This window comes from Stegostoma tigrinum, chromosome 1 (assembly GCF_030684315.1).
Source record: "Stegostoma tigrinum isolate sSteTig4 chromosome 1, sSteTig4.hap1, whole genome shotgun sequence".
In the NCBI taxonomy this organism is placed as follows: Eukaryota; Metazoa; Chordata; class Chondrichthyes; order Orectolobiformes; family Stegostomatidae; genus Stegostoma; species Stegostoma tigrinum.
Window position 1 is genome coordinate 15,947,266 of NC_081354.1, and position 550,221 is coordinate 16,497,486.

Sequence of the window (550,221 nt, forward strand, 5' to 3'; positions counted from 1 at the left end):
ATCTATGAGCTAATACTACCCTGACACTGTATTGTATGTCAATACCAGATCTTGTTTCATACCATGCCAAAAACTTAGAGGATGTTGTTTCTTCACTCCCCTGAAAGCTATGCTTTGGCTACGTGACCATTTCTAAGGCTGACCCTTTTATTAGGAGTTGATATAAGGTGCCAGGATGGATGCCAGGTTATAGAAAGTAGAACATAGAACAATACAGAGCAGAACTGACCATTCGGCCCTCGATATTGTGCTGACCTGTAAACTAATCTAAGCCCATCCCCTTACACTATCCCATCATCATCCATATGCTTATCCAAGGACTGTTTAAATGCCCCTAATGTGGCTGAGTTAACTAATGTTATGTATGAACGTACCTTAATAATTCACCAGCCCAAGGAAAGATCTAAACTCTGGTACAGATGGGGCAGCCAGGGGGCACATTTGATCACTGTCACTTTATCTTCAAATAGTTGTCACCAAGTCTTGTTCTCTCTGTAGCCCAAGTAGGCCATTTGCAGTGCATGGAATACATTTGTCCCTTCTAAGGTGTCTGCCCACCTAGCAAAAGCGTCAAAGGTCAGTGTCCAAGTTCTCTAAGTTCTCCTTATTTGTCCTCCCTGCTATGAGAATGTCATGCAGATAAGTGGTGACCAGGGGTAGGCCTTGTAAAATGTTTTCCATCGTCCACTGAAAAGTTGCATTTCTTGTTGATGTCCCAAAAGGTAGTCTTGTATGTTGGGGTACAAGCCCTTATGGGTATTAATTGCAAATGTCTGGGAATCCTGATCAAAACACAGGGTATACATGGCTCATGTCCAGCTTTGTGAAGGACAGCTTCCCCCATTGCACCATGGCCAGCTTTACATATAAATCCTCTGGGCGAGGGTTTGGCTATTTGCCCAGCTGCAAGGAGTGGTTTACCATTTGTTTAAAATCACCACAAAGGCGAACTGTCCCACTGGACTTCACAATCGATGCTGCCCGTTCAGCAAGCTAGACTAGTTTTGATGGTTGCTTCGCTTTCCAGCCTTTGGATTTCTGCCTCTGCTTTTGCCCGCAAGGCAAATGGCACTGCGTGGACCTTGCAGAATCATGAATTGCTTCCTGGTCAACATGCAAGGTGGCCTTGGCTCCTCTGATAGTCCCAACACATTTCTCAACCAATTTTGCCCCATCCGTCTTGGGCCAAGCCTTTTACTGCAATCAGTAACTGAACCGGTTGCTTCTCATAACAGCCAGGAACTGAAGTTGTACCCTTAATCTGTAGGTGTTCCCCAGTATAGTTTCTCAGTCTAGCCAAGGTCTTGCACAGACTTAAGGTTTGGAGTCCAGAATAAATTTTGTTGAAGGCTGCTTCTACAATCACTGAAATGGCTGAAGAGGGATCAACCTCGATTAAAACTGGGTGATCATTTAACCAGGAGTTCATTTTGATTGATTTGGACATAGATGTTGCTAAGCAATTTCACTGTCCCAAACCAAATGTTGGCAGATTTTCCAGGATGTACACTGTCCTGGACAATGGCCTATGAGTTCTCTTACTCAATTTAGGCCTAGTAGGACTGTTTTGTTGTCTTGAGTTTTCTTGAATGGCTTGCCAGAAGAAAATTTGACGTCAGCTTTTGTGCTCCTGAGATGCTGCTTGGCCTGCTGTGTTCATCCAGCTCCACACTTTGTTATCTTGGCTGTGGTTTGGCTTTGTTTTGTTGTTTTGCCTGTAGGCTAACCTAGAGTCCTTCAGCTCAGAATATGTCCTGAGCGAGTCTATGCAATTGCCTGCACTCAAAGGATGCTCTCCAAGCTCAGTCAGAATACGTGCAACTCATTTGCCCCACTTGCTGCATTTTCCAATGATAAAGCCAGTTGTAAGTGCCCCTTTGAAGTCCAGTTCAACTTCAGTTAGTTAGTGTATTTGCATGGTTACATTATTAATCCCACATACCAGACAGTCTCTCAGCATCTCATTGATGGTTGAACCAAAGTTAAATGCCTCTGTCAGTCATCTTAATTTTGTTCACAATCTCAATTTAGATTACCCTGGTTCTTGAATTGAAGATGATAACATCTCAGAATTAGAGAAAACTTGGGGTCATAATATTCCTCAACTGTCAACTCTTGAAAGGTTTTAGTATTTGATACCTCATGGCAAGTTAGGCTCCCAATAACCAAAAAAGCTATGGGTCCACAAGCTGTCAGGAGAATTACTCGTTGCTTTTCCTATGCCCCAGTGTCACTTAACTGGAAAAAAATAACACATTCTTTCCACATGCTGTGCCCACTCCTCGACAGCAGAAACAAACAAATCAAGCTTCCCACATAACAGCACAATGCAAGCATTGCTTATCCCAACTCAAGGACAACTGTTGCAACTGAGCTTCTTTAGGACATGTTTTACACCGAGTGCCACTGAAGTAACTCCACAGAAACCAGTTTTTCATCACCAAGTCACCTTTAATTTACAGGTGGAAAGTCCTGGACACAGATCAAACTACCTCAGAACCAGCTTTCAGAGTGTGCTGATGCTCTTGTTTATATCTGTCAGCAAGGGCTCCCTGATTGGACCAGGTTAACAGCCCCAATCAGGGAACTCATATCCTATGAAGTCCACCTAGAATCATAGAATCCCTGTAGTGTGGAAGCAGGCCATTCAGCCCGCCAAGTCTATACAGCCCTTCCCAAGAACATCCCAACCACCCCACCTCCTACTATATCCCTGTAATCCTGCATTTCCCATGGCTAAACCAGGTAACCTACACTTGGCTGACCCCATTACAGTCACTACACATACCATTCCCCTTTTTCCTTGAGTGGCAAAAAAAACCTTGTTCATTTGCCTCAACATAGTGGTGTCCAAATTTCCAGTTTCTAATTACTATTTCCAATAAACATATATGCAGTCCTTATATAGACCTTTAGTCCTGTCTTTCATTTTGTGGTTTAAAACACAGAGATGTTTTTGCCACCAAGAAGAGGATGTCAATCTTCTTGAAGATGATTCATCACTTGATCTCATGTCAACAAGCAAGAGAGTAGACACACAATGCAGCATCTTTCACTTGAAGATAATAAAACATCCCAAATCACTTGAGAAATGCACTATAATTCAAAACTTGACCATTACAAGCCTACATTAAAATACGTGACCTGAACATGTAGCTTTTAAAGGTTGATTGAGGTGGTAAGATTTATCAAGAAAATTCTAGAACATGGGGCCTAGGCAACTGAAGGTACTGCCAACAATGTTAGAACACTAAGGATTGGGGGTTCACGAGATTTGCAGTAGCATTGACTTTAGTGATGAAGCTAGAGAAAATATCTTCACATGGTGAATCACTGAGTCGAGATATTCAGGAAAATATGAGTTTCTATTCAACCTCCTTCCTTCAGAGCAACATATTTCAAGTAAACAATGACACACTTTATGATCGAGTACGCTATATGGAATAGATTTAAGTAGCATCTGGTTTGACTGATGAAATTCCAGTCCTATATTGTGAGCCCTCTGAAGAACTGGTAAAAACACCACTCCATTGTACACTTTACATCAAAAGTTTAAATAAAAAAAGTCACTACTTATATATTCCAAAAACCTCTGAAGGCATTTTGTTCGTGTAAGCGGCTGTAGTTACTTCACTGAAAGATATTTTCCTCAAATGAGTCTTCCTGATCTAACTCTTGACCTGGCCTCTGCCTTTTTGAAGAAGAGGTTTATTAACCACTTTCTTTCTATGGTTTGTTAATGGATCTCTCTATCTATTTTTATGACCTGATCCCGAAAGATAGACCTTAATCACTCATGGCAGACTTCATTACTGTTGCTTACTCCCTTGCTCAAGCATTTCCCGTATATAACATTGGACTATAAAAGCATAAGACAAGCCAAGCTTTCCTCTCATAATACTTCAAAGGCATCCTGTTTATATTGGAAAGCTCGTTGTTCCAAAGTATAATGAAATTTGATTATTAACCCCTTCCTCCCCAAGGTGGTCAATATATTACTCTATAGAATTTCTGGCAATGTTCTCTCTCAAAAAATCTGGGCTTTTTTGGAGTCATTATGAAAGAATCTTTTAAAAAGCATTAAGATTCATATATCAGCACATAAACTTCACCTTGCTATGAAGAAACTGCGCATTATAAATCTTATATTTTGCTAACTTCTTGATTTTGGACATTTCAACTGAAAGAGAAAAAAATGCTGGATGAAAATGCATTGATATTTATGCCTAGAGTTGTGCTGTTCTTAGCTGATTTGGCATTGAGCACAGTTTCTCAAGAATCACTGATACTGTTAAGTCAGCTACACTGAAGAATTCTTGCTTTTCAGCTTCAAGCTATTTCCCCACAAAGTGATCGGAATTTGTGGAAAAATCTGTAGAATGACTTTCAGAAGCGAGCTGATAAAATTCATCCTGAGCTTTTTAAATTGGAGATTGCATGAATGCATGTGTGTGAGAGAGAAAATGACATTTTTATTGCACTCTGTTCATTAGGGTATTACAAACATCAGAAGTAAAAGCAAGACATACCCTGCGATCAGAGAGAAGATATGCATACAAAGTTTTCTATTTTCTTTTCAAAAGCATTTGAATTTGAATCCAATACCTGGCTTATGGTTTGTTGTGAATCTGATATAGTCATTGCTAATGGTTTAGCATCTATTAGCTGTTTGTAAGAGATTAAACATATAAAGATAAAACAAGAAAATCTTGTGGCAATGTTCCTTATTTTACTCTATTTTCCTTTTTCAAAAAGTTGTACTCTGAAAGCAAATAAAAGCTTGATGACTAAACATTGAGGGTTGAGTCCGAAGGCACAGGAATTAGGAGAATGTTCCACAAGGTCTCTCACCACCTTCTTGGGAGGAGGCGGATAAGGTAGGAGTGGGGGCAGAAGACAGAACAGTAAATGGAAGTAAAATAACACACAATGAGATGGCATAAAGGGTTTGAGCAGGTAACTCTAAATAGATCAGTTTGTGATAATGTTGGGAATAAAATTTCTTTAGGAAAAGCAATGTCTAGTCATAAGGCAAAGGGAGGAGGGTCGTTATTCGGACAATGGAAAGCGGAGGAACAGCTGAAGATCAAATTTTCTCTGAGCCCCTCGTCAAAAATGCACCATCCAGTTGCTGGTTGTTCCTTTTCCTATCGTGCTACAATGATAGGCATCAGCTCTCAGTCAAAATGAAAGGAGGATGATAATGACAGAGTGATGTAAAAGTGAGAAGAGCAGGAGGAGATCAAAAGTGAGGTATGCACACAAATGCAGAATATATAGCACAGCTGTAATGCAGTGCACATAAAAAATCAAGCTCTCCAACTCATTTTGTTCAGTGCTGTGGCATATAAATCACTGTATTCAATTGATATAAATACTGTAGATACTAGTTCCAGCTAAATTGTTGAAGTTCAGGTATATCCTTTTTATGCATAACTTAAACAAATTTATTGTAGAAAACTGGGAAATGATGGGTACAAAATTATTTTCTCCAATTCAATTTACGTGATTGAAGAGTGATCAGTTTCCAGATTGAGATAATTGGTGGACCGTGAATTTAGAACATGTGCAGAGTTCAACAAAGTAAGTGTTATGAAGAAATTGAGAGAAATAAAAAGAAAACAATTTTGGACTAGTGGAGGAGTATCACTTTGGTAGGGAACAGATTGTAGGATTAAGGGAGTGAAAAGAACAATGAAAGGCCGTGATTTAAACTAAAGAGCTTCTGATTCTGGATTATATCTAGTTGATTCAGTGTTGACCTGTTTAATGGCACATTATTGGCATGCAATATTTTGTATAAGGTAACGGTTCTGGAAGATTTAATGTTGTGGTTACATTAACTTCAACGAAGCTAATGGTAACACACACAGTTTTTGAGCATGGACAGTTAGTTTTACACCGATGGGGAGCAGATGTCTTCTGTGCTGCTCCCACCAGTTATCAAACCTCCAAATCATTACATTGTAGTTTGAAATTTTGGTCGTGTAAACTCTGTTTTACCTGTTTGAGTTGGCTGGACAGCTGGTTTGCAATGTAAAGCGACACCAAAAGCACAGGTTCAATTCCTGCACCAGCTGAAGTTACCATGAAGGTTTTACATCTTAATATTTCCCCTGGCTTGAGGCTTGGTGACCCTCAGGTCAAACCAGCACCAGTCATTTCTCTTTCTCTCTCTCTCTCTCTCTCTCTCTCTCTAATGAGAGAGGAACGCTATGGTCCTGTGAGACTATGTCAGCTTTACTCACTTAAAAATTATTAAATTTACAACAGGTGCCTAAGTACAACAACATATATCTGTTTGGGATGAATTTTTATCTTTGAGAAAAGGGAGATGTGTTATATCTCATGATCAATATAGCATTATGCCATTGAGAGACTTGCTATCATTCACTTGCCTTTTAGAGGTACACAACACATCTTACTGCCTAGTAAATTTTCAATAATATTCCTATAGGGCACTGAACATAAAATCCTAGCCTACTAACAGTAGGGAGAAAACAGGGAATCAAAGATCAGTAAGCCGAACACTAGTAGTGGGGAATATTCTCAAATTCATTATCAAGGACTTTAAAGTGGGACATTTAGGAAGCAGTGGCAGGATTGGACAGAGGCAGCATGGATTTATGAAGGGGAAATCATGTTTGATCAGTCTGTTGAATTCTATGAAGTTGTAGCTACTAGAGTTGACAAGGAGGAGCCAGTCAATGTAGTATATTTGGACTTTCAGAAAGTGTTTGACAAAGCCGTGCATAAGAGATTATTGTGCAAGATTAAAATACATGATTAGGGGAAGCGTATTGAGATGTGGCAGACTGAAATGTATTTCAATATCCTTTCATGTAGCAATTACATTTACTGATTGTTTAGGTGTCAGAAGCAGCAACTCAAGGTTTTCCCACTCATCTTATGTTCACACCTAGCTGATACACTACATCAAACATAATGGGAATTGCAGATGCTGGAGAAGATGAGTTGTGTACCTCTAAAAGGCAAGTGAATGATAGCAAGACAAAATACAATGACATAGAGAATATAAAACAAAAAGAAATTGCTGGAGAAACTGCAAGTGTGGCAGCATCAGTGGGGAGAAAACAGTTTAAGTTTTGAATCCAGTGATCTTTCTTCAAAACTCTGAAGAACTTCACTGCTTGTGATATGGTATTAGATGTGGGGATTTTCCAGCACTGAAATCAAAAAGCACAGTTGCAGTAACTGCACCTTTTCCCCTACCAGTTCCTGTTCAAACTATTGGGGCTATGCTTCAGAACTTGGAATTCTTCTCTAAACAATGACAAAACTGTACAATAGTTTTGTGCTTAAAAAAAGCAATCACTACAGATCTTTTGAGCAAACCAGAATATTTACAAGTGGATACACTTTTATCACTGCTGGGAAGAGACAGCTTTAAGGTATATTTCATTTTAAATCAATGTTAAATCTATCAGAGGAGCAGGAAAAACGCAATAAAAGATTTAAAAGCTTTGAAGGTACATTTTGAGCCATGTGTAAATGTTATGTATGAATGATACACATTCAACACTAGGGAATGAAGTCATAAAGAGTCCATTGATTAATATGTAACATCAAGAACTCAGCTGGCAGAAAACCATGAATTTGTGCACTTAAAGGATGAGCTAATTAGAGACCTATCCACCACGGCTCTCCTCCACTTGGCTCTCTCACTGTTAAACTTCTCCTTTTAATTCAACTCACTTCTGCCAAGTCAAAGGAGTGGCTATGGGCACCTGCATGGGTCCCAGTTATGTTCTGCCTCTTTACGGCGTATGTGGAATAATCCTTGTTCCAGTCCTACACTGGGTCCCTCCCACAACTCCTTTTGTTGGCACATCAATGACTGCTTTGGTGCTGTTTCACGCTCCAGTCTGGACCTTGAAAAATTTGTTCATCTTCCCTCCAATTTCCACTCCCCTATAACTTCCATATCATCCATTTCCCAACACATCCCCACCTTTCCTTAACCTCTCCATCTCCACAAATGTATGGGCCAAAAGGAAGTATACCAAAGAGGTACGAATGGCCACTGGAGAGAATACAGCTAAAGTTTCTGACAAATTGCTGTACGCCAGACAACACGTCTAACCTGAAGAAGTTACCCTCCTCCCTCCGGACCAACCCCAGGGAATCTCTCTCCCAGTGCAACTCTCTTGTAAGCTCTTCAGCCTTGAAACTGCTCGACCATGTCCTGAAGCAAACCAGGTACCACAGCCACATCACCTTCCTCAGCACCTGCCTACGGAACCAGATCATCCCCAAGGGACTACCTGTCCGTCTTCCCTGGCCTGACCTATCCCCTCCCTACCTCCCCACCTATACTCTCCTCTCCACCTATCTTCTTTTCTCTCCATCTTCGGTCCGCCTCCCTCTCTCCCTATTTATTCCAGAACCCTCACCCCATCCTCCTCTCAGATGAAGGGTCCAGGCCCGAAACGTCAGCTTTTGTGCTCCTGAGATCCTGCTTGGCCTGCTGTGTTCATCCAGCCTTACATTTTATTATCTTGGATTCTCCAGCATCTGCAGTCCCCATTATCACTATCACACGTTGGTTCAGTCAAGTCAATATGCATGGTTTGTGAGTACTGGAAAGAGGTCTGCAGAAGGAGACCATCAGCTCAACAGAAAATACCAATAGGCACTGGGCTTCATGCAACATTATGAACACCTCAGGGTGTGAAAAGTGGCACAACATTGTGACACAAAAATGAAACCAGCAGAAGTTAAGACAAGCAATGGCACCACAGTAATGCCAAGAGAACAGATTACGCTGTGAGCCCATTACAGTAGCATGAACCGGGATCTGGAGTTCCAAATCACAGACAACAAGGAAATGCCACTCATCTCAGCTGCAGCAAGTATATGATTACTACGCCTGAAGTAATCTTCACATGCCAAAAGGAGATTTATGATAAATTGCAGTGTTTGAGACCGTTGACAACAGTGCGCATCCTGGATGAGTGCTTGGATGTGTTCAAACAAAACCGAAAACACTCTGTGGATGCTGGAAATCTGAACAAAACACAGAGAATATTGGAGAAAAACAGCAGGTACGCAGCATCTGTGGAGAGAGAAACAGAGTTAATGTTTTACAAGGAGAGAGGGGGAGGCGGACCGAAGATGGAGAGAAAAGAAGATAGGTGGAGAGGAGAGTATAGGTGGGGAGGTAGGGAGGGGATAGGTCAGTCCAGGGAAGACGGACAGGTCAAGGAGGTGGGATGAGGTTAGTAGGTAGCTGGGGGTGCGGCTTGGGGTGGGAGGAAGGGATTGGTGAGAGGAAGAACAGGTTAGGGAGGCAGAGACAGGTTGGACTGGTTTTGGGATGCAGTGGGTAGAGGGGAAGAGCTGGGCTGGTTGTGTGGTGCAGTGGGGGGAGGGGACGAACTGGGCTGGTTTAGGGATGCGGTGGGGGAAGGGGAGATATTGAAACTGGTGAAGCTCTCTGATGAAGGGTCTAGGCCCGAAACGTCAGCTTTTGCGCTCCTGAGATGCTGCTTGGCCTGCTGTGTTCATCCAGCCTCACATTTCATTATCTTGGATTCTCCGGCATCTGCAGTTCCCATTATGTCTAATGTTTTACAAGTCTGGATTACTCAGATGTGTTCAAAGTGTTTTCCAGGAGAATATTGTCTCAAAGTAAATTAGAGTGTAAGACCAATCCAGCTTTGGCCCAGCAAAATTTAAGCTGCTCTCAAGGCCAGGCTGACATATGAGGCAGAAGGGTTGGAAATGGAGGGAAAAATCGAGGAAGTGACTACTCCTAAAGAATAGATAAGCAGCATGGCAGCAAGGAAACAACTTGGAAAGATGAGAGTATGCATTTTCCCAAAGAATCTTTTAAAAGCATAGGAAGAGGTCATTGCCAACCTTTGAAAGAATTTTCCCGGTACTTGCAAAGGCGAAACTTTTCACCCTAGATGTGAAGGGTGATTACTGGCAAGTAATGCTCAATGTAAACAGCAGCTTCATAACTCATAGAAGAATTGTAGAATTCCTACAGCGTCAGAACTGTTTGGCCTATCAAGTTCACACTGACCTTCCAAAGCAGATCCCTCTCAGATCCATGGCAACCCCATAACTTTGCATTTCCCATGGGTAATCCATCTAGCCTGCTATTAACTAGAAAGCCTTCAGGAGATGTAGGCTGTTTCACCTGCTTTTTGGGATTTCCACTGTCAAGGATTGTCTACACAGACAATAACAGATAGTTCATGATCTTCCTGGTGTGGAAACAATTGTGGATACCTACCAGTTTATTGATAGAGATGCAATGGAAAGAAGCCTTTGATGAACATGATCAAAATTTGGCGAGGCCATTCAAAAGAGCTCACCAGGTGAACCCAAAGTTGAACAAGAAAAGAATTGTAATTAAAGAAGTCTGCAATCCATTACTTAATATTTTACATCCTGACGGAAAGATGCTTTTGCCTGGATGTGAAATGGTGAGACCTGTAGCAGCAATGATGCCACTAGCACCTGTGAAAGCAGCACAATAAGTTTTTGGATTCATCAACTATTTGGCAAAATTCTTGCTCGGTATGTTGTCAGAGTGTGAACCACAACGGTCATTGATGTTCAGTGAACTGGGGCACAGAACATGAAGTCGCATTCACTAAAATCAAGCAAATAGTAATGGCAACACCAGTACAGAAATATAACAACATAAATGATGAAGGCAACCCGTAATATGATGCCAGCACAGTCAGACAGGGAACACAACACTAATGTAGCTCGGTCAACTGGTTGCATTTGCACAAATACAAACAGAAATAAAGTACGTCCAAATTGAGGAAGTGTGCTTCGCCATTGGCTTTGCTTGTGAACATTTCTTGAAAGAGACAAAATGCCAAGTAAGTCAAACTACAAGCCACTTAAAAGCATTTTCCTCAAGTTGGTACTTTCTGCTCCAAAGCATCTGCAAAGGATGTTTCTGTGGTTACAGACTTAACATCTGGATGTGAAATACAGGCTACAGAAGCAGATGCATATTGTAGTCGTGCTGTCAAGAGCAGGCCACCTGATGAAGGAAATGAAGGGTGTGACAATAGAATGGAAAATCTCTAAGGGCCAACAAGCAGTAGCTTGTCATGCTCCAGATATCACCAAACCAGCAAAGATATCAAATATAATAGGGGGTAGATAAATCAAGCAAACTGTACAATAAGATGCCAATTTCCACCTGCCTAAAGAAGTAGTGAGCACAGAGGACCGAGAATCCACCTGCTGCAGCAAAGTATATTGGACCTATAGATTTGAACTTCCAACCATCATCGGCATAATTGGCATACTCTACAGGGGAATTGCAGATATTATTCCAACAGAATTGAGTGTAGTCGTGCTAAAAAGAATGTAGAGCATAGTACATAGAACAGTACAGGCTCTTCGGCCCAGAGTGTCGTGCCGACCTATTATCCTACTAAGATCAATCTACCCTGCATACCCCACATTTTACTATCCTCCGTGTGACTATCCAAGAGTCACTTGAAAGTCTCTAAAGTATCTGACTACACCACCACTGCCAGCAGCGCATTCCACACACCCACCACTCTCTGTGTGAAGAACCTACCTCTGATATCTCCCTTATAACTTCCTCCAATCGCCTTAAAATTATGCCCCCTCCTAATAGTCATTTCCGTGCTGGGAAAAAGTCTCTGACTATCCACTCTATCTATGCATCTCATCATTTTGTAAACCTCTATCAAGTTACCTCTCATCCTTCTTCATTCCAATGAGAAAAGCCCTTGCTCCCTTAAACTTTCCTCATAAGACCTGCCTCCAGTCTAGGCAGCATCCTGGTAAATCTCCTCTGCACCCTCTCCAAAGCTTCCACATCTTTCCTGTAATGAGGTGACCAGAACTGAACACAATATTCCAAGTATTTAAAGTGTATCCATGCAAGAAAACCCAGAACGGAATCAAGTATGAGGAAAACAAGAAAAGTGTTATGCTGGACTGACATGAGGAACAAAATCAAAGACTACAACAGTCAGCGTATTGCTTGCAATGAATATTAATCTAAGGAAGCATGATAGCTGCTCGTGGCACATGACAGCCCAGGCAGGACAGAGATGAAACGGGAGCAGTTGCCTTCACGCTAACAACAACTGATTGTCTTGATTCAGTGGAGTATTATTATGACTGGGAGGTGGGCCGGTTGACTTCAATGATTACCACTCAGATTGTTGAAAGCCCAAAAGCACACTTCAGGCATTATGACATTCTGAACATCTCATGAGCAACACTCAATTTCAGTTCATGAGTGATGAATTCAGTCACTGCATGAAAGATTGGGAAATTCAACACCACACATCATCTCCACACTGTTCACAACTGAAAAGAAAGGCTGAGGCAGCACTGAAAATCGCCAAGTGAATCATGAAGAAACTGAGCAAATCTAACACAGATGTATGTATGCAAAGCCATCCTTGAATGGAGAAACACACTTTACTGAAGCAGGGAAACTAATGTCAGAACCTTATCTTTCAGTTGCAAAAAAACAAGCTACTGAAGTAATGGGTGTGAGTGAAGAAATCAAGGTAAAACTGCTAAAAGCCAAATTTTATTTCGACAAGAATGTCAAATCAGTGCCAGAGTTGACTCTTGGAGAGTCGGGCAGTGTACAACCAATCAATGATTGCAACAAAAGCCAGTCCAAGTGGGCAATTTGGGACCTGCATGGACCATCTGTCTTCTTGGCCATATGCAGTGGACATGAATGACTAGATGTAGCTTAACAACTTCTGACACATACTCCCATCCGGAAATGTTGTTCTTCAACTGCATGAGTCTGATAAGGGAGAAACAAATTGTACACTGCCTGCACACATTGTATATCAGCCATCAAATCCAGACCTCCGCAGAAACAGAAATTAAACAGCAGCAGTCACCACAGCAACAAGAGACGACACAGGAATGACACTTCAACATCACCCAGATCAACAGCCGGTGGCAGCAAAACATATGCAATTAAGAGACCGGCGTGATTTGAGGATTTTATGTGAAATGCACATGCAGAGACTGTTGGATCTAACAAGTGACTGAGGCATGACCACAGAAGTGTCTATAGTTAGTAACTTGGGTTAATGGTTCAAAGTGTGCCTTTTTACTTGAAACATATGCATGATAACGCATGCCTTTTTCTTTACTTTGTGTGAAAAGGGGATATCCTGATGGAAAGCCCAACATTTACAAATGTCCCAATCTGACATAGACATTTAACGTCCACCATAATTGTACAAACTATCAGCAAATATCTTAAGGATAACTTCACTAAAGATCTTGCGTTGAATAGACACTTAAACACCGGGCAGGGATTCAAATAACCCTACAGCAACTAATCAGATTTAAACTCAATTAATAAATGTGGAATACCTAATCTAATCTCAATAGCAATGGCCAAGACAACTGTAATCGATTGGTTTTTAAACCTATTAGGTTCATTAATGACCTTTAGGGAAGGAAATTGTTTGGGCTATATGTGACTGTTGATTCAAGCTACCCTCTGAAACAGCAAAGAAAGCCCCTCAGCAAAGGGGCAATTAGGGACACACAGCAACTTCTGGCCTTGCCAGAGGCACCACATTGCTGGAAACATCCCAAATCTCAACGATACTAGAGGACAAAAAAATTCTGCAGAATTTTCCTCAAAAATATTTACACCAGATCTGACCCCTGCTGGGATCCAGCATTAATCACGTCAGACCAGGGTGATAAAAGTCAGTTCTGTGAAAGGTGTGTAAGCCCAGAACGTGCAGAATTGATCCCTGGCAGTTAGGAAAGTGGTGAGGAGTGAGGCGGTTGATACTTGGCATTGTGACAGTGGAGAAAGCTTTAGGTTCCTTGTGCAATGAGAAGATTGGTCTCTGGGCCTTGCTTTGAGCTTAAATATGCTTACATCACAAGCAAGGCCATTCATTCCTTCATTACAGTGATGGCTCCTTAAAGCAGTCATCAAATTAATGCAATTTCCCAGCCTCTCAACCCTGAAAACTTAAAAGCCCTTTCCAAATATTTATCAGTTTCCCATTTAAAAACTGTGAGTATGGATTCAACTTCTATCTCTTTCTACGTGTTTGTTTCAAGTAAAAAGGCACACTTTGAACCAAACCTCACACTAAAACCAAGCCTTATTTATGATTGAATACCTTGCACTCAAACCAAGCTTTATTTATCACTTTAGATCCAGTACAATATGGACAAGAAGCAGCTGACCACTGTGTCATTTCCTTTAGAAAAGAGGCACCGACTGCTCAATTTTACACTCCTTCTTATATCCTCTGCAGTTTTCACTTAACTATTGATGTTTGGTTTGATTTTTCAAGTACGGCTGCAAAGAATTTAATTCTGGGTTACATCCTGAAGTCTTAGCAAGGAGCTTCACTTGATGACAAAGCCACAGGCTGTTTCCATGCTATATCACTCTGACACTATCCAATTATAATTCACCCATAGGGATTTTTGTAATGATGCTACAGCTGCTCTCATTTTCCAGTTATTAATCTGATTGAGCGAAACACTGGAGGAGACAAGAATGAGATTTGATGATCTCCATGTCCAATTGTCTGACCTGATCTCCTGTTTAGCAAGGTTTTGTAATGTGAGTATGAAGTCATACATTATGGTCATTGATAAATTGCTGGTTTCTTCAATGGAGTAATTGCAGATTGCCTTGTGAGGAAAATGAAGAGTGGCTACACCGGTATCCTCTGGAATTTAGAAGAGTCACAGATGGCTTAATTGAGACATGTGAGATCATGAGTGGACTTGACTGGGTGGCTATTGAATAGATCATAGAATCCCTACTGCGTTGAAACAGGCCTTTCAACCCAACAAGTCCACATCGCCCTATATCTACACATCACTGAATACTATGGGCAATTTAGCATGGTCTATCCACCTAGCCTGCACATCTTTGGGCTGTAGGAGGAAACCAGATGCACCCGAAGGAAACCCACGCAGACACAGGGAGAATATGTAAACTCCACACAGACAGTCGCCTGAGGGTGGGATCGAACCCTGGTCTCTGGTGCTGTGAGGCAGCAGTGCTAACCACTGAGCCACTGTACTGCCCTTGTTTCCTCTTGTGAGAGAATCGCGAACTAGGGTTCATAGTTTAAAAATAAGGGGGTGCCCCATTAGAACAGAGTTGAGGAAACATTATTTTCTCTCAGAAAGTTGTGAGTCTAGAAATTCACTTCCTCAAAAGGATACTGAATCTTTAAATATTTTTAGGGCAGAGGTAGATACAGATTCTTTATTACCAAGGGATGAATGCATGTTAGACGTAAGCAGGCACGTGGTGTTGAGATTGAAATCAGATTGGGCATGATTTTACCGAATGGTGGAGCAGGTTCAAAGGGCCGAATGACCTACTCTTGTGTCTTGTTCATTTTGTTTATATTTTCAAAAATTGACAGCAAGAAGGCGGAGTTCCATGACTGAAAGGGACTTTCATCTCCTGATGAGGCATGTCCAGAAACTAAGGACAATATTCTGCAATTTTCCAATATTTTTGGATAAGAACTGAGGCGCTACAACTTGGATAGTTGGTATAAAAATTTCACCCTAATCTTGAGGGGACACAAATTAAAATTCAGGAGGAACATGAGAGGAAATCATTGTCAACTTAAAAATCTGTGAAATTATTTAATAAGCACTTCATATTAGATTAACTGAAGAGGAGAGCAATTAAAAGTTTGGAACAAGAATCGGTGAGGAGCAAAAAATTGTCTCCATTAATGGCGAATATATCTGTTGTGAATGTGAACCAAGAAAGTTATGAGAATAGTATAGATTTTATTTGTTTGTATTGTTTTTGTTGACTCTAGCGCATCTCACAAACCATCATTGGTTTTCCCTAGCTAATAGACAGTAGCCCGTGTGTTACAATGGTGGAATATATTGACAATGGAACTTTAAATTCCGTCATCTGACAGTTATACCTGAGATCTTTCATGACTAAGTGGTTGTGAATAAGGAGGAACCTTGGCCTAAAATGGCTACAGTGGTACCTAACCACAGAATAAGGCATTTCCGTGAGTCCCATGGTATGAACTAATCAGCCTGCACTACCATTTTTATTTAACCATATAAAAGATCGGCGGCTTAGTAAAGGTCTTATAATGTATAGCTCCTGTTTAATTCATATGCATACAATCATTTAACATATTGGGAGATGAATGGCTTGCCTAGCAGTTAGCCATCTCAAAGACAATGGAGCCAGACTCTAGGAAATGTATTGAGCTGTAACTCAACAACTGTTTTCTAAGCAGCAGAGCACAATGAAGGAAAATCTAATCTGGAATAACAAGGGCTAGAACTCTCTCTCCCTGCCTAATTTCTCATCATCTTGGAAAACAATAACTAGTACAAAACAATCATTCACCAAGAGCTCAAGATATCTACTGATTTTGTTACTGTTGTAAATCTGATTCAACAATTAATCAATAATGTTTAAACTATAATGTCACAAAGATTGTAAAGATTCTTAAACCGAACAGTCTTATTTTTCCCTATCCACACCACTTCCATTTTAAGCTTATTACCTGTGTTTGTGTATGTTTGTTTGACAATATATTTTTATTACTTTTCTTCTCCGTGTTAGTGGATAGTAAAGTCATCCTGACCACAAGCCCAGAAATTTTTGGTCATTGGCGCCTTCATTTTTGAGTCACCCATATTCCAATTGAAATGCGTTAGCGATATGCCAGAAAAGAAATAAAAACTAATTGCTGCACCTGACCTTAAAACAGATAAAAGATAATTCCCTTTCCTTACCTGGCCATGACATGTGCCTGGTGACTTGTTTACTCCATACCCTTATGTCTACTATAATAAGTCTTAGGAATATCTTTGAAAGCATTCATTTGTTTCTCTTTAAGTATTACACCGCTTGACATACTTAAATGAACAAAAACATCTGAGGATGTATTGCACACCTTGCATTGTGTCAGGATATCCTATCGTAGTCGCTTTGCATAGGACCTTCAGTCAGGAATCATAACTTTCGCTTCCTGAATTCAGATGCATTTATGTTGACTAGAATTTTTCAGATCAACCTTCACTATCCATACTATCCATTTGTAATTACAGCAAAATATCCATACTGTCTGTTTGAAACTCTAGAGGATTTTCTACACATACATGAGAGCTCGTGCTGTGAAAATGTTTGAACCATAGGGTCAGTATTGACGAAAATGGGTAAGTAAAATTTATTTCCAAACAGGGCAACTGGAAGAATTTAATGCCCCTTGGTGTGCACATGAAGAAAAGGGGCAAGATGTAAGAGTTGCACCACTTTCCAGACTGCCACCAGTGAAGTCAAGGGCAAGGAAGGAGGTCAGCCTTCCCACCTTTAGGTCAGATGCCCTCTAATGGCCAATTAATTGCCATATAAAAACCTCACCTTGTCTCTCTGGTCGCGGAACAGGTGGACATGTCAGTTCACCACAATACGTGTCCTGGCAGCAATGTGCAGGTTTTCAGGGGTGAAGACACCCCCTGGATTGGGCACCCTGTACCTTGAAGAGGGCCATATTAGCTTCAAGGACTGCCCTTGCTTAAAGCACCCTCCGCACCGGACGTCCACGTGTCCTTCCCCTGTCTCTGCTGGGGCCTGTATGACTGGCATTAACGAATCTGCCCCATAACTTTCTCTGGGCCAGCAGTCCCAGCAAAGGTCACTGGTCCAAATGACTAGGATCCCCAGGAGAAGGCAGATACGTACGTGACTGGGATCTAATCTTATCATGTGGGGATCCTATTTATATCTGGAGCAAAGTTGTCTTCAGCTCCCCAGCCAGTAGATGGGACCAGTGCCATTAAATTCACTTCAAAAATATGTTAGGACCACTAGATTTCCCTCTCAAAGATGCCTGCTTTTTATACACCTCCCAAGTGTTCTCTAAAACATAAGGTCCTTGTGACTATGTGCTACATTGTTCTTTGTTGCGGGTTTGATCCCAGGAGCAAGCTACAAAACTCTCCAGTTTAAGAACAGACAATCTGTTGCTTCAGCTACAACAAACTAAGTTGTCATTTTGCATCTTTTGTGTGTCTCTCAAAATGTGTATTGTCAGTACCCTGAACAAAGGTTTCACTCAAACATATCACAACATAAATGAATTGAAATGAAAGCTACTAATCAATGAAGAATGAACTTTATATGAAAATGAATCAACTTCTGTTGTAAAATAGAATGGAATATGTCACATTGAACAAGGTGCCTATTATGGTAAGATTTGAGAGACTTTCAATCTGCAGCAGAGCTCATTTTACAGTAAATTATATTGTCAAGGCATAGCTAATATCAAACTAAACTGAGTTGTGATTACATCAGCATCATCATAAAGAAAGTCAATACTTAATTAATCAAATTATTGTATTGAAAATGTAAGGGTGGTGGAAAGATAAATTTCTGCGTCCATTCCCAACTTTATTTCAAACTGTACTGACAATTTAGAAGCTGATAAAGAATTTAAACTATAAAATAAAGTAGGGGTGACTTTTATAACTTTATAAATTCCTGTAGCCAGCCATATATATTGTATGTGCATCTTGCCTTCATGCATACCTTTAAGAAATCCATGTGCTGTGCCCAATGGTGTAATTTTGACTGCCGCTTTGTCTTCAATGGATTTGCAAGCTGCACACACAGAAGATGTTGTTTCGCTGCAATGTCTGCATCATAACTTATAAAGTGCTTGACTATCTTAAATAAACTAATTTGAATGAGGGATCGATTATCATCTTTAACTTGGCATGATGAACAGCAGTGGTAAACAATATGTTCCTGAGGCTGATTGCATTGGAACAGTGAGAAAGCAAGAAAAACCTAGACGTAAAACCGATAGTTGACAGTCTTAAAACATACTAAATTGTACAGGACAACTTTTGATGTCTTTGTGTGTAAGTGTCAAAGAGTGTTGAAAACACAGCTTACTGGTAAGCAGACAAATTTGTTATTGCGACCTCAATTCAAATCACTTGAGAAAGGCAAGTGATCAGGTTGTGCAAAATCAAAAGCTGGCCAAAAACATATTGTTGGAGTGTCCACAAAATTCCCTAGTTAAAACTGGGCCACAGCAGTCTCCCAAAAGAGTTTAAAATATTTAAACAGCATCCTGGCTATGGATTCTAGATTTGGGTGTGTCCAATGGAGAAAAACTAGCCGTGAAGATTGGCTTAGTAATTGAGAACAAAGGTCTGCAGAGACTTAACATAATAGGATTAGCCAAAGAGCTGAAAAATATGTATCACACTTGGAAAGCAATTCAAGTTGGATCAAACTTCAATATTTATCAACTTGAATTCATGTTGGTTTAGAGAGAAGGCATGGACCACTTCATGAACAATGGTGAAGAAAATAACTCATTCTCTGATTTTTCAGAAGCGGGGGCTAACATGTAGAATTATTGAGTTGGTGATCTCACTCTCCCCCATAGAAAGGGTTTACTCAACAAACTGAAGGCAGAATGTCTAAGAGTGACTGAAGAATGAATCTAAGTACAAAGCCAATCCTTGCAGGTTGATAAAGATTACAGCTTGGAAATGCTAATTCGACAATAGACACAATCACTATAACAGCCAAACACAATAGATGTGTGAGAGGTGTGGTTTTTGCACATAGCAAGGAATTGCCCAGTTTCCAATCAATTTTCAAGGCACGTGGCAGAAGAGGCCATTGTGAGAGACAGCACACTAGAGCAAAGGCTGATGCAGCTAAAAAGAACTGTGCACCTAGCCAAACAGACCAAACATATGGAGTTGGTAAAAGCAAATACAGTGGGTGCTGGAAAATCTGAAACAAACATAGAGAATGCTGGAGAAATTCAACAGATCTAATCACATCTGTGGAGAGGGAAAAGGAGATAATGTTTCGAGTCTGGTATTACAGTTTGTCCCTTTCAGTTCTTGGAGAAGAGTCATGCTGGAATGTTGCCAGCTGAGATCCTGACTGCCTCTACATGATTCCACCACGTAAACCTGCATTCTTTTGTACATTCTTTCATTTTGTCAAGTGGTTGCTGCTCTTATTTATGAGAAACACCTGTCTTCTAGATTAACTACCATACCTTTCTTTAAGACTAGGATCTTGACACATGAGGAAGTGAGCTATCTGCATTTATGCTTGAAATATATCAGTTATGGCTCCTGCATATGACAATAAGGCAAAACAAAAGGTAGATCTATGCAAGCTCATCCATTGTGTCCATTGGCTGACAGCTGGGAGCTCTGCAAAGAATAATCTCATTGTTCAGGCTTACTATCATGCGAGCTGTCCTGTCATCAGTGGAATTTGTTTTGTAAAAGAACTTCTGACAGACCTTTGCGCAAAGCAGAAATGCTGAAAGACAGCATGTAAAGCTGAGAAACTGAAGTGAACTCAGCGATCATGAAAAGCGTCTAAAGGTGAAGGAGGCAGTATTTATATCATTTTCCACCACATAGTTTTGTGACCTTCACAATTTTTGTGAATCATTATGTGAATAAAAGGATCAATGGAGCTTGGAGCCCAGATGCTGAGTGATGACATTTTCAGGAATAGGGTAAACTGAGATACAGTCATTACAGCGATGACTTATTTTGTCTTTAAAGTTAGTTAAGTTCTTTCTTAACTAGGCAAGTGCACTCAACATTAAATAAATTATTTAGGAAAAGATAAAACTGGAAGAGTAAGTGATCCAGAGGATTAATTGCTGTTTTTTTATTTAAACTAGAAGCACAATTCAAATGGATTCATGTTTGCACAAAAATGATGGATACAAAACAAATGTGTAATATTTCTTATCAAAAGCTACTTTCAATGACAGGAAATGTCTGTTCAGACAATGTTGAATAAGTATTCTCTTCAGAATCCAAAGGATGAGATTCCATTGATGTGCTCTCACTGATACTGAGGCAGATAGCATTCTCTTTAATCAGTTTTGTGCCTCTGTTAATGTACAAGCTGCTTCACAAAGAATGAAGTGTTACACTCATTAGTCCACCCTATGTCTGTCCACAATACTTTTAATCAAATTAAAAACTGAAATATATTGAATCTCTACAGCATGGAAGCAGGCCATTCAGCCTGTGAAGTTTACACCAACCCCTCTGAACAGCATCTCACCCAGACCCACCCCTATAATCCTGCATTTCCTGTGGCTACTCCATCCTGCTGACACCTCCCTGGCTGGACACTATGGGTAATTTAGCCAATCCAACTGACCTGCACCTCTTTGGGCTATGGAAGGAAACCCACACAGACACAAGGAAGAACGTGCAAACTCCACACAGCCAGTCGCCCGAGAGTGGAATTGAACCCAGGTCCCTGGCGCTGTGAGGCAGTAGCTGCATTCACTGAACCACTATGCCACCCAATGCTCCTGTACTCTTAATAAATGATGAGCTTTCAACTTTTATAATTGGTCAGAGTTTTGCTATAATAAAACCCATTTCACAATTTCATGTGATAATGGGAACTGCAGATGCTGGAGAATCCAAGATAACAAAGTGTGAAGGTGGATGAACACCGCAGGCCAAGCAGCATCTCAGGAGCACAAAAGCTGACGTTTCGGGCCTACCCGAAACGTCAGCTTTTGTGCTCCTGAGATGCTGCTTGGCCTGCGGCGTTCATCCACCTTCACACTTTGTTATCACAATTTCATGGCCATGTCGCAACCGCTGCAACTTTTCAGTTCATGAATTTCTTAAACTGAAGTCATTTTTTTTTAAATTGGAATTTGAATTCACATTCACCCTGACTTCAGAATTATTCACCAACTCCTCCAAACACTAGTCCGCAGATTACCATTCTCCAGTTATAATTCAAAATGCTGCCCCATTATTTAAAAATACAGATCACTAGCAAGTGCAGAGTAGGATCCTGATTTTCAAAATGATGAAGGTCAGCTCCACTGCAGAGAGAATGCATTAAGAAGTCAGGAGTCTCTTTTCTCATCCTAAACCTGACATTTCCCATTTTCATGGGGGAGGTGGGAATGGAGGTAGTTTATGGTTTATGCATGAATGGTTTCTAGCCATATAATGACTGGCTATCTTCCACAGTAATCTGATTATGAGTTCTTCATGTTTGGAACCTAAAATATGGAGATTAGAGAAGGTCAGTGAATGAAGTCTCTCTGATGAAGGGTCTAGGCCCGAAACATCAGCTTTTGTGCTCCTGAGATGCTGCTTGGCCTGCTGTGTTCATCCAGCTTCACACTTTGTTATCAAGGTCAGTGAATGTTTGTTCAAAAGGCATTTCTTTTGGTTAGCCAGCGTATAGGATGGGAAAATATGCTGGGAAAGTTGATGATGATATTCAACAGCTGCAAGACCTTGAACGAGTTCTGTGAACGGTCACTTATGGGCCGAAGACGGCAGCTTGTTTTTCTGTAGCTGTTTTCTGTGCTGGCAAGCAGTTTTGTCTTCTGTATCTGCTTTCTCTGTGCTGGCTGTTCATTACACTGTAGAAGAGAGACAAAGTTTCATCCCGAGAATCAGACTTCACCTCAGTCAAGGATTATAAACGGTAGCAAGGAGTGAATTTCTGCTTCCAGACCAGCCTTCGATTGAGGGGTCCCTGATGGGCAGAAGGGCATGAGACTAGTTGTTTTTTCCCTTTCTTTTCAATGTTTCAATTCTTCTTATTATTTATCATTACTCAATAAACACCCACGTTTAAGCAAATTGCAGTTATCGAGTCTTCTCCTTTCATTCTATTTAACTGAAGCCAAAGTAACTATTGGAATTCACCCTGTGATCCGAGACACCTTCGGAGTATGTCAAAATGAAGTCCAAAGAGAACGAAAGAAGGGGGAAATAAGGATGGTTTAAGGTGTCAGCAATTCAGTTATGAGGAATGGTTCAGAAAATTGAGTTTTTTTTTGGAAAAGCTGATGTATCGTCACGCCATTTTGAGAAAAACATTTGAGTATAGTGTTCACTTGCAACTGCCACACAGAATGACACCAGCTGAGAGATCTATTAGAAGATACAGGACAAAGCACAGGACCACTTGTGTTAATAAAAGTAGTCATTATTCAATGCATATTTCTGAAGAAGGGCCTCGACCCGAAACATCAACTTTCCTGTTCCTCTAATGCTGCTTGGCATGCTGTGTTCATCCAACTTCATACCATGTTGTTCTAATTATTCTATGCTGTTTTGTCTTTGGCCATTTCTAAGTCCCAAGAACCTCTCACTCACCTAAAAATCTCACAGTAGGAAGCTCTTGAAGAAATGAAGGACTTTGTGCCCTTGGTAGAGTTGATTACATGGTCAGGTGGAAGAAATGGGTTTCATGCATCAAATGGACTGTGTCCTGGTCTGTATTTAATCCTCCGGCAAAATGACTAGAATCAGATTTTCTGGTCATTAGTCCATCTCTGTTCATGGCTGCCATTTCCCTTGTTAAAATAGCGATGACACTTCAAAAATATTTCATTGACTCCATTCTGGGACATCCAGAAGGCTCTACTGGCTCTTTCTTTAATGTTTAGCCTATTGTGTAAGTTTGTGGAAAAAGACCTGGGAAGAGAAAGGACAGGGATGATTATTGTGTAATTTTCACAATGACGTATGTATAATGATGCATTTCATACCTCATGGATTGGTTAGAGTTCTGAATACATCGGAAAATAAATTAAAATAGGTTTGACATACATTTGTAAATGTGCTTTTAACGGTAATAGCTATTTTTCTGGAGTTGATCTAATATAAAACACATCACAAATTGCAATAGCCAAGTTTTAGGAAAAACCTGGAATGAGAAAAGTGCATTTAACGCACTAAAGCTAACGCTGTGGGCCTGCGTTCTATTACAATCAAACAAACCAATAAACTGTGGTGTAGCTGTAAGTGTTGTCACGGTTACAGCATAAAATAACAACAAAACCTAAGCTTGTATTGGCCCATTAAACAAAGCAATGCTATTTAGGTTCCACGCTCCTTTAGATTGAAAGAAATATGAGAATATTCAATGTTTTGCACCAAATTGTGCCTAGTTAAGTGCATCTGATTTTCACAAGTACAATGATTGAATACAGATGCTGTCGTTGAAGAGGAAAGCTAATTAAAACTAACCACGTACAGTGAGCCTGTGTGAAACAAAGTTCCATGATACTGTACCTCTTTATCAAGCAGATTCAGTCTCTCATCAGGTATTAATCAGTGCTCCTCAGAGTGCAGAATTGCTACTTAATTGCACCTATTAAGATTAGCATGCGCCATGTCCAATGAGCAGGGTCAAATGATCATAAAAATAATTAATTGCGGAGCATTATGTCTTACCTTTTACTGAAGTGAGCACATTGGAAACATGGGAATTTTACTGGGTTCTTGGGGTTTGTGAGGAAAATGAGAAAATTGGGCAGGAACGGATGTTTTTTGCCTGCTGTTGGCATTCTGCCTGGTGACAGTAGGAAACCAAATGAGGTTGCTAATGAAGCAATTAGCAGACATTTTCCAATGGCTAATGGAATTTTACTGGTGGTACACGGACCCCCACAGTGTCTCATCAGCTCTCAGCAGCAGTGTTCAGCCAGTCGCCAGAGGGCCAAGAAAATAATATATCATCTGCTCATTATATTGGTAAAGATTACACAGTCCCCTGGCAAAAGTTTACAATTCAATGATTCTCACCTGGAGGCTCATGTTACAGTGATTGTATCTTTTGGTTCCCATAATGATCAAACTTCAGACTGAAAATGCTGGAGTTCTATTAAGTGTATTTCTCGCTGTTGTCCATGTGATTGATGTACATCATTGACGTGATCCCTAGATTGTGGCACCTCATCATATACATTCAAATAATAATTAGGTCATAGCTCTTTATCCAGGCTAGAAATGCTGGAACACTGTGAAGAGTTATGGGCCCCTTACATAAGGAAAGATACACTAGCATTGGAGGCAGTCCAGAGAAGGTTCGCTCAGCTCTGGTTACGGACGGACTTCTTATGAGGTGAGGTTGAGTAGGTTGATCCTCTACTTACTGAAATATAAAAGAACGGGAGGCAACCTTATTGAAACAAACAAGTTTCTTAGAGGAGTTGACAGGGTAAATGTGGAAAGGTTGTTTCCCATTGTGGGAGAGTCTAGGACCTGAAGGCATAACACAGAATAGTGAGTTGCAGATTTAAGATAGAGATGAGAAGGAATTTCTTCTCTCAGAGGGTTGCGAATCTGTGGAATTCTGAACAACAGAAGGCTGTTGAGGTTGGGTCATTAAGTTTATTGAAAGTTGAGATAGACAGATTTTTAATCAACAATCAATAAGGGTTGTAGGGAAAATGCTGGAAAGTGGTTTTGAGGATTATCATGTCAACCTTGATCTCATTGAATGGCAGAGCAGATTTGATGGACTGAATGACCATAGGACCTCTGCTCCTATGTCTCTTGGTATTACTACAATCTTCCAGCAATATAACATTCCTCTTTCTTTAAAACAATTGCACCTCTCTATCCATGTAAATGTTTTAATTTTTTTCAATAAATGATGATTATCAATCAATATTTATGAATGTGCTGAATCTCTAGGAAGCTTTAGCAGCTTGTTTTCTCAGAACGTTATTTATGTTGTCATTCAGGTAGTAGGATGATGTGACCTTGTAGATGTTGCACTTGTTGCTTGAGGTTGGGAATTGGCACACAGCCAATTTTGTGCTCGCTGCTTGTGTAAATTTATAGGAATTGTACTTGAAGCTGCCTGCGTTGTGGCACATACTGGTGACATTTCTGCTATTGAACATTTTGGTGAATTTTTTTGATGGGTTCTTGTCGCTTAGTAATGTTGCTGAAGTTATTGCTGATCGCTTCCGCTTTTCCAGCTCAGATATTGGTTTAAAATGGGATCTGTGACTGAAACCTGTACACAAATGAAAATGAACATGGAGGCATGATTTTAGCTTCACAAGCAAACTTTCATTATTTGATCCTTTACATGTAGTTTGTTCTTTCAACAACTCCATCGGGGACTTGCCATGCTTCTTAAAGTGTTGGCTGCTTTCTACCTCTGCATCAATGAGTTGCTGTCCGACGTCCTCCTCATCTCTTGGAAGAAGAATCCTGCTTGGCAGATTTGTCTTATACATTGTTTCGCAACTCTCCAGCTGATTTTATCAGAGTGAAAACAAGGCAAGGTTTAGAACTTCCTTTGCCTCTAGGTTCCTTAGTCCAACTGAACATGCTTTTCTAATCATCTATGTCCCCTTTGATAATGTGGTGTGATGGGTGATTACAATGCTGAACCCATACTCTTCAGTGAATCTTAAATTCTCTGAAGGTGGATGGTGTACCATTTTCAGATATTAATTTTTCAGGAATGTCTTGATTTGACCCTGGATAATTGTTGTCTGTTTCAAATCTATCACTTTTCAAATAAAAGAGAACTTTGAGTTACGCACCACAACTATGAATACCATTCTTGATTGTAACTAAGATTCTAACTTGAGATTAACTTGGCTTCCACGGTGCACCAGTATCTGTGTACTTCAGTGGCTACCACATCCTCTTTCTGCTGTGTGTTTCTGCATTTCTGATATACATTGTACATTGGTACCTTTCTCTTAATATCTTTGTGGATGACCTCATTCCAAAGAACCAACATTCTCTCATCTTCACAATGCAATTGTTTTCATTGAGCTTGTTCTCAGCATTCCTAGTTCTCTCCAGGGCTTTGTGTGGATGATGGTCATGAACTCTTTTCGTCTACATCATGGATCTGAATGCCATCTGCCATGCTGACAGCTCTTTTACAACCTCAGTATGTTTCTTCTTTCTGCTGGGACATATCCTGGCTTACTATAAGGTCAAATGATAGATGCAGGAATTACTACTGACCAAAGGTTGTGTTGAATGTTGACAACAGCAAAGATTCCTCATCAAGCTTCATGTTCCAGTACTGGCATCGAGTTTACTGGAACATATTGCCCCTGCCAGTCCAGGAGTGATCTCTTCCAGTTTTGGAATAGAGTAGTGATTTCTCTTCATCATTTGAATAAAGGAGCAAATTTGAAATAAATTTTGAAATTGGGGCATTTTTTCAAACCGTCAGTGGTTCATGTGTGGAATGAACTTCCAGGGGAACTGGTGGATCTGGGTACAGTTCTGTTAGAAAGACATTTGGATAAGTACATGAATAAGATATGGGCCAAGTGCAGGCAGGAGCGATTAGTTTAGTCTGGGATTATGGTTGGCCAGGATTGGTTGGACTGAAGGGTTTGTTTCAATGCTATAAGACTCTATGACTCTATATGATCTTTGGCACCCTGTTAATTTCCTAGCAATCGAGCTTCTGTCTCACTACAATGAAATTTACCCAAATCTCTGTGAGCCTGGCAATCCCTCTGAGCGCTCTTTCATGGTTTCATTTTCGTCCTATTGATATTTTACATGAAGGGGATGGAGGGGATGGGGTGCTTTGTAGTGAATCATTAATTTCAGCATTGGATCCATTGCGACGTTATTCAAGAACTTCAGAGCATTCACTGTCTCATGAAAACACTACATCGGGGGAAGTGATGGCCTAGTGGTATTATCGTTAAACTGTTAATTCAGAGAGCCAGAGAATGTTCTAGGGAGTGGGGCTCAAATCCCACCATGGCAGATGATGGAATATGAATTCAATAAAAGCTATCTGGAATTAAGAGGGTAATGATGATCATGCTTCAATTGTCAGAAAAGCCCATCTGGTTCGCTAATGTCCTTTAAGGAGGGAAGCTACCACCCTTACTTGGTCTGGCCTACATGCGACTCCAGACTCTCAATAGTGTGGTTCACTCTTAACTACTCTCTGGGCAATTAGGGATGGGCAGTAAAAATGTTGGCCTAGTCAACAAGGTCCTCATCCTGTGAATGAATAAAAGAAAAAAAATTGGGTACACTTGTATTAGATCTTTCTTTCTTCTGATTCACTCTCTGGATCACCTCTTTCATCCTAATGCTCTCTGAGCTAAGCTGCAGCTCTGCTCAAGTGCTCAATGCCCAGGAGAACAGGGCCATCTCTTTCAGTGATATATAGACCTACCAGCGTTTCTGTTATTTATCCTTGTAATTAGAGTCGTTTCTAGCGGTAGCATCTCAGTGCAACCTCCCCCTACTTCCCTAACTGCACTATGCCACTAACATGTTCTCTTTCAGATTACTTGGGCAATCATTTTGGGAATGGCCTGTGGCTGTAGCCTGAGTAGGATGGATGTCATTCTGTGCCCTATATCATGACTTAGCTCCAGGTTTGTGATTGTAGGCTTACCCTATGTACTCAAGTAAAAGTCGATTTCACGTAAAAGTTGATTTGTTTTTGACCAAAAGATCTGGAATTTTCCATATATCTCGTCTAAAAGTTGACCCTAGTTCTTCACAGATAACAGATCAACATGTGTGAGTCAAGGTATTTTCCTGTTCATAAAGGTTACGATGAGGAAATGAATTCTTTTTCGTGCTATTATGTGTTTTGATGTACAATTCATACTAATTTGGTGTGAAAGTTTAAGACATATCAGATCAGAGTCAGGTGACAATCTCCCTTCGTGTGCAGCTCAGCTGAGTTCAGTTGCCCTCTAGCACTCGTGGAATACAGACATATACCTAGTTGAGGTTTTGAAATTTCTTCATCATTTTGTGTAAAAGTGCCCTCCAGAAAAAAACAAAAAATATACAGCAGCATTTAAACTGAAAGTCATTGAAGTTGCAGAGAAGACAAATAACTGTGTAGCAGCAAGCGAATTTTGCATTTTTTATGTTTTATTTAGAGATCAATTGGGCTTCTGTTAATGATACAGTATTTTGGACCGTAGCATGAATTTCACCCCCTCAAATGTGGTATCCATATAATAGTTGGCCCCATAAATTTAAACTTTAAAAAAGTCTGAAAAATTTGACTTTTACACGAGTATATACAGTATTTTTCAGCCTTTTTCCTGATCTGAATTGTGTTATGCATCAGAGAGGAAGTGGGGTGAGTGACTATTATTAAAGTAAAGTAGATAGATCCTCGTTACGCAGGGGATCGTGGGCTATCAGTAATCGATGAGAATTTGGAATTCAGAAGACTAACACATCAGTGATGCTCTTCTTGAATAGTGCAGTAGGCTCGGAGGGTCAAATGGCTTTTTTTGCTTCTAATTTACATGCAGATATGTGAATTTCTGTTCTCTGGGGGCTGTCACATCCAGACACTCCATGCAGTTCTTCTTCCTTTGCCTATTGTGTCCTCAAACCCACCAGCTTCATCCACGATAAGGACACATCGCCCAGGATATGGGTGATTAGGTTCTTTTGACTTTTCATTTACCTTGTTACTCTGTTTCTGCATTAATCAATTTGCCACCTTCTTTGTTTATTTTGCACATTCTTTTCCAGCAATTGGCATTTCTGCAAACTTTGCAGTTTGAACTAAATGCAGGGCTTTGCATCTATCTGTGAACTCAAATGGTCATCTACAGTTCTTGTGAAACCTTCCCTCTGAATGTTCCTCATTATTTTATTACTCTTTCACTGCAACAACCCTGTTGTCTTTTTCTTGACTTAACTGAGAGTTAAATGGTTGGGTTACACAGCATCTTCACCTCTCTACTTGTGATTTCATTTGCTCTGGCTGTTCCTACAGAGCTTATCCTTTTCTGTAAATTCTTTTTGTACTTCAGATAGTACTGATCCCCAGATAACCTGACTGAGCAGCTTTTCATTTGTGCCCTTACATTTATATTTTCCGGCTGCAATTTTCGATCTTGTTGTGAAATTGTCAACAGGCTCACCTCATCCCTGCTGAAGTTTTTTACATCCACATTAGTAGATCCAATGATATTGACATTTCTGGAGATATGTGCTGAATTAGTCAAAATGCTCTCTGATTTGTTGTTATTATAGAGCCATAGAGATGTACAGAAACAGACCCTTCAGTCCAACTCATCCATGCCTGCAGATATCCTAGATAAATCTAGTCCCATTTGCCAGCATGTGGCCCATATCCCACTAAATCCTTCCTATTCATATACCCATCCGGATGCCTTTTAAATGTTGTAATTGCACCACCCTCCATCACTTCCTCTGGCAGCTTGTTCTGTACACGCATCACCCTCTGAATGGAAAGAATTGTCCCTTAGGTGTCTTTTAAAATCTTTCTCCACTGACCTTAAACCTAGACCTCAAGTTTTTGACTCCCTTAACCTGGGGAAAAGACTTTGACTATTCACCCTATCCATGCCCCTCATGATTTTATAGACCTCTATAAGGTCACTCCGCAGCCTCCAACACTCCAGGGAAAATAACCCCAGCCTATTCAGCCCTCTTCCTTTTGCTCAAATCCTGCAACGCAGACAACATCCTTGTAAAACTTTTCTGAACCCTTCCTATAGGAAGTTTTAGCTCAGCCAGTAATCTCAGCCCTTTCTGTCCTGCCCATAAAATATTGTAGCTGACCATTTCTACTCCACAACGGACTTTGAAAAAGCTACTGATTCTCAGTCTGCACTTTTGTTCAAACTTTTCAAACGCCTCCCTCCCAATCCATCATAGGCAGGAGCTTTGTGGTTATTGCTGTGGCAGTCATTTTGTTTTCCTGTGAATGTTTCTCCTTTACTCTCGCCCTAATTCAGGTTGGTTTTGAAATTTAATCCAGCATTAAGTTTGTTTAAACTGCTTGAGTTTTTATTCATAGATATCCACTGGTGTGATGTGATGTCTTCTGGTTCCCATACTTAGAACTCAACTCAACTCTCTTTATGGCTGGTGCACCTATAAATACAGACATACTCAGCGCATGTGTAGCGGCTAATGTGACATCCCATGATATATATAGCAATTAATTACTAGCTGATGTGATGAAGATTCATGATATTAGATTAGATTCCCTACAGTGTGGAAACAGGCCCTTTGGCCCAGCAAGTCCACACCGCCCCTTGAAGCATCCCACCCAAACCCATCCCCCTATAACCCACATACCCCGGAACACTACGGGCAATTTAGTGTGGCCGATCCACCCAGCCTGCACATCTTTGGACTGTGGGAGGAAACCGGAGCACCCGGAGGAAACCTACGCAGACACTGGGAGAATGTGCAAACTCCACACAGACAGTCGCCCGAGGCTGGAATCGAACCCGGGTCCCTGGCGCTGTGAGGCTGCAGTGCTAACTCTGAGCCACCACGCCGTCCCATGGTTTTATTGTTTGGAAACTTGGGTTCTAAAATGGACAGAACCATATATAACTTTATATTGTACTTCTGTACTGTAGGGGTTACAAGAGGAGAAGAAACAGAAAAAAATTGGGCTGTTTCCTAGCAACTAGTTGCCCAAAGGTGCAGGAAGGCAGGAAGAGTTTCCCTTTGGAGAGAAAAGAAAGCCATCCAGAAATTTAGTGAAGGTGAATGTTTCTTTCAGAAAAGCTTTATGCAGGGTTTTCAGAGAGTAAAGAAGTGTAGTTCAAGGGGGTCCTTAACAGACAGTGTAAGACAAAGAAATCGTGAGAAAACAAACCAGTACGATATGGAAGAGTTTAAGAAACTCATATAAGAAATAGCGTTGAATGAATGCAAGTTTGCTAGCAAGAAATCAATCGCACTGTGTCAACTGAAGAAGAAATTTGAAAGTGGAAGCATTGCTTCTTTGAGGTTTGGGTATCTGTAAGGTTGCAGTGTAGGCTAAATGGATTAAATATTCATTTTTGATAACTGAGACAACTCAGTTGTTTCCTGCCTACCCTGAAGAAGTTACCCTCCTCCCTCCGGACAACCCTCAGGGGATCTCTCTCCCACTGCAACTGTCTTGTAATCTCTTCAGCCTTGAAACTGCTCCTCTCCACCTATCTTCTCCTCTATCCATCTTCTATCCGCCTCTTTCTCCCTTTCTCCCTATTTATTTCAGAACCCCCTTCCCCTCCCCCATTTCTGATGAAGGGTCTAGGCCTGAAATGTCAGCTTTCCTGCTCGTCTGATGCTGCTTGGCCTGCTATGTTCATCCAGCTCCGCACCATGTTATCTCTACTTTGATCGTTTGTGTTTTGTTTTCTTTTTTGTGTGTAATAGACTTTGACTTTTTTTGCTAGAAGTGCACAGACAGCCTCCTGTGAATATAGAGACAAAAAAAAATGCAGATGCTGGAATCCAAGGGAGGCTGGAAGAATACAGTAGGCCAGGCAGCATCGGGAGGGAAGGAGCAGTCAACGTTTTGAGTATTACATTTTCTAGCCCCGAAGAAGGTTAATACCCGAAACGTTGACTGTTCCTTTCCTCTTGTGAATATGGAATCTGACTTGTCCACTATTACAATCAGCTTCAATTATAACATTCTTTCTGACTAATATACCAAATTATTGGTGGTGAAGAAATGGCTTCCATTCCCTTCAGCCATTTCTTGCCACTCTCTATCATTCCATATGCCTCAGGGGTCTTCTTGTTTTTTAATGTAGAATTCCTACATGGGGAAAGAGGCCTTTCAGCCTATTGAGTCTGCACTGGCCCTCCAAACAGCATCCCACCCAGATCCAGCCCCTTGCCCTGTTCCCGTAGCCCTGTATTTACCATAGCTGATCCGCCTAGCCCGTGCATTACTAGATGTAGACACTATGGGCAATTTAGTGTGGCCATTCCGCATAACCTGCGCAGCATTGGACCACGAGAGGAAACCCAAGCACCTGAGTGAAATCCACACAGACACAGGGAGAACTCACGCAACTCCACACAGACAGTCACTGGAGGCTGGAATTGAAGCTGGGTCCCTTATGTTGTGAGGCAGCAGTGCTAACCACTGAGCCACTGTACTGCCAGCACTGCACACACAGTGGGTACTGCCTTTGCAGTCACATGTGCTGAAACACCTTCTTCAACTTGCCTGCTGCCCCGAATGAGATGATGATGCTCGAGGCACCTTCTGAACTGAATGCCTCTGGGGAGACTTCACTGTCAGTCCTGGTGCTGCAGTAAACACGTATGTGACATGAAAATGGTCCTATCATAAAGATTTTAAAAGTTTAACATTCAGCTGCTCATCAGAAATGTGGACTGAGGGTTGGAGAAGATGTGAACGGGGTTCTGTTAGGTGCCTGTTTCACTTCCTGATGCCAGGCACTTCAAATGTGCACAAAATACCTGTATACAAGGACCTAAACCCTTTGATCCCTCATGCCCACCAGTAAAGACACCATAATTTGCTGATTGACCATTGGGAGTCACAGGAGGCTTGTGTGAGTCCCACTCAATACCTACGTACCGGTGGGCTCAGAGATAATTGGTATCGAGTGGCTCACTGATTAGACTAATCAGCATTCTATCTCCAGCTGGCAGGATACTAACATCAGACCCTTTTTTAAAAATTCGTTCTCAGGAGGTGGGCATCTTTGGCTGGCCAGCAATTATTGCCTGTCCCTAGCTGCCCTTGAATTGCTCGGCCTTTTCAGATGTCAGTTAAGAATCAATCACATTAATGTCAAACAGGGGTTACAGGTACGGCAGACCAGGTGAGGGTGGCAGTTTCCTTCCTTGAAGGGCATTTGCGATCCAGATGATTTCTTTACCCCAAAAATGGTCAATGGCTTCACAGTCATCAGATTGCACTTTTTTAATGAATTCAAATTCCACCATCTGCCATGGTGGGATTCAAATCCAGATCCCCGGAACGTTAGCTGAGTTTCTGGATTAATTGTCTAGCATTAATACCAGCAGGCCAGTGCTTCCCAGCCCACAACTTAATTATTTTCCATTCACAGAAATCAGATACGGGTACACCCAGTGGGTTCCCCTCCAATATTCCCTACCAATTCCAATGGCATTGTGCTCTCTCCAGTGGATTCAATCAAATTCTAGTTGCTACCATTCTTTCTCTGCACATACTTTTGGATCTGCTGAGCATTTCCTTCATTCTCTGTTTTAATTTTAAGTTTCTAGCGTCTGCCTCACTTCGCTTCAGTGTCAACTATTTTGGGTATTTTAGGATGTATATGGTCCACTCATGTGACTCACATAGAGTGGTTCTGAAGAGGTAAGATTGGGTCTTCATTCAGCCTGCATTTCTATGAAAAGACCGCAACATTAAGGAGCTGTGGGTGCATGTTTTCTTTCAATGCTCCAAACCCCGGAATTGTCCCGGCATGTTGGAGGTTAGCAAATTCAACACAGTTTTTAAGAAATGACAGTGAGGGAAACAGTGAGCTATCGGCCTGTTAGTCTGACACAGTGTGATGATGCTATGGCTTTAAGAGGTGTGTTTTATTCTGGGTGAATTTTTTTTATGAAGAGAGATCGAGGCAGGGGCGCTGAGTGGTCTACTTCAAGCCGATAAGGTAAATAGCTTGTAATGCCTTCATTCTTTCTTAAATTAGAACAACATAGGCAGCCTGAATGGGTGGGGTCACGTTCTCACAGAAGTAGGATTTTTAGTTTTAGCTTTCAGTAGTAGTTGCTGGGGTCTTGAAACTGGATGTAGAAGCTTTTATTCCTCTCTCTGTTACACCTAAAAGCTGGGGTTCCCTTCCTGCTGTTAGAATTGTTTGTGAGACAATCTACCTTACTGACATTGCCTTTGCCAAAGGTGTGTTTATGGATTGTTACTACATTGGAACACTGAATGAGTAATTTATGATTTTAAGTATTTCAAAAGAGTTACAGTTAAGCTAATTTTTTAACTTTTATTTTGTCTGTGTTTTAACTATACTATATGAACAATGCATGTTTTGCTTCAAGCCTGATAGTTTGACCAATCAAACTGCACCTGGAATGCAATGCCTGGCACTCAGAGTCATACGGTCGTAGAATCAATTAGCATTAGAATTTATCACGGCCAGCAATTTACCACAGCCAGTCTACCTAACCTGTACATACGGTTATAGAGTTATACAGAATGGAAACAGACCCTTCGGTCCAACCGTCCAAGCCCAACATAATCCCAAACTAAACGAGTCCCACTTGCTTGCTCCTGGCCCATATCCTTCCAAACCTTTCCTATTCATATAGCCATCCAAATGTCTTTTAAACATTGTAATTGTACCCTTATCGACCACTTCCTCAGGAAGTTCATTCCACACATGAGCCACCCTCTGTGTAAAAAAATTGCCTCTTATATCTTTTTTAAAATCTCTCTCCTCCAATCTTAAAAATATGCTCTCTAATCCTGAAATTCCCCATCTCAGGGAAAAGATAACTACTATCTCTATCTATACCGCTCATTGTTTTATAAACTTCTGTCAGTTCACCTCTCAGCTTCCTATGGTCCCGTGAAAAAAATTGTCCCAACCTATCTAGCCTTTCCTGATAACTCAAACCTTCCATACCCAGCAACATCCTGGTAAATCTCTCCTGAGCGCTCTCCAGTTTAATAACATCCTTCCTATAACTGGCCTTTAAAATAACGTGCTGTTAAAATAAGAAAAAGTTAGGGCCTAGGTTATTTCCTTGACATGTTTTGAAGGGGTTTGGTCTGGTCCATAGGACAGTGCCTGAACCTTATATTAAGAACATCTTAAAGCTCTTAGACAAATTCAAAGTCAACATAGTTTTGCAAAAGGGAAATTGTGTTTGGAAAATTTGTGAGGGTCTTTATGTAACTGGTAAGATAGTGAAAGAACAGCCGTCTGAATTGTAATGATATTTTGCACATGGCATTCAACTCTTGTTTGTCTCCAGAGCCCCACTGTGGCCTGGCAGTCTCAGCCATGTCTGTCACAGAAATGGACAATGGGGCTGAGAAGGTGCAGGATTCATTGGACTCTGTTCTCTCTGGAGCCTCTTCTCAGCCAGCTTAGCCTTTCATTTGTCTTTGGCTTTTCAGGTGCTCCTTGAAATTGTCACCATCCAGAAGTCACAGCTGTTGGTGTTGCCCTCTTGTCAGCGCCAATGTTGGCCATCTTCAATTATTCCTTGTAGGGTATCCTTGTGGCAGAGGTATAGGTGGCCAGGAGGTCATGACTCAGTGGTCAGTCCACCACGCACAAAGTCTTCGGGTACATGGCTGCCACCCAGCCAATGAAAATGGCTGAGCTGCATTTTTCGTTTAGTATGCCGATAGAATTAGCATGTGCCAGGACCACTCAGTTGATGACCTGCAAAGAGATACCAAAGATATGTCTGAGACTCTGAATGTTTACTCTTTTCCCTGGCCTAGTGTAAGCTGTCCGGATCTCACCACTGTGAACTGAGAATGCAGGATTGATAGACTCATAGTTTAGGGCTCACAGTCATATTGCTGCTGCTGTTCCACCCTCTCTTACTCAACCTGGATGCAGCCTTTGCAGTGCATTGATATCTGTATCAGGACAGATTGCTATTAGTGTGCAGATGAGATAATGTGAAGCGATCTATAACCTCCAGTATCACATTGTCAATGTCACTGGATTGGAAATGGCAAAACCTGGATCATGATATTTGTCTTCCTTTGGTAATGTTCTAACCAAACTCTACAGTTGTGAGAGGCTGTCCATTTACTGTTCCTCAGTATGGTGTAATAGCATGGTATTGTCAGCATAGAGAAACTCATTGATGAGGACTTTGTGCCTCTTTGAATTGGATCTTGAGTGAGCAATTGTGAGCAGCTTTTGTCAGTTCAGGTATGTAAGTTGATACTGTCTCTTGGTGACCCAAAGGCATATGACAGCAGTAAGGAGAGGAATATGCCAATTGCATTTTGCCAAACCCTGTATGATCCCATTGTGGAACCCCCGGATGGTTCTGATGTTGCCCCATTATGGCTGCCTTTGCCCATCATGTTGAACGATAATATCACACAGAGCAGCTGCTGTGGACATTTCATTTTCTCCAGCTCCTTAAGAAGGCCACTTCTGCTTGTAGGCCTTGGGGATACTAATGAAGGCTGTTTGCTGTTTCGTCCCCACTTTTGTCTGTGGTATCTCTCTTGGAACTGCCAAATTGGGAAGATCATGTTAAATGTAGGACTGCCAGTTCTGATAACACACTATGCCTCAAATGCCCAGGCAGCAAAATTTGGAGTTAAATTGCAGTTACATGTCGATGTCACCAGACATTTTGGAGCATACCCATACTAAAATTACCTGGAAAGATGGAAATTTTGATGGGTTGATTTCCACAACTCTGAACTCTGTGAATGTCTCCAGTATTGAGCTCAGTGACCTAGAATTGGGTCAGATCTGTGGGACTTTGCTGTAGCAATATCCTGGAAAAGTTAATACATCATTTAATTCGGTGAGTAATCAGCATTACAGAACTGAGTGCCTCAACTGATTCCCCTCCAACTGATTCCTCTACACCTGACCTGAACTGACCACCTCCAAAACCTGATTATCCCCGACACAACAACGCACCGACTCACTAAGAACACACATAGCCTGATTACCAGCCCAACTGGACCCAACCCAAATAACTCCCAACCCATCTATCACCCTGACCCGACTAAACCTGACTACTCTCTGGCCCAACTACACTGTCTAACCTGATGAATGAACTAAAAAACATTTGTAACCACTAGAAAATTTTATAAACCTAAATGGAACAGGTTAATCATAAATAATTCGCACTAAACCTATATTTTGTAACTAGCTGTCAAAACTAAAACTAGTTAAGGAGGACATTTTGAGGACATTGAGTAGAAAAATTAGAAAGCGTGCAGTTAGCAAATTGTTGATTTAAAAGCTGTTCATCAAGCTTCTTAAGAAAAGTAGCAATTCTGCTAAGCTGCATATTGAAAGAATCTAGACATAAATCCTTTCAATTATCTGCATGAGACAACCATATTGATGTGGTATGCCTAAATAGGCTACAGCTGTTAAAGTCCTGTCAGGTAAACATTTCCTCTGAGGTATACAAAGTTAAGTGTATCCGTACCTAAGGACATTCGCAGTTTCACTCTCTGACACTTCTAAATGATGCTATAACAGGACTTGCTATACCTTCCTTGACACATCCCGACCTCCAAATATCTGTGCCTCCAAGCTCTTACCCCATTAAAACATTTGTTTTGAATCAGCTTTCCTGTTCCTCTGATGCTGCTTGGCCTGCTGTTTTCATCCAGCTCTACACCTTGTTATCTCAGATTCTCCAGCATCTGCAGTTCCTACTATCTCTGAAACAATTTTAACCTCACTGCGAAGCCTCTTCTGAGGATGCTATCCTGAAGAAGTTACCCCTCTCCCTCTGGAAAAACTTCAGTGGATCTCTCACTGCAACTCTCTCATAATCTCTTTGGCCTTGAAACTGCTCGACCACCGTTTCTGAAGAAGGCCCGAAATGCCAGCCTTGCTGCTCCTCTGACGCTGCTTGGCCTGCTGTGTTCATCCAGCTCTCCACCTTGTTAACTGTAGTTTGAACCTGTATGTAGTTGCTGACCCTGGCCACCAGAGGTCACTGTGGAGCAGGTATGCCATTCTCCATGTTAAAATTAATTCTGTTTCAGAGACAGTAGGAACTGCGGATGCTGGAGAATCTGAGAGAACAAGGTGTAGAGCTGGATGAACACAGCAGGCCAATGGGCATCAGAGGAGCAGGAAGGCTGATGTTTCAGGCCTAGACCCTTCTTCAGAAAAACCAGAAAAATTTTCTGAAGACGTTTCTGGGCCCAAAATGCCAGCCTTCCTGCTCGCCTGATGCCCATTGGCCTGCAGTGCTTGCCCAGCTCTACACCTTGTTATCTCTCAATATTAATTCTGTTAATTTGTTCATTGAATTGAATGGGGCTACGGTAGTGTACATACCTCTAGTGCTGAAGGTTTACAATCAAATCTCACATGCCATGAGAGTACATCACAACACATCTGAATAAATTGTTTAAAAATAATTTCTTGGTTCTTGCAACATTGTGGTAATGTACGTACCTCTGGGCCAGAAGATCTAGTTTGAAGTCTTCCCTTCCACAAAGGTATAGTGTAACCTGCCTGAACAGGTTGACTGAAAATCCGTTGAATTGGAGGCTCTTGTGCCACCTTGAGTTTAAGTTCCACTTGTCCCAGAAGTGTGTCTTTAATAATGTGATTAAAAGTTATGTTTATCTTACCTATTGGATTGTCTTTTGATTCTTTTTAATGCCTTCACTAGACTTGTTAGTAGTAGGCCTCAGCCTCTCCCAAGAGCCTGGGCCCAGATTTAAAGGCTGAGACAATTGATGGCGCCTCCCTACTAGGTGTTACACCTGTGGCTTGTGGCTCACTCTGAAACTCTGCTGCTGATCATCTGTCCAGTAGCAGGCACCTCGACAGGACCTTGCTGGTAAAGGAGCTGTAATTACAGCAGCCGATGGTTAGACCTCTCCCCTTCTGCCTCTCCAGCAGTGCTACCTGGCTGCCTTCATGTCCCCTTCACAAAACATACTGCTTTGAAACATAGATATAGGATGGATCTCTTCTAACCCTTGGGGTTTGAGGGGGCAGATACAACCCTGACTCTTCCTATGCTCCTCAGGCAGAGGTCAGCAATTGCTGGTTTCGATGAGACCACAAAGGGAGTCCGAGAAGACCTGGTCTACCCCACATTGATGGCTGTATCTATCAGTTATCGAAAGGTAAGGTTTCCGATCCTGTTGCGGTAAGAAATCATTGTCAAAAAGTTACTGAAGATTAACACGTAGGTGCCGTAAGCCATAAGGAAGGATAGCAGAATGTCAATCTTTATTGCCAAAGTACAGGAGTAGTGAAGTCATTTTACAATTATACAGGAGCTTGGGAAACCTGTACCTGGGGTGCTGGGTGCAGTTCTCTGATCTCCTTACTTTATGGAAGATACTATTGTCATAGAAGGAGTGCAATAAAGAGTCCAGTGGACTTCTTCCTGGGTTGGCAGGACTGTCCTACGAAGAGAGACTGGACAAGTTGGGCCTGTATTGCTCAGAGTTCCAAAAAATGAGGCGATCTCATTGAAACTTACAAAATCCTTATAGGGATTGACAATATAAATGCAGGTGAGAAGTTCCCCTGGTTAAGGAATCTAGAGCCAGGGGATACAATTACAAAAGAAGGGATTTGCCATTTAGAGCTGAGATGAGAAGAAATGTTTTTACTCAGAGGGTGGTGAATGTTTCGAATTCCCTGAAGAATTATTATTCCCAAAAGAATAGAGATGTGGAAGCTCAGTCTTTGAGTATATTAAGGGATTGATAATTTTTTGATTATCAGTAGTGCAAAGGGTTATGGGACTGGTGTGGATAAACGGCATTGAAGAGTTTGATTAGTTATGACTGTATTAAATGGTAGAGCAGACTTGATGGCTTACTTCTGTTCCTATATTCCTACGGCCTACCTTGGTGAACTATCAGCTGTGTACGACAGGGTCAAGGCTAGGTAAAAAGCCAGTGGGAAGGTCGCATTCTGCCCCTTGCAGCACGTTAGCGATGAGCTGTCAAATCAAAGCCTAGAATTTGGCTGAGGGTTGAGACATAGGGACAGCAGAGCTAGAGAGTCCCTGCCCTCAGCCCTGTCCAATCTTACCTCGATGGATAAACACAAGAAACCCTGCCCTTAAGGGTTGGGAGCCAGTCTATCTGGATATGTTTTCCAGTGTCCTTGTGGGATCCCAAATTGGGGGACTATCACCAGATTAGTTGAGCAATTTTTAGGCAGATATTTTCCCCCTGCATTTTCATCTGAATTCAGATGAGCAAGTACCATGCGCTTAATTTCCCATAATAAGTCAGAAGATGCAGGTGGACACAGTGGTGGGGTGTTATAAATGTCCAGGGCAGAGTTGCTCCTAGCTTTTAAGCCTGTCATCAAGGCCTGCACCTTGTTGAAAAAATTCCAGCCATTGCTTGTCATTAAGCAAAGGCCATGGCACAAGTCCAGTAAATTTAGACATACTTAATCTATGACCAGGCATGTTAATGCAGGGCCTGGCTCATATTGAGAACGAAAGTGTGAAAATTGTCATGAGTGTTAATGTTTTCTGTGTAGCTGATGTATGATCTGCTGTGACCAGAGCCCTTATCACAGCTCCCGACGTTATTCCATTTCTAAAGTTATCACCAGCAACAATCCACCAAATACAATTCATTTCAAGTTAAATAGGACTTATATGGCCGCATTCTTGTCTCTCTCTCTCTCTCTCTTTATCTGTCTCTGTCTCTTGAGGCAACACATTTTTTCCACTGCTTCTACCTCTCGTGGATTGTGCTTTGAGTTCTTTTCTTTTTATTTGGATAGGCTGACATACAATTTCCTAGCAGGAGAACCGACTGGGTGATATGGGAGTTGACATTCCAGTCCTGCTGGACATAGGTACCCTGCTGGATGTTAAGATAGTACTTGGAGAATGGAAACATTGGCCACTGTGTGCCAGGACTGTCTGAATGATCAAAGTAAGGAACAAAACCTCTGAGCCAAAGCTCACTAACCACGTAGCCAGTCAACGTGCAACATTATGAGGCAGACAGCACTCAGTAACTGGGGAATGGGCTCACTGTGTGTACATCATTTCAGGTCCAAATGCCGACTGCACCAAATCAGTAAGTTCTCAAGTAATAACCAAAAGAACTGCAGATGCTGGAAATCAGATACAGAAATAGAAATTGCTCGAAAATCTCCGCAGGTCTCCCCCAGCATCTGTGGAGAGAAATCAGGGTTAAAGTTTCAGGTCCAGTGCTGAGAAAGGATCTCTGGACCCGAAACGTTAACTCTGATTTTTCTCCACAGATGTTGGCAGATGTGCTGAGCTTTTCCAGCAACTTCTGGTTTTGTTAGTAAGTTTTCAAGAATCGCCTTCTTTTTGGAAATTGAAATTTATTGAGTTTTTTGACGTGTTATGTCTGTTTCCTGCATTGTCACATTTCGTTATTCACAACCACGTAAAATCTGTGACAATCAATAAAGTTGCACATTTTGTTTGATTATTGAAGTACTGGGATCCAGTTGAGAAGAATATCCAGCTGTGTCTTGATGAGATTGAGGGAAGCAGTAAGTGGCCCGAGTGAAATGAGAGAAACTGAGCGAAAAAAATAACCAGGTCCACTAATATTTGGACAAGAGAATCTGAAGCATGCAATAAAATCTTTCTGGGTAACATAAAGGGCAAGCATTCCTCTCTATAAGATTACTGCCTGGGTAGTGAAGCCTATAATCATCCCCTATGTGAGAGCAATTTCTCCAGAAAACTTGAATGCTCTAGATTCCGTTGAGATTAAATGGTCAAGTTTGGGTTTAGTCCGTTTTCAATGTAAGGCTATCTACTAAAGTCATAGAGATGTTACAGCATTGAAACAGGCCCTTCAGCCCTTCTTCTCCATCAAACATTAATCTATTCTACTCCTGTTTTTCAGCATTTTGCCTGTAGCTTTGTATGTTAAGGCATTTCAAGTGTTTATCTCAGTAGTTCTTAAATGATTAGGGGGCTCCCATTATTACCACCCTTTTAAGCAGGGAGCTCCCAACACCCACAACCCTCTGGGTGAAAAATTGTTTTCCTCAAATTCCCTCTAAATTTCCTGATCATTACTTTAAAACTGTGCTCCCTCATTCGTGACCCATTTGGTAAATGGAAAAGTTTCTCCCTGCTTCCCTACCTGTTTATACCCCTCAGAAATCCATACAGTTCAATCTGATTCCCCCCTTAGGCCTTCCCTACTCTGAGGAAAACATATTGGTGAAGGAGCTGAAGCACACGCTATGAACTGTGCCCAGAGGTTTGTTAAGGGTAGTACAGACAATTAAAATGCCTTCCACTACTAGAATTTTGGTGGTTACTGTCTCAATGAACAATCTCTGCTCACAGTTGGCCAGAGGTCAAATCCTTCTGTGAGGACTTTCAGCTCCACATAAGGTCACCATGCATTAGAAGTCTGTAGAAGCTGTTTAAGATGCATCTTTTTTAAGAAATATTTTGTCAATGTCTTACCTGGAAATTCTGTGACTCTTCAACGAAATACAGGGAATATTGTACTAACTGTATTTTACCAGAAAATGTATGAGAATTGTGAGAAAGGATTGTTATAATTGCTATAATGTAGATTAACACACTGTTATGTAAATAGTCCAGAATACAGCATCCCAGGAAATGTTGCAAGCTGAATTGTGTTACAATATTTGGCGTGATGTTAGCTAGCAACATGGTGCATGTAAATGTGAATAAAAACACTTAATTTATCGATTATTATTACAATACTTGATATGTTTATATTAAAAGCCACTAAACACAACAGGGATCTTATGAAGGGACTCTTTGGTCTTGAGGAGGAGATATCATCCATGATGGCAGAGCAATGTCACTGCGGAGTGAGGATCAATGGGACAGTTGGGTTTCCTGCCTTCCCTTTAGATTAGATTCCCTACAGTGTGGAAACAGGCCCGTCGGCCCAACAAGTCCTCACCGCTGCTTGAAACATCCCACCCAGGCCCAGACCCATTCCCCTATAACCCACACACCCCTGAACACTGTGGGCGATTTAGCTTGGCCAATCCACCTAGCCCGCACATCTTTGGACTGTGGGAGGAAACCGGAGAACCCGGAGGAAATCCACACAGACACGGGGAGAATGTGCAAACTCCACACAGACAGCCACTGGAGGCTGGAATTGAACCTGGGTCCCTGGTGCTGTGAGGCTGCAGTGCTAACCACTGAGCCACCGTGCCACCTTTAGGGGCACAGATCATTCCCATCCCCTCCTCTGGGTTTGCCCACCTCGAGTGTAGTGACCAAGATGTTTTATAAAACCCTTCCACCAGTGCCTGAATCAATTCGCAAACTTCTGTTGTGTCTTAGCCCACGTACTCCACACCTTCTATGTGTGCAGCGACATTTATCACTCCAGGAAAATCATTTCTAATCAACGGTTTAGTACCAAATGAATAGTGTCTCCAGGCACTTCTGAATCACAAGAGATCAGCAATTAGCTTCAAACATTTCAGCCTAAATCAGGATTTTTATGCTTTATTACCTTAGCACCTGCATTTTCTCTGGCCTGATTTTAACCCATTCAATTAAAACCAAACTAAATTAACTTAAAACCAATTAAAACCATTCAACTAAAACCAAAATTAAACACCCAAGATCCCTCTCTCTCCCTGTCTTCTGTACTTATCATAGATTCATAGAGTGCAGAAAAGGCCCTTCAGCCCATCAATGTAACGACTATTAAAAGTGTGTTAATCTCAATTTCCTTACACTATATCCGATTTATCTCCTCCATGTTAGACCTGGTTTTAGCTTGTTGAGTGGGCTGGATTCAGTCCAGGGGTTGAAAATCTTGTTTCTGGGTTTAATCTGCACCAGATCAATCTGTCAGTCTCCCATCAAAATGGATGGAAAGCAATAGATGAAAATGGAGGAAGCTCAAAAGGAAGAATCCTTAAAATGCTGGAAAGTGGTCCTAGAAGTGGCCACAACTGGGGAGATCCTGGGGAATCCTTAAATTTTCTTTTGAGCTTTTGAGGAGTATTTTGGCTGCTTTGGCCCTCAGACGGAAGATCAAAAGACTTCACCTTTTACAGGCCATTTTATGGCCATGAAATCCCGTTGTGGACAGGCTCCAACAGTTTCACAGCCTAGGCGTCTGGTTAAAAAAAGCAGCCACATCCTAAAGATGGTAAGAACTGCCGATGCTGGAGTCTGAGATAACAATGTGTGGAACTGAATGAACACAGCAGGCCAGGCAGCATCAGAGGAGCAGGAAAGCCGATGTTTCGGGTCTGGACCCTTCTTCAGAAATGGAGGAGGGGAAGGGGGCTCTGAAATAAATAGAGAGAAGGAGGGGCAATGATAGAAGGTGGATACTGGAGCAGATAGGTGGGAGAAAAGACAGACAGGCCAAGGAGGCGGGGCCGAGATGGGCTGGTCTTGGGAAGAGGTTGGGGGTGCGGAGATTTCGAAGATTTTGAAGAAGTCCACATTGAGACCATTGGGCTGCAGTGTTCCCAAGCGGAATATGAGGTGCTGTTCCTCCAGCCTTCGGGTGGCATCATTGTGGCACTGGAGGAGGCCCAGGATGGACATGTCATCCATGGAGCGGGAGGGGGAGTTGGAGTGCTTCACAACTGGGAAGTGTTGTCGTTTGTCACAAACCGAGCGTTGCTGTTCTACAAAGCAGTCTCCAAGCCTCTGCTTGGTTTCCCTGATATAGAGGAGGTCACATCAGGAATGACGGATACAGTATACCACATTAGCGGATGTGCAGGTGAACATCTGTTTAATGTGGAAGCTTTTCTTGGGGCCTGGGATGAACCACTGTTCATCCAGCTCCACATCTTGTTATCACATCCTGAAGATGCCATCTGCGGCCGATCTGCGTATTTGTGAAAGATCCTAAGGTGGTAATCTCTATCACCTGTTCCGTTTAGAATGTGGAATTAAATGTGGGTCATATCCAGTGGGATCCACAAGACGATTTTAATTGTCTACACCCTGGCTTTACATGAAATGGCATGTGATTAAAATCACCTTTTTAAGAACATTTAGATTCCTGCCGTGGCTGACATGCTGACCACTGCAGAACTTTGGGATTCTTTTGGACTGTCACAATTGCACTGCAGATGATAGCTATCCATGCTCATCTGGAAGCCAGTTGGCCGGACACGCATCCCTCAGATATGTGATCCAACAGGCGCTTTTCACAGCAGAAACTCATCCTGGCAGGCTTCCATCAGACTGATTGATTTCACACTGACAAACCAGACTGAGCTCTCAACCCACTGGGCTGAAGCTCAATGGCAAAGACACACAGGAAGCTCAGGAAACCAGCTGCCATTTTACCACTGTCCCACTTTGTAATTGTGGGTGTGACAATCAGCCCTTCTCAATCTCTCAAGGAGGAAACATTTTTTAATTTTCTTCATTCTTTCTGGAGGGTGAACCAGCAACAATTACAGCATCAAAGAACCCTTCAGCTTTTGTGCGATCAGCCAAAGCTTGTGGCTAGTGCTTCATAGTTCAAAGAAATTTATTGTAACCACAGAGATTTGCTGTAAAACCTTGAGCTCCTGTTTGTGTTAAGCTGTTAAATTAGGATATAACTGGTCTTTATTCTCTAGTTTAGTTTTCATTAACAGGTATTTACAAACATCTTGCACTTAACTCCTTCACTAATGAAGTTACGATCTTCCTCTCTTTGGTACTACACAGTTTCTTAGTATCTCAGTGTCTGGCATCATACTGTTCTCAGGCATCTATTGAGTGTGCCAGTCAGCATGCACACTTCTCTAATGAAGTATTGAATACGATCTTTTTCTCCACTCAACCACAAAATTCATAAATCCCAAAAAATATCTTGGCTGAGATTCTGAGTTTCAGAATGTTGTTTGAACTTTAAAACTAAGTTTAGATGCTACGGATATAGAGCATAGAATGTGAATGCACTGTAAATGAAGGGTTAAAATGTTGATGACAGAAAATTGATATTGATTTTAATGAACAGGTCTGGTTTCACTGCACACACAGATAATCTTCTCATCTCCTACAGTGAATACAACAAACACTTTCCATGACTGTTACAGCAGGACGTCAAAGGAATTCTGGTGGTAAATGTTTGTTCACCAACATCACCAATAGGAAAGTGTACTTTTATATTTGTTTTCAGTAGTGTACTTCAACAAGTACATTGCACAATCTTTATCTAATCTCTTGCACATAGAGATTCTGCATGGATCCTGCAGTTTCCCATTTTAACTTTGAAAGAGACTGCGTAAATGCTTTGGGGAAATGGTGCGAGGTTAGATTGGAAGATTAGAACATAGGACATAAGAGCAGATAATTCATTTTGTCCTTCAATCCTGCTCCATCATTCAATAAGACCATGGCTTTTTGGAAGACTGGAAGAATGCACAGAATTCCTGGGCATTGCACTAACCTCTTACTCTGACTGTATGTTCCAGCATTAACACTGGTTGGTGCATTGGTAACAATTGGCACAGATTCTGGATTATCACTTATGCAATTGAAAAGTAGAATTTTTTTCACATATACAGGCATATAAAGGAATATTAATGGGACAAGAATAGAATGCACTCGTCGAAGATTTAGTGCTTGCAAAGGGAGGAATAGTGCACGTAATCTTCATTATGGTTCATTAAATCGACCCTCTTAAGTGCACTGTCTAGACATTGACATTGTGAATTAACTGCATTCAATGTTTAATACGTTCACTATCCAAGTAGTCTCCTAATGACTAACTGCTCAGTATGTTGTTTGGGAAACCTTTGTATTCTTGTTTTTGTTCTCCCCCTGTTTCTCTGTTTAGGCCTTGATAGTTTTTCCATTGTACTTCTAAAATTCCAGCAAAATCCCAATTTGGCAGCACAACTTGAGGTGTAATTGTTCAAAAGTTTTGACCCTTGTGTCTTTGTATTATCTCATGGGATCAGCCTTCATTTACAAATGAATGCAATGTGCTGTTTGGACTGGAGAAAAATATAGCAACCTACAGTTTCAAAAGCATATTGTGCCAAAATACTGCAGTAGATAATTTTAATTACTTCAGCAAAATTTTGACCAATTTCAGATAATGTGATCAGGATGCATGGAAATAAGCACTAATGTGAATCCATAAAATCTACTCAGATTTTCCCCTATCGCTCTCTCAGTAACACCAATGAAATGTTCACACCATTTTCTCTCACTCATCAACGTCTGAATTTGACACTTGCCAAAATCTAGTTCCATGCATTTTAGATATGATAGCTTACCTTCCTCTATCAGTTAAATGTGACCTTAGATTTCAGTATGGCTGGAATTTGTTCTGTGCAAGATGTTGTCAGACTCACATGTGCCCAGGGACTTTCTTTGGGGTTTCGCATGGTACATTACTGTCAGACAAACATCCAAACAGTGTAATGCCCTCTCCAGGTTTATAGGATCTGTGTGAATAGGACGAGCAACATTGCATCCCGTTCACAATCATGTAGAAGTAATATCTGTGAACTCGCTACAGCCTGACCCAAGAATTGTCAGTTCGAATGACAACACAGGGACAGAAATCAAAATAAATAAAGAGAAAGAATGATTAGTTCAAGTAAAGAAATAAAGCTGAGGTAAAGAAAACGTCAAATAGAATAAGTGTTTTGAAAAGTCTTTGAATCTCTACCAATTATTGAAATTCGAAGGAAGGAGATGACCCGAGAGAGATTTATAAAGTCATGAGGGGCATGAATAGGTGAATAATCAAGGTCTTTTCCACAGGGTTGGGGAGTCCAAAATTAGAGGGCATTAGTTTAAGGTGAGAAGGGATAGATTTAAAAGGGATGTAAAAAGTAACTTTTTTACATGGAAGGTGGTGTATAGATGGACTGAACTCTGAGAGGAAGTGATGGAGGCTGGTAAAATAACAACCTTTAAAAAGCAACAGGATGGGTACATGAATAGGAAGGGCTTAGAGGGATACAGGCCAAATGCTGGCAAATGGGACTAGATTTATTTAGGATATCTGGTCAGCATGGACGGGTTGGACCAAAAGATCTGTTTCTGTGCTGCTCATCTCTATGACTCTATGGTGGAATGAATGAACCTCCATACTTGTAAAGTTAATGTTCAGTGCTAGAGAGTTTGTGTGGCTGTAGAAAAGCATGCCATCTGAAAAGGACAAGCTCTAAGTCTTTTGTTTGGCAATTTTAGCTTCTCCCTGTTACCAGCAGTTCACATTGCTCTGTTTGTTAAAAACAATGAGTTAGACAATACAATGTCATTTTTGAGAAGGTTACGCAGGAAAGGAACATTTTAAACAGTAACATCTGTATTTCAGTATTTGACTGCACACTTGTAGATATGGGAGGTTTCTGTCTGGTTTGCACTTAAATACCAGTCAGCGTTCTTACAATCACCAAAGTTGGCCCAATTGCGATGAAGTTGATCAATGATTGTTCGAGGTTTCATACTTCCTAGATAATGGGACAAATGCTCCCAGATGTGAGAAATATTGGGCTATACAAAAAGAAAGAGGTGTTACATTTAAACCCAATTTTGCTGTCAGTGAGAAGCCATGATTTTCTGCTTTGTTCCAAACTAAGGGCCAGTGGGAACAATTGTAAGGATTCAGCAAATTCAGTACCCTCCAGGTCCGGGTGGCTCAGGTTTACTGAAAGCTAAACAAGAACTAGATCTAAAATTAGAATATGAGTACAAAATTATGGACAAATATAAAATGTATTTTAACCCAATCGTACACACCACCTTGTTATCATTTTGTTTTTGCTTATTGCTTGTGTACCACAGCTTTAATTTTATCAACTATTGGAAGCCTCAGAACAATTCATAGACTACACTTGCCTATTCGAATCCCAAAGAACAATCACACAATGTAAGCAAATAAAAAAAAAGTTGTTGTTCAGTTTTTGGTCAGGTATTGTCAGACTACATTATTTGCATCAGACAAATAACATACAAAGTCCCAATAACCATCCACTACTTCATTTCATTTGGTGCATTTCTCCAATGTAACCTGTCAATGACAGTGAATCAATTCTTTCGCCAGAGTGGAGGAAAGAACGTCCCTCTAGACAGTGAACAAAGTTTGCAAAAACATCAGCATCGGTTTAATACTACATTCATTTGCAATCCAGAGGGGAGTAACCATGGTCGGGGAAGACCTGGAGAGGAACCTTCAGCTTTTGAGAGAATAGGTAGCAGAGAGAGAAATGGCTCTGAGAAAATGTGGTCAGGAGGACTTGTGCCAATCAGTAGAAAACAGAACTTCCACTAAGTCTATAAATGAGGTCCTACATGAACAGCCCTCAACACAGAACAGTGGTCTTATGAACACCGGGTCCTTCATTGTAAGCTGTTTCTTACTAACATGCTTAATGATTCAAAGAGCTAATCGCTTTGGCTTGAACTGCAAGAACAGAAGTTGATGCTGTTGTTCTAATGTCATGAAAATATCTGCTGACACCAACCAGTGAAAATTCCAACTGAGCACACTCACCTCCAATGTGCAATGTAAAGGTGATTGTCAATTTAAATATTACAGGCTTTTTTATGAGGCTTTTTCTCTTCACGTATATAACTTTATATTTTGTTTTCATTTTTAAGAACTTATTAGGTTTTTAGTCATTCTTTATTTCAGAAGATTTGCTGGCACTCATTGGCAGTAAACACAGCCTCATTTATATCCTGTTCACTGTGTGATATTTACACAAGTGATGGTATATGATGTTACACTCATTATGATGGCTGGACTTCTATAATTAAGCATGAATGGCAGCGTATAAGTTCATTTTCCTTGGCACAGTGTCTACATCTATTAAGGTAAAAGTGAATGGATAGCAGATTACTCCAATACCAATTTATTGCTCATCACAATTTCTCATTCTTCCCTTCTTGAATAGTGTGATGCACATAGAAATCCAGGACAACACTAAACCATTCAGCCCCTTGATTCTATTCTGCCATTTAATTAGATCACAGTAGTTCTGGACCTCAACCTCAATCACTCACCATTATTCCATGCCCATCAAAAGTTCTTATCCAATGACGACTACTAATCTCGATCTTGAAGCTTTCAGTTGAGCCAATATCCGTATCTTTCTGTGGAGAATATATGAATTTTCCACAACTGCTTATGTGAATAATGTCTCCTAATCACATTTTCAAATGGACCTACTCTCATTTTAAGATTATACTCTTTTATCCTGGATTATGTTACGAGGAGAAAAGGCCACCCTGTAGGCACTCTATCGAATCCTTTTAAAAACCTTCATTAGATCACCTCTCAATCTACTGAGTTCAATCCAAGTTCACAAAGCCAGCTGTCACAATTCAGCCCATTTAAACTCTGGTGTAATTTCATCTGAATCTGTAACATACCCCTCAAGCTCAATTTGTGTATTTCTGAAAAAATGGAGTTAACTGGATGCATTCCTTCCAAAGTGGCTTGACCAAAACTCTGCCCAATCGAGCAAATATTCACCCACTTTGTGCTCTGTCTCCCCTGAGGGACAGGTCATCAATATATTAGTCTCCATTCATTGCTTTCTGTAGCTAGTGACTAGAAGGGGATTCACTGTTATAATGGTCATGTCTCTGAGCCAGCTGGTCCAAAAGTTCAGGGCCTGGATTCAATTCTCGCAAGGACAGCTGATGGAATGTGAATGAATGAATTTAGAATACAAAAACAGGCTCTGTAATGGTGAGTGTGACATGTATAATTGATGGTTATTCATCTAGTTTACTAACCCCTCTTTAGGGAAGGAAATCTGCCGTTCCTGCTTGACCCAGCCTGTCTGTGACCCCACACCAATGTCGTTAACAGCTCTCAGACATGAATTAGCAAACTGCTTATTGCAAGAGCAATTAGGAGTGAGAAGGAAACACTGATCTGACCAGTGCTGCTGACATGCCAAGGAGGAAAGAGAGATGAATTGAATGGTAATAGACAGTTTTGTAGCTCATGATGAGTTTGACAGACAGTGCTGGGAGTACTCCTCCTAAGGCTATCAGCCGAGAAGGTGGCTAATCCTCTTTAACGGGAGGGTTTTTACAAGTTACTGTCATCTTCACAGTGAAAATGGGAAACAACATATACCCATCAGATGCAGCTAATGGCTGGATGTCAGCCTAGAGTTCAGAGCTATGATCTCCACATGGCTGGGACTGTCTGGAATGACTTCAAACCCAATATTCTTTGACTCAGAGGCTGGAATGCTGTCACGAAGCCTAAGGCAATCTTCTACTCCAATAGTATTTTTGGGGAATACAATACATCACATTCTATGTGATTTTATAAGGTCTCACGTTTCAGTGGAGAGGATCTGATTTAATTTTACGTTCAGTCGCTGAATTTTGTAACACAAGATTCTCTTGAAAAATCCAAAACACCCTTTCAGCAGGTTATGTAGCAAGAAAACTACAGAAGGAAGCACAGGAGGTATAGCAAAACAATTTCTTTATTATTTTACTATCTGTATTGAGAACAGCACAAGTTTGGGATGTGGCATTCTAGCTTAAAGAATGTAAATTACAGATCAGCAACTATGCTTGCAATAAAGATAATTTCATTTTGAATAAATGGGATTAGTTTTATCAGACTATTTGGTTGTAGAAAACTGAATTATGCCATTATAGAGGAATGAGCAGAGAATGGTACTAAGGAGAGACAGGCAATATTTAATGACGATACCACTCACTCAGTTTTACACTTCCATTTGGAATATAAAGGCATCATGACCTGAAAATTTAGTCCTAACTGGCAAGAGGTCGTAAACAAAGGGAAATTAATATTAAGAGATATTGCAAAGAGAGGGAATACTGGAGGCTCAGACAATTTGGTGAGAGAGATTATGGAGGCTGGATGACCAGTGAGGAAGGCAGCTCAGTCTGAACTTACTACTAAGTGAATACAGAGATCGTAGAGAGAGAGAATGAGCGAGAGAAAAGACAAAAGAAGTAATCTGCACTGATGCATAAAATTAGGGAGATTCTGTGGAGGAAGGAGACGTGTAGGAAGGAATCCATCCTGAACGGACTAAGACCAATAATTTTCTAATGTACTCCCCAAACTATCTGGCCTTCAATTCCATTTAATTGCTGTTGCAGTCATCTATAAAGGAGATCAGGTTTAGTACTGTCAATCAGCTGTCTAACAGCAAATAAACGTAAATAAAATCACATCATTAACTAAGGAGTGATTTGGGTTATAGAAAATATTTTAGCATTAAATCATTGAATTTAAGGCCAACTTTAACAGGATTTATTCTCTATATTCATTCTAATATACTGATAGCTAACTCCTGGTTTAAATTTTACAAAGTATAAAAGACTATGCAAAATTTAATTGTTCTTTCCTTCTTCATATAATCATGTAGTTCATCATTTAAGAACAGCTGTGCACTATAGAGAATTCAGCTAGTGCTGAAATGAAGGAGGATTATTGGATTTCCAGTGTTTGAAGATGGATTTTTGGCTTGAATTAATATAAAAAAAGGACAAGTCCTGGGACAATTTCCAGAGAGGTCAAATCTCCCAATAAATTGAGTTCAGGGATTTGTGGCAACAGTTAACCAGCATCTAGTTGCACTAGAAAATGTGATTTACAGAGTTAGGTTTCATTACTGATGTGTCCCTACCCTACATACAAAGTACTTACTGCCGAAGTATGCAGCTCCACCACTATTACTATCCTGCTGATGTCGTGTCATGTTTCTGTCTTTCTCTGTTAATGACTAAAGAGAGAGGGACAGGTAACTCACTGCAATCTGCAATGTAATACAAAACACTTCCATCTGCCACGTGGACATTGGCTGATCTCGCACAGTTTGTGCACAATTTGTGTTTGACAGTCTGCAAAACTCCTCATTTGTTTTCATGTCGTGAATTTTTGTGCTCATCAAGGTGAATGTTGTGACTGACCGTTGGAAGTGGGGTATGTTATTTCTCTTGCACCCACTGGCAGCCTCAAGACAACTGCAAAATTGACCTCCTTCTATCCTATGCCAGTAATGTATCCTGATCAATAGCTAGTTAAAAATGATCAATTTTCAAAATAAAGCAGGTGAGACTTGTACTTTTCCATTACAACATTTTTAGTTTATTGCTTCAGTCTAAGTGTGAGATTTTACATGCAGTACTGCTGGGTCTTGGTTGAGCAACAGCTTTTTGGAAAATGCTCGGTGTACTGCCTGTGATTTTCTGCCTTTAGATTGAATAATAGGGAGAAGTAAATAGCATCTTGCAACATTTGCACATGATGCAGCCAAAGGCTAAGTTTGCATTCTTTCTTACTGTATCTAAGAAAAGAATTTACATTAATCCTCAGAGCATTCACTTTGAGATAAATAGATTACTTTTGGAATGCACCCCTGTCGTTATGGAGTGGTCCCAAATGTGGGTACAGCAAGATCCCACAAGACCAAATGAATAAAAGCGCCAAATAAGCAATTGTATTTTTTTCATTTTTGAATTGGCTTCTTGAAGGATGAAGGACATCAAGAACATTTCCTGCACTTCTTTAGGATTTTACTTTCAACTGAGCCAATGGGTTTCCATTTGACATTTTGGGGTGAAGATTCCCTCTGACAGGTTTCCAGGCCTGCAAAGGAAAATGCGCACTGAGCATGTGTCCAGACGACAGGCCTGGGAACCTCCTGAAACTGGGCCTGATTAAGATTTCCTCAGCAAGCTGCTGGTGTCCACACAAATATTTTGTCCATTGTTTAAAGACCAATGTAAGACAGTAAGTGCCACGCTGACAGTAATCCAAACACAATTCCTGCAATGTGTGGGTAGGAGATCTGTACGTCCAAACCTCAGCTGACAGGGACTATTAGGAGCCAGGAGAATTCCTCAACAAACAGGCTTAAACAAAATAACCTTTCTGGTGGCAACCACTTGTTAAACAGCATCAATCCTTTGAAAACATGCATGGAGCAGATTGCCGCTCTTGGAAAATGTTCTATCTCATAAACAGGTCCCTCCGGTGTGGCACTTTGGTCCCTGATGTTAGTTCTCTTTGCTCTCGTAATAACCCCTTCAACGTCAACACCACTGACAATCTAACAGTACCTCAGCAGTAAAGGGTTACTGCAAATCAGTCAGCCACTGGATGCTCAGAGAGAAGCCAACTCTCCGCACTGGCCTATCATAATGTAAATTGTATGAATAGAGTTGGAATCATTTCAATATGTTTATGCCCAGATTACTAGTAGAGGAGGGCAGATAAGAATTACTAACCGAATCAACTCCAAGGGACGCGAGATATTCAGAATGACGGAATTATTACGGTGCTGAACAGAGACCATTTGACTCATTGTGACTGCATCAGCTCTATTGTCTACTCTGGCTTTAATATCATGGGCCCACCTCCTGCCTCTTCCCCATATCCCAGCACACCATTACGATTTGAAAACAAAACATCCAGTGTCCTCTTGGATAACTCAGTTGAACCCGCCTCAATGTCGAGAAAAAGGGCAGAACAGACCATGGTGTAGAGCTCCAGCCAAGGCCACTCCCCATCCCCCCCATTTCAATTCAGTGAAGAACTGAAAATAGTCTAAGGCCCAATACTCCTGTGGAGTAGTTGTTGGAAATCAAGTGCAGAGAAGTCCAATTAAGTACGGCCAATGGAAATATCACCCAGAGGGAAAGGTTCCCATTATGTAAAGATTTCCATTGGGTTTTTCAAGCCCTTCCCAGGCTATTTTAGGCCTGTTTGTGAGGATACTGTGCATGCTGTAGTTTCCAGAATGACAGAGACCTGTGCAATATGACCTGTGCAGAATTATGTGACTTCTGCAAAACCTAAGGCAATTCTTTTCAAATCCAGAGTTTTCTGCAATGCCCATCAACCACTAAAGGTAAGGTAGGATTGTTTTGGCTGCCTACACAGCTAATATATACAATTCTGAAAATATGAATAAAGTTTATTTTCAGTCAGTGCTGATAACAAAGTGTTTGAGTACATCCCAAAGGCAGATGAGGGTATTTATAGTCTCGGAATGGTGAAATTCAAAAGCACAACAATCATAATGTGGTAGCTTGAATGAAAAAGAGAATCTTTGTCGGAATACATTTCAGGTCCGTTAAAAAAAGGGAAGTGTTTGATCCCAGTTTCCCTTGAAAAGACAAAAGACATGAACCTTAATTATGAAATGGCTATAGCACTGAATAAGGCCATTCAGCCTATCCATGCTGTGGTAGCATTTTATTGGTACCATGACAGGCCACATGGGTAGGCTCCCAGGCTAACTCTGGCAGACTCGCAGAAGGTTCCTTGGGAACTGGGGGGTCTTTCCTGTGTGACTAAGCCAGAACCCATTGACGGTCCCTCCTTGCAGGCCCCTAGTCGCATCAGCAACCCTGGAGGATTCAACTCTCTTATCTGACTGGACTTGGGCACATTGAATATAATAATCTTTGAGGGCACTTTGATGTGGAGGAACTTATTCTCCTAAATCCAATGTTGACACTGTTGAAGCTGATAAGTTTCCCACCATCTGATTGGGCCAACAACTCAAAGGGGTCAGTTGTTATCTTCAATAGGAGTACCAGGCTAACCAAGGACCTCTTAATCAGCCATTGCCAGTAATTTCCCATCAGAGCTCCTGCTTTCTATCTACACAGGCTCAGGATGTTTATAGTTTCCAACTGTAGGACAACTTGGGGTTTGGAAAAATTCAGCCAGACTCCATTAGACGATTAAATGCATAAGTTCACACTTACCCACATTGTTTTCCATCAACCACTTCTTTGCTCATTCTCCTAGCCTGTCCAAAATAGGGCTGAGTCAACAGGCAGCTTACCTGCCTCCTTGACACTACTCATCCCTCCAAATGCCTTCATGTCATCTGAAAAAAATAGCAACAATTTATTAACATGTAACGTGATTAGTTGTGATCCCAACACTGACCCTGTAGCACTCCACTAGCCACTAGTTGCCTTCTCTTTATTTTCACTCTCTGCCTTCTGCCAGTCAGCTCCCAATCCTCTATGTATATCGGTACCTTGCCCCAAACACCATGGGCTCTTATCTTATTTAGCAGCCTCCTGTGTAGCACCTTGCCAAAGGTCTTCTGTAAATCCAAGTAGATCACACCTGCAGGCTCTCCTTGGTTGACCTTACCCACTACAACCTCAAAGAATTCAAACTGTTTTGTTAGGCATGAGTTCTCCTTCCCCTTGAGGAAGCCTTGATGATCAGTCCTATTTTGTCATACACTTCCAAGTACTCCAAACTCTCATCCTTAATACAGTCTCTAAAATCTTATGAATGACCAAGGTCAGGCTAACCAGCTTATAATTTGTGTCCTCTGCTCCTTAAATAGGGGAATTACGTCAACCATTTTCTAGTACTCTGGGACCCTCACTCCACTGATTCATGTAGGATCACCAATAATGCCTCGACAGTCTCCTCAGCTTTCTCCTTCAGAACTCTGGGGTGTAGCCCATCTAGTCCAAGTAATTTATCCACCTTCAGCCCTTTCAGCTTCCCTCCTCCTTAGTGATGGCTGCTACACTCACCTCTGTCCCCGACTCCTTTAAGTTCTGCGCTTGTGTCTTCCACCATGAAGACTGATGCATTGTTAAAATTCCTGATGGCAGCTCTTGTAAAGTCTATTATCCGTTCTCAACTTTCTCAACGTGCCTTGCCACCTTCGGAAATTTGTTCACATGTACCCCAAGGTCTATTTGTATTTGCACCCCTTTTTAGAATTCTGTCTTCTAATTCGTTTTTCACGCCAACCTCGTTTGGAAAAATGAATCGCTTCATATTTCCCTGAAATAAATTTAATGTGCTAACTGTCCGTTCTACCAAACTTAGCTCTTGAAATCTTATGTGAACCTCCTCACAATTCACAATACTTGCAAGATTTTGAACATCTGCAATTTTCAAATGTGTGCCCTGTGTGTTCAAAGTGAAGCTATTTACATCTATGTACTGACCCCCTTGGGAACCATATTGTATATCTTCCTCCAGCTTCAAAAAAACCATTTACCTCTAGTCTGTTTCCTGTCATTCAGCCAAAGCTATATCCAGGCCTCCACTGTCATACATATTCCAGGATACTAAACTTTCTAGTCACAAGTTACTCGTAGCAAATCTGTGCTCAGTTTCCTTAATTAATCCAATCTTAATTCATTAATCTCATGGGGCAGTGTATTCACACACGACCTAAATGGTACATGTTTGAGCGATTGGCAATCAGGTGGGAAGAGGGGAATTTATCAGTTTTCTGTCCAGATGAGCAGGAACAAAAGCATTCTCCGTCCTGGCCTCGGTAGTTCCACGCCATAGAAGACACATAACTTCAGGAGGGGTCAGACTGGCTCTCCTTGAATTTCTACGATGCTTCCTCCCACAAACAGAATGAACCAGAGGATGAAAACAAATAATGGTTATTACTCAAGATCCAAGGTCAAGCAAATTTTGCTTGAACTAATCATTGATTAGGGTTTTCTACTTTCTTATCTAACTTGCATTTGCACAGTGGTTAAATGATTCAAATTCTAAAATTAACCCACTTGATTTAATGGCAATGTAGATATGATCACCCTAACAAAATAAGACCACATGAAAGATACTAATAAGGCCCCTTTGTGGTGCCTGTTGCTTTCTTCAGTTCACTGCAATCATACAAGAAGGATTGGTGAAACAATAATGTGTTTTTTTCTATTTCAAGATACAATAATTTAACTGGGAGACTATGTAGACTTGGCTAATCTGTGGGACTACTGTTGTGGCTAAGGTGAAGTCTACCGCACGATACATGAGATGCTCTTTCATTAGAGAGAGAGAGAGAGACACTGGTGGTGGTTTAACCAGAGGCTCACTGTGCCTCAGGCAAGTGGAGAGGTTGAGAAAGGGAGATCTTTATGGTAACATTAGCCAGTGCAGGAAGAGAACTCACACTGTTGGCATTACTCTGCATCGCAAACCTGCTGTCTAGCCAAGTAATCTAACTGATACTGCTGCTGTTTCAAGTCTGCAGAGCACTGGGTTTATGGACTACATCTACTTTGTAATGGATAAGTGATTTGAGTAATTAAGTAGTTTAATTAGTTTAAGATATGCTCCCTAAAAAGTACATCTACATCACAACACAGCCTCAACCCATCACTGCTAATGTGTAGAAGGCCAAGGGCAGCTAGTCTATGAGACTACCATGTAAGCTCTTGCACTGTCTCTGTCCTTCCCTCCACTGTCATCCCTACTCCCGTCCAAAATATCTGCACTCCTCAAACGCTGGCTTCTTGAACTCTCTGTGATTTCCAAACTTCTACTATTAACAGTGCGCCTTCATCAGCTGCCACCCTAGGCTCTGCAATTCACTCCAAAAATCTCTTAGCCTCTCTCCTTCTCTTTCCTCCTCTATGAGGCTCTATAAAACGTCCCGCCTTGATCAGGTTTTCATGCTCTGAGCTGATATTCTGTGCCTTAGCACCAAATTTTATCAGACGATACTAGCAGTGGGACAGGTGGAGTGTGCTCAGATGTTGAGAGGTGGGGGTGAAGATGCTGAGGATGCCAAGGCAATAGGGCTGTGAGGCTGACGGACCTGCCAGAAATTGATAGAGGCTAGACTTGAGACCCAACATGATCATTTTCTGGACGATATGAAGCATTAATCAATCGCGGTGCAGAGGTATTTCTGTCCATGAGGCCATAAGACATAGGAGTGGAAGTAAGACCATTCGGCCTATCAAGTCCACTCCGCCATTTAAATCATGGCTGCTGGGCATTTCAACTCCACTTCCCTGCACTCTCCCCGTAGCCTTTAAGGCATCCAACCTCCCGGCCTCCATTGCACTCCGTGGCAATGAATTCCACAAGCCCACCACTCTCTGGCTGAAGAAATGTCATCTCATTTCAGTTTTAAATTTACCCCTTCTAATTTTAAGGCTGTGCCCAAGGGTCCTAGTCTCCCCGCCTAACGGAAACAACTTCATAGTGTCCACCCCTTCTAAGCCATACATTATCTTGTAAGTTTCTATTAGATCTCCCCTCAACCTTCTAAACTCTAATGAGTACAATCCCAGGATCCTTAGCCGTTCATCATACGTTAAACCTACCATTCCAGGGATCATCTGTGTGAATCTCCACTGGACATGCTCCAGGGCTAGTGTGTCCTTCCTGAGGTATGTGAGGTGTGGGTATCTGTCGCCAAAGAAATTCTTGTTTCTTAAATATTAAGCACTAAGATACTTTGATTATAAATGAATTTAATTTGTTCCCTTGGCACCAATAATCTTCTGATCTGCTTCCAGGCCAAGACATCAGTATGGAGTATCACAAATATCCATGGGGACTGTGCTTGTAAGACTTAAACCTTTGTTTGCAAGGGGCATCAATCTATTCCTGAGATGTAGAAGGGCTAAAATATACTGATTGATTGCTGAAACCCAACTGTGTAACTTAACTTGCTGCTTGCCAGATGTTATGTCCCTCCCAGGGGATAACCGTGAACAAGAGCTTCAGTGCCCTTCACACTCCTGCAGATGTTGAGCATATGAGGGAATCGGGTAATCATTTCCCCTCAAAGTGGTCAACGAGGAAAACGCAGAACAGCCAGGAGTCTTAACTGATCTGAATATACCAGAGCGAATGGGATTTGCTCATGTGTGCTGCACAGAAGTTGACATTCATGTGACCAAAGTGACCTCAATGTTTATAATTTTTCTTTTCCTGCTGCTGCATTGTGGTGTCACTTCTGCAGCTTGAGAAAACCTGCTAACTGCATTGTCCCTGCCTTTGGCAGCCGTCCTCTGGTGGCCTGGGCCTAAGAACTCTAGACGGCCTGGCGTGCAGGTGAGGTGGAGGGGGAGTGGGGGCTGGGGGTTTACCGCTGCAGATGATACCTCCTCAGCCAGACCTGAAGTAAACGTCTGTGTCCCTGGCAGAAGGAGGGGCGATGTAGTCTGAGATGACAATCCCTGTGCATCTATTTGTCATTTCCTGCTCTGTATCCAAGAGCATTTGCACATCCCTTATTGCTAGAGGCGATTGGCCCCCCAGAGGAAGGTCAAGGATTTCCCCTGCACTTCTCCTCGCCAAGCCAGTGAATGAAATCATCCACAGCTCCAATGATGAACTGAAGCTCTCTGTGCAGATCTAGATACTGATTGTTCTGCTGGTCCTGGCTCCCCAAAGGGGCTGCCACCAGCTCCATAGAGGCAGCCTCTGGCTTGCAATCTGAAGCCATACCATTCAATGGAACTTGGGCAAAATCCTCCAACCTTCACTCCAATCTATGCATGATCTTCGGCATCTCTGCCAGACATCGCCCCTGCTTGCCTCTGTTTGCCCATCAGTTCATTAAATGGACAGGTCTAGATGTTCATCATCCATATTGGGACCCGTAGCAACCTCATTCCACAGCAGGCCTCCAAGAGTCAGAGACTTGGGTTTTAAGTCCCCCCTCTAGCTGCTAGCCTATGTCAGTGCTGTTGTAACCAGAATGTGACCTCAAGCCTATTCTAGATATGATACCCACCAACCTTGATGCTGCTTCCTCTGAGGGTCCTGCCTCTTCCTCCTCAGAGGCATGCTGTTGGAGCTGGGACTTTTCTTGATCTCTTTGTCCTGGTTTGGGAGAGGGAAATGGAGGCTACATGGAGGAACATAAGGGTATTTTCACACCATGCATTGCTACCATTACCAAAGTTTTATTAAGACTTTTGTACTGAATGTGCAGCTGGGAGTGGCTACCTGGAGGTTCTCTCTGGATGGCTGTAGCCCGTTCAGACACATTCCCCAGGATCTTCAATCAGATTAGAGGCTTGTTTCCCACAGGGGAAAGAGGAGCTTTACGTCAGGACCCCCATTCTCTGTGCACACATATGTTTATTGTGCAACCTTTTTTCTGCTGAACAAGAGCAGCATTATGAAGAATTAGCATGGATATTGAGTACTTTGCCTGCATTTTGAGATACAGATAAAGAGATCCCAGTCCAGGATGTGTTGCTTGTAAGCATAATGTGGTGTGTGGCACATTAAGAGTTAAAGCATTCTGATTGAAAGATGGTTCAGTGTCACCAAAGAGCTAGAATTGATTGGATCCAATAGAGCTTCACCTGATGCCCATGCCTTATACTCCTGCCACATGTTCATTCTGAAGGCACCTTTTGTGGTGGTGTCTTTACATCAATCAAACCATTGCTAAAAAAGTTATCAGGTTCTCCTAGTTGTGATGAACAGCCAATGAGTGGGTGATTCATGACTTACTGAGTGTTATAGCAGCACCAAGTGTAGACCAACAGAAGGACGTACCCCAGTGGAGAACAGCAGGTTGTTTATCCTCTGGATCTAGTCTCTGCTGAGGCACCCATGGGCACTGCCCTCTGCTGCCACCTCAGGCCAAGATGTCTTGATCATGCAAGTGGCCTCTTGTGGCCATCCGGGAGAAACAGTACATCCCTTCGATCATGGATGGCTTGCAAGAGAATATCTAAGGAGGCACAAACAAACCACAGGAATATCTTTTTGGAGGGGTGCCTCCGAAATCTCTTGGGCAGAATGTGTTTAATGAGCAGAGGTTGAACAATGGTCCTGGGTAACAGAGAGTGAGATGTTGTTTGGGTTCAGTTTATATATGGTGCCTAAAGATAGAGCCCAATAACCTCCATCAAGGTTCAGGAATTCCTGCGTGCCTGGCTGCCATAAAGCTTAGCATTTTACCCGTGTTGGAATATGGGCTGAGCTAAGAAGAATGTAACCGAAAGAGTTAGACAGCTTTCTCGTCCCTGAGTAGAGATCCCTCCTGTTTTTCCACACTCAGTTTAAAAACAAAATTCCACCCGAGGGTTTACCTGTCTATGTGTTTATGATGGAGATGTGTACTCCTGGCTGTAAAGTGTCAATGATTGTGATTTATGAAAACAGGGCAGATATGAGTGGAAGCTAACAATATAAGAAGATATTTGAAAAATGGTCAAAATTACTGCCAATCAAGCATTTCCTACATTCTTTTATTGAAGTTACAGCATTTTTCTGCCACCTTCCTGTCCCACACTACTTTCAACTTCTCAATTCTCCTTCACTTTCCATCACTCTCTTTCTGTCTGTTTTCCTTGGCTTCTCTGCCTCTCACCACTCAATCCATTCCTCCTTTTGTTTCTGTCTGCACTCTCATTCTGCACTTTTGCTTTGCTTTTCTCCCCAGTGAATGGTTTTACACAAACGACTGCCAGTGTAAACACGTCAGCTGTTACTCACTCCCAATGCCTGATGTTGAATGTGACATATGGGGATGGAAAGCTGTTTAAACTTATGCAAAGCCAATGACACTTACATTTCTTGCTGTTTCTGTATATGTGATTAAAAACACCCTCAGCCAGGCAGAGGTTTCTTTATTAATTTATAATCAAAATGCATGATCATATTCCATCTTTAATGTGAAGCATTATGGGGCTGTTCTGCATCAGTCTAAAGGTTTTGCCCTGGGGACACTAGCCATGTCTTCTGGTGGTGTCTTTTACCACTCATGAGCTAGCCCTGGAGATGACGTGAGGTGGATCAAACATTTGAGGTAGTTGTGTAGAATGTAAGCATTCTGACTGCTCCTCGGAAAGCAGGTGTATACTCGTGTGTGAATTGTTGGTGTGCTCATTACCGAGCTGGACGTTGAGAGAGTGAAATCCCTTCATGTTTAGGAACCTGGCTGGATAATGTCATGGAGCCCTGACCACCATCTGTGTGCAGTCGATGGGGCATTGTACCCAAGGGATACCAGAAATGGCTGCAAATCCACTGGTGTGAGCATCTTGGCTTTCTGCTTCCATGGTGAACTGGGAAAATTAGATTACTTTCTTGTAAAGCCCTAGTGCGTGGCTTGTTTGGGAAGTGCCACGCATGTTACCAGTTGACATTTGAAATGAACCAGCAGCGCGGTTGTACAGTGTTGCGGAAATCTTTAAGACCACAGGCACAGTGCTCCCTACCAAGGCGTGTGACTGCACATCTGCTTGCAGCAGGCTGTAGATGTTGATAGTGACTTTTGTGGTTACATGAAGATGCCTCCGACTCTCTGTCTCACTCACCTGTGGGTAGCTGGAATATCCACCCCTTCCCTGTCGCCTGGTCAATGTTGCTGAAATGTCTGGTGCCCCTCTTCATGTTCTGTTTGCTCATCCACAATCACAACCCGATATCTTTTCTTCCCCTCTTGACTCTGATTGGTTTTTGTCTCTCATCTCTTCTCCTTCTCCTTCTTCTCAGTTCTAAGCTAAAGCAGCTGCTTGGCTAAGAAGTTTAAACATGTGGCATGGGAATGAGATGTCTGCTTTTCATTTCAAATGTTGACACAGTCAATGTAACATTTAGGGACTTCTCAAGCTGGTCATATGTTGGCTAAAAGTCTGTGCTACCTCTAAATGTCTGGAGTTCCTGTTGCTTCCACATGCAAGATATGTGTGTTGTTAATTTTCAAACTGATTTGTATGCACATGGTAATTATTCAAGTATGACTGCTGTTGACCAACATTATCCCTATACTGCATCCCTACATTCTTGGGAACGACAGTTTGTGAAACAATATTTTAAGGCCAATGTTCTTCATCTTCACTGCTTGGGTCTATGAATGGTCCAGCACGGTTGGATGGGCAGTAAGCCCAGCAGCACTCACCACTGCTGGTGATTGTATGGTGCTGGTGATTGTAAGTTTAATGGATAACAGGACATGGTTCATCTGCATTCTGCTATGAGTTCTTCCTTTCGATGCATAGACCCTAGCCGAGTGCTTGTTCAACAATACTCTGCAGGCTTTGTTTTGATATCTGCTGTTTGATGTGTTTGTGTTGTGCAAACAGACCTTTCCATTTACAATGTATATTGTTGGAGACGCCTCACATTGAAGAACAATTCAGAGAAATATTGTGATATTAAACTTTTCCTTCAAGGAGTTCATCCATTATCATCTCCCTCTAGATTATACCTTTACCCCATAATTAAATGGTCTTTTCCTTTCCTCTGGCTTCTTTCCGTCCTTCTTCAATCTCCCCATGTGACAACCCCTTGGATTTTCCTACTTTTCCTCATATCCAGCATTATCCTTACATCCCCATTTATTCAGTTCCACTGCTCTTTCCTTCTCTAAAACACAGCTAATCATTACATTGTATTCCCCACCTTTAATATCCAGCTCTCACCTTCCCAGTCCCCAATGCCTCTATAACTATCACTTTCTCCTGTGTATTCCACTTTGTTCCCCTAATTACCTTGCAGTGTCCCCTGATGCCTGCACTCTTTAAGTTCCATTTCCTATTATTCCTTTCCACCTCGCCTCCTTTCTAACCAACGTGTCTGACTAACCCGCTTTTAAGTTGATACCCTTTTAGGCTATTGGCTTTGCCTGCCCTGTTCAAGTTTTTTGGAATGAATCATTGTGCACACCTCATTTGGGCAGGGTAATAATTTGTGACCATGTTGTAAGCCTTTCCCTTCAACAGGACACTTGTATTTGCTGAGGCAATACTTATGCCAGCTCCTGTAATGCAAGAGCCTGTAGGTAACATCGTACTGAAAGCTTTAACAGATATTTGTTACAGCACTACATATATACATATATTACAATCACAGACACCTCGGCATTTGGACTAATACTAACCTATCCTTTAACAAATACTGACACACTTCTGTTGGCATGTAATGCTTCAAGTGGCCCCTGTTGAAATGGAAACTAGGACTTTTTTTTACCCTTAGATCACACACTATGATAAAACATAACATGATGGAGACATAACATTCCTTTTTTTCCAAAACAGAGAAATCCCAAACAGATATATATGTTTGTACATAGACTTGTGTTGTCAATTTCATAATCACACAACAAGTAAAACTAGAAATAAGAGGATTAGTAATTCAAACTATAAAGTAATGCTTTGGAGTTTTGATAATTCTTGCTGATTTGGTGATTGTATATGTTTTCGGATGGGAATGTATTGTTTTGTTTGCTATTGGTCAATTTTTTTTTGTCTTGGTGCTTGTTGCTGTCACTGAATTTCAATGCACAATCATGTTTTCTGTCTTATTATCTTTGTGCACGATTGGCATTGTCATATGTTGGTCTGCGTTGGTGTCTGTTCCTTGGCAAAGTAGCACTGTGTTCAATAATTATTTTGTATAATCTGGGCTGGTTGCGTGCTTCAGTAACTTTTGCTGGTATCCAGTTGTTTGTGCCTGTGTTTCTGACTCGTCCTCCCTGTGCAGTGGTGGTAGTTCTCTATCAGTTTATAACTCTTTCATCCTCCTCTGTCTCTGAAGAACAATGTCCTGTGTGTTAAAATAGTTGGATAATTTGTTGCTGGCCAAGGTTGTGCGCACTTATCTTCTGAGCATAAATTATGCTGCAGAAGGTAATCCCTTCTACATTGGTGTTACACTGAAAGTCAGCAACGCAATGTCAGAATCTTGCTTTGTTGCTCCACACTCATTGACAATGATGCCTTTGATAGGATGAGAGGTTTTGATAGATTGTTTGAACATGGATAAGCAGGTAACAATGTGATCTAGGTCTCTCCCCACTTAACAGGTTTTGAAACAGTTTTCAGTGAACTGTGGTCTGTTGTCAGGCACTATCCCTTCTTGTACACCGAATAAACGTAAAGTAGTGCTCATTATTTTGCTATAATTGAATGCAATTTTCTTGCTAAGTTGTCGGAAAATAGGAAATCTGGAGAAATTATCCATTACAAGGGAATTTGGGAATTTTTTTTTATTTAGCTTAAGCCCAAGGAGCGAATGAAATATCGTGTCCATGTAGAGGATCCCTCTGCTGCAAGGGTTGATACATTTGTCATGCCTTACATGAATTCACGAATCATTGAATATCCTGTGCTAAGCATCTTGTGCACCCCTGGTATAATGCGGACATGTTACTCTTGCATAATGCTTTCAGGATTAGGACCTGTTAGGCCTTGAAAATTATTTGCTGTGATACACCAAGTTTGTCTCCCCATGTCCTCAGAAACTTTTTTAATATTGCCAGCTCACCTTAGACAATAGTAATAATCAACTGTCAATTTTAACCATGCATTCATGTGAAAGTGTAACTGATTAATCAAAAGAATGTGAAAACTTTCTGGTCAAGAGCATCAATGGTTAGATCAAGTGGATGACCTAACTTCTTTTTGTGGGTTGGGTAATCTGCTCAGCATATCTGCTATAATTAGCCTGGCCCCTGGCTTGTTGATCACCTGTGTTTTGTTCTGGGCTGTGGCTGGGCTTTCGGGACCTGATTTTCTGTACATGCCCAATGTCCTTTGGTGCCACCTGCATTGTACTTGTGAAGAAAAGCTAGACATCTTTTGGGTAGGTGTGATACATTGCACCTATGATCAATCCTGGTAGTTTGATGCACTTGGCTGACCATAGCAATAGTATTGGCTGTGCTTGAAGCTTGTAATTGATGTTGGCCTGCCACTATAGCTTCATGTTGGCATCCATCTTTAAACAAGGTGTCGATGATGTGGCCCTTTTCCTTGTCCGTAAGATAATTCCTGAAAGCTTTCATTCATGTAAAGGTGATTACCAATGAACATTTCTGTGTGTTCTTCTCAGGAGAAATCATTCTTAGGTCTTATGCAATGGAGTCTTGGGTTTCAGTCTTTAACCAATATCTTGGAGTCTGCTAATCCAGAAATTAATTCTTACTTGGAGCTGATCTTTGAGTATGATCCAAATCTTTTCTGGACCTTTCTGATATTTCAGAGAAATTTCATAAAGTCCCTCAATGCCAATAGCAAATAAGATTTCTCACTTGAACTGCAAAATAAAGCCACATGTTGCTTGAAGAGCTGCAATTCAGTAATGATATCATTTACTGCCCAATCTATAAGTAACTGTTTGTTTTCCATTGCGTGTTCAGAGCCTTTTTATTCAATTGAATTCTAGTATAGGTTTGTTTCTTTCTTTGACTTGCTTTGCTTTGGCCTCTTTTTATCTTCCCATTTCTTCCCTTCTGTTCCACTCCGTTTTTCACTGTTGCTGTCCCTTTATTGTTTTACAATCACTTTGGGACTGTGCCTTTAAGAAATACAAGCCCGTAGTAACAGGTTTCAGCCACTAGATGGCGTTAATGCCAAATAAGGTATGATGACTTCATACATCGGCTTCCCTCTGATCTGCCACTGAACTGAAGACTCAAAATGACAGAACCAACTGCTCTCTGCACACAGGTGAGCTGCCTTATTTCAGAAAATACTTCTTAATGTTTATTGGCTATATTTTATTCAGTTGGGCTTTGTACCAAAACTCGGAGTAGCCCTTGACTGCTTTTTTTAAGTACTGTAAGAAACCTTTGAATTTTAAATACATAAGCATGCAGTTACTTTTTATTTTAAAGAAAGAAACACAGTTTCAGACTTCATTGGGTAGGCATATGAAGCAGAAAACCTTTTGCTGACTTAATTTTCAGATTTGTATTCAGAGAAATTGGTGTTGGTAGATTTCTGAAAGCTTTAGAGTGCAGGGTTGTTCAATCTTCACTGAGGATTCCAAGTCTCTATCATCAAGAACTCGGATTCTATAATAAAATGTCACTTCTGTTCACCAGCATGTTATCATCAAGATCTGTTAATTTATTGTGGCCTTTGACCTTCAACTGGTTATTTTTACCCGATGAGGTAATACTTATGATGGCTCCTGGAACATTATAATTAAACATCGGTAACCTCGTACTGTCAGCTCTGCTATAATGTGTATTTCTTCAACATGAATTGACTTTAATACAATTGAAGTATATAGATCACCAATTGTAGAATGCAAACTTACCTTAACTGTATTGGCTACAACATGATTCCGGCCTCATTAGTTTAAATAGTGCAGCTATTGTGTCAATTTCTTCTAAAGCAAGATCACACAAGAACAGAGCTATTGTGTTAGATCAGAACTGACTGTACTGAAGATTAGTGGACATTAATTATACCATTCATTACATACATCCTCGTATATATGGCACACTTTGTTTTAACTGGCACCTTATGAGGCAGCACTCTTAATAAACCTGCAGAAATTATATAGCTCAAATACTACGAAGTTTGCTGTATTTACTGTATTATTTTATCCAGTTATTATAGTTTTTAAATGTATTTACCTCAATGTAAATGTGTTTGCTGTTTGTTCAATTGAATGGCGACACACAAAATATTTCTACTCAAATACTGTGAAGTCAGTGTAGTCAGTTGAGGGTACGAGTGAGAAGGCTGTCTGCTGGAAAGTTTTTTTTTATTTTACGGCAAAGTTGCAGTGTTATTTAAGTGACTTAAGCTGTAAATAAAGCATGACAGTGATGTCCAAACCCTTGCATTACTGAATGTGTGTTTTTACAAAGATTATGTGGGCCTCTTACTTGCTTGGAATAGTTGATGAACTGGTACACTCCTGGCCGCACAGTTGCTGGCTAATCAAATGATTGCCACCTATTATGGTTACTTTGTCCAAGGTAAACTGATGGCCTTCGTTGGCCGTTTAACTGGGTCCAAATAACTATAGTAGCCCTCGCCAAACATAGACACACAGAGGAATTCCTAGAGGCATGGCTCTCTACCCAATTTTCAATCAACAAACATGTCGAATTGGACCTCATATCTAAACCCAAGTAGATCAAAAATGGAAATGATGGTGCTCACCATAACAGACTGGAGAGTATAAATTCCAAGCTTCATCAGAGGCTCCACTGATGATGTCACCTAGTATAGTGATCAAACATCTGAAAACAAGCCAGCTTAGCGAGCAAGTCAAAAACCTCATCCACAACCCGAGCTACAGATTTTTGTCAAAACTTTAAACTGATAAGATTGTGTTGGCGAGTGCTATTCCGGTGGCATTCTATTGATAAATACTCACCACATCTTAATGAATGCAGAACAGGTTCCCAATGATGAATGTTGGAAGGCCAAACCTACTTAAGTATTTCTGAGGCCTTATTGGCAAAAATTTAACCCTCCATCAGGAACCTGAACTTTTGCCTTCCGCTCAATTATGTTACCATTCCACCATTTGAGAGCTTGGGGTGGTCTTTAAAAATTATAGCCCAGAGGGTTCCTCAAGTTCCAGAGATGAAGATCATCTCCAGATGACAAAGATCAGCACAAAAACCCAGGCATGGGTGAGAAATAGAAGAAATAGGAATTCATGACAAATAGATGAGAAACGTCAGCAAAATCAAGGAGCTGGTCATTGACTTCAGGAAGCAGAGTGGAGGGCATGCCCCTGTTCTGCATCAATGGTGCTGAGGTGGAGATGGTTGAGAGCATTAAGTTCCTAGGAGTAAGTATCAACAAGAATCTGTCCTTGGTCATCCATGTCAACACTGCAGTCAAGCAAGCACACCAATATCTCTACTTCCTCAGAAGGCTAAGGAAATTAGGCATGTCCACGATTCACACCAATTTTTAGAGACGCGCCGTAAGAAACATCCTATCCAGGTGCATCGCAGTTGGTTTGGCAATTGCTCTGCCCAAGACCACGAGAAGTTACAGAGAGTTGTGAACGCAGCCCAGCCCATTCAGTGAGTGATAACACAGTGTGAATCTGGATGAACATAGCAGGCCAAGCAGCATCAGATGAGCAGGAAAGTTGACGTTTCGGGTCGAGACATTTTTCTGAAGAAGGGTCTCGACCTGAAACATCAACTTTCCTGCTCCTCTGATGCTTCTTGGCCTGTTGTGTTCATCTAGCTTCACACTGTGCTATCTCAGATTCTCCAGCATCGGCAGTTCCTACTATCTCCGTTCATTAAGTGATTTATTGACTGTGTGTACATTTTCCCACTGTTTCAGGAAGGCAGCCTACGTAATCAAATACCACTCCTATCCCATTTATACTGTCTTCGACCCTTTTCCATCAGGCAGAAGATACAAAAGTTTGAAAAGATGTGCCAACAGATTCAAGAACAGCTTCTTCCCTGCTATTATCAGACTTATGAATGGACCTCTCACATATTGAAGTTGATCTTTCTCTGCGCCTTCTGTGTAGCTGTAATACTATATTCTGCATTCTGTTCAATTACCTTGCTATACTTAAATAAGGAGTGACCTGTCTGGATAGCATGTAAAACAATACTTTTCACTGTATCTTGGTACATGTGACAATAATAAATCAAACCAAATCAAAAGGGCAAATATTAGAGAAGGCCAATTTCCGGCAGTGAAGCATAATTTGGACTGAACTCTGCTGACTTACCTCTCTCTTGATAAAAGAGAAATTGTTTTCGGGGAGGCTATGCCTGCTGTTTCTTCCTGTATGAAACATTGCCTAATCTTTTGCAAAAATATTAAAGGTTTTATTAGGTTTCTCTGGGGATTATCACAGGGTCCTGGGCCTTACATCTGCTGAAATCAGGTATAGATTCCATTCTTAGGCTTAACCTGTAGCTTCAAACTTCAAAACAGCTGAATTCCAGAAGAATCAGAGGGTAATACGTCATTCCTTCAAATTTAAATCTTGTATTCTTTGTCTTCAACCCATTATGGGCTTTCAGATTGCTAACCCGGAAAGAGTGGTTCCCAAAGCTGAACAGGACATCAAAGATGGAATGTAACTGTGCCACATTTCTGAAAGAAGCAAAGGGCCCTAATTTAAATATTCTGGGCTTTAAATGTTGCCAGTGTTTTCTCCCAATGCCAGACCCCTGCATCGACATAACAATGATCGCACATACCACCCTTGGGGCAGTACGGTGGCTCAGTGGTTAGCACTGTTGCTTCACAGCACCAGGGGCCCAGGTTTGATTTCAGCCTCAGGCAATTGTCTGTGTGAAGCTTGCATATTCTCCCTGTGTCTGCATAGGTTTCCTCTGGGTGATCCAATTTGCTCACACGTTCCAACCATGTGCAGGTTAGGTGGATTGGCCATGCTAAATCACCCATCGTGTCCAGATATGTGCAGGCTTGGGTGGATTGGCCGTGGGAAATGCAGGGTTACAGGGATAGTTTGGGGGGTTGGAGTTTGTGTTCTATCCTCTTCAGTGGTTCAGTGTGGACCCAATGGGCCAAATGGCCTGCTTCCATAGTGCATGGATTCTATGATTTGTTAGACAATTGTCTGAGCAGTGTTGGTTTTCTAGCTAATTCATTGTAATTCTAACCTCTATACAGTTAGCAGAGACAATTTTAAAACAATTTGCATCCATGGTTCCACCTCAAAGAATGTCTTCAAATCAGGTACATTTTCCACATGGTCCCCTCTGCTTGTTAACCCTTAGGAATGATGGCTGGCCACAAAAATTGGAGAACAAAGTGTCATCGAGTTGTACAGCAATTCAGACAAACCCTGCGATGGTTGAATGTCAGCCATAGATAAGAAAGGCCACCACTCTTCTGAAGAAGCTCAGCTTCCCAGGATGTCCCTTGAGGACGGAGGATCACTTGCTCCCACCCTAGTTTGATGGGTTTCTCAGAAAGCTCAGAAGTCCAGTGCGCAATCTGTAATCTCTGCAACGTGATGGTGTTTGAGGGATGGGGTTGGTAAATTATTTGTAGGGTTGTGTGCTCTCTCAGATGACTTGATTTTTACCATAGTGCATTCCAGATGAAATCTCTTGGCTCTTTTTCTAACACCGTGAGTAAACTTTCTTTATTTCAGTCAGTTCAAAGCTGGCGACACTCAAGGTCAGGTGCTACCATTTCCCCCAATTGCTCATTGCAGCCAAGAATGGTGCCCCCTCCCCACCCCCACCAACCATGTCATGGGCCAATGAATTTTCATCAGAGGAGATCCCCCCCAGTCCCAGCCACCCCACTTCACTGGACCTTGCTGGAGGACTCCCATGTTTCACTGGGTCATCTTCTCACTATGTGTTTGGTCTGTCCCAGCGGCTGGTAAATGTGCGAGTGAAGGCACGAAAACATCTGAATTGGCCACTTAATTGACTCAGAATCATAGAAAATAGGAGCAAAAGTAGGCCATTCAGCCCTTCGAGTCTGCTCTATCGTTCAACATGATCGTGGCTGAGCATCCAACTCAATACCTTCTTTCACCCCATACCCTTAGACTCCTTCAGCCCTAAGAACTATATTGTGGGCAAGAGGCTTGTCCCTGAACTACACTGCTGCTGGTAAGGTGGCATGAGCAGACCACTCCAATCCCTGCCCACCTGTACCCCCAAGCTCCCTGCCCTACTTCCCCCACTAACACTGCTGCTACCCTCCCCAAAGGCTGGTAAAATCTAGCACTGTGTTATTCTCTCAACACATGCTGTCAGTGGGTTTCCAACACTTTCTGTTTTAAATGCATGAGAAAGAGCTTCTCGATTTATTTTTCTCTGGCACCCTTCACTATAACCTACATGGCATCACGGCTCAAAAATGGTTTATTGCAGTCAAAACTCCTCCAAATTTCTCACTCTGTGGCTGTTTTAACTGTCAAATTTTCTAACCTGTAAATACCAAATAAGGCAGTTACAGAACGTAGAAGCAGATTTACAGCAGCTGTGATTATATGACACACTGGATTCTGGATTAATGCAAAACTGTGGGATTTGAATTCGTTCGTGGAATGAGGTTGTGTAAATACGATGATGGGTGACAAAAAATGGAGCTAAAAGAGCTTCCATTTAAAAGGCTATTAAATTTGGTGCAACTGGCAAATAAATGCAGAAATGATAATGACAAGAGTTTTGAGATTGAGGTTTCACAGAATAAACTAGAAATGCCTGTTTAATATTATTTTTGATTTGTGGGAGTTAAACTTGGGCTTGGCTGAATCCCAGCTGCTTCAGGTTGTTCTAGTATTTATTCATGAAATGTGGGGTCTTGTGGTGGAGTCATAGTGTCCCTACCTCTGGACCAGGAGAACCAGGTTCACGTCCCGATTGCTCCGGGGTGTGTGATGACTTCTTTAAACAAGTTGATTAGGAAGATATCTTTCCTCATGGGATGGATGTATAAGGCATTACTGTCCTGTTGATAGTGCTGTTCTGGATGGCCGCTATCTCTCTAACAGCTCCTGTCTGGTAAGATTGGTCAGGGAGGGGCTCATTTGGTCTTTGCAATGGGTTCCTGACAGGATCTTTGTCACCAAAAAAGAGCCAGCCATTGTCCAACTGTGAAAATACAGATGGTGCTGGTTTAACAAAGGAAAAGTTGGGAAGGCCCTGCAACGCATAAGACTTGGCAGAGCCAGAAGATTGCTCAAGGTAAGTTTTCCTAGGGGAGCCAGAATGGAATAAGTGAAGGATATTTCATGGCTCTAATTTATCACTGAGAATGTAGACTCTTTAATATCACTTGATATCAGAGATAATGGGAACTGCAGATGCTGGAGAATCCGAGATAACAAAGTGTGGAGCTGGATGAACATGGCAGGCCAAGCAGCATCTTAGCAGCACAAAAGCTGACGTTTCAGTTCTAGACCCTTCATCAGAAATTGTGCTCCTAAGATGCTGCTTGGCCTGCTGTGTTCATCCAGCCCCACACTTTGTTATCTTTAATATCACTTCACAGGTAGTTTAATGGTTATATTACTGCATTAGGAATCAAGATGCCTTCACTCATGTCCAACTCCATTGAGCTGTTTGAGGAATCGTGTTCTCTTTTAAACATCGGGAAGCAAAAAGCTGCCACAAGTGAAAGTGATCATGAAGCAAATATCCATTAAAGAAAGGAACATTGACTATAACAGCATTGGTGTGGGGAAATTCAGATAGTAACACATTTGTCTGGCTCGTCAAGATGTTCCCAGCTATTTCCCAGGGACAGCATCCCCATGGCAGCAGTGGCAAGCAGTTAATTAAGTTGTTTTAAGGACCATTTTTTAACCACCTCAATAATTCAATTAAATGTTACAAAAATTTCAGAAACAGAACATTGGGCGCACAATGGCTTGTAGTTAGTACTGCTGCCTCACAGCGCCAGAGACCTGGGATCGATTCCACTCTTGGGTCATTGTCTGTGTGGAGTTTGCAGATGCTCCCCGTGCCTGCTTGGGTTTCCTCCCATCATCCAAAGATGTGCAGGTCTGGTGGATTAGCCATGGTAATACGCAGATAAGACAGGCATTTGGTTCCGGACGGGATGCTCTTTGGAGGGTCGGTGTGGACTCGATGGGCAGAATAGCCTGCTTGTGCACTGTAGGAATTCTATGAGTTCACCTCCTGCTGAGTCAGAAGTTTAGCATTGCTTTAAGAACAGCTTCCCAGCTGGAGATCCAAACATGATCATATGATTTTGAGTATTAATCTCTAAATGAGGAGTGGTAATGTTCCTTGAATACATATCCAGAATCCCAGGCAATGCTTTCACAGCAAGAGGTAAAACTCCAAGTTCATAGAATCCCTACAGTGTGGGGACAGGCCCTTCGGTCCAACACTGACCTTCAGAACATTCCACTAATCTACACATCCCTGAACACTATGGACAATTTAGCATAGCCAATCCACCTAACTTGTACACCTTTGGACTATGGGAGGAAACTCATGCAAACATGGGGACAATTCACAAACACCACACAGGCAGTCACCCAAGGGTGGATTCGAACCTGGGTCCCTGGCACTGTGAGGTGGTAATTGAGCCACCATGCTACACTTTGGTCATTGATGGAATTTAAAACCAACTAATCAAAATCCAATTTGCTGTGATTTATATCTATTCAAGAACATTTATGAATATTTCGGAAAATTTAAGAATAGCTAAGAATTAAATATCTAACAGTAGCCAATCCACCCAACGTACATATTTAGGATATCTGGTTGGCATTGACAAGTTGGACTGAAGGGTCTGTTTCCATGCTGTGCACCTCAATGACTCTAAGACCAAGTCCTTACCGAGACACTAATGACTTTGCAGCTGAAGGCTACAGATCCCTGTTAAACAGAAGCTATGTTTGCCTAGTCAGATGGATGAAAACAATCCTGTGCCACTATTTGACGAATAGGAACATTGTCTCAAATTTCTGGCAAGCATTTATCCATTGATCATCAACTCCAAGAACAGATGTACTAGTTATTTATATCATTCCTCTTTACAATGCCTTGCTACATGCAAATTGGTTGCCATGTGTGCTTCCAAACAGACTCCCCCATTACCCTTCAAAAGCACTTAATTAGGTGTGAAGAACTTTGCATAGTCTTTTAGAAAGGACTGGTTTTATATAAACGTTTATTCTAATGAAAAATGTGCTGGCAAGAATCTGGAACAAAGCATCTAAAAATAAGCAAGGTCTCCCCCACCCTGAACAAAAGCAAATCTTGAAAACATTAGCTCTGATGGACTCAAAGATAAAGCCCACTTTCTGTAACTTGCTAAGTAAAAATATCCAATTTGAAATTCTTCCAACTTTCATTCCTCATTACATGGGTGAGCACATTCCCAGTGACTACATCGTGCCTGGACCTATTTTGTCTCATTACTATACACTAACATATTGACAGATAGCCCTTGAAAATCATATGCGTGAACACTTCAGACGCACTCTAGAGGGCTGAATGGAGAGTTACATGTAGACATCCAAGAAGTGCAATTTTGCTTGATTATCTGGATCCCAAACTGCTCCTGCACTATCAGCCAAGTTGTGACTGAAAGATTTACCCAATTGTACAGATTCCTGAAAAAGAAAAAATCTCATTCCACTCTATATAGTGTTGGGTCAATATTAATATCAATTCTGGCTGGATAGTTCCTCAAAATGGGAATGATGTTGATTTGTGGCAAGACTCAGCACGAGGAATTTTTTTAACGTGAGGGAGGCTATTGCACTGCAGTTACTATGTGGCTTTTGGTTGATTCACTCGTTCCTATGCGCCATGGATTGACCAGTAAGATTTGCAGGTTGATAATAAAACAAAAGATCTTTATCAAACTATTATGGCACACCAGTAGAACCTGGAGCCAGGCCTTTTAACCTAGAGATAGGGACACCACCATTGTGTCACAAGCTCCAGGTGAAAACACATAAAAAGCACGCTGCTATATCTATCTCTACCCACCCCTTCCCATGACTGCTGTCTGCCCCAAGTGTAACAGAGCCTGTGGAAGCTGCATTGGTCTGTACAGCCACCTACAGCTCACCCTGAGAGCAGAAGAGAGTCATCCTTGTCCACGAGAGTCTGCTGACGACAATAATGATGGTTACAAGAGCCCTCCGCACATTTAATCCAATGTATTTTTTGAATCAACCTGTTCAGAAATTATTACACACCTATGGAGCAGGTGGGATTTGGAACAGGTCACCTAGATCAAAGGTAGTAACATTACCACCAGTCTGCAAGAGCCCCTCAAATTGATTACTAATCCATATTCGCTTACAAAATAGAGACTTCCCTATTACCCTTCAAAAGCATTCATTAGCTGTGCGTCTGACATGATACACTTCCCAAAGCCATCAACATCAACTAGCATATATAACAAAGTGTGGAGCTGGATGAACACAGCAGGCCAAGCAGCATCTCAGGAGAACAAAAGCTGACGTTTCAGGCCTAGACCCTTCATTGTGCTCCTTGAGATGCTGCTTGGCCTGCTGTGTTCATCCAGCTTCACACTTTGTTATCTTGGATTCTCCAGCATCTGCAGTTCCCATTATCACTTATCCAAGATCAACTAGCACTTAACCAAACCCAGAGTTCTCTGACTACCATTGCACACAACACCTCAAGGCAGAGCTCTCCAAAGGAAGGGGTTGGGATCTCAAGTGGGAATCTCGAGGTGAAATTTTAGGATCGTGCCCTCTGTGCCAAAAATGGCACACCCACCTCCTCATGTCAATCCTTCTTCCCTCACCCAACTCCTACATCCTTCAGTAGTCTTTCCCTCACCCTCCAACAACCAAAACATTCTCACAATGCCCCACTGAGACAATTTTCAAGCCTCAAAATGGGGATCACAGGGAGCAAAAAGGCACAGGCTTAGGGGGTCCTGGGAACTTAGGAGTCCCAAGGGAAAATGCTGGAAATAATCAACACCTGGAGAAAAACAGAGTTTCAGGTCTATAACAACTCTTCATCGAGAATGAAGGAATGGACTTCCTCTGACATGCTTCGGAGGTGGGTTGGGGGGAGGTGTAGGTTGGATCTGATCTGAAAGCAATAGAAGGTTGCCTGTAGAATTATGTTTGGCTCCTCTGTGTGTGTGTGTTAGAATTGAATGGGTTCACTTTAGATCATCCGAAAACAAAGACACGTGCAAGTGTTCAAGACACGCAGCACTGTATTTGGGGAGGGGTTAGGGTCACGGAGGTACAGTTAGGCAGCAGGCCAGGTACAGGAAGTGCACTGGAGCTGATACCATGAATAAGAGTCGCTCGGAATAAAGGAGTGGGTTAGTTTTCCGGCGCAGGTACAGAGCTGCAGACCTCGTGTCTGTGTGAGAGAGACCAGAGTTACTCCAGCTCTTTCTGGATGTGGGCTTCATGTAGTGTGGGGATTTCCCTGCCTGGAGTTTCTTTGTGGAAACGAACAAATCCATTGGAGGATCCCCTTCTGTCTTCTGCGACCAGTGAAAGGTCGGCTTTGGAGAGTAAATAAACAGCCTTTTGAGAACCTGCGGTGCGCAGCCAGGACTTCCTTTCCGCTGATTTGGACATGATCAGGTAAAAGTTCACTTTGGATTTTCGGGTGCAGAGCAGTTGGATTATTTAAAGGATGTGTGTGTGGCGGGGGGGGGGGGGTGTGGGTGTTTGGTAAATGAACCGAGGAATCAATGCTGGTTCTTTTCGCACAGTTCGGATAAACAAGTTCGTGTTATTTCTGAGTAAATAGTTTCTCTCTCCTCGCACTGCGCTCCTCATGCATTGTAAAGTTAATTTGGTGCAGCGTGTGTCACTTGGGGTCTGCCATCTACTGGTTACTGGACGGTGGGGAAAGGCACTGAGAAGCAGAATGGAATTTGTAGCTGGTCTTTATTCACAGGGGTGAATGAGTGCGTGAGGTCCAAACCGAATGCAGATTTTTGCAGGGATGAGAAGTGAATGAGGTAATTTTCTAAATAGACATGTTCAGCAGATTTGAGCTATTTTTAAAATAGATTCACTGGTTATTTATTACAGTCGTTGGCATGTAGAGATGCCCACGCTTTATTGCATGTTATAATATCAGTGTTTCTCTAAATTAGAGTCTGAAGCTGAGGACTACATAGCTTTCTGCAGTTTTTCGGACTAAATAACAATTAAACTTTGACGTATGTTCGCGCTTACAGCAATCAGCCTCTGTAAAGTAACAGGTCCCCTAGATATTTATCAACCACATTTAGCGTCATCTGTTATCAGTGCTCCAGTGTTGCAAAACAAAATACACATCATCTGACTCAACCAAGAATGAGAGACCCATTTTTACATAATCATCTATTTATTATAAACAGTTGAGTTGAGTTTGCAGGCAGTGTGTAAATTTGAATGGTCTTGCTTCTTGGAGAGTTACAAAGCACTTCACAACTAATTGAGCATTTTTGAAGTGTTGTCTCTGTTTCAATGTAAGGAAATTGAAAATGAAGTACATATTTGTTTTTAAGAGCAGTCCATAATTACGAAGGTCTTATGGTGGAGTACTGTGAAGCTTAGCGCTTAAAAACAGGCCCCCTTGGAACTGGCATCTTCTAGTGTTACAAATGGTTCTGAATTTTCATAAATTCAAAGTTCCCATTTGAGTGTGTCAGTATCCATGCACACATGTGAATACTTGGTGAGTTTTGGGTGTTTATCAAAAATGTTCTGTGAAAATGTTTTCATTAGAGATGTTTATTTGCTCTGGAAAGTTTTACAGAGGGAAAGGAAGAAGTATACCCTGAAAAGGGGAGGAAAATATTTGGAATGCTGTTGACTTTTTGTAAGTATCCATCTCCTTGCTTTTGGTTAATGGAGCAGATGAGTGCGTTGTGAATTTCAGAGCTGGGTAACCTACTGTAAACTACTAGAGGTTTTTTGGAATTGTTGTTTGCTTGAACAATGTGCAAAGACAGCATTGTCCATTTTAAGGAAATAATTCAAATAATAGACTGAGGGGCAAGTTACTCATGCACTACATGGAGAACAAAAATAAGAATAAAATGGGATCAATCTTTTAAACATTAAATGTATCAACATCAAAAACTAGTTTACATTCTTGATCAACCAGCAGTAAAGTTTAATTGAAAATAAAGATGAATCCTTGCTTTCTGGGTGAATTTCAGTGTGCTGAATTTAGAGATGGTCAGTAATTGTATTCCAAAAGGCTCCTGTGCCTGGCATCAGTGGAATGTAAAATAAAAATGGAAAATGTTGGAAATACTCTGTCGGTCTGCAGCATTTGTGGAGAGATGTTCCACTGGTCTATGAATCAGTGGAATGCATTTGCTTTTTACTTGGTGACAAGTTGGGTAATCAGGGTTTCATCCATTGGCAGGTAAAGGTGTCTTTTTCAGTCACACTCTGACTACAGACTGAACATAAAAAATGTTTGCGTTTACCTTGCAAATATGATACTATAAACAAATTTTAAACATGTGTTATGCATTTTATTGCAGTCAATACACATTAAATTATGTTTAAAGGCAACTATTTACTTGGTCAATTCTAAACAAGTAGCCACTGACTTACTTCAACACTTTCTACATACAGTCATCGAGAAGGAAATTTGACACAGAGCAGTCTATCTTTCGGGTCTGCACTCGTGTAAGGCAAAGGAAGTGGTTAGTCAGATCTGCTCAGAATATATTTTCACATGTGCATTAACTTGTTAAGGCAACTTCATTAGCTCTAAAGGTGTCATTGAAAATATTAAAATGTGATTGATATTTTAAAAATTCTCTAATACAATTGTGTTTTGTTCTGGTAAAGGAGGTTATGAACTTAACGTTGCTTTATCAAAAATGTTAACTATTTTAGGAAAAACTATTAAAGCTTGGAAGATAACCAACTGGCACTTTTCACATTCCAGTCAGTCAGAGAAAATTATCTTATGAGTCAGAGATCTATGCATCCCTGAAATGCGAGGATGATCGTTGTTTAATTATTTTGTGCAGTATAATTTTAACATCCTCGTGCTGTGTCCTTCTCAAGCAGCTGTCATCAGTTTTGACCCAAGGGTTCTTTTGTTTAATAAGATCTTGATATGTTAAGCACAGTCTCCCTTGTCCAAGGATCATGGTCCTGTTGAAATGTGTCAATAGTTTTTCATATCTGTCAGGTGCTAAGCCGTGTGTTGTGTTTAATGTTTTCCTGCCTAAAGTCAGTTTGTTGATGGTTTGAATCATCAGAGTAGTGTCTGTTCAAAGGAAGATTAATTTTCTTTAAACCGGGAGGTGAGGGTGCTAAAATCATTAGACTCAGTGTCTGAAGTTCAACCCTCTATACACCATTCTACCGAAAGAGGAATTCGTGACACAGGATCATCAATTTAAAGTGTCACTGTGAGTGATCAGATAGGTCAAGTGAAAGCTCTCTACAGATAGATTTGTTGGAAGATGGAATGCTGTGCCACAGGGAGTGGTTGAGGCAGAGCACTTTGCATTTTTAAGAGAAGGTTGGATAAATATACGAAATAGGGCAAGATACAGGACCAGGGGGAGAAGGAACAGTAGGATTAGTTTTGAATTCCTCTGGCAGTGAAATGGCACAAATATCATGGGATGAATGATACTTTCCAATGTTATAAATTGCTACAGGTCATTTATCCACCAGAAAAGCAAGAAGCCAGATAAGGTGGAATTGGTTGGGATTGATAAGGAAATGGATAGTGATAGTAAAATGACGCTGTCTTTCTATCACTTGCAGGCTACTGTTGAAGTCAGATTTATGGGTGTCTGAGTGGTAGAGCAGTTTTAAAGATATATTGCCTACCTTTCATGTCTTGAAAAAAAAACAGGGGAGTTCTGTCTGTTTTTATAATTAATGAATTGTTGGTGACAGTGTGAAGCAAATGGTTGTAAAACGTAATCTTTTCTAAGCTTTCCTCATCCTTAATTTGTTTTACACTGGTATTTGGTGGCTCTTTGCGATTATTTTTCAAATATGTATGTGATTAAAATGTAGAATTTATAACTCTTTCTTCATTGCTAAGACAGCAGGGGACTACCCAGAGTTACAGAGGTTATTTCTCAAAGTGAATACCATGAACTGAGAGAGGGGATGGAGTAGACTTCACAAAGATGCATGTTATTTGGAAGGCTGGGGTTAGTTTGGGATTGCTGCATTTTTCAGAGTGCGGGAATCGAGTTTCTGTGTCACTACATATGAAGAGAATCCAGTCAGCCAGACGACTTTTAGACATGTGTTATAACATCTCTCAACAGGTTGTTTAGAAAATATCTAACCTTGGGGCCGATTGCCTCACCCAGCCCATAGTTTTCTTCAAAAGAAAGGGCGAAACAAAGACAAAACTTGCTGGAAAAGCTCAGCAGTGTCTGGCAGCATCTGTGGAGAGAAATCAGAGTTAACGTTTTGGGTCAAGTGACCCTTCCTCAGAACTGGGTCCCTATACAGGCGTTCCGAGGAAGGGTTGCTTGACCCAAAACAATAACTCTGCTTGCTGAGCTTTAGCAGCAATTTCTGTTTTTTGTTTCTGATTTACGACATCACAGTTCTTTCAGTTTTTTGAAAAAATAGATTTGGTTTGTCTTTGGACAGAAAACTGGAAGAGCAACACAGCAGGAGTGGTCGATATCATAATTGATTACTGTGTCAAGGACAATGGTGAAATGCACAATTCATTACTTTATACAATATAACACTCATCTACTTGTTTCACTCAATTAAAGCATTCACTGGCTTAGACCCTGAGTCTTGCTTCCATAGTGCATATATTCAATTCACTTTCATGAAGAGCAGGATCATACAATGCCACATAACACATTCCAGCTGTGCATGCAAAGCGTAAAGATTGTCCGTTATCATCTCTACATCTCTATCTCTCAGCTAGCGTGTTCTAAATCATAGGACAAGCAAGTCTTTACTGGAGGGGCTGGTGATGTCAGCCCCAAAGGACAAGGAGTTTCGGTTATGAAGACAGACCAGAGAAGCTGAAACTGTTCTCACTGAAGTGCAGGCTGAGAGGAAATTTGATAGGGCTATTCAGAACCACAGTGGGAGTTCTGGACAGAGCAGATGGAGAGAAACTATTCCCACACGTGAAAGGACCGAGAATCAGAGGGCACATATTGAAAACGGTTGGCAAAAGTGGCACGAGGAAAAAGCTTTTACATGTACCGACTCGTTGAGAAATTCCATGCTTGAGAATGTGGTGGGAGAGGTTTAATTGAGGCATCCGAAACCTTTTACTTCTCCTTCAGTGAAAACAGTGTCGGTTTCTACACTCTGTCTTCGTAACTGAAGCTCCTTATGCTTTGTGATTGATTTCTCCAGCCCCTCCAGTAAAGATTTAACGAGGAACAATATACAGGGTTGGAGGGAGAAGGTTGGAGAAATAAATGATTTCAGTCAGACAGCCAGTTCAGATATTATGGGCCAAAGTGCTGTAATATTTTTGTCCTTTTGTACTGCTTCTGCAGTATTTAGCTCAAGATCCCAAGACTATATGATAAAATGAATCTCTGTGTGACCATATGGAACAAAGCATCCAAGTGTGATCAGATTGGAAAAGATCATCGTAGCCCGCAAATATATCACTCTTAAGTTACAGCTCCAAAATCTTAGCTTTCTGAGTGAAATTATTAGTGATTGATCAATCACCAAGTTAATATATCATAAATAAAATAGGACAACAAATAATGATGAACAATATTATGGCATTTTGAAGAAGATCATTTCGATAATTTGACCAAAAGGTGGCAAATAAAAATTAAGTAATGATTTTGTAAATTAATTCAAGACAGGAAGCCTAAGAGGGAATCAATTTTTTTTTATTCATTCACAAGGTGAGTGCGTCGCTGGCTAGGCAGCATTTATTGCCCATCCCTAATTGCCCAGAAGGCAGTTCAGAGTCAGCCATGCTGCTGTTGGTCTGTTGGTCACGTAGGCCAGACCAGGTAAGGATGGTAGTTTCCTTCCCTAAAGGGCATTAGTGAACCAGATGGGTTTTTCCTGACAATTGCCAATGTATTCATAGTCATCATTAGATCCTTAATTCCAGATATTTTATTGAATTCAAATTCTATCATCTGCCATGGTGTGATTTGAACCCAGGTGCCCAGAATGTTATCAAGGTCTCTGGATTTACAGTCTGGCAGTAATACCATTAGGCCATTGCCTCCCCCTTATGTCATTTGGAAGAAACGAAACAACTGCTTTTCAGGAGAGGGATTTGGGGGTTATATTAAATGGACCAAAGGACAGGGCGCTAATTGGTAAATATATGTAGAGATAATAACCTGTGTTAAACATACCTGTTGCCACTTTATAATAGCAGAGGGATTTAAGGCTGTAGTACTATCATCCACGTAATGAGTACATTAGATTTGAATAAATAATAACATCGAGAAAATGAAGAGGATAAGAATCTGTATGGACAATGTGTATCTGAATAGCCATTACAGAAGTGAAATTCATAGTCCAAGCCCTAATCACACCACTGGTTGGAGCAGTTCAGGACAGAGTCTTTAACAAATTGATTATCCATATGTTGAATTAAGCAGCAAATGACTTTCAGATATTTACAAGGGTTTTATTATAAGCCTATAGTTTAGTATAAACGCCAATTTTCAACTTTCCCTTCTGGACCTTTTCCCCTGTCCAGAAGCCAAACCTTCACTGGGGAAGAACAGGCCCCTTTGATTTTGTAAAAGACTCTGCTCTTTGTTAATAACCCATCACCTCATTAATCCATTACCCAATCATCCAATTACAAACACTGCCTAATACGGGCAGTGTAAGAAAACCAAGCTCCCTCTTTTTGTTTAGATGTTTGCCACTTTGTTATCTAATCATCCAATTAAAGCTCTTTCCAATTTCTTTTTAATAGAACATAGAACATAGAAAAGTACAGCACAGCACAGGCCCTTCGGCCCACGATGTTGTGCCGTGGAATAATTCTAATCCAAAATTAAAATAACCTAACCTACATTCCCCTCAATTTACTGCTATCCATGTGCATGTCCAGCAGTCGCTTAAATGTCACTAATGGCTCCACTTCCACGACTACCACTGGCAAAGTATTCCATGCGCTCACAACTCTCTGGGTGAAGAACCTCCCTCTGACGTCTCCTCTATACCTTCCTCCTAACACCTTAAAACTATGACCCCTCGTGGCAGTCAACGCTGCCCTGGGGAAAAGTCTCTGGCTATCGACTCTATCCATGCCTCTCATTACCTGGTACACTTCAGTCTCTCTTCCTCCTTCTCTCCAGAGAGAAAAGTCCAAGCTCAGTCACCCTCTCCTCATAAGACAAGCCCTCCAGTCCAGGCAGCATCCTGGTAAACCTCCTCTGCACCCTCTCCAAAGCCTCCACATCTTTCCTATAATAGGGCGACCAGAACTGGACACAATATTCCAAGTGTGGTCTCACCAGGGTTTTGTAGAGCTGCAGCATAACCTCGCGGCTCTTAAACTCGATCCCCCTGTTAATGAAAGCCAAAACACCATATGCTTTCTTAACAACCTTATCCACTTGGGTGGCAACTTTGAGGGAGCTATGCACTTGAACACCAAGATCCCGCTGTTCCTCCACACTGCCGAGAATCCTGCCTTTAATCCTATATTCAGCATTTAAGTTCGACCTTCCAAAATGCATCACTTCGCATTTATTCAGGTTGAACTCCATCTGCCATTTCTCAGCCCAGCTCTGCATACTGTCAATGTCTCGCAGAAGCCTGCAATAGCCCTCGATACTATCAACGGCACCTCCAACCTTTGTGTCACCAGCAAACATACTAACCCACCCCTCAACCTCCTCATCCAAGTCATTTATAAAAACTACAAAGAGCAGAGGCCCAAGAACAAAGCCCTGCAGGACACCACTCAGCACTCACCTCCAGGCAGAATACTTACCATCTACAACTACTCTCTGCCTCCTGTCAGCCAACCAATTCTAAATCTTGCAAATCAACCACCAATCATCCAATGACCAGCAGGGGCAGTGTACAATAATAAAATCAAGAAAGAATCAGAAAGAGGCTAAGTGAAAATGGAGTTGGAAGGGGAAATAAGATCTCAGCCTCAGCCGTGCCTGCCTCCCTGTAAAGGCCTTAAGGGTATTGTGTGCTCCCTTTCCAAGGATACCCAGATTGGAACATAGCAGGCAATTGGGAATTATGACCCATGCCATGGTTCCCTGACTGGATATGTTGATGGCTTTGGAAATCTCCTGGCATCTGACTTTTATTTCATTTTTCACCGTAGACCTAGAGGCAACATTGCTTTAATACCTGGGCAATATTTCTGCAACACATAGACAATATACAATGGCAATTTTGCATTTGTATAACAGCGACCCACATGTGACATTTATATTAACACCAGCTTATTGTTGGCATGAGAACTTACTCCTCACTTGCTCTGTTTGCATCAAGTTGCCTGAGTTGGTCATAAATGAGTAAATGGCTTGGACTGTGGTAAAACTAACTTAAAAAAAAACCCTGAAAACCGTTGTCATAACAAGGAATTACATTTACTCAGTTGCTTTGGTCACAGGTGTTTATCCAGTGTTGTCTTCAGTTGTCAACTTTGAGTAGTCAGCTTTTGGGAAGCATTGTCAGCGTTCACGAAATTTTTATTTGAGTTCTGTCCAGTATATTTTCTAAGGTGTGATGGGACTAATCACTCTTGCAATAGTTCTTCATTTTAAACCTATGGGTGTTGTAGTGCTGTCCATTTTTTAACTATGCAATAACAGGAAGCTCTTGTGCTTTTGAACTTTATACTTGCAAATTATGCAACTGTTCTTTAGTTTTCTTCAAAAATAGACAAGTTTCTAAAAAAAAATTTTTACATTTTAAAAATATTCAATGAGAGGGCAACTGGCAAGTCTAGCATTTGTTATCGTTCTCTTAAATTGCCCCATTGTATTTATTTTTATTAAGCTGGACAGAAACGTTGTGACACATATCTGGGACACGTAGGACTTGAACCCAAGTCTCCTGGCTCAGAAGACTCTTCCTAATTGCCCTTAAAGATGGCGGTAGAGAGCTAACTTCATGAACCACTGTATGTGAACCCATAGTGCTGTGAGGAGGGACTTCCATAATTTTGATCCAGTAACAGTGAAGAATCGGTGATATACTAATGAGGCAGGATGGTGTGGGGTTGTGTGGGGGATAACTTGCAGGTGGTGATGTTCATATGTGTTTGCTGACCTCTGCCATCAAAATGGTAAACATCGCGAGCTTTGAAGATGCTTTTGAAAGATCTTTGGTGAGTTTCTGCCGTGTATTATGTATATGGTAAACTCTGCAACATTGGACTTTGGACCAGGATTAACCATTCAGTCCTTCAAGCCTGCTCCAATAAGATCCTTGAGAGTGGAGTCGCAGGTGGACAGGTTGGTGGAGAAAGTGTTTGCCTTTATTGGTCAGTACATGGAGTACATGGGTTGAGATGTCATGTTACATCTTGTATAGGACATTGGTTAGGCCACTTTTGGAATACTGCATTCAGTTATGGTTTAACTGCTCTTGGAAAGATGTTTTTAAACTTGCAAAAGTTCAGAAAGGATTCACAAGGATGTTTCTGAGGTTGGAGGGTTTGAACTATAGGGAGAGCCTGAATAAACTGGGGTTTTTTTTCCTGGAGCATCAGAGGCTGAGGGGGTGACCTTATAGAAGTTTATAAAATCAGGAGGGGCATGGATAGGGTGAATAGCCATGGTCTTTTCCCTGGGGTTGGGGAGACCAAAAATCAGAGGGCTCAAGTTTAAGGTGAGAGGAGAAAGATTTAAAAGGGACCTAGGGGGCAACTTTTTCACATAGAGGATGGGGCATGAGCTGCCAGAGGAAGTGATAGAAGCTGGTACAATTACAGCATTTAAAATGCATGTGGATGGGTATGTGAATAGACAGGATTTAGAGAGTATATGGGACAAATGCTGGCAAATAGGACTAGATTAATTTAGGATATCCAGTTAGATGTACAAGTTGGACTAAAGGATCTATTTTTGTGCTATACGCCTCTATGACACTATGACTGCATAAAATCGTGGCTGAGCTGGTTGTGGTTGCTGCTTCGCCTTCAAATCTGTCCCATCCATAAGCCTTGATTCCTTTGTCTGTCAAAAGTCTGGGTCACTGCTGCTGCTATGCACCAATGCTGGGGTGAATGAATGTTCAAGGCAAGGTGTTGAGGAACTACGATGTTTAGTCACATCCTGCCAATCTGAAAAGACCCATTTATGCATTCTTTCTGTTTTCTGCCAGCCAGCTACTTTTCCATCCACATTAATACATTACTCTCTATACCATGAGCTCCAACTTAACGCAATGTGCTTTTACGTGGAACCTTGTCAAATGCCTTTTGGAAATCCAAATATGTTATATAAATGGGCTCCCCTTTATCCACAGCACAAGAAACTCCTTTGAAGAATCGGTCAAACATAACTTCCCTTTTACAAAACAACACTGATTCTCTCGATGTGAGTTTGCTCGCTGAGCTGGAAGGTTCGTTTTCAGATGTTTCGTCACCATTCTAGGTAACATCATCAGTGAGCCTCCGACGAAGCGCTGGTGTTATGTCCCGCTTTCTATTTATCTGGTTAGGTTTCGTTGGGTTGGTGATGTCATTTCCTGCATTGGTGATGTCATTTCCTGTTCTTTTTCTCAGGGGATGGTAGATTGGCTCCAAATCAGTGTGTTTGTTGATGGAGTTCCGGTTGGAATGCCATGCTTTTCGGAATTCTCGTGCATGTCTCTGTTTGACTTGCCCTAGGATGGATGTGTTATCCCAATCAAAGTGGTGTCCTTCCTTATCTGTATGTAAGGATACTAGTGATAGTGGGTCATGTTGTTTTGTGGCTAGAAACATCTGAAAACGAACCTTCCAGCTCAGCGAGCAAACTCACATCCAGAACCTCAACCTGAGCTACAAATCTTCTCAAAACTCGATAACACTGATTCTTTCTGATTTTGCATTGTTTTGTCAAAATACACAATTATAACCTTCTTAATGATTGATCCAAAAACATATGCTGTGACAGAAGTTAAGCTAAATGGCATGTAGTTTCCTGTTTTCTGCCACCTCCCACATCCTTTCCTGAATAGAAAGGTTAGATTTTCTACCTTACCCCAGAATCATTCCTAAGTCTAAAAATTTTGACAAATTAACACCAAGGATCTACTCCTCATTAGTCACCTCTTTCGAGAACCTTGGATGAAATCCATCAGGACCTGCAGGCTTATCAACCCACATATCCATCTGTTTGGTCAGTGTTATTCCCCGATGATTATAATTTCATCAAGCTCCTCTCTTTTTTTCAGCCTTCTGATTCAGGTATTGTGTTTCTTTTGTACTTTCTATGGTGAAGACAAATAATATATTTATTCATTACATCCATCATTTCTTTATATCTACTTCTAACTCCCTGTTTTCACTCTGTAGAGGACCAGCACCCATTTTACACACTGTTTTCCTTTTTAGATGCTGTTAGAAAATCTTGAAATCTCTTATTACATTTCTAGCTAGCTTTCTGTTGGCCTTAGTTTGTTTGTCATGATTAATCTTTGATCATAATATGCCATTCTTTATATTCTGCTCACTCACCTGATCTGCCACTTAGCTTTGTGCAATGATATGCTCTTTCCTTCAGGTTGCTGTTTTCCTTAACTGAACTAGTTACCTATGGTGAGTCCTCCCCTTTGATTTTTTTTAATAGTAGACACATACTTATTCTGGGTATTCTGAAATATCCCTTTAAATATGTGCTACTGCTTCTCAATTGATGTACCTCTGAGACTGTTTTTGTAGTTCATTTCAATTAGCTCAGCTTCCATACTCATGCGTTTGTTAAGTTTAGAATACTGGTCTTAGACTTACTCTTCTCCCTTTGAAACTTGATATAAAATTATATCATGATTGCTGATGCCTACTTGTGCCTTTACTCTGACGTGATTAATTAATCCTGTCAGTATTACACAGTACCAGTTCTCGTCTAACCTACCTACTGGTCAGCTCAGGAGTATGCTGCTCTAAGAAACTACCTCAAAAGCATTCTATGAACTCCCTATCCAGGCTACTATTACCAGCCTCATTTTACAAGCATTTATGTGATTAAAATCACCCCCAATTATTGCCATCACTTTATCACAACCACCCAATAGTTTTTCTTTTCTAGTTCTTCTTATATCATAATTAATGTTCGAGGTCCTAGTGATTATTCCCCTACTTTTCCTTGTTTCCACCCAAACTGATTCTACATCCTGATTTCTTCAACTCAGATAATCTCAAACTACTGTACCGATGCCATTTTTCATTAAGAATGCTCCCCCAACCGACGTTTTCTGAGCTTCCTATTTTAATTCATTGCTCTATACCCCTCAACATTTAGAGGGGTATAGTCATCCTTGTCATCCTGCGGTCATAACTTTACAATGGCTATCAGATCATATTTACTCACTCCAATGTGCATTATAACTTTGCATACCCCTCAGCAGCACCTGTTTCCTAGTTCTTCCTGTCTTGTTGGTACAGAGACGGATCGTAACCACTGTATCTTCTCCTTCTGTGTTCTTCCCCAGCCTGGAGAAACTATCCTAATCCCAAATAATTTGCTTGAGAAAAATGGTCACAAAAAAACAGCAAAACATTTTTGTTTTCTTGTGTTGGAATTTGGCATCCATTTGATAAATGATAAATGATAGTAGCACAATGTGTGAACTGGGAAATTGATCTGAGGATTATAGTAAAAAATTCATGATTCCATCTACAAATGGTTTACTGCATTGAAAATGATGCATGGGGTAATTGGGTGCCATATAGTGGAGCAGAGGTCGTACTCTCTCTCTCTCTCTTTCTCTCGCTCTCTCTCTGCTGTGTATAAGGACTACATTTGACTCCAACTGTGGGTAAGACTCAGATCACCCAATCAGTGGAAAGGTATCACCTCCAATATCTCATTCCCCCAGCCATGGCATCTTTCCATGCAATTACAGGAGGTACAACACATGTCCTCCTACGTCCTCCTCCTCGCCGTCCAAGACCCCAAAATCTGCTTCCACATGAAGCAGCAAACTGCTCAATCTGCAGCTCACAGTGCAGTCTCCTGTACAAATCAGTTGAGTGTAATGCAGAGCACCTATGGTCAGTCCTCAAGCATAACCCCAACTTTCTGTTTGCTGGCTTTTTCAATACATCATCTTGCTCCTGTTCTTGATTTTCTATATTTCTACTGTTGTTGCTGTGTTCTAGTTCCAGGAGGAAGACATTTGTTTTCATGTAGCAAGTGGTTAGAACCTGGAATGCATTGTTTGATGGAGGCAGATTCACTCATGGCTTTCAAAAGGGAATTGGAAAAGCACCCAAAGGGACTATATTTGGAAGGTCTTGTGGAAAGGGCAGAAAGATATGAATGGCTATAGTGCTCTTGCAGAAAACTTTGTTGGTCACAATAGGCTGAATAGCACAGAAGGAAGCCATAATCATCAAGTAATTCTGGCCAAGGATACAGCATTTTGCACTTCTCCTGACCTCAAAGTTGATATAACATTGGATACCCAAAAGGTAATAGTACCATTCTTTTCCTCAATGATGCTCTCATTTTCTCTCATGTTGTATAAGGTAATAGGTTTGAAAGAATTATAGTGTTGCAGAGTGTTTTAAGCTACAGCCAATCTGATTGTGTCATTCAGAATTGCGCAGGGACATCAGGAGAATGCCTTTGAATTTTCAAGGGAACAGATGTGCCACTTATGTTGAACAGAAATGTAGAAAATAGGCACAGGAGTAGAGGGTTCTTTAGGCACACTGGTAGCATCTATCCCTGTGGACCAGAAAGCTTGGGTTCAAATCCTATCTGCTGCATATATGTGTCATAATATGCCTGAACAGCTAGTTTAAGAATATATCTCTAGCTGCAGACATTTAAACAGGCTTTATATGTATATTAATCACTTGGAGAACATTGGTAATGGTTAATAAATCAGAAAAAGTACCACAGGTGATGGGGAAAAGAAAATGCTCACTTGTACATTAGAATACTTCATCATCATCATCATCATCATCATCACCATCATCATCAACGTCACGACCACCATCATCACCGTCACCACCATCACCACCATCACCATCACCACCATCACCACCGTCACCACCATCACCACCATCATCACCATCACCACCGTCACCACCATCACCACTGTCACCACCATCACCACCGTCACCACCATCACCACCGTCACCACCATCACCACCATCACCACCGTCACCACCATCACCACCGTCACCACCGTCACCACCGTCACCACCGTCACCACCATCATCACCATCATCACCATCATCACCATCACCACCATCACCACCGTCACCACCGTCACCACCGTCACCACCGTCACCACCATCACCACCATCACCACCGTCATCAACATCACCACCATCACCACCATCATCACCATCACCACCATCATCACCATCATCACCAACGTCACGACCACCATCATCACCGTCATCACCATAACCACCATCACCACCATCACCACCGTCATCAACATCACCACCATCACCACCATCATCACCATCACCACCATCATCACCATCATCACCAACGTCACGACCACCATCATCACCGTCATCACCATAACCACCGTCATCACCATCACCACCATCACCACCGTCACCACCATCATCACCGTCATCACCATAACCATCAACTTAGAATCCCAACAGTGCAGTGGAAGCACACTATTTGGCTTGTCAAGTCCACACCAACCCTCCAAAAACTTCTGGATAATAGAAGAAAATTAGGAACATGAATAGAGAGGTCTTGTGGCGTACCGGCATTGTCCCTATCTCTGAGCCAGGCATGCCTAGCTCCTAGTCCCACCTGCTGTAGAGATGTGCAATAACATCTCTGAACAGGTGGGTTGGAAAGTGTCTGTAGGAGCAGGAGTTGGCCACTTGAGCCTGCTCCATCAATCAATATGATCATGGCAGACCATCGAACTTAGTACCCTCGCCCCACCCCCCATCACCTTTTCCTCATTACCCTTTGATCTCTTTAGCCTTAAGGACTATATATAATTCCTTCTTGAAAATATTCAATGTATGGTCTCAACCTCTTTCAAGGAGAGAGAATTCCACGGGCTCACCATTCCCATTGAGACATCTCCTCAATAACCTTAGTAACAACTAACTTGCTCATGTATGTTTTACAACAGGATGTTCAGACAAGCTATGACACACATCTGATGGAGGTAAGGAAAGCACCACAAGCTAATGTAATTATTACCTAATTGCTACCATTCAACAAACTACATCTTGTTAAGGTGAGGGCCTCTCTTGTTAAGACTCATTAGTGGTTGTTCCTCTGTTGCTGCAAACCAAGTCAGCCCTTAGACCCAGTCAAGGAGAGAGGAATGGTAATGCAAGCTTCTATGCACAGATATCACATTCCCCCCCGTCTCTCAAAAACAAAATGTATTGCTGTGGAAATTTCTGTTTTGTATAAATTTTAATTAAAGCATTTCCTCTTGTGGGCCTGAAGATGTTCCCAAAGTAATGATATGGTATAAGTTCCAGTTGTTGGAGTACATTTCCCTAATCAGAGCCTGGAATGAGAACAGCTCCCACCCTTTAAAGGACTCACATTTTTCCAACTTCCACCGTCTGTGCTGTGACCCACCCCCTGCAAAACCCCTACTCCACAGCAGATACCTTCCTTCATAATTGACTGGGATTTATTCTTGCCACGCGTGAAGCAATGTCTCAGAAATTAGGGCTGTGTTTCGGGAGCATCCATCAACTTGCGGTGAGTAATGTTCCTGGCTGTGAGCCAGATTGACGGGTTTTTAATCCAAATGCTGAAGTCATTGTTAGGAGAATAAAACATAGAACATTACAGCACAGTACAGGCCCTTCGGCCCTCGATGTTGTGCCAACCTGTCATACCGATCTCAAGCCCATCTAACCTACACTATTCCATGTACGTCCATATGCTTGTCCAATGACGACTTAAATGTACCTAAAGTTGGCGAATCTACTACCGTTGCAGGCAAAGCGTTCCATTCCCTTACTACTCTCTGAGTAAAGAAACTACCTCTGACATCTGTCCTATATCTTTCACCCCTCAATTTAAAGCTATGCCCCCTCGTGCTCGCCGTCACCATCCTAGGAGAAAGGCTCTCCCTATCCACCCTATCTAACCCTTTGATTATTTTATATGTTTCAATTAAGTCACCTCTCAATCTTCTTCTCTCTAATGAAAACAGCCTCAAGGCCCTCAGCCTTTCCTCGTTAGACCTTCCCTCCATACCAGGCAACTTCCTAGTAAATCTCCTCTGCACCCTTTCCAAAACTTCCACATCCTTCTTATAATGCGGTGACCAGAACTGTACACAATACTCCAATTGCGGCCGCACCAGAGTTTTGTACAGCTGCAGCATAACCTCTTGGTTCTGGAACTTGATCCCTCTATTAATAAAAGCCAAAACACTGTATGCCTTCTTAACAGCCCTGTGAACCTGGGTGGCAACTTTCAAGGATCTGTGTACATGGACACTGAGATCTCTCTGCTCATATACACTGCTAAGAATCTTACCATTAGCCCTGTACTTTGCCTTCCGGGTACTCCTACCAAAGTGCATCACCTCACACTTGTCTGCATTAAACTCCATTTGCCACCTCTCAGCCCAGCTCTGCAGCTTATCTATGTCTCTCTGCAACCTACAGCATCCTTCCTCACTATCCACAACTCCACCGACCTTAGTGTCGTCTGCAAATTTACTAACCCATCCTTCTACGCCCTCATCCAGGTCATTTATAAAAATGACAAACAGCAGTGGACCCAACACCGACCCTTGTGGTACACCACTAATAATGACGGTACTTAGCTGCATTGTTGTCCTTTTTGGTATTTTCTGAAGACCATGGTTTCAATGTGGAGGAAGACTTGTGGTTCTTTTTGGAATCGTGGGCAGATGAAAGGTCTCGGGCAGTGTGGACTTCAGTGCAGTTTCAAATCCCAGTCTATTTCCCAGAGGCCTGATAAACATATTGCAGATTCTCCGACTTGGTAAATGATCTATTTAGACTGACCGTTTGGTAGGGCCTATGCTGCAGAAGTTGGTACGTTTTCCACAGAAGCATTTTGGTACACTTAGCAAAACTATTCTCCGTTCCAAGTGCTTTTTTCACTTCGCTCACAGGACCTGGGTGTTTCTAGCTGGGTCAGTATTTAATGCCCATCCTCAGTTGCCCTTGAAAAGGTGTGGTGAGCTGTCTCCTTGAACACTGCAGTACATGTGCTATAGGTAGGCGCACAGTGCCTTTAGTTAGAGAGTTCCAGGATTTTGATCCAGTGACTCTGAAGGAAGTTCCAATTCAGATGGTGAGTAGTTGGAGTGGAATTTGCAGATGGCATATCGGTTGCTCTTGTCTGTCTTTATGGAAATGCTCATGGATGTGGTAAGTGCTATCTAAGGAGCCTTTGTGAATTTCTGCAGTGTACCTTACAGATGGTACACACTGCTGCTACTGAGTGTTGGTGTTGGAGAGAATAGGTGTTTGTGGGTGGGGTGCCAATCAAATTAGTGAGTTTGTCTTGACAGTGTCAAGCTTCTTCAGCGTAGATGGAACTGAACTCATCCGGGCAAGTGGGAAGTATTTCATCAAACTCCTTACTTGTGCCTCGTAGATGGTGGATAGGCTTTGGGAAGTCAGGAGGCAAGTTACTTGCCGAAAGGTTCTTAGCATGTGAACCGCTCTTGTAGCTACTGTACTTTATTTGGCTTGTCCAGTTCAGTTTCAGATCATTGGTGATCCCGAGGATGTTAATCATGGGGAATTGAGTTATGGTAATGCTGGGGAATATCAATGGTTAGATTCTCTCTTATTGGAGTTGGTCATTCCTTGGAATTTGTGTGGTGTGAACATGACTTGCCATTTTTAGCAAAGGTATCATATTCTTTTAAGCTGTGATCTGCTCTACCTTATTAAAGTTTTCTTATTAATGTCTCAAATCCTCGCACATTAGCCTGGCTGTCGACTCCTGGCAGGAGTCATGTGGGCAGTGTACTAAGAAGCTGGAGAATCATCTGTCTGTCCCCAAATAAGCCCTGAATAAGTTTAAATTAGCAAGGCCTTTGTTATGGGGTGGCACGGTGGCTCAGTGGTTAGCGCTGCTGCCTCACAGCACCAGGGTCCCAGGTTGGATTCTAGCCTCAGGTGACTGTCCGTGTGGAGTTTGCACATTCTCCCCGTGCCTGCGTGGGTTTCCTCTGGGTGCTCCGGTTTCCTCCCACAGTCCAAACATGTGCAGGTTGGGTGGATTGGTCATGCTAAATTGCCCATAGTGCTCAGGGATGTGTAGCTTAGGTGGATTACAGGGGATGGGTCTGGGTGGGATGCCCCGAGGTTTGGTGTGGACTTATTGGACTAAAGGGCCTGTTCCCACAATGTAGGGATTCTATGATTCTATGATCTGGCTGAGCTGATGGACTGTATTAGCTGGCAGAATGGTGAGAGCTAGTAGGAACTGTAGATGCTGGAGAATCTGAGATAACAAGGTGTAGAGTTGGAAGAATATAGTAGGCCAAGCAGCATCAGAGGAGCAGGAAGGCTGATGGTTCGGGCCTAGACCCTACTTCAGAAATCGGGGAAAGAGGTGGGGGTGGATAGAGGAGAGGGGAGGTGGAGAGGAGGCAGACAGGACAAAGAGGAGGGGATGGGGCCAATAAAGGTGAGTGTAGGTGGGGAGTTAGGGAGGAGGTAGGTCAGTCCAGAGAGGTCAAGGGGGGTGGAGGGGGAAATGAGGTTAATAGGTACGAGATGGGGGTGGGGCTTGAGGTGGAAGAAAGGACAGGTTAGGGAGGCAGGGACGAGCTGGGCTGGATTTGGGATGCAGTAGAGGGAAGGGGAGATTTTGAAGCTTGTGAAGTCCACATTGATAACATTGGGCTGCAGGGTTCCCAAACGGAGATATGTGTTGCTGTTCCTGCAACCTTCGGTGGCATCGTTGTGGCACTGCAGGAGGCCTAGGACAGACATGTCGTCTGAGGAATGGGAGGGGTAGTTGAAATGGGAGGTGCAGCAAACCGAGTGCAGGTGTTCTGCAAAGCGGTCCCCAAACCTCCGCTTGGATTCCCCAATGTAGAGGAGGCCACACGGGAACAGCGGATGCAGTATACCACATTAGCAGATGTGCAGGTGAACATCTACTTGATGTGGAAAGTCTTTTTCTGGCCTGCAATGGAGGTGATCAGGGAGGTGTGGGGGACAGGTGTAGCACTTCCTGCGGTTGTAGGGAAAAGTGCAAAGTGTGGTGGGGCTGGAGGGGAGTGTGGAGCAGACAAGGGAGTCACGGAGACAGTGGTCCCCCCGGAAAATAGATAAGGGTGGGAAAAATGTCTTTGGTGGTGGGGTCAGATTGCAGAAGACAGAAGATGATGCCTTGGATCTGGTGGTTGGTGGGGTGGTACGTGAGGACGAGGGGGATTCTGTTTTGGTTGTTATTGTGGGGAGGGGGTGTGAGGGATGAGTTGTGGGAAATGCTGGAGACACGATCGAGGGCGTTCTCGATGACTGAGAGGGGGAAGTTGTGGTCCTTGAAAAACGAGGACATCTGAGACGTATGAAAGTGGAATGCCTCATCCTGGGAGCAGATGCGGCAGAGGCGAAGGAATTGGGAATAGGGGATGATATTTTTGCAGGAAGGTGGGTGGGAGGAGGTGTATTCTAGGTAGCTGTGGGAGTCAGTAGACTTGAAATGGATTTCAGTTTCTAGGTGGTTGCCAGAGATGGAAACCGAGAGGTCCGGGAAGGTGAGGGATGTGTTGGAGATGGTCCAGGTGAACTTGAGGTTGGGGTGGAAGGTTTTGTGAAGTGGATGAACTGTTTGAGCTCCTCATGGGAGCACGAGGCACCACCTTGTGGCACCACCTATGTGGAACATTCCTCTTCTAAAGCTATACTGGCCCCAAACCCCACCTCTTCCTCCATTACATTGATGTCATCAATGTAATGGAGGAAGAGGTGGGGTTTGGGGCCAGTATAGCTTTAGAAGAGGAATGTTCCACATAACCTACAAAGAGGCAGGCATAGCTTGGGCCCAAGCAGGTACCCATGGCCACCCCCTTTGTCTGTAGGAAGTGAAAGGAATTGAAAGAGAAGTTGTTGAGGTTGAGTACAAGTTCGGCTAGGTGGATGAGAGTGTCGGTGGAGGGGGCCTGGTTGGGCCTGCGGGACAGGAAGAAGGGGAGGGCCTTTAGGCCACCTGTTTGGGGAACGCAGGTGTATAGGGACTGGACGACCATAGTAATGATGAGGTGTTGGGGACCGGGGAATTGGAAATTCTGGAGGAGGTGGAGGGCGTGGGTGGTGTCATGGACGTAGGTGGGGGGTTCCTGATCCAGGGGGAAGAACATGAAGTTGAGATAGGTGGCGATAAGTTCAATGGGGCAGGAGCAGGTGGAGACAATGGGTCGTCCAGGGCAGGCAGGTTTGTGGATTTTGGGAAGGAGATAGAAGCGGGCGGTGCGGGGTATGTCGCCTGCACATCTGCCAATGTGGTAAACTGCACCCGCTGTTCCCGTTGTGGCCTCCTCTACATCATGGAAACCAACCAGAGGCTTGGGGACGGCTTTGCAGAACACCTAGGCCCGGTTCGCAATAAGCAACTGCACCTCCTATTTGAAACCATTTCAACTCCCCCTCCCATTCTCTTGATGACATGTCCATCATGGGCCTCCTGCAGCACCACAATGATGCCACCCGAAGGTTGCAGGAACAGCAACTCATATTCCGCCTGGGAACCCTGCAGCCCAATGGTATCAATGTGGACTTCACCAGCTTCAAAATCTCCCCTCCCCGCTACTGCATCTCAAAACCAGCCTAGCTCATCCCTGCCTCCCTAACTTGTCCTTCCTCCCACCTATGCCTTCCTCCAACTTCAAGCCCCACCCAATGACCTACCCACTAACCTCATCCCGTCCCCTTGACCTGTCTGTCCTCCCTGGACTGACCTATCTCCTCCCTATCTCCCCACCTGCCTCATCTTTACTAGCTCCATTCCCCTCCCCTTTGCCTGTCTCCTCTCCACCTACCTTCTCCTCTATAGATCTTCTATCCACCTCCCCCTCTCTCCCTATTTATTTCAGAACCCCCTTCCCCTCCCCCATTTCTGAGCTAGGGTCTAGGCCTGAAACGTCAGCCTTCCTGCTCCTGTGATGCTGCTTGGCCTGCTGTGTTCATCCAGCTCTACATCTTGTTGTCTCAGATTCTGCAGCATCTGCGGTTCCTACTCTCTCTGGACAAACCATTTGCTTACTTTTGAACAGCAGGATTACATCCCACAGGACAACAGTGGACTACCTGTCAGTGAAATATTTATTGCTTAGCCCTTTGTTTTACCCTGGGCAGGCAGCATTAAAACAAACCATTTTTTTTCTTAAGCATTGTTTCACTTTATGGCCTTTTAATTTAAATTGGTTAAACATTATTTAGCTTCACACATTGTGGTCTCAGTGAATGTTCTGGGTGTGGAGTCAATAACTGAAACAGAAGAGTACATTTGGCTAAGGGCCACATCCCAAATGAGACCTTCTTGGTTCAAAACCCAAGATATTAGAGCCTTTGAACATTGAAAATCTATTAATGAGAGTACTGGTTGTACATTTAAATTGTGAAAAATGAGGGAATGTTGCATTCAGGAGAGATAATTGGCATCCTTGAACGGCAGAACTAATTAAGCAGGTGGTCTAAAGAATAGCAGATGTATTTTAAAGATAAATGCTGGTAATGGAAATGGTAAACAGGTGTACCTGATAAAAGGGCCCTGTTCTGAGAAGCCAAGAGGAAAATTATTTCGATGCAATTATTGATCATCACTGGAAGTCACCAGCCAAGATGAAGCTATCAGAACTAATCATAGGCTGGAATTCATCTTCAGAGTCTTGCATTTACGCAGGTCATTGGTAAGGCCACAATCAGAATAATTTGGGGACCCTACCTTAAAAAGTATATCACTTCAGAGAAGATCTCCAGAGAAAAATGGCAAAGATGATTCTGGAATCTGATGAAGAGTGACAGGCTGTGCAGTCTGATTTCTTTCGAGAAGTAGTGCTGTTACTATGCAGATGTGAGCTAGCCAACTGTATTGGACTGTGAGGACAGAATTAGAGGTCCAAGATTTAACTCTTACATGATCATCTTCCCTTCTCATTTATTTTGTTTTCACCTTCTGCTACATGGTCTAAATTATAAACTAATCTTCCAATAGCAACATCATTCCAATAGCCTGAAGTTTTACAATTGTAATGAAACTGTATTCTCACTTGGTAAAATATATGGACCAAGATTTCTCATATTTATGGCTTAGAATATGTACTTGAAAATGTTGACTGTGTGGATGTGTGAATTTGACGTTTTTCACTTGCACTCATGTCAAAAACGGCATTACATCAGAATAAAACAATATTACATCAAAATAAATCAAATAATAGAATTTTCATGGCAAAGAATTTAGCATTTATTTGGTTTGTTTGTGAACTTTTGCTTTACTTTTGGTCCTTTATCCATATTGGCCAAACTGGATTTTGGTAATTTCTCTTAGTTCGATAATGTTACGTGTTAAGACTGGTTCCACAGCAGACTAGAATGGAACCTGACTTACTTTTGGAATATTTAAGCAAGAGGAATTGCGAGCAAGGTGCCTACTTATGATAATGTCTTCTGCTCAAGATGTTAAAGACCACAAAAGCTTTCTCAGTGATGCAATTCCATATAATGGGAAGGTTGTTCAGTATATTCTGAAGCATTCAGACCAAAGACAGCAGTGGTTCCACAGTGTCACCAAACAACAAGATATTGGTTCATCTCATTCTATAGTCTGACTGATGAAAGTGTGTGGACACAATTAGTCTCTCAATTGAGAAAGAAAATGCTACCTCAGGGTGATAATTTAGACAATTTGTTGGGCCAAACGCTTGCTCTCATAGTTGTAAAGAGCTGGCTCATTCTTTCTCTCAATAAGGGATTAACTCTCCCTCCCATCTCGCTACAAGCGATCTCGATACAACACATTGACAACACTTCAAAAGTACTTCATGGCTGGAAAGAGCTTGGTGAAGGCCAGTGATCATGAAAAGCACCCTATAACTGAGATTCTTCTCTTCCTTTCTATACAGAATTATCTGTCTTGATGTTAGCTTTTTTCCTTCTCCATTTCATTGTGCGGGGGATTTTTGTTTTTGATGCAACTTGTCTTCTCTCTCCCAATTATAGAACTCTCTTGCTCTCCCTCTCACTCTCTTTCTTGATATAGGATTCTGTTTCTCTTCCTCTACTTTCTTAATACATGCATAATTCACTCCAGTTATCTCGTTCCCTGTGTCTTCTCTCTGACTATTTGATATTCCTTCAATCTCTTCCCTGTCCCTTTCTCAGTAAAACCACATTCCACAAAAACACAATCATAGTGGGCACAGCCATTCATGGACCCAAACAGTCTCACTATGTTGGACAGAGTAGTGTCTGTAGTCTTCAAAAAGCATTTCTTGTTGTGTTATCATTGGCCTTCCTCAATACACTTGACTCTCAAAATCAATATCAATACCTTCTGCAGAATCCTGTTGATTGGTGAGCTGACAGCAGTGGCATCTTATCCTCTGGCACACTGCCAGCCAGTGGTTCAAAATGTGAAGACCCCATTCACTGGCCTAGCCTCTAGATACCACATAGTGCCAATCTCTGCTTGCTGGGGTCAGGTGTAGTGATGTAGCACCTTCAGAAAAAGTATGTGGGAATATAGATGGTGAAGATGGTATGTATAGATAGCAGAGGGATATAGTTTAAGCAAGTGGGTAAAAACTTGGTAGATGAAATCGAATGAGGAAAAATGTGAGCTTGGCAGGAAGTATAGAGGAGTTTAGAAGAATAAAAGGCAATGTTATTGTAACGTGCAAAATCCTTTTCTGAAGAAGGGCCCTGGCCCAAAAAGTCAACTTTCCTACTCTACCTGGCCTGTTGTGTTCCTCTAGCTGCATACTGTGTTATCTTCAAAATTGTTAGGAGGCTTGACAGGGTTGATGTGGAGAGGTTGTTACCTCTTGTGGGAGAGCCGAGGACCAGAGACATCATCTCAGCATAAGGGGTCACCCTGTAAGCAGATGAGGAAGACATTCCTCGATAAGAGTAGTGACACTATGGAATTCTTTACTCCAGAGGGCTGTTATTTATGTTCAAGGCTGAGGTAGATGAATTTTTCATCAGTAAGGGAATCAAGGATAGGCTGGAAAGTAGCGTTGAGGGTTATCAGATCAGCCATGATTTTATTGAATGGTGGAGCAGACTCTGTGGGCTGAATGGCCTACTTCTGGTCTTACATTTTTGGTCTTAAAAGGCTGACATCTTCCTGAAATGACAGGATGGATCACGTTTTCAACTCCTGAAGCAAAAGAGAGGGAAAATTTGTGAATTTTAACTCTTCAATGAGTAACAAGACATGGTGAAAGCAGTTTGTGTGCCGCTGCATGTGTAAAGTGAGATGAAGGGAAGGTGTGATCAGTTTCTTCCACTTCCTACCTGTTGCTTCATGAAATGAGTCACTTTCTCCCGCGGGAAACAGAGGGGTGTATTAGTGACAATGTGCCATTTAGGAATAGTTTGAGCATGTGTGATATGTCGGAAGTTTGAGACTGGGAGTTAATATATGGTTAGGACCAGACTTCACAGCATTTGGGGAGACAATGAGGAGAAAGGAATGAAGTGGTGTGTTGCACTAAATCTAGGACAGAGCAGGCGAGTGAGGAAGGGAATTTTAGTCAAGTGATCAGGAAATAATTGAGGTGAGAGGTAAAATTTTTATCTTGACAGCTCTGATGAAGTCTTTAAACATTTTTTCCAGCATCAGAGCTAAGTCCCTGAGATTGATCTCCTGCTACCCTATTCCTACTAGGAGATGGGTGTGTTGCTTCTCGGGCACCTTCCCTCCCGAGAGAGAACAGAAACTCCATTTTCTCCAGGCAGCATCTTGGCCCAGCCCTCCCCAGAGCCACTTCAGAGATCCTGGGTGTCTCTTCTCGCTCTTGCAGCCATCTTTAAAATTATCCTTTCATAAACAATAGGGATTGTAGCAAGATCAGCATTTGTCACCCATCCCTAAATACCCCTTGGTGGACTATTTCAAAGGGCAGTTAAGAGTCAGGCACATTGCTGTGTATCTGGAGTTACATTTCGGCCAGACCAGGTAAGGATGGCAGATTTCCTTCCATAAAGAAGATTAGTGGACCAGATTTTTAAAAAATGTCACTTGTTATTATTATGGCCTTCATTAGACTAGATTTTAGATTATTGAATTCAAATTTGATCTCAGATTATTTTATTGAATTCAGATTCTGCCATCTGCAATGGTGGGATTCGAACCAGTATCCACAGGGGATTCGTGATAATGGGAACTGCAGATGCTGGAGAATTCAAGATAACAAAGTGTGAAGCTGGATGAACACAGCAGGCCAAGCAGCATCTCAGGAGCACACAAGCTGACGTTTCGGGCCTAGACCTCTCTGATGAAGGGTCTAGGCCCGAAACGTCAGCTTTTGTGCTCCTGAGATGCTGCTTGGCCTGCTATGTTCATGCAGCTTCACACTTTGTTATCTACAGGGGATTCACTTGGCTTACTTGTCCAATGACATTACTAATCCATTGCCACCACCTGCCTACAGCCAAAGTGCAACCCCTGTACCACCTCCTGCCTGGTGGACTTCATTTAAGTGGCAAACCTGAAGCATGATGATCCTTCCTTGCATCTCACAAGTTTGGCAGCTTAATGTCAGCTGCCAGCACAAGTTTCATCTTTGTCCTCATGCTAACCGACAGGAGACACGAGCATGGTGCACACTTCATGTGCTTGCTTTCAAGCACAGTAAAGCTCAAAGCAATGCTTTCCCATCCGATGACGCTACAGTGTTCTCATAAACACAGTCATAGAGTCATACATTGCGGAAAAAGACCCTTCGGTCCGATTCTTCCACACTGACCAGACATCCCAATGTGACCTACTCCCATTTGCCAGCATTTAGCCCTTACCCTGCTAAACCTTTCCTATTTGTGTACCCATCCAGTTACCTTTTAAATGTTGTAATTGTCCCAGCCTCCACTACTTCCTCTGGCAGCTCAATCCTCACACATAACACCCTCTGAATGAAAAAGTTACCCCTTAGGTCCTTTGTAAATCTTTCCCCTCTCACCTTGAACTTATATTCTCTAATTTTGGACTCCCCTATCCTAGGAAAAAGACTTTGGCTATTTACCTTATCCATGTCTCTCATGGTTTTATAAACCTCAACAAGATCACCCTTCAGCCTCCAGGGAAAATAGCCCCAGCCTAATCAGTCGCTGTCTGTAGCTCAAACCCTCCAATCCTGACAACATCCTTGTAGATCTTTTCTGCACCCTCGCACGTTTAACAGCATGCTTCCTGAAGAAATGCTCAGACTTTCTCCTTTTCCAGGCTCTGCTTCATCATCTACACTCTCTAAAATGATTAAAGAGCCGACATCTTCAAATGATTAACCATCGCCCATCCTTATCTCGATGATGAATAAAGGAATACGTTTATGTTTAAGTGACCATTTTCGCAACCACCTCAAAATACTTTGCAACTAATAGAGTGCTTTGTGTGGTCAGAGCTGTAACATTGGAACTGTAGCAGCCAGTTTGCACACAGTCAACTCTCACAATCAGTAATATGATGATGAGCAGAAAACCTGCTTTTGCTTTAGGTTTGTGATGTTGATTGAGGGAAGAGTGTTGGTGGGAACCTTGGGGATAACCCACCTGCTTTTCTCTGAAATAGTGCCTTGCGATTTATTTCGCGTTCACTTGAAAGTGAAGACAAAGCCTCAGTGTAGTGTTCCAGCTGAAAGCTGACACGTTTACCAGTGCAGCACTCCTTCAGTACTCCAGTGGAGTGTGAGCATTGGTCTTTGTGCTCAAGGCATGGGGTGGGACTTGAAGTCAGAGATTTTTTTTGCTCACAAATGTAGTCAAATTTCCATCAGTAAGAGGAGCCTTTGCATCTGTTGTGAAGCCCATTGATGTGACTGCATTATATAAACTTTAGACATTTTTTACCAGGTCAAAAATGTATGTAACATAATCTGTCGGTGCTTTAGTTTGAAGCTTTTATTTAAACACTGCATCTGTGTTTTTTTTTGTTAATGTAAGCAGTAACTAGTGTGTAAAACATTTGCCTGCAATGAGAAAATCATTAAGGCAACGGAATAGAATGACTTGCAATGAAATTCCGATAGGAAGGAAGTGTAATAAATCCTAACAGCTAGAGTCGCTGGTGTCCTAATGAGTGGAGTCTCCTACTCCTCATGGGCTTTCTCCTTTTAGCAGCTAATTACACTGCAGTCTTTGTACGCCTCTGCATTTCTCCATCACTTTAATGTTCTCCAAAGTGTTCTGTTTTGCCCTGACGTTTGTTGGGTCTCTTGCCAGGAGTTACTTCAGTTGAAGTACACACTGTCTGCTGCGACATTCCTGAAAAATGATTGGGTGTGATATCCTCACCAATTCAGCTGCATGTGGTAAGTGGCAGTCTAGGTATTTAAACAGCATTTTAGCTGTGTTAGCAATGGTTCATAAATTCTGACGGTTTTATTAAGTTGAGAAATCAGCTCTCCTGGTAGACCAAAAATAGCAGTGAAGCCAGTGTTTGATGAGAGTAAGATAAAAAGGAGGGTTTGGATTTTAATGCTGCAAATTTGGACCAAATGTGTACTGCGCTTGAGCTCAGGGCATGATGCTACTTGTGTAGTATTTATGCAAAGTGGCTTCATTTGGCTTTCTACATCCCACTGCCAGGGATGGATAGCTGGTGGACAAGTCGCAGGGTGGGTGTGTAAAATTGAGTTCCAGGGAAACAGCTGCATAGCAGATGAGATACTTCATTGACCAACTAATGGCCGGTTAAGGCTGCTTGCCCTTTCTGGCCATCTGCCATCCTCAGAACTGGGACTACTCCAAGAGTCAGTGGGGAGCACAACAGATATCCCGTCAACTCTGTAAGTATTGGCCAGCTCGGGTACAGACCTGTGTTGGGGATCTCATGCATGCATTACAGGTTTTCCCCCATATTTTCCCCTTGAGCTCACATTCCTGTCCTTCAGGGTCTGCCAGTATGTTCTCCTCTGAGCACAAGAACCTGCTCGCTGCAGGCTCCTCTTCCTCAGGGAGACTTGCTGCAGTTCAAGCATTGATCACTGTTCCCTGTGACGCTGCTGGGCCAAAAAAGTTGCTGTCCTCTCGATTGGCTGGCAAGACTCAAGGGTGAGGCTTCTTCCCAGATGATATGAGCTAACTAATATGTAGGAGGTGAGGACCCTTGGCCATGTAAAACTCACCCTATGGAATAAGAATCAGAACTGTCATCAGAACAAAGTGGATTGAGGCTCCCACCTTCGGTCGCTGTAGCTGCCATCCTTTCCAACACTGATGCCACTTCACGTGCATTGGTCCAAATGCTGCACATGCTCAGAGACATGGCTAGATACCTAATGATAGAAGTCCCCCCCCATAGTTCCCTTCCACCGCTAGCTCAAGGTTGCCAACATGGCTGGTGGGATATAGCCCAGGGACATTTGTCAGTTGATGTCAGTCCACAGATGTGCATGTTAGCTGGATTGGCCATGCTAAGTTGCCCTGAAGTGTCCAGGGATGCGCAGCCTGGGTGGATTAGCCGTGGGAAATGCGGGGTTATTGGGGATAGGGTGGGGTGGTGTCTGGGTGGGATGCTCTTTGGACAGCTGGTGCAGACGTGATGGGTTGAATGGCCTATTTTGGCAATTGGAAAGATTTTATGATTCTATAATTCTTTGTAACATCGGTACCGTTTGAGTTAGCTTGAAACAAATTTTCTGGTGAGCAAAGCAAAAGATCACGATATATTCTTTGGAATGTGAGAGTTTTCATGAAGCTGCAAAGGGCAAGATGGCTACTTCCTCGTTCTCTCAGGTCTCTTGCAGTGTTGCCCAGGAGATTAATTTATAATTCCTGGAGTTGCTAGGGAAATCTTGGAGTGTTGACGATCTGACTGCCAGTTCTGTTGCTCCTTGGATTAGCTGGAGTTAAGGATTTTTTTATACCTTTAAACTTGACATTTCCATCACTGTCAGTGCAAGAGCTAATCTACATAAAAACTTAGGTTTTGGCAGATATCTCTGAAAGGGATATCAGTGCCAATGTCATAAGATTTAATTCATAAAACGTATCAGGTAATGCTCCACCTTCACCCTGTAAATTTTAATTTTCACACTTTATTGAATTTTTAGACATGTTGGAGCCTACCACACATTTCCCCTTTAACCCAGAACTAATTTCTCCTGGAAGAGTTACTGATCTTTCAAAGTAAAAATAATTGCTGCCACTTCAACTTTGCAGGCTGTAGTTTATTTCATTGGGAATCTAATCCCAGTCACATCACGTTAACGTGCAAACTGGAACCCTCCCCACCCTTATCTGTTTTCCAGAGGAACTGCTCTCTTCATGACTCCCTTGTACGTTCCACACTCCCCTCCAGCCCCACCACACCTGGCACTTTTCCCTGCAACCTCAAGAAGTGCAATACCTGCCCCACACCTCCCCCAACACCCCCATCCCATGCCCCAAGAAGATCTTCCACATCAAGCAGATGTTCACCTGCACATCTGCTAATGTGATATACTGCATCCGCTGTTCCAGTTGTGGCCTCCTCTACATCGGGGAAACCAAGCGGAGGCTTGGGGACTGCTTTGTGGAACACCTATGCTCGGTTTGCACGAAACAAATGCACCTCCCATTCGGAACCATTTCAACTCCCCCTCCCACTCCTTAGACGACATGTCCATCCTGGGCCTCCTGCAGTACTACAATGATGCCACCTGAAGGTTGCCGGAACAGCACCTCATATTTCGCTTGGGAACCCTGTAGCCCAATGGTCTCATTGTGGACTTCACAAGCTTCAAAATCTTCCCTCTCCCTACCACATCCCAAAGCCAGCCCAGCCTATCCCCGCCTCCCGAACCTGTCCTTCTGCCCACCTATCCCTTCCTCCCACCTCAATCCCCACTCCCACCTCCAACCTACTAGCCTCATCCCGTACCCTTGACCTGTTCATCCGCCCTGGACTGACCTATCCCCTCCCTAATTCCCCACCTACACTCACCTTTACTAGCTCCAATCCCCGCCTCTTTGACCTGTCTCTCTCCTCTCCACCTATCTTCTCCTTTATCCATCTTCTATCTGCCTCCCCCTCTCTCCCTATTTATTTCAGAACCCCCTTCCCCTCCCCCATTTCTGAAGAAGGGTCTAGGCCTGAAGCATCAGCTTTCCTGCTCCTCTGATGCTGCTTGGCCTGCTTTTTTCATCCAGCTCTACACCTTGTTATCTCAGATTCTCCAACATCTGCTGTTCATACTATCTCTGAAACCTTTTAACAACACTTGCTTATAACTATCCTCCTGGACAATATATTCAATGTTTACAAGGTGGAATTGGCTTATTGTGACATCCAGCTCTGTCCTAAATCCCTTGGCCGCCCAGAGAATATAAATTGTCTGCGTTGAAGCCAGTCTTGATCATCGCAAATAATTTTTGTTTTAAAGGAAGGGCAAGGATAGGTCAAAACAAAATTACAGGAATAAAGTGCTGGTGAAGAATCACAAGCCAACCATTTACTTATCATTTCCTAATCAACTTGTAAATTAATTTGAAAGCTGGAGGATTCAGCAAACAAAATACTGTTAATGACAATAGTAGACAGATAGTTCTCCATGAAATTATTTAATGGGAATTTTAACCCACGAGTATTAATATTGTGGAATATTGTTTGATTATGTGAAGCACTTGCCCATTGTAATCTCAGGAAATAAATACAAGTTTCAAGACAATCTTTTTGACACCATCTACAGCATATGAAAACCGACATGAGATTGTTCATGGTTTGCACTTTGATCAGGGATCCAATGCTCAGTGATCATCTCTTTCATCAGTGATGTGAGATAACTGAAGCTTGGACAAGTGCGAAGACACAGGATACAATATTATTGCCAATACCCTGTGTCTATGGAGAAGATGATGCTTGACCTTCTTCAGCTGCTGCTTTCTGTGTGCCCATAATGTTAGTTTCACAGAATAGAAGAAGGGGAGGATTTGCTATTGGGAAACACACAGCAAGCATCAGAATCTAGCAGTCTCCCAATTTATAATAAACTGAATATCATTGGAGTATAGACATGGAAAGAAATAGCACCATTCATCGTGGGGACACACCGTACTTGTGTCCTGTTTGTGCATGAGGTTTCAGCCAATCACCCTCCTGTCTCAAATGGGAAATATCATGGAAATGTGAAGAATGTGGGAAGGGATACAGATTCTCATTTGAGTTGGAAACTCTTTGACATATTCACACTGGGGAGGGGCTAGTCACCTGCTCCGAGTGTGGGAAGGATTTCACTCAGATATCCACACTGGTGAGCTCAAACTGGGGACTGACTGTTCCCCTGCATTGAGTATGGAAAGGGATTCACTTTATCATCTCATCTGCTGAGACACCAGTGAATTCACACTGGGGATAGGCCTTCTAAATGTCACAACTCTGGCAAGTGCTTTAACAGTTCTAACAAACTGATGCCCCATCAATGTGTTCACATGAATAAGAGACTGATAGATGCTCTCACTGTTCGACTGGGCTCAGGCTTCCATCTCAACTCACTGTTCATCAGCATGTTCACACCAGGGAGTAACTGTTCACTCGCTCTGTGTGTGGAAATGAATCACATGCTGTGCAATGCACTGATCCACATTGGTTATGATTATTCCTCAGCAAATAACCCAAATCTTAACCAAAACAAAATCTACTCAGAGCACCAGTGGCGCTAACATCTTGTGGACAGAGCTAAATGGTCACAATGCTTGGCTGATGCTTGGGATTCGATGAGTAGAAATACCTTCCAGTTAAACATAGGGAGGACTGACAACGTTGTGTTTGAGTTTCCCTCTGCTCCCTAGTAGCTCTCTCTATCCCTGTACTTGGTAGCTGTCTGAGGCTTTGACCCTGAGGTTTACATCCAACCACATTTCTGCATTAGTCACTAGAATTGCCTATTTTGACTTCCAAAGCATCACTTGACCACCAAGGCATCACCTGACTTCCGTCTCCCGGCCGCCCCCCCCACCCGCCCTTGCCCCCCAGTCTTCGTGCACCCATCTCAGCTCATCTGCTGCTGAAGTCCTCATCCTTGCCATTGTTAAAGCCGGGTATTGCAGCAAACCCCTCCCACTATTCTGTTGTATATTCTTAATAAACTGGAGGTCACCCGAAACTCTTCTGCCCGGGTCCTTTACACCAAGTCTGATTTCTTTATGCACTTGTTGAGTATCTTGTCTGGGCATAAGTACTCCTCAATTTTAAAACCCTTGTTTTCCAATCCCTTTCGTTGTTCTCTAACATTGTAACCACCTCCAGCCTTCTCAACTCCCCAAGAGATCTGTGCTCCTACACCCCCCGGCTTCTTCAGCATACCAGTTTTAATTATGCACTATCAGTGGCTGTGCCTTCATCTGCCAAGTTCCTGAGCTCTGGAATTTCTCTACCTTTCCATCTGCCTTTCCTTCTTAAGAGCTTCATTAAAACTGACTCCTAGGCTTCTGCTGTAATAGTTTCTTAAATGCCTTGATGTCAAACTTTGCGCTATAAGCCATAAGACACAGGAGCAGGACTAGGCCATTTGGCCCATTGAGTCTGTTGTGCTATTCAATTAAATCACAGCAATCCTCAACACCTCTTCCTTGTCTTTTCAGAAAAAAAACAGCATGATGCAATCAATGCTGACCCGAACTCAAAGACAACTGCTGTGAGTGGGTTTCTTCGGGACGTGCTTTATTGCTTTATTCTCATCACCACTGAAATAACTCCACAGAGGCTGGTATCTCGTCACCGAGTCACCCTTTGTTTACATGTGGAATGTCCTGGACACTGATCCGGCTCCCTCAGAGCCAGCTCTCAGAGTGAACAGAACCTCTGACAGCCCTGTTTTTATCTGTCAGCCAGCGCACCCTGATTGGACAAATTAGCAGCCCCAATCAGGGAACTCATATTCTATGAAGCCCATCCAGCTGACCTCGTTGTAATCCCTTCGGTGGTATTTTGTTTTATGCAGGTTTTAAGGAGGCAAGAGAGACAGAGATGTTTAACGGAAGAATTCCAAAGGATGACCTTAGACCATCAAAGGGACAGCCTGGGGATGGTGGGGTGAACGCAATTAGGATACCCAAGAAGCCAGAGTCAAACGAACATGCAATGGGCTGGTAGATCTGGAGAAGTTCTAGAAATAGGAAGGTACGAGGCCATGAAGTGATTTTAATTCCAGGATGTGAATTTACAAATCAAGACGCTTCAGCAGCAGAGCCAATGTAGGCTTATGAGCAGATGGGTGGTTAGAAGGTAATGTGAGTTCAGGAGGAGGGCTGCAGATACTTGAAAGAATTTAAGTTGATGGGAAGAGGTGGTAAAGGCTAACAACACAGTGGTTCTGTTTTTCATAGGAGCCTGGTTTCCATATTAAAAGGGCTTTTTTGCCCAAAGTCCTCGCCATTGGGTCTAGCATAAGGATACTAAGGAACACAGTTAAAATCAACCCAGTAAAATAATATAACACCGTCATAGTGGAAGTGTGATCATTAGGTTAGGAGCTACATTTTCTCTATTAAAACTCTGTAATTGTTATGAACCAACCTAACGTTCTGGAACTCCATTTGAAGATTAATGATCAATCACAGTGGCTTTGTTGACTGTTATAAAAATTAAAGCCCATTTATTGATATATGTGACAATTCTTGTTACTCATGCCCATTTGACAGAAAGGAAGGTTATGTTGGACAAGGAAGCAGAGAATAAAGTCCATCCTCTTAGAATCCCGACAGTGTTGAAATCGGCCATTTGGCTCAACAAGTCCACAGCAATCCTCAAAGCATCCCACCCAGAGCCATCCCCCCCCATAATCCACATCATTTACACATCCCTGAACACTATGGGAAATTTAGCATGGCCAGTCCACCTAGCCTGCACATCTTTGGATTGTGGGAAGAAATCAGAGCACCCAGAGGAACCCCACGCAGACACTGGGAGAACGTGCAAACTCCACACTGACAGTCACCCGAGGGTGGAATCGAACCCAGGCCCCTGGTGCTGTGAGGCTGCAGTGCTAACCACTGAGCCATTATGCCACCCTCATTCTAGTTTGATTTCCTAATATCTCCCAAAAAATTGAACTTTGCAAGAAAGTTAATATTCATTGAGGGAGGTACGTGGAAGAAATGAGGGAGATGAAGAACAAAATATGTGTGAGGAGGCTTGTGACCTTCTGGTAGCTGCTGTTGCAGGTTTGGGTTAGCAGATGAAGGTTTAAAAGTGAGGTGAATTAACAAGAGACTGAGGGGGAGATGAGAATCCTATCAATGAATGGGGTGTTCAAAGGGAAAGTACCAGCAGAAATAGTATAAAAGGAAGGTAAAGGGTCCAATAGTGAGGAATAGGTGAATGTATCAGTGACGTTGAGAAACTATGGCCCTGGCATCATGAAGAATCACCCCACAACTCCCAACCTGAAAGTCTTTTGCACAGTTAGTGGCACTTTTCTCCTTTTCCATGTAACTTAATATTTTCCACCCAGATACAAAGAGGAAGATATGAAGAAAATGAATTCGTGAAATGAATCTGTGGACATGAAGGGAGAGAAAATGCAGCTGGTGAGACATTGACACAAAGACTGAAGGGACGGGCAGAAAACAGCCTATATTCTCTAATTTACTGTATTGTACACCATAGGAGATTGATCAATAAGAGGAATAACAAATGCGTATTCATGTGTTTGAGGTATCGCTGTTACCGTTTAGAATGTCAGCAAAATCACTGAAGGGAATCTCTAGTTTATAATGGTTCATGAGCTGTTCTTGCGCTTCAAGTACTCAGCCATAAAGTGGGCTGATAAAGGCATAATGGGGATCTTAACTGAAGTGTTTGAGTGCTGGGAGTTCCATGCCCATTGATGATGTGGTGGAGTGTGGTATTTTGGATTATTGTCAGACTTTAATGTTTCCTGACCCGTGCCTTCAGCTTGTTTTTATAATTCAGCAAACACAATATCCTGGTTTTTCAGGTTTGTTATCCACTTGACTGCCATAATGGCATTCCTCAAAGTACAGGATTTCAGCACTTCGTATCTATGTGTCATTTGAGTAATGCCTTGGCAAGCTTACTCTTTCTTTTACAGCAATCTGCAGCATTTTTATGGAATATGCTGAACTAAGTTATAGCGGCAGGGGGTTTCTTAAATAACCTGGTGTGTCCCAGTCTAACATCGTTATAAATATACAAATGTGGATTTGTGACATAAAGCTGTGATGCCTGGAAGTCTGTAGTTCAGGTGATCTGAGTGGAAAATAATTTGATATTGAAGCAATCTATTTGACCATTTTTATTACATCCGTGCAGAAGGGCCTAAAAACACGCTTCCTTGCAGCATTCATTTTTTTTATGATTCCAAAAGCTTTACCTCTACCACTGCATGTGGAATCCATCGCATATGTTGACCACATATGTGTGAAAATTGTCTTGACAGCAGTCCTAAATCTACCTTTTACTAGCTGTCTCAGCCTTGAAGTGCTTTCAATGTCTCAACTGTATAAGATCGCTCCTTGAATTCCATCTTTTTAGGATGATAATCTCTCTTACTTCAGCCATTTCTCCTCTCAGCCATGGTTCAATGACAGCAATTGTTCCTTGTGTGAATTGTAACATCAAGTTCCTCTGTGGAAATGTGACCACAGAAGCTAGGCTGACTTTAGGGTTATTGGGGTAAAAGTTGAGCGATACCTTATGCGGGTGTAATCTCCAGCAGGAGGTTTCACTTGACAACGCTCATATTACCTCCGGTAACATAAGAAACTGGATGTGGATATTGCGGTATTTAAAAATTCAATGGATATTTATTGCACTCAGCTATTATGTGCAAACATTGCATTCACATGCATGTCAGTGTCTAGGCTATTAAGTGACACAACACAGCATGCTTCTTGTAATGTGTCAAGTGATGTCTGGGTAAGATAGAGCATGAGATCCTTTTATTCTCAGGACACGTTATAATATCAAGAGCATGCCACTTAAAGGTATATCGATATAAAGGCCATGAGTTATGATACAATTTCCTGATTTTGCAAAGATGAAAACTTATCTTAAACAAATATATGTGGCTCTACATAGGCACATGTCAGTCTGATAATTATAGAAACATGTAAAACAGAATTTACAAGACTAACATTTCAAAGTTCAATGCAATGCTTGGAAGTTTGGTTGACAGTTCACACTGACCTGGTAATTGTATATCTATCTGGGGATATACATGGTTTCTGCTGCACTTGTTTGAAAACATGGTTCTCTTGCATCTGGTTGCTGTCACTCAACATCACAGTATAATCACCATTGTCGAGGTCTTCTACTTTATTCTTTTCTCACATGATTGGTGTGATGTACGTTGGTTTGAGCTGGTTCTCTTCCTTCACAATGTAAAACTGCAATCAGTAATGATTTTATGTAATCTAGGCTAGTTGCACATGTTAGAAACTTTTGCTACTCTCCAAGTGGATTTCTACCTTGCAGTCTCTTCCTGTTGCATATTTCTGGTAACTGCACGCTAGCCATACGTTTCTTTCATTCTCTTTTATCTTTGAAGAGGAATGTTCTGTGTTTAGGAATGGTTAGAGAGCTGGTTGCTGGGTAAGATCATCTGTGTCAGTGATGGCCATGTTTCCATGTCATTGTGGCAAATTTAGAGAAGTAATCTGTCACAGGCACTTACTGTTTGCTGTGCACTGTGAAGATGTTGTTTGTTACTTTTTCCCAAGCAGAGAGTGGAACATCATGTGGATGTACAGGCTCCTCCTACTGCTTGTGTTGATATGTTTTGTATGCATCATGTGCAATCATCAGTCATAGGATATTTTGATTCTTCCTTGGCCAATATACTGGTTTACCTGAAGTCACTGAGCTGTACAGCATTGAAACAGACCCCTCAGTTCAACTCATCCGTGCCAACCAGATATCCTAAATAAATCTTATCCCATTTGCTAGCATTTGGCCTATATCCCTCCAAACCCTTCCTATTCATATTCCCATCCAGATGCTTTTTAAATATTATAATTGTATCCACCTCCTCTTTCTCTGGCAGCTCGTTCCATATACATATCCCCCTCTGCATGAAAAGGTTGCTCCTTAGATCCCTTTTAAATCTTTCCCCTCTCACCTTAAACCTATGCCCTTTAGTTTTGGATACCCCCACGCTGGGGAAAAGGCCATGTCCATTTATCCTATGCCTACCCCTCATGATTTTATAAATGTGTATAAGGCCACCCCTGAACCTCTGACACTTCAGGGAAAATAACTCCAGCCTATTCAGCCTCTCCCTACAGCTCAAACCCTCCAACCCTGGCAACATCCTTGTAAATCGTTTCTGTACCCTTTCAAGTTTTACACCATCCTTCGTATAACAGGCAGAGCTTCACTTGGTATTTCAAAAGTGGCCTAACCAATACACAGCCACAACATGATCTCCCAACTCCTATACTCAAAGCACTGACCAATAAATGCAAGCATATCAAACATCTTCTTCGCTATCCTTTCTACCTAGACTTCACTTTCAAGGATCTAAGAACCTGCACTCCATGGTCTCTTTGTTCAGCAATACTCCCCAGGACCTTACCATTAAGTGTATAAATCCTACCTTGATTACCTTTCTAAAATGCAGCACCTCACATTTATCTAACTTAAACTCCTCGGCCCATCTGATCAAGATCCGATTGTACACTAAAGTAACCTTCTTCGCTGTCCAGCACACCTCCTTTTATGGTGTCATCTGTAAACTTACTAACCATATCTCCTACGTTCACATCCAAATCATTTATATAAATGACAAAGAGCAGGGGACCCAGCACCGATCCTTGTGTCACACCGCTGGTCACAGGTCTCCAGTCTGAAAAGCAACCCTCCAACACCACCCTCTGTCTTCGACCTTCAAGCCAGTTCTGTATTCAAATGGCAGCCATCCCTCTATTCTGTGTGATTATCCTTGCTAACCAGTCTACCGAGAGGAGCCTTATCGAACGCCTTCCTGAAGTTCATATAAATCACGTCCAACACTCTGCCCTCATCAATCCTCTGTTGCTTCTTCAAAAAACTCAGTCAAGTTAGTGAGACACAATTTCCCATGCACAAAGCCTTGTTGAATATCCTTAGTCAGCCTTTGCCTTTCCAAATACATGTAAATCCTGCCCCTCAGGATTCCCTCCAACATCTTGCCCATGACTGACGTCAGGCTCACCGGCCTATAATTCCCTGACTTTACATTAACACCTTTCTTAAATAGTGGCACCATGTTAGCCAGCCTCCAGTCTTCCAGCACCTCACCTGTGGCTATCGACAATACAAATAGCTCAGTCCAGCAATCACTTCGCTAGCTTCCACAAAGTTCTGAGTTACACCTGATCACGTGCCTAGGATTTATTGATCTTTAAGTGTTTTAAGATGTTTCAGTACCACCTCCTCTGTAATATAGTCATTTTTCAAGCTGTCGCGATTTATTTCCCTATGTTCTTTGTCTTCTGTATCCTTCTCCACAGTAAACACTGATGCAAAATACTCATTTAGTATCTCACCCGTCTCCTATGCTTCCACACATAGGCAGCCTTGTTGATCCTTAAAGGACCCTATTCTCTCCCGGGTTACTCTTTTGTCCTTAATGTATTTGTAGAATCCCTTTAGATTCTCCTTAACTCTATTTGCCAAAGCTACCTCATTTTTTGCCCTCCTGATTTCCCTCCTAAACATACTCCTACTACCTTTATACTCTTGTAGGAATTCTCTCGATCTTTGCTATCTGTGCCTGACCTATGCTTCCTCCTTATTCCTGACCAAAACCTCAATTTTTCTAGTCATCCAGCATTCCCTACACCTATCAGCTTTGCCCTTCACCCAAACAGGAACATGCTGTCTCTGGAGTCTCATCTCACTTTGAAGGCTTCACATTTCCAGCTGCCCCTTCACCTGCGAATGTACACCTCCCAGTCAACTTTTGAAAGTTCTTGTCTAAGATCATCAGAATTGGCCTTTCTCCAATTTAGAACTTTAACTTCTAGATCCAGTCTATCCTTTTCAATCATTACTTTAAAATTAATAGATTTATGGCCACTGGCCCTGAAGTGCACCTTGTCTAACACTTCACTCACTTGCCCTGCCTTATTTGCCAGGAGTAGGTCATGTTCTGCAACTCCTCTAGTAGGTATTGTAGAACATCTGCGTTCTGTACGCCACAATCTACAATACCTTCCAGTTGCCAACCATTTTAACTCCCCCTCCTACTTGCTGTGTGACATGTCTATCCCCACCCCCACCCTCATCCCATATCCAACCCTCCCTCTTATCCTCTCCTCCTTGACCTGACACAACCTGTCCATCTTCTCTCCCACCTATCTTCCCCACCCCTCCCATTGACCAGTCATCACCACTCCCTACTTGCACTCACCTATCACCATCCCACTTACCTTTCCAGCCCCACCCCTCCTCTCTCTATTTATCTCTGAGCTCCCTTCCCCCTCCCCATTTCTGAAGAAGGGTCCTGATCCAAAAGGCCAACTTTCCTGCTCCCCCGATGCTGCCTGGCCTGCTGTGTTCCTCCACCTCCACACTGTGTTGTTAGTGATGACAGTGTACCTGTTTTTCAAAAAAGAATTTGAGCCAGTTTAGGGAAAGAAAATGGTGGAAGAGTGAAGGTCTGGACACAGGTAAGGCCTTTCAAGATGTGGGATTATTTCAACAAATCATAATAGAACAATTGGTGTTAGTGGTATTGGCACACAGTATTCAGGGGAAACCACACTCCATTGACAATGTCTTTACTGAACTCTTTTATCCTACTGGAATGTATCAGAGTCAGGTGTATGGCTGTTTTGACTGGAATTTCTGTCTTTAATGCTTCTACAGAATGAGTGAATCTGTGGAGGCCAAGAACTTTTGCCCATGATTTGCTTGTTTTCAACTGAATGTGAACCTTTTGGACCTTCCCACTGGAGCTCTTGAATTAGGAGGAGGAGCTGCTGGGAAGACAGCAGAGACTCGCAAAGGTGAAGGAGTTAACAATGCAAGGATGTGTAGATATTTGGAAAATGAATACGTTCTTGTATCTCACAGAACAGCAGTGCATCAAGGCAATCATATCTCGATTATTGTCTTGTGTGGCCGGTAAATCTTTATAGCTTCAACGAAAAGGACAATTTTCATGTATTGTTTACGTCAAGCAAGGATAGTATTATCACTGTGGTTCAAGTTTTAGTGTGTTCCATTGCGTTGTGATTCGGAGCTCAGTACCAGGCTGTGACAGTAAAGATCACCATGTCTGTCACTTTTTTGATGCCTCTAACTTCTCCCAAACTGGTCCAGGTGATATAAGCAACATCGGTCATTTTTCTCAGACACAGCTGGTCAACTGGCCAAAGTTCATTGCTAACCCTACAGATGATGCTTGCAAGAAAAGAAGAGCTGGAGACTTAACATTGCTGGCTTTCTGCAGCTAGCACCTAAGTTGCAAGCATGGCTCTCTGTCTGGTCTTCCTCGTAATAAGCCTGATTTATTTTTATTATTGACAGTAGGGCATTCCATTCACTCTGTGTCAGCTTGTTTGTGATCATGAACAGTATGTTATACAAATCTGTGCCTCATTCTCCTGGCAATACTCATAACTCTTCAGTTTTATACTTGGTCCTCCATCCCCTCTGCGGCACCCTTTAGGTGGTAAGTTGGATGCTGGGACCAAGGGTTATTCCTTCCCACCAACTGGTTCCTGAAACCTGTCAGGAACGAGGGCACAGGTGCTGGGATAACCAGGATTCCACTTCAGCGAACCACTAGTGCCCTGGAACTTTGGTTCCACTCTCAGTATAGCTCATGGTGTGGGAACAGTTTGGAATGGCTATTAAGAAATATTATTGTTTGCTGCATGATTCTTGCTGTCAAAAGAGAAGTTGTTTTAACAGCTGGGTGAAGAAGTGGAGCATACTGCAGCTGAAAAGACCCATGAGGTATTGAGAGGAGATTTCCTTGAACAATCTCTCTCTGCTGCCCAGATTATTCCTCCTTCTTTTTGGTGCATATGGGCACCTCCTATTTCCTCACAGTGCAAATCCATGGCTGTTCCTAACTGAGTAACGAAGATTAGGAAAACTGATCGCTGTACAAAATTTTCACTGCCAATGTTTTTGATTTTACAACATAATTGATGGCTTCATATCCACTATTCAATCAAGATTGCCCTGTGTGTAGCTTTCACTTGCCCTGTAGTTGTTATTTCTCAATGCCCGTAGCTTGAGAGAGAGAAGGCTGCACAATCTCCATGAAGAAAACTTGAAATGGCCATGGAGGGTAAGCTCAAGCAGCTCTTGGCCTTTTAACAACACCCCATCTCTCTCTCTAACTACAGATGATTGGCATTTAGCTTTTTCTGGGGCAGTCTTGTTAGTCTGCCGGCCCAAATAGGCTGTGATAGTCCTGGAGAGGAACAGCAGGATGCCTATCATTCACTGGCAGGGCACTGACCCTCAACAAACCCTCGAAATCCCCCACCCCGCATCCCCTAACCCCGCGGTGTGCCTGGACAGAATGCAGCCATGGAGATCAGGAGGTTGATGCATTGAGTTGGAACCATGCCTGCTGCTCCAGAATGGACCTCTCTTTATTCCCAGCTTTCATTTAAATGTGACAAATGTTTTTGGAAGTCTAAATATACCACATCATAGAGTTTCCGTAGATCCCTTGGGTTGTCACTTCCTCAAAGAACTGGGGAAGATTTATTTAAGGTTGGACTTTTATTCAAAAATTGCAGATATAATTTTATACTGTGGCTGCTCCACGCACACCTGCTGTGAACTTGTAAGTGCAATCCCAGCTGGATTTGAATAAGCAAAGGCCCAGTGCAACACATTTGAACACTCATAATACAGAATTGGAATATGACAAGCAAAGAAACTTTTTTAACCCAAGGCAGTGTTTTTCAGCTGCTGCTGCTTCCTGGTGTGCTAGCTAAGAGCGAATAGGGAAAGACATTCCAATGATGCTGCATGTCCCATAGCTGGTTAACCTTCGGCAGGAGGTCAATTGGCTTAGGGTGAGACTTATGCCCTCATTAGGGGAGGAAGCTCTGTCTCAGAGTTGTGGGTCAAGCAGATAACAGACAGTCCCGTGGTCCCAGTGATGCCAGCTTTGATTAGTGGCCGCTTCTGTGATTACAGTCAGGCAGTGAAGAAAAGGGGTAAATGGATACCAGACAACAGGTACGTTTCAGATGTTAGTGGGATCTGGTTGGCACTCCAGCAAGCAGAGTGAGGGGCTGGAGGGCCAGTCAGGAGAGGCCTGTGGGGAAAGTAAAGGGGGAGGTATAACCATGCGCAGGTGACTCCAATGGACCAAGGACCCTCCTGCCCCCCCCCCCCCACAACACACACCTTAAAGAAAGATAACAAAGTGTGGGGCTGGATGAACACAGCAGGCCCAGCAGCATCTTAGGAGCACAAAAGCTGATGTTTCGGGCCTAGACCCTTCATCAGAGAAGGGGATGGGGAGAGGATTCTGAAATAAATAGAGAGAGAGGGGGAGGCGGACCGAAGATGGATAGAGGAGAAGATAGGTGGAGAGGAGAGTATGGATGGGGAGTTAGGGAGGGGATAGGTCAGTCCAGGGAGGACGGACCGGTCAAGGAGGCGGGATGAGGTTAGTAGGTAGGAAATGGAGGTGCAGCTTGAGGTGGGAGGAGGGGATAGGTGAGGGGAAGAACAGGTTAGGCAGGCGGGGATGAGCTGGGCTGGTTTTGGGATGCACTGGGGGAAGGGGAGATGTTGAAGCTGGTGAAATCCACGTTGATACCGTTGGGCTGCAGGGTTCCCAAGTGGAATATGAGTTGCTGTTCCTGCAATCTTCAGGTGGCTTCATTATGGCACTGCAGGAGGCCCAGGATGGATATGTCGTCTAAGGACTGGGAGTTGGAGTTGAAATGGTTCGCGACTGGGAGGTGCAGTTGTTAACTGCAAACCGAGTGTAGATGTTCTGCAAAGCGGTCCCCAAGCCTCTGCTTGGTTTCCCCTATGTAGAGGAAGCCAGACCATGTACCCACACACATTAAAGCACTTTGCCCAACAATAACCTGCTAGTGAAGATCTCAGACTTCCGACTGCAACATGGCAGGGCTATGATGAAAATCTTCACTTGGCATTCGGTGATTACTTCAAGGTTCAGTCAACCCAAGGAGACGGTTGCTGCCCCATACATGTATCACCCTGCGGAAAATCAGAGAGAAGGTGGGATCGGGCGGAAAGGCCACAGACCTCAGTCCAGACCGCTCTCCTGCCTTGGTGTGGGAATGTGAAATGCAATCCCTGGGATGCGGATTTAAGAGCACGGAACGCTGATAGTTTTGTTGCCCAGCCGGACTTGGCAGAGTCTTCAGATTGGCAGGACAGGATCTCACTGTTTGCTCGGGGATCTGTGCCTTGTTTTGGTTTGTATTTTGTGCAACTGGTGAGAGCAGGCCCGAGGGGAATGATATCAAAGTCTACCAATTATGTCAAACTGAGGAAGATTGAAAGAGAAGAGTTACAGTTTAAAACAATGGGAAGAGAGTTAGCTGACAACGGTCGATGTAAAGTCTGGTAGTCATCCTGGTGTAAACTGACAGGATCAAATCTCTGAATTACAACTTGTCTGATTTTAACTCCTAATGGCCTCGTCCAGACTGGGCGTAATTAGACTAACTTTCACTCCTCACATCTTTTGTTTTGTTCCGCTATCGATTTCCCTCTTTAGAAATATTTCAGCACACTGCTTGACCAAGGCTTGTGGCATATTCCATTCATTTACTTGATGTTGAAGTCATTCAGATAACTGAAAAATTCATGGGCTGGCTTTGAGCAGGAAGGATGTTCCAGTTTTAATTTATGAGCAGGAATTTCCTTGGAGCTGCGTTCGTTCTGCGTTCGGACCTTTGCCAGATGTGCTGCAGAAATCCCGTTTACACATGTAACAGAAATAGCATTTACATGTGTACGTTGAAATCTCCAAGGAAATTCCTGAGTAGATGTGATCTATATTCTCCTGTTCTTCTGATAATTTAACCATCCCTTCGTACTGACTTCCCCTAGAGAAAACTACCATGTACAACCAATCTAAATCAGTAATCATTTGCAAGTAAATGTTGGTAATATGATTGAGCTATTTAATGTAACTTAGAGACTCATGTAGTCATGTATATTCTGTTTTATTCTATAGCCTGACCAGTTGCTCCAGATAAATATAATTCAGTCTTGAGGCACAGATTCCCTAAAGTTTTACTCTATTTCCAGTTGCAATACTGAATTGGTTTTCTGAATTGTTTTTGAGAGGAATTGCTGCATAGTGGGAGGTACAAGAAATTATACAAAGACTTAGAAACAGATTCATCAAATAGGTCCAAAAACAATAGTGAATGATATAATTGCCGATCAGCGTGATTCTTTTTACTAGTCTTGGAATTCTTGAAGTAAGAAGAGATGTTGCAGCTGCCAGGATTATGGACAACTGGTCACACATCACTGGGTGACTATTAAATAAGATCTTGAATTATTTTTATTTTAATTATATCAGTATTTCCACATAGTATCTGCATGTTGTCCCTGACTCTCTTCATTACTTCATGCTACTTGGACTGAATGAACATATAATGAATTGTATAAGGACCAACAAAACATAAAGAAAAATATTTTTTCCTGTCACTAACGATGTTGATTCATCAAAATTAACTGGTCTCAATTTCCATGGGGATTGTCCTAATCTCCTGCCTGACAGGAAATGGATGTAACGCCCAGAGAATTAGTGTAAAGAGGAATTCCTTCATGGACTCTGCTAATCTGCAGCCAATGCTGCAGCAGGTGATCAGGGAAATCACTAGTAGAAATTCAGAGCCAGTCTCTGAAGGCCTGTACAAATATGCATACTGTTATTCCAGAGTGCTCACAAATAGGCCATGCAGTGAGTTTTAATTGTCTTCCAGGATTTGCAAGTTACTGCTGGGAAGCTGATGGTGTACAGTCTGAAACTCTGACCAGAAAATGTTACACACACCAGAATGGTTGATCAGGTGAGTGATTACTTTTTGGAATAATGATCCCGATGTTGCTGTTGGATTTGTTTGATCTGCTGCTTTGACTTGTGACAGGAGATAGACTTCCAAGAAATGACATTAGTAGTTGTTTACAGCTGTTTATTTATTTTACACTGAGATTCCCCCTGTAGAAAGTGAAGCTCATCGCTGCAATCCCAGCATGAACTCAGTTATTTGCTGGAGTTGCTCTATGCCTCACTCTGTTACAAAACTTTGCAAACTGCCCTGGCAAACTCCAGAAGTTATGCTTTCATTCAAACATAATATGCCACAGCCCACTATTCCCTCCCCTGCCAGTTCTACTGAACTCGATGTTACTCCGGTAATACTCCTCCAGCAAAACAATTAGACCAAGTCCTCTCACTTCTACTGAATCCTAGGCAATCCTAAGGTTGTCAAAGGATACAGTGGGATATAGATCAGTTGCAGACAAGGGTGAAGAAATCACTGAGTAAGTGTGAGCTGCTGCACTTTGTGGAATCAAATGTTAAGTAAAAATATACAGTTAATGGCCAGGCCCTGAACAACATTTAGAAAGAGAGGGACTTTGCGGTACAAGTCTAAAGGTAGCCACACTAGTAGATATGTGTATGGCATACTTGCTTTTTTTGATCGGAGAATTGAGTCAGTAGCAAAAATAGAAATTTGTGAAAAGCTCAGCAGGTCTGTCAGCATCTGTGGAGAGAAATCAGGGTTAACCTTTCAGATCGAGTGACCCTTCCTCAGTCAGGATGTCATGTTGCAGCTTTATTAGACTTTGGTTAGGACGCAATTCTGGTCTCCACATTACAGGAAGGAAGTGTGACTTTGAAGAGGGAACAGAAGAGGTTTACCAGGATGCTGCCCGGAGCTATGAGGAAAGGACAAAAACTCGGGTTGTTTTCTCTCGTGGAGGCTGAGGGGAGACTTGATAGAAGTCTATAAAATTTATGAGGTGCATAGATAGGTTGACGGTCAGAATTTTATTCCCAGAGTTGAATACGTGAGGGCACGCATTTGAGACGGGGAGAGGGGGAAAGTTTTTTTACGCAAAAAGTGGTAGGAATCTGGAACACACTGCCGGGGTGGTGGTGGAGGCAGATAAAATAGGGGCATTTGAAGTTTTAGATTAGCACATGAATATGCAAGGAGTGGAGGGATATGGATCAAGGGCAGGCAGAAGGGATTAGTTTAATTTGGCATCATGATCAGTACAACATTGTGGGCCAAAGGGCCTGCTCCTGTGCTGTACTATTCTATGTTCTAATTTCTTCTCCTGATAGCTGAACCCATCATATCAGTCCTAAAGCTCCTTTGTTACCTGCTATGTTCCTGTGTCTTTCTCTGTGAAATTTAAGTAAGGATTAAAAATTAAACACGATGGAAGAATGTCAAATTGCAAAGGCCACTGCTAATAGACATCACAGAAATAGAAAGATTTGTTTAATCTCCAAGATGACTGAATAACAAAGTGTTCTGGTACATGGATCGCAAGAGGTTAATATGGGTTGCTGAGGGTTATGGGGAGCAGACAGGAATATGGATTCGAGACAACGATCAGACCAGCCGTGATCTTATCAAATGGAGGAGCAGGATTGAGAGTAAATGGCCTACTCCTACTCCTGAAGAAGGTTCCAGACCCGAAATGTCAGATTTCTTGCTCCTCTGATGCTGCCTGGTCTGCTGTGATCATCCAGCTCTACACCTTGTTACCTCTTACTCCTACTCCTAAATCCTTTATTCCTAATAACACGCAGTAATATTACATTTTGACTTCTTTAGAACTCAGAATTCTGTACTATGAGCAGATGAATCTCATAGAATCCATGCAGTGTGGGAACAGGTCATTTAGCCCAAGAAGTCCACACTGCCCCTCCGAAGACCATCCCACTCTGACTCATTCGCCTACCCCTGCATTTCCCCATATCTAACCCACACATCCCTGGACACTACAGGCAATTTAGCATGGCCATCCACCTAGCTTGCACGTCTTTGAACTATGCTGATCCAGGTGCCTGGCTACTAAGTTTGATTTGATTTATTATTATCACATGAACCTGAGTACAATGAAAAGTTTTGTTTTGCACGAAGTACTGGTTGATCATAGCACAGGGAGCTCATAGGGTGATTGAACAGAGTGAGGAATACGAAGTTACGGCTGCAAAGAAGGTGCATAAAATGCACAATCAACATTAAGTTTGAAATTTGAGAGGTCCTTTCAGAAATCTAATAACTGCAGGGAAGAAACTGTTCTTGAATCTGTTGGTATGTGCGTTTAATCTTTTGTATCTTCTACCTGACGGAAGAGGTTGGAAGAGATCATAACTGGGGTGGGAGAGGACTGTATCAGAGATAATGGGAACTGCAGATGCTGGAGAATTCCAAGATAATAAAATGTGAGGCTGGATGAACACAGCAGGCCAAGCAGCATCTCAGGAGCACGATAATGGGAACTGCAGATGCTGGAGATGATAGGGTCTAGGCCCGAAACGTCAGCTTTTGTGCTCCTGAGATGCTGCTTGGCCTGCTGTGTTCATCCAGCCTCACATTTTATTATCTGGGAGAGGACTGTGATGATGTTGGCTGCCTTTCTGCAGTAACAAGAAGTGTAGATGGAGTCAGTGGATGGAAGGCGAGTGTATTGGATACTACTGGATCGATGATATGGCAATAGTGTGACTAGGGTAGAATATCAGCGATGACCCACACTAGATGGCAGGTGCTAAGCTGGAGGGGCTGAAAGGCTTATTCATGCACCTATTTCTAACATTCTTAACCTGTTACTCTTCCCTGCCAGCTCAATCATCTGCTGCTAGTGATAAGTTTTGTGATTTTTCTCCCCACTGTTCCTATGTGTCCCTTACATTTTGATGACCAACACTGGAACAGCAGGGCTTTATGATTGCTAGCTTACAACTGTTATTTTTTTTTTCAAGGTTGGTTGTAACCAGTGCCATTTTCAGCTTACAATTGGGAACTGGACTGTTTTCCGTAAGTGCAAGCAAATCGGTGAGTTTCTCCACTTTTTTTTTCTAACTTGTTGAATAAAAGCATTTTTATACAGTATCCTTTCTATAATGAACTATCTAAGGTGAGAGTACATGCAACTTGGTGGACACTGAGCTGAGAACTGTGGGAAGGTTTCTGAAGACACAGCCAGGAAGCAAGGTTCTTGCATGAGGTTTAATGGTGGGAAGTACTAAAATGTATAATCGGAGGTGAAAATTCCGGAGCTGAGGACTATATCGCCATTTTTGCGGCCAGAGTTGAAGCAATAGAGGGTGTGAGCTACGAAAAAGTTGAAGTAGATAACAGATTTAAAACGGAACTATGGGGCAACTTTTTCACACAGAGAGTGGTGTGGATATGGAATGAGCTGCCGGAGGAATTAGTTGAGGCAGATAAAATTACAACATTTAGAAGATATTTGGACAGGTGCATGGATAGGAAAGGTTTAGAGGGATATGGACTAAATTGCAGGCAAATGGAATTAGCTCTGTTTTTAGATACCTGGTTGGCATAGGTGAGTTGGACGAAATGGTCTGTTTCCAAGCTGTATAACTCTATGACAGAGGTGGAATGGAATGAGGGAGTGTTTAAGGTTGAGGCAGTGACTTTGAAGTTGGTATAACAGAGGACAAGGAATTAGAAGTCAGTGAGAACATGAACAATGGTTGTATGGTATTTAACGTGGAAACCAATGGGAGCCAAACTGAGGAGGAAATATTGGGAGTATTCAGAACATGAGTAAAACAGAAGTGAGGACACTATTGAGGAAAATGTTGCATGGCACATTGCCTCATGTGCGATCGAGATCTTGTTATTCTGTTGAGTAAATCAGCTCAACCATCAATTATGTCCCTTCTCGTTGAAATATTTATTATGGGAACAGTCCAGTGACATTGAGGCAGGGCTGATATCTCTAAGCTGGTTATAAGAGTTTGTTTTGCATGCGTGCATACAAGTTTAGTATTCAGGTACAGGAAGTGATCGAGAAACTTAATAGAATGCCATCCTTTATTACGAGAGGAATTGAACATAGAAACAGTGATTTCATGCTTCAGTCAAAAGGGGATTTTTGAGAATACATCTCGAATACTGTGTGCAGTTTTGGTCTCCTTATTTAAGGGAAGAGGTGAATTTGTTGGACATGGTTCAGAGGATGTTTGCTGGACTGAGACCCAGAATAAGTGTGTTGTTGTATGATTTTAGATTGAACAGGCTGTGCTTGTTTACAGTGGAGTTTGAAGTTTGAGGGGTGATTTAGTTGAAATGCATAAGATACTGAATTGTCTGGCCAAGGTGGACAGGGCAAGAATGTTTATTGTCGCGGGGGAATCCAGAAAGCCAGGGCACAGTTTTAAACCTAGGCGTTGCCCCTTTACTTCAGAAATGAGAGAAAACTTTTTGTGTGATTTTGCAGTCCTCTGCTTCAAAGGTTTCTTGAACATTTTTAACACAGTAGTAGATATATTCTTTTAAGGACCAGAGAATCTGAGGTATCTGGGGTGTAGGGGGATATGAGTGTTGAATTCTCAATGCAGACAGATTGGCCATGATTTTATTGGATGGTGGAGCAGTCTTAAAGAGTGAATGGGTCTACTGCAGTTCCTAACTCATATCTTTGCTTCAAAAAAATTTTGTGGGTAGTGACTTTTCAACCTGCTGGTGAACTTTGCAAACTATGCATCCTGACTGCCATGTTTAGTCAGTTTAATAGCCTTGATGGAGTTGAGTACATCTGGTTGCCTCTGTGGAAACCGACTGAATGAATAAATAAAAGGGAATATGGACAACTGTAATTTAAACTCATGGTGCATCTCCAATAACAATTATATGGTTGTAATTTCAACTGCTGTTGTGTCTCATGGGCTAAGGCAGATGAAGGTGATTTTATTTGGAGAAAGATTTGTTTTTGTAGGTTTGATTTTAAATAGAAGATTTAAAGATTTGTTCAACGACCCTCAGCTTTGCCATTATTACGTGTTAAACTCAGGGGACTTTACATTTCCAGGTCAAATATGTGGAAGTAAGAGGCTTCCTGACTCTGTGAACCCGATCTTTTAAAAATGGCCACCTGCACTCTGTTTTTATTCCAGTTGGGGGAAGGGTGTTGTGTGTGGTCAGGCTGTCATGGAAATTATACCAGGCAATCTCGAGAGTTCCAAGGAGGTTACTGTATCCCAGCTTGGCTGGGCAGAAAGCCTGGCTCGAAACTTCGGCATAATGTCCAAGGATTAAATATTGAAACAAACAGTAAAACACGCTTCCAACTCTCACCCCCAAGTCCTATCCATGCCAACCTATGTCACCTAATGCCTTTTGCCCACCTCCCATGGCTGCTCTTACCCCCATGGCACTCGATATACCCCTCTGCTCATACCCCATGGCTCCTCAAACCCATGCCAACTTGGTACCCAATGCCATGCCTTCCCCCTTCACTTAATGTGCCAGGTCACCATGTATTCACAGGTCCCATGTCTAAATAAAAGGTTGTATTACTTAAAGTTCCGCATTACAAAACTTATTGTGTTGGAAATAGCACTGTAATTCTTCACAACTCATTCTTGACAGGTCTTGATGGCTGTGACATTTCTTTATAGGTCCTGACATGTTTTATGTGTCTTGACACTCCTTAAACCTCCTTGACCTGCCTTGATGCCCCTTGACGCATGTTGACAGATTGTAACATGTTTGGACAGATCTGACACTTTGCTCACGGATTTGATTATTTCAAATGATGTGTGCACCTTTTATGCACAATATTTTCTACAAATAGTAATCCCAAAGTGTACCTGAAACCCCTGCCTCCCCCACAAAGCATATATGACAGCCCAGGCGCCCACTTAAGATGTCCTAGGCTCGCATTAATGGCAGATCTCCAACGGTACTCTGGTTATCCAAAGCAAATGCATTAAAAATAAGCATGCTCTTACCTGATCTACTCTCCATACTCTGTGTTTCACACTGAGTTATAGAGATTCCAGAGTCTGATCAGTGGAAGCATCTGGTCATTTGCATACACTGCTCTAATTAACCCACACCACCCCATCCCTGCAAAACTGCGAAACCTCAGGCTCAGGGGCCTGACATAGAATTTCCTGTCTTCTGCCAATTTCACTGCAATGGAGAGGCTATCTGTTGTGGCGATGGTCTAGACCAGAGAAAGAGGGAGAAGACTAGGAGAAACGGGAGGATGAAGAAAAGGGAGGAGAGGGTAGGTGGATAAAGGAGAGGTGAAGCGGGTTTGGGGGAAGATTCAGAAGGGTGGGATGAAATGAAAGGAGGAATTGAGAAAGAAATGAAAGAAAAAGAACACTGAATTACAGATAAGGATGGAAAGGTTATTTGAAGGAGATGGGTAGCTAGAGAAGGAGGGCTTGCAGTGAAGGCTGAGCAGGAAGATGTAGGAGAGGGTTCTGAATAGAGGAGGATAGAGTGGCAGGTGGAGAGAGAATGAGGGAAAGTCCAGTCCAGGACTCTGTGTACAGAAGTCCACCACAAACTCTAAATATGCCATTCAAATATATTGGTGGTCTCTGTAAAATGCTTATAAACATGAGAAATTTAAACTGACATAAGAGTGAAACTGGATGAACACAGCAGGCCAAGCAGCATCTCAGGAGCACAAAAGCTGACATTTCGGGAAGGGTCTAGGCCCGAAATGTCAGCTTTTGTGCTCCTGAGATGCTGCTTGGCCTGCTGTGTTCATCCAGCTTCACACTTTGTTATCTTGGATTCTCCAGCATCTGCAGTTCCCATTATCTCTGATCACAAATTTAAACTGACATAGTGGAGCTCATAGCTTGAAGCAACTATTGAGAAACCTCACAAGACAGAAACAGCTGGGAAAAGGATAATGATTGGGACCAGGTGGTATAAGAAGGCAGGAGGTGTTTGGAGGAAATTAAGGCTTAAGTGGTTGGGATGGTGCTAACCCCAAGGAATGTGGACAGAACATGCTGGAATACAGAAAGTGAGAGATCCGAAGGACAGCACACCATTCTCTTAAGGTATAAACCGGGTTCACAGTGGTTCATAGTAATTGGTTCAGAATTTGGGAGAGTCCTAATGTGTGTGAAAGAAAACAGTCCTGGGAGTTCAGCCAAACAGGTTGAGAAACTAAATACTCAAATCAGTTAGTTATATTGAAGAGAACTCATAGCGCAACTCAATTCCTGAGAGATCCAGGAGATCAAAGCCTAATAGCACCGTAAGTGAGCAAGAACTGTGATGTCATGGCCCATCATAAGAAGGGGTGTCATTATCAGAGAGCACTTATATTATGAATGAAGACACTTATGATGTAAAAGTATCATATAGACAATCACAGGAAACAAATACTTTTTATACATTACATTTTTAATGTACAAATAAAGACTCTGACAAACTTTTCTGTCCTGTTTATCAGTTGAATTGCCTTTTGTTTTTAAAGTTTCTTTTTTCTTTTATTCCAAATCCTCAGCCTATCTCAGAATCCAAGGCTTGCACTCATTTTTTTGCATCTCCTTCAGCTGTGAACTCAGTTTAGACTATGAGATAACAAGGTGCAGAGCTGGATGAACACAGCAGGCCAAGCAGCATCAGAGGAGCAGGAAGACTGACGTTTCAGCCTAGACCCTTCATCAGAAAATCTCAGTTTAGACTATGTTGTCTGAGCTTAGCGTGAATCTAATTGCATAGGATGCACCAGTGTCACTCAGTCAGCAGTTCTAAAGAAATAATTGTCTTTATCTTCAGGCAGTTTCTGCTCAGTTATCGCTCAAAATTATTTTAACAAAATGTATTGGACAAAATCTGTAATCTCTAATGTGGCAAAATTTAGTCTAAATGTTTTCAATCTGGAGATGCTGTACGTCTGAGATTTTTATTTTAGAAAGGTCCCATCAATCACTTATGGAATATTGCATTCAATTCTGGTCTCCCCTGCTAAACGAAAGATGTTGTGAAACTTGAAAGGATTCAGAAAAGATTTACAAGGATGTTGCCAGGATTGGAGGGTTCAATCTGTAGGGAGATGCTGAATAGGCTAAGGCTATTTTCCCTGGAGTGTGGGAGGCTCAGGGGTGACCTTGTAGAAGTTCATAAAATCATGAGGGGGATGGATTAGGTGAATAGTCAAAGTCTTTTCCCCAGGGTAGGGGATTCCCAAACTAGAGGTTTAAGGTGAGAGGGAAAGTATTTAAAAGGGACCTAAGGGGCAACTTTTTCACGTGGAGAAAACAGTGGACACTGGTCCAATTACCACATTTAAAAAGCATTTGGATGGTTTTACAAATAGGAAGAGTTTACAGGGATGTGGGCCACATGCAAATGGGACTAGATTAATTGAGGATGTCTGGTTGGCATGGACAAGTTAGACCAATCATCTGCTGCACATTTCTATGACTCTAAATCATGACCTTTGACTTGAGACTTCTCTCACTTGATCTTTAGAGTTATTACCTTTCTTTGTCCTGACCAAACTAGTGTCGACCAGACAGGCTTGTACAAACTGAATTCTTCATAAGTATTACCTCTTCCCGATGCCTTTTACCAAAAGACTCTTTCACAGGTATCACATACAAGGCCAGCATTTGTTGCCCATCCTCCATTGCTCTCAAACTGAGTATTGGAGGGCCATTTCAGAGAGCAGTGTTCGCTCTGGTGTTACCAGTAGGACAGATGGGTAAGGTTTGTAGATTCTTTCCCTCAAGGACATTAGTGAGCCAGCTGGCTTTTCATGACAATCTGTGATAGTTGTCATGGTGACCATCACTGAAATTAGCTTTATATTTCAAAGTTGTTAATTGGATTTAAATTCAACCAGTTACCATGGTGGAATTTGAGCCCATATCCCTAAAGCATTAACTGGATTACTCATCAAGTGACATTGCCATGTGCCATCTCGAGATCACCAGTTGCCAGACTGTTAACTATGCTGTCAAGGAATACTTAAAAGCTGATACTCGGGGGAGGATTTTCTTAGTTTTACCTGTTGCCCAGCTGCAATATTATGTGAAGTTTGTTTTCTGCTGTATCCTCTGCCAAAGGCACAGAACCACAATGACATGACTCATTGTGTTTATCTGGACCCAGTTTTGGTGTCCATTATTGACCAACGCACTGATCCAATCTGTATTAAAAACCAGACAGGTAAATTCCTTTCCCTTTAGGTACAGGATTTTCAGAAAAAGTATTTTTGTAAAGCTTACAATTCCTCATTCAGCAAACAGATTCTTCTCTAATCCCTTCAAGCAATCAGAATGTGCAGATCAAAGTATTTACTGTTCTTAAGAGGCCTGAAGACAGCTTAAATTTCTGATTCATATGTGGAGAAATACACCAAGTGGTATTTTGCTTTTTGTTCTTCACAGACTGCAGTGTGGTCAGTGAGTAGACAGGTAGATTTGAAGATCTGTTTGAAGATCAGCACTGCATTCTTCTGAGGTTTAGTGTTATTGCTTCACACGGTGACTCCTTTTAAAATTGTTGGTGTTATCAGAATGTGAACCAAATCTGGAAGAGAGAGCTCTCTAGCTTAATGCCTCACTCCACAGACATTTAGTCTGACCCCAGTCTTTAGTTTTGTATGCTGAGCTAGACAGTTTCACTTTAGTTTCTCCTTCGGATAGACCTATTCTTAGAAATCATCTGAACCTTTTTGCTTGAGATTCTCAGAGCTTCAAAGCACTTAACATCCAAAAAATGTTTTCATCACTGATGCCTACAAGACTGAACCAGGTTTAAATATTTTTGGAAGCCTGGATCACTGGACCAGTGGGATAACATATAGTTGTGAACCTTAATAATTATTTATTGTTGTTGAGTAATGTATTGAATGTATCTTTGTTATAAACTTTAGCTGCTCTTAAAGAATGCATTTTACCGATAAGGATACCGCTTGATGAATATAGGGAATTGGCACCAACTCCAGCTGTTAGGAGTAAGGTGAGGCAATCATTTTTGTTTCAGAAAGCATTCTCTGAAATTTTCTTCCGGAACTGAATATTAATTAAATGGAAAAAGACTGCTGAAAGCTACAGAACAGCGTGATTTGGGAATCTTCATCCATGAATCTCAAAAGAACGAGCATCCAAGTTCAGTGGGCTAATGGGGAAGGCAAATCGAATGTTGGCTTTGTTTCTGTTAAAACAGAGACAGGTAGCAACATTAGCTTTTCCACTTCTATATTCACAAAACAGTAAAATTAAAACTTTCAAAGCCCCTCAAAATTGCCCCAAGTGGTTCCTAACTAGACTTTTCAATCCCACTGTCTTATCTGTGAATAATCAACTCCATATACAGGTTTGTATCTTTAAACAAAAGACTTAGCAATTCATTAACAATATAGTAACTTCAGCTGAGCAAAATTAAACATCAAAGTAATCTAACTGGTCAGTGCTTTAAAACCCAAAACCTTTGTCTTCAGCCCCATTCACACAAAAGACAGACAAAGTTAAGAGATAAATAAAAGTAAATAATAAATTACTTACGTGGCCGGATTATTTATGCAGTTTTCATGGTATGTTGATCCACAGGCGTAGATGCTGGTTTCTTGGTTTATCTACTGAAGATGTCAATCAGGGTCACCTTCTAAAGCTCACTCAAATAAAAATAATAATGTTTTGTAACTTAGTTTTCTATTCACTGAGCTTTGCTCACAAGAGCTGTTTATGGGAGGTTAGACAGGGAGCTTTCAAATCTTCATGCTGTAGCCAAATTCCTTTTGCACAAAAAACACAGTCCAAACTCCGTTCAAACTCCAACCCTCCCTGACAAACTGATCCTCTATGACAACCTGAGATAACAAAGTGTAGAGCTAGATGAACACAGCAGGCCAAGCAGCATCAGAGGAGCAGGAAGGCTGACATTTTGGACCTAGACCCTTCTTCAGGCCTAGGCTCGAAATGCCAGCCTTCCTGCCCCTCTGATGCTGCTTGGCCTGCTGTGTTCCTCCAGCTCCACACCTTGTTATCTCAGATTCTCCAGCATCTGCAGTTCCTGCTGTCTATGACACCCTGATGTCCCTGTTAGCATTCAGCATTTTCCATCTGCTGGAGCACAAGGTCTTTCCCAAGCTTGCTGGGACCAATCCCCAAGTACTGACATTGTTAATACTCTTTTTTTCTATCTGCTTAAACATAATGCTCTTCCCTATTGAAGAAGTATCCACAGAACCTTTAGATCAGGAGCCAATTTACACTTAACTTCCAGACCTGGCCTCAGGAATAAACAAAAGCTTGTTTCTTTTGTTTTCTTTTAATCACACGGCCCAAAAACATCTTTGGATCACAGTCCCCAGTTCACAGCTCCAAATAAAAATTGCCAAATAATGAAAAATCAGTGAAGGTTTTAACATTGCAGAAAGAATGGAGTATTAAAGTTTGCTACAACTGTACCAGGGCACTAGTCAGACCATAGCTAAAACACTGAAGAGTATTTTGGGACCCTTAGTTAAGAGCTACTCCAGAAAAGGTTCACTTGGCTGATACCAGGTATGGAGGGACTGTCTTATAAGGAGAGGTTGCTTAGGATCAGCAGGTGCCAATTGGAATATAGAAGAAAAGGAGGCGACCTTATTGAAACATACAAGATTCTTTGGGGACTTAACAGGGTTGATATGGAAAGATTGTTTCCCCTTATGTGAGAGTCTAGGAGCAGAGAGATTAATCTCAGAATAAGGGATCACACATTTAAAACAGCAATGAAGAGTAATTTTTTCTCTTAAAGAGTAGTAAACTTGTGGAATTTTTTACTGCAGATGGGTAATGAGGTTGGATCATTAAGTATACTTAATCATAACGGAATCATGGGTTACAAGAAAAAGCCAGGAAAATGTAGTTGAGAATAGTCAAATCAACTATGATCAGATTAACTGGCAGATCAGACTTGATTGGCTGAATGGCCTACTTCTGCTTCTGTGTTTTTATGCTGTTGCATCCTGCACCCCAGTCATACCCTCACAGTTTGATTTTCTTGCACTTGCGCTAAGCTTTATAGTAGCAGCATAGGAGATACCTAGTGGGTATTCACACCCCGGGGTGCTCGAGAGTATCAAGCCCTCTGTGTCACTCTCCCATGGAAAGCAATCAGAACATCGTAGAAGGTTTACCCTTGAGCTTTTGACTCACCAGGTGGTTAAACTGCGGTGTGGCAGAGTGGAAATTGGGAGAGGAAGGTGATCTCGCCATTGCTCAGAAACACAGCAGCCCCGGAGCACAACAAACTGGCACTCTATCGTCTGCCTGAATTTCTCTGTCCCTGCTGGAGAGACTGGGCACAACCCCAACTGTGAACAAAGGAAATCACTTCTTTTCCCTATCAGTTTTTCAACCCGTGTACGGAATTAATTTTGTGTGCTCCAATATCAAGGTAAGTTTTGAAGTGTACATGATGTATATTTTAATTAACTAAAGTAGCTGTAGTTGAAGAACAAAGAATACCCTCACCCCCGTTATTGATATGGTTACACTAAGATTTGCCGATTTCAATTTTAAATTTATCACGGTGGTATTTGAACTCACAACCTTAAGTATAAATTCAGTTCCATAACCACTACACCATCATGCATGAGAGAGGCATCTGTTAGTTTTTAGAGGCAGCCTTTATTTTTTCAGCTTATTGCATGTTTGCTTTACTTAAAACTGCTATGGATAAGGAGGAAAAAAGCCGGATCTTTCCTTCAGATCAACAAACATAATCAGGCAGAGGGAAAGTGTCCCTGTGAAATTGTAGAGAGCTTGGTTCTTGTGAATTGGAGGGGAGAGGTCAGAGAGGCTCAGTGAGCTAAGAATTTGATGACTGTAGTGGATTGCTCAGATCAGGAAAGAAGTATCATGACATCCCTGGACGTAGAGCATTAGCAGGCATATGCTAAGGTTAGAAAACCTGCCTCAGCTCTCTGCAACATCAACCCAATTGTTCTAGAAGACCTCAACCCTCCATCCCCCTTGCTGGTCCCCACACACTCCTCATGAACTCCATTATCTTCCGGGTCAACAGATGCCCTCATCCTCTTTCTATAGCCATACACAACATTGAAAAGCTCAGGAAGAACGTCAAGATGAAAAATACTAAACTGTAATAAACTAACACATCCATAATCCTACATACTTGATACTGAAAAACAAAATTGCTAATCCATTCAGAGCTTTCATATCTGAAGTGTTTGACCTCTGATTTAAAAAAAACTTCACTTCCAACACAGATCAAAGACAGTGAATCCTTTAATATCCTCTTTAAGTTGTTCATCAACTTGTGAACTCAGTACCCCCAGATGAGATAATAAGAATGTTTGAAATGAAAGTAATGAATTAAAAAATGAATTCCCACCTCCTCCCATTCTGACATAATTTTATCTTCAGGGAGATGTCAACAAAGAAACTTTATTGAAGCCGTATGATCAGATGCTACTTTCCTCTAACCTACACTGTCAATCAAAACAGTCAGCAGTGGGTATTTTTATAACTCAGAATAAGACTACAGCCTTTTTATTAAGTTTAAAGAGCAAGCTATGGATAATGACTGTATCCAAAGACTCATTAAGATGAACTGGCCACTGAGTCACAATCCCCTTTGTACTTCAGCTAGGAGTGGGATATGATGGTTGCAGATATTGACACTGATACTGAGAGACAGTTGCCAATGGAAATCACCTCTGGAGGCTGCCTGGAAATGAAAAGCTTAAATGAACAAGAGAAGGCCAAGAAAAAAAAATAAGCAGAACCCAATGAACCATGCACCTTCTGGGACCATTGTCTTTATACACAGAGCAGACTCATCGGCTGTGGAGTGGGGCTAGCGTGATGCTTAACAGAGCGATGACAATACATTAGCACAAATCATTACCTCTGTAGGCAGAAACAACAGATCACTGACTGCAGTGTGATCCTTTCACCCATGTATATTTCCACGTACTCATGATCATTCTTTTGAGTTCATAGTTTCTGACTCTGCTCGAGGGAATTCTTTTGCCTGTTCTCCTGTCTGACTCCTTGTCAAATGGAGTGTATGATTGGTGGTGTGCAACAATGCGGGAGCAGTGTGCATTGGGAGTGCCCAGCGGAATTTCTTGCAGGATTGGGAAACTTTTGTTAATCCTGGATTGGACAGCTTCAGTTGAAGACCTCAGATATATCCTTTTGGGATGGCGGATGTTGACATTTTTCAGTGGGATGAAGGAGATGGACCAGAAACTGAGGGAGCCATGCACTTCTGCCACTACCATCTCAACCTGTTGAATCATGTGTCAAAACACCAATTCGTGGCCATCTAGCAAAAAGACAGTCAATTAGTTTTGTGAAGGATGGCTCCATGCCTCTTTGGGAGTCGAGCCAAAGACGTCAGGTGGCTCAGAGATTATTCTAAAAACAGGAAAACAGTCAGAACGAGAAATTGTGAGGCCCCTTCCTCTTTCCTCCCTTCCACCCTTGTACCACCTGCAGGCAAAACATTACTGAACTGTCTGACAACTGAAAGATGCAGCGTTCAATGAATTATTATGGACAATTGTGTTCTTAGTAAGCTCAATAGCATAATTAATAAAGGCAGGCTTCCAAGCTCTGTTCCAGCTCAAATTCCACAATTTTGGATTACACAGGACATAGAACAGTACAACACAATACAGGACCTTTGGCCCATGATGTGTCGACCTATTAGCCGACTCTAAGATCAAACAACCCTGCATATCCTACATTTGACTACCGTCCATGTCCCTATCCAAGAGTCGCGTAAAACTCCCTAATGTATCTGATTGTACTACCTCCACCAGCAGCACCTTCCTCGCCCCCACCACTCTCTGTGTAAAGAACCTACCTCTGACATCTCCCCTGTACCTTCCTCCAATTACCTTAAATAGTCATTTCCACCCTGGGAAAAAGTCTCTGGCTATCCATTCTATCTATGCCTCTCATCATCTTGTACACTTCTTTCAAGTCACCTCTCACCCTTCTTTGCTCCAATGAGAAAAGCCCTTGCCCCGTTAACCTTTCCTCATAAGACCTGCCCTCCAGTCCAGGCAGCGTCCTGGTAAATCTCCTCTATACCCTCTCTAAAGCTTCCACATCCTTCCTATAATGAGGCGACCAGAGCTGAACACAGTATTCCAAGTGTGATCTAACCAGGATTTTAAAGAGCTGCAGCATAATCTCACGGCTCTCAATTCCCCTGCCAATGAAAGCCGACATACCATACGCCTTCTTAACAGCCCTAACAAATTGGGTAGCAATTTTGACGGATCTATGGACATTGACCCCAAGATCCGTCTGTTCCTCCACACTGCCAAGAATCCTGCCATTAACCTTGTATTCTGCATTCAAATTCGACCATCCAAAATGAATCACTTCACACTTTTCTGCGTTGAATTCCATCTGCCATTTCTTTGCCGAGGTAGGCTCTCAATGTCCCATTACAACCCACAACAGCCCTCCATACTGTCCACAACCCCACCAACATTCATGTCATCAGAAAACTTACTAACCTACCCTTTCACTTCCTCATCTAAGATTATTTATTAAGATCACAAAGAGTAGAAGTCCCAGAACAGATCCCTGCAGAACACCACTGGCTACCAAGCTCCAGGCTGAATACTTTGCATTTACTACCACCATCTGTCTCAGTTCTGTATCCAGACAGCTATATTTCCCTGAATCCCATGCCTCCTTAATTTCGGAATGAGCCTACCGTGGGGAACCTTATTGAATACCTTGCGAAAATCCATATGTACCACATGCTCTGCTCTACCTTCTCCAATGTGTTTTGTCACATCCTCAAAGAATTCAGTAAGGCTTGTGAGGCATGACCTGCCTCTCACAAAGCCATGCTGACTATTCCTAATCAAAGTGTGCTTTTCCAAATAACCATAAATACTATCTCTCAGAATCCTCTCCAATATTTTTCCCACCACGTAAGTAAGACGGACTGATCTGTAATTCCCAGGATTATCCTTATTCCCTTTCTTGAACAAGGGAATAATATTTGCCAGCCTCCAAGCATCTGGTGCTGCTCCAGTGGACAGTGAAGATGCAAAGATCATCGCGATGGCAATCTCTTCCCTTGCTTCCCATAGCAACCTTGGGTATATCCCTTCTGGCCCCGGGTCTTATCTGTCTTCATATTTTTCAAAACTCTAGCGTCATGTCATATTGCTGACCCGACATGATTGTACCCTGGTTCATGTTGTAGGGAAAGGATGCAACTCACCCACGTTGTGGTTGTAAAATACAGGTCTGATATAAATTTGACAATGAAACTTTACCGGTAACTGTTGCTTAACCAGGAATGATGGTAAGTGACCAACTTCTTTATTCTGTGGTAAGCGAATAGTTATGTTGATTTACCTTGAAGGTAGAAAAGCTACTTTTTATAGTTGAAATTAGTAAATGTCTTCAGGGAGCATGGATTTATAAATGTGGGTGCAAAATACAAGAGAAAAGATGGTAACATTTACAATGCAGTAAAACATGCCAAAGCAATCCAAGGGGCCTGTATTGAACAGGTGATCAAAATCCTCATCGAAGATTGATGCTTTGAAGGAATGCCTTAAAGGCAGAGGGATGTGGAGAATTTTAAGGGGAGAGTTGAAGAGTTTAGATGGCCAAAGGCATAGCATGCAAAAACAGGCTCAATACATTCAATCAGAATTGAAGGTGCATAGAATTGAAAGGATATAGGGAAGGAGAACTTTATTGAGCAAGGAAGAAATGAGCCCTGGCATTATTTGAAAAGAAGAATAAAGAATTTAAAATTTGAGGTGTTACAGAATTGGGAGCCAATGTAAGTCAGAGTGAGGACTCTGCTGTGTGCTGAATCTATACAAATCACTGGTAAAGGGGCTGTTGGAATATTACGACCAATAGTCATCATCCTGTTTTTAGAAGCATTTAGCAAGATTATTTCAGATATTTAGGGCAAGGCAATGACATAGTGGTAGTCTCACTGGACTAGTAATCCAAACTGATTGTCGCATGACCTCGATTCAAATCCCATTGTGGTAGCTGGTGGGATTGAAATTCAAGAAAGAAAGTTGGTTACCGTAAAGGTGACCCTGAAACTATTATCTGGTTGTCATTTAAGCCTCGCCCCCAAGGCGGCTTCACTAATATCCTTTTGGATAGGAGACCTGCTGTCCTGACTGACCTGTGACATGGCAGCAATGAGGTGCTCTTAACTGTCCTCTGAAATGGTCTAGCAGGTGACTCAGTTCAAGGGCGATTAATGATGGACAGTAAATGCTGGTGATGTCCGCAACTCCTATGTCTGATCAATGAAGAAAGGATGCCAGGATTGAAAGCTTTAACTTCTGAGAAGGGACTGGAGAATTGTTTTACTTGACCAGAGAAAGTTGAGGTGGACCTGGCATTGGTTTCAAAGTTAGGAGATTGCGGTGACAGTGCAGGTCCCTGACTAGATGGCCTACATTTAAGATTGCCAATAGAATAAAGGGAGAGGTTAAGCAGAATTATTCTTAGTTATTCTATATAAGGATTATTTGAATATCAAATAACTTACCAAAATCATCAATGGAAGCAAAATGGAGAATAAGGTTTGAAAGGGGATTTACTGAACAGTTGTAAAAAGAAACAGAAAGTAAAAAGGATATGGGAAAAGGAACTTGAATGGGACTCAATGAGTACTATGAATTCTTTTGCATCAAAAATGACATTGGAGGCACGAATCTGCAGGACCTGCCTTTGGGCTGAGGAACCGAACGGGTTAAAAAATTACAAGTCCATATCTAAGGGTTTTTTGGCCCTTTTGAAGCAGGAAGAAACTTGACAGCAAAATTTTGTTTGAGACTTTATTAAGACAAAGTTAAGACGAGTTTATTTAGTGCTCAAATAACATACATCAACAAACTTGGACAGTAATTTGTAGTTTAACCTGGAATAAACCACCAGTGTACAAATCTGGATGTCTGAGTGCACAACATGGTTTCGCACAGATTTGGTCTCTTTATACTTGAGCCTCACTCCCTTTTGCCACTTGGCTTGCTTTGTTTGTGTCTCTGGATCATCCTTCCTCCCCTGTCCACAGAAACAAAATGATGCTGTCTTTTATTCTAGCTATTATCCAATTAACCCCACTCTAATCCCAATCACTTTCAGCTTCAGTTGTGAGGAATACTGCATGTGACTGCTGTTAACTGTATATGTGTACTTAATGTAAGGTTCTTTGTATTTAATATTGTATCAATGCTTTTACATGGCATGATTCCTTATCCGGTGGAAAGGGACCTCTACATTCTGCTCTGCCACACTAGCAGTTTTCCCAGACAGCCTTCTCAAGGTCATGGCCTTTTGCTGAGAATTCATTCTTTATAACTTGATATGTACTCCCATAATGCAGTGATTGTAATGAGGCCAGATGAACCTCATAGAATATGTGTTCACTGATTGGGGCTGCTAATGTGGTCCAATCAAGGAGCCCTGGCTGATCGATACAAACAGAAGTGTCAGACATTCTGTTCACCCTGAGAGCTGGCTCTGAGGGATCAGTGTCAAGGACTTTCCATGTGTAAATAAAGGGTGACTTGGTGATGGGATACCGGCCTCTGGAGTTATTTCACCAGAATCCCTGTATCTTGGTGTCTTTTCTATACAATCCCCTACTTCTAAGATTTCCCACATAACTGTACGACGAAGAATATCTAATAAAGACAAGTGTTATGAAACTATAAACTTTGTTAATTTCTAATAATACTGTTATATTTTAACAATTAGTATGCTTTCTGGTAACTCAGCCTGTCACGTGGTTCCCAGAAGAAACTGCATATGATAAAGTGTAGTGTCCTGTTGGCTGGTCTGATTTTCATTAGTGATATGTCCAAAACATGATTTGTGCACATCAGGCACAGTAGGCTAAGGTCTAAACTTGTATCTATCCAAATGTCCTTTAAATGTTGTAATTGGACCTGCCTCTACTACTTCCTCTGGCAGCTCCATTCACGCACCACTCTCTGCGTGAAAAAGTTGCCCCAAAGGTCATTTTAAATCTCTCCCCTTTCACTCACTGGTTTAGGACACTCTGGCTTTGGGGAAAAGACTTGGCTATTCATCTCTTCTATGCCCCTCATGATATTAATGAGTTGGATAGATGCTATAAAGGCATATGGGGTCGATAAAGGGACATGGTTTGACATGAGGGGCCATGGGAGATTGGTAGTAGCGAATTGATTGGCATCTTGAGTGGAGGTGCACAGATTGGCACGGAGAGTATGGGAAGTTGTAGGGTGGGTGGAAGGGCATGAGGAGGCGTGGACTGAAAAGGAATGTGCATGGACAGTGTGTGAGGGTTGAAGACTGGAGGCATTTTTTTTCATTTTGTTTCTTCTCTTACTGGGGCAACACGAAGGCTGGTTTAACAAATTGTGAAGCTGGATGAACACAGCAGGCCAAGCAGCATCTTAGGAGCACAAAAGCTGTAGTTTCAGGCCTAGACCCTTGATCAGAAAAGGGGGATGGGGAGAGGATTCTGAAATAAACAGGAAGAGAGGGGGCGGCGGACCGAAGACGGATAGAGGAGAAGATAGGTGGAGAGGAGAGTACGGGTTGGGAGGTAGGGAGGGGATAGGTCAGTCCGGGGAGGATGGATAGGTCAAGGGGGTGGGTTGAGGTTAGTAGGTAGGAAATGGAGGTGCAGCTTGAGGTGGGAGGAGGGGGTAGGTGAGAGGAAGAATAGGTTAAGGAGGCGGGGACGAGCTGGGCTGGTTTTGGGATGCAGTGGGGAAAGGGGAGATTTTGAAGCTGGTGAAGTCCACATTGATACCATTGGGCTGCAGGGTTCCCAAGCAGAATATGAGTTGCTGTTCCTGCAACCTTTGGGTGGCATCATTGTGGCACTGCAGGAGGCCCAGGATGGACATGTCATCTAAGGAATGGGAGGGGGAGTTAAAATGGCTCACAACTGGGAGGAGCATTTCTTCCTCTCACCTATCCCTGCCTCCCACCTCAAACCACACCCCCATTTCCTACCTATTAACCTCATCCCGCCCCCTTGACCTGTCAGTCCTCCTCAGACTGACCTATCCCCTCCCCACCTCCCAACCTGTACTCTCCTCTCCACCTATCTTCTCCTCTATCCATCTTTGGTCCGCCTCCCCCTCTCTCCCTATTTATTTCAGAACCCTCTCCCCTTCCCCCTTTTCTGATGAAGGGTCTAGGCCTGAAACATCAGCTTTTGTGCTTCTAAGATGTTGCTTGGCCTGCTGTGTTCATCCTGCTCCACACTTTGTTATCTCGGATTCTCCAGCATCTGCAGTTCCCATTATCTCTGATCAGTAAGGCTGGTTTCTTGCCCAGCCTGTGGGCAACCTCCACATTGCACCCAACAGTTCAAACTGTATCTGAGGGTGGTGCCCATGACTCCCAAAAAACCTGATGTTACCAGCCTCCCCCCCCCCCCCCCCTCTTCCACTCCCCTGAAGTTTTGGCCCACTTTGGGGCTGAGTTTATGGAACGAGGAGTTATCCCAGTTTTTTGACTCCTGATCCAAAAAACCTCAGGCCTGTGCCTTGCAGACAGCTAGCATAGACAAGAAGGGGCAAATGGCCACATGTGCAGTTTGTGGCAGTAACTGTAACACTGTATTTCAAAATGACACGAATGAGGATCATTTGGGTTTCCTTTTGTCGTCAAAGGTACAGAGCCGAGTGAAGCGCCAGACTGTGCACAGCTTCACAGAGGAACAGTTCAAAGGCTCCTGGGGTAGATGGGGCCCGTGGTCTTCCTGCACCAGGACATGTGGCGGAGGAGTAATGCAACAGACGCGGCCCTGCCTTCCTCGAATGAAGCAAAGAACTCAGCCGACATTCCAGTTTGCAACGGGCGATCAGTCCCTGCGAGCGTTTCACATTCCCCTCGGCCGAGTGCTATCCAGCGTTCGCCACTCATACCCACTCCATCGGAGCCCAGCCTACAAGTTAACAGGAACCAGCATTAACCAGATTTATCAGATCTCCAACAGGTAAACCTCAACACAGCATTCTGTTTACAACTCCTTATCTGTGATCAACTTCAACTTTAAGGACCATTTGAAACCTGCAGTTAGGCAGCAATCTCATATGTTGGGATTTGCGAGAGGTGAACAATAATGATAGCCAAGAGCCAGAGATGTATTTGAGCAAGGATCAGATTCCAGGGTCCTTGTGAACTCCCGTTCCCATTTCAACTTTCAAAACGGAAGTGCTCAGAAAGACAAATTTTATATTAATTCAGATCTCTTTTAAATAAAGGGGAAATATCCCAAGTTGTGAGCTGAAAAGAATTGTTTCAGAATTGCCTGAGTTGCCTGGTTTAAGAGCAGATTTCCTGATGTGAGTTTAACGCCTAGTCTCGGTTTCCCAGCACTGGTTTCCTCTATAGCAGTTTTGTCAAGTCTGGTATGAGCATTTTAATGATGTTTTAATTATGAGGCATCTGTCTTTTATGCATGTGTTTTTAACTTTAAGTCAGTTGAGTAACAATTTTTTGTAAGGTGCCAGTGTTATACTTGACAGGGTGTTTTCTGATGTTTACATTAAGTATATAAGCTCTACCACCCACTTAATGGTTTCACTCGATGTCTGAGTAGTCCACAGCCTTCCTGTGCTGGAGTTATTGAAGCGTGGGGACACAGGGAGGTGGTGGAATTCTTTCTCACCACCCCCCTAACCCAAGAACACACAATCTCCCACTTAATCAAACAGCCTCCTCCACCTCAGAACCCCCCGGGTAGGGTGGCGATTTAGGCATTAAAATTCTGTTCAAAGAGACAGTGATAAGTCAAGTTTACAGGAAAAACCAAAGGTAGAGGATGAACTGGAGTGTGCAAATTTGATTCTGTCCCTGTCCTAAAATTGAATGTTCTCAGTTCAGTTGCATATGATAATTTGATTTTATGTTGGCCTGGAATTTGCTGTGAACAGTGAGGGAATGGCCATTCACTCTGCACCTTGCATACATTTAGCTGCAGGTCTTTCATGGGTTTGGCAACAAGGATTTACAGTCAACCCACATCTGTTTGAATGTGGCACCCTCTGCAGGGGATGGCTGGCATTTATTAGCAAGAAAGCAGCAGGGAGTCCTTTAATCCAGTGAGATTTAAGAATTCCCACTGAGCCAGGAAAACTGCAGAGCAGTAAATTTGAAAACGAGAAAAATAAATTACGTTTTAGTCAATGTGCAGGTAGCGAAATAATGGTTGGGACATACGCATGGGATTAAGGCAAATACATATTGCTGAAAAACTGTTTTAAAAAATTTATGTTTTAAAATCTCTTGCCTCATTAATTTTCTTTGGCGGAATGAGAGTCTACACTTATTAAATTATTCTTTAGTGGTGAAAAAGGTTCTTCAGCAAGCTATTCAGCATATTGAGCCATTGCTAGATTAGTTGCCCCGACAAGCCTGAACTTTTCGTCAATCGCGAATGCGGGGCAGTGGGGATAGTGGTATTGTAATAATGTAATAGGCTAGAAATCAAAAAGCTTGGCATAATGCTTTGGAGGCATGAGTTCTACTCCCACCGTGGCACTTAAGGGAATTTAAATTCAATTAATTAATCGGGAATAAAATCCTTATTGATGATAATCTCATTATAATGATCATGAGTATATTGAATTGCCCTAAAAATGTATCTAGTTCATGAAGGAAGGCTATCATTCTTGTTGAGTTTAGCCCACACGTGACATACTTCTCTCTCTCTTTAAGGATTTCTCCGATACACAGAGCTATTCAACTGCACATGACTTCGCACTGGGTCCCCAAGTATACAGACTCTGTGTAATTCAGTTGCCTTCCATTTCTTAAATACACAAGTAGGCCATTCAGCCCATCAAGTCTGTTCCCCCATTCACTGAGATCATGGCTGATCTGATAAACTACAATTCCACTTTCCTGCCTTTTTCCTATAACCATTGATTCCCTTACTGATTAAAAATCTGTCTACCTCTATAGCCCACACTTAACTATACAGCTTCCAAAGTGCTCTGTGGTAAAGAATTCCATTGATTCACTACCTTCTGAAGGAAGAAATTCTTCCTTATCACTGTCCTAACTGGATGACCTGTTACTCTGAGGTCATGCCCCCTGGGCCTAGGCACCCCATATTAGAAACAACCTTTCTGTATCATCTTGCCAACTCCTGAACAATCTTGTACGTATCAATAAAGTCACCACATACTCTTCTCAACTCCACTGAGTACAGGCCCAACCTATTCAATCGCTACTCATAAGACAGAACATCCATACCTATGTTCAGCTGAGTGAACTTTCATAGAATCCCTACAGTGTAGAATCAGACCCTTCAGCCCAACAAGTCCACACCGACCCTTGGAGCATCCCACCCAGACCCATCCCTCATCACCCACCTAATCTTCACATCCCTGAACACTACGGCAATTTAGCATGGCCAATCCACCTAGCCTGCACATCTTTGGGCTGTGGGAGGAAACCGGAGCACCCAGAGCAAACCCACGCAGACACGGGGAGAATGTGCAAACTCCACTCAGACAGTTGCCCGAGGCTGGAATCAAACCCGGGACCCTGGCGCTGTGAGGCAGCAGTGCTAACTATTGAACCACCATGCTGCTGTAACAGGGCATCTTAGTACAATCCTTCTTCGGACTACATCCAATGCCAGAATATCTTTCTTAAAAGGTATAAAACTGTTCACTGTATTCCAGCTATGTTCTGACTAGTGCCTTGTCTGGTTTTAGCAGAGCCTTCCTGTTTTTGTGCTCCATTCTTTTTGAAACAAAGGCCAGCACTCCATTTGCCTTACTTATTACCCGCTGAACTTCCCTGTTACCTCCACTTGGAGGGTACATCTGTTTCTATCTCATTACTCGTTGCCTTTCAGAGTCCAGCCGTAGACGTTTGACCTCCTGTTTATGACCCCACACTGCTCTGAGACATGTATTAACAGTCTTGGAATAAGCCCCACTCTATTGCAAGGATGTGTCAAATAATGCCACCGAACAGCCCTCCAAACTGCCTGTTGCCTGAATGTTATTAATCTTGGGCGCTGGCTTGCTCAGTACAATGGAAATAGACATAACTGGAGGCTTTCACCTTAAATGGCATAGAAAAGCTAAGCAGGTGTATCAAAGTAATACAGAATAAAGGCATTGTGGGCGTACCCATACATCACATGGAGAGCAGCAGTTCAAAAAAGTAGCTTCTGAAGAGCAATAATTACTGGCTTGAGCTACAACACTGACATCTCAAGAATGAATAACATGATTGCCTGAGTTCACAGCTTCGCAGTGAGCTGTTTCATTTCATCTGTGAAGGCAGCAAGAGTGCACCCTGTGGAGGAACTAAGTAACACAGGAAACAAGGAACGAGTTTCTGCCGTTCACTACACACTCTGAGGCCAAAGGTGGCTGTCAGTTTTATGCTGGAGTATTGTCAGCTTTAGTCATTATTACAGGCGCAAAAAGCCAGTTTTCTGCAGTAAATATCAAACATCTTTGAAACCAAGAATTAGAATCGGCTGATGTGTAGGACATTCTTTGATGTTTAAAGCCAAGAACCAGCAGAGACACAAATGGCAGAAGCATGTGGTCTTAGTGGTGAGCAACCTATGTTGAACATTTGAATTTCATGAACCTGTAGGAATTAATACGGAGAAAACAGTTTGTGTAAACTAATTATCAGTATTCTTTTTTATTCATGTGTTTTGCTAGCTGGACCAGGATTTTATTGCCCATCCCTTGTTGTCCATGAGAAGGTGGTAGTGATGTTCTGTCTTGAACCACTGCAATCCATTTGGTGTATGTGCACTCGCAATGCTGTTAAGAAAGGAGATCCAGGACACAGTTTCACTAATGGTGATAAATTTCCAAGTAAGGATGGTGAGTGGCGTGGAGAGGAATTTGCAGGTGTCACCATGTATCTGCTGCCCTTGCCCTTCCAGGTGGTACCATTGTGAGCTTGGAAGGTGCTGCATAAGCAGCCATGGTGATTTGGTGTTGTGCATCTTGTAGACCTTGGAGCGAGCGAATACTTGTGGATGGGGTGGTCCGGTGGCTCAATGGTTAGCACTGCTGACTCGCAGCACCAGGGACCTGGGCTTGATTCCACCCTTGGGCAACTGTCTGAGTGGAGTTTGCACATTCTCCCTGTGTCTGCGTGGGTTTCCTCCGGGTGGTCCAGTTTCCTGCCACAGTCCAAAGATGTGCACTCTAGGTGGATTGGCCATGCTAAATTGCCCGTAATGTTCAGGGATGTGTAGATTAAGTGGGTAATAGGGGGATGGGTCAGGGTGGGATGCTCTGTGGGTCATTGTGGACTTGTTGGGCTGAAGGGCCTGTTTCCACACTGTAGGGAATTCTATGAATCAAGTGAGCTACTTTGTCCTGCAAACCTCTTGAGTGTTGCTGGGGCTGACAACAGGAGGAAACATTTTTAAATCACTGTTGATATATTTCTCCTTCTTCCTTCCTATGGTGTATTTATATCTCTTTTGATCCAACCAGAAGCTTGCTGCAACAAAAAAAATGTTAAAGAAACCCTAACAAATAAATTTTACATTAGCTTTCTAGTCTAATGCTGCATTTGACCGAATGTGGTGCCGATCAGTTTCTGAAGGCCCGTAGTGTGCCAGTGGACACATCTCCAGGAACACACAGATCTGGATGCACCTTAGACCAAAACATGATTCCAAATCCATATTAACGTGGGTAACTGCCCTCTTAGCAAACCATTTGTCTCAACGATAATTAGGGATGGGCAATAAATGCTGGCCTTGCCAAAGATGCCCACACATCCCATGAAAAAAATAAAGATGCCCAGCTGTGAAAATTGCTGGTGCCATTGGGCATGCCCGTAGCCCATCTGATTTGCACCGAGTTAGAATGAAAATCACACTCTTGGAAATTTGGGGTGGTATCATCTTGCACAGGGTCTGAATTACTTCAGTGGGATTGCATTGGCACAGTTAGACAATGATGGCAAGGTAAGTGTCTTTGGCTGTTGTTTAAATGGAATTGATGCTGTAAACAGTTGGCTTTCTGTCACAGTTATTTGGTAATAAGACATGACTGACACACAAAGGCACATGTCCTGTCCAGAATGCAACCCTCTACCACCATCCTGTGTATCCAATTGGCTAGCTTCTCCTGGACCCATCTGATGTTACTGTACTAACCAACCACCCCACAGTACCTTGTTGAACGCTTTGCTGAAGTTCATACAGACAATGTCTATGGCGCTGCCTTAATCAATTGTCTTTGTCAGCTCTTTAGAAAACTCAATCAAGTTATTGCGACACGATTTCCCACACACAAAACCATGTTGACTATTTCTAATCAATCCTTGCTTTTCCAAATGCATGTAAATTCTGTCCCTCAGAATCCCCCCAACAATACTCTCACCACTGATGTAAATCTCACAGGTCTGAAATTCCCGGGCTTTTCCTTACAGCGTTTCTTAAAAAATAGCACCGCATTAGCCAACCTCCAGTCTCCTGGCAAGTCATCCAGGGCTGCCGATGATACAAATATCTCAGCAAGGAGCCCAGTAATCTCTTTCCTAGCCTCCAACAAAGTTCTAGGAAACACCCGATCAGGTTCCAGGGATTTATCTACCTTTATGCGTTTAAAGATCCCCAGCACCTCCTCTTCTGTAACATGAATTCTTTTCAAGACACCATTATTAATTTATTTACCCAAATTCCCTAGCTTCCATGGCCTTCTCTACAGTAAATACTGATGCAAAATATTTGTTTAGTGACTCACGCGTCTCTTGTGGTTTCTCACATAGATGGCCACACTGATCTTTAAGGGGCCCAATTCTCTCCCTAGTTATTCTTTTGCTGTTAACATACTCATAGAATCTTTTTGGATTCTCCTTAAATCTATTTGACAAAGCTATTTCATGTCCCTTTTATGCCCTCCTGATTTTCCCCCTTGAGTATACTCCTCCTGCCTGTATATTGGTCCATGAATACCTTACCGTAGCAAGCTTCTGACTCAATATAGGGATGGTTTTTAACACTGCCTACTCAGTGAGAACTATGGGCAGAATCTTCCAGGCTCATAGGCATTGAGAACAACATAGGAGGCCTGGAAAATTCAGGGTATTGTCATGAGGACAGATACCTCATGTCTGTGTCTTTCTGTGCAAGTGTCCTGCAGGGGAGAAAAAGTCATACTTGAAAATAATTTCATTGGTTCTACTGAAACTCCATTTTAAAGTATATTAAATTAGATTCCCTACAGTGTGGAAACAGGCCCTTTGGCCCAACAAGTCCACACCACCCCTTAGAGCATCCCACCCAGACCCATTCCCCTATAACCCACACACCTCTGAACACTATGGGCAATTTAGTATGACTAATCCACCTAACCTGCACATCTTTGGACTGTGGGACGAAACCAGAGCACCCGGAGGAAACCCATGCAGACACGGGGAGAACGTGCAAACTCTGCACTGACAGTTGCCTGAGGCTGGAATCGAACCCAGGTCTCTGGTACTGTGAGGCTGCAGTGCTAGCCACTGTACCAACCTATGCTAGCTGAATCAAACCAATATGTGTCACTGTTAAGTTTTACTGGGTTTTCATTCTGGAACTTAAGTTCAGGATGGGAAGATGCATAAGCAACTACTTGAAAACCACTCCAGCACCTATTCTAACTTGGCCAATAATTTTCTGAGCTCCACAAAGGGCAAAGAAGAGTCAACCCCTCCTGATCAGGTAGATTGTGTGGCCTACTTGTCGGCTGTGGGGGGGGGAGCCTCGATTTACAACCATTTCTGTCTGGATGCATGTGGTCCTCAGTCAGGAGGCAGGACCTCTGCTGTCCACTTCGGTGCCTGAAGATGTAGCAAGCCTTGCTTCCAAATATGAATATGAGGTTCCCCACATTTTTGGAGGAAGTGGGATAGATACCCGACTAACATAAAATATTCTACTCTGTCATTGGGTGGAGAGGTAGAATGTCCGTGGGACTATTGAACATATGAACTAAGAGCAAGAGTAGGCCATTTGGCCCCTCAAGCCTGCTGTGCCATTCATTAAAATTCATGCTGACCTAGCGTCAGAGAGTCATTCAGCATGGAAACAGTATCTTTGATCAAACTAGTCCACGCTGACCATGTTCCTAAACTTAACTAGTACCACTTGCCTGCATTTGGCCCATATCGCTCCAAACCGTTCCTATTCCTCTATTTATCCAGAAGTCTTTTAAATGCCATAACAGTGTCTGCATCCACCACTTCCCCAGGCAGTTCATTCGACACACAAGCCATTCTCTGTGTAAAAAAGTTGCCTCTCTACTTGTGTTTAGAATTCCCATCTACCTCTTATAACCTTATATTCTTTTGAGCAATAGAGTCAAGCTGCCACCACCTTAAAAAAATTCTGATCATTCCACCTGCACTGTCTTCTGAGGCAGAGAGTTCCAAATTGTACCAGCCCTTTGAGAAAGAAAATAAAGTATCCATTCTCAAAGGGAGATCCCTGGCTTTTGAATTGTCTCCTTGTTCTGAATCCATTCATCAACATCCATCCCATTGTCATCTCATGGGCAATGACTTACTTGCATTTGGAGCAAATAATGCACACATCTGCCATCGGGTCTCTGCTAGGAAAGTTTTGGCCTTTCCTATCTTCCACACTGGTCTTTGAACCCCACCACAAGAATGTAGGATGCTCTCAGTGGGGTGTTTTGATGGGAATTCCCCAGACCTATCCAGACACCTGACCCCTTGAGTGAAGACCAGAATAATTCACTCATTGTTTCTGATCTGTTGGCTGTGGTAGTACCAGAGCTGTTCAGGAGTAGTATAGTTACAGAGAAATGCCATTGGCCAAATCACACACAATACCACCTGTTGGTGGTTGGAGGGATGGCAGTGTATTGCTTGGCCTTGGGAAGTAGTTCACACACTTGTGCAGACCAGGGACGGATTCCTGAAGCATTGTGGAATGAACCTGGAGGTAACAATACTGAGGTAGTGGTGATTTTTCACAGCCATTGGCAACATTTGGTCATTTGGTCCAATATGGAGCAGGTTTTGTCACAGGAGGCTGCAGGGATTCCTGGAGTATAGGAGCCTCCACATGCATTACTGCTGAAATGTATCCAAAAAGCTGATACTTAAACTGACTCTACAAGCAACCTGCTCCCCAACTGCCTTATAACAAGCTGTTCCTTTTGTTGTTCGACCTCTCCCAGCTCCTCCATCCCATTGAATAGTGGGTGAATGGCACCTGTCCACTGTGCGAAGCTGCCAGTGCCTATTCCAAGTGAGTAGAGCAAAATGAAAAATCAGAAATGAGCTGTATCCAAGCTCTAGAAGACCCCACAAATCTGAAAAAAAACCATCACTCCCTTTAAACTGAGTATAGTTGTTGCATGGTGCACTTTCTGCGTTATTACTGCCAATGGGAGTCTCACATGTCACGCAGACTGCAAGAGTTAAAATTGCAACCAGTGCAGTGCCAAGAGGGGAGTTTTCTTCAGTCATTTTATACAGACATTTGGATCGTATTGTGTGCCCGGGGTTAAATATAGTCTTATCGTTTTATCCTGGTGCTTTACAAACCAGACCGCTCAAAGGTCCTGCTGCTCAACCGATACATATCTATGTTCTAATGATGAAATATTAACATCTTCATTTATTGTATAAATATCTTGTTGCACCTTTATCCTTTGAAGTATAATTTAATCTGCAAATAAATTTGACCTTTAGTTCAGCCTTTGTGCATTGATCTGTTTCCTTTGCCCTTTGAAAAAGGGAGGAAGATATAAAGCACATTCTGTAAACTCCAGTGAACAATATATTGCGAGTGCAGGTACTTATTAAACCTGAGCACACTGACCCCATGCACTGCACATCTAAAGACACTGTCTACCCCTCTTGACTCCTGCTGACATTCCATTCTGCATTCATCAGTTTCTGACATATCATTCTTCTTCAGTACCCACAGTGCACTGAGTGAGTTACAGAAAGGAGTGTTGCCTCTTCAATTCATCCTGAGTGGATTTCCTTCAGTGGGACATATGCTGTTAAGCCCTTCGTAGCCACTGCAACAACTCCTTGTTCCCAGTCTCCCATGTACTCCATAAGCCAATATTCATACTTACAAAGTATTAATTTCCAAAGACCTTTACACATTATCAAATGCTGCAGAAATCAAAAAAGTACAAGAATGTTGGGTTTTGCGATTCTGTCATACAAATTTGATCTAATTGTCTTGTATATAATTGTTTGTATGTTGATATAATTTTATATGGCATTCATATTGCCTCTCTACTACCTGCAATCAATCTAATGGCATGCATTCCAGAGTATTCAATTACTGTATACTGAGCCCACAGGCTATAATGTTCCTGGCTGTACAGTTCCTTCACCAATATAATAGATTAAGACTCATGACAACTGTATTTTATTTTCCTTTCCTCTCCTTACCAGTTTTGTGACCTTTTTCACAGAGCCAGCCATCGATTACAATTCGTCATATCACTGACAGTTAATTGATGCGTGCGCTTGTGAAATCTGCTTAGCAGTACTACCCACCTTTTCTTGTGGTATATCGGGGCTGGTATTTTTTGAATGGTGAAATTCCCCAATCAAAAAATGCATTAAGTTCCTTCCCTGTACTTTCTTTTCCTAGTTCTTGATCATGGTGCCCTCTTTTCTCCTTACCTGTCCTCAAAGTATCAGCAGTTTGCTGGTGTATGTTGCCACATCTCTTGTTTATTCCTGAGTCAGAGTGATAAAGAACAGAAAAGGGCACTTTGGTCCAACTTGTCTATGTCAACCAAATATCCTAAGTTAAATTAGTCCCATTTGCCAGCATTTGGATCATTTCTTTTCAGGTACCCATGCCTTTTAATTGGTATTAGTGTACGAGCCTCCACCATTTACCTCTGGCAGCTCATTCTATACATGCACCACCTTCTGTATAAAAACATTGCCCCTTAGGTCCCATTTACATCTTTCCCCACTCACCTTAAACCTATGCTGTCTAGTTTTGGAACCCCCTACCCTGGGGAAAAGATCTTGGCTATTCACCCAATCTAGGCCCGTCATGATTTTTTAAACCCCCAGACGGTCTTCCTTCAGCCTCTAATGCTCCAGGGAAAATAGACTGAGTCTATTCAACCTCCCCTTATAATTAAAACCCTCCAACCCTGGTAGTATTCTTGCAAATCTTTTTTGTTCACTTTCAAGTTTCCCAACCTCTTTCCTATAGCAGTGAGACCAGAATTGAGTGCAGTATTTCAAAAGTGGCCCAAGCAATGTCCTGTACAGCCATAACCTCCCAACTGCTCCACTCAGTGCAGCCCTTATTCATGTGTGAGACTCAAATGTGATTGTCACCAGACCATGGATTAAAAGAAAAAGAATCAGTTAATTTACACCAGACAAAATTACACCAGGAGTTTAACAATATTTACAGTTCCTACATGACATACACATGCTATAATGCTAATAAAAGGAAAATTTGAAGGCTTCAAAACATGTACCTTCTTTAGAGAAAAAAAGCCTAAATCTCCTTAAAACAGAGTTATACATGTACTTAAAGTCAGCAGTCAGGTGTATTGAGGTCTTGCAGATCTAAAGCCCTGCTTTATTTTTCCATGTTTTTAATTATGGACTGAAATGAGAAAAGAACTGTTTTAAAACCTAGGATTGCTGCATGCTTTGAAGGCAACTATGCTGACTTTCAATGTGAACACTGTTTGCATGGCTGCTGGCTCCAGCACTGGTTAAAGTAGTTGCAGGTGAACTGGAGTTGAAGGATTGCGTATGGGTCTTTCATTAGTAAAGTAGCTGGTTGGCCTGGGGACTATTGACCAGATATCAGTGAGAAAGACCTTCTGCTTGTCAACAACAGGCTCGCAGGTAACTGAACAACTTGGAGCTGTGAACAAGATACAAGAATTTCAAACGTCCTCCAGCTCAGGAGCTCTCTCACTGTTCTCTGTATTAGAAGCCACAGTAAGCCTGAAGACAAGTTTATTTTTCCCCCAGCAGTCACTGCTATAAGTCATTACTTTTAATTCACTAGTTGTGGACATTTGATAAGTGAGCCAGCTATCCTTCTGAAAACCATTCGAACCATCTGGAAAAGGAAGATTGAGAAGCAGCATTCTGATCAACGTGAATCATCCCAGCAGATTCTGTCAACATAGACCACTGAACGGCTTTCCCAGTTTTCCCTTCATCCATAGCATCTGTCTTTTCCTCTTGCGTCAGTGTCGGTCTGTATATGCATTTGTAAAAGAGAGTGTCTCAGGGGTTTAGAGTTGTACTTACGCGAGTTATATGCTGATGGTTCATTATTTGTAAAAGAGAGTGTCTAAGGGGTTTAGAGTTGTACTTACGCGAGTTATATGCTGATGGTTCATTATTGTTTACCTATGACTCTATAGCTAGTGCCTAATTACTTGTAATAACAAGTAACTTTTGTACAGTACAGATAGCTGGTCCATGTTTTTGCCTACTTGTGACTAAAAGGCGGGTAAATTGGGGAATTTAACATAATTTATAAAAATCTTAAACTTCTGTGAAAACCCTCGTAATAGCAGAACCTAATTTTCAAAGCACTGTCCCAGTGAGGCATGACAACATCTTGACGTTCACGTATAATTTAGTTGCCCATTTGCTTGTGACTAGCTCAGGGCAGCCATGTTAGAGGAAGCAATGAAGAGAAAACATTGCAGTCTTAAGGGGAAAGGGCATGGGGCTAACTGAATTGCCCTTCAAAACAGCCAGTACAGACTTGATGGGCCAAATGGCCCACCTCAATGCTGTCCCATTCTATGATCATTTCTAAAGTTCCAATGATTGGAACCCCATCTTTGGAGCATTTGATTATCTCTGATAGGCTTTGTCACATCCTTGAGATTTGATCAATACTTACTTTATCCATTGTTTTTGCAGTGTTTTGGTTATACATGCCTCCTCACTGATCAATCTTTCTTTTCTATCTCATTCAACAATTGTCTTATTACCCATGAGCTGGGCTTTCCCTTTTCTTAATACAGAACCTCATTATTACTTTTCTATAATCCCTTGCTCTAAGTCTCATTATTTTTCAGGATTTATATAAGGTGTGTTCCCATGTTCAGTCATCCTTTGTAGTTATGGAGCTTCAAAAATAATAGCCAGTGTTATTTAATCAACATTTCTAGACTGTAGTGTTCCATCCAGGTTCTGATGGAGTTGGTAGTGAGAAACTTTCTATTGTCAGAAGGGTCAGCACTTAGAGCACTCTGATTTAAGATAATTGTCAAACAAAATCCAGGTGAAATCAGGGCAGGAATTATTTTGTCCAAGTCATTATCATCTGAAACACCGCATCTGAAAAGTAGATGGAATTCAATGATAACTTTCAAGGATGAATTTGATGTATATTGAAAAGAGAAAATTACCATAGTGTGGAGAAGATAACTAAGTGGACAATTCTTTCAAAAAGCCAGCCTAGACACAATGATGGGAGGGGTTTCCTCCCACAATAGTTGATTCTGGAGTTCTGCATCCCGTAGTGCTTAGTGCTTTAATGCTTTGAGATCTTCCAGAACATATTCCTCGCTGACCTCTACATATGTTATACATTCCTAACACAGTTTGAATGGTTTGGAATTGGTTTATGGTATTCTATCACTAAAGCTAAAATCTCATTTTGCATGTGTACTGATTTCTCCCATATCATGGGAGTGTTTTACACACACCGGACATTACAGAGCCTTGCTGTCCCATCTTTATCCTCTTGTTCAATCAACACTTTTTTGTTTGGTTTCACACTTGTAAAAACCATGTTCATGTTGCTCAATTGATTTTAAATCATTTCCAGTTCAAATTCCTTAAAAGATTCTTAGCCTTGTGGTTATTTTTGATCTCATTATTCAGCTATTCTGTCCTTAACTCAGTAATATGTTTCATTTACATGGGTCTTAAAGTCATTTTAAAGCATTGAACTTTGTTTTTATTTTGCAATACCTCTTAGAGCTCTACATTTCCTCAAAATGTCCTTTATTCATTCACGAGATGAGGGTGTCGCTGGCCAGGAAGCATTTATTGCACATCCCTAATTGCCCAGAGGGCGTTTAAGTGTCAACCACATTGCTGTGGGTCTGGAGTCACATGAAGACTAGACCAAGTGAGGCAGCTTCCTTCCCTCAAGTAAGTGAACCAGATGGGTTTTTCCAACAATCAACAATGGATCAGGGTCACCATGAGACTTTTAATTCCAGATTTTTATTGAATGCAAATTCCACAGTCTGCCGTGCTGGGATTTGAAGCTAGCACCCCAGAACATTACCTGGGTCCCTGGATTAACAGTCTGACCAAATTGCCACTCGGCCATTTTTTCCCCTGTGATTTGCTTTAATATATATTGGCAATGGGCCATGGGCGATTCCTGAGCCACAGAACTGGATGTGAAGTTTTTTGCTGGCCGTCAGGTTTTCATGTAGATGTCTCACACAAAAGCCTTGGTCAATGTCTCCGTGTTCTGAAGTAGGGTTCTAGAGAACATGGATCTTCAGTGCGGTGAGTGTTATTGGCCTATATCCTGAAGCTGTTTAGCCTAAAAACCCAAAGTCACCAGTCACTACGAAGGTAAATGTGTAAGGTAAGAAGGATGGCAGGTGGGTAGTGAAGGACATAGAGGGGTGGGTGAGGGTTGTTTGGCAAGTAAGTGGGTGAAGGAGTACAGGTGGGGCAAATAAGCCCACAGCTGCCCACAGGAGTAGTGGGAGAGATTAAGTTGTTTGCTTGGGGGAATTATGAGTGCTTGCTGGGACCTGTGCTAAGTCTGCGTTGGGGAATGGGGTGAGGGGGAATCAGTTTAGTATTTAGCATGTCTTAATTACTTTAACCTTCTGTACTGTCTAACTATAAAACTGACCCCACCCCATCTATACTCTGTACGTTCTCCTGGCTAACTATTAAGCTAAGTGAGATAGAACCCTTCAAAGTCTCTGAATCTAACTAATAATGGGGGCTTTTCCAGGTTCCAGATTATGGCTGATTTCCCCATCAGAAGTTAAAACTTCCTGGGCAATTACGATGTAGTCAACAGTTACATGGTTCTAACATGAAATTTCCAGGGTATGTCCAGTCTTCATCTTACAGAACACTAGAAGATCTGGACAATGACTTCAATCAAAGGAATAGAAGCTTTGAGGAGTAAACACTGCTGAATCATCGAGAGACTCACCGAGAAAAATAGCCTAGACAATGGGTAAATCAAACAAAAGAGGCACAGACAACACATCTGAACATGAAACAGTGCGTACTGGAATATCACCGCTTCTAAAGAGCAAAACAAACAGGTTAACAGTCAGAGTGCAGATGATGGATCTTCATCCTGGATGCCAACCTGCCTCTGCTCAACATTGATATAAATAAATGCCTTTCCCTGTTGTAACAAATAGAACAATGTAACTGAATCCAAAATGATTAAAGTCAACTTTGAGAAGGAATTGTATACTTTCCAGGCTGCAGCTGTAACCTATGCTGATGTGGGAGTGGAAGGTGACCTCAGGAATTTCCCAGAGAGTGTACTCACCCCAGAGCTGGCATTGAAGTGTGCTAGAGAAGTGCAACAGTCACACGGAGATCAGAGCGAGTGCCACAACAGTGTAACATGTGCAGTTGGTGGAAGAGAGAACAACAACTGATGTGTTCATGTAGTACCCTTACCCAAGAAAACATCACAGGGCACTTCACAGAAGTACGCCAAGACAAAATGTGACAGAGAAATGAAACAAAAACATTCAACAGAGTGGTCACATGGAGATTTTTTTGGAGATTATTGACATATATTTTCATAAGCTTCCTACGTGAGTCATCTGCATTCAAAAACAACAAGATTCAACCGGCTGTGGAATGGAAATGCAGAGGAGCATACATCTCCCCTTGATTTTAATTGCAGTTCTTTCCTGTTTCCAATGGCAAGGGAAATTGGAATTCCCTCTCATGCATTCTTTAGAATTTAGGTAACGTAATAATTAGGAGCTCAAACATGAATTCAGCACCAGTCCTTCTGTCTCTCAGTATCATGCAGGCAGTTGGACATTGTTAGAACAATCTTTAGATCAGTGAAGGAAGTGAATGGGTAAATCTGTAATTCACAGATGTATATCTAGAAGACAGTGTAAAGAGTGGGAACGAAGAATGGGGCTCTGGGATACAGCAGTGGTGATTTGGCTTTATTGCAGGAGAAGTAATGTACTGACTTCACATACTAAGTGCTTGATGGTTGCTTCTGAATGGCACCAGTGAACTTTCCTCTGTGATAAGGTAAAAAGTGGGAATGTTAGCAGATTATTGCAGTGTTCAGTTCCACTGAAGCAGCCTGTACCCGTATGCAGTAAGACCTGACTAGCCTTCAGCATTGGACTGAAAAATGGCAAGTAACAATCAAATCACAGAAGTGCCAGAGAACAACCATCTTCAGCAAAATAGAGTCTGACCATCTCCACTTGAGATTCAATGGCACTGCCATTATTGAATCTCCCTCAATAACATCCTGGGATTGCCATTAGCTAAAAATACAACTCAGCCTACCATCTAAATACTGGTGCTACAAGAGCAGTGGTTGGTTTATTCTGTGGTGAGTAACTTGCCTCCTCACTCTTTCCACCACAATGTATAAGTGAGTGTGAATAAGTACTGTCCATTTACCTCGATGAATGATGTCCCAACTTCCTTCAATTGGCATGATACCATCCGGCTCACTTAATTGATATTCCATCTATTGCCACCTTAAATATTACCCTGTCCTCTACCATTTTACTGTGGCTTTAAGAGGCTGTGCAGAAACTCACAGAGACCTCTTTGACAGCGCTCCCCAAACCCACAATCTCAGCTGCCTGGCACCATTTTAACCAAGTTCCCTTCAAAGTTAAGCACCGTCATAACTTAGAAATAGATTGCTATTCATTCATTGTCACTGCATCAAAATCTCTTTTAAGAATGGTGTGATTTAAGAATGTGGCTATATGTGATCCACTCTAGAGCAATTAGTGATGGGTAATAAATGCTGGCCTTGCTATTGATGATCCCTCTAAAATTACATTGTGCATGGCCATTGTTTTTCAAGCATGGTACCTAAAGTGTTAGCATTTCTCCGCCTGGATCAAAGACTGTGTTGTGCATTCTAGCCTGCTGCACAGCATGCGACAGCACTTGGCAGAAACATTGATTACCAGTGACTGTGATTCATTTGAAAAAAAGGTAGTTAATCTCAAATTGGCAGCGAAGAAAGTGGCAGGAGAGTTATAGGCAATTCTGAAGATAGAGTGACTGTGGATGTGAATTGGGACTCGTCATGTAAATTCAAGCTACATTCTAAAACATTGCATGAAGAACAGGTTTTCAGAGCAAGCATCATAATTTGTATTAACCCAGATCTGGGTTATGTTTCCATTTATTTTTCTACGTGTCTTAGTTTTACATAACTGCAGATGGTTTTCAACCATAACCAGAATGGCATGTAATTCAGCCAATTGTAGGATTTGACCTTATCTTTAAACTTAATAAAAGGCATTAAGTAAAGCAATGCAAAACATTGCTATTTACTCCTGTAATTAAATTAGTGCATATTAGCCTGCCCTAGGGTTTTATTTAATATTTAATATTCTTATTAGTTTAAGACTACTTTCAATATATTTGCAGGGAGCCATTGAACACACTGAGACCCAGGACATTACGGGCAGAAGATTCTGTTCAGAACACCCCCTCTCAGCAACGCACAGATCCAGACCAAGTAAATATCGATGAGTCTTCAGACCATTTGCATCTGAATCACAAGCAGACAAGTAAACCAATGGTGCGGCCAGGTCATTGGAGTCCGCTCCCACTGCATCAAACTGAGGAATCAACTCTGAGGAACGTGAAGGTCTCACAACTTTCCCAGGCACCATTAGAAACCAAAGTTCAAACTGATAAACACAGCTCAACAGAACGAGTGTTAGGATTGCAAAAGAGACACCTGTCCAGAGTTTCAAGGAGTCCTCCTGCTCAGGAATTTAATTGTCTTGGAGATTTCAGACAGTACAAGTCGTGTAACTCTCAGGTATGACCTGAAGTCACCACCCGTTATGGGGTCATATTGCTCAAATGTATGTGTCTTGCAGGTATAAAACACTATTGGTACGGATTGAAAGGGGGAAATGAAAGGGGCCTAATACAGGGAAAACATGGATATGGTGGAGGGTATATCAAAGGTTGCCATTGAAGACAAATGCAGACCTGTGATGAAGGATAAATCCAAGTGTGTAATTCAATACAAAGTTGTACTCCAAATAAACCAAAAGTGTGCCTCTTAGGAGCTAAGCTGTTTGGAGAACTAAACATTGTTGAGTAAATTCCACAACCTCGCATTCTTTATATTTTCACTGTTTTAAAATCTCCAAAGCAAATTTGTTTCAAGCACAGCATCTACTTCAAGCAATACATTAGCAAATTTTACTTTTTTGTTTAGCATTTATTCCTACCTAATTTTCGTTGTTGCATGATCTATATAATTTCTCCCAACATACCAATCCCAGACCATCTGATTTTGTTTGGTTGACAGGGATTTAATGTAGTCGTGCCTCTGCAATTATTCACCACCCCATTTATTAATCTATTCAGCTAATTGATACATCTAATCCATTAATGACACCTATCTAGCATCTGGTGTTGTGGTGAGATATTTTATCATCAGTCCACCTCTTAAATACCTTATTCTGATTATCTGGATGAAACTAGGTAGCATTGGTCAGAGTTCACTGATTCACTTGTTAAATTTCAATCAAACCTCAATTTGTACAGCTTTGAATGTAGCCCAGGATAATTTGGAAATTCTGAATGAAATAAATCACACCCTTACGACATCCCAAAACAATTCATATCAAATCACTAGCTCGTGAATTGTGAGCTGAGCAGAGAATTTAAGAACAGTAAGGGCCTACTTCGAGTAATTTCAATCGTCTTTCGGTGATTCGGCAAAATAATCAGTTAGTGCCACTGGATAGAAACTTGATTTAGTGTCTCATTCAAGAGATGACAGTGCAGCCGTCTCTCAATCCTGCACCAAAGCATCAGCTCGGATATGAACTTGAATCCTGGAGTGAACCCACCATTTGCTGACCAAAATTGTGGTCAAGTGCTATTTAAGTGCTGAATGAAGGATAAAGAGGAATGACTGTGAAACAGCGCTCATTTATAGAGTCATACAGCATGAAAACAGACCCTTTAGTCCAACCCGTCCATGTTGACCATAATCCCAAACTAAACAAGAGCCACCTGCCTGCACTTGGCCCATATCCCTCCAAACATTTCTTATTCAAGTACTAACTTAAATGTGTTTTAAACATTGTAACTACCTGCACCTACCACTTCCTCCAGAAGTTCATTCCACGCACAAACCACCCTCTGTGTAAAAAAAACCCCTCATGTCTTTTTAAATCTTTCTCCTCTCACCTTAAAAATATGACCCTAATCTTGAAATCCCCCACCGTATGGAAAAGATACCTGCCATTCACCTTATCTATACTCCTCATGATTTCATAAACCTCTATAAAGTCACCTCTCAACCTCCGTGAAAAAGTCCCAGCCTATCCAGCCTCTTCTTATAACTCAAACCTTCCATTTCCAATACCATTCTGGTAAATTTGCACACACCATCAGTCGTGGGCTGCACATCTTTTTGGAAAATAATTTCTTTCCTTGTCGATCTGAAGTGTATCTCACAGCCTGGCTTAAAATGAAAAATCACATAAAATCATAGTGAGGTCTTTTGAAGTTGATCATGAGACTTTGGAACATTTACCGTAATTAGTATTTTTAATTCCCATACATACGTTCAGGAGGAACAAAGATCATAGAATCCCTACAGTGTGGAAACAGGCCCTTCGGCCTAACAAATTCACACTGCCCCTCAGAGGATCCCACCCAGACCCATCCCTCATAACCCACTAAATCTACACATCACTGAACACTATGGACAATTAGCATGGCCAATCCACCTAGTCTGCACATCTTTGGACTTGTGGGAGGAACCCCACGCAGACATGGGTAGAATGTGCAAACTCCACACAGACAGTCACCCAAGGGTGAAATCAAACCAGGTCCCTGCCACTGTGAGGCAACAGTGCTAACCACTGAGCCACCAGAGAAATATCAATGGCTGAAGAAATGTAATGAAGTGTTAATTCTCTTCATTCAGCCAAGCATTGTTAATAGAAATATCACCAAACAACTAAAGGTTTTGACCATAAATCACAACCTTTTTTTTGCCAGCTGGCTGTAACTTTAGAAATAGATCAACAGATCCTGTTTATACACTTTATCTGAAGGCATGTTGACCAATCAGGAAAATCCAACTGTTATTTCCCTCTAGCATTGAGCCATAATGTCTGCATTCCTGTAATCTTAATGTTCTTTCCTTCGTCATTTTCTTTACCTCTCCTTAATTAGTTCATTGCATTCTACAATGTCTACGGCACAGAACAAGACAAATCGTCCTGGCTCCCTGAAGATCAATGCAGCTAGTCCCACTCCCCAACCCTCCGTCTTCAACCCCATAAAGTTTCATCTTTTGATGATTAGCCAATTCCCTTTTGAAAGCCACAATCCAGTTTGCCTCCACCATAGTCTCAGGTAGTACATTCCAGATCCTAACCACTTGCTTTGTTAAAAAATTATTACTTCATATTACTATTAGTTGTTTTCCTAATCACCTTTACATTGGTGTCCTTTGTTTCACTTCCACCGGTGGGAACATTTTCCTTCTTCTACCCCATCATGATTCTGAACAGGTCCATTAAATCTGCTTTCGAACTGTTCTGTTCTGAGGAGAATGACCCAAGTTCTCCAATTTATTCATGTAACCCTCATTCCTATTCTGAGGTCTCAAAACCCTCAGCCCCCAGCTTCATCCCAGGTTTCAACCATGGTGTTAATTAGCTTCATGTTCCCAGGTTTCAAGTGGTACTTGAAGACTGTGGTGCTCACAGAATCATAAGCCAGGATTAACTATCAATTTACTGCGAGGTAAGAAGTGCGAGCTAGAAAAGTATACAAAGGATCACAGGAAGGGAGAAAGCAGATTTCAGTGTTCTAATGACAGGAATCTAAACTGTGGTATATAATTTCTGTTCACTAGGGGAAAATGTTTTGTAGAAAGGTAGCAGTGTGATGTATTCCAGATCGCCAGAATAGAAGTAGAAATTAACTTTTTGATAGTTATCAGCTTTTATTTACAGAGGCTCACATTACAAACAGGCACCTGCAAATTGAACAAAACCCACTGAGCACAGTTTCAGTCTGCTGCCTTTTCGAGAAGAACAAGTAAATGCCCAGTTAATGCCCTCAATTACTATACAATTAACACAATGTTTAGCTGAGTTGGGAGTCAACATTACAATTAAGTCTGAAGCCATCATTATTCTGTAACATAAGATAATGTTTCTGAAAGGTTTAATGTTGAAGACTACAATAAGCTCCACCACAATCTGATAATGGCATACAGTGATGGATGGGGAACTCAAGAGAATAGTTGTAGACCTGGAAGGGAACAAATGTTCCATCTGTGTCTCCCAGTGCTATTAGTAAGAATGTACATCTGACTAATGTAACTTATACCGAATTGTTATTGTGCAATAGAGCACATCTTGTTAATACAAGGGCCTCCTATAGTTAGAACTTGCTAATAGTTGTTCCTCAATCATTGCAAACCAAATAGGCCCTTAACCCAGTCAAGGGAAGAAGAATAATGGCAGCAGCTTTCAATCATATCATATATTACTCCATTCTGTTTACTCTCCACCACTGCCTCCCCTCACCACATGCTTGTCTCAAATTTTTAGAAACTCAGTTCCTTCTGGGCATATTTTTGTTCATTCAATAAAATGCTTAGTTTCTGTATGTAGGAGTTTAATTTTTCTGGACTGAAATATGTCTTCTGGTATCCGGGATTGTGGGCATTTGGGTGAGTAATGGATCTTTTTCCTCCTGAGGTTTTTCCATCAATGCGTGGCAAATCTGAGTGACAGTAAATGGGAGGCAAAACTAGGCAAGCCTAGAAAATAGGTGGCTCTTCCAATCCTGTCATTTTCCAATCGGATGCGTTTTATTAAACTTATTCAGATAGCATCTGTTTCGAAAGCCCTAAAATCTTGTAAACATAAACAGAAGTTACAAGTTTTCAAAGACGATTCAACCCATTACGTTTGTTCTAGTAATTACCCACAACTTTTCTCGAGGAGTGTTAGAAGTTCAACTACAAGCAGTGAGATAGGAAAGCAGATTGCTGATTAATGATATCCTTATTCTCTCCTTGAAGTCAAACTAGTACAAAAGGCAGAACTGAAAATGCACTTTTACATTTAATCAATGCTGTGAAAGTTTTGATAGCTCCCTGGCGTATTCACGTAACACCTAATTTTGCAGCCAGTTCAGGCCTGCCAAGATGTGAGAGAGCTAATTTGAAGTAGTCAATGTGATATCAATCTAACATAATCTAATTTCCTGAATTGTGCACACTCTTTTACACTGATTATTCCATCCTAATATGTACGCTTTAAAGGCAAGCCTTGTTGGGAAATTTTTAAGATAGTAATTGCCTGAACTAGCCCCTTTGTTAAAATGTGATTACCAATTTTAAACACTTCAGTGGCTGTAAAGCATGTGGAAAGTCTTGAGGTTATGAAAAGTGCTATATAAATGCCAATGTTTCTTTTCCTTCTACAAGTCTTTTTATTTTCCCTTTCTTTCCTTTTGAATTTTGGCTGTAGCAACCCAAGTTGTCAAAATGACTGTCATATTTAATATTTGTCCAGGTGTGGGTTTGTTTGGAGGCAAAGATAAGGTTAAATGATACCTCTGCAGTTACTTTCTTGAAACTTACTCTTTCACTGCCATTCCTTTAGCATCATAACATGTTTGTGAAAATTCTATATTTATTTTGTTTGAAAAAAGGCCTGGGTGGCACAGATGGCACAATCTGCTGGGTGGTATTTTGGTTCAGTGGGTAGCACTGCTGCCTCACAGGTTTGGGGACCCAAGTTTGATTGTAACCTCTTGTGACTGTCTGCATGGAGTTTGCGCATTCTCCGCGTGTCTGCATGGGTTTTGTCTGGATGCCCTGGTTTCCTCCTACAGTCCAAAGATGTGCAGGTTAGGTGGATTGACAGTGCTAAATTGCCCATAGTGTTCAGGGATGTGCAGGCTAGGTGGACTAGCCTTGGGAAATGCAGGATTGCAAAGAAAAGAGGGGGCTGGGCTTGGGTGGGATGCTTCTTGGAGGGTTGGTACAGACATGATGGGCCAAATGGCCTCTTTCTTCACTGTAGGGATTCTATGATTCTTTGACTCATCATTGACAGTTTGCCTGCATTTATCATTTGCTACAGAGCCATGTTTTCAAATTCAGTGGCTGTTCTGGGGCAATCTGAAGAGTATTGACTTTGCAGACTATTGGCAATATGGTGATGCAGTATCATGTTTTGCACCCTGACTTGAGAATGCCCCAACCGTCGGAGCTGCAGTCATGACACTGCTGTCCTCAACTTCTAAACAGCTGGGTTCTTGCAGGTTACTGCAGATGACAATCTTTGTCACTGATGTTGTCTTCACTCAAGCAAATAATACCTCCTCATAGAAAGGCTACAGAAAAAAGGAGAATGCTGCTAAAGAACAAATGGCTTGATCGTATAGATGTTTCAGAAAAAAAGCATAGGTCTATTTTTTAAGAGGAGGGAGTTCTTTAAATGTCCTGAACAATATTTCTCTCTCAACCAATGTGATTATTAACAAGAATTGCTGATTATTTGTATAATTGCTATTTGTGATAGCAATGATACGTTGCCGCTTGCAAATTTTCTGCAACATTTGTCTACATGAGAACAGTGATTGCACTTCAAAAGGAATTCATTAACCCTGGGGTGCTTTGGGCTGTCCTGGGGTTTGAACAAAATACAGCACAAGTGCAAGTTGATTCAAAAAACATTGGTCAGTGACGTTGTTCTGATTTGCTTAACTGGCAGTGAAATACCGCACATTGTTACAAAATGATTGTATAATAAGATGATGTTTGTTATAACATAAAATATTATTAGATCTGTAAATTCTAAAAATCTTGTTTTGCAACAGTGCAGTATTGTTTGCACCATAACAGTTGTGGTTCATTCAGTAACCTCACTCAGAGCCCTATTCACTAAAGTGTGACTCAAGGAACCAGTGGGACAGCTCTACTGCTAACCTCATCCAGCAAAGTAGCCTGCTAAGAGTGTGGGCTAATTTGCCCAAATTAGCAGTTGTTTAAGTGGAACAATACGCTTGTTTGCAAGGTAAAAGGCTATTCCTTGAACCAAACAGTCTTTACTGCCCTCCTAGCTTTTTTTAATTGAGACCAGAACAAAATTAGCCTGGTGATCCTTGCTAAAAATAGATTTTACATTTCATTACTTAATGCAGAAGAGTATGCCAGGTGATATCGTAACCAATGTTTTGTTTTCCACATTTGTGCTGTCTAATGGTCCTCACTTAAATTATTTCAAGTATACCTTCAAAAACGTGAAATCATATTTTGTACGAGAATGATGTGTCTAATAACATGTACTATATGCAAGCTCTATAAACTTTAACTCTGAATTTTAGTGTCTTGTCTGTGACAGCCCTGCCCCCATGGGAGTCGAGACTTTCGGGAAGTTCAATGTGCTGCCTATAATAACAGACCTTTTACAGGAAAGCATTATGAATGGGAGCCTTTTACTGATGGTGAGTATATCTCCAGTTACCACTATAAGAACAAAAAATTACCTGTCAGTCAATAAAACGTAACTAATTCTTTACTAGAACTCGATCAACATCTGCATATATTGCACACAAAATCCCAGTTTTTGTTCTGATTTTCTGATGATAAGATTATTGAGCAATGCTTTAAAAGTACTTTTCCATTAATCCGTTCCAATGTGCTATTGTAAACCTCCTTAGCACGTGGGATGTGAACCAAGATCTTCTGGCCTAGAGGCAGGAATACTAACACTGCACCACAATACATTTAAGCTAATATTGCTTCCAATAGGAATTCCCTATTCACCTTTCTCAACAAAGCACCATCATGATTCAGGCTTCCATCCCATAGATAGTGCTGTGTATGTCTCCCAGCAGCTTGGTTTTAGTATTAGTACCTACTACTTCCTCTGTCTTGCCATAGCTTTGTAGAGTTCTCTACTTTTGGGACCATCTGTTCCATTTTTAATACATTGTTATACCTTTGATCCCTGTGAAGGAACCATAATTCAAAAGTATTCAAATTTATTAAATGAGCCCCAAATGGAGAAATTACCAATAAGAGTCCATTTTTTGTAGTTTTAACTTTGACAGGAATCTGAATCAATGTAAATTGCACATAAATTACATGCAAATAATGCTTCAACTGAAAAGGTCAATTTTACTTGAAATAATCAGTACGACAATGATGCATGTTTCACAACCACGAGCATGTGGCAACATTTAACTACATAGTGCTTATGCTGGCTAGGTTGTGAATCCTTTCTGACAACTAACTTCATGTTCAACTTTCTCAACAGCAAAGCACAGTTCCATTAGCCTTTTTTATCCTGTCAGTCCTGATGATGTTGCTGTCCACATTTCCTTTTCAAGTGAACAACCACTGAAACCCTGGTTTAAAGCATGGCCACTTTTTGGAAAAACTCCCAACTCTTGACCATCATCAAACCGTTCACATAGCTTTCCACGTTTTGGACATTTATCGCCACCTCATGCATTCCCCCAAGAGCTCCTGTTGCCTTTTCTGCGAAATAAAAGAAGTACTGACCTCTTTCTAAGAGTGAGTTGCTTCTTCACGCAAATGCCTCCTGCTTCCGTTACTCTCTGCTTTCGCTTTATGTCTGCATCTGGGCCTCCATTCTCCAGCTCCTCTGCTTGTAGCTCTCCTTTATGTCTGCACACGTGCCCATTCTTTAACTTTCTTTGCCATGTCACGTGAGCCAATAGTTCTTATTATACAAGAAAATCACAATTTAGTCCTTCACAATTGATGGAAACTGTTTGGAGTTATTTTCAAACATTCTTGAAATCAATTACAGATATTTTAAAGGAATTTCATTTCCTCTTTCTGTGCTGTTTCCAGATCAAAGTTTATTACAGAGCCCTGTGTTCCTTCCTTAAACCACAAGGCAGACTTTTTATAGAACCCCTACAGTGTGAAAACAGACCATTTGGCCTAATAAGTCCACACAACCCCTCCCAAGAGCATCTCACTCTGACTGATTCCGCTACCCCTGCATTTCCCCATGTCTAACCCAAACATCTCTGGACAAGATAGGCAATTTAGCATGGCCAATCTACCTAGCCTGCACATCTTTGGACTGTAGGAGGAAACCAGAGCATCCAGAGGACCCCAGACAGACAAGGGGAGAATGTGCAGATTCTACACAGACAGTCAGTCACCCAAGGGTGGAATTGAACCTGGGTCCTTGGCACTGTGAGGCAGCAGGATAACCACTGAGCCACCGTGCTGCCATTTACTTGTCTAGAATTGTGTTTATCTGGGTGTATGTGCATTTAGTTCTTCACATAGTGAATTACTTTGCTAACCTCTATGTTCTGGTTAAAAACATGTCAGACCATTCCTACGTAGGCATAGACAATGCAGCACAGGAGGGGTAGAATTATTATCGGTGTCATTGAAGTTCACCTGGCTGTCAGTCAGATTGTATTGTGAGTGGAGATACATGGGTAACTCAACCTACCAGACTGGACTAGAGATAGACTCAACTAAACAGCAAGAATTTGTGTTAGATATTTTCTATCCACACAGTAGTTCCTTAACATAAAAGCAGTTGAAAATATTGAAAAGAATATGTCACATTTATCAAAGTGAAGAAAAGTAGTTGACTCTCAGGATTACTTCCGACATGGTCCAGAGGAAACAGACTCAACAAGTTTGTGGTTCACCAGAATTTGGCACGCGCCCTGCTGTCAGTTCAGTCCAAGAAGCATATGCTGTTAGCTTACCCACGATTTGTCAGGCTAAAAAGCTTCAGGTGTGAGAACAAAAAAAACTCACCTCACAAAAGATCTATATTGTCTGGGAGCCTACTTCAGAACGTGGAGACATTGACCAAGACTTTTGTGCGAGCCACCTAACTGAAAAACCAACGGCCAACAAAGAACTTCACATCCAGTTCTGTGGCCCAGGAATCGCCCATGACCCATTGCCAATCTATATCGGAGCAAATTATAGAGAGGCAATGGCCTGGTGGGATTATTGCTGGACTATTAATCTAGGGACCCAGGTAAAGTTCTGGGAACTCAGCCTGTCAAGAAAAAAAAGTTGAAACCCAAGAAGAAAATCCAAAACTACTGAGAGTTGTATGTTCTTTGTCCTGTAGGGCAGAATACCATTTCACATTGGCCTACCAACACCATCTTGATAACCAAGGTTGGAGGCAAGAGTGAATCACATGTGGATGCTGGTGGGTACTACTTGGGGAAGTAAATCAGACTCACTCAAGCTGGTCTATACAACAACAGTATGCTCCTGCTCAACCTGGCACAGGATCCACCAGAGGTAGTCACTTTAAGAGAGTCAGGAGGACTGTATTAACAATTCTGAGCCCAACACAGCTTAAGTGGTTCCCTGTGCTATCACAAAGTGAGCATCCTGATAACAGAACCATCTTGGAAGAACACGCATGCTGACACTCATGAAGAACTCCCAGTAACACCCACCTCAAGAAAAAAAACCTTGCATCTATTTAAAATCCCATAGCCCTAACTGAAAAGTACTGTGCAGTCTTCAAGCTGACAACACCTTTCAGTGGTGTGCCTGAACACGCCCCCTCCCACCCCTGGCACTGTCTCCTGTCTCATCACAAAACATTACTAGCGCAGCTTGGTAACTGAAATAATCAGCAAACTCCCAGGCTTCAGTCTTCCATGAAGAAACCCAAAGAGCCCTCCAATGCTCGGGAGGCTGGGGAAGATGTGGAACATGTGGAAGAACCCAAACTGTGAATATGTCTGTTCCAGTCAGACCATCACCAACATACTAAACTCCTGCTTTGAGAGGTCCAATTTCTCATGTCATCTGGTAACATTCACACTACATTAGCTGATGACATTGAATTGATTATTAACTGTAAAATTGAACCATAACTTTCTCCAGCAAATGGTATATTGGTCAAGAATCAGAACACTCTGGTTGAGTGGACTACATTCTATGCATCTCGGCTGGTGGGTACATAAAATCCAGTGTGAAGATGATCCCTGTCTGGAATTTTGTTGGGCATGGCTGAGGGTTGGGGTTAAATAGCCCACTCAGTTAATTAATGGCTGGTTAGGGGTCCTATGGCAGTGTGTCTTATGAATACTGTGCAAATTATAGCTTTGCTGTGTTAGATGTAGGTCAGTTGGTAACACACTAAACTCTGTGTTTATAAGGCACTTGGTTCAAATCCTGTCTGGGACTTGAGTGTAAAGTTGAAATTGATGTTCCAGAGTAATACTGAGCCAATAAATACTTGACTAAAATGGAAATAACTAACTTTAAAAAAGAAAATTTTGTAAATGGGAAAAAAATTTTCAGCATGAGAAACCTTCAACTCTAATTCTTTCTAAAATTAGTTTCCCTGTGTTTCAGATCTGCTGAAGGAGTACAGCTTTGCTGGTACATGTTTTGAATGAAATGATAAATTGAGAACCTATCTGCCCCATCAGTGGATGCAAAATTTCCCTTGGTATTATTACAAAGAAGAGCCAGGCCATTATTCCTAGTATCCTGGCCAATATTTATCTAGCAACCAACATAACAAAATTGAATGACCTGATCATTATCATGTAGCCATTTTGTAGGAAGCCCATTTTGTGTAAATTGGCATTAAATTGCACTATTTCATTGCCAGAATTTAGAATTGTACTATGTTGTCAATGCTTGCTTGGTTAAAATAGGGTGATCACTTAGAGCTATAGAAACATGGAGGAGCTGCTAGAAGCTAGAATGAGCACAAGTCCAATTTTTTTGTGATTTCAGACATACTTTGAAGCTCTTGTAAATAAACCTGCTGTACACTTAGAAACTAGTTTCATCTCTGCATTCCTCTGAGATACATAAAATATGAAATAGATTGTTACATTTCCTACAAAATAATAATGAGTATACTTCAAAGTACTTTGATGGCTGAGAAGTGCTTTAAAACATCCAGCGATCATGAAAGGCACTATCTAAATGCAAGTCTTTTGTTCCTCCTTAACCTTGCAGTTTTTGTTTTGATCTTTACCAGGACCAAACTTTTCAAGCTCACTGTTTTTAAAAATGTGTAAGATGTCCTGCTTGAATATTCCAGTGCACTACTAATTCACCTACTTTCTCCTCTCTCTGAACTTGAAGTCATCTGAAATTTAGCTACTGGTGTCACTCTCATTCACTTGCAACCACCTATCCATAAAACCAATGAGCTCACATAGACCTTGCCACCGATTCTTGGATGAGTCTACCAACCACAGGCAAGTCATGTACCTATCAGTTCTGCCATCCATCCATAAAGCCACCATCAGTGGACCTTGATAATTAATGTTGAACATTGCCATTTTATAATGGGCCTGAATGTGTTCACATGGGTCAGAATCAGGAAACCAATTACTTGGCCAGGGAAACTCGCATCCATGTTTCTGAACCATGGAACGAGCTACCCATTTATAAATCCACTATCCTTTGTAAATTAGTTCTGTACAGTAACATTCGTTACCTGTTTTCACAGGGAGATGGCAGTGTGACTGATGAACAGTGCGACTAATATGGAAAGCCACTGTGAGGTTTAATGTTTCTCTGTAAAATGCAGTTGTTCCTGTCATTGCTTAATATTGGGCTGTTATTTTGTAGTTGAAATATGTCTCCTCTTGCTTTTAGCTGTTTAAGGTCACATAGTGTCTTTGTTTGAAAGTTCACTGCACATCTGTTCATCGCATTAGGTGAACTGTGGAAACATGGGACATTTTTGCTTTCAGGAAACTTGCCCTGTTGAAAAGCCATTCATCACAAGTTAGACAGAATATTTTAGAAAATGGTTAGTGAATTGTTTAACAAATGCTGTATTGACAGATATATTTATTTGAAAACCTGTTAAAAATACATTAAATAGAACAGAGAGGCTGGGCTTTTGTGACCATTGTAAGATTATGAAGAAAGTGCAAACAGCTGCCACTCTGTTTATTGTCGAGCCGTGGCTGTCACTGCTAATTGTACATTTAACTGAATATTCTAACCTGATACTTTGCATTCCATTTACTTGAACAAATTTTTTTAGGAATCAGTGATTTACTTTGTTCTGTCTCTCTGAGGCCTTTCCAGTGAAAGCTCTGTAGTTTCTTGCTTCATACAGGACAGAGATCCTGGGTCAGGCTGAAACTCCTAATTACATTTCTTTTTAAATGCCTCGTATTGTCCTCTGGAATTCTTCCAGCTCTTTCATGAAGATAACCGCTTCTATTGTACACAACTTACCTTTGTGTCACCGTGGTGAATTATTGACTGTCTGGAAGCTAACATGTTCCCAGTTACGTCTGGTATGTAGAGGGCACTAACAAACCATTCCACGCATTTCTTTTCAGCATCGTTCCTATTAATATTGTACACATATGGTTATGATCAGAATTCTCCCCTGGTGTGGGTACTGATATTGAATCTTTATGAAGACCTATTATTCTGGTTGTTAATTTGTCTGTAAGTGGATGCCATGTAAATAGCATGTCTCAGTCAGGTTTGCTTGCTCCTAGGCCATAAGCAATGTCGAGAGCATTTTCATTTCTCCCTTTTTTCCTCTGGAATCGACGCCTCTCATAATGCTAACTCGCTGTGACTAGCCATTCCCATTTCATGCAGAGAGCTGTGCTGAAAAGCAGAATGGAAGAACATCAGAATTGCATTTTTCATGACCACTGGACTTCTCAAAGCACGTTACAGCCAGTGAAGTATTCTGAAGTGTAATCACTGCTTTTGTGTAGGAAATGATGATCTGATTGTAAGCTTAATTGAGTATTAATTGTTGACCAGGGCGTTTAAGATTGAGTATGGGAGTTGGGATGTCATGTGATGGCTGTACAGGACATTGCTTACGCCACTTTTATAATACTATGTTCAGCTTCCCAATCAGATCTGGAGTCAAGCAGGGCAGACCTCTCTTCCCTGCCTTGTTTGTGTTCTGTGGAGTCTCTTGCTGACTTCATCAGGAAGGATGCAAGCCTGAAAGGGGTGACTAGTCCAGGCAGCAGGAGTCTGCAAGTCAAAGCCTCCCTATACATGGATGACATCGCTGTTTGGATCCGCCATCGGTGCTCAGACTCGTGAGCATCTGCGACCAGTTCAAACTGATCCTTTCTCCCCTTCACTGTCAGGATAGATGACCTGAAGGTGCTAGAAATATGTTCGGAGGGACCAGGGCAAGTGCAAAATCTTGAGTGGAGCATATTGCCAAGGTAAGGCAGAAACTGGGCTTTTGGGAGCACTGTTCCCTCTCCATTGTGGGTAATCAGGAGTGAGATGCTCTGTCTGCCATGATACATGGCACAGGCCTGACCTATTCCCCGAACCTGCGCCTATGCAGCCACCCAAGCCTACTTGCACTTCATCTGGAGATCTAAAACGGGCCATGTCCACAGGGACACCATGTACAAACCTCTGGGTAAGGTTGGGAAGAACATTCCAGATGTCACCCTCATCCTGGTTGCCACCTTTGTGTGTGGCTGCACCAAGCTGTGCGTAGACCCTTGGTTGGAAAACACCAAACATCACTGTACTGAGGTTCTATCTGTCCCCGGCGTTGCAAAGGATGGACCTTGCTTGGTTGCCATGGAACCCTCCAAGTAATTGGACCCATTCCGTATCACCTCTCCTTTGTGAGAAATTTACGAAGAAAAGTGCCTTTTACCACAAATCCATCAGGAAGTTGTCAGCACGCAGCATCATCAAGTGCTGCAGGAAAAGGAGGTGTTGAATCCTGTCACATGGTTCGCTGAGCAGACTGCCAGTCATTTGGCCGAATGCCTCATTGCCAGAACTTTCCAACAGGCACCAAGGCATTGCTTGGCTGGTGGTGAGAGAAGCACGATCTGTAGGATCCTTCATGTACACCTGGACTCTCAACGCCTCCACACACTGCCCTCGAAGCAGCTGTAGGGTGGTGAGAGACTGTCACATATCTCCTGCTGGAATATGCCTTTGCAAAGGAGCTCTGGAGGGAGATGCAGTGGATTTTGTTGGAATTTGTCCTCAGCAGTTCTGTGACACACAACTCTCTGCCAAGTGGGCTAATCCCTGGGTCGCACATCAAGATAAGCATCAAGTGTCTCTGGAGGTCCATCAACTCGGTGAAAGACCTATTCTTTCATCTGCCCAAAACATGTTGGCCTTCCAGAGCAAGCAGCTAACCTGGACTGAATGTTGCAGACTGGCACATTCCAAAGTCCAGAACTACATACTGAGGGACGCACTAGAGTTGGGGGCAGCTGCTGCCAAGGGGCAGTGGGGAAAGACTGCTCTCTAAGGTCTTTCTGCTGAAATACACTGGAGGGCCATTCAGTTATCGGGCCCTCCTGATGCCCCAAATGCATGTAAATGTAGTCTTGTGTAAGTAAGAAAGTCTTGTGTTTTTGTTTGTTCTCAATATACAATGATTGTATAGAACTGAACTGCTCTCGTGACTGCGTATGCGTATCCAGATTTTTTTATGAATAAAGCATATTTTTGAAATAAAAAGGTAGATAATGCAATCTGTCCTGAAAAGATACACTGCTGCTTTTACCAGGCTTTAAGGTGCCCACCGCAAATTGTATGATGTAGGTGCGCTGCTCAACTTCCAATGCATTCATGAGGGCAGCTGGTCAGTTAGATGGAATTGAAAGCCCAGAGGTTAAGTTGCCCAAGCCAAACCCTGGCTACGTTGCAATGGCTTGGATCATCTTCCTGTCCACTGCTCACCCGATTTGTGGTGGAAACTGAGGTGGTAAAATTGCACAGATCAAAAAAACTCCTTTAATGGTGTTGCCTACGTGGAAATAAGCAGGAAGAACAGTGATATGATTACTCTTTCGTAACTGGAAAATTCTCAGCTTATTTCACAGGAGCAAAGTTTTCATTTCAGCTCTGCATATGTTGGAGAGCTGCAAAAAAAGAATTCGTTGAAACCCTAGGTTAAAGCATAGATGATATGGAGTTGGGGACTGAGTGTGGTGTGTCAAACTTGGCAGATGACGCTAAGGTGAGTGGTAGAGCAAAGTGTGCATAAGACACTGAAAGTCTGCAGAGGGATATAGATAGTCTAAGTGAGTGGGCAAGGGTCTGGCAGATGGAGTACAATGTTGATAAGTGTGAGGTCATCCATTTTGGTAGGAATAACATGCAAAATGGGCTATGTTTTAAATGGTAAAAAATTGCAGCATGCTGCTGTGCAGAGGGACTTGGGTGTCCTTGTGCAAGAATCACTAAAAATAGGATTGCAGGTGCAGCAGGTAATCGAAAAGGCAAATGGAATTTTGTCTGCAATTACTAGATGGATGGAATTTTAAAACAGGGAGGGTTTGCTGCAGCTGTATTAGGTCGTGTTGAGGCCACGCCTGGAGTACTGTGTGCAGTTTTGGTCTCCTTACTTGAGAAGGGATATACTAGCACTGGAGGGGGTGCAGAGGAGATTTACTCGGTTGATTCCAGAGTTGAGAGGGTTGGATTATGAGGAGAGATTGAGTAGACTGGGATTATACTCATTGGAATTCAGAAGAATGGAGGGGAGATCTTATAGAAACACATAAGATTATGAAGGGAATAGACAGGGTGGAGGCAGGGAGGTTGTTTCCACTAGCAGGTAAAACTAGGGCTAGAGGCCGTCACCTCAAAATAAAGGAAAACAGATGTAGGACTGAGGTTAGAAGGAACTTCTTCATCCAAAGGGTTGTGAATCTGTGGAATTCTCTGCCTAGTGAAGCGGTTGAAGCTACCTCATGGAATGTTTTTAAAGCAAGGCTAGATAAATTTTTGAACAGTAAAGGAATTAAGGGTTATAGTGAGCGGGTGGGTAAGTGGAGCTGAGTCTCAAAAAGATCAGCCATGATTTTATTGAATAGCGGGGCAGGCTCGAGGGGCCGGATGGCCTACTCCTGTTCCTAGTTCTTATGTTCTTATGTTTTTATATTCTAAACTTATTGCTATCGTAGCATACAAGTTAGTGATATTGCCTGCTTATTGTAATTCAGTTCATATCCCACTTCATGATTTTAAAATTGGCCAATGGCTCTGATGAAATACACTCCACTAACTGGTGCCAGGACGCACCACTGGACCCAGTATGTACCCAGTTTCATCTATTACTGAGTGCCCATTCAGACAGGATTCACATTTCTTGTTTTCACATCAGCGAAAGAGCTGGTATTAATCGAGGCTGGAGAACGGGCAAGCATCGGATTGAGGTTAGCCCATAGTTTTAATGACCCAGATTTTACTGCGGTAATGTAAACAAAGCTGTCAGCATTTGCTATCATTATTCCACAAAGACTAATAACAATTTAAGAGCTCAGAAATGCGTAAACTAACATGGAAATCTAGAAGTTGCAGTCAGCGAGTGTACACTGCTCTATAGAATGCCCGGCCAAGATTCCCACAAAGTGCAATGTCTCTTGGAATCATGGCTTGATGACAACTTTCTCTTTTGCACTATTAATCACCCGGTAAAATACCCCTGAAGTAATTTGCATATTGTTGAATGTGGTGTGACTGGACATTTAATGACATGCTGAGTTCATAATTACTGTTGAACGCTCCCACTGACCCAGAGAAGGTAATTTAACACTTATGGCATGTCAAACTTCTCCACAATGATAAACACAGAAGCTCATCTAAACATTACTTTATAGCTTGCCTTTAATTTGCTTTTGAATCTTAGTACTGGTAACATTTACCTCACCACCTTAAAATGTATATTAAACGATCTTTTACCTTTTTTTGTTTGCTATGAATGGATATATTCATGTGATGGAGGTGCTTGCTGTCAAGTGGGTTGGTTTAGCTCAGTTGGCTGGATGGCTGATTTGTGAAGCAGAATGATGCCAACAGTGTGGGTTTGATACCTTCACCAGGTGAGGATACCATGATGGTTCCCCCTCTCAACTTTACCCCCTTGCTTGAGGTGTGATGATCCTCAGAATGAAACCTCCTGAGAGGCTAATGAGAGGGCACTGCAGTGACTTTTACTTGTTGCAACTGCTGATGCTCACCTCGACCTGTCTCCTTGGCTTCATGCCAGATTTAAAAACTATATCGGCTAGAGGGGACGACCACAGAACAGAAGTGTGTTCATTCTTTGAGGGGCCTTTTTTTGAGGTCAGTGCCAAGACCCACTGATTTGCTGCTGGCCTGGACAAGGCTCAGGATTTGGCTGCTTTAGCCTGCTCTGCCTTTCAGTTAGATCCTGAGTGACCTTTCACCTTAACGCCATTTTCCCGTGCTCTATCCATATTCGTTGAACATGATGTCACTCTGATGATAATGTCTTCCTGTGCTGCATTTGTTGTTTGGGATGAATATAAATTATATCCTAATGCAGTCTAAACCGTACAATATTTTGCATAGGGCCTCTGATTGATCCTGTTGTAAATACCCATGAGCTTTTGTTCGCTAGTTTTAGGACACACACATGTTGTGTAAAAACCAAAGCTTTTAGTAAAGGGACCAATTAAAATTTCCAAAACCAGCTACTGAAATCTCAATTGTTCTGTTTCTTCCTATTGTTCAGTATCAGACAACCAAAAATGTGAGCTGAATTGCAGAGCCATTGGTTACAAGTTCTACGTGCGCCATGCCACTCAAGTCATAGATGGAACACCGTGCGAATCTGGATCTTTGAATATTTGTGTCAACGGAGAGTGCAAGGTAAGCCTGCAACCCCTCTGCTCAAATTGAATGTTGTTACAACTTCTTGTAGTGTTTCATGGTTGCAAAGTACCTTGGTTGCTGTGCTGAGAAGGTAAAATCAGGAACTTTCTGTTGCCATGCTAGAAGTCATTTTGGTGCATGTAAATAGGGCTTTTCTGCTGCGCGTTAACACAGGCTCGAGATTTCCTAACCAACCTGGTCAGAGACTTCTGAAGCAGATGATACTTGAACCCAAGTCTCCTAAAAACAGGGTCAGCCTGGTGTAGTGTAACCAGGGTTCATCCAGTGAGTGTAACCAGGGTTTTTACTGCATTCTGTAGTAATCTGTGGCAGACAGGGAACAGCTCCCGCGCATTCCCCACTCTTATTATGTTGAATGCAATAACTTCCACTTCTTGATTTAAGATTCAAATGCATAGGACAAAGAGTGAGCCAGTACAAAATAGTTCTGAGCAGTGGATGTCTGTATCTTTTTCCCAGTCCATGTTTCTGACGGACCGTCTTTCCTCAGATTCATCCTTTCTCACAGGCTAAGCCCTGGCTAACCGGGAAACTCTTGGTGAAATTGGACATTTGGTTTGGTTGCTGGTCGGAGCTAAATTTCTCACCTGAGTTCCTCTGCCTCACATTCCTGTCAGTTGACCCCAGTACTCGCAAATATTACCCATGTTAATCAGATGGAGGAAGTATTTACTTTGAACCAGTGACTTTTTTTGCCATCTGCCATTGCTATGGGTCTGACCATTCGATTACATGTTTCAGTTTTCGACCTTGAATGGGGAAGCAAATAAGTACTACAAATTATGTGCAATTAAAAGATCAAGAAACTTATGTATTGTAATTTTGCAAATTAGTTTACATGTATAATGATTTTAATTGTGATACATTCTCTGCTGTGGACTACAAATTTCAATCCTTGCATTAGAGATGCATTCTTGCTCCAAATTTCATTGAATAATGAAAACCAAATCTGCCGTGGAAAATAGATGGCGATACCAATGAAATTTTTGGCGCCTGAATGTGTTTGCTTATGTTTGTAAAGTGAATAACAAAATTCAGAGTATATAAAGAGTTTGAAAGCACGGAGTACTGATGCAGTGTACCGTGTTAATGCCAGAAACCCCAGTAAGAATTGGGTTGCTGTGCAATATATGGTGCTGCCGGGCAACAGGCTAGTCATATCTCCTGCTCACCTGGACCGGAAACTTCCCATGCTGTGCGAATGTCAAATTAGTGTTTGCTGCCAACAAGGTGAGTGTCTGATTTTATTCACTGTTGACGTTTAGCTCTTTAAATCACTGAAATAAGCAGGTAGATCCAGATGTAACAAGGGGGTGTGGTTTTCTTTGACAGATATATTTTCTCATTGTCCAGAACTTGTAGTTTGAAACAGATGGCTAGTCGCTGTTTGCCGACGATAATGGTGAGTTTAAAAAGTAGAACAGAACGGATGAACTATTCAGTGCTGACTCTCTTTTTGGTTGTTCATGCCATTAGCACCTCAGGGTTGATCTTGCGTTGTGGAGCTCCTCAGAATAGAGGTGCCCGTTGGGAGTGGATCTCAAGAAATTGTGAGCTGCATTCCTTTGTTTTTCAAAAGTGTGCTCTCTCTGTGCACCTCTCCCCACTGTCAATGCCAGATTGTGGAAGCAGCCATGCTGTTCTTGAACCTTAAGCCATCACTCACGGGATGCTTTCTCCATAGCCCACTGGGCCTCCCAAGACCAATTATTGTAAAACAGAGATGGAATCTGAGAATCTCTTCAGACTGGTTAATTCTTCCCTGAATAAACCAAAACAACGATTTTAACATGGACATTGACACTGCAATCCTCTGGGACGCCTGCACCATCGGATATTGTGTAGTGTGTCAGACCTTTGCTCATCCTGCTTCTGTTATCTAGATATGTATTGCTTCGATGAGTCTTCTAGCTGTTCCACGCAAGTTAATATTTCCTGCATTTGTTAGTTTCAAGAAAATGCTTTCTTTCATGCTTTGAAAGGAGTGCTAGGAATAGAATATTTGAGCTGAAGTGAATTCCATGGAATTTCATCTGGGTTTTGTTTCTTTGGCTGTGATTGAGTTGCTGTAGTAATGAACTATATCATCCAGCTACAAAACTGGTTAGTTGCAGGCATAACTAGAGAGAGAGGGATTAAATCTGATGGTGATGGATACAAGTGGATACAAAATAGACAAGCAGTTGAAACAGGCAAACACTATAGGAAGGAAGGCAGGTTGGGGTAGTGGAAACACCACCATTGAAAGGACAGATGAAACTGCTGAAGACACAACTTTACCCCAGCGGAATCAATTGCTGTTTCCAAGTGGCTCCCAAATTCCTGAAGTAAACATTGAAGACGATTTTTGCATTTATATTTTAAATGCAGTTACGGCTTAGGTCTCCCCGTTTTGGAGCATCTAAGCCTGGCTAGATATCAATTCTGGGTGTAGTTTTCCCAGGGCCCTTTTCACAATAATCAAGTAACTGTGATAATATTTACCACCCAAAAAGTATTTTGAACAGAGGCAAAGGCTAAAGCGACATAGGTTTGAATTGGATAAATATTTGGAAAAGTCTTTCTGAAAGGTCAGTGTAAATTAGTACAGTGGAATAAAGGACAAAGCAAAAATCTACTTTGACAGTATTTGGCATAGATTAACATTTAGTTCACTACTTATTTTGGTATTTCTTGTCATTGATACAGTTTTGGCAGAACAGTCTTTAGTACTGTAAAATAATTGGTCTATTTTGACTCTGTGCAGTGTTTGACAGTACAGGTTTGGCTCTGTGTAATGTTGAGCACACCATACTTGACATTAGTCATTTTATAGTTTGAATGTTTAACTTGTGAATGCGAACTCGATTATATTTTTATAAACTATCAGAGAGCTGGACCTTATGTTTACTTTTTATTACAATGTAAATAGTCTCTTTCATTTTTACAGCTAGATATGATGCAAATCAATGCCTACACATGTCATAGTTTCATGCATATATCTACACTGCCTGCTACAGGGTAATAATTAGAGCAGCAAGTATGCACGTGCGCAGACACAATGGCAATCTAACGGACAGGACCCATGCACATACTTAGTGATGCTCCAATAATGTTTGTGTTGACAGCATCAAAAATAATACAAGTGGAGAACATAGCTGGTGTTCTTTACAGCCAGCCCTTTCATTTTGCTCATGTTTCTTGGCTTTTGTTAGTCAAGCACTTGGGTCCCACCACACTTGGGGCCCAACAAAACGCCAGCCTTCACAGGAAGGCAGCAGCCCTGCACTGGCTGTTGGTATCTTGCTTTATGCCCACCTGCTGCTTTGGAAAGCACACACTAGGCACCGAAAATATTTAGCCATGCTGTCGTTGTATCAAAATGCAATGCCAGCTCAATCAAGTACAGACATGCTTAGAGCCGAACAACCTACCGCTCTGTGGGGCTGGATGAACACAGCAGGCCAAGCAGCATCTTAGGAGTACAAAAGCTGATGTTTCGAAGGGTCTAGGCTTGAAACTTCAGCTTTTGTGCTCCTGAGATGCTGCTTGGCCTGCTGTGTTCATCCAGCTCCACACTTTGTTATCTTGGATTCTCCAGCATCTGCAGTTCCCATTATCTCTGAACCTACCGCTCTGTGATGGGACCACAATGCCTAATAGTTTCTGTGAAAATCAAGGATCCATTTTTGATCAGAGGAATGCACACTACTCCTGTTGTTGAGAATATCCCATCAGGTATCATATTCTGTCTCCAAGGCAACTTGTTTCAACAGGTTCAAATTGAACGTTTCTTTAGGGAATGTAAATAAATCACATCTGCAATAAAGTAAAGGGTCTTAGTTGTGGGTATCACACAAAAAGTCTTTGATGTTATACAGTGAATGTTAATCCCTTATATCACCAAGAATTGCTTAACTATCTAGAAATCTCTGAAGAGCTTGCAAGGTTCCTTGAGTCATAGAGTCGTACAGCATGGAAACAGACCCTTCGGTCCAACTAGTCCAGGTTGACCATGTTTCCAACTAAACAAGTTCCACCTGCTTGTATTTGGCCCATTTCCCTCTAAACCTTTCCCATTCATAAACTTACCCAAATATCTTTTAAACATTGTAACTGTATTGGCATCCACTACATCCTCTGGCAGTTCAGTCTACGTCCAAAATTTGCCCTTCATGTCCTTTTTAAATTTTCCTCCTCTCGCCTTAAAAATATGCCCCTGAGATTTGAAATCCTCCACTTTAGGGAAAGGACCTTTGCTGTTCGCCTTATCTGTGCCCCTCATGACCTTATAAACTTCTATAACGTCATGCCTCAATCTCCTACACTCCAGTGAATAAAGTCTAATTTGTGCTTCAGTTTTGATTAAATGATAATTTTCGTGATCCCACACTGTCATTTGAGTAACCACATCTGATGGGGGTGATGAGATAAAAGCGGGTCGTGCAAGATTGTAGACCATGCTCTCTGATTAATACTTCTTTTAAGGATAGCCTTTTGTTAGAATTATATGATCAGGGATTTATCCTTTAATCCTTCTGAATATGAAAACTAAAATTAACTCAATGTCATGGAAAGTTAAAGAACATTTAATAAATGAGTGATGTACAGAGCAATGATTCAAAAGATAAAGCTAAGCAGAAATTAAAAGTTGACTCTTTTTGAACAATGTGATTTATAATGCTGAACAATAGCTAAAGTAACTAGTACTATCTTAAAGATCTGGCTAAAATGTTCCAGTTATTTATTAATCAACAGGACATAGCAAATGCCTGGATAAGAAAGTATAAAGTTTAGATAAGGGAATTAAGCTCCAGTTAGATACACAAAAATGCCAAAATCAGAGAATCCCAACAGAAATATGTGTAAAGAATGCCTTTTGGCCCATCATAATTCACATACCTAGCAAATCTTCACTGTAACTTGCAGTTCTGTCTTATATATAATGTAGCATGATGGTTCAGTGGCTAGCACAGTGCAGGGATCTGGTTTTGATTCCACCCACAAGTGACTGTCTGTGTGGAGTTTGCATGTTCTCCTCGTGTCTACGTGGGTTTCCTCCAGGTGCTCTGGTTTCCTCCTACAGTCCAAAGATTTTAGGTGGATTGGCCATGCTAAATTGCTCAAAGTGTTCAGGGATGTGCAGGCTAGAATGGATAGGCCTTGGGAAATGTAGGGTTACAGGGATAGAGTGGAATGCTCTTTGAAAGGATGGTGCGGACTCAGTAGGTTGAATAGTCTGCTTTCACACTCTAGGGATCCTATGATGTATTGGTTTTAAAACAATTCTAGAAATTCCATTCTTCTGTCTGAAGAAACAGTTTCCTAGTAACAAATTCAAAGTTTATTTTCACTTGTCTCTGTCTGTCTCTACTTGTTTGGAATTCCTTTAATGTGGAAACAGGACATTCAGCCCATTGAGTCCACAATGCTTCTCCAAAGAGCATCCCACTCCCTTCCCTATCTCTGTAACCCTGCATTTCCCGTGGATAACCCACCTAGCCTGCACACTATGGGCAATTTTGTATGACCAATCCATCTAACCTGCATGTCTTTGGACTGTGGGAGGAAACTGGAGCACCCATAAGAAACCCACGCAGACACTCCACACAGAGTGGGAGAGTGGAATCGAACATGGGCGTCCTACATCTGATATTTAAAGTAATATTCCAGGTTTACTTCTTTGATTTCCTCACATAATTGTAACATCACCTTTTTAAGATTATATTTCAAGGCTGAAGAAAAGATTCTCCTCACAACTCAGACCCTTAATACCATGTATCTGTATTGCAGCTCTTCTGTGAACTTCTTCCAATGCACTAAATGTCTCCCATGCTTCCTAGTGACCAGAACAAAGTACAGTATTTAAAGAATGTCCTGACCAGAGGGCAGGACAATTTGCTCCCAGCCTCATCAGATGTGCATTGTACAGCTTTACACATGTTCCACAGATGTATTCTTATTTGTATGTGAAATATGGAATTCACTGACTAAGCCAGCATTTATTCCTATCTGTAATCTTCTTTGTGAAGATGATGGAGACCTCCCTACTTGAATCGCTGCAGTGCATGTGGTGGAGGTACACTACAGTACTGTGAGGAAGGGAGTTCCAGGATTCTAACCCAGCCCCAATGAAAGAACAGTGACATAGTTCCAGTCAGGAGGGTGAATGGCTTGGAGAGGAAATTGATGATGATGGTGTTCCCATGCATCTGCTATGCTACGTAATAGTTGTTATGGGTTTGAAAGGTACTCTTGAAGGAAATTGGGTGAGTTGCAGCAGTGTCTCTTTAGGTGGTGCACACTGAGGTCACTGCGCATTGCTGGCTACTGGAGTGAATGTTTAGTGTAGTGGATTGGATGCCAATCGAGCAGACTTGCCTGACTGTAAAAATTCTTGAGTGCAGTTTTCCAGACAATTGGGAAGTGCTGCATCGCGCTCCTGGCTTGTGCCTTCTAGATGGTGGACAGACTTTGAGGAGTTGGGAGGCGAATTATTCCCTGCAGGATTCCTAACTTCTGAGTTTCTCTTTCAGCTGCATTATTTTTGTAGAACGTAGAACATAGAACATTACAGCACAGTACAGGCCCTTCGGCCCTTGATGTTGTGCCGACCTGTCATACCGATCTCAAGCCCATCTAACCTACACTATTCCATGTACGTCCATATGCTTGTCCAATGACGACTTAAATGTACCTAAAGTTGGCGAATCTACTACCATTGCAAGCAAAGCGTTCCATTCCCTTACTACTCTCTGAGTAAAGAAACTACCTCTGACATCTGTCCTATATCTTTCACCCCTCAATTTAAAGCTATGCCCCCTCGTGCTCGCCGTCACCATCCTAGAAAAAAGGCTCTCCCTGTCCACCCTATCTAATCCTCTGATTATTTTATATGTCTCAATTAAGTCACCTCTGAACCTTCTTCTCTCTAATGAAAACAGCCTCAAGCCTTTCCTCGTAAGACCTTCCCTCCATACCAGGCAACATCCTAGTAAATCTCCTCTGCACCCTTTCCAAAGCTTCCACATCCTTCTTATAATGCGGTGACCAGAACTGTACACAATACTCCAAGTGCGGCCGCACCAGAGTTTTGTACAGCTGCAGCATAACCTCTTGGTTCTGGAACTTGATCCCTCTATTAATATAAGCTAAATCACTGTATGCCTTCTTAACAGCCCTGTGAACCTGGGTGGCAACTTTCAAGGATCTGTATACACGGACACCGAGATCTCTCTGCTCATCCACACTACCAAGAATCTTACCATTAGCCCAGTACTTTGCCTTCTGGTTACTCCTACCAAAGTGCATTACCTCACACTTGTCTGCATTAAACTCCATTTGCCACCTCTCAGCCCAGCTCTGCAGCTTATCTATGTCTCTCTGCAACCTACAGCATCCTTCACTATCCACAACTCCACCGACCTTAGTGTCGTATGGCTAGTCTAATTCAGTTTCTGGTCAATGGTAATTCCTAGAATGTTGCTAGTGAGTGATTTAATGAGTGTAATTCTATTGAATGTCAAGGGACAATAGCCTGATTCTCCCTTGTGGGAGATGTTCATTGCCTGCCTCACATGTTACTTGGATGTTGCCCAGGGCTTTCTACCTTTAGACATGAATTGCTTCAGTAACTGAAGATTCCCAAATCATGCTGAACATTGCACAATCAGTGAACATCCCATCTCTTACCTTACAATAGAGGAAAGGTCATTGATGAAGCAGTTAAAGATGGTTGGACCTAGGACACTAGCTAAAGGAACTTGTATAATTAGGTATTGAGAATAAGATTTCAGACCTCAACAAAGCACAACCATGAATTTCCTTGTGTGGAAATAACTCCAGCCAGTGGAGATTTTCCCCTGATTCTTATTGACTTCAGTTTAGTTTAAGACTACATGATGCCATCCTGTGTTCGATGTTGCCTTGATGTCAGAGGTAGTTCGCACCTCACCCGATAGAATTGAAAGTGAGCATCAGGTATAGCTTATAGGTGCGTAAGCGCCACTTGATAGCGCCACCGATGACACCTTCCAACACATTGCTCATGATCAAGAGTACATTGGGTCGGGTTACATTTGTCCAGTTTTCGTGGATAGGACAAGTCTGGCCAATTGCCAGATAGAGGCTGTTGTATGAACAGTTTGGTTTGGCACACAGCTATTTCTGGAGCACAGGTCTTCAGTACTATTGCTTGAATGTTGTCAGTGCCTACAGTCTTCACAATATCCAATGCCTTCAGCAGTTTCTTAATATCATATTTTTCAATCTTGTCTTATATTGATCTGTTGGGTTTCCCCACCGTTGAGAATGGGATATATCTGTAGAGCCTTCTGCTCATGGGACTTGTTTAATTGGCCACCCCTGTTGAATGTTACAGAATTTAAATCTGACTCATGGGCTATGGGATCTCTTAGCTCTCTTTATCAAATGCTGCTTCTGTTGTTTGGTATGCAAGTAGCCTTGTGTTGTAGCTTTACCAGGGTATACCCACTGCTGCTCTTGGCATGCCTCTCCATTCAACCAGGATTGTTCCCCTACATTAATAAGAGCACTTAAAAAAATTTGTGGCCAGGTCTTTGTGAATCCAGCCTTAATCCTGGGTGGGTGTTGCTCCTGTCACTAGGCATTTCTGATTCAATTCTTCACTTTTCCAATGAGAGCTCAGTGAATGGGAATAACCGAGCTTGGGTCTTACAGCTCCTGCCATGCTGTGTTTTCAGGGTGAGGACTGGAAAAACATTTATTTATTTCAACGGGCCTGCCCACTGCTTTACCTGTGATCTGTTCCCATACGCTGGCTGTCAATACATTATCCAATAGCTCGCCCATCCTGAAGTCTGTTGACAGCATTAAGACCCCCAATTTACTTCCATTGCCACCAAGTGACATGTGTCAGGACTATTTTGTTTTTCAGTGTTTACTGAAAGGGCTGGAAAACAGGACAATGTGCATCATTTTGTGGGAGCAGTTTCCTGTGTGAATTGGGCTCTATCACCCTGACACTCTCCCTGCAAGATGCTAAACCCCTTTGATCCTTCCTCTTCACCTCCAAAGCCCAGCTGGAACCTTTTCCCTAGGGTGCATGAAATGTTCCTGCCCTCAAAGCTTGAGGCATACCTGATCCATGACTCTATCTTGGATCTCTGTGTGCCTTTGACAGCCGAGTTACTAGAAAACCTGTCCAGGAGCGATGTAAGTTCAGCCCTGAGCTTGTTCAGGCTGCACTGAGTGTGTTATCAGTGTGGAGCAAACCTTTAAAAATCAATCAGTTTTGTGTATGTGTAGAATACACAGTCGCTTCCCCACCTGGTAACATCCATTTCTCAGTGTGGGATTCCTATTCCCCAGCACCAACCCCTCTTTTGAGAAGGCCCACATTTAAACAGCCTGCATCCTCTTTCCTCTATCAAGTCACTCTGGAATCCCCAACCGTACTTCAGATTCCCACAATAATGAAGGAACTAGACTAATTCCAGCTAATCTGACAGATCCTCAATCATTAAAGTCTGGATACATATTCTTCATTTGACTCTCACGTAGACATCTAAAATACAGAAGTCCTTCGAAGCCTTAAAATGTAAGTAGACTCGCAATGATACTTGAAAGCCTCGCCCTGATAATTTCCTGTTTGTCTGCAGGCAAAGAAAGTCATTGATAGAACAAATTTTCACCACTGCAACACCACCTACAAACAGGTGATTTGGGCTTTAATGCATGGTTTCAGGTGAAGTGAAGGTATACTTTATCTGGTGTGCTTCAGCTTTGTAAGTCCCCTGAAAAAGCCACTATCTGAATTCTTTTGCAATGTTTCACCCCTGTTGCACTGTGCACATTCGCATAGCATACCAAACTCCCCCATCTGTTTGAGGTTATTATTCTGATTCTGGCGATTAAGTGAAGATTTTAAATCTTCAGGGGTTGTCAAGATAATCTCCACTGTGGACCTTTACATTATTTCCAAACAATACTGGTGAATTTATGTCATTATCTCAATCAGCCCTGCGTTGATCCATAAAACAGATGGGTGATGGGTTTAACAAACAAACTAACTCTTTTGTCCCGTTCTCATGGTAAGCAGGCCTGAGGGAACATTATACTTTTTGTTTGTTACCAACTCACTCAGCATGCTGGGTAAGCCCGCTTGCATATGCATCACTCCAGTCTACAGATTCCATTGTTATAAATATGTAACTGGACTCCAAATTCCTGTACAGGCCCTAACTGTAAAATTGGAAGAATGGTCTCCCATTGTGAATAAATGGGTTAAAATTGGAAAAATCTCCCTTTCATTAAGCTGTTCCTGTCTCTTATATGTGGCTTCTTCCTGTAAATGAATGCAAAACTTAGCTAAATTAGAACTGGAAGGTGCAGACTTTGTGGTAACCAAGAGTCTGGTTTATCTGTCAACTTGTGTAAACTAGTAAATTGTTGTGTAAAGGTAATTTTGCTGGCAGTTCGTTTGGTTATTGCATGATTTATGGAATGTGTCACATTGGAAATATGTTGAACAAAGTCCATCCAAATACCAAAGAGCTAGAGATTGACTGTTCTGCATCCTACCTCCAAATTAAGAATGAACTCTCAGCAGCATTGATGTTAGAAATAGGCAAAGTCTGGATGCTCTTCCTTTGACAGTCGTCTGTATTCTTAACTCCTTCATGTTCCCTGGGATCCATGGCTGTGACTTTTTCTACACCCTCTGGGAAAGGCTTAGACCATAAGATGTAGGAGCTGAATTAGCCTATTTGGTGCATCAAGTCAGTTCTGCCGTTTGATCATGTCTGATATACTATTCTCCTGCCTTCTCCCCATAATCCTTAATAATCAAGAACGTATCTGCCTCTGTCTTAAAGACACTTAATGGCTTGACCTCCACAGCACCAATGAGTTTGACAGACTCACCACCCTCTGCAGAAGAAATTCCTTCTCATCTCAGTTCTGGTCCCTTTACTCTGAGGCAGCGTCCTTTGGTCCTCGACTCTGATACTAGTGGAAACATATTCTTTAAGTCCTCTGTATCCAGGCCTCTCAGTATTCTGTAAGTATCAATCAGATTCTCTCCTTGTCCTTCTAAACTCCATCAAGGACAGACTTGGAGGCCTCAACCACTCCTTGCTACGGACCTGACAAGAAGGTGTTGTGCAACTTCAAAGGGCGAAACTTTTATATGTCATATTTGATGCTGCATTCAGTGATTCTGTATTAAAAAGTGACAAGTCTGGAATGGATTGAGTTCACCCCGCGATCAACCTTCCTTAGCTGTTAATAGTCCTTTTCCCACCAGCCTTGACATTCAGCTGCCAGTCCACACAAAGGATGGCTTACAATGTAGCCATAAGTGCTGTTTGATCTGGGAACTTTTCATTGATCCCATATATCGGGATTGCCTTTGGAAGAGGTTAGCAGCAGGCACAATTCCAATCCAATTATCAATCCCAAACCTCTGACAAATTTATGTGTCAATAAGTGAACTTCTGGAATCATTTTTTGGTGACCGTTTTGACTTGCTTGTTACATTGTGTCACTCGTGTTGTTCTGCAGACATTTCATTACCATGCTTGGTAACATCCTCAGTGCAGCCTCTGATCAAGCATCGGTGTGTTTTCCAGCCTGGGTTTTAAACTCTGTGGTCCGTTGAGATGGATTGCCTCACTTCTGGTTTTCATTTGTAGTGGAGTGTATATGGGGTCGAGTTCTATGTGTTTATTAATGGCTTTCTTTGTGGAGTGCCGGGTTTCTAGGAATTTCCGTGCTTGTCTCCAATTAGCTTGTCCCAGGATTTTGGTGTTGTCCCATCGAATTGGTGGTTCTCCTTATCCATGTGGATACTCGCTCACCTCAATCCTCAGAGGCTGCACTGAGGATGTTACCCAGCATGGTAATGAAACATATGCGAAACAAGAAACCAGTTCGGCGAGGCAACCAACCTCAACAACCTTAACACCCACAACCTGAGCTATGAATCTACTCCAAAACCTTAGAGAGTTTGAACACATTAGCTTTGAATCAGATGAATTGTTTTTGTAAATCAGGCAGCTCAACTGTTGTATAACTTGATTGTAGACACAGTCCCCATCCTTGCATCCTTTATCATCAGCTTCCTGCATAAATTATGGCTCTTTTGTTACTTGAGGTGGATACAATGAACAATTTTACCTAACTTTTCTGACTTAAATTATTACTGATGGTAAGTTGAGACGTCTAGCATCAGCCGGTACTTATTGCTTAGGCCAAATGGTTGTGAACACATTCATCATTTTTCTTCTGTCTTGATCCTGGAAGTCTTTCTCCACACATTGGTTCAAAACTTGCCCCCTGGTTATCAAACCTTTCCCTCCTTCTTGGGTGCTGTCACTTTGAAGTATATTTAAAGCAGCTGGAAACTTTGAAAGAAGCTTTAATTTAAAACAGGCTGTGACATATCTTGAAAAATGGTTGAGAGTATGCAAGTGTTCTTTAGAAATCAAGTGTTGCCTGAAGGGATTGAAAAGAAGATGGATGACACTTTTATTTTTGCAGACAAAGGGTTGTTAAACAAAGTTTAACAGAAACTTGGCGCCTACCAGTGGATCAGTACAACCTGTCCTTTAATAAATCACCTTGTGGCTTAATGCTAATCTATGAAAATTATATTAACCCATTTGATTTTGGAGACAAACAAAACTTAACATTGTACATTGGGATGTAATGAATCTCTATTTCTCATGGACACAGAGAAACATCTTATGATCTGGCTTTGTTGAACACTACAGTAAAACTACGAATTCTGTTTTTTAACCAAAAGTTAAATTACTCTGCTACACAGAAAATGACCACCGTGTACAGTCTGTTTGTGCAAGTCAATAAATTAGCTTTGCTCAGGCAGCAGAAAGTATCTTGCAAAAGCTGCTTTTTTTAAACATTGGGGTTGAAAAAAGATGTCCAGTTCTGATCAGAGGTATCAATTCTAGAATAAAGATGAGTTTGTTGTTGTGAATATTAGTCAGGAAACAAGTAATTAAGTTTGTAAATTCTCATGTGCCTATTGAATGACTTAAAGAAAAGTCTGAGCAGAAACAACTAGCATTGAATAGAAAAGGCAAAATACAATCTAACATGGGCTTTTTCCAGCACGGTTAATCTCATGTAAAGGATCTACAAGGTCCTTAATGATAAGTGATGTACAATTTGCTGTTAGCTATTTAACCTTATACTCCACAAATTTATCCATATCTTCCCAGGGCTGGCATGTCCATGTTCTCAGCAGCTGAGAAACGATCACGTCTTAAACAGCATTTCATTTTTTAATTGAACTTTTGGACAATAATTGGTTAAAATATTTCAATACCTCAATGAGTAATCTCTCAGTAATCAGTTCTTGGGAGTCCTGTATAGAATCTTACTCCCCTAACCCCATCAAATATCTTCTGATGCACCTCTCACTCCTTCAGGTGAGTTCCTATTTATGCCTTTGAATATATCCCTAATTCCACCCTATTGTAAGTGTTCCTACCTCCAGCTCATTCAGTTTTGATCCTGCTTCATCAGATATAATTATATTCTATCCCTCCATACACATTCGTAATACAGAGCTCATGTTTTCTACAACAACTGCCAGTTTATCCTTGTGTTAATGTTTATTGCCGTCTGCTTTCTCAGTCATGGTGCAATATTCCATAGATTAATTAGAAAGCTGATTTAAGTGCATGTAAAAATATATAATGCAATGATTTAATCTGGGGTAAACTTAGCCAATTTAACCCCTCGGAACAGATTCTGAGGTTTAAATGTTTATTGCTAGGATCAGTTCAGATTGGAAGCAAACTAAACCAAAATACATTTAACCTCAAACCATGCTTCAAAAGGACATTAGATAATTACTTGAAAAGATTATTTAAGATAATTTAGGATTGGACAGGCAGAAAATTGAGCTGTTAGAGGAATTGGAAATTAAAGCTTCTGTTTATCAGATTTTTCTTTCTGCGTCAAATGGTTTCCGTGTAATTCACACCAAGCTCTTGTTCAATATGCATTGATTAAAAAAGTAGGAAAAGGCTTTGTGAGATTTTCAACTGTCTTATTGTCAAACTATAGTTCAGTAGAAACACCAGTTTTTACTGTTCCCTTATCGATCCTTTACCTGCTCACAAACTCACTTCCTCACTGCGGAAGAACCCAGCTTCTTCCATTTTAATCAACCTGTTCAAAGATGTTATGACGCACCTTTGCAGCAGTTGGTCCCTGAACTTTGGCCTCCTGGCCCAGAGGTAGTGACACCACCACTGTGTTTCAACGTTCCAAAGCCCATTGAGCATCATTTGCTGTCAATCAGTTCTGGAGCAGTTCTGATTTACCCTTAATGGAGCCTGCATTGCTAACACTGTCACAATTAGCCTTGTAGAATCTGATAAACATACTTCTGTAGTCAATGATGAAACAATGACCCCAAAGTCTCCCTGACCATTCTACCTCCCTTCTGAGCCCATCCTGTTGAGATTTTGTGTTTGGCTTGTTACGAACTAGACTGATGCACCTATCCCTAGCGGATGTGATGAGTTGACAATACTCAGCAGATCAATTGGCATCTGTAGAGGAGAAAAGGCTGGTTAAAATAGTTTTGGTGAACAGCCTTTCATTGGAGCTGACGACTGAAAGATAAATGGATCATTCATAAGTTTTTTAAAAATTGAGCTGAAGTAGAGTGAAGAGTGGTGGGAGAGAATCAACAGGAATGCCAATCATGGAATCCCTGCAGTGTGGAAGCAGGCCATTAAGCTCACAACAATGCTTCAAAGTGCGTCCCACCAAGACCCTACTCCTGTAACCCCACATTTCCCATGCTTAATTCACTTAGCCTGCACATCAGTGGACACTATGGACAATTTAGCATGGCCAATCCAACCAACCCACACATCTTTGGACTGTGAGAGGAGTACTCAGAGGAAACACATATGGAGAATGTGCAAACTCCACGTAGACAGTCACTCTTGAGTGGAATCCAACCCTGGTCAATGGCGCTGTGAGGCAGCGGTGCAAACCATTGAGCCACCGTGCTGCCCATCGAAGGGTGAACATGTTGGTCAAGTTACTGAAGAGAATACTGACGTGAATGTTCATCAAGAGGTTGGAAAGAGACAGCCGATCGGTAAAGGAATCTTCAAATACTGAACAAGGGTGGAGAAACACTGAAATGGCTGAGATGGCTCAAACAATGACAAATTTAGGGTCAAAGCTCCACAGGGCTGAATTTTATGGCCCCTGCCAGACAGGTTTCTTGCCTGGTGGGCACATATAATAGGAGGGGTGCAAGCCTACCATCTGCCGCCACCCCCAGCTGCCCCCAGGAATACAGTATATGGACCAGTGCCAAAGCCAGCAGCCCACCCACTGTTTTAAATAAGCACTTTTAGTCAATTGAGCTTGTCCCACATCAGTTGACCTAAATATTTTATTGGCCACAATATAGTTGTTGTGGAGAGGTGGGCAGGACTGAGCAGTGTGTTTTTTAAACATGATGTAGAAAGGTGGTAGGAAGAGAAATGATATGTCCTTACTGGGGTGCCCTGTGCGCGCACACATGCCAAGATATCACCCTCTATTTTGTTCCGCCTCACCTTGAAATCCTGCCAAATCTACTGCCTTTTCCAAACTCTGTGTCCTTAAACTGCTTGATCCTTTCCTACCACGAGAAACAAGGGACAGAGCTGGTCCCGGGATCCTATGGAGTTCTCAGCTGGACCTGTTTGTATTCCTGGCGGTCCCAGCAGATGTTGGGCACTGCTGGGACTGGTGGAGTTGTTATCATTCAGATTGGCATGCTCACCAAGAAATGGATGTCCCAGAGTTTGCCTGTTTAGCCTTTGAGCAATATCACCCCTCCCCCCCGCCTCCCATGACATCCAGCCCATTGAGAAAACACCTTCAGTGGTACAAACGTGTTTACTTGAGAGAGAGGATGGCTGAAAAGCTTTCAATAAAGCTATGTCAGGAGATGAGGAGAGTTCCTCAAGAAAAATCTGCATCACTGTACATCACAAATGGGTCAGGAAACAATGGAGGTGTAGGCATTGTGATAGCTCGTGTAATTTGGGGTTGATAGGCTCATAGTTTGTCTGGGGATGATGGGCCCTTTATGGATTAGGTTTCTGTGAAGCATGATTTCTGTAGCCAGCTATTTGCTTCCATAGCTGATCATGTGAGAGATAAAACAATAGAGAGAAGAAGGGTTAACAAAAAGCTAATTATTGGTGTGAGCAGGTTCCTCAGATCTGGGGTCTTAGGGTTTTAGGTATGAGTTTAGAACAAGCTTAGCCTATGAAACGTCTCTTTCAAATCGGGTTCAGCTGAAATTTTGGCTACAAGAGTTGAAAACTCCTGTTAACTGAATGACTCCTGTTGTGAATTGAAACTGTAGGATAGCCAAGCTGAGTAGAGACATTTTTTGATGCAAGACTCCAGAAATAAAGAATATTAAAATCAGGGGACTTCTGATCAAAATGGATATGAACTAGCACCATCTGAAATGAAGTGGGAGACAATAACCATGAGAAGATTGAAGGTGATTTGAGGGGATAGCCTGCTGGAAATAAGCACAGTCTAAGAAATCTCAATCTTCACAGGAAACCTTGAAGCAGTATTCAGACTTTCCGAGAAGTACCTGACTGAAGTTATGTAAATCAAAATGGGGTGGAAGGAAATTTGAGTTACACACTTTGATTTAGAGCATTTATAATTTTATTTCTTGTGCTTTAGACATCTTTAACATAGCCATTTAACTTGACTATTTAAGTTATAAATCCAGTTATTAGTATTAATGTTCTTTGATTTTGGTTCAGTAGAAGTATTTTTAAACGGTGAATTTTTTGGCTGCATTCTTTAGGTGCATACCTGGATTTTCAAACTTTGTTCTGAAGAAGAGTCAATGGACCCGAAACATTTCTCCCAAACCCCCCCAGATGCTACCAGACCTGCTGAATATAAGTAAAATACTGCTGAAACAAATATCAAAAGTTCTCTAATACTTATTCACTAAAGACTTTATGTGTCCAGGAAGTGACATTACCCAGAGACTGGCAGCCTCCCAGAAAATGTTATCATGAGAAAGCATGAAGAACACAAACTAAGAGCCATACGATGTATGTGGTCGTGTCAGTGCAAAAGCATCCCGTGCAGATGCATGCCTGTCCCTGCAGAGTGACAGAGTTGAAGTACACAAGTTGTGTGTGTCCATCAGCTTCAAAGTAGAGAGTTGAAAGCCTCTACTGAGTTGATCTGAGAGTAGGCGTAATGATGTGTTGAGGCTGATTGTTCTGTCATCCCAAGGTACATGGATGAAAGGTCAACAAGGTTGGAGTTGTGCCAAAGAAACAGTGACCTGTTGGCTGGGCTGGCCATTCAGGACACCCACCTTGTTTTACCTAGTAGGTTTTTGCATTGGCTAATTTCTCGGTAGAAAGGATGAGAATGGGAAGGGGATGTAAATAGGTCGAATTGGGGCTTTAATGACATGTGAATGCATGGAAATAAGATAGTCTCCACTCACAGGTAAGTTTCTGATGCCACTATTTATGCAGGTTTTGTTCAACCTCAAGAACTTGATGTTTTTCTATTTTCACCCTAATTAGTCGCATTTTTCACAAAATTTGGGCAAGGGAATTTCCACACATTGTGTCTTTCTTCACAGAGAAAGCTACAGAAAAGCTCCCAACAATACTAGCGAACTAACCTGACAGGAAGAGTGAGGAACTGAAAGAAACTAGTATTAATAAACGTGGGACTGGATAAATTAATGAGACTGAAAGTTGATGAATTCCTGAACCTGGTGGTCTACATCCCACAGTGTTGAAAGAGGAGACTATAAATGTACTGGGAGCATTGGTGGTCATCTTCCAAAATTCTGTAGATTGTGAAACAATTCCTGCAGATTGGAAGGTAGCAAATATTAGCCCACTGTCGAGGGGAGGTGATGGCCTAGTGGTATTATTGCTGTTAATCCAGAGACCTAAACAACAATTTAAATTCAATAAATATCTGGAATTAATAATCTACTGATTACCATGAATCTATTGTCAATTGTCAGTAAAACCTATCTGGTTCACTAAAGCCCTTTAGGGAAGAAAACTGCCATCCTTACCTGGTCTGGTCTACATGTGACTCTGGACCCACTGCAATATGGCTGACTCTTAACTGCCCTCTGGGCAATTTGGGATGTGCAATAAATGCTGACCTAGCCAGTGACACCCTCATCCCATGACATTCTGCTTGGTATAGCAGCATTCCAAATGAGGAGCAGGGGAAATATGAACAGGAGGTGACTATTCGGCCCCTTATGTCTGCTGCATCATTCAACCTGATTATTCCTGATCTTCCACCTCCATGTCATTATCGTGCACTGTAACATTATCTCTTCATATCTTTAATGTCCAGAAATCTATTGACTGGGGTCTTGAAAATACTCAATGAGTATTCATGCCTGTATAACCCTCTACGTTCAAGAATTCCAAACATTCACCACCCTCTGAGTGAAGAAATTCCCCTCTTAATTTTAAGTTTATCTAATATGATTTTCCTTTCATAAATGCATGTTGATTCAATTGTTTTTTTGTGTCTGCTTATCACAGACCTTATAATAGGCCTAATAGTCCTGATGAATGAATAAAAAAACTTAAGATAAGAGTGAAGGAGAAAGCAGGGAACTACAGATGTGCTAACATGGCATCAGTAGTAGGAAAAATACTGGACTGTATGGATTATGAGGCCTATTATAAGGCCTGTGACAAGCAGACACTTAAAAAAAAGATTGAATCAACATGCATTTATGAAAGGAAAATCATATTAGATAAACTTAAAATTAAGAGGGTAATTTCTTCACTTAGAGGGTGGTGAATGTCTGGAATTCTTGACCGTAGAGGGCTATACAGGTTTAATCATTGAGTATTTTCAAGACCCCAGTCAATAGATTTCTGAACATTAAAGATATAAGAGATAATATTACACTGCAGGATAATGACATGGAGGTGGAAGATCAGCCGTAGTCAGGTTGAATAATGGAGCAGACGTAAAGAGGCCGAAAGTTCTCCTCCTGTTCATATTTCTTCCACTCCTCATTTGGAATGCTGCTATACCAAGCAGCATGTCACTGGATCCAATCGCAATGTGGCCCATGCGTGCTGTATGACTGGAGCCTTTCCCAGCTGCATCCGCGTGTTCAGTAGCCTGGAGCTACTCCCACCATTGTCCATGTGTATAGTGGAACCAAAGCCAATCACAGCTGCATCCTTGCGTGCAGAGTTACTGGAGGCATCCCAGCTCAGGACACATCTTCCTTGTCACTGAAGTTAATCCCAGCATCCTGGTGTAGATTAGAAACTTGAGACAGTTGTTCCTCTCACTTTTCACTTTGTTCTTAATTATTAACAAAGGTAAGGAAAGTCTGAAACCAGCACTACTTATAGTTGACAATCGATTAGTCCTTCCAACATCATTGTACCCTCTGATTTCACTTGGCTCTGCAATTTGTTGCACTTTGTAGCCCTGAAAGTGACTATGCAGCCACACATGCATGTAGCTTGAAGTAAACATTGGTTTGTTCCCAATGCGGTCAATCTCTGATTACAGTACTGCACGCACTCGTGCACTTTGTAGAAGCAATGCATCAAATTTCAATTGAGGCATTTTCGCTGACATGTACGAAGTGGAGAGCACTGTCTCCTTGTTAAACCTATTTAAATCGGCTGCTTCCTGTGCATTTTCCTATCGATTAGCTGTATAAATTTGCTAGCCTGTGAATGAGGCTTCTTAACTGACACTTTCCTTCTTCGCCACAATACACAAGTCACTACTCGACATTCACGACATGAATGAGGTGTATAATGTTGGTTGTAAATGTTTAGCACAGTAGAATTATTTGATGAGGAACATTGCTATACTTAGATACAGTTTACAAGGTTGTCCCTCTAGTGTTCTATCCTGAATCAAGGCTTTCATGTTCTTAAAAAGCCCATGGAATTTCATTAATGTTGATTTTCTGACTATTTCATGTAGGATAAATGCAGATCCAGCAGAGGGAGACAGATGCTTAGAACAATGAAACAGAAAACAGTCACTTAGTAAGCAACATAAAGGAACAGTTCTGCTTTCTATAATCAAGCCAAGCCCAAAGGGATTTATCTATTAATTAATAGCATATTCCGAATGTTGGTATCAATTTTCTCTGTAAAGTCATACCATATATCACATTTTGTAGTTGTGTTTTGGTCTTAAACACTTCAAAGAAAACAGTATTAATATAACGATGATTATACAACACACAGAACGTGGCACAATGGTCTAGAATGTGTCACAATGTGCCAGTCTGACTAGCAGGAACAAACAGAAAAATCAGAGAAGTTAGTCAAAGGCAGAGCACCTAAGCTTTTCAAGATGGAAAAGGTTGTAATTGGCACGAGTTGAAAGGTGAGAGTTGATGACTGACGGTAGGAAGAATAGAGATGTAGCCTATTTTCTAATTGAGGAAAGGCTTCAGAAATCTAAAGCACAAAGGGACTTAGGATTTCAAACTCATGGGATGCAGGCATCGCTGACTAGACCAAGAGGTAACGCAGTGTGGAGCTGGAGGAACCCAGCAGGTCAGGCAGCATCAGAGGGATTTTTTTTTCTGAAGAATGATCCTAATCCAAAACGTCAACTTTCCTACTCCTCTGATGCTGCCTGACCTGCTGTGTTCCTCCAGCTCCACACACTGATATCTCTGACTCCAGCATTGGCAGCTCTTCCTATCTCTGGCTGACTAGACCAAGCTTGCTTGTCCATCCCAATTTCCGTTGAACTGTCACAGTCCACAGAGAGAAGATGCAACCAGTGCTCTTGGGGAGAGAGTTCCAAGAATTTGGCCCAGCGAGAGTCATGGAATGGTGTTACTATTCCAAGTCAAGATGGTGTGTGACTTGGAGGGAAGCTTGAAAGCATTGCAGTGCATCAATTCCCCTTGTCCTTCTGTCAATTTGATGGAGGACTCCGATTTGGGAGATACTGTCATTTGCCTGTTGCATCTTGCAATTTCGTTTTGTTTGAGAGAAGGTCTTGGTAAATTTGGACAAAAGAACAGAATTCCAGAGGTGAGGCGAGTGTGACTGACCTTGACATCAAGCAGCCTGAATCAATAGGAATCAGAGGAAAGCTCTCCCCTGGTTGGAGTCATATCTGGCACCTCAGATGATGGTCTGGCTGGTGCAGGTCAATCATCTCAGCTCCAGGACATCTGTACCGGAGTTCCTCAGGGTAGTGTCCTGGGCCCAAAAGTTTTCAGCTGCTTCATCAGTAATCTTTCCTCAGTCATGAGGTACTGGGGATGTTCACTGCGATTACGCAGTGTTCAGCACCATTCACGACTCCTCAGATACTGAAGCTGTCCATGCCTAAATGCAGTAAGACACAGACAATATTTAGGTTTAAGCTGAGAAGTGGCAAATAATATTCATGCCACACAAATGCCATGTATCAATCATCTCCAATAAGAGAGAACCTAACCACTACTCCATGATATTCAATGGCATCACCATCTTTCTTCCCACTACCAACATCCTGGTGTTATCATTAACTAAAAACTGAAGTGGGCTAGCCATATAAATAATGTGACTACAAGAACAGATCTGAACTGAGGAATCTTGCAGTGAGTAATTCACCTCCTGACTCCCAAAGCTTGTCCACCATCGACAAGGCACAAGTCAGGACTGTGACAGAATACTCTATATCCACCTGTCTGGTTGGATGCAGCTCCAACAACACTTGAGAAGCTTGACACCATCCAGAGCAAAGCAGCCCACCTGATTGGCACTGCATCCACAAACATTCACAACATCCGCCACTGATGTTCAGTAGCAGCAGTGTGTACCATCTACAAGATGCACTGCAGACATTCATCAAGGCTCCTTTGTCAACAACCTCCTAATGCACAACCACTACCATCGAGAAGGACAAGGGCATCGGATACATGGGAACACCAACACCTGCAAGATTCCCCCCAAAACTGGTGACCATCCTGACTTGGAAATATATTGCTGTTATTTCATTGTCATTGGGTCAAAATCTTCGAATTCTTTCTCCAACTGTATTGTGAGTCTACACAGCAAATGGATAGCAGTGTTTCAAGAAGGCAGCTCACCACTGCCCTCTGTAGGCTGGTTAGAGATATAACATAGAACAGAGAAAAGTACATCACAGTACAGGCCCCTCAGCCCACGATGTTGCGCCGTGAGATGGTCGCTAAATGCTGGCCAACCAGAGCCATCCGCATCCCTAAGTGAATTTTATAAAAACAGTTGGAGGGGGCCATTCATACTTAACTGTGATAGCCAAATGAGCAAGAGAAGGCCCTCATTGAAACATCTTGCACATGATTCTATGATCAATACATTTGCTAGAATACAACAGCCTGAATTTTGTTTTAAATCTCCTGTAAGTTGGCAGGTGCACAGTGTAAAGGTGGGGAGAGGAAGCTGAAGTTAATTAGATGTGCTGTGTATTCAGTATTGTACTAGTTACACTAGATGGGGCCATTTCTTTATAGAACAGGCAGCTTTATTTAATAGAGTTAATCCTTTATTGGAATTAATGTTTGGAATTGACTGGGGGTTTCTTTGGGATCCTCTCCTGATTTAACTGCAATAGCTTTTTGGGGAAATAGTAGAGACCCATTCCCAATTGTAGGCTGGGTTTCCGCTGATGACCTGCTGAAGGTGCAGTGACTGAAAATTTTAATCCCAAATGTGAACAGGTCATCCAACGTTTGTTCATCCACAAATCGCTGTAGTGGAATCTGTTTCTGGGGTAAAACTTGCAGAGTTTGAAGAGTGCTGTGATAGGAATAATGCAGGAATGTTCACAACCTGTGAATCATTGAATGAATAATGTCTTCAAAGTTATTATTCTCAGGCCATGCCTCATTGACATGAAAAACCTGACCAGAGATCATCTGTTCTGCTCTCTGTGTCACTTTTATCCATGTTGCTTTAGTTCAACAATGCAGATTCCCCTTCATGTTTCCCATGTCCAGCCTTGAACCCATACCGTTAGCTAGTTTCTCTCTTATCTCTGCTCAAGCTCGTTTTTCAGAGACCCATTTACTGTGTCTTTGACCTTATTGTCATTAAATTGCTGATGATCTAATGTTCATTTAAGTAATCCTTCTGTCTAGTGTTGGCTTTTATTAAAATGTTCGCTACTAAATATAGTATCACCACCTTTAACACCCTTGAAATCTGGTGTAATTACCCTCTCATCAACAAAACTTTCCCCGATCTTGTTGCCTTTGCAAATTACCGCCCCAACTCTAATGTAAAGCAAAAAAATTGCGGATGCTGGAGATCTAAAGCAAAAACAAAAATTGCTGGAGAAACTCAGCAGATCTGGCAGCCTTTGTAGAAAGAAAACAGCATTAATGTTTAGGGTCCAGTGATTCTTCCTCGGAACCCTGCAAGACTTCCACCGTCCCACATAATCTGATACTCCCCCCAACCCCACAACCCACACCCGCACACCTCGCACAACACTCCCCCCTGTTGACCCATCCAATCCTGCTCTACCCTCCCATCCAACGCTCAGATCAAAGTTACCTGGTATCCCCCTGAGCCGAACTAAATGGTATTGGAATTCCAGTCCTTCCTCTCTCTCTCTCTCTCTCTCTCTCTCTCTCTCTTTCTCTCTGTCTCTCCTGTTTTAACCAAAGAATCACCTGCAATGCCCCTGCTCCACCTGCTGTCTTATCTCAGGTGTGTGGTCATGAGGATTGATCTTTGGGCCTTGCTATTTCTCAGCTGTAGTGCCACAACTTTCCACCCCCCCCCCCTCCCCGTTCTCTCGACACCTCCGTTACCCCTGTTTTGTCACACTGCTTGCCAATACAGGGTAAGCAAATTTCTGCTGCAGTGGAACATTGGCAAGACTATAGCTGTTGCCTTCAGTTGCTGCGACCAACTGTGGTCCCCAGCCATCCCCTCCCACTCTTTGCTAAAACTGAATCAGACTGTTGGCAACTTTGGCATTCTATTTGACCCTGGGCTGAACTTCAGACTCCATATCCACTCACTTACCACATTACCTACATCTGTAACATTGCCCATCTTGATCCTGCTTCAGTTTCACTGCAGGTGTCACGCTGCAGTCACTGCATTGCAGATCCAACATTCTGAATGCCACATTGCCAACACCTCAATGCAGACCATTGATTTGCAGCCCTACTGCATCTGCATTTGCATTGATGAGGGAATTTCAAATGACGTATGATGGGAATATTTCCTCAGAGCTCCCTACACTTTCCTGGTGTAATTTCACTGCCAGTTTGACATTACCCTGTTTTTATTTGGTTCAGACATGACATGTAGGCATTGCTGGTAATCCCTAAGTGCCCTGAAGTCGGTGGCGGTAGGCTGCATTCTAGAACCTCTGCAGGCCGTGCGTGCAAGCCCATTCACAGTCCTGTTAGGTCATGGAACTTTGACATTCTGAGACATTGAGCAATTTAAGCTCGTGTTGCAATTGGAGCAAAGTGGTGTGATGTCTATGACAGCGGACAGACCAACTTTATTACTGGCGGACCACCTGCAGTGCTACTCAGGACAAATCAGATGGGATTTCATGAGCATAAGAGAGCCAGAAACCAGGCTGAGCTGTACAACCAGAACGCACAGAGTTGTTATGCCATTTCAGGCTTAGGCTAGAGATTGCTAAAGAGATTGTGGAAAACAAGGGTCGCTTAAAGCTTAGATTGAGCCTGAGCAGCCAGCTTCCCATGTGGCAGCTACTGGGGAAGATGTGCTACTACATTGAAGCACCACAGTGGGTAACGGAGAGCTTCTGTCAGGTGCTAGGAGTTCAAATTGAGGAGACAACAAGGGGGCAGGCCCTGCCGAGTGCCAATAAACCTGTAATGCTATTTTCAGACTCTGTCTGCAGACAGTGTTGTTTTTGTTAAAGCAATTGGCTTCAGATCTCACAGAATGGAACAAAACCAACTTTCTATCCACGCTGCTCCATTTCCTCTCAAACCATATGCTTAAGATTTATTTTGTACAAGCATTGCCATGAGTCACCTTTATCGAACATTTTTTGAAGTGATCCATAGGCCCTGGCAATAATCGGGAACATGTAGTTAAAACCCCCACTACCCCACCAAAGGATCTGCCGGTGTGCTGCCTGTTGCTGTGTTTTTGATAGCATTGGACCAGGGACTAATGCTTTGCCCTGCTCTTGTGGTGCACCATCCCATGCTTCCTGATTGTTTTCCCATCCTCATGACTACTTTGTGGCCTCTTGGGTCCAGTTGCCAATTTCCTATGCTAAGAGTTGATTCCCTGATTAATGCCCTCCTTGACTAGAGGCATATGCCAAAGATTCTGAGCAGGAAATGGGTTTTCCACAAGGTAGCTGCATGTCAGTGGCTTAAATTTGAACAGGTACATTTCCAACAAGGATTTTGGAGCTTCTGCTGGCCAGTTTTAATTTTGCCCTCTGAGATGTTTTCATTCCTTTCATTCTTGAGCTTCAGGCATCACCAGTAAGGCTAGCATTAACATTTTGAAAAGTAGTTCCAGATCTAGTATCTAAATTCTGAATCTCCTGCACTTTGTGAACCATTGTAGCAGATTCCTACAACTGAGTAACTCCACAGGGCAGTTAAGAATCAACCACATTATTGTAGAGACACACGTAGGCTAGATCTAGACAGTGATTACAGGATTTATACCTTAAAGGTTATAAATGAATCAATTGCTGTTTTACAACAACCCAGCAACTATTTTACATTCCCTGAAGCTGGCTTTTCAGTTCCAGATTTGATTTGTTTTACATTGAATTCAAGTTGCCAACCTGGATTATTGGTTCAAGTTTCTGAATTGGTAATCTAGAAACCACAATCATTTCATTAAAATCACGTCAGTTATATTATTATATTTTTATTTTGCCTTTTTAAAAAAAATTAAGTTGTCTGACTGATGAGATGAAAAGAGCCGATGAAAAGTTATATAGACATAATCAATCTTGCCTAAAATTGAGGAACAGTCATCATCTGCCAATAGAAAGATTTTCTCTTATCTGGATCTTGAGGTTAATTTAAGAAATTTTGTTCTCTGGAGAAAGCCTTGCTTGTCAGGGGATTGGACAGGAATTTGTGAATGCTAACTACTGTTGTCTGCAGACAGAAAAAGCATGGAGGATGCGTGCCCAAGTCTTTCAGGATTCCAGATGAGATCTTCCATCCACTTCACAGGATTGCAGACAGTACAGGAAATACTTCAGAAAAAATGACTACAATTTTAAGCATAGTTGTACAGCCGAAGGGTACAAAAAAAACAAAGTGACCTCCAAAAACATTATTTTGCAGGGAGTGTCTCACTCTGCTGAAGCACATTGTGATGTACGGAGTGATTCCTAGCTGCCCTAAACACAACATGAACTGCTGAGCAAGATGCCATTGTTGCTGACATAAATTGGTTTGCTTAGATTGACTATGGTGGCTAGCAACCAATACCAACAAAACCAGACTGTTCATTTCATTCCTGAGCATGGCCAGTAAATCCAGAGCCTTAGTGTGGGGTTGCTATTAAGGAGACTTGACCCATGTTCTTTTTCCATGCTCAAGTAAATTTAACAAAGTTTGTAGGAAAACTAACACAGCGCATATTTGCGGACAGAAGCCTCCACTTTCGATATTAACTGGCTCGAGTATTTTCACCATGAAGAATTTTGATGAATGTGCAGGCCAACTGCACATCTTTTTGTCAGCTTCTGGTAAAGAAGTCGGTTTGGATTACCCTGTGGAAAGATCCTTTGTCATTCATGTGATTCAGAATTTAGATTCTAGTTCCAGAACTACTTTTCAAAACGTTAACAAGGAAATGTTCTGGTGTAAACAACTTGACTGTGAAAATTGGACTCTTGTTTCAGTTACTTTCAAAGTGAAATAGCATAAAGAGGCTGGAAATTGGAAACAGAAACTGAAATTGCTGGAGAAACTCAGCATCTGTGGAGAGAGAATGCAGAGTTAACGTTTTGGGTCAAATGAACTTTCAGAACTGGAAGTGAAGTTTAGCTTTGTAGAGTGAATGCGTAAAGATTTTTGACAGTGGTATTGATTGGAAAATAAGATGTTTAATTCACAAAAAAAAGGAAGAACAGCCTCCAATTTCTCTACAGGGACCACTCCAATGATGCACCTTTAAAAACATTTCCAGTGGAAGTTAGATGTGAGTTTTAAGAAGACTTGCATGTATCTTCGGAGGAGTTCTCCTCTGCCAGGTTCCACTCCAGTTTCAAAGGTTGATGCCAGTTCATGAAAGCCTGCCTTTGTCTCTGAGATGGTCCGGTTTTCCTCCTGAGCACTTCATTCCCCCCTCTCAACCCCCACTCTTTTAGTTAGCAATCCAGCCAACTCCCCTCCAGTTGCTTCTTTCCTTCACACAGAGATTGGAGTGACTTCCTAAGAAGCAACACTCACCCACCAGGCCCTCTCTCAGTTGGGTGGCATGAATGTTCAATGATACCAGTGAATCCGTTAACATCGAGAAGGAAAGCAGAATGCCATCCCAAACACACACCAAGACATATGCTCTTTTGTTTCCCGTCTCCAACACCTGTGCCTCCATCTCCAGGATGTGGGTGACTCCTTCTCATAAGCTGGAGGGGAAGGGGAGGCAACAAAGTAGTGGCGGGCATTGGGAAAAGGGAGAGAAGAATTCTGAGATTTTGAGGGGGAGGTGCTATTGCCCAATACAGAGGTTTTGTGTTGTCACTGCAAGTGTCTATCAGTCTGTCTGATGTGATGGAGCTATCACATAGATACCACCAACTAATATTGATTGGAAGCTTAACCAAAATACTTGCCTCAACTACTTGCTATAGGTTCATTTTATTTATGTGTTGAGAGCATAAAAAAATGATAACAGAGCTAACTTTTATGATCCCTTGTGCCTGCTTTAGTAACTCCATGATTGATCTACTACAGCTTCACTTTCTAACCTCATCTCTATATCCCTCGATTTCCTCTGTACTAAAAATCAATTGTGGCTCAGTGATAGTGACCCTACCTCTGAGCCAGGAGGCCTGGATTCAAGTCCTAATGGCTCCAGAAGTATGTAGTAACATCTCTGAGCTGGTTAATCAGAAATCTGCAAAAATTTATTGATTTCAGTCTTGAATGCATTCCGCAAGTGAGGATTCACAACCTTTTCGTTTCAGACCTGAATGGCTGACCCTTTATCTGGACACACTGACTCCTATGATATTGAAGTGTAAAACTCCACTGTCTGACCACTGGCACATGTTTGGCAGACACACCAGGAGAGTATATATTCCCAACTCATCATTTCTTGTCTTAGGATACATCAGGAGCAGATGCAGTGGAATCTTAACTAAGTATACGTTAATCAGCTTGGTCTAATGTTTCTGGCTTGTGCGGAAATATGAGTCTCGACATTTTGTTTTGTCTTCATTTCCTTTGCCAAATGATTGGTTACACCCTTTTCAATTACACCTCCATCCCAAAAGAGCTGGCAGTGCTTTCTAAGATATACAGCATGCTACAAATATTAGGCATATTTTCCACATTGAATGATGAAGCCATCTGAAATACATTTTAAAAGTGCTAAAGGTCTCCTCCGTCACAGACTAAGTAAAACATTGCACCTCATCATTTTTTAGCTGAACTGCAATATGAAATTAGAATTAAACCCAGACATTTTCCACCAATGCTGCCCATCGACTTTAGCACCTGCACATTCTTCAACCATTATGCCCAGAAGAAGTGTTATGTCCTGGAAAAAGTATAAGCTGTAAAACAAATTTAAATATTATTTCAATGACAAGGGTCCAGCTTTAGTCAGCACTGTTTCGTTTGCAATCATGTCCACACAAAAAAGGGAGAAGGGTCAATCTCATATTTATGGGCCAGTCAATTTAATGCCATGAATTGCAAGAAAGCTTTTTATGAAGGACAAACCAAGAGGAAATAAGCAATCACTTGAGACACAACAGTTCATTACAGTCAAATGGTGTTTTTTTTTTTGGATAATTTTCATCAACCTGTTCAGGCAAGTTAAAACACCCATCTGGAACAGGTGGGACTTGAAACCAGCCCTTCTGGGCAAGAGGCAGGGCTGCTACCACTACACCGCAAGTGGCCCAAGCCAAATGATACTTAGCCATCTTAATCGAGTTTGTTGATGATGATAACAGAGGGGTTAAGTGAGGGTAATGAAGTTAATTTTTATCTGTAAACTTTCAAAAGACAGCGTCAGTTCAACAGTAAAGCTGAAGCCCATGGGATAAACAGGGAAATAGCAGCACAGATACAACATTGCCGAAGAGTAGAAAACAGAGTTGTGGTGAAGGACTATTTCTTCATCGAGAGGGAGGTATATTGTGATGCTCTCAAGGGTTTCCTACTCTTCAGTGGCACGGTGGCTCAGTGGTTAGTACCGCTGCCTCACAGCTCCAGGGACCCAGGTGCAATTCCACCCTTGGGCAACTGTGTGGAGTTTGCATGGGTTTCTGCTGGGTGCTCTGATTTCCTCCCACAGTCCAAGGATAGGTGGATTGATCATGCTAAATTGCCCATAGTTTCCAGGGATGTGCAGGCCAGCTGGATTGCCTGTAGTTAATGTGGTGTTGCAGAGATGTTGTTTGGAGAATTGGTACAGACTCGAATGGTCTGGTCTAGGCTGAATGGTCTCTATCTGCACTGTAGAGATTCTGTGATTCAGTACTGTGTCCACTGCTGTTTTTGATCTAATTCAGTAACTTGGACTTGTGTACAGGGCACTGTTTCAAAGACACAAAACTTGGAAGTGAAATAAACAGTGAGGAAAATAATTTAAAATTTCAAAAGGATGTGGATTAATGGAATAGAGGGCCATGTGGATAGTTACATTCAACATAGAAAGAGTGAGGTGACGTGTTATGTTGGGAAGTGTGGGAAGAAATAATGAAGGTGAAATGGTACAATGTTAGTAGTGTGAGAACAGCAAGATGGGCTATTTTTGCACAAGGCAAACAAGTTAACAAAGCAGTGAGTACAACATATGGAATTCTGGCATACAAATAGAGGCAATAATTTATAAAAGCCAGGAAGATAAGTTGAGCATTTATGTCATTGGGAATCCAAGGCAGACAATGAGAGTCAAAGCAAAGTACCTTGCATTGTGGGTAGAGTTTATAAAATACTCAACCTCACAACTCCTTCACTGCTCCAGTCAATCAATTATTCAATTAACCTTGTTCACCCATTTAACTACTTGCTATATTAACAATACATAAAACATTGTTTTGATAAGAGACCCTCATGTGATGCAGTGGCATCCTTATCTCTGGACTAGGAGGCCTCGGTTCAAGTCCCATCTGCTCCAGAGGGTGGAATAACATCAGCAAAGGTTGATTAGAAAAAGAAGCTAAACAAAATAATTAAAATGTTAAAACGTTGGTTTGCTACCAGCTGGAATATTTGCATGAATGTTTCAACTGGCATTGGGCCCCCAGTGTTAGAACCAAATACAGGAACTAACCTAAACAGTTTCTGACTCCCACCCTTGTAGGTGGCTTTCCCTCAAAATGAAAGCACTATCTGAAAGTATCAAACTTTTTCAACAGTGTGTTTGACCACACGTACCAGGCCATCGTTGAGAGAGGGAACCCTCCACAGCATGGTCTACCATTGCAACTGTAGCCTGCATCAGGAGCTTTGGGAGGAGTGAGGGGTTGGGGGGGGGGGGGGGGGGGGGGGGCGTCACAGGGAATTCAGGAAAGGATGGAAAGGGCCCCACTGACCTCTCAGTGTGCTTTGTGTTTTGGTATTTGTGGTAGGGGCAATGTGGTTATGGCCATCACCAAGACAAACACTGAGGCTCTGGCTTTAAATTTAGCTTCCATTCAGGGGCTCGTGCACCATTAACAAAATTGTGGGATGTGAGGAACTAGACTGGTCAATCCAATGGATTGCCAAGATGCCAGCTCCGGAAACATTATTCAGAGGTCAAGGCAGATGGCGCAGCTGATTTGCTGTGCTCTTGGGAAAATTGCCATTATACCCGCTCTGAACCCATCTCACCCATGTCTTTGATCCTAAAGGTGGAATGTGAGGGCCTTGGAGAGGAAGAGATTCATTGGAATGCTTCCAGGGCTGAGGGATTACAGTTCTCGAAATTAACTGGAAAATTGTCCTTGGAACATGGAAAGCAAACAGTGAGATTTAATCGAGGAGCCTGAAATCCTGAAGAGTTTAGACAAATTAAATAAAGAGAAACCCAATCCGATGGCTGAAGGATAATTAAAACAAAGGGCACACGTTAAGGGGATTGGTAATAAACGAAAGTCAACCTGGGGCAATGCTTCTCAGTACCCAAGGGGTTTGGGCTCTTTGAATGGATGGTAGAAACCGTTTCCTTATTTGCTGCCAGAAGGGATGGATTAATAGAATCCTTACAGTATTGAAGCAGGCCATTTGGCCCATCAAGTCCACACCACCCGCTGAAGACCATCTCACCCAGACCCACGCCATCACCTTAACCCTGCATCTCCCATGGCTAATCCACCTAACCAACACACCCCTGGACACTATGGGTGATTTACTCTGGTGAATCCATCCTAACCAGCATATCTTTTGACTGTGGGAAGAAATCAGAGCACCCTTAGGAAACCCATGCAAGCATGAGGAGGATGTGCAAACTTTACACAGACAGTAGCCTAGGGATGGAATTGAACCCAGGTCCCTGGTACTGTGAGACAGCAGTGCAAGCTAATGAGCCACCCCAGATATTTGAAGGAGAAATGATTGGAGGAATATAAGGAAAGGACGGGTTAGTGGGACTAACAAATCTTCTCTGGGTTGTGGATTTAGATCCAACTAGGACATCAACTTTGCTCTTCAGAAGAACTGATACAGAGCAGATGGGTTGAAATCCATCCTCTGGTACTCCATTATTCTAGAGACCTCAGCAGTTCTCTGCACTTAGAAAATATACATCTCAGGGGCCCAACAAATGTTACCTAACAAAAGTACAATGAAGAGATATCCCAGAGGGGTATATCCCTACTGCCAGGACCTATAGAGATGGGCCTTGGAGGCTGGGACACTCTCGTCTTTGGTCCTGGTTTTGGAATGGGGTGGCAGCCTGTACAGCAACACATAAAATTTTGGATATGTTGTGAGTAGCATCCCTACCCAAGGTTTGATTAAGATGTTGGTGCTTGATGTGTCACTTGAAGAAGCAGATTAGAAGTCTTCAGCAGAGGAACTCAATCTCCTGCCAACTCTGCAGTTTCTCATGGTGGGAGAGGAGGGGGAGGAGGGGTCTGGGGAGGTTTAAGTCTGCCCATCTGAAAGTTTGCGTTTAATGTGCACACTCTTCTCCTGTGCAAAGAGAGAATTGCTAAGAGACATTAGCAAGGTTATATGAGCACTTTCCCTACTTAAGCACGTACAGGTAGAGATTACAATCCCCAAAGCTATATCAGACAGCGTGTGTTACTAGTGAGAAGAATGTGGAATGGGGGAAGTTGGATATGATTGAAAGATGGTTCAGAGTTGATAAAGTATCAATAAAGCTTTATATAATGTGCGTATCTGAATTACCAGTGAGGTTTTCATCCTGAGGCCATTTAAGTCTTTGGTGAAAAGCTAACTGATGATTCCATTCTCTGACTTGTGAATGGAAGATCAGTGAGCTCCTGAATGATGTAGCTCCTTTAATGTTGTAAGTGTGAATGCTATCAGATATGGGAATGGCACTACCACTGTGATGTATATTGATTGCTGCAATAAAGTGACCAACATTGATGGCACATAAAGTGACTCGTGGCAACTACTGTCCTGTATGAGAACCCTCTGCAGTGGCAACTATACCCTGCTAACTCACACTTGTAGCAGCATGAATCACTGAGGACTGATATGTACAGGCATTTCTCCTATAAAGCGATAGTAGCTTTCTTGTGTGACCTTGTGCTGTAGAAAATTGCATTATAGGGAAATTGCTACAGAAAATAGTTATATTGTATCGGGGAAAGTCTGCGTTATCAAAACAGCATCCACTATTCATCAATCATGTTACAGCCAATTTGCATTGACGAAACACACGTTTGAGCAGAAATTCTTGTACCCGGTACCAAGCAGATCCTTCAGCTTTTTGTGAGTGTGGAGCCAGTTTCCTTTGAGCTGCCCATGGGCACTGACCTCTGCAATTTGCCTGCGTTTGTCAGTACTTGTAGCCTCCGTTTGACAGCATAAAAGGAAGAACTTCCCTTCTGTCCTGTAGGACTTACAGGGAAACTCGCGGGAGGCATTACTAAAGCATAGTGTCACTTTTTGCTGGATCTCTGGTATCTCCTGGGGTGGGTGGGGGAACATTGAGCAGAGGTTGAGTACATACGCTGAGTTCGCAATAAACACCAAGGATTGTCTGCTCCTTGGTGGCAAACAATCAGCTGCTAACTGCGTGCCGTCTAAATGTGACACCCAGAGGTTGAAACTGAAGGATTTCTCGGTGAAGACCAGGGATCTGTGTGGGGTCGGTGGCGGGGGGAGTGCTATGGAGGGTGTTTGGTGGATATTATTCCAATATGATTGCCTGTACATGAATAGAAGAATGTAATTTTGCAAGAAAACCCATTCCTGAGCCAAAGTACCTACTGCTTTCAGGCCCACTTTCATACTTCATCTCCAAGATATCAGGATACCCCAACTATCATAGTTGGATCTAGATCCACAGCTCACAGAAGACTTGAACGTAAAGGTGTGTGGTCAAAGCCAATGTCAAGTACTCAATTTAAGTCTTTTGAAAGGAAATGAATCTGACATGTTTGACTGCATTAATCTCTAAAGATCCTTAGAGTGCTTATAGACTGCAGAAAATTGTGATCAATGGTTCTGATCAAATAGAACACAGAAAGTGAAATAAAGATCGCAGAAAAGACAGCAAAATGCACGTGCCACTGGATTAATACCATTAATGTCCTGGATGTTCGCAGCATGCTTATGGAATTGGATTTTCTTACTCTAAAAGCAACTTGGCCTTCCACAAGACATTTTTGAAATATTTAAGAAGAAAAAGCCAGCATTTATTCAAACTAGAAAGCAGTGGAGGTTGGGAGTTTGAATTTCAAGCCTGAGTTAGATAGATTGTGGATAGACAAGGGAGTGAAATGTTAAGGGGAGCAGAGAGAAAAGCGGGGTTTGATATGACAACCAGATCAGCCATGATTTTATCGAATGGTAGAAGAGCTCAAGAAGATGACCTGTTTACTCCTAGGTCCTATATTCGTAGATAATTTTGAGAATAATGTGGAGGTTGTATATGGAGTTCCATAAGCGTAAAACGAGGTCAGACATCGAGACGATTTTCTCAATCGGAATGAATTGCTGCTTTGTGTGCTTCACTGCAAAAGAGAAACTAAGTTGGTTCCTGGAGAAGGCCAATATTATTGAAAACAAAATGCAGTGGAACATTGGATGATCTACCAGGGGTTCCCTGCTGTCTGCTTATAACTTGTTTTGAAATAACTTAGGGCCTGGAGTTGAATTCTGCAAATTTCATCCCCCTGAATTGGTCCAAGATACAAAAGCAAATGTTTCTGTGTGTCTCAGAAGTTGTAGGTCTATGTTGTGTACTTTGGGGGACTATCGAGCTTCGTTTCACGACAGCTGACTGGCAAGGGAATACATGAATTAATGTTTGGGAGTTCCTTAGAAAAGCAAAGCTGGCCAATGGCAAGAGGGATCACCAGTGTTGATTATTGATCACCAATTTGAAGAAAACTGTCAAAAATTGTCACACCTCCCCTCCAAGGCAACCAATATGCCATATCTTAGCCCCTTTCCCGATATTGTTGAAGTGCCATTCTCTTTCTGTTGACCTGAAGCCCTATGAGCCTCTTCCTTGTTCTACTGTGCATCCATTCCTTGTCAAATGGTAGAACTGAGCATCTAGGAGACCTTAAGATACTGCAGAACCTGCATATGTGGCTCAAATCGTACAAAGGTTACTTCAGTCACTCTTCCTCTCTATCTCGCTTTCTCTCTTTCATTCTATCTCCAACCCACTGTGTGATCTAAGGACTCTTGAAAGATGCTATAGACCTCATTGTGTTTTTCTTGTATTTTGCTGTGGTGCATAGATTTCTGGCCTCGCAAAGGGACCCCAATTTTCCAGCTGAGCGAGGGTTCTAATTATAAACCAGCTTTGTGTTGCCTTTCCTTATCTACAAGTTGCAGCATGAAAAATCAGGGCACCCATTGAATTGATGCCGAGATTAGCACCTACCATCAGCACATAGCTGGCATCTCCTTCGAAAATCAGGACTGAAATCTGCTGCATAACTGGGTTACTAATAAATCAAAACCGCTAGCCTGAGCTGAGAATAGTTATTAGTAAAAACTCACATCACAGCTGGTAAGTGCAGATCCGACTTGCAGTTAAGGTTTTGGCTCTACATCTGTATTTTGGTTACAGAATATTTAATTGCTTTTTATTTAATAACAGAAAAATTATTATTCAGTTGGCAATTGTGGTTGTTGGGGAGGCTTTGCTGGGAACTCTGGCCTGCCTCAATTCAGTTCCCAAAAACAAAATGCCTTTCTGTTAACAGCCTCACCACTGCCAATAACTTTCCGGCTGCTTGCCATTAGTCAGGAGTATACAGCACCCCTGGAGACTGCCTGCTATATGGCAAGAATATACAGTAACCCTGGAGACTGTCTATGAAAAGGCAGTGTTATATTTTAACCCTTGAAGCTGCATACTGAATGACAAGGGTTTCCTGAAACCCTGAGTGTATTCTTCATCTTTTTGCTTCCAAAGGTTTTCCTTTCAGTGAATCATTTACGATGCTCCTGGCGCATCCTAGGCTATGTATGAACTTAAAACAACTGTTAAAGAGGATTTGCTAGAGATGCTCAGAATCACGCAGAATTTAATAAGGTAACTGAGGATAAACCACTCGCGTGAGTGAGTTGGAAGGGTTGGTAACCAGAGGGCACTAGAAAAGATTCGAAGGCAGTGTGAGGAGACTTATTTAATGTGGCAAATTGCTTTGGTCATGAATACACTACCTGCAAGGATACTGGAAGAATATTTAATAATAACTTATAAGAAGGGAATTTGATGCAAACGTGCAAGCCTGTGGGGAAAGAGCAAGACAGTCAGAGTAACCAGATAGCACATCGAAGAGCTGGCGCAAGACGAGAGATCAACCGGTCTGCATCTGCACTGAAGCAGTCCACCATTTGAGTTCTTATGCAGACAGTTATAAATCAAAATGAAATAAATGAGAAATTAATGAAAACAGAAAATTGTGGAAAAAGAGAAAAGACAGAATTGTGATTTCTGAAGAAGAGTTTGATCTGGTTCGTGCCTTGATAGGTTTCGGTTGTCCTGTTGTGCGATGCTAACCTGTACATGTTTTCAGTTGACCCTGGACACATAGAGGGAGAATAAATCTTGCATTCAGAAAAGGGCCAAAAGAATCTGAATGCTGACAATCACTGTTAGATTGCTAGATAACAAAGTATAGAGCTGGATGAACACAGCAGACCAAGCAGCGTCTTGCTCCTGAGATGCTGTTTGGCCTGCTGTGTTGATCCAGCCCTACACTTTGTTATTTTGGATTCTCCAGCATCTGCAGTTCCCATTATCACTGTTGGATTGCTGCTGTGCCCCAACTTTTTGATCTACCAATGGATCTCTCAATTTGAGGGACTTTCAATCCCAGCCTCTTCTGAAGCGCAAAGTGGTATTTGTAATGATTCGGAATGAGGTCAGCCAGGTGGACCCCACAGCGTACGAGTTCCCTGATTAGGGCTGTTAATCTAGTCCAATCAGGAAGCCCTGGCTGACAGATATAAACAGAAGTATCAGAGGTTCTGCTCACCATGAGAGCTGGCTTTGAGATAGCCAACAAAGTGCTATGCCTGTGTAAATAAGCAGTGATCTGGAGATGGGATACCAGCTTCTGTAGAGTTATTTCAGGTATTCCATCAGAGAGCTTCATCATACCACTGCACTCTGAGGGTAGTAGTTGAAGCTAGCCATCCTTGTTACAGCACTGGTTTCTGTATTTTGTAAGTTCTCTTAAAACTTTCAGACATTTGAACAGTTCTTGGTGTGTTGTTGAATCAGTGTAGGTGATTAAATCTGCATATGAGTGAAAAGGTAAGTAAATGTGGAGGGGTTGATGAATGACGTTGTTAGGTGGAAGATGGGTAGCCTGGTAGGCATTAGGTGCCAGGGTGCATGGGTGGGCAAGGTTTGTAGTTGGGTCTAGAGGGGTTTGCAGTGAGAGGAGTTGGTGAATCAGGGCAGGGGGCTCGTTGTCAAGCTCATGATTTGATTTCATTTGATTTATCTAATTATTTTCACAAGCAGTACAGGCAAATTATAGAAAAGAAGGACATAGAGATCACAGGGTGAAAATAAAACACTCGGACAGAGACATGCAGGTTACACCACACAGGGTATGTGCTAAGCAAGATCAACCTGAGCAAGATCAGCATTACTTGAAGTTAGAGAGTCCATTCATCAGTCTGATAACAGCTGGGAAGAAGCCGTTCCTGAACCCGCTGTTGTGTGTGTTCAAGCTTCTGTATTTTCTGCCACTCAGTAGACATTGTTGAAGAGCATTACTTTGATGATGTCAGCCTTACCATGACAACGAACCATGTAAATGGCGCCCGTGTTTGGGAGGTTGGCTTCTCTGGTGGTCTGGGTTGTGCACATAAACCTCTGTTGTTTCTTATGGTCCTGGGCAGAGCAGATGCCGTTATGCACCTAGACTGTATGCTTTCAAAGGAGCATCTGTAGAAGTTGGTGAGAGACATTATGGACATACCAACTCTCCTGAGCCACCTGAGGATGAAGAGGCATTGTTTTGCCTTCTTGACCTTTGCATCTACATGGGAGGTCCAGGACAGGTTGCGGGTTATCGTCACTCCGATGACCTTGACATTCTCCAAACTCTCAACCTCAGCTCCATTGATAAGTTGGTGTTGTTGGGGCAGTCAGGAGAATTGCTTATGGGTTTGAGGAGGGACTTTTATAAATGCCCATCAGTTAGCTCAGGAACTTTCTGACGTTTCACAGGTAGCTAATCAGCGAAGTTAATCAGGTCTGATGTATTTGACTCTCATTCAGAGTCAGAGATCTTTTCAGAGGATCCAAGTGTGCAGGGGAACCCCCCCATTAAATGTGCAGACTTTCCAAGCAATTCCCGTGGAGTTATGGCACTGGGACATCTGAAGTTTTATATCCTGAATGGAGTCCACACCATGCTTGCACACTTTCAGGAGAGCCACGCTAGTCACCACAGCTTGGATATTCCGCTTTTGAGTCAAAATGTGAGGACAGCTGTAACCATGAACTATGTAAAACCCCCCATACCCCACTTACCCCACTCTCCTCCACCCCCATCACAGCCACCAGTGAGAGGAGCCACTGGATCCAGAGGTTAAGTCATTGGCTGCCGGCTCACTTTCTGGAAAGTGATGTCATGCAAACATGCAAATTAGGAGTGGGATTGGGCCACTCAGTCCCTTGAGCCTCCTCCACCTTTCAATAAGACAGTGACTGATCTGATTACTCCGTGTTTCTGCCTACCCCAAGAACTTTTCACCTCCTTTCTCTGCAATGATCCATCTCTTACCACCTTAAGAGCATTGGAAGATTCTGCTTCCACCATCGTTTTGAAGAAGAGTCCCAATACCTCTCTGCCCTCAATAACAGAATATCTCTCCTCATCTCTGTCTTAAGGGGGTAAACCTTATTTTTGAACATCACTAAAGTGATGCCAATAGGGTCAGTCTGGAGCTCATGTGACTCCAGACCCACAGCAATGTGGTTGACTCTTAACTAGGCAACAAATGCTTCCTAGCCAGTGACACCCTCATCCCGTTAATGAATAAAGAAAAAAGCTGATGCCCTCTCTTAACTTTGTACAGCAATTGTAGGCACTTAGCTTGGAATATCGTATGATGTGAAGAGTGAACAGAGGTCAAGCAGAATAGGACAAGCTGCTGGAAGAGGATGGAGGGGGAGATAGGTTCGCAGCTAAAGGCCACGATAGCCCAGGGTATTCACAGAGTAACTCAACTACCTGGACCTGACAGAAGGACAATGGGAATGATGGTGGTACTTCATTAGGTCTTCCTAAGGGAAATCTGTCATCTGTTGTAGTCACAGCTGTAGCCTCAGAACAGGGCTGTTGATCATAGCAATGAACCTCTTTATGCCAAGCTCCTTCTAGGTTGGACCTGGATACATTTGCATTATCTTGTAGTTTATTCTGCGCTGTTGTGTGAGAGAGGTCAATGGAACATCGGAATATAGGAGCATAGGAACAGGAGTAGGCCCAGTCAGCCTTTTGAGCCTGTACAGCCAATCAGTGAAATCATGGCTGATCTTTGCCCTAACTCCAGATACCTGCCTCTGACCCGTATCCCTTAATACCTTCGCTGAACAAAAATTTATCTACCTCAGATTTAAAATTAACAGCTGATCCAGCATCCATTGCCACTTGTGGAAGAGTTCCAAATATCTACCACCTTTTGTGTATAGAAGTACTTCCTAATATCTCTCCTGAATGGTCTGGCCCCAGTTGTTAGACTATGCTCCCTAGCTCTACAATGCCCTAGTTCTAGAATCTCTAAATAGTGGAAATAATTTACCCTTATCTACTTAGTCTTTTCCTGTAAATATTTTGAACATTTCAAACATATCACCACTTAACCTTCTAAATTCAACAGAAAACAAAACCTAATTTGTGTAATCTCTCCTCATAGCCTAACTCCTGAAGTGCAGGAATCATTCTTGTAAACTTACAATGTATTCCTTCCAAGGCCAATATACCCGCTCAAAAATGTTGTGCCCAAATTTGTGGGGTTTTGTATAACTGCAGCACAACACCTGCATCTGTCTACTCCAGCCCTCTAGATACAAAGGCCTGCTTTCCATTATTCTTTTTCTCTTGATTATTTACTTCACCTGTTTGTGATATTTTAAAGATCTATACACCTGAACACCCAAGTCTTTTTGGACATCCACAGTAATTAATGCTATCACATCTAGAAAAGTACCCTGATCTATCCTTTTTCAGCCCAAAATGAGTAACCTCACACTTGCTTACATCGAACTCCATCTGCCAGTTTTGCCCATTCACTTAGCCTATCAATTTCCTTTTGCAGTTATATGTTATTATCTACTGTGTATACAATGGCACCTAATTTTGTGTAACGAACAAATTTGGATATATGACTTGCTATGCCATTATCCAAATCGTTAATAAATGAAGTGAATAATTGAGACACTAACACAGATCCTTGAGGCACACCACTGGTCACTGACTTACTACTGTGTACTTACTTGAGATCTAACTAGCTACATTTGGAGGGCAGATGGGCAGTTGATCACAGAAATCTGCAATTCTAATTTGCAGCTCCCACAATTCGTAAAATTGATCCTAGTATTCTTGCATAAATGACTCAGTGTTCTCTGTTTGAGAGAAAAATGCTTTTCTCTCGTTAGATTGAATCAAGTGAATCAAGCATGTGGTTTCGCCAGGATCATAGTCTTCTTCATGGTGGAGTGTGGACATTATATTGCGAGAGCCACATGCTAACCCGCGATGCCTAGCCAGTGTGTACGCAGGGAACTGCGCAGGTCAATGCCAAGTATCCCAGGTAGCAGTTACCATATCTTCATTCTTTGAGTCTTCAGTCCATTTGCTCTTGAGTCACCATGGAGACGTGGGGCTCTCTGTTGTCCAGCTGACTGCTTCATGTTAGCAATCCCTGTACAGTGTACAGACAGTGAAAACCACGTTCCCACACACAATTTAATATTGGCAAGAAATCCTCATGGTGCCTGGACTGTTTGACAGGAGCTCTGTTGTATGTGGTAGGGCAAGTGTAAAGTTGGATGTTTTACCAGTGAAATAGCTGCACAGAGGCCAGCATCCCAGATGAGAAATTTCAGTTATTGGAGAGGTTGGGACTGTTCCCTTTGGAAAGAAGAAGGTTAAGGGAACATTTGTTCGAAGTTTTCAAAGAGGCCAGACAGTGTAGATAGAGAGAAACTGTTTACACTCCCAAAAAGATTGAGAATGAGAGGGCCCATATTTTGAGTTTTGAAGAAGAAGCAAATGTGATTTGAGCCCACACTTTTTCACACATTGAATGCTTTGAACCTGGAATGCGCTGTCTGGAAGTGTAGTGGAGGAAGGATAAATTAAGGCATTCAAAGTGGCATTTGGTGATTATTTAAATAGAAACAATGTGCAGGGGGGTGGCACTAAGGTGCTGCTCTGGAGAGCTGGTGTAGGTAGGATGGATCAAATGGTGTGTTTCTGTGCCATAACAATTCTGTCATCCTAAGAGTTTCTAATTCTTGCAGGATGTGCATTTTTTAAAGGAATTCATCTCCAACTTTTTCCAGGGACTACTCAAGCTGAAAGCTAACTGTTTCCATCTTCAAAAATACTGCCAGCCTGACTTAACATTTACTGTTTTGACTTCATCATTTGATTATATTGCTTTGATTTTGAATGACTCTGTGCGTGGCGCATTTGTGTAAATAATAGGAACATATTTTAATGAAACCTAGCACAGGGCAACATGATGTGGTCTTTTGTGTTTACCCATCTATTTGCATTTGGAGCAAGAGAAGTTCTGTGTGGGGAGTGGTTACTTTGAAGATTTCCCTAGAATTTCTGCAGCACTCCTTGAGGTTTTCTCTCGATTGATTTTCCATTTTCTGGTAGTTAAGCTGGTGTAAGCTGGTGGTGTGCAGCATCAATGATTTCGTTATAATTTGTTTGTGCCATCACATATTTGCGATCCTTTCACTGATGACTCTTTTCACATTTACAAGACTTCTTATTTGTTTTGGGGAAAAACCAATTAATGATTTTATTTCAACAGAAGTTTACCCAGGACTGTAATCTTTCCAAAGTTCTGAAGTTCTGTCACGAGATTTATTGCACAGAGCATCATGGTAATCACAGAAAGGGGCATCACATCAAAATCAAGGAGTAATTTTTAACCTTTAGTGCAACAAGCTTTGTTAGCAGTTGTCATGCAAAGCGATGTTGCTCCTGAAATGCACTGCTGAATCAAGGAAACCAGAATGCTTTTCAGGAATGCATCTATTTATTTTACTATTAAAAGTAATCGTAGCTCCAAGAGTAAGGACAGGAATAAATAGAAAAGAAGGAATGCAAATACAAAATGAAATATTGTACATTTTGGAAATCTGAAACCTAGGGCTGGATTTAACAGGATGTAATGGCGCCCACAGCACTCCCCACCCTCCCCTGGGTACAATGTTGGCACACAACCTCCCCTCCCCCAAACCAGCAATCTAAGGCTAGGAGCAGCATTTATTGCTTTAAGGCAAGGCATAACACGGTAAGATATAAGAGCAGAAGAAGGCCATTCAGTCCATCAAAGTTGCTCTGCCATGTCCTCATGGCTGATCTGATATTCTTTAACTCCACTTTCATGCCTTCTTCCATAACCTTTGATTCCCTTATGGGTTAAAAACCTGTTTATTTCAGCCTTGAAGACACCAGCCCTGACAGGTCTCTGCAGTAAAGAATTCCACAGATTCAGCACCGTCTGAGAGAGGAAATTACTGCTCGTCACTGTCTTAACTGAGCACTAGGCGCACTAACCTTTTCTCATCTAGCCTAACATGTCCCCAAAGAACATTTTATGTTTCAATAGGCCATCTCTCATTCTTCTAAATTCCAACGAGAACAGGCCCAATCTATTCAATTTGCCCTCATAAGACAATCCCTCCGTACCTGATATCAGCCAAGTGAACCTTCTCTGGACAGTCTCCAGTGCCAGACTATTTTTCCTTAGATAAGGGGTGTAAAAGTGTTCACAGTATTCTCATAACCTCCCTTCTATACGCAATTCCCTTTCAAATAAAGGCCAATATTCAGTTTACGTTCCCTATTCTCTGCTGAGCTTGGATGCTAGTCTTTTTGTGAATCGTGCATGACCCACTCCACACTTGACATCACCAACATCTGACTGCTCTGTAGTCCAACCAGCACCTGCTGACAACTGCGATACAAGCAGTGTCACCACTCCCGGTAAGTCCTGGGCTCGACGATCTCAATAAGGCAGGGTGAAGCAGGTTCATGAGGTCTGACAGACAATTAAAGGTGCAGGGTGGGTGACTTCTGGGGGTGAAAGCCTTCGGTAGCCCCAGGGGCCCACAGTGGAGATTCTGGCACCAACGTCTTGCTGTCCAGCAGCCCATGTAGCTCTGAGCAAAGGCTGTGAGCCTGAAATATTCACTCTTGGCCTCTCCCCATTGGTGCTGCCAGACCTGCTTGAGTATCTCTGACATGTTCAGTATTTATGATGTTTATTTTAGTTGTAATATTACGACTTAATTTTTAGTATTAATGATTCAGCAACTCATGGCATTTTTAAATGTCAAATGGGGATTGACAGTCCGTGGCTGATGAGGGATAAACATAAGCTAAAACTCTTTGAAAGCATCGATTGCTCAGGAATGGAAGTCCTAGAGTAGAGTCTCTGTGCCTGTTCAATAGCTCATGTGAGGCCACTCACCTGTGCACGTTCTGAGTGGCTCAATTGAAGACCTGCCCCTTACTGTTTGTTCAGGAATCTGCAAACAGTGTAACAGTGACACAAGGACTCCTCAGAAACAGGGCTGTCTGACAGTGGTCACTGTCCAGCTGCTCTGATCCATACTTACCTTGCCACTAGGATACTGGAAGGCATCTTTTACTATTGCTACTTATATTTTTACAGTGTTATGAAGAGGACTAATAAAAAGTGGAAACCCTTATCATTAATCGCTCCCAGCTGTGTCTATATCTGAGCCTTTGGTGCTACCTCTACATTGACCCCACAGTCATTGGATATACATGAGTCGCATACTAATTAGTGTTGATGGTTTTACAGGGACACTTTGTAAAACAGACATTGCTTATAGCTTGGTGGCAAATGTAGCTGCCAACAAAAAGTAATTGCTAATTGAATTTTGATAGTGTAAGTGATTCTTCTCTCATGTTATTGTAGTGTGTGGTGCATGTGAAACTGTTTCTCGAGCCCGTCATAAAATCCCTGATGTTTTCCGTATGTGCGGAGGCTTCAATTATTGCTGCTTGGATTTTAGGAATGCCATTGTTTGCTCTTTGTTCTGTCTCAGATTGTAAGGAATTTCTATTATTTGTAATATCTGGTATAAAGAGAAGAGAATGCACTGTGCAGATGTTGGTTTAGACATGTTTTGTGTTATTACAAACATTTACAGACTGTTCAGGTCAGGAATACAATGGACAGTACATAGGAAGATTTACAGTAACAGTATAGGAGAGAATGCATTCAGCTGGTTGAATTGGTGCTTTGTCCCCATTTGTGTCAGTGACATGGTAACAACTGAATGAGCACCGCTTCCTAGAGTCAGTGTTGGTGCCAAGAATCTCAAAAAGTTTCAGGATTCTGGTGGCCAACATGATTGATCGCCACTTACATCAAGTGCCATGCAGCCTGCTCTGATTTGCCTGCAAATGTGGAAGAAGATACTGTTTATTGTGCGCACAGAGATGCCTTGAGTTGGGGGTTAATGCAAGTGCTGATTGTGAAACATTTACAGTGAGAGATTGATCAGAATCAAATCCACTAGTTTGACTGAAGAAAGACACAGAGAAGCTGGTTTGTAACGATAACTCAACCTTGATATAAAGTTACTTGGATGACCTTCAGCACACAATGAGGCAATATTGAAGCACTGATTAGCACTATTTCAAAAACATTCCATCGTTTAATTATTATTTCTGTCTTAAAACATCCCAAAGCACTCAAACTCGCATAATTTTTCACTGAAGAACATACGTAATTCAGTAAAACATGCAAGAAATAGGCAGGGTCATTGGGGCCATTGTTTGTTATGTTCAGTTGAAACTATAGACCACAAAACGTTTGGACCTGCCCTTTGAGTTTTCAGTTTAACTGTGATGCTTAGTTTAAGTGGAGCTGTCTGTTTTTTGGCAAATTAGTATTATCCAGAAGAAAGTGGAAATCCATTAGAATTAGATGAGTTAGACATAATTGATTCTTACAACAGATGCTGGGAATCTAAATCATAAGCAGATGACATGTCTTCCAGCATTTATGAAGAGAACAAGCAGGTCATCATTTCAGATACAGACACTAGGATGACAGTTAAGTATAAGAGCCAGAGAGGGATACAAATGCAATCAGGAAAGGGGCAGCTGAGAATGGACAATATCAGATGGATACACAGTACGGTTGTGAAATGAATGGCATAAAGGTCATTTCAGTCACGTAATGAATGGAAATATTAAGATATTAAAGAAACCAAGCTGCGCCAGTTGGACTAGGAGGAATTTAGAAATGTGAGAAAATGAGAAAGATATAAAACCTGGGGGTTGGGTGTGTAATTAAAATGAGTTGAAAAGTGAGGATACAGCTAGCGTCTCAAGTTACTGAAATCAGTGTTCACACCAGATGGTGCCTCTGTAAAAGACAAGATATTGTTCATGAAGCTTGAGTTGAGCTCTGTTCGACCGGTGTATAAGGCTAGCTCCAGGTCACTGTGGCAATAGACAAGACAGTTAGAAGTGGTGAGCTACAGGTACTCAAGGTCGAATCAATGTTCATAAAAGTTCTCACTGATCTCTGTTCCTGTAAAATAACACAGCTGTTGAAAGGCAGTGTCTTCACAAGTATATGTGGAGAGTCAATGTTTCTTGGAAAACTTCATTGATTTCCATTGGAATTAGTTCAATAAAAACACATTTGAATTGAAAAACAATGGTTTTGTTTGAACTCATTTCCAGCATAAGCAAATACTATTAGGCTTTTAATGAGTATCAGCTGCTTTAAAACAAGATAGCTTCAAGCTGATGGGCAAAATGGCCTGCTTCTGGGTTGTAATGCTCCATAGTGTTAGTCATAATATAATTCTGAAAGTTGATGTTGCTCATATTTTTGGGAATAGGGTGTTAAGTAAGATAGGAATCTGAATCTGATTAGGCTCTTCTGATTAGATGCTAGATCCCTGCATTTCCGATAAGATCTCAGACAGAAAAATTGGATATATTGCACTTTCGCTGGGTGGGCTAGTTACTTACATCACCCAAAACTTACTTGCTGTTCTTTGATGGAGATTTGGAAAACTTATCTGTACCTAAGTCCTCACTCCGATTAAAAAAAAAGCAGTAAAATGAAAGTTATGTTTGGAAATTAACTGGCCTCCACTTTTGTGCTATACAAGATGAGTATGTGTCATTCAGGCATTTTACTGTTTTTCCTTCTGAGTTACTCGTCATTGGCTTGTGCCAAAAAACTTGCTGTAGCCCTGCCTTCCACTTCACCCTCAATACTTTCGCTTCCACAAGATTGGTACTAGACTTGCTTCTGCCTGTTGCATGTGGAGAAGGGACCGAAATAATGGAGGTGTATAACACACAACTTCAAAACAATACTAGAAAGGAAACACCCAACAAACTGACACAGCATGTGCTTTCTCTTTGCATTGTTCCCAAGCAGATATATGCCTGTCTATAATTGCTTTCTTTACTCTGGTTCTCCACTGCCAGCGTAGCATTGTTCACCTGCCACCTTCAAGTCAGAAGCTTTTGGTAGGCAAGAATTTGTAATTTATCGTATGTCACCTGTCTGCATATCGGACAGGCAGTGTCATGCGCAGTGTTATTTTGGCTCTTAATGACAGATTTCATTAATTCTGACATTGTTACAACCTTTTCAGGTCATTTCATTCTGTTCATTGACATATTTGCTGTTTCTTCCATTGCCTGGTACTTCAGAGAATGGCTGCAGGTGGGATAACTGACCAGCCCATTGTTCTGTCCAAACCTGTCTCTCATACTGGTGTTCGTGAGGATTTAGACCATAAGAAATAGGATAGAAAACAGACATTCAGTCCTTCAAGCCTACTCCAAAATTCAGTAGGATCATAACTGATCCAACCTTCCTTAAATCCATTTTCTTGCCCTTTCACATTAACCTATGATTCCCCAACTGATCAAGAATCTATCTCAGCCTCAGGTATACGCAGGGACTCTGCCCTCACAGCTCTCTGTGGTAAGGAGTTCCAAAGACTCTCAACCCTCTGAGAGAAGAAATTCCTCTTCATCTCAGTCTGAAAATCATCAGCCCTTTATTCTGAGACTGTACCCTCTGGTCCCAGACTCTCCCATGAGGCAGAACGTCCTCTCAGCATTTACTGTGTCAAGTCCATTAATAATCCTGTATGTTTCAATGAAATCCCCTCTCATTCTTCCAACCTCCAATTTTACAGTATATTGAGATCTCAATGACATTACATGGATTGCTGCACAATTAATGAAGGACCAACATATAGCAAATAAAAACAGCGAAGTAAGTACTAGACTAAGTCATATCCCAAGAATTTGATATAATTTTGATGAGGACTATATGCATTGGAGTGTGGAAGAACGAGGGGGGTGTCTCATAGAAATCAATAAAATTCAGACACAACTAAGCACGGAAAATGCTGGAAGGATATTCCCAATGACCGGGGAGTCCAGAAAAAGGAACATGGTGGTAATGGACTAGTATTCCTGAGGTCTAAACTAATATTTTGGAGATTGGGGCTTCAAATTCCAGCACGGGGCAACTGGTAGAATTTAAATTAAAAGAATAAGTCTGGAACTGAGTTTTCATAAAAACATCCCATCTGGTTCAATAACGCCCTTTAGGGAAGAAAATCTTACCAGGTCTGGCCTAAACATAACTGCAGACTTACAATAATGTGATTGACCCTTCATTGTCCTGTGAAGTGGCTTATCAAACCATTCAGGCAATTAAGGATGGGCAACAAATGCTGGCCCAGCCAGGGATGCCCAACCCAGACTAAAGGAAAAGGAAATTTCCAAAATGCATCCAGGGAGCCCCGGTTTGCAATATTGGGTCTGATATCGATTGCAGGGACGGGACGACACAAAGAATGTATCTGGTGTTCACCCTTCTTCAGTCAACATTGGTTGTGTCTCTATTGAGGACCCACATTGCAGAGGTACCCCATGTCCAGAGGGCCTCACTTTATTCATTATTACAGAGGCTGGCTCGTCAGATCCTGAGATTGTGCTTCCATGGGCTCGGTTTGCAGTCGGGTTGGAGTCTGGCCCAAATATGTCAGTTTGTTTGTGTCAGTCAGTCACACACTACACAAGAGAGCTATTCCCTTTGGAGAGTCAGCACAGCTGAGGCTACCCACAAATAAGGTAGATTAGGCAGTTGATGAAGAGTAAACAGATGCAGAATATGCTTAGTGCAGGAAAAATGCATTGCCTGAGCTTGATTAATGATTTCATTACTCATTCAATTATGGGATAAGTTTGAGAGAGAATACTCCTGGTGTGAAGCCATGCTTAATGGCAGAGACAGATGGGTAGGTCAACATTGAAATTTATGATACTGATTTGTAGCTGCCTGAATTTCTCAGTTCTTTATTAAAACATCCTTAAAATTTGAAGGCCACAAATAGGGTGACACTTACCCCCAGCCATCCAGTCTGTCTTCTCATCCAGCAGGACTCTACACTAAATACATTGACTTATAAACTGTATTCTTACATTCATGCACAAACCACCAAAACACAATCAGATGTGGTTGCTGTTTCTTGTGGCATTATAGCCCATCCCATATTCCTGTATTAATTACAGTTGTCCGCTGCAATTTATGTTTCCTAATGTCCCAGCACCTTTTCCATAAGAACAGTGGTTAGTACATTTGCCTCACAGTGCCAGGAACCCAGGTTCAATTCCAGTCTTGGGCGACTCTACACTAAATACATTGACTTATAAACTGTATTCTTACATTCATGCACAAACCACCAAAACACAATCAGATGTGGTTGCTGTTTCTTGTGGCATTATAGCCCATCCCATATTCCTGTATTAATTACAGTTGTCCGCTGCAATTTATGTTTCCTAATGTCCCAGCACCTTTTCCATAAGAACAATGGTTAGTACATTTGCCTCACAGTGCCAGGAACCCAGGTTCAATTCCAGTCTTGGGCGACTGCGTGGAGTTTGTATGTTCTCGCAGTATCTGCATGGGTTTCCTCTCGGAGTCTAAAGATGTACGGGTTAGATGGATCAGCTATGCTTAATTGTACCATAATGCCCAGAGATGTACAGGTTGTGTGAATTAGCCATGGGAAAATGTGAGTTTATGGGGATAGGGCTGGCGCTCTGGGTGGAATGATGCTCAGAGGGTCAGTGTTAATCAATGGGCTGAATGGCCTAAGACCATAAGACATAGGAGCAGAAATTAAGCCATTTGGCCCATCGAGCCTGTCCGCCACTCAATCGTGGCTGAGAAGTGCCTCAACCACATTCTCCCGCTTTATAGGACAATTAGACATAGGCCTCTTTCCCCATTGTAGCGATTCTATGATTTTTCTGTTTTGGTGAAGCTTTTCACATTTTGACAGCATTTTCACATCGCAGGCAAACATATCCTTTATTAAAATAGGCTTTCTTTAAAATTTCAATAATATGCTTTATTCATAAAAGATCTTTATATATTCATAGGCACAAATGAAATTCAGTTCTGTACGGTAACATATCAAGCAAAGAAGTAAACGTTAGAGTTTGTCTCTGTCCATCAAACAAACCAAAGACATCTGTTACAATGAAGAAGACAAGACTGTATTTAAATACATTTGAGCGCCGGGAGGGTCTGACAATTTAACAAACCCCCATTTAACTTTGGCAGAAAGACCTTTGATGGTGGTCTTTTCCCACTGTCTCTTGGTGGTAGCTGCCCCAAGCTTTAGTGCGTCCTTCAGTGCTTAGTCCCGGACCTTGCAATGTGCCAGTCTGCAACACTTTTTTGAGGTCAACTCCTTGTTCTGGAAAACCTGCTGGGCATCAAATAAGGCTTCCATTATGAAGCCCACCAGATAAAGCCTGGAACTCTCTAAACAAATGCATGACTCAGGCTCCCTGATCAGCTAGGTGAACTGCAAAATAGAGGCTGAACTGACACCAGCCTGGGATATTTTTTGCTCCAGCCACATCAAGAGCTTCTGAACAGCAGGTTTGGATTGGCACTTGGCTGCAGACATCTTTGCTGCAACTTGATCCGAGTCAAATTCTATCATTTGACCTCTACTTATTCCCCCAGGAGTGGAGGAGGAGTCTGCGGGGGGGTGGCGGTGGGTGCTGTTGTGTACTGGATCGCAGGTGGTTAAAAGGTTCCATTAAAAAAAAAGCCTCAGGAAAATGGAGATACAAGAAGAATGCTATTCAAAATGATCCTACATTTATGGGATATCCTTAGTAGACTCTTAAACTTGCACCAACAGTTCAAAGCCCCCCAGTTTGGCGGGTTACAGTTGGCAATGAGTTGTAAATACTACCAGTGATAAATGAGCTGGAATACTGGAAAATGATTTATGTGCTGCCCTAGGCCTGGCCTTATTTCACCTTCATTTGACAACTACCCAAAAACTTGGTGTTATGTTGACCAATTCAATTCCTTCAATTTCTTGCTCTAGGTTTAACAGAATGAAACATTGATAGAGACCCAATGTGAAAAAATATGACACACTCTTCCAATATTAATGTCCAATTTACATCCAAAATTTACATATTACCAATCAGGAACATATTCTATTCGGCCTTGGGCTTTTGTTTCAGTGAACCTCTGTGGTGACATGTGATAATGGGAACTGCAGATGCTGGAGAATCCAAGATAATAAAATGTGAGGCTGGATGAACACAGCAGGCCCAGCAGCATCTCAGGAGCACAAAAGCTGACATTTCGGGCCTAGACCCTTCATCAGAGATCTGATGAAGGCTCTGTGGTGACATACTCATTTGGCTGATTACATTTACATGAAAAAGGACTGTCTTGTGCTTGGACACAGGTTGGGATCAATATGTGCAGATGGGTTTAACCTCAGGCTACCTACTTACCTTCTTTGTTGCAGATGGTCTGTGAATATGGCTAGTGATGACTTGTCCAGAGACAGCCCCACCTTGGAGAGTGGTCCTCAAGCAAGACTGAAACTCCTTATTTGCCTATGCAAAAGGAAAATGCCTGCCTCAGACATGCTATTAGACACCTGAAGTAACAAGGTGTGGAGCTGGATGAACACAGCAGGCCAAGCGGCAGCATAGGAGCAGGAAAGCTGATGTTTCGGGCCTAGACCAGTCTTCTCTTTGCTGCCATTACTAAGTTGGCAGGCAGTCAATTTCTCACCCTATGTTTGCATATGCTTCCTACCTGCTATAATGGCATCCTTTTGAGCCCATCTATACCAATGTATAAAAACAGAAATTACTGGAAAAGCTCAACAGGTCTGGCAGCATCTGTGAATAAAAAATCAGAGTTAATGTTTCAGGTCAGGTTCTGAGGAAGGATCTCCGGACCTGAAACGTTAACTGATTTTTCTTTTCTTTACAGATGCTACTAGATCTGCTGAGCTGTCAAGCAACTCAATTTTTTGTTCTTGATGTACAGAATCCACAGTTCTTTCGGTTTTTATATCAATATATACTTCAGCATAAATTGGTTTAGTTTGGTGTTGATTCTCCATTTGTCCTGTTTTAGTATGCCCCACAAAGATGCCACACTTGAGAATGAGAAGGGGATAGTAATGTTCTTAGCCAAACAAATTTGGGTTGGATAAACTTCCATTTTAATTCTTCTTTACTGGGAAAGACAGTCAAAATCTGGATTTTGCAAAAAGATAGTTTGTACACATAGGTGGACTGACCTTCAAAGATAGCTGATTTAATACATTTTACAGGAGAGTACACTCATGTTTGAGAGTGTTTCGGTGGGTATGTGGATGACGTGATGTTTTTTCACAGCTGATAATACCCTGATAATCCATCTATTGAACTGGCAGTGGGGTAAGAGAAAAGGGTGATATTTCTGACTGAGGCGGGTCCAAAGTGTATGAACACTCAAGAACCTGCTTGCCCCAATAAACTAAAAGACAGGTTCCTGTCAGACACAGTGTGTAAAATGTGAGCAACACAACAATCCCAAACTTTGGAATAAGGGATCATTTACACCATGAGGATATTGGAGAGATTACCTTGATTTTGAAAACACTGTGCATCCATTGTAATTCTGGAGAATTTCAAGAGTTGTACAGGACCGGTGTGTGCGTGGTGTTAAAAGGGTGTTTGGGGCAAGTTGCTTACATTGCCAAAATTAACCTTTGACATAAGTCACTAAGCACAATGTATGTGCCTTCTTTCCACAAATTCTGCCAGACCTGCTGAGTTTCTCCAGCAATTTCTGTTTTTGTTTCACAGCTTCGGCATCTGCAGTTCTTTGTTTTATTACAATACCCGTGGATATGGTGGAATGTTACTCGCGAGAAGTCATAGTTATCAACTCCTGGTCAAACGCTGAATTAAATAAGTTGCAGCTGTGTGAGCCAAAGGCTGCAACAAAGGTGCTTACAAAATCCTGTTACAGCTGCCTCGGCCAACACTGGCCACAACATTGTCCACTAGTGAACACAGAGTGCTACAGCTGCAAGAAGAAAGGTCAACTGGCCAAGGCATAACAGGGGAAGATACCTGGAGGAAATGTTGATGGAAGGAAATGGCAGTCATTGCAAGCAGTTGCCAAACAACAGCGGGTCAATGAGAGTTCAGTTGAGATCCATCCAATAAGAAATAATAACAGCGTCCAATGAAAATTCACACGGCATGACAGTCCAACCGTGGAGCCTCAATGAACATGAAATATGACAGGTAGACATCGGTCAGTGTGATTCCTGAATCACTAAATTATCAACAATCGAATCAGCATCAGTCAGAGAAATCACGCATAGAATTAAGAAATCCCCACCCTGAAGAAGCTGATAGTTCAAATCATCTACAGGGAATAATAGGCTAGATTTCCCATTATTATACTGAAGGATCAGAAAGAAGCCTTGCTTGGAAGGAAACAGTTAAAAACCCTGGAGTTAAATGGTAACAAGACTTTTTGCACACTAGGGAAACTCAAAACACAAGACAACATAATCGCAAAGTATCCTTGAGTGTTTGGTGGAACTGGCGAACCAATTCAAGGATATCAGACCAATTTAAAGATGCAGACTAGTTTAGTGCACATCTCACCTAGTGTGCAGTGCTTTTAGGGAGAAAATAGAGCAAAAGCTGAAAAGACTGAAAACAGAGGACACTGTTGCAAACGTTGAATAGAGTAAATAAAATCAGAAATTGCTCAGCAGGTTTGGCAGCATCAGTGGAGAGAAATCAGAGTTAACATTTTGGGTCGAGTGACTCTTACTCAGGACAGAGTATTCTATCATCGCAGTACCAAAGGCAAAAGGTAGTGTAAGATAACACAGTGTGGAGCTGGAGGAACACAGCAGGCCAGGCAGCATCAAAGGAGCAGGAAAGCTGACGTTTCAGGGCGGGACCCTTCTTCAGAAAATCATTCACTCACATTAGTCTATTTCAGTTTTACAGGTTGCCACTTGTTTCTTCAGCCTCCGAAACTTTTCTGAAGAAGAGTCCCGACCCAAAACGTGAGTTTTCCTGCTCCTCTGATGCTGCCTGGCCTGCTTTGTTCATCCAGCTCCAAACCTTGTTATCTCAGATTCCAGCGTCGGCAGTTCTTATTATCTCTGAGGTAGTACAAGATAATGTGGCAATCATAAAACAACTGAAAATCTGGTATTTGAATGTAATCCACCTGATAATTTGCCAAATATCAATAATTTGTTCACTATGTTGTCAGGAGGCTATGTTCTTTCAAAATTATATCTGCCAGTACAGGGTGGCATGATGGTCCAGTGGTTAGCACTGCTGCGTCACACCGCCAGGGACCCAGGTTCAATTCCAGCCTCAGGTGATGGCCTGTGAGGCATTTGCACGTTCTCCCCTTGTCTGCATGGGTTTCCTCCAGGTGCTTTATTTTTCTCCCACAGTCCAAAGATGTGCAAGCTAGGTGGATTGGCCGTGCTAAATGGCCCATAGTGTGTAGGTTAGGGGGCTAGATCTGGGTGGGATGCTCTTGAGTGTCGGTGTGGACTTGTTGGGCCGAAGGGCCTGTTTCCACATTGTAGGGATTCTAAGAAATATCTATCCACAACTTTAGTTCCGTTATATATCAAAGTCATACACTCACATTAGTCTACTTCAGTTTTAGAGGCTGCCACTTGTTGTTTCTTAAGCATCTGAAACCTTTCAAGAGGTTATTCCCTTCCCTTTCACTTTCTCCATGTCTGATGCGCAGTAGTAGCAGTGTGTATCATCTCCAAGATGTACTGCAGCAACTCATCAAGGCTATTTTGATAGCACCAAACTTGTGATCATTTAGAAGGACAAGTTACATGTGAATGCCACCACCTGCAATCCTTCACCATCCTGAGTCAGAAATATTCACCCAGATTACAGTGTCACTGAGTCAAGATCTTGGAACTCTCCCTTAACACTGTTGTGGTTGTATCTACAAATGGACTACAGTGATTCCAGAAGGCAGCTCATTACCACCTTCTCAAGAGCAAATAAGGTATGCATTAAATGCTGGGAAAGCCAGTGGTGCCAACACCCACTGAATGCAATGAACAGGGTGGTCAATGCATATATTATATTGAGAAATCAGTCTTAGTTTTTATTTGTAAGAATGCATTGTCATTTGATAAAGGTTGTGTTACGTGGGGAGTCAGAGTTGTAATTCTGAAAAGGCACGGATCACGCTTGCAACGTGACTTTCATGATCAGCACCTAGAGTTGAATCTGACAAAAGGTCTAGTGAAAAATTGTCTTTGGTGGCTAAGGTTAGACAAGGACGTGGAAGGGACATTGAGAAAGATTGGTGTTTGTCTAGATGTAGGAAAGAGGCTGGACATTGATTCAGCAAAATTTGAAAGACAAAAGTTACTCATTTCGACTTGTAGCTGTTTGAAATGTGTTGAGTTCGTCACAATAAAATGAATAATTTCCAAATCTTTAGAGTGTTTTCATAGTTTGATTGCTGCCAGTTTGGCTGACAGTGGACCACAGTTTTGTTTAGCAGAGTTTTCAAATGTTATGAATGGAGTTAAACGATATCATCCTGCTTCAAATGGATCAGCAAAGCACACAGTCCAAATGACTAAACATGCTGTCATTAAACAGACGCTTGACAGAAACTGGAAGAAGTATCAAAGGTTATTGAATCTCAAACTGGTGAATATTTTTGTTTATTTATCAGAACAAACCTCATATCACCAATGGTAGAACACCAGCTGGATTGTTTCCTGGAAGACAGCCTGGAGAGCAGTTTTCATTGCTGAAGCCATATTTAGCACAATTAGTAGAAGAATGTAATGTGGATGGAAATGGTGTCATTATAGGGGTAAAGTGAAATAAAAGTCTGAAGTTGAATTAGAAGGCTGAGGTGGAAGAACAGGTTGAAGTAGTACAGGAGAGCCGTAAGTACACCTGGTGTTCACACATGTTTCGCTGAGATGTTTGTCTGTGGAGAGGTTGAGTTTGGCCCATATAAGTCATGTTTTGCTTTCAGAGATTAATGGAGAAAGGACTTGGAAAGAATTAGATGGATCTGATCATTTGGACAGTTAGGTTAATTTGAGGACCACTAGTTTCTTCAACAAAGGTGGTGCCTGAAAGTAGTTGAGATCTAAATCATAATCATCATGTCTGATGAAGAGGACACTTCAATTGAATACCAAATCAATCCTTGATGGAAATAATTTCTCAGTCTCAGGCCAAATTGGGTCAAGGTCCTTCACCGATGTCTGAATGTTCTAATGAAGAGAGCTGATTGATATCCTCTTAGGAACAGAAAACCAGTGAATTTAGAAATAAATGGAAAATAAGAGATGTATATAACTTGTATCAAATCTTGACCAGTGTAGAACACATTCATTGAGGATGGAGTAGGGTGATAGAACTCTCTTGTGGCCATTCATAAAAATGTATACACCAGGCTAAACCAGTCTACAGGGGTCTTGTGGTGCTGTGTTGGTGTCCCTACTTCTGGTCAAAAAGTCTATGTTCAAGTCTCACCTGCTCTGGAAGTATTATCTGAAAAGGTTCATTGAACATAATTAAATTGGATTAGTTCTGTGTTGGCTCTACATGCACTGCACAATGTGCCTTACAAAGATATCACATCTGCCATTTTGGGGTCTTGTGTACGTGCTCCGCATCTAAAGTCTGCAATTTCTTGGCCCTGATTTCTCCATTTTGGAAGTGTTTTGTCCTGCTGTTTGCACTGATGCCTGTTAGTAAGAACCAACTAATGCATTTCTGAGAGCTGATTACCTTGTACTGCACTGAATGACTTGTTACTGATGACAAGAATACGACTCTCATGAGGGGGAAGCTGATTCATCAACAAACCACCAGTGTCTGCCTGGCACAAAATCTAGACCATAACTTGTGAGTATTTAACAAAACATTTACTGGAATGCTATCAAACATTTAAAAACAATAATTGCAAAATAGCATCAAAGTTCAAGATAATTGTAAAGCTAGGAATAAAAGAAAACAACAGGTGGAAGGATATAATACTTCAAACACTGAAGAAACACGACAAACTTGGCTGAAAGTGAGAGCAGTAACTTTTCAGCATACTATAAGGCTACACATCATTTTCCAATTCATTAGACTGTTTTCAACAATTTGCATTATAATCAATCCCTTGCTAAAGTGGCTTCGGTTAAATCAGTAAGTGTTCTTCAGTTCACATGAACTGAGTAAATCTGTTAATATTGTACAGATTTAGTTAAAATATTGGCAGAGTACAATAAATTAGAGATACACACAGGTTAATCGTGACAACTTTATGATAAACAATCGCTGATACGTGCCAGCAATTCCTGACTTGTAGCATTCGTCAAGAAACATCTGTTTGAAAGCACTGCTTCCAAAATCTTTCCAAAAATGTTTATGACTAGGGAACACTCGCAACTTAAAAGTTGAAACTTTCACACCAGTAGCTTGTATTAACCCATAAACACTGTAAGTGGTTGCAGACAGCACTCGGTAATATATGGAATCGTTTATCAGATTGTGTACGTATTGGTGTGTATTCAGGTCCTTCAGCACTGCATTAATGTGTCAGGCATGTCAATAAGTGGTGTTTAATCCAGGCAACGGGAATTTTGCACACATGTCTGGACAGCTGGTAACAGCCCTCTGTCATCTCTTTTAGGGAAGGCTTGCATCAGACGATGCTAAATGCATCCTTAAGTGGTCAAGCATGGGTTTTTCATTGGATCAAAGAGTCTGGGGTGGAAATTGTCATACAAACAATTCATATCATTGCTTATTGTGTTGTATAGGCTCCCTGTCTATTTATCACTGCAAAGTAAGTTTGCTGTCACCATTCTCTTACAAGATAGGAATCAACAGGGTCTGTTTGGTATGTTCTAGTAGAGGAAAACCACTTGGTATTCTAATGAGAACAGACTTCTTGTCTTAAACAAGATGTACTTTTTTTTACATTCCTCTGTCTGCCCAACTGTTTATCTCTGGGCTCCATCTCCACCTACCGTTTACTCATTTCCCTCTCTCTAGCACAAATACCAATCTTTTCCTTGCCAAAGTCAGTTCTGAAGAAAGGTCACTGAATCCAAAACATTAATTTTGTTTCTCTCTCCACAGATGCTGCCAGACCTGCTGAGATTTTCCAGCAGTTCCTGATTTCCAGCATCCACAGTTCTTTGTCTTTTATTTTACAAGCTGTAGTTTATTGCATGAACGCAACTGAGTACAAATTACACTCAAGTGATAGATATTTGATGCTTTTTAATTTGTTTATTGGATGGGGGGTGCCACAGGCTTTGCCAGCATTTTTTTTCTCAACTCTAATTGCACTGGAGAAGATGGTGGGTGGTGATGAGATGCCTTTTGAACTGCTGTTGTACTTGAGGTGTAGAATCATCTGCAATGTTTGGGAGAGAGTTCCAGGGCATCGCCCCAGCGACACTGAGGGAACTGCAATACTTCTGCAAGTCATGATGGTCTGTGTCTTTGAGGAGAAGCTGCAGGTGATGGTATGCCCATGTCTTGCTGACTTTGTCCTTCAAATTTGCAGAGGCCTCAGATTTGGAAGGTGCTGTTGAAGGACCATCCTTTGACCTGATGTGCCTCACCGTTTATGAAAGAGCTTTTTTGAAGTATGGTCAGTTTTATAATGTTGGAAACACAATCTAATATTTTATCCCCTCAGCACTGACCCTCCGACAATGTGATGCTCTGTCAGCATTGACCATTGAATAGCACAGTACATCCTGGTACTGACCATCCGACTGCACGGTGCTCCCTCAGTACTGACCCTCCAACTGCAAAGTGCTCCATTAGTAATGACCCTCCCACTGCAAAGTGCTCCATTAGTACTGACCTTCCCACTGCAAAGTGCTCCATTAGTACTGACCCTCCCACTGCACAGTATTCCCCCAGTACTGACCATCCGACCGCACAGTGCTCCCTCAGTACCGACCCTCCAACTTTGTAATGCTCCTTGAGCACTAACCCTCTGACTGCACTAATGCTCCAACAGTCCATTGCTTCCACAACACTGAAACTTTGACAGCGTGACACTCCCTCTGATAAGAGTCAAGAATGAGAAGCCATCAGGATCCTGACAGAGAGCACCCAAAAAGAAGAAATGGTTAAGTTGTGAGAGTAGAGGATTGACAAGGTAACATCTCCAGCCAGATTGGCAAATACAGAAAAATTGGATAACTATGGAATATTTGTAAAACAACATGAGGTAATTTGAAGATAATAAAATGTGAGGCTGGATGAACACAGCAGGCCAAGCAGCATCTCAGGACCACAAAAGCTGACGTTTCGGGCCTAGACCCTTCATCAGAGATGGTTTATCATGTCCATGTCAGTCAATGAACAGCTCCTGTGATGATCCTAACCTTATTGCCTTATCCCACATTTGTACACTTGGTCCATAGGCCTGTAGGACATGACTCTTCAACAGTTTCTGTAAGCTCCTTTTAACTACAGGTGAATGTTTCTGTCTCTGCCACCCTTGCAAGCCATGAACTTCCTAAAACGCCTATGAATGAAAAATATTTCCTCAACTCCCTTCTAAGCCCCTTAATTGATCATCTCTCATCTGTACACCAGTTAGTTTCATGTTAGTCATGGGAAAATACCAAGGAGCTTATTTGAATAGATGTACTGAGTATTTTTAAAGATCATGCTTTCAAGTTATTCCTCATTATTGCTGTAACCCTTTGAGATATTTTTAATTCTTCAATTATGGCTATTCATGTTTTCCTCAATTTTTCCCTTACTAACCTGTATCCAAGATTCCCTCCTTAAACAAATCCACCTTCTTCTGCCTTCCTTCTCCTTTCAGATGCTTTTAAAACCTACCTTCTTGACCAAGTCTTGGTCACCTGTATAATAGCTTCTTTACTGGTCCCATGTCATATGCTGCTCAATAATGTTCCTGTGATGTATTTTTCTTTCAAAGATTCTGCGTAAGTGTACTTTGTTGTTGAACTACTGACCCACTCAAGAAGCAGCTCCTTGCTGCCACTTCCAATGTTAAGCAACAGAGTACTGTGAGAGCACTCAGATTAAGCATGGTCTATATCTGCAGTTTATAAAACTTCAAGTTCTATTGGAGCATGATTGCCTGAGGAAGGAACATGCTACAGCTTTCCCTTCGAGTTGGTGCAGGTCTATTGCTAAACCCCAGACCAGAAGCACTTTCTGATGAAAAAGTCCAACTGACAAGTTGTTTCTCTGGTAATTTCAACTAGGGGGCAAATGTTTTGACTTCCTATGCCCCATGACGCCCATCCCTCCCTCTGGTAATGTCCTCCCAAAGCCCTTCTCTGCCATTTAACTGCAGACTAATGAGCAGCTGCATTATGCAGAAAACATTTTTGTGTGCACACACTCAGAGGTCACAATTCCAAAACATTTGCAGAGATGTATGAGGGAATGGGCCTTAGGCTAAACATACAGAAGACGAAGGTTCTCTGCTGACAACTGATGCAGTTCTAGCTTCCCCTTGTGAATATGCTCAGTGACTGACAAAGTAAAACCTATGGCTATGGTTTCCCTCGGATCTGTCTTGTCCAGTTTCACCATCATCTCAGATAGAATCTGTGCCTATATCACCATGACACGGTAGTTCTGTGATAAATCTAAATGCAGTGCATATTCGAAAAATTAAGGTCTAAAGGCTGCTAAGTGCAAACTTTATATTGTCTGCTCCTACACTGCTCTCTTTGTATTTGAAGCGAAATTAGTATTGAGCCTGAAAAGGGTGAGAAGAATTTAACAATGAGATGGGTGGAAAGACAATCAGACGTAATCAAAGAACAGTAAAGTTGACGCTTTTAGGCAAATATTCAGCAAATTAAAGATTGCTCAGCATCGCATCATTCTCCAAGTTCTCAAAACTGGCTGTCGACCCATTAGGCATTCTGACAGCTTTTAAAAGCAACGTACAAGGAGTCGGTTTGACAAAAGACCATAAAATAGATCATTGAATATTAATAACCATTTCACAGAAGTTTTAGCTATTATCCTTCTGTAACTAATCAAAACTTTCAGCTTGTGCCTGTTGCTATCAGAGGATAATAACTAACATGATTTGGCGTATGAGGATTTTGTAACAGAAAAGATGCGTTGTAATTTTATACATTTTATGAAAAATACTAAGCTCAGTGTTTTCAATCATCTGGTGTTTCCCAGCCAAATGCAAATACTGCCAAATGGTCTCATTTCACCTTTTTTTTAATACGACTTGAAGCTGAACAACTTGAACAGAGTAATAGTAATGTTGTAACCTCAATGTTTCAGCCTCTCAGATAATACACAGTAGATTCTATTTACACAGGCCAGTTTCACCTCTCATACAGGCAGATAATTTAAACACAACAGGGACTAAAAGAGTGACCTGCTGCCCAAAGCCATTTGCTGCGGCACTACTGTCTCGACAAGCTGAGGGAAGCAACCCCAGCTTGCTGTATGTCGTTGCCCGTTTCATCGATTGGCTCCATTCTTCACTCAGCATGGTATCAGTCCCTCCGACAGTTTTCCCATATCACTGAACTGCCTGCACTCTGTTTCCTGACATAATAAATCATGTTTTTCTTTGCAGTGTCTAGTAAAAATAGAAAATGAGGCTAGAGCGCAGTGGGGTGTTTTCTATTTGTCAGATGTTTGGGCCCAACAATATAATAGATGTGTTTTATGGTTATAGAAGGTTTTGAAAGGGTGAGTAATGACTGGTTGGAGGATACTTTGGATAACTCTCAAACATAGGCACAATGATCACAATATGGAAATAACCCTTAAGTAAACACAGAAAATGCTGGAGAAACTCAGCAGGTCTGGAAGCATGTGTGGAGAGAGAGATAGAGTTAATGTTTTAAGTCTAATATAACTCTTCTTCAGAATTCATTTGAACTTGTAAAAAAAAATTAGCGTATTTTGCTTCTGTCATTTTCACCTGGTCCATATCTAACTCTTGCTTCCCTTCCTTGAGTGCCCTGTTTCCATTTCTGGGAATAAGCTATCTACAAACGTTCCATTGCAAACCCACTGTTTCCCACAGTTACCATGACTACATTTTCTCACACCCTGCTTCCTGCAAAGAAAGAAAGTAACAGAATCGTACTAAACCCAAAACATTGACACTGTTTCTGTCTCCACAGATGCCGGGTTTCTCCAGCATTCTCTGTTTGTTTCAGATTTCCAGCATCTGCCGTATTTTATTATTAATACTAGTAACCCTTGCTCATTAGTTGTCGTACAGTCAGCATGCCAACTTTGTTCTACCTGCTCCTTCAAATAGTCAGCCCAATGAGTGAACGCCACACTGATTATTGGCCCGATCTATCAGTGGAGAGGGGTAAGGTGGGCAGCAGTATAATGAGTGGTTAGCACTCTCTGTTTTATGTATTCTACATCTCTTAAAAGTGAAATAAACTGTGGCTGAAACAGTGAGTTGCAGTTGAAGAGAATCTGACCTGGAAAGAACTGGCACAGCAAGAGAATTGGGGCTCTAGCCTTTTGGACATTGCACCTTGCTGGAACTTCAATTCAGCACTAAATACACATTCAGCAGCAGAAAGCAGTATCCTATCAAAAAAACTAAGCAACCCTACAACCAATGATGAGTTCATGGCTCTGCAATTGTGCCATATCCAGCCATGAACAGTGAACATTGAAACATCTAACGGGGAAAAGATGTTCTTTGAGCATCCCTTTCTTCAAGGAGAAGTGTCAAGAACTATTTGGATTGCCCAAGTCCCAGGCATCTCTGCCAAAAGACTCAAATCATCTTCCTTTGATCTTCAACAACAATGCTACTGTCAACTGTCGCAGCATCATCATCCTGGAGTTTACCATTGACCAGGAGCTAAACTGGCCTAGGTATACATATACTGTAGTTGCAAAAGTAGAACAGGGGCTGTTTATTTTGCCCTTATTCTACTTTTCTCACCTCCTGACTCTTCATCATCTGCCCATTACCTACAAGACACAAACCAGGAGTGTAATGGAACACATATCCAACTTGCTTAGATGAGTGCAGCTCCAAATAACACTCATAAACCTCAACACCATCCAAAAAGCAGCCTATTTAATTGATATTTCCATCCAGCTCCTTAAATGTGCATTCCCTACACCACAGATGCATGTGTAAAATCTGCAAGATGCGTTGCAACAACTCACCCAGACTCCTGTGTAGCACCTTCCAAATGCCGGAGTTGTGTCATTGATGAGCAACAGCAGGCTTATTGAAACAACACTACCTACAACTTTCACTCAAAGTCACATACTATCTTGATTTGAAATAAATCTCTGTTCCCTCCATGTTGCAGGGCCAAGATCCTCAAATTTCCTCGCTGACTGTACTCTGGTTTTAATTACGCTGTGTGTACGGTACCAGATCAAGAATATAGTTCAGCATCACTCTCAAGGGTAATTATGGATGAGTAATAGAGTTGGTCTTACTAGCATAGCCCACATCCCTGGGAAGCATTTTTAGGAAGGTGGAAGGAGGAGTGATATAGCTGCCCAAGGACAGGAGGCTTTTCGGACAGACTGTTGAAAGGAACTGAGAGCACATGGTCTGCATTCAGACCATGGTGGTCAGTATCAGGAGCGTTGACCCAAAGACCAAGATGCAGTATTGTAAGCAGTTCAGTGATCCTCACTGGAATACTCAAGATCAGTGAATGCATCCTCAAATGGCCTTGCCTACCAAATGTACCAGTAACCTTAGACATTATGCAAACCATCACACTCCCATCACCACCTGCAACCTCTATAAGGCAGACCCCATCATCAATAGATATTTGTTTCAACACATGACTTACATATTTAATACAACTGCAGGCCTCACACCCACATCTCATCACCAGCACACACCGGCAATTATTCAACCATGATGGCCAAATCAGCCAGACAGGTTGTATACTACTCCCTGGCACATGTCCCTCTCTTTCATAGGACCAGTGTCACACAGCCAGAGGATAGTTGCTCCTGAATGCACTGTCCCCTGTGGAGCACAGTTAGGTGTGGGATGATTAGTGTTGAACTGAGATTGCTGTTCTGCTACAGTCTGTATCTCATCTACAACCCAGGCATGAGGCACTGTTCAGTTTTCAGCTATTGCTCCTCTTCCCCTTTCTCGGTTCCTGAGGTGCTCATTGCTCAGCTGGCGACAAGGGCAGTGTTGACATGATGGCAAGGTTGTGCAGGATAAGCTAGATCACCATGTATTTTGACATGGGCGCTGCTGGATACTGAAGAGACCATTCCTGTGGAAAGGCCCAGGCACTGGACATGTTGTTTCAGTCAGCGTGGCAACAACCTGCTGTATCACATTTTGTGTGGCAGTGTGGCTTTTGTTGCGTGCATGTTCAACATACTTGCCTACATTGCGATCTAGACTCATCAGTCATAGCTTCTTTTACCAGACATCCACCTTTTGCTTTGCTGGCAAGGCTCAAATACAGATGGCATGGTAGACTGCTGCAGAAGGTAGCTGTCATTACTGTTGCCAGGGCACCAATTAAAGGGCTACCTGAAGTCACACTCCAGATGGGCATTGAGACAATAGAATCTGTTTTGGGGTGCCACCGAGGAAGGCTGTCAAGTGATAACCACAGAGCAGTGTCCATACAGTTAATGGTACTCTGCACCATGGGAAAGCCTGTATTCTTGGGAAAGTCATATAACCACTGTGCCTACTGCCCTCTGGCAATTGGGAATGACGTAGTTTGATCTCTATTTAATTGAGCGCCTCAGTCAATAGATGCCACAAAGACTTTAATGAATAAAAGTTCATCTCCTTCACAGTTCCCAGCATTGTGGTCCTACCCCAGCTCTGAGATTGTGGTAGATTGGCGCTAATGAAGAGTTTGAATAGATTGAAAGGAATTATAGTGCAGGTAGAGGCCATTCAAATCCCAATGCTTCAAACACACTCATAGTGAAGCATCCCATTCAAAAATACTCCCTCTCCCTTTCCATAATTAAGAATCCTCAGTTTCCATCTTGTTCCTGGTTCAGTCATAAGTGGAATCCTTTAGTATTTACACAGTTAAATCCTCAGATTACATCCATTGCTTTGCCTCTAGCAGTGTCACACCCATTAACCATGATACTGCCACTGGCCTCTGCAAAGCCGCAGCTTCTCGAGTATTCCCTAATAACTGAAGCCTCTCATGTCCTCCTTTTGTTTTACTGAATCGCTCCTGCATTCCATGCATGATCTCAGATTCTTCCTAATTTGGTGCTGAATACTCCATGCAGGCTTCTAACAGAGGACCAACCGATCATTTGTATAGCCTGACTGTTTTGTATTTGTATGATGTGCCTTTATTTTTGATATCAGGTTTCACATTCTGTTGTATCTATACTAATTTCTCCCGTGGTTTTGTTCATCTAAACACTAAACTCTTTACACCTTTTAAAATTTTTTTCTGCTTATAGACAGATAGCTTGTTGTCATTATTGGAACTTTTGTGTAATTTTTACATCAATTAATCAGACATATATCCTTCTCTTTATGTCTGAAAGGAATCACCACATATTACTCAACACAAAACTTCAGCTGACACCGACCCCCTTAATCCACCAGCTCACAGTTAACTCCATTCCCTATTTTTCTTTGGCATCTATGAATCCTACAACAGAGCATTATCCAAAGGGGTCTTGGCAGTGCCCATGGGACTGTGTGCCTTTTAACATGAGCAGGCATGAAAGCTAGAAATACATAATGTCTGTTTGAATCATCTATCCCTTAACTACCTTGGAGGCACCCAGTACAATTTGAACTAGGTGAATGTGCAGGATGGTATTCCGCACTGTCTATTTGCTCCTTGTATGTATGGTATTTTCAATAGAAATGCAAGAAGCATTGGAAATATGCTGAGCAAGCCACGAGCAGCTTAACCAGCAGTGCTTAATTGGACTGTTAGAAGAGCCTTACAAAATAGCAACTTAAACGTTTCAATGCATTTTTGTGGAGAGCAGTGGCACTATGCCCCTCTCTTGACCATTCAATGGTCAACCAACTCCCCCTCCCAACCCTTTCCAGTTCAGCTCAACAAGGTGTCACTGGGTTTTTATTGCAGCAAGACAGTATACCTCTTCGGTGTTGATTATTTCCAAGAGAGGCACCAAGGTTCTGGAAGATGTCAAACTTAATGAGCCACAGTGTGCCAAGTTCCAATTTTACTCCCTAACTTTTAGTAACTTTCCTTTTACATAGAGCCCCAGGCAGAACCAGATAAGGTTTGGCATATTTATGTCACATTAACAAGCTATTCCTCAGCTGAGTTACCGTCTTATCACCAGTGAGGAATGTTTGTTTAAATAAAGCGACTCATGATTTTAATTAGTTTTGTTTTGCTAGTCATTTCCGTCTGATTAGTCACTATGATTCTATATTGTATGACCATCTGTATTAAGAACACATTTCAAACAATTTACAAGGTAATTTTTCTTCACCTCCTCAATCCTCCGGAAAAAATGAACTCAGCAGAAACATAAATCCCAAAATGCTTTCTACTACTAAAGAAGGAGGAGAAATGCTGGTAGTTAACGCAAAGACTGAAACAATAATCTGAAATTATCTTCAAGCAATATAATAGGTAAAGAATAAATCTAGCAGCTGCTACCATGAGTTAGATTTGCCAATGTGGGTTAAATCTTTTGCTGAAAGCATGAACTAGTATCATCGCAACAAGGCACACAGGACATCTGTACATCTTTAAACAGATTGAAAGAGTATGAACGGTCAGTATGAGAACTTCACTCCATTCCCACTTTGAATGATGAGGCATTCAGCAAAATGCTATTTTTGCAAAGCTGATGACTGACTGGTGCATTTCCAACATCACCTTTTCAACATTTCCACCTTTAACCTTGTATAGCTGTTCTTATCTGATCTTTTGTTTATAGACTGAAGTGGAAGCATGGATACGAGATGGGACATACCCTGTAGCTGAGCTTGGTGATGATTGGGACAGATGGACTGAGGGACCATGGAGTTGTCTTTTATTTATTGATATATAGCAGGTCCCTGTAACAGAACAGGGCACAACCATATTGATGGGAAAATTACATTTTTCCAAAAGGCAAAGTGGCCAGGTTAGTTTTAGTCAAATTCCAATGAGTCTTCCAAAAATATTGGTTACAAATTTGGGTGTATCTATGTCCTGTCCAAAATTAAATATCACAGCCAGTATTTGTGCATGAGCAACAAGAGGTCATCATTAATCTCAGCAGTACCTTGATCACAAATTACGGGGCGGGGAATTTATTCAAGGGCTACGGGGGAGAGTGCAGGGAAGTGGAGTTGAAATGCCCATCAGCCATGATTTAAATGGCGGAGTGGACTTGATGGGCCGGATGGCCTTACTTCCACTCCTATGTCTTATGGTCTTATTACATTTCTAGCATTATTGTACCGCCTGTATTATATTGCACCACACTTGCAGGTAAGTACAGAGATAATCTCAGGGTCCTCAAAGTTTAAGTAGAATGACACCGTAATGCTGATTCCATGATCAGACAATCCTTGCAGAGCTCGCATCTTACATTGGACACTGGTCAGAAAATGCTCGCCAGTGCCTCATATCCATTCATTATAGATAAAGAATGAACCCTAGTGACTGGCAATGATCTATCTCATTTGATTGCTAAAAAGGAGCCTTACATTTATTGACATTTCTTATGTGTTGGACAATTGCTTTCTTCCACAGAGTAGATGTACAGTCTGATTAACCTGGTGACTTCAGTAAATATCGATATTGGAACGGTGCGATACCTGTACAGTGTTGACCAAGTACCATAGGAGCTGTGTTTCAGATGAGTCTTTAAACCAAATCGTTATCCTGACTCTCAGGGAGACTACATGAGACTATTTAGTGAAGATGAGAGGACGTGCTCACATGTTGCCCAGGCCAATACCTCTCGCCCATGATAATTTTTTTACAAAGTAGGTTTGTTTTGAATGTTACTACTGATTGTTGAAGCTCGTTGTGTTTAGTATGGCTACAGCAATTCTTTTACATTTCAACAATGGCTCCAAAAATACGTAATTGGCTGCCAAGTGCTTTGAGATCTTCAAAGGATGTGAAAGGTGCTATGTAAACAGATTTTGTTTTCCTTTTGTTTGTTACTGTTGCAAATTTCCCCTGGAATCTTAAAATGTGTTCTTGCAATGTAAGACAGAACAGAAGCAGAAACTGTGTTTCGTGTTTTTATGAAGCTGAATGAGTTGAAACGGACCAGTTGGAAGACCCATGCTTAAAATATTTATGACAAATTATTTCCACTTTAATCGAGGGAGCGAAAGGATTAAAATCCCTCGGCTTGCCATGCTGGGGTAAAAAGGGGAGTGTAGAGTAGGTTTTCTGTTTCTAGTCACTGTCCAGTGATGACTACTGCAAGTGATTGTGTGTGTTGGTGCCTAATAAAGATAGCACAAAAGTTGTCCCCGGGCATGTAACCAGCACACATTCTACACATGAATCTTGATCTCTTCAGCCATCAACCAAAGGGTAGCTTTTTTTCTGTGAAACAGTATCAAACTAGAAGTACAAGCCTCCAGCAGAATGATGGCAAAGGAGAAAAGAAACGTAATTAAACAGAAAAATAAACACTGCACTATTCGGTGGTTCCATTATGTAGGATACATAAATGATTTTGTAGCATACTTTCTAATGCAGAAGGAAACAAATACATCCAATTTCGAATTCAAAATGTTTTTAGAAGTCAGAGATGGATTATTAATCAGAATTTCTATCCTGTGGCTGATTTATGAACTTGGTATTGCAACTTCCTAGGCTACCCAGCTATTTCAAGATGATTCATCCTGATATTTCTGTCAATCCTGGAGAACACAGATAGTGTGGTATTTAATCAACAAAGTGATGGCAAATGTCATTGATATTGTTATCATGCAGTGCTTACCCAGCAATAACCTGCTCACTGATGCTCTTTTTGTGTTCTGCATGGACCATTCAGCCCCCCACCTCATGACAGCTTCAGTCCAAATATGGACAAAGAAGCATTGGTGCAGAGGTGAGGTCAGTGTGCTTGGCCTTGACGTCAAGACAGTACTTAGCTAAGCTTGGCATGAAGGAGCCCTAACACAATGAAAATCATTGCGAATCGGGGGATACTCTCTGCTGGTTGGAGTTGTCCATGAAGTTAGTTCTGGGTGTTGGAGGTCAGTTATCTCAGCTGCAAGACATCACTGCAAGAGATCCTCAGAATAAGGCCCTAGGCCCAAAAATCTATGTTTACTTTATCAGTAAGATTCCCCACAGTCATAAAGTCAGAAGTGGGATGTTTACCAATGACTGCACAATGTTCTGCACCATTTGCAACACTTCGGGCACTGAAACAGTCTGCGTCCATGTGCAACAAGTCTTGTCTAGATTTGGTGGATGAACGGCATAACTAGCATTCGCATCACACCAGTGCCAGGGAAAGGCCTTCTCCTACAAAAGAGAATCTAACCATCTCTCCTTGATTTTCAATGCCATTATTGCCGTTGAATCCTCCACTATTAACATCCCAATGGTTGATGTTAACTAGAAACAACATGATCAGTGACAATGGCAGGTCAGAGAATGGGACTCCTGCAGTGAGTAACTCACTTCTTAATTCCCCAAAGCCTACCCTTCATCAGCAAGGCACAAGTCAAGAGTGTGATGTAATATTGTCTGGATGAGTGCAGCTCCCACAATGTACAAGATGATGAGCACAGACCAGGACAAATAAATCTACTTTATTGGCACCGCATCCAAACTTCACTACCTCCACCATTGACACCTAGTTGTTACAATGTGTACCATCTATATGATGCACTAAAAACAACTCACCAAGCTTCCTTACATAGCTTCTTCCAAGCCTAAAATCTGTATCACCAAGAAGGACAAGGGAAGCAGTGAATGGAAACACTGCCACTTGCAAGTTTCCCTCCGAGCCGCAGCCTCACTTGGAACCGGTTGTTCAAAATCCTGGAACTCCTTCCGCATAGCAGTGTGTTTATCTACACCACATGAACTACAATGCTTCAGGAAGACAGCTCACCACTGCCTTGTCAAGGGCAATTAGGGCAAGTCAATTAATGCTGACTTGTCCAATATCACCCAAAATCTATGAATGAATAAATTTTTAAAAATTGGACCGTACATCTGTAAAAGTCCTGAGGTGAAATGTTCAAGATGTCATCATTCTGAAACCAATATTGTAAACAGTGGCTATTTATGTTCCTGCTGTTGGTGCAACTAGGGTCCAAAGAAAGCTGCTTAACTCAGGATTTTAGTGCTTGCAGCATCCCAGTTGAAATGGGCTGTAACTGCCTAACCAGGAAAAGAGATGGAGGAGGAAACAGTTCATGTATATATTTGTGAGCTCCCTTGAGGAGGCGTTTGATGATCTAAAGTAGCATTGTGAATGATGGACAGCTGTTAAAGGAGCACAATTGTGTAAGGACAAAGCATTTCAAAGTAAAAATGATAATGCTCAGGGACTGGAGACATTGCTGCAGGCTGTAAAAGAGGACCCAATGGAGGATTTAATGGGAACCATAAGTACGAGAGAGAAAGCAGAACCATTCACCCACCACAGGACAGAAAGCAACCTGACTGATTAAAAGACAATGCGCTGTTAGTGAACCCAGTTGATTTAAACACAAGGTAATCGCTGAGAGGGTACAGTTTAGTTAGGCATTACAACATTGAAACAGAGCATGCAGAAACATATCTTGCTGAACAACAGCCTCACAACATTCCGTGGATGCATTGACACTTGGATTTGAACTTCCCACAAAGCTAACAAACTTGTAGCTGTTTACAGGAAGGAAAAACTGGGGTTTTCAACTTTGCAGGATTGACCGAGAGACTCGGGAATTCCAGCTTAATCTCTGAAACTCTGATGTAAGTAACACCTGGGAGAAAAATAGAGACATTAGATAAAATCATGTGAATTCTCCATTTTCTTTGTACACTTATGATTTCTATTAATTAAAATATTGGAAATGTGATATAAAGGTTGACTGGCAGTCAAGAATCATTCGATGAGATCATGATAAGTTTTCATTTTCCATTTGGTGGAAGAAGAAAGTGAAGATTTTGGAATATGGGCAAGAGCATTTGGAGGCTGTGACTGAAGTGACACAGTCTCTAGGCAACCTCTCTCAACTTAAGTTCGGCTCTTTTTGTCCATTTTAGGACTAAGGATGTGATGAGGCCAGAAGCATAGGAACTCTGTGGCTGTAGTGGACCCCAATTTGAGTGTCAGTGACAGATTATAGATGAACAAATGGCATATGCTGGCACTTTCATCAATCTCATCCAGTTCCACTCTCTGCTAATGATTGAGAGTCAGACTGACAGGGCTGTAATTGGTCGGGTTTTATCTTTCCTGCTTTTCATAGACAGGAATGCCTTGGATGATTTCCTACTTGGTGCAAAGATGCCAGAGTTGTAGCTGTGTTGGAACCGTTTTGCTAGGGGCACAATTAATTCTGGAGCACAAGTCTTCAAGAGTATTGCCAGAATGTTGTCAAGGCCCGTAGAGTTTGCATTTCCAGTGCCTTCAGCTGTTTTTTGATATCGTGCAGAGTTGTTGTACTGTTGCAATATTCTTTCATAATGTGTCTGCCTGAAGTGAAATTTTCATTAATGGTATGGTATTTTGAAGTTACTTTTGAGGAGCAGTGCCATTTACCCACACTCCATCACTGTCCTCTTTAAACACTTGGCTGCCTCGGCCCATAGCCTTGGTGTCATGAGTAAAGGTAGGTGACAGAAGCCCACTTTTGGCATTACCAAATTTACTTCAACCTCTTGTTTCATCCTCTCTTACTATCTCTAATCCAGGAAAAGAGGGATATCATGACTAGGCTTCCAGAATTTTGATTGCAGCATCAGTAAAGCTTGCTGGCAACAATTAGGCATAACAACCTCAACATGTGAACAAGCCAAACTTTGACAAGAGAAATCCTCTGAAAGTTATTGTTCACTTTTAATTTATTCTCCAAATCAACATGTTGCGGGTTGTCTTTGAAACACCGGCTTTCTAGCATCTTAAATTATGCCAGATCCTGTTCATTGTTTTATAAAGGAAATAACTGCGCATAGCACATTTACCACAGCAATGTGACTCCCCTCATTCCCACCTCATTCGCATGGATTGTAATCTTAAACTAAGAGTTGGCTCACAGCTCATTTGTAGCACACATTGGGCAGTCATCCACCAAGTTCAATGTCTGCCAGATTTCCTGAGCCCCATCACTCACCCTATTGAGATTCCAGTGGGCATTGTGACAGGAATATTGGGTCTACTATACCCTGGTGCTCTGAACGAGCTGTTGTATGGCAATGGTTGAGCAATGGGAATGAAACACAATGACTTCGACATTGGAATTAATGGTAGCTCCACAGCAGCCTCATCAGCTTCAACTCCATTTGTTTGAGAGACTGAAAAGGAGGGATGAATGTCACTCCTTAAATGATGATAATTTGTAACAGTTGCAGTTGATCAAACAAACATCAGATTGAGTTTCTGATAAGTGCCATTTCTGTTCCCAAGCCTGCAACTTGTAAGTACACTCCCAGCGTGTTCTGTGATCCAAGAATTATGTACTGGCATCACAGACATCTGCTCACACCTGTGAGAAATGGGCAATGAGAAAGTATGAGGGACAGAAAAATATCCAGATGCCGTTAACATCTGCTGCATATTTTCAATACAACTTGGAATGCATCTTACAATAGGGCAACGCAGTATTTCCTGGTGCTTCAGTACAAGTAATCAATCAATTCTTGTCCTGAGATGATTCCCATTCCGTGTAAATTTCGAGATTCATTCTTTTTGGAATGCTTAAATGCCAATTTGACTAGGAAGCATTCTAAAATGACATAACAAATTTACTAGATCATTCATCTTAATAATCCCAAAGTTTTATAGAAAAGCAGTCAGGTGGCAAAGACCATCCATACTCTGGTTTAAAAAATAGAACTCTTGGAACAAGAGAAATTAGTTGTTCCAGAGCGTGTGCATGAGGAATGGGTATCATCTTGAATACGTGACTTTCTTCTCTCAGTACACATATTCGGTGTTTCTTGTGGTAAGTACAGATTTGACCATATTCACCCAGTGTCTGGATCATAGGAAGGTCACTGATTAGCAATGAAATAACATCTCTGGACGGAGACAATATTCTGTGCCAATAAACACAGCCACATTTATTATGCTGTTTATACAAAGTCACTAGCTGTTGAATACAAGCTGCTAAAGGAACCAAGACCATAGAAATTCTTGCCCTGAGCCACTGTGAATTCCTAACAAGAATTAATTCCCCTATTTACTCTTCCAATGAACATTGCACCCCTTTTCAGTGGAAATACTCGACAGATCTTCAGGTTGAAGGGAATGCAGTCTGAATTAGAGGAGGAAAATGTAACTTAGGATAAATGGCTGCAATGGTAATGTATGTAGCCCCAATGTTATATTGTGGCATGAATACAACCCAATTTGAACCATTCATAAAGATTTAAGAAGGACGGACTGAGAGTGAATGGGTCCTAATTCAAAGCTGAGAAATGATAAACAGGAGGAAGGGAGGTCTATCAGAAAAAAATCCTGTCCAGCCACTCGCTAACCATCATCCTTAAATTTCAACTTACTCAAAGCTCAGTTTAACACAGTCCATTCTCTTGATAAAACAGTGATCTCCCATTTGATAATTTTTGACTGACGTATTGACTCCATGAAATCCTAATCTCCATTTCTCTGGCAATGCCCCATCATATCTCTGTAACAACTTCTGGACTTACAGTGCCTTCCGTTGTGTGATTCTGGTCTGCTCTCTTTCCCCATCTCTTGACCCCAACACCTGCTTCAGAGCCTTCAGCTCCTTTAGCCCCACTCTCTGGAATTTCCTCCCTGAGGCTCCGCAACTTCAGCACCACTTCTCCATCTCACTACTTTTAAAGATCTGCTTAGAAGCTGACTTTTGCTGAAATGTTTCGGCATTTTTCCGAGTTCTTGCACCACAAATTCAGTCAGGTTCATACCTGCGTTTTTTTAAGCTTCCCTCAGGAACATCCCTTGAGACGTTTTCCACATTAAAGGCACTGTAAAAATAAAAGTTGCAGTAAGCATCTCACTAAAACACATTCAGATAAATGTACCATTCAGTGTCTGAAACATTAATGGAATAGTGTGTAATTCATTCAGGATGACTTTTACTGTAAGATTAATTGAGCCAGGAATTATTTATTTAGTTTATGTCAAGCAATGTATTTATTCATTTCAATGTACTATTTATTTATTTATTTATTTATTGGCTGGGGATTTATTTATTTCATTCAGTCAGTGGGTTTTCTTTTAACAGTTATTTATTACTGTTATCTGCTCTGCAAAGCCGCAAGATTCTTTATTCAGTTCCCTCATTACAGAGGGTATGCTCATTTGAAATCCAGGCAATGTTTGTTTAATATGTTCACCCAATGGTCTATTTATTTATTACTTTAGCTTAAGGGAGCAATTCTGTGTGAGATTTAACAAAGTATTTTAAAATTTTTCCTCATGGAGGAAATAAAATGCGGCATAATAAACAACAGACCTAAAGTGTTGGGAATGGCAGGCATATTGAGTAAACTGAAGTGGACGCAGTAAGGTGTTAGGGACGAAAGTCAGTCATTTGTATGAGCTTCACATGAACTGCAATAATACTTGTGTGATTGTAGCAGATAATTAGATCTTGAGGTTTCGACTTTTTTTACTGCTGAACGCCTATTCTGATATAATCAAGTCAATAGTGGATGATGGGAAGAATTTGATCCTTCAAGTGCGTATGTGAGTTTCTGTCCATTATTTCTCGTATTTTCTATTATGGTTTGACATGGTCATTGAATGATAGCTAATTGACTGTGGTGTAGGCAATTTCAGTCCAAATAAGTGACTTTAACCCTTTATATTTCAATAATTTTGTGGGATTTTTGGACTTTGTTTTGTTGCTGTTTACTTTTCTACATCGGTTCTCGTGAATCTTTGGGCAGAATTATTGTTTTAAGTTATTGTCACTGCATTGTTTAGCATTGTGATGGGACTCTGCCTGTCCCTGTGATTCCATTGCTCACTGATCTTTCCTTGAGTAATGCATAGGAAGGATTAGGTCCACTAATATTACTCCTGGCAGCGATAGTTATCTGGCATAATGGCGTGTGGTTGTGTTCTCTGGAACCATCTGAGATGATTTGGATAGATTCATTCATCAATCTTCTATAATGCTATTGATTTTTGCTGCTTATGCCAAGTGAGAAAGTGTAACCACACAAAGTCTTCAACAGAAGATAGGCATAGTCTGAAATAAAAACAGTAAAAGCTTATTACATAGTACTTGATAGCTACTTACATTACATCTCAGATACAAAGAACCATAGAGTTATACAGCACTGAAACAGACTCTGCGGTCCAACTCAACTGGGCCAACCAGATTTTTCATTCTGACCTAGTCCCATTTGCCAGCATTTGGCCCATATCCCTCTAAACCCCTCCTATTCATATACCCACCCTAAATGCCTTTTAAATGTTGGAATTGTACCCGCTTTCACCACTTCCTCTAGCAGTTCATTCCATACATGTACCACCCTCTGTGTGAAAAAAGTTACCCCTTAGGTCCTTTTTAAGTCTTTTTCCTCTCAACTTAAAACTATGCCGCCTAGTTTTGGACTCCCCCACCCGAGGCAAAAGATCTCGGCTATTCAGCATACCCAGGCCCCTTGTGATTTTATAAACCTGTATAGGTCACTTCTCAGTCTCTATGTGAAAAAGCCCCAGGCTATTCAGCCTATAAGTAAACTCTCCAGTCCTAGAACCATCCTTGAGAGTCCTTTCTGCACCCTTTCAAGTTTCACAACATGCTTCTGTAGCAGGGAGACCAGAATTGTATGCAGTGTTCTCAAAGTAGCCTCACCAATGTCTTCTACAGCCATAACATGATGTCCCAACCTCTGCATCAATGTTCTGACCAATGAAGGCAAGTGCGTACAGAAAAGGTAATGGGGGAAATCATGGTGTGTTCCTCTTTTTTTAAGATGAAACCTGCTTTATTTCTCTTCTCCTGTGTCTAATAGAAGGAAAGAAGTCATGCATAATTTGGTTTGGAAACTATTATTCAGTTGCAGGAAGCTCCGGGCTGTAAGTTGTGTCTTCACTAGCTGTTCCATGTTCTCTCCTTCCCATGCAACCACATTCTGTAGCTGGAAGACAGGTGCTTTAATTCTCTCCAAGCACACCTTCACCCTCAATCTCCAGAAATAGCACCTTGCATCATATTAACATACAATGATTTTTGGACGATGTAGTACAGCAGAACTCCAGGTTTATCAGACGTAACTCCAGGCCTTTTCCCTCTGAAGCTTTCTGGTCTATATGATTGAATGGTAAGAGCTAATACGGTGGATTATTGCAACATGAAGTGTTTTGAGCTTTGGCCATCAGGCAGTTGCGTGCAGAATAATGTAATTAGCATCGTTCACAAACTTCGTGTTAATTGAGTCAAAGCCCTTCGTGTTCAAAAAAACTGAATACATTGTCATCAGGTGGTGCTTTCAGAGTAACATGATTTCCAGAAATTGCTCTGGGGGCCTTTTTCAGAATGCTGAAAGTTCTTAGAGTGGACTAACTCTTGTCATTTTGTATCTTCTGTTCCCTTTGGAGAGAAAATGCAGGTCATTTTATGCAAGGTATCCTTCAGCAGTGATCTCATGGATTACTAATCTAACAAGGCTGCCTGAAACGGTGCCAGCAGCAATCAGGAAAATATGTAGCAGCAGTGATCCTGACTGGTATAACCAGTGCTGTTCTCTGAGGGGCCGTCAGTCTTTAGCCAGCTGAAATATTTCCCCACAAGGCTCTGGTTAATGTGGAGATGAGGCTTTCTGAGGCACTCCCCAGGATAACACTAAATAAGATCCTCCTGAGTTATAAATGCTGGTCAGTGAGTTAGTATCTAAAAACATTTGCTTTGATACATAATGCTAATTAAGTCCCTGCAATTTAATCTCATCCATTTATTTCAGGAAAAAAGAATCTCAATTGGTATATATTCCAGGGAAAAGACAATACTTGTTCTATGGAGATAATGGGAACTGCAGATGCTGGAGATTCCAAGATAATAAAATGTGAGGCTGGATGAACACAGCAGGCCAAGCAGCATCTCAGGAGCACAAAAGCTGACGTTTCGGGCCTAGACCCTTCATCAGAGAGGGGGATGGGGGGAGGGAACTGGAATAAATAGGGAGAGAGGGGGAGGCGGACCGAAGATGGAGAGTAAAGAAGATAGGTGGAGAAGGTGTGGGTGGGGAGGTAGGGAGGGGATAGGTCAGTCCAGGGAAGACGGACAGGTCAAGGAGGTGGGATGAGGTTAGTAGGTAGCTGGGGGTGCGGCTTGGGGTGGGAGGAAGGGATGGGTGAGAGGAAGAACCGGTTAGGGAGGCAGAGACAGGTTGGACTGGTTTTGGGATGCAGTGGGTAGGGGGGAAGAGCTGGGCTGGTTGTGTGGTGTAGTGGGGGGAGGGGATGAACTGGGCTGGTTTAGGGATGCAGTGGGGGAAGGGGAGATTTTGAAACTGGTGAAGTCCACATTGATACCATATGGCTGCAGGGTTCCCAGGCGGAATATGAGTTGCTGTTCCTGCAACCTTCGGGTGGCAACATTGTGGCAGTGCAGGAGGCCCATGATGGACATGTCATCAAGAGAATGGGAGGGGGAGTGGAAATGGTTTGCGACTGGGAGGTGCAGTTGTTTGTTGCCATTTCCACTCCCCCTCCCATTCTCTTGATGACATGTCCATCATGGGCCTCCTGCACTGCCACAATGATGCCACCCGAAGGTTGCAGGAACAGCAACTCATATTCCGCCTGGGAACCCTGCAGCCATATGGTATCAATGTGGACTTCACCAGTTTCAAAATCTCCCCTTCCCCCACTGCATCCCTAAACCAGCCCAGTTCATCCCCTCCCCCCACTACACCACACAACCAGCCCAGCTCTTCCCCCCCACCCACTGCATCCCAAAACCAGTCCAACCTGTCTCTGCCTCCCTAACCGGTTCTTCCTCTCACCCATCCCTTCCTCCCACCCCAAGCCGCACCCCCAGCTACCTACTAACCTCATCCCACCTCCTTGACCTGTCCGTCTTCCCTGGACTGACCTATCCCCTCCCTACCTCCCCACCCACACCTTCTCCACCTATCTTCTTTACTCTCCATCTTCGGTCCGCCTCCCCCTCTCTCCCTATTTATTCCAGTTCCCTCCCCCCATCCCCCTCTCTGATGAAGGGTCTAGGCCCGAAACGTCAGCTTTTGTGCTCCTGAGATGCTGCTTGGCCTGCTGTGTTCATCCAGCCTCACATTTTATTAACTTGTTCTATGGATCTTGCTGCACAGGAGAGAGGAAAAGTTCAATGGAAATTTTTGAGCAACATCATTTAAAATGCTGACAAATTTCTTTCTTCTTCCACAAGGTGTGGATATCACTGGCAAGGTCAAATTTGTTGCCCATCCCTAACTGCCCTTGAACTGAGTGGCGTTGCTAGACCATTTCAGTGGGTGGCTATGAGTCAACCACATTGCTGTGGGCTTTGAGTCACACGTGGCTTGACCAGGTAAAGATGGCAGATTTCCTTCCCCAAAGAGGTACAGCTGTTGAAAGCAAACCTGAGCTGCATCAATCAAAGTAGTCCTCGTTCTTCTCTCTTACTTTTGTTTAAACCCGTTGTTGCATGCATTTGAATGTTTAGCTCACAAGAAGCAAATGGCAGCTAAGAAAACACTGCAGTGAACCCGAGAGGCTAGACTAGGCAGATTGACAACTGGGCAAAAGCAAAATCTGTGATAAATGTGGGCATGAGAACTTAGGATTGGAAAAAGTTTCAAAAACATGACAGCAGGTTATCAATTTTATACAGGCAGAAAGCGTGGAATGAGGTCGGATTATTAATGTGATATGGAAAGAAATATATGCAGTAAGAAAGGTGAAGCTAATTAAGTTTAACTGCTTGTAGTTGTAACTCTGAACATGGAATGATGTAAGGTAAGAGAGAAAGTAATCCAAAACTGTTCTCGTAACTGTGAGAAGGAAGCCTTTTCCCTGTAGTATTTGTTCAGTCTTGCCCTGTGGACTCAAATTTGCTCTAGACGGTGCTCTAACTCTCACTTCCCATTAAAGGTTTTGATTTATGTCAAGCCTTGGCTTCACTGTACGCATCAGCTGCAGGAAGTCTCTCCTGCGAGTTTGGTCCTGGAGAGCACCTCTGCAGTCTGAGCAGACTCGATTTTTATGTCCTACAAAGTCTTGAGGAAATGTAGCTAAGCACAGCAAGGCATTCTTTCCATTTCTCAGGAAATAATTGCTATGCAAGTGAAAACTCTCTCATAATTAATGGGCACGGGGCATAATAAATGTGTGAAATTTGTTGTAGATAGACCGCAGCATTGCTGATCGGAGCATGGAATTAATATACTTTAATCAAAATGACCAGAAATCTTCTGATAATGGGAGGAAACTCCATTTCAGCATTTTTGAAGTCACAACATAAGTTTGAGGAAATTTTACCTCCACATGGTTCCCATGGTTTTTTCTATGGGCATAACCATGGCCTGGGATTGAAATATTGGTGGTTGAATGACTATGCTGTTCTGCCACCATTTTCAGATTGGCTTCAGTGCAAATAATCATCAAGGGAAACTCAACACAGCCTGACTCATTTCATATTATCATTCAAACTCAAAATTATCCCGCTGATTTAATGCTATGATACCGTAAAATATGAGTAATTCAGACTATTTCTTGTGTTTTGTAGATACAGGATATTGGTTAGTCAGTTTAAAATTCATTTTGGGGGGCATGCATCTTTATCAGGGTATTTCTTGAGTGGTTGAGCAGTTACAGGAAGGATATTATTAAGCTGGAGAGGGTTTAGAAGAGATTTACCAGGATGTTGCCGGGTATGGAAGGATTGTGTTACAAAGAAAGGCCGAATGGGCTGGGACTATTTTCACTGGATCATAAGAGGTTGAGAGGCGACCTTACAGGAGTTTACAAAATAATGAGAAGTAGATAGAGTTAATAGTAATGGCCATTTCCCTAGGATGTGGGGATTTCATGATTAGAGGGAACATTTTTATGGTGAGAGGAGAGAGAGTTTAAAAAGACTTGAGGGGTATTTTTTTTACATAGAGGGTGGTTTGCATATGGAATGAACTCCTTGAGGAAGTGGAGGATGTGGGTACAATCACAACATTTAAAAGACATTTGGATAATGAATAGGAAATGTTTGGAGGGTTGTGGGCCAGGAGCAGGCAGGTGGGACTAGTTTAGTTTGGGATTATGTTCAGCATGGACTGGTTGGACTGAAGGCTCTGTTTTTCTGCTGTATGACTCAATGAAAGTCACAGTCTAGTGACCTGCAACTCTTCTTAAATATTTTTCATCAGCTTTGGGCATGTTATAGCATGTGTGGATGCTCAACATGGCTACCCTTTACTTGTTATGACACACATCAGGACCAAGGGGCTTATGACCCTTCTGCCCAAAAGGTAGAGACATTATCGCTGCACCACAGGACTCCCTTGCAACTGTCTTTATGTAGTATTTAAATCTTCATGATCTTTTCCACTGACTCAGCAAAAGTACTGCCAAGACTTCATTAATGTAACAAAATAAAAACTAGCAGTTGTAGGACATCTGACTCTTCAAGCCTGCTGCACTGTTCAATATGGCTTATCCTCTATTTCAGTGCCATACTCCCGCTTTCTGCCTACATCCCACGATGCCTTTAAAATCTCGAAGTGGATCACTTTCTTGAATATATTCAGGGTCTTGGCCTCCACGGCCTCTGTGGTAGAGAATTCCACAGGTTCATCACTGTTTGATGGGGTAACTTCTCATGTCTAACTTGAATGGTCTAGCCCCATATTCTGTGAGTGTGAACGCTGGTTCTGGATTCCCCAGCCAGACTCCCTGAATCCACTTCATCCAACTCCTATAGACTTATGTACGTTTCAATCAGATTGCCTCTCATCCTTCTCAACTCGGTTGAACACAGGCCCAATCAAACCGATCTCTCCTGTTGGGACAGTACTGGCATCCCCAATGTCAGTCGAGTGAAACACCCCTGCATTCTCTCCAAGTATCTTTGTCTACTCCACATAAAAGACAGGGTCACGCAGAGTTCTTGTATTTACACCAATTCGCGATGAACACCACAAGCATTTTTAAAATTGTGTCTGCACCAAGGAATCCAGTGTTGAGGGATTCTGCTGTTTTATAGCCATTATTGTAAGACTTTTATTTTAAATATCACTCTCCTCAGGGAAATCTATGCCTTCTTTAAAGCTTTGAATGTGTTTGCGTAACAACAGAATGATAAGTACGAAAAAATTTGTAAAGCTAATTACCCTAATTAAGTAAATTATATTTTCTTAAGCAGGCAAGGAGATTGGAGTGTAAGAGTGTAGAGGGCTTGCTGCAATTGTGCGGGTAATCCATGAGACTGCGCCTGAGGCACTCTATACACTTTTAGACTTTGTAGCGAACACAGGATTTTCTTGCCTTAAAGGGGCTACAATGAGGAAGATTGATTGCTGGAATGAGAGGATTATTATATCTGGGTTTCAAAGATTAAGAAGTTATTGCATTGAAAAAGATAAGATTCTGAGTGATTAAAACAAAGAACTCCGGATCCTGAGGATCTGAAGTAAAAACAGACATTGCTTGAGAAACCGAGCAGGTCTAGCAGCATCTGTGGGGAGAAAGAGGAGTTAATGATTCTAATCAGTTTTGAAGAGTCACTGGAACAAAACATTGACTCTGCTTTCTCTCTGGAGGTACTGCCAAACCCACTGGGTTTCTCCAGCAATTTCTATTTCGGGTGAGGATTCTGAGAGGTTTTAGTGCAGCAGATGCTGAGAGACAGTTTCTCCTGCCTGACAAGTCCAGAACATAAGGCTATCAATGGCCTGTGGAGTCGAGATTCAGAATTCAAGTCGATGAAACTGGAAGAACCAGTTGAAAGGAGCTACTCCTCTCTTCAGGGGTTGTCGCTATTCCACATTCGCTGCTCATTGGTTTACTCATAAACCTATGGGTAGCTAATGTGGGAGAGTAGCAGTATGTGATTGTTGCAGCAGTGCAATGTGAGTATTTTCCCTCACTCTGAGGCCTGGAGCCTGCGAGATGAGGCTTGAGAGACACTTACTTCACAAGGGGAAGGCAATTAGAATATTCATACATCCTGTTAAGAGCAGTTATTTTCGTGCTGTCTGTATGTTGCCAAGAGCAGACCAAACCTTCAGGAGAGGTGGAGAAGTTTTCCGGCAGCAGCAGTGAGGATTATATATTTTTATGTTAAAAGAGGAGACTGCAGGCAGGACAGCCAGGCTCTGTAGGCCCAGTGCGGTCAGTCAGTGGAGGGGTAGAGAGCCAAGGTAAGGCCATGAGCACCAACAACTGCAGCGAGCATAGCTGACTGACTGGGTGAGTGAGAGAGTGAGTGGGTGGTTAAGGGACTGACCGGGTGGGTGGGTGAGTAAGGGAGTGGGTAGCTGGGTGAGTGAGGGAGTGGCTAGGTGGGTGAGTAAGGGAGTGGGTAGCTGGGTGAGTGAGGGAGTGGCTAGGTGGTTGAGTAAGGGAGCGGATAGCTAGGTGAGTGAGGGAATGACTGATGGGGTAAGTAAGTGAGTGGGTAGCTGGGTGAGTGAGGTAGTGAGTGGGTGGGTGGGTAAGTGAGCAGATAGCTGGGTGAGTGAAGGAGGGAGTGGGTAGATGGGTGAGTGAGGGAGTTACTGAGTGGGTGGCTGAGTAAGGGAGCAGGTAGCTGGGTGAGTGAGGGAGTGGCTAGGTGGATGAGTAAGGGAGTGGGTAGCTGGGTGAGTGAGGGAGTGACTGATGGGGTAAGTAAGTGAGTGGGTAGCTGGGTGAGTGAGGTAGTGAGTGGGTGGGTGGGTAAGTGAGCGGATAGCTGGGTGAGTGAAGGAGGGAGTGGGTGGGTGAGTAAGGGAGCAGGTAGCTGGGTGAGTGAGGGAGTGGCTAGGTGGATGAGTAAGGGAGTGGGTAGCTGGGTGAGTGAGGGAGTGACTGATGGGGTAAGTAAGTGAGTGGGTAGCTGGGTGAGTGAGGTAGTGAGTGGGTGGGTGGGTAAGTGAGCGGATAGCTGGGTGAGTGAAGGAGGGAGTGGGTGGGTGAGTAGGGGAGTGGGTAGCTGGGTGAGTGAGGGAGTGACTAGGTGGGTGAGTGAGGAAGTGGGTAGCTGGGTGAGTGAGGGAGTTACTGAGTGGGTGGCTGAGTAAGGGTGTGGGTAGCTGGATGAGTGAGGGCGTGGTGGGTGAGTGAGTAAGTGAGCGGATAGCTGCATGAGTAAAGGAGGGAGTGAGTGGGTGAGTTTGAGAGTGGGTAGCTGGTTGAGTGAAGGAGTGGGTGTGTGTGAGTGAGTTAGGGAGTGGGTGAGTGAGTTAGGGAGTGGCTGCCTGAGTAGGAGAGTGGTGGCGGGGTGAGTAGGGGAGTGGATGGCTGGGTGAGTGAGGGAGGTGGGTTAGTAAGGGAGTGGGTAGCTGGGTGAATGAAGGAGTGAGTGGATACCTGGGTAAGGGAGTGGGTAGCTGGGTGTGTGAGGGAGTGAGTGGCTGGGTGAGTAAGTCCAGGGCAGCTGGGTGTGTGATGAAGGGAGTAGGTGGGTGGTAGGGGAGTGAGTGGGTGGGTGAGTAGGGGACTGGGTAGCTGGGTGAGTGAGGGAGTGAGTGGGTGCATGAGTAATGGAGTGGGTAACTGGGTGAGTGACTGGGTGGGCGAGTAAGGGAGTGGGTAGCTGGGTGAGTGAGGGAGTGAGTGTGTGTGTGGGTGAGTAAGGAAGTGGGTAGCTGGATGAGTGAGGGAGTGAGTGTGTGTGCGTGTGTGAGTGAGGAAGTGGGTAGCTGGGTGAGTGAGGGAGTGAGTGTAGGTGAGTAAGGAAGTGGGTAGTTGAGTGAGTGATTGAGTGTGTGTGTGGGTGAGTAAGGAAGTGGGTAGCTGGATGAGTGAGGGAGTGAGTGTGTGTGTGTGTGTGAGTGAGGAAGTGGGTAGCTGGGTGAGTGAGGGAGTGAGTGTAGGTGAGTAAGGAAGTGGGTAGCTGAGTGAGTGATTGAGTGTGTGTGTGGGTGAGTAAGGAAGTGGGTAGCTGAGTGAGTGAGGGAGTAAGGTGCTGCATGAGGAAGGAAGTGGGTAGCTGGGTGAGTGAGGGAGTGAGTGTGTGTGTGGGTGAGTAAGGAAGTGGGTAGCTGGGTGAGTGAGGGAGTGAGTGTGTGTGTGGGTGAGTAAGGAAGTGGGTAGCTGGGTGAGTGAGGGAGTGAGTGTGTGTGTGGGTGAGTAAGGAAGTGGGTAGCTGGGTTTGTGAGGGAGTGAGTGTGTGTGTGGGTGAGTAAGGAAGTGGGTAGCTAGCGAGTGAGGGAGTGAGCGCGTGGTTGAGTAGGGGAGTGGGTAGCTGGGTGAGGGAGTGAGTGGGTGAGGCAGTAAGGAGTGGTTAGGCAGGTGAGTGAGGGAGTGAGTAGCTGCGTGTGTGAGGGTGTAAGTAGGTGTGTGAGTAATGGAGTGGGAGGGTGAGTAAGGGAGTGGGCAGTTGGGTGAGTGAGGTATTGAGTTGGTGTTTGAATGAGGGATTAGGTGGCTCGGTGTGTGATGGAGTAAATGGGTGGGTGAGTAAGGGAGTGGGTAACTGGAAGAGTGAGGGAGAATTTGGGTGGGTGAATTGGGAGTGCGTTGCTGGGTGAATGAGTGAGTGAGTGGGTGGGTGAGTAGGGGAGGGGGTAGCTGGGTGAGTGAGGGAGGGACTGGGTTAGTAAGGGAGTGGGTAGCTGCGTGAGTGAGGGAGTGACTGGGTGGGCGAGTAAGGGAGTGGGTAGCTGGGTGAGTGACTGGGTGGGCGAGTAAGGGAGTGGGTAGCTGGGTGAGTGAGGGAGTGAGTGTGTGTGTGGGTGAGTAAGGAAGTGGGTAGCTGGATGAGTGAGGGAGTGAGTGTGTGTGTGTGTGAGTGAGGAACTGGGTAGCTGGGTGAGTGAGGGAGTGAGTGTAGGTGAGTAAGGAAGTGGGTAGCTGAGTGAGTGATTGAGTGTGTGTGTGGGTGAGTAAGGAAGTGAGTAGCTGAGTGAGTGAGGGAGTGAGGTGCTGCATGAGGAAGGAAGTGGGTAGCTGGGTGAGTGAGGGAGTGAGTGTGTGTGTGGGTGAGTAAGGAAGTGGGTAGCTGGGTGAGTGAGGGAGTGAGTGTGTGTGTGGGTGAGTAAGGAAGTGGGTAGCTGGGTGAGTGAGGGAGTGAGTGTGTGTGTGGGTGAGTAAGGAAGTGGGTAGCTAGTGAGTGAGGGAGTGAGCGCGTGGTTGAGTAGGGGAGTGGGTAGCTGGGTGAGGGAGTGAGTGGGTGAGGCAGTAAGGAGTGGTTAGGCAGGTGAGTGAGGGAGTGAATAGCTGCGTGTGTGAGGGTGTACGTGGGTGTGTGAGTAATGGAGTGGGAGGGTGAGTAAGGGAGTGGGCAGTTGGGTGAGTGAGGTATTGAGTTGGTGTTTGAATGAGGGATTAGGTGGCTCGGTGTGTGATGGAGTAAATGGGTGGGTGAGTAAGGGAGTGGGTAACTGGAAGAGTGAGGGAGTATTTGGGTGGGTGAATTGGGAGTGAGTTGCTGGGTGAATGAGTGAGTGAGTGGGTGGGTGAGTAGGGGAGTGGGTAGCTGGGTGAGTGAGGGAGGGACTGGGTGGGTGAGTAGGGTAGTGGTAGCTGGGTGAGGGAGGGTGTGGGTGAGTGAGTAGGGGAGTGGATAGCTGGGTGAGTGAGGGAGGTGGGTTAGTAAGGGAGTGGGTAGCTGCGTGAGTGAGGGAGTGGGTAGCTGGGTGAGTAAGTGCGGGGCAGCTGGGTGTGTGACGGAGGGAGTAGATGGGTGGTAGGGGAGTGGGTGGGTGGGTGAGAAAGGGAGTGGGTAGCTGGGTAGGTGAGTAGGGAGTGAGTGTGTGTGTGAGTGAGTAAGGAAGTGGGTAGCTGGGTTTGTGAGGGAGTGAGTGTGTGTGTGGGTGAGTAAGGAAGTGGGTAGCTGGGTTTGTGAGGGAGTGAGTGTGCCTGCGGGTGAGTAAGGAAGTGGATAGCTGGGTTTTTGAGGGAGTGAATATGTGTGTGGGTGAGTAAGGAAGTGGGTAGCTGGGTTTGTGAGGGAGTGAGTGTGTGTGTGGGTGAGTAAGGAAGTGGGTAGCTAGTGAGTGAGGGAGTGAGCGCGTGGTTGAGTAGGGGACTGGGTAGCAGGGTGAGGGAGTGAGTGGGTGAGGCAGTAAGGATTGGTTAGGCAGGTGAGTGAGGGAGTGAGTAGTTGCGTGTGTGAGGGTGTAAGTGGGTGTGTGAGTAATGGAGTGGGAGGGTGAGTAAGGGAGTGGGCAGTTGGGTGAGTGAGGTATTGAGTTGGTGTTTGAATGAGGGATTAGGTGGCTCGGTGTGTGATGGAGTAAATGGGTGGGTGAGTAAGGGAGTGGGTAGCTGGGTAGGTGAGTAGGGAGTGAGTGTGTGTGTGAGTGAGTAAGGAAGTGGGTAGCTGGGTTTGTGAGGGAGTGAGTGTGTGTGTGGGTGAGTAAGGGAGTGGGTAGCTGGGTGAGTGAGGGAATGACTGAGTGGGTGGCTGAGTAAGGGTGTGGGTAGCTGGGTGAGTGAGGGCGTGAGTGGGTGAGTGAGGGCATGAGTGGGTGAGTGAGTAAGTGAGCGGATAGCTGCGTAGTAATAGAGAAAATGAGTTTGGGAGTGGGTAGCTGGTTGAGTGAGGGAGTGAGTGTGTGTGAGTGAGTTAGGGAGTGTGTGAGTGAGTTATGGAGTGGGTCAGTGAGTTAGGGAGTGGCTGCGTGAGTAGGAGAGTGGTGGCTGGGTGAGTAGGGGAGTGGATAGCTGGGTGAGTGAGGGAGGTGGGTTAGTAAGGGAGTGGGGAGGTGGGTGAGTGAGGAAGTGAATGGATGCCTGGGTAATGGAGTGGGTAGCTGGGTGAGTGAGGAAGTGAATGGATGCCTGGGTAAGGGAGTGGGTAGCTGGGTGAGGGAGTGAGTGGGTGAGGCAGTAAGGAGTGGTTAGGCAGGTGAGTGAGGGAGTGAATAGCTGCGTGTGTGAGGGTGTACGTGGGTGTGTGAGTAATGGAGTGGGAGGGTGAGTAAGGGAGTGGGCAGTTGGGTGAGTGAGGTATTGAGTTGGTGTTTGAATGAGGGATTAGGTGGCTCGGTGTGTGATGGAGTAAATGGGTGGGTGAGTAAGGGAGTGGGTAACTGGAAGAGTGAGGGAGTATTTGGGTGGGTGAATTGGGAGTGAGTTGCTGGGTGAATGAGTGAGTGAGTGGGTGGGTGAGTAGGGGAGTGGGTAGCTGGGTGAGTGAGGGAGGGACTGGGTGGGTGAGTAGGGTAGTGGTAGCTGGGTGAGGGAGGGAGTGGGTGAGTGAGTAGGGGAGTGGATAGCTGGGTGAGTGAGGGAGGTGGGTTAGTAAGGGAGTGGGTAGCTGCGTGAGTGAGGGAGTGGGTAGCTGGGTGAGTAAGTGCGGGGCAGCTGGGTGTGTGACGGAGGGAGTAGATGGGTGGTAGGGGAGTGGGTGGGTGGGTGAGAAAGGGAGTGGGTAGCTGGGTAGGTGAGTAGGGAGTGAGTGTGTGTGTGAGTGAGTAAGGAAGTGGGTAGCTGGGTTTGTGAGGGAGTGAGTGTGCCTGCGGGTGAGTAAGGAAGTGGATAGCTGGGTTTTTGAGGGAGTGAATATGTGTGTGGGTGAGTAAGGAAGTGGGTAGCTGGGTTTGTGAGGGAGTGAGTGTGTGTGTGGGTGAGTAAGGAAGTGGGTAGCTAGTGAGTGAGGGAGTGAGCGCGTGGTTGAGTAGGGGACTGGGTAGCAGGGTGAGGGAGTGAGTGGGTGAGGCAGTAAGGATTGGTTAGGCAGGTGAGTGAGGGAGTGAGTAGTTGCGTGTGTGAGGGTGTAAGTGGGTGTGTGAGTAATGGAGTGGGAGGGTGAGTAAGGGAGTGGGCAGTTGGGTGAGTGAGGTATTGAGTTGGTGTTTGAATGAGGGATTAGGTGGCTCGGTGTGTGATGGAGTAAATGGGTGGGTGAGTAAGGGAGTGGGTAGCTGGGTAGGTGAGTAGGGAGTGAGTGTGTGTGTGAGTGAGTAAGGAAGTGGGTAGCTGGGTTTGTGAGGGAGTGAGTGTGTGTGTGGGTGAGTAAGGGAGTGGGTAGCTGGGTGAGTGAGGGAATGACTGAGTGGGTGGCTGAGTAAGGGTGTGGGTAGCTGGGTGAGTGAGGGCGTGAGTGGGTGAGTGAGGGCATGAGTGGGTGAGTGAGTAAGTGAGCGGATAGCTGCGTAGTAATAGAGAAAATGAGTTTGGGAGTGGGTAGCTGGTTGAGTGAGGGAGTGAGTGTGTGTGAGTGAGTTAGGGAGTGTGTGAGTGAGTTATGGAGTGGGTCAGTGAGTTAGGGAGTGGCTGCGTGAGTAGGAGAGTGGTGGCTGGGTGAGTAGGGGAGTGGATAGCTGGGTGAGTGAGGGAGGTGGGTTAGTAAGGGAGTGGGGAGGTGGGTGAGTGAGGAAGTGAATGGATGCCTGGGTAATGGAGTGGGTAGCTGGGTGAGTGAGGAAGTGAATGGATGCCTGGGTAAGGGAGTGGGTAGCTGGGTGAGGGAGTGAGTGGGTGAGGCAGTAAGGAGTGGTTAGGCAGGTGAGTGAGGGAGTGAATAGCTGCGTGTGTGAGGGTGTACGTGGGTGTGTGAGTAATGGAGTGGGAGGGTGAGTAAGGGAGTGGGCAGTTGGGTGAGTGAGGTATTGAGTTGGTGTTTGAATGAGGGATTAGGTGGCTCGGTGTGTGATGGAGTAAATGGGTGGGTGAGTAAGGGAGTGGGTAACTGGAAGAGTGAGGGAGTATTTGGGTGGGTGAATTGGGAGTGAGTTGCTGGGTGAATGAGTGAGTGAGTGGGTGGGTGAGTAGGGGAGTGGGTAGCTGGGTGAGTGAGGGAGGGACTGGGTGGGTGAGTAGGGTAGTGGTAGCTGGGTGAGGGAGGGAGTGGGTGAGTGAGTAGGGGAGTGGATAGCTGGGTGAGTGAGGGAGGTGGGTTAGTAAGGGAGTGGGTAGCTGCGTGAGTGAGGGAGTGGGTAGCTGGGTGAGTAAGTGCGGGGCAGCTGGGTGTGTGACGGAGGGAGTAGATGGGTGGTAGGGGAGTGGGTGGGTGGGTGAGAAAGGGAGTGGGTAGCTGGGTAGGTGAGTAGGGAGTGAGTGTGTGTGTGAGTGAGTAAGGAAGTGGGTAGCTGGGTTTGTGAGGGAGTGAGTGTGCCTGCGGGTGAGTAAGGAAGTGGATAGCTGGGTTTTTGAGGGAGTGAATATGTGTGTGGGTGAGTAAGGAAGTGGGTAGCTGGGTTTGTGAGGGAGTGAGTGTGTGTGTGGGTGAGTAAGGAAGTGGGTAGCTAGTGAGTGAGGGAGTGAGCGCGTGGTTGAGTAGGGGACTGGGTAGCAGGGTGAGGGAGTGAGTGGGTGAGGCAGTAAGGATTGGTTAGGCAGGTGAGTGAGGGAGTGAGTAGTTGCGTGTGTGAGGGTGTAAGTGGGTGTGTGAGTAATGGAGTGGGAGGGTGAGTAAGGGAGTGGGCAGTTGGGTGAGTGAGGTATTGAGTTGGTGTTTGAATGAGGGATTAGGTGGCTCGGTGTGTGATGGAGTAAATGGGTGGGTGAGTAAGGGAGTGGGTAGCTGGGTAGGTGAGTAGGGAGTGAGTGTGTGTGTGAGTGAGTAAGGAAGTGGGTAGCTGGGTTTGTGAGGGAGTGAGTGTGTGTGTGGGTGAGTAAGGGAGTGGGTAGCTGGGTGAGTGAGGGAATGACTGAGTGGGTGGCTGAGTAAGGGTGTGGGTAGCTGGGTGAGTGAGGGCGTGAGTGGGTGAGTGAGGGCATGAGTGGGTGAGTGAGTAAGTGAGCGGATAGCTGCGTAGTAATAGAGAAAATGAGTTTGGGAGTGGGTAGCTGGTTGAGTGAGGGAGTGAGTGTGTGTGAGTGAGTTAGGGAGTGTGTGAGTGAGTTATGGAGTGGGTCAGCGAGTTAGGGAGTGGCTGCGTGAGTAGGAGAGTGGTGGCTGGGTGAGTAGGGGAGTGGATAGCTGGGTGAGTGAGGGAGGTGGGTTAGTAAGGGAGTGGGGAGGTGGGTGAGTGAGGAAGTGAATGGATGCCTGGGTAATGGAGTGGGTAGCTGGGTGAGTGAGGAAGTGAATGGATGCCTGGGTAAGGGAGTGGGTAGCTGGGTGAGGGAGTGAGTGGGTGAGGCAGTAAGGAGTGGTTAGGCAGGTGAGTGAGGGAGTGAATAGCTGCGTGTGTGAGGGTGTACGTGGGTGTGTGAGTAATGGAGTGGGAGGGTGAGTAAGGGAGTGGGCAGTTGGGTGAGTGAGGTATTGAGTTGGTGTTTGAATGAGGGATTAGGTGGCTCGGTGTGTGATGGAGTAAATGGGTGGGTGAGTAAGGGAGTGGGTAACTGGAAGAGTGAGGGAGTATTTGGGTGGGTGAATTGGGAGTGAGTTGCTGGGTGAATGAGTGAGTGAGTGGGTGGGTGAGTAGGGGAGTGGGTAGCTGGGTGAGTGAGGGAGGGACTGGGTGGGTGAGTAGGGTAGTGGTAGCTGGGTGAGGGAGGGAGTGGGTGAGTGAGTAGGGGAGTGGATAGCTGGGTGAGTGAGGGAGGTGGGTTAGTAAGGGAGTGGGTAGCTGCGTGAGTGAGGGAGTGGGTAGCTGGGTGAGTAAGTGCGGGGCAGCTGGGTGTGTGACGGAGGGAGTAGATGGGTGGTAGGGGAGTGGGTGGGTGGGTGAGAAAGGGAGTGGGTAGCTGGGTAGGTGAGTAGGGAGTGAGTGTGTGTGTGAGTGAGTAAGGAAGTGGGTAGCTGGGTTTGTGAGGGAGTGAGTGTGTGTGTGGGTGAGTAAGGAAGTGGGTAGCTGGGTTTGTGAGGGAGTGAGTGTGCCTGCGGGTGAGTAAGGAAGTGGATAGCTGGGTTTTTGAGGGAGTGAATATGTGTGTGGGTGAGTAAGGAAGTGGGTAGCTGGGTTTGTGAGGGAGTGAGTGTGTGTGTGGGTGAGTAAGGAAGTGGGTAGCTAGTGAGTGAGGGAGTGAGCGCGTGGTTGAGTAGGGGACTGGGTAGCAGGGTGAGGGAGTGAGTGGGTGAGGCAGTAAGGATTGGTTAGGCAGGTGAGTGAGGGAGTGAGTAGTTGCGTGTGTGAGGGTGTAAGTGGGTGTGTGAGTAATGGAGTGGGAGGGTGAGTAAGGGAGTGGGCAGTTGGGTGAGTGAGGTATTGAGTTGGTGTTTGAATGAGGGATTAGGTGGCTCGGTGTGTGATGGAGTAAATGGGTGGGTGAGTAAGGGAGTGGGTAGCTGGGTAGGTGAGTAGGGAGTGAGTGTGTGTGTGAGTGAGTAAGGAAGTGGGTAGCTGGGTTTGTGAGGGAGTGAGTGTGTGTGTGTGTGTGGGTGAGTAAGGGAGTGGGTAGCTGGGTGAGTGAGGGAATGACTGAGTGGGTGGCTGAGTAAGGGTGTGGGTAGCTGGGTGAGTGAGGGCGTGAGTGGGTGAGTGAGGGCATGAGTGGGTGAGTGAGTAAGTGAGCGGATAGCTGCGTAGTAATAGAGAAAATGAGTTTGGGAGTGGGTAGCTGGTTGAGTGAGGGAGTGAGTGTGTGTGAGTGAGTTAGGGAGTGTGTGAGTGAGTTATGGAGTGGGTCAGTGAGTTAGGGAGTGGCTGCGTGAGTAGGAGAGTGGTGGCTGGGTGAGTAGGGGAGTGGATAGCTGGGTGAGTGAGGGAGGTGGGTTAGTAAGGGAGTGGGGAGGTGGGTGAGTGAGGAAGTGAATGGATGCCTGGGTAATGGAGTGGGTAGCTGGGTGAGTGAGGAAGTGAATGGATGCCTGGGTAAGGGAGTGGGTAGCTGGGTGTGTGAGGGAGTGAGTGGCTGGGTGAGTAAGAGCGGTGCAGCTGGGTGTGTGAGGGAGGGAGTAGGTGAGTGGTAGGGGAGTGGGTGGGCGGGTGAGTAGGGGAGTGGGTAGCTCGGCGAGTGAGGGAGTGAGTGGCTGCATGAGTAATGGAGTGGGTAGCTGGCTGAGTGAGGGAGTGAGTGTGTGTGTGGGTGAGTAAGGAAGTGGGTAGCTGGGTGAGTGAGGGAGTGAGTGTGTGGTTGGGTAGCTGGGTGAGTGAGGGAGTGAGTGTGTGGGTGAGTAGCTGGGTGAGTGAGGGAGTGAGTGAGTGAGTAGCTGGGTGAGTGAGGGAGTGAATGAGCAGCTGGGTGAGTGAGGGAGTGAGTGAGGAGGTGAGTGAGTGAGTAGCTGGGTGAGTGAGGGAGTGAGTGAGTGAGTAGCTGAGTGAGGGAGGGAGTGAGTGTGTGGTTGACTATCTGGGTGAGGGAGGGAGAGAGTTTGTGGGTGAGTAGCTGCGTGAGTGAGGGAGTGGGTAGCTGGGTGAGTAAGTGCGGGGCAGCTGGGTGTGTGACGGAGGGAGTAGATGGGTGGTAGGGGAGTGGGTGGGTGGGTGAGAAAGGGAGTGGGTAGCTGGGTAGGTGAGTAGGGAGTGAGTGTGTGTGTGAGTGAGTAAGGAAGTGGGTAGCTGGGTTTGTGAGGGAGTGAGTGTGCCTGCGGGTGAGTAAGGAAGTGGATAGCTGGGTTTTTGAGGGAGTGAATATGTGTGTGGGTGAGTAAGGAAGTGGGTAGCTGGGTTTGTGAGGGAGTGAGTGTGTGTGTGGGTGAGTAAGGAAGTGGGTAGCTAGTGAGTGAGGGAGTGAGCGCGTGGTTGAGTAGGGGACTGGGTAGCAGGGTGAGGGAGTGAGTGGGTGAGGCAGTAAGGATTGGTTAGGCAGGTGAGTGAGGGAGTGAGTAGTTGCGTGTGTGAGGGTGTAAGTGGGTGTGTGAGTAATGGAGTGGGAGGGTGAGTAAGGGAGTGGGCAGTTGGGTGAGTGAGGTATTGAGTTGGTGTTTGAATGAGGGATTAGGTGGCTCGGTGTGTGATGGAGTAAATGGGTGGGTGAGTAAGGGAGTGGGTAGCTGGGTAGGTGAGTAGGGAGTGAGTGTGTGTGTGAGTGAGTAAGGAAGTGGGTAGCTGGGTTTGTGAGGGAGTGAGTGTGTGTGTGGGTGAGTAAGGGAGTGGGTAGCTGGGTGAGTGAGGGAATGACTGAGTGGGTGGCTGAGTAAGGGTGTGGGTAGCTGGGTGAGTGAGGGCGTGAGTGGGTGAGTGAGGGCATGAGTGGGTGAGTGAGTAAGTGAGCGGATAGCTGCGTAGTAATAGAGAAAATGAGTTTGGGAGTGGGTAGCTGGTTGAGTGAGGGAGTGAGTGTGTGTGAGTGAGTTAGGGAGTGTGTGAGTGAGTTATGGAGTGGGTCAGTGAGTTAGGGAGTGGCTGCGTGAGTAGGAGAGTGGTGGCTGGGTGAGTAGGGGAGTGGATAGCTGGGTGAGTGAGGGAGGTGGGTTAGTAAGGGAGTGGGGAGGTGGGTGAGTGAGGAAGTGAATGGATGCCTGGGTAATGGAGTGGGTAGCTGGGTGAGTGAGGAAGTGAATGGATGCCTGGGTAAGGGAGTGGGTAGCTGGGTGAGGGAGTGAGTGGGTGAGGCAGTAAGGAGTGGTTAGGCAGGTGAGTGAGGGAGTGAATAGCTGCGTGTGTGAGGGTGTACGTGGGTGTGTGAGTAATGGAGTGGGAGGGTGAGTAAGGGAGTGGGCAGTTGGGTGAGTGAGGTATTGAGTTGGTGTTTGAATGAGGGATTAGGTGGCTCGGTGTGTGATGGAGTAAATGGGTGGGTGAGTAAGGGAGTGGGTAACTGGAAGAGTGAGGGAGTATTTGGGTGGGTGAATTGGGAGTGAGTTGCTGGGTGAATGAGTGAGTGAGTGGGTGGGTGAGTAGGGGAGTGGGTAGCTGGGTGAGTGAGGGAGGGACTGGGTGGGTGAGTAGGGTAGTGGTAGCTGGGTGAGGGAGGGAGTGGGTGAGTGAGTAGGGGAGTGGATAGCTGGGTGAGTGAGGGAGGTGGGTTAGTAAGGGAGTGGGTAGCTGCGTGAGTGAGGGAGTGGGTAGCTGGGTGAGTAAGTGCGGGGCAGCTGGGTGTGTGACGGAGGGAGTAGATGGGTGGTAGGGGAGTGGGTGGGTGGGTGAGAAAGGGAGTGGGTAGCTGGGTAGGTGAGTAGGGAGTGAGTGTGTGTGTGAGTGAGTAAGGAAGTGGGTAGCTGGGTTTGTGAGGGAGTGAGTGTGCCTGCGGGTGAGTAAGGAAGTGGATAGCTGGGTTTTTGAGGGAGTGAATATGTGTGTGGGTGAGTAAGGAAGTGGGTAGCTGGGTTTGTGAGGGAGTGAGTGTGTGTGTGGGTGAGTAAGGAAGTGGGTAGCTAGTGAGTGAGGGAGTGAGCGCGTGGTTGAGTAGGGGACTGGGTAGCAGGGTGAGGGAGTGAGTGGGTGAGGCAGTAAGGATTGGTTAGGCAGGTGAGTGAGGGAGTGAGTAGTTGCGTGTGTGAGGGTGTAAGTGGGTGTGTGAGTAATGGAGTGGGAGGGTGAGTAAGGGAGTGGGCAGTTGGGTGAGTGAGGTATTGAGTTGGTGTTTGAATGAGGGATTAGGTGGCTCGGTGTGTGATGGAGTAAATGGGTGGGTGAGTAAGGGAGTGGGTAGCTGGGTAGGTGAGTAGGGAGTGAGTGTGTGTGTGAGTGAGTAAGGAAGTGGGTAGCTGGGTTTGTGAGGGAGTGAGTGTGTGTGTGGGTGAGTAAGGGAGTGGGTAGCTGGGTGAGTGAGGGAATGACTGAGTGGGTGGCTGAGTAAGGGTGTGGGTAGCTGGGTGAGTGAGGGCGTGAGTGGGTGAGTGAGGGCATGAGTGGGTGAGTGAGTAAGTGAGCGGATAGCTGCGTAGTAATAGAGAAAATGAGTTTGGGAGTGGGTAGCTGGTTGAGTGAGGGAGTGAGTGTGTGTGAGTGAGTTAGGGAGTGTGTGAGTGAGTTATGGAGTGGGTCAGTGAGTTAGGGAGTGGCTGCGTGAGTAGGAGAGTGGTGGCTGGGTGAGTAGGGGAGTGGATAGCTGGGTGAGTGAGGGAGGTGGGTTAGTAAGGGAGTGGGGAGGTGGGTGAGTGAGGAAGTGAATGGATGCCTGGGTAATGGAGTGGGTAGCTGGGTGAGTGAGGAAGTGAATGGATGCCTGGGTAAGGGAGTGGGTAGCTGGGTGAGGGAGTGAGTGGGTGAGGCAGTAAGGAGTGGTTAGGCAGGTGAGTGAGGGAGTGAATAGCTGCGTGTGTGAGGGTGTACGTGGGTGTGTGAGTAATGGAGTGGGAGGGTGAGTAAGGGAGTGGGCAGTTGGGTGAGTGAGGTATTGAGTTGGTGTTTGAATGAGGGATTAGGTGGCTCGGTGTGTGATGAAGTAAATGGGTGGGTGAGTAAGGGAGTGGGTAACTGGAAGAGTGAGGGAGTATTTGGGTGGGTGAATTGGGAGTGAGTTGCTGGGTGAATGAGTGAGTGAGTGGGTGGGTGAGTAGGGGAGTGGGTAGCTGGGTGAGTGAGGGAGGGACTGGGTGGGTGAGTAGGGTAGTGGTAGCTGGGTGAGGGAGGGAGTGGGTGAGTGAGTAGGGGAGTGGATAGCTGGGTGAGTGAGGGAGGTGGGTTAGTAAGGGAGTGGGTAGCTGCGTGAGTGAGGGAGTGGGTAGCTGGGTGAGTAAGTGCGGGGCAGCTGGGTGTGTGACGGAGGGAGTAGATGGGTGGTAGGGGAGTGGGTGGGTGGGTGAGAAAGGCAGTGGGTAGCTGGGTAGGTGAGTAGGGAGTGAGTGTGTGTGTGAGTGAGTAAGGAAGTGGGTAGCTGGGTTTGTGAGGGAGTGAGTGTGTGTGTGGGTGAGTAAGGAAGTGGGTAGCTGGGTTTGTGAGGGAGTGAGTGTGCCTGCGGGTGAGTAAGGAAGTGGATAGCTGGGTTTTTGAGGGAGTGAATATGTGTGTGGGTGAGTAAGGAAGTGGGTAGCTGGGTTTGTGAGGGAGTGAGTGTGTGTGTGGGTGAGTAAGGAAGTGGGTAGCTAGTGAGTGAGGGAGTGAGCGCGTGGTTGAGTAGGGGACTGGGTAGCAGGGTGAGGGAGTGAGTGGGTGAGGCAGTAAGGATTGGTTAGGCAGGTGAGTGAGGGAGTGAGTAGTTGCGTGTGTGAGGGTGTAAGTGGGTGTGTGAGTAATGGAGTGGGAGGGTGAGTAAGGGAGTGGGCAGTTGGGTGAGTGAGGTATTGAGTTGGTGTTTGAATGAGGGATTAGGTGGCTCGGTGTGTGATGGAGTAAATGGGTGGGTGAGTAAGGGAGTGGGTAGCTGGGTAGGTGAGTAGGGAGTGAGTGTGTGTGTGAGTGAGTAAGGAAGTGGGTAGCTGGGTTTGTGAGGGAGTGAGTGTGTGTGTGGGTGAGTAAGGGAGTGGGTAGCTGGGTGAGTGAGGGAATGACTGAGTGGGTGGCTGAGTAAGGGTGTGGGTAGCTGGGTGAGTGAGGGCGTGAGTGGGTGAGTGAGGGCATGAGTGGGTGAGTGAGTAAGTGAGCGGATAGCTGCGTAGTAATAGAGAAAATGAGTTTGGGAGTGGGTAGCTGGTTGAGTGAGGGAGTGAGTGTGTGTGAGTGAGTTAGGGAGTGTGTGAGTGAGTTATGGAGTGGGTCAGCGAGTTAGGGAGTGGCTGCGTGAGTAGGAGAGTGGTGGCTGGGTGAGTAGGGGAGTGGATAGCTGGGTGAGTGAGGGAGGTGGGTTAGTAAGGGAGTGGGGAGGTGGGTGAGTGAGGAAGTGAATGGATGCCTGGGTAATGGAGTGGGTAGCTGGGTGAGTGAGGAAGTGAATGGATGCCTGGGTAAGGGAGTGGGTAGCTGGGTGAGGGAGTGAGTGGGTGAGGCAGTAAGGAGTGGTTAGGCAGGTGAGTGAGGGAGTGAATAGCTGCGTGTGTGAGGGTGTACGTGGGTGTGTGAGTAATGGAGTGGGAGGGTGAGTAAGGGAGTGGGCAGTTGGGTGAGTGAGGTATTGAGTTGGTGTTTGAATGAGGGATTAGGTGGCTCGGTGTGTGATGGAGTAAATGGGTGGGTGAGTAAGGGAGTGGGTAACTGGAAGAGTGAGGGAGTATTTGGGTGGGTGAATTGGGAGTGAGTTGCTGGGTGAATGAGTGAGTGAGTGGGTGGGTGAGTAGGGGAGTGGGTAGCTGGGTGAGTGAGGGAGGGACTGGGTGGGTGAGTAGGGTAGTGGTAGCTGGGTGAGGGAGGGAGTGGGTGAGTGAGTAGGGGAGTGGATAGCTGGGTGAGTGAGGGAGGTGGGTTAGTAAGGGAGTGGGTAGCTGCGTGAGTGAGGGAGTGGGTAGCTGGGTGAGTAAGTGCGGGGCAGCTGGGTGTGTGACGGAGGGAGTAGATGGGTGGTAGGGGAGTGGGTGGGTGGGTGAGAAAGGGAGTGGGTAGCTGGGTAGGTGAGTAGGGAGTGAGTGTGTGTGTGAGTGAGTAAGGAAGTGGGTAGCTGGGTTTGTGAGGGAGTGAGTGTGTGTGTGGGTGAGTAAGGAAGTGGGTAGCTGGGTTTGTGAGGGAGTGAGTGTGCCTGCGGGTGAGTAAGGAAGTGGATAGCTGGGTTTTTGAGGGAGTGAATATGTGTGTGGGTGAGTAAGGAAGTGGGTAGCTGGGTTTGTGAGGGAGTGAGTGTGTGTGTGGGTGAGTAAGGAAGTGGGTAGCTAGTGAGTGAGGGAGTGAGCGCGTGGTTGAGTAGGGGACTGGGTAGCAGGGTGAGGGAGTGAGTGGGTGAGGCAGTAAGGATTGGTTAGGCAGGTGAGTGAGGGAGTGAGTAGTTGCGTGTGTGAGGGTGTAAGTGGGTGTGTGAGTCATGGAGTGGGAGGGTGAGTAAGGGAGTGGGCAGTTGGGTGAGTGAGGTATTGAGTTGGTGTTTGAATGAGGGATTAGGTGGCTCGGTGTGTGATGGAGTAAATGGGTGGGTGAGTAAGGGAGTGGGTAGCTGGGTAGGTGAGTAGGGAGTGAGTGTGTGTGTGAGTGAGTAAGGAAGTGGGTAGCTGGGTTTGTGAGGGAGTGAGTGTGTGTGTGTGTGTGGGTGAGTAAGGGAGTGGGTAGCTGGGTGAGTGAGGGAATGACTGAGTGGGTGGCTGAGTAAGGGTGTGGGTAGCTGGGTGAGTGAGGGCGTGAGTGGGTGAGTGAGGGCATGAGTGGGTGAGTGAGTAAGTGAGCGGATAGCTGCGTAGTAATAGAGAAAATGAGTTTGGGAGTGGGTAGCTGGTTGAGTGAGGGAGTGAGTGTGTGTGAGTGAGTTAGGGAGTGTGTGAGTGAGTTATGGAGTGGGTCAGTGAGTTAGGGAGTGGCTGCGTGAGTAGGAGAGTGGTGGCTGGGTGAGTAGGGGAGTGGATAGCTGGGTGAGTGAGGGAGGTGGGTTAGTAAGGGAGTGGGGAGGTGGGTGAGTGAGGAAGTGAATGGATGCCTGGGTAATGGAGTGGGTAGCTGGGTGAGTGAGGAAGTGAATGGATGCCTGGGTAAGGGAGTGGGTAGCTGGGTGTGTGAGGGAGTGAGTGGCTGGGTGAGTAAGAGCGGTGCAGCTGGGTGTGTGAGGGAGGGAGTAGGTGAGTGGTAGGGGAGTGGGTGGGCGGGTGAGTAGGGGAGTGGGTAGCTCGGCGAGTGAGGGAGTGAGTGGCTGCATGAGTAATGGAGTGGGTAGCTGGCTGAGTGAGGGAGTGAGTGTGTGTGTGGGTGAGTAAGGAAGTGGGTAGCTGGGTGAGTGAGGGAGTGAGTGTGTGGTTGGGTAGCTGGGTGAGTGAGGGAGTGAGTGTGTGGGTGAGTAGCTGGGTGAGTGAGGGAGTGAGTGAGTGAGTAGCTGGGTGAGTGAGGGAGTGAATGAGCAGCTGGGTGAGTGAGGGAGTGAGTGAGGAGGTGAGTGAGTGAGTAGCTGGGTGAGTGAGGGAGTGAGTGAGTGAGTAGCTGAGTGAGGGAGGGAGTGAGTGTGTGGTTGACTATCTGGGTGAGGGAGGGAGAGAGTTTGTGGGTGAGTAGCTGGGTGAGTGAGGGAGTAAGTGAGTGAGTAGCTGGGTGGGTGATGGAGTGAGTGAGTGAGTGAGTAGCTGGGTGAGTGAGGGAGTGAGTGAGCGAATAGCTGGGTGAGTGAGTGAGTGAGTGTGTGGTTGGGTAGCTGGGTGAGTGAGGGAGTGAGGGTGTGGGTGAGTAGCTGGGTGAGTGAGGGAGTGAGTGTGTGGTTGGGTAGCTGGGTGAGTGAGGGAGTGAGGGTGTGGGTGAGTAGCTGAGTGAGGGAGGGAGTGAGTGTGTGGGTGAGTAGCTGGGTGAGGGAGGGAGTGAGTGAGTAGCTGGGCGAGGGAGGGAGTGAGTGTATGGGTGACTAGCTGGATTAGGGAGGGAATGAGTGTGTGTGTGAGTAGTTGGGTGAGTGAGGGAGTAAGTGAGTGAGTAGCTGGGTGAGTGACGGAGTAAGTAAGTGAGTGAGTAGCTGGGTGAGTGAGGGAGTGAGTGAGTGAGTAGCTGGGTGAGTGAGGGAGTGAGTGTGTGGGTGAGTAGCTGGGTGAGTGAGGGAGTAAGTGAGTGAGTAGCTGGGTGAGGGAGGGAGTGAGTGAGTAGCTGGGTGAGGGAGGGAGTGAGTGAGTGAGTGAGTAGCTGGTGAGTGAGGGAGTGAGTGAGTGAGTAAGTAGCTGAGTGAGGGAGGGAGTGAGTGTGTGGGTGACTAGCTGGGTGAGGGAGGGAGTATGTGGGTGAGTAGCTGGGTGAGTGAGGGAGTAAGTGAGTGAGTACCTGGGTGAGTGATGGAGTGAGTGAGTGAGTAGCTGGGTGAGTGAGGGAGTGAGTGTGTGGGTGAGTAGCTGGGTGAGTGAGGGAGTAAGTGAGTGAGTAGCTGGGTGAGGGAGGGAGTGAGTGAGTAGCTGGGTGAGGGAGGGAGTGAGTGAGTGAGTGAGTAGCTGGTGAGTGAGGGAGTGAGTGAGTGAGTAAGTAGCTGAGTGAGGGAGGGAGTGAGTGTGTGGGTGACTAGCTGGGTGAGGGAGGGAGTGAGTATGTGGGTGAGTAGCTGGGTGAGTGAGGGAGTGAGTTGCTGGGTGAGTGAGGGAGTGAGTGAGTGAGCGAGTAGCTGGGTGAGTGAGAGAGTGAGTGAGTGAGTAGCTGGGTGAGTGAGGGAATGAGTGTGTGGTTGGGTAGCTGGGTGAGTGAGGGAGTGAGTGTGTGGGTGAGTAGCTGGGTGAGTGAGGGAGTGAGTGAGTGAGTAGCTGGGTGCGGGAGGGAGTGAGTGAGTGAGTAGCTGAGTGAGGGAGGGAGTGAGTGTGTGGGTGAGTAGCTGGGTGAGGGAGGGAGTGAGTGAGTGAGTAGCTGGGTGAGGGAGGGAGTGAGTGTGTGGGTGAGTAGCTGGGTGAGTGAGGAAGTGAGTGAGTGAGTAGCTTGGTGAGGGAGGGAGTGAGTGAGTAGCTGGGTGAGTGAGGGAGTGAGTGAGTGAGTAGCTGGGTGAGTGAGGGAGTGAGTGAGTGAGTAGCTGAGTGAGGGAGGAAGTGAGTGTGTGGGTGACTAGCTGGGTGAGGGAGGGAGTGAATGTGTGGGTGAGTAGCTGGGTGAGTGAGGGAGTAAGTGAGTGAGTAGCTGGGTGAGTGAGGGAGTGAGGGAGTGAGTAGCTGGGTGATTGAGGGAGTGAGTGAGTGAGCGAGTAGCTGGGTGAGTGAATGAGTGAGTGTGTGGGTGACTAGCTGGGTGAGTGAGGGTGTGAGTGAGTGAGTGAGTAGCTGGGTGAGTGAGGGAGTGGTGTGTGGGTGAGCAGCTGGGTGAGTGAGGGAGTGAGTGAGTGAGTAGCTGGGTGAGTGACGGAGTGAGTGAGTGCGTAGCTGAGTGAGTGAGGGAGTGAGTGTGTGGGTGAGTAGCTGGGTAAGGGAGTGAGTGTGTGGGTGAGTAGCTGGGTGAGTGAGGGAGTGAGTGAGTGAGTGAGTAGCTGGGTGAGTGAGGGAGTGAGTGAGAGAGCGAGTAGCTGGGTGAGTGAGGGAGTGAGTGTGTGGTTGGGTAGCTGGGTGAGTGAGGGAGTGAGTGTGTGGGTGAGTAGCTGGGTGAGTGAGGGAGTGAGTGAGTGAATAGCTGGGTGAGTGAGGGAGTGAGTGAGTGAGTAGCTGGGTGAGTGAGGGAGTGAGTGAGTGGGTGAGTAGCTGGGTGAGTGAGGGTGTGAGTGTGTGGGTGAGTAGCTGGGTGAGTGAGGGAGTGAGTGTGTGGGTGAGGGAGGGAGTGAGTGAGTGAGTAGCTGGGTGAGTGAGTGAGTAGCTGGGTGAGTGAGAGAGTGAGTGTGTGAGTGAGTAGCTGGGTGAGTGAGGGAGTGAGTGAGTGAGTAGCTGGGTGAGTGAAGGTGTGAGTGAGTGAGTGAGTAGCTGGGTGAGTGAGGGAGTGAGTGTGTGGGTGAGTAGCTGAGTGAGTGAGGGAGTGAGTGTGTGGGTGAGTAGCTGTGTGAGTGAGGGAGTGAGTGGGTTGCTGGGTGAGTGAGGGAGTGAGTGAGGGAGTGAGTGAGTAGCTGGGTGAGTGAGTGAGTGAGTAGCTGGGTGAGTGAGGGAGTGAGTGAGTGAGTAGCTGGGTGAGGGAGGGAGTGAGTGTGTGGGTGACTAGCTGGGTGAGTGAGAGAGTGTGTGTGAGTGAGTAGCTGGGTGAGTGAGGGTGTGAGTGAGTGAGTGAGTAGCTGGGTGAGTGAGGGAGTGGTGTGTGGGTGAGTAGCTGGGTGCGTGAGGGAGTGAGTGAGTGAGTAGCTGGGTGAGTGACGGAGTGCGTGAGTGCGTAGCTGAGTGAGTGAGGGAGTGAGTGAGTGGGTGAGTAGCTGGGTGAGTGAGGGAGTGAGTGAGTGAGTGAGTAGCTGGGTGAGTGAGGGAGTGAGTGAGAGAGCGAGTAGCTGGGTGAGTGAGGGTGTGAGTGTGTGGTTGGGTAGCTGGGTGAGTGAAGGAGTGAGTGTGTGGGTGAGGAGCTGGGTGAGTGAGGGAGTGAGTGAGTAAATAGCTGGGTGAGTGAGGGAGTGAGTGAGTGAGTAGCTGGGTGAGTGAGGGAGCGAGTGTGTGGGTGAGTAGCTGGCTGAGTGAGGGTGTGAGTGTGTGGGTGAGGAGCTGGGTGAGTGAGGGAGTGAGTGTGTGGGTGAGTAGCTGGGTGAGGGAGGGAGTGAGTGTGTGGGTGAGTAGCTGGGTGAGTGAGGGAGTGAGTGAGTAGCTGGGTGAGTGAGGGAGTGTGTGAGTTGCTGGGTGAGTGAGGGAGGGAGTGTGTGGGTGAGTAGCTGGGTGAGTGAGGGAGTGAGTGAGTAGCTGGGTGAGTGTGTGAGTGAGTGAGTAGCTGGGTGAGTGAGGGAGTGAGTGTGTGGGTGAGTAGCTGGGTGAGTGAGGGAGTGAGTGTGTGGGTGAGTAGCTGGGTGAGTGACGGAGTGTGAGTGAGTAGCTGGGTGCGGGAGGGAGTGTGTGGGTGAGTGAGGGTGTGAGTGAGTGAGTGAGTGTGTGTGGGTGACTAGCTGGGTGAGTGAGGGAGTGAGTGTGTGGGTGAGTAGCTGGGTGAGTGAGGGAGTGAGTGTGTGAGTGAGTAGCTGGATGAGGGAGCCTGTTAATGAGGAAATGAGTGTAAGTGAATATCAGTATTAGGTGACACTTCCGATTTGGATCAGGAGCTATCTCCTCACCCAGTGGATTTGGAATCTACCTCAGAGAACTGCAGATATTCAGTAGTTGTATACATAGAAAGCTGAGATCTACAATATTTTGGACAGTTGAGGGAATCTAGCGGTTTTGAGTTCAGTCGGGAAAATACTGTTGGAGTCAAGGAGCATCAATGATCCATAAACCTACTTCATACTTCTATTCCTCATGATCTAATGTTGTGCATTACGTGACAGTTTGGCGACTTCTGACTTAATTTTTGAGCATAAGGAAGGGCTTAGAAGGAAGAGATAGTAAGAGCTGCCGATGCTGGAGTCAGAGATAACACAGCATGGAGTTGGAGGGCCAAGTAGTATCAAAGGAGCAGGAAAGGTGACACTTCCGGTCGGAACCCTTCCTCAGAAAATATAGCTTGATAGAATATAGCATTAGTTCCATGCTTACCTCTGACCCAGATTGTGAACACTGACTTTCACTTCCTGACATGGTTTTCCAGCATGCGCTGATGAGATTAGCAGGAAGCAATGTTGTAAGTAATGGCCGGCAAGATCAGCATTAAGTTGGCCTGACTTTCAGAAAATTCTGGGCCACTGATTCTTCTTTAGGGAATTTTGCAAGAGTGAACGGAAGTTTGCAAAATTCTTTGCCTGTGTGGATTCAGCAGTTTTTTTTTGGACTAGGAAGAGAGAGTGGAAACAGCAGACAACTTGGGAAGCCAGGCTTATGATGCAACATTGCAGATTCCCAGGATTAGAATGCGCAGCCCCAGAAGCTAAAATCCTCAGTTGACCCACGGAGTTATGTGCTGAGAGGCCACCTTGCTGTGGGATATTTGCAAAAGTTCCATCACCTCTTATTTACTCCAGGAAGCTATGTTTTGTGGAGAGACAGCTATCTTGGATTGCATCTGTGCCATGTGCTACATGTCATTGTAGAGTCTCTACAATTGGCAGAAACTCTGTGTGCTTCCATCACTCTGCAAGTCAAGTCAGGACCCTGAGATCATTGTCCCTCAAACAGCCAGGCTTTGACTCCTAAGTCTCCACTTATGTGCATCAGGAATTACGTACAATATCTTCCTCCTGGCTACCTTGAGAGTTATAAATTACTTTGATCTTGATTCTGCATCTAGGTTCATTTGACTTTCTGATCCACCCAGCCAGTTGAAATTGGTAAGATTCATGATGAAATAGTTCAATATTTGTTAGAACAGCTTGTTGTTGAAATTTCTAGCCTAGACCCCACCCCTGTCTCAACAGCAGCATTTTGGTGCTCACTTCCCTGTCAAGCTGTGAAGAACAGGAAATAAAATGAACTTCCTAATAGCCCATTTTTCCCTCCCTTAGCCTCTTACAAGGAGATTTCAGGGAATGAGAATCAAAAAGAAAAGCACATTTTTTATCTTGAACGATTATCATTTATCACAAACTATCGACAGGTGAAGTTAGTCCAATGACTACCCCCTAAGGCTTAGTTCTGTCTCTTCAAGCTGTCCTTTGGAATTATGTCTAATTTTCTCCTGCATGTTGTTGTGAGCCACAGCCTGGTTAATTTTATAATTATGCATATAATGTTCACATTTTAAATGGGTGGCCACTCATCTTGTCCATCAAAGGATAGCCATTACAGGTCTCCGTTAATATCAATCTCAAAGCTAACACATCTTGAGTGCTCTGTTTATTCCAGTTGTGTTTGCTCCTTAGTTTTCACATTGTATTCTTTTGGTCATGAATTCTTTCACAATTCACAATGCAAATTGGGCATCGTGGAAAGATGTTATAAAGCCACATGCCCAACACAGGGGGTAAGATAATGGAGGAAGTGATTATTTTTATTCATTCACAGGATATGCACACTACTGCTAGGCCAGCATTTATTTCCCAGCCTTACTGCCCAGATGAGGGTCAGCCACATTGCTGTAGGCCAGACCAGGTAAGGACTGTAGTTTCCCTCCTTAAAGGACATTAGTGAACCAGATGAGTTTTTTCCAACAATCAACAATGGTTTTATAATCATCATTAGATGTTTAATTACAGATTTTGTTTTAATTATTGAATTCAAATTCCACCAGTTGCCAATTTGGAGTTTGAACTCAGGTCCCCAGAACATTACCTGGGTCTCTTGTTTAATATTTGAGTGATAATAGCACTAGGCTGTCACCTCTCCATCATTACATGACAGCAATGCATTAGATGGGGGTTTCATAAGCTGTTCTGTGGTTTGTTCCGATTATTAGTACCTGAGCATTCACGTGAGGTTGCTTCCTTTAGTTTTGTGATACTCAATCGGCATTACGTTGTTCAGAAAGTCTGCTAAATGCTGTTTATTTACTTTTGCTTTTCGCTATCACAGAACAATAATGCAAATCTGAGTCAAGATTTGACGATAATCTGATTAGTGAATTAAAATTTAGCCAGACAGTGGAATATAATCTTTCTTTTATATATGCACACATATATTATGTATATGTAGCACAAACTATTGCTGAAGAAATAGAAACTCATTAGCAATTATTATGAATTGGGCCTGAGCCATTTGTTCACTGTGTAAGTTTGATGCTGAAATAAGGTGCATCAATGCCAACCCGTGGAATATTGGCTTCCCAGATCGGATCATGCCTCACTGAATATCACGCTCACGCATGAATGAGCCCTAGGCTGTCATTTTTGATCCTAAAAAATGTCCGGTCTATTTCAGATTGCCCTGGAAAGGTGAGGTATCTCAAAATTTTGGACAACAGGTGAAGCAAGCAGCTTCATGCCACGACTATACGGTAGCAACACAACTTGTGCTTGCCAGCGAGAGGACACTGGAATCAAGGCGAAAAACATTCTGTCTGTTACATAACTGTGTATTGTAAATGAGTTTCACTGCCCATAATGCTAGTTATATGGGCCTCATGCCCGAAACACTGGTGGATGATATCAAACAGCATATCCCTTTGGCTGTTCATTACAGGCAAGGTACTGAGCGCACCTAACAATCCTATTCTTACAACGGTCAAAACACAGTGACGAAAATTAGATACAGTTCTGTGATTGGATAACATTCGATAAATAATCCAGAGTATGTGAGGAATTGCACTGACAACCAATTTAGGATAAAATTTCAGGCTCATATTATGGTACACTTAAGCATACTGGAATCTACATGTATTAACATGCTGGGCTTTGTTCTTTGCAAACAGAAGGAACATGTACACACACTGGGCCTGTTTCCACTGGAAAAGAACTATGTCAGCTATTATCTAGTCCATTTCTCAAGGCAATGCCTTGACCAATCAATGTCAACCTGCCACGTATAATATTTAAACAAAACTTGGCAATTAACTGTCAGCCATCATATAACTGGTGTATTATCCAAGACCACATTTCCGATCAATCAGAATCCACTTACAATCAATCAACACTCTCCTTCCCATATAATATAAAGTTGTCTTCCCTTTACACTGGTACATTTTGCGAATTCTGCTGATGCGTACAAGGTGAAAAGTTTCAATAAAATATATCACTTTTCCTCAATAAGTTTATAATTAGTATTACTGAGAAATGAGAGAATCTGTTGAAGCACTCATCAGGACAGATGCAAGAATGCCAACTTTAAAGGGAACAGCAATTTACATTGCATGAGTGAAGGATGCAGCTGGGCAAGGCATTGCCATTGGAGAATGCATCAGGGAACAGTTATTCACCAGTTTTGTGTTGAAATTCAAAAATGGTATATCAGCTCTGTTGTAGAGGTTTTGCTATCGGTAATGCACCAGGGAACAGTTGTCTCACTTGCTCTTGATTAATTGCTGAGGTATAAAGCTTTGCCATGTCATTTCTGCATATACATAAATGTAGTTTATAGTGAGTGCCAGTGTGTCACATGCTGACTTGACTTGGTTGATAGCAACATTCCCTGTAAGACCATAAGACATAGGAGTGGAAGTAAGGCCATTCGGCCCATCGAGCCCATTCTGCTATTTAATCATGGTTGATGGGCATTTCATCTCCACTTCCCTGTACTCTCCCTGTAGCCCTTGATTCCTTGTGAGATCAAGAATTTATTGATCTCTGCCTTGAAGACATTTAATGGCCCGGCCTCCACTGCGCTCCATGGCAATGAATTCCACAGGCCCACCACTCTCTGGCTGAAGAAATGTCTCCTCATTTCCGTTTTAAATTGACCCCCTCTAACTCTAAGGCTGTGCCCACAGGCTCTAGTCCCTCTGCCTAACGGAAACAACTTCCCAGCGTCCACCCTTTCTAAGCCATGCATTATCTTGTAAGCAGCCATGCCTTGGGGAAAAAAGCTATGGATGCACACAATGATCCTCAGCAAGTTCCACAGCCATAAATCGCAGGCCAGCATTGCTGAACCATCAGTAGTTACTCATTGCTCATGAGTTGTTTCCACAGCGTCAGAACTCCGGCTTCTAATCAAATGCACACCTAGCACAGAGAAGCAGCAGGAGGTGGGGAGAGGGAAGAAGCAGGCCACTGCTGCAGTGTGTCAGAGCAGGGAGTTTACGCTTTACAGCCTGCAGTAAATGAGAGCATCAGACATTACGGGGTTTGGGAGACAAACAGCCAATCCAGAAGGACAAAACACAAGGAGCAAATTATATTTTTCTGTCAATTTCTTTAAATTATTTTAAGCTACCTTAATAAAAGGAAAGCAGAGGGGTTTTGAAGCTCCACAAAAAAGTGAAATCCTGTTCACAAAGAATTGGCTTTCTGAGATCAACAAAGCTGAACTGACACCTATTGGTCATTATTATATGTGATGTAGGTAGCCCCACTACCTAAGGGGTTTTCTTCTGAGCAGAGCAAACTTTTTTTTGGCAGGTAAAAATACCATAACCATACATTATTAATTGTTAATATATAACACTGTGAAAAAAAACTCATGATTTCCACTTAAGAATAATCTGGTTTAAACATACCACAGAAACTACACCGAAGTGCACACAGGCACTGCAAAAGTTAGAGGGATAATTGGTGTAATTCTTAGCACACTTATGGTTGTTCAGTGAGTGTTGTTCAATTACATAATCACATCTGATGATGAATACCATATTCTGGGCTTTGCAAATATGAGTTGGTTGAATGTGGGCAGTACAGTGCCTTGTGAAGGAATGGGCTGTTTGACATGACTCACCCGTCATACAGCTTATAGGATTGGCATCCCACTGGCACTGACATTTCTATATGATGTAACTCTTTTGCATGGTAGATAGAACATCTTTTTTGGCTCAGTGGCCACATTTTGCTTGTTGCAGAATACCTTTCATGTTGCTACTATATTGCTACAAAAAAAGCATATCAATACCAGCAGTATCTCGTGTCTGTCCTGATGAGTGCAAAACGAGAAGCTTCAACAGGATGACCCTTCTTTTCAGTAAAACTGAAGTCCACTGACAATCAAGCAATTTTTGTTCATAAGTTAAAACAATGTCCTTTTTTCACAAACAAATTCTGCTCAGGAGCCAAGCAAGAGGAAGCAGCTGGAATACTTGTTAACTTTGTTAATTGCCACTGTTTTACATATGCAATGAGCATATTTGAACTGAACTTAAACAGTGAGCATTGAATATAAGATATTCTATTAGCCTCCTTTCTGGAATTCCGACTACATTAGAGAGGCCTCAATGATGAATTTCAGGACACTGTATCCATCTAATTGAATTGCATCTTATACCTATCTCACTATTTAGTTCCATGAGGTTTTTTTTGTAAATGTAGGTTAGCTATCTGTCTTGTATAAAATATATGTTAAAGGCTGCCAGAATTCACCGCACTTAAGCTTTGCTGACCTTGTGAGGAAGCTAAGCATTATCCTGCATTGTAAACATGTTTTGGGTGTTTGTGAGTTGCTACTTCCTTTTATATAAGCCCAGCGCTGCTGTATTAACATGTTGTTTGCTACCTGCTCTTCATAACTCACCTCCCTGCTTGCCCGTGTGCATTATCGCGTCAAGAGCATTCCTTAATTACTGTCTGTGCAGTTTCATGCTTTCCTGTGCCCATTTCTGAACTAAGGTTGGAAATTGCTTTAGAAGCAGCACTTAGGCTTTTACCAGAGTTTCGTCTCCCACCCCCAGGGATTTGTTGGCAGATCCTGTGCTGATATTCCACCCAGCAATATTTACATTTCTAACCCAAGAGTGGAGATCTGGGTCATCAAACTGGAGCACAAGGTAGGAGCTGCAACGGAGCAGCTTTCAGAGTGGGGCTGTATGAAATGTACATTTAAACTAGGTCAGGAGAAAAGGCTTTTAAGAGTGATGAGAGAAAAATCATTTTGTCCGTGGATAAGAAACAAAACATGTGACAATCTATGGATATCTACAATAATACTATATAGTAATGAGTAGATCTGGCATGCTGAACATTTTACTATTACTGAAGGCACACACTAGCCATTTGGCTTGTTCTAAAATTGCATAAACCTTACTCAAGTATGGACTTAAGTAACAAGATGCAGCAAAGGGAGTAAATGTGACAGCTAAAATTGCCGACAATTGCAACATTTTTTAACCATGATATAAATAGATGTGTTTGTATTTATGTTTTTTTTCCATTTTCTTCTGTTTTGCTCTGTGGGAATATAAAACTTTAATTCTGAACCTTATGTGGTTTTTTAAACCTCATAAACAGCAAAAGCTGAGACTGAAGCTGCTGCCTCTGTCTCTCTTTTGCAAGTTTACCAAGGCCTGATGGCAAGACTTTGAACTCATATTTGAATCCACCATTTTCACCAGGATTGTGAAGTTCTAACTGACTGGGGAACACAGTAATGCTTCTAAACATCAATTTCTCTCCGTTTAGAAAGCAGGTTGGTGCAGTGTACAAATTCAGGACATTAAAACCACATTTACAGAATGCAAGCCAGGTAGCTGCCCATACATGTTCAGAAGTTGCAAGCAGATTGCACAATATAGGAACAAGATGAGGTCATTCAGCCCCTTTGAGACTATCCCGCCAAACAGTTAGGTCATCGACAAACTTTGGCCAAATTCCATCGACACACCTTAGTCCTATAATCCTTGCCAAGCAAAAATCTATCATTCTTAGTTTTGGAATGTTAAGTTGATCTCCTAACTGCAATAGATCTTTGTGGAGAAAATCCCAATTTACGCTGGCCTTTGTATAAAGAAACAGTTTGTTACGTCAACACTGAAAGTCCCAGCTCCATTTTTAAGATTTACGCCGTCTTGTTTCGCATTTGTCCTGCAGAAGAAGTAACTCCACTCTACCAACTCCATTCAATTCTCTCATCAACTTCATCACCTCAATTAGCGCATTCCTAATTTTATATTTGGGGAAATATTATTGGAAGAAAAATTGCATAATTTGCTGAAGCTTTTCATCTTGCACTCACCAGGATGTTGGCAAGAAAACCAATGCAAGACATAAAGCTCACCTTCTGCACTAACAGTAAGCTGTTCAAGGGAGTCTCATTCATCTAGGTAACTCTTCAGAGTTACACAGAAGGGAGGGTCAAAATGCGTCAGAACATTACTGATGGGGTCTCTATAGTCAGGGCCACAGATAAGCGTTTCTGCTGCTACAAAAGGGACTCCAGAGTGGTGCATTGCCTCTCTGGTGCCAGGGTCAAGGATGTCTCAGAGGGGGCACAAAACATCCTCGAAAGGAAAGACAAGCAGCCTGTACATTATTGGCACGAACAACACTGCTAGGAAGAATGATGAGGTCCTGCAAAGGGAATTCAGAGCATTAGTTAGGAAGTTGAAAAGCGGAACCTCAAGGTTGTAATCTCAGGATTACTCCCTGTGCCAGGAACCAGTGAGGCTAGGAATGGGCAGGTAGTACAGGTAAGTACATTTCAGCTTAATGTTCTAGGATTTGGATGTTTCAAGCAAGTTAGAAAAGGAAGTAAGAGAGGAGAGGAGTTTTGTTACTGATGAGGGAGACTATCACAGCTGTACTGAGGGACGACACCTGGGAGGGCTCATCCATCAAGGCAATATGGGTAGAGATCACGAATAGGCAGGGTGCAATCACTTTGGTGTGGTTGTAGTGCAGGCCTCCCAACAGCTGGTGGGAGAGGAACGGATGTGTGGACAGATTACGGAAAAATGTGAAAACAACAGTGTTGTTCTGGTGGGTGATTCCAACTTCTCATATCTAAGGTGCTTGAGTAGATTTGTGGTTCGGGTTGTGGATGCTGTGGTTGGTTCGCTCACCAAGATGGCTTGTTGGTTTGCAGACATTTCATTACCCTGCCGGGCAACATCATTAGTGCAGCCTCCCATGAAGTGCTGTTATGTTTTCTCGCCCGGACTCCAGAGTTTAAATAGCATACAGGAAAACACAACAGCACTTCATCGGAGCTGCACTAATGCTGTTACCCAGCAGGGCAATGAAATGTCTGTGAACTAATGAAGCAGCTCAGCAAGCAAACCAACCACAATAATTTCTCACATTTAAACTAGGATTCCCTATGCACAAAGACTTGCAAAGGGATATTTGTTACTTTTATCCAGCACAGTTCTTTGAAACAATTTGTAAGTAGTCCAAATAGGGAAAAAGCCATTTCACTGGCATTGGGGAATGAACCTGACCAGGTGATCGGAGTTTCAGCGGGGGATCATTTTGGAAAAAGTGACCATAATTCTGTAAGTTTGAAGTTACTTATGGATAAAGGTAAGAGTAATTCTCGGGTGAAAGTACTAAATTGGGAGAAGGCTAACTAGCACAGTATTAGGCAGCATAACTTTGTGCACGGCAGGTCATGTCTCACAAACTTGATTGAGTTTTTGAGGATGTGACACAGACGATTGACAGTAATGGTGGATGTTGTCTGCATGGACTTTAGCAAGGCCTTTGACAAGGTTCTTCATGTTAGACTGATTCAGAAGACGAAGCTACATGGAATCCATGGTGAGTTGGTAAGGTGGATACAGAGCTGGCTTGGTCATAGAAGACAGTGAATAATGGTGGAAGAGTGTTTTTCTGACTGGAGATCTGTGACCGGTGGTGTTCTGCAGGGATTAGTGCTGTGACCTCTGTTCTTTGTAATATGTTTAATGATTTGGAGGAGAATGTAGGTGGCCTGATTAGTCTGAGTCTGACTGAGTCTGACACAAATATTGGGGGAGCTGTGGATAGTGAGGAGGATTGATAGAGGATATAGCAGGATATAGATAAGCTAGAGACTTGGGCAGAGAAATGGCAGATAGAATTCAATATGGACAAATGTGAGCTGATGCATTTTGGAAGATCTAATGTAGGGGGGAAAGTATACAGGAAACAGCAGGACCACTCAAAGTATTAACATACAGAGGTAATAAAATGTGAGGCTGGATGAACACAGCAGGCCCAGCAGCATCTCGGGAGCACAAAAGCTAACGTTTCGGGCCTAGACCCTTCATCAGAGAGGGTGATGGGGTGAGGGTTCTGGAATAAATAGGGAGAGAGGGGGAGGCGGACCGAAGATGGAGAGAAAAGAAGATAGGTGGAGAGGAGAGTATAGGTGGGGAGATAGGGAGGGGATAGGTCAGTCCAGGGAAGACGGACAGGTCAAGGAGGTGGGATGAGGTTAGTAGGTAGGAGATGGAGGTGCGGCTTGGGGTGGGAGGAAGGGATGGGTGAGAGGAAGAACAGGTTAGGGAGGCAGAGACAAGTTGGACTGGTTTTGGGATGCAGTGGGTGGAGGGGAGATTTTGAAGCTGGTGAAGTCCACATTGATACCATTGGGCTGCAGGGTTCCCAAGCGGAATATGAGTTGCTGTTCCTGCAACCTTCGGGTGGCATCATTGTGGCACTGCAGGAGGCCCATGATGGACAGGTCATCTAAAGAATGGGAGGGGGAGTGGAAATGGTTTGCGACTGGGAGGTGCAGTTGTTTGTTGCGAACCGAGCGGAGGTGTTCTGCAAAGCGGTCCCCAAGCCTCCGCTTGGTTTCCCCAATGTAGAGGAAGCCACACCGGGTACAGTGGATGCAGTATACCACATTGGCAGATGTGCAGGTGAAACTCTGCTTAATGTGGAAAGTCATCTTGGGGCCTGGGATAGGGGTGAGGGAGGAGGTGTGGGGGCAAGTGTAGCATTTCCTGCGGTTGCAGGGGAAGGTGCCAGCTGTGGTGGGGTTGGAGGGCAGTGTGGAGCGAACAAGGGAGTCACGGAGAGAGTGGTCTCTCCGGAAAGCAGACAGGGGTGGGGATGGAAAAATGTCTTGGGTGGTGGGGTCGGATTGTAGATGGCGGAAATGTCGGAGGATGATGCGTTGTATCCGGAGGTTGTTGGGGTGGTGTGTGAGAACGAGGGGGATCCTCTTTGGGTGGTTGTGGTGGGGGCGGGTGTGAGAGATGTGTTGCGGAAATGCGGGAGACGCGGTCAAGGGCGTTTTCGACCAGTGTGGGGGGAAAGTTGCGGTCCTTGAAGAACTTGGACATCTGGGATGTGCGGGAGTGGAATGCCTCATCGTGGGAGCAGATGCAGCGGAGGAATTGGGAATAGGGGATGGAATTTTTGCAGGAGGGTGGGTGGGAGGAGGTGTATTCTAGGTAGCTGTGGGAGTCGGTGGGCTTGAAATGGGCATCAGTTACAAGCTGGTTGCCCGAGATGGAGACTGAGAGATCCAGGAAGGTGAGGGATGTGCTGGAGATGGCCCAGGTGAACTGAAGGTTGGGGTGGAAGGTGTTGGTGAATCACTCAAACATACAGAGGTATCTAGGCATAGCATGCCCACAGTTCCCTGAAGTGTCAATGCAAGCGGATAAGGTGATCAAGAAGGCATATGGCACATTTGCCTTCATTGCTCAGAGAGTACAGAACAAAAATTGGCAAGTCCTGTTGTAACTGTGTAGAACTTTAGCCATATTTAGAATATTGCATACAGTTCTGGTCTCCACACTACCAGAAGGATTTGGAGGTTTTGGAGAGGGTAATGAAACAGTTTACCAGCATGTTGCCTGGTTTGGAGATTATTAGCTATGAGGAGAAATTGGAAAAAAAGTCAGTTTGTTTCTCTCTTGAATGTCAGAAGCTGAGGGGTGACCTAACAGCAGCTTACAAAATTACTAGAGGCATGAATAGAACAGATAGTTGGAACCTTTTGCCGTGGGTAGTAATGTTGATTTCTTGGGGTCATTGGTTTAAGGTAAAAGGGGAAAGTTTAAAGGAGATGAGAGGCAAAATGTTTTCTCCACAGAGGGAGTGAATGCCTGGAATGTACTGCCAGAAAAGGTGATGGAGGCAGATACAATGGCAACATTTAAGAGGCATCTTGACAGTAATGTGAATAGGCAGGGAATAGAGGGATATGGACTGTGTAGAGGCAAAATGTTTTTAGTTTAGAAAGGTGTCATATATAGGCACAGGCTTGCCGGTCCAAAGGGCCTGTTCCTTTGCTGAGCTGTTTTGTTCTTTAATTCCATTTTCCTCTGCCAGTGAATGTGATATGGACAGCTGTTGAGTGTACTTATTGTTGGTAGCACTGTGTACAGTATTAGCCCTGAGTGCTTTAGAATCTTGAAGCCAAGTCACTCCACTTCTGATCAAGAATCTTGCACTGAAGGAGGCCAGATTTGAGGACACAGATCAGCTCCATTAAGCATGCCCAATTTATATGATGCCACCTCTTCTCCATTCTGTGGTGCCATTGAGGGTACCATCATGTACAGTGGCATTTGTCACAATTCGAGGTGTTACAGTTACAGAGTTACAAGAATTCTGCCACAGCGTGGTGCATTGCAGGGCAAAAATAAACTTGAATGTACCTCACTCTTTTGAGCAGCAGATACAAGGGAAAGTGAATGAAGGGAAAAGCATTAAAGCATTTAATTATGATGGTTCTGTTTTCTGTCTCCTTGGGAGTTGCAAGAGAGGACAAAGTAATGTTTGCGGTTGTCTGTCTGAGGGATCCTGAATGCTTTTTATGAAGCCGCTCCTCTCTCTCATTCCATTGGTAAAGGATTCCTTCAGATCAGAGAAGATGTAGAAAGATTGATGAAAACCCATAACAAACGTTACCAATTAAATCATTATTTACCACACAGATTAAAGATGTGAACAGTGTAGCTAGAGTGTTATGGTTCATACATGGAGTCACAGACAATGGCATCATTTAAAATAGAACTGAGTCTGCATATAAAAAGGACGATTATGGGGAAGATGCAGTCAGATAGATCTTGCCATGGAGCTTGCTCCAGGAGAACTGCACTAGATTTGTTCTGTGATTCATTGTGTAGTAATTAAAGCAGCCATATACAGGGATAATTCTACCTTCACCGCTTGGGAGAGTGAGCTCCCCCCTGCCTTTCATCTTTTTGGAATCAATGATGATGTGCCAACCAGTCATTGGCCAAAATATGAACAACTCTGTTAAATTACCAGCTGGCATCTGCTATTATGTTTCATCAGGAACAAATTCTTAAGGATTGAAAACTATGTGACCTTTGCTTCTGAGATTTCTCAGTGCAAGGTTAATCACGCAAAGTATGCAGTCACGCTAATAATAAAAATCTCTCTCCTGCAAGAAAGCTTTTAAATAAGAGCACTTGTCAACAATAGCATCAAAAGTTATATTATTCCACTGATCAACAGCTCTGAAATTTATTGTCTAAAAAAGCCACACATTTCCTTTGCTACTCTTCAATGCTGAGGTTGTTATTCATGATGTGGAGGCACCAGTGTTGAATTCGGGTGGTCAAAGTCCAAAGTCTCACGACGCCAGGTTGTAGTCCAACAGGCTTATTTAAAATCATAAGCTTTTGGAGCACTGCCCCTTCATCATGTGGAGTGACAAAGGAGTAATAGTTCAAAAGCTTGTGATTTTAAATAAACCAGTTGGACTATAACCTGGCGTCGTGAGACTTCTAAGATTATTATTCTTTGCGTTCATCTGAATTTTACCATCTCAGAACCAGCTTGTTACTGTTTGCCACTAGCCAGCATCTTTACTGAAGAATTGGGTTGTGTTTTTCCTGCTCAAATACAGCTTCTCTCTTACTTAAGCTTCAGACATCAACTTGCTACAAGAAGTAGGGCCTTCATTCAATATGCCAGTTTCGAGCTGGTGAGCTGTGCAATATCTCATTATGTTGTGCCAGTTAAAAAAAAGGGAACAAAGTGTGGGTTTGTGTCGGATTTGTGTGTTTTTTCTGGAAGTACTTTTTGTAATTTTAACAGCGTTCTCCGTCTCGTCATTTGATGCCCTGCTGACTTGGTATGACTGAACTCATATATTGTTGCTGGAATTCCTCACAAGTACAATGCTGGTCCATTGATATAACTTGAAATTCCACAAAGTGCAAAGTGAGCTCTCAGCTCAGAAACAACCTTTCCCTTTTGTTAGACAATCCACCTTTTTAATAAGAAATCAGAATAATGAACAGAATGCACGAGATAGCATATTCCAACTGCTTCAGCAGGTTACATTTGTTTTCTGCAGGATCTCAGTTTCTTGGTGGTTAATAAGTAGGTTATTCTGCTGTTTGGCTTATGCCTGTCATTATATGTCTCTATGTCCTTATGTGGGATTCCATTGTCTCATCACATGTCTCCGTGTCGTCCTTCATCATACATCAGTACAGCACTCGACAGGCTCTCCTTGAATTCCATCTTGGCCTAAGGAAATTTATGGTCCATCCTTGCAGACATTCAAAATACACCTGCTGCTCAATATACCTTGACTATCAATCCACCTTGTACATTGAATTGTTCATAGCATCTGACTCTGTAGCACCTGCACACATTTATAAACACCATGTTGCCTCCGTCATGGATGCAAACTCTTCTGGTAATACCCTTTCCCCGATGACATTTTGGTGAGGATATCATTAATGTACACCAATGAAAGGCCTGCTGCAAGTGCGCAGACTAGGCATACTGTTATTTCAGTCAATGTATAACGTTCATTATTTAAAATCCATTCATGAGATTCAAACATTGTTAGCAAGACCAGCATTTATTGCCTAATTCTGAATATCCTTGAGAAGGTTTTGGTGGGCTTGAATCTTTGCTCTCCAACTGATAATAGTACGCTCAAAATATTGTTAGGAAAACAATTACACAATTTTGACCCAGTGACAGTGAAGGAACTGCAGTATGGTTTCAAAATATTGAAGCTGCATCAACTTGCTGGCATTTGATTAGTTACAGAATCTTAACCTCTTTGTAAAAATGTAATTTTTGTTTGTATTTAACATTTTGCTGAAATCAGCTTTTTCAGTTCTAAATTTCCTAGCCTTAAACTGGGCTTCACAGAGTCCACTGGAAGAGAAATTGAAGTTAGAAAATTATAGAAAGCAGCTTGAACTAATATTTCAGTAGTGGGGGTCAGCTACTTCTTGCTTCAGTAACATATATAACCAGGCATCTCAGTGTAACTTAGCACATAGTATGGTTTTTAACAGAGTGCTGGGTGTATGGTTATTAAAGGAGGTAGATGAGGACAGAGAAAGGTTTTGAACATAGAACATAGAACATTACAGCACAGTACAGGCCCTTCAGCCCTCGATGTTGTGCCGACCTGTCATACCGATCTCAAGCCCATCTAACCTACACTATTCCATGTTTTGCTTCAATTGTGATTTCTTTTATTAAATTTGTTACCTTTGAGAAACTGGTTCTCACTCCATTAAAGGGGAAGAAGCTAAATACAACTCAAAAGAACTGCGGATGCTGTAAATCAGGACCAAAACAGAAGTTGCTGGAAAAGCTCACCAGGTCTGCCAGCATCTGGAAAGAAAAAAGCCAGAGTTAACGTTTCCCTTTCTCAGAACTGGAGGGGAAGATGCTGTTTTGTGAGTATCTGATAAATGGTTGTGATTTTATTCCTAACCCTAATGTTTACCATAAATGGATATCAGCAGTAAGATTATCAAAATATATGGCAAAAGAAAATAAATAATTTCATAAAATAATTAAGTGGTTAATTAAAACACATTAAGGACAGAAGATGTGCCAAATCTGCAGGATGTGAGATCTTCAGGATTCGAGTATAATCCTGGGCAAACACATCTTCAGGGAGTGTTAGTATCGCAGGGAGTTTTGGCTCAGAGTTTGAGGTGGAGGTCAGGCTATGAATGCTGCAATAGGTAAAGGTGAGGAAGTTGCCTGGATTTTTTGTATCTAGAGGTAGACACATTCCTTCATAAAGGGTCTGGTAGTTTGTTCAGTGATCAGGGATATGCGAATGTAACTGCAAGTTAAGCAGATAAAGTCACTTCAGAGGACAGGAGCCTCAACCTTTCCATTTGCCTGACAGGCTTGTGTACTTGCAGCTTGGAAGAGAGTGAGAGCTTTACCAAATTGATCATTTCTCTGTGATGCAGTAAGTCATTCAAATGGGGTGAGCCAAAAGGAATTCAGTGGTAGGAGGGGACAGTATAATGAAGGGGATTGGCCTTATTCTCTGCAGCAAACAGCAAAAGTCCAGAAACTCACATTGCAAGCGTTCCAGATCCAATTATTGTGGTCTATACAGATACCAATGACACAGGCAGGACAAAGAAGGACATCTGCATAGTCAGTAAGAGGAGCTAGATGCCAAATTAAAAACTGAATTCAAAGAAAATAACCTCTGATTTACTACCTAAATTACAAACTAATTGGCACAGGGAAAGTACGATTAGATAATTGAATATGTGGTTCAGAAACTGAGGTGACAGAAGTGGTGATGAAGGGTCTAAGCCCGAAACATCAGCTTTTGTGTTCCTGAGATGCTGCTTGGCCTGCTGTGTTCATCCAGCTTCACACTTTGTTATCTCTGACAGAAGTGGGTTTCAGTTCATGGAGCATTGGGTCTATACTGGGAAAAGTGGGATTAGTACCATTCATTGGCCAATACCTGAACCAAGGTGGCATCTGTTGTTCTGGTGAGCTAAGTTACAAAGGAAGTAGATTGGAATGTAAACTGAATACTTGGGGAAGAGATCAAATTGGAGATTATTTGCTAAATCAGAGAATTGAGTCAAGACAAAAGGGAAGTGAGAAACAGATCATGAAAGAAAGACAGAATATACAAATCTGAGAGGTAATCAACAGAGAAGACTAAAAGATACAAAAATAATAGAAAAAGAAAACTAAATCTATATCTGAATGCACAGAGCATTTGAAACCAAATACAAACTGAAAGCACAAATAGAAACGACTGAGTTTGATCTATGTACTAGGATAAAATAGATTGGGACTTGAATATTGAAGGGCACTGGACATCAAGAAAGACAGGAAACTAAGAAAAATTAGAGGGATGGCTCAGCTAATTATTGTGTTTACACAATAAAGTAGGAAGGCCTCAGTTTAGGAAACTGGGAAGTAGAATTTGCTCGGTTTGAGATGAGAAATGATTATGACAAGAAATCACATATGGGAGTAGTGTACAAGCCCCATAAACATTAACCCAGAAGGATGGAATCTAAAGAAAGAAAAATGGAGATCCTGTCAGGAAGGTATAGCAGTAGTCATGGGATATTTTAATCTACACATGGATTGGAAAAACAGATGGGCAAAACAGCCTAGAAGAGGAGTTCATTTAGTGTTTTCAGGGTAAATTGTTAGTCTAGCACATTCTGGAACAAGCCAGAGAACCAGACAACTGGACTTCTACTGTGCAATGACACAGAAGTGACTAATCACCTCATAATGAAGGTGCCCCTACATCACCAGCATCAACATATGATTGAAATATCTTCAGTTTGAAAGAGAGAGGAATGGGCCCAGCACTAGACACTTAAGGCAATTATAAGGGTCATGAAAACAGAGTTAGCTAAAATGGACCAGCAAATTTGGTCATTGAAGATGCAGTGGCAGATATTTAAATGGAATAGATGCATTCCAACAAGAAAGAAGAATTCCAAGGGGCAAATCCATTATCTATAGTTTACTAAAAACATAAAAGATGTGATCAAACGAAAAGGAAAAGCATATTATCGAGCAAAGATAGATGGCAACTCAGGAGACAAGACAAATTATGAAGAACAACAAGCAAAGTCTAGAAAATTAAAAAGGAGGAAAGATTTAGAGTATGGTCTAATTTAAAGAGGAAGCTAATAAAATAGATAGGAAAAATATGCCTAGATATTTAAAAAGAGTTAGCAAATTAAACATTTGTCTTACAGAAAGTGAGTCTGGGGAATTAATAATGGAAAATAAAGAAATGGCAAATGAACTCAACAGGTACTTTGCATCGTTTTTCACGACAGCGGATATACAGTCACATCCTAGAAATAGCTGTATATCAGGAAATAGAAGCGAGAGCAGATTAAAGAAAAGGACAATTAGTAGGGACAATGCCCTGAGCACATTGTTAGAGCTTTGAGTTGACAGATCTTGAGCCCTGATGGGTCTGGGTATGAAAGGAAGTGGCTAGGAAGATAGTTGGTGCGTTGGTTCTGCTTTTTCCAAAATTTCCCAGTCTCCAGTCCGGTTCCCTTAAATTGGATTGTTGCAAATGTATCCCCTTTGCTCAAAAAAGGAGGGAGACAAAAAGCAGGAACTTACAGGCCAGTTAGCTTGACATCTGACTAGGGAAAATGTTAGCAATTATCCTTAAAGATGATAAAGCAGGGCACTTAGAAAATTTCAAAGAAAATAAGAAACAGTCACCATGGTTTCATGAACGGGAAATCACGTTTAAACAATTCATTGAAGTTCTTTAAGAAGTGCCATGTGCTGTGGATGAAGTGGATGTACTATACTTAGAATTCAAATATATATCTGATCAGGTGCTGCAAAAAAAGTTATTACAGAAAATAAAGGTTTGAGATCTGGGAGTAACATATTATCAATAGATACAAAATCAGGTAACTAGTAAAGAAAAATGGAACATTTCCTGGCTGGGAATATGTAATAATGATGTGACAGAGAGCTGGGGTCTCAATGCTTTACCATTTGTATAAAGACCTTGGAAGATGGGATCATAGAGATGGTTGTTAAATTTTCTGATGACTTAAAGATAAGTAGAAATGTAATTTGCAAAGAGGATGTAAGGAGACTAAAAAGGGATACAAACAGGTTGAGTGAGTAGAGAAATATGTGGCAAATGGTGCGTAACATGAGAAAATGTGAAATTCTCTATCTTGACAGGGAGAATAAAAAATATTTATTATCTTTAACTTTATTATCTGAATGGTGAGAAATTACAGAACTCTGAGCTGCTGAGAGATCTAGAGATAATAGGAACTGCAGATGCTGGAGAATCCAAGATAATAAAATGTGAGGCTGGATGAACACAGCAGGCCAAGCAGCATCTCAGGAGCACAAAAGCTGACGTTTCAGACCTAGACCCTTCATCAGAGAAGGGGATGGGGTGAGGGTTCTGGAATAAATAGGGAGAGAGGGAGAGGCGGACCAAAGATGGAGAGAAAAGAAGATAGGTGGAGAGAGTATAGGTGGGGAGGTAGGGAGGGGATATGTCAGTCCAGGGAAGACGGACAGGTCAAGGAGGTGGGATGAGGTTAGTAGGTAGATGGGGGTGCGGCTTGGGGTGGGAGGAAGTGATGGGTGAGCGGAAGAACAGGTTAGGGAGGCAGAGACAGGTTGGGCTGGTTTTGGGATGCAGTGGGTGGAGGGGAAGAGCTGGGCTGGTTGTGTGGTGCAGTGGGGGGAGGGGAAGAACTGGGCTGGTTTTGGGATGCAGTAGGGGAAGGGGAGATTTTGAAACTGGTGAAGTTCACATTGATACCATTAGGCTGCAGGGTTCCCAGGCGGAATATGAGTTGCTGTTCCTGCAACCTTCGGGTGGCATCATTGTGGCACTGCATTTCCGGCAACACATCCATCACACCCCGCCCCCACCACAACCTCCCAAAGAGGATCCCCCTCGTTCTCACACACCACCCCACCAACCTCCGGATACAACGCATCATCCTCCGACACTTCCGCCATCTACAATCCGATCCCACCACCCAAGACATTTTACCATCCCCACCCCTGTCTGCTTTCCGGAGAGACCACTCTCTCCGTGACTCCCTTGTTCGCTCCACACTGCCCTCCAACCCCACCACACCCGGCACCTTCCCCTGCAACCGCAGGAAATGCTACACTTGCCCCCACACCTCCTCCCTCACCTCTATCCCAGGCCCCAAGATGACATTCCACATTAAGCAGAGGTTCACCTGCACATCTGCCAATGTGGTATACTGCATCCACTGTACCCGGTGTGGCTTCCTCTACATTGGAGAAACCAAGCGGAGGCTTGGAGACCGCTTTGCAGAACACCTCCGCTCAGTTCACAACAAACAACTGCACCTTCCAGTCGCAAACCGTTTCCACTCCCCCTCCCATTCTTTAGATGACATGTCCATCACGGGCTTCCTGCAGTGCCACAATGATGCCACCCGAAGGTTGCAGGAACAGCAACTCATATTCCGCCTGGGAACCCTGCAGCCTAATGGTATCAATGTGGACTTCACCAGTTTCAAAATCTCCCCTTCCCCAACTGCATCCCTAAACCAGCCCAGTTCGTCCCCTCCCCCCACTGCACCACACAACCAGCCCAGCTCTTCCCCTCCACCCACTGCAACCCAAAACCAGTCCAACCTGTCTCTGCCTCCCTAACCTGTTCTTCCTCTCACCCTTCCCTTCCTCCCATCTCAAGCCGCACTTCCATTTCCTACCTACTAATCTCATCCCACCTCCTTGACCTGTCCGTCTTCCCTGGACTGACCTATCCCCTCCCTACCTCCCCACCTATACTCTCCTCTCCACCTATCTTCTTTTCTCTCCATCTTCGGTCCGCCTCCCCCTCTCTCCCTATTTATTCCAGAACCCTCACCCCATCCCCCTCTCTGATGAAGGGTCTAGGTCTGAAACGTCAGCTTTTGTGCTCCTGAGATGCTGCTTGGCCTGCTGTGTTCATCCAGCTTCACATTTTATTATCTTGCTGAGAGATCTAGGTGTCTTGGTGAATTGAAAAAAAAAATTAATATGCAGGTGCAGCATACAATATGAAAATCTCAGATCTATAAACTTTGCACAATCTGGAGGGAGAAATCGCATCCAGAGGAGACCCAGACCAAATGAGGTGCAGTTTGGGAAATTAGAGGCAGCCTTGGAATTTAGTACAGAGGGGAAGAGGTGCCTTTTGCTTGAATTTTTTTTTGGATCATAGTTTATTAGATTTTTCTTTACAAGATAAATTGAAGCCCAGGATCAGGGGCCCAGCACAAAACAGTGACATCACAGGTAAACTATGCGCTCAATGGTTGGTGATAGCTATTAATTTGACTTAAAAAGCAGCGGCAGGATCAGCCAGAGTCAGCATAGATTTATGAAGGGGAAATCGTGCTTGACAAATCTGTTGAAATTCTATGAAGATGTAACTAGTAGGGTTGACAAGGGGGAGCCAGTTGAAGTAGAATATTTGGACTTTCAGAAAGCATTTGACAAAGTCCCACGTAAGAGATTAATATGTAAGATTAAAGCACATGGCATTTGGGGAAGTATATTGAGATGGAGAGGAAACTGGTTGGCAGAGAGAAAATAAAGTGTAGGAATTAATGGGTTCTTTTCAAATTGGCAGGAGGTAACTAGTGGGGTGCCACAGGGATCGGTGCTGGGGCCCCAGATATTCACAGTATACATTAATGATTTGAATGAGGGAACAAAGTGTAACACCCCCAAGTTTGCAGATAATACCTAGTTGGTGGGAGAGCAAACTGTGACGAGGATGCAGCGATCCTTCAGCATGATCTGGACAGGTTGGGTGAGTGGGCAAATGGCAGGTGCAGTATAATTTGGATAAATGTGAGGTTATTCACTTTGGAAGCAAAAACAAGAAGCCAGATTACTATCTGAATGGCTGTAAATTGGGAGAGGAGAGTGTGCAGTGGGACTTGGGTGTCCTTGTGCACCAGTCACTAAAGTTAAGAATGCAGGTGCAGCAGGCAGTAATGAAGGCACATGGTAAGTTGGCCTGCATTGCGAGAGGTTTCGAATACAGGATCAGAGATGTGTTGTAGTTGTACAGGGCTTTGTGAGGCCACACCTGGAATATTTTGTGCAGTTTTGGTCTCCTTTTCTGAGGAAGGATGCTGTTGCTCCCGAGGAAGTGCAGCGAAGGTTTACCAGGCTGATCCCAGCGATGGTGCCGGAGTCTATGATCTCTCATCTGGGCTGCAGAGGAACTTGGAGTGGGAGGGGAATATCTAATTGTCTCGGTCCATGTAGAGGCCAACGATATCGGTAGAAAGAGGAAAGAGGTTCCGCTGAGGGATATTAGCAGCTCAGGGATAAATTAGAAAGCAGAACCAAAAAGGGAATAATCTCCAGCTTCCTACATGAGCCACAACCAAATTGACACAGGGTCAATAAGATTAAAGAGGTAAACACATGGCTCAAAAACGGGTTTGGGAGAAATGGGTTCGCATTTTTGAGGTGTTGGCACCAGTACAGGGGGAAGAGGTTCCAATGAGACGGGCTCCACCTGAATCAGGGATCAGAGTCTGTGTGAATCACATAACTAGGGCTGTGAATAAGGCTTTAAATTAAATATTGGGTGGGGGGGGGGGTGTTGGGGAGGGGTTCTTCAGGGACAGTAATTAGGGAACAGCCATGAGAATGGGGAGCAGTTGATAGCACTCAGAATGTTGTACTTAAATGCATGCTGTACATGAAACAAGGTAAACGGGCTTGTAGCACAGATTACAGGGGCAAAACTCATGAGCGACCCATGTACAGCAGAAGCAAAATAGAGTGAATGCAATGTCCAGTTCTGAGAAACCTGACCTGAAGTACACGGTGCCTGCCTCAGAAGCTACACAAGGCGAGCACAGCCCCAAGCCCAAAGGCCCAGCTGCCATTTTGAACTCACCAGCATGCTGAAGAGCAACTCACACCGCCATTTCTCATTGCATTTCCCAGGTGCCGGGTGAGAAAATGTTCCAGGGTGATTTACTGCACCTATGTTGATGGTGCACAAAGGCAGAAAGAAGTGTCTTTTCTATGTGGCTGCATGTAGCAGCAGATTCTGCCGGTGAATGTGGCAGCGTCTTTGTCTGACATTTGATTGTGTTTATGGATGAACCCTCCATTAAACATAAAAACACATTCCAAGAATAGTGGAGCCTTTAAGTTGATAGCCACAGCAATTTTCTGTTTGCAGAATAACTCTCCTCCCACTTGACGTCCTGGCCTAGAATCCCTTTGGGATGTAGACATGTTCCCTGCCAGTGCTCCAGTAATTGACCATCTTCCCACTGTCAGCCATTTATTGGCTTCCCAAGAGCTGATTCAGTGGTTCAGACTGTCACGGACCACTCACTCTCCACCCCGCCTTTCTCATCCTGCTGAAAAATCTACAAATCCAGTCTTTTATCTCTGTTTCCCCTCCCCTCCACAGACTGCCAGACCTGGGTCCTTCCGACACCTTCTGTTTTTCTCATTAGTTGTCTTGTAATTTTCCCCATGTTCTTCTGAAAATTTTCCACCTGCTGCCTTTTCTGACTTTGCTGGCAAAGGTGCAATTTGAATAATAGGTTCAGAAAACCGAGCAACATCTGAACTTCAAGAGCTGATTTGTTTTTTCTTAAAAGTTAGCTTTTCAGTTCAAACAGCCACACAGAGCAGGACAGGGTTGAAGAACCATGGATTAATGTCTGGATCCCATCAGCTCAGAGCAGGTTTAGATCCAAATCTGAAAGCATGTGGAACTGTAGGAAATTTCACTTCCCTGGCTTCAAATATTCCCTGCCTTTCATCCGTTTCTTCAACAGATTCAGAGTGAGCTCCTCCAATTTTCACACTATATGGTGTTAGTCATTAAGTTTACTTATTAACAAGCTTGCAAAGACCAAAGTGAGCAAGCTGCAAGATTTCACCAGCAGTAATTTGGCAAAGAGGAACTCTTGGTTTTCCAGGGAAAGATCACAAAATCTGCTACAAATTCTGGGAATGAGGGGCCTTTGCATTGTCAGATGTGATCACCATTACTTATAATGGCCTTTCCTCAAGCATCCATGGACCACTTGCCAATTAGAAAGCACTTTGTAGAGATATAAAGGCACAATGGGCTTAATTCCAAAGATGTAATTCCAAGAGCATTCCAGGACCCTCCACTCAGTACCATGTCTTGATATGAGGGAGCAATTGGAAGATTAACCCTCTTCTATTCCACCCAACACTACTCTCCCCCTAAACCTCATCAATCCCACAACTATCGATAACAAACGGAACAGATTTCTAACTTCAGATACCTGGCTAGAGATCCCAAGAAAGACAGAGCCCATATTTCATTGGAATGTTTGGCCCATGGTCTCTATTCATCTTTAGTGTAGTGTTACGCCAAGAGAGATTCTCCTAGATTCACTGTGTAAATCAATATCATTGGAATGCAGCTCTCTGCTGCGGATTGGGGTTGTCATCAACCTCAGACCTGCCTGTGCCAAATGTAAAACTGATTGAGAAATGCTTTACCTTCTTTTTTCACCTGTTTATGGCAATGCGAGATATGTCAGAGGACAGGGCCTGACTGATGACAGCATTTGATAAGCTCTGTTAACCTTAGAATGCCAGAGGCTAGTGCTAATTGGTGTCTGCTATTCCCAGTGTTTGACCTGGGAAAGCATGGAAAAAGGCCGAACTGTTTCACTGTTGTGGTGCTTGTTATTTTGTCTAGTTAGTAAGAAGTTTGAACAGGCCAAAAATAAACTCTAGCAGGCTCTAAACCAATTCAGCTACAGCATGTCTTGATTTTGGTAGAGTTTTTTTTCCTATGTTTTGTTTAGAAATCTAATAACCCAGGTTTTTACTAAAAAAAAATGAAGCCACAAGGTTCTTGTTTAAATTTAAACAATTTTACTGCACAAAATCCAAACAATTTGGATAATTATACGCTATTTTACATAGTCAGTTACCTTAAGGATATTAAAGTGCAAGGAACATAGATACTTTTATCTTAAACTGAACTTCATATCCCAAATTTCTTTTTGATTTGCATTTCAAGTCAGATACTAATGAGAACTTGTAGATTAATTGCTTGGTCTGAGGACTGTTTCAACGTTGAATAGAAAAGTTGTGATCCAGTAAGATTGTCACTTCAAACCTCCTCTAACCATTTGCTAGTTGTGGAATCCTAGTTCAATACTCCCAATGCTAGCATCTTTAATGAATCTCCGTCAGATCAGAATGCTCCCAGATTTGATAGCCTTTAACTTTGGAATCTTGCATCTGAAGCTCTTTTTCTCTTTATCCTCAACTTTCTATCTGAGCAGTTCAACTCAGTAGAGAGTTTCAGTTCTCAAAACTTGTATAAAAACCAAAAGGACAGCTGATGCTGTAAATCAAGAACAAAAACAAAGTTGCTGGAAAAGCTCAGCAGAAAAAAGAAACAGAATTAATGTTTCGGGTCTGGTGACCCTTCCTCAGAACCTAAGAACCAGACCCAAAACATTAATTCTGTTTCTTTTACTTCACAAATGCTGCCAGACCTGATGAGATTTTCCAGCAACTTTGCTTTTGTTCCTCAAAACTTATATGCCATTCTAGCCAACAATACTTTCAGTTGAACTCTGCATAACAGAAAAGGTTTCCAGCAGCGAGTTTGTTCTAAACTGAAAACTAAAATCCTGCTTGAACTACATCTTCAATCTACTGTCCCCTGTCATTAACTTCTTTTTTATTTTTTCTGTGTTTTTCCTTTTCTTTCCTATTGTCCCAGAGCCACTTGATCACATAATCAGTTACTGGAAGCCAGGTATATCCCTCAAACAACTTAATTATTAAAGGGACCAACACTCCCACATGAACAGTAGACTTTTTCCCAAAAGTACACAACTTGACAAATCAATCATCCTCTGTGTCCAGGCATCCAGATCAGTGCCAAGGAGATTGTATCCATGAAATTGATTATGTTTAGGTCAACTGAAGATCCACTGCAATCGAGGCCCACCTGGAACATGAGGTACTACAGGTCTGAACATTCATTCTAATTTGTCTGCTGACCTTTGCCAAGGATGAGCCATCTGGCCTGTGAGTAATCAGGTCTGTTCATTTTAACGCTGAAATTTCCAATCTGTTTAAACAGGCCCATGGACAGCTGGAAAATGCAAGCCGCTTTGTTCGAAATCAAACTTTCTGTTTTCAAGTTTCAGTTCAGCAGGCCTATGAAATTTGTAATAAGCATTTTGAGACAATCTGGTTTGAGCAAATTTTACTGCAGCATTATGTTTTAAAAATGACTTGCTCCTTAAATTAGTCCAAAGTGAACCTGAACCAAGGGAAACAAAGGGTAGTAATTTTCATCAAACCAAAGTTAGAGCGTACTTTGTCTTAGTGGCACTTCACACTTGCTCAGGAGAATGGTGGGTGGTCACTCACCTCCTGATGCTTCACAGTTCCCTGCTTCCAAAAAAGCATTGATGAAAAATGGAAACTTTCTGTGGCTGACACAGATTTCTGTTTAACACATTATCAGGGCAGGATCAATGATTTTATTCAGTGGGGACAATGACTCAGACATACCAACATTGAACTATTTTACACTAAACACTTACAGAACTTTTGATGAATCGATAACATTGTTACATGTGGAAACCCTCCTTAAGTAAGCTTAAAGTAATTGTCTAAGAGTGAAAAGAACTGAACTGGCCTTGGAACTGGTACATATGAAACAGGAAAGCTTTTCTTTCTGCTGGCAAACTTCGGGCATAATGGGAGAATTGGAGGTGGGCCATTTTCAGGATGAAATCAAAAAGCGCTTTTTCACACACAAGGCTGTGGAAATCTGGAACTCTCCTACCTCTGTTTATGCTGGGTCAATTAAAAATTTGGATGCTGATACTTTTTGGTTCGGGACGAATATCAGATAGGTTTTCCAACAGTGATTAAATGTTTTTTGAAGTAAATCACAGCATGTGAGCATTGCAGGCTTGGATAGTATTTGTTGCCTATCCCTGATTACCCATGAGATTGTTAGGAGTCTTTCACGTTGCTGTGAATTTGAAGTCACAACAGATTTCCTTCCCTGAAGGACATAGAACATAGAACAGTACAGCACAGGACAGAACCTTTGGCCCACGATGTTGTGCCGAACTTTTACCCTAAACCAACTGTCTATCTGACCTCCACCCCTACTTCATACGATCATCCGTATGCCTATCTCATAGCCACTTAAATGCCCCTAATGAGGCTGGCTCCACTACCCTCTCCAGCAATGCATTCCACGCCCCAACCACTCTCTGAGTAAAGAACCTAAATCTGACGTTTCCCCGATATCTTACCTCCTTTCACTTTAAAATTATGTCCCCTCGTAAAAGCTACCTCCACCCTAGGAAAAAGTCTCTTGCTGTCCACTCTATCGATACCTCTGATCATTTTTTACACCCCAATCAAGTCACCTCTCATCCTTCACTGCACTAAAGAGAAAAGCCCTAGCTGTCTCAACATTTCATCGTAAGACCTTCCTTCCATTCCAGGCAATATCCTGATAAATCTCCTCTGCACCTTTTCCCACGTTTCCACATCTTTCCTGTAATGAGACAACCAGAACTGGACACAACACTCCAGATGTGGCCGAACCAGGCTTTTACATAGCTGGAGCGTAACTTCACAGCTCTTGGACTCAATCCCTCTATTAATGAAAGCTAACACACAACATGCCTTCTTAACAACTCTATCCACCTGGGTGGCAGCTTTCAGGGAACTGTGGACATGAACCCCAATATCCCCCTGGTCCTCCACTCTGCCAAGAATCTTTCCATTAACCCTGTATTCTGTTTTCAAGTTTATCCTTCCAAAATGAATCACCTCATACTTCTCAGGGTTAAACCCCATCTGCCACTTCTCAGCCCAGCTCTGCATTCTATCAATGTCCCTTTGTGACTCAGAACATCCCTCCGCACTATCCACAACTCGACTCACTTTGTATCATCCGTAAACTTGCTAATCCACCCTTCCACTCCTTCATCCAAATCATTTACAAAAATCACAAATAGAAGAGGACCCAGAACAGATCCTTGTGGTACACCACTCGTAACTGAGCACCATGTTGAATATTTTCTGTCCACTACCACCCTTTGTCTTCTAAGGGTCAGCTAATTCTGAATCCATTCTGCCCTTTTCCCCTTATCCCGTGCCTCCTTACCTTCTGCATGAGCATACCATGGGGAACCTTATCAAACACCTTACTTAAATCCATGTATACCACATGCACTGCTCCACCTTCAGCCACGTGTTTGAACCAGGTAGGTTTCTTACAGCAGTCAACAAGGGCTATTGTTAGTTCAGATCAAAAACATTGAACTGGATAAGAATGGAAAAGCCCAAACTTTGGAAGTAATTAAGGTGATTCCAGCTGCCATTCCCACTGTTTAACCCAGGCCCTTCTGGGACTCAAGTAAAATTTTGGAATTTGGTTTTGCTGGTAATGTTTTGTGCACGTCCATTCTAAAGTCTGGGTACACCCCACTCCATGCACAAGAAGTATTGTCTGCGCTCCTGACAATTAGCCCTCAGGGACAAGAACCAGAGCCCAAGAAAATAACGGCAAATTGCCCAAGATAGGGAGGATCTTTTGCCCTCGCATCAAATACTCTCAGAACTGACAGCATTGCTGAGGACTAGGAGTAGGGTTCTGAAACTTGGGCTGCACTGAAAAGATGCAATCGAATGGTGGATTGGAGCCTCTCAATTGCCAGTTTTTGAAATGGCTGCCAATTTAACTGGGCTTTCCCCAAATTTGTAAGTTCAGTCTTTGATGGCCTGTGGCCAAACAGATGCTACTGGCTGTGCATTAGAGGCCGCGCAACAGAAGCAGTATTTGCTACAAGCTCTGCACCAACCAGAAAGAACGGATAATTACAGCGGAAGGGGATTTGAGGAGGGGGTATGGTGTTGATAGCAGGGGTAGGGGAACAGCTCTAGGACAGTAACCCTCTTCCTCCTAATGCCTGGTCCCTCTACCAAGGAACAGTTTCTGACAACAATGGCCACCCCCTTCCCCAAAGGTTGCCAACAAAGGCCTATCCCTGCTGAATGTAATACGGTGGCTGTGGGATAGGCTTCAATTGGGCTTTAATTGCCCACTTTGCAGCCTCAGTTGAAGGTAGTGCAGGAACCTGGCCGCTCCCTTGCTACTGTGGAATAATTAGGCCACTGCCTCCCATCCATCTGCCTGATTAATTTCCCCACCTGCCACCAAAGTAGCCTTGGGGAAGGCTATTACACCTTTGGTTATACTCTCCCTCCAAAATCCTTCCTGTTGTTTTGCAATCATCAGTCAACTTTTTTTAAAGAGTTCACGGGATATGGGCATCAGTGCCTGGGCCAACATTTGTTGTCTTTCAACAGATTTTCCTAAAGGGCCAGATGTTTATTTATGACAATTGACACATGGTACCATTGGACAAACCTTTCTTCAATTTCTGAGTTTTTATGGAATTCGGATTTCACCATCTGCCATGGTAGGACTCATGCCCATGTTCCTGGCACAGTAGGGTCTTTGGATTACCATGTGTAATGACATTACCACTACATTGCAGCCTTGGCCAGTTTCTAGCTGGTTTTAATATTCATTCATTAACATAGATTGGAAACAGAAAGCCTTTAAGCTCTGATTCCATTGGCACTGATCTAGTTTAATATTGCACCTCTTTGAAGTAATTACTGTTCTGTTTCCTCACCCTTGTTTTCTCTGCTATATGTCCGGGTGGCATGGTGGCTCAGTGGTTAACATTGCTGCCTCACACCACCAGGGACCTGGGTTCGATCCCACCCTTCGAGTGTCTGTGTGAAGTTTGCATATTCTCCCTGTGACTGTGTGGGTTTCTTCTGGGTGCTCTGGTTTCCTCCCATAGTCCAAAGATGTGCAGGCTGGATGGATTGGCCATGCTAAATTGCCCATAGTGTCCAGGCATGTGCAGACTTGGTGGTTTAGCCGTGGGTAAACTGCAAGTTATAGGGATAAGGGAGGGGAGGATGTGTCCGTGTGGGATGTTGCTCAGAGGGTTGGCATGGACTTGACGAGCTGAATGGCCTGCTTCCACATTGTAAGGATTCGATGATATATGAATGACTGAGACTTTGAGGGAGCACAATTTGAAAATTTATGTGTGATGCAAAACTCGGAAGAACTTTGAGAAGGATAATACTGTAGAATTTCAAAAGACTAGACATCTTGGTGAAGTGGGCTGAAAGGCAGTAGATGATGTTCAATTTGGACAAATGCAAAATAATTCATTGTGATCAGAAGAACTGAGATACAAAATAAAACAAAGGGCACATCTCTAAAGGGTGTTCAGGAACAGAATGACATGGATATATACATGTATAAGTCAAAAAGTTTGGCAGGACAGGTAGAGAATAGTTATTGAAGTATACAGTATCCAGTAGGGGCATGAGGTACAAGAGCAAGGAGCTTATCTTGAACTGGTTTAAGACACTAGCTCAGCCTAAGCTGGAGTACTGTGTCTAAATCTAGGTGTCACACTTAGGAAGGATGTGAAAGCATCAGAGAGAGGGTGCAGGAAAGGTTCATGAGAATGTTTCCAGCTGCATTTATGAAGATAAATTGGAGACCCATGGGACTGTTTACCTTGGAGAAGAGAAGGCTGATTGGACATCTCATTGAAGTATTCAAAATCAAGGTATCGGGACAGAGTGGATAGGAAGAAACACATTTCTGAACGGATTGACAATGAGAAGGCACAGGTTTAAAGTAATTAGCTAAAGAAGCAAAAGTGACATAGGGAAAAACTGTTTCAGGCAGTGAATGGATAATGTTTGGAGTGCACTGCCTGAGAGTGAGGTAGAGGCAGGTTTACTAGAGCCATTCCAAGGAGATTAGACAGTTAAGTGAAAAGGAAAAATGAGCAGAGTTATGGGGTATGGCAGAGGGTTCAGATGAGGGGTGGGAATGACACTCAGTGAGATGCCCATTGGGAGAACCCATACACACACAATGGTCACTGCGATCTCCTCCTGTGCTATGTAATTCTGTAAAGCAAGAATTTCTTTACAGACCCTGCCTGTCAATATTGGGCAGCAATCTCAGCCATGATGCCGTTGGAAATAGGAAGGTGAGTGCATGGTGAGTGGAGACCACCAACCTCTTTCCTTCCCAATTCCCGAGCTTTCCATATGTGGCCAATGGAAAGTCAAAAGAGCCGTGCGGTTTCTAGATGTTACGGAGGATTAAGCACTCTGGACACCATGCGAAGAAAGTGTTTTTTTCATTCACTGAGGTAAAGACATGTGTTTCCACATTCCTGTTGCTGAGATTTAAATGGAGAGGATTGATATTTTCCTCAACAACTCTCTCAGGCTTGAACTTGTTCTTGAACTTGGGCCTCTTCACACAGAGGTAGGGATACCACTATTGCACCGCAAAAGCCCTAGGCTAGGAGTTTGTATTGCGAATTCAGGTGTCGGTCTGCTGGCCCAACAGGTTAAGCACTGTACTGGGAGCACTAAAGAAAAAAATTTACAACGTAGTAAAGGAAGCATTTCTTACCATTTGTGGACAAATGCTCCCTGGACTGTCATGTGGCATGTTACCAGACCAATGCACATTATCACCCAGCTATGTCTTGTTTTGGAGCGGTGTGGTAAATGTCATATTCTTAGCCAAATTCATATTGTCAGGGTTAACTGATACAGATGTAAAATGCCGATTTTGGTTCCTTTGTATCTATTCAGTTTTAACTTTGGAACTAATTGCACACAGGTGGAAAATAGCTTCCAGATTTTTGGAGAGTACCTCAACTGAGTAAATCTTTGAAGAAGCACAGGAATACAGACAGCAGGTCCATGTGGAAAAAATATGCATTTTCACATACATCAGCTGTACAAACAAATGTAATTTGTTCGTAAGGAGTAATGTTTAAGGAAATCCCATTGACTGCAAGTGCAAATGAACAGAAAGGTTTTCCATAACTGCAATCAGTGAACTCATAAACTGGAGTGCTGGTTAGAGTGGAACAGTGCTGAGCTTGTAAAGTCTGTCACCCATGAGCATTCTCCGTATTATTTGGCTAATTCAGTATCTTGTGATGTTGGATGAGAAGTGCCGTTTAAAAGTTTAAATATACACAAACGCAAAGACACATGGTAATACTGAGGTATAACCCTGTGTTTTTCATTTGTTGATGGTGCTGCCAGTAAAGTTGTATTTATTGACCGCATAGCAGTTTGTTGAGTGAATGGTTTTGGGCTTTAGAATCACTCAAAACTCTCAAAGGTGTTAGGATAGCCAGATTTTTGACCCAAAAGTGGCAAAGCTCCAGCTTTGATTTGATAAATTTTTCAGACTTCAGCACATAATCGAAGCTTGCATTTCTGTTCTCAGTGTGGCCTTTTTTTTAATGACATATTAGGCCAATCTGTCTGTAACAAAACTGAAAGGGCTACAGATACTCAGCCGGCCGGGCAGTATCTGTAAAGAGGGAAGAGAATTTAGTGTTTTGAACTGAATGTGTGACTACTTCAGAACAATGTTCAGATGGTGACGCTGATCGAAGAGTTTAGGGTGTTCTCCTGGTGACCTGTCACCATTTATCCTTTGATTTGACATGCTTTAAAGAATCAGATTGTTGGATCATTCCTCGCATTAGTACTTTTGCGGTTTAATGTCGTGATGCAAAAATCCAAGAGCCATACGTCAAAAGTAATTCATGTAGTCATGCAGCAATTAATTTAAGCTGCAGTCGTGTAATGAGATCTAGAAACTCCAAGTTTGTGCAATTTTGATTTGAAAATGACAATGCTCCCTTGCTGATGCTGCTTGAGTCTGTTCTGGTTGTCTATTTGGTGGAATTGCAGTGCCTTTACATAGAATTGCTCGTGATCATGACATCATAAAATCTTTTTCAAGCATCTGCTGAAAGTATTTTCTACAGCAGTTTTCACAAGGAATTGTAGATAGACTTGAAAAATAAAAGAATGGCAGCTTTATGGCGAAAGCACAGGGGATTTGGACTAAGTAGATCACTCTTTCAAAGAATCAGCATAAGCAGGATGGGCCAAAAGGCCTCTTCCTGTACAATAAGATGGTATAATTCTATGTGTTGTGTATTGTCTCAAAGTTAGTATACAGTGAACCCTTAAGAATCATAGTCGTGATATCATCAGTACATCACTGCATGTGATCTGAGGGTTTAAAATTTTCTGTCCCCATCTTAACTGGGGCTAGTGGAAGCATGATGTGCTGCTGAAGGCATACTACAGTTTGTAACTGGATGACTTAATATTAATCCATATACTGATGCGCCTCTGCCTATAATTTTTGCAGATATCAGGAGCTGAAATAAAAGCCTATGAAATCTTCCACTGCTACCTTACCCATATCTAAATTTACACTATAGGATCTGATGTAAACATTGCTGTTACAGGTGCAGTTTCCCTTCTTTGATACCATCGTGGCAGATCACTATATTTATGTGAGCCGCGCCTGTAGAGAACTTACAGCCCATAATGTTTGATCTATTATTCATAACAGGCAAAGTATCCAGCCATCATTTCCATGCTCAAGGTTTTCTGACCACAGCATCTGGCGGATGAGGTTTCTTGTTACTGTGCATCCTCTTGATTTTTGAACAATAGACTGGCCCTACTTCCCTGACAATAAATCATTATTCTCACACCATGGAGATAAAATGTTTCGTGAAGGATTGGCCAAACCAGAAACGAATCAAGCAGGAGAACAGCATCAAAGAAGCAGGACTAGGTTATACGTCCTTTGAGGACCCAACAGAGACATTCAGATTTTTAAGAAGTGTATGCTCAATAAGCAGTCATTAAAAAGCTTTGAAATACAGGAGAGAGTGTGGTTTTATCTGAAAGGAAGAACAAGATGCAGATATATGTTGCAATTTGCACTAAGATGACTCACTGAAGTGAGAACAAAGCCATGTGTTCCTTATGGTATGTGATTATGTAACTATAAGTTGCAGTGATGATGCTGAATAATCCTGATCATCTGTGCTATAAAGTTCACCATGGTGTGGCATAAAACAGTTACAATGTAGATAAAACTACACCTCTTCTACTGTTAACTCAGTTCATGCACAAGAATCTCTAGTGCAATAGAAAATATGATTTCCTCCCTGAGTTAGGATATTGTACAAATGGGCATAGGACTGTGTGTTGCCTCCCATTACAATAAAGTGAACAACTGACACAACAAATCCTATATCTTTGGCAGGCTCAAAAACGTAACACAAAATCTGCACCAGCAGCTTCCTATCCTGTGATCCCTAAGAGTCCCAACATCTGTTCAAGTCTTTGTGATGTATCCCAATTCTCAGGTGACTGTCTAAACTCTCTAGAAGTGGATGCAACCAACCTAGTCCTCAATACAGATGCAGTTGATGACATTGATGACAAGAGTTACTGTAGCCAGGAAATGTTGTCAACTCATCCACAGTCTCTTTTGGGGAGGCTCCAAAGAGTAAGTCACATTGGGTGATTTGACATGGGCGGCTTCACATTGGAGTCCATAATTATCAGTGATCCATTCAGGAATGGGACAAGTCAGAATTACTTCACTCAAAGGGTTATGAATCATTGCTATTCTTTATTCCAGAGGAATATAGATCTTCCATTGTTGCATACATTTAAGACTGAGAAAGAAGACAAAATTTTGGTGCCCCAGGGACACGAGGGATTTGGAAATTGGATGGGGAAGTGGAAATGAAGCTCAACATCAGCTATGATCAGAACAAATGGTCGGAAAGGCCTGGTGACCTTGTGTGGTCTACGCCTGCTCCTATTTTTATGTTCTTAGATGATGTTCATGTAAAGCTTCATATTTATCCCAAGGAAATCCGCAAGCCCGTAATAACCTCTCTAAGCCTCATTTAGTAGTTTGCCAGGATTGCTAAGTAATGTGTACTAGTAGTTTCGCAGATGCACATGTATCTCTGTCTCTGTGCTATTGTCTGTTACTACAGTGGTTGTGAGACTGTATTCCAGATGATTCAAAGGCAACAAAACTTATTCCCTACGTACTACATGAAAATCTAAAGCATTGCTTGACCATGTGCATTGTACTACAAAACACACAATATCAATTAAGGATCCCATCTTTTCTTTGAGACTAGACGTCTTTCTTGGCATCACACATGGGAAAGTAAGAATGCAGGATGGAAGATATTTACTGTAGTGACTGCCAGACCCACCATTTCAGCTCCATTACACTCCTCCTGACACTTCCTGTTAAAGCACATATTTTTTCCCCCACAACATGTACTCTTGATTGTCTGTTGATTAAACGCTAACTTCTCCTTAGGGTTTTATTGACATCCTTCCATCTTCTGAAGGTCATGGCATTAACTCAGTTGGCAGGTTCCTCCCAGGCTCACTGTTTTGCAAACAAGTGGAGAGTAGGGTCCCAGATACTGTTTCCTTTCTGGTGAATATCACTTCCACAACTCAGTTCACCTCTGCTGTGTGAAGCACCTCAATTATCATTTGTATCATGCTCACAAAGGTTGAAGTGGGCACATTGATCCTGCTGAAAATGTTGTCATTTGTGTCAATGGAAAGGAAGAGGATTGTGTTTGTTATAAGTATTGGTGTGTGGAAATAGATGTTCATTATTGTGACTGGATACACTAAATCAAACAAACAGTAGGAAGAACATGGATCCTCCTGACATTACAATCCTCACCGAATATTTTTGAAATTTATAGATGTGAGTTGTTACTACTGAGTTTTATTTTATATTTATATTAGTAGTATTGATTATCTCAGATCTGTGTACCATTGCTCTCAGTTTTTACGTGTGTAACAGGTTTTATTCTACTTTATTTATTTTTGGAAGACCACTGACTGCCAGCACTTTCTCCAGCTTTCTTTACTTTTCTCTGAGCCCTTGCCCAGGCTTAACCAATCAAGCCAAGTGAGCGTAAATCAGTGACAAGACTCCTGGCATCAGACTCGGAACAATTGAACACTACACTGGGGAACAGAAAACCATCCATTTCAGACTCACACAGTTCAATATCAAGCAGTATAATGCAATCCAAAGGAAGAGTTAAAACCTCTCCAACTCTACTCTTGGAATCTTCCCAGTCCCAGGCTGTGAGTTGGGTGAGTCTTGAAGTTGGGACCAAAAATAGAATTTGAAAGATGGGAAGATCCCTTGGGTGAGTTGGCAAATTGTGTTCCTGGTGGTGGGGTAGCAGAGGCAATTGCTACCTGAGACAGCGGCAGTGAACAGCCACTTTGTATGTTGAACTGTCTAATTATGCACAGATTGGAGATCCCAGCAGGATGTGGCAGTTAGCAGGCAGACCATCTGAAACTACAGTCTAACCTAAACCTGGAGGAAGCTCGCTGCTGGTGGACCCGCTGGGAGACAGGGAAGCCCCCTTTCGATTCAGTTTGTCCCTGCGCCATAGCTATTTCTGCATTACCATCATCAATGGAGGTCCTTCATAGACAAGGATGCCTCTCTTCGACTCTCAGATTGAGTTGATGGGGGCTGTACAGGGTAAGACCCATGCTCTCATAGCCTCTGTAAAAGGTGCTGATGATAGTCTGGAGTAAGTCCTCGGACATGGTACATACACAAGCATCATCTGCACGCTACAGCTTGATGACACTGCAATAGAGCTCTGAGATGCCACAGTCATGAGTATTTTCAAAAAAAGAAAAGGAGCAGCTTCGACTGTGGTTATTACAGTGGAATCTCCCTGCTGTTGATCCTTGGAAAAGTAATTGCCAAGGTCCTCCTTGACCATCTCCTCCCCGCGGCTGAGGAACTCCTTCCAGAATTGCAGTGTGGCTTTTGGCACAACAGGCATGATTTTCACCGCATGACAGCTGCAGGAGAAACGCAGAGAAAAGAACCTACCCCTGTACGTGGCCTTCGGCCTTTCAAAGACCTTTGAAACCATCAACCAGGAAGCATTATGGAGCGTCCTTCTCTGCTTTGGGTGCACCAGGAAGTTTGTCACCATCTTTCGCCCTACTCCACAACAATATAGAAGTCATGGTAATGACAAATGGTTCCACCACCGACCCATTCCCCATTTGGCTGGTGTCAAGCGGGACTTCATCATTGCCTCAACACCGTTCTCAATCTACCTCGCTTCACCTCACGGCCAACAAGCTCCCCGCTGGAGTGGAGCTAACCTACAGAACCTGTGGGAAAGTATTCAGTCTCCAAAGCCATCATTGTACACAATCACATGCCTGCCTCTGGAGGGACTTCCTATCCTACAACGCCAACCTCGAAATGGCCCCCCCACCACAATTTTTTTAAAGGTTACAGAACCCTCCTCACAATGCCGTTCAGGTGTAACCCCATTACAAAAACAGAAGTTGCTGGAAAAGCTTAGCAGGTCTGGCAGTATCTGTGAAGAAAAATCAGAGTTAACATTTCTGGTCTGCTGACCCTTCCTCAGAATGGACTCAAAAGCAGTGTTTCAAAGCTAAAAGATTGTGAGTTGATTCCTGCAGGATGATGATAAAATCTGGATGTTTAATTTAATTAATATTGATTAGTGAGTCCTGTAAAGCACTTCAACATGACTTGTTTGACCATACATGTTGACAAATAGAGAAAAGCCTGCCTTATAAGTTTTGTCATAGAATAAATTAAATGATCTATTAAATCTGCAATAATTAAAAGTATGTTGAGAGGCTTTGAGCTCATGTACTCTGAAACTTAGGGATAGCAATATAAATATTTTTGTATCAGACATTTTTCAGCAAATATTAAAAATCATTCCCATATGCTACAAGGCTAAAATTATTATGAATTGGCGGATTGATTTTTCTTACTAATACAATATTTGGAGAGCAGTTTCAGTGGGAAATGAATGCAGTTTTTCTCCTCTCTCAGAACTCAGTCAGACTATTGACAAACAGAGGAGCTTCAATTTTCAAGAGTTGGCCATGACTGACCAGTGGTAATGGGACGCAATCCATATTAGAGGGTCTCTGCTTGTTGTACGAATATCGATTTTGTTTTTTCAGATTGTAATCTTTGCAGAAAATGTTCGTTCCTATCACTATCCAGTATCACAAACTTAATTTGATGTGGTTGCGTGTGTGGTGTGTAATTTGGCCAAGCAACATTCCTGTATAATCAAGAGCAGAGCTTTTGTATGTCAGACAGCTAGACCAGCAGTTTGAGTTGGTTTCATAAGAGGTGATACCAGCCTTTCATCTGTGATTGCCATGTGGCATAATATTTGAGGCTGGACTGGAGATTAGTGGAAAGTGTATGCAAATGTACTTGAGATTTAAATAATGGCAGGTTTGGAACAGATGAGATGCTTTGCCTCCTCAATTTCCATGTACCACTCTGAATTATTGAAATGGTTAAGTCTCCTGGGTAAATATAACATTTTACCTGCAGGAGACCAAAATAATTTTATTATTGACAAAGGGTTAAGCAGTTAACATGAGGCTGTTTTGCAGATGCTTTGGCTCAGTTGGTGGAAAAACCTTCCTCTGAGTTACAAAGTTCTGTGTTCAAGTTCTGCTCCAGGTCTCGTGTGCCAATGTTGAGGTTGATACGCAAGTGGAGTACTGAGGGCGTACTGCAGTATTGAAGGTGCCAGATTTCAAATGAGATATTAAACAGAGGGCCCATCTACTTGCTTCATATCAATACTAGTTTGAAGAAGAGCAGCAGAAAATCCCCAGAAAGTCTTGACTTATACTTATCTCCCAATCAGTACAACAAATAACAGATTATTTAGTCATTATCACATTGTTATTTGTGACAATTATTCTGTGCAGGCCAGCTGCTTTGTTTCCTATGTTAGAATCATTGATGTCTACAGCAGAGAAAAGGACCATTTGGCCCATCGAGCCTGTGCCAGTCAAGAACAACCATCTCGCTATTCTGATCCCATTCTCTTGCACTTGGCAATTACAAAAGTGACATTGCTTCAGAAGTACTTCATGGGCTGCGATCATGAAAAGCACTATATTTCCACTAGCCTTTCTTTTCAGGTGGGACTGCTGCCGTACTTTCCCAGACTATGGATTTCTGCCTAAGAAGAAGACTTAATGCCTGCGTGAAAGGCTATGTTAGATCACCAAAAGGCTATCCTTTTGAAAGAACATTACATAACTTTTAATTGAATGTGATTTGCCTTCAGGAACATTAATTCATGTTAGAGATAAATTAGATGATTGGAAGAGAATTACAAGGATGGTTTAGAAGGATTAGAAGGTTAGCAGCAAAAAAGTTGTTTTGAACTCTACCTCTGCCCATTACCTTTTGATTTTATCCAAGCGCCCTGCTATAACGTCTTTAATAATAGTCTCTAACATCTTCACTGTGACAGATGTTAAGCAAAGGTGCCTGTTAGTTTCTGATTTTCTGTTTCTCTCCCTTTTTAAATAAAGCAGTTCCATTTGCTATTTTCTAATCCAAATGAATCGTCCCCAAATCTTCTGAGAGTAAGAAAATTAGAAGCAATGCATCCATCATTAAACAAAGAACTGCGGACGCTGGAGATCAGAAACAAAAATCAGGAATTGTTGGTGAAAATCAGCAAGTCCATCAGCTTCTGTGGAGAGAAAGCAGAGTTAACGTTTCAAGTCCCAGTGACCTTTCTTCAGCAACTATATCCCAGCTAGTTCTATCAACCCTGGGATGACATCAGTCAGGACTCAATTTACTGACATTGCTGGTGATTGTAATTTACTTGAGGTCCTCCCTCCCTTCTATCTCTTGATTTACAGCTATTTCTAGGACCTTACTTTATTCTCAACAGTGAAGACTGTTGCAAAAGGTGACATTTTCCCTTACATGGGGTTTTGAGAAGAATGGCAAGCATGATGAATTAATATGGAGAGCACACAATAACCAGATTCTGGCCATTGAGTTAAGTAGTTAATTCTCCCTCTTAGATGGTTAGATCAATGTTTTTCTTCAGGTGGCAAGAAGCCTACGTACGTGACTTTCATCTTCTTAATTATCCTATTCACTGGAATTAACTCCATCTTCCCATTAACTCAAGGTACTCAATGCTTTAAAAACTTGACTGGTAAACCAACAGAGTATCCATCGAGTTGGGTCCCGTATCCCAGTCTGGCTGAGTACGCAGCAGATGTTTCTTCTCTTCACTTTACATGGAGCCACTACAAAGAAGAAGCGTCTCCATGGTGATGGGGCATGATGCCAGCTTGGACCATCCTTTCACCCAACTGGGCAGTGGCAACGCACCAGCCTGAGATTCTCAGTTAGCACACTTGCAGGCAGCAGCTCCCCTCTCACCGTTTTCACTTTAGCAGGAAAGGAAGGACGGGTAGCTGGTGTCTGAAGAAAATGGCAAACGGTAAATGTGAAGAGGGTGGGGAACCTTGATGTGAGGAAGCATTGTCCTGTTGATATTCAGGGAGTCTAGGAGTAAGGCAGGCACATAAATGGCCATGTAAAAGTGCTCACCGGAATTGGGATTGAGGGTGAAAGTAGTATCGAGGGCGCAGGGAGTAATATTCAATAGGAAAGAAGAACAATGGGAAGTAATTCACAGGTCACAGGCAGGACCTGAAAGTCGCCACTCAATGCCAAACCAATAGATCCAAAAATCAATTGCATAAGAAGGTATCAATATTACCAAAACAGCAGCCAAAGAGGGAGAAGTAAGTAGTAACAGGGGTGGAGCTCAGATTCCTTTGCTAGTCTCTGCAGGTTGGCCATGTACCTCTAGCCAAGCATAGAGGCATATCTTCTCCATAGGGCTGAGGAAGGGCCTGGTTTCTGTCAGAACCCTTGAGAGTCTGAGACCTCAGGTGTTTTTTCATCCAATGGCAGCTGACACATTCCAATGATGTGCTCACCAGATTATTCTAGTTAATGTATGCACCGAGGGGGACTGTCCCTGCGCTGGTGAAGCTGCAGCTGAGCGCCTTGCTTGTTCATACTGTGAAGTTTCTCAGTATTCCTCCTCAGAGGGTGGTGCTAGCACAGAGGGCACTACATTGTGGCCTCCATCACCAGGCAGTGACTCTTTTGTGGGGACCATTGGCACTGACCCATGCTTTGAGCTGTGCCCACGCTGAATGGGTCTGATGGGATGACTTCCTGATGTGATCATCTACATGGAGGACAAGTCTTCTGTCAGTTACTCCATCCAACTGCTGAAACTGGGAAACCATTGGTGGTTGGGAATTTGGGAGTGACCACCAAAGGCTGAAGGGGAGGATCCCCTTCAGGGATTAGTGAAGCCCACCTGGCTTTTAAATTTGGCACCCAAACTCCAGAAGTCCCACCAGTGACGAGAATCTTTGATTCACTGACAACGTGATTCACTGAGTAAGTTGTGCAGCATCTTTTTTGCATAGATAATAAACAGAAAAGCTTGTAATTGCTTGGGATAACTCACATTAGGCAATAAAGAATATGACATCATTTACTATGCTTGGAGCTTTAAGTTCAAAATGGAAAATTCCACTCATTATAGCTGTTTAATTCATCTGCCATCTCCTTATTTTCCATTCTTGATTCCCTGACTTAATTTTCACAGTATCAGTGCTCGCTTTGTTTGTGGTTTTCATTGTTAAAGTGCCTACAGCAACTCATGCTATCAGTTCTTAAAGTTCTCACCAGCTTTCTCTCATACTATATTTTTTTCCTCATTATTTTAATCATTCTTTGCTGTTCATTATATTTAGTCCAATCTTTTGACCTGTCGACCTTCTTTGTATTTCGATATTTTTTTCTTTGTCTTTGATAATACCTTCAACAGTTTCAGTTAACACCGAATTTTAAACCTGGAATTATGTTTTGGTTGGAAATGGTAAAATCTTTGTACATTGAAATATCCTTTTAAATGTCTACCAATATATATTGACCAACTTATCCCTTAACCTATTTTGCCAGTTCAAGCTCTACTTCATGACCTCATAAATACCCTTATTTAACTACTAGTCCTCGACCCACTCTTGTCTCCCTCAAAGTTACTGTGAAATTCAGTCATATTATGATAGCTGTTCCTTCAGAAGGAGGTAATTAATAATCCTATCACATTGTAAAATACGAGGCCTAGTGTAGCCTGCTATCTGGTTGGCTCCAGAATATGCAGTTCAAAGAAATTATATTGAAAACATTTCATAATCTCTTCATTGAGGCTTTCTTTGTTAAATTGGATTCTGGGTAATCTAAGATGGAGGATGGGAGAAATTGTAGCATTTAGATCTGCTCTTTTTTATGGTATTTTCAGTGTTGGACCTGATTTCCTCGTATTCTAGGAACAGTAATTATTGTTTTATAGGCTGTTGCATTATTTTGGAACTTTGGGGGGAAAAGGAATCAAAACAATGGCACTTTAAAAAGAAGGAAAAGAGACACAAGGCAATGGCCAAGTGGGAAGTGAAAGATTGAAACAAATGGAGAAGTAAACCTGCACAGCTGTCTAACCTAGCAGTGAACTTGCACAGCTAACTGTCTCAGCTGTTCAGTTTGAAGTATATCTGGACATCAGAGTTCAGAGGGTGGTGTGTGTATGGAATGAGCTGCCAGAGGAACTGGTGGAGGTTGGTATAATTAGAACATCCATCTTTGATAAGTTCTCATTATTACTTCCTTCATACTCCATCCTCCCACATTGCTTAATGCTAGGCACATATATATACCATTCCAACAAGTGTATTCTTGCCTTCCACATCCTGGTTTCTCAAAGTTAAGTAATCTCTGTTGAGCTAATACTATCCTTAATTATAAACTAATTTATAAAGCAGCTTTATTGCAATAAAACATTCCAAGGCCCTTTACAGAAACATTATAAAATAAACACAACACTGAGTCATGTAAGGAGACGTCAAATAAAAAGCTTCATCGAAAACAGGTTTCGAGGAGTATCTTCAAGAGCAAAAGTGAGGTGGACCAGTGCACAGAACAAATTTAGAAACCTGGAGCAAAGACACCTGACTGCACAACCACTATCAGTAAAGCCATTAAAACTGGGGATGCGCAAGAGTCCAGAATAAAAAGGAGTGCAGATGTCTTGGAGGGATGAAGGACCTGCCAAATCACCCAACATCCAATATGCACAGATTTCAGAAGCAGCGCAGACTGGAGCTAAATTGAAGTTCTATCTATTGATGAATTCACTACTCAAAAGTAAATGGTGAAGGATCATTTATTACATTTAACTCCCTTTATTCACTCATGATTCAAGCATTAGAATTAAAAATTCCATGACAAATAGTTTATAATCACTTGGTACTGACAATCAAACTGTGATGTGGCAGGTACCCTACTGTGTTAATATAGGGCTGTGAAGTTGGTCATTCCACTTTAATCCTGTAATGCAAACATCCAAGCTTATATGAACAGACAGATTGATATACCAAGTTTTTTTCTTTAACATTTCAGATAGTTTATTCTTTCAAATATTTAAATAGTGGGAGTTTTTAAATGCCAACAGCTCTGTTGATGGTTCCCTTTAACAGCTTTGTGACAGCTCTCTTGAGTGTAAGAACTTTTTTATGCCAATTCATATTTATTTTTAATATTCTAGAAAGGACAGATTAACTCTGTTTAAGAGCACCTCAACCATCCAAAGATGCCTCAGGACCATATCCAAAATGACAATTTAGCTGTTCAAGCAATTCTGCAAAGGTTAGGTCTGTTCCTACCACACATTGTGTTTCCTGGTCGACGAAAGTCACACATGACTGGAGGACTCTGCTGTAGTATATGAGCATCTGACTCCGTAAACCACAAATGGAACTTGCCCACATCACTTCCCCTGCGCAGACAGTAGTTACCATGTTGAGGTTGGTTGGCTCGCCGAGCTGGTTTGTTGTTCCACAGATGTTTCATTCCCATGCTTGGTAACATCCTCAGTGCAGCCTCTGATGAAACGTCAGTGTGTTTTCCCGCCTGGCTTTTAAACTCTGTGGTCCGTTGCGATGGATTGCCTCACTTTCGGGTTTCCTCCGTAGTGGAATGCATATGGGGTTGAGCTCAATGTGGTTATTAATAGCCTACTTCGTGGAGTGCCATGCTTCCAGGAATTCTCGTGCTTGTCTCTGCTTAGCCTGTCCCAGGATCTTGATGTTGTCCCAGTTGAAGTTGTGGTTCTCCTTGTCCATGCAGATTGAGATGACACCAACTGGCTACAAAAAGGCACGACCAATATTCACTCATCTCAATCCGCATGGACAAGGTGAAGCACAACTTCGACCGGGACAACACCAAGATCCTGGGACAGGCTAAGCAGAGGCAAGCACGTGAATTCCTGGAAGCATGGCACTCCATGAAGCAGGCTATTAATAACCACATTGAACTCGACCCCATATATATTCCACTATGGAGGAAACGTGGAAGTGAGGCAATCCGTCGCTACAGACCCCAGAGTTTAAAAGCCAGGCGGGAAAACATATTGACGCTTCATCAGAGGCTGCACTGAGGATGTTACCAAGCACGGTAATGAAATGTCTGAGGATCAACAAACCAGCTCGGCGAGCCAGCCAACCCCGACACCCATAACCCGAGCTACAGATTCACTCCAAAACCTTCGAGTAGTTACCGTGTTTGGGATGGGCTGTTGGATTTGGAACGTCGGAACTATTTTCATCCTGGTGGAGAGGCCCTACATCTTTGTGAAAATTCCGACAAAGGAAAGCACAGAATTGATGTGTATTTAGAAAAAAGTGAGAGTTTGGATCAGTGTGAAGTCTAATTCAAGTTTTGCAGAAAAACATGTGACTTTGATGAATCGATAGACGCAACAATGGCGGACAGAATAATCTTTGGAATATCAGATCATTCTCCGAGAGAGAATGTTTGGAGCTGAAAACATAAAACAGCAAGCCAACATGAGCGATGGAAAAATGCTTTAAGTAAAAGCCAAGCAATCTTCAACAAAGAAGTTGACAAGCGATCAAATGGATTTATGAAATGTAATCAGTCAAAACTAAAGCAGATAAATGGAAAATGCTGTCAATGGTGTAGAAAACATCATAAACCCAATGCTGCTTAAAGCCTTTAGGGAAACCTATATGAAAATAACTAAAATTCAAGATGTTGTAAATTATAAAATAAGTAAACCCATTCCTTGCTTTGGAAAATAAAGTGACTTGAAGATTTTTTTGGTGAATGTGATAGCAACAATTCCAACAATTGAGAAACTGGATGTTATCGTTGGTGGTGATTGAGAGCCATTGAATTCAAACTGAGTACAGGTGCACAGTAGCAGGTTTTAAGGAAATCTTGACAAATGTATGAGCATGAAAAGAATAAAAGTTTATGATAAAAGGATTAGAAACAGTGGAAAGGTAAGGGACTGATAAAAAGCATAAATACACACTTAGAGCAATGAACCACTTCCTTCTGTGTTATCCATTCTATTTAACACGTGATTACCATCTGAGGAAGATTCATGACAGTTTCAGTGTTTGTTTCATTTGATGAAGTTAAGTGAAGCGGGGCTGCCGTAGGCATAACAGTATAATACTATCTCTCTATCTCAAACTACATTAACCATAGACTGGGACTGCCACCGTGTTAAGGGCTTGGATTGAGGGGAATTTGTTAAATGTGTATAAGTAAATTTTCTGATTCAGTATATGGATGCACCTACTGGAGAAGGTGCAAAACCTAACCAACTGTTGGGAAATAAGGCAGGGCAGGTGACTGAGGTGTCAGTGGGGGAGCAGTTTGGGCCCAGTGACCATAATTCTATTAGTTTTCAAATAGCGATGGAAAAGGATAGATCAGATTGCAAAGATAAATTTCTAAATTATAGAAAAGCCTATCCTGACAGTATTAGGCAAGAACTCTCAAAAATTGATTCGAGGCAGATGTTTGCAGGTAAAGGGATGACTAGAAAACGGGAAACCTTCAAAAATGAGATAATGAGAGTCCAGAGACAGTATGTTCCTATGACAGTGAAGGACAGGTCTGGTAGGTGTAGAGAATGCTGAATGCTAGAGATATTGAGGTTTTAGTCAAAAATAGGAAAGAAGCATATGTCAGGTACAGACAGCAGAAATCGAGTGATTCCCTAGAAAAGTATGATGTCAGCAGGAGCATACGTAAGCGGAAATCAGGAGGGGGTAAGGGGACATGAGATAGCTTTGGCAAATAGGGTAAAGGAGGGATTCTACAAATATATTAAGGACAGAAGGGCATCTAGGCAGAGAATAGGACTCCTTAAAGATTAGTAAGACCACAGGAGATGGGACAGATGCTAAATGAGTATTTTGCATCAGTGTTTACTATGGAGAAGGTTATGGAACTTAGGGAACATGAGGAAATAAATAGCAACATTTGAAAAATATCTGTATTTGCAGAGGAGGCGGTGCTGGATAACTTAAAATGCATAAAGGTAGATACATCCCTGGGACCTGATCAGCTATACCCCAGAGCTCTGTGGGGAGCTAGGAAAGTGATTGCTGAGCCCCTTGCTGAGATATTTGTATCATCGATAGCCACAGGTGAGATGCTGGAAAACTGGAGGTTGGCTAATGTGGTGCCATGATTTAAGAAATGTGGGAAAGAAAAGCCAGGGAACGCTAGACCGGTGAGCCTGACATTGATAATGGGCAAATTGTTGGAGGAAATCCTGAGAGACAGGATTTACATGTATTTGGAAAGGCATGGGCTAATTAGGGATTGTCAACATGGCTTTGTGCATGGGAAATCGTGTCGTATTAACTTGATTGAGTTTTTTTGAAGAAGTAGCAAAGAGGGTTGGTGAGGGCAGAATGATGGATGTGATCTGTATGGACTTCAGTAAGACATTCAACAAAGTTCCTCACGTAGATTGGTTAGCAAGGTTAGATCACAGGGAATAGAGGGAGAACCAGCCATTTGGATAGAGAACTGGCTCGAAGGAAACATGACAGAAGGGGGTGGAAGAGGGTTGCTTTTCAGACTGGAGGCCTGTGACCAGCAGTGTGCCACAAGGATTGGTGCTGGGTCAAATGCTTTTTGCCATTTACATAAATGAATTGGATGTGAACATAGAAGATATGTTTAATAAGTTTGCAGATGACACCAAAATTGGAGGTGTAGTGGACAGCAAAGAAGGTTACCTCAGAGTACAGTGCGATCTTGATCAGATGGGCCAATGGGCCGAGGAATGGCAGATGGAGTTTACTTAAGATAAATGTGAGGTGCTGTATTTTGGAAAGGCAGATCAGTGCAGGACTTATACACTTAATGGTAAAATCCTGCAGAATGTTATTGAGCAAAGAGACCTCGCAGTGGAGTCACAGGTACATAAGATAGTGAAGAACGTGTTTGGTACGCTTATCTTTATTGGTCAGTACATTGAGTCTAGGAGTTGGGACGTCATTTTATGGCTGTACAGGACATTGGTTAGGCCACTAGTGGAATACTGCACACAATTCTGGTCTCCCTGCTATAGGAAGTATGTTGTGAAATTTGAAATGGTTCAGAAAAGAATTACAAGGATGTTGCCAGGGTTGACAGTTTGAGCTGTAGGGAGAGGCTGTATAGACTGGGGCTATTTTCCCTGGAGCATCCTGAGGGACATGGATAGGGTGAATAGACAAGGTCTTTTCCCTAGGGTGGGGTAGCCCAAAACTAGAGGGCATAGTTTTAAGGTGAGAGGGACAAGATTTAAATGGGATCTAACAGGCAACCTTTTCGTACAGAGGGTGGTGCTTGTATGGAATGAGCTGCCAGAGGAAATGGTGGAGACTGGTACAGTTGCAACATTTCAAAGGCCTGGATGGGTGTATGAATAGGAGGGATGTAGAGGGATATGGGCCACATGCTTTGAAATGGGACTAGATTTGCTTAGGATATCTTGTTGGCAAGGATGGGTTGAATGGAGGGGATCTGTTTCCACACTGTGCATTCTCTATGACTTGAAGTCATGTGTCAAGGTGTTTGAGGATGCTTAGGCAACTCACAGGGATGAATATGTTTGAAGAACATGAGCTGTGACAGGGTACTCAAGTATGCAAGTTACAGACTTGTCACGCAGGATTATTGGAACTTGTTTCAAAGATTAAACTGTTTGCCAAGAAAGCAAATCAGCACCGACTGATATGTTCCCAATAATCCGTCCACTTACAAAATACCTGTTGCGAATTGAATCAAAGACTAAATGGAGCTTCATAATGTGAAGGACCTAGGGGCCAAAAAGAGAAGTGATGAATCAATGGAATGCAAGATTTATAATTGTTGAAGTAAAGAGTGAATTTGCTTGCATTCCATAAATGGAAATGAGACTACAAACCTCCAAATCGTGAAAGAAATTGTCATGTTGCCAGGGTATGATATTGTAACAATTGAGGTGTATCCAATGTTTTTAGCAACTGATACAGGATAAGCCAAGTTCCAAGTTATGCAACTTCAGTATCCCTTTAGGGAAGTATTGATTTTTTCCAGTTTTCCATTTACATTGCATCAGCTCATGAAATATATTACAAAAGCATCAAAACTGTATATGAACAAGCTGGAAATGTTGACTCCAATGCCTGGCATTATAATGTTGGGCTCATCCAAAGAGAAGGATGACAGCGTACTTCAAAAGTACTTGAATTCACTGGAGGAGACAAGCCAAAACATGATAAAAGGCAATTCAGTATTTTGAGCCATTGAGCTGTCAATTCTTGGTACCATCTTCACTAGTGAAGGCATTATGCCAGAAAGAAAGGAAAACATAGCTATCAGATAAATACCACATCTGCACTGTAAGAAAGGTGTACAGAGCTTGCTACAAAACGATAATACTCTGCGAACTAAACTGTGATATCTTTAATAGCACCTGTTTGAACTTGAATCTAATTTTTACCAACTCCCCCACCCGAATCCAGTTCCTCAGTACTAGGACATGCTGCAGCTTGAATTCTACTGTAGCGGCAACAAGCGAACAATATAACACCTTGCCGACTGCAAACAAGCTGTAAGTTTCCTTGTTGCCTTTAAGCAGTACAAAACAGACTCGCAGTGCCTTTGGCAAGGCCTAACCAACATTACGGGATACAAGATGAAGCAGAGCAAAATAACGGACAAAGACAGATCCCTCCCTAATGCGCTGAATGCTTTCTGTGCTTGGTTTGAGCAAAATGCCAGCGGCACAGTGGCACGTGACCCGAAAGCCGCCAGACATAGTTGTTCCCTCCGTCACTGCTGCAGATGCCAGATCGGTCTTCCTGGGCGTCAACCCAAGGAAGGCGACGGGCCCAGACAGTGCCCCCGACCAAGCACTCAGATCCAGTACAGACTAACTGGCAGAGGTATTCACCGACATCTTCAACTTGCCCTCCTACAGGCCAAAGACCCCATTTGCTTCAGGAAGACAACCATCATCCCCATACCTGAGAAAGCACATACAACATGCTTTAATGACTACCGTCCAGTGGCTCTGACCTCAGTAATCATGAAGTGCTTCAAGAGGCTGGTCATGGCCAACATCAACTCCAGTCTCCCAGCCCACCTCAATCTCCTGTAGTTTTCCTACTGACACAACAGGGCCACAGCAGATATCCCTCGGTCTGAACTCATCCCTAGAACATCTGGACAACAAAGTCACCTATGTCAGACTTCTGCTCATTAACTCCAGCTTCGCCTTTGCCACCATTATCCCCTCCAGACTGATCTCAAAACTGTGTGACCTTGGTCTCGGCTCCACTCTCTGCAACTGGATCCTCAGGTTTCTGGCCCACAGGCCACAATCAGTGAGGATAGGTAACTGCACCTTCTCCATAATAACCCTCAACACTGGAGCTCCCCCAACAGTGCGTCCTCAGCCCCGTACTGCACTGCCTGTACACCGACAACTGTGTTGCCAAATTCCAAATAAACGCCATCCAAATGAGTGCCATTCAATGAGATCACGGCTGATCTGATAACCCTGTGTTCCACATTCCTGCCTTTTCCCCAAAATCTTTGATCCTCTTACTGATTAAAAATTCGTCTATGCCAGCCTTGAATATCCTTAACAGCCTAGAAATGGTGTTTTAAAGGGAGACTAAAGAAACCACTATGCAACTGGAGCAAAGACCATGCCATGCAGTGCAGTATGTTGGCTGGCAGTCAGATAATTTATCAGTAGTGGTAGAATTGAGAGTAGTGAGATAGAACTGGGTGTCATTTGTGTGCACGCGCAATCTACCAGTGAGCACAGCAAGTAGTTGACAAAGAGTTAAGGCCTGAAGATTATAGTGAAATGTGGTGCTACAAAAATATAAAATAAGCTTTTCAGAGCCAGCGAAGGTGTGTAGCTACAATTATGAAGCTAGTATAAACTCCAGTTTCAGCATACTTTACAAGGTGTAGCTTTTCCGTTTTGAAGGAATTTACTTCAAGACCAACACTGCTACTGTGGAGAAGACAAAAAGTGCTGGAAATCACAGTAGGTCAGGCAGCATCCTTGGAGAGAGGGCAAGCCAACATTTCGAGTTGAGATGGCTCTTCATCAGAGTTCACAAGTGCTACTGTAGATGTGCTCACCAGATCATGATTGCAAGAGAGGTTCCACTTTTGGGAACCTCTACAGAGCATTCTTGAGACAGACTTAGACTCAGTGGCAACAATTTCTAGATGTCTGCATTATTCTGTATATTTGAAGCCCAGATGTTGTTGTTAGATTCACTGGAATTGACAATAAATGCTTATAGTATCACCATTGCTCCCACAGCAAAATCCAGACCCTTGTATTCTAGATGAGACATTAAACTGAGGGGCTATTGGCCAGGTCAGGGTAAAGAAAATCCCATGACATGATATGCAAAGGACAGGCCAACATTATGCCTTCAACTGTCACTGCCGTGTGCTGTCTTTGGGAGCTTTCTGTGCATAATTTGTGTGCGGTCTTGGCACTTTAAGCGATGCAATGGATGTGAATACGCTTGGCGTTTGCTGAGATTGTGATTAGACAAAATAGAAACACGAGAAAAAATCTTACTTATAACCTGTTAAGTCCTGATGATAAATGGTCTGAACTTCTAACTGAATATAACTGGGAGTTTTGCACTAAGCAGGCTTCCCAGAGGAACCTGAGGTTTCTCAAGCGAGTGGACTTTTCATCACTTGCGATGAAATTTTTCAGAATTCACTGGTGGTTGCACTACGTGTGTTGAACAGTTCTACTTGTTGACAAGAATAAAATGGTATTCCACAGTTACTGCATGTCCCTTGCTGCCGTTTGAGACTATCATAAATTATGAGCATATGCCACATGATTTATAGAGCAAATCATATTCTGACAGTGACTAAAACATCTGAGGAATAAATGAAGTATTTCTTATGCAGGAAAACTGTATGATTTCATCAAAGACTTCTGTCAGAATACAGCTATGGTCTACGGATCTAGTTCTAAACAAAAATTATAAACATGAGGCTAGTTTAACATTGAGCATGTGGTGAATAATAAATGTAGCTGAAAGAAACCCCTAATTACCAGTCTGTCCAGATGTTAGCAATACTGGCACAAGCAGCAAATTACAATAGTTTGTACATAAGTACAGTTCTTCCTTTGAAATGCCAGGCAGCAATTCCAAAAATGTACACTGCACAGCCGATAAAAGCCATTTTAAACAGAAATATAAATCTCCATCAAAGTTGTCATATACATATGTACACCCTCCTTACAATACTGTTCAATGACAAGGCACTTACTCAGACAAGATGTGTGAAGACTTATAATGTTTAATTATCCCATGGTTTTCTTATGCCCAGTAATGTCTTCTATATTGCACATTATTTGAAATTAAACTAACAAGTGGCTGCCAGCTATTTTTCTCATCCAGTATCTCCCTCTTTTTCTCCCTTTGGGGTATAAATTATACAATTGGGGGTATTTTGAGCTAAAGAATATAATGTTGAGATTAATGCTGCATTATCTGCCTGACTGCAAGTTCTTTTTAAAGTTGCAGTATTCTATTAATTTCATACTTGTGACACAGCAATACCACTAAAAAACCTGAGGTTCATATTTCATTTCATATTATTTTGGGGATTGAAGCTGGACAGTAATATTTTGACAGTCCCTGGAGAACATGTGCTGATCATCTGTTTAAAAAAAAAGTACCATGGGGATTTTAAGCACAACATGAGAATACAGTGATTGACAAGTCTTTCCCCTTGGAGCCCATGTAAAGGATACCATTTTGTTTAAAAATATAACAATGTTGGAAAAGTGATGACCAGCTCTTATATCGCATTGAGCATTAAAGGGGAAGCTCTTTGGGGGCAAGCACTTGTTTCTTTGGATGGAGCCTAGTTTTTAAGCACAAAACAACTCCTCAGTCTCAGCCAGAAAAGTGGGACAGAAGTGGTGGGGAGTGTCAAATCACAGTTTTTTTAATCACTCATGGGATGAGGGTATCACTGGCTAGGCCAGCATTTATTGCCCAGAGGGCAGGTAAGAGTCAACCACATTGTTGTGTGTCAGGAGTCACATGTAGGCCAAAACAAGTAACAATGGCATTTTTCTTTCCTAAGGAAACCAGATGGGTTTTTCCCAACAATCAGCAATGGTCTTATGGTTATCATTAGACTGTTAATTCCAGTATTGAAGTCAAATTCCATCAGCTGCTATAGCAGGATTTGAACATGGGTCCTCAGAATATGGGTCTCTGGCTTAACAGTCCAGCGATAACACTGCTGGGCCATTGCTTCCTCAGTAGTTAGAGACATGCATGTGACCTTAGTTCCAAAGTCAAGTGGGCACAGGGGAAGCTTCACTTTAATATATAACCAGTGCTGACATTGGCATCAGAACTGGTAGTGAGTTGGCTAGTCCAGTTCAGACTAAGCAGTGGCACAATGGTACACCTTGGGCTTCTACTCCAGCCTCCTGCACCCACCTGTATAATGGATGTCAGTCTGTAACGTTCCCGCTTCAGTTGGGAGCTGCTCAGTTCACTAGGTTAGTCTGAACACCCTTCTCACATACTCTAGGCCAGCACACCTGATCTCATTGGGCAGTCCAGCTTCCCTTGTCATGTCACGTCCCTTACACCATAAACACACAATCGCGCTGTAACTCTCTGACCCTACAAAAGGAATTCTTTACCCTGTTACCATATGTATATGCACTTTCATTGTGACAATATGAAACTTCATATCGCTGAAACAAACATACACAATTATTATAACCAAGACTGTTTAGCTTGTTGTTAAAGTGGTTCCTTGGTGCAATAAGGTGTTCAGAGCTTTTTGTAGTCATTAATTTGTAAATAGCATACATTAGTTCAACATCTTCTGCTCCTTACTGTCATCTTGTGTTTTCTGGTACAGCTATTTACCTGTAATCAGTCACAAAATATAACAGATTTTTACTGCAGACTGACATGATTTTGGATTGCATGCTGAATGCTCTATTTTCCTACTGTTTACATTCCTGCAGGTCACTAACTAAATCTCGCTTAATGACCCTTTTTTTTATTGGTTTCACTTTTCTATTTCTTCGCTTTCTGCTGATTTAAATTATTAATCCTTTCAGAACTTCTGTTACATTCCATTGAAAGAAGTGGATTCCATTGAAAGAAGTGGAATGTTAGTTTAATTTAAAACAAAAACTAAAACTGCTTGAAGCACTCAGCAGAGTCTGCCACCATCTGGAAAGTGAGAGCAGACTGGGGCATAACCCTCTGATAGAATGGTTTGATTCTTTAACCGATCCGTACGGGTTCTGTAATTTTCTCCCTGCTTCAGCTGACAATATCATCTTTGTGGCGGGATAGGAATGTTCTATGTTCTCACCGTGCGGAGTTGTGTCTATCAGATTGTGTGGTAAATCAAATTGCCTTTCAAGAAAAATCTGTTCCTTTAGTCCCCTGTCCCACACACACCCAGTGAAAATGAAGCTCAGTGATACAGCAAAAAAAAAGAGTTTGGATACAATCTCCCTTTCAGTCAGCTTTGCCATTCAGTTTGCCCTGTGAAGAATGCCCAGGTTAACTCTAGCTGGATTCCTTTCAGTGCTGACGTATATTGTGACTATCACCATCTTGTTCACATTGTTGCCACTTGCTAGTCTTACATTTCTTCCACAGCAAATGAAACATGACCTGAGAAAGTCAGCCGTTTCATACTGAGCAGTTTTTAAGGAAATTAATTGCCCACAGCTTCCCTTTATCCACTGCTTTGTTGGTTTGAATGCTGGGCTAGGTGTTTCTATTGGGACAGTTACAATCAGTGGGAGGTGTCTATTTGGAAGGGGGTGGGAAGGTTACCTTGCAGTCTTTAGAAGCTGATATTAATGTTCCTCCCACTGCTGGAGAGTGTTAAAAGCCTACAGGCATCTAAAATTGGCATCATTTATATTGCACAGGCTTTCTGCTGCAGTTCCCCTTCAGCTTTCTCTAGCAAACAGAGGGCCTGCTTCCTTGATGGTTGCTACTGCCAATGCAAATCAGCAAGATAAAGTGAAGTGTATTATGACTGTGAGAATGAAGGCTACTGCTGGAATTTCCCTTGCTGTGCTGTTGAAAACTTTTCTAATTTGTTGTAAACCTTGTCTGTCACTACCTCCAAATTTCAGTTTTATGAGAGAGGTAAGTAGTAAAATAGACTACACCATTACTTTCTGATATAAGTCTGAATAGCTACTGTATTATCTGTAATAAGGCATTTTGAGAACAGTAAGCAGCTACTTTTAGAAGGTGCTAATGTTCTCAGTATAGAAAAAACTTAACATTTATCAAACCTACAGTTATATGAATGTTATTATTTAAGACGAATAGGGTTCATCTTTCAGGTTTACTCTTTACTATGTCATTATCGGTGTGTGTTTAAATTAGATCAGTTTTAAGTATTCCACATACCAGGTGAAGAATAAACTAACATCCTAAGTGTGACAGGAACGGGTAGTGGCTAGTTTTAGTAGTTCCTGCATTTGGAGTGTTGAGAATGTGAAATAATTTAGCCCTTCACAAGTGATGGACTTCTTCGTTTTACAGAAGCTGGTACAATTTCAACTTTTTTTTGAAACATTATGCAAAACTATGAAGTGAAGTTGAGCACAATAGGAATGAAAGAGGGAGCAAGCAGCAATAATGAGGGACTTTTTAAATAGTAAAAACTACAGTTTGACCTCCTCTGCACAATTATGTATTCTCCTTTCTGAACAATACTGAGTTTACGGTACATTATGAGTCTAACATGAGTACTGAGCTGCTGGAAGCAATTGCGTAGGAGTCCCCAAATGTTCAGCCTTGTTTGTGATCCTTTTGATTTCTTAGTTTACCAGTTCTGTTAAATCGTGTTCACTTGGCAGAATCCTCTGTTACTTTCAGCATATTGGCTACAGATTGTAAATTCTGCTGTCTGGACTATATTGAATGTTGCAGGATACGCAGTCTTACCTTGTTTACTTGCGCCTTGTCTCAAACTTCTTTTTATCAAGTTTGTTTAATGGAGATACAACTCTTCTTGCAGCTTCTGTCTTTGTCATGTCCATTTGAGTCATTATGAAGCTGGCCAGGGTTGAAATGCAGAGATTTTCTTCTCCAAGTACACATTCAAGATGTTCTGCCAGGTCTAATACTCATAGCACATGGTTCTGTAGGAAAGTGCTGATCTTAGAAGCAACCCTGTATTATCACTTGTGGGCTTCAAACTTCAGAAAGTCCACGAGAACGATTTATGTTGAAGCTTCTGCATTGGAGTACCTCCCACAGAGAGTAGAAATAATCCTTTTATCCCATCATTTGTATAAATAGTTGTAGCATGTGCAGAGAGTGAACCCATGCCGGAGGAACTATTTCATTATCTCGCAACTACTGGAATGAAACTTTTGTAATCATATGTGGTTCAACTGCACTTTTTAATTTTCAGCAACAGAAATTCAAGATGCAAGCTGGGGAAGTATTTTTCAAATCTCACCAAAAAGCAATGAGAGTGGGTTAAAATTTAGCTCCAGGTAGTTCTGATCAGTGGAATTGGCAGCATGATATAGGTACACCTGACAGAAGTACCCCAGTAAGGTACTTTACAAGCAGTATTCACTGGAATAGGAGAAAGATCACACAGCCAATGCCTGTCTGCCTGTGTGTGTTGTGTGTGTGTGTGTGTGTGTGTGTGTGTGTGTGTGTTTGTGAGCAAGTATGTGTATGCCATTAATTGATGAAGATAGACAGCAATTGCAAACCACTCTCCACTTCTTGCACTTCAGAAATGAACACTAAAAGAAGTGCTTAACAGCAATATAGTACTTAACAATAAATGGCTGGAGTCAGGTCGCAGGCTTTATTCTTGGCTCAATTTTATTTCAACCCCAGCATCCCTGCAGTATTTAATGTCTGAATACAGCCAGCAGAAATGTAAAAAATATACTCTGTTTCGTGCCAAAAGTGGAAAAAGGCTGCCAGGGATTTCCTGGCAACAACCAATGTCAGGTGCAAATTCAAAAAATAATTTCCACGAATCTTCGATTGAATATGTATCAATATATTTCAGAATTGCCACAAACTGGATATTTGCTGTACCTGAATTAAAATGTCGGTAGCTCTCTGTGACCATTTCACAGAGAGACAGAGAGTAAAACGAAGTTTGTGAAATTGTAATTGGTAAGATGACATGGCAAGATTGGTCAGTCCGTTTGAAAAGAAGAGCATTAAAGTTTCAGGTGTGACTAACTCCTTCAGACCCAGAGGGTTAACCCTTACTACTGATAGACCTGCTGTATATTTCCAGTGTTCTTATGTGAGGAATATATAAGAAAGAGTTAAGTATGCTGTGTATTTGTGATGGCACGCAATGCAGCTGGACAGAAAGATCACATTTAAGAGATTTAATGTCCAAGTATTTTTCGCTGTCATTTGATCTGATTGAGCTAAATGGGACCACAGCAAAACAAATGAAGACATTTTCCGCCGTGCACAAAGATGACTGAATAAATATAATTGTACAGCAGACATCTAGGAGAAACAATCAAATTCATAACTACCATTTCTCGCACTTTATCTGTGATAAATAATAGCAACTAACTTTATGTTCAAAATGTTCTTTGTGCTAAGTATTTAAAATTCATTGGGAAAAAAATGTTTATTGGGAAGTTATAATGTTTCCACAAATGGCATTCGTGAAAAATCAAAACAAGCACCTCTGTTTTTCTATATTAATGGGCTTTATGTATGCTGGATTCAGCTGGTAAGTTAGGATACATTTTTTGATACTGTTCCCCTGAACTCGCCATACATGTGCATTTCTTAAACAAACATAAAAATCACGCTGTGTGGGACTTCATAATGCACAAGGGCCCTATTCACTGACATTCAGTGGCTTGCAGCTAACATATCTCTACAAATGTGATTTGCACTGTGGAAATGTTAATTAAAGCTGAAGCTCTTTTCACAAGACGTTTGTGAAAATTTCTGCTGAACTGCAAATATTCAGACCATGTGTAATAATAACGCTGATTTAAATTGTTTGTAACTGGAGGGGCTCCAGCATTCACTGAAACAGTTGCCGTATGCTGGGGCAGTGAGCAGGCTGTCTTCATGCTTTCATCATGGGAATTTGCTTGTTTGACCATACGGTGGTGCATGGCACTCCAATACATTGTGCTGCAGAAGGTCATGCCCATTATTCTCAGCTGCAAATGCTGTTGATGAACCCAAAAGAAATTGAAATATCAGATGTGGGATGTTTCACCAATAAAAGCAATGAAGAGAAGAAAGACTTTCATTGAAATGGCTGCAGGACGTCCCAAAATGCTTGACTGTCATTGAAGGAATTTTTAAAAGTGTGATCATTGTTGTAATTTACCAATCGCGCCGGCCAACTTGCTTACAGTAAGGCTCCATAATAGCAAGGCGATTACAAGATTGTTTTTTGCAGCAAAGTTGACTGATATGTAGATTTTGGGCAGAATCCCAGGGAAATCTTCTCAGCTCTTCTTCCAGCTAATATTGTGAGATCCTATAACCACCTGCAAAGTTCTTATGTAGCTGCCTGAGAGGGGCAACAAGGGTTACACAGCTTGAAATTGACATCTTTGAGAAGTGTGGAGGAGGAGAAGAAGGCTACAGAGATGAGGGAAAGATGAGAAGAAAGGAGAGAATGGGTAGGAAGGAAGAAGAGGTAAAAGGGAAAGAAATTGATCAGCAAAAAAGGGAATAATGAGAAAGTGCAGGGGATGAGAAAGGGAAGTGGAAAGAGTCAGGGGGCAAAATGGCAGGATCAAAGGTCAAGTACTTTGAAGGGAGAGGAGTAAGGGAATGCCGTTATGTTATGTCCTGTAGCAGCTATGCAATATATGTTTATCAGGCATGCTCATCATGCAACCTAATGGCATAAAGGTCTTAGGCCTTATCTTATGTAGTCCTCTTGCAGCATGACACACTGAGGGAAGCCTGCTACAGTACATCCAAACTGCTTTGTTTGAGTCCAGTCACACAACTGCCTGTGATTGTAATGTACACATTTAGATACCAGGCTGTAATAAAGATCCACTGAATTCTCCAGTAAGAGGTGGCCTACATTTCATTTGTAAGCGATAGGAGCTAATGTAAGTATCACATCACAATAGGTGAAGATCATCAGATATTACAATATGCCACATCGTAGCAGCATTGCAGCCATTCATAAAGAAATGACTCTGAGGTACAACGTTATATCATGCCATGGTGGGAGCATGATAGTGATTATCAGTAATTGCGAATAAATGAATCCTCATGGAAGGTTAGACTGCCCGAGATCATAAAGCATTCAGATGACCAATGACAATCGATTCATGTGAGTGCCGTTCTCCAACTTAAATAGACAGAAGGTAGGCCACAGCTTCTTTCTACTCAAAGATCACAACCCAACAAGCTGGAAGCAGTTGATCTTTATCATAAAAAAGGTCAGCTTCCCAACATAAAAGTTAAGGTGCAGCAGTTAAAAGACTTTTTGTAAGTTTAAAAGAAAAGTTGGCAGCTAAACGGCTTCCTATAGATTCTAAACCAACATTGGCAATCAAAGGATACTGTCAGTTTAACTACAGTGCCTCCAGTTTGACTGAAACGGTTTTAAGCAATAAAAATTGATTTCTAACCTGAAAAGGATTAACTGTTTGACAGTCACTAGATTCCACCATTTTGTTTACTTCACCTTGGTACCAAAGCCAGTGTGATGTCATCACCCTTTATTTTGTGCAAATTCCCCATAGGTGAAACCTGTTGCTACCAGCTTTATCTTTTAAAGGCACAGAGTCATACTCAACAAACCTTTTTAATCATCCACAAACATGAAGAGAAAGTAAACTGTTAGCAAAAGAACAAGGATGAGCAAACAGAGGAAAAGAAAGGAGCAAGCAAGCTCTGCACACTACCTCCATAAAACGAAAAGCCATCGATATTCGACGGGAAATGGAAGACAAACATTTGATTATGGATTGATTATGGATTCACTGAATTACACCCATTTAACCAACAAATGCATGCTTACTTCGCAGATCAAGCCATAACTGATCCTGAGAGGAATTCTGATTAAGAGTCACTGAACTTGAAATATTAGCTGTGCTTTCTTCTCACACATACTGACAGACCTGCTGAGTTTTGTCAGCACTCTCTGCTTTTGTTTCAGATCTCCAGGATCCACTTTTTGTTTTATTATGTCTATGATAATCTTACATGTTATTGTTAAGGAGAGATGTTGCAGAGACATACCTTCAGCCTTTCTGAAAAGAACAAAGTATATCCAGAGAAGATTTGGAAAGTACTTGAGACCCAGCTCAAGGTATGAATCAACTTCAGGATGAACAGACTCATGCTCATGTTGGACAGATAGAAGACCCAAGAGTCCGTTGTTGACTTTGTCACCAGATGCCACAACAATCATGTGCATGATTTCTCTGAAGGGGAACTCTTTGCGAGACTAATTGAATTGGTAATTGCCTCAACTCTGATCGAAACCTCCAGAAAAGGACTTCTGGTCAAGAATAAGCATTGACACCTTGCTGGCAGATAGATGAAACCATAGTGGCTGTCCAACATCAGCTGTAGGCTTTGGGTCCAGACAGCACTGTTGCTACAGTCATCAAAGTGCACTAAACCATCAGTCACGGATGTGGTTTGTTGAACCCACCCAGAGATAGTCCTGCACATCTACACATCTGCAAAGCATGTGGCACCTGAGGATATCAGGCACTCGTGCAGGAGACCTGATTGCAAATTCCCACCCAGGTGACCAATAAGATAGTACAGCAACCCAACACTAGCAGCAAAGGAAGTTTTCCTAATGTATACGAACATGAAAACAAAGTGAGTGGCCATCAAATTAAAAGCAACCTTTGAATGATGACCAAGCCTTTTCGAGTATTATCCTCATGCAGCATGTCAATGGCAAGAATGATCAGAAGCTGTCATGACCATCAATAACATACACCCCAACAGACAAAGAAGTGGAGTACAAAAGTAGGGAGGTTTTGCTAAAACTATACAAGGCTGGCCACAACTGCAATACTGTGAACAGTTTAGGTCCCTTGTCTAAGGAAAAATATATTGGCATAGACAATAGACAACAGACAATAGGTACTGGAGTAGGCCATTCGGCCCTTCGAGCCAGCACCGCATTGAAGATAGTCCAGGGAAGATTCACTTGGCCGATTCTGGGAATGGAGGTTCTGTCTTTTGCGCAGAGATTAAGAAGGTTGGGCCTGTTCTCATTGGAATATGGAGGTGACTTTTTCGAAACACAAAGATTCTTAGGGGATTTGACAAGGTCACTTATAGGAGATTGAGGACAAGAGGACATAATATCAGAATAAGTGGTCACGCATTGAAATGAGAATAGTGAATCTGTGGAATTCTTTACTGTAGAGGGCTGGGTGCTTAAGTATATTCAAGGCTGAGATAGGCAGATACTTAATCAGTAAGGGAGTCAAGGGCTACAGAGAGAGGGCAGGAAAGTCAAGGATTATCAGATCAACTACAACTTCACTGAATGCTGAGCAGACTTGATGGGCTGAATGGCTGACTCTTGTTCCTGCATCTTATGATCTTATGAATAGTCCCTGAGAGCCAAATTGATAAAGCAACATGCAACAGCATATTACTAAATGCACCCTAAAAGTCATTGCTTCCAACAAGCGACACTCCATGGTACAATCTACAGAAGACTGTCTCACGATGTGTAATAGGTCATCAGTTCTGTTCAATGGCACAGCCACACTGTAGTGCCAAGATGCAACTTCAATTTGGATTCCTGAAATCATGTACCAGTGGTCCAGTTGTAGCTAGACAGCAGTGTACACAGTTCTTAGCATTGCAACCATTCGCAACGTTCGTTGTTTTGATAATAAAAGGGGCACAGGACTTTACTCTTCAGAGACAGAGGAGAATCAGCCAGACACATGACCAACAAACAGATAGTGAACAAGTGCAGCCGCACAGCAGAGATCAGATCCAGGAATCCAGTCACCATTGGATGCCAGCAAAGGTTTCTAAACAATGCAATCAGCCTTGATTGTATGCAAGTATTAACAATCATGGTGCTGCATTGCAATGGAACCGGAATCAGTTCAGACCATAATACTACACGCCAGTCATGGGTCCTGAGAGTGAGAAGGAAGATTCTGAACCAATGATTGTGCAATTATGTTGATTAACAGCAAGCAGCAGCTTAAAAAGCAAGTTGTCAGCTAAGAGCAACTTGGAACAGCGTGTCAGTGTATATGACCAGCAGATCAGGGTGAGTCACCTAACCTCCGAAGCATTATTCAAATATTATTGAGCTTGTTAACTCAGTTTTTACATGCCTGTACGGTTGTTGAATTGACAACATATGCCTATACTGAATGTTGTATATCTGTTTGGAATTTCTTATCTTTGACAAGAAGGGGGATGTTGTGGTACATCTCGCAACAGGTATGCAATAATCCTTAAAGAGACATGGTTATGATGTCATCACCATACCATTGGCAAGTGTACTTTAAAGATCTCAGTTTCCATCTTACTGCGGCCTCTTGTAGCATGACACACTGAGGAACCAGTACTAGCCTACATTCTAATTGTTTAGCTTGGGCCTCGACACGCAAGTGCCTCTATTTGTAGTTTCCATGTGTAGGCAACAGGGCTGTAATAAAACTTAATTGAATTCACCAATAGTATACGATGCATTACTAACATGAGCAATGTTCCCTCTAATTTTCTTAATGTCTGCACAATCTTCCAAGGTTTGTGCGCTACAGCGAACTCTTGGAATCGGAAGTCAATGCTGTAGTCAGCATGACGGGGCCAGTGATCCTGGGCAGAACCCTGGAGCCGCTGCATATACAGCAGTATAGCTTCAAGGGAATGTTGTACATAAGTATCATATAACTATCGTTGAAAATCATCAACTTTCATATAATATCACATCAGTGGTGAAGGAATGTAGTAGAGGGCGAACTTGAAGTAATGGTCCGGATGTGAGGAGGAGAACTGATTTCGGAAACACATTGTCATTGGGAAATTTCAGGCACACTGTCGCACTTCTCTATTTCTTGCAGGTAAGTTTTCTGAGTGACATTTTTGTACTTACTACGTAACGCTGATATTATATGTTAGTTTGTATCAGATGAAAGACAGGATGAAAAGCAACTTATTTGCTGCCTTTTATTTCACTGCTCCAGATGTGAGAGTTGCAAGATGGTTTGTACAAATACAAAGAGTTTAGAGATTATAAACGCAACATAAGAGATTAAAGGAGACGACTGATTTTGATTCAGCACCCCACCCCCCGACTTCCTCCTTGCAAAGATTTGTGGTGTTGCGCCCAGAGGAACAGCACCTCTGCCTGGTGAAAGCTAATGACTCATTTTGAGCAGCCCATCTTGGCCCCTGTTAACTATCAACACTGTCCTCATTCCAGAAAGTTGGACAGAGTCCAGCTCCTCATAAAAAGCCCCTAGTTAGTTCTTACTGCATTGGCTGAAAACCACCATCAGGTGTTCATGAACAACTGGGAGCCGTTGAGACAGCAACATGAAATGCTTCTGGGCATCCAGTCTCACTCCATACCCTTCTAATACCCGCCTTCCTAAAGCATTCTCACTGTCCTCTCACTGAAATTTGATGGAATGGCTTCAGAAACAAATACTATTTTCTCCCAAAAATAAGTGATGTGTAATTAACTAATTTCATTACACAATTAAATTGTGTAAACATTTTAAACTGACTGTGTCCTTTTAACTGCTGGTCTTACATTTTTATGTATATCGTGATAACAAAAATCTCCTGCCAGATGTAATGATATTTGCATTATGTTTTGATTTCATTTAAAATACTTAGTTACCATAATTACTCTGCTGTTTTGGCCCATTCCTGAGTAAATAGGACATGCACATTGATGGATATTTCCCAAAACAGTGATAAGAAGATTCATGACAAAGGAAGCAAAATAAGTTGAGTGATGGCTACAAAACAGAAAGCAGATGGTAGGAGTTGAGAGAAGTGTCTCAGACTGGCAGAAAGCCCAAACTGGAAGGCATCTGTGCCACAACAGACACCAAAATTAAATAAAATCAAACTAAGTAGGCGCTAGGGCCTTCTCAAACACTTTGTGGGCACTAGCTTTCACCTACATGCCAGGCGTACACAGAGTACAAGGTACAAAAGATTGCACATGTGACGTTTTGTGTCCTCTCTATCACTCACCTGTCACCTTTATGAATAGAAAGCAGTTCTGTTTCCCTCAGCAAGCAGGTAATTTGTTAGCGTGGGGAGAGAATATCCTAGCACCGGTTGTGACCTATGTACTCCCACAATAAGTGCCTTGGACAGTGGGACTGATTCTGGCAGAAGGGGCAGCTGTACAGGATGGATCGGGTGCACTGAACAAAGGTGGAAGCAGTAGTTTTGCTGAGAGGCTAACTAATACTGTTAGACAGGGCTCCATTGGTGTCACAAAGACACCAGAAAACTGAAGAGAAAGGCAATAATGAGATCAGAGGAGAATGTTATGTTTTATCATAACATTTAAGGGTATGGAACAATTGCAGGAAATTGGAATTAGCACACTTTTTAGATTAGATTAGATTCCCTACAGTGTGGAAACAGGCCCTTCAGCCCAACAAGTCCACACCGCCCCTTGAAGCATCCCATCCAGACCCATCCCCCTATAACCCACACACCCCTGCACACTACGGGCAATTTAGCGTGGCCGATCCACCTAGCCTGCACATCTTTGGACTGTGAGAGGAAACCAGAGCACCTGGAGGAAACCCACGCAGACACGACGAGAATGTGCAAACTCCACACAGACAGTCGCCTGAGGCTGGAATTGAACCCAGGTCCCTGGCGCTGTGAGGCTGCAGTGCTAACCACTGAGCCACCGTGCCACCTTTTAGTGGTAATTATGTCTGTGCAGGCTTGATGGGCCGAAAGGCCTTTTCTGCACTGAATGCAACTATGAGAGGGGGGGGAGAAAAGAGCAATAAAGTTATAAATATTCAACAGTTACAGTGTTGACATTGTGTATGGAAACAAAAATGAGAAGGGAGATATTAAATTATACACACATCAATGCTCGTAGTTCAACTAATAAAGTTAGTATAGTGCAGACACAGGTAACTATATAGGATTATGAGGTGCCGCATTAATGGAGACAATGGCTGAAATAAGGGTTATGTTCCACCGCCCCAAGAGGATCCCCCTCGTTCTCACACACCACCCCACCAACCTCCGGATACAACGCATCATCCTCCGACACTTCCACCATCTACAATCCAACCCCACCACCCAAGTCATTTTTCCATCCCCACCCCTGTCTGCTTTCCGGAGAGACCACTCTCTCCGTGACTCCCTTGTTTGCTCCACACTCCCCTCCAACCCCACAACACCGGGCACCTTCCCCTGCAACTGCAGGAAATGCTACACTTGCCCCCACACCTCCTCCCTCACCCCTATCCCAGGCCCCAAGATGACTTTCCACATTAAGCAGAGGTTCACCTGCACATCTGCCAATGTGGTATAATGCATCCACTGTACCCGGTGTGGCTTCCTCTACATTGGGGAAACCAAGCGGAGGCTTGGGGACCGCTTTGCAGAACATCTCCGCTCGGTTCGCAACAAACAACTGCACCTCCCAGTCGCAAACCATTTCCACTCCCCTTCCCATTCTTTAGATGACATGTCCAACATGGGCCTCCTGCAGTGCCACAATGATGCCACCCGAAGGTTGCAGGAACAGCAACTCATATTCCGCTTGGGAACCCTGCAGCCCAATGGTATCAATGTGGACTTCACCAGTTTCAAAATCTCCCCTTCCCCAACTGCATCCCTAAACCAGCCCAGTTCGTCCTCTCCCCCCACTACACCACACAACCAGCCCAGCTCTTCCCCTCCACCCACTGCATCCCAAAACCAGTCCAACCTGTCTCTGCCTCCCTAACCTGTTCTTCCTCTCACCCATCCCTTCCTCCCACCCCAAGCCACACCTCCATCTCCTACCTACTAATCTCATCCCACCTCCTTGACCTGTCAGTCTTCCCTGGACTGACCTATCCCCTCCCTACCTCCCCACCTATACTCTTCTCTCCACCTATCTTCTTTTCTCTCCAACTTCGGTCCGCCTCCCCCTCTCTCCCTATTTATTCCAGAACCCTCACCTCATCCCCCTCTCTGATGAAGGGTCTAGGCCCGAAACGTCAGCTTTTGTGCTCCTGAGATGCTGCTGGGCCTGCTGTGTTCATCCAGCCTCACATTTTATTATCCAGGGTTATGTTCCTAATGACTGGTCACCAACTCTTCCAGAATGATGGTGAAGTGCACATAGCTGTATTGATTAAGATCAATGATGCAACTCTAATTAAAAAGGATTTGCTGGATGGCTGTAGTTAGATCTGTTTGGTTTGAGTTGAACAGAGGGGATCTGTTCCATTGTCCGGGGTTGTTTTAAACAGAACTTCAAACACTGAAAAAAGAGATAAATAAGCAAACTTGTCAGCAAATTTCACAGACCTGTGACTCAAACGGATGAGGAATTTTATGAGATTTTATTGCCCAATATACAAAAAACAGGGTGCTGAGCGTAAAGAAAATCACATTTTCTCCAGAGATAACAAGGTGTAGAGCTGGATGAACTTTTCTGAAGAAGTGTACAGGCCCGAAATGCCAGCTTTCCTGCTTCCTGCTGCGTTCATCCAGCTCTGCACCTTGTTATCTCAGATTCCCCAGTATCTGCAGTTCCTACTGTCTCTGGCACATTTTCTCCAGCTGGTCAGGGAGAAAACAGTGTTTGATCTGGTTCTGGATAATGTAGCAGAGAACCTAGAGGTGATCATCTGTCTAGCAGTGACTGTAAGATAATTCAGACTAAAGTAATTATGGAAAGGCACCAGAAAATATCTGAGCTGAAAATACATACCTGGCCCAATTTACAAAAGGGTGCAGCACAGCTAAAAAGATAGCGGTGTGAAGCTGTAATATACCAATGGAAGGTATTCAGGAAGGACGTGTTCAGGTACAAAAAATGCATAGTCCTTTGAAGAGAAAACGTAAAGCTGATATCACTTGGATGACAAGGAACTAAATGTTGAAACAAAATGGAAGAAAGCGGAAGAAATGTAAAGAGCAAGATCCAGCTAAATAACCAGGTAAATGACTGAATGTACAACAGGATACTGAACTTACAGCTAGGAGAAGCAAAGTGAGATTAAGAGAAAAGATTGGCAGGCAATGTTAAGTTAAATCCTTTTCTAAATTAACATATAAGGCATAAGTGGAAAGAAAAGTTGGCCTCTTTAATATGTTAAAAGAGAAATCTTTGTGTGAGGATAAGGTAAGAGTTAGATGAGTACCTTCCACTGACAAGCTGTTTCCTTTGGCTGAAGATTCTAAAAGATAGAAGATCAGCCTCAGGATTGGGAGTTGATCATTTAGGGCAATAATGTGAGAGATTTCTTCATTTAGGGTTGTGAATCTTTGGAATTCTCCATCTCAAAATGTTGTAGATCTTCTATTCAATATTTTCAAGTTTAGAATAGGCAGATTTTGAATCCGTCAGGGAATTAAAGGATGTGCTGAGGGAAAAGGAATGTTGTATTGTGGCAGAAGGTCAGGAATGTCTGTACTGAATGGCAAAGTGGGCTTAAAGGACAACATTTCTTTTTTTCATGTTCATTGGTGTCTTTACAAAGGGTGCAGACAATAATAATGTTACCCTAAAGCAGCATAGAAATGTTCTGACAAAATAAAGATAGAGGATAAAAACTAAAAATGTCAGTGTTCTAAATGTTGATAAGTCACCTGTTTAGGGTGGTTGCAATGTAAGTCGTTGAAAGAAGCAAAAGTAGCAAGCTGTAGTCTTACAAATCTTATTGGATACAAGAATAGTGTTGTAGGATTGAAGGGTCACTAATGTTGTGCCACCATTCAAGAATTGGGCAAGAAATAAAGTAAGGAACTGCATGTCAGTCAAATGAGCACTGAATGTACAGAAGTTCTTTGAAATCCTTCACAGGAATAAAATAAACTTTCATTTCAAATGGCATTAGTAAACTAGAGAGCCAATGTTAATTAGTTAAAGGAAAGTCATGCCTGATTATCTTGAATTCTTTGACAAGTTGATAGGGCAGGTTGATCAATATAGTGTGATAAATGTTGCTTATATGGACTTCTAGAAGGCATTCAACATAGTGTCACATTGGGGACACATTGAGGTCCCTGAAAATTCACAGGGAATGTATCATTATGGATACAAAATTGGCTTGATGATATGAAACAAAGGTCAATGGTGGATAATTGTTGTTCACACTAGGAGATGAGTTTCCATAGAGTCATAGAGGTATACAGCAACTTCAGTCCAACTCATCCATGCCGACCAAATTTCCTAAATAAATCTAGTCTGATTTGCCAGTATTTGGCCCATACCTTTCTAAACGCCTCCTATTCATAGACCCATCCAGATGCTTTTTTAATGTAACTGTATCAGCCTCTACCACTTCCTCTAGCAGCTCATTCCATACACTACCCTTTGCGTGAGAAAGTTGCCCTTTAGGTCCCTTTTAAATCTTTCTCCTCTCATCTTAAACCTATGCCCTCTAGTTCTGGACTCCCACAAACCCAGGAAAAGACCTAGCTGTTTTTATAATCAACCTAGTCCAAGGGCATAAGCAGCAGCATTACGATGTTCAAAGATGAAACTTGATAATGATAATGAAAGCAGTAATTGTCTTCAGAATGAACAAAGCATGGTGAAATTGACAGCAGCATAGTAGATGAAGGGAATGCAGAAAAGGTGAAGTGAGAAACTCTGACTGGGCCAATATAGAAAGACAGTGTACCGTAAGATGACATGATTTCAAAAATGCCAAGAGATTTTCACATAAGTAAATCCTTAAAGAAAGCATGGGGAAGTGATAAGTTGGTTTAAAAAATATAGGGGTCACTTGGGTGAAATAGAATGAAATAGAATAAAAAAATAGAGACAATGCTTTAAATTACAAACAACCATTCAGATCTCCATTGGGAGCATTTCTGGGCTCCACACTTCAGGAAAGCCATAAAGGCCTTAGAAAAGTGATCAAGCCTTATTAGGATGATGGGATGATGGGCTTCGGGTTTGAGAAGGTGTTGGAAAATATAGGACCTTTCCTCTTGGAGCAGAGAGTTATTAGAATCTGGAAGACTGAGAATGTTATGGAGAAAATGCATCAATGTAGAGCTAAGCAGGACTTCCCTCTTGGGAACCTGCAACAGATACAACAGGCTGAATGGCCAGAGATAATAGGAACTGCAGATGCTGGAGAATCCAAGATCGCAAAGTGTGAAGCTGGATGAACACAGCAGGCCAAGCAGCATCTCAGGAGCACAAAAGCTGACGTTTCGGGCCTTGACCCTTCATCAGAAAGGGGGATGGGGAGAGGATTCTGAAATAAATAGGGAGAGAGGGGGAGGCGGACCGTAGACGGATAGAGGAGAAGATAGGTGGAGAGGAGAGAATAGGTGGGGAGGGGATAGGTCAGTCTGGGGAGGACGGACAGGTCAAGGAGGCGGGATGAGGTTAGTGGGTTGGAAATGGAGGTGCAGCTTGAGGTGGGAGGAGGGAATAGGTGAGAGGAAGAACAGGTTAGGGAGACCTCTTTCTGTACTGTTTGTTGTGTGATTTTTATGGCCGCTTGAAATTGGATAGAAACTTCCAGATCTTTTTGTTTAACTGCACATGCCCCACTCTGCAAGTTGCTATTCAATTAACTCTTAAAGGTAAAGTCACAACAGCCCAATAGGGCTGCTTTCTCGAAAGAGGTAGACAACTGGTAGTGAATTTAATCTGAGGGTCACCACACTTCAGGCAAGGTTGAGAGGACAGGACCTCAATGGTAATCTCAGCCAGTGTGGGAATTGAAGTCATGCTGTTAATATCACAAACCAACCCATCCAGCCAACTGAATAAACCGATCCCCAATCTACTACAGAATAATTTTTAGTTTCAACATTTGTTAGTCCTATTGCAAAGTTCAGCCTGTGGTATTTTCATCATTATGAAATAATAAGTAGAAAAATTAGATTATATCGCACATTTTGTGTTTTACCCTGCATTTACCACTAGCAAAAAATGTACACTTAAACTTTAAGAGCATGAGCTAAATACAACCACAAATAGGGTCCACAGTCTATCATAAGCATGAGAATTAATTGCCTATAGTGGCAGTTTCACCAAGCTCATCACATTGGAGCCATTTTCAGTGAATCAGAAGCATATGCCTGCCTTTTGACCTGACATTAAATATTAATAGCCCGAGACAACCAAATGGGACTTCAACATTTTACACTCAAATGCTTTCTGAAAATTATACAGTAATTGTTTTATTTTTCATTAGTTGCTCAATGATTTGTTACATGCAATAGAATGAGCAAAAATATTATTTTGAGTCAGATTACATGGCAATAAACCTGACTGCACCGACACTGTTTAGGAATGAAACTGAGACCAGAGGCCAATTCTTCAGAACTAAAACCTCTTAAATTGTTAGGGATTTTCCTGATTTATTTTTAATGAAAAAGATGTTGTCACTTATAGAAGAATTCAGAGTTCCTGCACTTCCAGCAGGGAGACCATGTGTGAAGGCAGTTCAGATTAAACCAATCATCTCATCCCCGCAGGGGTTGTATATGTTTGGATACCTCATTAATGGCAGTCTGCACATCACAAGGTCAAATGTCGTGTTCTCCATCTCTTTTTACTCTTTCAAGATATGTCTAAAGTACTACTTGTTTGATAAGTTATTGACCATCTGACCTAATTTCTTCTTGTCCATTTCAGTGCCAAACCTTTCGATACAATGCTCCCATAAAGTGTTTGTGGCCACTTTATTACATAAAAGGCGGTATATAAATGCAAGTTGTTGCCATTTACAGAGTCTTTCACAACTCCTCAGATAATGAAGTAGTCCATGCTCATATACAAACTTGGACTAATACGTGACAGGTAATATAGGTGCCAGGCATTGATCATCTCCAACTAGATAGAGCCTAACTTTTTAATAATCATAAGACCATAACACATAGGAATGAGAGAAGGCCATTCAGCCCCTCCATCTTCAATAGGATCATGGCTGATCCAACATTCCTCCCATCCACATTCCTGCATTTCCCCTGTAACCCTTGATTCCCTTGCTGATCAAGATTGTAGTGATTTAAATGAGGTCAGCCAGGTGAACGTCATAAAATATGAGTCCCCTGATTGGGGCTGTTAATCTTGTCCAGTCAGGGAACCCTGGCTCACAGATAAAAACAGGAGTATCAGACATTCTGAGATAATGGGAACTGCAGATGCTAGAGATTCCAAGATAATAAAATGTGAGGCTGGATGAACACAGCAGGCCAAGCAGCATCTCAGGAGCACAAAAGCTGACGTTTCGGGCCTAGACCCTTCATCAGACATTCTGTTTACTCTGAGAATTTGCTCTGAGGGAGCTGGATCACTGTCAAGCACTTTCCACATGTAAATAAAGGGTAACTTGGTAGTGGGATACCAGCCTCTGTGGAGTTATTTCAAAGGATTTGTATATCTCAGACTTTGATATGTACAAGGACTCTGTCTCCACAGCTCTCTATGACAAATAATTCCAAATATCAACCATCTGAGAAAAGAAATTCCTCCTGATCGCAGTCTTAAATTGACACCTGTTTATTCTGGTCCAAGACTCTCCCATGAGGGGAAACATCCTCTCATCAATTACCCTGTAAAGCCCCTTAAGAATCCTGGAAGTTTCAATGAGATCACATCTTATTCTTCCAAACTCCATTGAAAACAATCCCAAACTTTGCTCATTAAATGATCCCGCCACACTGGAGAAGGTCATCGTAGTGAACAGTCTTTGAACTGCCTTGAATGAAATCCCCTTTAGATAAGGGGACCAAAACTGCTCACAGTGCAGCAGATGTGGTCTCGTCAACAACTTGTATAGTTGCAGTAAGGCCTCTCTACTCTTAAGCTCCAACCCTTGAAATAAGTGCCAATATTTCATTAGCATCAATGATTCCTACCGTCAATGATTTCCCCCACCAACCATACCTTCGTTGTCACCATAGGCTAAAAATTCACCTCACCAACCCACATAAATGCTGTGGCAACTAAACCAAGCCAGAGGCTGGATACTGTGGTTTGGGTCACTCACCTGCTCTCTGTATCAATCTCCCAGTAACAAAACACCAGTCTGAACTGTGATGATGTACTATCCACTTACCTGGGTGGATGCTGCTGAAAGTTGCTTGGTTGCTTTTGTTAGCACCCCTTGCACTACTGGTTCCCCATCACTGCAATGCACACCGAAGAAACACACCAAGACTTTTTCATAGAAACATAGAAAATAGGAGCAAGATTAGGCCCTTCAAACCTACCCTGTCATTCAACATGATCACGGCTGACTTCTGAGTCAGTAACCTGTTCCCAATTTCTCCACAAAGCCTTTGGTCCCTTTAACAAAGAACAATGTATTTGACTCCTTCTTGAAAGTATTCAGTATTTTGGCTTCAACTGGTTTAATCAGCAGTTAATTCCACAGGCTCACCACTCACTGAGTGAAGAAGTTTCTCCTCGTCTCTGTTCGAAATGGCCTACCTTTTCTCTTTAGATTGTGACCCTTAGTTGTGGGCTCTCCAGTCATCAGGGATGTCCTTCCTGCATTTACTCAAACTTGTCCTATTAGAGCATTATATATTTCTAAGATACAGGTATGGAGGAACTGTCTTATGAGCAGAGTTTGAGAATGTTGAGTCTGTATTCTTGAAAATTTAGAAGAATGAGAGGCAACCTTATTGAACCATGCAAGATTTTTAGAGGAATTGACAGGGTAGATGCAGAAATGTTGTTTCACCTTGCAGAAGAGTCTAGGACCAAAGGCAAAATTTGAGAATAAAGTGTCACACATTTAAGACAGAGATAAGAAGGAATTTTTCTCCCAGACAGTAGTGAATGTGTGGAATTCTTTGCCACAGAGGGCTGTTGAGGCTGGGTTATTAGATGTATTGAAGGCTGACAAAGACAGGTTTTTCATCAGTAAGGGAATCATTAGTTAGGCAGGATAGGCAAGCAAGTGGAATTGAGGTTTATCAGGTCAGCCATGATCTTATTGAATGGTCAAGCAGACTTAACGGCTAAATGACCTACTTGTATTGTCATGGCTTGTACTGTTGTGGAATCAGCCTGATAAGCTTTTCTGTAGTCACTATTGAATTAACTCTACAGAGGTTGGTGTCCCATCACCAAGCCACTCTATTTATATATGGAGAGTCCTTGACACTGATCCAGCTCCCTCAGAGCCAGATCTCACAGTGAACAAAACCTCTTACACTCCTGTTTGTATCTGTCAGCCAGGGCTCCCTGATCGGACCAGATTAAAAGCCCCAATCTGGGAACTCATATTCCTTCTAGCTGACTTCATTACAATCCCTGCAACTTCATAGCCAGAACATCCTTCCTCAGATAAGGAGACCAAAATTATACACAATATTTCTTTATAGTCTCACTCAGACAATTGCAGCAAGATATCCCTGTCCACATACTTGAATCCTCTCACTATGGAGGCCGACATACCATTTGCCTTCTTCACTGCCTGCTGCACCTGCACACTTACTTTAAGTGATTGTTGTACGAGGACACCCAGGTTTCACTGCATCTCCTCCTTTCCCAATCTTTCACCATTTAGTTAATAATCTACTTTCCTGTTGCTGCCACCAAAGTAGATAACTTCATATGTCTCCATCCACATTATACTTCATCTGCCATGGATCTGCCCACTCACTCAACTTGTCTGAATCATATTGCAGCAGCTCTGCCTTCTCCTCCCAGCTTACCCTGCCACCAATCTGCAAACATGGAGATATTACATTTAGTTCCCTCATCTAAGTCATTAATATTTATTGTGAACAGCTGGGGTGCAAGAACTGATCCCTATCATACATCATTCGTCACTTAGAAAAATTCATTTATCCCTACTCTTTGTTTTATATCTGCCAATAAGATCTCCCTCCATGCCAGTACGCTATCCCTTATCTCATGTGCCACACAAACTCTTATGTTAGATCTTGCTGAAAGCCTTCTCAAAGTTGCAGTGAACCATATCCACATTCAACAGTACGGGCCTCTCTGACCTAAACCCCTCACACCTTGGGTGACTTTGCCTCCAATTCACAAATTGCCCTATCGTGGCCAAGTGTATTCCTTCACCATTGCTTAGTCATGATCCTGGAACTCCTGATTCAGGAGGACTTTGTGGAGTACCTTATAGACTGCAAAGGTCAACAATTGAGGTACAACATGATCTTCTGAAAAGTCAGTGGGGGTGGCTGGTGTATATCGATAAGGCCGATGTTGTTGACATATGTGTGAACAAAGGATTTTGGTGCTGTAGCAGTGATCGTTCTGCTCATTCCCTTCCTAAGTATCTTCCAACCAGAAACTAAATGTGCCTTTTAATATATCTGTTCTCTTTATGCTATTCAAGTAAAAGGACTTTGGACTGGCAAGTTATATAGTATCCACTTCACGGTAGAAAAGTCATTGTAAGCAATGAATGGTCTCACTTGAAGATCCCATGAGTCTCAAGAATCATTCCTTTCAGTGGTATTATTTATCAAATCCTAATTTACACTGAATTGAAAACAAATTACTGCTGTAGCCTCTGATTCACAAGGATCTATGTTGAATCTGCCCATCTGTACTGGACTTAAATCCTACCCACAAAGACCAACACGCACTTTTCTATCAATTAGACCAAACAAAACTTTTTAGATATTTCATGTAGCTTTATTTGAATGGTTTAGTGTCCTTTAATCTCTAAAACCTGTGCTTGAGCCCAGCCTGGAGCAATGGAATAAAAGTTATCTCTGTTGTGTGAATGCACTGTGATTTTTGACTGGGCCTTCCAAGCCAAGTTTACAGTAGGCATAGGATTCACAGTGCAAAACTGTCCTAAGGCTGTGCGAGTTGGCAACAGATCAGCAAGCTCACTCACACGATCAACTGGAAAGGGTGCATAATGGGCTGTCTTGCTGGGTTTGGGATGAATCCAAATTGTTTGAGGGAGTTTTCCCCTCACTCTAAATTGCATTCTACATAAGTAATGTTCTGTGTGCCCAATCCAATTCAGCTTATCAGTGAAAAGTTACTGCTCCAGTTCAAGAGCAGCAGGCCACATCGTGCACTGTTCGGTGTGTCATCTCTTGCTCCAGATATGTTTGTTCGTCACTCTGCCGTTCGATGAGATCACAGCTACTCTTCTAACATCAATACTACTTGCCTAAAGTATCCTCATTTTCTTTGATGGTATCCATGTGCTTAAATGTATTGGTGTCAGTTTTGAACCTGTTTAGCAGGCAAGCCTCCATTGTTCCCTGGGCTGAGATTCACCATCCTCTGAATGAAGAAATTCCTTCTCATCCCAGCCTTGAACAGCTCGCTCCTTACTCTGAGACTGGTGCCTGGGTTCTGCCACCCCACCCCCAGCCAGGCAAATATATCATGATGTTGATGAATGAGCCAAGGTCAATAATAGTGGCACAATGCTGCAGACTCTCTGAAGCAGAGCTACCTGTGGAGTAGCAGTCCTATGTGGCAGTGTGGAAGTGCTCTTGACCATCAGATGCTCAGAGTAGTGATTGTAATGAGGTTAACCAAGTGGACCTCATCGAATATGAGTTCCCTGGTTAGGGCTGTCAACCTAGTTCAATCAGAGAGTCCAGATTGATAAGTATGAACAGGAGTGTCAGGTGTTCTGTTCACTCTAGGAGCCAGCTCTGTGCTAGCTCAGTCAGTGTCATGTACTATGCACATGTGAATAATGGGTGACCCAGTGATGGAATACTGACCTTCGTGGAGTTATTTCACTCAGTGTTTAATCTCAGTGTGCATTCAACTTATGAACCTGGTGAATTTTTAAAAGCCTAACTCAACAGGGAAATGTTCAGAGAAACACAATGCACAATGGAGTGAACAAATAAAACCAGATGAAGGGTCTAGGCCCGAAACGTCAGCTTTTATGCTCCTGAGATGCTGCTTGGCCTGCTCTGTTCATCCAGCCTCACATTTTATTATCTTGGATTCTCCAGCATCTGCAGTTCCCATTATCACAGAACCTGGTATAGTTTCTGGTTCCTCTACCTGACGACTATTGATAACCCTCTGTGGCTGAAATTGCTTAGTCAAGAGGAGATAGCAGGCACAATAAAAAGTGAGAAAATTGTCAAGTGATTAGACTAAAGAAAGAGATCAACTGGAATAGATCTGAATGTGTGGATAAATATTTGAAGTCGAAGATGTGTAGTTATGGGTGGAGAGCTGTACAATAGGATTATGTTTTTATTGTTTTAGCAGAGGTATTATCATATATAATGGGACGCATGCCCCACTCCCCCCTGTCCTATTAGTAGTACAGAAGTCAGGGAGCTTTCAGAGGCAAAAAGTTATAACACAAAAAGAAAGAAGGAATATTCAAACATTGATAGTCAGAGGTAACAGAGCGAATAGCAAGTGACCAGTTAGAGGGTTCAGTCTTGGAGAAAATGAACAGGCTCAACAGGAAGGATCAGAAAAATTAAACAAGCGTCACCTGGAAAGAGTAGCAGTCACAACAGGAACAAGTATTCATCCAGTGTTAAACTGAAAAGTTAGCTGCTCACACACCCTTCATGAGCTCAATCATACTTTGAAAAGTGCACATTTGACTTAACTCCTGTGAAAAAAGACAAACAACACAGGCAATGGCACATGTGGATCAGCTGTGTGTATTTTGGAGGATACAAAAATCTGTTTTTCCCAAGCCCACAGCAAAATCTACCACTATGTTTGCAATCAGTATTACAGGTATGATCTCAACAAAAGTCTGTCCAATTGGAACATGATTGCTTTAGTCTTCCATAGAACCCCTACAGTGTGGAAACAGGCCCTTTGGCCTAACAAGTCCACATCAATCCTCAGAGCATCCCACCCAATCTACTCACCCCTGAACACCATGGGCAATTTAGCATTGCCAATCCACCTCGCCTACACATGTTTGAACTTCAGGAGGAAATCAGAGCACCCAGAGGAAACTCACACAGACACATGAAGAATGTGCAAACTCCACACAGATGCTTACCCAAGGGGGTCCTTGGGTCCTTGGTGCTGTGAGGCAGCAGTGCTAACTACTGAGCCACCATGCCACCCCAGTCTTGTACTCTAATCCTCTTGCAGTAAAGGTCACATCCTACTTAACTACTTAATTGCTTACTATATCTGCACATCAAACTTTCACACTGAACCTCTCTCAAAATTAACATTTACAAGCTTCTGGGCTTTCAAAAAATCTGCTTTTCTATTCTTATGATCAAAATAAATAACCTCACACTTGCCTTTACATCCACAGCAGGCATGCCCACCAAACAATCCATGAGCTGTGAATTTGCACAGCTGATTTAATGCTTAGTTCTTAAGTTTTCTAATTTCAGAATAATTTGTAGGAAAGTTTTAATCTTAAAACGATAAAAGTCAGCTAATTATGTAATTATTGCTGAAATTACTGCTTAACGCTACAGATATAATGATTGAACGTACGTAAGGATTACAGATACTGATAAAGAAGGAAATGATATCAGACAGTTACCATTGCAGGCCTGTGACTTGTTTGAGAATTCTCTTTCCAAGTTGGAGGGGGTGAAAATTTGAAGTCGGAGAACTTCAGCTGTGATGGCTTCTCCCACAGATCGACTGAGCAGACAGGTTCTGAGAGGCAGTGAAGGCTACCTCAATTCACTACCCCTTGGTAGATGGCTCAATATAGCAGTCCTTTAGTCGGTTTGCCTTTCTCTATCTCCATACTGAGAAAGGTGTCTCTGATGGTGTCACCTCCGATTGTGCATTTCAGGGTGGTTCTTTGAGTACTACCAAAATAGTGGCTCATGGAGTCTTGTATGGACCCATGCTTATGATGGCTTACATTTTAACTATGGTGAGCCATCGTTACATAAAGCTAAATCAAGTATGCTGGAATTTCTCATGTTGTCCTTTCAGTCTTTGTATTTTTTCTAAGGAGATTTTAATTCTCACACCTTTTGTCAGTTGATAAAGAGAGTTTGGGTCATTTTAGATTAGTTAACTTTGGTTTAACTCATCTAAGTAAAACTCTCCAGTTAACCCCTTCAAACTATTTAGTTCAAATGTTTTCATTTTGATGGAGATATGTTTTCTAGAGGTTAGTTGAATTCTAAGAGTCTCCTTTTGTGGTTGATGAATTAACACACAGATCTCAGAAAGGCACAATACCTTTAAAATGAATAGACGACACAACAACATGTGATAATCAGTTTTCTTCTATTTGTTCTTGGGATGTTATGCCTTGTACAAAAGGTCTCACTCTCCGTGTAGTCAGTGTGCTGATCTATGACAATCAGTTAGGCAGTCCATCAGCTGTGCATATAATGTAACATTAAAATAAATGAGTAGAACCCAAGCTATGTGTAAGTATAAGGTACCATTCCTGTATACATAGTTAGTGCTGTACATAAATTTCAAAATGTGTGTCTCACCAAGTGATTAAGGTATATCTCACATAGACTAACATATAGGGAAGCACTTAGACTGTATTGTCCTGGCAGTTCTATTTTACTGTAAGGAAACCATAACAGTTGATGCTGAGAATCAGTTCAATCTATCTCTCCTTTTGGGCTGTGGTGAATCATCATCTCCTGACTTCTGAGAGACACTTGGTAGAGTTCAATTTCTATTTTTTAAAGACAAATTAACCTTCTATATGACATAAAGTTATAATTATACAGTCATGGTCGTACCCTACTTTATTCTTCATCTTCTATCTTGTTGCTGGCTCACCTGCCTAAATCTCATTCCAGCTAGTCTGTGTCATCTGTGGGTATATTTTGAAACTGAATTTTCAAAGTCATGTAAAACAGCAGAAGCAAATGACCAGATCATCTGATTTTTTTTAAGTGATAATCATTGCACAATAAGTAATGGTAGGGTCATCAAGTGAACTCGTCTGCTTTTATTCAAAATTGTGTGTGTGCGTTTTTTAATGTTCATCTGGAAGCGCAGTCTCCATCAAGTTTCAGTCTTGGAGGTGTGGCTTGAACCCACACCATTCTGAGTCACAAACAAGAGGGCTGGCAAATGTGGCAAGGCTGACTCCTGAATCTTATAGAATTAGCCATTGGCCACAACCTGGTCCAAAATTTGCCTTCATTTCTACTTATAAAGCTAACAATGAGAAAACAGTATGTAAGTGGACATGCTTGCATTAAATGTTGCAAATGGACCACAGATGGAAATCTAAGGGAAAAACAGCCCTTTGTAACAATTTCAATTTCACAGACATTACTGGCAGCAATTGACTGAAATCATGGCTGCATATATGTGGATTTGGCGACAGTTTAAAATGGATTTGTTGTCAATTTATTTTGCCAAAGAATCTTACTCTCCCAGGGTAAGCAGCTGAAAGTCTAAATATAGCTGCTTATTCCTGTTGTCCACCACGGATTTCTTTTCGTGCTAATTGTCTACACATCTACTCATAGCTGGCGTTTAGTTGGAGACGGAACCGAAGGAACAAATAATGTTAGTGTATGAGAAGCCAGATTCTTCATTTTGGAGAATCACTAAAAGTCAAGATGGTGAAATAGAAAGGCCACTAATTTGTAAAGTTGTTACAAGTTAGTGGCATATTTCCTCCAAATATTTGCAACTAATTGTGAGAAAATTTCCTCACTACAAATCAGCTCACAGAGAAGTTCAGTGAAGGTCTGTTTTCTTTTATTGGTTCCTTGGATATGAGGTTTTCTGGCCAGACCAGAATTTATTGCCCATCCCTACTTGTCCTTAAACGCATGGTGGTGAACTGCTTTGTTGAAGCGCTGTAATCTATGTTATGTAGACGTACAGTGTGCAAAGGAGGATGCTCCAAATGTTTGACCCAGCGGCACTGAAGGAATGGCAACATAGTTCCCAGGGTGGTAAGTGTCTTGGAGGACAATTTGTGGGAGGTAGTGTTCCCATCATTTGTTCTTCCACATTGTAGAGGCCACGAGTGTAGAAAATGTTGTTGAAACAGTGTTGGCAAGTTGCTACTGTATGTCCTGATGATAATACACCCTGCTGCCTCTGTGCACCACTGGTGGAGGGAGTGAATGTTGAAGGTGGTGATGTGATGCCAGTCAAGTAGGTAGTTTTGTTCTGGAGATATGTGTTGAGATATTTTAGTATTGTTGGAGCAGCACTCATTTAAGCAACATGGGTGTATTCCATCACATGCGTTATCTGTGCCATGTAAATGTAAGACAAGCATTGGGATAACTGGTTAAATTTTCCAGTTCCATCAGGTGGACTTTGAGCTTTCTTTGTTCTCATGTTTATGGTCCTATTTCCAGTAATCCCACCCCAAAAGTAAGATCTGTGATTCCAAGACACTCACTGGGTCTAACTTACTTCAACCCAGTAAGTGAACATAAACTGAAAGATGAATGATTAGAATTGATTTTGTTGGAAATGGATAATAGTCATGTCAAGAACTGAAATTCCCAAATGTAGAGTAAAATAAGTTGCCATAATCCCAAAGGACCATAGGGCTGCTCTCTCATTAGAGAGTGGTGGTGCTGAATTTAACCTCAGGGTTACTATACCTCAGGCAAGAAGGCAGAACTTTCATGGTGAACTCAACCAATGCAGGAAAAATTATTATAATGCTTGTAAAATGTCATAGAGTCATAGAGCTCTACAGCATGGAAGCAGATACTTCAGTCCAACTCATCCATTCTGACCAGATATCCTGAATCAATCTAGTCCCATTTGCCAGCATTTGGCCTATATCCCTCTAAACCCTTCCTATTCATATACCCATCTAGATGCCTTTTAAATATTGTACCAGCCTCCACCACTTCCTCTGGCAGCTCATTCCATACATGCAAAATAGAATTAAACAGCAGGATCACAATAATTACAACACAGAAAGAGACTATTTGCCCCGCTGTTCCAATTTGGGTGTTTACAACCAGAACGGTCTACTCCCATTCAATTTCTTTCTCCTAACCATTTTATGATTTCCTTTCTCAAGTAGTTAGCCAAATATCTTTTAAGGTGATGTTGTGGCCTCTGCCTCAATAACCATGTTTGAATTACCCTCCATCTCCCTCTATTATCTGACAGTCCTCAATTTGTTCCCATTGTTCCTAATTTACACAAGCCAGTGAACTAAATCATTTACCCTCTCAAAATTTGCAGGGCATTTCTTTGATTAGCAGTAAAACCAAAATTGTAAAACCTTTTTTTAACAGCCTCTCAATCTCATTCTAGTGAAAATTTACTGCAGCTTTAATGCCTTTTCTGTTATGCAGTGTCCAAAATTCTGCCGTGTCCTCCTCTATTCGTCCTATATAAATTCAAATATACAAATTTGTTGGTTTATATTTTCTTAAAGTAATTCATGGTCTGTAGGCATTGCTGACTGGGGTAGCATTTAGTGCCCACCTCTAATTGCTTAGTCTTCTGGCCATCCCAACCCCCACAATGGGAAAGAAAAACGGGCAGATTGTAAAACAAGCCATCGATTTTATTTATATTCTTATGCAGGATGCGAATGTTCTTGCACATCCCTAATATTGCATGTTTTATGCAATTGCCAAAAAAAACCATAATGGAACTCTGCTGCCACTTTTCTTCCTGTCACCTTGCATTCCCTGCACACCAGAGAGTAACTTCCTACCTGCTGTTTTATTGGTTCTCTTTTCCTGGAGTGCATGGAAAATATATTCCAGAAAATTTTTTTTAATGCTTATTTATAGAATCTTTAAGTCCTTGAGCACAGACAAAGGCCAGTAGAACATGTGCTAACTCTTTGAAAGAGTCATTTGTGATTCTTGTCCCTTAGTTCCAGTTTCCAACCAGAACGGTCTACTCCCATTCAATTTCTTTCTCCTAACCATTTTATGATTTCCTTTCTCAAGCAGTTAGCCAAATATCTTTTAAGGTGATGTTGTGGCCTCTGCCTCAATAACCATGTTTGAATTACCCTCCATCTCCCTCTATTATCTGACAGTCCTCAATTTGTTCCCATTGTTCTCTCCTTCAGTTTTGCACTTCATACATCTGTGAGATCCCTTTGTAGGTGAGGGGAAGTCTATACTGAACACATGGTTGGCCTTGATTCTAACCATGCTACTTCTAATAACGAGGAAAGGAAAGAACTTGCATTTATATCACACCTTTCATCTTCTGGGTTGTCCCAACTGGTTCACAGCCATTTTGTTATATTTACAATGTATTCCCTGTTGGAGTGGAGGGGCATACAGCAGGCAATTTGCATTCAGCAAAGCTTCAGAAAAAAATTACGCGATGTGACCAATTAAAATGTGTCGTTTAGGAGGATATTTTGAGCGAAGAACTAAAAGACCTCCTGCTTGCAGAATGGTCCCATGTGATCTTGTGGGTCCAACTTAGAGGGCATTCAGTTTAACAGTTCAGCTGAAGGATGGCACATCTGACAGTGCAGCACTCGCTGAGCATTGCACGGATGGAGAAGGGCTTGTGAAACTTCTGTACTAACCTATGTTTAATAAATTACAGCTAAGTTTCAATTAGAAGGCTGCTTTATCTAATCCGAAGAATTCTACATGTTTGTGAAGGTTTTTTTTATTATTTAGTGTTTAGATGGAATGATCAGTACTCTTACTCTATAAGAAGTTAATTTTGTTGTAATCAAAGATGTTCAGGGTTAAAGTACAATTTCCTCCAGTACAATGTTGCTAGCACTGGATATAGTTTCATGTAGTAATGTTGGTGCCTAGAACTGGATATTTAGTCAGAAAAGTTATTTAGTGTAATGGTGTTAGCAATACAAAGGTAGGTTCAGTTTGCAATGTGTTAAATCAGAGATCCAGCACACTTTTATGACTTGGCAGTAAAAAGCCTGTAGTCACTGAACAATGGGCATTTGGGAAATATTACTGTATTCTCCAGGGGAGATATGAAATAACCACTAAATATGTTAGCTTGGAGTTTCTGCTGGATTATATTGTTTTGTTCAGTGGAATTTGCCTAAAATTGGACAAACCTGAACAAAAGTCAGTGGAAATCAATTGCAAATTACACTCAGCACAAATTAAGTTTCCGTTATTTTTTGCACTTGTTTCAAAAACATTAGTTGAGAATCTGGTCCTACCCACTATTATAAAGTAGGGCTTCTGGGATGCAATTTGTTTTAACTCATTCACAGTATGTAGGCAGCTCTGTCTGGACTAGCATTTATTGCCCATCCTTAACTGCCCAGAGGGCAGTGAAGAGCCAGCCATTTTGCTGTGGGCTTCGAGTCACATGTTGGCTAGACCAGGTCAGCACAGCAGATTGCCTTCCCTCAGAGGCAATGGTGAACTAGATGTATTTTCATAACATTTGACATGGTCACCATTGAACTCTTCATTCAGATTTTATTGAATTCACATTTTAATATTGCCGTGGTGTGATTGGAGCTCATGTCCCTAGATCTTAGCCTGGGGTTCTGTGTTGCTAGCTCAAAGACATTCCCACTATCCCACCACCTCTTCCCTAGTTGTTAATACAGCCAAAATGGAACCTCATGGCTGCTTGTATAGCTGTACAATGGGGTGTGGTGATGAGATAGAAAGAGTCCTGAGTCCAAATGGTAACTTTGATCAGTCTTTCCAAAGGGAGTAGTCAACATTCAGCCTTGCTGTTTCTCAATTCATCAGTGAGTCACAATATTCGTGGAAAGTAACACAATGCGTACCGGCATCCCTTTCTGCCACTCTGCGTAATTTTCTTTACATTTAACACCATTGGAAAAATTGTACAACAATGTGTCGCTATGCTATCTATCACCTCCTTTGTATTGTAGTTTTAAGGAGTGTTAGGAAGTGGATAAGGTTTAGTCAAAGCCTATGGATATGATTTTCCAAAACACCATCTAAGCACAGAGGGCAGTGAGCATGTTAGATAGCGGCTAACATGCCACAGCCACCACCAAGAATCACCAATCACCCAGCAACTAGCTCATTCAGAGCTAACAGACAAGTAAGAGTGAGTATGTTGCCCTAGCACAGACTTCTGTATTGGCAAATTGGGTCATCAAAAGCTGATGACCTTTAGCTCTTAAAGTCTGGTAGTTGAAGCCAACTCATCAGTGGCATTGAAGTAAGATTTTTCTTTCTTCCTCTCATTGAGTGTTGGCCAATAGGGTTTCAGCAGGAGGATTGGATGCAATGGGTAAGGAGTTGGATTTCAGAGGTCATTCTCTTGCTTGCTGTGCTGACTCCAACAGCCTGCAGACTGGGGAAATTGAAGGTCCCCCCACAACTCGGAAGGCAATCAGCTGTGATTTTCCAGTTAGGCTCATCCACTCGCAAACACATGTTTGTGGAGTTGGAGAATTGAGGCCCTTCAGTGACCATTACTTAACTCTTCAAGGGTCTTATTTACTGGAGTGTGTTGGAAGTCACCCAGGGGTCTTCCTGCCCTGTACTTGTTTGCAGAGGTGTTGAGAAGCGATTGTGTATCTGTCCATTGCTAACTCACCCAATTATTACCCCTTCTTGCAACCTTCAAAAAATTTCGTATTGTGTAAAATAAATTTGGTTACTGGTCTTGTCTTCCACAAGTATTTTTCAGTCACCACCCCCATCTGGTAAAATCAGACGGCAAGTATAATAGTCTGTGTGGTATAGTATTTACCTCACAATATGAGGTCTATCACTGTTACAATTTCTTTAATAATGGAAAAATACTGCTGGAAGTCTGAAACAAACACAAAGAATTGCTGGAAAAACACTTGCAGAGAGAGAAACAGAGTGAACATCCCAAACTTGGTAATACTTCAACGGAATATGATTCCTTCGTCAGGCTATTATCTAACTAGCCATTGATTAGTTAGGCCTAAAATAAGTGTGACATTGAATTCAAAGGAAAGTGTGCTAAAAGCTGCAAATTGGTAACATTGATTAGAATGAATACTGTACACAAGAAATAAGAATCAATTAATTTCCAGAGTGCTTTATTTTACCAATTTCTCAAATCAAGCAATCCTTACAATGTGGAAGCGAGCCTTTCGACTCATCGAGTTTAAAGAGCATCCTACCCAGACCCACCCCTCCCACCCCATCCCTGTAACCCTGCATTTCCCGTGTCCAGTCCGCCTAGCCTGCACATCTTCAGACTGTGGGAGGAAACTGGAGCACCTGGAGGAAACCCATGCATATGCAGGGAGAATGTGCAAACTCCACACAGACATAGCCAGCGATTTTTCAACTGTGCAATATTAGACTGTAGCAATATTAGAGAATGGAACCCAGTGTAGAAGTAAGATCAAGTTATATTGTGCCATTATACAAACAGAAAATACACCAGAGATTCAACTGGGTCACTCCTATTAAGTCCGTTCTACTGCAGCCTCCCTAAGGTTACCTTTACAGGGAAACAATTAAATCCAGGTTGGCATGTTGGTGAATGCATGAAACAATTTTAATCCAAAACACTGATTTACTGAATATCTGGTTCTGGTTTTGCTCAGTCACTTCTTATTAATTTCAGCTAGAAGGCCTGTTGTATTAAAACTCAACTGTGGGTTTAATGTTGGGATTGTAAAATCTTGGGGTGGTGCAGCATGAAATTTGGCCCATTGAGGCTGCACCAGCTTTTGCAAAGAGAAATCCAGTTCATCCCACTCCCCAACCCATTACCTGTACCCCTGCAACTTTTCCTCCTTCAAGTAACTATCCACTTCCTTTCTGGGGTCTCCAGTTAAAGCTGTACCCCCCCAGACCAATTAAGGAAAACATCCCGGAAGTAAAGTCAGCCCATGGCTGGAACAGACCCAACATGACTGGAACAAGCTCTGAAGCCATAATGTCTAGTGGAGGGAAAGGGAGTAAGTAAGTTGAGAGTGGGATTTCCACCCTGGAGCAGAGATAGAATTCACAGGCTCCAGTGTTGTACTGGTTTCATGCCCACTGTCCAAGCATAGCAAGCCCTTTAGAACGCCAGGCCCCAGTTATTGGTGGTCCTGAGCCCTAATTCCACCCTTGGTGGGAAGGAATTTCCTATCTCAGCAGCTGCTGGCCAATCTGATGAGCCAGCAGACCCCCCAGCTCAACAAAGACTGCAGGAAGGAGCACTAAGTGGATCATGGCTTCCCTAGTTAGGTTAATCCCAGGCTTATAGGCAGGTTGATCGGAGCTAGAGAGAGGGGTGAGAGGGTGGGGTCAGGATTTGAAGGCAGGTGCCGTGGGAGGGGTGGCAGAATGGTTGCCCCCAATGCATGCAAGACCCGAAATGAGGAGACACCATCCCTTCTACAAATGGCCCATAAAAATTGGCCACATCCATCATTTTATGTTGTGGGCAGCATGTTATCCATTTGAATTGGCTTGCTAACAAGCTAATTGACTATAAGTTATTTAATTGCAGATAGCAGGGAAGTATAAACTCCAGCCAATTGATTAGAAATGTTTTTTTTGGTATGCAAATTTAAACTCTTCCTTCTGGTCATCAACTTCATAGCCATGGGATTTGAAACATCCTCTTTGTCTCCTTTGCTCCTCAGTATTACACCACTGTAAGGTCTCATACTCTGCCTCAAGATAGTGTTTAATACTTTTAAGTCCTCTTTAAAAGTCTAATGTTTTGAAAAAACATTACTTCTTTTCTGAACCACAGAATCAAAGTCTTCAGCTGAGATTAGACCAATTGGGACTAAGCTCTGTTGCCTGATCATCAACACAAAACAGTCGCATATCCAATGACAAAGATCAGTGGAATATCCTAAGTTTATCCTTGGGCCCTATTGAAGTAAATTCAGCCTACTACAGGCAATAGTTCACTGTACTATCACACCTTGTCATTAGGCCTTTGAAACCCTAATTGACTAGGATACTAAACCAGTCAACTAACTCAGGGGATGGGGGTAGAGCAAATAGGAAGGGAAGGGAGCAGGAGACAGAAGTGGAATGTAATATAAACAGAGACTGGGAAATTCTTCAAGGTGAGTTGAGAGAACATTTTTTACTGGATTCTTCAGTGGACTCTAAAAACCTCTTTAGGAATGTTGGCTTTGAGCTGCAGCAGAATTTGAGTACTTGTCATAGTTTGTATTATGCATCTGAACTCATATTAACAAAAAACGAATGAACACTTCAAAATTGGAGATGGTAAGAATTGCTGGAGTATCTGAGATAAAAAAGGTGTAGAGCTAGATGAACACAGCAGGCCAAGCAGCACAGGGGAGAAGGAAAGCCTACCTTTCAGGTGTGGACCCTTCTTCAGAAATACCGGAGTTGGGTTTACACTCACTTCAAGCAGGCCCGGTGGTTGTTTGAAATAAAATCTGCAAATCAGGCACAGGTTCTCACTCAGGTAATTTTGTCATGATTGCGATTGCTCTACCTCTCTGAGAAAGACCAACAAAATGCTACATTCAGACTGTGCTGAGATAACAAGAGCTGCAGATGCTGGAGCCAGCGATAACAGTGTGGAGTTGGAGGAACACAGCAGGTCAGGCAGCATCACAGGGGCAGGAAAGAATGACCCCAACCCGAAATGTCAGCTTTCCTGCTCCTCTGATGCTGCCTGTCCAGCTCTGTTCCTCCAGCTCCACACTGTGTTATTTACACTGTGCTAATTTCTTTGCCAACATAAATCCATCTGTGCAGATTTCCCCCGATATCCCTATATATTCCCCACTTTAAGGCTGTGATAGGGCGAGATACATACCCTCACTGAGCCTATCACCTCTTAATAGGCAACTGGGTAAGGTATCTTGGCAATGGTGATAGTGATTGTCACCATCCACAAGTGGCTGAAATCAGATCAAAATGAAGAAATTTATTTTATGTTAAGAACTAGAAAGCTGCTAACCTTAATTGAGTTTGATTTGGGGTTGTGGAGAGATTCAGAGGACACCTAAAATGGTATGTAAAATTTTTAAAAATGGCAATGAAGTACATTTCTCCTCCCCGCCGCCACCTCCCACAAGGAATTCACTTTCTGGTACACACATTGCTCGATAGAACGTTAGTTTATTCACAGTGTGTTATAGTGCATTTAATTGCTAGGATAATTTCAAATGCGTCATGTCAGTGACGATAATCTTGTAATTAGCAGAGAACTAAACAGTGAATTATTACCCACAATTTTCCCACTGCCTATCAAAGGTTGTGCATATTTATCAGTTTGCTTCTTCTAGCTTTTCAGAATCAATATATAGAACTTATTTCCAGATATTAAATTAGATTATTATAGCTGGAGCTTACTTTGATGTAAAAGAAAATGAATATGCTTTTAAATCTTTCTGGATGATTCCATTATTCACAAATGCTTTCATTATTTATTAAAATGTGGTTTTCTACTTGTGTCTGCAATTTTTCCAAAAATGGGAATGTTTGACGTATCGCAGATGTGTGAATTCACAGCTTGATGTTTTATTGAAACATTTTGTGCTGAAAAAGTTATTCTTCCAGAGCTCTGGTTTTAATATCTGGCTCCTCTTTTCTTGCTTGGCTACTGTGTGAATGAGCTGTCCGAGGCTATTGTTGAGCTGTTGCTTGCTCCTTTGTTCTTGGGCTTGACTTGGACTTTGACATCAATGAAATATCAGGCGTTCCAAATGCCCTGGAATTCATCAAGCACACAGATGTGGCTTCCACATTGCAATGAAGTTATAGCTTCATCGTGAAAGTTTTGGAATGAATAAGCAGGTAGATTGTTATTATAAGCAATTCATCACCCTCAAATTTGCGTTAAGGTAATGTGCTTTTGTCAGAGAGTCATAGAGATGTACAGCATGGAAACAGATCCTTCGGTCCACCTTGTCCATGCCGTCCAGATATCTGAAATTAATCTACTTCCATTTGCCCCATAACCCTCTAACCCTTCCTATTCATAAATCCATCCAAATGCCTTTTAAATATAATTGCACCAGCCTCCGCCACTTCCTCGCTGAGTTCATTCCATGCACGCAGCTCCTACTGCATGAAAAAAGTTGCCCCTTGAGGTCCTTTTTAAACCTTTTACCCTAAACCTATGCCCTCTAGTTTTGGACTTCGCAACCCTGGGGAAACGACACTGCCTGTTCACCACATCCAATTCCCTTTCCATTGATGAATATTCCTGAAGAAGTAAAACATTTGGAAACAGTGTTATCTCTAGACCAGAAATTCTGCTCTGGGTTGGACAGATTTGTAGGATGACTGTTATGATTGAACCAGGTGGGTTTGGGGAAAACGAGTGTAACTTGGCTTACCATGAATTTCACACCATAGGGAAGCTGAAGGATACAGGCATGACCCTTCTAATTACCCCCTTACCACTTCTTGGAGTAAATCTGCAGGAAGTTCCAAACATCCCTAATCTTTCCCTGGACCTTACCTTAAAGGCCAGGTGGAACCCAAGCCCGATGAGCACAGAAAGTTATATCATGAGTCGAGTAAAGTCTTCAGGATTGCAATTCAAAAACATAAATGGCCCAGGAGGGGAATTCCTGGCCTTACAAGGTATTCCATTGACCTGTTTTTATGATCCTCTTTCAAATAATTTACTGCTTGTGTCTCACGTTGTGGTAATTTTACATCAGTTTTCATTCCAGCAGTTTGAGTTTCTGTTTTTTTTAATTCTCTCACTCCCCATCTCTGTCTCCCCTCTCTCTCCCTCCACCCTCTGTCTCTCCCCTCTCTCTCACTCTGCCCCCCTCTCTCTCTCTTCCACTCTCTCTCTCTTCCCCGATCTCTCTTCCGCTCAATCTCTTCCCCCAATCCCTCTCTCTCCCTGTCCCCCTTCCCCTCCTCTCCCTCCCACTGTCTCTCTCCTCCCACTCTCTCTCTCTTCCCCCATCTCTCTCTCTCCCCCCATCTCTCTCTCTCTCTCTCCCCGCCATCTCTCTCTCTCTCCCCCCATCTCTCTCTCTCTTCCTCCCCATCTCTCTCTCTCTCTCTCTTCCTCCCCATCTCTCTCTCTCTCTCTTCCTCCCCATCTCTCTCTCTCTTCCCCCCCAGCTCTCTCTCTCCCCCCATCTCTCCCTGCCATCTCTCTCTACCCCCATCTCTCTCTCTCTCTCTCCCCCCCATCTCTGTCTCTCTTCCCGCCCATCTCACTCTCTCTCTCTCTTCCCCCCATCTCTCTCTCTCTCCCCCCATCTCTCCCCGCCATCTCTCTCTCACCCCCTCACTCTCTCTCTCTCTTCCCCCCATCTCTCTCTCTCCCCCCATCTCTCCCCGCCATCTCTCTCTCTCACCCCCTCTCTCTCTCACTCTCTTCCCCCCATCTCTCTCTCTCTCTCTTTCTCTCTCTCTCCCCCCGTCTCACTCTCTCTTCCCCCCCGTCTCACTCTCTCTCTTCCCCCCCCGTCTCTCTCGCTCTCTCCCCCCCGTCTCTCTTGCTCTCTTCCCCCCCGTCTCTCTCGCTCTCTTCCCCCCCGTCTCTCTCGCTGTCTACCCCCTCGTCTCTCTCGCTCTCTTCCCCCCGTCTCACTCGCTCTCTTCCCCCCCATCTCTCTCACTCTTCCCCCCGTCTCTCTCACTCTCTTTCCCCCCGTCTCTCTCGCTCTCTTCCCCCCCACCGTCTCTCTCGCTCTCTTTCCCCCCACCGTCTCTCTCGCTCTCTTCCCCCCAGTCTCCCTCGCTCTCTTACCCCCATCTCTCTCGCTCTTCCCCCCCATCTCTCTCTCTCCCCCATCTCTCTCTTTCTCCCCATCTCTCTCTCTCCCCCATCTCTCTCTCTCTTCCCCCCCATCTCTCTCTCTCCCCCCATCTCTCCCCGCCATCTCTCTCTCTCACACCCTCTCTCTCTCACTTTCTTCCCCCCATCTCTCTCTCGCTCTCTTTCTCTCTCTCTCTCACCCCCCCGTCTCACTCTCTCTCTTCCCCCCCGTCTCCCTCACTCTCTTTCCCCCCGTCTCTCTCGCTCTCTTCCCCCCCACCATCTCTCTCGCTCTCTTTCCTCTCACCGTCTCTCTTGCTCTCTTTCCCCCTCCGTCTCTCTCGCTCTCTTCCCCCCCCCCGTCTCACTCGCTCTCTTCCCCCCCATCTCTCTCTCTCTCCCCCCATCTCTCTCCCCCATCTCTCTCTCTCTCTCTCCCCCCCCATCTCTTTCTCTCTCCCCCACCATCTCTCTCTCTCCCCCCATCTCTCTCTCTCCCCCCATCTCTCTCTCTCTGTCTCTCTCTCTCTCCCCCCATCTCTCTCTCTCCCCCCATCTCTCTCTCTCTCTCTTCCCCCATCTCTCTCTCTCTCTCTTCCCCCATCTCTCTCTCTCTCCCCCCCCATCTCTCTCTCTCTCCCCCCATCTCTCTCTCTCTCCCCCCCATCTCTCTCTCTCTCTCCCCCATCTCTCTCCCCCATCTCTCTCCCTCTCTCTTTCCCCCCATCTCTCTCTCTCTTTCTCCCCCCATCTCTCTCTCTCTCCCCGCCCATCTCTCTCTCTTTCTCTCTCCCCCGTTTCTCTCTCTCTCCCCCCATCTCTCTCTCTCTCTCTCTCTCTCTTCCCCTCCATCTCTCTCTCTTCCTCTCCATCTCTCTCTCTCCCCCATCTCTCTCTCTCTGCCCCCGTCTCTCTCTCTCTCCCCCGATTCTCTCTCTCTCTCTCTCTCCCCTCATCTCTCTCTCTCTCTCTCTCTCTCTCTCTCTCTCTCTCTCTCCACACCCCCGTCTCTCTCGGTCTCTTTCCCCCCGGCCTCTCTCACTCTCTTCACCCTCCCCGTCTCTCTCGCAGTCTTCACACCCACCCCCCCCGGTCTCTCTCGCTCTCTTCCCCCCCCCCCCGTCTCTCTCTCTCTCTCTCTTCCCCCCCCGTCTCTCTCTCTCTTTCTTCCCCCCCATCTCTCTCTCCCCCACATCTCTCTCTTTCCCCCCCTCTCTCTCTCCCCATCTCTCTATCTCACTCTCTCTTCTCCCCATCTCTCTCTCCCCCCATTTCTCCCCACCAGCTCTCTCTCTCCCCCCACATCTATCTCTCTCTCTCTCTCTTCCCCCCCATCTCTCTCTCTCCCCCCATCTCTCCCCGCCATCTCTCTCTCCCCCCATTTCTCCCCAGAATCTCTCTGCCTCCCCCATCTCTCTCTCTACCCCATCTCTCTCTCTTTCTCTCTCTCTCCCCCCGTCTCTATCTCTCTCTCCCCGCCAATCTCTCTCTCTCCCCTCGTCTCTCTCTTTACCCCCCAGTCTCTCTCTCTCCCCCCCAATCTCTCTCTCTCCCGCCACCTCTCTCTTTCCCCCATCTCTCTCTCTTTCTCTCTTTCTCTCTACCCCCGTCTCCCTCTCTCTCTCCCCCCATTTCTCTCTCTCCCCCCATCTCTCTCTCTCTCTCTTCCCCTCCATCTCTCTCTCTCCCCCCATCTCTTTCTCTCTCTTCCCCTCCATCTCTCTCTCTCACTCTTCCGCCCCATCTCTCTCACTCCCCCCACCTCTCCCTGCCATCTCTCTCCCCCTTCTCTCTCTCTCTCTCTCTCTCTCCCCCGGAGTCTCTCTCTCTCTCTCTCTTCCCCCCCATCTCTCTCTCTCTTCCCCCCCATCTCTCTCTCTCTTGCCCCCCATCTCTCTCTCTCTTCCCCCCATCTCTCTCTCTCTCTCTTCCCCCCCATCTCTCTTTCTCTTCCCCTCCATCTCTCTCTCTCTCTTCCCTCCCATCTCTCTCTCTCTCTTCCCCACCATCTCTCTCTCTCTCTTCCTCACCCCATCTCTCGCTCTCTCTTCCCCGCCCCATCTCTCTCTCTCTCTCTTCCCCCCCATCTCTCTCTCTCTCTTCCCCCATCTCTCTCTTCCCCCCCATCTCTCTCTCTCTCTCTTCCACCCCATCTCTCTCTCTCTCTCTCTTCTCCCATCTCTCTCTCTCTTACCCCCATCTCTCTCTCTCTTACCCCCCATCTCTCTCTGTTCCCCCCCATCTCTCTCTCTCTCTTCCCCCATCTCTCTCTCTCTCTTCCCCCTTTCTGTCTCTCTCTGTCTCTCTCTCTCTCTATCTTTCATTCTCTCCCTCTCTGTCTCTTTCCCACTCCCTTCATGACCTTTCTTTTCTTAATTGTCAAGCCAGCTGTTGTCAGATTAGTGGCAGAGTGGCTGTTCAGATTCTCAGAGCTTTCTGACAGCACCTTGTGAAGTTTAACAACTTTTCTGAAGTTGATGAGTTACTGTTCACAGCCTTCTCTGTGAATGAAGGCAGTTGTGCCTGTAAAGAAAATTTAACTGTTACCTAACTCCCCTGTATGGAGCTGGTGAGGGATTCTTTCTGCCAATTAGTGCTGTATTTTATTGCACAGCTAGCTGGTGATGAGTACTAGCTGTTCAGTTGATAAGTCACAATGCAAGAAGTACGTATCCAAAACATTTTGATTATTCTTTACTTTTAATTTGCTTCTGGCCTCTCCTGGCACCAGCAGAAATTCTGTTCTCATTGTGGCAGCTGAAAATGTGCAGAAAGCTTCCTGCTGGCTGTGATATTGCACTCTGGGTGGTTAGGGTATAGTGTGGACATTAATCCCCCTTTCAAATTATTTTAAACCAACCTGTTCAAATAGAACACATGTCTGGAGCAGGTGGGACTTGAACCTGTATCTCTGGACAGAAGGGAAGAACATTACCATTCGCACCACAATAGCCCTATATCCTGCTTTCTCTGCTAAGCCAAAGGGCCTGTCTAATTATCAGCAGCGTAGGATAGACCACTGATGAGCCTTAACAAGAAGAGGAACTTGTCTTACAAAGCAAAATGTAGTTTGTTGTATGATAGCAATAAGAGCAAGTTACTTTGCTTAAGTTATTTAAGACCATCAGGAGCTAGAGGTAACATGTTTGTCTCTACCTGCACCTTAAGCCACATTGCCTGATCCTCCTACCGGAGACTGGGTGGCATCATCAAATTGTGTGAAGCTTACTTCAAACGTAACAGGAGCTTCTTCGGAAACATTACAACATGCCATGTACCACAAAATATTGGGGATTCAGAACGCTGTTGAGTGCCTTAAAGATTGCTTGTTGGTAAATCTAAGTTTATTTACGACATTTATGCCCAGAGTTTCATGATCAACAGGGAAGTTGTCTATTGACAGAACATAGTGCAGCTGAGTAAGCCCCAATCTCTGCAGTGGGAAATTACTGACACTGAGAAGCTTCAAGGGCCAGATTTTCTTCATTGCGAGATTTTATTCCTCTATAAATGATACGTATGAGTGAATTAAGTCGGGAAACATTTTCTTCGTCTCCACATTACTCCTGAGGCCTGAGTTTGAAGATAGTAGGTTGAGGAGGTGGCACCATGGGAGATACAAGGAGGCATGAGATGTGAGCGGATGGCGTGGAAGTTGCCATGGAGATGGCATAGGGACTATAAGAGGCCATGGGGAATGTTGAAGGGTGAGGGCCACACAGCCTAAGAGCTCCTAGAACAACTGGGACTAGGTCCTAGAGAACCAAGTTCTGGGGAAGGATCACCGGATCCGAAAGGTTAACTCTGATGTTTTCCTTCACAGATGCTGCCAGACCTGCTGAGCTTTTCCGGCAACTTCTGTTTTTGTTCCTAGAGAACCAAGCCATGCCTGCTAACCAGCCCTACCCCATGGCCATCTGTTTCTGAAGTTGGCAGGCCCAACTCTATCCTTCATCACCTCACCAGAGTGCAAACTGGATCTACTAGGTCGAGCTCGGAACTTCCCCAACTCCAGCTACTTATTTAGTCAGCAACAGTCCCAATTTTTGTTTTGGCATTTAAAAATGTTAAACCAATTTGCATATCATTTGTCCTGGCTCTTTATCCTTCAAGTATCTAGGCTTGACCTTGGAATTCTCTTCCTAAGCCTCTCACTGTCTACTTCTCCATCTTTCCTTACAATACTCCTTAAAAGCTAGTTCATATCCCCTCATGCAGCTTGGGTTTTATTGTACCGCAATCACTCCTTGCAAAGCCATCATGGAACATTCTGACATAGTAAGAACTAATGCTGGAGTCAGAGATAACACAGTGTGGAGCCAGAGGAACACAGCAAGCCGGACAGCATCAGAGGAGCAGAAAAGTTGACATTTCTGGCCAGCAGTCTTCTTCTACCTTTGTACTTAAAGGTGCGTACAAAGTATCCTACCTAATATTTCCACAGTGCCCAGACCTTGGTGTGGTTTTTCCAGCTGTGGAATATCTTTACAATTCCCTACAGGGCTTCATGATGATCATCTTTGTCTTGACCTGGTCTATAACCTGCTGGATTGCTTGGCCCAAAACTGTCATCATTGCTCCCTGCTATGTTTTCTATATCATGTTGAGTCAAATGGGTTCCCCTAAATTCTTCAATGATATTCTTCCTACTCAAAAGCACCCTCAGCAAAAACACTTACATCATCATTCTTACCAATTCAGTACCAATAATGAACATTGTTTTCATCCAAAATTAAGATGATTTTGAAAAACATCATGATTTGGGAAGATGGCAGGGAGGAAAAAAGACATTTTTGATGCGCATTTTATCAATTCTACAATTTAAGAATCATATTTCACAGGCAGAATATGGGATTCAATGAAGCAAAAGTTCATCCAGAACATGAACACTGTTATCCAATCTGGGCAGCATCTCTCATCTCTCCTGATATCTAATAAGTAATCTCCCTTTTTAAAATCTCTTTCTTACTGTCCCAGGCTTTCTTATCTCTCGGCTTTTTTAATGCGTCAGCTGTGGCTCAGTGAAGAGCACCCCAACGTAGCCATAAGTGGTTTGGAATGAGGTTAATCATTGAGAAAAGGTCGCAGCATAGTTTGGTCTGGCCTTTATCTAAACTTCAGCTTGTCCTTGTTACCTTGTGTTGAACTGGTTTGTTGTCCTTAACTGCTCTACTCCACCAGTAACCAAAATGCAGCCGTGGTAAAGTGATGCTTTATTCACACTGTACATTTCCATCTAGTAAGAAGGTGTTTCCTCTCTCAGTATTCATCTCAGACTCTCTTCAGTTTCACTGATGTCCTGTCATCAGTCACATCACTGCCTGGTTTACATTAACCCCTTACTGAACAACAAGATTCCACATTCAAGTTACCCACTCCATGCTTGAGGACAGAATCTCAAGATGAACCCTCCAGTGTAGCCTTGCATTGCCGGATTTGCTGTCTTTCAAGTGAGTTGTTAGTCAAAGCCCCATCTACGTGCCTGAGTGGGTGTAAAAGATACCATGGCATTATTTTGAAGAAGAGCAGGGGACTTGTCCCTGATGAGCAGTTCTGTATGCATTCTTCCATCGCTACCATTATCGCATTGCTGTTTGAAGCTTGCTGTCTGCAAACTGGCTCCTGCATTTCAAACATTATCACAGTGACAACACTTCAGAAGTACTTTAATGCTGCATCAAACTGAGGTGTCCAGGAGATGTGAAAGGCACAGTATAATTGTGTGCCTTTGTTTTTGTTTGTATTAATCAGCACTCCTTTGAACTATCATACCTTGTTCATTTTGGGTTCAAAAACATCACTTTCACGCTCCTCAAACTGTTGAAGTCAAAGCTGAACGCATTGTGTTACCCCATCTTCACATTTGCCCTCATTCTTCCTTCTTTTAAAATCCTTGAGCTTTCAAAGCCCAGGTTTGCTGCCAGCTAATCGTTACTTTTTGATTTACTAATCTCTTTTATTCTATTCTATCATCACTGTATCGTATAATATTTTCCTCCATCATTGTTACTCAATACAACAAGAAGTTAACAGTGCCAAAGAATTGAAATCTCTCGTCTAATTCTTGAAGATGATATTTTAGTTCCACAACAATAAAGATTCAGGAATGTCACATTTCACTTGGCACCATCTGAACCTGCTGATTTACTGCAATTTGCCATGGCTCTTACTTTATAACTGCCATGCTTTAAATTCTGTGAAAGTGAAGTTTTTTTTCACACTGCATAGATCTTTCCCTGGATGCCAGCCAGATCAAGAGTATTCATTGGGTGATAAATCATAATTTCCATCAATGCTGTTCTTTGTAATGGTTGAATCTTTGTAATGTCATTGAATTTTGTGCATTTTCTTCCTTTTAGGTTTGATACACATTACTGCCAAATAAACCTCGAATTTGAACCAGATAACTTCCATGTCACATGATCAAGTTTAATTTGACTTTAATAATAAATTCAAAACAGCTTGATCTTTCTATTTGTAAAGGGTTTAATTTTGCGAGAATGTGGATGTGCAAGAATAACAATATTGTATGATTGAAAGCGGGAACAGCACATTGCATACAGGGGAGAATTGGGCTATGAGGGGATACAGATGAATCAATAAGTGATCAAAACTGCGGCAGCTGCACTTCTCTGTGGGAAAGGTGAGGCCAGAAAATTCCAAATATTTTTGTAATGGCTGGAGATTAAGAGCTGTGGAAAAACGAATTTAGGTGTCGGTGTACAAAAGTCACAAAAAGCTGGTGCACTCGGAAGAACAAGTGGGCCGGCCTTTATCTCTTGATTTTTGGAATGCAAAGGCTTGCAAGTTTCACTTCAGTTGTGCAGAGGCTTACCCCAACCCCATGTGGAACTCTGTTTGTTTCTCATCAAATCCCTGGAGTGTAGACGCGGGCCATTTGAACCATCGAATCCACACCAACCCTTTGAAAAGTATCCCACCCTTACCCTATCCTTGCATTTCCCACCCCAGGCACTATGGGCAATTTAGCAGAGTCAATCCACCTAACTTGCACATCTTTGAACACAGCACCTCAGGAAAGTAATTATACATTTGGCTGAGGGGTCTTTTGTAGTGCAGCGGTAAAGCCCCTATGTCTGAGCCAGGAGGCCGAGGTTCAAGTCACCACCTGACCTAGACATGTGTCTGTTGGCTGCACAACTGTCTTCAAAGTGCCTACCAGTTTTGTGTGGTATTTTGTATAAGGTCATTGTTCTGAAGGTTTACTATTAAAGCTCTCCCTAGTCGGTGGGTAGAGAATCAAGCAATCTAACATGAAGTCCTGCTACAGACAGCCCTGTCTCCTATGGCTCCTGATAGTCTTAAGTAATGACATCTAACTCATTTAATTTGTCCAATTGCTATCATGCAGTCAATTATACGTCGTTTATTGAGACCAGTGCCTCTTGTTAAGATTTTTTAGTTTGTCTATCCTCTATCACTGATAATTGGACCAGATCCTTGGGTTTAGGAGGGCATTTGTTGTGCAATGGTAGTGTTCCTACCTCTGGGCCCAGGAGTTCTGGGTTCAAGTCCAACTTACACTACAAAGAGCAAAGAACAAAGAAAATTACAGCACAGGAACAGGCCCTTCGGCCCTCCAAGCCTGCACCGATCAAGATCCTCTGTCTAACCTGTCATCTATTTTCTAAAGGTCTGTGTCCATTTGCTCCCTGCCCACCCATGTACCTGTCCAAATATATCTTAAAAGACGCTAAGGTGCCTGTGTCTACCACCTCCGCTGGCAACACATTCCAGGCACCCACCACCCTCTGTGTAAAGAACTTACCACGCATGTCTCCCTTAAACTTTCCTCCTCCTCTCACTTTGAACTCATGACCCCCTAGTAATTGAGTCCCCTACTCTGGGAAAAAGCTTTTTGCTATCCACCCTGTCTATACCCCTCATGATTTTGTAGACCTCAATCAGGTCCCCCCTCAATCTCCGTCTTTCTAATGAAAATAATCCTAATCTACTCAACCTCTCTTCATAGCTAGCACCCTCCATACCAGGCAACATCCTGGTGAATCTCCTCTGCACCCTCTCCAAAGCATCCACATCCTTTTGGTAATGTGGTGACCAGAACTGCACACAGTACTCCAAATGTGGCCAAACCAAAGTCCTGTACAACTGCAACATGACCTGCCAACTCTTGTACTCAATACCCCACCCAATGAAGGAAAGCATGCCATATGCCTTCTTGACCACCCTATTGACCTGCGTTGTCACCTCCAGGGAGCAATGGACTTGAACACCCAGATCTCTCTGCTCATCAATTTTCCCTAGGACTTTTCCATTTACTGTATAGTTTGCTTTTGAATCTGATCTTCCACAATGCATCACCTCGCATTTACCCAGATTGAAATCCATCTGCCATTTATCTGCCCAACTCTCCAGTCTATCTATATTTTGCTGTAATCTCTGACAGTCCCCTTCACTATCAGCTACTCCACCAATCTTAGTGTCATCTGCAAACTTGCTGATCAGACCACCTACACCTTCCTCCAGATCATTTACATATATCACAAACAACAGTGGTCCCAGCACAGATCCCTGTGGAACACCACTGGTCACAGGTCTCCAATTTGAGAAACTCCCTTCTACTACTACCCTCTGTCTCCTGTCACCCAGCCAGTTTTTTATCCATCTAGCTAGCACATCCTGGACCCCATGTGACTTCACTTTCTCCATCAGCCTGCCATGGGGAACCTTATCAAACGCCTTACTGAAGTCCATGTATATGGCATCTCCACCCTTTCCCTCATCAATCAACTTTGTCACATCCTCAAAGAATTCTATTAAGTTGGTAAGACATGACCTTCCCTGTACAAAACCATGTGGCCTATCACTTATAAGCCCATTTTCTTCCAAATGGGAATAGATCCTATCCCTCAGTATCTTCTCCAGTAGCTTCCCTGCCACTGACGTCAGGCTCACCAGTCAATAATTACTTGGATTATCCTTGCTACGCTTCTTAAACAAGGGGACAACATTAGCAAGTCTCCAGTCCTCCGGGACCTCACCCGTGTCTAAAGATGCTGCAAAAATATCTGTTAAGGCCCCAGCTATTTCCTCTCTCGCTTCCCTCAGTAACCTGGGATAGATCCCATCCGGACCTGGGGACTTGTCCACCTTAACGTCTTTTAGGATACCCAACACTTCCTCCTTCCTTATGTCAACTTGACCTAGACTAAGCAAACATCTATCCCTAACCTCAACATCTGTCATGTCCCTCTCCTTGGTGAATAGCGATGCAAAGTACTTGTTAAGAATGTCACCCATTTTCTCTAACTCAGCGCATAACTTTCCTTCTTTGTCCTTAAGTGGGCCAATCCTTTCTCTAGTTACCCTCTTGCTCCTTATATATGAATAAAAAGCTTTGGGATTTTCCTTCACCATGTTTGCCAGCAATATCTCATGTCATCTCTCAGCCCTCTTAATCCCTCATTTCAGATTCGCTCTACGTTCCCAATATTCTTGCAAAGCTTCGTCAGCCTTCAGCCGCCTCAACCTCGTGTGTGCTTCCTTTTTCCTCTTGGCTAGTGATGTGCAATACCTTTGCTGGACAGGTTGTTTTAAAAACATCTGGAAAGGAGGATTGGTAGCATCAGTATGCCTCAACTGCTTACAGCCTGCAGGAAGCTGGTGCATATTTTCAGCCATGGCAAAAGGAAAGGATTTTGTGCTGGCCTCAGGAGAATACACTGGCAGCATTAAGCCTGAAGAGTAAATTAGGATGATATACATTCTTGCAGGGCCTTTCGTAGACTGTCAAATGCCCCGCCATCACTCATCACCTACTAGTTATGTGGTATTATAGGACGCTAAGTGGCAGAAAGGATCTCTGACCAGCAGAATATGCAATTTCTTTATAATCAAAATTGCCTTCCTTCACTCCAGACTTGCCCCCAACAATCAATGCTAAATACAGAGTGAAACAAATTCATCGAACAAATATTCTCAAATCATGTCAGCATTGATACAAAAATAACTAATTGTACAAAATCTTTATCGCCGATCTGAGTGTTTTCCTGTTCTTGTGCTCCTGCAAGTTTTGCGGAGCGACTACAGCTTTGGGGAGGTAGAAAGCTGTTGAGCTTTCATTAAGGATACTTCACATGGTCTTGGATAATGCCCTTGAACATCTGAAGGCCCAAAGGGCCAGGCCAAAGATTACAATACTTCCCTCTGGACCAGCAGGCTGAGTGGGACCTGCAAGTAGAGATGGTAAATGGTGAACTAGATGGAATTAGATCATTGTTTATCTATGTTCTGGTGAAGGCAATGGAATAGCATGCCCAGTGGGCTTTCCGCTATCCCTACAACCCGACCATTGGGTCAAGAATGTTAATATTTCACATGCCTACCCTGGTACTCACTCATTAAATTCATTAGACAATAGGTGCAGAAGTAGGCCATTCGGCCCTTCGTGCCAGCACCACCATTCGTTATGATCATGGCTGATCATCCACAATCAGTATCCTGTTCCTGCCTTATCCCCATAACCCTTGATTCCACTATCTTTAAGAGCTCTATCCATCTCTTTCTTGAAAGTATCCAGAGACTTGGCCCCCACAGCCTTCTAGGGCAGAGCATTCCATATATCCACCACTCTCTGGGTGAAGAAGTTTTTCCTCAACTCTGTTCTAAATGGCCTACCCCTTATTTTTAAACTGTGTCCTCTGGTTCTGGACTCACCCATCAGTGGAAACATGCTTCCTGCCTCCAGAGTGTCCAATCCCTTCATAATCTTATACGTCTCAATCAGATCCCCTCTCATCCTCCTAAACTCAAGTGTATACAAGCCCAGTTGCTCTATCCTTTCAACATATGATAGTCCCACCATTCTAGGAATTGACCTCATGAACCTACGCTGCACTCCCTCAATAGCAAGATGTCCTTCCTCAAATTTGGAGACCAAAACTGCACACAGTACTCCAGGTGCAGTCTCACCTGGGCCCTGTACAGCTGCAGAAGGATGTCTTTGCTCCTACACTCAATTCCTCTTGTTATGAAGACCAGCATGCCATTAGCTTTCTTCACTGCCTGCTGTACCTGCATGCTTGCTTTCATTGACTGATGTACAAGAACACCTAGACCTCGTTGTACTTCCCCTTTACCTAACTAACTAATTCTCGCAAATCAAAGCAGTTATCAAACAAAGCGGAGTTACAATGTTATCTTCAGCTTGCTCTTTCAAATGAAAGATCTTATTTTGTATTCCATCTTTTTTCTTTCTCTCAACCCACTCTCTTCCTTCCTTCTTTCCCCTTTCTGTTTATAATTGGACCCGAGTTCACATTCTGTAGTTCACCATTTTTGTATCCCTTTCCCTGATTGGCAAATTAGATGAACTATTGGTCATAGCATTCATGAGGCCCCACTTGTGACCTTGGATGCTGCATTATTGGCTCAATGTTTCAGTACTTTACAACTCACTTTGAGTGAGACGTCACTGGGAAGGAGTAAAATCCAGTGAGTGCCATTCACTGCAAATTCTATTATTGAAACAACTCAGGCCCAAGCCAAATATGGATGTACTTCTCTGTAAATCTGGTCCAGTTGCTTTCTCCATTTACACTATCATTTGCTTCAATCATATTTATATAAATTGAGGCAGAGCCTACGTTCATTTTTTGTGAAACTGATGCTTTGCGGGTATGTAAATAAAAATAAAGTTGCCTAAAATTCCTCCCTCTTTATGGGTTGCTCAGGAACCGTCCTTGCTCACTGAACTCTATTTACTGAACTGTTTCCTGCTAAGATTTGTCCACTCCAGCTTCTGTAACTTGTTAATGGGATTTAAATGAGACCAGTCTTGGTTGGGGGCAGTATAACAGGAGCAACCAGTTGCTGTTATTACCTCCCGTGCAGTTGTACATTGCCAAGCAAGTGTCATGCTTTAAAAAGACCCTAATGAGTTATGGTAGTCCACAAAGCACACCACATATTCATGATTGTGATTTTCTACACAGAAACCTTCTGATTCCTGATGAGCAGTGAGCTGGAGAGCACTTTGCTGCAGATTAGTGAGGTACTGAATAGTCGTGGTGAGTCTATCATGCATCCTATTAATGATGGCATTCACGGTGTGCCAACCATTGAGGGTGTGCCAGCACTTACTTAGCTGCCGTGTTTGATGCTCCATGCTGTTCTCCACTCTTCCTGTGGATGAAAACATCAGCACAATGACCCATGACATTGTGGTGTTTGTGTTTGAAATAAACCTGTGCCAACTTTTTTTGTAAGCACAGTGAGTGGCATGAGTGCCTGCAGCAAGCTCTACTTTCTATGCTGCTGCTGCTTTAGTCATATCTTCTTCATCAGCAACCCCCAAGCATCAGCGTCCAGCTGGGTATAGCTTCAAATACCCTGCATCCTTCAGTATGGACTCTGCGCTACTGACCCTACTTCCACAATATTTTCCTGCTCACTTGTGATGTGGAGTTAACAGGTGAAAACCCAACTATCTTCTGTGTTAGTTCAACCAAAGTGTGAGTATCTGCCTTTGTATGATCTGTGTGACCAAACACCCTCAGAGTGAATGACCGCAGTGTTATCTTTGTCCTTCCGAATAAGATCCTTATAAGATCAAAGATTTGAGTTAGAACTGCCAATCTTAAAAAGAAGAATGTTTTAAATGAACATCATGCACATGTTCTTTCATTGATCATTGACATCAAGTCATCATGACTAAGGCTCATATTCCACGTGGCTGTCTGATATTAAATTCTGTCTCCAGACTGTCTCCCTATCTCAGACAAACAAACTGAGGCTCCTCTTATGTCCACAATGTCCTTCTTTGCAGCTCTCAGTTGCAAGAGTGCCACCTCTCATTCTCTGCTTCTCCTTTATATTCTGTGCTCCCTTCCTTTCTGTCAGGTGGAATTAAAGCAGATTAAAGCAAAGCATTAGTGATTGTGAGGGAGAGGCAAGGCATGACAAAAAGATAAGGGTGAGTGCCAGTGATTGATACACAGAGAGATATTTAACAAAGTGTACAGACAGAGGGGGTTGGATGTAACTGCAAGGTAAGTTGGTGGAGTACTCCATGTGCTGGAGTAAACTTCAGAAGGTGGATAAAGGAATTTGGAATGATATCCACTCAGGATGTAGTCGCATATGCCACTGTTCTCACTTTTTCTACCCTGCTTACGTTAATAAATTGTTTTCAACACTGAATGCATGAACTTGCACAATGCTCCTGTTGCTGGCCTTTTGTTTTACTCCAGTCACTTTAAGATTGACCTTCTTCCTCTCGTCACTTGAGGACAGTAGCACCAGGCCCCAATCTTCACATCCAGGGAACCGTCACTGAAATGATGCACAGCCTTTGAACATCTGGAGTCCATTCTGTCAATTTTTTTTTCACTCTGAACTCCAGGATTCTCCGAATCTCATGTTTGTAACATCCTTTAAACACTACGGATGAAATTGACTTCTGGGTCATTATTGTATTGGCTAAACTATTGGCTAAGAATCCACAAAGCCTTCAACAAAACACACAGCAGGAATGAGATGGAACACTCAGCTCTTGCCTGGATGAGTGCAGGTGCAACAACATTCAAGAAGCTCAACACCATCCTGGACAAAGCAGTCCATTTGAGGGGCAGCCTTTCCAAGTACCTTCACTTCCTTTATCACTGGCTCACAGCAATGTGTCCTGCAGTAACTCACCGAATCTACTCTGAGCAGCGCCTTGCAAAGCTGTGATGCCTGCCATTGACAAGGGCATCAGATGCATGGAAACACTGTCAGCTATGTGCGCATTATTACGTCTCCTATCAAGTAAGCTGCATGCACGCTGAGCTCTTGCCACTGCACAGCTTGATTCTAGGCATCATGTGCCAAGACATTCTACAGTATAAGTGGAAAATAAGAGAGCAAAACACGGGGCATGTACTTTGCCTGCATTTTAATTCCAAAGTAAATACAACATTGGAACAGTATGCAAGTAAATAATTTCAATATTTTAGCAATGTCCAAGTAATTCCTTCTTGTCTCTGCGCTATGGGTCTATAAATTTAATCAGCACTTAACCACAGCAGACAAAATCATACAATATTTGAATTATTGGGAACAATAACCAAAATCTAATGACAGCTACTGCTACTCTAATGATTTCTTGCTGCACGTTTTCAGCAAAAATAATGTAATTTCTTCCCAATGATGTGATTCACATTGACTAGCACTACAAGTTGCATTGTAGCAGGTGACAGATTTCAGTGAGGACCACCTTATGGTTTGGATGTCTTTTTATTCCTGGATCAGGTTCAGGTAGGAGGATTACTGCTTGAGCCCCTTGGGTAAACATAATACCTCGTGAGAGCCTGACTCCTCCTCCCTGTCTGGCAGCTCATCCTGATCTTCATGCTCTGTTCTAGGGAAAATATCTGTCAGTAAAGGTATATACACGGGGAGGCAGATCAGTGCAGAAACTGGAAGTCAACAGGAACTCCTTTAACTGTTTATACAACTCATTCAGCAGGCTTCTGCAACATTAAATGACTCAAGAAAGCATCAAGCACTTAAATTTGTGTCGATAGTGAGACAAACTCAAACAGCAACTAAACTGTGACTGTTTTTATATTTGTCCACACGGTATGGGTATCTCAGAGAATGTCAACAATTATTACCCATTCCTAATTTCCCTTGAGATGGTGGTGTTGCGTTATCTTCTTAAACTGTGTACTCCATGTGACGCAGGGACCCTTACATTGCTGTTATGAAAGGCGTTCCAGGAGTTTGACCCAGTGACACTAAAAGAATTGTGATATAATTCCAAGTCAGAATCCTGTACAGTTGGAACGGGAGCTTGCAGGGGGTGGTACTTCCATACATCTGTTTCCCATGTCCTTCTAGATATCGAGTTTGTGGGTTTGGCAGATGCTGTTGAAAGAGCCGTGGTGAGGGAATGAATGTTTAAGATCATGGATGGGGTACCAATCAAAGGACTGCTTTTGTCCTGCGTACTCTCAAGATCCTTGAGCGTTGCTGGAGCAGTACCCATCCAGACAAGGGGTGAATTTTCCATCCTTCTCCGTACTGTGCCTTGTAGATGATAGACAGGCTTTGGGGAGACAGAAGACAAGTTTCTCACCAGAATTATAGGATTGTAATAGAAGGGAATTTTAACTTTCCAAACATCTGGGAGTCCTAGCCTCTGTCTTGGTCTTGTAGCTCCAGTATGTTTTTGGCTGGTCCAGTTCTGTGTCCCATCTATGATAACCACTAGAATGTTCATAGGTGAGGGTGCAGCAGTGGAAATGCCACTGAATATCAAGGGCTGATGCTTAGATTCTCTCTTGTTAGAGATGCTCAATGCCTGACATTTGTGTCATGTGAATGTTGTCTGCCACGTGCCAGCCCAAGCCTGGATGTTGTCCATCTGTTGCTACATATAGACGCAGACTGCTTCGATATCTAAGGAGTTGCAAATGATGCTGTAAATTGTGCAATCATCAGTGAACGTTCTCACTTAAAGTCCCCCATACCCCGAGTGCTTTGCTGTACAACGTGAAGAAGGATATATTCATCAGCCAACATGGGAGTGGAAGGTAGTAATCCGCAGGAGCTTTCTTCGCTCATGTTTGACCTTGTGCCATGAGGCTTCATGTCTATTTTGAGGATTCCCTAAGCAACTCCCTCCCATCCTCAATGATCTGGCAGGTAGATTAGCTAGCGCTGTAAGGAGCCTTTAAGCTTAATACAGAGGGTGAGGTGGAGGGATCCTAGGTAGTAGTGAAAGACAGATGAGCTTGGTTCAGAAGTTAAAGAGAGCAAGTTAGGCAGGCAAGAGCAAGTCATAGAATGAGATAACTGAAGAATTAAATTGCATTTATTTCAATGTAAGGAGCTTGACAGGTAGGGCAAATGAACTCGGGGCATGTATAGAAATCTGGTACTGGCATATCATAGTTATTGCAGAAACATAGCTGAGGAAGAGACAGGACTGGTAGCTCAATATTGTGGGGTGCAAGTGCTATAGAAAGGATAGAAAGGGAGGTAAGAGAGGAGAGGAATTGATGTTTTTAATTAGGAAAAACATTGCTGCTATACTTAGGATATTGCTAAGGATTGTCCAGTGAAACTGTATAGGAGGAACTCAGAAATAAGAAGGGGTTGATTACCTTGATGAGATTATACTATAGATCCCCCAACAGTCAATGGGAAACTGAGGAGCAAATATGCAGGGAGATCTCAGATCTGTGTGAGAATTATAGGATTGTAATAGAAGGGAATTTTAACTTTCCAAACATCTGGGAATACCATATTATTAAGGGCTTGGATGGGGAGGAATTTGTTACATGTGTTCAAGAAAATTTTCTTTAGCAATATGTGGATATATTAAAGTTACTGGCATTAACCAGTAGACGACAACTAAAAAACTAATAAGGTGGGTGAATAAAAGATGAGAATGAGCTGGCTAGTAATATAAAAGAAGATTGCAAGAGTTTTTATCAGATAAAAGATGAGAGGGAGGCAAGAATGGGCACAGACAACTGCAAAATGAACCTGGAGATGTAATAACGGGGAATAAAGAAATGACAAAGGAGCAAGATATGTACCTTACATTAGTCTTCATAGTGTGAAACACCAGTAGCATACCAGAACTTCAAGAGAGTCAGGGTGCAGAGGTGAGTGCAGTGTCCATCATTTAAGAGGAAGGTACTGTGGAAGCTGAAAGGTCTGAAGGTGGATAAATCACCCAGGCCAGATAGACTACACCCCAGAGTTCTGAGGGAGATAGCTGAGAAAATAGTGGAGACATTGGTAGTGATTTTTCAGGAACCACTGGAGTCAGGGAGAGTGTCTGAGGTCTGAAAAATGTCTAATGTTACGCCCCTGTTTAAGAAGGGAGGGAGGCCGAAGTTGGGAACCTGTAGGCCGGTTAGCCTGGCCTTGGTCATTTGGTAAGATTGAAGAGTCTGTTATGAAGGATGAGATTCGGAGAATGTGGAAGTAGATAGTAAAATAAGGCTGAGTCAGCACAGCTTCGTCAAGGAGAAGTCATGCCTCAGTGAGAATTCTTTGAGGAGTTAACCATCAAGTTAGACAAAGGAGACCCAATGGACATGTCAAAGGCCTTCTGGAGATCCAAATAATCAAGATGCTGAACAGGAGGCTGATGAATAAGACAAGAGCCCATGGTGTTAGGGGCAAAGTACTGGCATAGCTAGAGCTTTGGCTGACTGGCAGAATACAAAGGGATTAAGGGGTCTTTTTCAGGATGGCAGTCAGTGACTAGTGGAGTTCCACAGGGATCCACACTGAGACCACATGTTATACATTCACAATCTGATGACGGAACTGAAAGCATTGTTGCCAAGTTTACAGATGTCAGAGATAGCTCGAGGTGCAGGTGGTGTTGAGGAAGCGGAGATGCCGTATAAAGATTGGGCAGGTTAGGTGTGTGGGCAAAGAAGTAGCATATGGAATACAATGTGGGAAAGTGTGAGGTTATGTACTTTGGTAGGAAGAGAGAGGTGCAAATTATTTTCTAAATGGACAAAGGCTTCAGAATCTGAAGCACAAAGGGACTTGTTAGTGCTAGTTCAGGATTCTATAAGGTTAATTGTAGGTTCACTTAGCAATTAGAGAAGCCAAATGAAATGTTGACATTCCTTTCAACAGAATATAAAAGCAGAAGTGTGCTGCTGAGACTGTATAAGGCTCTGGCCAGACCTCATTTGGAATATAGTGGGCAGTTTTGGGCTCCATATCTAAAGTGGGATGTGCTAGCATTGGAGGGGGTCCAGAGGAGGTTTACGAGAATGATCCTGGGGTGAAGGGCTTGTATATGAGGAGCAGTTGAGGACTCTGGGTCTGCACTAGATGGAATTTAGAAAGATGAGGAAGAATCTGTTTGAAACTTGGAATACTGAGAGGCTTGAATAGAGTTGACACAGAGAAGATGTTTCCATTAGAAGGGACCTGGACCTGGGGGTATAGCGTCTGAGTGAAGGAATGTTCCTTCAGAACTGAGATGAGGAGGAATTTCTTCAGTCAGAGATGATGATTCTCTGGAATCCATTGCCTCAGAAGGCTGTGGAGGACAAACCGTTCAATACATTTAAGACAGAGATAGATAGATGGGTTCTTGGTTGGTAAGGTGATCAAGGGTTATGGGGAGAAAGCAGGCGAATGGGTTTGAGAAACATAGCAGTGATGATTGAATGGTGGAGTAGATTCAATGGGCTGAATGACCTAATTCTGCCTCTATTTAATGGTCTTATGGCTTCTTATAGAGCCACCAGTTATTCCTCACATATCTCTATGATTTTGTGACTTTATCTGCAGTTTATCATGTTCGCAGTTATGAGCAAAGTTAGGCTCCCTGTGCAGTCCTTCCGAATGATTAAAATAATGAACAGTCCACTTAGATAAAGCAACTGCATGTGATTTAAGAATAAGTAAATCTAAGCCTACAGTGAGCCAGATATTACTGCAGTAGTAGGTTTCTTGGCAAGTGAAAGTAGTAATTTTTACAACTCAGTGTTGCCATCTCAATGCATTTGCCTTGCAAAATGCTGGTAACAGCGCAGAAAAGTCAATATTTGTGAACATCATACCAGTTGACTTATCCCCTGTATCAACAGAGTAAATTGACAGGAAAAGAATCAGAGTGAATACAAGAAACAGTTTGGAGACAGATCTGAAATGGAAAGATGTAAAGAGAGCAACATTATTGGCAGTGTTATGTGTTATACTTCTGACAACTGTTTCTTTGCTGACAATATTGTGATGTGTTTGTAATGACAGTTTGAGTTACATTGAGGATTGTGCTGTGATTTTTCATGAAGGCAGTGGTGTGATTTACGTTTGTGGTATGGATAACATATTGGCAGTATTTGTGTTTGACAGTGAGCAGTTGCATGCTTGCTATTAATGTTGGTTAAATTATTGACATTAGTGTGGGCTATATGATTGGCGGTACTGTAGTTTGCATATTGACTGTATTGTAGACCATTTGACAATATTGGCAATAGTTTGGTCTACATTATTGTTGTTAGTGTGGGTTGCAATATTAACATTGTTACATTATTGATTGATAGTTGCATTATTTACAGTTGCATGGATTTATTGCATTGTTGAAAGCTTTCAGTACATTATTGCTGTAGTGTTAGTTACATCACTGACAAGTGATTACATCATTGACTCTAGTATAAGGTTACATTACTGACATAACATTACAGAAGAAGTTTCCTTGTTGGCACTTGAATGGCCTGTTTCTGTCTGTTACATTCTATGAATCAATTGAAATGCTCATGCATTATTTTACCTCACCAGTGGAGCCTCCAACCCTGCACCTATATTAGAAGGATGAAGGGGAATCTGATTGAAACTTACAGAATACTGAGAGGCCTGGATAGCGTGGACACGGTGAAGACGTTTCCAGAAATCTATAAATTATTTTTCAACTTCCCCTTGAACATTACCGGATATCTGTATATGTACTGTATGTTCTTATCCGCTTGAACTTTTATGGAAGAAGCTCAAAGCTCTGCTCAGACTTATGCTCAAAATGTAATATTTATAGCATTAAGCCAATGTATAAAGAGAAGCCCTTTCCCACTGTGGTATAATGTTAACCAAGAGAGGAAACGTGTGTAAGTACTTCTGTTTAGAAGTACTCCCAATTCATTGAAGAAAGTATTAACTTGAGTGAATGTTTTTGTTTTTTTAAGTAAAAAATATCAGGTTTCTATTCTAATCCAAATGGGGTGCCTCTCTGCTGGGCTATGAAGGTGGAGTCCAATCCAGGAAACCACAATGTAGTCTGAGAAACTTGTTTCCTCTGTTTCTGAATCCCACGTTTTAAAACGTGAAACCCTCATTATGGGACGTGTGATCAAGTTTCATATGTTTATAATTCACACTTTCTGGTAATTATAAAGCCCTCCTCTGCTCTATAACCACAGAACCCAATTTTAAATGTTACTTAGATTAATAATAATGGCCTAGGTTTCATGATTAGTTGTATTAAAAAAAATCCAACACCAGCCATTTATTATGCTTCCACTTTGCCGATGACGTTTATGATAATTTACACTGGAAGTTGTCATTATTAGCCAACAACCACAGTGTAGTGCCTGATTCAGCGAATTATGGAACCTGTGTGAACAACACAAGCAAATAGGAGCTCTCATTTTGTATTTTGGTGAGCCTGTGAGCACTGGCTATTATAAATGAACAAATCAGAGAGCAACTGACCAGGATGGTTTATGGTAGAATATGAAGTTGCTGTCAGTTACTCTGCTCATTCACAACATGCAAACAGTAGATCTGACACTGAAATCAACTCAGTAGTGTAAAGCTGGGGTACTTCTCATTTATTCCTCACTAAAGATTTTAGAAAAAATCTTCAAGTGAGGAGGGGTTTAATAGCTTCCATAGACTGCACACAAAGACACTGAAAGCAGAGGAAAGGTTGCATGACTATGACAAGCCAGCAGGCAGACTAAAATCACCAAACAAATGTATTCAGGAGTAAATACATTTTTGTCAGCAGCGTGATAGGTTTTGATTTCTTTCAGATAACCTCTCCAGGTCTGAAAATTTCACATTATAATTGTGATGTCTCAATGCCACTGACTGTAAGATTTGCTAAAGAATCCTCAGAAAGACGTGCAGACTCTAAGTCAAGAGGTATAAATTAGAATTGTTAATTCAATACCAAATTATATCCTGATTGTACTACAAAGGGAGGAATTGAAAAATGTTATTGTGGAGGTGAATGGTAAAAGAAACTGTCTTTTACAAAAAAAACTTCTGAAAAATCTTCAACAAAATTAACATTAGAATGGATGAGATTCCACATTTGTGAGAGTTCATTTTTGTCAATACATTGTGAAAAGAGTGACTAACAGATGAATGGATAATGCTTTGTATATCTTTCAAGGTTGATTATCATTAAAAACTACTTCAAGTTTTTGCATACCTTTGAATGCCAAACACCTTGGTGAGGTACTGATGTAGCAGAGGTGTTGGAGAAGCAGGGCACCCCTTGAACGGCTGCTTCCTGATTTCCACAGTTAACTACGGCCTCTGTACAGCCTTTTTAACTTCATATCACTAGATAGATTCCAGAGATTAGATGTTATTGTTTGACGCAAAGATCAGCAGATTGGGCCTGTGTCTGTTGATGTTTAGGAAAATTATACTTTATCCTATTAAAACAGAAGATATTGATGGCAATTGATAGTGTGGGTGTTAAAAGGATGTTTCCCCTTGTGAGACAAACCAGAACAAATGACATAGAGTAGGGGATCTCCCATTTAAGAACGAGATGAACATTTCTCTCTCCTCAGAGGGTCAGTAGTCTGTAGAATTCTCTTTCCCCAAGGCATGGTAATTGAACAGTTTTAAGGCTGAGTTAGATTCTTAATGGAGAAGTGAGTCAAAGGACATAGGGACCAGACAGTACAGACAAGACCATAAATAGTTCAGCCATGATCTTACTAAATTGCAATGCAGCCTCAAAGAGCCGAATGGCCTATTCCTCATCCCAAATCATATTCGTCACTGCACCACTCATCTACACTATTCCACAGAGCTCCTTCAACATCAACTTGGATTTCAGTCATGCCTTTAACATGGTCATACAGGGGATCAAGAATATAAGACTGGAACACTGCTTAGCTATTTTATCTTTCTCCTAAATGACTTCACCGCATATCCTACAAATAATGTTAGTAGGATTGTGAATATTTAGGTACTTGTTCTGCCCAGATAGTAGCAGGAGATAACCCCAATCCCAAACTTCATTCATTCAAACCTGCAGGACATTTCAGTGGTTGAAGCAAGAATAAGTCAAGTTACTGGGTATTGGTGGCCATGCAAAGTGATCACGTAAAACAACCTGGAAAGCAATAGCCGAGGAATCAACTATCAACTCCTACAATCATAAAACTGCCAAGAATTCTACTGCCTCAACCAGCCAGACAAAGTCGCTGACTGCACCTTGTGTTCATTTCCCCAATCCAATAATGCACTAGTTTCACCATCTTAAGGAAGTACATCCACAACCAATCCTTTGCAAACCTCTATGGTTAAGGGAACCCCCATTACCAACCTTACACTGAGGCAGTACAACTCCCATACCACACAACTGCCTAGCCACAGCCACAAAAGCATTTTCTCCACTTCGACACCCTCGCTAGCTACCCTCATTCTTTTTCACCTCTTGCATGCCACTCGCTATGTCCCCCTGACCCTCATTCACTTATCTCTTGGAAGAGAAATTGGAACATAATGCCTGACAAGGTGGCTACTGGAGGAGAGTCACACTCCCAGCCCTTTTTTTGTTAAATTCCTCATATGTCTTCATAGGTGCCGCTCCAACAAGACACATGAAGCTCGACACCGTGCATGTCAAAGCTTTATCAGCACGCCATGCACATTTATTCTCCTCATCACTGAGGCAGCCCTAACTGCAGCGTGACAAGGTGCACTGCAGCAACTTGCTGGTTTCCTTCAACAGCACCCACCAAACCCAGGACTTCCAACATCTCGCAGGACAGGGGCAATTGACGCACAGAAACGCCACCACCTAAAAGTTAATTTCCAAAATGTACACCATCTTGACTTGGAATTGTGTTGTCATTTCTTCACTGTCGCTGGTTCAAAACCCTGGAACTCCAAGTGTAACAGCACTTGGGTGCCCCTAAACCACATGGCGTGCAGCAGTTCAAGAAGGTAGTTCACCAGCGCCTCCTCAAGGGCATTTAAGGATGCAGTAAATGCCAGTCTTGCCAGTGTTGCAGATATTCCAAGAATAATTGTTTTATGAAATGTCACCATCTTCCTAGGGGTATTTTTGACTGAGCACTTGTGCTGATACCACACGATTAAATCTCCACTGTTCTCTGTATCTTTGACCTGGACAGGATGGACCTCATCCATTCCCTCCTTCCTTCTGTAGAACCACAGCATGTGATAACACAGGAGGAGAAAGATGTTGGAGGTGAAGATGGGTCCCAACTACAATGACATGTCCCTAGTTCAGGGAGCCAGCATCTCCCAGGTCTCCAACCCTCAGGGCACACAATGCCACTGAGCGGCAAGACCAGGAGCAATTTTACTAGCTGTCTACCGCTCTATTCCAAGGACTAACCACTGTGGGGATGAGGATCATTTCAGCCCCAAGCCACCTTCACTTCAGGCTGTGGAGCCAACTGTTTCCAGCAACATGGGAGTAAAGTACCCATTAGGAATACCATAACTGGTCCTGCGTACCACTGTCAAGTTGGGTGGTGAGATGTTGGGATTTCAAAAATGCTTTGGTATTTCAACTGAGCAGTCAGAAGTGAGCACCACTGTCTGCATGCAGAATGCAATGAAAATTACTTTACCAATGTATTTCCCATCTGCGAAAGTTGGAAATTCCTCTGTCAGGAACTCAAAACTCTCACTTTAACCAACTGTGAGTTGGTGGATCTCATTGAACTGAATGAAGACTGCCTGTGTTAGTGCAAGTACATAAAGGACCTCTGCCACTGACTAACAGGTGCCATAGGTAAATGAGACCAGTGACGACGTGACAGTTACATTCCAGAAATGACCTCAGTGGTGTGTGGAAACCTGGGAGTAGATCATAGGCAAATTTCTGATATTCCATTCCCACTCAAGTCCCAGAAACAGCCAGAAAATGCAACTAGATTTCTTATTTTTAGGAAAACTTAAGTCTGGGTAGTATTTGAGAGAGAAAATATTTTTAAAAAGAAATCACCAACTCTTAAATACTCCACTTGATTCTCTTTTTATTTTACACAAAGTGTTTTGTTTCAAACAGCGAAACAAAATTCAGAACTCGTGTTAAAAGGACTGATCTGCAATTAATGTTTTCCAATCCAGAATGAAGTAAATTCAAAACAGATTTTATTGGTTAATGTCAGAGATCATCCTGTTAGCAATAATGGGAACACCCAACTTTAATTAGTTACTTCTACCTACAACAACTTGGTTAATTCCCAGCGTCTCTTTTTAATATGACACATGCATTGCATATAAGTTTCACGTGGGTTGTAAATCTCAAAACAGCAGTATTTAAATCCTACATAAACATTCTCAGTGCAATAGCCTGAAAATATTGACTTTGGCTAGGATTAATCTGAGAACTATCATGTTTAGAAAAGTTGTCCTATTTTCTGAGACAAAGATAATACTAAATTAACTAGAAATCAATTGGTGTTTACGCTGTTTAGATGTCTGCACAATTCTATTGCAAAACATTCTTGTAAAATACCTGGGAATTTTAATAACAAATCATGGAATTTTGACGCACAGCAAAGGCCATTTGGCCCATGATTCTGTGAACTCTGTAAAAGATCTCCAGGAGACTAATGATGAATGCCATATTTCTTAATTTGTTTTCTGTGCGATTCGACACGGGTTTGATGTTTTCAGAAAAAGCTAATGTTGACTTTGAAATTATAATTCTCACTTGCATTTCCCGAAGCGTCACTCTTATTGTGTTTTCCACAGTCAGGTATGCTTGTTTTACTTTTTTGAGGAAGGCTGAATTTGTCTAATCTTTAATACAAGCAAGCTTGTTGACTGACCAAGTTAGGATTAAAAAACAGAATATGCTGCACATACTCAGAATGCCAGGCAGCATTTGCTCAAAAAAACAGTCAATAATTCATGTCTATGATCTTTCATCAGAATAAGTGTTAGTAATCCTACTGCTGCATCAATATTTATACCTTTGCATCAGTACAACAGTAAATCCAAAGCCAGGTTTTAATCAGTACTTTTAAAGGAGTCACTTCAGGAGACACAGCTATAACACACAGCCATTCAGATTGGTCTGACAGCAATGACTTGCGGATCAAATAGCAAGGTTCCTGCCAAGGTGATGACATCCAGCCAAGAAGTGTCTCAATCCAGCAGCTTGTTGGTCTATGAAAGCAATAGATAGGGGTGTGGAAGACCATTTGAGAAACCAGTCTGGGGAAATGGAATTGGCCTAGTTAGTGCTACATGGAAGTAGTCAGGCAGGTGCAGCAAGTACAGAAACAAAGCTGCTGGAAAAGCTGAGCAGGTCTGGCACCATCTGTGAAGGAGAAAACAAAGTTAGCATTTCAGATTCGATGACCCTTCCCCAGAACTGATGGTGGCTGGGAAACGTCAGTTTATACACAGAAAGTAGGGAGTGGGGTGGGGTAGGGAGTAAACGATAAGAGAGAGCCCAAAGAGAGAGAAAGACAGTTGGACAGACAAAGGAGTTGCTAACGATCAGGCTGGGAGGGTGAGTAGCTGTTAATGGGGACTGTTAGTGACTAACAACAGGGGGTGTGCAATGGCAGGCTATGTGGTAACAAAGATGGTGTGTGGGGTGGGGGGGCTGGGACATGGGAGAGTTTAGGCCCTAAAATGATTGAACTCAATATTGAGCCCAGAGGGCTGTAGGGTCCTCAAGCTGAAAATGAGGTGTTGTTCCTCCAGCTTGCGTTGGGCTTCACTGGAACACTGTAGCAAGCCAGAGACAGAGGTGTTGGCCAGGGAGCAAGGTGTTGCATTGAAGTGGCAGGCAACAGATAGTTCAGGGTCTTCTTTGCGAGTAGAACCAGGAACATTTACAGCATCCGTGGTTCTTTTGGTTTTTATTCAGGTGCAGCAAGTAAATTGGAAGGCGACTGAAATGCTAGCCTTCATCACAAGAGGATTTGAGTTCAGAAGTAAGGACATCACACTAGAGTTACACACACTGAGACAGCTTCTGGAGCATTCTGAGGAAGGGCCCCTGGACCCGAAACGTTAACTCTGTTTTTTCCTTCATAGATGCTGCCAGACCTGCTGGGCTTTTCCAGGAGCTTTTTTTTTGTTCTGGAGTATTGTGTGCAGCTTTGGTCTCCCTACCTAACAGGTGATATGTTTACTACAGAGGGTATGGGAATGGCAGGACTGTCCTACAAGGAGAGATTTGTTCGATTGAGTCTGTATCCACTGGAATTTAGAAAAATACGAGGGAATCTGGTTGAAACGCATAAAATTCTAAAAGGGCTGGACAGGCTCGATGTAAGGAAGATGTTTCCCCTGAGTGAGCCACCAGGGATCACAGTTTCAGGATCCAAGGTGGGCCTTGATTGAGATGTGGAAACATTTCTTCATTCAGAAGGTGGTCAGCCTGTGGAATTCACCACACAGAAAACTGTGGAAGCCAGGTCACTGAGTATATTCAAGAAAACATTAAAGTATTAAAGGCATCGAGGAGTATGGAAAGAAAGCAGAAATATGGCATTATAATAGAGTACAGTCATGAACATAATTAAATAGTGTAGCAGGTTCGAAGGGCTGAATGGCCTACTCCTGTTCTTAGTTTCTATGTTTGCATCTCAAAAAGAATTCTAACTTAACTCATGAATGTAAGTTACATTCGCACAGTGATACTTTAGGTAGAAAATTTCAGGATGTCTTTGCATTGAACATTTCTTTATGCTTTGTTTCCCTTTGAGTTCTGTGTGTCAATGAAGAGGGAAGAAAAGGATTAAATTGTCAGAAATATTCATTAACAAGAATACTACAGAATAACATGACGTCGAGAGTTCTTGACCAGAATACCGTGCAAAGATTTTAAGAAGTCTACCAGTTAGTAGTTTATATAATGTCAAATTAATCACAATCTTGAATGTTAATGTATTCAGGATACAAAGTTTCACATTCCAGCCTCAAAATCATCAAACAAGATTAGGACAATGATACTTTATTCCCAAGCATTATCACCACACTGGACACAAGAAACCAGAAACTGCTACTTCGACCCAGAGGCTCATGAGCAACAGTGCATAACAATGTTGTCAAGGAAACGGCACCCAATCTCAGGAGATATGTTCCACTTAACTCATTAGTGTTGAACAAGAGCAGGAGTGAGAATGTATCCCTGTTGATACCATCAGTCACTTAAAGCTCATACAATTACATTCTATCTTCCACACACTGACAGTCTTCCATCCGCCCAGTGTCTCTTCACCATCCAAGTGGTGACAGTCTATTTCTGCAGTAATTATGGTGACTACCATTCAATGTACCATTTCTTTGGCAGAAATTTCTGGCCCACTATGTTTGTGACAAAGAATTCAACCAGTTAGTGATTCCAATATTTAAAAGCTTCAGGGGAGAAAAGTAGGGGATTGAGAAAGTTTAGGTCATCCCTTGATAGACTGGATTCAGTCTGATTTAGTTTTAGGTAAATGTAGATGTAAAGCGTACTTGTTTCAGCAGGGAAAAAAGCACTATTTTAACTGACCAAAAAGCATTTTTGTGTATTCATAAAAGGGGGAGGTTATGGTATGTGTTATATAAAATTCCAATGAATTGTACTTCCTGATTATCTAGTACAGTTTATTCTGTTCTCTTCTTAAATTTAGTTTTCACTCCATGAATGAAAATACCTCCAGTTTCATTCAGAATTTTGTTTGTGTAAGAGAGTGCGTGTTGAAATATTAATGCAATCCTTTATTTCCTGATGAACGTTATTTCATTGACCGAAAAAATCAGTATCTAAACAACTTTTCAGTGATTTTTCTAGGAGTTATTATTATAAAGATGAACAGTTTACACAGTTTTTTAATAAAAGCAGCAGGCAAATAAAGTTGATATAAGATCCAATCTAACCTCTTGGTAGGTACTGCTCAAACACTTGGATCAATTCTCATATCTTTTGTGAGAGGTTCCAAAGTCCTAACTATGTTGTGCAGCGAACAGGGAGTTGTGGCTACAACTCGTCTACAATATGGCAAACAATACAAGTATGTTTGTGTTAGGTAGTTACATAGTATTCACAGCATAGAAACAGGTCATTCTGCCCAATTCATCTGTATGAGTCCCTCCTAGTCTTCTTCGTCTAACTCCAACAATATATCCTTCTATTCCTTACTCCTTTGTGTGTGCTCTGTAGCTTCCACTTAAATCTAGGTGGTGTGAAAATTATGATCGTTAGAAGGCAGACAAGGAACAAATTGAAGACATTCGGCTGGATTTCCACCACAACAGAGAGCCTTTCCATTTATAGCGAATTTGGCAAATCAGAAGTTCTGCCCTCAAGAAAATGGCATGCTCCATTTTCATGTGGATGGGAATGAGGCCAGGCCGTGTTTAGGACATTCAGTCATATTGTGGCAGCTGACCATAGAAAATAGAATTTGCTGCTGTTCCTGTGTGCTTATGATGACCTGGGTGTCTGCAATACAGAGTTGATTTGGAAGGTGTGCCTCTGTGCTCAATGGAATTGTTTGGTAAGGCAGGGTACCCTTAAGAAACATGATGTGTCCCTTTGAACATAGTCTGTGACACCTTTTGAGAGAGACCCATTGGTGAGATAAGGTATCCTTTGGGAGATAGTAGGAACTGCCGATGCTGGAAAATCTGAGATAACAAGGTGTAGAGCTGGATGATTACAGCAGGCCAAGCAACATCAGAGGAGCAGGAAGGCTGACATTTTGAGTCTAGACCCTTCTTCAGAAAAATGTTTTTTTTTCTGAAGAACGGTCTGGACCCAAAACGTCAGCTTTCCTGCTCCTCTGATGCTGCTTGGCCTGCTGCATTCACCCAGCTCTACACCTTGTTATCCTTTGGGAGATGTCAAGTTCCTTCAGGGAGAAGTAAGGTGCCCATGGAACTGTTAAAATAGACCTGAATGTAGGTTAACAAGTGCATATACTCATTAATTGTCAAGTTAATTGGAATTGTCAACAGATCTGTCAAATTAACCGTTAAAATTATGAAAAGAAACTGTCGTGAAGGGAACTGCCAGAGGTTGTGAGGAGACCTTTCAAGAGGAATTGTCAAAAGTGTCAAGGCATTTTAAATGTTTATGTTTTAAGTTTTTGGAAAACATCCCAAGAGTGTTTAAAAAGCTTTACTTGTTATTTTGTTATGTCTGTTGATGAAAATTGTTCATGGGATATTGACCTCACTAGTTGAGCCAGCATATATTGCCCATTCCCAGTTATTCTTGAGGCCGTAGTGCCTTCTTGAACCTTTGTAGGCCTTGTTCGACTGCTCCAAATGGTTATTGCCCCCTTTGAAGTGGGATTGTAAATTCTTATATTTGTTGTTATAACAGGATTGTGGAGTTGGAGGAAGTTAAATATATTTTTTCATGAACAAGATTGTTTTTCTTGAAAATATAATAAACTCTGCAGTTGACGCTCAGAACTTTAAATTATTTCTTCTGAATGCTGGTTCTGTGATCAGCCTGTGGTTTTACTGAATGAGTTGGCATAGAAGGTCGAAGATCAAATGGTTGATCGTGGTGTGCATGGGTTAGATAAGTTGGCACCGAGTTGATACAAAAGTTCTAAAGAGCTGTAAAGTTGAGCGCAGGACCATAGGTTGGCATGGAATGTATGAGGGGTATTGGAAACGGATACAGTTCTCAATAGCAATAAGAGTAGGCCATTTTGCCCATCCAGCCTGCTCTGTCATTTAAAAGAATTATATTTAATATGGCATGAGGAGTGTGTGGGAAGGGTGAGGGTTGTGCAAGGAAAGGCTGGAAGGCTCTTTTATTTTTCTCGGTGCTTTTGTTTTCTTTAAAATTCAACACCATGCCAGTTTACTGACTCCCACACCGCCTCTGCACCTCCAAGCGTCCATAATCATTGTGGGGATGCCCAGTTCGACTCGCAGTAACCCTTACCATCCAACAACAAAAATCTCAGCTTCTGGGACACTTTCTCCCTGAGCCAGGAAGTACAAAGTTCACGATCTCAGTGGACAGTGAACACATTTCAGAATGAACTAGACAATGTAATGTTTTCTTTCTAGAACTATCCTGGAACATTCCTAGTACATCTGTAACTATTTAAGTACATCTGTCAACATCTCCTGAAATTTTGGTCTCTTTCCCACTTTTGCTTTCACTTACCTATTAAAGTATAATTAGATGCCACAACTGTATGAAATTTATGGATTTTTGTACAACAGCTTTCATCTTATCCTTGTGTAAAGTTGAGTCCAAGCAAGCTGGCTCATGTAGGTTTTTTTTCTGTTTAATTTGGAAAAAAAACAATATTATAAAATCTCTTGGTATGGGGTGAGGTTTCAGAGGTACAAGTTTTCAAAATAGACATAATGTCTTAAATGTGGATTGAATCAGTGCACCAATGTATGACCCTGGAGTCCTCTCAACCAGTTCTGTTATTGTGCGACCATTTGTCAAGATTATACTAACAACCAACATGGTCTGTGACACAGTGGGGGTTAGTGCGGGCAGGAGAAAAGATGAGTGCTGGATTGATTTGCACCGACAGCATGAAGTGGGTTCATAGCCTTCCAAGTCCCTGACCTCGACCACCTTGAAGGACCAGGGCAGTAGGTGTATTGACATCACTATCACCTTCAAATTTCCATCCAAGCCTCACACCATCCTGACTTGGAACTTTATCACCATTCCTTCAGTGTCACTGGGTCAAAATCCTAGACCCTCCTAACAGCACAGTGGGTGCAGCGACACCATATGGACGACAGAGGTTCAAGAGTCTCCAGAGTATCCCCTACTTCCCCTACCCTATTGAACTGAATGCTCAGGACTGCACCTTTAGACTCAAGATCTCACCAACCAGGCTGTGGGAGCCCCAATTATAAAAGTGAGAATAAGCACCTGGGGTACTCTGTTACTCACCCAGCTCCCTGCCCAGGCCAAGAGCAGATTCCATTGTCCGTGATGAAGCAAGGCATCAGTACAAGTTACTGAGCAATGGGAGTTTATTTCTCAGCACAATGTATGGTAGCTGCTGATAGGTCAACATAACCTTTTGTCTTCTCATCTATGTCACGCTATGTAATGCCAACCAAGCTTTTAAAACCATTGTAAAACTGACGGAGAATGACTTTGTTTAATATATTTAGAAATATAACAATAAAGTAAGGCCATCTGATCCATCTTTTAGGCCATATGCTTGCAAATAAGAAGCTACGCTCCTGGAGTAAAACACTCAATTCCCATTACTGATAAATGTAGGAATGTGAAGAAGCAGGTCCGAAAACCAGCAGAAAATTGAGCTCTTTTGATCACCAATGGTCTACTCTTACCTCAATCTCTCAAGACTGATTCAAGGCCACACATCACCTAAGGAGGAGCTTGCACATATCAAAGCAAATCAGATAGAAACCTTATCTGTTTCTTTGAACATAGAGTGCCGGTAACTCTTTTCTTTGGAGAGAAGAGAGATGCTGCATCTGACTAGCAGATAATTTGTTAACAAAACTTTGAACGTTTCTGTTGGCTTCCACAGCTCCTCCAGGGAGCAAAACTATTATGTACAAGTGACGTCAACCTCCTAAGGAGAGGGAGAAAATATTTTCTTTTACTGTGGCCTACATGACCTGGTAGGAATAACAAACAAGCCAATCATGAGTCTTAGAAAATATGAAGCATATTTATTTTCTATTATTCATTTCTGTTAAGCAACAACCTGTTCCTTAATACTAAGGCATTAGGCAAAAAAAGAGAAGAATGTAGGCTATGTGCCAGAATATAATGGGGATTTTAAATGAATAACTGCGTGCAGGAAGATATGGAGGGACACAGGAGGAGAGGCTTTTTACGTTGATGCTCCAGATATCATCAGGGAATTAACATTGGACAATTGCAAATTTCCAAACCCAAAATTTTGAATCAAATTATTTTAACGCATTAAAAATCTTGATCTGGACGGCTTGTGGATAATTTTCAAATGCAGTGAAATTGCAATGAGTCAACATTGTATAATGCCAAGTCAAAATGATCAACCATTCCCATTGGCAGCCGAGGAAATGCAACAGAAAACTGCCTGTGATGTTCTGTAATTCTGACTGGGAACTCCACATTACTGAACTTGAGCACATTTTTCATTTGTCCATGCCAGCCATATAGACATTGTATGACTGTAGAGACGTTCCTGGATTTCCACTGCACTGCAGTAAAGACGTTTGACTCCAATGAGTATGTGGTGGACTGTATCAAACTCCTTCAGGTAGACACCAGGCAGAAGATGATTTATAAATTTTTTCCAGAGCTAAATACTGATTTTTATTTCAATGCTTTTTACTGTATAAGATCAGGATACTGAAAGATGTGAACAAATAGAAAAATGAAGAATTGAACATGATAAGTGCGGGAAGGATGCTCCCAGGGAGTCCACACCAAGCCATTTAGAACTGAGATGAGGAGAAATTTCTTCACCCAGAGAGTGGTGAGCCTGTGGAATTCTCTGCCACACAAAGTGGTTGAACCCAAAATGTTGAATGTTTTCAAGAAGGAGTTAGAAGTGGTTCTTAGCTTTAAAGAGATCAAAGGGTATGGGGAACAAATGGTAACAGGAGTTGGTTGATCAGCCATAATCATATTGAATGGCAGACTTAAAGGACTGAATGACCTACTCCTGTCCCTATTTTCTATGTTTACATGAAATAACGACAGTTTTCACATATTTAAGAAATAACACGGTGCAGAGCTGGAGGAACACAGCAGGCCAGGTAACATCAGAGGAGCAGGAAAGCTGATGTTTTGGGTCAGGATCCCTTTTCAGAAAAATTGGTCCATTTCTGAAGAAGGGTCCTGACCCAAAACATCAACTTTCCTGCTGCTCTGCTGCCTGGCCAGCTGTGTTCCTCCAGCTCAGCATTGTTACCTCTCACTCCAGCTACGGCAGTTCTTACTATCTCTTTTACATATTTACCATGTCATTTGATTTTTGTTTGTGTTTTAATTCCCTAGACAGCATTTTTAGGCAAATGAGTTTACGTAGGGGGTTCTTAGCCTTTCTTGAAGTTCTATTTAACATGAATTTGTGGCTGGGCTCCCAGCAGTTCAACTTACTGTGATTTTACTGGGTGTTCTGTCATTGTGCAACACAATGCACCAAACATACAGAAATACACAAAGTTGCCCTGAATTATAGCTGGCAGTGGTTGCCCCTCCCTAATCCACCATCCTCTGGTCCAATATCTCCTGTGGTCCAGTAGTAGTTCCTGCACTCGCAGATAAAACAAGGATCATTGGCTGCATGAAGACTCGGTGCTACCAGAGCGAATAGAATTGTATTGGCAGAATATGAGAACATAAGAAATAGGAGCAGGAATAGGCCATCCGGCCCATTGAGCCTGCTGTGCCATGAATAAGATCATGACTGCTCTTTTCATGGACTCAGCTCCACTTACCTGCCCACTCAGCCTTCATTCCTTTACTGTTCAAAAATCTGTATTTACCTTAAAAACATTCAACAAGGTAGACTCACCTGCTTCACTAGGCAAGGAATTTCACAGATCCACAACCCTTTGGGTGAAGGAGTTCCTTCTCAATTCAGTCCTAAATCTGTTCTCCCTTATTTTGAGGCAATGCTCCCTCATTCTAGTTTCACCCACCAGTGGAAACAACCTTCTTGCTTCTGTCTCATCATTTCATAATTTTATATGTGTTTCTACAATTCCCCGTCATTCATCTAAATTCCAATGAGTATAGTCCCAATCTACTCAATCTCTCCTCATAAAGGCAGTCCTCTCAATTCCCAAATCAAGGAGTAAAACTCCTCTGCAGGTTAAAAGATCATCTGTATACTGGAAAATAACTTTTTTTTTACCTCAGTTTGTGCCACACCTCACTGTTAACATGCCCTCACCATGGCATGCGACCTTCTGTGGCCCAGAAAAAGTTCCAAATTCAGGGCTGCGGGATTCCAGAGATATGACCTGGTGCAAATTACGAGCAAATTCATGCAAAGAAGTGAATGCCCGTGCTGAGTCAAAAAGTAATCAAGTTCATTACTGTAAGCTAAGTACATTATAGTCTGCAAAATAATGAGGGCAAAATAGAGGATTAGGGTTGCAGGAAATTTGGAGAGGTTTGCAGGAATGATATCTGTTAGAATTAGAGTGGGAGCTGATTGAACTGTCTCGAAGCAGACTGCAGTCGGTTTGTGGTAAAAAGAAAATTGTCAAAGGCTCCTTGCTACATCCTGACTGATTCTTTAATCGATGTGCGGATCATATTATGGTGAAGGTTCAAGGCTGGATCTGGTTAGGTCTAATGAGGCAGGGTACTGAATGCCAGTACATATCCCTGAAAATTCTTAAATGGCTCATTTTAGAATAGAAAATAAGAAGTAAAGTCAGCAGCTGGATGAAAAGAGATTCAAAGGAAAATGGCAGAGATACTGACCATTGCTTTTCAAGAGCTGTTGGAACCATGAATTGGGTCAAATGACTGGGGGCGAATGAATAACACTGTTCAATAAAGGGGAAGCATGCTGAGGGCCAGAAAAAAAGTGCTTTGGCAGTCCAAACAGGAGAGTTGAGCAATTTTAACTTGTTGCCTCCATGCTACTGGTTTGCTGCTTGTTCAAAATAGCGGAGGGGAGGGAATGGGAAACCAGCAACATAGAAAGGCTTAGTCACCAGCTGCAAGCTAAGTGGTGCAAAAAGAGAGTTTAAGGAGGAACGATAGTGAAGGAGAGGATTAAACTTTTCTTGTGCAATCCAATAGAACTCTCCTGCTCCTCTTGACACCGCAAGCAAGGTTTTGAAATGTTTTAAAAATCTCAGACTCTCCTGCTCCGAATCGTCTCCCTAATGCCTTCATTTACCGGGAAATCCATTACAACTTTCCCGTTCAGATGGAAACTGTAGCTGCACCTTTGGACCCTGATCAGAAGATTTGAAGAAGCTCTTCACTAGCTTAAAGCGATTACTCGCTGAACCTGCTCAGAAGATGAAGCTAAAACGGAAGATGAAATATGCCAGAAATCACTTGGCGACATCTACAGAAAGAAAAGGAAAGGTTAATGGGCTTGATTTTCAATTCAGAGTCTGGAACCTGTCACCCCGATCATTTTCTTGTCTGGACCCCCCCACATTACATCTTCAAATACATTGGGACCAGATGTGAGCTTAGCATCCAATTAGTAGCGTCTAATGCTGCCAGGAGAGGTGAGCTGCCCATACAATACAGTAGTCAAAGGCTGAAGCGGCCATGACAGGTCCTGCAGTTGCATTGTAGAAGGAGGGATGAGGGCATCAGAGGACTACTAGCTTCATCCCTCATGGAAATAGACAAATGGATGACTTAAAAGGTACTGCCCCCAATCTCTCTCAGTCAGCTCGAGTGGCAAAAAATATGTTCAGAAAATATTTATCTCATTGTTCACGCACATTGAACCTGACAACTCTGTACGAACATGGTACAGACTGTCCTGGTTTATTGATTCACAGATTAAAACTCATCTTCTGGCCCTCCCTGATCTATTCAAAAGCTCCTCAAGGGCTTAAAGGAAAGGTAATAAGAGGCAAGCCAGTTCCCAGGTCCCAGCACCATCCCTTTGAAAATAGCACGTTCCAGAGACACAGGGCACGGACATGTCACCTGGGGGCTCTATTTTCAAAGCTCATCCACTCTAGTTCTCACACCCCACCCCCCCACCTCCCCACCCAGCCCCTGTCAGTGATTGTAAACCCCAACCATAAGCTTTGCTTCCAGCCTCCTGCGGGGGAATTGCCTGATTTGCTGGGCATTTTCTGTCTTTATTTCAGAATGCCGCCATCGAAAACCAGAGTCATACAGCTTGAAACAAAGCCTCTCAGTCCAACTCCTCCTTGCCAACCAAGTTTCTAGAACTAAACTAGTCCCACTTGCCTGTGTTTGGCCCATATCCCTCTAAACCTTTCCTATTCATCTACCTATCCAAACGTCTTTTCAACTTTGTAACTTTACCAGCACACACCACTACCTTTCGCAGTTCGTTTCACACATGAACCACACTCTGTGTGTAAAAGTTGCCTCTCTGTTCACTGTTAAATCTTCCTCTCACCGTTAAAATACGCCCCGTGGTTTTGAACTCTCCCACTCCGGGGAAAAGACCTTTGCTGTTCGCCTCATCTATGCTCCTCATGATTTTATAAACCTCTATAAGGTCACCCCTGAACATCCTAAAGGACCTCAAGACACCTACATCACCCGCATTTTTAGTTGGCAGTCAAGTAGCATTATTTACATAACTATCTTCTTTAACCGTTCCACTTGTTGCTACGTTAGACTTGAATTTTGATTCAGTGTGGCTGGTTTGTTATGGGAAAGGATTGAACTAAACTGTAGCCAAGTATACAGATGGTTAAGTCTTTTGCCTTTGCTGCCTTGCCTTCTATCCCAGTTCTCCCTGTCTGACCCTACGTCTGATCACTGCCCACTTGCTGGAAATCAGTCGGCGTTTCTGTTACAGTGTAGGATTCTGTCCCACTTTTACAAAGGAGTTTTTTACAATATACCCAACAAAGTGAAAGCTTTGGACACTAAAGGGCAAAGTGCATTTACTGCCATAAACTGAAGACTGAAGTGCAGTTACTAGCACTTCCCTACATTGTAAGAGATTACATGTCAAAAGTAATTCATTGGGTGTGAAGCACTTTGAGAGACCCAGCTAAGTCACCATGTTAAAGTAATTCCTTTTTTTCTGAAGATTCTCACAGCAATATGGCAGCAAGTTCTGAAAAGTGACTGAAAGTAGAACATGATTTTCTTAATAGATGAATTGATGCCTATGTCTCAAGACTGGAGTTGTTTAATAGGCAACATGTGATTATAGTCTAATCAAGGTTGGAATCTGAACAATGGGTTATTTCAGAATTTTGACATTCTTCATTTTAAACATCAACTCCTACAATTGCTATTTAACACATTACTGTAGAGTCACATTATTTTCTTTACCTATTGAATGTGTGCAGAATATCAGATCATTCCTTCATTTTATATAATCTGTCATTTTGCTTTACACATTGAGTGTGCGACTTGTCTTATTGTAAAACTATACAGATGTGGTATATTTAAACATAGCTTGTGTTGGAGATGTCAGCCAATTGGCTCCTAAGGGCTACGTTATTTCTTTAATATGGAACTCATAAATTTAAGAGTGGAATATGATGTTTTGCAACGTAAAATGGGTTTTTTGTAAAACCAATCTTAGAAATGACCAACAAGAAACTAAGGTTTCTTTTCAGTTTGGCAGTCGAACCATATTGTAATTTCAATATTCTTTGGCCTGTTCTCAGTCCCTGAGCAACAGAGGAATGCAGCTGGATTATTTTGATAGCTTTTTTTTTCCTTAAGATGCCAAATACATCCAAAGTTGGGTAGGTTACAGTCTACATTTTGGACAAAATGAACTCACCTCTTAATGTTGCAGAAGTATGCGTGGCCTCAGTTAAACCCTTAGTTTGACATGAATCAATAATGTAAAATTTGAGCTAATAACACAGTACAAACACTACAGACAATTAACAATAAGTTCTGCAGGCCCAATCCTAAGTATTATTATGAAAAGCCAGGTAAAGTTCCAAGGTCTGTAGTCACATAATCAGAAAGTCTGGAAACAAGGTCGTCAAATAGTTTGTGCCACTGAGTGTTGCTTGTGAACCGTGATTATATGAGTGGGTTGGTGCGATTAAATACTAGGACTAGACAGTTTGACTGTATTTTTATGTTTTTCATTACCTATTTGGCTGGTCTTCATTGCACGTTTGTCAGAATTAGTTTAAAACCATTATCATAATAATCTTGAGGTGTGGCGGTAATGGATAACAAAGAAATCCTATTTCACAAATTTAAAAGTCAACATTTCGATTTGCAATATCTTTCATTTTAATTTTGTAATACTTTATTGCTGTCTCCAAAGCTTTTGCTTTGCAAACATCAGGACAAAGGCAAGAATGCCAAATTCAAGTGAACAGAACAATTTACACAAGAGAAAAGGGTGCTGATTGGTTGCAAATTCTCATTGGTGAAGATGTTGCCATAGAGAAGGCACAGAAGCTCTCTCTACCGGTGTTCCTCCTCCACCAAAGCCTCTGTATCACCTTGAAGTAACTTGGAGGACATGCATTCCCATGGTACAGTTCTACCCAGTTAGATTCACTTCCTGCATGACCTCCAGTAACATTTCTCTTTAAGAGGTGCAAGCTAGCTTTAAGCAATGCAGACTAGTTTTTTTTTCAATGCTAGGAGTTTATAATTTTGGGCTCCCTGTAGATTCCAGCACTGAATTGTAATCAACACTGTTTGTAGCCTGAGGATGAAATGATGCCCACATTTAAAACAATGACCAAATGTACCACACCCATTTTTGGGCCTTTTAGTAACACATTCTACAAGCAGAAAATGGAAATTTCAGGTACACTTCTTTTTCAAGGCTTCATTACATTATCATAAGGTTTCAGAAGCAACAGATTACGCTTGAATTATTTACCAAATCTGTGCCCAAAGAATGTACACAGATACAAAAAGCTTGAATTTCAAAGCGTCACCAAGCAAAAATCCACAGGAGAGACTTTAAAGCTATTTATCATTTCATAATTGTTGGAGTATTAACAAGACGGCAATTGACAATAATAAATAAAACATTTCCAAAATGTCAGGTGACTGTGGACTTTCAGATAACACTCAAAAATATAAATATATCAAACTAAGTGGATGAGCTAAGGAATGGAAGGTAAATGTTAATGCAGAGGCACACATAGTGATGTTTTGCAAATGGATTTACACTGAAAGGTATAAAGGGAAAAGATTGGATTGTAATTCTTGAAACTATTAATTTAAGATATAGCATTACAACTAATCACCTGGTAGCCGCATCTTGAACGTATTTAAGCATAAATTGTAGAATCATAGGAAGTACAGGACGAGAAGAGACTATATGAAACTAAGATATCACAAGTGCCCGCTCCCTCAAATATCAACCTAAACGTCTTGGTTTTGTTTTCAAACAGTCTATGCTTTACCTTCCAGCAAGCTCGAGAGTAGGCTTGATATGTTACCAGAAATTTTACCAGGCTAGGTGAGTGGACGGATGCATGGCAGATGCAGTTTAATGTGGATAGATGTGTGGTTATCGACTTCGGTGGCAAGAACAGGAAGGCAGATTACTATCTCAATGGAGTCAAGTTAGGTAAAGGGGAAGTTCAACGAGATCTGGGTGGTCTTGTACATCAGTCAATGAAAGCAAGCATGCAGGTACAGCAGGCAGTGAAGAAAGTTAATGGCATGCTGGTCTTCATAACAACAGGAATTGAGCATAGGAGCAGAGTGGTCCTTCTGCAGCTGTACAGGGCCCTGGTGAGACCGCACCTGGAGTATTGTGCGCAGTTTTGGTCTCCAAATTTGAGGAAGGAAGTTCTGGCTATTGAGGGAGTGCAGCGTAGGTTCACGAGGTCAATTCCCGGAATGGCAGGACTATCATATTGATGAAAGATTGGAGCGACTGGGCTTGTATACACTTGAGTTTAGGAGGATGAGAGGGGACCTGATTGAGGCGTATAAGATTATGAAGGGATTGGACACTCTGGAGGCAGGAAGCATGTTTCTGCTGATGGGTGAGTCCAGAACCAGAGGACACAGTTTAAAAATAAGAGGTAGGCCATTTAGAACAGAGTTGAGGAGAAACTTCTTCACCCAGAGAGTGGTGGATATATGGAATGCTCTTTCCCAGAAGGCAGTGGAGGCCAAGTCTCTGGATACTTTCAAGAAAGAGATGGATAGAGCTCTTAAAGATAGTGGAATCAAGGGTTATGGGGATAAGGCAGGAACAGGATTCTGATTGTGGATGATCAACCATGATCATAATGAATGGTGGTGCTGGCTCAAAGGGCCGAATGGCCTACTCCTGCACCTACTGTCTATTTTCTATTGTCTAAATCAGCTAAATCCTTGTCAGGTTCCGCAAAGCCACTGGAAGCATAAAGACAGGATTGGTGCATTGCCCTGATACCACCATCTCAGCCAATTCTATGGCACCTACCCCACCATATTATCCTCCCAACCTATTCCTGGGGCACAGGGGAGCGGCAGAAAATCCTGCCCCTCGTGTTTTCAGAGAAGTTTGAAGAACCGGACGCTACATCTTTTTCTTGTTCCCAACATGATGCTTCTTCATTCACACTGAACCAGAACAAGGAAAGAATTTGCGTATAGTTTATAACTTGCATGACTTGAGGACTTTCCAAAGTGCTCCTCTGCGAATATACCTTTTCAGAATGAAATAGGAATTTTAAAATCTCGTCACCAAAAAAAATGCATTTATGCAGCAGTTTTCATGACCGCTGAGCATTACAAAGCACTTCCTGCCAATTAAATATGTTATTTGTGTAATGTTTCAGTTAGGAAATGCAGCAGCCAATTTGCATCTAACATAGTCTCAGAAACAGCAATATGATAATGCTTTGTTTGAAGGAACCCTGTGATGTAGTGTTAGTGGCCCTACTTATAAGCCACAAGACTAAGGTTCAAGTCCCATCTGCTCCAGAGGTGTGTTATAATATCTTGGAGCAGGTTGATTAGAAGATAGAGTGGTTCACTGGTTAGCACTGCTGCCTCACAGCATCAGGTTTGATTCCCAAAGTTGGGTGACAATTGGTGTGGAGTTTGCATGTTCTCTCCAAGTCTATACACATTTCCACTGAGTGCTCTGGTTTCCTCCACAGTCCAGGGATGTGCAGGGTAGGTGGATTAGCCATGGTAAATGTATAGTTATGGGAATATAGTTGGGGGCTGGGTCTAGTTGGGATTAGTGCAAACCTGATGGATCGAATGGTCTGTATCTGCACTGTGGAGATTCCATGATACATTTAAAAACAAAAGTATGGATGAACTGCTTGTGGTGACCTATGGACCTAGGTGACTACATTTACCTGATCAACCACCTGTACCTAAACAGCAGAAACCTCAGCTTTTTCAGGAGGGTGTTTCTGTGTAATAAGGTGATCTTCCTTTGGGCTAGCTCATCTGCCAAAATATCTAATTTTCCAAGTGGCCTACATCCCTCCTTCTTAACCACTGGGACAACTTTATACATTATCAGTGCTAGGTAAAAACAAACTGTAATATTGCTGTAGTTATTTCTTTCTGCCTGCTACCACTAGGGGCAGGAGTGGGCAATTCAGCCCCTCGAGGCTACTCTGCCATTCAGTACGATCGTTGCTGATCTCATCCTGGCCTCAAATCCACCCTCCTGTCCGCTGTCCAAAATTGCTCAACTCGTCACTAATTTAAAATCTATCTGCTCCCTAAATTTGCTCAATGCCCCAGCTTCCGCCACACTCCGGGGTGGTGAATTCTACAGATTCATGACCCAATGGGAGAAGTAACTCCCACACAGACTAATTCTCCTTTTATCACACGCCATTACCCCTTTAAAAATCACTGCCTGCATCATGTTTTGTGCCAGGTGCTCTGGAAGTGAAACACCACAACAGCGGATCCCCTGGCAGCTGTATTTAAAAGTGGCAGCAACAGTAAGAGGCAAGCTCCTCCAGGACTACCATTCATGTGCAGTGGTCCCTCGTAATTAAAAGAGGACAGCCTAGTTGTCCAATTTAGTGTGACCTGTTCTACCAGCTGTCTGCCTATGCCAGTACAGCCCCATTTCTGGCATTCTTGTGAAACCAGGCTTGGAGATAATTTCCTTGAAATTTAGTCCTTTGCATTGTTGAATAAAACTTATTCTTAGCCTGCCAGTGATGTTACCTCGTGAACGTTTAACGCAATAGCACAGTGCTTCCCAAACCTTTCCCCACTGTTACTGACTCTCAAGGCTTGTTCCCTCCTCAGGGTGGGGGTGGGGTGCACGGGAAAGATTAAGGGGGCCTGTGAGACAAGATAAGGGTCCATGAGTGTGAATAGAGGCCTAGGTGGTCTGTGTGCGCAGGTAGAGGTCTGTAAGAGAACGTAGGGACCCATGTGTGTGAATAGGAGTCTGTGAGAGAGAAAAGAAGGCCCATGAGTGGGTGTAGGGAGCTCTTAAGCGTGATAGGAGCCCTTGAGAGAGTATAGAGGACCCATGATAGTGGATAGGAGTTCATTAGTACAGATTGGGCCTAGCGAGTACAGGGGCCTGTTTGAGCAAGTGAACAGTTCAGTTGGAGCATGGTAACAGCCATTCCTGGCTCATAGCTCAGGATTACAAGAAACAGCTCACCCCACTTGAGCTCCCAAACCCATTTTGGCCAACGCTGCAATAATGATAAGACTCCCAACTTGACTCTTTGAAGAAAGGAGCTACGATTATCCAAAGAGGCTTACAGTTCACAAATTGTGGTTTTCATTTGGGACTTTACAATAGTTTTAATTGAGGTTCAAGTTGCAAAGGTACACCACATTCCAGTGGACTCAAAGTTCTGCGGGGGGGTATAATTTGGAATTCTGGGTAGTCTCAGCAGACATGTGTCGGTGTTTCCTTGCAGAGCTGATGTTAACGTGTATCCAGATGCTACATTGATTCTGCAAACATTCACATTCCAAACAGTGACGTCTGGACTCAAATCCAAACAGGTGTGAGCTGTTTCCACATCAGTCTAGACTGGTGCAATCATTTATTTTTTTGATAGTCACACATAAGGGAGAAGCGGTGGCTGGTTTGCAATGGAAGGAAACTCCTGCAGGTCTTTCAGGAAAGAGAGAGAGAGAGAGAAAACAAAAAGTGTTCTAACAAGAAACACATTGCAGTTCCAAAACCTTTGAACATGATTTCGAAAAAAGATCCACGTGTAGGAAAATTGGGACCTTGCTCATCTTCCTGGGGAAAATGGATAGCTGAAAGCCCCTGAAAGGACACGAGGAACAGGAATGGGCTTTTTGGACTTTGAGCCTCAGTTCCATTTCTCTGGCATAACCTTTGACCCTCTTGTGGACCAGAAATTTAATCTATAACCTTCCACTCAGGTAAAGACCAGATCTGCCCTCAATGGATTCAGAGATTGTTTTAAAAAGATTGATTCACACAATGTGTGCGTCACTGACAGCGCCCAGGACAGGGTGGTGTAAGGGTCACATGGTACACTGTTATCTCAGGGTCCAGTAACCAGACCTCAGGAGTCCAGGCCAGGACCAGAGCATGGTCCTTGTGGCTTCTGTCCACGGCTCTGGTTTCTGGTCAGGCCAGTATTTATTTGCCGGCCCTAACTGCCCTTTGAGCAGGTGGTGTTTGTTGTGTTTGTGGTTTACCAGAACCAGAAATAGAAGATAAGGTAAATGGAGGGTAAACCAGAGGAGCAAACACTTTATGCGCATCCTGTTAGCTTCACAGTCGCTCTTAGACTGCCCCTCCAGGTCATCTGACCCACTCTCTTAAAGGGGCAACACAACACAACGACAAACATAATACATTCTTTCCCCTTTATTTCAATACTCCCCTTGTTAATATATATACATCCAGCAATTATAGCTATTATACAACCATTGTAGCCAACATACATACATACATTGCCAGGAATGTACACTGAAAAGAAAAACGAAAAAAAATGTTTTTGTGGTCTACATTTGACACAATCAGTCTCTCAGGGGGATGGTGATTCCTAGAAAAAGATTTCCTTGTCTCAGGAACCCTTTCTAGTATAGTCTCCCAGGCTTCCGGAAGCTCCTGTTTTTCCACAGAAACGTCCCTCTCTGATTGGCTATTGTTTCCCTGTGACATTGTTGTTCCCTCCCTGCTTATGGCCCACCTAGCTCGAAGACACAAGGCTCAGTTGACATCTGTGGTCGCACCTGGACCAGCTCGGTATTCTCAGGGACCTCCTCCCATTGGTGAGGTGCAGCGACCAGCAGAAATATTCACAGCAGTGAGGTTCCCGCCTTTCTGACATTCCATCCTTCTTGACTTCTTTTTAACACCTCCCTGGTCTCATCTCACTGCAGAAAGTCAAACATGATTCTCAGCTGGTGGTTGAACATTAAGGATGCTGTTGAACACTGGGACATTGTGTGTGGTGTGTTCCTGAACATACTGAGGAACATGTCCGAGTGATCCCTCCCCTTGCAAGGCTTTTAAGGCCTATTTCAAGGTTTGTACAAATCTCTGTGCCTGGCTGTTTGTCACAGGGTGATAACGAGGCTGATCTCACATGCCTGACTCCGTGATTATCCAGGTACTCTTCAGACTCTTGTGCCACAAACTGTGGATCATTGTCACTCACAGCGTGTTCAGGGTTCCCGAACCTGGCAAATATTTCATCCAGTTGGTCTGTCGTTGATCCCACTGATACCAGATTCATGACCGCCACCTCAGGCCACTTAGAGTGGGCACCCATGAACAGTAGCAACATTCATCCGTCTGCTGGTCTTGTAAAACTGAATGAATCTGCTGCCATGGTGATTGAGGTCATTCCCATGAGTGAAGGGGTAATAACGGCAGTGCCTTACTTGCTAATGTGCAGACTTCGCATGATCCTGCCTTCTCCTCCATCTGGAAGTCCACATTCAGTACCAAAAGTAGCTCCTGGCTATCTCCTTCATTAAGACCACTCTGGGGTGCCCTCCATGCACTTGTTCTAGCACCTTTCAACCCTCATGGGGTTGGAATAACAAAGTGCATTCTCTACATTAAGTTAATACGGCCAACTCCCACCTCCTGAACGGGGAGGGCACAATTCTGGGCAGGTTCTATGACAGATCCTCCCTCACGAACAAGGCCACCACTAGGCTCAAGACCGAGTCATCCTGTGTAGCACTCCACACATGATTTGCCAACACTGGTACCTTGTCTTCCTGGAAAAATAATGTTTAGGTTCCGGTCAAGAACATCCTTACTTCCTGGTAACATTGACAAAGCATCTGAATTGCTATGCTCTCTGACAGTTGGTATTTGATTTTATTCAGGCAGGCCGACAGAGGCAGTGCCCATCTCTGCAGGCATGCTGCCACCATTGATGGCATTTCTGTATACAGGCCAAAAATGAAGGTCTGTCAGCAGCACAAAGTACCTGCCGTAAAGGAAATGGCTGAACTTGTTAACACCAAAAACGATGCTCAATCCTTCCTTTTCCACTTGGGCACTCTGGTCTGTGGTAAGGCCAGCATTTATTTCCAAGCCCTGACTGCTCTTTGAGCAGCTGGTGTTGAACTGCCTTCTCGAATGCCTTGCTAGGCCATTTCAGAAAGCTGTCAGGGGTCAGCCACATGTAGGCCAGACCAGGTACATTTGGCACATCTCCTTCTCTAAATGAAGTTAGTGAATTGTTTGAATTCGGTAGTTTCACGGTGACCCATACAGGTGTTATCATTTTCCTTCGGCTATTTTATTAACGCAATTGAATTTAAAATTCTGAAGTGGCATGGTAGGAGTTGAGGTCCTGAGACGAATCTATCGAGGCATTCCAGTGCAACAGGTTCATGAAGTGGCTGCCTCAGAATTGAATGGGGGTGTTAAATTGACACATTCAATCCTTTGAGCATCTGTCTTCTCATTATATTAGGTGACAGTCAGTCATATGGAATAGATAGTAATACAGAACGGCCAATAACCTATGCATTGGAGCTGCAAACTGTTAGTGTGGTGGCCTTTAATGAGGTGCATTCTTCTCCATATCTGTATTTCACCTTTCCTTTGGAGATTTTTCAGTGACATTATTCTGTAGGTAGCCTTTTTTCCCCCCGAGCAGTAATCCATACAGAGCTTCAATAGCAGAGAAAACAAGTGTTGTCAGGCACTGCCAGTGCCAGTTAGCTCTCCAAATGACACAGAAGCAAAAGTGAGCCATTATCGAACCTGCTGATGCCATTCAATGATATCACGCCAGATATGATAATCAACTTTCCCATCTTTTCTATGTGACCCTTGATTCCTGTGCAGATTAAAAATCTGTCTGCCTCTGCCTTAAATATACTTAATGACCCAACCTCAACAACCCTCTGTGGTAAAGAATTCATTGCCCTCAGAGAGAATAAATTCCTCTTCATCGTCATTTTAGATGTGTGACCCCTTCTTCTGACTTTATGCGCTCTGATCCTAGACTCTTCCACAAGGGGGAACAACTTTTCAACATCTACTCTGTCAAATCCCCTAAGAATTGGATATGTTTCTCCTCTCATTCTTGCAATTACAATGAGTACAGGCCCAACTTACTCAAACTCTGCTCATAATACAATCCCTCCACACCTGATGTCAGCAGAGTGAACTTCTCGAGACTGCCTCCGATGCCAGAATACCTTTCCTTAGTTTCCTCTGGGGAATGGAGCGACAAATGCAGACAACTAATGCAATTAACCATGCAAGAATTGTTTTGTGGAGGTAAGCTGCATTGAAATCTCTGGACAAATGTAAAACGCAATAGACATTGACCAGTTTCAACAAGGGCCTGCTTAAACCAGGGCCCATAATTTCCTCTAAGTCCTTAGGCAGAGACGAAGTTGATATTCCAAGGAAATTCAGGACCTAAGCAATATTATAAGGCTGACAAACTGGAGGCTGGAAGAACACAGCAAGGCAGGCAGCATCTGGAGGAAAGGAGCACTCAACGCCCTTCTTCAGGACTAGATGTGGAGGTAGGGGGAGCTGCAGATATAAGGAATGGGGGGGAAGGGGTAGAGTTGAACTGGTGGTGATAGGTGGACACTGTTCGCAGCTACAACCTGGTTGGAAGGATGAATCCGGTTGGTAGCTGGAAGGGAGGGTCAAAAGGTGGAAAGGAAAGGGGGTAGTGGGGCTGGAAGAGGAGGCAGGGGATGGGTGCGAAGGTTATTTGAAATTGGAGAACTCAATGTGGTGCCCTCTGGGCTGTAGGGTACCCAGGCAGAACATAAGGTGTTGTTCTTCAAATTTGTGTTCGACTTCGCCGCGAGACTGGTGGAGGCAGAGGACAGATATGTCGGAGGAAGAATGGGAGTGAGGAGTTGAAACGGGCGGTGACCGGGAGGTTATTTTGGGCATTATGGGTCAGGAGGGGATGCTCGGCAAAACAGTCACCATGTCTACGCTCGGTGTCACCCATAAGACTATAACCATAAGACCATAAAACATAGGAGCAGAAATTAGGCCATTCGGCCCATCAAGTCTTCTCTGGCATTTGATCATGGCAGATAATTTCCTCAAGCCTATCCTCCCCCTTTCTCCCCATAGCCCTTGATTCCTTTGATAGTCAAGAACCTATCTATCTCGGTCTTAAATGTACTCACTGACCCGGCCTCAACAGCCTTATGTGGCAGTGAATTCCATAGATTCACCACTCTCTGGCTGAAGAAATTTCTCCTTATCTCTGTTCTAAAAGGTCTTCCTTTACCTTAAGGCTGTGCCGTGGGTCCTAGCCTCTCCTACCAATGGATGCATCTTCCCAACTCTGCCCAGGCCATTCAGTATTCTGTAAGTTTCAATTAGATCCCCTTTCAACCTTCTAAACTCCAATGAGTATAGCCCCAGAATCCTCAAATGTTCCTCATATGTTAAGCTTTCTATTCCTGGGACCATTCTCGTGAACTTCCTCTGAACATACTGAAGGGCTAGTACATCATCCTTCCTGAGATATGGGGCTTAAAACTGCACACAATACTCCAAATGTGGACTGACGAGAGCCTTATAAAGCCTCAGTAGTACATCCCTGCTTTTATATTCAAGTCTTCTCAAAATAATTGCCAACATTGTATTTGCCTTCCTGACTGACTCAGCCTGCAAGTTTACCTTGAGAGAACCTTGGACTAGAGCTCACAAGTCTCTTTGCACTTCAGACTTCTGAATTTTCACCCCAATTAGAAAATAGCCCATGCTTTTATTCTTCTTACCAAAGTGCATGACCTCACAATTTCCCATGTTGTACTCCATCTGCCACATCTTTGCCCAGTCTCCTAACCTGTCCAAATCTTTCTGCAGCCATGTCACCTCCTCAATACTATCTGTCCCTCCACCTACCTTTGTATCATTTGCAAACTCAGCCAGAATTCCCTCAGTTCTTTCATCTAGACCATTAATGTACAAAGTGAAAAGTTGTGGTCCCAGCACTGACCCTTGCGGAACGCCACTTATCACTGGCTGCCATCCTGAGAAAGACCCCTTTATCCCCACTTTCTCCTTTCTGACAAACAGCCTATCTTCAATCCATGCTAGCAGCTTGCCTCTAATACCATGGGCCCTTATCTTACTCAGCAGCCTCCTATGTGGCACTTTGCCAAAGGCCTTTTTGGAGCCCAGGTAGATAACATCCATTGGCTCTCCTTGGTCAACCCTGCTCATTACTTCTTCAAAGAATTCTAGCAGATTTGTCAGGCATGACCTCCCCTTGATGAAACCATACTGACTTTGCCCTATTTTACTACATACTTCCAAATATTCAGAAATTTCATCCTTTACAATGGACTCCAAAACCTTACCCACGATCAAGGTTCGGCTAATCGGCCCGTAATTTTCCATCTTTTGCCTTACTCCCTTTATAAACAGGGGTGTCATGTTAACAATTTGCCAGTCCTCTGGGACGCTCCCTGATTCTAGCGATTCCTGAAAGATCACCACCAACGCTTCTACTATCTCAACTTAGAGAAGACCACATCAGGAGCAGCAGATGCAATAGACTAGGTAGGAGGAGATGTAGGTGAAGCTCTGTCTCACTTATAAGGACTGTTTAGAGTCTTGAACGGAGGTGAAAGAGGTGGTGTGTGGGCAGGTGTTGCATCTTTTAAAGTTGTAAGGAAAGGTACTGGGTGGGTTAGAGTGGTTAGTGGGGAGTGTGGCACAAACTAAGAAGTGGCAAAGGATAAAAAATAAATTAGAAAAATAAATAAATAAAAATTGCTGCATTTCAGACCTCTCTTGCCCTCGTGGGGACAAAAGGGAATAAATTGGAAGAATAAAGGAATAAAAAATTCAGAATTACAGTCCTTCCAGGCAGCAAAGACGGAGCAGATGAGTCAGCACTGGGCTTTGCCCCCAGACTGCACCAGGCTTCACCTCAAGACCTTCGAGGATGGAGGCCCACGCGGGCTTCACTTCGAGGACAGGATGTCTGCAATGAGGCCAGGAGTTTGCTATGGCTTCACCCTGGACTTCGCCAATGTTGCACAAGGATGGGAGGGAAGAAGAAGAAACAGAAAACATAAAAAAGAGAAAAAATAAAGACAAGAAACAGACACAGCTCCAGCTCAGGAGCCCTACTCCACCACCATCTTGGATTTTGTGCAAATCCTTAAATTTGAGAGATTTTAAACTTTCTAAAATTCAGCATTCTATACAAACCTGTGAAGACCTCATTTCTGAAAGTGTGTGCAAAATGTCCTCCAGCATAGCATCAAAAAAGTTCAGTGTTAATGCGAGGAAATAAGGATCTGTGATGGAGGCTTTTATTAGAAAATTTGGGTACAATTCACTACATTTGAACCAATGTGCATGTGGGAGATGCTGATCATTAGATGTTTTAAATCATCCGTGACATTATGACTTATTAAAGATGCTAAATACTTTAGTTTGTAGGTGTAGAATTTAAAGTGCCAGGATGTCTGGGAAGTGGAGCTTTTAAAAAATTGTTTCTGTTCAGACTCCCTTTTGAGTTTTGGTTGGGTTTCCAGTTCCTAAGAATTGTGATTAATACTTGACAATATCCATAAATTCTGCATCTGGGTTCCATATCCTATTTTCGTAAAACTGGCTGACCTTTCTAATGTTTGTCAAAAGAAAAGATCTTGTTATGTGACAGTTTGCTACTCCTGTACATGGCCCTCAAGTTGTTTACAGTACTTTTTTTACAATTATGGGATGTGTTTCAGGAAAGTGTACTCTATTCTGAAAGTGTTCCTTCCATTGAAATTTGCCTGGCACTATAAGAAAATTGAGTTAAGAAGCGGTGACCACACCAGGCAAACACATCATTCAAAAGCAACTTCCTATAAAATTTACAAGTTCCAATTCACCTCGAGCATTGCTCATCGTAAAATAATTCTCAATGCATTTACCCAGAGCAACAAAATTAAACAAGCAGAGCCATTCACTGATGGATTATCTGGGGACTTTTTTTTCCTGATATTTGTTTTTCTTTTAAGAAAAGATTAGGTAGAGACTGAATTTTCTGCTGTTACTCCAATTCAAGTGGAAACTTTCAGGTAAATTAGGTGGAGAGGGTTAGGCTCACATCCCTGCCCTGAACTCCAGTTTTTTTTCCCCATGACCCAACAGATAACTCGCTTGTTAGCCTTGCTATGCTCTTTTGAATGAAGGCCATCCATTTTTCTTGGATGATAAGACCCAGATCCATGCATATAGCCACCTGCTCATTGGCATTGATGTCAAGTGTCTTAATTCACCAACTGAAGGGCCTAATAGAAGGCTGTTATTGGTCCAGTGTGGCTGCAGACACATTTGTTGAATATCTTGACTATCTACAAAGCGTTCAGTGAAACCTCTTGTGTTGAATTTTGAATGTTTCTTCTCTATTTAAATGAGTTCCTACCTCAAGTGGTGCTGCAGTGAGTGGAATCAGAGCTATCACTCCTGCAGGGCGAAACTGATGGCTGAGTGCCAGAGTGAAGTCCTCAAGTTGAGGCCTTTAAATAGATAATTTATCTTCTGGAATCCTCACTCACTTAGCCACATCGATAGATGAATGGTGGGCGGGGTAGGTGTTAAGGGAGGGGGAGGATAGATGACAAGTCACTAATGGTAGTTTGATGCAAAATTATTGTCTACATAGCAGAAAATATTAATATGTGCAAACATCAAATCCCCTGAACTACAATAACCAGCAAAGAATGTTTCAAAACCATTTGAAAGATACTCTGTCTGATTCTTGTTCTGTGCTAAAGTCAGCTGCGTAGAGTTAATCCCACGAAGGAAATTCAGGCATGATTCATACTCCGTTGGTAACAAAATATCACAACTGTAAACAGAAACTTGTGTGTGTGTGGTCGATATACATGTATATATGGTGTGTGTGTGTGTGTGTGTGTCTGTGTGTGTGGCCTATTTATATATATGTATATAACATACATAAATGTGTGTCTGTGTGTGTACATCCATACATCTGTGTGTTAGGGTGTTCCTGTCCATATATTACATCTGTGTGTCTGTGTGTCTGTGTGTGTGTGTGTGTGTGTGTGTGTGTGTGTGTGTGTGTGTGTGTCAATGTGTCAGTTGCATCTGTTGTTATTCAAACTATCTTGTTCATTGCTAGAGCAATCTAAAGCAATCCCACTGTTATACTGAATAAAAAACGGAAGTTGCTGGAAAAGCTCAGCAGGTCTGGCAGCATCAGTGAAGAGAAAATCAGAATTAATGTTTCAGGTCTGGTGACCCTTCCTCAAAACTGTTATACTGTTTCCCCAAAGCCTGGTGTTTTCCCCTGCTTCAAATGTTCACACGGTTGTTTTGTAAAAGAAATGCAATAGCTACTGTCTCACCTATTCCCTGGGTCATAGGATGGTTCAGCAGCCCTTCGCATAAAAATATTTGTCCTCAAGCTTCCTTCTTTCTCGGTAATGATTTTAAATAGGTGACTCCATGTCACTGACTCCCTAACCAGATGTAACAATACTTTCCTTGTCACTCTGGCAAGTATTTTAAAGGTTTTAAAAAACTGAATTGAGCTTCATTTAGTTTTGATTCTACATCGAATGGAAATAGTCTACTGATGTTCTAAAGTAGATGCTAGATAATCAGGTAAGAGAGAAAGGAATCAGATTTCTCGACGGGTTTAGATAAAGAGGGTATGAAGAGGCTGAAGTGAAGCATAAAAGCTTTTGCTTTTATATTTCATATTATATAACATAACCTTGTTGATTCTGTAGCTAATCTTTAAAGACATATTTATTTACACAGTTTCACATTATAAACATATATCTCCTAACTCATGAACCAGAGTTTTATTCTTTGTCCATTTACAGAGGTTTGAACGAATTTCTGGTTAATGCCCACAGTTTATATGACTTAGGGTCAGTGGCTCAGTGATTAGCACTGCTGCCTCACAGCACTAGGGACCTGGATCCGATTCCAGCCTCGGGTGACTGTCTGTGTGGAGGTTGCACATTCTTCCCGACTACGTGGGTTTTCTCCGGATGCTCTGGTTTCCTCCCACAGTCCAAAGATGTGCAGGTTACATGAATTGGCCATGCTAAATTGCTCATAATTCTCAGGACTATATAGATTAAGTGTGTCAACCATGGAAAATGCTGGGTTATAGGGTTGGGGGATGGGTCTGGGTGGAATGCTTTACCGGAGCTCGATGTTGGGCTGAATGGCCTGTAGTGATTCTATAATGAAGCACAATTAACTCTAAATCTTTAGGGCCAAACAGCCTGCTTCTGTGGTGTAAATATTTGACAACAGCCATCAGTTCGATAAAGGGCTATATGACATCCATGAAAAATTATAACACTGTAGATGTTGGAATTCTGAAATAAAAACAGAAAATGCTGGAAATCCTCAGCATAGTCAGCGAAGAAAGATACATTTTGGGTCAATGGCTTTTCATCAGAACTAAAGAAAGTTAGAAGTGAACTAGGTTTTAAGGAAGTGAAAGAGGGGATTGTGGTAACAGATCAAGAGCGTATATCCGTAAAAGGGTGGAAAACAGGAAAAATTGAATAACACAATTTGGACAGCCAAAGGGAGCTGTAATGGGGCAGATAAGGAAACATAAGGTCTGTGCAGAGGAGGTGAAAATGGCAGAGTTGTGAAAGCTGTTGTCCAAGAACAGAGGAAAGGAATAAACCAGGGGAAACAAAATATGCTAAGGGAGCAAAGGAAGTGAGATTACAGCCTGAAATTGTTGAGTTCCTTGTTGAGCCTAGTGTGCCTGTAATATGCAAAGTTGAAAGATGAGCTGCTGTTCCTTGAGCTTGCATTAAGCTTCATCAGAACACGGCAGGAGGCTAATTATAGCTGTGGAACCAGATTCAGAACTAAAATGAGTGGAGACCAAAAGCTCAGGAGCACACGTGGTCTGAAAGGTGTTGTTCCACAAAATGGTCAGCCGGCCTGCAATCCTTAATGGAACAGTGAGTATAGGGGCAGCTAATTAGGAACCTAGCTCTGGGAAGCTCTCTTTCCTGGTAAAGAAGTATAGGTGAAGACCTCCATCAGTGTCAATGTCAGTGTCCCAAAGCATGCAGGCAAAAATAATGGGGCTTTTCTCCCTCCACAGATGTAGCCTGACCTCCTGAGCATATTCAGCATTTGATGCATTCGGAGAAATTTAGCAAATCTCCAAGCAATATTCCATGATTCAGGACCAAAGCTGCGATAATTAATGTCACTGAGTTGATACAATGCAGAAATGATCCAAAGAAGCATAAATTTCTGTAAAATAAAAAATAAGTTACTCCAATGGATTTATAACCTTAACATTGGTCTGAAGACAATGAAAGGCTTTAAATTACATCAAGAGAGCAGTCAAGCCAGTGTTGGTTGGAGGAAATTCCTGATGGTTGTTTCAAAAATGAGGTGTTAACCTGTTTAAAATAAAGGAGTTAACACCTGTGAAAATAGCAGAGATGATTTCCAGGCTAATGTGCTTATCAGTGCTTATTTCCTTATCCTTAATTCTACTTTCTTATGCTTTGCTATATTCTAGGCTTTTGTGCAGTGAGAGTTCTGAAAATCACTTATAATAAGGAGGAGACAGATTCAGTAAGAGCCTGCACATGTGGTGTTGGTATTAACAGCTCCTTTCCTGTCTCTACACTTGTGGACAATAACAATCAGTTGCAGTGCACAACTCCGGATTCAACAGCTGCTCCAGCTGCGCAGTACTACATCGTGTCAATCCACACAGCCAGAACCTGGGCCAGCAAGCAATGCTGCACTCGCCACTACCTCTGCTGTCTGTGCAACTCTGTCCCTTGCACTGAAACGCTTCGCGCAGAATGGTGCCAACTTTAACTTGCCAAGATCAGTGTTAAAGTGGAGATAGTACTGAAACAACCTTTGTCTGTGTGAGTGGCATAGCTAAATAGCACAGAGCCTTGATGCCAAGTGTAAAGTGTAAATCAATGATACCATTCATTTGCATACTTGTCAAAAATGCCAAAGAAGAAAGGACTTGTAAATACTGCTATATAAACACAACATAGAACATACAGAACATTACAGCACAGTACCCTTCGGCCCTCGATGTTGTGCCGACCTGTCATACCGATCTGGCTATTGCAAAGCACTTTGCCAGTTGATGAAGTACTTTCCAAGTGTACCCACTGTTGTATTGAAAGGAAATATGTTATTAATTTGCACACAGTCCCATTTACAGAAATAATCAATAATCAGTTCATTTGCTTTTCATGATACTGGTTGAAGGATAAACACGCTTCTGCGGTCCTCTGACGAAAATGTTGTGGGATTTTAGAGTTTACAAGGAAGCCATTTTAGTCTCTGAACTGAACATACACACCTCCAACAGTGTGGCAACCCCTCAATACTGCAGCTTCAGTTGTGCTCAGGTCTGTTGAGAAGGGTTTGACTCAGAGTTTTTGATACTTTTCCATGAGGAGACTGTATTCCTCATAGAGTCATAAAGTTGTACAGCACGAAAACAGACCCTCAGTCCAAGTCATCCATGCTGCCCAACCATCCTACATTTATCGAGTCCCATTTGCCAGCATTTGGCCTATATCCCTCTCAATCCTTCCCATTCACATACCCATCCAGATGCCTTTCAAATGTCGTAATTGTACCAGCCTCCACTACTACTTCTGGAAGCTCATTCCATACACCCACCACTCTCTGTTTGAAAAAGTTGCCTTAGGCCTCTTTTATATTATCCCCACTCACCTTAAACCCTTGCTCTCCAGTTTTGGACATCCCTACGCTGGGAAAAAAGACCTTGACTCTTTACTCTATCTATGCCCCTCATGATTTTATAAACCTCTATATGGTCACCTCACAGCCTCCGCCATTACAGGGAAAACTATTCCAGCCTATTCAGTCTTACCCTGTGGCTCAGTCTCCAACTTCAGAAACATCCTTGTAAATCTTTTCTGCCCCCTTTCAAGTTTAACAACTTATTTCCTATAGCAGGGAGACCAAAATTGTATACAATATTCCAAAAGTGGCCTAACCAATGACCTGTACAGCCGTAGTATGACATCCCAACTCCTATACTTGATGCACTGTCCAATAAAGACAAGCATACCAACATCATCCTCACTATTCTATCTGCCTGTGACTCCACTTCCAAGGAATTATGAACCTGCACTCTAAGGTCTGTTTGTTCAGCAACGGTTCCCAGGACCCTCCCATTAAGTGTATAAGTCCTGCCCTGGTTTGCTTTTCCAGAATGCATAACCTCATTTATCTAAATCAAACTCCATCTACCTTTCCTCAGTCCATTGGCGCATCTGATCAAGCTCCCATTGTATTCTGAGATAACCTTCTTCACTGTCCACTACACCACCAATTTTGGTGTCATCTGCAAACTCACTAACCATACTTCCTATGTTTACATTCAAACCATTGTTATAAATGATGATAAGCAGTGGACCCAGCATCGGTCCTTGCGGTACACCACTGGTCACAGGCCTCCAGTCCGAAAAACAACCCTCCACTGCCACTCTGTCTCCTACCTTCAAGCCAATTTTGTATCCAAATGAGGCAAGAGCATTTTTTTTTTATATGTTTGCCACTCAAAAATAAAACAGCAAGAACTAGAAATCACTGGATTGCTAGAGATTTCAAGGTCAGATTTGCCAGGAGTTGGGGATCACATGACCCTTGAACGACACGTGAAATATTCTTTCTGCATTTTTAATATGAAATGTGACATAGCAACAATTCATCAAACATTCACCGCAAGAGATTTTAAACTCTGCAGAAATACACACTGCAATAGTAAATCATAAGTAAACCTCTGAACTATGTAACAACAGTGGAGCTATTTTCCACTGAATAAACGGTTTGCACAGTTCCTTGTGTTTAATGATAAGTCTTGTGTGTAGTTTGCTTGCCAAACCCAGTTCTAACGTAATTTTTTAGCTTCAAAAAATGGCCTTCGTGATTGTTGTGTTACGACTGGCATATGGCACTGCAGAAATAGGAAGTAAAATGTTTGTCTTGGTACAATTTACAAGGATTTCATATCATCAATGATTTTGACATGACTTTTCTACTGCCAATAGCGTACACTCCCAACTCATGTACCTCCCTTGAGCATATGAAGTTGCATATGTGGCAAACAATTATCTTGATTATCATGAAAAGAATGCAGATTCAGATGTACAGCATAAGTTTAAGTAAGGTTTATTTAGCAGAGAATTACAAAGATGAAATTGTAGTCAAGTCTCTAGTCAAGTTCCTATTTCTCTAAGACCTTTCTGAAACTTCAGAAGAACAAATGTACATGAACAAAAGGATAGCTAAAGGATTGATTTTCCTGGCTCTAGCACTCCTGGACAATCTGTGCAGGAGGCACAGCGCTGAGGAAGTTTAGATGGAGAGGCACAGCGCTGAGGAAGTTTAGATGGAGAACCACAGCAGTAGGTTTCTGCCACTGATCTTCCTTTCTGAGAGTGTTAGGAGACCTACACCATTCATGCCAGGAACAAGCACAGGAAAGTGTGTTGTAAGGTATCTTCTCATTCATGTCTTTAGGGACTTCATGCAGAGGTTCAGCCTGGAGCCCTTCCCACTTACCAGTTGGTGGTACAAATTACTTCAGCCTCGTCAAGTCCACTGACTGGCCCGGATGTAATTTCCATGGGTTATGCTCTCCTGAGACCACCTCCAGATGACCCATGACCAGATTTCTTCCTTCCACAATAGTCACAGATTGTGTTTGAGTTGATGGGTATTATGCCTTATAGATTGACTCTCATGGTAGCTAAAGGTTGAACTTACTTATTTTGTTCACTACTCTTTGCCCGTTGTACTTCATTGCAACTGCAGCCTGTTCTGCCAACTTGACTTTCCATTATAGTAAAAGACATCTGGACAAACACTGTCAATACTGCCTGTCATCCTGACTGTTCCACCTTCAAAACCTTTGGCTCCCTCTGACAAGAAATGGGATTTATGTACTTTTCTTCATTGGTGCAAAGCCATTTATTGTGATGATATTGCCGTTGTGTTGAATTAATTGCTTCGACCCCAGTGCTCTTCCTAACATGGAGTGTTGATTGTAAATAGCTAGCTAATCTAGTATTTCGTCTAAAGCATATTTTAAAAGACGAAATAGAGCTAAAAAAATGGCAGCTAATAGATCCAGGTGACCGCGCGGACTTATGTTTATTCCCAGTCACCAGACCAAGGTGAGGTGGTGCCAGGCTGCAGCCCTTTCACTGCTGCAGCAGAATCTTGCTGCTGCCTGATTTCAGATTCCCATACAACCCATCAGCCCTGGAGGTGGAATAACCTGGGAACACAATCTCAACATCTACTCACAGGTGCAATTCTCCCATTCTCCACGCTTGTTTGTGACTCTACCAAGATAATCTGAGAGTGACTGAACTCACGATAGGAGTGGCAAAGACATTATGTATTATCATTTATTAATGTCATCATTTCCCTGGTACTTGAGTGACCCTCCTCCAGAAGCCAGTCCATTGATGAAAGCCCAGAGTGCTAGCAGTCTGTGTGTTAATGATAGAACTAGGAACAAGATGGTTGTTGACCCTGGAACGGCACCTTGCTCCAATGCTACCTGCATGTTTTCAAATGCATGAAGCAAGGTCCCACACTTTGGGGACATGGCCTTCCCTTTCTTATCAATAATGTGGAAACTCCTAACCACTTCAGCCAAGGACTGTAGCTATCGAGCAAAACATTAACGAACTCCACTTTTGAACATAGGACCCAACAGACTTGGGTGGTCTACCTCTTCAGGAGCCTAGGAAGCACCCTCTGTCTACTGCCTCCCCATAGTACCTGATCTCTCATGCTTTTCAAGTCCCCAAATATGCTCTCCACTTATGTTACACCTGACGCAATGTTAGGATGTCTCAAAGCATTCCACAGCCACTGAGGTAATTTCGCAATATACTATGTTTTGTAACACAAGAAATGGAGCACAATTTTGCACATTACAGTATGAAAAGGACTTAGGTAATCTGTTTCTCATGATGTTGGCTGACAAATATTTGGCTGGGCCCTGGAGAAAATCACACTGTTCCTCTTCTGAAATGGAGAGGTCTCGTTTTAGCATCTCATCTCATTAACATCAACAATATCAATGCTGCTCTTGATTTGCATAAGGGAGCCAGCACTTATTTCAGTCTGGGGTCTGGAATACCATGGAAGTCTCTTTCACCAAAACACCTCACCCTGGCGCAATTAAACTAGAGGATGTCACTTCTCAAAGTTGTTCCCATTATACTTCAACAACAGCGTTTTCTTCTAACACCAAAACACGAGTGAAATATGGAAGCAAACGTTCAGAGAACTGATGGAGTAATATAAAATACTAAGTGAGGACAATTTCAATAAACTACAACTATCTCAATGACAAGATATAGGGAGAAAATTGTAAATGGTAAGTTTAGGGCTGATGTTAGGAAGCATTTCATGCAAAGAATGGTTTCTGGTTTTGGAGAGTTTTGGCTGAAAGTCTAGATTCATGAAGCGATTGTCAACCACTGAAGTGGAGAACCATAGAATTCAATGAAGAGATGAATTTGACAGCCTAAATGTCCTCTGTCAGCTCTGTTTATTGTCATGGTATTGTATAAGATAGCAAACCGTGCTAACGTTTTCACTTCACTCCCGTATTTTACAGAAAGTCGGTTGTGATGAGGTACTGGGCTCCAACAAAGTGATGGACAAATGTGGTGTTTGTGGCGGTAACAACACCACATGCAAAGTGATATCTGGAATCTTCAAGCAAACCATCATGTCGGTGGGGTATCACAAGATTCTTGAAATTCCTGAAGGAGCTACACGAATTAATATTACCGAGATGATGAAAAGCAGAAATTATCTGGGTAAGTGCTAACTACTCGGTCTACTAACAGGTGCACTCTCCACGGCAACGTCTACCAATCCTGGTGCACTTTCTGACCAATCAGAACTCTCTTCTCATGCAAGACAAAAGTTACGTTCACCTTGACAATGGTTTTCTTGTGACTGTCCTGATGAATAAAAGACATAAACCTTTCACAACAAATATCTTATTCCAGCAGTATAGGTACAGCCCTGCTCTCTCCTTCGAGAGAGAGATGACTGGTGGTTGTTTAAAATGAGCATCACCATGCCTCAAGTGAGGGGATAGGTTGACAAAGAGAGATGCTGGAGAATCCATGCTTAACCTGAAGAAGTTACCCTCCTCCCTCCGGACCAACCTCAGAGGATCTCTCTCTCTCACTGCACCTCTCTTGTCATCTCTCCCACCTATCTTCTCCTCTATCTATCTTCGGTCTGCCTCCCCCTCTCTCCCTATTTATTTCAGAATCCTCTCCCCATCCCCCTTTTCTGATGAAGACCCGAAACGTCAGCTTTTGTGCTCCTAAGATGCTGCTTGGCCTGCTGTGTTCATCCAGCTCCACACTTTGTTATCTAACTTGAGAAAGAGACTCCTTTGTGATAACCTCAGCCAGTATGAGAATTGGAATCACACTGTTAAGGATCACTCTGTAATGCAAACCAGCCATCCAGCCAACTAAGCCAACAGACCCCCTTCCAGGGTGCTCAAGTACCAAGTTATTTAAAAATTCACTGAGCTGGGTATCTTGATAAAAAATGAGGACTTGGAAATTCGGTAAGATGTAAGTGAGATGCACAGATCCTGTGACAGGAAATCACAAGGACCCGCATGGAATTTTAGGCCCAGGTACTGGGCTTTTTTTTTAATTCTAATTTTGCCCCTATTTTCTGAACTTAAGAGCTTGGAAGGGTACATGTCCAGATAAGTTGCTAGGGTACATGCTTGAACGCCAAGTATTTCAGTCCTCAAGTAATTAGACTAGAAAATATTGAGTACATGAAATCCAAGTTTGAATGTAAATTAATACCATGAATTTTGAACTTAACTACCTAATTGCTCTAGATACTTTACACTATCTCTTTTAGCTGACATGGGTATTATGACAGGAGAGGGCCCTTTTTAAATATACTTAACATAGCGCACTGATGTCAACTTTTTAGATAATTGGTTGAACTAAATGTCAGTTTTTACCCAATTGAGCAGCTGTTTTGCAAATTGCTCCCTGCCTCCACACTGAACCTGAGAGGTTATTTTCTGAGCTCGGGCCATCAAGGAGAGAATTTGCCAGTTGGTTAACCATATCAGGAAATCATGTTGCTCTGCCAACAATGTCCAATTCAAAGTGACTCTTCACGTGTAAGCAAGGTCACTAAAGTTTGAAGAATGAACAACCATAGTTGAAATGGGCAAAGTAGATTTTAATAATAAGACTGGCAAACTTTAAGTTAAAACAAGGTCTAATTGAAGAAATTAAGGTGAGACAAGGTTTTCAGGAAAATGGGGAAATCAAACCAAACCCATAAAGGGAATGAAATTAGTCTATGACATTAATAGGAATTGAGCTCATAATGATTAGCAATGTATAATGTGACCAATTTTCTTGCCTATTGACTTCAAACAAAGTCAAAGCAAGAAACCAAAGAACTACAGATGCTGGAAATCAGAAACAAACTCAGAAATTGATGGAAAAGTTCAGCAGGTCTGGCAGCTCCTGTGATGAGAAAGCCTAGTTAACATTTTGGGACCAGTAGCCCTTCTTCAGAACAGGCAAACAAAATAGACCTTTCTTCAAAAGAAGCACCGTGTGTATTTGGAATTGTGTGAACAGGCATTCTGCAAAACAGCCACTGTGTAATACGGACACTGCATCAATTGGGTAATGTGTGAATAAATATTATGTCATGTGAGAGTATGCGGAAGGCGGCTGAGTGACTCAAACAGCCATTAGTTACCTCCATATGCTTCATTCTGTACTCTCCCTCTGTCACCTCGTGGATGGATGTGTTCATGGGTCGCACATCTCTGGATCTGTGGAGCTCCGGCTTACTATTTGCCAATTTATTCTGAAAGAGGATTTGGAGGTGTTAGAATCTGACCTGTGGAGGGCATGTAAAGATATCTCTGGCAGTCTCACCTGTTGTCTAGAGTAAGAGAAATAAGCTGTAGGTTGTGGAAAGAGTGAACGGCAATGGTGGTGATAGGGGAAGGTGTGAAGAGTGAAAGTGAAAGAAGGATTTAAACTTGAAATGTGCTACTCTAGTCAGAGGAGAGAAATGAAAAGTCGGGTGGCAAGGCTGAAGAAGAAGAAGAGAAATACAGCACAGAAACAGGCCCTTCAGCCCCCCAAGCCTGTGCTGGTCATCATGCCCTGACTAAACTAAAAATCAAACCTTTTGCTCTTATTTGGTCATATCCCCTTATTCCCTCCCTATTCATGTAACCATCCGAATGCCTGTTAAATGCCACCAACATGCTTGCTTCCACCACCTCTTCTGGCAGTGCGTTCCAGGCTTTTACAACTCTCTGTGTGAAAAACTTCCCTCACTTAAACTTTCCCCCTCAGCACTGTCAGCAACTCCCACCTATCTTTGTGTCATCTGCAAACTTACTAATCAGATGAACCCACATTTTCCGCTAGATCATTTATATACACTACAAACAGAGGAACTAAGACTGACCTCTGTGGAATGCCACTAGTTACTGGTCTCCAATCTGAAAAACACCCTTCCACCATTACCCTCTGTCTTCTATAACCAAGCCAATTTTGTATCCATTTAGCCAGCCCACCCCAAAACCCATGTGATTCTAGTTTATGTACCAATCTCCCATGCAGGAATTTATTAAAAGCCTTACTGAAATCCAAGTAAACTACACCCACAGCCCTTCATTCATCAACTATCTTTGTCACTTCTTCAAAAAATTCAATCAGGTTGGTGAGGCATGACCTTCCCCATACAAAACCATGCTGGCTGTCACTGACTAGTCCATTTTATTACAAATGTGCATTTATTTTGACCCTCAGTATCTTCTCCAAGAGCACCCCCACCACAGACATCAGGTTCACTGACCTATAACTTCCTGAAATATCCTCGCTTCCTTTCTTAAACAAGAGAACAACATTGGCTAATCTATAATCCTCTGGAATTTCAGCTACGGTCAAAGAGGATGTGGAAATATCTGCTAATGCCCCAGCTATTTCTTCCCTTGCCTCTCGCAGTGACCTGGGATACATCCCATCTGGCCCTGGGGACTTGTCTACCTTAATGCAATTTAGGATACCCAAGACTTCCTCTTACAATATATTGACAACCTGCAGAATATTCACACACTTATCCCTGACCTCAACAACAGTCATGTCCTTCTCCTTGGTGAATACCGATACAAAGTACATGGATAAATGCAACAGCAAGATAGCAGCGGGATAAGTCGCTCCATTTGGAGTGCTTGCCAGTCCCCTTTCCTTTTCCTTTCTTTTTCTGTTCTTCTTCTCTCTCCTCTCTGCAGTAATTCTATCCCCCTACCTCTTGTCCTTTTAATTACCTACTGAAGGAGTTGGGTCGCGACTGGGAACCGTGTGGCGGGAGCTGGACACACAGGCCGTGTCCTGCAGCGAACATGGATTGGATTAACAGTAGCGCATCAAGAGTGCACTGGTTTGGCGGTGAGAGTGGAGCCACTGAGGCAGTGCACGGTGAGAGCGGGGCCAGTGAGGCAGTGGACGGTGAGAGCGGGGCCGGTGAGGCAGTGGACGGTGAGAGCGGGACCGGTGAGGCAGTGGACGGTGAGGCAGTGGACGGTGAGAGCGGGGCCAGTGAGGCAGTGGACGGTGAGAGCGGGGCCGATGAGGCAGTGGGCAGTGAGAGCGGGGCCCTTGAGGCGAGAGTGGGGCCTTTAAGGCAGTGGCGATGAGAGTCGGGTAGGTGAGGCAGGGGCATGCAGCAATCCATCCTCTTAGTTTATCTGTCTTACCAGTTATACTTCTTGCATTGACGTAAATGCACTCCAGACCTTCATTCCCTCCGAGCCCCGTGGCTTCTCTCTGCCTGCTTTTACTCTGCACTAGGCATATGTCAGTTTCAACTTTATCCCCAATCCCTGCACTGACGAGCCTGTTGTTTCGGTTCCCAACCCCCTGCCACACTAAGTTTAAACTAAGTTTAAAGGCAGTGGAGGCCAACTCTCTGGATACTTTCAAGAAAGAGATAGATAGAGCTCTTAAAGATAGTGGAATCAAGGGTTATGGGGATAAGGCAGGAACAGGATACTGATTGTGGATGATCAACCATGATCATAATGAATGGTGGTGTTGGTTCGAAGGGCTGAATGGCCTACCCCAGCACCTATTGTCTATTGTCTAAACCCTCCCAAAGAGCTCTAGTGAACCTCCACCCAGGATATTGGTGCCCCTCCAGTTCAGGTGCAAAGCCCCACCTTCCCCAGAAGACATCCCAATAATCATATATCTAAAGCCGTCCCTCCTATGCCAGCTCGGTAGCCATGTGTTCAACTATACTCTCTCTCTGTTCCCAGCCTCACTAGCCCTAGTAATCCTGAGATTACAACCTTGGTAGTCCTGCCTTTTAGCTCCCTACATAACTCCCTGATTTGTCTCCGCAGGACCTCTTCCTTCTTCTTACCTATGTCATTTGTGCCAATGTGGACAATGACTGTTTTCCGTCCTGTTTCCGGATGTCCTGTACCTGCTCAGGGACATCCAGATCCCAGCACCAGGGAGACAATACACTATCCTAGAGTCTCGTTCACAACCACAGAAACGCACGTCTGTGCCCCTGACTATCGAGTCAGCTACTACTATCACTCGCCTGGACTTTGCCCCACCCTGCTCTACAGCAGAACCCAGTTGTGGTGCCACAGGCCTGACAATCCTCCCCCAGCAGTATCCAAAACAGTATACCTGTTTGAGATTGGTGCAGTAGAGTGGCAGAGTGCACTGCAGATTCTGGATAGCTATGCAGATTGTAAACTGTGATTCAGCATCCTAACGAGGCAGCTGCAGTCCTGTCATTTACATCAGTCCTGCTGCTGACCAGCTTGTGAAATCAGGCTGCTGGTATGCATATGTTTCGAAGCACACACAAATTCATTTGGGCCACATAGTGCTCTTAGCTCAGATTTCTGTTCACAGTTCTTTGTTTTTGCAAAGGACAATCTTTGAAGATCTTACGTTCAAACAATTAGCAATAATATGGCATGTTTCAGCACTGATGATGTAGCAAGCTGAGTGTTGGTTTAACAAATTGTTTGAATGTTAAGTGCAATCAGCATATAACCTGTATCATTCATAAAACCTGATGCATTTACAAAGGATTGCCACCAATGCTATTAATTGCATTCATCAAGAAGGGCTGGCATGTTTTCATTGAATGGTGGACATGGTGGGCAGTCAGTAGCTGAGATGTTAACCTCTCTGTCTGAATACATTTATTCCTGATTCAAAATGAGATCAAAGACAGCTTGCATTTGTACAATTGCGCACCAGTCTTTGAGTTCCAAATTGACTCTGCTAATAATTTAAATTACTTTTGGAGGTCTGTCATCGTGTTCCTCTTTGGATAGGTGCCTCTCTATTATGTCATTCCTTGATGACTCACCTTCAGTACACTAATATATGATGTGAATGGTTTTGTGATACACTTTTTGAGTTGGAGTAAAATCAAGGGGAAGCTGTAAGCATCTGTACCTCCCATAAGGAGTATTGAACGTGCATAATTTGGAAATGAGGTCATCCAGTTTCGCTTGCCAGAAACCATAGGAGGCATCTAACTTGCTAAAATACTTTACTTAAGTGCCATAAATTTCTAATGTGTTGGAAAATTATAATCTACCATTTTAATAGCCTTATTACATTTCTGGGACCCAAGTACATTTGTAATTTATCATTCTTTTTGCCACAATTGCTAACATATTTGCTTATTCATTTATATTATTCATGGCACTTAAGTGCTTCATTCTGTCAAGCTCCATTTTGCAGCTATACAGAATATAATTTTCTGCACGGATGGATTACAGGGAAATTTATCGAGCAGTTGAGGTCTGATCTTGACCCAGCAATCATTCTAATCTTTATATCTTGTAAATTTCTGTAGTGTGTCCCAGTTTGCAGTAGGTGAGCCTTCAAGTTGGTTCAAAACTCACCTGTTACAGCAAAAAAAAACTGATAAAAGAGGTGGTATTTTAGCGCCGAGCACAGCTTTACCAGCCATTTTGAGTGACCAGTCAATAGGGTGCGAAAGTAATATCATGCATTGCAGGGGCCAGAAATTATGTGTGCAAGTTCAGCTTCCAGGCCATTCCTGTGATAGAATCTGTCCTTTATTCTATCCCTATCAGAAATGCCCAAAAAACTATTCCTGGCCTCCCAAGAGCCAAAAAGGTTGTCAGAATTGTTCTAAATTTGATTCCCTTGCATGCTGGACTGTCCCAAACTGTATACATTTGTAGGCACTACATTGTAACTGTTAGTACCACATTATAGGAAAAATGTAACATGTTGGAGAGACTGCAGAAGGTTTACAAGAATAGTTCCAGGAATGAGAAACTGCAGTTATGGGGCTAGATTGAAGATGTTGGGACTTTTCTCCTTGGAGAGAAGTTGGCTGAGAGGAGACTTGAGAAAGGTGTACAAAATCATGAGCAGGCTGGATAGAGCAGTTAAGGAGAAGCTGTTCCTGATTATGAAAGGAGAAAGGACAAGACGGCATAAAATAAAGTGTTGTGCATTCAAAGCAAGGGTGGTGTGAAAAATTGCTTTTTCACACAGTGAGATGTTAGGAGCTGGAACTTAATGCCTGGAAATGTGGGGGGGTGGCTGGTTCAGTTGAACTATTCAAGAGGACATTAGTTGATTCGTTGGATTGAAATGGTGTGCAAGGGTCTGATGAAAAGGCAACAGAATGCCACTAGGTTCTATTGAACCATTGCATGCACAATGGGCTGAATGGCCTCCTTCTGCTCCCTAACAATGCCGTGATTACCATTTCCTGTTTAAACCCTGTCATCAAAATTTCAGTCAGGTCCCATTGACACCATCTAGGGAATTGAGAACAGGTAGAGACTGACCAGGATTTAATACTGTACAAACAAACAATATGGATCCTTTATTAATACAGCCAGTCCATGCTTTCTCCCTGCTTCTTGTCACAACTCCATCTGCTGGTGCTATTTCTGATTGGTAGCTACAAAGTAAGCAATATATACATGTTCCATTTGCAAAAGAGTGCATCATGACAATCAGGACCCAGCATGTATGTAGTACAAGGAACACACTGCTAGTATTACAGAAATGTCCCTGCTACCTGCTTAACACAACTTGTTAAAACATAAACCTTGGTGGTTTCATTGAAGTGTAAAAACTGGGGCAATTTACAGTAACCTTCCGAACCCTGCTTTCTGCTGTGTGGTTAGAGATAAAATCTCCTGAAAGCTTCCCTGTCAGTCAATGACTCAGAAAGTGGTGTTGCTCACAAACACTCAACCCTAAAGTGGATTAGACATTTTCTTGGCACCATGACAAACGGTTGTTATGTGTGCGGTTATGGTTGACATTGTGAAGTTTCCTGTGAATGAAAAGTGTAGTGGTACGGTAACCCATCATTTTCACCTTAGCCCGTTGTAATTTAAAATTAATGTTTTCCAGTTTAATACTTTTGTAGCACATGTGTGCAGCTTGTTGAAGTAGAGAACTCCATTTTTCAGGGAGACTTATTGCCCTGAAATGTGCCACGCCTTTTTTTTTAAAAACATACTACACGGACTATTCAAGAACTCTGTCCTGCTGAAGCTCACTGGCCTGATTTGGGGTTTGAAAAGGAAATAAATGAGGAAATCAGCTCTCCCATGTTGTTCCATGGCTTGCTTCTGAAAAAAAAAAATCAACTCCGGCACAAAATGCGCACAACTAAAAATAAAATAGTTTCCCTTCAGAGCAGAAATATTTGGAGGCTTTCAAATCTTGCTTGTGATTAAGAGTGAACCTTATTTTTGATCTTCTTTCTTGTCAGTTAACGTAGTTGCATGTTTTGCTCTTTGAGGTCTACTTTTGCATCTCACATTTTATTTTCCATGCTGTAGTTTCATGGCCATATTACTGTGATCTGAAACACAACTGTTTAAATTGTTTCCATTTACTGAAAAGATTCCAGTGATTTGCAGTGTAGGTTGAAATTGCAGCTCCCTTTTCTATGTAACTGCACAAAGCTCTTTTTCAACTTAGTCATTTTTTTTAAATTATTGGGGTGGCAGGGTGGATTTTTACACATTTACCAGTTCTGACAGGAGCGTTTTCAGAATCTTTGAAGACTATGCTTGAATGGGAAAGGAATATTGGGCTGGGTTTTACCCATGGGCATATAGCAAGTGGATGGACCCCTAAGATAGGACACCTTGCCAGGATAGCCTTTCTTCTGCCATTTAATGAACATCAGGAGAGGTGTGGGGTGGGCCCAACTGAGACACTTTGGGATCTCATCCTGCCGCTGCTCAACATTAGGAGATGGCAGGAGAGGGCAGCACTCTGTACAGCCTGGCAGATTTATTCCTGCCAACTTTTGGCTAATGGAAGATAGGAGTGGGGAGGTGTGAGGTGTTTAGTGGGCCTCTCTCTTGGTCCCTATTGCCAATTGAAGGACCCTCCAGCAATCTTGCCTCACTGCGTTCATTAACTCCCCCCTGCACTCCTCATCCCGTCTTAGCCAGCATATGCTCTTCTCCATTATCACTGCTGCCATGTAAGACCATGCATCTGCTTGCAGCTCCAACAATACTGAAGATTCTTGACACTGCCCAGGATGAAGCAGCCCAATGGATTGGCATCTCATCCAATGCCATTAAAATCTGCTCCCTCCACCACTGCCACAGAGTGGTAGTATTGGGTACCATCTACAAAACATGCTCGAATTTCTCCCAGGATCCTTCGACATCACCTTCCAAATCTGTAACCACTTCCTATTTGAAGAACAATTGTGGCAGACACACCAGAACACCACCAGTTGCAAATTTCCCTTCAAGTTGTTCAGTACGTTAGCTTGGAGTTGTTTTCATTATCTTCACTTTGCTTGTCCTCAGATCTGGAAACCTGTATCTAACAACACTGTGCATGTAACTACATCACAAACTGACAGTTCGCACGCAATGAAAGATGGAAAAAAAAAAATCAATGCTGGCACAGCTGGGAACCCCCAATGATAAAAAACCATCAACAAACATATAAACATTTGTGGACGCTGCTAAAGACAGATATTAGCTTTAAAAAAAGGACAGTTAGTTTAGGAATGGTGTTTATGGAATGTTGTTAGAGCTGGAGGAAGAAAATTTTTCTGCTGGTATCCTCCCCACTCATCTGCTGCAATGTTGTTAGCGATGTCAGGAAATATGTTGGGAACGAAGGATCCCAAAGCTAAGGTTTGCTGGGGATGGACACACTTCAAAATGGGATATTAATTTCATGTCTTCAGTTAAAAGCCCATTCCAAGTATCTGAAACAGACACTGGCATGACCGGGTGTGTAGCATTATCACTGGGTGAAGATCAGCTGGCCATGGAATTTGTGCCTGTCTGAGCAGAAATTTTAAGTGCAAAACCCTATCTTAGATCAGTGCCCCCAGTTAACAAGACACCACACCAACATTCCTCCACACAAAGTTAACCAGATTCTCCTCACAACCCCAACGAGACAGCATCATAATTAACATTTTCTGTCCAACATCATTCGTAAAATACCACATTTTCATACTAAGAATCCTTCTGTGTTTATTTTGAGTATATTTCATTTTCTAGTGGTACGAAACAACCCTGCAACAGCAGTTGAATATATCATCCCAAAAGTAGTGAAGTCTTGTCACCTCTTGAACTCAGCTAACTGATTACCGCAGTGGGATTAGCCACTCTGAATCCCTTTCAATTTAATGGGTAAAATTAAAGAGATGAAAGAGACTGTTAGAAGAGTGTAACAAACTGTTTGATTTAATGTTAGTGAATATTTGTTCAAAGGAAAAGATCTGTAGCAGGTCACATATGGATCTGACAAAATAGTTCTCATGTACAAACGGAACAAAAGTATTCTGTCTAATTCTCTGACACTTCATTTGTCATTTAAACTCATGTTATGTTTAACAGCAGTTTTCCCAACATTTTCATGTTTTGTTAATTTCACCTCACATTCCATGAACACCTAAACTATGTAACTGATTTTTATACTGAGTGCACATCCATTTTCCATGATTTGTAGTAATATAGCAGCCTGGCACCAAATGTGAAGCATTTGAAATTCGTTATTTTTCCATTCATTCATGGGGCCTGGACATCACTGGCTGAGCCAGTATTTATTGGCCATCTCTAATTGCCGAGGGCAATTGAGAGTCAACAACATTGCTGTGGGTGTGGAGTCACATGTAGGCCGTCAGGTTTCCTTCCCTACAGGACAGCAGTGAACTGGTGCTACAATTGGTAGCAGTTTCATGCTCAAACTCCCAATCCCAGAATTTTTTTTAAAAAGAATTCAAATTCCACCATGTGCTGTGGCAGGATTTGAACCTGGGTGTAAGGATTTACACCATTATGTCATCTCATCTGCTTAAACCAATGTCAGACTTGTAAACCAGACTTTACACTTCACTCATTATCAATTATCAAACATTATTCTTCCTCCTTCAGTCAGCTTTCTGATTTGCTCACTTTTTCCTTCTGCTGAAGGCATAAATTTGGGTAAACATGTTATGAGGTTGTGTTCATTGGTACTTACTGAGCACAGAAGTACATTCAAAATTCATCTCAGAATTAGGCCTTTCAGCCCTCTAGTTACTCGGTTTCTGGACTCAGAAACTACTTCTTAAATCACATTTGATGCTCATTCAGTCCTTTAAATCAATTCCTTCATCTGTTGTAATGGGAACTGCAGATGCTGGAGAACCCAAGATAATAAAATGTGAAGCTGGATGAACACAGCAGGCCCAGCAGCATCTCAGGAGCATGCTGCTGGGCCTGCTGTGTTCATCCAGCTTCACATTTTACTATCCTTCATCTGTTGCCTGACCATAACTTTGAATGCTGACTTGGTGTCTGTCTCAATCACTACACCTAGAGGCAAATCCTCCAGTCTGATAACATGCAGTTTTGTTACATTTAATTTATGGCTCCTTATTCTAAACCACTGAGCTGTTGGAAACTCTGCTTTTTATCTACTCTGTACTTCCATAATTTTGAGCACTTCTGTCATCTCAGTAATTCAACCTGAGAAGTCTCCACTTTTGAAACCCATCTTTGGAGCTGATTTTCTTCAGCTCAGACAGACCCCCTTAATGCATCTGCATGGCCCTTTATAAAATTCTAACCACTTTCTTTGATTGTGGAGCACAATACAACACACAGGACTTGAAATTAGATCTTATTAAAATGTTCAGGGTAGATAAGGCCAATCAGCTGGGTGGCAAGTTTGTGACACAGATGGGTTCAATTCCCACACCACCTGAAGGCACCATGAAGGATATGCCCTCTCAACCTGAGGTGATCCTCCAGTTAAACTCATCACTTGCTTCTGTCTAATGAGGGAGTGAGACTATGGTGACTTTACCCTTATAGTTGACATTGCTTCTTACCATCAAGATTTTATACATCTTATGATAAAACTAAGCATTTTGTTTTAAGGTCTCATATACCTGAGATTTTACAGTTCCTGTCTTATGAACCTATGCCTCAGAATTCTGATCTTTTTTCACAGCACTGAGCTCCTTTAAATTGAATGTTATTCTTCACCTTTTGAAGAAAATATTTACCTCATTGAGATTTTTTTATTCAAAAAAATACACTTTATTCATAGAATATACAAAAATAACACATTTATACACCTACCCAGTCATGCAAGCCGCTCCAGGTTACCCGGGGGTACGTACACCAACTAAAAGGAAAAAACAAAACAAAAAAAAAGCAAAGAAACCACCCCAGCAGTCATCACCCCACACAGTCCCAGTTGGCCCCCTGACCAGTTGGGGAAGGCACCAGCTGGGCCCAGTTACCAGATAGGGTTCTTTTTCCTATTCTGGACAAGGGGGTTCATAGTGGTCTTTCCCCACCACACCTTGGCAGCAGCTGCCCCAAGCTTTAGCACATCCCTCAGCACATAGTCCTGGACCTTGGAGTGCACCAGTCTGCAACACTCAGTCAGGGTCAGTTCTTTCAGCTGGCAGACCAGCAAGTTGCAGGCAGACCAAAGAGCATCTTTCACCACATTGATGGTCCTCCAGGCACAGTCGATGGTGGTCTCAGTGTGCATCCCCAGAAACAGCCTGTAGAGCACAGAGTCCCACATCAGAGCTGCTCAGGACAAACCTCAACAAATACCACTGCATCCCCCTCCAGACCTCCTGCACATAGGCACACTCCAGAAGGAGGTGATCAACAGTCTCATTCCCCCCCCAGCCACAGCCACCTCAAGGGCAGCATGCAGTGGCACAGAGATTCCAGGCATGCATAAAGGATCTCACTAGCAAAGCCCCTCTCACCACCAGCCAAGCAATGCCTCTCATTTTGCAATAACTGCAGTAAGCCCAGCTCCTAATCAGTCCCCTGTACTGAAGAGATTCTAATCTCTTGGTTATATTGGTCAGCCAAGGCTTTCTTGATTGGCCCAGGTTAACAACCCCCATCAAGAAACTCATAGTCAATGAGGTCCACCTGGTCCCAATCACTACACACTTACTGACATTAAGTTCCATCAGCCATGTTTTAATCTATTCCTTTACCTTATCATCTTCCCTTTGCAGCTTCATTTAGTCATGCAAAGGATTAATCATATTTTTTTCAGCGTCCTCACTGCATTTCCATTCTACTCCTAGTGTGTACATTGTCCAAATCACTGATACACACAGTAATTAGGAGTGGCCTCAGAACTGAATCCTGTTGACATCACCAGTCACTTTCAAACACCCCAAAAAGCTACTTTTAGCTTGGACTTTTCCTTTTGAACATTCAGTAGCTATCGACCACATGGGAGTTAGTCAAAGGCATTCCCTATGCTTACGGAATGATATACATGTCATTTAATCTATCTATCATGCACAGTAGATCTCAAAGAATACATTGAAATTTGTCAAGTACAGCCATCCTTTTCAAATTCAAAATGACTTTTCTTTGATACATATCCAAATCAGGGTGATGTGTGAATTTGTGAGGAACTTAGAGCTGAAAATGTTCCCATGCACCAGCTGCCTCAGACCTTCTGACTGTTGGAGGTCATGGGTTTGGCAGGTGCTGACAAAGTAGCCTCCACAACTTGCTGCAGCTTTTTTTCACATTGTGCACACTTCAAAAATACTTTGTTGGTTTATTTATTTATAAACCTGGTTCTGTTGAGTTTCTATCAATGTGAACCCCAAGAAAGTTCTGGTAGGGTTCTTAGTAGTGTTGCTAATGTTTTTGATTGTGATGAGGAGGTGGTTAAGCTATTTCTTAGTGTTCATTCACTGGCACTTCTGTAAGTGTTACTTGCCCCTTGTCAGCACAAGCATGAGTTTTGCCCAGTTCCTACTGCTTGCTTACTACATGATTCAGCGTCTGAGGAGTTGTACATAGAGTAGAGCACTGAATAATAATCAGAAAGTAGCCTCACTTCGCACCTTATGTTGGAGGAATGGTTATTCACGAAGCAGCTGAAGTTGATAGGGCATGACACTCTGTCCCTGGAATTGAAGACAATCAAAATAAAAAACTTGGGATAGACATGAAGTGGGCAACCTAATCACTGGTTGCATGTTTTGCACTATCAAACATAGATTGTAACATTCTCCACCATGGAGGTGGTGAAATGTATGACAGTTCTGGACTTTTAAGAGAGATGCGTTCTCTCGTGTTTCTCTTGCAGAGAGGTGCTGTCACATTGCTGCAGAAACATCTTGTTCAGACAGGCAGTGTTAAACCGCTTTTGAGTTCTCACTGAGTGTCAAATTAGACAAAAGAAGCACGAGTGGCTGGGGTCAGGGTTACAGAACCAAGGGAGTTTGGGTCTTGCTTTCAATTTGATTTTGACTTAGCAAGCTGCTGGAGTTAATATTTAGAGCTCTGTCACTGCTCCTGGGGAAGACTGAGACTTAGACAGAAAGTCTTTCCTTTTTGGAAATAAAAGAGGCAGACTGTTCTTTTTAAGAAATTTCTTTCGGCTAGACTGGAGAAAGTCAGCACGTGAGAATAAAACTGTTTTGGTAAATTGCTTTGTAAGAATAAAGTGTGTTTTGCATAAAGCTTAGTGACAGGCCAATGAAAATACATCTGGAACACAGTACCTTACACTTGCCTTTAAATAAATATATAAGTTAGAGGTTAAGCTATCTGTTTACTCCATGTTGGGTGGGTATGTCTGGTCTAATCCATGACAAACAGGAAAGTATTAGAGTAAGTTGGCACTGGAGTTATAGTTGCCCTCTTCTTACCACCTCATTCACTTAAGTGTTGAGTAAGAAGGTCCTTTGGGGACTTTCTCAATGCTCAGAAATTTCAGGGCCACTTTTTGTCATTTAGCAATTACTTACCTGCCTTCCTAGCAGGCGATAAAAGTGATCAGTTTCCAACCGGGTAAACATGGTGATGTGCCCACTGAGTTAGGAGCGGACTTCCATTTGTCCACCCAATCCACATGTGGGGGAACATAAAGGTGGCCTCTGGAAGTTAACTCTCTGCCTTTGCCTCCAACCCCTCTCGCCCCACATGGAGCAAACAATGAAGATAGACCTTCCTGCCATTTCATTCCCTGAAGAGTAGGCCTCGACTGACAGTCTTCAGGGACCTAGAAGCTGACAAACTCGAATTGGCTGGCAGCCAGGATGCTAGTGCCGACACCTGTGAGTCACCGAGATACTCTCCAGTCAGTTCTTAACAAGCTGATTAGTGCAGGATTCAATGAAATTTCCTGACATTGGGCATGTGAGTTGGCCAACACATAAACCATTCACCCCCATAATTCACTTCAAAAAGGGAACATGTTGGTCACAACCTAGATCCCCTCCCTTAGCCATCTCATTTGCCTCACTCACTGGCTATCTTTATTTAATTTGCTGTCCTCACCCCACACTAAAACAGACAGTACATTCGGAATTTATTAATTTTAATGCCCAATCTATAATTCCTTATTTGAGATTGTCCAAGTCAAACAAGGAGACTAAGTAAATTCTAAAAACCAAAAGAATTACGGATGCTGTATATCAGAGCCAAATATAGAAATTGCTGGAAAAGCCCAGCAGATCTGACAGCATCTCTCGGGAGAAATCAGATTTAAGGTTTTGGGTCGAGTGACCCTTCCTCAATTCTGACGAACGTTAACTGTGATTTCTCTCCACAGATGCTGCCAGATCTGCTGAGCTTTTCCAGCCATTTCTATTTTTGGCTCTAAATTCTAACCAGCCTCCCGCACCCTGGCATTTTGCAACTTCCCAGAGTGTATATGCTTCTCTTCATTTTGTTCATTTTCACCCCAAAATTTGAATGTTAGCTGCACGTTTCAAATGCTTTGAGTCATCACCTAGAATACATGTGAGCAGCCAGCAAAAACCTGAAATTATTTGATTAACTGAACATGTTTCAGGTACTATCTTGTGAATTTAACCTCCTCAGAACCAGTTTTGAATAAACACCAGCATTCATAACATTGCTGCCCCAGTGATATTTCATGAAGATGTAATCACCAATTTTTTTAGATGGTAATGGAAAATTTGTTCTGTTTCTATTCAACCAGGTGATCGTATTTATTCAAGTTGTGTGTTGTGAAAGATCTACTGTTATTGTGTCAGAAGCTGCCTGAACGGTGAATGGGCCTTTCTTAGCTCAGTGGCTGGATGGCTGGATTTATAATGCAGTGTATCATTAATCATACAGGTTCAATTCCTTGTACCTGCTGAGGTCACTCTGAAAGATTACTTTCTGAACTTCACCTGAGGTTTGGTAACCCCCAGGTTAACCTTGCCACCAGATGTCTCTTTCTCTAATGGGGGAGCGGGCAGTTCATTAGTCCTCTGTGCATTTCACTTTCATGGACTGTATCTTCGCTGCACACAATTCAGCCATTTAATTCTGCATTAGCAGGGTTGATACAGAGTAGCATAGGCTACAGGACTCTGTTGAAAGACTTCTAAGGATTCTGAAATGCTTTGTTATTGTTGTCTGTACTCCATAATTACTGTAAGCCTTGTTTTTGAATAAATTCAGGCGGTGCCTTTATCTCAGTTTTTAATTTGAATTTATCTGTTCTATTACTGTCTTATCAGCCTGCTGGATCAATCAGATGGTACATTTGGCATTCTCTACATGTTTCTGACCACAATTCAGCATCCCTAACTTTTTCCTACTTTGTCTGAAGGAAGGTTTTTAATTAGGCGTCCCTTTGTTGTTTTACGTTCACATGATCTCAACGTGCTGCTTACAATTTCTGCTCTAGATGTCCACAGAAAGGCCTCAGAATTAAAACTAATTAAAAATATTTGCATTCATTGTTTCAGAATGCTATTCTCCTGTGATTTGGCTTTTATTAGCTGATGTTCACCGCCTTGTATCTGTTTGTATCTGCAGCTCTGAGAAGTCACTTTGGCCACCCCATCATTAATGGAAACTGGGCTATAGATAGGCCAGGCACTTACGAAGCAGCAGGAACCCTGTTCAGGTATAAGAGGCCAAATGAAATTAGCACGACAGCAGGGGAATCCTTGATTGCCGAGGGGCCAACCAGTGAAATTCTGGATGTCTACGTAAGTTTAAACTTTGGATTTAAGCTGGGCAATTCCTTTGAAATGCCAACAAAGCTTCATTTTGATTTTGTTCATAAATCAAAGGCTGTAACCTTCTGGGATTTGAACAGAAAAACTCCAGACAAAGAAAGCTTCAAGAATTTGGCCATCAGTCAACGTTAACTGTAGAGTTGTAGAACCTCAGAAAATTAGAAATAAATTAGAACATAAAGAAAATGTGGATATAAAATGATTGACGGAATAGAACATTAACATATCATGTTAAAATAAAGCTTGGAAACATTGTTAACACGTCAGTAACTGTAAATAACGTTTGTAAAGTTTTGGTGATTGGAGAAAATAATGATATAATGTTGATGTGACTGTTGATATAAATTTTGTGATTAGAGATAATGTTAAAGGCAAAATAGTGATCATAAATGTTGCCAGAACAATAGAAGAAAAAGAAATTTTTTCACAAATGTCCTTAAGGGAAAACACAAGCTTGGCTTCTTCATGACTTTGGTGTTTAACTGTAATTTTCACAACAAAATTAAAGAATTGGCACAAAGTGGAGTCTTACAGGGCAACCTGCATCTGGAGAACCAATAAAGATTCTCAGTCAATGGGGAGAGAAAGTTAATATAGATTTAATGGTTGCAAAGAATATTTATATAAATTTAAGGATTAGTGAGAAAGTTGGTGACCCTGAATTTACTGAGTCAATAAACTACCGATTAGGTAGACTTGCCCTTTCTTATTTCACCCAACAAATTAGACGCTAACCAGACCATCCAATGAGGCTCATTAAAAGGATCAGATAAAGGTATCCCTTTGGAATCTGTCTCATCGAGACTGTTGTGAACCTCAGTAAAGGTGTTCTGCAATCATTTGCCACTTAGGTAATGACTATCTCTGGGGTCATCAGTTGGAATGCAACTTCTGGTGAACACAATGCGAGCACAAATCAATTGAGTTGGAAAGTGCAAGATCCAGCGAGGTGTGTCAGAGGTCTTTAAACGTGAATGTGATGTCACTGACTGTGGAGAATGATACAGATATTTTTGGTTGTGAAAGATGTTTCCTTTCTGTAATGACTACTTAAAGTGAATACTTTGTTACTTGAAGTATCATTTGCCTTTTGCTTCAAGTTTAATTTGTAGTTTTTCTGACTTCTGTTAAAGTAGAAGTTACAAAACGTGGAAGGTAGCTTTTTTTTCATTCAGGGTCATTTGGTAAATTTGGTTCTTTTGGTTTATGGTTTCTCCACAGGGATTCTAATAGCATTCAGCTGAAAGGCCAGTTTCAGTGTAATAAACCCTTTATAAAAAGAAAACAAAAGTTTTAATTTTCCAATAACCATTAAAACCTGGGGGAAAGAGATTCCAGATGTATAATAGTTAATTTTTCATGAACCTCATTGTAATTTTGATCTTGCTATGTGCAACCCCTGTGCAGTGTAACCCGTATGCCTCACTCTGTGTAAGCACTCTAAGATCTGTGTGTTCTTGCGAACTATGATCTGCCTGTACTGCTCACAAACAAAGCTTTTCACTGTACTTAGGTACATGTGACAATAATTCAGGTCAAAGTTATTTTCACAGCTGAGCATTTATAAGTTAAGAGAATGCTAATTTCAGCACACTGAACATTCAATCAAAATTTAGATTCAGGATACTTTAAGAATTAATTTTGATGTCAAACCGCTTTTAAGCTGTATTGAAGATGGTTTCTCTATTTAGTTTCACAGTTTTCTTTGTCTTTTCATCTTTTCCAGATGATATATCAACAGGCAAATCCTAAGGTGCAGTATGAATATGTTTTACCAACTGATAACGTTGTCAACATCCATTCACTAGCCCATACAGCAGATGAACACTTAGGTAAAATCTTATACGCTTTGTGCCAAAATCATGTTGCCGATAGAACATTTCTTTCATATACCACCCTATATCATGCCCATACGCCACTCTGCCTCATGTACCATATGCCACTGTACCCCATGAACCATGCATCTCTCTACCCAAAGTACTATGTGCAACTCTGCACCAAATGCCATAAGTTGATCTGTCGGATGATTGGTTACTCGGCCATTTGAAGGGGCAGTTAATATTCAGCCACACTGGAGTGTTCATTATTTGAAACAGAAGGATAGGCGCACACAAAACAGAGAAAACAGCTCAGGCACTCAGCATCTGTGAAACCTAAAAAAAAATTAAAAGTGAAACTTTGCCAATAAGGGAGGTTGTTCCTCCTGAATTAGCTTATGAATGCCCAACCAACATCTCACCTAAGTCAGCGTGATAAAGTGGCTGAATCAGTGCAACAGAATTGCAGTAAGAAAGGTCATAGTTATGATCGTTTGTGACTGTTGCTTTGGAGGTATCTGGATCCAAGGAGTGGTCATTGGCAAGTTTCAAACTGTTTAAAGACTATTTGGGAATGACCACGGGAGTGGCGTTTGAGCCAAGGTCCCCCCAGATTTTGAAGAGATGCCATCCATAAGGGCCATGAGTAGCACACGGTCAGTCGGTTGGCATTTGTGTGACTGACAGTTGTACATCATCACTTAGGCCAGTCCAGACAGTAACCAACACAGCCTTTGAAAGACCTCATTGTCCTTGTTAAGTCGAGATAGTCTATATGTTCCATGATAATTTTGTAGCTTATTTTTAGTTTTGCACTTTTTTTTCTTGTTTGTTTTTCAGTCTGTGAATAGATAATTTTTTAGAGCTGTTTCTGCCAGAGCTTTACTGAGTCAAAACTGTAGAGAAAACGTGCATTAGTCTCTGAGTAGCCCTCCAGTTCCTTTATTTTCAACCTTGCCACAGGTAAAGCCTTCATTCCACCTCCATTCCTGTAGGAAGACTATGAGAACTGACATGTTACAAAGGCAGATGTAAGAATTTCAAAATATTCAGCAGCCGTGGACTGGAATTTACTTTGAATTTCTCCTCCCCCAACCTCACCAACAGTGCAGTCAAAATTCATTTAATCTGGCCATTTCCATCATTGTTACAGTGGCAAAACAGGAGCAGTTCAGAAGAAATTGCAGCTGCTCCCCCCTGCTTCTACTAGGCCTGTCACTTAGCTGCACCACTTTGCATTTTGATTGCTGTTTGCAATGTAAAATTTGAAAGCTCTCCATCTATTGCAGGAGAGGCCTTTAATGGCCAGTTGTCATATGGTGTTGATGGTGACATGTATGTTCTCCGTGAAAGAGAGGCGGAAAACTTTGTCAGTGGAGTGCATGCAAACCAAGTGCAGTCCAGAAAGTACCAAACGAGCCCTGGAGAAGTGGTACACTCCTGGGGAGAGGGGCCAAGGAAAAAGAGGGAATTCAATTGGAAACAAATTGGAAGCAGTGAATGCACCGTGTCGTGTGGAACTGGTAAGATGTCCCAAATTTAATTAACTGGTAGCCTAACCAAAGTGAGATGAGATCACTGTTCACTTGCCCAAGAATAAGTGAAGCCACCAGTTGTTGGCTAGCCTCCTTTGCACTATGTATGAACTTGGCTATCTTCTTCAAGTATTCCATCATGCTATCTGTCTTTCTTTGACGTAAACTTTTAAAACAGTTTGCACTACAGGATAAAAATGCAAAAATGAAATGAATATTTTTCCATCTGGGAAATAATTGCATTCCATAAATGTATCATTATTAAATAAGATGACTAAAATTATTTATGTTATCCTCTTGTAATTGGGAAAGGTGGGGTAAGCACCTGTTAATATTGAACCGATATGATCGTGGAGATTTCTAAGTGTTGAGCTGAATTGATTTATTCCAATTATCAGCAAATTATTTTGCGCATGAGTAATACGTTCATATTTTCTTCAGAAAGAACTACAATAATTGTTTTCAAAATAGCACGTATTATATTGACCAACAACATTTTAGCATGGAATGATATGCAGCATAAGCTGGGGAGTGTATATATTGCAAAGACTGGGACATTTATAGTTATGTGGGACAGACTGGATGGACCAGTCTTGTTCCACCCATCAGTGGTCATCTGTCAGTGTGTTCATGTTTAATTCTTTGTTTGAAATCTTATGTGATTCCCCAAGAATTAAATACTGTTTCTTTTCTGCAGGAGTGCACTGACCAACAAATCCTAGAGTGAAATATTGAATCATGCACAAAAACCAAATACTGTAATAAAAACAGAAAGCACTGAAAAACTCAGTAGGCCTGGCAGCATCTGTGGAGAAAGAAACAAAGGGAAACTGCCATTAGATTAGATTCCCTACAGTGTGGAAACAGCCCCTTTGGCCCAACAAGTCCACACCGCCTCTTGAAGCATCCCACCCAGACCCATCCCCCTATAACCCACACACCACTGAACACTATGGGCAATTTAGCATGGCCGATCCACCTAACCTGCACATCTTTGGATCGTGGGAGGAAACCGGAGCACCCGGAGGAAACCCGCGCAGACACGGGGAGAATGTGCAAACTCCACACAGACAGTTGCCTGAGGCTGGAATTGAACCCGGGTCCCTGGTGCTGTGAGGCTGCAGTGCTAACCACTGAACCACTGTACTGCCCGTTCTTAGTGGTGAAGTAATTTGTCTGGTTAATTCCAATGAGAACTTATCCTTCAAGCTAAATATTTAAGCACCTCCCCCAACATTCCAAACACCTTTGTTTTCCCTCTCCATGATGCTGCTACTTCTGCTGAGCTTTTCTAGCAGGTTTTTAATTCCATTTCGCCAGCATCCACATTAGTTTACTTCTTTAAAGTATGTGATAAAACTTACGAATGTATTTTGTTAAAGAAGTATGCATTTAGTTTGTAAAGCTCTCAGCCAATTAGAATGTTACCAAAAGTCAAGGTCCAGCCCATAACAACTAACTTCATTTAAATATTTTGAATCTAAAAATTATTGGCCTCAAATACTCAGAGGGTTTTGAACTACTGGAAATTACATCCAAACAGTTGGCCCCAACCCACACAGTTAGAAAAACTGAACCACTTTACCTTTTAAAATGTTCTAAATCCACAATTGCAATTCCCCTCCTGTGTGTATCACTTTTGATTTGTCAATGGGAATATTCAATGATATTGTTCGTGATAAGTTAGAAACCACAGTCATCCTCTCGCCTGTCTTCATATTGCTGATTTTACAAAGGGAATTTTATTCTGTAATCTAGCCCCAGTTTCTTGTACTGTTAGCTTAAACATAGCAGGGAGCCGAGGCTTGAGAATGTGAGAACTGTGAGTACTTGTTCCAAACTTCCTGTTTTCCAGAGTAAAATTCGAAGTGTTGGCAAAGTTCTGGTACTCTGAGGCTTTCTTAATGCTACCATAGCCAATATAATTATTAGGATTTGCACATTCTTAACCTTCTGAAATGGTGAAGGTGTGCATCTACAGATGTGTCTGAAATACTTTATAATCTGCACAAAATAGTAATGCTCAATTTCGGATTGCGTGTCTCTTCACTTGTTCTGTAAGCCAGAATGTCCAAGGTGATTTCTTCAAATAGAGCCTCAAGCCTGTCCCTTACTATATATGATGATAATGATAAAACTTATGAGACAAAGTGGGCCAATCAGCCTATCAAGTCTGCTTCACCATTCAGTGTGATTATGATAACCTTCAAGTTCACATTTCTGCCTTTTCCCCGTTCCTCCTGATTGTCTTGCTGATTAAAAATCTGTCTATTTCCGCCTTGAATATATTTAATGACTCAGCCTCAACAGCTGTCTGTGCCAAAGAATTCCACACATTTACAGCCGCCCTGAGAGAAGAAGTTCTTCCCTAACCCTTGTTTTGAACTGAGATTATGCTGTCTGGTCTTAGTCTCTTCCTCCAAATGAGGGACAATCTTTTCACATCTGTCCTGTCAAGGACGTGAGGAATCTTGTATGCTTTTTTAATGATAGCTGATAACAAACCAGACTTACATTGAATTCAAATCTCACCAGCACATAATTTGAACCCATGTTCCCACTAACCTGAATTGCTGGACTACTACATTACCACTATGCCACCACCTCTCCTTAAATCGATTCTTTTTTGTTTAATTTAACCTATTTTTCCAAATCAACCTGTACAGGGATGTTATTGCATACCTCTGGAGCAGGTAGGACTTAAACCCAGGTTTCTCAGTTCAGAGACAGGGACACTACCACAAGACCCCAGCCAATCCTGTGTGTTTCAACACGGGTTAAGATCAGGTATAAGGCATTTGAGTCCTTGGGCCTGTTGTGCTATTCAATCAGATTGCAGCTCAACTGACTGTGGCTTCAATTCAACATTCCCGCCTATTCCTAATAACCTCCTATTCCCTGGTTAGTCAAGAATCTATCTATTTGTCTTTTAATATAACTCTGCCCCCACACACTTTCTAGGGAGAAGAATTCCAAAGAGAAATGAATCTGAGAGAAGAAAAATCTCCTTATCCTTGTCCTTTTTTTTAAGCTACGTTTCCGAATTCTAGTTTCTCCCACAAAGGGAAACACCCACCGTACTAAGTGCTCTCAGGATCTTGTATTTGTTTCAGTAAGATCACCTCTCATCTTTCTAAACTCCAACAGAAATGAGCTAATCTGTCTTCATAAAATAACCCTCCCACACCACCACAACCCCACCCAGGCTCAATCTCAGGCCCAATGTTCATCTTCTAAGGTAGCGAGGCAGAACAAGCCCCTCAGCACAGAAATCCATGCAATTATTTAAGTAAACTAGCCTTGCAAACAGACAGATATCTGCTTCATGCAAACCTTCTATGAACTGCTTTTACTGTATTTACATCCATTCTTAACAAAAAGACTGTGCACAATACTCTAGATGTGGCCCCATCAACACTCTGTAGCTGTAACAATGCACCCTACTTTTATATGTCATTTCCCTTGCAATGAATAAGATTCCATTTCCTTTCCTGAACACTTTTGCAAACTAGCTTTAAACAATTCACATAGTAGCACACCCAGATCGCTTGATTCTTCAGGATTCTGCAAGATTTCTCCATTTAAATAACATGCTGATTTTCCAATCCTACCTTAAATAATTATTCATTTAGGAACTCTCCTTCAGCTCTCCGCTACTCCCTTGAATTCAATATTAGGCAAACAAAAGGAGCAGTTGTAATTTAAAGAAAGGCTTGCATTTATATGGCATCTTTCAGCTTGAGAACATCACATACCACTCAGAGCCAATGAGGTAATTTTGATATATACTCACTGTTGTATTATAGGAAAGCTGGCAGTCAACGATAATGCACAGAAAGCTTACACGGACATCAATGTGATGACAACAAGCTACTCTGTTTTTGTGAAATTGATTGAGGGATAAATATTGGCCAGAAGGCTGGGGATAACTCCCTGCCTCTTCTTAAAGTTCATGTAATAAAAATTTTTAATGTTCCCTTGAGCGGGCAGACACAGCCTGAGGTCTTGTCTGAAAGACAGCGCTTTCAACAGTGCACCGCCCTCTTGGTGTTGCACCAAAGTGTTGATCTTTATTTTTCTGCTCAAGTTCAGAACTGAAGAACTTGAATTAATATTTACACAAAGAACAGATGTGAGTCTAATCTCAGGAATGTACTATGATACGGAATGATTGAGATGAATTCCACAAGTGTATTGAAGGGGAAGCGAGATCAACATACGACAGGAAAAAAAAAAGCAATAGGATATATTGATTGGGGGTGAGATAAAATAAACTAGGAGGAAGCTGTTCTGAAGCAATAAACATCAGCATCGGGTAGCTGGTTTGCCCATGTGCAATGTACAAAGTCTGTAGCTCATTGAGGTGCTGGGATTTCAGGTGTACATTGCAGCTCGGGAACACCATGTGTTAAATACTGTAATAAATCAGAGGCGATTTGGTTGAAACATTTGAGATTCTGAGGGGTCTTTAACAGGTTAGATGTGGAGAGGATGCTTTCTCTTCTGGGAGAATCTAGAACTAGGCGCCACTATTTAAAAATAAGGCACCATTCATTTAAGACCAATGATGATGATGATGATGATGATGCAGCTGTTGGTGGGTGACCTGGTGGCTCAGCAGTTAGAGATAACAAAGTGTGGGGCTGGATGAACACAGCAGGCCAAGCAGCATCTTTAGGGTCTAGGCCCAAAACGTCAGCTTTCGTGCCCCTAAGATGCTGCTTGGCCTGCTGTGTTCATCCAGCCCCACACATTGTTATCTTGGATTCTCCAGCATCTGCAGTTCCCATTGTCTTGGCTCAGCAATTAGCACTGCTGCATCACAGCATCAGTGGCCTGGGTTCAGTTCCAACCTCAGGCAACTGTCTGTGTGGAGTTTACATATTTCTGCCCCCATCTGCATGGGTTTCCTTGGGGCGCTCCACTTTCCTCCCATCATCTAAAGATAAGGTAGATTGTCAAGAGATATGCAGGCTAGGCAGATTAGCCATAGGGATGTGGGCTTAGGTTTGGGTAGGATGCTCCTGGGAGGATTGGTGCAGACTTGATTAGCCAAATGGCCTGCTTCCACACTGTAGGTGTTCTATAATCTATTTCTTTTCCCTCACAAAAGGTCATGACTCTTTGAAACTCTTCCTCAAAAGATGGAAGCAGGGATTTTGAATATTTTCAAGGCAGAGGTAGAAAGATTCTCGATAAGCAAAGGGGTTTAAGAATCAAGGGTAGGCAGCAATGTATATGAATCAGATCAGCCATGAGCAGATGCTAGAGGCCAAATGGCACACCCCTGCTCCTAGTTCATTTGTTTGAGGATATGAGGGAGACCATTTAGGACTGAGATGAGGAGACGTTTCTTCACTCAGAGAGTGGCGAACAAAGAGTTACTTGAGGAGTCTGCATTGAGAATTTAGCTTAATATTTTACATTTTACTAATGAGTAAAGCAGGATTACAGTAGCATGTTCCGGTTATTACTATATTTGAGGTAAACAATCCTCCACAATTAGGATTTTGGAGAGTGTTTTCACCTGAGATTATTAAAGAAGGTGTACAAATGCCTGTTTTTTTTTAATTTTGAAATTGCAACATACGGACAATAAATTGCCTTCCTGTCTGTGATAGCTAGTCAAAACCTTATGTGAGCTCAAGTTCCATATTTCTTGCATCATTGTACATTTTATTTTCATTACATCTTTCCTTCTTGCCTTCGCCTATCCACTGAATTTGCCCAGAATTCTCTGTTTGCCAACTCCCCTCCATACATCTCTCATACACATAGCTGGTTGTCATCAGCAAATGTTACCACATTACAAGATAGATCTCTGCATTATTCTTTGAGTAGTGTGAACAGCACAGGAACCACAATAGCCCTCTTCAGAATTGTAGACACCACACCTCTTGAACTTTCCTTTTCCATTATCACTGTCTGCGCCCCCACCTGTTTTTTTTTCTCTTTCAGCCAGCTGGCTAATTTGCCATTAATTCCCTCAGTTTATTTTCTTGAAAGACTTCACCAGTATCAAATGACTCCTGACAATCAAAGTAACTTGTCTCCGTGGGGTATTCTGTGACCTGGTGGGAGGAGGGAACCTTATGGAATTATTGTGTGAAATTATCTCCACTTTAAAACTGCTTTGAGAGCATCAGCAGGACCTGATCCTGCTTGTGGTGGAGGAGCACATGATATTATGGGAGGGCGTTTGCTGTCTACGTAAGGGCAACAAGCATGACATGGTTACTAGATACCCATTGAGAGAGCTGGCAAGGGGCACCAGTTGCCACCCTCCCCAGGAGGAGAATTTTTGGTGAGACTGCTGGTGAATATTGGCTCTGCAGTTACACCAGGGAACATTTCATCAGGAACTCCATGTCATTTTTTTTTAAGTTGGGGTGTTTGCCCATTTATTTTAAACCAACTAAATATTGCCTGAGGGAAGGATTCTGAATTTCAGATGCTGATATGCTATTTGAGAGACAACGAGAATGAAATTCACCCTCACTGCCTGGAAGTGAAGTGGATCCCAACTGGATCATTTCTGAAGCAACGACTGGTAAACAATCGGCCCTTTCAGATTTCAACGGGGTAGTAAAAGTGGAAAAACTATCCTCTGGATCTTTGCATCTTTGCTAGAGCATGGAAGAACCCTACAGCAGGGCTACTTCTGTTGTCAAGCTAATATCACCTTGAATGTAGCGAAGTCATAACTATACCTGACATCTGCAAACAGCCACATCAGAGAACAATGTAGTGAAAGACAACTCTGAGCACTTATTAAACATAGCTTTGGCATGTAGTCTGCTGGAACAGAGTTTTGTGGATGAAGTTGCCAAACTAATCAAATGCCATTGCAGGGGGAAAAAAAATTCTCTGTAATGAAAGGGCAGGTTAAGTGCTCCACTCTTACAAGTCGGATCAATAGGCACTCTATAATCTGAGATATAATTTCACATTTTCAGGATGACTGCTTTCATACTGTGCATCTTTTGCATTTTCTGGAACAATGTACCTGGTCAAACAGTGCCAGAAAAGCAGCCAGTGCTTTTTAATAACTGGTGATCTCTCTACTTGCCCCGTGCTCTAATAAATCATTGCAAAATACTTGATAGAAATGTGACCCACAAAAGAATAATGGCACTGTTTGTATTTGGTCCTCAAAGCATAGTGTTTTACACAGCCCATGCTGCATTGCTAAAGTTTGAAAGCAACACTCGAAGGGTGGGCACAGGGTTAAAAACTCTTCCAGCAGGAAGCATAGCGAGGCCTAGTGATATTATCACTGGCCTATTAATCCAGAGATCCAGATAATGCTCTGGGAACCCAGGTTTGAATCCTGCCATGGCAGATGGTGGAATTTGAATTCAATAAACATCTGACATTAAGAGTCGAATGATGACCAGGAACCCATTGTCGATTGTTGGAAAAAACCCATCCGGTTCACTAATGTCCTTGAGAGAAGGAAACTGCCATCCTTACTTGGTCTGGCCAACATGTGACTCCAGACCCGCAGCAATGTGGTTGACTCTTAACTGCCCTCTAGGCAATTAGGGATGGGCAATAAATGCTGCTTAGCCAGCAAAGCCCTCATCCAAGAAATGAATAAAGAAAAAAAAAATCAGAACCAGCATTTAGGAGTACCAGAAAGAAAATGTTATCTCGAGTGTGAAATTTGTCAAAATGCCATCCAGATTAGACATTAAACCAATAATTTCCCTGCCCTCTTAGGTAGACTCAAAGGATCATATGTGCCCTGACTAATGTCCATCTCCCAGTAAGCATCACTGAAAAAAATCCAGCTTTAACTGCTTTGCTGTTTGTGTGTCCTTGCTGTGCACAGATTAGCTGAATATTTTCTATATATTATAACAGTGACCACAGTTCAAAAGTTCTTTGTTCATTGTATTCTGTTTTGGGACTTCCTGTGGGTTTGATAGGCATTAGTTAAATGCAAGTCTTTCTTATTTATCAAAAGTTAGTTTAAATGTATAACTAAATTCATATATATATATATACAAATATATATATAAAACCAACCATAAATGGAAAGTTAAAATTCTATTAAATAATTACACTAATTGATCCCTGTTAATATTTTTAACTGCTGTAGTTGACTATGCAATATCTAATTGGTTGCACTTCAGATAACTTATTCATTCTGACTATGGAGGAAGTACCTGACTGTGAACAAGAATTGCACTCTGAATGCAACTCCAATTTGATAAAATGAACTTAGTGTGAAATATTGCAAGGTCTGTGAACTAAAACTGGACAAATATTCTTGGGAACCTTCAGCAAGGCAGTACTTCTGACATTATATCAATGTCTACCTGACAACAATGTACATCAATGTGCATTAGCCTAGCTGTATATCAATGACCAATTCCCCCAATAAAATCAAGATCTTTCATTTTATACCTATTTGTGCAAGTTAGTAAGTCTGGAGAAAGTGAAATTGACCCAGCCATGACTTTTTTATGAAATGACAAAATTCTGACTGGTGGGTCCAACAATGTCAAATAAATTGGAGCAATGAAAAAAAAAGTACACTATATTTCAGTGACCTGAGAATTGTGTGCATATACATTACAGTGAACGCATTGAGCAGTGATCAGTGCAGCATGACTCACACTTCCTACTCTCTAATAACAAGACCATTACATCTGGCAGTTCAGAGTTTGCCCATACTTTAATCCTTTGAGATTAGGTGCATTTGTTTGATGGCAACAACATTATTAACTACTTCCACTGATCAGATATTACTCCATATTAAATGAGCAACCCATTAGCTTTACATAGTGGCTCATTTTAGACAAGCTCATGTTGACAATAGAGAGCTTCACAATAACATGTAAGAAATCTGAGCATGTAGCACTCAATTTTGCAACTTTAAAAGCTGATTCTCAGAAAACCAGAATAAATGCACTTGAATGTCCGTTTTATGCTTTGCCAATAGCATAGACATAGTAAATTATGCTGCAACAAGAGTTGGCCATTCAGCCTCTCAAGTTTGCACCAGCATTATGTAGGTCTTAACTCCATTTGCCTGCCTTGGTTCCATAACCCTCAACACTGTTACATAGAACATAGAAAAGTACAGCACTATACAGGCCCTTAGGCCCACAATGTTGTGCCGTGGAATAATCCTAATCCAAAAATAAAATAACCTAACCTACATTCCCCTCAATTCACTGCTGTCCATGTGCATGTCCAGCAGTCACTTAAATGTCACTAATGACTCCGCTTCCACGACTACTACTGGTACTGGTTACCTGACCAAAGGTACCACTATATGGTATAAAGTTGTCTGAAATTCCATCAAAACAATAATACATTGCCTGCAGTGCAACTAGCCCTACTCTTAGGGTGGCACAGTGGTTAGCACTGCTGCCTCACAGCATCAGGGTCACAGGTTCAACTCCACCCTCAGGTGACTCTCTGTGTAGAATTTGTACATTCTCCCCATATCTGTGCTGGTTTCTTCCCACAATCTAGATTAGGTAGATTGTCAGTGTATGCAGGCTGGGTGGATTAACTGTGGTAAATTTTGGGTAACAGGGATGGATGGAGATGCTCTTCGGAGGGTTGGTGGAGACTGAATGGCTCCTGCCTATACTATAGGGTTTCTAAAACAATGCATTTTGTTGGTCATTTAATCAGCACAATTGTATTATCATTATACATGTCGAGGTAGTAATTAACTTCCACTTAATAGTAACATCTTCTTTTGCTTTATAGGAAGCCGTGCTCTTATTTTCAAATGTGTTAACAGGAATACACATGAAGAAGTTTCTGAAAACTTGTGTGAAACTGCAATGAGACCTACACCAGATGAAGAAGCCTGTAACATCCAGCCGTGCCCAGCCTAGTATGTTCACAGAAACTAGTAGCTTTGTCATCCACATTCTCCCATGGAAAGACACCCACATTACATTTGTCTGGTACAAACACACACACACACACACACACACACACAAACACACACACACACACACACACACACACACACACACACACACACACACACACACACACACACACACACACACAAACACACACAGAATGAAGCTTTGTGTTTAAATGGAACATTTCATAAGCCTGAAACAGCGACTGAGCAGTCCCTGCAGAAATGGATGCAATTTGGATACAGGCCAACCAGGGGCCAATAGAAACAGAAACTTAATCAAAGCCCAAGAAGCTATGAAATTGTGCTGTAATAACAAGTAATCACTGGAGATTGAACGCATTTAGTAAAAAAAAAGTGAGGCCTCCAGAAGCTGTGTTTTCTGGTTGAGCATGTTACAAACATTGCTCTATATTGGCATTATCAAATGTCAGTGGGCATGAAAATTCTTTGGATTCATTCATAAGATGTGGGCATCTCTAGCTTGACCAGCATTTATTGCCCATCCCTTACTGCCCTTGCAAACGTGGTGCTGAGCTAAAACTGTGCAGTCCACGTGGTAACATTTTGTATTGTTCTGATTTTTTTAATGAGGATGTTTTATCTTTAAGATGAGAATTGTTAGAGTATGTTGTATGTGGCGAAACATGAACTGTCCTCATTGACACTTCACAGCCTAGGGGCAGAATTAAGGCCCCTTCTCATATGATCCCAGTAAAATACTTCATCCCTAGCCACTGATTTGCTGATTGTAAAGATTGCATTTCCCTTACCAGCCATAATCTGAAATGAAAATAGTTTGGAGGCACATTTCCTCCTGCGATTTTTATATATTTTAATGAAAATCAGGAACAAAAATCTCCCATCAATCCAAAATCCCATTAACACTTTTTTGTTTGGAAAAAACCAGGTTTAAATGAGCTGCCTAGTAGTTTCCATCCCAGTGCACTGTTTGTATCACTCAGCAGGTCTCACTGAAAAAGCACCAGGAATGAGAAAGGGCTCCTTCCTTCACTTTGAAAATTGCAGGTTTTGTGAATGTTCACCATAACCTGGGAGTGGATTCCCACTGGTTTTTCCCCATCATCTACAGTAATTTCAGTAGAAGAGCTGCTGAAAAGCAGGAAAACTGGCATAAATGATGGCTGAGTAGGAGAATCCCTGTGGAAATCTCTCATTCCCAGTGAGCTTAGAAAATAACAGCAACGTGCTTGAACTAAATGGGTTCATTCAGACGAATATCTTTTTGAATCAAGGACATTCAGTTTTAAAAGCCCTTTCTCTGATGCTCATACTCATCATTCACTGTTTTTGCGTGACTTAATCAGCAAATAAATTCTGGAGATTGTCTTGAGGTCATAAAAAGTGCTGTTTCAATGCAAGTCTACCTATCCTGTCTTTCTTTAGTTTTAATTAATTTTCTTACAAGATATTTACATGAGGACTGTACTCTGCAAACATGACTAGTCATGTGTATGCTGGGATATTACAGAAGTGTGTTCAGATAGTGATGTGGATCTGCGCTAAGATAGCTTCTTCCCCTCTTTAGTTACACCCACTTTTTATCTTCGATGATCATAGAATTGTGAGAAGTGTATTTCTTTACATAGTTCCTGATTGTGAGGGGGGCAGTAACATATCGAACATTATTGCTTTTCTCAAAGCTGGGACCTGGGTGAATGGTCAGAATGCAGTAAGACATGTGGTCCTGGAATACAACATCGGCAGGTGCTGTGTAGACAAGTTTATGCCAACCGGACTACCACAGTTCAACCTGAGCGATGTCAGCACCTGGAGAAACCTGAAACAACCACGACCTGCCAACTGAAAATATGCAGCGAGTGGCATATCAGGACAGAATGGAGTGAGGTAAATGCAACTCATGGACAACACGGCTACGTCAGCTGGTATAAATACTGGCCATGCCAGCTTGAGCATAGACACTGTATCAATCTGATTTCTGTTGAATATGACAACAAGGGAACATAAGAAACGAGTAGGCCATTCAACCCTTCAAGCCTGCCCCACCATTATTTAAGATCATGGCTAATCAGCCCCAGATATCAACACCTCTTTTGTAACACCTCCTCATAGCCCTCAACTCCTCAATATTTTAAAAAGTCCATCTACCTCCTCTTTAAATATTTGCAGTAGTCTATGCTCTACAACTCTCCGGGGTAGAGAATTCAGGATATTCACTACCATGTGACAAAATAGAATTCTGCACACCGTAAGGTGAATTCCCACTATCTCCTCATCTGCAGTAATTTCAATGGAAGGGCTGCAGAAAGCATTGAGGAAGAAATTATTTTGCATCTCAGTTTTAAATGCTTGTCCCCATACTCTGTAACTACATGCCCGGGTTCGGTGGAAATATCCTCTCAACATCTACCCTGTTAAACCCCTTCAGAATCTTATATGTTTCATTATGATCACCCCCTGCTAAACTCTAATGAATAAATTTCTAACATGCCATTCTTAATAAGTCAACCCCTTCATTCCAGGGAACCGAAGTTGAGGACTAATGAAGGAACCAATTTAGATATGTCCTTGGCTGTTACTTATCAGAAGAACAGGTCAAAAAAAAACATATCCAATTACAAAATTACTTGGAGAAAACTTAGAAACCATTACTTGTGAATTCAACATCTCTTAGGAGCCCCACCAATATGATCACATGCTTCCCCGCTCTAAATCTACAATTTACCTGGATGCTGGTCTGTCTGGTCTTTGTTTTGAGGGCTCAATTCAATCCTCTCTGATGAAGGGTCTAGGCCCGAAACGTCAGCTTTTGTGCTCCTGAGATGCTGCTTGGCCAGTATGTTCATCCAGCTTCACACTTTGTTATCTCAGCTGCAGCAGAATGCCTGTTTGACAGCAGCCTGTTTGCCTGTTAGATTTCAATTCAGAACTATGAGTGGGTCACTGGAGTGGTGGCCAATCAGCTCTAACTCCAAAAGTAATCTCTCAAAAGGGCAAATAGTTAGGAGACAAATCAAAACAATTGAGCATTGCTGAAAAAGAGACATACTGTTGAAGTTCGTCATTTTGTATTTATCAGCACAGCTGTATGAATGCCAAATTTCATGGGAAACAAAAATTTAGACTGCTTGAGGAAAAGGTGCTGATTGGTTGGCAAGTGCGCTCTAATTTGTCTAGAAATTGCCATGGACAATACACCAACTGTGCTTGCATAACATAGAGCATTGTGTCCAATATTAGATGTGATTCTGTGATTGGACAGACATTGTCAAACAAATTTGAGTGTGTCAAGAATTATACGAACATCCAATTTAAGATTACCAATACGGCTCACTTTATTGTGTTAGAAACTATACATATTCATATGCAGGACCTGAAACTCTGCAGGAAACTTGTCCAGGCATTGTGCTTTTTTCAATTAGACAAACGTTTGAGAGACAACTGTTCCCTGGTGCATTCCTAATTGCAGCACATCAACCAGGAACAAAGAACAGAGGTAATTATAATACAGGAACAGAATCTCCAGCCCTCCAAGCCTGCACCAACATGCTGCCTGTCACAACTAAAACCCCCTACCCTTCCGGGGACTGTATCCCTCTACTCCCATTCTATTCATGTATTTGTCAAGATGCCTTTTAAAGTCACTATAGTATCTGCTTCCACTGCCTCCCCCGGCAGCGAGTTCAAGGCACCCACCACCCTCTGTGTGAAACACTTGCCCTACATCACCTTTAAACCTTGCCCCTCACACCTTAAACCCATGGCCCATGGAAACTGACCCTTCCACCCTGGGAAAAAGCTTATGTCTATCCAGTCTGTCCACGCCCTTTATAATCTTGTAGACCTCTATTAGGTCGCCCCTCAACCTCCATCATTCCAGTGAGCACAACCCAAGTTTCTGCCAACCTCTCCTCATAGATAATGCCTTCCATACCAGTCATCATCCTCTTAAATCTTTTCTGTACGCTCTCCAATGCCACCACATCCTTCTGGTAGAGGGCGACCAGAACCGAATACAATATTCCAAATGCGGCCTAACTAAGGTTCTATAAATCTGCAACCTTATCTGCCAGTTTTTAAACTCAATGCCCCAGCTAATGAAGGCAAGCAACCAATCAGAGTTGACTTGCCTGTTTGGAATTTAGATAAAAGCTTGGGGGAATACCTGTCCCATTGCTACAGTCTCCATGGAAATATTTAAATCGATCAGAGCCCATTTGTAAGCAGTCAGCACCCTTTTTCTTATGTAGCATAAATTGTTTATTCATAGGTGGCACAGTGGCTCAGTGGTTAGCACTACACCCTCACAGTGCCAGGAACCTGGGTTCAATTCCAACCTCGGGGGGCTGTCTGTGTGGAGTTTGCACATTCTCCCTGTGTCTGTATGGGTTTCCTCCCACAGCCCAAAGATTTGCGGGTTAGGTGGATTGGCCATGCTAAATTGCCTGTAGTGTTTGGTGGTGTGTGGGTTATAGGGTAATGTGTCTGGGTCGGGTGATTCAAGGGTTGATGTGGACCTGTTGGGCCAAAGGGCTTGTTTCCACACTGTAGGGAATCTAATCATTCTTCTGGCTCCCTTGTGTCTGTCCTGATGAGTGCAAGACAAAAAACTTCCACAACATTTGTTTTTGGAATGCCCAAAAGAAAAAGTTAAAGCATTTATTCAATGGAGAGACACCTGTTAAAGATGTGAATGAGCAGAACAGCCTAAGTGTTCAAATACCTATGTTTGGCTTAAAAGAGCTCCATAATAATTGTTTTGTTGCCTCTATTCTTCACCCTTTTGGCAGTGCTCAGTACCTTGTGGTGTGGGACAAAGGATCCGGGATGTGAAATGCATTGACAATCTTGGTGATATCGTTGACGATGAAGAGTGCAACATGCAACTGAAGCCCGCTGATACAGAAAATTGTGACATGGGCCCATGTGCAAAGAGCTGGTTCCACACAGACTGGAGCGTGAGGGTAAAGAACGATTATTCTCTGTCAAATCTCTCTGTACTAATATAACCACAGCATTTTTTTCCTGTGTGCACATCCTGAATTTATTCGAGAGAAGTTAACAGTACAGAGGTAGACTTCCATCCTTCGGTTAAGTTATCAGTTTTGAACTAGAGAACATGATCTGGTAGTAAGGGAACATCTTAGAAATAGAAACCAGAAAATAATATTCACCATCAGGTTTTTAGTGTCAAAAGAAGGATCACAAACTTTGGACTTCAAAATAAAAACCAATAAGAAGTGTGGATGCTGTAAACCAAGAGCAAAAACAGAAGTTGCTGGAAAAGCTCAGCAGGTCTGGCAGCATCTGTGAAGAAAAAAAATCGGAGTTAACGTTTCAGATCCAGAGACCCTTCCTCAGAACTCCTATGAACCCTCTGAACCCTTCCTCAGAAGCCCTGAACAGTTCTGAGGAAGGGTCACTGGACCCGAACCATTTACTCTGATTTTTTTTTCTTCACAGATGCTGCCAGATCTGCTGAGCTTTTCCAGCAACTTCTGTTTTTGTTTTGCACTTCAAAACTTTGAAGGATTAACCAAAATATCATATTTCTCATGAGTCAGAAATTTGCTGAGTCATGTCACATCAAACTGAGCTCAGGAGAACAAGCCAAGCCCGTTTTGTTCCAGATCTACAATAATTTCACCACTGGCCCTAAAAGAGATTTCTGCAGGCTGCTGACAGAGAGGTAATTTCTCTGATTTCTACTGAGCTTGATTTGGGGCTAAAGAGAACAGATGTGCTTATGCTCATTCCACACCCATACTGCAGACTGTTGCTGACTGGTCCTCACATATTCCTAGTCACTATCCCTGACCAGGACTTAACTTTAGACCAAATCAGCCAGTCACTATTGGAAAGAGCAAGCCCAACAACGCACCTGTTTGCCATCCACAGTTCACCAGCGTTGTGAAAATAATGTTTGAGACCTAATTTTGGGCTAACCTTAAGCCATCATTCTTGCAATCCTTTGTCACGCCTAAACTAATATGTGCATCACTGGTGTTGTTTCTGTAAATCTAGTACAAGAGATTAAGAAGATTAAACAGCAGACATCTTCCATTAGGTGAATTCACGGAACAGCAGGAAGAATTTAATACTGGGATGTTTTATTTCTTGAAAGTTTTATATCGAACAGGACTCGAGTTCTGGGGAGAGTTAATTTCTGGAGTAGGGATTTGGATAACTCTGGGAAGGAGGTTTAAATCTGAGCGGTTTCATATTGAGAAGTGACCATATGCTAATTTCTATAGTATGGTTTGTTATGATTACAGAGTCACCGTATATTTGGTTTGTGTCTTACTGCAGTGTTCTGCAGAGTGTGGACCAGGCATCCAGACGAGATCAGTTGTATGTCTGATGAATCACATCAGCAGCTTACCTCTAGAAGGCTGTGGGGTTGAGAAACCTGAGGATGTAAGACCTTGCAATGTTGGTCCTTGTAATGAGGATGTCAGGTGGTTCACAGGACCATGGAGCCAGGTAAGTTTCATTAACATCTTACAACAACTGAATGATCAAGTGGAGCTTTAAGGGGTAGTAGAAGCCTATGGACGGAATGCTGGTGAGTTGGGAGTATACTGGTAGCTCATTTTTCATGGGCGCAGATACACTGAACCAAGTGGACTCTTTCTGTGCCATAAACTTTCTATAATTCTAGCACAGCGCAAGTGTATACAGTAATAATTTTCTACACTTCTATGCTTGTTCAGTTGAGTAGAAATTTGCTATTTCATTTCAAAAGAATCGTTTTGGGCTTATAAGTAACTTCTGCTTCAACAACACTGCTCTGTCCATAATAATGAGGTAATGTCATTTTTGTGTATGAATGTCATGGGATGTATAATGACAAGACTCCACAGCCACAAGTTTCCGAAGCGGGATTTGAACTTATAACTTTTGGTATCATCAATGTCAAGACAGTTATCACTTTGCAATGTCTTTCGGCTGTTTCATTGCCAACTTCAAATTAGTCATTTTCTGAGTTAATTATATTTCAATTGGATGTGAATTCTATTCAGTTTTTTGCTGTTAACTCGGGGCTCCCTTATCCTTAAATGTGGTACAAAAGGGTTTTGTGTGTATCCCAATGTCTGGGCCAGAACATCTGGGTTTAAATCCTACTTGCCCCAGAGTTGTGTCATTTTTGTTTTCTTTTTCTGCACCAAGCTGTTCAGAGATGTTATTACATCTCTGTGGAGCAGGTGGGACTTGAGCCCAAGTCTTCAGGACCAGAGGTGCTGACACTACCACTACACTCTTCTCACCAGTCCTGAACAAATTAATTAATGATATGTTTCAGTTTGGCTATTGACCAAAAGGTTGACAGTTCAAAGCTATCCTGGGGCATAGCCTCCCCTGTTTAGGGATCATGTTTTGCAGTGATAGTGTCATCCTCTAACCCAGAAGGTCTTGGTTCATCTACCATGGAGGAGTATCATAGTATATCTGAACAAGCTGATTATAAAATTGGATTCTTTACATGGATAGGAATGACATTTTAATTTTAATTACAAAAGCGGGAGGAACAGTTTAAAAGGGGGGATAATTTTTGGGGACACAAGTACGACTCACAGGAACATTCAAAACAGGAGTAAGTAAGGGCCATTCAGCCCCTCAAGCCCGCACTGCTATTCAGCCAGATCATGACTACTCTTCTCCCTCAGCACCATTTTCCCACAGTACCCCCATATCGCACGATGCCTTTAATATCGATCTCTATTTAGAAAATGAAAACGTAGAAGCAAGGAATGCCATTCAGTCTCTCAAGTCTATTCTATCATTCTAGATCATAGATGATCATCTACTTTAATTGTTTTTTCTCATAATATTCTGACAACTTTTGATATAATTAGTATTCAGAAATATGTCAATCTATGTCTTGAAACTATTCAGCAATGGAACTTCCACAATCCTTTGGAGCAGAGAATTCCAACGATTCATTTCCCACCGAGTGAAGAAATTCCTTCTCATCTCAGACCTGAACGGTCTGTCACTTATTTTCGAATTATCTCCCCCACCCCGGTTTTAAACTCTCTCACACTACCCTCAACCAACAGCCAATGAACATAGCCCTGGAACATTTACCTTGTATAGCTTTGTGTGATGCTGGTGAAGGAAGTGAATGTTTAAAGTCACAGATTGCACGGCAGTTAAGCAGGCTGCTTTGTTCTGGATGGTGTCGAGCTTTTTGAACGTTGTTGGAATTGCATTTATCCAGGTAGTGGGGATGTTCTATCACACTCCTGACTTGTGCCTTGCAGATGGAGGAGTGAGGAGACAAGCTACTAACACAGAATTCTCAGTCTTTAGTAATGACAGTGTTTATGTAGCTCATCTAGTTCAGTTTCTGACCAGTGGTAACCTCAGGATGTTAATGGTGAGAGATGCTTGTGATAAGACAGCTCTTTTTTCATCTTCTACAGACCTAAGTTTCATAAAGTGTAGTTTAACAGTATATTTGCATTACATTCAGGATGGATGTTTTATGTTATTATCTCTTATTCTTATATTATGTATGATTTTCTCTTCAAAATAATAAGGTTCACAGCATTAGATGCAGATGATCACAAATTTATTAAGGAAACAGTTACTATTATTGACCAGTGGTACATGGAGTGCAACTTTGCACAGTTTTATTGCCGAATGTTGACAATATAATCTGGCCTCATTAAAATCTGAGTTGAACAAACTCTTCTGACAATCACATCTTCATGTTTTTTTTTCTGAGTCCTATTCCTTTTTTATATCACCTTACATTCCTTTCATGTCCCTTCTCTATGTCATCAGTGTTACACATCTAAATGATCTACCGAACAATTCATAAAGTTCACAAAATACCAAAGGGCTATTAGTGTTCCCATTTAGCCATTACTCTTCAGTCACAGAGTTGTTCTGTATTCTGCTTGTTTTCTGAAATCTTTCACATGATTCTTTTTGCAGTTTGCTGTACCTCATACTTTGTGTTGTCAGCAAATGTTCAGAAATATAAAACCAGCATTAATACCTGAGGTATATGCCTTCCATTCATTTTCCGCTTGCTTGCTCCGAAATGAGACTAGCGTCCCAACAGGCATTTCAAAGTTAGGAAAGACAAAGTTGGTTGCACAGTAAATGTTCCTCAACTTTTTGTCAATGATGCTGCTTAACTATGATCTCACCCATCATCCTGATACTTCTCAAATCCACTCTTCCAATATTCTGTAACCTTTCTGAACAAGGTTGTCAATTCACTGTAGACTCGGAGTAGTTTAGTGCCAGAAATCCAAAAATTACTGGGTCAATTGATTAGGGAAAAAGTGGCTGTAATCCTACAGAGCCATAAAGTTACAAAGCTGAGAAAGCAAGACAAAATCAGTAATGAATGCATGATGGATTTGAGAGCCTGATAAACAGAGGCTCAGAGACTGGATAAAAGCACTTATAGACTGGCGGTGTACATCCCCAATCTAAACCTGGTTGTGATCATTGGTTATCAATGAGAGAAGTAATGTTCTAATAATCCTTTAATAAATTTCAGGGTCTAGAAATTGGCTCAAAATCTTCTGAAGTTTGGCAAAGAGGAGAGGAATTTAAAGTGTTTCACTTCGCAAGCTTTGAGCACGCTAAGTTATTTTTCTTTTTCTTCTGAGGCACAGTGAGAGCATTTCAATGGGGATTCTCCAGCTAATCCATTTTAAACTTCAGTGGAAACAGCCCTGGAAACCCTTAGGAAATGTCGTCAATGCCATTGAGGCATTTATCCCTTGAGCTCTAATGGATCTCCCACCACTGGTGGTAATCCCTAAATGTATTTGCTTGTGATCGCTGAGGCAACAACTATAACAGAGGGGACCATTCAGCCTCTTGAGCCTGTTTTGTCACTATTCAGTTAGATCATGGTAGAATTATTGTTCAATTCATTCTAACTGTGTAAGCTTCACTGTCTGAGCAAGTATTTATTGCCCATCCCTAATTGTCTTGAGAACAAGGTTGAACTGCCTTTTTGAATTGCTGCACTCCATTTGGTGTTGATGTCTCTATTGAGTTAGATCAAGGCCAACCTGTATCTTTGACATGCCTCAATTCCAGAATCTCCAGTAACTTGCTGCTGCTCCTTTCATAGTGCTCAGCAGAGTGTGGCAATGGAACCCAAATTCGAAGTGTGGTCTGCCTGAAAAAAACTGATGACAAACTTACGGTGGCAGAAATGAGTGAATGCTCCCACCTGGAAAGACCAGCATCAGAGCAAAGCTGTCACCTGAGGAAATGTGATGTCAAATGGTACTCGACAGAGTGGAGCGCAGTAAGTATTCCAACAGAAGAATTATCCATGTGAGTGGAGTAATTCTGCAACAAAAGGAATTGTCACTGGGGAGTGCAGTAACTTCACCTAGAGCAGAATGGTATGCGCTATATGTACCAGTGCACAGCGTTGTCAATGGTAGTACATGTAAAATATCCTATTAGTGAGAAATATATTAATCTATAACTATAGTATGTAGCAGAGGAGAGCGAAGTAAGTACTATAATTAAATATCGCACCAGAAGCATTAAGATTCTGGTAACTAGCTATTGCCAGAAATGCTTTCATCTGATAGACAACTCTGTAACCAGTCCCTTTTTAAAGTTGGTTGGAACAAGTGTGAATGCACTTATAACTCAAGGTCCTTAAGGATAAGTGTCAGTAACTCAAGTTATTTTTTTAACTTCATTTGTGGGTGTGGGCCAGGGGAGTCACTGGCTGGCCAGCATTTATTGTCCATAGAAACATAGAAGATAGGAACAGGAGAAGGCCATTCAGCCCTTCGAGCCTTCCCCAACATTCTTCACGACCATGGCTGATCTTCCAACTCAATAGCATAATCTTGCTTTCTCTCCTTAACCTTTAATCCCATTCACGCTGAGTGCCATACCTAGACATCTCTTGAATACATTCAATGCTCTGGCATCTAAGGTGGTGATGATGAGCTGTCTTCTTGAACCGCTGCAATCCACGTGCTGTAAGTAGACTCGCAATATTATTTTGAGGAAGAGATTTTCAGGATTTTGATTCAGTGACAGTGAAGGAACAATGATACATTTCCAAGTCAGGGTGGAGGTGATCTTGCAGGAGGTGGTTTTCTCATGAATTTACTGCCCTTTTTGTTCCAGATGGAAGTGTTTGTGGGTTTGAAAGGTGCTGTCTAAGGATCTTTGGTAAATTTCTGCATAACATCTTGCAGATGGTGCACATTGCTGCGACTGAGCATTGGTGATGGAGGGAGCCAAACTATAATTATGCTCCTCAGCAAACCATTGCATGAAGCAGTATGTGTCATGATTCAAATGTGATTCCGTGTCTTCAAACTATGAATGAAAAGAATATTTCAGGGTTCATTGGGAAATATATGAAAAAATACTGAATATATCAAGCTGCCTGCTTGTGCAAAGGGCCGTTTCTAAATATCCTTATCAAGTGATGAATCAGATTGGCAATTCCAATTTGCCTGTTGCCCATTTGCATCTTACTGCAGCCAAGTTTCATTTTACAGTGCTCGAAATCCTGCGAAAGTGGCTATCGGGTTCGAGAGGTCAGATGTCTTGCAGATGACATGACACAAAGCAACAGTTGTGATTCCTTCCTAAGGCCAATTGATAAAGAAGTCTGCAACACTAACCCATGCATACCCGAGATAGGTATGGTGTAAATGCACTGTTTGCATGTGTGCACGGTTGCCTTAGCTCTTCTGTATGTTTCAAAGAAAGAAAGTTAGACTTGCATTCATATTGTACCTTTCACTACATCCTAAAGAATTACAGAGTCACTGAAATACTTTTCAAACCTAGGCCCGGAAGATCAGCAGCTAATTTGCATACAACAAGCTCTCATAAACAGTTCCGTGATAATGATCGGATAGTTTTTTTGTGATTATAATTGAAGGATAAACATCATCTAGACCATTGGAATCAATGTGTTTTTTTCTTTTTTGAAATAGTGCTGTGGGATCTTCAACGTCCATTTGAGAATATAGACAGGGCCTTAGTGTAACATCTCATCCAAAAGAGAGTATCCTGTCTAATATTGCAACTGTATGTAAGCCTGAATGTTTGTACATAAGTGGGATTGGAACCCTCAAACATCATGATTCATAGACAACTGTACTACCCACTGACCTACATCACAATCGTGCAAGTTAAGGAATGTTTGCATGGGATATGCCAATAAGCTCAGTTATATTAGTCTAACACGGATGGAAAAGCTCCCTGCACTGTGCTCCAACCTCAAAATTCAGCCTTCATCACGGAGAAAAACAATTTACAGCATCAGTGTGATATTTTCCACTTCCTATACCGATTGGTCTGTGACTCTGCTATGCAAATTCGCATTTACCTTCAAATGACGGACATTTGTTTGTTTGAGACCTGAGTTGGAAACAATTTAAAATGACCAAACAACTTGCAGCAAAACGTTGGCGGAGTGGTACAAAATTCTTTTAGCTATTGTGTAAATGGTGATGTCACTCACGCAAAGAAACCATAAACGTTTTCCAGATTGGAAAATGTCTAAAACTGTTGGCCGTGGATAATTCTATTGACTGTTCTAAAGAGCTTACACGTCCTGCATTTATTAAGTTCATGTTCTGCCCCTGTTTTTGCCATAGTTTACCACAAGAGCCCACAACACCATTCTGCATTCCAACTGTTGCTTGAGTATATAGTCAGAAAGGATATGGAGCTGCTGCTGAATCAATGACTACAGTCGGAATAGACCCTAACTCATTCTATAAAAATGCCTAGAGTTTTCCTTTAGCTATAGAGCAATAATTGTTGTTTCTCACAAAGGAACTGAGCCCTGCAGATCATTGTAGACAATGTGTGTGCACAGGGAAATGGCCATTGGGCTTGAACTGTCTGTCCCAGCTCTACGCAGAAATAAATCTATAGTCCCAGTGCCCTCATAATTCCCCCATAACCCTGCAAATTTGGAATGTCAACTCATTTTATAATGGAACCCAGCAGGTAAGGTGATAACTATGACATCTATGATACTGTCCAACTCTTTTGGAAGCATATGCAATTTGAAAATAAGTGCTGAGCTGAACAACAAAGTTCACTGCCACTTACTGCACCAATCTTCTGTTCAAAGGAAGTCCATTGCTTTGACTGTTGTGCTCCATTTGGATACTCTTATTTTCTAAAGTTATAAAGTTATTTTCTAAAGATGGTTTGCATTGCAAGGGTGAAGAGGCAACTCTCATTCCCTTCCCGGCCCGAATAGGAATTAAACCTATGCTGCTGGTGTTATCCTGGACCGCATTGCTAGCCAACTAACCAACAGAACTTGTCAAATAGGCAACATCAGAGGAACAGGAAAGCAGATGTTTTGGGTTGGAGCCCTTCTTCAGAAATAGCCCCTAATTGTGAGGAAGGGTCCCAACCCAAAACGTCAACTTTCCTGCACCTCTGATGCTGCCTGGCCTGCTGCGCTCCTCCAGCACCACACTGTGTTATCTCTGACTCTAGCAACAGCTAGACTCTTACTATCTCAAAACTCCTTGTCAATTATTTAATGCTGCTGTATTCGGGAAGAAATGCATTTTGGAGGAGGTTGACCTGTTTACCCAAGTCAGATCACTTGACTTGCACTTTCTACCACCAACTTAGGCAATGCATTTCCATGGAGTATCCAGCAGTATTGATAGTCTCCGCAGGAGTGATCTCAAGTGTACAGGTGGCAAGGTCTCTGAGGAACACTACCACTGAAAATATCAATTTGTTGAGTTCAACAATCCAATATATGAGAAAGGCTGGCTTTGAAATATTTGGAAGAATTCTGGAGATGAGGTGGATGTCAAGATTTGCACAGTGTGTAGGTATAAGCATTAACAGGTGTAGGAAGAGATTTTGAAGTTTCTGGCCTCCATCCAGTATTTTGCTTCCAGTAAGAAACAAAAAATGTCCCCTGATCATGTAGGATTATACAGCTGGAATAGGAAAGGCTACTCTAGGCAGTTGGAAGAGATAACCTGGGTCTGGAACACACATAGCTGATTGATTAATGCAATAACAGGCATATCCCTTGGTAAAACACTCAGCTGTCCTTCACTCCTACTCTTTTAAAAGGCCAACTCAGAGGGTGGTATACAACAAAGAACATAGTGCACTAGTACAAGCTGCACAATGAGATAGTCGCACATTATGGCACACATTTTGCACACATCCCCTCTCTCTAGCATTGTAAAGATTTTGTTTAAAACTCCAATTGGGCCAAACTTTGCCCTGTAAGGTGGGAGGGAGGATTAACTACTGGATGTTAGAATTTGGAGAAGATCTCAAATCTGAGGGTCTTTGTCCTGTTTTAACATCTGTCCTAAATTCCAGTGAGCAACAACAAGTAAATTGTAAGTCTTCATTCTAGTAGTATTACACGTATTCCAGACTCATTAAGCTCCAGAGATCTTTCCCTGTTCTTTTTGGCCTTTCCCAAGCTTCAGTTCCTCCATAGAGCAATCTGAACCATTTCAAAGTCTGTCCATGCAATTTGAGGCACATACAATTTTAATTACACTCACAGGCTTTGGTCCTTGCTACATGCATTGATAAAAAAAATATAAGTGATAGGAGCAGGAGGAAGCCATGAAACCTCATGACTCTGCTCCATCATGCAATAAAATAATTGTGGATCATGACTTCAACTCCACTTCCCTGCCTTCCCCCGTAACCCTTGACTCCTTTATAGAAACAAAACCTACCTAACCTAGCCTTGAATGTATGAATGACATGACCTGCATGGTACCTGTTCGAGAGCATTCCAAAGATTTCTGACTTTAAGTTAAGAAGAAGGATAAATTATGATGAATAACGGTTACAAAAAGATCTTGATCAAATGAGTCAATGGCTGAAAAATGGCAGCTGAAGTTCAATTTGGATAAATGTGAGATATAGCGTTTTGGTCAACAAACAGGAGCAGGACTGATCCAATTAATGGTAGGGCCTTGAGTAGTGTTATAGAAAAGAGGGATCTAGAGGTCCAACTACATAACTCTTTGAAGTTTACATCACATATGGACAGGTTAAAAAGGTGTTTAGCATGCTTGCTTTCATTGCTTGGTCCTTTGAGTTTAGGAGTTATGAAGCCCTGTTGAGTTTGAACAGGACATTGGTGAGCTCTCTTCTGGAGGAGTGTGTCCAGTTCTGCTCGTCCTGTTATAGGAAGGATATTATTAAGCTCGAGAGGGTTCAGAACAGATTCACCAGGATGTTGCCAGGTATGGAAGGTCTGAGTTATAAAGGAAGCCTGGAGAGGCTGGAACATTTGTGGGTGTGCCAGGTTGAAAGGTGACCTTGTAAGGGTTTATAAAATAAGGAGGGGGAGAGATAGGAATAATAATGTGTCTTTTCCCTAGAATGCGGAATTTCCTGACTGGGGACATATTTTTAAGGTGACGAGAGAGCTTTGAAAAAAGAAATGAGGGGAAATCTTTTACACAGAGGGTGGTCTGGAATGAATTTCCTGAGGAAGTGGTGGATGCGGACACAGTTACTAACTAGATAAGTTCATGAATACAAAAGGTTTGGCAGGATATGGACCAGGAGCAGGGAGGTGGGCCTAGTTTAATTTTGGATTGTGTTCGGCATGGACTGGTTGGACTGAAGGGTCTGTTTCTGTGATATATGACTGTATAACTTCCCTACAAGGCAAAATGTCTATTCATCATCTAACCTGTCAAGGTCCCTCTAAATCTTACTTGTTTCATTAAGATCACTTCTCATTTTTCTAAACCAGTAACGACAGACTCAACTTGCTCAAAATTTCCTCATAAGATAACCCTTCATTTCAAGAATATGCTCAGTAAATCTTCTCTGAACTGCCAATATAAGTATTTCCTCTTTAAGTAAGGAGATCAAAACTGTACACAGTAGTCTAGGTATAGTCTTACCAACACCCTGTACAGCTGTAACAAGAGTTGCCTATTTTTAAATTCCGTGCAAAAGAGCCCAACATTTTATTACTGTACCTGCATGCTAATATGTTGTCATTCTTGTATGAGCTTGAGAGCTCTGGTTTATGTGCAGACAAAATTATAGATTTAGAATGTGAAAGAAACCTTTGACAGATGTGAGATGCAAGAGTGGCCATTTTTGAGGAGCAAATTCACTTTTTAACTGCTTTAGCACCAGTCTTACTCTGAAACGATGGTACATTTCATCAAACTGTATTCCTGGAGTTCCTACCCTTCTCTGTCATTAAGTAAAAGGATGGAACCCTAAAATCCCACTTGGTGGGGTACCCCAATCTCTTGCCATAACCTCAGTGAAGATCAGACACCTAGAGAAACAAATGTTTGGATCCATTTCTCTGTGAACACCTCTGATTTCCTGCTCAAGTTACCTCAGCAGACTGGGAGAACCTCTTATGAACACTCCGACTGCATAGCTGACTAGAGATCACAATTGGGTTTCTGAGGTCAGTGATGTTTCCTCTGTGAGATATCAGATCTAGTTCCCATCTTGAAATACATTTCTTTTTCATATTATGTTAGTGTGCTCATGAATTGTTGGACATATCCACTGTCATCTGTTTTAGGGAGAATTGGTGTTTTAGGAATTAAAATTTTGCTGTCTTGCCTTATTTATTTCTCGTGCTCCTTTTGAAAAGCACCAAATTGGGCACTAATCAAAAGGGACTGCTTTTAATTTGGAATATGCTAAACACTAGGTAATTAGACCTAGCTATTTGTTTGTAATAAACTGATGAGCCTGTAGAGCAGATCTCCCTTCTTGCATGTACTGCCTCTGGATGATACTACCTGCCACCACATCATTTCATTTCTGCAGTGCATTCCTGAATGGGGATGGAGCAAGTGTTCTCCTGTAGCCATTCTCACCCTTTCCACTGCCAAATTCCATCTCAGCCTCTGTGAGGGCACACCCATGAGTGACGGCAGACTCCCAAGTACGCTTCAATGTCTGTCATCGTTTGCAAATCCGATGGGGCCATTCTGTCTGCTCCTCAATTCAGAATAATCCGAAAGTTTGAAAAAAATCAAAATCAAGCTGCAGCTCTATAATCCATATCCCATTAGTCCATGAAAACCTTCTCTCCATTACTAATTTAATGCATTGTTTTCACATGGTTAATCTTGGCTTCTAAGTCTGGAGTTGAGTGAAATGAATACCATGAATCTCTGGTTTATGTTGTACTTTCTTCTTTAATATGGGAAAATAATTAACATTTTTCATCTGCCTCCTGATCTGACTGGTTTCAAAAACTCTGATAAATACTAGCATTTAATAGTTAACAGGTTGCGTGGAAATACCCCCACAAAACCACTATAATCAGAACAAGCCACATTTGCTACTTCAAATCTATAATGGACCTTTCAATCTCCTTCGTGACATTATGACTTCATCTAGTATTCGTCATCTTGTACTATAGTCACTTTAAACAGCCCAATGCAGCGTCAGTGCAGAACTTATCACAAAAACAATAGCTCAAAAGCAAATGAAAATCATGAAAATAATAAAAAGGATAAACTGGATTACAAGGCTTCAGATATGTTTCTGATACAGCCATTAGCTGCAGAGACCATTTTCCCTTCTGTTTCCAAAGACCCAAAATGTCAACTTTCCTGGTCCTCTGAAGCTGGCTGGCCTGCTATGCTCCTCCAGCCTCACACTGTGTTATCTCTTGTTCTTATAACTTGACTTGTTTTCACTCGCTAATCGCATCTTTATTAGTGGTGGATGGACTGAGCTTTCTCAAATTCTGTTTGAGAAGTTATACGGCAGAAGTTATATGGCATTTCCAACATTTCACATGTAGCCACTTGTAAAAGCATCAGTTGTAGAATCGCTCCACCACCATGCTCTATGCTCATCCTGCACCACTTTCCAGCGCATATTGGGAGCATGTGGTGAGGCAAGTAGTCATTTATTATCAGCTTTACGGGTATGCAACTTTCAGGGCTAGAAATGAACTTGCTAATCACACCAGAAAGTGTATGGACACATTAACCTTCTGTGCTGTAATATGCAAGTTCCTGACTCACGTTATTGACCAGGGCATCACTGATTCTTTTGCAGTCAGCTATCAGCTATCCAGCAGCTATCCTTTCAATCTCACAGTTTCTTCTAATAATGACAGTGTCTTGTGCTGGGCCAAGGCAAAGGCATCATGGTTGCTGCTTTTGTATCTTGCAACAAACCTCTGTTCTGCTTTGGTAGTTCAGTGGTACCTTGTTATGGGCCAAATGCAGTACTTTGCAGTTTACTACACGAACATGCAGACAAGGAGCCGGAACAGGCCATTTGCCCCCATAGGCCTGCTCTGCCATTTTATAAGGTCACAGCTGATCTAATTGTAACCTCAAAAGCCACATCACCATCTACTCCCAATAAGCTTTCACCCCGACCTTCCTTACCAAGAGTCTATCCACCTCTGCCTCAAAATTACTCAAACAGCCTGCTTCCCCTATCTTTCAAGGAAGAAAGTTCCAATAGCTCAACCCTGTGAGATGAAGAAAATTGTCCTCATCTCTGTCTTTAATGGGTGACACCTCATTTTTAAACAGCAACCTCTAGTTTTAGATTGTACAACAAGAGGAAGCATCCATTCCACATCCAACTTGTCAAGACCCCTCGAGGTATTTGTATGTTCTAATCTTATACTTACTTTGTGTGCTATGATGGGAAGCTTGGAGAGCCCTTGGCTCCAATAACGTGATCATAGAAAGAACAAAGCCAGTCCACATAAAGAGCAGTTTGGCTGTTGGTCCTGCTGTCACCCATAGCCTTGCTCATCCAATTTCTTTCTGACAGCTACAATTGAATCTGCCACCACCAGCCTTTCAGGGTGGTCTTGAAGTTTCAAACTCTTCACAACTTTGTTTGGCAGATTCAGCTGGTGACAGCTGGGTTTTATGATTTATCGATTTACTTGTTTTCATTGCGTTTTTGCCAATTAAATTCTGTAAGAATTAAAACTACTGCTGGTCTCGTTGTTGCATGACACTTGAGTGTTGTTTTATTACCTTTAAGTGATTATGAGACATTTTGCTAAGTGATAGCAGGGATTAGCTAGCACTGCACGGGACTGATTTCTTGGTTGCATAGATGAAGGGAAAGGAGCTGAGACTCAGATTGCTAGTAGACGGTGCAGCGCAGAGACACTCACATTAATGAAGTGGAAGGTTCCTGATCTCTCACCTTTGTATTTCTTGTGCAGGCATAGCAAGCAATTCAGAGTGTAAGTGGTATGTTGGGCCTTTGTTGCAAGATGGTTTTAATATAGGAGTGAAGAAGTCTTGCTGCAGTTGATAGATGTGAAACCACATCTGGACAGGGTTTGGCTGTCCTTATCCAAGGAAAAATGTCATTAAGTCTTGGAGTCTTACAGCTTGGAAACAGCCCTTCAATCCAACCAGTCCATGCCGACCATGTTCCCAAACTAAACTAGTACCACCTAACTGCACTTGGCCCATATCCTTCCAAACCTTTCCTGTCCTCAAACTTACACAAATGTCTTTTAAATGTAACTGTCCCTGCATCCATGACTTTTCCTGGCAGTTCATTCCACGCACAAACTACTTTTTGTGTAAAAAAAGTTCCCCTGCATGTCCTTTTTAAATATTACGTCTCTCATCTTAAAAAATATGCCGTTCAGATTTGAACCCCCCCAACCCGAGGGAAAAGACCCTTGTCATTCACTTTATCTATGCCCCCCATGATTTTATAAACCTCTGTAAGGTCACCCCTCAACTTGCTCGACTTTGGTGGGAAAAGTGCCAGGCTTTCCAGTGTATTTTTATATCTCAGATCCTCCAATCCCAGCAACATCCTGGTAAATCTTTTCTGAACCCTCGTCGTAGAGGGAGTGCAGTGAGGATCTCCAGACTGATTTCAGGCATAGTGGAATATCCTTACGAGGAGAGCTTGAGGAGATGAGGCCTGTAGAGTTGACAAGAATGAGAGGAAATTTCATTACAGAACACAAAATTCTTACAGGGCTCAATACGGAGGTGCAGGAAGGATTTTTCCCGTGTCTGATGTGTCTAGAACTAGAGGTCTCAGTCTAGGGATAAAAAGTTGGCCATTTAGGAATGAGATGATGCGCCTTATTGGAATCTTTGGAATTCTGTATCCCTGAGAATTGTGAAGGCTTAGTCATTGAGTATGTTTGAAATGGAGATTGAAATATTTCTGGGTATCAAAAGTATTAAGGGACATGAGCAGAGTATGGAAAACAGCGTTGACGTTGAAGATCAGGTTAGGGGAGGCAATAGCCCAGCGTATTATCACTGAACTGTTAATCCAGAGAGCAAACAAAGTTCCGGGGACCCAGGTTTATCCCACCATGGCAGATGATGGAATTTCAATTCAATAAAAATATCTGGAATTAAGAATCTAATGATTCAGTAAAACCCATCTGGTTTACTAATGTCCTTTAGGGCAAGAAACTGCCATTCCTGACCTGGTCTGGCCTACATGTGACTCCAGACCCACAGCAATGTGGTTGAATTTGAACTGCCGTCTGGGCAATTAGGGATGGGCAATAAATGATGTTTGGTCTGCTATGCCCTCATCCCGTGAATGAATAAAAAATATCAGCAATGATCTAGCTGATGGGTCAAGCAGCCTAGATGGGCTGAATGGCCTTCCTACTTCTATATAATAAATGCAGAGGCACTGCAACCTGGTGCCAGAAGCCGTCCGAATGAACAGGTCAAAAATCCCAACACCCTTTATTTCCCACACCAACTTTATATCCACCAGTGTGGTATACTGCATCCACTGTACCCGTTGTGGCTTTCTCTACATTGGGGAAACTAAGCGGAGGCTTGGGGACCGCTTTGCAGAACACTTCCACTCAGTTCGCAATAAACAAATGCATCTCCCAGTCGTGAACCATTTTAACTCCCCCTCCCATTCCTCAGACGACATGTCTATCATGGGCCTCCTGCACTGCCATAATGATGCCACCCGAAGGTTGCAGGAACAGCAACTCATATTCCGCTTGGGAACCCTGCAGCCCAATGGTATCAATGTGGATTTCACCAGCTTCAAAATCTCCAATCCCCCCACTGCATCCCAAAACCAGCCCAGCTCGTCCTGGCCTCCCTAATCTGTTCTTCCTCTCATTTATCTCCTCCTCCCACCCCAAGCCGCACCTCCATTTCCTACCTACTAACCTCATCCTCCCCAGACTGACCTATACCCTTCCCAACTCCCCACCTGTACCCTCCTCTCCACCTATCTTCTCCCCTATCCATCTTTAGTCCACCTCCCAGCCTCTCCCTATTTATTCCAGTTCCCTCTCCCCATCCCCCTTTTCTGATGAAGCGTCTCGGCCCGAAACGTCAGCTTTTGTGCTCCTGAGATGCTGCTTGGCCTGCTGTGTTCATCCAGCCCCACACTTTGTTATCTTGGATTCTCCAGCATCTGCAGTTCCCATTATCTCCCTCCATCTGTGCCTATCCTCTCACTACTGCCTTCCACCAAACTCCCAGCACACTCTCTGTCTTTGTCACAAATATATTGTTTTCCTACCCACCATCACTTTTGTAAAAAGGTCAATGAATTTGAAACGTTAACTTTGTTTCTCAGTCCATAAATGCTTTTGTTTTTGTTTTCAGATTGTCAGTGTCTGCAGTTCTTTGCATTATTTTAATGTTTAATCACTCTTGTCCAACACCTTGGGATATTTTACGACACCAAAAGCACAATATAAATGCAGTTGTTGTTTATAAAAGGGAGCCATGACTCAGTTTGTTGAACTTCAGTCTCTGAGTCATGCAGTAATTGGTTCAATTCCCATTCCAGCCGGAATACAATAACCAAGCCACACTCTCCAGTGCAGTACAGAGGGAAGGCTGTACTGTCAGAGGCACTGTATGTTAAATGAGACGTCAAATTATAGACCTGTCTTTGGTGAACAGAAGTATATCCAATGGCACTATACCAAAGAAAAACAGGGCACTTATCCCTGACTTCTGACCAGCATTCATCCTTCAACTGACGTTATAAAAAATGAGTTGCCTGTGTGACCAGTATCGGCTTGCTGCTTGTGTAGGTTGCTGTGCACAATCTAGATGTCACATTTCGTACATTACAATAGCAACCATGTTTCAAAGCCCTGTTGGCTGGACAACATGTTATGACATCCAGTGGTCAGAATGAGTGTGGTATAAATGCAATAAAAGCAAACAGTGCTGGAGACATTCAGCTGGTCTGGCAGACCTGAAGATGCTGAGTTTCTCCAGCACTTCTTGTTTTTATTTCAGGTCTGCAGTATGCACAGTATTGCGCTTTTATTTCAGTGCTACATCCGTAGAATCTTTTTTTGTTTGTTTTAAAGCTGCTGTAGTCATGATTGTTTCCCAGATGAGCAACCAGTGGTATTTTGTGGTTTGAGCTTTCAGAACTGATTCCTGTGCTTTTCTTTTGCAGATGAAAATTGCAGAGACATGTACTTCAACTGTAATGTTGTGGTACAAGCCAGACTCTGTGTCTATGCATACTACAAAACAGCTTGCTGTGCATCTTGTGCCAAGACCAGAAGAAGAGCTGCCCAGCTCAGAAGCAGATAACTGCTTCCCGTCATCCTCCCAGATTGTGATGCCATAATATTACCATAGGAGAACTTGCAGATTCTACTGTTTTGACAATATCATAATTGCAATATCATAATTGCAAAGGAAAAGGGTTACATTTAGTATGTACACGGCTAGTTTACGGAGAGAAAATATAGTATTAATATAATCTTATACCATTATCATGCTGGTCTTTTGTCAAAGTGCTGAATTTTCTAGTTAATTTGCAGTATTTGAGTTTCAGATATATGAAACGCATTCTACACGTGAATGAAACATACTCAGCAATAGATTTTGGGGTCAACCCTTGCAGCAGAAAGGCTTTATGCTTCAGGTTCTGATGATTGGTCTTCAATTTGAAACATTAACCCTCTTTCTCTTCCCACAGACTCTGCCTGTCCTGCTGAGTATTTCCATCATCTTATTTTTGTTCATATTTTAAGTTTCAAAAGGCTTGTTGGGGAAAAGAAAAAGCATGCAATGACTTTCACTGCACTCTTCCGAAACAAACTTGCACCCTTTAATATTGTTTTCGACTTGAGGTTTATCTGTGGATATTTTTTATAATTGAGAAACAATTTGCTGATATTACGGTACCGCAGAATCCCAACATCTACCAAGTTCAGAACTATCGCACTAAGGCAACTCCTCCACCTCTATTTAATTATGTAGCAAGACCTGCTTTTGTCTTGGGAAGACCCTCCAATCACGATGCTGATGTTCCATATACCAGCTTTTGAGTTATGTCTCTTGTTTGCCAGCATTTTGTAACTGCAATCTGCCAGTATAAACCAATTAGGTTAGAGCTGACCACAAATTCCTCCACCCATCGACTGCACACAAAATAGAGGCAGATAATGTTTAAGATGAGCTGATCTTTTCTGAATTTCGCAGTTACAGGTGTCTCCCAGCATTTGTGGAACTGTCAGGGTATGAAAGTAGATGCTGAGGTAGAAATGGTAATGAATTTAAAATGACACTGGAAACGTCTCAAGGTTGAGAAAATGCCTCTTATCTTCTAACAAAAACTATCACTCTTGTCCATTAACTAACCTCACCCATTTCCAAAAAGCTTCATCTTTTTGAAGTCTTCGGTCTCTTAACTAACTTGTTCTTCTGGCGTACCCCTCACTGTTATATTCCAAAATGCCCACTGGTAACAGATATATCATGAATCAAGCTTTACTGAGTCTAACATTAAAAATGTACGCCTCCTAATTCAACTATTAACCGAGTTTCTGTAAGTGTCCCTTCATATCTGCTGTAAATAGTTTCAATCAACTTGTTCAGATATTCAGACACGATGACTGTACCGTTAGAGCGCCCCCTTATTTCTGCTCAAATGAACCCTCAGTTAATGCCCTCCATCTGCATATAATTAAACATAATAGCTATACAATCACCCGCTCGTACATGCATTCTACCATCAAAGTCCACTCTCTATTCTTTCATTTTTCTCATGGGAATTTCATACTTTCATTCTTTCATGGGAAATGAATGTCACCAGTAGGGCCAGCCTTTGTTGACCAATTGCCCTTGAGGAGGTATTGGTTTGCCACGTTTTTGAGTGCTGCAGTCATCTGGATTAGATACACCAACAGTGCTGTGAGCAAGGGAGGAACAGGAATTCAATCCAGTGACAGAGATAGAGCAGTGATGTATTTCCAAGTCAGAAAAGTGTGGGGCTTGGAGGAGAACTTGATGGTGGTGTTGTTCCCAAGTATCTGCAGTGCTTATCCTTCTAGATGGTAGACTTTGTGTGTTTGGAAGGAGCTGTTAAAGGAGGATTTCTAAGTTGCTGCAGGCCAATGGTACATACTGCTGATACCATTTGTCAGTGTTGGAGAGAGTGAACATGTAACTTGGTGGATATAGCATTGACCAAATGGACTGCTTTATCTTGAAAGGAATTGAGTTCCATGAGCGTCGCATACATGCAGTCAAATGGTATATCCAATGGCATCTCTAAATTATGTCTGGTAAATGGTAGACAGGCTTTGATGAGGCAAGAGGCAAGCTATTCACCTCAGAATTCCTCACCTCTGACCTGCAAAGTATTTATTTGGCTGGTTTCAGTTCAGTTTTAGGTCAGTGGTAACCCTAAGTTTCAGATGTTTGGGGATTCATTGACAGTAATGCCACTGAATGTCAAAAGGAGATGGTCATTGCTTGGCACTTGTGTAGCATGAATGTAACTTGACACTTCTCAGCCCAACCCTTTATATTGTCCACGTATTGCTGCCTATGGACATAGGTTGCTTCAGTAGCTAAGGAGTTGCAAAACGTGCTGTCCTTGATGTAATCATTAGCAAACATCTCACTCCTGACCTTATGATGGAGAGAGGTCATTGCTGAAGCAAAAGCTGGGTGGGCCTAGAACGCCACCCTGAGGAACTCCTGCAGAGATTTCCTGAGATTGATAAGATTAGCCTTCAGTAAACACAACCATGTTCATTGGGCCATGTTTGACCAGCCTGTGGAGAGCTTTACCACTCATTCCTGTTCATTTCTGCCAGAACTCTTTGATACCGCACACAGTCAAACCCTGCTATGATGTCAAGGTGGTCACTCTCACCTTCTCTCTTGAAGTCAGCCTTTTTGTCCGTGTTTGGACCAACACAATAATGGTGTCAGGAATTGTGCAGCCCTGACAGAACCCAAACTGAGCATCAGTAAGCACGTTATTACTGTGTAAGTACCACTTTGAGCAATGTGGACTACATTTTCCAGCATTTTTCAGGTGACCAAGGTGAGGCTGATGGAACGGTAGGTAGGATTTAACCTTCCTTTGTTGGACAGGACATATCTGGGTAATTTTCCACATTGCCAGGTATGTGCCAGTGATGTAGCTACACTGGATCAGCTTGGTTAAAGGCATTGTTAGGTCTGGAGCCCAAGTCTTCAGTCCTATTGCCAGAATATTGTCATGGCCTTTGTATTTTACGTGCCCTTGTCTTTTGCCTTCATATAGAGTGAACCAAATAGTCTGAGGATTGGCATCTGTGATGCTGAAGACCTCAGGAAGAGGCTGTGTTGCATCATCCACTCAGCATTTCTGTCTGAAGATAAGTGCTTGCTAATGCTTCAGCCTTACTTTTTGCACTGATGTACTGGGTTCCCCCTTAACCAAGGATGGAGATATTTGTGGAGCCTTCTCCTTTGATAATGCACATATAATTGTCCACTGTTATTCAAGGTGGGGATGGGTCAATTCTGCAGAGCTTTGATCTGGTTTGTTGATGTTAGATCATCTGTCAATTGCACGCTGCCTTTGCTGTTTGACACACAACTAACCCTGTATTGTCACTTCACTCAATCTCATTTTCTCTGCTGTCATAACTATTGAATGTTATTTTGAACACTTCGATGCTTTTCATTATATTCACCTTGCCTGCCTAAGAGCTTCCTGCTATTTTTTCCTGAGTTAAATTTAATCAAAAAAATCGATCCACTCCAACTATAACAAACTGAATCAGGAGCCATACAAAACAGAGAATGAGCTGAACTTTATCTTCAGCAATGCTGCTGCTGTTCTCAACGGTTTGCTTCAGTACAATTGGCAAAACAATATTTAATCCCTATTTGCAGCTACAGCAATAAGTAGATTGTGTTTGAAGTTGAACAGATGTAGTTAGCAGTTTCAATGTCCTGTCTGTTGGCGGCTAAAGGGCAAGGATTATCCCTGGATAGAAGTGGATATTGAGATAGAAGAGCTGCAATTCACCTTTGTCTCTGTGTGTTTCAGGGGAAAGACAAGAGGTAGCACTGCACCAGGAGGGAGAGGGGGATTTTAGACAGGTGGGAACAAACCTTAACAGTACCTACTGACCCTTGATTGCAACATGAGCCAAAATGACAGGAATATGATTGGCTCATTGGGCTAGAGGTATGATTCTCACTTTGGAATTTATAGTGCATGGTACAGATTAGGTCCTGGGTTCAAATCTCAGACAAGCCTTAATTATTTGACACAAAGATTGGCTGAGTGGTTGACACTAAGGAGGAAGGTGTTAGGTTACAGGAAGGTGTAAATGGATTAGTCAGATGGGCAGATCAGTGGCAGATGGAAGTTAACCTTGATAAAAATGAGGTGATGAACTTGGGCAGAAGGAACAAGACAGGGGAGTTCTTAATGATTCGCAAGACACCAGAAAGCTCAGAGGGATCTTGGGGTACTTGTCCACAAATCCCTGAAGGTAGCACCGGTTAATCAGGTAGATAAGAAGGCATATGGACCCTTACCTTTATTAGTTATGGAATAAATTAAAAGAACGGGGCGGGTCATGGTGGAGCTGTACATAGCTTTGGTCAGAATAAAGAGGGATCACTATGTGTAATTCTGATCATCACATCATAGGAAAGATGTGATTGCACTGAAGGGGGTGCAAAGGAGATTCACCAGGATGTTGCCTGGGATAGGGTATTTCAGCTATAAAGAAAGGCTGACTGAGCTTGAGTTGTTTTATTTAGAGTGGAGACGATAGAGGGGAGACCTGATAGAGGATGATAAGATTGTGAGGGATATACACAAGGTGAATAGAAAGCAGCTGTTCCCATTAGTTGAAGGGTCAGTAACAAGGGGATATAATTTAAAAGTGCTAGGCAATAGATTTAGAAGGGATTTGAGGAAAACTTTTTATCACTCAAAGGGTATTGGGCATCTGGAATGCACTGCCAGGGAGGATAGTTGAGGCAGGAAACCTCATAACCTTTAAGAAGTACTTGGATGAAAACTTGAAATGCTGTAATGTTCAGAGCTATGGACCTTGTGCAGGAAAGTGGGGCTTGCATAAGTAATAGTACATTTTTGATAGGTTCAAGGGTCTCTTCTGCCCTGTATGATTCTATGAACAATGAGAGGCAAGAGAGAATGGGAAGAGTATTGAAGAAGCTAATAACTTCCAATGTAAAAGTAGCTCTTTTTAAATTTGATATTATTGTAAGAAGCTCAGTATTGTCTGAATCTGTGCAGGTTTGTACAACACTTTGTTCCTGACTATGCAGTTACAGGTAAGATTCAAACAGATTGCTGCTGTAGGTTTTGTTCTTTCACATGGGAGCCCAAACTCTTCATTTCCTTCACACACTGTTACCCCGATACTGTCTGCGTTATTCAATCTTACCGCATAGTTACGTAAGCAATATATTCACACTGAGATAAATTGATTAATTCATCTATGCTGTGACACCATTCACATTCCTTGGTAATAGCTGTGCACAGACAAGTTCAGGAAGGTTGCTTGATGGTTAGCACTGCTGTCTCACAGTGTCAGAGACCTGCATTCGATTCCACCCTCAAGCAACTCTGTGTTGAAGTTTGCATGTTCTCCCTGTGTGTGTGTGGGTTTCTGACTGGTGCGCCGGTTTCCTCCCAAAGTCCAAAAGATGTGCAGGTTGTTTGGATTAGCTGTGCTAAATTGCCATGGAGTATGCAGGTCAGGTGGGTTGGCTTTGGGAAATGCTAGGGTAGGGGTCTGAGTCTGGATGGGAGGTTTAGCAGGATCTGATGGGCTGAATGGCCTCTTTCTGCACTGTAGGGATTCCAAGTGACTCCATGTTGTAGAGGAATGATTATTTTAAAGCCCAAGACCAGGCACCCCCAAGTTGTTTACATTGATGTAAACATTCATTAAGTTTCATTTTGAAATAGGATGTTATATCTACACTCTTCCCAAACCACAGCAGATGCTGCTGCCTGCATCTTTTTCCCCAAAGCCCTGTATGTGCACCAAGAGACTGATTTGAAGATTCTTCTCCTCATGTCCAAATTTCTCCATGGTTTTGTTCCTGCTCCCTACACAGTATCACTACAGTCTGGAAGCAGGCCATTCAGCCCATCAAATCCACACCAAACCTGCAAAGAGCATCCCTCCCAGGCCCACCCTGCACATTCCCTATCCCTGTAACCCTGCATTTCCCATGGCTTACCTACCCAGTCTGCAGTAAACTTCCAATAATCTTGTTCAGCAAGCATTATCTGCCATGCACTTCAGTCTGTGTTTCAGTCCCATTCACACTGACTCTGATCCACCACTGGACTAGCAGAGATGGCTCCTTCAGCCAATGTGCCTCCACCTTCTGGAACCATCTTCGAAACCGACTTTCCTTCAGTCACTTACATTCTGTTTGAAAAACCAGTGGTTAGTCTTTCATTCCTGCCTTGTCTTCAAATTTTCCCTTCTTCTCCTGCTTGATGCCAATCCAATTCCATTTGTAAAGTCCTCAGAGGCAAACTTATATTCAAGGAATTGCTTTAAGTGTAAGATTAAAAACAAGGAAGGCAAATGAAGTGGGCTGCAGTAGTGTTTTTGTTAGAAATACAATTTGGGAATAAGATGCCGCAGGCTACCAGGAAACAACTATGAATATCAGGAACTGGAAAAAGTGAACTCTGGTTCAATTGGGTTTGGCCATAGCTCGTATTTGTGAGCATTTTAATTTCTAACACAGTGTTTTTGTTCACCATAATCTCCACATCCTGCCAGCACTGCAGAAATTAGTTTCTGGGATGGAAAAGAACATTAACTGACAGCATGCAAAGTATTTCCAAAACGCAGTATGCAAAAGGATCAACCAGCCATGACACAGTGACCAATTCCACATTATGGTTGATTTTAACTTGGGGGTATGTTTAGGCTGGGCAAAATGCAGGGGGGGGAGGGGAATTTCTTTGACCAGTTTGGATATTGCATCACTGTCCTCCATCCAAAACTGACAGGGCAGATGCTGGAAATGTGAACTAGATTGGACAACAGCTTTGGGCTTTGAAACAGAATTAACAAAACATATCTGTGAGAGGTAACAAAGTGTAGAACTGAATGAACACAGCAGGCCAAGCAGCATCAGAGGAGCAGGAAAGCTGATGTTTCAGGCCTGGATCCTTCTTCAGAAAGGGTCATTTCTGAAGAAGGGCCCAGACCCGAAATGTCAGCTTTCTTGCTCCTCTGATGCTGCTTGGCCTGCTGTGTTCATCCAGCTCTACACCTTGTTATCTCAGATTCTCCAACATCAGCAGTTCCTTCTATCTCTGATACCTGAGGGAGGAGTCAGTTCCAATTACATTTAAAAGGCATATGGACAGGTGCACAATTAGGTAGGATTTAGAGAGATATGGACCAAATGCTGGCAAATGGGACCAGGCCAGATTGGGATGTTTGGTCAGCTTTGAGTTGAACTGAAGGGGCTGTTTCCATGCTACATGACAGTATGACTGACAGCCAATGCTGATGTATCCTCCATTTTGCTTTTGTATTACGAAGGACCTTTGAATATTTTCTACAGTCACACACACACACCTAATCAATGCCCAGTCTTGAGAACATTGGTTCTTGAATGGTCATGCAGCTTTGAAAGGCCGGATTTCTTAGGACAATATTCACTGGAGTTTAGAGGAATGACGGGGGGGAGTCTCATAGAAACACACATCATTCTAAAAGGACTAGACAGGGTAAATGCAGGAGAGATGCTCTTTGCAACTCGTGAGTCCAGAATCGGGGGGTCATAGTCTGAGGATATAGAGTATACCAATTACAACTGAAATGAGAAGAAATTTCTTCATTCAGAGAGAGGTGAGCCTGTGGAATTCTCTGCCACAGAAAGCAGTTAAAGCCAAAACATTGAATGTTTTGAAGAAGGCATTAGATACAGTTCTTCGGCCTGAAAGGACAAAAGGATATGGAGAGAAAGTAGGAACAGAGTGCGTGATTGGATGATCAGTCTTGATCATGTTGAATGGCGAAATAGACTCAATGGGCTGAATGGCCACTGCCAATTTTCTATGTTTCCAGGACACTGGTCGGGGCAAGCTAGGAGGAGCTGAAATTGGGTGACAGGAGCATAAGGAATTTGAGGATGCAAGGAAATGGGGGAGGGTTTGGTTGAGACATGTTTATGTTGATGCAGGGACAAAGAGGTAGGACACTGCTCAGGAGTGCCTTGAGGATCTATTCAAGTCCAAGGTTTGGTGGGGAAGCATTGCCCCCTTCCCCCCCCCCCGCCATCCCCTTGTCAAATAAATCAGTTCAACATCAATACACTCAGTGGTCTTTTCTTGCCTCTCTCCTGACTGCCACCAGCACTTGCTAACAAGTTTAGTCCCCCAGAACTGCATGTATTTAAAATACAGTCAAAATGGTATTGCAGTTGTCTGACTGTGATTTTCAAATGTAAATTAGCCTGCCCTGTCCCCGGACTTTTTATGAGTTGATTAAAACTGGATTGTTGTGACTGGGCAGGATGTGGAAGTGGGATTATGCCAGTATCACATCACCATCCTCTTGGTCCACTACCCAGGGACCAACCTGGCAAGGTTAATGTCAGCCCTGTCATGGGGTTTCCTTCTGAATTGTTCGGAATATTAAGGAGCCATCTTGGAGCTCTTCTGCACCCCTTGCCTCACGCTGAGTAGCTCATGCACAAACGTAGACAGACTGCTGCTTTGCTTGCTATCAGCTGGTTTCTTGAAAACATTCACACTTTATCTGACAAGTCGAATATTCAGATATATAGCAATCAAAAACAATCTGCGATTGTTAGAATGAGCTGAACCAAATAAGTCCTCAACATGTATTTAATTTTAACATAATCACTGTTCTGACACCAATTATTCACTGGCACCCTGTTTCTATACTAAAGCAGGCAGTTTGAGAAAACAATCTAAATGAATTCCAGACGCTGCCGTGTGAAATATGTTATGATTTTATGCAGTTGCTTTAAAACAGCTGATGCCAGTATGTGTTTCTTGAGTAATTCACTGAACACAGATACATTTGCTGGCTTATTAAAGAAGTTAGGAATACATTTGGAAACATTTATGTAAAATGGTTCCTTAATTAATGTTTTTTTTTGTGCTTGAATTGAAAAGTTCTATTTAGAGGAGTTTAAAGCTTTTTCAATTCTTAGTCACTTAAGATCTTAATTTTACCAGCAAAGGGACTAGATACTATCTCTAAATAGTCATAGCAACATGCACCCAGATATGAGCCTGTTATTTCCCTGATGTGTTACTCAATTTCCTGTATTGTCTGTGATTCCATTTACTGGATTTTGTTACTTATTACTGTTGCACCAACCACAAATTATTCTTGTGACTGTCCTGGTCCTTTTTCTTTCTTGTTTCCTATTATCTGTTGCTAAGTTTTCCCTGATTGATGTTACTCAATATTTTCTGGTATGTCATGGTCTGTGCTACTTCCAATTCCTTGGTCTTGTTACAATAGACTGAATTTTAGGGGGACACCTGTGAGGGTGGACGGGTGTGGATAAGTGTGAGGAGACCTGTAAATTAGGAATCCCCCCCCCCCCCCCCCCCCCAAGCCATCGGCAGTGTACCAACTGCCAGTCACTCAGTCTGCCTGCACATTGAGAGGTAGCTGCCCACCATTGGCTCCGTCAAAGCCCCTAAAGTATGTAACGAAGGGTGTCAGCATACCTTTGCTTGGGCTCAAAGGGTAAGACCTGTGCCAATGTGTAGTCTGGCTTGGTCAGCATTGAAATGAGGTGGTGCCCCTTTATTGGGTTACTCTGTGCCCATCAATGGCCAACCTTCCTTCCCTACAGTTTAGCCTCACTGTGTCCATGTTCCCTTCTCCCAGGCCTGTCCAACACCCTCCCCGCAGCCACAAGACCCCCTCATCCCAGGACCTGACCATCTGGGACCATCTGTCCGAGCTAGATTCTGAACTAACCTGGATTTGAGGGCATCCCTGATTCCACTTGCATCCTGCAATATAGACAATGGGCCACGGATCCTGGTGCAGTGTTGAGCTGATGACCTTCCATTGGCTGCTGGCAGTTCTAAGAAGCAGGAATTCCTCCTGGAGAAAGATAGAAGCCCCTCCCCATACTCATTTAAGTGTGTCCCCCACCCCCCCTGCTGAAGCAACAAAGTAGGGCAAGTCATCCCAATGGAGGTGGACTCGCCCCTCAGTATCCCATCCTTGATAGTGTCAGGATCACAAAGTGCGCTTCTTCACTGACTGTTCCAGAAATAGATCAATTACTGTTCTGTTGTTATTTTCCTTTCCCATCCTGAAGATACTGGCAGTTTCTGTCATATAGTCACACAGCTGCAACACACCTTGCAGTATCCTTCCCAAGTAGCAATTATTCATCTGAGCTCAGATAGTGAACAATCACAGACTATTGTATCTTTAAGAATATTTTGCAATGAGACCAGTTCAGTCTTCATTGAATGCCTATGCACACTCATACAAAATACAAACTCTTACGCACACACATACAGAAATAGACAAATATTACTGCCTGTGATCATTGAACAGCAGTCAGACTAAACTGATTACTCTTTCCCTAATCTGGAGATATGAAGACAATCACTGCCTCTTGACTGCCCCTCCAACTGTGACTGACTTACTCAACATTGACAGGGAATCTGCCTCCACCCTATGGTTTGACTGCTGCCTGGAATGGCCCATTGGGCTAGAATGTCCTGCAGCAATAAGATCAGCAATGAACACCATTAATTTAGCAATCCAACATGGTAGCCTCACCATCGCTAAGTCTCTTCACTTTTCAATGTTTCTTATCAAAATGTGCAGCTACGAGCAGTGTAGCCATTCTCTCCCAATGAATTGAAGAATAAACAGCCTGGGTGTCAATGTCAACTCAAACTACGACAGTTGCCAGAAGCATTATTCGCACTAGGGTAATCTCTTAGGGGAAACAGTTGGCCTGCCCACAATGTTGAAATGTAATAGATTTTTAGTATAATTGTTCGATTCATGTGCTGAACCTTAAAGGGACTGTGTGAGAGATTTCTTCCATAAAAAAACCATCTATAAATCGCATTCCTACCAGTATTTTAAATGTAAGTAGTAGAAGCACTTACGGTGATGAGATCCAGCAAGCTTGCCATTGTTTTCAGTGACAAGGTGCACAGATAAGCTTCCAACTATTTTGGGAAAAGGGCAACTATAGAGTGGTGCAAAAGGCTGAGATGAATGTGGAGAGCAGTAAGTGAGCCCAGAGGTCACTTGCTCCATCATTCCCTCTTCTGCGCTATTCAAGGGTCCCATCCCACGACATAGCATTCCCCATATTAAAAGGGAACCAGGAAAATCTGGATCAGTTGAATTTTTAGGGTAAAGCGTTGAGATTACAGTTCTTTAAAGTCCTCAAAAATAATGGACTTCCATATCTTTGGAGATTCAAATACCGTGAAACTAGTCACGGAAACACCACATAGCTGCTATCTATCACCCTACAACGGCTTAATTCATCACAGAATCGTAGGACAGTTCCCTCAGTGGAGGAGGCCCATTTGACCCATTGTATCTGTGTCAGCAAGCCACAAGAGCAATTCAATTATTGCCATTTCTACCATCTTCACCCCACACACAGAAAATTTGACAATTCACTTTTGATACTTAGAATTGTGTCTGCCTCCGCCACACTCTCAGACCATGCATTCCAGATGCAATAACTGGCTGCATTAAAAAAGTTGCATCCCGTTGTCACTTCTGGTTCTCTGCCATTCACCTTAAAATCAGGCTTTCCAGTTCTTGATCCTTCCACCAAAGTGAATCCCTGTCTATATTCTCCACATCCCTTGTTTCAAGAGATTGTATTGAATCTGTAAACCTTCTCCTCAAACAAAACAGCCCCTGTTTCTCTAATCCATTGATTTAACTGAATTTTAGCAGATGTTCCATTGGGATTTTCTAACAGGTTTAGGGGTGAACAATGAATTACAAGAAGATGTAATGCAGGTACATTGCTATAAAGGCACCACTGCCCAGGTCCAAGAAGAGCAAGAAGATTTATGAAATAGCTGCCCAGCAGTAGGTTCTGTGATTGAAATGACACTTATGAAAGAGCAATGATGATTGAACACTGTGAAAATGCTGTGATTGCAATTTGATGTGTAAAAAATGTATTTTTAATCTAATCTCAGATTAAAAAAATCCCTTTGTTTGGGAGATTGTAAAAAATGTGTGGACTGTTTTTGTTTGGAATAATTTATTTTGTATGCAGTGAAACCTCCCAGTTATTCACTAGACTTTGTATAGGACAAACCATTGTGTAAGATGTTGCCTAATTGCACGTAATCTGTTAATTTTGTTATTTGTTTTATAGTTACCTTTGTTGCAATTTTCTGAGCACTCTCAAATATCTGCTAATTTCCAGCATCCGCAGATAAACAAAGGTTCTTATGTATCTAGAACTGAAATATTTGGATTTCTGTTTGTGTACTGACAAGTGGCTGTTGAAGTTTACTCCTTTTACACTGTTAAATAAAAAAAGTTATTTACTGTTAATTGTACAAGGTCTTTGTTTTGATTTAGCAATATGAATAAGTGATTATTGCATTGGCATGCCATATCTTCACTTCTGGAGAATGGTTTGATTTGCTACTAAATTGAGAGTATTCATGAAACCCCTTTGTTCTGGTTGTAATGGTCCTATGTCAGCATCAAAGAGTTAATGGTTCACAACAGCATATTGCAGTAAGGAAGAAGGATTCCATGAAGGGAGTAAGCTGACTGTGGTTAACCAAGGAAGTTAAGGATAGTATCAAATTAAAATGAAAATAACAATGTGGAAAACTTTAGTGATAAACTAGAGGATTGGGAAAGTTGTAAAAGCAAACAAAAGCTGGCCAAAAACGACAAAGATGGAGAAAATAAACTGTAGGGGTAAACTAGCACGTAATAGAAAAATGGACAGTAAATGCTCCTTTAAATACATTAAATGAAAGGAGAGGCCAAAGTGATTGTGGGCCTCTTAGAGAATGAGGTGGGGAAATAATAATGGGAAACTAAGCAATGACACAGGACTTGAAGAAGGACTTGCATTAGTCTTCACAGCAGAGGTATTTATAGCATTCTAAAAGTATTAAATAGTCAAGGAATGAAAAGCTGAAAGAAAATAAATAAAATAACCATCACCAGAAAAAACTTACTAGAGAAACTAATGGCAGTAAAGGCCAATGTGATTCATGGACGCTATTGGGTTCTTCCTTTGATCCTAAAAGAAGTAGCTCCAGTGATAGTAGATGCACTGGCACTAATCTAATTGGGCCCCACGCCTCAGGAAGGACATACTAGCCCTGGAATGTGTCCAGCGGAGATTCACACGGATGATCCCTGGAATGATAGGTTTAACGTAGGATGAACGGCTAAGGATCCTGGGATTGTACTCATTAGAGTTTAGAAGGTTGAGGGGAGATCTAATAGAAACTTATAAGATAATGTATGGTTTAGAAAGGCTGGACGCTGGGAAGTTGTTTCCGTTAGGTGGGGAGACTAGGACCCGTGGGCACAGCCTTAAAATTAGAGGGGGTAAATTTAAAACTGAAATGAGGCGACATTTCTTCAGCCAGAGAGTGGTGGGCCTGTGGAATTCATTGCCACGGAGTGCAATGGAGGCTGAGACATTGGATGCCTTCAAGGCAGAGATCGACAAATTCTTGATCTCAGAAGGAATCAAGGGCTACGGGGAGAGTGCAGGGAAGTGGAGTTGAAATGCCCATCAGCCATGATTTAAATGGCGGAGTGGACTTGATGGGCCGAATGGCCTTACTTCCACTCCCATGTCTTATGGTCTTATGGTCTAATCTTCCAACTCTCCTTGGATTCTGGAAAAGTCCCAGATGAGGGACAATCTGCCAAGACAACACCCTTATTCAAAAAGAGAGCAAAATAAAAACAACAGTTAACTATAGGCCAGTTGACTTAACATCAGTCATTGGGAAAATGTTAGAGATTATAATGAATAGCAGAGTATTTAGAAGAGCAAAATATAATCAAGCAGTGTTAGCTTGGCAAAAGTATTACAATCCTTTCAGCAAGTAACAAGCAGAATGGATAAAAGAAAACCAGTAGATGTAATATATTTGCATTTCTAATCGGAGTACAATAAAGTGCAGCAAACAAGCCTACTTAACAAAATATGTGTCCATTCTATTGGGAAGAGTATATTGATTTGGATAGAGGATCAGCTAACTAGTAGAAGACAGAGAGTTGACATAAAGGAGGTATACTCAGAATAAAAACCTATAACTAATAGAGTGCCATAGGAATCAGTGCTAGGGCTGCAATTATTTATGACATATATTTAAGAAAAGATATTTCATTGGAGGCAGTTCAGAGAACATTCACTAGGATGATCCCTGGCATGGAGGGATTATCTTATGAACAAAGGTTAAGCAGGTTGAGGATGTATTCTTTGGAATTTAGAAGAATGAAAGATAGTCTCAGCAAAACATGTAGGATTCTTAGGGCCTTGACAGCACAAATGCTAAGAGGATAGTTTCCCTCATGCGTGAGATTAGGACCGGGGGATAGTTTCAGGACACGAGGGTGCCAATTTAAGAATAACATGAGGAGAAATTTCTTCTTTCAGAGTGTTGTGAGCCTTTGGAACTCCTTGCCACAGAGAGCTGAGGGGGCAGAGTCCTCAAGTACATTTAAGGATGAGACAGATAAATTCTGAATCAATAGGGGCATCAAGGTTCACGGGGACATGGCAGGAAAGTGGATGTGAGGAATGTTGGATCAGCCATGATCCAATTAAATGACAGAGTTGGCAGAAGGGGTCGAATGGCCTCTTCCTATTTGGTATGATTTTATATTAATGACTTGGCTGAGGAAAGCAAAGGTGCTATCACCAAGTTTGCAGACGATTCAAAAATTGGCGGGAAGGCAAATGATGAGAATAACAAAGATTCTACAGAGGAATATGGACCATTCAAGAGAGTGGCAAAAACTTGACAGATAGAATATAATGTAAGACATGATGTTGGTAGAAAGAATAGATTTGCTGAATATTATTAAAATGGAGAAAAGCTGCCAAAATCCACAAAACAGAAGGTTTTGGGTTTCTTCATGCATTAAGAGGTAGCATCCAAATTGAGCAGGTGAGAGGGAAGGCAAGTGAAATATTGGCCTTCATTTTAAAGGAAATGATGTGTAAAAGTGGGTAGTCTTGCTAAGATTATGTAAGACCATAGTCAGACCAAATCTTCACTACAGTAAACAATCTGGTTCCCTTACCTGAGGAAAGACACACTGGCATTGGAGGCAGTCCGGAGAAAGTTTACCAAGCTAATCCCGAATATTGAGGGATTTTCTTATAAGGAGAGATTGAGTAGGTCCTTTATTCATTAGAATTTAAAAGAATAAGAGGCAACCTAATTAAAACAATTAGGGTTCTTAGGGGGCTTGACAGGGTAGATGCAGAGAGGTTGTTTCTCCTCATGGGAGAGTCTTGGACCAGAGTAAGGGGTCGTCCGTTGAAAACAGATGAAAAAAAATTCTTCTCTCAGAGCTTTAACTGAATATATTAATCATTTTTGTGTGAAACTTGAATCATATTGAGTCATTTCTCCAGCACAAACAGCCTTCAAATGTAGAAAGCATAACACTTTATTTTGAGAAAAGCAGTAAGTCATGGGGAACCGTCGGCGAAAGAAAATTCTGAATGATGCATGACTAATGCTGTTTTTTGTTCTTAACCTGCTTTGAAGGCAGGCCACTAGCAAATACATAACTCAGGAAAACACAAATTGCTAAAAAGCCAATCACTGCGGACACTGGAATCTGAAATAATAACACCAAATTCCACAAACAATTAGCAGGTCAGGCAGTACCTGTGGAGAGATTGGAAGGGTTAATGTTTCAGGCATGGAGCTTTCATCAAAATAAGGAAAACAAAAGACAGATGAACCACATTTAAAATCAAAACAAAATATAGAGAAAGGATGACAGTGATACATTACAGTTCATACAGGAGATTTGAGCTGCTATGGCAATATACATACTTGCATGCATGCTGTCAAATGGAGCTATTGATAGTAATGATAAAGGCTCTAACTTTCCTAGGAGAATGGAGGAGGTAAGCCTCACTAATGGCATATCTCCAGCCAATGGACTGTTACAGGTACCATTGACATCGATAAATAAATGTAAAACTGACAGAGACCATGGGGTCATTCTAGAAGACAGAACAAAAATAAACTGATCACCTAACACTCTGTACAAACTAAAATCAAAGAACTATGGGTGCTGAAAATGAGAAGCAATGAGAAACAGAAATTGCCGAAGAAGAAACTCAGCAGGACAAAGATGTTGGTCAGGGAGCATGGTGATATGTTGAAGTGGCGGCCAACAGGAAGTTCAGGGTCATTTTTGTTGACTGAATATGGACTGAATTCTGCAAAGCAGTTGCCCTGTCTGTATTTCATCTTCCCCACAATACTCCCCACTGAATAGGGGTCCACACTATGAGCAGCAAATAAGGTAGACTAGATTGAGAGAAGTACAGGTAAATTGGTGCTTCACCTACCCAGTGTGTCTGGGGTAGTAGGAACTGCCGATGCCGGAGAATCTGAGATAACAAGGTGTACAGCTGGATGTACACAGCAGGCCGAGCAGCATCAGAAGGATGAAGCATCTTGACCCGAAGTGTCAGCTTTCCTGCTCCTCTGATGCTGCTTGGCCTGCTGTGTTCAGCCAGCTCTACACCTTGTTATCTCAGTGTGTCTGGGGCCTTGGATAGTGAGGAGAGGAAGTAAACAGGCAAGTGTCACATCTTCTATGATTGCATGAGAAGATGCCACGTGGCTGTGGGTTGGGGAGGGGAGGGGTGGTGGTGGAGGGGATGTTGGGAATGAAGAATGACTGGACCAAGGTGTCCTAGAGGAAAAGGTCCCTGCAGAACACTGACAAGCAAGGGAAGGGGATTTCGAGTCTAGTGGTGGCATCCTGCTGGAGATGGAAGAAAAGGCGACTGATGATTCTTGGAATGTGAATTCTGATGCAGTGGTAAGTGAGGAGAAGTGGGTCTGTATAGCTATTGTGGGAGGGAAGAGAAGGGAGTGGGGCCAAAATGTGGGAAATGGGTAGTAGCCAGCTGAGGGCCCTATCAACAATGGTGCTGGGGAATCCTCGGTTGAGGAAGAGGTTGGACATTTCTGTTGATGTTGGCATTATCGGAACAGCGAGGGAGAAACTGGGAGAATGGAATGGAATCATTACAGGAAGCGGGGTGTGAGGATATATAGTTGAGGCCAACCCATCCCCAGAAATGGAAACTGAGACGTCAAGGAAGTGAAGGGAAGAGTCAGAGATGGACCAGGTGAAGGCGAGGGATGGTTGGAATTTGGAAATGAAATTGATCAATTTTTCCAATCCCAGAGAAGAGACAGGAGCGGCACTGATGATTTACTGGAGAAAGAGTTGCGCTTTGGGGCCTGAGTAAGACTGGAACAATACCCCACAAAAAGACAGTCACAGCTGGGGACTGTGCAGGTACACATGGCCACCTCTTTGGCCTGAAGAAAATTGGGAGTAGTTAAAGAAGTTGTTCAAAGGGAGGACGAGTTCAGCCAGGCGGAGGAGGGTGGTGGTCGATAGGGACAGTTCGGACGTTCTTTCCAGGACGAAGCGGAAAGCCCTGAGACTATCCTGATGGGGGAGAAAAATACATCAAGTTGAGGTAGAATTAAATGAGCTCTGTGGGGCAGGAGCAGGCAGAAACAATGGGTCTGCCCAGGCTGTCCTGTTTGTAGATTTTGGGAAGGAGATAGCAGCGGGTTGTATGAGGTTTGAGGAACAATGAGATTGGAGGCAGAGAAGGGGAGATTACCAGATGAAATTAGGTCAGTGGCAATTGTGAATGCAATAGCCTCAACGTTTCATGGTGGTGTCATGGTCCAGGGGAAGATAGGAGGAAGAATCTGAGAGTAGTCACTCAGCCTGTGCAATGTCGAGATCAGTACAGCAGACAACTACAACACCACCCTTGTCAGCAGACTTAATTACAGAGTCAGGGTTGGATCTGAGAGCACACATTGCCAGTCAGTTCAGGGGAAGATAGCTTGGAATGGGTGAGGGCAACTGAGAAATTATTGTGACCAATGTCAGTTCTCAATGAACAAGCTCTTTGCAGGTAAAAGGCCAGTGGGAGGATGTTGGAGGTGGATGAAGTCATTTCGGAGCCGATTATGGCTAGAAAAAGGCTTGTACATTAGTTGGAGATGGATTATTGTGGGCGTTGGGGGGGTGGGTGAGGTGGTGGAAGTGTGGGAAGAGTAAATGATAAGTGGAGATGGAGCTCAGCGAGAGAGAAAAACAGTTGGGCAAAGGAATAGATAAAGATCAGCCTGGGAGAATCAATAGCTGCTAATGGGACTATCAATAGCTGACAGCAGGATGTGTGTGATAGCAGCCCATGTGATGGCAAGGACTGGTGTGCGATGTTGCAGGAAGGACATAGGAGAAGATGCTCAAGGCCTAAAGTTACTGAACTCAATATTGAGCCATGAACATTGCAGGGCCTTCAAGTGGAAAATGAGATGTTGTTCTTCCAAACAATCTATGTTTGTGTTCTCCATCATGAGCAGGAAACACAGTCTACTGAGTTGAAGTAGTAATATATAAATTGTTGTTTAAGATGGAAAACATGATAAGATCCCTAACAGAAGACAAACAATCGGATATCCTACCTCCTATGTCTGCACAATTACATCAACAGGTTGCAAAGTTGATTGAAGAATGAACAGAGGACTTGCAAATTCCCCTTTTCTATAGCTCTTGAATCTCCTCAGTTCCTTTTTTGTGCTTTATTCTAATATCTCTGTCAGTCCCTTCCCACATAATGGAATACTTTTCTGGTTTTCATTTAAGCATAGGTCATTCTACATGTGTATATACCTTTTCTTGTCTCCTTCCCCCTATTGTTCTGTTCTTTTTCAAATGCTATTCCTCTAATTGTTTAAGTAACAAAGAATAAAGCAAAATCTGGTAGAAATTTTCCAGGGCTGTTTTTCAGGTTAACAAGAATGGGGTAAAAAGAAATCAAAGCATTTGCATGACTAAAGGACATCTCACTGCATTTTTGCAGTCAGTTAAGTGCTTTTTGAAGTGTGGTCATTCTAGTAACACGAAAACATGTTGTATGCACAGCAAAAACTGCCACAAACGTTTGTTGAGGGATAAATGTTGGCTAGGACACCAGGAATAGCTCCAATGTTCCTCTTTGTGCAATGAATTCTTTTATATTCATCCAAGAAGGTAGATGAGGCTTCAGTTTGCTATCTCCTCCAAATGTGTCATGTTCTTTCAGTAACGAACTAGAATGCCAGCCTTGATTTTTGTGTTCAAGCTCTGGAGTGATCTCTGGGTCTCAAACTTTGTGTCTTTCCAACTGGGCCACAATTGCACAAGAGTGAAGGAGCCTGCAAGGTAATTATGGGATGGCGAGTTGTATGAAAATTCAGCAGCAGCTTCTGGGGAATCATGACAATTGTTACTACTAGATACAAAATTGGCTCGGTCACAGAAGACAGAGGGTAGTTGTGGAGGGGAGTTTTTTTGAGTGGAGTTCTGTGACCAGCGGTGTTCCGCTAGGATTAGTTCTGGGACCTTGGTTTGTAATTTATGTAACAGATTTAGGTAAAATATAGATTGTCTAATTAGTAAGTTTGCAAATGACATTTATAACTACAGAACAGTCATTATATGGGAGATTCTCTGAACTGAATCTTGAGATTCCATTCACCTTTGAAGTTAAATAATTGTCATATCTGTTCCACCCCAAAACAATTTTGACATGCAAGTCCGATGCTCAGGCTCCAGTCTGGAATTATCTTGGGCTTTCTAAAGATATCACAACAAAAAATCCTATGGATCTTATGTTAATCTAACGGAAGATAAACCTGGGGATACAAGATTCTTTTGTAATTCTTCCTCTTCCTGCAAACCAAATCAGACCACCAACTTTTGGTTGGTGTCTCACAACTTGACGTTCGACCCTCTGGCACTGGGTGTCTGAAAGCAAAGTTGAAGAGGTAAATGTTAGAGACTGAAGAGAGAGCAATTAAAGTTCAGGCAAAGACGTCTACAGTAGGAGGTAAGATGCTGAAGTTATCAGGACCTGTGTTAGCAGATCCATCATGGCAGAGATCGGATTAAAGAACTCAACTCACAATAACCAAAGAGTAGAGAACATTCAAAAAATTAAAACTGCACATCGAGAAAATCATTATTGTGGCTGTATTTTAAACATATTTCACCTATAGCACAGTAGGACTATCATATAGATAGAGCCTCTGCAGAAATGCAAGTCTTTTTTTCTCCCTGTATTAATTTATGCAACAAGGATCTTTTAAAGGCACATGCTTAAGGCAAAATATTTAAATGCAGAATAGCATTTACCAAGTACTAAAACAACAAACATAGTGAAGAGACAATGAAGTCAAAGCTTTTTACCTCACAACCATCAGGACTGCAATGCAAGAATACTCTGGAGAAGGAGGAACAATATTCTGTAAGAAGATGGTGCTGATTGGTTCCATGATGGTGAACATGGAGATGCAACAGAACTGTTAACTATGAGTGAACTGATTAAATTCAGACCAGATAAGTCAACTCTGATTGATCAAGTCATTGCCACACGAATGCAGCAGGGGTTGGCTGACTCTGTAGCCATTTCCTTAGTGAAATATGCATAGCCCATGGACCTATTATTTTAGCCTACAAAGAACAGGGCCCTGTGTGAGACAAAGTGTAGCATCTAGCACAAACAAAATCATACCGTGAGTCAAACTAATACTGTTAATCTGGATTCTGATATGATTTTCAGCACATTCAGGATTATTTAGTAAATTATAGAAAACAAGAACATAGAACAGTACAACACAGTACAGGCCCTTCAGCCCATGATTTGTGCCGACCCATTATCCAATTCTAAGATCAAACTACTCTGTATACTCTACATATCCTCCATGTGCCTATCCAAGAGTCACTTAAATGCCCCTAATGTATTTGACTTCACTACCATCGCTGGCAGCTCATTCCACACACCCATCTACCTCTGACATCTCCCCTATACCTTTCTCCAATCACCTTAAAATTATGCCCCCTCGTAAATGATCTCCACTGGCAGGATCACATAATATTGGATATTGTGTTCTGAGTTTTGCAAACATTGTCCGGTTGCTCACAATCACTACACGTGAGCAAGTTGTAAGTAACAGCCCACCAGACAGTGTGATATATAATGTGCATTCCTAGCATTATACCAGCTCTGTAACTCATTTACAACATTATCCAATTGTGTGGTATGCAAAATGTCTTTATGACTTAAATGTCACATCATGTTCATGGAGAATATCACTTGTGCGATTACTGCAAGGTATCAGCATGAGATGGCTAGCCTGACCTGTAGCACAAATCTTTGAGAAACCTTTTGAGAGCAAATAGTTTGGCTTCAATGACCGGTTCCATCACAGTAACATTCGCCTCAAACCAGTCAGCAATTTTTTGCTTTTGCTTCCCATTAGTTGAGAGTCTGCTATTGCAGATGGTGTTTTGTATGTTCCACTTCACTTCCCTGTGGGAAAGCTAGAGAAAGTCTGCTCATGCGAGTCAGTGAACTGTTGGTTTCATATGGGTAGACAGTGATGGCTGACATTGATGCCAGAATGGTGTTTCTGCTATGAATGAAGATAACTTCACACTAGGAAGTGATCTGTGTCACATTCCATGCTCTTGTAGCTATGTGTTGCAAATGCACTTCAGAAAGTCATGTCTGGTGATGACCAGATCCAACTGGTGCCAATGCCCTGATCTTGGATGTCTCCAAGATTCTTGGTGATGTGGTTCGTGTATTGGTTTCACAAAGTTCGAGCTAGCAGTACTGTTCCAGGAGACTCTGAGCTTTCTCCTTCATCTTTCCCAGGGCATGGTGTCTGAGGTAGGAGGTCCAAACTTCAAGGTCCAAGCCCACTTTTGTAATGAGTTTCTCAAACTTAGAGATTCTGCTGACGACAGTGTCAGTATCCTCAGAGAACTGGCATGTCACATCCACAGTGTGACAAAGATTTTAACTCATATATGAGTTAAGAGGCACTTGGAGAAGACAGGTTCTGAAGCATTTATAAGTGGAGTTCTGTCACTGAGAGTAGAAAATTCCTTGCAGCGAAGTCATGTTCATGGATTTAGTCTGAAATCTTCCCCTGTTAGGTGCAAATGTATTGTTTTAGGTTCGGTGATGAGCCCTCAGTCAGCCTACGCTCCTGCAGGAGAACTATATCAATGTTCAGTCCATTAAGTTCCTTATCTGGTGTCCGGGGCTCATTATCCACCACTGACCAGTCATTTGTCAGCTGTGTGCTCATGATCCCTATGTTTCAGTTTGCCAGTCAAAGAAATGGTATCTTCTACCTTTTCATTTGTTTTGTTGAAACTCTATTCACTTGTCAAGAAGATACTGATTCTGAGCACTGACTGAAGCAGTTGGACTGTAGCAGGTCAGGTCAGCCCTTATCAGTTGGGAGCTGCACAATTTCATCTGGGCAATGGCTGAACATTGGAACTCAATGGTCCCTTCCACTGTTACAGACTGACTGTAGCACCAGTTCCAAACAACAATCAAGTTTTTCACTCATAACCACTATCTTCTGTGTAGCATTAACACTCTGCAGTGAAACCAAAGTGTCCTCTCCAGTGTTCTAGCTAGGCAAAAATTTATGGAGGCAGGATCTGCCTAAATGGTTGGGTGCCCACACTTGAGTACCCCTGTTGTTACAAAAGAAACCAAGGCACTACATTGGCATTGGGTTGACTGCAATAGCTGCCATAGAGAATGATATATTTAGACACAAGCCCATCCATGGGCTCTACTCCAGACTTTTATTCAGTGCTTTTCCCCACCTAATTCTTCAATACCCCCAGCGTTCCACAAGGTGGACCAGCTGTTTACTCACAGTCAGAAGCTTCCTGACTGCCAGGGTGTGGCCACATGCAGGTGGGCCTGAACTCTGCATGTCTTGGACCAAGCCTCCAGAAGTTTAAATCCTGGACAGTCAAGAACCCAGTCTTCATCGTACTATCATGAGGAGGCACAGCTCAGGAATTGCCAATGGAAAGGATGTGTATGTCAGAATGACAAATTTGACTCTGTCTCTCATATTGTTGCTAGACTTGGGCTTATCTGAAAATGCATGGCAAACTGGCACACAAAAGCCTAATGCATGCAAAGCCTCTTTGCCCAGATACTAGCTGCATCATATCGACCTGTTAAACGGACTTTAGGTTACTCAAGTATATAACATCACCAATTCAGCATTTACACTGAGTGCTCCCTCCTTAGTTTCATTTGCCAAGCATTCAGACGAGTTCCACATTCTGCTTTTTTGGAACCATTCCTGGACTTGGTTGTCAACTTTCAAATGATTAGACTGTTCCTTGCTGACCTGTTTCAACAAGCAACTGATGAATAGATGATTGGAAAGAAGCACAACTATGAATCTTCATAAATCAATCAATTCAGACTTAGCAGTTTTCATTTTAAAAGATTTCTCAACCACCAGAGGTTTAAGGGGATAGGTCAGATTTTATGATCCCATCAGTGAATTCCGAACAAAACCACTTCATAGTTCTTCAAGCCTCCCCACAGCTGTGTGAAATCTATACAACATTTACACCTTTTTAAAGACTTTTCTTCATTCCATTGCTGCCAGTTTTCCCAATAAAAATGATTGATTGCTCAATACCCTGGACAATATCTTTCTTTCTGTTGTCTGTAATATTTACCCTTGAGGAAGTTGCGAACAAAAGTTGGCAAGCCAAAGGGAGACAAGTGTTTTGGCTGTTAATGTTACAAGCTGGATTTCTGAAAGACCAGCTCAGAATATAAATGCCAGCTTGGCCTAATTGGTAGCACATCACCTCGGAGTCAGCCTGTGAGATCCAGGCCCATTTCACCTCTATTGTCTATTACAAAAACAGAGGGTTGCTAGAAAAGCTCAGCAGGTTTGGCAGCACCTGTGGAGAAAAATCAGAGTTAACGTTTCGGGTCTTCACTGTTCTGAAGAAGGGTCACCAGGCCTGAAATGTCACCTGATTTCTCTCCACAGATGCAGCCAAACCTGCAGAGATTTTCCAGCAATTTCTTGTTTTGTTTCTGATTCCCAGCATCTGCAGATCTTTCGGATTTCATTTAGCTATTATCTGTGCTAATGCTCTATTGTTGTGCTGAAAGAGACATGTAATATAAACCCAGCTCTGACTACCTGCTCAAAATGCAAGACCAACACTTTACAACTCAGCTGAAGAGGTGCAGGAAGTTTTCCTGGTGTTTTAGCACACAGTCCTCCCTCGATCAAAATGACTATAAAACAGATTAATGTTAAATCATCAACTTAATGAATAAATTGGGAACAAAATCACGGGCAATACTGACACAATATGAACAGCGATAATGGGAACTGCAGATGCTGGAGAATCCAAGATAATAAAGTGTGAGGCTGGATGAACACAGCAGGCCAAGCAGCCTCTCAGGAGCACAAAAGCTGACGTTTCGGGCCTAGACCCTTCATCAGAGAGGGGGATGGGGTGAGGGTTCTGGAATAAATAGGGAGAGATGGGGAGGCGGACCGAAGATGGAGAGAAAAGAAGATAGGTGGAGAGGGTGTAGGTGGGGAGGTAGGGAGGGGATAGATCAGTCCAGGGAAGACAGACAGGTCAAGGAGGTGGGATGAGGTTAGTAGGTAGGAGATGGAGGTGCGGCTTGGGGTGGGAGGAAGGGATGGGTGATAGGAAGAACAGGTTAGGGAGGCAGAGATATGTTGGACTGGTTTTAGGATGCAGTGGGTGGAGGGGAAGAGCTGGGCTGGTTGTGTGGTGCAGTGGCGGGAGGGGACGAACTGGGCTGGTTTTGGGATGCTGTGGGGGAAGGGGAGATTTTGAAGCTGGTGAAGTCCACATTGATACCATTGGGCTGCAGGGTTCCCAAGCGGAATATGAGTTGCTGTTCTTGCAACCTTCGAGTGGCATCATTGTGGCACTGCAGGAGGCCCATGATGGACATGTCATCTAAAGAATGGGAGGGGGAGTTGAAATGGTTCGCGACTGGGAGGTGCAGTTTATTGCGAACCGAGCGGAGGTGTTCTGCAAAGCGGTCCCCAAGCCTCCGCTTGGTTTCCCCAATGTAGAGGAAGCCACACCGGGTGCAGTGGATACAGTATACCACATTGGCAGATGTGCAGGTGAAACTCTGCTTAATGTGGAAAGTCATCTTGGGGCCTGGGATAAGGGTAAAAGGTCTGCTGAAGGGTCTAGGCCCGAAACGTCAGCTTTTGTGCTCCTGAGATGCTGCTTGGACTGCTGTGTTCATCCAGCTTCACACTTTATTATACAGTATGAACAGCTGCTGAGTTATTTTCCTTCAATTTCTCTTGTCAAGGTTCAAATGGCCTCATTCTGTGCCCTAAAGCTCTTTGATGTGCTGACCTGTTCTGGACTACAATTTTTAAGAGGACAGCAACGCAGCAGTGCCTCACCACTATAAGCATTAATCATGCCTGACTGTGAATGTTGATTAGCTTCAGCGCGCATTGGGACACAAGCCACACCAAACCTGCCATTTCTGCCACTATCCAGCAGGGGTCACCATAAGACAATAATATATTGGAGCAGAACTGAGCTAGTTTGTCCATGGTGTCAGCTCTAAGAGTCGATCATGGCTGATATGTTTCTCACCCCCATGCTGCTTCCTTCTCCCCTTAACTCTTGAGCCTCTTACCCATTAAGGACCTATCTATTTCTGTATTAACTACAATGGATGACTTGGCTTCCAAATTGCTAGAAGTATATAAATCAGTCAGGCACTGTCTCACTCTGGATGTGATCGCTCCTTCCTGACTGTGCAAAGCTTCTGGATAGAATAAGCTCACTATGTTGGACCAGGGGTAGGAGCCTTGGTCCGCAGTAATACAGCAAACTCTGGTTGCTATTACCTTAATTTTGCTGGGCCCCACAAAGCAGGGAGAGAGACAAGGAGTGGAGATCAGTTAAATTGCAAACAGCAGCGTCATAACTGGCTGCCTGACCATGTCCTACCACTCTGGGAATTTTGTCAATGGCGGGATTGAAATCAGATAAGCCCAAAGGAAAATGAGAAGCCAATTAATATGTAACAATCAAATTTAGGGCCACTCTACTGAGCCATTGGCATCTGGCAACAGGGAAGATACCCCCTCTCCCAATCTCACCACAACCATGACCAACTAGACTCCCCGGGGCAGCATATGGGTGGGGTATATTTAAAAGCCCCACTGGCTCCATAGGCTTCTCCAGAGGGACTTCCCCTCCTGCTCTCAGGCCCTCAAGTTTTGTTTTGTCCAGCTTCTGAAGGCTCCAGGACTGCTGTCTGCTCCACTGTTGGTCACAGCTCCCAGTGGCAGCATTTAGAAAGAGGGCCCCATGCCTATCGAGCTGGCAGTTCTTGAGTGTGGTTTGCCATCCTGGATTAGATGGAGACCACTGCATTCAATCAGTAAAATCCGGATTGATGGTCCAGATAGTTCTTCCATCTATCATCCTAGCAAAAACATACTCAAATAATAATGGAGATTTTGACTAACCATGATAATTATTGAATGCAAAAGTGGGGAGTTTACTCTTTAGTCATACAGGGCATCGGTGAGACCCAATCTGGACTGTTGGTAACCCTATTTTAGGAAGCATGTAAATGTGTGGAAGGCAACTCAGAGACATTTACTAGACTAATGTCTGAAATAAGGAGGCTGGAAGAACACAGCAAGTCAACATTTTGCATTGACTTCTCCATTCCTCCAGCTGCTGCCTGGCTTGCTGTGTTCTTCCAGCCTCCTCTTTGTCTACCTTGCATTCCAGCATCTGCAGGCTTTTTTTGTCTCTAATACCTGGAATGGGAGGTTGTCTGATGAGGAAATGTTGGACTGGCTAGGATTGTGGCTGCTGGAGTTTAGAAGAGTAAGAGATTATTTAATTGAGACATATAAAATCCTAAGGGATCCTGAAAAGTTGGATGCGGAGAGCAGGAAAACTACGAACTAGAAGTGGCCGTATAAATGCCAAGGGTCACCCAATCAAAACAGATATAAGGTAATTTTCATTTCTCTCAGAGGGTGATGAGGCTTTGGGGCTTTACTCCCAAAGAGGTGATGGAAGCTGAGACTTGAATATTTTTCAGGCAGTTTTAGATAGCACAGTGGATGCTGGAAATTAGACACAAAAATATAAGTTACAGGAATAGCTCAGTGGGTCTGGCAGCATCTGTGAAAGGAAATCAGTGTTAATGTTTCGGTCCACTGGTCCTTCTTTTCTAGCAATCTCTGTTTTTGTTTTAAATAGATTCTAGTGAAGCAAGGGGTAAGCAGGATTGTGTATTTGAGGTTACAAACAGGTCAGACTAAAGCGGCTGAATGACCTATTCCTGCTCCTTTTGTTTGTTCTCATCAATATTTATCAACTAATCCAGATATATATTGAGGAAAGAAATCCCAGGGGCAATGAATTGGGAACCATAGGTTCAAGCTATCTATTCCTCTCAAACATTCTACACTTACAGTCTGCCATAGCTCAAAGTAAAAAAGTAAATGCACCATAGGCCTGTCCTCTCATTAAGAGAGAGCTTAGTGATGGTGGTGGTTTAAGCTGAGGGTCAGCACACCTCAGACAGGACGAGAGTTTGAAAACTAGAGTCCCTTATGGTAATCTCACTTGGTGAAGGGATTGTACCTGTGCTGTTGGTATTACTATGCATTGCAAACCAGCTGTCCAGCTACCTGAGCTAACCCGCTCCCAATGTTTCATTGTAACTGTTACATTGTCACACCGTCATTGTTACACTGTAAAGCAAAAGATAATTTCTAAAAGAAAATCAATCTATCTGTATTTGCTTTGCTCAACACTGTTTTTGTTGTCTAAGGAAGCTGTACTCCACTGATTTACCACTTCAGCAATCATATTGTGAAAGTATTGTATTTAAATTTCCAGAAGGCATTTGACAAGAAGCCACAAAGATTATTGTGGAAAATAGAAGCTCATGGAGTAGGGGGTAACATATTGACATGGTTAGAAGATTGGCTGGTTAATTGGAAGGAGACAGCCGGAACAAATGGGCATTTTACATGCCACGAATGATGCCACAGGGGTCAATGGTCGACCTTAACTCTTCACAACTTATGTAAATGATTCGGATGAAATGATTGATGATATGGTGGCCAAATTTTCTGCAGGAATAAAGATAAATAGGAAATTGCATGGTGATTGCAATAAGGTGAGCCAGGTGGACCTCATAGAATATGAGTTGCCTGATTGGAGCTGTTAAACTTGTCTAATCAGGGAGCCCTGGCTGACAGGTATAAACAGGAACATCAGACATCCTGAGAGTATGAGAGCTGACTTTGGGAAGCTGGAACAGTGTCTCCATGTTTAAACAAAGGTTGACTTAGTGACAGGATATAGCGGCCCCTATGGATTGATTTCAGAGTGATTGAAGAGTACATAAGGATCTTACAAAGGGATATATATAGGTTAAAAGACTTGGTAAAGATCTGACAAATGTAGTAAGATGTGGGTAAGCATGAAATTGTCTGTTTTGACAGAAACAATAAAAAAAATTGCCTAAATGGTGAAAGATTGCAGAGCTCTGAGATGCAGAGAAATAGAGGTGCCCTAGTCCATGAATCAGAGAAGGCTAGAATTTAGGTTTGGCAAGTAATCAGGAAAACTAAAAAGATGTTGCGGTAGTCGATAAAATGTGGAGCTGGAGGAGCACAGCAGATCAGATAGTGTCTGAGGAGCAGGAAAGTCAACACTTCGGCTGCGGACCCTTCATCAGAATGTTGTGGTATATTGTGAGGGGAATTGAATGAAGGTCTAGGGAGGATAATCTTTAATGAGACAGGATGTTGGTGAAACTGCATCTGGAGTACTGTATACAGTATTCGGTGCTGTATTTACAGAAGGATGTTAATGTGTTGGAAGCAATTCAGAGATAGTTTGCTCGACTAATTCCTGGAATGAGCAAGTTGCCTTATAAGGAAATGCTGGACAGCTAAGCCCATATCATCTGGAGTTTAGAAGAGTCAGAAGTGAATCATAACTGAAACATATAAGATTCTGAGGGGGATTGCATGGATGGATGTTGATAGGACTTTTCCTGCTGTGGAGAATCTAGAAGAAGGGATCAAAAGTTTAAAAATAAGGGGGCAGCCACCTAAAACAGATGAGGAGACATTTCTTTCTCTCAGATTTGCAAGCCATTAGAATCTCCTCCTTAAAAGGCAGGGGATGCAGAAACTAAATATTTTTTAAGGCAGATTCTTGATTACCAAAGGAATCAAAGATAACGGGCTATGTTCAAGAATATAGAGTTGAGCTTAAAATCAGATCAGTCATGATATTATTGAATTACAGAACAGGATTGAAGACCCGAGTGGTCTAATCTTGTTCCTTATTTGTAAGTTTGCATTTGCTAATTCTCTGTATTACTACTGATTCCAGATATGAAACTAAAGAAGCCTTTTGCTAATATGTCCCCAAGGCTGTTAGCAATCTCTGTACCATCAGTTAAACCACTATGTATACACTGAAAAAGATTTCCCCCTCGTTCCCATCTTATTTTCAGTATCAGCCCTTTGAGAGAAACTGTATCAAAGATTTCATTGAAATCCAAGTAGCTCACGTCCATTTGCTTTACTACATCCAGCTCCTGTGTCAAATTCTGAAGTTAGTTCCAAGATTAGATTAGCCCCACCTCCTCTTCATGAACCCACAATGGCCTTAATTTAAGATGTTATTTCGCAATAATCCAAATGGTCATTAACTTTATATTCAATGTTTGGATAAAAGCATTGCAATTTTGTTTTCATTCACTCATGAGCTGTTATCATGCTGACTGGGCCAGCATTTATTGCCTATCTCTAATTTCACTGGAGAAGGTGGTGGTGAGCTGTATTCTTGAATCACTGCAGTCCTTGGGGATGCAGTGACGCTGCCAGTGCTGTTGGTCCTGGTTGGAGTCAAGCTCCTCGAGTTGTTGGAGCTGCACTCATCCGGGCCGGGTAACATAATTCAGTCGCAATTCTGTCTTGTCCTGTGTAGTTGGTGGATCGCACTGTGAGCCATCATCAGCAGAATTGCATTCAATCCAATTTTTAACCTCATGGCCCAATGTATCCTGCAGTCTACCATGACTGTCAAGCCCATGGGTCAACATTGGTTCAACAAAGACCACAAGACAACATACCTCGAGCAGTGTAGCTAATGTTGAGGTGAAGCAACAACACAGGACTAATTACATGCCAAACAGCAGAAACAGACAAGGATAAGTAATCCCCCTAGCAGATTAGATCTAAGGTCTGCGGTCCTGCCACAATCCAGTTACAAACAGTGGTGGGCAATTAAACAACTAATAGGAGGAGGAAGCTCCATAACTATCCCTATCCTCAACGCTGAGGAAGCTCAGCACATCAGTGCAAAAGACAAGGCTGTAGTATTTCCATCTTCAGCCAGTAGTGCTGAGTCGATGATACATCTTGGCCTCCTCCTGAGCCACCCAGCGTCACCGATGCCAGTTTTCAGCCAATTCGATTCTCTCTGCATCATATCAAAGAATGGCTGAAGGCACAAATGTCAAGGAAAGTTATGTGATTTACATGCATACAGATAAAACTTTTATTCATATAATTTATACAGAAATAATTTTCAAAATATTGGCGGTCGGTTGTTGGCTACTTGTGAAGGGTTTATTTTAAATAAAAACTAGATCTGACAGTCTTTTCCAAACAGTGACCTAATCCAGCGTGTGTCAGAGATCGGTGAACCCCTGGAGTGTTAATGGAAAATTGTTTCTACATGTTAGTCTCTGATAAATGTTTATACTACCTAAGGCATTAATCTATTTTCAATTTAGAATAATCAAGGATTGATTTTTGATTTGGAAAATCCAGAGACTGATATTCGTCTAGGGCAATTTAGAGGAGGCCTGACGTAACTCTCTCCAAGAAAGGAACTTTTTCAGAGCTGGTAAAGGAATAAGTTACCTCAGTAGAAAAGTTTATTTTATGCAACTTTCAGACCAGGAGTATTTGGTTCTCATTCTGCAGAAGAGAAAGTCCAAATTGTCCTTTTTGTGACTATTCAAGCAAGAAAACATCACAGTTTACAGGAAGCAACAAGGGAACATTCAGTAAAGTTGAATTTAACGATTTGATATAATGGTGAAATTTCATTGGATTTGGACCCTGTCATGTTGGGAAATAGATTGAAGTTTTGTTTTTCTAGATGCTTTAATATTTTTGTGTTTTGCACTTTTATAGATAGCTGGTTTATTACTTTTAGTCATTTATATAACAAGTTTCTGTGCAGTAAAAGAACACAAAGTTAACTAAAATTTTTAAAAAGTGATCTGTCAAGCCAGGTTTCATTCTGGAATCTGATTTATCCAATAGTACCATTAGCTGAATCATAACATTGGATATTGCAGGGGCTCCCAGGCCCTGAAAACATTCCACCAATAGGTCTGAAAGCTTGCGCTCCATACTTAGCCACGTTGCAACCAAGCTGCTCCAGAACAACTATAACATGGCATTTTCTGAACTAATTGGCAAATTGTCCAAGTACGTCCAGTGCACAAAAAGCAGAATAAATTTAATCTGGTCAATTACCTCCCCATCAGTCCATTACAGTCAACAAGAAGAGCTTGTCCATAGTGGCTAGAAGCAGCACTTAACCATTCAGCTCCTCACTTCATTAAGACCTTGATCCAAACATGGACAAAAGAGCTGAACTACAGAGGTGAGGTGAGAGTGCCTTGGCATCAAGGCTGCATTTGACCAATTATGGCATCAAGGAGCCCTCACAAAACTAGAGCAAAGGGAATCAGAAAACTCTCCACTGATTGGAGTCAGGCCTGGCACATTCAAAAATAGTTAAGGTGTCATCTCACCTCCAGGATCCCTGCAGGAATTCCTCAGGATTATGTCCTCAAATCAACAATCCTTAGCTGCTTCAATGATCTTCCTTCCATCATAAGATCAGAGGAGGAGATGTTTGCACAACATTTAGCATTATTCGTAATTCCTTATTACTGAAGCAATCTATGTCCGTATGCAGTAAGAGCTGGACAATGTCCAGGCTTGGGCTGACAAGTGGCAAGTAACATCTGTACCTCACATTCAAAGCATTGACCATCTTCAACAAAACATGCCCACATCAAAAAGACCCATCACACCCCTGGTAATGATCTCCAGAGCCTCTCCCATCAGGCTATAGATACAGAAACCTAAACACACATACGAGCAGGTTCAGGAACAGCTTCTTCCTGACTGTTATCAGACTGATGAATAGACTCTCTAGCCTCAAGTAACACTGATCTTGCTGATGTTGATCTCGGCAAGCACACACCTGTGCAATGTAACCTGTATGCCTTTAAGTCTTTTTGATCTGTACGTCCTTTGCATACCATGATCTGCCTGCACTGTTCATAAACAAAGCTTTTCACTGTACTTTGGTACACATGACAATAAATTAATCAATCAATAGCATTGCCATTGCTGAATCCCCCACTATTAACATCGGCTAATGTTACCATTAACCAGAAGCTGAACTGGGCCAACCATATATATACTGTGGCTACAAGAGCAGGGCAAAGGCCAGAAATACTGCATCTAGTAACTTAATTTCTGCTTCCTCAATGCCTACCCGCCAACTAAAAGACAGAATTTGTAAGTGTGTTGGATTACACACTGCCTCATTGTGTGCAGCTCCAACAACATTCAAGAGGTCTGGCACCATCCAGGAGAAAGTCATCCACTAAATCGGCACCCCATCCAACACCTTCAATAGTCAATTCCTCCACCACTTGTGCTCAGTAGCAGCAGTGTGTTTCATCTAATAGATGTACTATGGTAACTCAACAAGGACACTTCAGCATTTCCAAAACCCACAATCTCTGCAACGTAGAAGGACAAGGACAACGGATATATGGAAACAACGTGACCTGTAAGTTCCTGTCCAAGCCATACACCATCCTGATTTGAATCTCTGTCAGCAATCCTTCATTACCTCTAACTCAGTACATTCGTATTCCCTTCCAAACAGCACAATGGGTTTCCCGAAACACCAAGTACTGGAGCAGTTCAAGGAGGGAGTACATCACCACCCTGCTCATGATAATTGGAAATAAACAGTAAATGTCAGCATTGTCCACATCCCATGAACAAATATATTTTTTTAAAAAGTAAACCTTAATTGCACTCAGACCAAATGCAGTCCACAAGGTCAATTCCCGGAATTGCTGGACTGTCATCTGTTGAAAGATTGGAGCGATTGGGCTTGTATACACTTGAGTTTAGAAGGATGAGAGGGGATCTGATTGAGGCGTATAAGATTATTAAGGGATTGGACACTCTGGAGGCAGGAAGCATGTTTCCGCTGATAGGTGAGTCCAGAACCAGAGGACACAGTTTAAAAATAACAGGTAGGCCATTTAGAACAGAGTTGAGGAGAAACTTCTTCACCCAGAGAGTGGTGGATATATGGAATGCTCTGCCCCAGAAGGCAGTGGAGGCCAAGTCTCTGGATACTTTCAAGAAAGAGATGGATAGAGCTCTTAAAGATAGTGGAATCAAGGGTTATGGGGATAAGGCAGGAACAGGATACGGGTGGTAGATGATCAGCCATGATCATAATGAATGGTGGTGCTGACTCAAAGGGCCGAATGGCCTAGTCCAGCACCTATTGTCTATTGTCTATTGTCAGTCATTTTGAGGGAGAGTGCTGGCATAGTGACAGTGTCACTGGGCCAGTAATCCAGAGCCCCAGGCTAATGTTCTGGGGTGATGGGTTCAAATCACACTAGAGCAGATGGCAAAACTTGAATTCAACATAATTCTGGACTAAAAATTGTTGAATGTCAATAAAAAGAACCCATTTGGCTCACTGTCATCCTTTAGGAAGGGGCAATCTGCCATCCGTACCTGGTCTAGCCTATATGTGACTCCAGACCTCCAGCAATGTGGTTGACTTTTAACTGCCCTCTGGGCAATTAGGAATGGGCAATGAATGCTGGCTTCGCCAGTAGCGGCCACATACCATTTAGAAAAAAAATTAAAGTTCTTAATGATGAGCTTGAAATGCCAAAAGGTAATGAGACTTAGTCACTGTCCAACTTGACTGAGGTAGCCTGCCATAGGTCCAGATATGATGCAGTGGTCACTCCAGCTACCTGCTTCCCACCCCTGTTCCATGTTAAGCCACTCCAGGGAAGGAGCACGTATTGTCCACCAATTAGCTTGAGGCCTTTTCCAAGTGGTTGGCCATTTAGCATCTGGCACATGTGCTGGACATGGGCAGAAACATTCATATTTAAACTGTAAAAATTTATCTTGTAGCTTTGTTTATAATTTGGGTTTAATTAGATGTGTCAGCCTGAGAACGAAGTGTGCCCTCTGTTGGGCCAGTCTCACGACACTGGAGGAGCGTCATTCTCCACACCATTTTAACTGAAAGAGAGGACATTATGTTAATCCAGTGCCAACAACACTGCAAATTAATACACTGGCTAAATTAGACATGAGAACAGCTGCAAGGCAGACTCCTTTGGTAAACGGTGCAAGTGAGGAGTATAACGCAAAACTAGATTGTGGATTTTTAGGTAACTTCAAGCGTGGATGTTGAGGATGTGAAATGCGTTGTGGTGCTTGAAAAGATTGTGTTGCCCTTGAATGTCCAGTCCTAGCTTTTTCACTTCCTGGACTGTCCATAGTCACAAAAATGAATGTTCACAAGCAATAAGCAATCATGGTTGTTCATTGTCAGACATATTCCAGGCTCCGGCATCCACAGATCTGTTATTTAGAGATATAGGAAAGAAATGATCCAACACTCAAGTCCCCAGCCACCTTTTCAGTGTTGAGTGATTCTTGCAACAGTTGTGCCAGAGTTTGCTGCAATTTCCTCCCTTATTTCCATAAGGATTGTCGGATGCATCAAATCCAACCCTAGAGATTTATCTACCTTAAGTTTACACAGCTGTTCATCAACCGTCCTAGAATTAAATCCTCGATAGAGTCATGAAGTGACTTTATTTCCACAGTTCTTTGTCAATTTACTTTCATATTTTACTTTCTCCTTCTTTATCACTTTCTTGGCCATGCTTTGATTTTTTAAAAGCCTTTCATATGCTTGGTCTTAATGCTGTTTTTGGCAATATTCTCAGCCCGTTTTAATTTACTACAGCCCCTTACATCTCTAATTAACCACGTTTGTCATGCTTTACCAATGGGTTTTCATTTCTCTAGGAAACAGGGCTTCATATTCCCATTCAACCAGGCAAGAATGCATTTTGAAACAGAGCATCGTTGCTGTCCATGGACACATGTTGGATCCATTCTGTTCAGAACCAGCTCCTTGTAGAATCTACCTTAGCTTCTCCATTTCCTCACCTTGCTTTAACCTTCCAAACATACTGACAAGTCTTCTCAAGTGAACTGATTTGGTCATCGAAACAGTTGGCATTTTTCTTTAGGCCTTTATAAAATTATGGATTCTTGTAATGTAGTCAAGGCCTTATCGCTTTCTGCCACACCTATATTTGAATGGTTGTCCCTTTTACTCGATCACATTCAAAATGATTTTGCCTCTTCATGGCTCTCTTAAGAACAAGAGTTAATAAAGCCTTCCATTAACTCCAGAAATTCCTTTTTGTTTCAATTTATTCACAGGATGTGGGCATCACTGACTGGCCCAGCATTAAATACTCACAGGGCAATTAAGAGCCAACCATGTTGATATGGGTGTGGAGTCACATGTAGGCCAGACCAAGTAACGACCAGAGTTTCCTTCCCTAAAGAATATTAGTGAACAACATGGATTTTTTCATTAAGCAACAATGGTCATTATTATACTCTTAATTCTAGCTCTTCATTGAATTTAAATCCTGCCATCTGCCACAGTAGGATTCAAACACAGATCTCCAGAACATTAGCTGGGTCTCTGGATTAATAGTCTATGGAGAATACTACTTGTTCATCTCCTTTCTACATTTATCGCCTTCCCTGTCATGTCTGTTGACAGAGTACAGTCCTAGATACGTTAACTAATTGCAACTCTCTCCTGGTCAGTATCATCCTGATCTCAAACCAACATTCTGGATGGAAGTGTGCAGCTGAACATCGTGGTCTATATTCCTTGACTAGTGATCCAGGGACCAAGACAAATGTTCTGGAAATATGTGTACAAATCCCACAGCAGCTGAAGGGATCTAAATTCAAACAAACAATCTAGAATTCTACTAAGTCACATGATGATGAAACACTTGGATACTCTGCTTTGTTAATGTTTACCTGGTCTGTCCTAAGTGGGCCCCCAGACCCACAACACAATAGTTGGCTCTTAAACTGTCCTCTGAATTGGACCAGCGAGTCACTGTTACTAATAGCACAGTAACAGAAATTTCTGAAGAAGGGTCCCGACCTGAAATGTCAACTTACCTGCTGCCTGGCCTGCTGTGTTCCTCCACCTCCAGACTGCGTTATCTCTGACTCCAGCATCTGCAGTTCTTACTATCTCTCACTGTTTCTGATGACCGGCTACCATCTGCGGAAGGACAATGTGTCATAAATGTTGACATTACTGATCATGCTCACATCTCAAGAATGGAACAACAAAGAAACAGTTTTCTTCTGTAAACAGCTTTTAATTCCATACTAAATGATTGAGCATCTGCCTTCACCATTCTTGTGTCCTCGCTTACTTGTGTCATGTGACTGGAGTTTATAGAATAACATTAGAGGTCCAACGGAGCAATGTCAGGAATAATTATTGCCTCAAAGCTTTCTTATCCCACAAAAATGGTTCAGGTCGGCACAGTTACAAATATTTTTTGTCAGGCAAAAATATAATGGAAGCCAAGGCAGGTAAATGGATAAAAGATCACAGCCATGATCAAACTGAAAAACACAATAGGCTCAAATAGGTGAATGGCCTATTTTTGTGCTTGTGTTCCTGTTGTCACAATCATTTCTTTACTCTCAAGTCTTAACATTGAAGTAATTTTTATTTCTCTCTCTGACTGAAACAATGAGAAAGAAAGACTTGGACCTTAAACTGCGCTTAACGTGACCTCAAGAAAATTCACAATGCTTTACAACATCTGAAGTAGTTTTGAAACTTAGTCATTGCTTTAATGTAAGGACATCCGGGAATCTGGGATCAATTTTCCATCTTTCACAATTTGGTTGCTGTCAATCAGTTAATGCTGATGGTGTATTAATGGCAGCACCTCCTGCTCAGCAATAATTCACTTTACTATTAGGAATCAACTGACTGTTGGTTCAGCTCGACATTCATATTATACACTGCCAGTAAACAGCACAATCCTTAAGTGATCTGGAAATTTCTCATTGAGATTTGCACTTTCATTTAGACACAGTTAGTTCTCACATTTTACAATTTTTTAAAAGTTAACCTATTTTATTGTTATATCCTTAAAGGACTATTCCTGACACCAGCGGGTCATGTATTGTTAAACAATAATACTGAATGCTTTTTGATTATGTTTTCAGTCATCTCTTCAAAACCCTCCACTCTCTCTCACTCCCTTGCAGAGCCCTCTTGCCCCTCTGTAAATCACCTTGGATATATTATAGAGCCAAGTGCAATAAGAAACTCTCTTTCATCAGATTTGCCACTTTGAATCAATCTGTTCAGGTGTGCTATTACACACCATCTTGAGGAAGTGGGACCTGAACTACAGCCTTCTGGCCCAGAGGTGGGGACACTGCCACTGCACATCAAGACCCCTCTGTCATCAGACTACAGCGAATCACACAAGTAAAATTTCCAACCCACATTACACATTTATGATGATTATCAGGCACTTTAGGAGCATTGGTGACACCTATAGAGTGACAAAACAATTCGTAGCCAGAATGATGATGATGATGATTAGGTAATTCCTTCTCAAGTGGATTGAAGTGGATTGGTTTTGTGCCCATAATTAGTAGCCATTACCCATTCACTGCTGGAAGGCTGGTTTGCATTTCAGAATGGCAATAGCAGATTGTGCTTAGTTCCCACACTGGCTGAGGTTACCATGAAGAATTTGCCTTCTCAACCTGTGCCCTCACCTCATCTCATGGTCACTTTCAAGTTGCACTCATTCCTAGTAATTTCTTTCCAATAAGGGGGCAGCTGATGGTCCTTTGTGACTATGGTGGCTTTCACTTCACTGTCTTTGGTTGAAGAAATAAACAGCTTATGTTATGTAACCATCCTCCACACGTTGGATTTTGCTGGTGAACTGACTTTGTTGTAGTTTCAAATACGAATGCCATTTTCTCATGGACAACTTTATTAAATAGGCTCAGATGGTTGAGTTAGTAGACATTGCTGTCTAGGCTCGAAAACAATCTGCCATGCAAGATCTAAGAAGCTAATGGCCCATTGGATCATTGCCAATTTAGTAAACTGGATCCAAAATTGGCTGGGAGCACAGTGTGATGAGTCAAAAGTGCTTTTGTTCCTGGATGCCTGAGTCCATGGCTTGTCACAGGGTTTGTTGCTTGGATCCCTTGCTGTTGGTACTGTCCATTAATGGTATCGATGTGAAAGTAGGAGTTTTGAGCAGTAAGTTTGCAAATGAAATAAAAATTGGTGGTGCAGTAGATAGAGGGGAGGAATATAGACTGGTAGAATAGGCTGAACAGTGTCAAATGAAATTTAGTCCTGAAAAATGTGAGGTAATACATTTTGGGAGGACTAACATGGTAGCTCACTGTACCAGAGACGCAGATTCAATCCTAGCCTCGGACAAGTGTATGGAGTTTACACACTCTCTCCATATCTATGTGGGTTTCCTCTGGGTGATCCAGTTTCCTCTCACAGTCCGAAGATGCGCAGGTTAGGTGGACTAGCTGTGGGAAATACAGGGTTGCTGGGACAGGGTAAGGGAAACCCATGGGGAGAATGTGCAAACAGGCAGTCACTAGAGGGTGGAATTGAATCTGGATCCCTGGTGCTGTGAGGCAACAGCACGAACCACTGTGCCACCCTAAAGGGCCTTTATTTTTGCTGTAAAATCTCAGACTCTAGTCCCTCCTGCAACTTCTCTGCTCCTCCTTTCCCATTTCAGGCACTTTTTAAAAACTGAATTCTTAGTCCCAGCTTCTGATTCTCTGCTTCAACATCTTTAGGTATGGCTCTGTTAAATATTATCCAATTAAGTTGCTGTGAAAATAATCTAAATTCTCAGATACACAGTTAACCCTCATCAAGACTGGGCTATCACCTCCTGCTCTAATGTCCTCTAATCTCAGCTCTGATTTGTTCTTAATGCTTTCAGTCTTAAAATTATTGTATTGCCAATTTTAAGCCTGGAAAAAGCAACAGAGAAATCTTGACAGAAGCATCAGTGTTATTTGTGGCTTCTCCAACCATATTTTTTTTGATGATTGGAGCAGCTAGCACTTTGGTCAAGTCATAACGCTTCTCCTGACAGACAATGGAAAATAAATCCTTTCAATGTTTGTGATGATCTTGTCTTCCATTGACTGCAACAATCAATTTTTTAGTTTCACGCTTATAGTTTATGCACCATAAGTTATACATGGTTTATACACAGTAAGTTGTAGATGATTACTATGGAAGTTATGAGAATTAATCTGAAAAAAGGGAGCGACTCAAGTGCCTCTTTTTTTCTCAGTTCAATCTGTTTACAAATAATTGATTGGCAGTACAGAATATCAACGTCGGTTTCTTGTGGCATTTTTTAACAATTTACAAAGGGAACATCTAGTTATGAAACACAAGAAAAGGTGTATGGTCCAGCCAGTCAGCACCCCCTCTTCATGCCAGATATATTATTCTTCCCTATCTAATGTTATTTCTTGCATCCAGTCCTGATGAGTGAAAGTCAAAATTTTCAACATTGTCATTTTTTTAGCAATGTTTGATGACATTGAGAAAGAAACACACAGTTTCTATAGTACTGTTTGTTATCGTTCTATAAAGTAATGGTTAAGAAGTCACTGTTCATGTTAGATTGCCTAACCCTTTGTACTGATGTCACAGGTACACTGTAGATCAAGACCAGGGGTTTCAGAGGGAGCAGACATATCTATACCAGTTCCTGAGTAAATAGGCCTCACAAAATATGGTTTTATTTATTGCTATCACGTAATGAATAAATAAATAAACATTTTTATCTAAAAATGGTGCCTCTTCTGTCCATACTCTATGGTGGTGTATCCTCAGCTACAAATCACTAAATCACAAAGTGAAGACAGAGAATGATTGTTTAAGGGGCTCACTGCCAATAATCCTTTTTATCTGGAATCAAATATTGGTAAAGGGAGCATACAAGAAATAGCATTAGCAGTGGAAGTTGGCATCTCCAGTTTGCCATCTGATCCTCAGGAACATCATCTTGGATATCAGGCACCCTTCTGAGCAGTGACTGCCCACACCCCACGTCCAGGGGCCTTTGGTATCTGATATGAGCCAGCCTTTCATGCCATCACATCACATCTCTGGTGCACTTGCACAACAAAGCTATTACTTCACTCCAGCAGGCCAGCAGCTATCGCTGAAATGCTTCAACAAGAACACTGCAGGGGCAGGAACCCAGCTCATGGGTTGGAACAGGGAGGCATCTCTTGCTTTGTTTGTGCTCATTCACTTAGTGCCGACCTGGCTTGCTCACAGCATCACTGCCTTGCCTTGCTGTGCTATTTTTGCACTTTGCCACCTGAGCCAGAGCTTGAAAGCTCAAAGCATGTGCTGTGTTACACCGACACAGGGCCCAGGCAGCTGGTTATGGTTGTTAGCAGTCAGTGGTCAAGTACATGTCACTATACAGCACATTGAGATTAATATCACACCACAGCTTGTGCCATCTCACAGACTGTGTGTGTTATGAAGAAAAGGCCATCTTTCCAAGTCTTAGGGGAGTAGCCCTCATGCATATCCAGGGAGGGACTGTCAGTCCTGGCACAGTAAGTCAAAGACAGCTCCTGGTATTGGCAAAGCAGTTTGGGCATGAAAGGCAAGATTGGTAGTGTAGTGGACAGCTAACAAGTTTTACCTCAACAAGACCTTGATCAGATGGGCCAATGGACTGAGGAGTGGCAGATGGGGTTTAAATTTAGATAAATGTGAAGTGTTGCAATTTGGTAACACGTTAGGGCAGGACTCACAGTTAATGGTAGGGCCCTGGAAAGTGCTGCTAAACAGAGGCCTAAGTGCACAGGCACATAGTTCCGTGAGTGCAGGCACACAAAGCCAGCCTGGTGAAGGGGGCACTTGGTATGCTTGGCATGATCAATGCATTGAGTGTAGGGGTTAGGATGTCATGTTGTGGCCACTTTTAGAATACAGCATTCGATTCTGGCTTGCCTGGTATAGGAAAGATGTTTTTAAACTCAAACGGTTGCAGAAAACATTGACAAGGATGTTGCCAGAGTTGGAGCGGTTGAGCTATAGGGAGAGGCAGAATAGGCTGGGGCTTTTTCCCCTGAAGCATCAGAGGCAGAGGGGTAACCTTACAGAAGTTTACAAAATTGTGAGGGGCATTGAGGGTGAATAGTCAAGATCTTTTCTCCGGTATGGAGGGAGTCTAAAACTAGAGAGCAAAGGTTTAAAAGGAGAGAGAGGGGAAGATTTGAGAAGGACCTCAAGGACAACTTTCTCATGCAGGTAGTCTTAGTGCATATGGAACAAGCTGCCGGAGGAAGTGGAAGGCTGGTACAATTACAACATATAAGTGGCATCTGGATGGGTGCATGAATAGGAAAGACTTAAAAGGATATGGGCCAAATAGGACTACATCAGTTTAGGATACCAAAGGGTCTGCTTTCATGCTGTATAACTGACTCCAGTTTAGAAAAAAATGTTAACATTTTAAACAATTTGTAGAAATTGCACCACCTGGTGGTGGAGACCAGATATTGCTCTGATCAATCAGAACTTCAGACAAAGTTCAACTGACAATTTGAAGCATTGGTGTTTACAACAGCTTCCTTCTTTGGAAATAATTTAGTCCAGGCAAAATATTTAAGATGTTAATATCACAATCTATTGAAGACAATAGTGCGGATTAATGTGCACCCAATGCAACAGTGGCCTGGTGAAAAAAGGTGGAAGGCAGAAAAAGTATTTACATAGTGTATTAAATTCACAGGGCATTCTTTGGCAATTTACAGGCATTTCACACATTTCTGATGAGTGGATAAGCATTCAGCATCAATTTAGTAGCATACCTCTCATCTGCCACCTGGATTGCATAGATGTTAAACACCCCTGTACAAGCAGCTAAATCACATACAAAGAAATTAGAAATAGATATTATCACACATATTCAAGAATAGGAATACGTAAGTACAGTACAAAGGGTACAAAGTCGCATTCTCTGGAGACATCTTGGTTACAGGATCATTTTAATGTGTAGGTTGGACATAGACTGCAGCTTTAATTCTGAACTGAGCATTTTCTACTATTTCAAATGATGGTTTGTTTTATTTTAAAATTAAAAATGTCCTGTTAATAAGAGCAGGAGCACTTTTGTGGATTGCAAAGCAATCGCATGGGTGATTAAGAATACAAACAGAAGGTACTGGAGAAATTCAACAAGACTGCCAGCACCTGTAGAGAGAAAACAGAGTCAACATTGCTGAATGCAGAAAAAGTTGGAGAAACAGAATTGTTTTTAATTTCAGATTTCCAGCATCCACGGTGTTTTACTTTTATTTAAGTTTTTTTTAATGTCTGCATTTCCCTCCAGTTCACATCTACCCATTGTGGGCTGTATTCCCTGACTGGTGATCCAGAGGTCCAGGCAAATGTCCGAGAAATATGGGTTCAAATCCCACACCAAATGAGGGAATCAAACTATCTAAATCCATTAGCCACATTACTCTTGGATTGGCTGCTTAATGTCATAGAGGAGCACAGCATGGAAACAGATCCTTCAACCCAACCTGTCCATATTGAACAGATACGTAAATTAATCTAGAGATAATGGGAACTGCAGATGCTGGAGAATACGAGATAACAAAGTGTGGAGCTGGATGAACACAGCAGGCCAAGCAGCATTTTAGGAGCACAAAAGCTGACGTTTCGAGCCTAGAAAACCTGATGAAGGGTCTAGGCCCAAAACGTCAGCTTTTGTGCTCCTAAAATGCTGCTTGGCCTGCTGTGTTCATCCAGCTCCACGCTTTGTTATCTGGTAAATTAACCTAATCTGGTCCCATTTCCCTCCAAACCCTCCGTATCAGATGACTTTTAATTGTAGTTAGACCAGCCTCCACCACTTCCTCTGGCAGCTCATTCCATGCACACACCACCCATATGCATGTAAAAGTTGCCCTCTGGGTCCCTTTTAAATCTTCCCCTCCCCTTAAACCTATGCCCTCCAGTTTTGGACTCCCCTACGCTGGGGAAAAGACCTTGGCCATTCACCCTCTCCATGTCCTTATATTTTTATACACCTCTATAAGATCATTGCCTTCCTCACCCCTCAGCCTCTGACGCTGCAGGGAAAACAGCCCCAGCCTATTCAGCCCCTACCTACAGCTCAAACCCTCTGAACCTGTCAGCATCCTTGTTAATATTTTATGAACTCTTTCCTTCAAGGAAAGAGAAACCAGCCATTGTTGAGAGACAATGGGAACTGCAGATGCTGGAGAATCCAAGATCACAAAGTGTGGAGCTGGATGAACACAGCAGGCCAAGCAGCATCTTAGGAGAGCAAAAGCTGACATTTCGGGCCGAGACCCTTCATCAGAGAGGGGGATGGGAAGAGGGTGCTGAAATAAATAGGGGGAGAGGGGGAGGCGGACCGAAGATGGAGAGTAAAGAAGATAGGTGGAGAGGAGAGTATGGGTGGGGAGGTAGGGAGGGGATAGGTCAGTCCGGGGAGGACAGACAGGTCAAGGAGGCGGGATGAGGTTAGTAGGTAGGAAATGGAGGTGTGGCTTGAGGTGGGACGAGGGGATAGGTCAGAGGAAGAACAGGTTAGGGAGGTGGGGACACGCTGGGCTGGTTTTGGGATGCAGTGGTGGGAGGGGACGAGCTGGGCTGGTTTTGGGATGCGGTGGGGGAAGGGGAGATTTTGAAACTTGTGAAGTCCACATTGATATCATTGGGCTGCAGGGATCCCAAGCGGAATATGAGTTGCTGTTCCTGCAACTTCGGGTGGCATCATTGTGGCACTGCAGGAGGCCCATGATGGACATGTCATCTACGGAATGGGAGGGGGAGTTAAAATGGTTCGCGACTGGGAGGTACAGTTGTTTATTGCGAACCGAGCGGAGGTATTCTGCAAAGTGGTCCCCAAGCCTCCGCTTGGTTTCCCCAACGTAGAGGAAGCCACACCGGGTACAGTGGATACAGTATACCACATTGGCAGATGTGCAGGTGAATGTCTGCTTGATGTGGAAAGTCATCTTCGGGCCTGGGATGGGGGTGAGGGAGGAGGTGTGGGGGCAAGTGTAGCACTTCCTGCGGTTGTAGGGGAAGGTGCCAGGTGTGGTGAGGCTGGAGGGAATTGTGGAGTGGACAAGGGAGTCACGGAGAGAGTGGTCTCTCTGGAAGGCAGACAAGGGTGGGGATGGAAAATGTCTTGGGTGGTGGGGTCGGATTGTAGATGGCGGAAGTGCCGGAGGATGATGCGTTGTATCCGGAGGTTGGTGGGGTGGTGTGTGAGAACGAGGGGGATCCTCTTTGGGCGGTTGTGGCGGGGGCGGGGTGTGAGGGATGTGTTGCGGGAAATGCGGGAGACGTGGTCAAGGGCGTTCTCGGCCACTGAGGGGGGAAGTTGTGGTCCTTGAAGAAAGTGAACATCTGGGATGTGCGGGAGTGGAGGTGGAGGAATTGGGAATAGGGGATGGAATTTTTGCACGGGGGTGGGTGGGAGGAGGTGTATTCTAGGTAGCTGTGGGAGTCGGTGGGCTTGAAACAGACATCAGTTTCTAGCTGGTTACCTGAGATGGAGACTGAGAGGTCCAGGAAGGTGAGGGATATGTTGTAGATGGGCCAGGTGAACTTGAGGTTGGGGTGGAAGGTGTTGGTGAAGTGGATGAACTGTTCGTGCTCCTTTTAGGAGCAAGAGGCGGCGCCGATGCAGTCATCAATGTAACGGAGGAAGAGGTGGGGTTTGGGGCCTGTGTAGGTGTGGAAGAGGGACTGTGCCACATAACCTACAAAGAGGCAGGCATAGCTCGGGCCCATGTGGGTGCCCATGGCCACCTCCTTTGTCTGTAGGAAGTGGGAGGAATTGAAACAGAAGTTGTTGAGGGTGAGGGCGAGTTCGGCTAGGCGGATGAGGGTGTCGGTGGAGGGTGACTGGTCAGGCCTGCAGGACAAGAAGAAGCAGAGGGCCTTGAGGCCATCTGCATGAGGAATACAAGAAAAATCAGCCAGGATTTTATTGAATGGAGGAACATGTTCAAGCAGCTGTATGGCTAATTCTTATGTTCTTTGTTCCTTGTCTTCATCAGCCTAACCCATGGATACACATGGGTCTGTCACAGGTGCCTTGAATATAATACGTGTCAGCATTCTTCCATCTAATTAGGGTCTATGGTGAAAATGAGGTGTTGGGGGCCAGGGAATTGGAAGTTCTGGAGGAGGTGGAGGGCGTGGCTAGCCCCACCTCCCTAACCTGTTCTTCCTCTCACCTATCCCCTCCTCCCACCTCAAGCCGCACCTCCATCTCCTACCTACTAACCTCATCCCGCCTCCTTGACCTGTCCGTCCTCCCGGGACTGAACTATCCCCTCCGTCCCTCCCCACCCATACTCTCCTCTCCACCTATCTTCTTTTCTCTCCATCTTCGGTCCGCCTCCCCCTCTCTCCCTATTTATTCCAGAACCCTCTCCCCATCCCCCTCTCTGATGAAGGGTCTCGGCCTGAAACGTCAGCTTTTGTGCTCCTGAGATGCTGCTGGGCCTGCTGTGTTCATCAAGCTTCACACTTTGTTATCTCGGCCATTGTCGATCTAATTTTTAAAGACATGAGCCACTCCAGGAATCTTTGTCTTACAAACGCACAAAGCCAGATGCTGGGTATCTGCTTTATGCAGGTCTACAGCTATCCCTGCACTCGTGACTAGATGAGTGACCCAAAAAAGTGGACACATCATTTGTGTAGTTGACATTTACCTTTCCAGGCTTCCTGGAGTAGAAATTCTAGACCTGTGGATCATTGTTTTAGGATTGGGATTGACCATTTAGGACTGAGCTGAGGAAACGTTCCTCTACCAGTAAGACTGAGAATCTTTGGAGTTCTCTACCCAAGAGAGCTACAAATGCTTAGTCATTGCCTGCATTCAGATTGGAGATTAACAGAACTTTGGATACTGAGGGAAGAAGGGGATTAGGAAAGCAGGCAGGAAAGTGGAATTGATAAAGAAAAATCAGCCAGGATTTTATTGCATGGAGGAACAACTTCAAGCAGCTGTATGGCTAATTCTTATGTTCTTTGTTCCTTGTCTTCATCAGCCTAACCCATGGATACACATGGGTCTGTCACAGGTGCCTTGAGTATAATACGTGTCAGCAGCCTTCGATCTAATTCTGGTGATGGACACGTGAATCCATTGGGAATGGAGGGACTCAAAGCAGCTCAATCCTTTTTGTTGGCATTGAGATCAGCTCTGTTGGCCACATGGCAGCAAAGGCAATCACGTGATCATGTCACAGTTATGCAAAACATTGGAGTGGTTCAAGAGGACTACGCTTCCATGAAGATGCAATGCTGATGCTTAGTTTGAAAGAGTTTAATGGTATCAAGATTCACCTGATCTGAATCAATTGAACCCTTAATTGCACCAGCTTAAACATTACATCCCAGTTTAACAAACAGAAGTTGGGAGCTTGATTAAGTCCACAGAATGCAATCACTTGGAGGAAAATTACACATCATGCAAAAAATCATTTCAAAATACATGTGACAGCCACTAGGTGTCATTGTATCTTTGCACTTCAGGTCAAACTGGATAGCAGCACAGCCAAGAAATTTTTCTTCAATATTTATGGAAAGTGGCTTTCACAGGTTGGGCCAAAATTTCTTGCTCATTCCTGGCTGCCCTCGACAACGTGAGTTTGAGATGTCTTTAATTGCTGCAATCCAGGTGCTGTAGGCAGACCAACAATGCCATTAGGGAGGGCGTCCCAAGATTTTGCCCTAGCGACGGAACAGTGATGTATTTCCTGGACAGGATGGTGAGTGGCTTGGAGGGGAACTTGTAAGTGATAGAGTTGTCAAGCATCCAGATGGAAGTGGTTGTGGGTTCAGACAGTGCTGTCGAAGGAGCCTTGGTTAATTCCTGCAACACAGATTGTAGATAGTACGCACTTCTGCTACTGAGCACCAGTGACAGGAACAGTGGATGTGGTACTAATCAAGAATGCTGCTTTGTTTGATGGTGTCAAGCTTCTTAAGTGCTGTTGAAGCTGCACCTATCCACTCAAGTGATGAATATTCCATCACATTGATTTATTTCTTGCAGGTGATGGACAGGCTTAGGGGACTCAGATGAAGAGTTATTTGCTCCTAACCTTTGTCCTGAATGACGGGCTGCTGGGAATGTGGACTGGGAAAGATGAAGCAGATGAAGATTGTAGGTGAAGTTCCATTTGTTAACCCATCATGAAAACAGCCAGAAAAGTTACTATGGAGGGAGAGTTAAGTCTGAGGAAAAATAAAAGGGGACTGAATTTGAAAGTTTAGGCAGAGAGTTAAATTACCACAAAATTGAGTCGTCTAGTGCTTAGGCTGAGAAGGAATTAAGAAAGAAAGGTAGGTTGAGGGCTTCCTTCTTCTTCTTCACCCTCCCTTTTAAAAAAATGTCCAAACGTCTAATTTCAGCAGTGCCACTGATGTAGTTCAAGCTTAAAATTATATTGGGATTAAACAGGAATTTGAAAAAATGTTTGTTCAGGTGAGGTGGACATCTCTCGCTAGTGTAGCATGGGCACCCAATCTTAATACCCCTTGAGAAGTTGGTGGTGAGCTGTCTTGAGCTGCTGCAGTCCAAATGGAATGAGACACGCAGTAAGAACCTCAGTGAACATAATGATCAGACAATGCCTGTTCACAATAGGGTGACACATTTGGCCAGGTTCATCAGCAAGGGGCTGAATATTACTGACTTGCACCACAATAACCTTGTGTGCACTAAGTAAGAGGGCACTGTTATTTAGAGTTGATGCTAACAGGCACAAAGAGACATTACCCTGTTCCCTAGCCAACATCTGCCTCAGGCTTGCTGCAGTGCACCAAAGCTCAAAGCAAGCAGGAAGAACAGCACCTTACTTTCTGCTTGGGAACTCTGCAGCCTTCTGCACTATCAAACTCACACTTGGGCTTGAGGCATCTTCTCACATGTCGTTACCCCAATCCCCCACACAGCAGGCCTTGTTTTCACATGGTGTGCTACTTTACAGCCCATTGTTAGTCACTAATAGTCTGTTATCCACTCCTGTAGTGTGGAATCAATCTCCACCTATCATTTACTCCTTACCTCCTCCCTCCACCTTACCTTCTACGTAAGAAATTTTCCTCATACCATCAGCTCTGAAGGGTCACCTGTTAGGTGATGTCTCTCCAGATGCTTCCAGACCTGCTAAGCTATTTAAACAGAGATAACCAAGTGCAGAGCTGGACGAACTCAGCAGGCCGAGCAGCATCAGAGGAGCAGGAAAGCTGACGTTTCGGGCCTAGACCCTTCTTCAGAAAAGTGGATCTCTCTCCCACTGCAACTTTCTCATAATCTCTTCGGCTCTGAAACTGCTCGGCCACATCCTGAAGCAAACCAGGTACTACAGCCGCATCATCTGTCTTAGTAGATGCCTGCGGAGCCGGCCAGTTCCCACTATCTCTGAAGCTATTTAAACAATTTGTTTTTGTTTGATTTCCAGCATCCAGAATTCTTCTGGTCTTTATAAGCAAAGAGACTCTGACCAGGAAAAGTAAGGAGTGACATAGCAGGGGAGACAATGGACTTGTATTATTTAGCCAAGTAGATTATTACCTCAATATTTGGAATGACAGCTCTGGATCATGCAGCAATGTCTGACAGAGACAGGGAGGTACTCTAACTTCTGAATTAGAGTTCAATCTTAGGCCATTGCATTCCCCATTACAACTTTACACATTTACCATGGAATTTTAAGATTTCACCAAGTAGTGTCTTGCAAATGTTACTTAGTATCAGCCACGCCTCAGCAAAAGCACTCTTGTTCTCTTATGTTTAGGCTCTGCTCCAGGAACAATATTTTGGCTGGAATTATGCTGGAGTACTCATAGGATGTAACAGTGTCAGGGTGCTGTCTTTTGGATAACACCCTGACCAAGGAACCACCTGTCCCATCAGGCAGAGATAAGGATCCTGTTGCATTATTTGAAGAACAGAGAAGCCCTGCCCAATGTCTCACTAATATCTAGCTCTCAATTAACACCATTAAAACAGATAATCTGGTGATTATAGATAACTAAGTGTGGAGCTGGATGAACACAGCAGGCCAAGCAGCATCTCAGGAGCACAAAAGCTGATGTTTCGGGCCTAGATGAAGGGTCTAGGCCCGAAACGTCAGCTTTTGTGCTCCTGAGATGCTGCTTGGCCTGCTGTGTTCATCCAGCTCCACACTTTGTCATCTTGGATTCTCCAGCATCTGCAGTTCCCATTATCACTAATCTGGTGATTATCATTGTTTGTGGGGCTCAAACTGGCTGCCACCTTTCCTACATTACAACAGTGACTACACTTAGAATGTATACCTAAACAAATCCATTTCTATATAAAATGGAAGTCTTTCCGTCCTTCCTTCCAATCCCTTGTTTCAACTTGCCCAGCTAGTGCCCATTGTTCCAGTTACATCAATTACAACACAGTCAAGGGAGCGGGAGCCTTGGCAGGAGCTAACATGTACACATTACACACCGAGCAAGTCAGCAGGCACTGAAGCTCGCACTGTTATTCTGGAAAATTGGAATTAAACATCTGCCTGGAAATTAACAGGAAAGTTGTGCAATGTGCTTGGTACATTTGTTTATTAATGGTCGATTTAGTTTTATTGCATAACAAAGTTAGAACTCCAATCACACTTAGATAATTCATGTCAAGTAGATGGGACACAGACTAGGTACTGCCTTTTATAGGATTAATGGAAACTTCTTCTTTCTGTTACACTGGATCCCTTCGTCATTCCAGGACTCCTTTCCCCTATGCCTCTAATTCTCTTTTTCCCTATCTCTTTAAATACCTGTACAATCTGTATAAGAAACGTGCCATACATTATTATTATTTACAGGTTTATAAACACAGCTGTGTGTTACTAACCCATACAAGGTCTGTTGAGCAAAGCTATTGCACCAATAAAACTACATGTTACTGCTGTTTTATAAACAGCATGATGGATCTCAGCTACTTCCAACGTTGGACCCTGGCCATAACTAGTATCATTCATCCTTGTTTCTGAAGTTCACAAACGCCTTGTTCTTATGTATCCCAGAATATTTCCAAGAGGCATCACCACATCAAGACTGCTTTTCACATGTGCTTCAAGCAAGTCATTACTGCCATATTGCCCAAGGTGTTCCATTTATCTATGTTCCAAAGCAGACAACTAAGTTAGAAAGTTCAGAGATATTGTCAATGGATGGCTCCTTTGAGAGCTTGCATCATTTTGTGCATGGAGGCTTCATCTTGCCATCTGAATGCTGACACTAATAGGTGTGGGTGGTATCTTGCCACAAAATTGTCCTGCGTGTCAATACTCGCTAGCTAGTGCTCACCCACAACACTCAATCATGCAGTATTTGACACACCCTGCACTGATTGAAGACAGTGTGTCAAAAGGCCCAGGTAACTCGCGTGCAATTGTGCAACCAGGTCTATTTCTGTGGCTCAGATCGCCCAATCAGAACCCTCAAATAGCACTAGTGCAGAGTCCAGGTCTCTAGATGGTTTGCCCCACTTAATCTCGGTTGGTTAAAGCCAAAGTTTGGAATGGAGTGAGGCGGAGGATCTACCTTACAGATAAGCTGGCCAAGTTTTTCATTGAATAATTCCCTGGAAAGGAGCATGTTATAGGTTAATAAAACCAAGATAATCATAGAATCCCTACAGTGTGGGAGCAGACCATTCATTCGTCAAGTCCATTCTGACTATCCAAAGAGCATCACACCCAGACCCACCCATATTGCCCCCATCCCTTTAATCCTGAGGGTCCCATGGCTAACCCATGTAACGAATATATCCCTGGACACTATAGGCAATTTAACATGACTAATCTACCTAACCTGCCTATCCTTGGACTGGGGCAGAAAACCCACAAGATGATAACAAGGAAGAACCAAGGAACACGGAAGAGCTTGATGCCCACAATCTGAGAAACTCAAAACATATAACATGGAGATTTTAAATCAAAAAGGGAACAGGAGCCTGGCAAGCTGATACAGCTTTCAGTGAATCGGTTACTAATATTGCCTCTGAAAACAGGTTTACAAACAAAGGTGACATTCTGGCCCGAGTAAGCAGCATTAAAATCAAACAAAATTGAACTGCTGCCTCTTAAAGTATTTTGATAAAAGTGGGCCCCACTTTGGCAGATGTTGATTGAAATTGGAATAATCTATTTTAACAATTTCAGCAACCTTCACAAATCCAGAAATGTTCATTGCTTGTATTTGTGTTGCTTCACAGGCCCATTTCAGAGCGGATTCAACAGCATCTTTAACACAGTTTGTCCCTTTAATTCAGACTGCAAACAGCTTCAATCCAAAAGCAAATCAGTGAAGTGTAAAATAGGTTGCCAATTGGTTATCATTCAGAACCAGTTTCTCCTAATCTATGCACTTTACATGCAATCTATTGTGATGCTTCAATTTGAACAACTTTATAAATCAAAATATTAATCTATGCTAAGCATGAACCTCACCTGTCTCTGGCTACATTTTCTTCAATGATGTATTTACCTCTGAAATAGCACCAAAACTATCCTTGCACCCAGTGGAAATCTGCCAATAACCAGCCAAATTTGCAATTTCATGGCAGATTCCAGATGCTGTTAGCCTATTGTACTGACAGCCTTTGGTTAAGGTAGCAGCTGAAAATTACACTGAAACCCAGCTTCACTAGAATCTGGTCTCAACACATCTCATTGCCAGTTCAGCTCAAAGGCAGAGTGGTTGGTCAAAGAGCAAAGCAATTCTGTTAGCCAAAGTTCATCAAGTGAGAGCCAGAGAGACGTACAGCACAGAAATAGATCTTTCAGTCCAACTCATCCATGCTGATCAGATATCCTAGATAAATCTAGTCCCATTTGCCAACATGTGACCCAAATCCATCTAATCCCTCCTTGTGCAAGTACCCATCCAGATGCCTTTTAAATGTTCATTGTACTTGTCTACCATCTCTGGCAGCTCATTCCACACATGCACCACTCTCTGCATGAAAAAGTTATCTTTTAGGCCCCTTTTGAATTGTTCCCCTCTCACATCTATGTCCTGTAGTTTTGGGCTCCCCTACCCTGGGGAAAAGACTTTGATTACTTACCCTTTCCATCCTCTTCATGATTTTAAACTTCCATAAGGTCACCCCTCAGCCTTTGACATTCTAGTCAGGCTCTTCCTATAGCTCAGACCCTTGAACCCTGGAAGTACCTTTGTAAATCGTTTCTGAACCCTTTCAAGTTTCACAAAATCTTTCCTAAAGTAGGGAGACAGAATTGCACACATGATTCCAAAAGTGGCCTAACCAATATCCTGAACAGCCTTAACAAGATCGTTCCAACTCCCATACTCAATGCACTAACCAATAAAGGCAAGGCTATCAAACCTCTTCACTGTCTGTGACTCCACCCCAAGGAGTCTTTGTTCAGCAAACACTCCCAAGGACCTTAGCATTAAAGGTTGCATAAGTCCTGCCCTGATTTGCCTTACCAAAATGCAGCTCCTCATGTTTGTCCAAGTCAAACTCTGCCATTTCTCAGCCCATTTGACTGTTTGTACTCTGGTGTAACCTTCTTTGCTGTCCATGTCACCAATTTGTGTCATCTGTAAACTTAATACTCACACATCCTATACCCAAATCCAAATAATTTATATCAATGACAAAAAACAGTGGACTCAGCACCAATCCTGGTGGTACACCACTGGTCACAGGCTTCCAGTCCTAAAAAGCAACCGTCCACCACCTTCTGTCTCCCACACTATCCAGGGTGTGGATGGGAAAAAAATCCAAGACTAAAAGAGCTGCTGCGTTGAGTTTCAGTGTTGGAGATGATTCCTGTGATTTCTCAAACAATAAATATTGCTTTAATAGCTCTCGCTTTGTTTTGAAGCTTTCAATGAAAGTCCTTGGTGAACCACAAATCAGAGGCAAAAGCTGGAGACAGTGAGGTCTCCTTTATTTACCGGTATCATGATTGATGAGATCGTTAAGAACTGAAGCCACAGTCGTCTTGACAGATAATTTATACTTTACTGTACAATACATCCACTGCTGACTCAATATAGCTTCAGGATGTACTGCAGAAATTCACCAAGACTCCTTTGCCAGCACCTTCCAAGCCCATGATCACTTCCAACTAGAAGAACAAGAGCCACAGATACATGGGAATGCCAACACCCTCAAGTTCCCCTCCATGCCACTCACCATCCTGACTTGGAAATATTGCCATTCTTTCTTTGCCATTGGGTAAAAATAATGGAACACCCTCCCTAATTGTGGCTCTACCCACACCAAAGGGCTGCAATGGTTCATTAAAGCAACTCACTACCACTTTCTCAAACAGAATTAGAGACAGGCATTAAGGGCTGGTCCAGAAATTAATGCTTGCATCCCATGACTGGGGATAAATGAACAAGCAAATGTACTATTTCTCTAACATACATTGTAATAGGTTCTGGCCAGCCTCAACTTGTTTTCTTTTTTACATTTATGGGACGTGGGAATCACTAGTTAGGCCAGCATTTATTCTCCATCCCCAATTGCCCACTGAAAGCCAAGCACATTGCTGTGGATCTGGAGTTAGATGTAGGTCAGATCAGAAAAGGACAGCTTATGTGTTCCCTGAAATGGCACTAGGGAACATTAAATGTTAAAGAGTTTTCATGACTTTATTATAAAACCAAATCAATAAACTTAGATTGTATGATGTCCAGCTTGTTACAGTCTCTACATCCCACCCCGAGTCCAAGCGCACAGTGCATTCAATTTCCTTTGAGAGTCTCTTGGGGTGTTTTAACTCTGGGTCAGGTTCCTCCAACTTGGAATCCCACACAGGAGGCATATAACGAATGAGAGCTCACTTGTGCCTGATCACACTGGTAGGCTTCACTCTCTTCCACTGGGAGCAGAAGCATGAAGGTAGCCCCTTTTTTTATGCCTGTCTTCGATTGAGTCAACTCAGCAATATTTGATGGAGACGGTGAATCAAGAGGTCCAGTTGTGGTATGGAGCTGTCCTAGAATGGCAAATCTCAATTGACTGTAAGAAATAGCTGAAGTCCCTGCTAACAAGCACTGGCCCATCATCTGTGACCAATACCTCTGGGAATCCATATGATGCAAAAAATGTGCATAATTTTTCTATCATCGTCCCAGTGTTTGACAAGTGGGCCCTATGCACATCTAACCACTGAGTGGGTGTCTACAATGACTGCAAGTACTGAAAGGACCGGCATAGTTAACATACAAACAAATCCAAGTTTTGTCCCGCTATTCCCATGGATACGGGGAAGTGCTGGTGGTAATTTGTCCTTGTTGGCACTTTGGGCACAGCCTCACTAACATGACTATGTCTGCATCCAAATATGGCCACCAGACACATGTCCTTGCCAACATCTCCATTTTGGCAACTCCTGGAGGAGTTCAGCTGGTATCTGACAGCAACCTTTGCTCACTCTGTCTCCCCATAACAATATGCCACCTTCTGTCATGAGCAGGTCGCTGGGTCCAAAAACAGTTTCAATTCTAGCTGCAACAGCTCTTTAGTTTCCCCATTAATACCAGTTATTTCAGTTTGAAAGGGACTCGATCTTTCTGTACACAAGTCTGATATTATTATCAGTGACTGGTAACCTGCCCAGAAAGTTTAATATTGTGACAGACTCTTCCACTGGGAGTACTACTGGTGATGTATCTGCTAATGGGAGGCAGCTCATTGCATCCACATTCACTACTCATCCTCTGGATATGTTCTAATCTGTAATTATAAATACTCAGTGTTAGAACCCAATGCTGAATGCAGTCTGAAGTTGCAGGTGGCACGGTCTTGTGGTGTGTGATTATCACACATTTTCACCCATAAAAAGGTATTGGTGGAACTTTGACTCCAAACATGGCTGCCAATCCTTTTTCTATTTGGGCTTGTTTATGTTCTGCATTAGCTAGTGGGTATACCTCTCTCGAGCCATCTATGAGTTAATACCACCCCCTGTCATACAGGGAGGCATTGCATGAAAGCATGAGATCTTTTTTGGGAGTATAGTGTGCCAGATTAGAGGGTGATAGTTGCTTCTTTACAAAAGAAAGGGCCTAACTATGAGACCATTTCCAAGGCTGGACTTTTTAGGGCGTTAATGTCATAGAACCAGGATTGAGACCAGGTGGTTCTGGATGTGAGTTTGCTCGCTGAGCTGGAAGGTTCCTTTTCAGTCGTTTCGTCACCATACTAGGTAACATCATCAGTGAGCCTCCGACGAAGCGCTGGTGTTATGTCCTGCTTTCTATTTATCTGGTTAGGTTTCCTTGGGTTGATGATGTCATTTCCTGTGTTGGTGATGTCATTTCCTGTTCTTTTTCTCAGGGGATGGTAGATTGGCTCCAAATCAATGTGTTTGTTGATGGAGTTCCGGTTGGAATGCCATGCTTCTAGGAATTCTCGTGCGTGTCTCTGTTTGGCTTGTCCTAGGATGGATGTGTTGTCCCGATCAAAGTGGTGTCCTTCCTCATCTGTACGTAAGGATACGAGTGATAGTGGGTCATGTCGTTTTGTGGCTAGTCGATGTTCATGTTTCCTTGTGGCTAGCTTTCTGCCTGTTTGTCCAATGTAGTGTTTGTCACAGTTCTTGCAAGGTATTTTGTAGATGACGTTCGTTTTGCTTGTTGTCTGTATAGGGCCTTTTAAGTTCATTAGCTGCTGTTTTAGTGTGTTGGTGGGTTTGTGGGCTACCCTGATGCCAAGGGGTCCGAGTAGTCTGGCAGTCATTTCGGAAATGTCTTTGATGTAGGGGAGAGTGGTTATGGTTTCTGAGCCCGTTTTGTCTGTTTGTTCGGGTTTATTGCTGAGGAATCGGCGGACTGTGTTCATTGGGTACCCGTTCTTTTTGAATCCGCTGTATAGGGGATTTTCCTCTGCTCTGCAGTGTGTGGTGGCTCGTTGGAATAATGTTCTAACGCAGCTTCGTTTGTGGGTGTTGGGATGGTTGCTCCTGTAGTTCAGTATTTGGTCCGTATGTGTTGTTTTCCTGTAGACGCTGGTTTGAAGTTCCCCATTGGCTGTTCGCTCTACTGTGACATCTAGGAATGGCAGTTTGCTGTTGTTTTCCTCCTCTTTTGTGAATGTTATGCCAGTAAGGGTATTATTGATGGTCTTGAATGTTTCCTCTAATGTGTTTTGTTTAGTGATGACAAAGGTGACCAGGTGGTGTGTTAACTTTGGTACTAATTCAGCAGCCCCAGAAAGTACCCAAGCTCCTGCACAGACATGGGGACATTGGAACTTTGATCACCCTCACTTTATGCTCCAACATAAGCTGATCACTTTTTTTTTGCGGGGTGGGGTCTGCTGGTGTTGGTGGTGGTGTTCTGGAACACATGCTTTTCCCCTTAGGCACATGCTTGTTTTGGAAAAATACCTTAGGAGTTTTTCCATGTTTTCAGATCTAGGTAAACGGTGAGCTGATGTAGACCTTGCAAAATGTTCTCCACTGAAAAATTGAATAAGCTGACTATAGACCAAATGGTGGTCTCATATTGGTACAAGCCATTGGGAGAATTCATTGTAGCATATCTGAGATACAATCTAAATACAATTGCAAAAAAGATTCGGTTCATAGCAAGGTTTGTGAAGGACAATCCTCCTGCCAGCTTTGTGTACAAATCCTCTATCCCAGAGAGACTGATCTTTGCAGTTGGATTAATAGACAGTTAACTGTTTGTTTAGAATTTCTATAAAGGCAAACTGACCCATCAGGTTTCATGGTCAGCAAACTACCACTGCCCATTGTATTAGTTTGATGATTCCTTCATTTTCCGGCTTTCTGATTTCTGCCTCTACCTTTGCCCATAGCATAAGTGGCACCGAACAGACCTTGCTAAATCATGATATTGCTTCTGGTCAACATACAAATCACTTTGGTTAATTCCTAGACATTCCTGAAAAACCTCCAGGTAATTAAATAGGACTTCACTCAAGCAGCTATTTCTTGATTGCCTCAACGTTTTTCAAAAAAAAGGTTAATCTCTCAACCAATTTCACCCCATCAAGTTTGGACCCAAGCCTTTCACCACAATTATTGGTAACCAAACCAGCTACCTTTCACAAGAAAGGAGGTCTTACACTCAACCTGCAATTGTATAGGTCTTAAGTCAAGCTGTAGTCTTGTGCAAATTTAAGGGCTGGAGTCCAAAGCAAATTTTATTCTAAACTGGATCGGCAGTCACTGAAACTGCTGCACTAGTATCAGTCTCCATTTGACTGAATGGCCACTTAATCCAATATTTCTTGATTGCTTGCAACATCCAAATCAGAACAGTTAACTGTTCCAAACCAGTTGGAAGTGGAATTTCCAGAGTATGAACCCTCCTGCATACCAGCCTACAAGTTAACTTACTCCATTTAAGTAAATTAGGGCTCTGTTGCTGTCCCAAATCTGCATAGCAACAATTATAATGTCTTACTGAGCAGGATCCAGGACAAAAGTTGTAACTGTTTGGCCAAGGCTTGACAGTGTATTGGGTTTTTTTTTACTGTGGGCTGACCCAAGTTACTCTTACTAGGATATATCCTGCATGAGGACATGCAATTTCACTCAAGTGGTGCCTCCCTTACCACACAACACCCACCCCCATCCCCCCCACCCCCACAAGCTCAATGAGCCTTTCAAAGGTGCCCATATCCACCAGCATCCTGTAACTCAATCTCCACTTACCACTTAAAGCCAGTTACAGCACCTGTTTGAATGTCAGATGTATTTCAGCCAGCAAGTGTTTTTACATATTCACAATAATTAATCCCATGTATTAAATAGTCCGTAAGCATCTCATTAAGGGAGAATTTATTAACCAGGCTGTCATTCATCTTAAATAAGTTAAAAACCCACTACAGATTCCCCTGATTCTCAAATTGCTAAGTAAGAGGAATAGCATCGCAGAATTAGAGGCAGATTGATGTCATAGCATTCCTTAACTACATCAGATCAGATCTTGAAAGATTTTAGTATTTGATGCCTCAGGAAAAGCTACAGGTCCGCAGGCTGTCCAGAGAATAGCTACTACTGCTCCTACCTCTATGGCCTTATGGTCTTAAGGTAATTCTACATCTGCATGTTTGTCCTATATCTTGGCTTGCAGGATTGTCCTAACTTGTCTTCTAAACATGATAACAGTTTCCAAACAGCTCAGAAGAACAGGACACCCTTTCTCATTACTATTTTTAAATTATAATATTTCTCATGAATCACTTTATGTGATTAGCTTAAAAAATATCATCTGTTTTCCTTTTATCCCTTTGTTTTCAACTAATCTGTCTGTTCAGGCTTAGGGCAACAACCTTAGGAGAAAGGAGTCAGAGACTATTAGGATAAATATAAAGATCTTCAAATAACAAGGAAAAGACAATTAGGGAAAAAAAACTAAACTAAAATATTGCATTAATGTCGCAGAAATAGTACAATCAAAGAAATACTATAACTCTAAAAGGAATCTGAATGCAAAGGAAAATCTGAACACTGGAGATTTTAAGGAATTTCTCTCAAAAGGGCAAAAAGGGAAAATCAGAGTCAGGAAGGTAAACCTTTAAAGATATTGACAAATACCAATGCAAATCAATCACTAATGCTGGCTGATTATATCTTTTGACTTGTGTAGGGCCAATGAAAGAGAAAATATTAATTAGAGGTATACACGGAGATTACAAACCAGACTCATCAGACAAACTCAGATTAAAGAGTAACTTGGTAACTGGAGAAGTTGTAGTGAGAGGGGTAAAACAAATTCTTAGAAGGAATCGACTTTATTTTCAGTAATTGCTTAACAAGTTCATGAATATTGGCTTTACCGAGTGTGGAGGAACAACCAAAAGAGGGAAAAGAAACCAAAATTTTACAGGAGAAATGCCCTGAATTGTTTCTTACCATAATGTGATGAGATCTCAAGCCTGTACAATGAAACAGGAAGAGAAAATGTCACTGAAATAGTGAGATGAATGGAAATTCAGACATTAGATAGAATTTTAAAAATCATAACCAGAAAGGATTAAGCATCATGCCTCATCAGGTTAGCATAATGGAAGTCAAGTCTTCATATTCTCAGTGTCATCATAAAGGTTAAAAATTATAAGAAGTATGCAGAATTCTCCAACTAAACTCTCTTTCAGGCCCATGTTGCTATAAAGCATACACCGAGTTTTTGTACTTAACAAATATTATTTTTTGTTTTAAGCAATTAAATTCTAGTTTCAGATAAACAATTATGAACAGTCACATGTTTCTCTACTAATTAGAACTCTAATCTTCTTACAAACTTTCCGTTACACACACAGAGACAGGAAAAAAAACACAGGTATTATGCCGGCCAGAAAGGTGTTTCTTGGTCTTCCTTCTCTGAACACTTCTGCTGATTTATAGGAGGTGCAGGAGACAATTTCATACTTATAAAAGGTCTCTGTCTTAATGATAAAAGGTCTCAGCTTATAGCAACTATAGACAGTAAGGTAAATTCCTTTTTTTCAGGTTTAAGGCAACTTTTAGTGCAGAGAACAGAGACAGTTCCCAAGCTGGTGGCTGTCTGAAGTCTTCTCATTTGTTCACAGTCCCAAGCTGTTCAGTACCTGAGAACCCATCAGATAGTTGTTGGCAGGCAGAAGGCCTGTGTTATTGAAAACTGATCTCTAGTCCTCAAACCCATCAGCTCCTTGTTGTCAGCTGAATGTCCATTTGTACAAATCCCCTCCACTCCAACTCAGCTACAAACTACACTTCAACAATTGCTTGAATAAGTAGCTGTGCAAACAATCCTTGCAATGAATGCCTTCTTTCAAAAGGCCTAGCAATCCTTGGTCCGGAAAAAGAAAAACATACAATCTTTACAGAGTTTAAGAGAATGAGGTTGATACATGCAAACAGGTTCGAAATAGGAAAAGTTGTTGCAAAGAGTCTATTCAGAGATTGAATCAAAAACAATACCTGAATGTAGTTATTTGAAAGACAACATATTAATGAAAAAATGCATAGCACCTCAAACACAAACCAACAAGGAATGGACAATGGCTCATCACGTAATATTTCTATCTGAATATTGTAGTGAGTTTTTTTGAATTGCTCACGAAATTCCAATCACATGTCACTTGTTCTTGGGAAAGTCTGGCTAAAATATTAAAATAATTTTATTGGCCAGGATTACATAAATATGTCATAAAATTTTACCAGCCATGCCATATAGTTGGAAATAGGGAAATTTCACACCTCAATTAAACCTTTGTCTTTAATGTGGATAGCAGCTTTTGAAGAACTGATAAGCAGGATCTTAGCAAGTTGTGTAGCACCCCTATGTAAAGCCAGGAATGCAAGTCAATATCTTGTAAAGATTATGGATGGGTCCAAGAAAATTTCTGAATCAGTACCTTTAAGAAAAATAAGGAAAACTGGTAATGGGAAGGAAGGATCAAGTTCTACAAAGTATGGCTTACACAAAGAAATACAATTAGAGCAAGGTTCAAATTTTATATCGCAAATATTCAAAGAAATTTTTATTAATTTGGAAACAAAACCAATTACATATTTTGCTTATCACAAACTATATCAACAGGCATTGTAATAATGACATCAAATTTTGAAGACCATGATTTGAGTTCATGATCTTATTGAATCTCATTGACTCTCAATAATCTCATTGAATGGTGGAACAGACACAAGGGGCTGAACGGCCTTCTCCTACTCCACTGTTCCTATAAGCCTATGTTTATTATCAAAATGTCTTAAGGAATTAGATAAGAGAATTCCTTTGTAACTATTTGCCATTAGGGAACCTCCTACTGAGTCCACAGGATTTAGTTATTTTGAACTAATATTTAGACATACGATGAGAGGACCACTTAAATTGATAAAGGACAAATTAACTAACCAATTCTTAAGGACTTTGTTACTGACTTTGCTATCCAAAGCATGTGAGTTCGCCAAATGCTCTATAACAGTGCTCAATAAACAATAAAAACTAGAGCAGATACAAAGACAAGATTTGAAATGTTGTTGCTGGAGGCAAGGTGTTATTGCTGTTATCTGTCGCTGGAAGACTATTAAAAGCAATGTTCACTGGATCTTATCGAATCAAAAACAATTTCAATGATGTGAATTACTAGTGAGTACTCCAAACGAGATTAAAAAAATCAGCAAGTAAGTCATATTACATGTTGGAAAGGTATTATGACAGGGACAATAGTCAAGAGAAAAATGTACTTGTGAATGTGAAAAATGTAGTGGGTGGAGAAACAGAAATAGAATTACAGAAGAATGCACCAGAAATTGAAAATTCAAATTGACCCTCTAACAATCAGATTTGAAAACACTAATTGCTTAAAAGATTAGACAGAATCATGTTTTATCTTCCTGAAGACTACCAAAGTGAATTGCAAAGTTACCTACATAATTATAAATCAATTTGTGGAATTAAGCCAGAAGAGAATGGTCTTGTTTGTTCATTATGTTAATGTGCGGAGAATGTTATGTATGAAAAATACCCTTACAGACTCAATCCAGAGAGATTAGATCAAGTGACGGAAGACATGTTTGTAATGGACAGTGGCGTTATTGAATGGGGTCAAAGTAACTGGAAATTAACTATCATGTTGGAACGAAAACCGTGAGTCACAAAGATTCTGCAATGATTATCACAAATTTGACATGGTACCAAAAGCTGATTTATATCCTAGAACAAGAGTGGAGTTTGCATTGAATAAATTGGATATGCATGATCTGTCACAAAAATCAATTTGCTGAAAGGACATTGACAAGTTCTGTTCACTGAAAGAGCTAAAGAAATATCAGCTTTCTCAACCCCAGGTGGACTTCATCCATGCAAAGTCATACCTTCTGCAATGAAAAACACACCAGCAATATTTTAACAATTAAGCAATGAAGTTATTGAAAACCTATGTAACTGTTATTTTTATTTGGTTTTTCTCCGTCAGCCTTATTAGGAACATTTATGTGATTTGACTTGATCAGCTACAAAAAACAATTTCCTTATTAATCTGGCTGAAAGTGAATTTGCCAAGGCAAGGGTGACCTATTTAGATTTCACTGGAGGACAAAGCTAAATAGCGCCTAGAGAAATGAAAGTGTGCCTTTTATGGAATGTTCCATACTTAGGAAGGCAAAGTGTTTTGGCTTGAGCGAACTCCAATCTTCTGAATATCAGCACTTTTATTGCAGCTTCAACAAATTTGTTGACAAAAATAGAAAACCTGCATGTACACAAAAGTGTCAAAGTGTCTTTGAAAGCTTGCGAGCTGTGCTGACAACTACATCAGTTTTAGCCACACCATTCAAAGTAGCTGTTGCTGCCAGCAACATTGGTGTGGAAGCAGTTTTAACGCAAGGTGATGAGAAGAGGTTTGAATGGCCTATCAGCTGCTTTTCAAAGAAACTGACTGAACGTCAACACAAAGATTCTACCTGGAAGAGAGGCATTGAGTTTTGTTTTGGTTCGTCGTCATTTGGAGATTAACTTTACCAATATTATGGAAGAATCTTTTATATAGACCACAATCCTTGGATTTTTCTTGGAAGAATCTTAGGCAAAATCTAATGTTTGTTTTAATGGAGTTTAATTCGTTTACCTCTCTAGAAAAGAAAATGTTAAAGCAGTTGCATTATTGCGATTACATTTCAAGGATATTGAGTGATACAGAGCTGTAAAGTACAGCTGCTGCAGAACTCATTGAATGTATGATGTCAGGATGTTACTATTGTTGGTATGACATAGCAACAGTGTGAAGATAATTGTTGATGTAATAATGAAAATGCCTCTTGAGGATATATCTTCATTTTTTGAGGGGAGAAGTGATGTATTATGTGTGATTTATTTATATTTTAGTATAATTTGTTTTAGAACTTGGCATTGAGATAATCTTTTAGTCTGTGCGTCTTAAGCTGTTCCATGATTAAGTTGCATTTACAGCCATTGTGATTTAATTTAAAAATAGTGTGAGAGAAAGTCCCTGATGTGTAATTGCATTTTGTTTTCATTGGAGGAGCTTTTCGCCATTAAAAAAAAGCGAGCAGTTGTGCATGAAGCTTTCATTTCAGAAGATTGGGGATTTTTTCTTCCTTTGATAAAAGAAACACCCATAGCTTGGAAAAAACTTTTGGGTTTCAATTTGGATTTTACAGAAGCCTTGGCTAAAGCTGAATGTGTAAAACAGTGCTTCTAGTGAAAGGATGTGGTTTAGAAATGTTTAGAAGTAGATTACCTTATATAAGCAGTTACATTTGAAAGTTCCGAACCAGAGCTGTTCGACTACAGCTTTGAAGGAGTTATTTGAAACTGTGAAAATCTAAGCTTATTTGGATGAAGGCTCCAGGAAGAGGCTATCAGATTCTTAAGATGGGGAAACTAAAGTTGAATCAAGTCCAATAGATGCGAACAAGAAGGGAATTCTCTCTGACATAAATAGTACAATGATCTGATTTTAGAATTAGTGGAATTATATTTTACCAGGTGTTTCTAAATCTTTAAACTTGCGTTATTTTCAAATAGATCAATTTATTGCTCTTCATCCTTCTGTCTTTTAGAATCACTGCAGTGTGAAAGCAGAGCATTCAGCCGATTGAGTCCACATCAACCCTCCAAAGAGCATGTCACCCAGAACAACCCCTTACCGTATCCCTGTAAACTTGCATTTCCCAGGGCTACGCCATGTGGCCTGAACATCCCTGGGCAATTTAGCATGGCCAATCCTCTTTGGACCTCTTTGGACTGTGGGACGAAGCCGGAGCGCCTGGAGGAAATACAGGAAGAATGTGCAAACTCCACTCAGACAGGCGCCCAAAGGTGAAATCAAACCCAGCTCCCTGGCACTGTGAGGCAGCAGTGCTAACCACTGCTGTTTTGCATTGTAAACTTCTGTTTTATTAAAATTGTGGCTGTAAGAGCTACTCCTTTTTTGAGGTTTTTTTAGTGTTGGAGCTGATTTCCTCACATTCTAGGAGCAGTAATTACTGTTCTATAAGTTGTTGCATTGCTTTGGAACTTTGGGGAAAAAATATCAAAACAAAGGCACTTTTAAAAAAGGAGGAAGACAGGCAAACTCAGTGGGAGTGACTACATAGGAGAAAGAAACCTATAGGATTGAGTGACCCAGCACAGACTGCATGGCTACTGCCTCATGTTGCAAAATTGAGTCGAGTACTTGTAAATTAGAAGGCAGGACGTTAGGATTTGTTTGTAAAATGAGGAAGGGAGAAAGAGGTGATGCGCTTTTCTAAAACTCAAAATTAAAAAAATGTCTGCAAGCAGCTGCAAATGCACAGACAGTTCTGAAATTGAAACATACATATCAATTGGCTCTGTGTTTGATAACCTGGGCTTGTTTTGATGTTAAGGCAACCAGCTTGAATATCAGCCAATTAATTTAAAGCAGACCCTAGATAGCAAAACCCAATTACATTTAAATCTGATGGTGTTGACAACCTTTTATAAGAAATGTGTCCTAAATTATATCCTATTATAAGAAATGTAATAGGTCATTAAGGGTGTATAAGAAGATAGTTGTTGAAAATCAGTGTGAGAGTGAACTGCCATTGGAAGAGTAAAACTCTGACTCGCACCGAAATCTTTAAGTTCTCTGATTAAGCACCATCTAACAGTACCATGGCACTCTTAACTAATATTCCTGGCACAAGGATTTGATGAAGAAAGAATTCCTGACTGAAGAATAGTGGAAAAGGCACATAACATTCTGGAAGATGCAACCTGACTATAGTTTTGAGAGTCTAAGTTATAATTTATGGCAGGAACTGCCTGCCATTAGAACTTTGTTCTGTTCAGAAAAAGTTAGTAGTTAAAGGGGAATTGTCCAGTTTGTTAGGAAGTCTGTTAATTTGATCACTGTTACATTTAGATAAATAAATTGTTACTTGTTGCTTATAAAGTGAGTATCAGGGATTTCTTTCATTTAACCTCTCCTCCGTAACAGATTGGGAGGTGAAAGGCAGGTCTTGCTATTTTTCCCATTACCTTTAGCAGATTATGAGGCAAAGCGAGCTTTTCTGGGTGTTTTGGCTTTAATTATCAGTGGAGTTCAACCTCCTTGCTGTAACACTGCTGCTTGATTTCAATATCACTGCACATTGGAGTTCATCTAAGAAAAATTAACAAACATTCACAGCTGACCTTTGAGAAACCTATGTGGGAGAGCTCACAGCAGGGGAGCAGCTAAGTGGCTTTTAAAGTGTAACCTGACTGATTATTTTGTAAAGCTGCAACAGTGGGTAGAGTAGGTTCTTTTCTAATTATAGTTTTACTGAGATCTGTCTCTTGATTAAATTTTAAAAATATAAAACATAGGTCCTAAGTTAGCCTGGACCAGTGTGTTTTAGAACAGTACGACTGCTCTTTCCTGGGTCGGTGGATACTTAAGGTGCAAAAATCACCTTTAGTAGAGTGATGTGTTCTTCCTGTCAAATGTGGGAGATTAGGGAGAGTTTCCATATTCCTGAAGATTATGTCTGCAGAAAGTGTGTTTTAGTGAGAATCCTATCAAATCACATGGATCAGTTAGAGTGGCATTTAGAGGCAATGAGGAATTTACAGGAGCTTTGGGTGTGTAATGGCAGCTATAGAAAGGGAGAAAAACCGCAGATACAGTCAGATAGATGGGTTACTACCAGGTAAGGTCAGAGAGGCAGGCAGGTCGTGCAGGTGTCACCTGTGGCTATCCCCATCACAAACCACTGTGCTGTTTTGGAACATATAGGGAATGATGGACTCTCGGGAGAATGTAGCACTAACAGCCAAGTTTCTGGTACCAAAATTGGCTCTAATGTAATGAGGAGTGCTTCGGGTTCCAAGCGATTCCTTGTGATAGCGATGACTCACTATTCCGAGGCACAGACAAATGTTTTTGTAGCCGACAGTGAGAAATCAGAATGGTGTGTTGCCTCCCTGATCCCAGGATCAAAGGTAAGAGAGGATGCAGAATATTCTCAAAAGGGAGAGGGACCAGCAGGAGGTCATTGTACACATTGGAACTAACAACATAGGAAGAGAAAAGGATGAAAGTTAGCCCCCTTAAAGACCAGCAGGGCTGTCTATGTGTGGAACCGTAGGAGATAGGGGAGATATTAAAAGAGTATTTTGTGTCAGTGTTTACTATAGAGAAGGATCTTGAAGAAACATAACATGGAGAAATGGATAGAAACATCTTGAAAAATGTCCATATTACAGAGAAGGAGATACTGGATGTCTTAAAATGCATAAAGGTGGATAAATCATTGGGACTGGATCAGACATACCCTAGAACTCTGTGTGAAGCTAGGGAAGTGATTGCTGACCCCCTTGGTGAGATATTTGAATCATCAATAGCAACAGGTGAGGTGCTGGAAGACTGGAGGTTGGCTAATGTGGTGCCACTACTTAAGAAAGGTGGTAAGGAAAAGCCTGGGAACAATAGACCAGTGAGCCTCACATCAGTGGTGGGCAAATTGTTGGAGGGAATCCTGAGGGACAGGAATTCCATGAATTTGGAAAGGCAAGGGCTGATTAGGGATAGTCAACATGGCTTTGTGCATGGGAAGTCATGTTTCACTAACTTGATTGAGTTTTTTGAGGAAGTAACAAAGAGGATTGATGAGGGCAGAGCAGTGGATTTGATCTATACGGACTTCAGTAAGGCATTCGGCAAGGTTCCTCATGGTATACTGGATAGCTAGATTAGATCGCATGAAATACAGAGAGAACTATCCATTTGGAAACAGAGCTAACTTCAAGATTGAAGACAGAGGGTGATGGTGGAGGGTTGCTTTTCAGACTGGAGGCCTGTGACCAGTGACAAGGGTCGCTGTTGGGTCCACTGTTTTTAGTCACTGATGTAAATTATTTGGATGTGAACATAAGAGGGATGGTTAGTAAGTTTGCCGATTACACCAAAACTGGAGCTGTAGTGGACAGCGAAGCAGGTTACCTCAGAGTTCAATGGGATCTTGATTAGATGGGCCGATGGGCTGAGGAATGGTAGATGGAGTTTAATTTAGATTGATGTGAGTTGCTGCATTTTAGAAAGGCAAATCAGGGCAGGACTTCTACATTTAATAGTAAAGTCCAGTGAAGTGTTGCTGAACCAATAGACCTTGGAGAGCAAGTTCATAGTTCCTTGAAAGTGGAGTTGCAGGTAGATAGGATAGTGAAGAAGGCATTTGGTATTCTTGCCTTTATTGGACAGTGCTTCGAGTACCGGAGTTGGGAGTCAATATTGAGACTATACAGGGCATTGGTAAAGCCACTTTTGGAAAATTGTGTGCTATTCTAGTCACGCTGCTATAGGAAGGATGTTGTGAAACTTGAAAGGGCTCAGAAAAACTTTACAAGGATGTTGCCAGGAAGAAGCTAAATAGGCTAGGGCTATTCTCCCTGGAACATCAGAGCCTGAGGGGTGATCTTATAGAGGTTTATAAAATCATGAAGGGCATGGATGGAGTAATGATACAATGTCTTTTCCCTGGGGAGGGGGAGCCCAAAGCTAGAGGACATAGGTATAAGATGATAGAGGAAAGATTTAAAAGGGATCTGAGGGGTAACTTTTTCACACAGAAGGTGGTGCATGTTTGGAATGAGCTGCCAGAGGAAGTGGTGGGGGCTGGCAAAATTATAACATTTAAAAGGCATCTGGATAGGTATATGGAATAGTAAGGGTTTAGACTGATATGGACCAGATGCTGGCAAATGGGACTAGATTTATCTCGGATATCTGGTCAGCATGGACAAGTTGGACCAAAGTGTCTGCTTCCATGCTACATTACTCTATGACTCTATTGTGTGTTGATGCTTCAGTAAAATATCACTTGTAAAAACAAAAAACAACCAAAATAGGATCCAAGATAATAAAATGTGAGGCTGGATGAACACAGCAGGCCCAGCAGCATCTCAGGAGCACAAAAGCTGACGTTTCGGGCCTAGACCCTTCACATCAGAGAGATGATGAAGGGTCTAGGCCCGAAACGTCAGCTTTTGTGCTCCTGAGATGCTGCTTGGCCTGCTGTGTTCATCCAACCTCACATTTTACTATCTTGGATTCTCCAGCGTCTGCAGTTCCCATTATCACCAAAATAGGATCCATTTAGTCAGCTTTCAGTCTGGGATCTTACTTGTCCAATGATAACATCAGTTGGGATCGTAACCACAGACTTGCAAAGAGAGTATCTTACTTCTGATTTCATGTCTTGCATTATCACTTCAACCTCCAAGACATTATATTCTTCCTGACATTGCTAGCAGACCCTCAGCATGACATTCATGTACTAAGTCATGTCTGCTCTTTGTCACCAAACCATTTTGCATTTCACTCTGCATCTTTCATTGTGCAAGGGGCCTCCTTCCTCATAGTGACATTTTCCAATCTTTGGTGAAACAGGGGGCTCTGTGTCATCACTTTAGAAACAGTAACAGGTGCAGGATGCAGCAAGGACCATCTCCTATGCATGGGTTGCTGGCTACATTTAAGTAATAGGAACCCCAACAGATTTCCCAGAGACTGCAATGGTGTAGTTATGAACTATAAGCACAACGAGTATTGACAGCTCACCCTGCTTATGATCATGAGACAACTTGGTATGTGCCTCATCTGATTAGTTTGGGCCGCAAAGCCAAAGTTCCCACCTGCTTTAGGAAGACCACCATCCTCCCAGTACAAAGAAAGCACATGCCACGTGACTTAATGACTGTCTCCCAGTGCCTGTGACCTCCATAATCATGAAGTGCTTTGAGACGCTGGTCTTGACCCACATCAAGTCCAGTCTCCCGACATGCCTCGATTCCCCTGCAATTTGCCTTCTAGCGAAACAGGTCCACTGTGGATGCCATTTCCCTAGCCGTACACTCATCCCTGGAACATCTGGACAACAAGAACATCTATGTCAGGCTCCTACTCATCAACTACAGCTCCACCTTCAACACCATAATCCCTACCAGCCTAAATGCTACAGTCTGAGATCTGGGTCTCAGCTCTGCCCTCTGCCGCTGGATCCTTAGCTTCCTGACCAAGAGTCAGCAATCAGTGAAGATAGACAACAGCACCTCTTCCACAATAATCGTTGACACTGGAACCCAGCAAGGATGCATTCTCAGCCCCATACTGTACTCCCTTTACACCCACAACTGTGTAGCCAAATACCAAATGAAGACCACCTACAAGTTTGCTGACAACACCACTGTGGTAGGACAGATATCAAACAACGAAGAGTCAGAAAACAGGGAGGAGATAGAACATGGTCTTGCGGTGCAGTGGAAAGAACATCTCTCTCATTGTCGGCAAAACAAAAGAACAGATCATTGACTTTGAGAAGAAAGGAAGAAGGCACACCTCTAACTGCATCAATGGAGCTGAGGTGGAGAGGGTCAAGATTGTCAAGTTCCTAGGGGTGATGATAACCAACAATCTGCCCTGGACCTCCCAAGTAGATGTGACAGTCAAGGAGGCACAACACCATCTCTTCTTCCTCAAGCGGCATGGGAAATTCGGCAT

The 550,221-nt window shown here is 42.5% G+C and overlaps 1 protein-coding gene and 1 long non-coding RNA gene across 5 annotated transcripts; one reads left to right on the top strand and one right to left on the bottom strand.

Annotated features, from left to right (window-relative positions):
- Nucleotides 1-77,495: 77,495 nt before the first annotated feature.
- On the top strand, nt 77,496-487,288 carry adamtsl7 (ADAMTS-like 7). Of its 4 annotated transcripts, XM_048542938.2 has the most exons (19): nt 104,709-104,800; nt 111,923-111,998; nt 122,373-122,459; nt 125,399-125,471; nt 143,080-143,405; nt 160,064-160,463; nt 167,050-167,152; nt 178,180-178,316; nt 427,705-427,909; nt 444,475-444,650; nt 446,407-446,512; nt 447,787-448,020; nt 457,765-457,894; nt 459,595-459,799; nt 462,703-462,876; nt 464,222-464,395; nt 468,018-468,197; nt 469,426-469,570; nt 480,323-487,288. In XM_048542938.2, exons 3-19 carry the CDS (start codon nt 122,431-122,433, stop codon nt 480,460-480,462), a joined length of 2,937 nt encoding a protein of 978 aa, XP_048398895.2. In that variant the 5' UTR covers nt 104,709-104,800; nt 111,923-111,998; nt 122,373-122,430; the 3' UTR covers nt 480,463-487,288. The 4 variants fall into 4 exon arrangements, with proteins under 4 accessions (XP_048398890.2, XP_048398911.2, XP_048398904.2 ...); XM_048542933.2 differs by lacking the exons at nt 104,709-104,800; nt 111,923-111,998 and adding an exon at nt 77,496-77,800; XM_048542947.2 differs by lacking the exons at nt 104,709-104,800; nt 111,923-111,998 and adding an exon at nt 78,086-78,183.
- Nucleotides 394,043-451,743, bottom strand: LOC125458084 (uncharacterized). Its single transcript, XR_009447212.1, has 4 exons — nt 451,644-451,743; nt 429,861-429,971; nt 399,173-399,292; nt 394,043-394,357 (listed from the first exon to the last, which is right to left on the bottom strand). It is a non-coding gene; the product is annotated as an uncharacterized LOC125458084 (long non-coding RNA).
- Nucleotides 487,289-550,221: the final 62,933 nt, after the last annotated feature.

What these genes read in the sequence shown, in the direction of transcription:
- adamtsl7 (XM_048542933.2), top strand. Translation starts at nt 122,431, where the DNA reads ATGTTACACACACCAGAATGGTTGATCAG. An exon ending in TCACAGGACCATGGAGCCAG is followed by an intron (nt 464,396 to 468,017) that starts GTAAGTTTCATT and finishes CTCCTTTCATAG; the next exon opens with TGCTCAGCAGAGTGTGGCAA. An exon ending in ACTCGACAGAGTGGAGCGCA is followed by an intron (nt 468,198 to 469,425) that starts GTAAGTATTCCA and finishes TTCATTTTACAG; the next exon opens with TGCTCGAAATCCTGCGAAAG.